The sequence below is a fragment of the Delphinapterus leucas genome, chromosome 11 (genome assembly GCF_059928025.1).
Source record: "Delphinapterus leucas isolate spDelLeu-1000000601 "Yukka" chromosome 11, BTC_Dleu_Yukka2, whole genome shotgun sequence".
Lineage (NCBI taxonomy): Eukaryota > Metazoa > Chordata > Mammalia > Artiodactyla > Monodontidae > Delphinapterus > Delphinapterus leucas.
Window position 1 is genome coordinate 93999960 of NC_143139.1, and position 576716 is coordinate 94576675.

Genomic DNA, 576716 nt, shown 5'->3' on the forward strand with positions numbered 1-576716 from the left:
GGCCTCTGGTGCTGCCCAGGAGAAGTTGCCCTCCACCCAAGGGGATTTCAGCACCAGGGGCGGGTCCCCCCAGGGCCTCTCACCAACCACACAACCAGGAAACAACACATTGTCTCTGAATTCGGTTGAATGATTCACTCTGCGTGACTTGGGGGCCACCTGGAACTTCCAGAGAAAACCTGGTTCCTGTTGGACCATTTCGGTCTCCCTAACCGCTTGCTGAGGCTCGCAGCGTTTCAAATATCTTGTACCTGCCACTGCCCACCCACTTTTAGATGGCCCTAGGGTGACCTGAGGCAGCGCTTTTCTCAAAATGAACCTGCCTATGAATTGCCTGGGGAGTGTGTTCAAATGCGGAGTCTGGCTCAGTCCTGCAAGTCTGTCAAGCTCTGAGGCGATGTTGCTGGGTCCACAGACCACACTTGAGTAGCAAGGGCAAAGAACTTGGCAGTGAGCTAACTGTCTACGAAAATCTAATTGAATCTCTCTTCTAGGGATATTTAGGCGTTTTTCTCTGTTGCTAACAAGTAAGTCACTTTGGCCGTGGGATAGACAGGCATGATTCAGAGCTGTCATAACATCATTTGCGTCTGGCAGCCCAGACTTCTTATTTTAGCATCTTCATCTCCATCTCAAATCAAGAAACTTTAGGGCAAGAGGCATTCGGATGAAATACAGACAGGGATTTCCTAACAGTAATTATTGTAAACACGAGCAGAGGTTACAGAAGTGGTGAAAGCTTTCTCAGGAAATCCTTAAACTCCCATCAGCTGTGATCCTGCTTGGAGGCTATCCGGGGGGATAGCCCTGTGACGTCATCAGATCTCGGGTAACTTAAAGCAAAACAGGCCACGTGTGGGACAGACTGGCGTGGTCAAAATATTTGCTGTTTGCTTTGTCTAAAGTTGGCCTGTCTATACCAAGGCAAGAACCTAAGAAAAACCGGTCATCTCAATTATTCTCTTAAATACTCCTTAGACTCCTCCATTTCTTTCTATAACCACAGCCATGCCACCATCATCTCTCCCTTAGGCAGCTGAATTCACCTCCACCCTTTTCTCCCTGCACGCCCTCTTGTCCCCAATTCATTCTCCACACATTCTCCAATGTGAATCTGAAGGCACCACTCCCCTGCCCACTGCACTTAGGTTTAAATCCAAAGTCCTAATGTGGCCCTGTGAGGTGTGGCCCCTCCCTCCCTCCCCAGCCTCCTCTGGTTCCTCTCTCCTCCTTGCTTTCATGCCCCTGACCCACTGGCCTTCTTTCAGTCTCCAGATGACAAAGGATTTGTCCCCATAACTTTCACACCTGCTGTTCCCTCTACCTGGAATGCACATCCCTGCTCTTCACCTGGCTCACTCCTATACATCTCCAGGTCTTGGTTTAAATATCACTTTCTCAGATTGTCCTTTCCTGACCTCTAATCTAAAATAATCCTTCCCAGGATTTCCCTGGTGGTCCAGTGGCTAGGACTCTGTGCTTTCACTGCCGAGGGCCTGGGTTCAATCCCTGGTCGGGGAACTAAGATTCCCCAAACCACGTGCTGTAGCCAAAAAATAATAATATTAATCCTTCCCGTTAGACTATCTCGTGGTTCCCAGTACTTTTCCTGAATAGCACATATACAGATGATGGTGCCAGACTGATTACTATGACTATTAGATGGTAAGCCCCCTGGTGACAGCATTGTCTCTGTTTTGTAAACCATTGTACACCCAGCATCTAGCACGATTCATGGCACACCCAGGTTTGATAAATATTTGTTTAATGAATGAACAAGTGAGAACTGCCTCATCTTACTTATCATTCATTCTGTAACCCAAATGTCCCAGGCCTTACAGACCCATAGGTACAAACAAGGTGATATTAACATTGATGCCCAAGTTATAGTAGCTCTTAGCCATCTGCCCTCAAAATCTCCAGTTACTTCCGGAAGCCCAAGAGACAGAGGCTGGTGTCTCTCATGTGTTTAAGCACCAGTCTGCTTGTGTCTCCTTCTCTGGCCACGTTCGATTGCCCAGGACACCCTCTGCTGACAGCGTCTCCCCTGATGCTGCCGATGCACTGCGCATTGCATCTGTCTGCTGGTGAAATGGGCCAATCCTTCAGGAAACCGAATCTGCTCCACAGTCCTTGTGGCAAGCGGTGTGGGGGGAGAAGAGCCTGTGCCCAACTCTGAGTAGCTCTTGTCCCTGGGCCCCAGAGAGGCACTGCTTGGGTCCAGGGTCCCTCACAGCTTGTCCCCTTCTCACCGGAGCCCTCTCTGCATCAGACGGGATAGGGATGCCACCTGCCCCGTCATCTCTCTTTTCTGTCTCTCTCCCTATTGCCCCTTTTTCTTTCAGCTGAAAAGAATGCCCCTGTACCTCTTCAATTGTGCAATAGGGTCCCAGGGAATGTGCACCCAAGTTGTACAGTCTGGGCTTGGTTATAATTCATTCATTAAATCAACAAATACTTACAAAGCACGCCTAGGGGCCACACACAGTCAGCCATTGGGCCCTTTCCATCTGTCGATGCTGCCCTGTCTCTGCACCTGTGCCACAGTCATTGTCCCATTTAAAACTTCCCTCTCTTCCCTCCCAGGTGATTGCCATGGTCTCAGAACTGGCCTCCCTGCCTCCTGGCTGGTCCCCTCGATCCAGACTGCCAAAGAGAGCTTATTAATATGCAAAGCTGATGACATCAGGCTTCTGTTAAAGCCTTCAGGGCCTCCCCAAGGCTTTCAGGCTAGAGTTTAACCTCCTTAGCTTCACACTAAAGACATTTTGTGATCTGACTGCTGCCTGTTTGTTCAGCCGAAATTTCCATCTCTCCCCAGAATGAGTCACGTTGTCTCAGACCTCTGAGTCTTCCCACCCTGTTCCTTCTGCCTGGAGTGTCTTTCTCCCAGTTTTTGTCTAGACCAGTGCTGTCCAATAGGACTTTCTGCAACGATGATGGAAAAGTCTCTGTTTGCTCTGTCCAATGTGGTGGCCTCTGGCCACACGTGCAGTGTGTCTAGTGCAAGTGAGTTACACAGCCAGAAGTGGCTCCCTTATTGGGCAGTATGGATCCAGACAACTGCTAATCCCTTTACAGTACTTAGCTCAGGGCTCCAGTTCTGTGCCGGGAAGCCACGCCAAATTCATGGCTGATGTAGATGCCCCTCCTCCGTGTCCTGTAGCATCCTTGTTCTGTTTCTATCCCCATACTCAGAACTTCTCTATAGTCAGTGATGCATCAACCTGCCTCCCCCACTGGACTGAACATTTCTGAGGGCAAGGGCAAACAGTTCACCCAATGAATGGTTGATACATGAATGCACAAGTGCACTGGTAAAGGTTTAACTAGCTCAGAGGAAAAGCCCTGATTTGCTGTATTTGCCAATTCTGTGATGTAAGTATTCCTATTATGTGTCCAGAGAATAAGACAAGGCACAGAAAGAGAGAAAATATTTGCAAAAGTCATATCTGATAGATGTGTTATTTAAGACTATTATCCAAAAGAAACAAAGAATTCTTAAAATACAACAGTAAAAAATGAACAACCCAATTCAAAAATGGGCAAAAGACTTGAACAGACACCTCACTGAAGACGATAATGAGATCACAAGCAAGTAAATGAACAGAGGGTCAACATCATATATCATTAGGGAAATGCAAATTAAAACAATGAGATACCACTACACACCTCTTAGAACATCCTAGATCCTAAACGCCGACAGCACCAAATACTGGCAAGGATGTGGAGCCACAGGGACTCTCACTCACTACGGGTGGGAATGACATCGAATGGTGCAGCCACGTTGAAAGACAGCTTGGCAGGTCCTCACAAAACTAAACCTCGTCCTAACACATGATCCAGCAGTCATGCTCCTTGGCATTTACCCAAAGGGCTGAATACTTACGTCCACACAAAAACCTGCACGTGAATGTTTACGGCAACTTTACTCGTCATTGCCAACACTTGAAAGCCACCAAGATGTGCTTCAGTAAGTGAATGGATAAATAAACTGCGGGACACCCAGACAATGAGATATTATTCAGCGCTAAAAATAAATGAGCTATCAAGCCATGAAAAGACATGAAGGAAACTTAAACGCGTATTACTAAATGAAAGAAACCAATCTGAAAAGGCTACATACTGTATGATTCCAACTATATGACATTCCAGAAAAGGCAAAACTATAGAGACAGTGAAAAGATGAAAGGTTACCAAGGGTGACTGGGGAGAAGAATAGGTGAAACAGGGGAGTTTTAGAGCTTCACAGTGAAACTAATCTCTGTGATTTTATAATGGTGGCTACATGTCATTATACATTTGTCAAAACCCACAACAAGAGTGAACCCTGACATAAACTATGGACTTTGGGTGATAGTGATGTATCAGTATAGGTTCATCAGCTGGGACAAATGGACCACTGTGGTGGGGGTCATTGAAAATGGGGGAGGCTATGCATGTGTGGGGGTGGGGAGGATAAGAAAAATCTCTATTTTCTGCTCTAAAATCTACTCTTTAAACTGCTCAGAAATCAAGTCTATTTTTTAAAAAACCCCACCATGGCTGACTTCAAGCTACCAACATGACATCACTGAACTCAGAGTGGGGAAGAGATGTGCAGGACTGGCTCTCACAAATCCAATCCAGTGGTGGTAGGAGCCTGCTCCGGCACACCACTGCATGCATAAAGGAAAGAATGAATGAAGTGTGCTAGACGCTGGAAATATAAGAGATGCCTACAGGCTCTTTAAGAAGAAGCTTATTCAGACCTGCAAGAAGCTAGGCATGCAGCTGCAGGTCTGATTTCAGTTCTAAACCATCAGATAAAGGACTGAGGTGTCATGTCTTTGACTTATTCAGGAAGAGAGACTTTTGTTTCCTTTGGGTCCTTTACCTTCAACACCAAGCCTTGTCCAGGCAACTACTGAGCACCCAACTCAGATTAGAGGAAAGTGGGTGAGTCTGAGGCTAGGAAGCAAGGGTATCAGAAGGGTTCGCCTGCAAGAACATGGAATCCTGGGCTTCCCTGGTGGCGCAGTGGTTGAGAGTCCACCTGCCGATGCAGGGGACACGGGTTCGTGCCCTGGTCCGGGAGGATCCCACATGCCTCGGAGCGGCTGGGCCCATGAGCCGTGGCCGCTGAGCCTGTGCGTCCGGAGCCTGTGCTCCGCAACGGGAGAGGCCACAACAGTGAGAGGCCCGTGTACCGCAAAAAAAAAAAAAAAAAAAAGAACATGGAATCCTGACCGGAAGTATCCTAAACAGCCAGGGATTTGTGATGTCCCACATAAGATGTCCAGAAGAAGGGCAGTTCCTGGCTTGCTGAATTCAGTGGTCAACGATGCCATCCTCTGAGCCTCAGTGGTGTCTCTCCTCAGTGGCCATCGCAGTTCCAGGCATAACACGCAGGCTGACAACGTCCAGTGAAGAAGAGGCACATTCCCTCCCAATTTTAGTTAGTGAGAAAAGCCTCTCCCAGAAGCCCTTCAGCAGCCGTTCCTTCAGATCCCAGCAGCAATGACTAGATCACGTGCCGTACTTAAACCAACCGCTTGCAAGGGATGAGACCACCGTGACTGGCTTAGGCCAATTAGTGGGACCCTACAGGAGGCAGCACCTGGGAACCCAGGCAGGACTCTGCCCGCGTGGAAGAAGCAGGTAGGGGTAGGGTGGCAGTGGGCAGTGGCTGTCAAGACCCAATCTACAGGGAATATTAGAAGAAGATTCACCTATTTTATGACCAGGCCATTCCATAAGAATTCTTGAGATATTAAGGAACAAGAAGGCAGTGGAGGGAACATAGCTCCCCGGATTCCCTCTCAGGTTGAAATACCTACATGGACACAGCCCTCCTCTATGGATTCCCACGTGCAGATTAAGCCAACACGTCAATGGGGACAGGTTCCACGCTGTTCAAGGAAACCAGAACTGTGCATAGTAAGGCCCTGAGTCTGCTGTGGGGACAGAGGCCCCAGCCAGCCCAGGTCTGAGCCATACTCCCAGCAACTCTCTGGTCCTGGTGTGAGACTCCCCGTTGCAGGTGCTTCCAGGTATGGCTCTAGCCAGGGTCATCTTGGCCACGGTCTGATGTGGGTGACCCCGTTTTGACAGGTCTGAGTTCCCCAGGGTGAGCAGCGCATGCTGCCTCACTCCAGCTCTGACCTGGTTATGGGGAGTTGCTAGGTAACTGCTATGCGGCCTCTGCTTCCCACGCCGAGGAGGCCTGTTTACCACGGCAAGTCCAGATGAGCTGGGGAGTGCAAAGGAAAGGGAGCCCTGGCCGGGGGTCTGCAGCCTGGACTCTGCCCTCACTCTCTCTGGACCACTGGACCTTGGGGAAGTCTATTCACCCCTCTGGGCCTCAATTTCCTTGTCAGTCAAATGAAGGAGAGGCTGGGTCTCTTTTCTCTCTAAACCGCTGACACGTGCAGGCAGCATAAACTAGACAAACACTGATCATCAGATTCCTCTCAGGTAGGAATGACTCAACGCGAATGCAGAAAAGGAATGGGTTGAGTTATTTGCATTTAAAATAAAATAGAGAAACTAGCAAACCTGTGTCTCCATTAAGACACATAAAAGTTACAGAGAATCTGGAACTTCCCTGGCAGTCCAGTGGTTAAGACTCCATGCTTCCACTGCAGGGGCCTCAGGTTGGATCCCTGGTCAGGGAACTAGGATCCCACATGCTGCACGGTGAGGCCAAAAGTAATAATAATAATAAATTTTAAAATAAATAAAAGCAGAAGTTACAGAGAGGGCTTCCCTGGTGGCGCAGTGGTTAAGAATCCTCCTGCCAATGCAGGGAACACGGGTTCTAGCCCTGGTCCAGGAAGACCCCACATGCCACGAAGCAGTTAAGCCCACGCACCACAACTACTGAGCCTGCGCCCTAGAGCCTGTGAGCCACAACTACTGAGCCCACGTGCCACAACTACTGAAGCCCGCGAGCCTAGAGCCCATGCTCCACAACAAGAGAAGCCACGATGATAAGAATCCCGCGCACCGCAAAGTAGTATAGCCCCAGCTCACTGCTACTAGAGAAAGCCCGCACACAGCAACGAAGACCCAACACAGCCAAAAAATAAAAACAAATAAATTAATTAATTAAAAAAAAACCTTACACAATGTTAAAAAAAAAAAAAAGAAGTTGCAGAGAATCTTCCTTCTGTTGGCAGAAATTTAGCTTCTGGAATCGATGTTCGTAAGTCCATGGGGCTCCCCGGGTCCTTTTCCAAACCCAGACTTCCTAAAGAAGTCCCCTTAGGGTCCGCAGCTTGCTAAAGCGTGCTGTCCTATCTGGGCTCTACTGGCCCTTCTTCTCCCGTTGCAGCCATGCCACAGGCCCAGCCCTTCCCAGGTTGCTGGGGCCAGCCCTGACTCCTACGGTGTGGGCTCTGCACTAGCCTCTGGGGTCTGCTACTCGGTCCTGCCTTCATTCTGAGACCCGGTCCCACCCGCTTCCCTGGTCCCTGCAACAAGCTCCCTGCCCAGGCCCACATGCTGGGACCTCTGCAGGACCCAGGTCCTCACCACCCCTGCCCCTTGTTCATGCCAAGCCCCCTCCCAGAATCCAGATTCCTTCTACTGAAGTTTCCTAACCCCACCACCATCCTGCCTGTCTGCCCACCTGAATTTCCAAATACCGCAGGCTGCTTCACCCCTCAGCATTCCCGTGACCTTGTGCCGGGGCCCCTGGTGTGCCACCTGCATGTCACCGCCACCACCACCACGCAATGCCCGTTGTCACAGGTGGCCCCTGGGACCCCATCCTACCCCAAGAAGCTGATGTGTTTTCCCCTTCCTCCTAGACCCTGCCTTCCTGGTCCAGTTCTAAGTCGGCCACGCCCGATCCTTCCCTACTGCCATACACACACGGCGTAAAGGATCGTGTCTGAATGTGCCCCAGGATGCTGGAGTCAGATCAGGGAGCACTCTCCACCCCTCGACAGAGTTTTCCCCTGGTTGGGGGCAGAAGGAGGCATTAGTACCTTGTGCACAGGGAATGAGAACCACTGGGGTGGTCAGGGCAGGTGGCCTTTCAGCTGCCAGCTCTGCTCTGGGGCACTCTAGACCCTCCCAGCCGGGCAGAGAAAGCCCCATCCTTGAGTCATGCAACCCAGTCCCGCCTTCTTTCTAACACTCCTGTAGGCAATGTGGAAAAGCCGAGAAATCACAAGCTTTGAGTCAGACAGACCTGGGCCCCAGTCCAGACTCTGCCCCTGACGAGTCCTGAGCCTGGACAACTCCCTTGACCTCTCTGAGCTATTCTAGAGAACTGGAGAGAGTAGCACGGAGTTGTCATGAGAAGTAAGCAGAATGATAGGAACTGCTTGGTGAGGGCCCCGCAAACGGTGGGCAGCCCCCCACCCCTGCCATCTTGGCAGAGATGGGCTTCCTCACGCCTCCACCCCACCCCAGACATGTTGCTGCAAAGGCCTCCTCTGCTTTGAAACTTACCTGCCCTGTATTCAGCCCCCTGGGGTGAGTCTCTCCTCCGCCCCTATCAAGCTGATAACTTGCTGATGTAGTAAATCAACGTTGGGGGAGCTCTAATCCCTGGGCCTCACCCACCCCCTTCCAGGTGACGGCTGCCCCACCACAGTGACCCACCAGGGACAAAGTATGGAGGGTGTTGGCCAAATGAAGGAGTGATTCTTGAAGGGAGAATGCCAGGCCAGGCAGAGGTGTCCCGCAGCCACCATGACTTCCTCTGGCTGGTCTGCCTGCCCCCAGGCTCTCCGCTACCCAGATTGGGCACTTTCTCTACTGGAAAACCTTTCTCCTGCTATGCCTGGCTTGGGGTTCAGGCAGCCTCCCAGAGATGCGGAGGGAGGTGGAGGAAGGATGTCTGGGCTCCTCTGCCCTGAACCTTGCCCGCACTTCCTTCTTTGGGGACTGTGCTCCTGCAGGTCCCCACTTGAATTTCCCCTTCCTTTCGATTTACCTCTGTGCACATCCTAGTCAGCCTGCAAGGCCAGGGAAAATGCCACCTCCTTGACTGATTCCTTGATTCCACCCTCAGCCTGGAGTAACTCTCCCTCTGCAGAAACTTCTCCTGACACTTGCTCTCTGGCCTTGCCCTGGAGGGAGGTGTGCCCTCGAAACCTGTGCCCTGTGACTCTGGGGGTTCCAGTTCCCCAAAGACAGAGATGAGCAGATACTAAGCAAACAAATAATTCCAGCCCAGGTCCCTTGGTTGGGTCAGAGCTGTCATAAAATTTGTCTAAAAATATTTCAGACACAGCCCAGTTCCCAGCACTGCCAGCCACTGGGAAGAGGAGGTGCTTCGCAGCACCCTACCCACAGGGGTGAAGATTGCTCACGCTGCCCCGCATCTGCCCTGTGTCTACAGCCTACCAGGTGTGTTGCTCCAGGAACTCCCCACATCTGTGCTGCCGCCAAGAGGAAGTGAGAGGAGGCTCCGTCCCTCCCCGCGGCTTCCCTCCTAAAGCCTCCCAGCCTCAGAGCAGAGTTCTTCCTCTAACACCTAATGTCGTCCACCACGGGCTCTCTCTGCCTCTGGCCCATGCTGTGCCCTCTGCCAGGCACATCCATCTCAAGCACTATTTGCATCCCGCCATTTCCCAGCTCACGAGCCATCCGTGGCTCCCAACTGCCAACAGAGTTAAGTCCAAACTCACCTTGGAATTCAAAGATTCAAAAATTCAAAGATTCAGGACTTCCCTGGTGGCGTAGTGGTTAAAAATCCGCCTGCCAATGCAGGGGACACGGGTTCGAGCCCTGGTCCGGGAGGATCCCACATGGCACAGAGCAACTAAGCCCGTGCGCCGCAACTACTGAGCCTGCACTCTAGAGCCCGTGCTCCGCAACAAGAGAAGCCACCGCAATGAGAAGCCCGTGCACCGCAAAGAAGAGTAGCCCCCGCTCACCACAACTAGAGAAAGCCCACGCGCAGCAACGAAGACCCAACGCAGCCAAATATAAATAAATAAATTAAATAAATTAAAAAAAAAAAGAATTCAAAGATTCAAGATTAAAAGATTCAAGAACTTTCATGAGGCAACCTATATCTCTGGCCCATCCCTCTTCCCATCCTTGCCCCATCCCTGAAACACACACACAGGTACATATTCACATACATGTATACAGACATACACATTTACACATATGCACACTTATACACACACACATATATACACACATACATACACACAAATACACACTTACACATAAATGCACACATATATACACACTTACATGACCCAAACTAATTTGTCGTTTAACCTGTATTTGCTTTGAGCATTACATTCATTCACTCATTCATTCACTCATTCATTCATTCATTCATCCATTCACATTCCCTTGGTGCCAGGTCCACATTAAAGCTGGGATGCAAATGTGAAGAGCACAGTTGTCTTACTTCTCCTAGAAGTACTTACTATTCAGCCAGCTTTCTAATAGCTTTTATTTAATTCTGACTACTTTAAATTTAAATAGTAGCAACCATATAGGACAGTGCAGTTCTACTGTAAAACCTTCTGGCCCTTGGGTCCCACAAAATTGGTGGCAAGTAGACTTGGGTTTGAATCCTTAGCTGTGTGACCCTGATTGGGTTGCTAAACCTCTCTGAGCCTCAGCTTTTTTTTTTTTTTTTTTTTTTGCGGCCTCTCACTGTTGTGGCCTCTCCCATTGCGGAGCACAGGCTCCGGACGCACAGGCTCAGCAGCCATGGCTCATGGGCCCAGCTGCTCCGCAGCACATGGGATCTTCCCGGACCAGGGCACGAACCCGTGTCCCCTGCATCGGCAGGTGGACTCTCAACCACTACGCCACCAGGGAAGCCCCTGAGCCTCAGCTTTATCAGTTACATCATGAACACGTTGTAACACATAAATGCAAAGATGAAATGAGCAAATGTATGCCTGGAGCCTAGAAAATGCTTAGAAAATATGTTGAATCTGAGTTTTTGTCTCTAGAAATTAAATAATTATTTGGATCATGATCCCTATCCTACTATTAACCTCAAAGATGAAATGAGCAAGTGTATGCCTGCAGCCTAGAAAATGCTTAGAAAATATGTTGAATCTGAGTTTTTGTCTCTAGAAATTAAATAATTATTTGGATCATGATCCCTATCCTACTATTAACCTTGTCAATATTTTTGAAGTCTTTTGAATATATTCAGTTGGCCTGAAATAATATAGAAATCCTGCCTCCTTCGATGTTTCAAGGACAGCAGGGGAGACAGGTTCTGGAAGTTTTCTGAGCTCCTTTTGAGCTGGGAGTGTGTCCGTGTTTTTACTTAAGTCCCCTGTAACATAATGCTCTATGTATGTTTGCTGATAGAATCATTGTACTCACTGATAACAATACTCAGAATTCAGTCCAATAAATATTTAATGCATGCACTCTGGCTAGACACTATGGGAAACACAAAGCAAACCACAACAGTTCCTAACCTTGGAAACTTAATCTAACAGCGGAGGCAACATGTTTGCTTGCGATCGTGTTGCCCTCTGACTCTGGGTGTGAAGCCCTTGGGATGGGGCCGTTCTGGTCAGGCTAAGTGCCTCTGCCCAGGCAGTGAGAGATGAGGGGGGCCAAAAGCCTGGTTTGGGGCGTAAGGTTGTCTTGAGCCACCTACTTCGTGGTCAGGAATCTCCTTCTGATATTAAACCAGCAGAAACACCCGGAGCACAAGGCATTGAAGACCACAGGGCAGAACTCAAGCTAATCTGCCATGGCCACCTCTCCAGTGACCAGCTTTTGTTCCAGATTACTGCATCTCAGGTCACACAGTGGTCTGACTCTGACAAGGAACGCAGCAGCCAGGCCCCAGGGGAAGGGCCAGGGGAGGAGTCTCCAGGTGCAGAAAAGCACGATCCCCTGGGCCTCTTCCCAGGCAGGACTTCGGCTGAACTCTGCCCTCTGTTCCTTTCCTGATCCTGCCCCCAACCCCACCTGCCCTTCCATTTGCACCTCCCAGGAGGATGTGGATGGCAAAATCCGGCTTCATTTTTAATTAATTAATTTATTTATTCATTTATTTATTTTTGGCTGCGTGGGCTCTGTAGTCTGCAGCATGCGGGCTTAGTTGCCCCGCAGCATGTGGGATCTCAGTTCCCCAACCAGGGATCGAACCCGCCTCCCAGGCGTTGGAAGGCAGATTCTTAACCACTGGACCATCAGGAAAGTCCCCTGACTTCATGTTTAAAGTGTACCCTACCACACATATTCTCTCTCTCTCTCTCTGTCTCTCTCTGTCTCTCTCCCTCTCTCTCTCTCTCTCTCTCTCTCTCTGTCTCTCAGCTGTGTAATTGAATGGCTGAAAGGACATTCAACTGAGTTGCCTTTTTTGTTCCAGGTTCTTATTCCTATGTTCTTACTTCATCTATGCTGAGGAAGAGAGAAAATCTTACCCATTTTTTTTTTTTACATCTTTATTGGAGTATAATTGCTTTACAATGGTGTGTTAGTTTCTGCTTTATAACAAAGTAGATCAGCTATACATATACATATATCCCCATATCTCCTCCCTCTTACGTCTCCCTCCCACCCTCCCTATCCCTCCCCTCTAGATGGTCACAAAGCACCGAGCTGATCTCCCTTGTGCTATGTGGCTGCTTCCCATTAGCTATCTGTTTTACTTACCCATTTTTAAGAAGGAATTCCTGGTCAGTTTGAAATAAAACGATAGTGGAAAAGGGGGAAACTGGGGTGAAAGTCCAGTGTTTAGGGTATAATGCCTGGGAACGCCACACTGAATAATACAGTCCTGACCTCCAGGAACCTACCGCCTGCTGGGGGAGACAGGCCATCAGCACAGAGCTTGAGTGCTAAACAGGGGCTGAGCGTGAAGTGAGGGTCCCTAACCCAGACCCAGAGGGCCAGGAGAGATGCTGTGGAGGAACTGACCAGGCTGAAGACAAAGGATTCAGAACAGTAGCACATGGACTGAACAGAAAAGCATTTCGGCAGCAGGAAGTCCCCACGCAAAGCCATGACATATTGAGGAAGGGGGAGAAGAAAACTAACAGGTTTGGATCGTAAATGGCCACAAGGTGCTTGACTTGTAGCGTAAGGATAAGGAAAGTTTTGTGCAGGGAAATGACATAATATATTTGCATTTTAGAAAGGATTTGGGGGGAGAAGATAGATTTGGGAAGACCAGTTAGTGTTACCGAACCCAGGTCCGGCTGCTCCCCGCTCAAAAGACAATAAAGAGAACAGTTTGGTGGAAAGGAAAGTTTGCTTTATTTTGGATGCGGGCAACCGGGGATGGGTGGGGTGGGTGGGTGTGGACGTCTGTCCAAAGGCCGACGCCCCGCCCCCAACAATCAGGGGGCAAGAGCTTTTATAGACAGAGGGAGGGGCCTACATGCAGAAACAATACAGTCAGCTCTGACAGCCATCTTGAAATTGGTCGTCGGCGGTCTGATCAGCGTCACCTCAATTGTTTTAGGTACAGTTAATCTTCAGCTCCAGGTTCGCTTTGGCCTCCATTTCTTTGAGGCCGATTCTCGGAATTGTGGCAGCTTATGTCGTGGCTACAGTCTGGTCGTCATGTAGTTCACTTCTTCCACCTGGTGGGAGTTTCAGTATCTATAAGACAGCTTGCAGGACATGGCTCAGAATATTGTCCACAGCACTTGAGGAGGAACAAAACGTCCTTGACTATATGACTAAGCGATTATTTGGTCTCCTTTGACGGTTTTCCTTTGTTTCTGCATTTTCTCTCTTCTCTGATTAAACTTATTCTTTGGCTAAAGGTTTTCCACAGACGAAAGGCAGGCTAGGACATAGTGGTGGCAGGGGCAAGGACCATAGGGTCCTGCTCTGTTTCGTTAGGAGGCTCTCGTAACAATGCTTGGGATGGGGGGAGCGGCAACAGGGATGGAGTGAAAAGGGCTGATGGGAGACATCACAGAGGAGCCTCATCTGGCCTGGTGGCTGTGAGATGGGGGAAGAGTCCAAACGCATTCATGTGTCCCACTAGGGCCACCAGGCAGGTAGTGGTGTCATTCTGGAGGAGAGGGACCCAGAAGGACATGTAGTGGGAGCAGGTAGAGGAGGAGAGGGTGAGGGATTCCTTTGAGACACGCTGCCTCAGAGGTGCCTGTGGGGCGTCTGAGCAGAGATGGCCAGCAGGCAGCCTGATCAACTGGTATGGAGCAGAGGAGAAAGTCCTGGGGCTGAGAGAGGACTGGGAGAGTCCTTCGAGCCCTAGGGAGGTGGGAGCACCCACGGAGCGTGTGAGGTCTAAACAACGAGGAGGCCAAGGCCGAGCGCTGAGGGACGCCAACGTTGAAGGGATGGACAGAAGAGGCGGAGGAGGCGTGGTGGGAGGTGCAGAGAGATCAGGGAGTCGGGGTGTCGGGAAGCAAGGGCAGCTGTGAAGCGGCGGGGAGAGGAGCCTATAGGCTTCCAAAGTTGCAGATACAACCAAGTCCCCAGGTCTGGAGGTCGGGGAGGGCAGGTACTTGCCTAGTCCAAAATCAGCGTGCAATAAATCACTCCTGAACGAACAGATGAAAGCCCGAGATATGTCGTGAATGGCAGGGGAGAAGCCTCGGTGTGTTCACTTCTCTGGGCTGCAGAGTGGGTCAGAGGTGAAGGCCGCTCAGCTAGTTCAGTACCAGGATCTACACCCCTCCTCCACGGCCGCAGCTATAATCACCTCCTCTTCCTCTCTCATCCTCTCCAGGAATAGGCAGCAAAGCACGAATCTCATAGAGGCGTGAGAAAGCCCCCAAAGTTTTATAACAGGTCTTCATGACACAAATTGCCGCAGAGGGAAAAAGAGTCAGCCCTAAGAAGCTTATCTTAGAATATATCATGACTCGAATTACACAGGAGGACCTAGGTAAATAGATGCAAACAGGGATGAACGCAGCTACAATGACGGTAAACTCCAAGGGGTCAGATCTCAGCTGCACACCCGGCCGGCAGTGAGCGCTGGGTGAGGGGAAGGCAAGTGACAGTCAAGAGCCCAGGCAGAGGGGGAGGTGTCTTCCGGAGGAGAAGGAGGCCTGAGGGGAACTGGAGGAGGAAGCACAATTTCTCAGGAAGGCCCAGTCACCTTGGGCAAGGTGGCTTCCGAAGCTGGAAGAAATGCAACCGTGATGGGCCCCCCAGCTCAGGGAAACACCAGATCCAGGACTTGAGGGACCGGGAGAGGACCAGAGGCTTTCCTAGGGAGTCACCACCACATGGGATGCCCACAGACACAAGGTAAATTGGGCCTGTGTCTAAAAGAAATCAGTTTCTGGGCCGGTAAGGTGTTTAAAAAATCTCACTAATAATGCACAGGGGATCAGGCCTCAGGGATGTGTGTCCCAGCACCTCCACTGGCTGATAACCTTGAAGAGGCTGTCTCACCTCGCAGGGCCTCAACATGTCCATCTGCAGGACCTTACATAGTCCCTTTTACAACCTACTTCCAAAGATTGGGGGGACCAAATTAGATAAGTGTACGTGACAGTGCATCCATAGCCTATAACCTCTCTGTGAATGCCACTGTGTCACTCGTCACCCTGCCTTGTAAAGAAGGCTGTGGGTATCTGACTCCCAGCTAAACCAAGGGAGCCACCAGAGCAGCTAACGATCACGTCTGATTCCTCTTTTTTATTCTCAGTGGCAAGCATGTTATCTAGTACACGTCAACTGCTCAAAAAAGTTGGCTGAATAGATAAGTCATTGGTATGTAAAGGGAACTATCATGAAAAGACCACTGTGTGTTTCATAGCAGTTAGATCTAGGAAAGCTCTTTTCCACTGCGAACTGTGACTAAAATAGTCTACTCTGATTCTAACCTTCTGTCCTATTCTAACTTGTGTCACATAATATTTGTGTTCTTGAGAGCAAAATCCTTATCACAGTCATTCACTTCAATGTAAGCTCCACATGGGCAAGAACTTGGTTTTGTTCAGAGCTGTACCTCAGCACCTAGAGCAGGGCCTTGTGCTTGTTACAACTCAATACGGATTTGGTAAATGAATGAGTGGCTTCTGACCCTCAGCACAATGCTAGGCATTCAGCAAATGTTTGTTGAATGGATAAATTATTAAACAAGGGGGATTCTGTTTCTTTCTAATGTCCCTTTCTAGCATTATCAACCGAGGCAGTATAGCAAGGTGGGCAGGCAGGCAAGCCCTGGAGTCAGATGGTCTGAGTTTGAATCCTGGCTCTTCTACTTAGCAGCTGGGTGACCTAGAGTGAGCCACTGAACCTCTCTGTGTTTCAGTTTTCTCACCTGCAAAATGAGGATAATAATAATTTTTCTAATAGGATTATATGAATTTATTTGAAAGATACATATTTTGCACAGTGTCTGGCACATAGTAATTGCTATTTTTTTATGACCATATCAGTCTCTTAATAATCTTCAATGGCTCCCCTAGCTACGGAATAAGATTTAAAGTCAAGGTCCCTAGGGACTTCCCTGGTGGTCCAGTGGTTAAGACGCTGCGCTTCCACCGCAGGGCACTTGGGTTCAGTTCCTGGTCAGTGAACTAAGATCCCACATACCATGTGACGCAGCCAAAAAATAAAATAAAATCACGGTCCCCACAATTTGGACTCCAGGTCCCTCTCTTTCCAGTCCCATCTTCCTACACTTTTTTTTTTTTTTTTTTGTGGTACGCGGGCCTCTCACTGTTGTGGCCTCTCCCGTTGCGGAGCACAGGCTCTGGACGCGCAGGCTCAGCGGTCATGGCTCACGTGCCCAGCCGCTCCGCGGCATGTGGGATCTTCCCGGACCAGGGCACGAACCCGTGTCTCCTGCATCGGCAGGCGGATTCTCAACCACTGCGCCACCAGGGAAGCCCCATCTTCCCACACTTTAACACTAAGTACTCTTTACAGGCTACTACGCTGTACCAGGCACTCCACGACGTGGTGTATATCCATTAATTTGTTTCCCTTTTTGCACAGCTCTATTAGGTAGGACTTATTATTGCCCATATGTCACTAATGATGTGGCCAAGGCTCTCTGACATGAAAGTTCATGCTCTTATTCACTGGCTTCTGAAATCCTTGCTATGCCGATTGGTCTATGGACCATCATTTACGAACATTACCTGGGAGCTTCCTAGAAATGCAGACTCTTGGGCCTCACCTCAGACCAAGTGAATCAGAATCTGCATTTTAGCAAGACCCCCCCAGGGGACTACTGGGCACAGTAAAGTTTTAGAAGTACTGTTGTAAACTACTTTCCATCAGTCAGACACAACTGCTAATTAAATCAAATATGTGATCTTATTTAATCCCTACAACAATCTGGGAGGTCACAGGGTGGCGGGGTGGTCAGCATTGTTATCCCATTTTGTAGATGAGGGTACTTAAGGCTCTGAGGGTTGAGTATCTTGAGCTGAACCCACGTGTGCCTTATGCCAGCATGATGTTCTGACCACACTCAATCCCAACTTCCTCTGCCTGGAATGTCTTCACTCCCTCTCTCCCCCTTGACTTCTTCTCCTCCTTTTAGGCTCCACTTAAGACCCCTTCCTGCTAGGTGAAGACCTTCTTATCTACATCCCACTAGTCAGATTAATTTCTTCTTCCCTCAAAGTGCCCACAGCTCCTTGCACCTACCCTTTTCTTGGCCCTAATTCATTCTTTTTTAAAGAAATCGTACTAAGTACATACTGTGTGCCAGGCACATAGTAGGCATTGAGTAAATGTTTACTCCCAATGCATTGCTGATTGAGTTTATTAAAAGCATTTTCATCACACCTGTGTTATTCTCCTGTGTGTTTGTTTTTCTATTCCTCCCACTGCTCTGAGCTCCTCTGTATACTCAGGGCTTAGAGTTTGGCATCCTATAGGGCATCAAGTCATCGGAAAACAAACTAAATGCTCTCCCATCTAAAGATGAAATTTGTCTATACTTAGAGTGTTACTAGGAGTGAGGCCTTCCAATTCCCAAGAATAGCAGAGGACACAAGTGAGATGATGGATGTAAGGCCAACTGGCCCGAGGCAGGGGAACACAATCAGATTCACAGGTTGCATCAGACGGAAATTCTCTGGACCACCCAGTTCCAGAAACTGCCCTGGAGACATTCCGGACCACCCAGTTCCAGAAACTGACCTGGGGACTTTGAACCCGGCCCAGCCTTCCCGCCTTTCGAGGGGCGGGACTAACGGTTCCCCAGGATACCCGAAAAGACCACCAAATAAGGAATACTCTGCGCCCTCCCAGATTCACCACACCCCTTTCCCTTCTTCCCCTATAAAATCTTGCCCAACCCTCGCCCGGGTGCGACTTCTCTGGCCCCTCTCTCTCGGACCAGTGAACGTCGCCCGGGAGCGCTCCCTAATAAAGCTCACTTGAAGCTTTCCTCTGTTTCGCGGTGCCGTTAGAACGGACACCTCTCTGCTCACCATCCCGGACCTGACACCGGATGCCAGAATTGACAACTGTCACAAAATTTGCAGATACTTGAAAATCTAACCCTCATTTTTCCAGGTCATCAAAGGAAGACCCAGAAATATTAGGTGATCTTAGAAGTCCCCAGGGTTAAAACCATGTCCCCAGTAACCTTCTGTCATTTCACAAGAGAAGTAGAAAGGGCAAAGGTGGCCGTGGTGCAGGGCAAAGATCTCCCAGACACAGAGAACCTAATAGTTCCCTGTGTTGCGTCTCCTTTACAGGGAGACCTGGGCAAACCACATGTTTCTAGGGGGTTGAATTAGTTTCTAAAGCTCCTTCCAGCTCTAAGATGCTGTGCTATAAAATGAGAGAAATGTGAACCTTTGGTTGCTATGATCTGAAAATATTTTGAATGTGGAGAATCAAATAGTACAGCAGTGCATGAACAAAATAATATGTTAATGACTAAGAAGATTGTACTTGATCCAATGGGAAACAGCAGAGCTGCTGCTGGTGGTGTGTGTGTGTGTGTGTGTGTGTGTCTTCCTCCCTTGAGCTCAAACATATTTTAAATCACTAATATAGTAATCAGGCCTCTGGCAGCCTATCTTGCCCCCCCCCCACACACAAACCACTTCAAATTAAAATGGGGGGGAAAAATTCCACTGCCCCTGCTTACATCCTTGCTGTATCTGGGTGGCTTTTTTTTTTTTTTTTTAAGAAATTTTTGTCCTGGTGAAAGTGTTGCATTGACAGCCCCTGGAGGGGCCTCTGATCTCAGACTGGGACACGTGGATGTGGGCCAGGAGCTGGGGGTTTTATTAGCATTTCGCTTTTGCACACCAACCGCCCCTGCTAGGCCGTCACAATCTGGCCTAGCAGAGGGCCCCCGGACCCCCAACCGAGGAGTGGTCAGATCGGCCACCCCAGAAGCACTCTGGCCAGACCATGTGCTCGGGGCCCTAACAGCGGGGAAAATGGACGCGCTGGGACGTGTCTGGCCGCCCGGCAACAGGAAGGGTTAGGTCCCCAACCTTTCCCCCACCGAAGGGTCGGGGCCAGGAGACGAAAGCGGGCCAGAGGCCGCACGTGGGTCTAACTACCGCCCGGCTCCAAGCTCTGGCCCACTCCGGGGCTCCCGCCCCGGGCTGGTCCACGCAGGCCTAGGCGTCGTCGCGTCCCCAGCCGAGCCCCCGAGGCCGTCTGCGCCGCTCGCGCCCCGCAGAGGCGGAGGCGCAGCTGCCCCTCCCCGCCCGACGGCCGCGCCCGCGCCGATTGGCCGCCCTCTCGTCCAGGTGGGGCGCCCCGCCCCTCGGCGGCTCCAGGTGCGGCGGTTGGACCCGGGCCGGGGCCGGGGTCGGGGCGCCATGGCCGAGTCCCAGCTCGGCTGCCTGGACGAGGCGCACGTGAACGAGAGGGTGACCGCGGCGCAGGCAGCCTTCTACTACTGCGAGCGGCGGCGGGCCGCGCTCGAGGCGCTGCTGGGCGGCGGCGAGCAGGCCTACCGCGAGCGGGTCAAGGAGGAGCAGTTGCGGGACTTCCTCTCCAGCCAGGAGCGTCAGGCCCTCGGCGCCGCCTGGAGCCCCTACGAAGTCGCCGCCGCCGCCGCCGCCGCCGCCCGGGGCAAGAGCGAGGCCGAGACCCCGACGCAGGACGCGGCCGAGTCCGGCGAGTCCCTGGCCTACTGGCCCGACCGCTCCGACACCGAGGTGCCCCCGCTGGAGCTGGGCTGGACCGAAACAGCCTTCTACCGCGGCGTGAGCCGCGTCAGCCTCTTCACTCACCCTCCTAAGGAGGAGAAGGCGCCCCACCTGAAGCAAGTGGTCCGGCAGATGATCCAACAGGCCCAGAAGGTAGGCCACTCCCCCCACGCCTGGCCCCTTGGACCAGGCGCCACCTCCGAGGCAAGGCCTGGGCCTGGCCGCCCTTTCCACCCTCTGGAAAATGGGCCCAGAACCCTCCCTTCCGACGTGGGGCTGGTGAGTCCTCTGGAGAGCGTGGATGTGAACGTGTTTGGCAAATTACAAGGTGTTGGGACAGTTGCTTGTCGTCACCATTACAGTGTCCAGAGGCGCTGGTTTTCCTCTGCTCTGTGCTTCTGTTTCCCTGTCTGGTTTCTCTCCCTAGGGAAGAGTGTGGGCTGTGGAGTCCTTTGGTAAAATGGGCCACTCAAAGGTCTTGATAATAACCTATGTGCTGCTCAGGGATTTACAAAACATATCCCTGGCCATTTTCTGATTTGATCCTCAGGCAACCCCAGGAAGTGTGGTGTGGCCTCCCACCCCAAGCCACGCTGCTCTTAGAAGGTCCCCCAGAGTCAAGGCTGGCCTGGCCCCTGACATTCACTCCGGCTCTGGGCCCAGTGCTAGAGCTCACGCAGTCTAGGATGAATTAAGGGATGTATTTTGAGCACCTACTACGTACCTGACTCTATGCTGGGTGCTTTGACAAGGCAGATCCCTGGACTTAGCAGGTCAAGAAGAAGCTCCCACTTACGGCGTCTACTCTACCTGGGGATTGAGAGGAGGTGATGTTTCCAGAGTGGCTGGTATTCTAATACTGGTGGGGCCAGTAGTTCGTAGGGCAGGAGGAGGATTTACTGTTTGCCCTTGGGTAGGGATACCTGGGTAGGGCTTCCAGATAAAATATAAGATGTCCTGTTAAGTTTGAATTCCAGATAAACAACAAGAAAAAATTTAGTATTATTCAGTATGACCCAAATATTGCATTGGGACATACTGATGCTAAAAAGTCATTCACTGTTTCTGTGAAATTCAAAGTTAATGGGGACATTCTGTATTTTTATTTGCTAAGTCTGGTTCCCCTACATTGAGATTTGTTAAGAAACATCAGCAGCCTTCGGTGCCCAGTTCAAAATATACAGCAGGAGTGGCTTGGGTTCACCATTCTGATTCAACTCAGTAACTGTGGCTGGAGCCCTTTTATCCCTGAACGAGCCTAGAAAGACCGGTGGTGGGCCTCCTCTTCCTGGAAGGCGCAATGCAGGTAGTTGGCTAGATTGGCTGCCAGAAGGAAGGGTTAACTTTTCCCTGTCCATGTTTCCACCCTCCCTCTCTAAAGAATTCCAGCTTGTCTACCTGAGCGTTCTTTGTATATTGCATTCTGCAAAAGAGAAAGACAAGTTTGGACAGAGGAGGAGAAAGGACTGGGTGACAGTACTGTGCAGCAGGGTGCAGCTGGGGTCAGGGGTCAGGGCTCACGCTGTAATACTAGCAAACCTTGATTTATGCATCCTTAATATGTGCCAGCCACTGTGCTAATGATTTACCTGCATTTTTTCTTTTGCTTTTCACAACTACGGAGTAAGATGGGTATTTTCCTTATGTTTGGATTCAGAACAGTTAAGTCACTTGCTGAGCCAGGGTTCAAACACCAAAGTCCTTCTTAACTGCTGTGCTGTCAGTTGATGGTGCAACAGACTAAACCAAGGAGCTGGAATGGAACTAGCCTGGTCACAACCTGGACTGCAGGTTGTGAACCCCTGTTACAAGAAGGGGGAGACAGGGCCCTGCCCACTAGAACTTCTAGTCCCATATGGGATGTCAGGAATCTCCTATGTAGTGGAGTGTTCTTAACTCTCTAAATATTTAACAACAGAAACTTTAACAACTGTGAACCGATCCAATGCATACGTATTAAACCAGTAATTATTTCCTGAGTGCCTACCGTGTGCTGGGCACTAGCCATAGGAGGATATAAGGTGGCCTTTGCCCTCCAAGAGTTAATTCAAGTGCTGGGGGATGTGCTGGAAGGAAAGCAGTTTTTGAGGCTGGATATGCCTAATCTGGGAGGGCTTCCCAAGGAACGTAAATTGCAGAGTTGAAAGGAGAGAGAGAAGGAAACTGGAATGGGCAGTTTCTCCTTAAGAGACTCAGGAGAGAGAGATTTTCGATGTACTTTGCTTAAAGTACAGGCGGAAAAGTGCCTTCAGGGACCCAGAAGTGAGTCCGTGGCCTCTCCCACGCTGGCAGAGAGGGACCAGGGGAGGTTGCTGCTGCTTGGGCTGCTGTGGCCACTGTAACTGCAGGGCGGGGGCAGGGGGGACTGGACTTAAATCAAGACCCTGTGTAGACAAGGAAACGGCTGGTTCTCATTTACAAGGGCAGAGTGAGAGGACCAAATAACTGCGATTTGGAAGAAGAGTGCATTTGGTCATTGGACAAATATTTCGAGGTTTACTATGTGCTAAGCACTTCAGTAGAAAACAGACATATAAAACACACCTCTGCTCTTAAATGGCCTAATAGTCTAATAAACCATCATTTTAATACAGAATGATGGGTGCTTAACAGAGGGCGTGGCAGGAGGGGCACTGACCCAGCCCCTGAACCGGGTTAGGGAAGGACCTTTGATGCTGAGGGCCTGTCTACAAGCGTGTCTGAATGCAGCAAGAAGGGTGGAATTGCACCAAGCATCTACCCATCTTTGCGCCCCAGCTCCCTTCTGACCAGCGGCATCCATTTTTGAGTCTACTAAGTAGGTTTAGAGAGTATCGCCTGTGCTCCAGGAGCAGAGGAAAACCTACTGGCCACCCACCTTGAAGACTGACCCTTGGCCCCTGCATTCCTGAGCCCCACACTCAAGGATACCAACTACCCAGCTCCTCACTGCTTACCACAGTGCCTCCCCCAGCATTTCCTTTGGGCCTCAAAAACCGTGTCAGGCAGAGGGGAGGCCCCTGAGGTCCAGAAGGGTCTAATGATTTGTCTTCAGACCAAGGACAAGGAGAGGACACAGCTTCCCCAGGTCCCTGGTCAGAAGTACCAATGACCCCGTGTAGATATAAACACAACCCAGGAGAGGGTGGCTGCTGGGCTAGGAAGCTTTGATTAACTGGGAGCTGCTGCTCTTTATTCCTGTGGCAGTGAGAGGAACAGGCCCACCTGGTTGGTGGGGGACAGAGGGGCATGGGTAGCAGGCCCAGCCCTACCCCATCTCTGCCTGTCAATGGTTTGTCCCTTTCCTTCAGGGTCTGGCTCAGAGGCTAACCCTTCTTTGGCTGTTTATCACATTTTCAATCCAAAAGTGACTTTTTGTTCTCAGACGTGGCTCCTTGTTTGTGCCACATGTGTGCCTGGCACACAGCTCGATTTAGGAGAGCCCATTTTATCCTGGGGACTAGCAGCTTTGGAAGAGCGAAGACTCCCTCCTACACCTGTCCGTCATCTTTGTAGGGCCCCAGCGGCACAGGCAACCAATGATGTTTGTTTAATTGATTGGAAACTGCCTCCTATTGGCCACCCGCCCCTCTCCATCCATCTAAGGAAGCAAGTGTCTGGAGAGTCCCCAGTTGAACTGCACATTACCGAGGGACCCCTTTAATACCCATTGTTACAAGCCACCTGGCAGCAGAGAGAAGAATGCTCTAAATTGGGAGGACGGGGGTGCAGAGGGCTTTGGGGAAAGGCTCCAGGGCAGGAGACATGGTTGGCCAGGTTAGCAGCCTTGGTTAGAGGTCTGGGCCGCTGATGGGGGTGAACAGCTGGGTACACATGCCCAGGGGATGTGGCAAAGTCTCAGAGGCTCCAGTTCACTTCCCCAGGAGGCTCAGCTTTCGGGTGGCAGCCTTTGCCACTGTCTCACCCTGTTAGCCTCAATTGGCTCTTCCCTCATTCAGATACATCCAGCAAATAGCACGCAGCACCTTCTCTGTACCAGGTGTCTGGACCAGGCACCATGCTGGGCACTGGGTTATTGACATGAAGCAGATTCAAAAAGAAAAAAGAGAGAGAGAGAAGAAACAAAAGAAACAGTTTACATATATATATATATATATATATATATATATATATATACTTACATATCGCTGGTTTGTGAAATCTGAGTCTGACGGTACATTCGTCAGCCACCTCGCAGCCTTGTTGGAGAGCTGGTCCTGCTTCTTGCCTAATACCTTTCCCCGTTCTCCTACCGTTCCATGTCAGAGGCTTTATCTAGAGCTCCTGAGCTCCCTTTGAAAAGCCTGATTTGCTCTGCAGAGCAAGAAAAGGCCTCTCAGGGCAGCCCGTGACCTGTGGGTCCAACACACTGTCTCCCTCGCCTAACTCTTCTTCCCTCCCTGAGTGACCATTCCTCACGGGCGGTTATTTCCAAGGCGCGGGGCGGTTCCAGAGTCCCCTTGAGGCTGGCGGATAATGATGCAGCTGCAGTTCCAGGGACTGAGCACTTCACAGTCCTTCCAGGATCTTGCCTCGGCCTGTCCCAACATCCCTGCCAAGCCCTTGGCTCTGTGGCTACTGGATTCTGAGTCTCTGTCTTTTATGCTCAGTCACTGATCCTGGGAGCTGGGGTTTCTGGGCAGTGGAGACCCAGCTTCACATCAAGGACAGAGAATAGGCTCTGAAGTTGAAAGGTCTTGATTTCTGTCCTGACCTGGCTACTTACAAACTGTGTTCCTTTGGGGTAAATCACTTCCCTCCCTGGGACTCCTGACCTGCAAAATTGGAGGGCATTACCTAGATTTCTGGATGGTTTTGAAAAATCAGGAAGAAACTGTATGAAAGCAGAGGATACCAAGAAAGTATCGTACAGACATCAGTTGTCCTGGAAAGGTGCTGCCGTCACTCTCCCCTCTTAGAGCCGGGAGGGAAGTGTGGCTGAGCTTCCTCCCAGGACTCGATGCGGGGCTGCCTGCCAGGAGATCAGAGTTAGGACGGTCAGGGGTTGCTTCTCCTCTTCAGGTTGGAGGCCCTGTGCAGGTGCGCTTCCTGTTTCCTCCTCTGGGTGAGAGGAGCAGCTCCAGCTGCCCTCCCCTCCACCCCGACCCCCTCGCACTTCTCAACTGCCTTGATCTGATGAGGCCGTTTGTCAGGGCGGCTCTCATCTGCCAGGGTGGCTCTCGTCTGCAGGGCTGTGGTAACTGAGTACTCAGCCAAGGGTCTTCTCTAGGATCTGCCACGGGCCGAGATGAGACAGGAAGGCACGGAGGCTCCCCGGTCCCTGAATCAGGGGTCCCTGAGGGCGTTCCCCTGCAGAGTCATTCAGAAGGGCCAGCTCCAAGAGCCCGAGGGCAGTCTGGAAGGGCTCCTCAAGGACGATAGCTTGCACAAGTAGGCGCTGGGGCATGGGGACACGGGGGTGGGGTGGGTTGAGGTGGGGGACAGGCTGTGTTTCTGTCTTTGGAGAAGAGGGAGGCTGAGGCTTGGTTCCTCTGAAATCTGACACTTTAGGTCCCTGAAACTCTGAGGATGGGTGTTTCCCAGGGAGTTCAAAAGTAGAAGATGGGGCCTCAGTAAAGGGGTACATTCTTCATGACTTCTTGGTCTCATGGTAGCTTAGCCAGGTTTGCTGGGCAGTGGTCTCAGGAGGCCAGGTCACTGCAGGGGAAGGAGTACACAGTTGGCAGCCGGGAGCTTGGGTGTCTTCATTCTTGCTCTGTCTTTCCTCCTCTACCAGGTGACCTTGGGCAAATCATTTGACCTTGCTAGGCCTCCATCTCTGCATCTGTAAAATGGGGATCATTCTTGTCTCCTTGCTTACTTTCACAAGATTGCTCTGAGACTCCAGTGCAAGACTATATGAGACAGCATTTTGAAAAAGATGACTAATAGATGCAGATAAAAGGGATTTATATTACGAGGGGCTAACATTGTCGAAAGATAGGTGCTCTGCATGTTATTTCCTTTAATTAATTCAATCCTTAGCACCTTGCAAGGGAAATGAGGTTTTCCCAGAGGCTCAGGGAAAGCACAAGGCCGTAGATCTCATAAGAGGCAAGCTGGGACTCCACCCAGGTCTGAATTCAAGGCTTGTGTCCTTCTGCTACACATGCAGTTACTTTTGGGGATTGCCCCTGTGGCCACCGCTTCCATCTGAAATTCCAGAAGCAAAGTATATTTGTTGCCAGCCAGGTTCTGGGAAGCTCACCAACTAGTTCTGGAAACAAACAAGTACAGGACTACTTTGGTGGGAGAGGGAGAGGAGAGGATTCTTTCTGCCTGGTGGCACTGGTGTCACCAGGAAGCTGGATATAGGTAGCTTCCAGGGACGTGTTTGGTTTGGCCATGCCACATGGCTTGTGGGATCTTAGTTCCCCAACCAGTGTCCTCTTGCTGGCTACTTTCTGGCCCTCTGGGACGTGGGCCCTCACTGACAAACTGAGACCTTAATGGGAGACCTGCCGGTAACCCCACGCCGCCCCATCTGTCCAGGTGCACCCCCAGGATGCTGCCTCACTGCTTCACCTTGGCTAGTGGTCAGGTCCGCCTCCTTTTTCTCACAATGTACAGGGCAGAGCCTGTTCTGGGGCAGGCCTCCAATCTTCTGGGAGAGAGGAGCAGGGCAGAGAACCAACGAGCAGGGCTGGGTCCTGGCTGACCGCCTGCCTCTGCTCCTGACACTGTCTTGACCACACCCCCTCCCAGGCTGAGTCACTCTAGTGATCCCTGCCCCTCCCCCTCCCCCTCCCTCCCACAACACCTCCTACCCCAGGGGCCATGCATGACTGGTCGGCCTTAGCTGGGGCCGCTGCCTTCCCCCGTTTTCTTTTCCTTCTCTGAATTTGTGGAGTCTGTAGACTTGCTAATGATCCCAGAATCTTAGGCCAGGAAAAGAGCCTATGGCTTTTCTAATTAGTGGTCTCTCTGGCCTGAGTTTCTAATAATCTGTTAGCTCATCCCGGCCCAGCTTGTACGGTGGTCACCCTGTTGGGCCTCTTACAGCACTGGTGGGGCATGTGGGAGGCTCCAGATAAATGCTCTTTCTGTTGTGTTTTCTAGCAGTGAGTCAGCAGGAGGCGGGGTCAGGGACAGGGACCAGGGCTTCTTTCCTTTTTGTGGGTCCTTGAGGACCAACTGTGAGTGTTCTTAACTCCCCCTCCCGGAAGGTTTCCCAGACTGCTTGGAGATTCCCCACTTCTGCTCATTTACTCACCATGTTTCACATGTGCCACATTCCAGAAATATACAGGTGAATAAAATGTGGACGCTGAAAAAGAAAATAAACTGCAGAACAGGTTGGAGGGAGCGGGTCAATAGCTATTAATTGTTGAGTACTTAAATACCAGACCGTGCTAGCCCTTTTAAAATATACTATTTCATTTAACTTTCACAACAATCCAGCAACTTCCCATTTTACAGATGGTAAGGTCACAGGGCTGGTAAATAGTGGAGCTGGATGGGAACTTGAGATTGAGTCTGAATTCCACTGAGCTCCAGGGGCACAGAGGCCTCCTGGGAATTGACGGCTGAGGCAGCCGGTATGGAAGGGAGGGTGGGCAGAGGGCCGGGGTGTGCAAGGCCGGAGGCCTCGGAGTGCACAGATTCACGCTATTCCCAGCGCCCAGCCCCTCCTGACCACCTTCCCCCGCTCCCCGCACCCTCCACTTGCCTCTCTGGAGAAGCCCTCCCAGGCAGCATCACCTGGCTGTGGCCAGTAAGTTATCCTTGCCGCTTCTCAGAACCTCCCGGGCAAGCTGCCAACTCCAGTTGTCTTGGGTTGATTGATCCATCAAGAAATACCTCGAAGGTACTTCTCGAGTCCTGCCTTACTCCGCCCACAGTGTGTGGTGCTCAGAGCTCCAGGCCAGTAACCCAGAGCGGCAGCTTACCCTAAGGATCATGTGTGTTTCCTCACTGGGTTCTTTTTCTTAGCACCTGATTTATCTTCTTAATTATGTTTAGCTTTAAGCTAATGTTAAAATGAGCTTGCATTCGATAATTTTCACTAATTAACACCAACTTAGTGCAGGGGAAGTCATCCCAGAAGCATGCCGTGGGGCAGGGAAAAGCTGGCCTAGGATCTTAAAAAGATATTGCTCTTCTTACTGCCTGGCAGATCACATATGGTTCTTCACGGCTGAATTAGTTGACCTTACTCACATGGGTACAGTCTGTTCTCTGGAGAGCCGGCCCGAGTGTCCTTTGTATCACCCCTTCATCCACCTAGTTTGGGGAATGGGTGTCAAGAGTGCCTCATAAGGATGAGGGGTGGACAGGGAGTGAGCCCCGGTGGTGCACAGCAGAGTCGGGAACAGAGCTGGCACAGAGGCCAAGGGGTCTGGGAGGGGAAGTGGCCTGGCTGGCAGAGTTGGGCTCCAGTGGCTGCCAGTGCAGGAGGGAGCCTGGTGTTTAATGATGTCTAATTAGTGAGCCTGAAACAGTGTAACATGGCCTCAGACAGCTGGGAAGCCTCAGCTGACAAAGCGCAGATGCCCGGCTGGTGGGCTGGGGGCAGCCCGGCCTCGAGGCAGAGAACAAGACCCCAGTGGTCTTGGCTTCTGTCCTCTCGGTGGGCCAGGGCTCTGGTCTAGACTGCTTCCTCAGCCCCCCGAGAGAAGCCCCCTACTGCGGAGGTACTCTTTAGACATTCAGTGTGTGTCAGGCCCTGTGCAGGGTGGCATGACAGGTCTCTGCGCGCCCCCCCTCCACCATGTGCTCAGAGAGAGACAGGCCTGAGCAGGTGTGCCTTCTGGGAAGGGTACACACTGCCCTGGGGGCTGGGGGCCCAGGACGAGAATGAACCTGGGACAGCCTGGGGGAGGGTGAAGCAAGGGCCTCAACAGGGAAGGGATGTTCCCATCACCACAGGGAGACGGTGGCGACAGTGTGAGTTAAGCCGCCAGGGTGGGAGTTGCTGGGTGTGTTTGGAGAACGCAGAGGAGGTTATTGTCAAGGGAGGGAGTGGGTTGGAAGCACACGGAGGGTCTTTGGCCAGGCTGAACTCAGGCCGAGGGTTTGGGCAGGGAAACGGCACGATTAGGGTTGGGCTATTGGCTCCACCTGCCAAGAGCAGGGGACCGACCCCTAGTCTCCCATCATGCTGACGCTGAGCCCCACCCCCACCCTCCCACCGTGTGCCAGGCACTGTGGAGAGGAAGCACAGTGCCACATGCTCTCCAGGCGTCACTGCGTCACTGCGTCTCTGCATCCTCACAAGAACCATGAGTCAGCCTCACTTTACAGGGAGAGTTCCCAGGGGTCAAGTAACACCTGTGGTCTCACCGCCCCTGTGGGACTCCCGACTCCAAAGTCTGTGCTTCACCCACTGCAGGATGCTCCTGGACTTTGGGGATTCAGCTAAATGACTCTGGTGTCCCAGAGGTAGGAGGCTGCAAGGCGGGTGGGGCAGGGCCAGGCAGCGTCCGTGGGTGTTCCCCGGGCAGTCATGCAGGCCTCCTCTCCTGGGCTTTCCTCTCCTCTCTCACCCCAGGAAGCACAGACAGGAAGCTTAAGGTAAAGCTTTCTCGTCCAGTTGTTCACATCCCACCGGGGCAGAAATTGGATGGGGCCTGTTGCAGCCTTGATGACAAAAGAAAGCCTTTGCAGTGTGCCGGGTGAGTTGTCTCCATCCTCCAGCAGCACCTCTCCGTGCTCAGTGGCAGCCGTGCCAACTGGGTCCCGAGCCCACCTGGAGGTGCTCTCCACTCAGGCTGCAGTTTTCTTTCCTTTCTTTCTTTCTTTTTTCTTCTGGCCGCGCCTCATGGCCCCAACCAGGGGTTGAACCCAGGCCCTCGGCAGTGAAAGCTCAGAGTCCTAACCACTGGACCACCAGGGAATTCCCAGGGCTGCAGTTTTCTTAGCGGTGCGTTCCGTGCTCGGTGTGCGGGCACTGATGCCCAGCATCACTCGAGGGACAGTGCATTGTACGAACTTACTTACTCTTCCCTTGATTGAGCTGCCCTTCCCCTCAGTTCAAGTTTTGACCTTCCTGGAAGTGTAGTGTTGCCTGGGCGTTAATCACCATGTGCTGGACCTGCTGGACATGGTATCAGGCAAAGGAAAACATCTCTACCTTGACGTCTGGGGCTGGTGGGCAGCTCTGTGCTGCTGTCTCCCTGGGAGCTGCCTCCGAAGTGAGACCCCTTTGTTCTGGGTTCCATCAGAGGAGAGAAGGGGGTGCCGACGTGGACCCACAGCTCACAGCAGTCCAGGCACTGTGTTCCTTGTGCCGCTGCATTATCTCATTTAAAACTCAGAACAACCCTGAAGGGACCACCTCCCCGTTTTAAAATGAGGAAATGGAGACTTAGATTAAATTACTCACTCAAGGCCCCACAACCAGTGAGACTTTCCGCTTCCAGAGAGTAGATTCTCTTCCCAACGCTGGCCGTCACTCAAAGTGTGATCCTTCCACCACCTGCCTTCAGATCACCTGCCTTCAGATCACCTGAGGGGGAGGGTGTTGTTAAAATGCGTTTCCAGGGGTCCAGGGGCCGCTGAGTCAGACTCTCTGAGGATGGGGCCCTAGCGTCCGCACATTCAGCGGGCACGCCCCGCCCCGCCCCCCACCAGCTGATCCTCTACAGGCTCGAGTTTGACAGCCACTGCCCTGGAGACCTAGATCGCTCGCTGGGGAAATCAGAGAAGGCGATCTACAGCTGGGGATGTGTGAGCCGGGTGCTGGCTGGCCTGCCCAGAACTGGCTCCCCTGGGCTGCCAGACAGATGGACCTTCTGGGAGGCAGCAGCTGACCAGTTTGCCCAGGTGCTGCCCTTCCTACCCCAAGGCACCTTAGGGCTGGAGGTGTGGGCATTTGGCCCCATTCACCTGGTTTGGTGATAGCCCCTCAAAACCGCACAGCTTTTTCATGGGATTTCGTGGGCATGATCTCATCTGAAACCCCCAACGGCCCTAGGAGGCAGGCAGGGCAGGTATGGGAGGTAAAAGTCAGGCCCCAGGCTTACATGGGTAATCAGTGGGCAAGTGGGGACTGGAGTTGCCCATGTGGGCTCCCCTCCCTCCCTCCCTCCCTCCCCAGGAAAAAGTGACCATCTCCAGCACATACCTGCCAGGAGCGTGCCTGGCCTGGGGCCTCTTGCCTTTTCCCCACAGTGGCGCTGAGCGAGACGGGGGTCTTTGTCAGCAGCAGCCACGCCCACCCCGGTGCCTAAGCTCCACGTCAGCAGAGCTGGGGAAACCAGTGACCGAGAGGGTGGTATCGTCCGGCTCTATGGATGTATCCTGGTTTTGTGTGACCAGAAGTGACCTCAGGTCCTAGCCAGAGTAGATGTCCCCAGAGCCTCCCACGACCACATCATCTGGGGGTGACAGCTCTGGACTAGGGTCAGAAGCCTGGGCTTTATTTAATCCCACCTTTGCCAAGACCCAGCTGGGTAACTTAACCTTGGGGCTGGGCTCTAGCTGATACATTTCCTCCCAGCTCTGAGGTTCTGCCCATCTGGAATGTCCTTCAGTGCAGGTGCCGAGTGCAGAGATGCAGCCTGTGCCTGCACTGCAGCCTGGCCCAGGGGCTTTGTAGGGCTGACTTGCAGCCCGTGCTCCACTTGCTGGCTTGCATTCCATCACAGGGAGGACGGGTACCCTTTCATAATCTGCACAGAGGCGCTGGCTGTATGTGCTGGTGGCAGCTCTGCTTCCTGGTCTGATGTTCTTGGCGTGGACTTTGACCCCTTGGTAAAGTACTATCCTCAGTAATGGGCTGGCTGCCCCTTCAAGACCTTGGGTGGGTGGAACAGAGGAAGACCAGACCGGGGACTGGCGCTCAGGTCGCAGTCCCAAAAGGCGCCCACTTCCTTTCCCTTCTCTGTGCCCTTGAGGAAGAGCTTCAACTCTGCCTTCCAGCAGGATGGTCTAACCGGGAGTCTTGCGCAGCATTCTTTTTTTTTTTTTTTTGTCCCTCCACCAAAATGTCTAGTCATTAATGAAATAAAAGAGTTAACAACAAAGCTACGTCCACAGCCCGCAAATAAAACAGTAGACGTGAAACACCCTCCATGTAGACATTCATTCCACAAAATGTCCCCTGAGGGTGGAGATTCTGAGAGAAGTCAGATGGTCCCTGCCATCCGGGAGCCCACAGCCCAGTAAGGGACAGAGACATTCAGCAGATGTTACAATAAAATGTCAAGGACCTCTGTTATGTACCCGGAACACAACGTGGGCAGGAAGCAGGGAGTGGTGAACAATATTGGGTGGGGAGAAGTTCAGGAAATTCTTACCTGTGTCTTGAAAGATGCGTAGATGTTTCACAGGAGTACAGGAGGGGTAGGAACAGAAGAACTGGAAACTGCCTGGTGTGTGCAGTTGTTCTCAAAAGGGGGTGGGGAGTTGATGCAGTTTTGCCCCCAGGAGATATTTATCGATGTCTACAAACATTTTTCGTTGTCACCAGTGGGGGTGGCGCTGCTGGCATGCTGCTAAGCACCCTGCGATGTACAGGACAGCCCCCCACAGCAAGGAATACTGTCCCTGGATCCCTGGAAGTCCCACAGTGGAGAAACCCTGAGTTAGGGTAACTGCAGGTCATCCTGCACGGCTGAAAACAAGGGGCAGACGTGAGATGGTCCGAGATGAAGCTGGAGAGGAGGAAAGGGGCCATCATAAGGCCCTTCAATGCCAAGTTAAGGAGTTTGGCTGTGGGACCCACCACTTCATCAGTCTGTTGTTTTGGCAGGGTCACTGCTACGGAGAAGGAATTGGAGCACAGAGATGGAGGAGAGACTAGTTAGGAAACTATTCCAGAAGTTCAGTGAGAAATGAGGGGGGCCCGAGCGAGGGCAGCAGTGCAGTAGGAACAGAACGGAGCTGACCCAGAGAAGGCGCACAGAGGAGGACCTGCTGGCGTCGGTGGCCGATTGGATTTGGTCGTGGGGAGGAGGAGGAGGCCAGCAGACTCGGGCTTCTGGCCCGGATGACCTAGAGGACGTTGGCTTTGGAAGGGCCTCCAGGGCAGGCTGGTGAGCATAGCTCTGTGGCGAGGAGACTGGCAGTGCGGTGGCCATCCAGACTGGGTCATCCAAACACACCAGGGGTGTCAGTCCCCAGCTGTCTTTTTTTTTTTTTAATAAATTTATTATTTAGTTATTTTTGGCTGTGTTGGGTCTTCATTGCTGCACACAGGCTTTCTCTAGTTGCGGCGAGCGGGGGCTACTCTTTGTAGCGGTGCGTGGGCTTCTCATGTCCTGGCTTCTCTTGTAGCGGAGCACGGGCTCTAGCCGCGCGCGCTTCAGTAGTTGCGGCACGTGGGCTCAGTAGTTGTGGCTCGTGGGCTCTAGAGCTCAGGCTCAGTAGTTGTGGTGCACGGGCTTAGTTGCTCCGCTGCATGTGGGATCTTCCCAGGCCAGGGCACGAACCCGTGTCCCTTGCATTGGCAGGTGGATTCTTAACCACTGTGCTACTAGGAAAGCCCCTCCCTGGCTGTCTTGAGTGGAGTTCCTGCGGAGTGCACGGGGAAGGTGGAGTCCTTTTCGTTAATTTCGTTAATCTAATGGTAGTTAAGGAGTCCAGGAAGAGAATCTGAAAAGATGGCAGCTTAATTAAAGGTAAGTGACAGATGGAGGGGAATTCAGAGGTTCCCTAACACACCCCTGTTGCCCCACCCCACCACTGAGGCTGAACATCAAAGGAGGAGATGGTAAGCTAACCAAACACCTGATGAGAAGTGTTACAACATCAGAACTGCTTTGCCAGAGCCTGCGACATCTTCTAAAAACTCCTGCCACCTCAAATTAACCTCTCTCCCCAGGTGCCGCACGTCAGTGGGTAACCAGGTAAAGGAGCCTGCCGGGAGGCCAGGGGATGACTTTTCCCTCCTGATGAAATCCGGCTCCCCGGGTTCTGTGCCTTTGATGTCTCTCTTATAAAACCTGATTTTCCATTTATACTGGGAGCCTTGAAGTTAGATTTGGCCCGTAGGATCACGTGGCACATTAAACACCAGAGCGGAGGGAGTGGGGAGCTGGTTTTCCTGGGCCTGATGCCGTGGATCCTAATGTCAAGCAGGGCCTCAGAGACCAAAGCGGAGGGTAATTATCACCACTCCTCCACAACGAGATTGCGGGAGTCAGCGAGCAATTGATTTTTTCCTACTACAGATATTTCACTGCTTAATTGGTAGTGACACAGATGGCTGGCTCTGACCAGGGCGCCGCAGACCAAGCCTCCCGAAAGCAGGGCCCCTGGGGACATCTCTCCCTCTAGTCTGTGATGCTCTCACAGCACATCCTCTGTCGGGTGGGGGTGAGGGCGAGCAGGCTCCCTGCACTTTCAATTACAAAACAAAAGCAAGAGTGAATCCAGAAGCGCTTTCCTGAGCCAGTGAAGCCCTCCCCAGCGACATACTGAGTGTCAGCTTTGAGCTGGACACTGTGGAGAGTCTGGAAATGAGCAAACAGTAGACTCTGGCCTCAGGCAGCAGTTGGGAGCTATCAGGAGGCCTCTGAGGTGGTGCGAGCTGTGTTCTGCTGGAATGAAGCCTAAAGTGGATTGTTAAAACCCTCCGTGATCCAGCCCCACCCCGTTGTCCTTACGCTACATCTACCCTGAACTGTTCCAGGCCAATTGTTTTTTGTTTGTTTGTCTGTTTGTTTTGGACCTCAAGTGCAGAGCTGATTGTGAGCCTCAGTTCATGGTCCGCTGCCATCGTCAATCCAGGGAAGGCCCCTCTTATTTTACTCTGTCCTTCCCTCCCGTCCCTTTCTCCTTCCATAGGCAGCCACCCTCCTATATTCAGTGTATGTCCTTGGACACGTCCATATCCTTGAAAAACGTGCAGGGTTATTTTGTGTAGTGTGTTTTTATTTACATAAATGGTATTAGGCTATAGATCTCTATCTCTAACATTCATCTTAAAAAGAACTACCCAGGTTCTGCACATGGAACTCGTTCATTGTTTCTGTCTGCTGCAGAGCACTCTGTCCTGAGCATCCCTCACATTCTCCACATCCGTTCTGCTAGAGATGGACATCCAAGTTGCTGCCAACTCCTTGCTATCCCGAAGAAAGCTACAGTGAATGTCTTTGTTCCTGCCCCCTTATAGACCTGTGCGAAGATCCAAGAGGTTCCCTGGGTGTGTGGCCAAGAGTAGCATTGCTGGCTTCCAGGCATGCACAACCTTAAATCCACGGAGCTCTGCCCCTTGCCCTAAGAAACAGCTGTACCAGTGCTCCCTCCCACCCTCAGTGAATGAGGGTTCCCCTTTCCTCACACGCCAACATTTAGGACTATCCAACTTTCTAGTTTTTAGTTCATGTTATAGTTGTAAAGTGGTGTCTCTCTTATCTCATTGCTTTTTTAAAATTTATTTTAAATTTTTTATACAATTTTTAAAGGTTACACTTCATGTGCAGTTATTACTGTCTCTTTGCTTTAATTTGAATCTTTCTGCTTACTAATGAGGTCTGCTTCTCTTTACATACTTATTAGCCATTCAGGTATCTCCTCTAGGAATTGCCTATTCATATCCTTTGCCCATTATTCTAATTAGTTTTCTGTCTTTTTCTTGCTGATGTGCAGGCATCTCTTGTGTATTATTAGTTCCTTTTGGTTGTAGACATTGCAGATATCTTCTCCCTGTCAGTTATCTTTGTTGACATCTTTCTTTGAACAGAAAATCCCTAATTTGCCAAATGCCTCATTTAAATTTTTATTTGTCTTATGATTCATGCTTTTGGAATCTTAAGAAATCCTATCTTACCTATGCCATGAAGATATTTTCCTATATTTCATGAATTCCTTTATTAGTTGTATCTTCTGCATTTAGGTATACAGCCTACCTGAAATTCACCTTTATATATGGTGTGAGGTAGGGATCCATTTAATTTTTCTCCATTTAGTATGCCAATTGTCCCAATAGCATCTACTAAACAGCATCCTTTCTCCACTGAGTTGTGATTCTGCCTTAAAGTTAAGACTTTAAGTTGAAGTTTTATGTATGTGTGTAGGTACCTATATATTTCTGGTCTCTCTATTCTGTCCCATGGTCTATTTGTCAGTTCCTATCTCAGTATCGCAATTCTTCTTAATTTGGCTCTGCAGTATGTCTTACTGTCTAGTAGGACAAGTGTCCCCTTTTAGCTTTTCTTTTTCAAAATTGACTTAGCTATTTGAATCTTCATTCTTCCTCACATCTTAGAAATATTTGAACTCCTCAAAAAATTTTACTGACCATTCATTGGAATTGCATGGGATTTTATTAATATGAGGAGAACTGGATTTTTAAAACATTAAATCATGTTATCCATGAACACAATTTATCTTTTCATTTATTCAAATATTTGTAACTGTCCTTTAATAGAGTTTTCTAAATTTCTCCATAAAGGTATTAATTCCTAAATACTATGTGCTTAAGTTGCAATTTTGAATGGACCTTCTTTTCTTTTCTTTTTTTAATTTGGTTATTGCTGTAGTAGAAGAATGCTATTGGTTTTTGTAAGTTTTTCTTGTATCTGGCAATCTTGCCAAATTCTCCTATTACTTCTGATAGTTTTTCTCTGCATTCTTCTGTTTTTTGTTTTTTTTTAAAATATCATCCTTAAATACTGGTAGTTTTGTCTCTTCTAATCCTTCTGTCTCATTTCTTTTTCTTGTCATGTTGCATTGGTCAGGACCACCAATACTTTGTTGAACAGCAGTGGTGATCAGTGAATATTCTTGACTTGCTTAAGACTTAAAGGGAATGCAACTTTAAGTACGTTTCATGAGGGTTTTTAGTAGATAGCCTTTATGACATTAAGGAAGGTCCCATCTATTCCTAGTTTTTTGAGAGTTTTAATCACAAATAGTGTTATCAAATACTTTTTTAAAACTTATCAAGATAATATATGATTTTCCCTCTTTGACACTATAAATTGATATGTTTCTGATGTTGAATAATCCTTTCATTTTTAGGATAACCTTGCTTGATTATGCTGTATTATATTTAATTTACTTTTTAAAAAACTGAACTATAGTTGATATGTTTAATTCACTTTTTTTTTTTTTTTTTTTTTTTTGCGGTACGCGGGCCTCTCACCGTTGTGGCCTCTCCCGTTGCGGAGCACAGGCTCCGGACACACAGGCTCAGTGGCCATGGCTCACGGGCCTAGCCGCTCCACGGCATGTGAGATCCTCCCGGACCAGGGCACGAACCCATGTCCCCCGCATCAGCAGGCGGACTCTCAACCACTGCACCACTAGGGAAGCCCTGTTTAATTCACTTTTAATGACTTACCCATGTCAATTTCCTTTTCAAAGTCATCAATGTGTAAATATTCCTAGTCTTTTTACCATTTCTTAAATAGTAAGAATTTCTTAAAAAGTAAATATATCTGTAGTTATTTCTCTTTCTTCATTCAGTATTTTATTTGCATCTCCTCTGTTTTTGTCAGTCATGCCTGTCCTCAGTTTCTTTGCTTGTGCTGTTTTCTTTGCCTGAAATGTTCACCTCCTAGGCCCCTGGTAGCCCATGTGGCACCTGTGCGCAGATTAGGAAAAGGCATCTCTTCCTCAGGCAGGCACAGCTCCCACTCACCCCCATCAGCCCAGTGCCTGTGTGCAGTGCACAACCTGCATACCCATGCATGGCAGCCCTGCCCACTTCCCTGCTTGGTTTTATTCCCTGCTCGATTTTATTCCCTGCTCATTTCTCATGGCACCCAAGGCTGCCCATTCTTCAGGTTTCAGCTTCCTCAGTGAAACCTTTCCTGTTCTCCCCTGCTGAAAGTAATCTTTCAATCTTCCCCCTCCCTAAGTCCCTCCTTCTCTTCCTACCACCCCTCCTTAGAACTCACATCACACATCATTTGTGCATCTCTTAAGGCATTTATCTCGTTTTACCTTATATCTTATTATTTTGTGCGAATGTTATGATTCCAACTGGATTAACCCCTTGAAGTTAGGGACTATAGTTTGTCCTTAGATCCTCCCTCTGCCTGTGGGGCTTTGTAAATGTTACTTGTATGAATGATTGGGTATTAAATGTAGGAGGTAAGAAGGGCCTTATGTGATACTGTGTAAATGGTGTTGGGGGTGGTCTTTAGAGGCAGAGGTAATGGCAGAGCACACGTGAAGGTGACGGTGATTGTGATGGTGATGATGGTGATGGAGGATACACTTATTGAGCTTAACATGTGCCGGCACCGTGCTAAACGCTTTCACAGTTTGCTTCTCTAAGCCTTCTCAACAACCCTTTGAGACAGGTGCTACTATGAGCTCGATTTTGCTGCCAAGGAAGCTGGGGCACTGATGAGTCAGCAGTGGAGTTAGTGAACCAGGCCTGGTCTGCCTGGCTTCAGCGTTCGGGCTTTCAGTTACAACGACAAGCAGACTCCTTCGACCATACAATGGTTACCATTTATTGAAGACTTACCTACATGTCAGGCATTGTTGATGCTTACAGATGTTATTTCTAATCCTGATGCCAAATGTATCAAGTACAGAGTATCCCCACTTTGCAGATGAGGAAACAGAGGCTCATCAAAGTTAAGGGATTTGCCTAAGGTTACATAAATAGAAAGTGGTTATAATCAGATCTCTCTGACCCCAAAGCACATACTTTCCTCTGCATCATGGGCACAGTGCTTGGGGCCAACAAGAACACCCTGCCTCTGGAGCAGAAGGTTTGTGTAGGAAAGTGGAGGAGGCTGAGGTCAGAAAGGCAAATCTGCCTCAGGCTGCGGAAGGCCTCGCCTTCCAGGATGGATAATCAAGGCTGGCTTTTGGAAATCAAGGGTCCTAGGCAGGGACCTTGATTTGAGGATGAAGTGGGATGGTCTGGACACCTGGAGGCCAAGGGAGCCCGAGCTAACTGGAGCTCTGTCCGAATCTGTGCTCAGGGAAGCACAGGGCTTTGCACAGCTGCGGGGAGATCAAAGCACCCAGGTCTGCAAAGAAAGTTGTATCTGAGCAGATCTGCAGCTTGTGGAAATGGTCCATTTCATGCCTCTCAGTGACTGCAGCTCCTTGAACCTGCTTATTTCCCGAAGGCACCAGAACCAAATTTCCTCAGCCTCCTAGATCTCCACTGACGTGGCTTCTGAAGAGCTGCTGGAAAATCCCCAGGGTGGGTGGTGGGAATTTGCCAAGGATGAAGTACAAGCAGCATGGCCTGCACCGTCTGCACCATCTTCATTTCCCAGAGCAGGGAGCCCATCTCCCGCTCACATGTGCTCAGAGGTGGGTGGGGATGTGCAAAACCCAGGAGTGGTGCAGATGGCATTTTTGACTCTTGGCCAGCACTTACCCCAGCCCAGCTGGTCCTCTGCGGGCCGCAGTGTGACTCTGTATGTGTGTAGTCACCACGTGCCTCACTAGTGCCCTTCCCTGTCCAGGTCATTGCTGTGGTCATGGACCTCTTCACTGATGGTGAGATCTTCCAAGACATTGTGGATGCTGCCTCCAAGCGCCGCGTGCCAGTGTACATCATCCTGGACGAGGCGGGCGTGAAGTATTTCCTGGAGATGTGTCAGGGCCTGGAGCTCGCTGACTTCCGTATTCGGGTAAGTTGTATCACTGGGACTGGGGGTGGGAGGGGGGAAGGAAGTGGGATGGAGACTGCCTCTGCCCCTCCCTCTGCCTGCTCCCCAGTTCAGGGGCCCAGGTGAACAGCACTCTCAACCCCTTCCCTTCTGTCTAAAACCTTGCCTCATGGACGGATGGCCCTGACTGCACGACTGGCTTACGTCTTATCCCAAGGCTGCTGAGGCTAAGGAGGTAGCTGCAGCCTAGTCCCGGGCGCTCAGCCCGCAGAGTCACTGTCAGGGTTGAAGGCAGGGCTGTGTTTCTCTTCTGAAGAGCTTTGAGAGCAGACTGGGGCCACCCTGAGCCCGTCTGAGCCCAAGGCCAGATTTGCTGACTTCCTCAGGCCATAGGAAGCAGAGTCAGGGTCCCGTGGACAAGAGGATTCATCCTCCACCCACGCAGAGACTCAGCTTAGAGCCTCTAGGGCCCCAACCTGAGTGACAGTGCCTTTCTCCTCTTCTCAACAGAACATCCGTGTCCGCTCTGTGACAGGTGTTGGCTTTTACATGCCCATGGGGAAGATCAAGGGGACCCTGTCATCCAAGTTCCTAATGGTAGATGGTGATAAAGTAGCCACTGGATCCTACAGGTGAGTTGGGCCAGGTCAGAGAAGGGCCTGGGAGGCCTTTGTTCGTGGTCAGAAGTGTTCATGTTCAGAAAGATGCTGGACTGGAGCCTCCACAATCATGAGTTTAAGAGCTCTTGTCTATTCTGACAGCAAAGAATAGCCTCCTGGCCAGTCCCTTCCCTCAAACCTTCTGGCTAATGGATTATTCAAGAAAGAGTGTCAACTTTTGTTGAGCATTAAGCACTGCCTGCCTTGCATGGTCCACAACAGCTGGTTGCCTTTTGAGGCTGGAAGAGACCCGGGCACATGAAACAATTAATAAATGGCGTCAGTCCTCTTATGTGGTTGAAGTATGGGTTTTTGCAGAGGCTAGGTGCTCTAAAAATTCAGAGGAGAACTATTAAGGAATGGAATACTATTAACAGTAGTGGCAGCTATAGGTACTACTCATTAAATGTATGTTTGTGCCAGGTACTGAGCGAAACCTTTTATATTCGTTATTGGACTTTGAGCCTCACAGCAACTCTGTGGCTACACCTTACAAGCCCCATTTGACAAGGCACGCAGGGCAGAAAGCCGGTTTGAATCCAGACCTGACTTCTCTTGCCCTTGCCCTGCACCCACTGCCTGCTTTCTGCATTTGAGGCCAAGACCTGGACCAAGGGAGGATTTGGGTCTGTGGAGGGAGAGCACCCCAGCACGAAGGCAGCAAGGCATCCAGCCTCAGTGGTGGAGCAGGTCGGGCTGGGCAGTGGGGTTTGAGATGGGCTCACCGAGGGGCGGCTGGCAGGGCGAGGCTGCAGGCCCGGGCACATGTATGTTGCTTTTCTGTCCCCATGTTCCCAGATTCACCTGGAGTTCCTCCCATGTGGACAGGAACCTTCTCCTCCTACTGACGGGGCAGAACGTGGAGCCCTTCGACGTGGAGTTCCGGGAGCTGTACGCCATCTCCGAGGAGGTGGACTTGTACCAGCAGCTGGGCCTGGCAGGAGGCGCTGGCAGGCTGGGCCTCAACTACTCCTCCACTGTGGCTCGCAAGCTTATCAACCCCAAGTACACCCTGGTGACGGGCAGCCACCACCCACCCGGGGAGATGATGCGCTGGGCTGCCCGGCAGCAGCAGGAGGCCAGCCGCAATGCAGAGGGGCAGGAGGAGGGCAGCAAGGGCGGCGAGTCAGCACAGCGCCTGGAGAGTTTCCTGCACGACCTAGTCACGCTGGAGCAGGTGCTGCCCCCCGTGGAGCCCATTCTCTCGGGAGAGCCGAGTCGGAATGGCAGGGTGTTCTCCCACCTGCGTGTGGACCTGAAGCCCAGACCCCGGGAGGCCCTTGCCCAAAATGGCAGGGGAGAAGCTGCCAATGGGGAGGCCACCGCGGCCAAGGAGGGCAGGCGCTTCAGCAGCAGGTTCTTCAGCCGGCGGTCCAAGAGGCCCGCAGCGCCCAAGAGCACAGCCAGCGCCCCCTCCCCCGAGGCCCTGGCCGAAGCGGAGTTTATGGCGGGGAAGAGGCCCAACCAGGGCTCCAGTGGCGACGACGTCTCAGGTGAGCCCCTCCCACTGGGCCCAGGGCTCCTCAGGCCTCTGGCCCTGGTCCAGGAGCACTGCTGATTTTGTAAGAAGGCCGCCTCCCGGCAGGGAGAGCACATCAGCTCTGGGCCCTGTGGTCCTCAATTCCCATCCTGCTCTGGCCTTTGCCTGCGTGTGGCCTGGGGCCAGCCACTGCAGGCCGGAGTTTCAGTTTCCTCTTTTCTAAAAGGGGAAAGGGATGCCTGCCTCGCCCAGCTGTTCTGCGGATATGAAGTGCTCAGAACAGTGCTGGGCACGGAGTAGTCTGAGACTAGGGCTCTGACTCTAGGGCTTGTTCCAGCAAACCTTGTTCCTTGCTGGATCCGTTGCCGTCAGGATCTGACCTGCTCAAACACACCGCACCAATGCCCTGACCCACTTTTCCTTGTTTCTGTTGTAAGTAGTTTGACACGGCTCCTCCCTGTGTTTATTTGATCAGTGGTATTTGCCAGGCTGTTTACTTCTGGGAGAGATTGTTCCTGGTGGTGGCATCTTTCTGGCTGTCTCTCTGCCTTTATCTCTTTCTCTGGAACAGTCTCCAGAGTGGCCTTTTCTGGCTGGTGGTGACAGCCAGGGCCACTGCTGGCACCTTTTCTCATGTCGGCATTGCTGAGTCAAAGGGGTTTCCATGTTGGGGTGTCTCCCTCCATGGCTGTGGGGCTTTGCAGCGGTGAGGCTGGGCTCCCTGGCTGGCCAGGTAGGTAATGGCAGGGACTTACCTTGGGCAGCCTGAGTGCTCCCAGAATTCCTGTGTCCCTCAAGGCCCCAGCTTTGACCTGACATTGGCTGGAGTGCAAGTCTTCCCAAACACTGATGCCCCAGCCCTGCTAGAGAGCCTGACGCACTCAGTCTGTGCCTCTTAAAGTTAGGACAGGCCTGGAGTCTCCGAGAATTTGGGCACAGCAGCAGTGCCAGGGCTATAGCTGCATTTGGCCAGGAAGCATTTACTGAGCACCTCCATGTGCCGGGTCCTTCACTAGGTGCTCTCTCTCTCACTTGGCCCTCACAGGAACCACGGAGGTGGCAGATGGAAGCTCAGGGAGGTGAATTAAGTGGTCCCAGGGCACAGTAAGTGATAGTGGGGCCGGGACGCAAACCGAGGCCAGGGCCCGTGTCCTGTCAGGGAGGGGTAGCTGGGCCCGGCCCATCCCCCTGGGCTCCCTGGCTCCCCCAGCACCGGATGCTTCTGCTGCCCTGCACCTCTTGTTTGGAAGAAGGGTTGCCATGGTGAACACCTGGCAGGGAAGAGAGGGGGAGGGGCGAGCCCAACCACAAAAGGGGCTCTTTCCCACGTCCTGACTGGAGGTGAAGTAGAAGCTTTCTCTTCCTTCAGCCCCTCACCCTGAGGTGCTGTTTCCATAGAAACAAAAGGCCATTGTCTTATCCCTTCCTGCCTCCTTTGGTGAGTCTCAGCATCAGATTCCCCTGCTTGGATGACTTGAACAGGTCACTGACACTTCCGCTGCTCCCTGAGTGTTTGCATGGGGTGCCAGGAGCCAGCCAAACAGCCAGGGACAGTGCCCTGTACCAGCTCGTCTCCTGAGTGCCTGGCACCCAGAGAGAGAGAGTCAGAGACAGAGAGAGAAGGGCAAGTGCAAGAGTGCAGCGGTACGCACGAGGGATGGCCCACAAGGTCACCCTATTCCTGCTCCATCATAAGGAAACACAGCGTGGCCTCGTCCAGCACAGCCTCTGTGTACCTGGATGGGCATCCAGCCCTGAGGGCCTGGAATTCAAGTCCCTTAAGAGACCTTTCCTCTCCCTTCTGCTTTCTTCCCTCGAAGGCAGGGCAAGAAGCAGAGACTCCCCTCCCCAAAGCCCCTTTTTGTGGCCTCCAGCCTCCCGAACATTTGACTGGTTTAGTGCGTCCTCTCAGGCAGCAGCTTATCAGCAGGACTCTGTGTGCCAGAGGCTCATGTTCCTGGCAGCATGGGGGTCCCCAAGGTTGGAACTAGCAATCCTAGTACACTGGGAACCGTCATCTGGGAGGAAATCACTTTAGCTATTCCCTTAGGGCCCCATCCAGGGAAGGGATCCCTGTCCTACAGTGAATCCTACAGGGATCGTTCAGAGCATCATCAGGCCAGCCATCGGATGGATCTCAGCCCCCAGTACCTTGCTCCCCACACCTTGGACACATCCTTTCACCTCCCCGGGGCTGTTTCCTGGTTGAGAAGAGGAGGGGTTGATCCAGGGAGGGTTCAAGAGGCCCCTCTGAGCTCTGATTCTGACTGTCCTTTCTGTCCCTGCTGCCCTCTTGTGAAGGGAGAACCCAGGCCGATGACAGGGTGGGTAAAAGAGAGAAAAATAGAAAAGCTAAGAGCTGACAGCCTGTACAATTACTTGATAAGAAGTATATAGTTGTCAAACAGCATGCAAATTTTTGCAAACCCAAGTGTGGCCCTTGGGAGAACCTTCAGAAATCCCTTCCTTTGGGTCTGGCAGTCCAGCCGTGGGCAGCCAGGTGGTTTGAAGGCTCACAGCCCCCCCTACTGGTGGAAGCCAAGCACCCTCTCCTGGTTTTTCTCTCAGCGAAGTCCTTGCTCCTGCAATTGGCCCCTTTCCTGAGCCGGCCACTTGTGCCCATCCAGGAGCTCGGGACTCTGGGGCAGAGATCCAGCCTCAGGGACCAGCAGTCACTGGAGAGCCTTGTCAAAAGAGTGACGAGTCTGTCCCGCTCGGCTGGGCTCAGGAATCTGCATTTTAAACGAGCACCCCGAGCGTTTTCCCACATAGGGGTCCTCAGAGCAGCAGATTAGGTGACAGGGCTCTGCCCTCGGGGGCTGCCAGTTTGGGGGAGGGGGTTCCAGGTGATGTCCTGAAACCCCTCCTGGTCCCCCTGGGGAAATCCCTGGGACAAGGCCAACACTCTCGTGCACGGTAAGAGGAGGAAGAAAGGCACAGACTTTGGCTGAGCACCTGGCGTGTGCTGGGTAGACACGGTGCTAAATGCTCTCACCCAGAACCCACAGCCACCCTGCCTGATGACGTTGTTTCAAGACGAGACCCCAGAGGTGCAGAGAGGCGAGGCCCTGTGCCCACGGTCATGAGTGAGAAAAGGGCGGTGGGCTCTCCTGCCTCCCAGGGCCTGCCAGAGCGTTATGGCCATCTCTGGAAGGTTAGGGTTGACACCAGCTACCTATGTCTTTAAAGGCTGTTTGGAAGGGCCAGAGGCCTGAGTACCTGACTGGCTCCCCGCCCCCCGCCCCCACCCCCACCCCCGGTACGGAGGAAGAGGAGAGTGCCTCTGGGTCACCACCTTCCGAGGGCCCCTGAGCCCACACTTCTGTCCCCAGAGTTCTCTGAGGTGACTGCAGCCACAGTTGCCTTGCCAGAACTCTCCCAGGTTCCCCTGAGTGGTGCGTGGATGGGCCACCCTGGCTGGCAGTGTGGTCTGGCTCCTAGCGCCGTGCTCGCTGGCTCCTGGATTTGGGAACTTCAGATTTGCCTGTGTCATCCCTGGGGTGGAGGTCTCAGATCTCTCTCCTGGAAGGCTGGGCCCCTGCCTGGGATGGAAGGCTGGGGAGGTGCTGCCGGGGTTCAGAGCTCCGTAAGGGACCTGGGGGCCTTCAGCTCCAGGGTGAGCCTACTCAGCAGCTGTCTTGCCAAGACGGAGCTCCAGAACTCAGTGTCGCTCCTGAGGCCAGACCCCAGCGGATGTCCTCAGGCCGTGCTCGGATTCCATAAACCTGAGCACTGTTACCAGCCAAGGTCTCGGTCACATGGCACAGGAGAGGGGAGCTGAGTGGGCATCCTTCGAGGAGCTGATCCCACTGGGCTCCAGAGAAGAGGCAGGCGTCCTTAGTCTCGTTGGCAGATGTCAAAATCCCCTGCCCTGCTGGTCTCTCGGGCCTGGCTGCGGCTTCCGTCACCATCTAGGTGAGTGAGGGCATGTACGTCACCCAGTCACCACCCACTGATGCCACTGCAGTTGCTCTTGTTATTAGATTGGTATGAACCCTTACGTAGCTTGCTGCTGCCTGATCGTTCATTGTTTTCAACACATGTCTATCTGTGCGGTGTCTGCTCTGTGCCAGGCACTGTCCTAAATTCCTGGTGTAGCAGTGGACAAAGTGAGCTTGCCCCTGCTCTTATGTACTGGGAGGGGGACAGGGACAGCAAGGACCTTCTCCTGAAGAGTGATCAGGGAAGGCCTCTCTGACAAAGGGGCATTTGAGCAGAGACTTGAATGATGGGAAGCAGAGAACCATGTGGATATCCAGGGGAAGAATCTTCCAGAAAAGGGGAGTGTGAGGTCCTGAAGCCTATAGGGAGGTAGAGCTCACTGTCCTTGTGAGCCGTCTACACCACTGTCCCCTCTCCTGCCTGCCGAGCCGGACCAGCCAGGTCCTGACCGTCGGACCGGGGCCCGATGCTCCAGGCCTTCCTTGAGGCCGCCTCTCCTCCACTTCCCGCCCCCATGTCCAGTCTCACTTCTTCCTTTGAAGTTTGACTTTCTCTCATGAGCCTCCTTTGGGCCGCCCGTGCCACATACACTTTGTAAAAAGTAGAAATGTGGGGCTGTTGATAGATTCTCCTCCACTCATCTGAGCAGGTGTGATTGGCCACAGCGTGTGCTGCAGGCGGCAGCGGGCTCCGGTCTGTGCGCCACAGGAGGGGTGGGCTCGAGGGCTTGGTCCTCAGCCCGGCCTCCCGTCAGAGGCGTGGAGGTGAATTCTGAGCGAGAGGCCCGTGTCCAGGCTCGCATCCGGCCTCGGAGAGTGGGTGGGAGTGTGGGGAGCTGGCCGCAAACCTGCTCTGCCCCGGCTGCCCCCAGCCCATGCGGCCACTCCTCCCTGGCCTCTGGAGCCCAGAGGACTTTTCTCACCTGCCTCCAAAATTCTGCTGCCTCTGGGGAGAAACTCGGCATCTGCTTAGTAGGCCAAGCAAGTACAGCAAGCCGCTGAGGACAGGAAGTGGGGACGGACGTGTCCTGCGGCAGCCAGGGGACTGCGGCACGGGAAGGGCAGCGGAGGCAGCCTCAGCACCCGTGGAGGCTGACCCAGCTCCGGGCCCTTGGAGCCACAGGGAGGTGGGCATCACCGTCTGGCTCCCTTCCCACCTCATCGACGCTCTAGCTGCTCTCAGAACGGCCTCCAGGGAGGCTCAGCTGGACCCGCAGCAAGTCCCGAGGCCTGGGTCCCACTGGCCGGGCAGGGAAGGGCCCTACTCAGGCCTGTTCAGCGTCTCTCTTGCTAATGGCCCGGGAGAGGAGGCCAACACCACCTCCGTGAAATTCACAGCTGAGGTGATACGGGAAGGTGGTGTGAGTGCCGGGAGATGACCCTGGCCCTGGCGGTGTGGAGAGGAACCGGCAGGAAAGAGGTCAGCGGCCGCCCAGGAGACGGCGGCCAGCGCCCCAGGAGGACTCCCCGCAACAGACACGAGGCGCTGGTCTGAGGGCAGGAACACAGCCGGCCTCTGCTTGGGGTGTAAAGGCAGTGGACACGGATGGAAGGGGCCTGGGAAGAGGAGAGCTGTGTCTCTCCACCTCTTTCTTCTCGGTGAAGGGTGTGCCCCGCGCCCCTAAGCCTGGGGTCCGCGCCACCATGCCTGGCTCCCTCCAGGTCAGCCTAGTGGCCCCTCCTGAGGCACCGCTTTGCCCCTTCCACGTCGGTGGCCTGAGTGGTGGGAAGAGCTGAGATGGGGCTCGGCAGAGCAGGCAGTGGCGCAGGCGCTGCCCGGCTCTGGGGGCTACTGTCCCCACTGTCCCCCACTGTCAGGTCGGGCCGAGGATGCCCCCTTGCGGCAGGGCCACGCTGAGGGTCACTGACAGTGACTGCGGTCGCGCTTGTGAGCTGTGACGCAGCACAGGGTATTAGTAACTGGTGAATCGCCCCGTGAGGTCAGAAGATGGCAGATCCCTGATGCCCCAACCAGTGGTGGTCTTGCTGAGGCTGTCAGGACAGGGAGAATCTTTCCTTTTGCTCTTCTGAGGACCTGCTGACCTGGTTTCAGCAGCTTAGGAAGGAGACAGTGACCCAACCACCCAAATTTGCGGTGTGGGTGGTGCATAGTAGAGGGGCTGGAGGCCAGCCCAGGGAGCACTTTACCTACATCCTCCCCCGCCTGTGTCCCTTGTCTCTGCAGGTAAAACAAGTTCCAGTCCTGCCAAGGCCAGCAATTGTGTGATTTTGTGAGCTGCGGGCCAGCTGTTGGCAGGACCTGTGGATGCCCCCATCCTGTCCTGTGGAGACACAGGTCAAACCCTGCACCGATTTGCACATCGGACGCCTAGTGGCCTCCTGCCCCAGCAGCCTCCATCCTGGCCTCAGGGACCCTGTATCCCAGATGTGAGGGTCTACAGCATCTCAAGACAATCACACGCCTCCACAAGACTGTCGTGGCCGGGCAGGGGGTCACCCTTTGTTTACATGAAGTGGAAGCTTGACTAGCATCTGCTCTCCTTTATGCCCAGCCCCCTCCCTCCACTGGGCCAGCCTTGCCCTGCAGGCCCCCAGATGGGGTGAGTCCATGTCTTTCTACCTTAATGTGATGGGGTCTCCAGGGCAGCCCCAGCCCCCTGGCTTCTCCTTCCCTGGGCTTCCTGGTGCTGCTGGTCCCCCAAGAGGTTTGGGGGAACAGAAGGGACGAGGACAGGGCTCTGAGCCCGGGATCCAGTCTCGCTTGAGCTTCTGAACTCAAGGTGGAAGATGCAGCGAGGACGGCTGGGGGCTGGCTGCTGTGGCCTTCCTGGCCTGTCCCTCAGGCTCCTGCAGTAGACTCTGAATGCAGTAAGGGCAGAATTTGACCCTGCCATTTTGAGAGCCCTTGTGCTGAGGTCTCCTTTCCCTCCCCCAGCAGCATCCTGGCAGGCTCTGCCCTGGGTGGTCTGGGCCTCCTTGGCTATCGCCTGCTGCAAGCCCATCTGGCAGTTCTGCTCACGCCTTTACCTGAGGCGACTCCCTCCCGTTTTTTGCCTTGAGTTGCAGCCCAAAGTAGGGAGAGAGAGAGCCTGGCTGATGTTCTGGTGGTACTGGAGGCTGGGCCTTGTCACCAGGAGCGTTTGCCCTCCTCCCACCCCAGAGATGGCCCTCAGGCCCTTCACCAGCCAGGACTTATGTGCCTTCTCTAGTTATATGTCAGCCAAAGACCAGCCTTGGCCTTCTGCCAAAGTCAGACTGTCTTGAGGAGCCTCAGCCTCCCTGGCTTCTTAGGGACCTGGCCTAATTGCCATGACGCCAGGCCAGGAAGCCCAGCTGAAAATCGCACACCACCCCCTCTTCACACATGTGACTGAGAGGACCTGCGGAGAGAGTTCTTGAATGGACGGCCGGGAAACTGCCGAACCGCAGGCTCTGTGGCCGGCCTTGCTTCCGGCCAGGGGCCGGAGGCCTGGAGAGCCGGGGGCTGCAGTACCTGAGAAAGCACCACGCTCAGCCTCCTGCTTCTGAGCCAAACTCTCGTCCTCACATCTTTCCTTCTGCAAAACCCTGGGGCACCAGCAGCACCTTGGGGCGGGGCCCCGGTACCTGCTAGCGCCTGACGGGAGAGGGAGCAAGGGGACCAGCGAGCATCCTGAGAGGAGCCTGGTCTCCCCGCTGGGTGGTGGGAGGGGCAGGGGAAGGAAGGGTGAACCTGGTTCTTGGGGGGTGAGGGACCCTGACCCACCTCCATGAGCGTCTGTGAGGATTAAACCCTTGCTGGGAAGTGCTTCCTTATGCACCAAGGCCTGGTGATATGGCCCTGCTTGTTCTGGAGAGGAAGGGAGAGGGAGGTGGAAAACGAGGGGCAGGGGTTACACCTCATCTCAAAGTGTTTGGGTGGAGAGAGCACTCTTGGTGAGCAGAGTGGACACCTCTGGGGCAAGTGGGGAGGCCAGAGGAGGGGACCAGCTCCTAAGCGATTGTGCCTCGCCTGAGAGAGAAGCAGGCCCACGGAATCCCTTTCCCATCTCCTGACCCAAAGCAAGCCCGGTTCCTCCCCTGCCTTCACATGCAGGAGGCTCTGGACTGGAAGTTCCAAGTCGCTGCAGCCTTGAGCCTGGCTGGCTGTCCTGCCCCGGCTTCTCCCTGCACCAGCGTGGGGTCATTCTCACTCTCTTCAGAGAAACCAAGCAGGATGGGAGACCATGTGTTAAAAAGGAAGCAACGCAGTGCCACGGGAAGAGTGCTGGCCTGTGAGGTGGGGCACCTCTCCCCTTCCTTACAGAGGTTTCAGCGAGGTGGTCTCTGACCCCCTCCAGCTCTAAGATGCTCGGGAAGAGACGAGAGTCCAAAGGTGGCTGAGGATCCTGAAGACCTCAAATGCAGCTTGTCTGCCTAAACTCCAGCCCCTCCGTTCTGCCTCTCGGCTCCTCACTTTTTAGTGCGTCTGCCCTCTGTTCCAGCACTTGGCACATACTTTGTGAAATAGTCTCTCTGTCATCAAATCTCAAGGGGACATCTGGCCTTCCCAGTTGGATGGCAAGTTCAAGGATGGATCATGCCCTTGGTCCCTCTGCAGCAGCTTCCACAAGGCTGGTAACATCAGAAGGGCTCCAGGAGGAACAGGGAGGAAACAGTACTCTGGGTGCGGGGCCTGGCTTCGCTGGCCCCATCTCACCCCACCACCAAGCTGCCCACTTTCTGAGTACGGCCTCTGTAGGTTGAGTGCCAACAAATGGCACAGCTCCTTGAGAGGCCGACCTCAGATGAGCAGAGGCACTTGAGGGCTGAGACCCCAGGGCTGCTGCCACCCTAGACCTCGCCCCGTAGGAGCAGGAAGCCCAGGACCCCTGCACGGAGCTGGGAGGCTTTCCCATGACATTGGCAAAACTTCCCAGTCTCATTGTCAGCTGTCCTTGGGGTATGGTTAGCCCTAGCCCTGATCCTTCAGGGGTGCTTCTGAGACCGCCTCTGCCAACAGCAGTGTCCCATGCCTGTTTGGACCCTAATAGAAAAGCTGGACCACAAAGGCAGCCTTGAGATATGGAGGAAACAGGCCCAGGGGGAGGGGAGGGGTTACGGGGGAGACTTTTTTTTTTTTTTTTGCTATGACGCTTTCCTCTTTTTAATTTATTGAACACCTACTATATGCTAGTCACCGTGCTAGATGCCTCCCTCAGTCACCTGCAGGTTTCAAACTAAGAAAAGCTCAGGAAGAGGCCCTTTACAAAGTTAACAAAAAGTTCTCCTGTGTATTTGGAGATTGAGCCTCACGAAGTTGTGTGATGAGCAGCTTGGGCCTTACCACCCCCGTTTTTCAGATGAGGAGGTGCATTGTTCTCCCCAAATCCCACAGCACATAAAGTGCAGATCTAGCCTGCCCCCCCCAACTCAGGGTTTCCTGCCTTCAACGCCAGTGACACTTCAGATACAAAATTCTCTGTGGGAGGAGAGGCTGTCCTACACGTGGTAGAATGTTTAGCAGCGCCTCCGGCCTCTTCCTACCAACTACCAGTAGCACCCCTTCAGATGAGACCGCCAAAAATGTCTCCAGACATCTCCAAGTGTCCCTGGGGGTTAGAATCGCCCCAGTTGAGAAAGAGCTCTTTGCATTGAGCCCTGAAGGGCCACGGGCTCCTGCCTGAGCTGCTTTCCGTGCTTACATCCTGCAAAACAGTTCTCTTTGACTGATCTCTTTGGCCCAGAGAGGCTGGCTGACTTGCCAAAGATCTTGCTTTCTGTGACTGACACAATAGCATCTTCCGTCCTTGTTCTGGTTACCTTGCTTAGCTCTTGCCCGCCTTGGACTCTGCGGAACAGGTATGTTTATATGCACACATCTGTCTTACTCCACCCAGAGCCCTGCCACGTTTCCTCCCAATCTGTTCCCCTTCCTTCAGTCCCAGTTAAAGTCCTACACAGAGAGTACCCTTGGACATTCCCGTGTGTGCCCAGCAGTGTCCCCACCTCAAAAGGCAGCCAGGGCCGACAGTAGAGAGACTTCCACGCTCCTCAACGCAGGCCAGGTGGGGATTGCTACTTGGGGTACCACAACCACGTTGCGTTCTGACAAAGCCCCCTTAGCAGCTGTTGAGCCCTGCCATGCACCGTGCATATAGGTTATCACCTGGCTGTGCACCACCGTCATTCCTCCCTGCCTGGAGGACTCTGCGGCTGTCACTGTGATTGTCTGCACTGCTGTTCCAGTGGCAGGAGGTCTGGTACAGAACAGGCATCCCGGGCTCAGCGAGCTGAGCCAGACCAAGCTTGAGAGGATGCGCACCTTAGGAAAGGTTGAGAGGTGGCAGGCGCAGATGTGAGAGTGTTCTCAGGGCGAGTCATCGTTGGATCAGCCAGAAGGCTTTGAAAAGTTAGGCAGGCCTGAACTTCTCACCCCTCCTCTGCGAAGCCTCTGCCTTCCCAGCTCCGAACCGAGGAAGGCCCTGCTTCTGACAGCTTCTGCTGCTGCCTGGCACAACAGATACCCATTCTGTGCCTGGAGACCAGGACACTGTCTTTCCGCCTCACTATCGTATCCACAGTATCTGCTTAATAACGACTCGTTAAATGATTGAACACTTGACAACCATGTGATACAGAGAATAAGCCAGGCTACTCAATGTGGATGGTGTCAGAGGCTCTGCAATTGATCATGACCCTTTCACTTTTGTTCCTGACTCCTGAAATTGTACATGGAAGCCAAACAGGATTTAATTTCTTAAGGACTTTGAAGTCCTTCCTTATCAAATTCTTTCCTCCAGGAAGGCTTCTCCTTTCAGTGCATGTCCTCAGCAGACAGTCTTCATCTCCCAGTCACCTGGGTCTCCAGGCCTCTCTGGCTGCTCACGGATGACCCTGTCTGCATGCTTCTTTCAAAGGCTAGCACGAAAGCAGGGGAGGAAGAGATGGGCCTTGAGGTGAGGAAATCTGTCCAAAGTCACTCAGCAAGTCATGAGAAGGGCTAGAACCTGGTTATCCGGACCCTCTAGGAGGGCACTGTCACTGCATCATGTGGCCTCTCCAAGTGACAGCCAGCTGGAGACAAGTTTTCATCAGAAAAGTGGCTAGAAGTTAGGCACTGTCTGCAGCCACTAGAAAGCAGCTCTAGGAACAGATGTCCATGTCATAGGGACCAGCTAGGACCTGCCACAGAAGGCAGCAAGTGTGTGGGGGGCCTGGAGGACGAAGGGAGGAAAGGGCAAGACAGGCGGTATGCCTGCAGAGGCTATGGTCCTCTGGGCACGAGCAAGGGAAAAGCACATCCCATCCTGTGCTGAGCCAAGAACCGTGCCTGGTGACCCTTATTTCCTGAGTGCCGCTTGGACATCCTGGCTGGTCTCCTGGAAGGCCTTGGAAGTTGGGCGATTGAACAAGGAGAGGCCCTTCACTGCAGTACTTGGAAGGCTTTATACATTTGTTCACTCAGCAGGTATTTACTGTGCACTAGGCCTGGGGATGAACGTGAGGCAGGCCGTCGCAGATTTAGGGCAGCGGCGGCGGGGGGCGGGGGGGGTGTCAACCTGCTTGCTGTGATCTTAGCTGAGGCTTGCGGCAGCAAGAGGACAGTGCGGAATGGGCAGGCTCGGGCTGGATTCCCCACTCTGCCACATATTAGCTAAATGACCCTGTAAGCTGCTCCACATCCATCCAAGTAAAATGGGGATAATCCTGGTACCACCCTCAAGAGGCCCTGGGGAGTAAAGCACTCAGCACAGCGGCTGACGTAGAGGAGGAGCTCTGTAAAGGCTGATGCCTCCGTTGTGTTATATGGGGGGTTATCACTTCCTTCTCGGGACATTCTCTCCTGGATTCTCTACCCTGCTCCCTCCCGGTAAAATGGCCACTTTCATGTCCAGTACTTGGCACACCGGCCTAAATGCTCATCCACCTGGAAGAAGTTAGGAGGCCCAGGTTTTGAAAGAAAGATGGAGAAAATTTCCAGAGATGCCACTTGTGAGCCCTCAGCTCAGCAGGGCCTGAGTTACGCCCGTGCCCGCTGACCCCCGCGGACCCCCCTCAGCTCTGTAGGTTTGTTATCAGGGGGCCTGGAAGAGGGCCACCGCCTTATCTGGTTGTGCAAAAGTCCCAAACTTTTCTTGACTGATAGTTTTGGGTAAAAATAAACAATTTTTGTTTGTTTGGAGACTCCTTCATATATAAAATACGAATTAAACCCAAACCAAACAAATAGCACATCAGAAAAGCCTGCCGACCCGCGCCAAGCCACCGGGCTAACGAGCCAGCCCTGAACCCCCGTGCGGCTCCAGACCCTCCTCAGCTTTCTTCCAGCCCTTTCCGCGCACTCGCCGGCGGCGACGACAGCCGGTGTCTCCCCGGATGGACCGGGAGGAGCCCCAGGACCGGCGCGGGTCGGGGCGCAGAACCCGAGGCTGCGGGTCCCCGCGGAGCGCGGAGCTGAGAGCACGCGGGGCGATGCTGACACCTGGCGGCCGCTCGCAGCGCCTTGCTTTCCTCCTCAGGGTAGAGAAAGAAGGCAGGGGCCAGGGCTCCGCAAACTTTCTGTAAATGGCCACATAGTAAATGTTCTAGGCTTTGGGGACATGCGGGGTCTGTCACGACCGCTGCTGCAGCGCTAAAGCCCACCAGTACGATGCGAGTGAGTGGGTGTGGCTGTTCCAGTGAAATTTTGGGGACGCTGAAATTTGAATTTCGTCTCATTTTGTTGTGTCACAAAATATTATTCATCTTTTAATTTTACCACCCATTCAAAAAATGTAAAAATCATTCTTGGTCAAGAGCTGTGCAAGAACAGGCAGTGGCTGGATTTGGCCTGCAAGGCCGCTGGACCCCTGGCCCCTGTCCACTTTCCTCCAGGCTCCCAGCACTAACCCCCAACTCTCACACCTGGGACCCTTCCCTACTTTGCCACTGTCCTGCCAAGAGGACTCCCCCAGTACCCCACCCCCAACCAGACTGCTGCCGCTGAGCCCTCTTCCTAACAAATTCTGGAGTTGTTAGCTTTCACCCATGCCTATGAACAATCCCCATGGCCGGGCCGGGGCTGGGTCTGACTCTACACAGGGTACTGAGAGAATTTAGGGGGAAGGAGACGTGGGTCTGGCTTCTCTGCTCCAGAAGCCCCTGAGAGGAAAAGGGGCTTGAACTGAGCTTTGAAGGGAGTGTAGACCTCGGAACAGGGGACAGAGAAAGGGGCATCCGAGGGCCGGCAAACTCGCTGAGGAAGCAATGGGCATGGGCCCGCTAAGAGGCCACCAGGAAGTCCTCCTGAGGGGACCCCCGGGAGGAAACCATCCTTCACGGTATGAATCTCACAACTACTCCAACCAACAGGTGTAATTTTTCTCAGCCCTACCAATTAAAAAATGCGACCTCGGACAGTTACTTAACCTCCCTCTGCCTTAGTGTCCTCATCTGTATCCACACATAAGATTGTTACGAGGACTGAGTAAGTCAATACCTATATAATTACAGCAGTGCCTCGCACTAGGGCCAGCTTCATGGGCATGCAACTTGCGGGCTCCCATTGGCCCTGCACCCAGGAGGCGAAGGGTCCCACATTTGGTTTAATGCTCTGCTGTTGCTGTCTTGAAATTCTTAACAATTTTGGAACAAGGAACCCCATGCTTTCATTTTGCACTGCCAGTCCTGCTTGGCATAGCATGTGCTTACAAACCTGAGGTTTTATTGTTATCTTAGAGTCTAGAATAACAAATCGGCTTCAGTACACTTACTTTAGAAATGAGGAAACTGAAGCTCAGACAGTTTACGTGACTTGCACACGATCGATCACACAGCAAGTGGCCTGCAGAATGACGGCTGGGGACAGAGAAATGAAAATAGCAATCTCAGAGGTGAAGGCAGGACAATGACCCGGCTCTCCACCCCCACTCCCCACCCCCCAGCCCCCACCCCGACAGCCCCGGAAGGCAACATAAGGAGAGGAGAGAGAGAGACTCCTTAGAAGGAGCTTAGAGAGAGAGGGGATATGAAAAAGAGCATGAACAGTTGTAGAGGTAGGAGGGGAGCTGGCTATTTTGAGGAACCAAGAGAAGATTTTCAGAGTAAAACATAGTGGGGAAGCCATGGAAACAAGGACTAAGAAAGTCTCTTGGATGTTGGCCACAAAGAGGTCATAGATGAGCTTAGAGAAATGAGTTTCAGTAGAGAGTTAGGGCTGGAAGCCAGGATATGGAACAGCAGTGGTGGATATGGCCACAGGGCATTATTTAAGACAGTGAGAAAAGGAAAAAGAGGGGAAAAGGGCAGGCAGGCAGGAAGGAAGGCTATTTTGAAGGGGGTGGGAGAGGAGCCAGATCCCAACTGGATGCAGAGGAAGGACCATCAGAGGCAGTAATTTAGCCAGGAAGAGGTGCGCCTCTTTCCCTGAGTCTGTAGGGAAAAGAGCATGGGGTTGAGCTCATAAAGGCTATGAGGGCGACTGTTCATTTGGGGGCTGGTTGTCTCTCCAGTGGCACTGTGGCGGTTCCGACGTAGACGCCTCTGGGAAACATAGCAGCATAGAAAAGAGCTGACTCATTGGAGGCAGAGGGCCTGGGTTCAGCTTTGAAGTTATTAACTGTGGCAACCTGGGGCAAGTTAGTCAGCCCTTCAGAGCCTCAGTTTCCCTACCTGGAAAATGGGGATAACCATGGTTATTGTGAAGGCTAACTGCCATGATCCATGTAAAGCCCTCAGTACAGTGTCTGCCACACATCGGTGTTCACGAAAGGGTAGCTCTTATTAACAGCACATCCGGTTCTCCTGTGAACCTCCTGGGGGTCGAGCGTTGGCCAGCACACAGGAGGGGTCCAGTGTTTGCTGCTTCCCTAGGAGCTTTTCAGGAAGTGTGGTTGTAAGAAATGAGAGGTGATTTAGAGGCAGCACAGCTTCTGTCACAAGGGCTCTGTTGCACAATAAATGCTACCAAACGTAATAAATTCTTATGAGCGAGTCCTCTGTAATCAGCACCCTCTAGAAAGTTCCCTCCCCCAGTGCTATTGGCCTTGGCTGTGGCCACACCCACTTCCCAAGTGAGCCAGATCAGCTGTCCTCTTGTCTTCTGGATTTAGTTCTTTGACAGGGAATCTTCCCATGATTATAAGTTTGAGAACCGGAGACTGCATTCTAAACACTTCCAAATGTCTCACAGAAATGAGAGGCCAGCGCAAAGGGTAAAGGGAGTTCTCCTGTGCCACAGAAATCAGAGCTGGAGCCGATCCAGCTGGCTATGTCACCCCAAGCTTGTGGGTCATTGCAGAATTGTTTGCAGAAATTCCCCTTGTATTGGATTTTGTCCAGGCCAATGCAATGTGTTCAGGGATCACAGAACAATCTCTCAAGGGAAGAAAGGAAGGCCTGTTGCTTGGAATGGCTTAGAGCACTTTTGGTAGCCATCCAAGGCAGCTATCACTCATTAAATCTGCCTTCCCCTCCAGCAAAAAGCCAACTGTATAGAACACCACATATAGAGCTCTAAGAATAGTATAGCGCTCCAAGAACATACTGCACTTGGCCCGCGTACGAGGGTGCAGGGCTTGGCGAGTCTTTTTACTCTCAAAGCTGGGTGTGTTGTAACAAACAAACACACAAAATATTTACCGCAAGTAGAATGCAGAGAAGAAACGAGAAAGAGAGCAAAGGAGAGCACCCTAGCATGTCATTCTTTGACCTGGGCTGCCTTTTCAGGGCAGGAATTGACTCCACAGCCACCAAAGCAGCCTGTAAGCCCTCGGGCAGTGAGTACTGCAGACCCCTTTCCTCCCCACCATTCACTGACTCCACACTAGGCTGAGCAAGCTCCAAAGTCCTGTAGCAGGTGATAATCTGTCATTTGCTGCGACAGGAAGTAGAAACCATCATCCTCCACAATAAACATTTAGTTGATTTATTGGCTTTCTTCCAGCAAGTATAGAAAGTGAGAACAGGTTCCATCCAAAGTTGCAGTTCTGAGCAATGAGAGCTATCAAAGTACAGACAAGACCCTAAACCACACCCCACTGTTTGTTGGAAGAAATCCATGTGCGGGTCTATTCATAAAAGAGTCTGGGGGCTTCCCTGGTGGCACAGTGGTTGAGAGTCCGCCTGCCGATGTAGGGGACACGGGTTCATGCCCCAGTCCGGGAATCCCACATGCCCCAGAGCGGCTAGGCCCGTGAGCCATGGCCGCTGAGCCTGCGTGTCCAGAGTCTGTGCTCCGCAATGTGAGAGGCCACAACAGTGAGAGGCCTGCGTAACACAAAAAAAAAAAAAAAAAAAAGAGTCTGGGAAGATACTCTCCTTAATGGTGGTTGGCTCTAGTAGTGGGATTTGAGGGAGATTTTATTTTCTACTTTAAAACTTTCTGTATTGTCTGAAATCTTTACTCAATGTTACTTTTATGATCAGAAAAACAGCAATCTTATAGGAAGCACCGGCTTTGGCCACTCCTGGATATTCCTATCCTGCTCCCTGCCCCCAGAGAGCAAGCATTGCAGGTCACCGCACATCCCCAGTCTCTTGCCTAGGTAATCACAATTCATCCTTTAGTTCTTGTAGATGTCACACCTTCAGGGTAGCCATCTTTGTCTCTCCAAGATTGAGTCCCATGTCCCTCCAAGCCATCTGCACTGTGTTTACCTGTTGGTCACCCCCACTAAATCGAGGTTCCTAAAGGGAGATGTGTTTTATTCATCTGTGCAGCCTCTGTACATTAGGAAAGTGCCAACTAGCTCCATAAATATTTACTGAATAATTATTTATTGGGGGAACCTCATATAATCAGAGCAATTCGAGACATACAAAGATGAAAAAGAAATCATTTGTTTTCAAGGAACTTTAAAATAGAGTTACAAACAACCAACTATGAAAATAAGGAAGTTTTTGGACACTGACCATTTCTCATTCTTTTTGTTTTCTGGTTCAGAATCCCCATATTGGAATGCTAGTATGGGGTATGTAGTTATAAGGATTCAGGTTCTCAGGACCTTTCTTAGAATTTGACTCATGAATTTTCTTCTGTCCTTCTGCTGGCAGTTGCCCTAGGAATACCTGCCATTTAATCTTAATTGATGTTTGTGAAACACTTATCTTCCTCTGCTGAAAGGCTATAAGTGTTGAGCACTATTACTGTGTTACAGTGGTTGTTTTATTATTAAAGCAGTGCCAATGCGGTTACACAACAGCTTGGATCAGGAGAGGAAACAAGGGCAGTGATCCCACTGAAGCTACAGGGGGTGGGGATTTGGGATGGTAAAATGTTAATTACCCGAGACGGAATGCAGGCTATCGTCCAGCACTGTGCTCCTGGAGATCATTTCAGTCCCAGAGCCTGAGGCCGGCTCTCTGGCAGTGGGTCCTAAGCATTCTGCCCTCCCCTGGCTGGAATGTTGGATTCACTTTGCTGAAAGCGGCCACAAAGAATCCAATGGCCACAAGCCAGGAGCACTTGTCTTGCACAGCATCAGGGGCTACTCTGGAAGCTATCCAGGAGCTGAAGAGCTGTTCCGTTTGCATACAGTAAATTATTTATTTCTAAACCGATTTATTCTTTTTCTCTCTTTAGACTCTCTTCTTGTTTCTGCCTCTTGAGGACTCTCTCAAAAGAGAGTGAGCTGGAGATGGATGTGTGTGGGTCAGGAAAGTAGGCTTGAAACAGAAGGCTGGTAGAAGTGTCCATTTATTTATAAAGCCGAGAAAATGAACATAAAGGTAGATAGGCTTCTGGTCAGGAATCACCAAGACTGTTTAATTCAGGGTGGGGAGGAATGGGTGCTGGAGAAGAGGATGCAGTGGAGGCAATGACAGCCTATTCCATAGCTTTAGTCCCCAGCAATGTCACCTCCGGAAACTGAGGAACTTAGGTTCTGATTGAAAGCTTTTGAAGATGTTGGGTTAGCTGATTGGGTACGAGTCTAGGCTAAGGGAAAGGCACTAAAGTACAGTGAAAAGAGCGAAGGCTCTGGAGTCAGACAGACCTGGGACCAAATGCTTGTCTACCAACTACATTCTATCTAGGTGACCTTGGGTAAATTTCCTAACCTCTCTGGAGCCTCAGTTTCCTAACTGTAAAATTTAGAGAACGTAAAACTCACAGGTTCAACCGATAGTCCTTGTAAAGAACTCTGCATGGTTGGCACAAAGCGGACATGCAATAAATGGTAATCGTTACTATCGTCAACCACAGGCCAAATGACGGGAGTCATTCAAACTCCCTAGCAAACAATTAACCACAGCACAGCGAATCCAGATCTGACCGACGCGCCTATTTGCCCAATAAGGTACCAGGAAAGAACTCAGTGGAGACAAACCAATGGCATTAGCCCTTGTTGTTGGACGGACTTGCTTGCTGTTCCACCAATAGTTTGAAGATTTGACTAGGGAGTGACATGCTGACAGTCCAATGATTCACAACGAGCCCACACTCAGCACTTCGGCGGGGATAAATCAAGGAGCCGGGACGTATAGATTCCGTTATTAGGCAGTACTGGATGGAGAGAGGAGCTTAGGGGAAACAGCGCGAGGGCGAGGCACTAATGAGCTAATAAAAGGAAAAAGACGATGGTTGCGCCAAGTGAGCTCGGCCGCCATCATGCTCTAGTTTCCCCTTGGCCTCTCCGAGTCCGCGACCGAGGAAAAGGTCTCTGGGATGCTGAGGGGGTGTGTCCCCGAATGATTGGCGCAGACAGCTCAGCCAATCGTAGCTCGTCAAACGGAACGCATTTGACCAATGAGGGGCGACGGCAGCTGCGAGAAATTGGAGGGGCGGAACGGCAGCTTGACGGGCACAAAAGCCAGCCAGTGAGGGCCGGCAGCATCCTCCCTGCGGCCAATGAAGTGGGGCTCTGGGCGGGCCCCCGAGTGTTTGTGTTGTGGTTTTGGGGGAGGGAGGCGGAGGGGAAAGTTTGTTTATTTTGTTTTTAGTTTCTGGGGTCCCCGTGTTTCTCGGAGGTGAAGCGGGAGGGAGTGACCCCCCCGAGCCCCTCAGTCCCTCTACTACTTCGCCTCCATAGCCTGCAGAGAAGCGGGGACCGCGCGCATCGCGGCGCATCGCCTCACAGCGGAACGCCGCGCACTTGGAGCCGGCACGGCTCAGTGGTAAGTGAGGACCGACGGCCACCGCCGCCCTTCCCCTCCCCCGCTCACCGCCCAGTCAGAGCTGGCCGGCCGGGTGGGCGAGGACGCCCGCGGGAGCGCGCGGCGCGGGGTCGGCCTGTCAAGCTGAGGCGCACCGTGTGCGTGTCCTCGCGAGTGAGCGCGCGCGGCGGGGAGAGTGCCGGAGGAGCGTGAGCGCGCGCGGGGGTCGGCGGGGGTGGCGGCGTTGGGCGCGCGCCCCGCGGGGCGGGCGTCTGGTGGGTTTGACCCCGGGACTGGGAGGGACGCGGGCGACATCCGCTCGCGGGGAAGGGGCGCCCCGAATGGCCGGGCCGGGACCGGCAGACGAGCGCGACTCCGGGCGTCACGCGCCGGCAGGTGTGAGCTGGGGGAGGGCTTCCGTCCGGGTGGGCTGGTCGAGTCGAGTTCGCTTCCCGTCGCTGGGGGACCTCGGGGCAGAGAGGGGTCCCCGCGGAGAGCCGAGGCCCGCGGAGGCGCGTCGGGGCCCCTGCCTGGCGGTGGCAGAGGGAGACGGCAGGCCTCGGAGCCTCCCGGTCCCCACCTGTGTGCAGGACCTGCGTGACGGAGTGAATGCGTTCCCCTGCTCCCGCCCCCACCCCTCCCCCCAGAGCCCTGCGTGTGTGGCCACCTTCGAGAGGCGATTCAACCTCCTCGGGGAAAGGAGGGCGAGGGGAATATCAGCGGACGACCAGCCCGAAGTGTTTCCTGCATTCCCTGGTCTTGCGCCCTTTGGTTTCAAACTAGTGGGTTTCCACAGTGGGCTTAAATCCACTGTAGTGGCTGAAGACACCCAGTAAAGGTAGCCTCTTGTCAGGCTTCTTAAGGACCAGCACATGCTCAGTTCTTTGGGCACCGAGAACTAGTCTGGGTCTTTTCAGGCTCCTTGCTTTCTCATGTATCTTTTGGCTGTTTTATTACTTTTTAGCGTCTGTGCTGGAGGTTGAAGCGAGGGATAAGGTGAATTTCAAGTTGGCCATTTGCTTACAATATAAGCAAAATTATACAACAAAATTGGCCAGAGATGTTTCCCCATGGTCAGTGAATAAAACGTCATTAATTACTGCCCCCGCCCCCCACCAGCAGTTAAGCAAACAGAAATGGGATGTATAGAAATCTTACATCTTAGCATTTTGTGCAGGTTTAACAATAGAGGCTATTTCCTTCGTAGTTGTGGGGAATTTCAGTAGGATGATAGTTTCCTATTGATTTGGAGAAGCATCTTGGCTTTGAAACTATGTTTATTCTTTTGGTAGTGTTTTGTAAATGCCTTTTAAAAAGCAGAACTTTTAGAACATTGACAACTCTACACGTGTGCAGTGTCCCACTAGGTAGGTAGTAGGAGAGATGTGAATGTAGTAGGTCCATACACTAAGGCAAGTATCCAGATCGCAAATAAGACTGGCTTGTTCCTCTTGGGATGCCGTGATGATAATGATGCCTTTATAGTTTCTTAGTTGTTGACTGTTTTTAAGTGCTTGTCCCAAACATCATTATTTGAGCAAAATAGTTCCTGATAGGACTTAAGGAGAAGAAATTGCCAAGCTGCTTTTCTAAGGTAGCACATAAATGTCATGCCCTTGGGGAAAAAAGATTATTTTTTTCTCATTCAAATGGAAGCACTTAAAAATGTTTTAAATCAGAACAATACCATTTCTTCAAATGGTAGTAATAATGTTAAGCTAACTGGACCTCTCCCATTGCGGAGCACAGGCTCCAGATGCGCAGGCTCAGTAGCCATGGCTCATGGGCCCAGCTGCTCTGCGGCATGTGGGATCCTCCCGGACCGGGGCACGAACCCATACCCCCTTCATCGGCAGGCGGACTCTCAACCATTGCGCCACCAGGGAAGCCCTAAGCTAACATTTTTTGCGTGTTTTGCGTATGCCAACCTGTTTATATTTTTACCTAATTCTTACCTTAAGCCTGAGGGGTAGGTCTCATTACTGTTTTATGGATGAGAAAAAGAGCCTCCAGAAGCCACAGAGCTAGGAAGTTCAAGGGCATCGGTTTAGTCTTAAGTCTGTTTGGTTTCAAAGCCTGTGCTTGTCCCATTTTGCCCCCTAGCTTATCCAGAGGAAGAAATGCAGAGTACACGGAAAAGTAGAGAGGGATGGGAAAGGGAAATGCGACTGATGGTTAGGCTCCCCGTACCTAACTTAAGAAACTCATTCTTAGTTTTTAGAAATTAGGAACATTTTTACTAGTGTTACATCTAAGCTTTGCTTTCATTTCCTCCTTACTTACTTTTTCTAAAGATAAATTAAAATGTGTTTAATTCAGAGGTCAAGGCTTTCAGAGCCCTTCGTGCAGATCACTCCAGTACCTTTGCTGTTGTGATTAATCCTGTGTGCTCTTACAGGGCCCAGGCGTTATTCACTTTTGTATCCAGCAGGGTGCTTACCGTATAGTAGGAGCACAGTAAATATCAGTTGACTAAGGAACAGAGTTAAAAATGTCATGATTTCGGGTTCCTTTTAGCAGTTTTAGTTTAATGGGACGATAAGAAAGTGAACAGCTCATGTGCAAAAGGCATGTTTTAGAAGAATACTTAAATGGAACAATTCATAGAGTCTGGGAAGTTTGGCTCTGCTAGTTTGCTAATCTCCCACTTCTCATCTGTTTGAGCTCCTGTGCCATTCTGTTCTTCCTTTCACCTCCAGAATTCTAACAGAGGAGGCTATACTGACTGCTTCCCTTCACTACTTAGTCATCCTTGAACCTTTGCAGCCTGGCTTTTAACCTCACCACCACTCACTGAGGCGTTTTCCAAGGTTGCCATTTAATTTAATGGTTAAATTTCCCAGAGCATCCTTTCGGGCTTTATCCTGTTCTGTGCTGTCTCCCTGTAGCTCAGTCCTTTTGACTACCCCACCCTTTAAAAACGTTTTTATTTTACTTTTAAAATAACATATCATAACAATGACTTTTAGTGTGTGTACGTTTCTGTGAATGTTAGTACATGTACAGATACATGTGACCATCACCATAATCAGGATACAGAACAGTTCCATCACTCCAAAAAGACTCACTCATGCTCTATCCCTTTTGAGAGTCCTTTTTCCTGACTTCCATCCCAGAGAGAAATTACCTCTAAGGATCAAACTCAGGCTCCTTTTGTTGTCTTTTTTTTTTTTCTCTTTTTCTACTCCTTGAAAACGTTATTTACTTTGGGGATTTAAACTATATCACTTCTGTCTATTAATCTGAGGATCCATGCCTCATCTCTCTTCCATTCTCTAAACAACATCCATATTTACCTGCTGGAATTCTTCCCTAGTCCTTCATACCTGGTATGTTTAGAGTTGTGCCTAACTTTGCCTCCCAGCTAATGGCTCCCAAACCAGCTCTTCCATCAGATTTTTCTATATTTTTTGGTGGTGCCATCCTTCTCCCAACCTTGTAACCCTGGAACACTTGAAGGGCCTTATGTTAAACTCTTACCCCAGACCAGGTATCCTGCTACTCAGCTACAAATGCCGGGTCCTGCCTCTTTGCTGCCAAGCCGGCTTCTGTTCAGTAGGCTGAGCAGAGCATAGGTGGTTGGAACACTCCGAACCCATCAGGATTTCCCTGGTCAAAACCCCTCCCGGCTTCCCATTGCACTCAGACCCGTTTAGGATTTTATTTTTCATCCTTTGAGGCTTTGCAAGATCTGGCCTCTGCCTGCCTCTCCAGCCTTCTCTCACCTTTATATGGCCCACCTGCCTTCCTGACATTCTAACTACACAGCCTTTCTTTCAATTCTTTGAATTACCCAAGCCTTTTCCAGCCGTAAGGTTTTTGTACATACCAGTCTCCTGGCTTGGGCTGTTCTTCCCCCCTAGTCTTTACCCACCTGATTTCAGGGTTCAGATGAAATTGTCACTTCTTCAGAGAGTCTTTCCTTTATGACCTCATCCCATTACTCCCATCCACCCTTAATTAGGTCTCTCAGAGCTCCTGTTCTTTCTTCATAGCTCTCACTACAGTTTGTGATTCAGGACCACGTCTGTTTTGCTTCCCATGCCTCCAGAGCCGAGCCAAGTATCAGGCATACAGCAAACTCTCAGTAAATATTTGCTTGCAGTGTTGTAAGTCTGGGCTTTTGCTTTCATAATTTATCGCTATCTTGTAGTTTCTGGTAGCCTTGCTTTCCACTTCCTACCTTCACTGGACTGGATCCCACTGGTGGAGGTCTTGCCACATAGAGATAGATCTGAAATCACTAAAGAGAACACCGATTTTGTTCTCTTGAATTGCACCTCTGCCTGGGAGCCTTTACCACTGGGCCAGTTGAGGTCTAACCTAAACCTAAACCAGGGCTGGGCTTGCTAGTCCGCTGAGCAGTGCACCTTGGTTATCCAGGCTCATGTCAGTGCTTGCAGCTGTTACTCTTCCCTCACCTCACCCTGCTCTTGATTTCTTCCTCCTCTCTACACCCAGCGTGGGACTTCTAAAGACCTTGTATACTTTCCAGCTGAGCCTGCTTACCCTTTGACATTTGCTGGCCTTTTGACATTGACAACTGCCTCTAGTGTCTTGAAGCTAGGGATTGCCCCCACGCTAGTCTTCCTGAAACAGTGCTTTATGTTTCCTGTCCCCTCCCCAAATCTACCACAAGCGCCTAAGTTTGAAAACATTCAATAGTGTTTCATTGCCTCAAGGGATTAAACTCCTTAGTTTGTTGTTTAAGGCTCTCTGGACTAGCACTGTGCAGGAGAAATAGAATGCAAGCCACAAATGTGAGCCACACATGTAATTTTAAATTTTCTAGTAGCCACATTAGAAAGGTAGAAGAAAAGGGTGAAATTGATTTTCATAACGCTTTATTTACTTCAGTATATCCAGAATATTATGTAAACATATAATCAGTAAAACAAAACATATATATATATATTGAGGTGCTTTACATCCTTTTTTTCATGTGAAACTCTGAAATCTGGAGGATACTTTTCATTTAATACATCTCAATTCAGACTAAGCACATTTCCAGTGCTCAGTAGCTGCATGTGGCTACCATGCTAGTGGCTAGTGGCTACCATGCTGGACAGCACAACTCTAAACCATGTCCTCAACACAGATGGAGGGCTATACCTGGGTAATTGCCACCACTGGCTTTTTGGTAACTCTGTTCCCCTTCCCTGCAACCAGCTCCTTATCCAAATATGCTAACCTTCCTTGCTGAGAAACCCGGAGGATCCTAAGACCATCCCTAAACTTCAGTTCTCACCATCTCCTCTGAGCCATTTTAATGTTAATTTTTTCGTGTCATTGTTTTTTCATATAGCAATTATTTATCAGTTCGTATTATAATCAGAGGTAGTGTTAAAATATTTAATAACTGATAAAGCATAGGTATAGGTGCCTGATGAATTAGAACCGATGGCAACTGTGTTCTCATCTGTGCGTACCTGCTGAATTACAGCTCTTATTGTCCTGGGCTGTGTTATTCTTGGCTTCCTCCATAAGACTGAGTTCCTTGAAGGCAGGCTTTTGTCCTGCTCATTTTTGCATCCCTAAGATGGCTCCTTACCTGGCCTGTAGTAAGCAGTCTGTAAATATGTTAAATCAATGAACAAATGCTACCTTGTATTTTGTTTTATTCTTTCTATGTGCTACGTTTTATCTTTCCAATTAGAAACCAAAATATAAGTTCTTTGAGGACAGAGATCATGAATTATGAAGGACTAGATGGCGGTTTCTTGATTGTCTTCATAGGATAATTTCTTCTGAATGAAGATTTGCTTTAAAAAAATAACTATGTTTAGATATTGTTATGGGTTTTCAGGCTGGGTCAAAAAATGAGGTTTGACTTTAATGATACTTTCTTTGGTGGTTTGTAAGCTGGCTTGGAAAGCAGCTTCAAAAGAAGAGCTCCTTGGAATTAATGCATGCTCTTCCAGTTAGGGGCATGTTTAGTTACTGGAAAGGCACTGAACTAGAAGTTGAAAACCTGGGTTGGTTTGTATCATAGACATATGCTTGAGTACCTACTGTGTTCCAAGTACAGGAATGATTGAGAATTCAAAAACTAATAGTATGGAAAAAAATGCAGCTTTAACACAGAGATGAAATGATTCATTCTTCCTAGGAAGATTGAATTCCTCTCTGCTCCCTTATACTTTCCTCATTTCTGGCATGGACTACACTATACAGTGTTTCTAGATCTGTCTCTCCCATCAGATTGTGAGTTTCTTAAGAGCAAGACTGTTGCGTTCGTCTCTGTATGAATGCACACACTGTACTGTGCCTGCCGTATTGTAGGCACTCAAAAGTTTGTTGAATAAATATCCTCGAATAAATTTGTTTTGCAGAACCTTAGCTTTTTCTTTTATAAGTAGAGAATTCTCTGCCTCAGAGAATTGTTGAAACTGCAGCAGGAATAATCGTTTAAAACTACATATCTGTTCTGTGTATGTTATACCTCAAATATACAACATTTAACTGAAAAACAAGTGTAACTGGTCACATTTCTCCCCTACTTAAAACTGTTAATGAGTCCCCAAACCCTGCCATCTGCCCTCTGGAATATAAACTTCATGAGAATAAGCACCTGTTCTGTCTTGCTCGCTGAATGCCCAGGGAAGACCCTGCCACATTTCCTGTCCTCCGCTTGGTTGCCTGTACTATTGCCACACCGACCTTCTGGTTCCTGAAATGCATATTCCTCCCCACTCAAGGTCTCTTCCTTGCACTTGCTATTCCCATGGTCTGGAGGCCTCCCACCCCAACCCTAGTTGATGCCTCTTTAATCCTCAGAGCCCAGTTTATATGTCACTTCTGTAGTGACTTTCTAAGCATCCCCACCCCAGATTAGGAGATGTGCTGCTTTTAAAAATTCAGAGCCCTTAATATAGTTGTAATTAAGTAATCATTTAATTTGTATATTGTTTTCCCTGCTAGAAAATAGCTATGTGAATAAAAATACTTTTTTTAAAAAATAAATTTATTTATTTTATTTATTTATTTTTGGCTGCGTTGGGTCTTTGCTGCTGCACGCAGGCTTTCTCTAGTTGTGGCGAGCAGGGGCTTCTCTTGTTGCGGAGCACGGGCTCCAGGCACACGGGCCTCAGCAGTTGTGGCTTGCGGGCTCTAGAGCGCAGCCTCGGCAGTCGTGGCGCATGGGCTTAGCTGCTTCGCGGCATGCGGGATCTTCCCGGACCAGGGCTCGAACCCGTGTCCCCTGCATTGGCAGGCAGACTCTCAACCACTGCGCCACCAGGGAAGCCCCATACCTTGTCTGTTTTGTTCACATTTTTATCACCAGTATTTAGCACTGTAAATTGCACATAGTAGGTCCTGAGTGAATATTTTTCAAATAAATTAAGAAAAAGAACTAAAAATAGAATTTAAAAAAATCATTTTAGGGCTTCCCTGGTGGCGCAGTGGTTGAGGGTCCGCCTGCCGATGCAGGGGACATGGGTTCGTGCCCTGGTCCTGGAAGATCCCACATGCCACAGAGCGGCTGGGCCTGTGAGCCATGGCCGCCGAGCCTGCGCGTCTGGAGGCTGTGCTCCGCAACGGGAGAGGCCACAAGAGTGAGAGGCCCACGTACCGCAAAAAACAACAACAACAACAACAAAAAAAAATATCATTCTAATGGTTTAAATAAATTAAATATATGGGGGCAGGGAGGGGCTTTCCATTTTAGATTGTCTCCGGGTTCTATTTTTTTCTTAGTTTCTACTTGTAATAGGTAAACATTTTAATATTACAGAAAGAATATTGTAATGAAAAATTTTAATTTGTCTGAAAATTTTATCTGGTCATTGTAGAGTTTTTTTCTGTTGTTGTTTTGGCCATGTTGTGTGGCTTGTGGGATCTCAGTTCCTGGACTAGGGATTGAACCTGGGCCACGGCAGTGAAAGCCCGGAATCCTAACCACTAGGCCACCAGGGAACTCCCCACTGTAGAGTTTAATGAGTATCTTTTTAATCCTTATTAGTAAAAATAATCAGAATGGTTATTCCTTTAAACAATTTTTTTATGTGGTCGGGACTCACATGACTGCAGTTTCACTGAACGTTTGAGTGCACACCATGTGCTGAATGCTAGGTTAGCAGCTAGGACTACAAGGATGGGATGAGAAGAGATCTTTGCTCCCGAGGAGTGCACAGCGAAGTGGGCAAGGCAGACACATACACAAATGAGTGCCATTTAGTGTAATAAGTGCTATAGTAGGCATATAGGGGAGGGGGCAGGGGTGAAAAGGAAAGTTGTCCACACAACTGGAGGTCCAGAAAGCCGTTCCAGGGAAGGTGACACTTCCAGCAAGTCATAGAGGAAGGGCATTTCAGGCAGAGCGAACAGCCTGCACAGAGGCCCGAAGGAGCTCATTTAGTATGTGGAGAGGATGGCACAGTGGTGTGCTTTTATAAAGCTGGCGTTGGGGTACAGGGCCAACAGCTGACTTACAGGCTAACCGTGTCATGTCAGACTCAGACTCTTAGATTACACTACATTTCAGAACTGGAAATAATCTTGGAAATAATGTTGTGATTCCGTACATTTGAATTCATAAAGGCATTATAAAGTACCATTCACAGAAGCTAATCGTAAGCCAGAACGATGATTGTTGCTTCTAATTAACGTAGTCGCTTGAGTATAGTACCTGTAACCATGCAAATGATTCCAGGTGGAGTTAGAAAGCAGTAACTCATTTAAGCTTATCTAGGAGTGGAGAGTAAAGGAAATGACCTCCAGATTGCCTGAGGCGAGTGCTGATGCACCTCACAGGGCCAGATACTGAACCAGTGAAAGGGATGAAATCAGAAAGGATTACCCAGAAGGACCTCCAGGTACGTGGACTGGGAAAGACGACTTCTACAGCTTGAAGTTTTAATTTTACTTATCTGTAAGTCTTTAAGTGGTTCACTGAACCAGCATTAGTTTAATTTGATTCTCAACTAAAAGTGAAGAAAGGAAGGTTCATTGAATGGAAATTTAGTCCATTTTCATTCATTTTATACCTCTTTAGTTTAACAGCTCTTTGCTTTCGTGTCCCCTTCTATTCCTCTTTCTCAGCCCTGTTATTCTTAAGTAGTGCCTCCTTTTCCCTAATTCACCTCAACTCTTGCTATCTTTCATTCTATTATTGTTTTTAAGTACAATTGTGAGATGTCTGTACTTTGTTGGCTAACCAGTGTTTCCTCAGATTTTCATATTCAGAACTTGATAGTTTTCAGAATGAGGTGATTAAGCTCTGGTAGTGCTGATCACATTCAGAAGATGATAATTGACCAGTTACAATGTCGATTGCTACAGATTTCTGTGTGTTTGTTTATTGACCTACATTACAAGGGGCTAAGGAGATAATGGATGGTAGGGAAAGTGATAGCAGTGAGTGTAGTTTAAGATGTTTGGAAAAGAAAGGAAGGAGAAAATGGGAAGCAGGGTGAGGTTGAGAAGGCACAACATCTTAAGGCAAGATAGAAAATCTGTTTAAAAGGTGTAGGAATGAGACAGGAGGGAAGAGGGCAGGGCAGAACCTTTAAAAGAAGGACTTAGCTATTGAGGATGTAACATAAACTGGTTAGAACTGATTAGGCCCAGGATGGCAGCAAGATTCAACTTCCAGTAGCCCTTGAGCCTCGTTATACGCTCATTGTAGAACATGTTAAATGACACACCCATGGGCACCATGACAGTTCTGAGGCTGACCATAAAAGGGCAAGAAGTAGGTGGTGGCCCAGTTCCTGGAAGTCCCCGCCCCTTCCCCCCAAAATAGTTGGACTAATCCTCCCACTCATTAGCTTATGAACCCAGTCCATAAACACTAAGCACCCCATATTTGGGGGCTGCTCTCGCCTTTTGAGACGGCCCACACTCTGTCTGTGGAGTGTGTTTTTCCCTCAGTAAACCCGCTTTCACTTTCCTGTGGCTCACTCTTGAATTCTTTCCTGTGCTAAGCCAAGGACCCTCACTTGGTGGCCTATCCCAGGAACCCGCCCGAGACCTGGGACATGACCATCCTCTCATGCCCCATTTTCCTGCAACCTCTTTACAAAGGATATTAATAAATCTATTTCTTCCCTGTCACTTTGCCTCTCGCTGAATTCCTTCTGCGCCGAGTCATAAAGAACCTGAGCTTCATTAAGTTCTGAGATGAGTTGTGTGGTTTCAGTTGGAAGATTGTGGGTTCAAGGTGCAATTTCAGGAAGGACCAAGGAGAGTGGAGTGATAATTGATAGAATTTCCTCAACTAGAGAAGAGGGAGAAGTCAGGATTCTCTCTTGGATACCGTGAGCCTAAAACAGTTTATACTACTTTGTTTTTTTCTGTGGCACTCAGCAGAATGATTTGCATATAGTAGGTGTAAGCAGTCTAAGAGATAAATCCACAGGATTGAAAGGAGATATTATTTTTGCTTTTGTTTTGTTTTTGTTTTTTTGGCCACGCTCTGTGGCATGTGGGATCTTAGTTCCCTGACCAGGCATCGAACCTGTGTCCCCTGCATTGAGAGCGTGGAATCTTAACCACTGGACCGCCAGGGAAGTCCCTGGAAGGAGATATTGACTGTAACTTTAAACTTGTTCCAGTTGCCAGATCATACTATCTGTGATTTATGACAAATTAACATGTTTGTTAATCCTGTATCTTGTGACCAGTACAGTTACATTGTATTCTTTCCCTAGAAGGGTTAATTACATGTATACATTTAAAATGTACCACAGTTTTTATAATGCTTTCTTGGCATGTCTTTATTTTAAAACGTAGTAAGAACCTCCAAAAGTGGAAGAGGTCCAGGCTTCCTAACTTAGGCCCAGGTCAGTATGTTGCAGGAAAATGGGACACATGAGGATGGTCATGTTCCAGGTCTCAGGCAAGTTCCTGGGCCCGGCTGCCAAGTGAGGGTCCTTGGCTTTACACAGGAAAGAATTCAAGAGTGAGCCATAGTAAAGTGAAAGCGGGTTTATTTAGAGAGATACACACTCCATAGACAGCGTGTGGTCTGTCTCAGAAGACAAGAGCTGCCCCCCAGTACGGGGTGGTTAGTTTTTAATGGGCTGGGTAATTGCATAGACTAATAAGTGGGAGGATTATTCCAACTATTTTGGGAAAGGGCCAGGGATTTCCAGGAATTGGGCACCACCCACCTTTTGGCCTTTTATGGCCTCGGAACTGTCATGGTGCCTGTGGGTGTGTCATTTAGCATATGCTAATGCATTACAGTGAGCACATCTGAGGCTCAAGGTCTAATAGACGTCGAATCTTCCACCATCTTGGGCCTAGTAGGTTCTAACCAGTTTTTGTTGTGTCCTCAATGGCTGTGTCATTCTTTTAATGGTTGTGCCCTGCCCCTTTATCTCCTGTCTCAAGTATATCAAGGGAAATGTCTTGAGCATCTTCTGGGTTCTGATGTGGAGGAAGGAGTGAAAGATGAAGCCAAGGTCCTCCGAGGAGCTAGATGTTTTTCCTTCTGTAAAAATCTTGCTAATGGTGTATCATGCTCAGTAATATCGCTTCATGAGGAGGTATTTTACCCAGATGTATATCTCTTTGGGACTTCTAAGTGTAGAACTCTCTACTTAAGATGTAGCATGGGCAATAGATTTTAAAATAAACCTTCAACAGCTACTCTTTTGTCAACCTTATTTTCTCTATAAAAGTTTTATATTTTATACCAAAATGTTTAAAATTTATGATGCTTGTATTTTGCAGTTTGGCTCTATCCCTTTAAACAAAAGGGCACACTGATTATTGATTCCCACTTAAATCATGCAGGAGAAGGTCTCTTTATTCCCCCATATTCCCAATATATGGCCAAAACCCGGACCCAAAGGGGAAAACATTAGTTTTAAAACACCAGAGAATTAGTGAAAAGGCTCTTTGTGGAAATAACAAAAACAAAACAAGAGAATGAAAATGCAAAAGACATCACATTTCAAGCCAGTAAGGGCTGGTTTGAAAACTTTAAACAGGGGACCCTGTGCCCCACACACAGCTTGTGAGGCGGCCTCAGCACATTGTGACATCACCCTACGCTTCCCGAACCTGCCAGAGCCAGGGCTCCACACTGATGCAGCGTGTTTGCTTTTGAAGCAGATGCCCTCTAAACTTTTATTTACTGCACTTAAACATGTGTATTTAATGTCATTTTCTCTTGTTTTCCTTTCACCTCCTATTTTTCAGACCTTGGGTTTAGCATTCAGGGTGCCTTTCAAAAAGGTAACTCTGGAGGCCAGAGATGGGCCTCTGCTGCACCTCCCTAAATGATTTGTTCACTCAGTTGGGTCCCGTCATTGGTAACCATCCTCCCAATACCTGAATCTTGAAATCCGGAAACACTGAATCTTGAAACATTGCCACATCTTTCAGCTCTTTTCTCTATGGCTTTGGACTTCGAGCCTCTCATTTTCATTTTCATGCCACCATCCTGCTTCTAAGTCATCCTCAGCCTATGTCTGGATTATTAAAATAGCTTCCTGTCAGTGATCCTATTCCTAGTTTCTCTCCAGAAAACATTTCCAACATACACTATTTTCTTTTCCCTTCTTGATCAACCTTTCTTATTCTGTGAAATCCAAACCTCTCTGTCTGAGCCAGATCCTTTAATGCTTCCATCTATCAACTATCATTCCCTAGTTTTGAATCTTTGCCTTCTCCCCTACAATCTTTTCTCTGTATTTTATATGATTTTCTCCCTTTTTGTCCCCATACTTTATAAGGGCTTTACATAAAATATTCTGCCTTGTTTCTGGATTCCAAACCATTTTCCTTCTCACTCTTAAAAAGCATTCTCTAAACTGTCTTCCTAGAAGTCCTTCATTATTTTTTTTAATAGATTTATTTATTTATTTTTGGCTGCATTGGGTCTTCATTGCTGCACGCGGGCGTTCTCTAGTTGCAGCTAGCGGGGGCTGCTCTTCGTTGTGCTGCACAGGGGTCTCATTGCGGTGGCTTCTCTTGTTGCGAAGCATGGGCTGTAGGCGTACGGGCTTCAGTAGTTGTGGCTCACGGGCTTAGTTGCTCTGTGTCATGTGGAATCTTCCCGGACCAGGGATCGAACCCGTGTCCCCTGCATTGGCAGGCGGATTCATAACCACTGCGCCAGCAGGGAAGCCCCTGGAAGTCCTTCATTATTAAAGACCTCTTCATTTAGATACAGTGTTTTATTTATTTATTTATTTATTATTTATTTAGCTGTGTTGGGTCTTCTTTGCTGCATGCAGGCTTTCTCTAGTTGTGGCGAGTGGGGGCTACTCTGGTGCGCGGGCTCTCATTGTGGCGGCTTCTCTTGCTGCGTAGCATGGGCTCTAGGTGCGCGGGCTTTAGTAGTTGCAGCATGTGGGCTCAGTAGTTGCAGCACGTGGGCCCTAGAGCACATGGGCTTCATTAGTTGTGGCGCACGGGCTTAGTTGCTCTGTGGCATATGGGATCTTCCCAGACCAGGGATTGAACCCACGTCCCCTGCATTGGCAGGCGGATTCTTAACCACTGCGCCATCAGGGAAGTCCGATACAATGTATTTTTATTGATATGATTGTGACTCTAATCAATCAAATAAATAAAATTTCATTCATTACTTCTAGTGGCATTTTTGTAGGTCATTTTGGTTTTTTATATACACAGTTATATCATTTACAAAGAAAGACAATTTTACTATCTGATCTTTTGAGTTTTAGTTCTTGCCTTATTGTACTGGCAAGACCTCAAGTACCATAATAGAAGTGATATAACCAAATAACAAATGTTGGCGAGGATGTGGAGAAAAGGGAACACACTTGTACACTGTTGGTGGGAGTGTAAATAGGTGCACCCACTGTATAAAACAGTATGGAGTCTTCTCAAAAATCTAAAAATGGTACTACCATATGACCCAGCAATTTCTCACCTGGGTATATATCTGGAAAAAAAAAGAAAACACTAATTTGAAAAGATACATGAGACTTCCTTGGTGGCCCAGTGGTTAAGAATCTGCCTTCCAATGCAGGGGACGAGGGTTCGATCCCTGGTCGGGGAACTAAGATTCCACATGCTGTGGGGCAGCTAAGCCTGCATGCTCTAGAAACCGTGCTCCACAGCTAGAGAGCCCACGTGCTGCAACTACTGAGCCCACATGCTCTGGAATCCGCATGCCACAACCAGAGAGCCTGCACACTGCAGTGAAGATCCCGTGTGCCGCAACTAAGACATATACGATGGACTACTACTCAGGGATAAAAAATAATGAAATTTTGTCATTTGCAACAAATGGATTGGGGTCCAAAATGATTTCAAAGTAATGAGGCAAATTTCCTTGTGCCATTTGTAAACCGTTTTGCAAAATAGGAGTTGCAAAATTTTTTCAGTTTATATTTACAGCTGGCACTTAACTGCTTACTAAAGCTTTCTCACATTGTTTTTATGTGATTCTCTCTCTCCAACTTGATTATAAACTCACTGATATCTGGATACTTTTGTACATTTCCTCGGTATACTGCAGTCTTAACTGCGGAAACTTCTTAAATCATGATAGTCAACTAATTTTTGTGTAGGGAAACTAAGATCACCCTGTCAAAATATACTGCATGATATAAAAGGATATAAGGTTGGATTTTGATACCTGTACAGCATTATTAATGCATCATGATTTAAAGTTATTTGTGTAAGATGTTGAATTCCGGTAGCATGAGCACGCACGTATCTGTATCTGTTTTACACTGTAGGAATTATGTGAATGATCTAGTTCACAAAGATGCCTTGAATCTGGATCTGTTATGTAATTAACCAAGGAATATTCTTAGAACCTAGTAGATTGGTATATACACTACATTATATGCAACCTTAATCACTGAGTATAATTCTTTGGGGTGGAGGTAAAATTCTTTTCTCACAGTCTTTGTTTTCTAGTACCTGAAGGTCCCATTAGTCCCAGCCCCACCCCTCCATTAGGAAACAAGGACTTTTAAAACATATTCTTAATGGATTAAAATCTTAGATTTTTAGCTTTCAACTTTGATTTTCTTTAACTTTGTATTTTTAGTTAACTGAATTTATAGCTTTACATTTCTTTTATAGTAAATCTTATAATAGTGAGTTTGGAAACTCTTTTACTTACAGGATGTCTTCTTGGCTTGCTCTTTATCCTTGATGTTCCGGTATCTTTTTGTTGTGTTTTTTTTTTCTTTCTTCTCTCTTCTTTCCTTCCATTTCTGTTTTGTTTAAGTAAAAGGGAGATTACATTGGGAAATTTTTCTTTTAAATTCTTATATGTAACATGGACTTCTAAGATCCAAATTTACTCTGATGTTTTTAATTTTTAATTAGAATTCCATATATCAGTGATGTTCTCATATGTACTATTTCTGATGGCAACATTGTTATTTTTCTTGGATAGTACGAACCACAATTTAGTAAATAATACTTGTAAAGATAGCATTATCCTTCATTTCCAGGATGTAGCAATGACCATTTTTTTTACTGATACTGCTTTAAGGAGTGTTTTGAGTTATTTTTCAGTCTTTAGTTTCTTTGAGTAGTATAACTTTGTGAGTGCTTCCTTTGGACAGATATAATTTGGGGTTCTTCTCTACCCCACACATTTATTAAAAGGGCTTTTATCAATCAATGTGATACACCAGATTAACAAATTGAAGGATAAAAACCATATGATCATCTCAATAGATGCAGAAAAAACTTTTGACAAAATTCAATACCCGTTTATGATAAAAACCCTCCAGAAAGTAGGCATAGAGGGAACCTACCTCAGCATAATAAAGGACAAACCCACAGCCAACATCGTTCTCAGTGGTGAAAAACTGAAACCATTTCCACTAAGATCAGGAACAAGACAAGGTTGCCCACTCTCACCACTGTTATTCAACATAGTTTTGGAAGTTTTAGCTACAGCAATCAGAGAAGGAAAAGAAATAAAAGGAATCCAAATCAGAAAAGAAGAAGTAAAGCTGTCACTGTTTGCAGATGACATGATACTATACATAGAGAATCCTAAAGATGCTACCAGAAAACTACTAGAGCTAATCAATGAATTTGGTAAAGTAGCACGATACAAAATTAATGCACAGAAATCTCTTGCATTCCTATATACTAATGATGAAAAATCTGAAAGAGAAATTAAGGAAACACTCCCATTTACCATTGCAACAAAAAGAATAAAATATCTAGGAATAAACCTATCTAAGGAGACAAAAGATTGTATACAGGAAACTATAAGACACTGATGAAAGAAATTAAAGATGATACAAACAGATGGAGAGATATACCATGTTCTTGGGTTGGAAGAATTAACATTGTGAAAATGACTATACTACCCAAAGCAATCTACAGATTCAGTGCAATCCCTATCAAGCTACCAATGGCATTTTTCACAGAACTAGAACAAAAAGTTTTACAATTTGTATGGAAACACAGAAGACCCCAAATAGCCAAAGCAATCTTGAGAAAGAAAAACGGAGCTGGAGGAATCAGGCTCCCTGACTTCAGACTATACTACGAAGCTACAGTAATCACAAAAACAGAAATATATGGTACTGTTGGTATGGTACTGGCACAAAAACAGAAATATAGATAAATGGAACAGGATAGAAAGCCCAGAGATAAACCCATGCACATATGGTCACCTTATTTTTGATAAAGGAGGCAAGAATATACAATGGAGAAAAGACAGCCTCTTCAATAAGTGGTGCTGGGAAAACTGGACAGCTACATGTAAAAGAATGAAATTAGAACAATTCCTAACCCCAAACATAAAAATAAACTCAAAATGTATTAAAGACCTAAATGTAAGGCCAGACACTATAAAATTCTTAGAGGAAAACATACTTACATACATACATCACAGCAAGATCCTTTTTGACCCACCTCCTAGAGAAATGGAAATAAAAACAAAAATAAACAAAGGGGACCTAATGAAACTTAAAAGCTTTTGCCCAGCAAAGGAAACCATAAACAAGACAAAAAGACAACCCTCAGAATGGGAGAAAATATTTGCAAATGAAGCAACTGACAAAGGATTAATCTCCAAAATTTACAAGCAGCTCATGCAGCTCAATATCAAAAAAACAAGCAACCCAGTCCAAAAATGGGCAGAAGACCTAAATAGACATTTCTCCAAAGAAGATATACAGATAGCCAACAAACACATGAAAGAATGCTCAACATCGCTAATCATTAGAGAAATGCAAATCAAAACTACAGTGAGGTATCACCTCACATGGTCAGAATGGCCATCATCAAAAAATCTACAAACAATAAATGGTGGAAAGGGTTTGGAGAAAAGGGAACCCTCTTTCACTGTTGGTGGGGTTGTAAATTGTTACAGCCACTATGGAGAACAGTATGGAGGTTCCTTAAAAAACTAAAAATAGAATTACCATATGATCCAGCAATCCCACTACTGGGCATATACCCAGAGAAAACCATAATTCAAAAAGACACATGCGGGCTTCCCTGGTGGTACAGTGGTTAAGAATCTGCCTGCCAATGCAGGGGCACAGGTTTGATCCCTGGTCCAGGAAGATCCCACATGCCATGGGGTAGCTAAGCCCGTGCGCCACAACTACTGAGCCTGAGCTCTAGAGCCTGCAAGCCACAACTACTGAGCCCATGTGCCACAACTACTGAAGCCTGCGTGCCTAGAGCCCATGCTCCGCAACAAGAGAAGTCACAACAGTGAGAAGCCCTCGCACTGCAACGAGGAGTAGCCCCCGCTCACAGCAACTAGAGAAAGCCTGTACACAGCAACAAAGACCCAATATAGCCAAAAATAAATTAATTAATATAAAATAAAAGACACATGGGCTTCCCTGGTGGCACAGTGGTTGAGAGTCCGCCTGCCAATGCAGGGGACATGGGTTCGTGCCCCAGTCCGGGAAGATCCCACATGCCGCGGAGCGGCTAGGCCCGTGAGCCATGGCCGCTGAGCCTGCGCGTCTGGATCCTGTGCTCCGCAACGGGAGAGGCCACAACAGTGAGAGGCCTGCGTACCGCAAAAAAAAAAAAAAAAAAACAAAGACACATGCACCCGAATGTTCATTGCAGCAGTATTTACAATAGCCAGGTCATGAAAGCAACCTAAGTGTCCATCGACAGATGAATGGATAAAGAAGATGTGGCACATATATACAATGGTATATTATTCAGCCATGAAAAGAAACAAAACTGAGTTATTTGTAGTGAGGTGGATGGACCTAGAGTCTGTCATACAGAGTGAAGTAAGTCAGAAAGAGAAAAACAAATACTGTATGCTAACACATATATATGGAATCTAAAAAAAAAAAAAAAAGGTTGTGAAGAACTTAGAGCGGGACAGGAATAAAGACGCAGATGTAGAGAATGGACTTGAGGACACAGGGAGGGGGGAGGGTAAGTTGGGACGAAGTGAGAGAGTGGCATGGAGTTACATACACTACCACATATAAAATAGATAGCTAGTGGGAAGCAGCCACATAACGCAGGGAGCTCAGCTTGGTGCTTTGTGACCATCTAGAGGGGTGGGATAGGGAGGGTGGGAGGGAGACGCAAGAAGGAGGAGATATGGGGATATATGTATATGTATAGATGATTCACTTTGTTATACAGCAGAAACTAACACACCATTGTAAAGCAACTATACTCCAATAAAGATGTTAAGAAAAAGGGTGCGGGGGGGGGTTTACTGCTTTCATGTCCACCAGTTGTGAAATGAGGTTCCTGTTTGGCTGCATTGTTCCTAGCATTTGCTAGTTCTGTATGTGAGAGAGAGTCGGGGAGGGAGGGAGGATTGGCGTATAGTTAAAAAAAAAAAAAAATTTAACAAATTTTATTTCACCTAGGTACCAGGGTTTAAAATATAGTACTGTACTTATGTTTATTAAAATGTTCATTCTACCCATATTTTTCATGTGAAGTCTTCTAAGTTACTCTTCATTGTAATTAATGATTCTTAGTAGTCTTATGTCTTAGTTCTTGCTTTACTCTGGCTTTATAGTTTTCTTTCTATAATAGAGACCTTTGAGTTTTGCAAGCTTTGTTATTATTTGTCATTTAATCATATATTATAATAGAATTGACACATAACTGGGCTAAAATATATAATTTTCCTTACTTGTACATGTTCTGTTCCTTGACTTTTATTTTGTATTCTATTCCTTGGTAACTACTTGGATTCTGTGACTTCTTTTTGATTTTTATTCTTTTAATTATTTAAATCGGTGCTTGTTAACTTTTAAAATCTATGTTCCTCTATGATACATTTATTTATTTATTAATTTATTTATTTATTTATTTTTGGCTGTGTTGGGTCTTCGTTTCTGTGCGAGGGCTTTCTGTAGTTGCGGCGAGCGGGGGCCACTCTTCATCGCGGTGCGCGGGCCTCTCGCTGTCGCGGCCTTCTGTTGTTGAGGAGCACAGGCTCCAGACGCGCAGGCTCAGTAGCTGTGGCGCACGGGCTTAGTTGCTCGGTGGCATGTGGGATCTTCCCAGACCAGGGCTCGAACCCATGTCCCCTGCATTGGCAGGCAGATTCTCAACCACTGCACCACCAGGGAAGCCCATCTTTGATACATTTTTAAAAAATCTTATGCTCTTTGTTTTTGGGGTTTTTTTAAACATAAAAAGAAAAATCAAAACATATTGACAGAGGTCTGCTTTTTTAACTTTACTATCTTTACCGCATTCTGATACCACACTCCTGTCAAAGGGTGATTTTAATGTTGCCTTCAGAGAGAAGTTGACTTAATGTTGAAGTGGTATAAAATATTCTAACTAATAATGCAGTTACAGCATTATAGACATTCAGAGTAGAATATTTTAATAGTGATAAGTTTTGATTAAAAATTAGTTCAAATTGATTTATAGGAATATTTTTAGAAAGAGATATATATTTTGATAGAGATGGACAGGACTATTTTAATAAAAACCCATGTTTAGGTTCATAGTCCCTTACTGGAAACTCTAAGGGCCAGCTGTATCTTAGAATTCAGAATTTTTTTTTTTTTTGGAAAGCTTATAAGATACATTTACTGTATACATGTAACGCCCCTGCAGAGTCAGGGGTAGCACTTCATAGTGAAATACATTAATATTTCCGTGGCCAAAGCTATGACTATTCTTACTTTAGTGGGTAGACTATAAATAGTCTCATGTCAGTTCAGGTCAGATTTTGCTGCCAGTTAAATTCAGATCAAGTTTTGCTACCAATGAATTATAGAAAATTTTTGATTCTCAGAAGTTTTTGTGGATTTTGGAATTGTGGCTAAGGGATTATGGACCTGTATTCACTTTCTTAGCTCTAATATTTGGTTACTTTTGTTACCTTCAGAAAATGAAACCTGCTTTCCTTTTTTTCTTCTACAGGATATGAGATTAAATCTGTTCTCTCCAGGCCAGTTAATAGAAATTAGGACACCTCTTCACAAAGCTTGATACCTTAGGCAGCTGTCACTGTCACATGACACTTCCTCCACTTCACTGGCTTTATGTTGAGAATCTCATCGTTCTCATCTCCATTCTCCTTTCGGAGTGCTTTGTGGTAATAAATAGTAAGGAAAAGAGATTTAAAATGTGCAGTACTTCACGTAATACATATCCTGTCTAACGCACAGTAAGGTTTCAGAAGGAACAGCATGTTCTCTGAGGACCAACCTTTCCTACTATCAGCTAATGTGGTAGCTTAAAAAATAAATCTTTCTGAAAGGAATACATGCTTATAGTAAAACAAAAATCCAAATGGTACAGAAGGATAAATTAAAAGTAGACGCTTTCCCCTGCCCTACAGCACCCTTCACCCAATCAGCTTTTAACCATTTGTTTTGTACCTCTTCTAGGGGTTTGGATCCTTTTTAAATTTTTTTTTTTTTTTTTTTTTTTTTAGTTCAAACTTTCCAGGGGACGGTTTGGGAAATTCTGATTAGGTATTATAACCCAACTTGGACTGATTTTGTGTTCATTGTATGCTAAACTGTGGAGTGACCTTTTCGGTTCTAGTTGGCCTGTGTAAATTTTATTTCTAGAGCTATTTGTTCAAACTGCATAGTTTTGAAATGTTAGACATGTTTTAAATATTAATTGTTCCAAATTGCAAATGTCTGAGTATTATCCACACATAGGAGTAAAAATTCAATGACTTATTGATTTGCTTAGCAAAATATAATTTTTTTTTAAAGTCAAAAAGCATGCATATATTTGACAGTGTGCACTTTCAAGGAACACTTACGTTTAAGAAGTAGGGTGTTGGCTCATTGGCCAAGTCAGTAGTTCTCAAGGTAAGCATATGGGCAGTGAGATGCAGACGGTCCTAGCAGTTATTACCAAGAACATTACTGAAATTGTTTATGTTCTTAAATCCATGATAAATGTAAGAGCACAATACATCTAAACATGAATGTCCTTCTGGGGAAAGTGTCAATTTTTGTTTTGTATGGAATCCAGATTGTTTTACTGTTTAGTTCAACAAACATTTATTGAGTACTAACCATGTCAAAAATTGGCCTTATAGTAACGAGATAAAAATTGCTGGGACATTCCAGGGGACTGTCCAGAGATTGTTAGAAAAAAAAATTGAGAACTACTTTTCCCAAGTCATGATGAGGCTGTTAGATGTATACCCTTGTAAATGAGGACGTACCTAATAAGTACTGGCTGAAATTCAACTTAAAGTCATTCAGTTTGAAGTTGCTTGGTGCAGATCCCTAAGTGGTACTTCCCTCATCCTACCCATCCCACCCCTGCCGCCTCACATTCACATACACACAGAGTCTGGGTTTTTTCCAGTTTTTGTGCATGGCACCATATATATGGGACAGGAGAAAAAAAAATAGTCATTGGTGTTCTAGGTTGCTTGTTTGCCAGTTTAGAGCCTCAGACTCCTTGTTTTTGCCAAGTACATATAGACTGCTTTTTTTGTTAAGGTCAAGGACTCTCTTAGTTTTTGTCCTCTTTTGGTGGAGCTTTGCTAGGATTCAACACTCTGCATTGAACAGGAGCTACTGTGATGTGACTGTGAATTGTGGGAGCCAGACTAGAGATTTCTAAGTACTTTTTGGCAAAGCTTTGGCTCATGGAGTGTAAGTTGCCTCTTTCCTTTTAGTGTGATTTTGGAGGGAATGGGAACTGGGGTCTGTGACATTTACAAGAGCCTCTAGTCGTTAATTGAAGGAAAAAATGCTGGTTGGTGAAAGGAAATGACTATAAAATGTAGCAGAAATAAAACTATTAAGTAGGACTAACATAAAATAATAAGCAAAAGTTTGCTATAAAGTCAGGCAAAGAAAATAGTCTCAAGTTGTAAAAAGCCAATTAGCAGATTAAAGAATTTAAAAAGTCGAATTTAAAAATAGAACTGATTATTTTAAGCAGTTAAGTAGAGCTTAGAAGAGTAATAGAATTGCCCTCTCTGATAGGAAATAAGTCAAGCTAATAATTTAAGAGTAAATAAAGGATATAAATATGGCGAAACTTTAGAGTATATGAAACCAGTACATTTAAACATGGTAACGTATTTGTTATTATGAATTTCAAAAAAGGTATAAAGATATATTAGGAGTATGCTTTGTAGCTAATGCAGATTCTAAATTTTATGTGCATAATTAAGCTATTTGGATTTTCTATTTTTGTCTTGTTTTGGTAATTTATGTATTTCAAGGAATTGCCTGTTTCATCAGAATTGTTTAGGTATTGCCATAAAGCTGTTCATAACATTCTTTTATTATTATTTTAATGCCTGTAGGATTTGTAGTAATGTCCCTTCCTTTCTTTCTGATATTAGTAATTTGTGTTTTCTTTCTTTTATTCTTTAGCTACAAGTTTAACAATTTTATTGATCTTTCCAAAGAAGTAGCTTTGAATATCATAGATTTTCTCTGTTGTTTTCCTGGGGTTTTTGTTGTTATTACTGTTGTGGTGGTTGATTTCAAGTCTTTATTATTTCATATTACCTGCTTTAGATTTAATTTGCTCTTCTTCTAGCTTCTTAGGGATGGAAACCGGTCATTGATTTCAAACCTTTCTTGTTTTCTAGTAGAAGCATTTAACACTATAAATTTCCCTCCTAGCACTACTTAGCTATATCCCATAACTATATCTCACACATTTTTATATATCATTTTCAAAATATTTTGTAATTTGCTTTGTGATACTTATTTGACCCATGTGTTACATATAAATTTGTTTCTTACTTTCAACATATTTCTGGATTTTTCTGATTAAAAATTATATCGTGGTCACAGAGCACATATTATATGATTTCAGTCCTTTGAGATTTGTTGAGACTTGTGATAGTCTTCTTTAGTGAATGTTCTATGTGTATCTGAAAAAAATACATGTTCTACTGTCCTTGGGTGTAGTATGCTATTAATGTCAGTTAAGTCAAGTTGGTTGATAGTGTTGTTCAATCTTAAATATCCTTACTGATTTTCTTTCTACTTATTATATTGATTTCTGAGAGGAGTGTTGAAATATTCACCTGTAAGTATGGATTTGTCTATTTCCCCTTTCAGTTCTGTTCATTTTTACTTCATGTATTTTGAACCTCTGTAATTAGGTATATACACGTTTAGGATTGTTATGTCTTCTTGGTGAACTGGGCCCTTTATAATTTAAAATGTCTCTTTTATCTCTGGTAATATTTCTTGTCTTGAAGTCTACATTGTGTAATATTAATATCTTCACTCCAGCTTTCTTATGACTAGTGTTTGCATGGTATATCTTTTTCCATCTTTTAATTTTTAACCTATCTTTGTCCTTTTTTAAAAATGAGTTTCTTTTAGACAGCAGATAGGTCTTGTGTTTTGTTTTGTTTTGTTTTCAAATCCAATCTTACCATCTTTGCTTTTTAATTGAAGTGTTTAGCTCGTTTACACTTATGTCATTTTCAAAATGGTTGGATTAAGTCTGTCATTTGCCTCTTTTCCTGGTTATTACTTTTTTACTATTTTATTTCTTCTGTTGGATTATTAGCTTTAAATCTTTATTTTTATTGTTGCTCTAGAGTTTAAAATATGTATCGTTAACTAATACTGTCTGCCTTAAAATAACATGGCACTTCATTGATTGTGTAAAAACTTTATAAAGTACACTTTTATTTTCCTCTTATATCTTTAGGCTATTGTTATCATACCTTTTACTCCTCCATATGTTATTAACCCCACAATTCATTGTTACCATTTTTGCTTTTAGTGACATTTTAAAAATCTGAAAAAAGAAAAGTCTTTTACATTTACATTTATATTTATATTTGCCAATTCCATTGCCCTTCATTCTTTTGTTTAAATCTGAGGTCTCATTTGTATTAATTTTCTTTAGCCTGAAAGGCTTCAGCGTTTCTTGTAGAAAAGATCTGATGACAATGAATTCTGTCCTTTTTTGTTTGTTGAAAAAATCTCTATTTCTCCTTCATTTTTGAAGGCTATTTTTGCTGACTGTCTAATTTTAGATGGCCAGTTTCTATCTTTCTGTACTTGAAGATGCTGTTCTGTTGTCATCTTGTATTATTTCTAATAGGAAGTCAGGTGTCATTCTTAGCTTTGTTCACCTGTGTGTAATTTGCCTTTTTTCTCTGACTGCTTTATAAGATTTTCTCTCACTGGTTTTCAGCAATTTGATTATGACACTGTGTCCTGGGATGCTTTTCTTGGGATTCTTAGATCTCTGGGCTTAGAAATTTCAACAAATTAGGGAAAGTTTTAGCCATTATTTCTTATTTTTTCTTCCTCGCCCCACATACTTTTTCGGTCTGAAATTGCACATAAGTTAGACTACATATTGTCCTACAGGTCACTGGGGCTTTGCTCATTTTTTTTTAGTTAATAAATCTTCTTTTCTGTTGTGTCTGTTGTGCTCTTCAGCTTAGCCAATGAGTTTTTCTTTTCGTCTCTAGAAGTTATGTTTGATTTTTTTCATCTTTTATTTCTTATTTTGTTGATGCTTTTCTTTAAGTTCTTGAACACATTTATAGTAACTGTTTTAAAATCCTTACCTGCTAGTTCTATCATTTTGGTCATTTCTGAGTCTGTTTCTGTTAACTGATATTTTTTCTCCTAGTTATGGGTCACATTTTCCTGCCTCTTTGCATGTATAGTAATTTTTTTTTTTTTTGGATGCTGTATGTTGTGAATGTTACATCACTTGGTATCTTGATTTTGTTGTCTTTCTTAAAAGAGGGTTAAGTTTTATTTTGGCAAGCAGTTAAATCACTTGTGGGTCAGATGATTCTTTCTGGGTTAGTTTTTAATCTCTTAGGGTGGATCTAGCACAGCGGTCCCCAGCCTTTTTCGGCACCGGGGACTGGTTTCGTGGAAGACGATTTTTCCAGGGATGGGGGTGGGGAGGAGGGATGGTTCAGGCAGTGATGCAAGTGATGGGGAGCAATGGGGAGCGGCAGATGAAGCTACCCTCGCTCTCTCACCCGCCGCTCACCTCCTGCTGTGTGGCCTGTTTACTAACATGCCATGGACCTGTACCGGTCTGTGGCCTGGGGGTTGGGGACCCCTGATCTAGAGTTGCCTTTATTCTAGGCTTCCGAGTTTAGCCCTCTACTAAGGGTCTCTGCTGCATGCTTGGAGTATTCATTGAAGTTTCTCCACTCTGGCTGATTGAAACCCATATGTCTCCCATCTGGGTATCAATTCCGGGTATTGTTCAGTTTTAAGCTCCCTAATTGTTGGGTTTTCTCTAATAGTTTGTCTTTGCCTGGCCTTATAGAATTTCACATTCAGCGGAAGACTCAAGGAGACCCAGTCATTTAGCCCACTGTGCTCTGCTTGCATTCTTTCTCCCATTGCCACAGTCTGGAAAGTGCCTCCAAGCAGAAAGCTAGAGCCTTCATAGGACTCACTTCTTTGGTTCCCTTCCATCAGATATCACAGTGCTAACTGTTGTTCAATGACAGAAACAATTGTTTCGTATATTTTGCCCAATTTTCTAGTTGTTTTTAATAGGAGGGCAGGTATGGTACTAATTGCTTAATTATGGCCTGAAGCAGAAGTTGAGAGATACCGTTTTTTATCTTCAATTTATAGATAAGGAACTCAGGGCCCAGACATATTTAAGGAATTCTTCCTGCTGCGCTCCTTTAACCAGATGGACAGTCTTTATGTTTGCCTCTCTAAAGCCATATAACTCACCAGCAGCCACGTTGAGCCCTGTCTGCTCTAGACCTGGGGTTTGGCCAACTTTTTCTGTAAAGGTCAAATAGTCAATATTTTAGGCTTTCTGGGTCACATAAGATCTATGCCACATATTCTCCTTTGTTTTCTTTTACAACCTTTTAAAAATGTAAAAGGTTAAAAAAAGAGCTAATGGGTCATGCAAAACCAGGCCATGACAGGACTTGACCCGTGGTTCAGTTTACTGTCCCCACTCTAGACAGTCCCTTAATACCTTGGACTTTCCTAGTTCCCCTTACCTATGAAATCTCATATATTCTCTATCCCATTCCCTAGGGAATAACAACAAGATTTATTCAGCTTTTGGTTTGGGGCAAGCATATTCATCATTATTTCAATTTTCAAATGAAGAAACTATGGCATAGAGAGGGTAAGTTCTGGGCACACAGGTAAGTAGCAGAATAGAGACTTACTTAGACTTAAATCTGTCTGATTTTAAACACTCCCCTCCCAACTCCCATCTATAACATTTGAAGCTATGTGCTGTACTGCCTCTAGGACTGACAGAATAGCTAATTTAGATTTGAAAAAATGTATGCTATTAGTCGTTAATAATGGCATAAGGTTTTTCTCATTTATGAGAATTACAGAATCATGGCCCTTCATGGTTGGAAGAAACATTAACGATATCAAGACCAGACTCTTGCCGAACTTAGAATCCCTTCAACAGCATCCTTGTCAGTCATGCTACTTTCATTTAAATGCCTTATTGCCTCTGTGAGCAGCCATGAGTTTTTGTCTTGCCGTCTGGAATAACCCAGAACAAGCCTGTTCTCCACATGAAAGTTTCTTCATATGCCCTTCCTTTCAGTATTAACCAGATTTTTTTCAGTCTATCCATGGTCTTACAAATATGATGTTCACACAATAGAAAGGAATGGGCTACTGATATGCACAGCAACATGGCAGAATCTCAAAAACATGCAGAGATGAAAGAAGCAAATAAGGTCCATGCAATATGATTCCATTTATATGAAACTCTAAAAAAGACAAATCTTTAGTGACAGAAGGGAAATCATTGGCTCCTTTGGGCTAGTGTGGGGTGAGGGGGATTGACTGGGATGAAGCACAAGGAAATTTGGGGGATGATGGAAGAGTTCTGTATCTATATCTTGATGGTGGTGGTGGCACATGGGTATATAAACTTGTCAGATTTCATCAAAATGTATACTTAAGAGGGTACATTTCAGTGTGGACATATCTCAATAAAGTTGATTAAAAAAAACAGAGTTCTCAGAAATGAGCATGGTGCTCTAGCTGTTGTTTCACCAGTACCGAATGTGATAGAACTATTACTTCTCTCCATCTGGATACTTTGCATCCTATTAATAATTTACCCGTTCTAAGGAACTCCTTCATATTGTTGGCGTACATTAAGATCATACTTCACTAAAACCTTTCATATGTGTTATTATCAACTCAGATATAACTCTTCGTGCCTACTTTTATAATTGATTCTTAAAATGCATTCTCTGTACTCTCAGAGCACTCTGTTCATAAACAGCACTGTGATCATAGCATTTACCTCATTCTGTTGTGCTTTTTCTATTTCAGTGTCTGCCTCTCTGACTAGACAGTGAGCTCCCCCTGCAGAGCCATAGTCCCTTTTGTATCTCTGGATCCTAGTATAATAACTGGGTGTAACAGGCACTCAGTAAATGTTGTTTGTTTGAATACTAATGAATGAAGGAAAACACTCACTCTTCAGAACCCATCTCTCAGATATATCTCCTCCAACAAGTATTTTCTGATTTTCTACTCCTCAAAGCTAGGTTAGATGTTTCTCCTGGCTGCATCACTAACCCTGTGCTTATCCATCACAATATATATTATTGTGTTTTTCATATTTCAAGGATATTTGCTGTACTATTATTTATAGTAGTAGAAAATGGGAAATAACTTACCTGTCCAACAACAGGGAAATGGTTAATTATGATTCATTATCAGTGGAATCTATACTGTCATTAAAATAATATTTTTAAAGACTTCTTAAAAACAAGGGAAAATGTTTCTGATAAAATGGTAAGAGAAGAGAAGATGCAAAAGGCTATATAGATTCTTAGGTTTAAGAAATGTAAAATTATGTGTGTACACACATGGAAAAAAAGACTAGTAGGTTATAGATGGTAGGAGTGTTTATCATTTCATAAGGGAATTATCAGATATTTTATTCTTTTTCTTCATCTTTTTTTTTTAACTTTTCAGAAAATATGTTACTATAACCACGATAAAAAGCTATTAAGAATATAATTTAGAGGAGAGGGAGACATGACAGCTAAGTGTAATGAGGGACAGAAAAAGGACATTAGTGCAGAAACTGGGGAAATCAGATTAAAGTCTGTAGTTAATGTATTGTAGCAGTGTGAATTTCCTAGTTGTGTATCATGGTTATATAAAGTGTTAACATTAGGGAAATCTGTGTGAAAGTGATATGAGAACTCTACACTATCTTTGCAACTCTTCTGCAAGTCTAAAATTATATCAAAAAGTAAAAAAATACAATCGAGTGTTAATAGGATTATAAACTCCTTGAGGACAGAGAATGGGTCTTCTGCACCATGGCATACCTTGGGCTGTATCAGGCATAAGTAGAAGCTTATTAAATATTGGGTTGGCCAAGAAGTTTGTTCAGTTTTTTCCATAAGATGGCTCTAGTAGTGCTTAGTTGTCTTTTAACTTCATTCGAAACAATTTTGTTAGATTGTATTGTGACAGCTGTCATATCAGGGTACATTAAAAAAAATCAAAATTGGTGAATTTTTGTGTAGCCATTTTAATATTGACGATGGAAGAAAAAAGCAACATTTTCGGCATATTATGTTTTATTATTTCAAGAAAGGTAAAAATGTGACTGAAACACAAAAAAAGGATTTGTGCAGTGTATGGAGAAGGTGCTGTGACTGATCGAATGTGTCAAACGTGGTTTGCGAAGTTTCGTGCTGGAGGTTTCTCACTGGACGATGCTCCACGGTCGGGTAGACCAGTTGAAGTTGATAGCAATCAGATTGAGACATTAATTGAGGATAGTCAACATTATACCATGGGGGAGATAGCTGACATACTCAAAATATCCAAATCAAGCGTTAAAAATCATTTGCACCAGCTTGGTTATGTTAATCGCTTGGATGTTTGGGTTCCACATAAGTTGAGCGAAAAAAACCTTGACCGTATTTCCACATGCGATTCTCTACTTAAACGTAACAGAAACGTTCTGTTTTTGAAGCAAACTGTGATGGGCGATGAAAAGTGGATACTGTACAATAATGTGGAAGGGAAGAGATCGCGGGGCAAGCAAAATGAACCACCAACAAGCACACCAAAGGCCGGTCTTCATCCAAAGAAGGTGATGATGTGTATGTGGTGGGACTGGAAGGAAGTCCTCTATAATGAGCTCCTTCTGGAAAACTAAACGATTAATTCCAACAAGTATTGCTCCCAGTTAGACCAACTGAAAGCAGCACTCGATGAAAAGCGTCCGGAATTAGTCAACAGAAAACGCGTAATCTTCCATCAGGATAACACAAATCTCATATTTCTTTGATGACCAGGCAAAAACTGTTACAGCTTGGCTGGGAAGTTCTGATTCATTCACTGTATTCACCAGACTTTGTGCCTTCAGATTTCCATTTATTTCAGTCTTTACAAAATTCTCTTAATGGAAAAAATTTCAATTCCCTGGAAGACTGTAAAAGGCACCTGGAACAGTTCTTTGCTCAAAAAGATAAAAAGTTTTGGGAAGATGGAATTATGTAGTTTCTTGAAAAATGGCAGAAGGTAGTGGAACAAAACGGTGAGTATGTTGTTCAGTAAAGTTCTTGGGAAAATGAAAAATGTGTCTTTTATTTTTACTTAAAAACCGAAGGAACTTTTTGGCCAACCCACTATTTACTAAATGAACGGATTGAGGTGAAATTGTATATTTTATCAGTTTCTGCTATTCCAATTATTTTGACTCAAGTTTCAACCTCTTACGGTGACATTGCATTTCTAAGTTGTCATCACCCATTCATGCAATAAATTTTTCTTGAGTATTTATGACGTATAGTATTATATATAATATACTAAGCCGCACAAGCACTCCAAGATAGTCCCCTGGCACTTGTGAGGTAATGAGGAGGTCAGATCTATACAGATATTTATAACAAAGGGGGGCTGTGATAAGCACTATGTGAGGAGTGCCAAACAAAATATCACGAAGGTGGAGAGAGCCTAGGGAGCCTATCCATTTGGGAGATTACTTACTGAAGAAATGCGTATTCGAGGAAATGAAATTTTGAATTTGCGGTGGTGACATTCTACCACCACATATCAAGAAGAGAGGTGATATATACAATGGAATATTACTCAGCCATAAAAAGAAAGGAAATTGAGCTATTTGTAATGAGGTGGATAGACCTAGAGTCTGTCATACAGAGTGAAGTAAGTCAGAAAGAGAAAGACAAATACCGTATGCTAACACATATATATGGAATTTAAGAAAAAAAAATGTCATGAAGAACCTAGGGGTAAGACAGGAATAAAGACACAGACCTACTGGAGAACGGACTTGAGGATATGGGGAGGGGGAAGGGTGAGCTGTGACAGGGCGAGAGAGAGGCATGGACATATATACACTAACAAACGTAAGGTAGATAGCTAGTGGGAAGCAGCCGCATGGCACAGGGATATCGGCTGGGTGCTTTGTGACCGCCTGGAGGGGTGGGATAGGGAGGGTGGGAGGGACGCAAGAGGGAAGAGATATGGGAACATATGTATATGTATAACTGATTCACTTTGTTATAAAGCAGAAACTAACACACCATTGTAAAGCAATTATACCCCAATAAAGATGTTAAAAAAAAAAAAAAGAGAGGTGAATACCTTTATCTTCAGAATGTGGTCTTTGATTGAGATATTTGGGAAGAGGAAGCCCTTTCCTTGACTTCAGTCATACTGGGAGAACCAGCCCTTCCCTTTCTACTTGTTCCTGACGGCCAAGGGTCAGGAGAGGAAAGGAGTGGAAAGGAGAGGTGGAAGAAACCAAGAGGAGTGGAGTAGCCTTCTCCCCAGGACTCCATTACATCCTTGATGTGTATTTAGAAGCATGAAGAGTTGTGGACTCCTGGTTTTTATATATGAATCTATATTGTGTGGTTCTAGTGGTTATTATAACAAAGATTGGTGGGATATTTTGTAGCATTCCTATAGATTTATATGTGTGAAACACCATATATGGTGTACTCATTCACCATTCCCCAAGTATTCCCTGGGTGGTTTACACAGGAAGGTGATCCCATTCAGTTCCCACCGCAGGCTCCCTGTGGGAGAGGAGTCTAGGATTATCATCATTGTCAGTCTCCAGGTGATTGGATTGCATTTCAGAGAAGTTAAATAACTTAAGTGAATAGTTTGGTACCACACAGCTACTGTGTGGCAATTTCTAGAACCCATGTCTTCCTCCTCCAAATTAAATGCTCTTCCCAGTCTGCCTACTAGTTACTCAGACATTTTGCTGAACATACATAGTTTTTGAGAGTTAAGTGAAATACTAAACAGTTTCAGTTGCTGACCTTATTGAACCCAGTCAAGAGGTTAGGTGAAGGAAATAAATTCCTTTCCAACAGGAGGCTAAGCCACTCCTTTTATACCACTTATATGCTAGAGACTTTCTATTCCAGTCTGTTAAGAAAGTAAGTCTGCTAACCTTTACCCTGCATACCTTTTTTTAGAATAACCATTAGATATTTTCAGTTTTGAAAATACTGTGATTCAGTATCTGGCATTTGCCAGGCTGCAAGAGGTCTTCATTGCTTTTACTTTGTATGATGGGAATTGAACATAAATAGCTAAAAAAAAGGAATATTTTTATTACACAAATAATAAATATTTATTGTAGACAAATTCAGAAAATACACATTGCCTGTTATCACTGTAATCCCACTACACTGAGATAACCACTGTTTACATTTTGGTGATGAGTTTCATATATACTTTTTTCACAAAGTGAGTAATACAATATGTGTTGCATTGAGATCTGCTCTGTCCATTCAATATGTATTGTGAACATCTTTCCATGTCAATAAATAGACTTCATTTTTTTCTTTTTTTTTTTTTTGCGGTACGCGGGCCTCTCACTGCTGTGACCTCTCCCGTTGCGGTGCACAGGCTCCGGACGCGCAGGCTCAGCGACCATGGCTCACGGGCCCAGCCGCTCCACGGCATGTGGGATCTTCCCAGACCGGGGCACGAACCCTTGTCCCCTGCATCGGCAGGCGGACTCTCAACCACTGCGCCACCAGGGAAGCCCAATAGACTTCATTTTTAATGGCTATATTCTATTATATGGATATGTAATAATTTCCCATACTGATTCTAGCTTATTCCCAATTTATAATTATTATCGACACCATTGTAATGTGTTTGTACATCTGGCTTTGCATAGTTAATTAGCTAAATTTCTGTAAGGAGAATTGCTGGGTCACAAGGTATATGTGGCTTTTTTAATGCTTTAAAAAGACACTTTGTCATGCTAAAGGTAAAGTTTAGATATACAGTCGACCTTTGAACGGCATGGTCCACTTATACATGGATATTTTTCAATAGTAAATACTGCAGTACTACCTGATCTGCAGGTGGATGAATCCGTGGACATGGAGGGTCCACTATAAATTATTTGCAGGTTAACCCCCTGCATTGTTCAAGGGTCAGGTGTAGTAAGTGGAAACTTCTCTCATGAAGTGTCCATACTACTTTACTACTTGAAGACTTTTCATTAAAGGACTTTTCCAGTCTCTTAATGAAGTTATTTATGATTAATCACTGATTAACTGCTATTGAAAATCAGTGTGTTCCTTTTAAATGAAAACTTTTATCAAAGGAAGAGCTCTCTTTTAAGCCTCTCCCTCAGCCTAGAAGCTCTGGTATGTTTCTAGGGAGTTTTTGCAAAGCTCCCCATGCGGTTCTGACTGCTTTGGACCAGTGCTTTGGGTCTTTTGCAACAGAGTGAACTTGATAGCCTTCATTGGGGTAAGCAAGCCACATTAGTCTGCCACCAGAACAAAGTTCCTTTGAAGTTTCCTGTTTTAATTGAGAAATGTATATAGAATTTATATTCTATTCCATAAAATATTATTTTGTTTTAAAAAGAATTTTATGGTTTTATTATTTATATTTAATCCCAAATCTAAATGGATTTTATTTTCTTATATATTGAAGGAAGGGGTTTACGTGATTTTTTTTCCCAAATGGATAACCAGTTGTCTCCATGGCATTTATTAAATGATTTATCCTTTCTCCACTGATCTGGAATGCTGTGTTTATCATACACCACATTCCAATATACATGTACATAGGTCTGTTTCTTTGTTCTATTTGGGAATATATTCCTCTGTGAGGACCATGCTGTTTTAGTAACTATGGCTTTGAAGCATTTTTGTTAGCCAGTTATTTAATCCTGTAATAATAAACAATGACATTGAAGATCACATCTGTACCCCAGCTACCAGCCTCATCTCTTGCCACTTACCTGTAATATACTCCTTCCATCTCTGGCTGTATACTTCCCCAAGTGTTCCTTACTTTATCAGATGGCCATGCCTTTGTGCAAGTCATTCCCTTTGCCTGCCCTCTTCTCCTAACGTGGTTAATTTGTCCTTCAAGATCCATCGTAGGTTCATCTCCTGTAATTCATTGCACTCAGTTTAAAATAATAAAACAGAAGAATCCTTCAAAGTGTCCTGGGTATTCAGTGCTCCTTTAAGTGCCTGCATGCTTTTTCTTACATACTGCTTCCTCACACTGCATTACCTGGCAATTTCCTGCTTAAACTTTCAGGCTCTGCTCAGGGGTCACCTCTGGAGGAGCCTTTTTGCTCTATCATCAGAGTTCCCTGCTTTCTTCCATCTTGCCTTGTGCATGCCTCTATTGTAAGATTTTTCATAGTGCTCTATACGATAGTATATATCTGGAAGTAGTGCTGTTTAGTAGCTTGGTTTTATTTTTTTATTTATTTTTAAAATTTATTTGTTCATTTATTGGCTACATTGGGTCTTCATTGCTGCACGCGGGCTTTCTCTAGTTGTGGCAAGCAGGGGCTACTCTTGGTTGCGGTGCCGGGGCTTCTCTTTGCAGTGGCTTCTCGCGGAGCACAGGCTCTAGGCACGCGGGCATCTGTAGTTGTGGCATGCGGGATCAGTAGTTGTGGTTCACAGGCTCTAGAACGCAGGCTCAGTAGTTGCGGTGCATGGGCTTAGTTGCTCCGCGGCATGTGAGATCTTCCCGGACCAGGGCTCAAACCCGTGTCCCCAGCATTGGCAGGCGGATTCTTAACCACTGTGCCACCAGGGAAGTCCCGGTAGCTTGGTTTTAGAATTAAATAGCCTAAGTTCTAAACCTGACTTTACCACTTTCCAGTTTTGAAACCTGCTATCAGTTATTTAACCTTCGTAAGCCTCGGTTTCCTTAGGTGTAATTTGGGGATAATAATAGTCCCTTCCTTATAGGGTTGTTTTAGGACTAGATGAGAGAATACTTCTGAAATGCTTACCCAGTATTCAGAACATAGGTGGCCCTGAATAAATACTACTTATTATTATATCTGTCTCCACTACACTTTGTTTAAGACTGTCTCTTATTTACCTCTGAAACCCAATATTTAGCCCAGAACCTGGCAGGGAGTAGACTGATGAATAAATTACCAGCTCAAAACTCTCCCCTCCTGTTTCACTCTTCTCAGTGGCACTGTCGTTGCCTTTAGAGTCATCTTTAACTTTCGTTCTCATTTAAAACAAGAAATTTGTTGTGTATTTTATCATGATCCAGGCACTGTGTAAGGCCCTGGGTGAAAAAGAGAAAAAGATACTGTCTCTATCCATCGGAGCTTACAGTATAATAGGGGAAGTAGTTTAAAAGTAAAACAAAAATACTAGAGTCTGTAGGCTCATTTTACCATTTGCTCTACCTTTGTTTATGGTTGTAAATTTTCAAAATAAATTTTAAAGTAAATACATGAATATGTGTAATTATTAAATGTTATGTGCTACAAAGAATAAAGTGGTCTGGGGAGTTTATATTTAAGCTGAGACTGGAGATTGAGAAGGAGCCAGCTAGAGGAGAGGGTGTTTGACCAGGGAGTAGCATGTACCGTGTTATAGGAGAGCAAGTCTTAGCATAGTCAAGAAATTGAAAGGTCAGTGCGTATTAGAGCAGGGACGAATGGAGAGAGCTGATGATAGTGAGCAAATAAGCAGAGTCCATATCACTTGGGATTTTGAAGACCAAGAGGAGGAGTTCAGATTTTATTCCTGTTACAGTGTGATGCTGTTGAAGACTTGTAAGTATGGAATAAGCTGACCTAATTTATTGTTTTTTTAAATGTGTCTGTCAAAAAGATTGGAGGAAAACATAACCATACAAAATCTATGGGATGCAGCAAAAGCAGTTCTTAGAGGGAAGTTCATAGCGATACAGGCCTTTTTCAAAAACAAGAAAAATCTCAAATAAACAACCTAACCTACCACCTAAAAGAACTGGAAAAAGAAAAACAAAAAGATTGGAAGGAGACAAGGATGGGAGCAGAGATGCCAGTTGAAGCTATTGCAGTAGGCAAGAGATGATAATAGCAAGAGAGAAGGAGAAAAAGGAACACATTTGAGAAATATTTTGGAAATAGACTCAGTGGGACTTGTTGGTGGATTAGAAGTGGGAGAGGAGGGAGAGATAGGAATAAAGATTTATGGCTTGAGAGCTGTATATTGTGTTATTTATTGAAATTTACTAAAACAAATGTTTTGGGAGGAAAGTAAACAGTCAAAATTGATTATATTAAGTTTGAGATGCTTTAAGGAGTCGAAGTGGAAGTGTCAAGTAAGTAATTGAATATGGGAGAACTAAAGTTCCAAAGGAAGTTCCATGCTGCAGATATAAATTTGAAAGGTTTTACTGTAAGGATAATAATTAAAGCCGTGGGAATGGATGCTACCATTTAAGGAGAGAATAAAGGAAAGGGGGCTTGGTATTAAATTCTGAATTACTTAACATTTAGAGAATAGGTCAGAGAAGGATGAAGATGAGAAGTAAGAGTCGTAAAATACAAAGAAGGAAAACCAGGGACGTGAGATGCCACAGAAGCCCTGTATCCCTAGCCAATGCCTAGAACAGTGCCTGACCAGGGCTAGTGTTCAGTAATCATTGGTTGAATGAAATCAAGAGATTATTTCGAGAAGGAGGGAAAGATTAACAGAATTTAGTGCTGCTGAGAGACCTAGTAGGATGAGGGCATAAACTATTCGTTGGATTGGTGGGATAGATATTGCTTGTGATGGAGGCAGAAGTCATATTGGAATGGATTGAACAGAACATGAATTGGAGGTGAGAAAGTGCAGATAGTATTTATTTACTTAACCACTTTAACAAAATTTGGCTGTGAAAAGAGTAGAGAAATGGAGTTGTACCTGAAGGGGAGTATGGGATCAAAGAAGAATTTTTGTTTGTTTCTTAAGAGGGGACATACTAGAGCTTAAATCTATTATATAGATGGGAATGATCCAGGAAAGAGTGAGTGACAGTTGGAAGGAAAAGAGGAGATAATTATGAGATTGGAGTTTATGAGTAGGGAAGAAGGGAGGTGATCAAGAGTGTAAGCAGAGGGATTGTTCTTCAGTAGGAGGAGGAGGGTCACGTCTGTTGAAACGGAGGAAAGAAGGGAAAACGCGCACAGATTCACATAGGTTTATACAAGTGGTCATGAGAAGATGACAAATTTCTAGTTTTAGGCTTGTTTAGGTTCTCAATGGAGAATCAAGGACATTAGCTGAAAGAGATGGGAAGGCTGTAAAGGAGGGAAAAATGGGTAAGAAAGAGCTTTGTTGGAGAGGGGAGGAATTAGAAATCGAGTTTACTAGTGAAATCTAGTAGGATTGCCAGCTAAGATTGAGTGCCCATTTAGTGACTTTGAATTTATGGTGAAAGTAGTCTTCCTAGTTGAATGTTTTTTCATCAATATTCTTGGTATGGAGAAGGCAGTTTCTTGAGTTCTGGAATTATGGAGTTTGAAAAAAAGAGACCTTGGAAGAGGATTGAGGGTTCTTGCAAGGGAGTGATCATAATTTTTAACTATGAAATCTAAGCTAGATAAAGAGAAAAAATTGGGAGAGGGAAGATGGGGTCAAAGGAATTGAAGGTCTTATGGCAATTGAAGAGTCAGTTTCATGGGGCACTTGAGCAAGTGAACTAGAAGGATCAAATAGTGGATTGAGTTTGGTGTGACAGTGGGAGGATGTGGCTGAGGCAGAGGGAGGGAGAAGGTCCTTGGAGCTGAGCAGTTTACAGAACTGGGAGGCAAGGTGTTTGCCTGGGTTACCCATTTGGATGCTGAGGTTATGTTGAATGTGATGACTAAGTGTGCTGGAGAGTTTAACACTGAGACAGATGTGCTAAAATATCAGAGAGTGATAAGTGTTCTGCAAATAATTAAAATTGGACTCTGGGATAGACAGCTTCTTCAGACTGGGTGGCCAGGGAAGGCCTCTCTGAGCAGGTGACATCTATGGTCAAATCTGACTGATGAGCTGATGAGTGGAGAGAATACTTCTGGCAGAGGGAACAACTAGTACAAAGGCTCTCTAAACTGGATACAAACCCCTCACTTCTGAGGAACAGAAGGGAAGCCAGTAAAGCTGGAGCTTATTCCACCAAAAAAGGGTGAAATGAAATGAAATGAGGTTGGAGTGCGGTAGGAGGGTGAAGGGTTTTGAAACTCACAGCCTGGAGCTTATGTGCGGTAATGTGGTAGCCAGCCTCCAAGATGGCCCTGAGGATCCTCTTGAGTTCATGCTTTTGTGTAACCCTCTCTCACATTGAATAGGGCTAGCCTGTGTAACCAATGAGATATTGAAGCAGTGATGGTATGTGATTTCCAGTGCTAGGTTGTAAGAGACATTGCAGTTTCTGCTTTGCTCTCTTAGACCACTCATCTGAGGGAAGGCAGCCTGCCACATTGGAAGGACATGTAAATAGCCTGTGGGAAGGTTCACATGGAGAGGAACTGAGGCCTCAAGCTAACAGACACCATGTGAGGGAGCCATTGTGTAAGGGGCTCCTCCAGCCCCAGATAGACCTTCAGGTGACTGCAGCCTCTCATGTGTATTTCATTCGTGAATATTCTGGTGTATATGTCTGAAAGCTAAGGACTCATTAAAAAAAAAAACCAAGCATAAGCATAATGCAGTTATCACATCTAAAAAATTAATAATTCCTTAATATCACATCAAAAAATCAGTATTCAGTTTTCCCCTGATTTTGTAAATTTGATTTGTTTGCATCAGGATCCAAACAAGGACCAAAGTACCATTTGGTTAATGTTTCCTAAGTCTTTTTTTATCTGTAGGGTTCCCTCTCTTCTTCCCCACAATTTTTCTAAAAATTAACTCGATCATGTGTCCAGTAGTTTCTCACCTTCTGGATTTTGCTAATTGCATCCCCATGGTGTGTTTAACGTGTTCCTCTAGTATTTCATGTAAACTGGTAGTTATATCTAGAGGCTTGTTCTAGTTCAGGTTCTTTCTGTTTGGCAAGAATACTTTATAGGAGGTGGTGTTTACTTCCATTAGGAGGCATAATAAGCAGTTGTTGTCTCATCTTACTGTGATGTTAACAGGTATTAAAGATCCGTGCCTTGCTGTGTTATTCTATGTTGCAAAATGGTGATATTCTAACTCTGTCATTTGTCTTCATTAATTAGCTGGAGAAACTTTCCCATATCACCTCTGTGGTTAATCTGAGGTACACTTCATTCAGGAAAGGCAGGAAAAATGCTTGATTTCTTTCCCTTTACTTACCAGTTTTCAGAATAATAAGTTGGTTCCCTAGCATCATCCAAAGGAGACCAATGAGTTTGTTTAAAAATAGTATCATGAACTCATGGATTTTTAACATATTTGATATATGTGAAACCATTGCAGTGATTATTTTTATTGATGCTTCAGATTGTCCCATTTTTAACTGGTGGGAGGAGGCTCTTCAAGTTGACTTCTGGAGGCTTTTTATAGATAACATCCTTGCTTTTTGATATGTAAGATGTCTGGGGCTTATCTTGTACGTTTTCTGTCCCAGTTCTGAATCAGATGTTTCTTTGAGGAGCTCTGGTTCCTTTCAGTGGTAAAGGCTGTATGTGAATTTTGGATGCTTGATCATGTATATCACACTTTTTAATAGATGCTAATCAGAATGTATAAAGAGTTCAAAAAAGGTCTTCTTTCACTTTGAGTTCAAATGGATAGAAATGCTATTTTTCTTAATCTAAGAAATATGGAATGTTTTTGTTTGTTTGCAGGAAAATAGGAAAATGAAGGCTTTAGATAGAAAAAAATAAAGTTTTAACTTCTCTTTTAAATTGTGTGTCCTTCTTCTGCCATACTTTATTCATTATGTCCAGTGAAGAGAAATGCTAACAAGCTTTTCATATTTCTGGCTACATAAAATGAGGTAGTGTTTAAAGATTATCATTATAGCTTTTGGTTTATGTATTTCTTAAGTCTCTTTTTATCTCTAGATTCCCCCTTCCACAGACACATTTCTCCCACAGACACATGTCTTCTTGGCATTTTTAGGAGGGTATAGTATTTTATTTTGAAATTTTTTGCTTTATCATAATACTCTTGGCTTATGCTACATCACTAGTGAAAAAAGCAGTTTTTGTGACAGGCATAAGGAAGCCTTGTTTCTGGATATTTTGATCATTAAAACTCATTATATATAGAGAGGGAAATGAATTCTACAATTTGAATGATTATATATTTAAATTATAAATCAAGTTAGAGGAGAATGAAATACTGCCCGCCTTATGAGAAGACTCTGGAATACAGATTTTTTCCCCATATTTAACAATTTGATCCTTCCCTTTTCCCCAGTATTCAGGATCTAGTTCATCAGTTTTATATATGATGCATTAAACTTTTCATTCACTCATTCATTCATTCATTCATTCATTCAACAAATACTCATTGAGCACCTACTCTACACCAGACATGGTGCTAGGAACTGGGAATGAAGAAATAAGCAAAGCAGGGAATTCCCTGGCAGTCCAGTGGTTAGGACTTGGTGCTTTCACTGCGGTGGCCTGAGTTTAGTCCCTGGTTGGGGAACTAAGATCCCACAAGCTCCGTGGCACAGCCAAAAATAAAGAAGAAAGAAATAAGCAAAGCCTTTGCTGACCATCACAGAACTTTTTATCTTGTGGGAGAAAGACGGTCAAGCAGTCACATTACTACATATGTAGTAGTATGTAGTAATACCAAACCCTGATAATTGCCTTTTAGGAAAATATAGGGAGCTGTAAGAGTGATACACAGGGGGATCTGTCTCGGTCTGGGAGGTTAGGGAAGGCCTCTCTGAGAAAGTAACATTTAAGCAAAGACTGGATGGAAAAGTAGGAGTTGGCCAGATGGTCATTTGGAGCAAGAGCCTTCATGTAAAGGGACTCACATGTGGAGGTACTAAGGGAAGAAGGAGCTTGAACCCTTGGAGGAACTGAGGAAGGCTTGTTTGCTGGAGACAGAGAGGAAGGCAGGGTGGTAGGAAAGAAGCTGGAGATGTAGGCAGGCCTGGGTCTTGCAGGGTATTGTCGGCCTCATTCTCCCCTAGAGATCCAGAAGTCCAGCCACTTAACCATCGGTGACCCAGACTCTAAGGCCCAGGCAGGCCTCCACATAACACTTCCCGGGACCCATTGGTCCTTCTCCTGGGAGAGTATGGGGAACCTCTGAGTTCAGCTTCTCTCCCCCTACTTCTTGAGGGTCCTTTCTTTTTTCTTTCTTTTATTTTAATTGAAGTATAGTTGATTTACAATGTGTGCTAGTTTCTGGTGTACAGCAAAGTGATTCAGTTTTATATATATATATATATATATATAATATCTATCTATATATATTGTCTTTCAGATTCTTTTCCATTATGGTTTATTACAAGAGACTAAGATATTGAATATAGTCCCTGTGCAATACAGTAGGACCTCATTGTTTATTTTATATATAGTAGTTTGTATCTGCTAATCCCAAACTCCTCATTTATCCCTCCCTCCTCCGTTTCCCCTTTAATAACCACAAGTTTGTTTTCTATGTCTGTGAGTCTATTTCTGTTTTGTAAATAAGTTTATTTGTATAATTTTTTAGATTCCACATGTGATATATGATATTTGTCTTTCTCTGTCTGACTTACTTCACGACGTATGACAATCTCTAGGTCCATCCATGCTGCTGCAAATGACATTATTTCATTCTTTCTTATGGCTGAGTAATATTCCAGTGTATATACGTACCACATCTTCTTTATCCATTCATCTGTTGGTGGACACTTAGGTTGCTTCCATGTCTTGGCTTTTGTAAATAACGCTGCTGTGGACATTGGAATGCATGTATCTTTTCGAGGGTCCTTTCTTAATAAGGGAATAGTTTAAAAATTATTCCTGCCTACTTTGTACCTAAGAGTGAAAGAGATTTTATTATAAACAGAATTATTTTGGACTGATCTTCAGAAACCTTTCCTCCAACAATTGTACGTTTAAAATTTTTTCATGTCTCATCTGATCCTCACAGCAAGTGTATAAGGTAGATATTTATTATTTTCCTCATAATATATAAAAGGTACTGAAGCTCTGAAAAATTAGACAGTGCCCAAGGTCAACTTAACAAGTAGTAAAAGGACTTCCCTGGTGGTCCAGTGGCTAAGACTCTGCACTTCCAGTGCAGGGGGCCTGGGTTCAATCCCTGGTCAGGGAACTAGATCCCACATGTTGTAACTAAGAGTTCACAAGCTGCAACTAAAAGATCTCACATGCCGCAGCTAAAGATCCCACATGCCACAATGAAGATCCCGCATGTGGCAACGAAGATCCCGTGTGCCGCAACTAAGACCCGGGGCAGTCAAATAAATAAATAAATATTTTTTAAAAAAACAAGTAGTAGTATAACAAACAGTAACTGGATACTATGTCTTCTAACTACAAAACCAGTGGTCTTTGTGCTCTGTTCCTCCATTCGCTTTGAATGTGAGGGCTTCTAGCATATTTTGATGTTAATATTTGCATTTTATGTTTTTTTAAATTGAAGAATAAATCATAAAACCTTAGGAAGGAAGGGAAATAAGGTAGAGGGGACGGGGATAGGAGCAAGACTGCTTTGAGTATAGTGTATTTGTAGATTTGACTCCGTGCAATTACTTAAATATTATAAGGCAAAGTTAATTTTCTTTAAAAAAGCAATCCTTGAAAATTGAAAATAACAAGAAACAAAGGACCTAAAATTTAAAACTCAGTAATTTGAACGTTATATCCTTAATGGTATATACCCTAAGGACAAAAAAAGAACTGCAAAAAACAACAGCAAAACAACAAAACCCTTCAAGTGTACCCATATATAATTGGCGATGGTATCAGTATTGTCATTCAGAGATTGTTGTGTGTGTATTGTCAGATAAAGTAAATGAGTACTTATGTGATATTTTATCATTTCCAGTATTGTTGCGACTCCGATTCTCAACATAGGTGAAAGGAGATGCAGATATAAAATAAAAGAAGTTAATTAAAGCCATGTTAGGGCTTCCCTGGTGGCGCAGTGGTTGAGAGTCCGCCTGCTGATGCAGGGGACACGGGTTCGTGCCCCGGTCCGGGAAGATCCCACATGCCGCGGAGCGGCTGGGCCCGTGAGCCATGGCCGCTGAGCCTGCGCGTCCGGAGCCTGTTGCTCCGCAACGGGAGAGGCCACAACAATGAGAGGCCCGCGTACCGCAAAAACAAAAACAAACAAAAAACCATGTTAACTTGGTTTTTTAAAAAATAGGCTTATTTTTCTAGAGCAGTTTTAGGTTCACAGTAAAATTGAGCACAAAGTACAGAGTTTCCATATACCTCCTTCCCCACACCCAACCCCTAGTTTCCCCTGCTATCAACATCCTGCACCAGAGTGGTACACTTGTTACCATTGAAGAACCTGCAATGACACATCATTGTCACCCAAAATCTACAGTTTACATTAGGGTTCATTCTTGGTGCTGTATATTCTTTGGGTTTTAACAAATGCTTAATGACATGTGTCCACTATTACAGTATCATACAGAGTAGTTATCACTGCTCTAAAAATCCTCTGTGCTCCCCCTATTCATCCCTCCCTCCAACGAAGAACCCCTGGCAACCTCTGATCTTATTTCTACCTCCATAGTTTTCCTTTTCCAGAATGTCGTGTAGTTGGAATCATACGGTATGTAGCCTGTTCAGATTGGCTTCTTTCACTTAGTAATATGTATTTAAGTTTCCTCCGTGTCTTTTCATGGCTTGATAGCTCATCTCTTTTTAGTGCTGAATAATCCATTTTCAGTTTATTTATCAATTCACTTACTGAGGCACATCTTGCTTGCTTCCAAGTGTTGGCAATTATGAATAAAGCTGCTGTAAACGTCAGTGTGCAGGTGTTTGTGTGGAAATAAGTTTTCAGTTCCTTTGGGTAAATATCAAGGAGTGTGATTGCTGGATCATAAAACTGTAGTTTTGTAAGAAACCGCCAAGCCATCTTCCAGAGTGGCTGTACTATGTACTGCATTCCCACCAGCCATGGTGAGCATTCCTGTTGCTCCATATCCTTGTCAGCATTTGGTGTTGTCACTGTTTTAATTTTTGGCCATTCTAATCAATGTGCAGTGGTATCTCGTTGTTTAATTCATGATTCCCTAATGACATATAATGTTGAGCGTCTTTTCATTTGCTTATTTGCCATCTGTGGGTCTTCTTTGGTGATGTGTCTTGTTCAGGTCTTTTGACCATCTTTTAATTGGGTTGTTCATTTTCTTATTGTTTTAAGCATTCTTTGTATATTGTAGGTGACAGTCCTTTATCAGATATGTCTTTTGCAAATACGTCTTTCACATTCAGTGGCTTGTCTTCTCATTCTCTTGATTAACTTGATTTTGAATTGGAAGTTTTTGGAAGAACTCTTGATATATTTTATCTTAAAAAAAAACAAAACTAAAAAACTACCTGCGACCTTATTCCACTGAAAAGCCCTGGAAGCAATGATCAACCCAGTAGCCGTATGTAACCCTAGTGCCCAAATTACAGTCTCAAAATACCAATTCTCACAAAAGGAAGCAGGATTCCTTGGATAGCTTATCTAGTTCTGCAGTAGGAATTATACAAGATAAAGCTAAACCTAGAATTTCTTGTTACACCATATTACAAGGAGGTCATCAAAGACTATAAGGTCATATCAAAAGGGCCCAAGAACATACATGAAGAGACTCCCTTTGGCCAGTGATGAGACAATTTGAATACCAATAAAAACATTAACTGATACATTTATGAGTTCATGATGATACTTTATAAAAGCTTATTGGTTACCATTTGTTAATGCTGCATTAAGCATATATTTTTCTTTTCCTATACAAATTGATCTGGCTTCTGGATCTGAGTACCAGTTTATAAGAATTACAGAGGACAGAGCAACATGTTAAATACCAACATGGGGGTCTAATAAGAAAAATCCAGACTATAGGAAACCCTACAGGACAAATAGCCTGGTTTCTTCCACAAATAAGTTGCAAAGGAAAAACACATCAAAGCAAACAAACTAACAAAACCTTGTATATTTATGAGACAACTGGAAATTTGAATAGCCACTGGTTACTTGCTGGTATTGGAATTATTAATATTTTTAAGTGTAATAGTGGCAGTGTGAATTTTTAAAGAGGTTTTTTTTTTTTATGTATTAGGGATGAATACTGATGTGTTTATCCATGAAATAGGTTTGGTTTGAAACTAATGCAGAGGCAGGGAGACAGATGTGGGTTGGATACAGATGAAACAGTGTTGGCCAGGAGTTAACAATTATTTAGGCTGGTGATGAGCACATGAAGGTTCATTATATTATTCTGCCTACTTTTGTGCTTAAATTTTTCCATAATAAATTTTTTGGAAATCTCCCCTAAGGATTCATAACCATGAACTGGCCCATGTGTGGATGTGGGATTTGAATTCATACTGTCTGTGTAGCATGAGAAACTCAGGCTAATTTACTTTAAATTGTTCTTGGGTTAATAGTTCCTCCAGGAACCTGACAGAGCAACACAAGTATTCTCAGGAGAAAAAATACCCTACTTAGGACTCAAACAAGTCCCACAAATAAAATTCCACAGAATAGAAGCCCACGATGAAAAATCACAAAGCACTTAGGAAACAAGCCGCGATGAGTGAGTCAGCAGAAATAAAATCACCTGATTTGAAAAGACTATATATTGTCATGATTGGAAACTGAACATAAAGTAAAAATATTTGATATCTTTAAAGCAATAAAAACAGAGATTAAAAGCATAACTAGGTAACTGAGACCATCCGAAATAACTAGGTTGAAAAGTCCCATATGTTGTGGCCGGGTTTTTCAGTTGCTGTGTGTTGTTGTAGAGCTATCTGACTAGCTGTTTTAAAAGATATTAATAACCAGATATGTTTTAAAAAGAACCATTTCAGAACTGAAGAACACGATTATTGAATTTAGTAGTTAATCGACAAGTTAAATAGCAGATTAGACACATGAAGAGAGAACTAATGAACTAGAAGATAGAGCTAAAGAAATTGCCCACAGAAAACCCAGAGAGACAAAGAGAAAATATAAAAGAAAGATTAAGGCATGTGAAAGATAGAATGAGGTCTAACATAACATCTAATCAGAATTCTGGAAGGAGATAATAGAAAAATTGGGAGAGAGGGAGTATTTGAGGAGATAATGACTGAGATTTTCCAAAATTGATGAAAGACTTGAATCCTCTGAATTAGGAAGTTCAAGCAGGATAAAGAAAGAGAAATATCCCCTAAATACATTGGCAAATATAAGATCGTAATAGTGGCCAGAGAGAGAAAGCAGACTGTTCTCAGACTACAGATTGATAGCTGACTTCTCCTTAGCTGGAGTGGAAGCCACGAGACAGAATGCTGCTGTCGAAGTGCTGAGAGAAAAATAATTATCTTTCAAAAATGATGACAAAATCTTTATTTTGAAATAAAGACCATTTTATGATGAATGGAGGAAATAGAAGAGTGTTTTTGAGCTTTCAGTTATAAAACAGTAGTTAAGAGCTTAAGCTCTGGAGTCAGCTTGAGTTCTACTGCCCTTGACTATGTTGTTTAAGCTCTCTGCTTCAGTTTCCTTCTCTATGAAATGGGATGACAGTAATACACTTTGTGGGGTGTTTTAAATAAGCAAATGAGTTATTAAATCTAAAGCGTTGTGACTGGCCCATAGTATGCATTCAATAAATGTTAGGGGTTATATTACCATATTTTATTGAATTTAAGATGCCATCAATTATAAGACATGCCATTATTTTATGCTCCACTAAGAAAAAAGAATGCTGTCAATTAACTGTAAGATATAAGACGGAATTAATTGTAAAACCTGTCTGGATTTCAGAGATGTTAACATATAAAGAAAAAAATACCCATCTCAGAACTGATGGAAGGAATATAGCTTTCCACTTTCCACTCCCACAATAACTAGCTGGTTATTCCAAAATCATTTATTGAATAATTCATCTTTTCTTCACTGATTTAAAGGGTCCTTTTTATCATAATTTCCCTTATATGGTGCGTTTCTTTTCTCCTTGATTGACTAGAGCTTCAGCTATGGAATCAACAAGATTCGTATGTTGGATGAGGGCTAGTGGGAAGGGAGATTGAATGTAAGCAACATAGAGGGTTGTGATATCAGGAATGAATAATTCTTGGGAGAGAGGTTTGGAGAAGAGTTCTTTTTGGATAAGTTGGGTTGGAGATTGGAGGGACATTGTGATAGAAATTCTTATCAGGTTCCCAGATTCTCTCCTCATCTTGGCCAATTCCTTCTTCTCTGCTTCTTTCCAAACCACTAATTCTCAAACTTACGCCTACATCAGAATCATCTGCAGGGCTCCTTAACCGACTGCCGGCCCTGCCCCCAGAGTTTCTGATTCAGTAGGTCGTAGTGAAGCCTGAGAATTTACATTTCTATCCAGTTCCCAGGTGATGCTGATGCTTCTGGTCTGGGGACCACACTTTGAGAACCACTGCTCGAGACCAAGTCCTCTTCTTTTCCATCTAGATTATTCTAACGGCCTCTAGTTTGGGCTTCTTTCCCCAGTTTTCCTGTCCTTGAACGACTCCTGACACAACTTAGGATTATTGTAGTGAGAGCAGAAGTAGAAAGAAAGGAATAAACCTGAATGACATTTCAGAAGAAAGATTAATGGCCTTTGGAGACTGCATCGATGTGAGAGAGAAAGGAGCAGGAAGCAAAAGAGGCATTTTCTGAACATTGCCACCAGATTTACTTTTTTCGAAAACACTTCTTTCATCTTGTTATTTCCCTGTTCAAGAATCTGCAGTGTGATACATCTAAAATGAGATTTATTTGAATAAAATACAACTGACAGTTGACACCCAACCAGTGTGGTTTCTCTTCCTGTGTCTAAGTCAGATCTCATTATGACAAATGATTTTGCAAGTAGAACTCTGCATTACCAAATACTTTCAGGCCCGTGCCAGTGACCTACTTTAAGCAATACCCAATTTAACAATTCCAGTTCGGCAAACTAATTTGGATAGCATTTTAGGACTTGTAGAATTCAATCTGAAATACATTTGTATAAAGACTGTTGATTTCTAAGGGTTAGTTTATACCCTATTTAGAAATCCTGTTTATTGTATGTATATCATTATTTTTTATCTCATTATACACTATGCTTTCTTGTATTTACCTTTTTCTTATGCTTGCTGTTTGGCCATAAAAAAGGGGGAGGCATTGTGCCATATATTTATATTTGCAATTATAAATGCAAATGAGGCAAGAGTGCATGTTTGTACAGGTGGGATGAAATGAACAAATGACAGTGAAAGCCTGTTTATCAAGATCATTATTTGTTGCTCCTGGATTGGAAAATAAGTATAGAGATGGCGCTTTGGGTTTTTAAGATATTTAGTATGTGACATATTTTTATTTTTTAATTTTTAAAAGCTGATTTCTCTTGTTAATTTTATGTTATTTGGTCCCATGTGTGGGTGAGATTTTATTTTATTTTTTTTAATATTTATTTATTTGGCTGTGCTGGGTCTTAGTTGTGGCACTTGGGATCTTCGTTGTCACATGCGGGATTTTTAGTTGCGGCATGTGGGGTCTCTCAGTTGCAGCATGAGGAATCTTTTCTTAGTTGCGGCATGAGAGCTTTAGTTGCGGCACATGAGATCTAGTTCCCTGACCAGGGATGGAACCTGGGCCCCCTGCATTGGGAGCACAGAGTCTTAACCACTGGACCACCAGAGAAGTCCCTGGGTGGGATTTTGAACATGTGGGAAGTATAGCTAACTGTAAAAGAATGCCAAATATTTGTATTTTAAAAAACAACTTTATTATGATATAATTTACATACCATAAATTCACCCATTTTAAGTATGAAATTAAAACATTTTCAGTAAACTTACACAGTTGTGTAGTCATCATCACAACTCACTTTTAGAACGTTTCCATCAGCGCAGAGACCCTTTATGCCCATTTGCTGTCAATCCTTGTTCCAACTCCCATCCCTAGGCAACCACTAATTTACTTTGTCTCTGTAGATTTGCCTTTTGTGAACATTTCATTTAAATGGAATCATAACATATGTAGCCTTCATGGGTGGCTTCTTTTACCAAGCATGTTTTTGAGGTTCACCCATGTTGTGTAGTATGTATCAGTAGTTCGTTCCTTTTTATTGCTGAGTAGTTTTCCACTGGGTGGATGTTCCACAGTTTGTTTATTCATTCACCAGTTGGTGGACATTTAGGTGATTTCCATTTTTTGGCCTATTATGAATAATGCTGCTGTGAACATTCATATATACACAAATGTTTGTTTTGACAGTACATAAATCTTTAATAACCAAATGAGAAAATCAGAAAATTTCATTGCAAAGTATTTTAACCTGAAAATAAAAAATCTTATCTAAGACCATGTCAGATTGCATTTTTACATTATATTAATTCCTTATTATCCCTTAAATCCCTTTCCAGACTTGCAATTCAACAAAATAATCCTGTTGTTTTATTAAGGTGATAAAACTTTATATTGTAGAGCTTCACACTTAAAAAGTATTTTTATAGTCATTATCATTTGAACCTCACAGTAGCCTCACAACAGGTGCATAGGACGAGTATTATTACTTGTCTCTCATTTGTTGCTGCCAGAGGGAGTCTCCATCCATATTCTGAGGTATTTGCTGTAGAAATCTCATCAAGATGATGCTTCCAGTTTGTAGTGTACACACGCAATAGGGCAGCACCAAAGGGCTACTCTTTTCTTTTTTTTTTTTTGGCCACATGGCATGCAGGATCTTAGTTCCCCAACCAGGGATCAAACCCGTGCCCCCTGCATTGGAAGCATGGAGTCTTAACCACTGGACCGCCAGGGAAGTCCCCACAAAAGGACTACTCTTATATGTGATATAGATACATGTTTGCAGTCTTTGTAGCTTATTCATTCCATAGATATTCATTGAGCATCTACTTCATATCAGGCACTGTTCTAAATGTTGGGGATTGAGATGTGAAAGATTTAGTTCCTGCTCTCAAGGAAGTAACTATCCATAAGAGCTGTATAAAGGAAAATAAGCTATAATACTGAGCCATGGGAACCCAGCGGAAGAGTATCTAATCTGGAGGGGCTTTGGGGGATAGGGAGGAGGTTATCAGAGTGTATTGATGATAATAATAGCTAATACCTAGTTAATAATAATACTTGATAATAATAGCTAGTAATAGTAGCTAGATAATAATAATAGCTAATACCTAGCGTTTACTCTCTCCCAGGCATGTTCCAAACACTTTGCATATATTTACTCATTTAATCATTACAGGAACCTGGTGAGGCAGGTAGTATTTTTACCCCTTTTTACAGATGAGGAAGCTACAAAACTAAGGCTGGTAACTTGACCAAGGTCACATGCCCAGTAAATAGCAAATCTGGAATTTGAACCAGGTAGTGAGGCTCTAGAATCTGTGTCTCCTGAAAAGGTGTCTCACTGGAGGTGACACCCAGGCTGTGTCTTGAATGACAGCTTGTACTTAGCCTTGCAGAACGATGATTGGGTTTTGTCTACATGGTTTTCTAGACAAAGAAATACCACGAGTAAAGGTAAAGAAAGCACAGGGTTGAGAACAAGTGTGGCAGGCTCCTTGTACTACTTGTGAAGAAAGGTGGGTGGCAAGAGATAAGACTAGAAGGACAGGACTGGATAATGAAGGGCCATGATGCCAGCTAAGGAATTGGGGTTCTGTCATCTAATTTTTAAAGTTATACCAAAGATAACCACTTTTTCCTTTGTATTAATTTTATTTTTGTTTTGCTTTCATTCTTTTTTATTGTGAAATATATCACACAACCAGAAAGTGCATAAAATACAAATGTAAAACTTAGTTATTTTAAAATAACCACCTCTGAGGTCAAAGAATAGGACATTGCAGGGAGGGACCCAGCAGCTCTTTTTAGTGACTTTTCTAGTGATTCCCCCCCCCCACTCCCACCTACAGGTAACCACTCTTCTGATTTCTTTCTTTCCTTCCTATGTACCTCTAAACATTATAGTTGCGGCTGATTTTGGACAGAGTCACACGCTATATATTGTTTTGTTTGTGGTCATTATGTTTGTGAGATCCATCCATGTTGCTGTGTATGGCTGTTGTTTCTTGACTTTCATTTCTGTATGGTATTCCATTTTATGAATACAGCAGAATATATTTATCCATTCTACTCTTGAGAATATTCGGGTTGTTCCCACTTGGGGGCTATTAAAATAGTGCTGCTCTGAATATTTTTGTATATCTTTTGGTGCACATGTGCATGAATTCTTTGGGGTATATACCTGGGAGAGCAATTGCTGGATCATGGAGTATGTCTGTCTTTAACTTTAGAAGAATAATGCCAAACTGTATTCCAAAGTGGATATAACAGTTTACATTCACACAAGTAGTACATGATTGTTCAGGTTGTTCCATATCCTTGGCCACGCTTGTTATTATCAGACTTTAAAATTTTTAGTTATTCTGGTATATAATGTTATGTCATTATGATTTTCTTTTTTATTTTCCATTGTGATTTTCTTTTGTATTTTTCTTACTATTGAGGCTAGACACCTTTTCATATGTTTATTGGCCATTTAGATAATGTAGTTTGTTTGTTTATTTGGTGATGTGCCTCATCTTGCCTCTTGCCCATTTTCCTATTGTTATCTGCCTTTTTTTTCATTTTAGAACTCTTTATTATTTTGAATATGAGCCCTTTATTGGTTTTATATGACCTGCTTTTTTGTTTTTCTGAGGATGTCTTTTGGTGAACAAAAGCTGAATTTTGGTATCATTATATTTGTCTGTTTTTTGATAATAGATACTTTTTGTTTCCTGTTTAAGAGATCCTTCCCTATGCCTAGGTAATGGAAACCTTATCCTACATTGTTTTCCAAAAGCTTTATTATTTAACTTCCCCTTTGGGGTAGATAGTTCAACTGGAATTGATTTTTGTGTATGGTAATTCTTAATTAACTTATTAGTGCTTCTCTGCCTTTAAGATATTTTTTTATATTTTGTCCAGATTTTCTGGGCTGTTTTTAGCAAGATAGGATGGTTCGTCTGAATTACCTAGTTTACCATTCCCAGAACCAGAAATCTCTTTTAAAGTTTTAGTTTCACTTTGACTTCAAAATGATCCATTCTCTTCTGGTCAAAGAGGCCTTAATAAATATGTTTACTAAAAAAATAAAATAAAGACTGAAAACTATATAGATTCATGATTGTTTTTATTTTTTATATTTTTTATTTAAAAGACCAAAAAAGAAGCTTCTGTTTCATCTGTGCTTCTCTCAGCTATAAAATAACTGTTAGACAACTTAAAGCTTGCTACATAAAATGAACAACTGTACTTATTGCAGGGTAATTTTAGAATGTTATTTTTTAATTTAGAATTTTACCATAGTTATACACTATCGAACACTGATGATAAAACAGTTTAACGATGGTAATGACCCACCCCCCTTTCTCCGTCTATCTATATATTTAAACCTCTTTTTTTGGCCAGAGATGGACTGTATGCAAATCGCATCCGGAATGCTTTTAGTTTGTGCCACAAAATATGAAGAAAATGTTTTCAGTTTATGGCAACTAGATCCATGACATATGATGCTCCGGGAACTGTTTTTACAGTCGCAAGATGCACAGGAACCGAATAGCAAACTCCCATGATTATTGGCAAGGAAAAACTGGCTACGTGGCTGATGTTAAATGTGCTTTTTAAGACAGCCAGATCAAGAAATGTCTGAAGAATTTGAGACTGTAGCAGGGAGATGATTTAGTAGTTAGTAAACACAGCCTTGGGAAGGCCCGGCAAGGCATTTTCTTGTGAGCCATTTACAGCTTCTAGGAGAGCACAGTGTAGGCGCCAGAGAGGAAAGCCTGACGTGGCCTCCAGGGAATGTTGCCGAGGGCAGCAGAGCCTCTTCCACAGGCACAGACGCACCATGGAGTGAGGTGGAGGCTTCTTGTCCCCACCTTGCCCTGCCATTTCTGTCTCTGAGGCTCACGATGGAGGTGAGCCTGGTTGTAGCCAAGATTTTAGGGGTAATCATTGCGTACTTGGAGGTTATGGCTCTCGAGCCACACATTTCCTTCCTGCCCAGCCCTTGCTTATACCATTTTCTTTCTCTTTTAAAATTAATGATCCCCCAAATTGTGATCCATGGATCCCTCCTCACCCTCCATCTAGACCCTTTCAGGAGGTACATGAAATCACAATTATTTAATAACATTAAGATGATATATGCCTTTTAAACTCATTCCTGAGTGTACAGTGGAGTTTTCCAGAGGCTGCATGGCATGCGGTACTGCAAAAGGTTGAATGCAAAAGCAGATGTTAGGATACAGCTGTTGTCTGATATTTGCAAAATATTAAAGTCACTTGCAAAAATGTTAAAAAATGGCACTTTTCTTAAATTTTATATCCTTTAAAATATGATTTTTAATTTTAAAATGTTAACATAATCATTTGTATGTTTAAATATTTATGAATAAATATTTTAAATTTTTCATAGTTTTAATTTTTAATGTAGTAAATATTGATAATTACAACCCACCTAAACAAAAGCTTTTGGGGGTCCTTAATAATTTTTAAGAATGTAAAGAGACCCTGAGCCGAAAACGTTTGAGAATCACTGCTTTAGATCCCGTCAATTCCAGCACGAATCTTCGTTTCTCTCTGAAGGCTGCACAGATTGTCTAGCCCACCATTTTCTCTGCATCCTCAAAACTTCTGTGCCACATAGCTTAGTGCTTAGTTTTTGTGGAATTGATTGGCGTGCTAGTTTTCTTATCAACACTTATCAACAGTGTTAAGACCTCTGAGGACAGGGAGCATAGCTTAAATGAGAGTTTTTTGAGATGTCCACTATATATATTGCTGAGCACAGCATAAATAGTTAATGGTTATTCATATTATTATTATCTTCAATATCAATATTAAAATTTCACTTACTGGTTTAATGGAGAACCAATATGCGTTTGAAATTTTATGAAGAACCTTCATAGAAATAGCTATTTGATTTTTTAAAAACCTACATAAAATATACAGTATGGAAAAAGAATAAAGGCTTTTTGATCATAGATCGTCAATGAATTGGGTACAGAAGCTGAGCATGTTAATCTGTTTGATTCTTATGTGGCCAATGCTTTCAGTAAAACCTGGCCAGAGGCCCTTGCTCTGAAAACGCTGAGCATAGTGCTGGGCATTTTGTAAGCATCAGGAAAGCTGGTTGAGTTGAATCTGCTGTTCCAATAGCTGCCTTTGCTGTTCTTGTAGCTGGCAGTCATTATTCCCTACCATCCCGCCCCCATCTCCAAGTGATTTGCAGTGTGTGTAGGTCTTCAGAGGGTAGCTTTACTTTCTGTTAAAGAATTGACAAGTTGCCCTGGACTAAGTGAGAGGGCATTAGTTCCATTTGACCAAACTGGATTAGTGGTTGAAGGTGAAGCACGTGCCTTTTTCATCATCGCTGCTTCAGACTGAGTTTGTTTTTTATTAGGCAACCCTCCCTGACTTACAAGATATAATAAATTTAGCATCTTTATGCCAGGGTCCTGCTCTCAGTCCCACAGTTTCTTCACAGCTTCTCCCTGGAAGTCTGTGGGTCCATGCAAGTAGCACACTGCCCCGAGAGCCTAGCATAACTTCACCATGGTGTTTCTGGAACAGAGCATGATAACTGGCAGGTGGCTCATTCACTGAATGAATGAATGAATGGATGGAATCTGTAATGTGGCCTTGGATGTATTGTTTTCTTGTTGTTGTTTGTTTCCTTTTAAATATTTATTTATTTGGTTGCATGAGGTCTTAGTTGTGGCAGGTGGACTCTTTAGTTGAGGCTCCAGGGCTCCTTAGTTGTGGCTCACCAGCTCCTTAGTTTTGGCATGCAAACTCTTAGTTGCAGCATGCATTTGGGATCTAGTTCCCTGACCAGGGATCAAACCCGGCCCCCCTGCACTGGGAGTGCAGACTCTTATCCACTGCGCCACCAGGGAAGTCCCCCTGGATATATTGTTACAAGTGATAAGCAGCATCCTTATTTGAGTAAACTAAGAATATTGTATTGAGTTGATTTTCTTTTTCCCCAAAAATGTATGTTTTTATTTCATAAGAGCTTATTGGAATATCCTTTGCACTAGCACTGTTTCAAATGATGGTGATACTGTGATAAAAAGACTTAGCAGTTTCTGCCTTCAGGAAGCTTATGACCTTGTAGTATACACGACATAAACAAGCCTAGTGGAAAAATATACAAGTACGGTTGCTAACCCAGAGGAAGGACCCATCCAGAGAGGAATCAAGACAAACTTCATAGGAAAGGTTTCCCTTTTCTTGCATGTTGAAGGTTGCGAAGAAATTTGCCCTGTGAGTGGGAAGGAGTCCAAGGGGAAACAGCATGTACAAAGTCACAGGCACACGAAGCCATGTGGTGCTTAAGGGAAATTGAAAGCAATGTGGTTTTGTGAAATGAAGCTGAGAGGAGAATGGATCCTGGGCCTTATACCACGCAGTGGGAATCAGATTTCATCTTGAAGATGGATGAGAGACATTGCAAAGGCACTGTGGTTTTGCACTTTACAACGGTAACTCTAATGGCAGTGGGGGTGGGGTGGGTCTTGAGGGTAAAAAAATCAATTAAAAAACAAATGGAATAAATCTGGTGAGAAACTATGCTGGAACTAAGGCAGTGACAGTAGGAATAGGGAAGAACGTACCTGTTGAAATATTTGGGGATTAGAATTGACAGAGTTTAGTGAGAGCAAGATGCTGATGATGGTCCCAGATTTTTATTTGAGTGGGACGCTAGGATTCTGTAGAGAGGTAGATTACTTTGTGTCATTACGTTGCGTTTTTATTTGAGTGGGACGCTAGGATTCTGTAGAGAGGCGAATTATTTTGTGTCATTACGTTGCGTTTTAGGGACCTGTGGAACATGGGGTACAGAAGTCCACTGACATTAGGAAGCTCTATAGATGGCTTTGAAGATTGTAAGAAAGAGGAGCCCTAGAGAGAGATTTGGGAGTCATCAAGATATAGCTAGTAGTTAAATCTGTGGGAGAGAATAAGGACATGAGTTTATAACAGCGGTCCCCAGTCTTTTTGGCACCAGGGACCAGTTTCGTGCAAGACAATTTTTCCACGGACTGGTGTAGGGGGATGGTTCAGGTGGCGATGCAAGTGATGGGGAGTGGCGGGGAGCGGCAGATGAAGCTTTGCTCGCTCGCCCGCCGCTCACCTCCTGCTGTGCGGTCCGGTTCCTAACGCCGAGGACCAGCAGCTGTCCATGGCCCGGGGGTTGGGGACCCCTAGTTTATAATAAAAAGAGAAAGGGAGGATGAATTCCCAAGGAACATACCAATAATGAAAGAACTAGTAGAGAAAGACTGTCCAGCAAAAGAGACTGGAAGGAAATGGTCTAAGTCAAGATAGCAAAACTGATGCATTTGGCCCCTTCTGTGGGATAAAGGGACTAAATATGGTCCATATCAGTTTGAGCATCAGAACTAGGCTCGATCCTTGAAGACAGGAATTGAGTTGGATTCCTTTACCACAACCCCTGTCCAACCCTCCATGTACAGAAGCAGCAGCTTCTCCCCCAGCAACACTCTGCCCATGGTGAGAACCTGAAAATCAACAGTATTGGCAGGGGCCTTGGGCTGGCTGCAAACCTAGGGAGACAGGGGGACCCAGACACAGCCAAGGGACCAGGAACTAAAGCAAGGTGCCCCTGGCCTAGCGACGGGATCTGCAGTATCCTTAACATCAAGATGGGAAAGGAGTGCCCAAATGACAAGGGTTTCAGGTCATTCTAATTTTTAAATGCCAAAGAGAGGTTAAAGCAAAAAATTCAATGATATCCACTGTATTTGACAACAGAGAGTGATAGGGAAAGAAACCAAATTTTGATGCTTAGCAAGTGTATGAGAGACAAGGACACTGACACCACAAATAAAAACTTCTTCTTTTTTTAAAAATTAATTAATTAGGGCTTCCCTGGTGGCGCAGTGGTTGAGAGTCCGCTTGCCGATGCAGGGGATGCGGGTTCGTGCCCCAGTCTGGGAAGATCCCACATGCCGCAGAGCGGCTGGGCCCGTGAGCCATGGCTGCTGCGCCTGTGCGTCCGGAGCGTGTGCTCCACAGCGGGAGAGGCCACAGCAGTGAGAGGCCCACATACTGCAAAAAAAAAAAAAAAAAATTTATTTATTTATTTTTGGCTGCGTTGGGTCTTCGTTGCTGCGTGCAGGCTTTCTCTAGTTGCGGCGAGTGGGGCCTACTCTTTGTTGCGATGCACGGGCTTCTCATTGCAGTGGCTTCTCTTGTTGTGGAGCACAGACTCTAGACACGTGGGCTTCAGTAGTTGTGGCTCACAGGCTTCAGTAGTTGTGACTCGTGGGCTCTAGAGCACAGGCTCAGTAGTTGTGGCGCACGGGCTTTGTTGCTCCACGGCATGTGGGATCTTCCCGGACCAGAGCTTGAACCCATGTCGCCTACATTGGCAGGCGGATTCTCAACCACTGAGCCACCAGGGAAGTCCCAAAAGCTTCTTTTTTAAGAGCTTGAGTAAGAGAGGAAAGAGGGGATGGAGGGTGCAAAAGCTGGAGGAAATTTTAGGATTAAAGGGGATGTTTTTAGGAGTGGGCAGACGTGAACATTTTTTACAGAATTTCCAGAGTGTTGAACTGAAGTAGAAGTGATCGGAAACTGGAAAGCATTTCCAGATCTTGGAACAATAACAACCCTCAGGTATTGGTGGCTAAATAAACCCATCGACCTGTAGCAGAGCAGCCTCCACCTGCTCTCCTTAGAGTTTTGACTCTATCATTGGTGTTAATTAAATAGGTTCCTTTTTGCCCACTTGGGCTGGGTGCCCCGCTTATAGAGCTGGACGTGTGGTACCCTCCCATCTGCCCAGAATCTCCTGGTCTATGCTTGCCTCCTGGGAAGACCTTCCTGGGCTTCTTTGCTGGTGTTTTGCTCCACCCTCACATCTGCTGCCTCACTTAAGGCATCTCTTCCAGACATCTTGCTTGAAGTTAGGCCAGTCGCCAACAAGGTAGACATTCAGGGTTTTCACTTGTGATTCACTTAAAAGTTTACAGGTATATTCTTAATAATCTGCATCTCAAGAATCATGACGGTTATCAAACAGATAACAATGGTGAGTCCTGGGAAGACCAGGGAAGGGAGAGAGAGGACCATGGTCAAGGGCTTTATCCATATTGCTTGAGTTTTTTTGAAATGAGAATTGAAACTAAATTTAAAAGAATCATGCTAAACAACCAAGTTTGAAAATTAAAACTTTATCATATCAGAGGTGTTATTAGTAAATATAGTTTATTGACTTTGTATTTCTTTCAATCCTGTGAAAGATTTCAGTTCTAATTACATCTGTGAGTTTAGTTCCGTACTTAACTGTGGAGGAGCTCTTGAAACCTACTTGAAGTTTTGCAGGGCCTGGGAATTGATTTAGTCCAAGATCCACTGAACCTTCCCACCCCTCTGTGTGAATTTCAAGACCAGTCTGGTTATTCTGCAAGAGAATAGAGAAAACTGGAGCAGTTCAAATAGTTTACTGCCGTGGCTACACATGATCAGATGGAAGGATTGCAGTGTAGTTCTGAACATTTCAAAATGATGTTTGGAAGGAATTTGCCATTACTCATACCTTAGAAGGAAATTAGTGCTGTAGATAACTTCAACTAGATAATTTTAAATGTTGATTTTAGAATTAAATTTTGTTTATCTTGAATATGAGTGCATCTGATACAGAGGTTTACAGCCCTGCGGAGAAAGTAATGAAGCTGTCCTGTAAAAACTGGTTTCCAGAGTACTTGGAAAACTGCCCAGTTCCCCCCGCCTGCCTCTCCTCTGTTTTAACTCCTTTTCCATCACTGACCACCGGCAAGCGTCCGGGACCAACTGCCAAGCAGGCAAAGGACAGAGCTGGCCAGTGTCCTAAGCTTGTCTGTTAGCAAGATATGTAATAATGGGCTACTTTATGAAGTTGGTATAGAATTTAGACTACTGATAAGTCTGGAGAAGAATGTTTAGCCGGGGCAGAAACTAACCACAATAGAGAACTGAAAATGAGTCGGTCTTATCCTGATAGTCTGTAGTTGAGAAAAAATTTAAGAATCCTGTCTTTCTCTGAGGTGCTGAGCGTCACACGTGACCACAAGGTTTACGTCCTCTGTGAGGGCCAGGCCCATCTTGGAAGTTGCAACTAGCTTCATCTTTGCCCAGCGCAGTGTGGAAGCGTCCACACTGCAGTACTGAGTTATTGGAATCACGTCAGGATTCAGTTCAGCTTATGTTCATTGAACTCCTACCCGATACCAAATTCAAAGTTAATGTAAGACATAGATAGTCCTTGTTGTCAAAGAGTTCTGTTGTGTGAAGAAAACAGACCCATGGATATTACCAGTACTATATGGTATTTCTCAGAGGAGGAACACTTAGTGCAACCAGGAAGGGTACAGGAAGCTTTCAGGAGCTAACACCTGAGGCAGATCTTAAAGGAGGAGTAGAAGGGGGACCTCCCTGGCGGTCCAGTGGTAAAGAATCCACCTTCCAATGCAGGGGACGTGGGTTGGATCCCTGGTCGGGGAACTAAGATCCCACATGCCACAGGGCAACTAAGCCCACATGCCGCAACTACTGAGCTCACATGCCTCAACTAGAGAGCCTGTGCGCCACACCTAGAGAGAAGCCCTCACACCTCAACGAAGATCCCACATGCTGCAACTAAGACCCGATGTGGCCAAAAATAGATAAATAAATAGCACCCCTTATTAAAAAAAAAAAAGAGGAGTAGAAGGGAATTAGGCACAGGGCCCTCAGAGGCGTTAGTGAGCAAGGAAACCCTGTGCAGTCCATGTGACTAGAATGTGAAGTGACGATGGGGCTAGAGAGTTCTTGAATTTAACCCTAAGGGTAGTGGGTAGATACTGACTGACTTTTGGCAGTGGTATGCTCGAAGGTCAAATTGCCTTTTTAGAAAGGAAGATTGCTGGGATAACAATGTGTATAAAAGAAGGGTAAAGATAATAATTAAAATGTCACTAATATCACAACACCATTCCATTGAGATTTATTTATTCAAACACTTAAAAAAATAAGCTAAGGTAGAGATGATGAGAGATAAGAGAGCAGCAAGATGCTTTAGAGATTCAGTAAAACACTACCTCAAATGTAGGACTAAAGCTATAATTTATAATCCGTAGCCATGGGAAATGGAATGTGCTTTCTTGGACAGAAACATTAAGTTGATTGTGAAATCAACTAGGGGGCCAGTTGAAATCAGCTAGGGGGCCAGCTTCCAAATAGTGACCATCTTTCTGACGACAGTGTAGCATGTTGAGCAGAATATCCTTCTAGCATTTGTTCTTGCCATTATAAAATGAAGGGGCTGGCCTGGGATCTCTAAATGCCTAATAAATGGCTGTCATTTCATGTATATTTGTATATATATGAGTATATATTTCACATATATATAAAGAGAGAAATATTCCCTCATGAAATAACATTTTCACTGCACTTATTAGCAACTTGCTATCATCTGATTTGATTTTGAAGAGGCCATTCCAGCAATTAATTAGAAACAGATTGGAGCGGAGCAAGAGTAGGCCCAGGAACACCAGCTAAGAGGCCTCCACAAGTAAGAAATGATGACAACAATGAAAATGAAGAGTTATGGGGCTTCCCTGGTGGCACAGTGGTTGAGAGTCCGCCTGCCGATGCAGGGGACACGGGTTCGTGCCCTGGTCCGGGAGGATCCCACATGCCGCGGAGCGGCTGGGCCCGTGGGCCATGGCTGCTGAGCCTGCGCGTCCGGAGCCTGTGCTCCGCAATGGGAGAGGCCACAGCAGTGAGAGGCCCGCGTACCGCAAAAAAAAAAAAAAAATTATGGGTGGATCTGAGATACATATTGTGAAAGCAGGAATGACAGGACTTGCTGATGGACTGTGAGAGGACTGGGGTGGGGTGAGAAATCCAGGATGACTCTGAGGTTCTGACCCAAGCACCTGGGTGGAGGATGATACCCCCTCCTTATTTTTTTTTTTGCGGTGCTGCATGGCATGCCAGATCTTAGTTCCCTGACCAGGGATCGAAATCGTGCCCCCTGCAGTGGAAGCACGGAGTCTTAACCACTGGACCGCCAGGGAAGTCCCAGTTATACCCTTGATTGAGACAGTGGAGACAGGAGAATGGGGTCCGGGGGTGGTACGGGGGCGGAGGGGATGAAGAGTGCAGTTTGGGATGTATTGAATCTACAGTGATTATGAGACATCCTCATGTCAAATGGAGAAGTTGAAAAGGCAGTTTGGTATTTTTTGGTAGAAAAAATGAGTTAAATAAATAATAAAGGTTTAACATAGGTTGTCATGTTTCTTCAGAAAGTATTTCAGTTCACATTCTTAAAAACCATTCACCTTTATAGAGCATGTGGCTGGTGCCCTGCCCTGTATTAAGTGTTTTACACATATTTCATTTAAACTTCCAAAGAACCCTATGAGGAAGGTGCTGTTATTGTTCCCAATGTTGAATGAGGAAGCTGAGGCTTGAGCTGTTAGGCCACTGGCCTAAGCGTCAGTAGCTGGTAGGTGGAGAAGCCTGGATTTGTACCATGGCATCTTGCTGTGAGCATGAGGCTCATTGTTATTTTCTTCTCTTTTCAGGGTTTTGGTTTTTGCACTGAATGTAGTCTAGACACATCTTCACGGGCTTGTGTTGCCCCAGGATACTGTCAAAGGTAAGTTTTAAAAATCTATTTCCACCATGTATTGGCAGTGAAATGAGAGTCTTCATCTTAAAAAGAAGAAAAGTACGTTTTGACATTAATGCTTCTTTCCAGAGTTCTTACAGAAGGGTATTTAAAGTGGCCATCACACCAGCCCTTTTGCATTTCCACTTCACTAGGTCCCTTTAAAAACACCTGTATTTCATTTGATACTGACATTTGGTGCCTCATCCTTTTATGAAGCTAGAATTTGTTCTTAGATTTAGCAGTTCCACAGTTTTACGTGAGTGTAGCCTCGCTTCTCTGCCTCCAGTCCCTCTCCGCTCTGGTCTGTAGTCCACGCACTGCCAGAGTCAGCATCTAACGATAGATTTGCTCACGTCGCACCTTTGCTTAAATAGCTCTCGTGGCTCCCGGTCAATGCAGATGTCATCCTACAAACCCCTCCAAAACCTAATCCCAAACAACGTTTCTGGCTTCTTTTTTAATAAACCCCTATCTGTGAACCTTACCAGACCATGTTCTGTTCCCCAGACATGAAGTTATTTTTCACAACTTTGTGCCTTAATGGCTGCTCTTCTCTTTGCTTAGATTTTGGAAGAGGGGAGAGGAATGCAACTATTTACTCTTCCTTCTTGTACTCTCCTGGCAGAATTTCTTCTTCATCTGTGTTCTAAGAGCACCCGTTGTTGTTACAGCAATGAAGCATTCGTTATTTTAAGAGTTATTTGTATCTGTCTCCTTTACTAGTCTGTAAACCCTTTGAGAATTCTTGGAAAGGAACTGTTTTTGTAGTGCCTACTGGCTGCTTCTGGACACCTTGCTGAGTGCTATATGTATATTATTATTTTTAATTAATTAATTTATATATATATATTTTTTATTTTTGGCTGCGTTGAGTCTTCACTGCTGCGCGCGGGCTTTCTCTAGTTGTGGTGAGCGGGGGCTACTCTTCGTTGTGGTGCTCGGGCTTCTCGTTGCGGTGGCTTCTCTTGTTGAGCACAGGCTCTAGGTGCACAGGCTTCAGTAGTTGTGGCACGTGGGCTCAGTAGTTGTGGCTTGCAGGCTGTGGAGCACAGGCTCAGTAGTTGTGGCACATGGGCTTAGTTGCTCCGTGGCATATGGGATCTTCCTGGACCAGGGCTTGAACCTGTGCCCCTTGCATTGGCAGGTGGATTCTTAACCACTGCGCCACCAGGGAAGTCCTATTATTTAACTTAATTCTTGTAACACCTTCTCTGACCAGTTTTATAGATGAAAATAATGAAGATTAGAAAGTTAAGTAACTTGCTCAAGATTATACAGCTAAAAAATGACAAAGAATAATGGTTCTGCTCCTTCAAAGCCAAAGCTCATTCTACTACACCACACTAGCCCAGCACCATCTGGCATGTGGTGGGGACCCAGTAAATATTTATTGAATAAATACCTATTGCAATTTAAACAAAAAAGGCTTTAGTTGATTAATTCAGTCATTCTTACATAGAAATTTATTGGATACTTATTAAATGCTGGGTACACAGTTTTACGTAATCTGTTAATACAGAGATTAATGAGAAATAGTGTCTGATATCAAAGGGTTGATAATCTAATAGGAGAGGCATTAATGTAAATAAATAAATCCAATACAGTGTTACAGATCTTGTAATAAAATTCAAACAAGATCCACTGGGAACACTGAGGAAGGAATCACCAGTTCTGCCTAGAGATGGGACAAGAATTACTTTATAAAAGCTGAGTCTCGAATGAGAAGTAGGGAGAGGAAAGCCCAAGGGAGTAGTATGAATAAAAACATGGAAACCGGAAACAGTCTGGCATATTTGGGAAGCTGTAAGTAGTTCACTATGGCTGGAACAAAGTGAACAAAGAGACCTTGGCCGATGATGCTGGAGAGACAGGTGAGGGCTGGATCCTGGAGGACTTTGAAAATATGAACATATTTGCCAACTTCTTTAGAGAAGATCGAGCACAGAGGCTGCATGACATTACTCGTATTTGCTCATGAGCGTCTGCTGAGGCCTGTCCTGTGTGTGCTGAAGCACTGTGCCAGGTCAAGACCATCATCGGTCACCTACTTTATTCACCTTCCTTTTTGTCAAAAGGGCGGTGAAACTGATTTCGACCCTTAGACACAACTATAAGCCACGACTTCAAACAAGAATGTCTTAGAGGCTTTCTCAAGAAACACATTGAAAAACATTAAGGATAGTTCAAGATCAACCAGAAAAAAAAAAGAGAGAGCAAATTAAGGACATCAGTATGACATTTAGTGAGAAACCTCTCAATTTCCATTTCCCCTTTGAATTGCCTATATAAGCCTAGAACAAACAATTTAAACATAGAACTTCACTGGTTTTATAGCACATGTGCTGTTTGAAATTCAGCTGCCTTGCAGCTTATATGCAGCAAATAATGGTTGCACTCGCTAAATATCTAAAAGGCCTGTATGAAGAAAGTCTCTTTTCCCTAAAGTCTAATCATTGCCTCAGCCATGTCTGCTTAGGAAAAGCTGTGCCTGCATAATTCAAGGTCAGGCAGCAGCCTTCTGTACTCTGAAGCCACCCAAGCCTGATAAGGCCCTATTGCCTTTGCTGAGGCCAGCACAGCTGGCATTCGCTGGCTAGGCCAGAGCGGCTGATGTATGCTGAGGCCACTTGCACAGCTGACATTTAGATGAGCTTTCAGTGCCACCACCACCACTGCTGCCGCCACGACCAATTGTGGCTTGCTGCTTTGCTGAGGCCGGCGAAGCCCCCAAGCCTTTGCTCAGGCTTCTCTGCCTGGTGCGTGCAGCCTTGTCTCTATAGAAACAGCCACATACCTGAAGACAGAGTTGCCATAACTACAGTTACACTAAGGTCAAAATACAGTGTGGCCTATGCTTTATAAAATTGTCTTTTTTTTTTTTAATTTATTTTATTTTTGTCTGCGTTGGGTCTTCATTGCTGTGCACAGGCTTTTCTCTAGTTGAGGCGAGCGGGGGCTATGCCTCGTTGCGGTGCGCGGCCTTCTCATCGCGGTGGCTTCTCTTGTTGCGTAGCACGGGCTCTAGGCACGTGGGCTTCAGTAGTTGTGGCATGTGGGCTCTAGAGCACAGGCTCAGTGGTTGTGGCATACGGGCTTAGTTGCTCCACGGCATGTGGGATCTTCCCGGACGAGGGCTCGAACCCGTGTCCCCTGCATTGGCAGGTGGATTCTTAACCACTGTGCCACCAGGGAAGCCCCCCTATGCTTTATAAACTTCTAATTTGGCCTCAGTAGTTAAAAGCTAGTATATAACTGTAAAAACTCATGTGGACTAATGTAAACCTCTATAAGGTCAAAGCACTTTGCCCCCTCACAAAAGACCAAGGCCCAAAGTCCTGGGCCCAACAGAAGCCTCAGAAATTTCACGTGTATTTTTCTCCCCAAATTTTGCTTCATGTCTGTTAATCAAGACTCTAGTCTCATGTGCCAGATTTAGGTCTTTGAGAGATCTAATAAATAGCACCTTTTCCCTAGGCTGAGTTCTATACCATTGAGAGATAGAAGAGTAGGGCATTTGGGAGACCAAAATATCATCTTTATTACTAATAAAACTGTTTTGGAGAATGAAGCTTACATCTGCGGGCAAGAGTCTTAACAGTGAAGCTCAGAATTCAGCAGACTTACCTGTCACAGGTTTACGTGAGGGACCTGTATTGATGGGTATGAGAGTGGAGCACAATGCGTGCTCCTGAGGGACAGCTGGCTTCCGAAGGTAAGAGACAGAAGGGGCTGAGCTCACATACCTTGTTTCTCCTTCTGAACTCACCATTCAGATAAGATCCTGCACCTCCACTGGGGTGGAATGTGTGGGTGGAGTGGAGCCAGGAGTGAAACCTCAGGAGAGGGGAAGAAGCGTTCTTCTTTCCAGCGCATTCAAACGAAAACGACACAGAAATAATGGGGGTGTCTTTCCTGGTCAGCTGTGCCTGTAATGTATCATCTATGAAATACAATCTCTATTTCAGTAAAGCAGAATGAGAACTTAAAAGACATTTGTGAAGCAATTTGTATACCAGATCTTCCTAGTTAATGTTATCGAGTTTTTCCAGTGCTGTCAATTTAGTTTTTATAGAAAGAGTAATTCTGCTTTTGCACAACTGTCATAAACAGGTGAGGGACAAAACCAACTAGAGAAAGCCTGTTTCACTTTCTGTGAGCATCAGCTGTGTATTTTACAGAGGGAATGGACAGTGTCGGTTCACGTGGAGTGAGTGAATTGGTGTTGGTTAAGGGGCTTCCACTGTACCAATTTTACATTTCATTACATAAATACACATTGCTTCCTGAAAAACCTTATTAGGTGAGCACAGTAGGTATTTCGATACCCTTTCCCACCCAACAGGTAAGGAAACAGATTTCCAGAAATATTCAATACCTTTTTGGCCTTAGGTCTTGGTTATTGAGAAGCCTGCACCAGAACGAGATTGTGAGGTCCCCAAACCTGCTGTATTCATAAAGATTTCTCTGCACACCAAAAGGATTCACTGTCAAACGTCTTTTTAGCTTTCATATTTTGTAGCTATGAGCCCTTTGAAATATTTGAAAGACTTTGAAATATTCATACCTGTATTATAATGGAGATTTGCTTTATATCAGTTTGAGTACTTATTCCTTAATAATTACGTACTTAGTGAATTAATTTGAATGTTGCATAAACTTTTAGTAGTTTCTTTTTGGTACTTTTTTTTTTTTTTTTTTTGGGGGTACGCGGGCCTCTCACTGCTGTGGCCTCTCCCATTGCGGAGCACAGGCTCCGGATGCGCAGGCTCAGCGGCCATGGCTCATGGGCCCAGCCGCTCCGTGGCATGTGGGATCCCCCTGGACTGGGGCACAAACCCGTGTCCCCTGCATTGGCAGGCGGACTCTCAACCACTGCGCCACCAGGGAAGCCCCTGGTACATTTTAATTCATAAACTTTTAACACTTTTATTGGACTCATCTTCTTCTTAGAGGAAAAATTACTACTTTTTATTCTCTTGCCCTAGGAATAGTCTGTTCTCATATAAAAATAAATTAACTGACATTTATTTTATTAAGCAGATTTTCTTAAAATAAAAAGGTGGGATCAACCATTAGAGTACACCTTAATTTCAGTTATAAAATACCATAAATGTTGAACATAAATTATAAACCCAAGAAACCCAGATACTTTCAATAGCCTAGCCTAATAGCCGGACAGTATGACCTGCTACAGCATAACTGGTCCCCTGGTCTACTTAGGTCGGCCTCTTTTCTGACACAGGTCAGTGTTTGTACTGTATGAATTGCTGAAGATTTTCACTATTACCTCTGCCAAAAGTCAAAAAGAGGAAAGACGTCTAGAACTGTTTAATATTCCAGTGTCTTAAACCTGTCCTAATTATTCTCCCCTAAGGTGGGGAAAACTCTCTCCCTACCTCTCTCCCTCCTTTCTTATCTAGGATGCATGTGTATACACACACACACACACACACGTGCACGTGCACGTGTGCACACACATTACTTAAGGTCATTGTTTCACAGTATCTATGGTCTCAGTGACAGAATTTCAGTATAGTCTGAGAAAACAAATTTTCACACTGAATTCCTTATGTGTTTTTTTTCTCTTCTTACCTCTTTTAGGCAGTATTTGTGTGTTTCTGCAGAGTTTTGCACAGAGTCTGTTCCCATGCAGACCAATGAGGGAGAAGTATCGGAAGAAAGCAGTTCCAAGGTCAGTGAATTACTAAAGGTGCAAATAATTTGAGCAGAAATTAAACAACAGGAGCAGTGATTGAATAGAGTGGGTGTTATGTTTTAGGTGAATTTAGAAATTTGATTGATTTAAATTAGAACCTAACCTAAGATTGAGAGGAGTTTTTTTCTTCTCACTATCCATTTTTGTTACACTCGGTGACAAATTTAAAACAAATTTTTCTGAACTCATAGAAAAATTTATGATTCATTTGTAGACTACTTTAAGGTTTTATTATGCAAGTTGTATGTACTTATTTTAAAAATTAAAACAAATCAGAAGTGTATAAGGTAAAAGGTAAAACTCTGTCCCTTATTCCTGCTACACAGAGGTATCACTGATAATTTTTTAGACACTTTTTTTTTTTTTTTTGTGGTACGCGGGCCTCTCACCGTTGTGGCCTCTCCTGTTGCGGAGCACAGGCTCCAGATGCGCAGGCTCAGCAGCCATGGTTCACGGGTGCAGCTGCTCCGCGGCATGTGGGATCTTCCCGGACCGGGGCACGAACCCGTGTCCCCTGCATCGGCAGGCGGACTCTCAATCACTTCGCCACCAGGGAAGCCCTTTAGACACTTTTAATTATAAATTTTAAAATGGTAATTGGTTTGGTTTTTCAAGCTAAAGCTTAAATGAGTGCTATCATTGTCACCTGTGTATAAGTAGTTATGTATGTGTTTATCTATATCTGTATATATCTGGCTTCATGTCCAGAGTCTCCTTGGCTGTTTCTCTTCCTGGTTATATGGAACCCTCGGTATCACTTTCACATCCCTCTTTCTCCTGTCAAAATTGTCTCTAGTCCCTCCCTGGGAGCTCTGAGGGTATCTCACACTGTGTCCTGGACAGTGCCCAGCATGTTATCTGCTCTGAACCCTCCTGAGGGCTGTCCCTTTTCTGCTGCCACTGCTACTGGTACTCTCTGTGGGAAAGCTTATTCTTTCACCAGAGCAAAAGCGGAGAGGGGTTAGATGTCACCGGGAACCTCCAAAGCATCATGCTAATTGGAAGAAGCCAGGCACAAAAGGTCACATATTGTATGATTCCATTTATATGAAATATGTAGAATAGATAAATCCATAAACAGAACACAGACTGGTGGTTGCCAGGGATTGGCTGAGGGGAAGGGGAATGAGGAGTGACTGCCTAATGGGTATGGGGTTTCTGTTTGGGGTGATGAAAATGTTTTGGAACTCAATAGAGGTGGTGGTTGTACGACATTGTAAATATACCAGATGCCCCTGGATTGTTCATTTTCTGTTATGTGGATTTCACATCAATAAATTATTAAAAAAGACAGAAGAAAAATGTCTGTGGGTTCCCATCAGATCAGTCCTCGCTGCCTATTGGCCTCATACAACAAACACTTCACCAAGTTTTAGAGAGGCCGCCCCCTTCTCTGCTCTGTTGGGCTTTGTGGGCTGGGCTTCAGAGAAGCACGGTTTGTGCCCTGAGTCTCAGGGTCCCTTGTGAAAGATGCTTCAGCTTCTTTCTGAATCCCCCCTCACTGCAGTCCATGTGTTATTAGGTAGAAGGACAGATGTCATCCTGTCTTCTTGTTTGTTTTTTTTCCCCCTCACCAGATCTCTTCCTTCTTTCTGTAGCCAAAGGAGAAGGCTATAGACTTTGATCAGACTCATCTAGATCCTGAATCTGATTTAGGGAGAGTCAGAATATGTGACATCTGGACACACTCTAGGAATCTCCCCCAAACACACACCCAGGTCACCCAAAATACACAAACCCCAGGATTTCTGTAGTACCCACAGACCCTTCCCCGAGACACTAATTAATTAATTTATAATGAACTACAATGTTAAGGAAGACTGGATTCTTGGATCTTCTGGTTAGTACATTCTCTCCCTAGAAAGCTAGGTTGTAACTGGAAGGTTGCTTGACAAGCATGTAACTAGACCAATGTAGAATATTTAATTGTACCAGAGATTCAGTTTCTACCTTCTTTCTGGGAGCAGGGGAGGAAGGATTGCATTTCTTGATTTTCAATTATTGAATATTTTATCAGTTTAGAATCAGACTAAAGAATAAAAGAATATTCCTTTTATACTTATAATAAGTAGATGCTTTGTTCTTCTTTTTTTTTTTTTTTTGGCTGCATTGGGTCTTCGTTGCTGGGTGCGGGCTTTCTCTAGTTGCAGCGAGTGGGGACTATTCTTCGTTGCGGTGCACGGGCTTCTCATTGCAGTGGCTTCTCTTGTTGCGGAGCACGGGCCCTAGGCGCAGGATTCAGTAGTTGTGGCTCTCAGGCTCAGTCGTTGTGGCTCGTGGGATCTAGAGCCACAGGCTCAGTAGTTGTGGTGCATGGGCTTAGTTGTTCTGCAGCATGTGGGATCTCCCCAGACCAGGGCTTGAACCCGTGTCCCCTGCATTGGTAGGCGGATTCTTAACCACTGTGCCACCAGGGAAGCCCGATGCTTTGTTCTTAAAAATTAGATTATAACTTTGTTTTCATCAGTCTTAGTTTAAGTTATGTTTTTATGACTTTTTTCTTTCTTCTGCTTCTCTTTGTTTAAAATCTTATTATATTCCGAATGATTTGATGTTAATGCAGGAATTTATCATAGTACTATGGTAACATAATTTGTGGTTTTCTGTTAACAGAAAGAAGTTAGGAAAGGTAACTGGTTTTGAGAAAAAGTGGGGCTTTTCTCTAAAACGATACTGAAGTGTATCCATTTTTAAAAAAATAAATAATTCTTGAGCATGTGCTATTAGGGGATACACAACAATAAATAGAAAAGACGGGCTTCTTACTCTCGAGGTGGTTATGTTTCAGTGGGAGAAACAAATGTAAATAAAGACAGTAATTGTGGATTATGGTCAATACCATGAAGAAAATAAAATAGTGTAATATAGGGTGACTGGGAGGACAAGCTTAGGTTAGTCAAGGAAGGCCACTCTGGAAAGGTGGCATTTCAAGCTGAGAGGTAAAGGCCGAGGGAGCCAGTTGTGTAAAGAGCTAGAAGAACAGTATTCCAGACAGAAGAAACAGCTTCAAAAGATCTTGGCCTCTTTCAAGAACTATCAAAAATCCCGTGAGGCCCAGCGGTGATAGGAAGTTATACAGGGAGGCCAAGACCTTGCAAGAACTTGAAGGCCCTAATGTAGAATGTGGATTTATCCTCTGTCAACTGGGAAGCCATTAAAGGCTGTTAAGTTAGGGAGTAGCGTGATATGATTGCATTTTTAAAAGATCACTCTGGTTGCTGTGTGGAGAATGGGTTGGAGAGAGGCAAGAGTGGGAGCAGGGAGACCAATGAGAAAGAAGACAGTCGTAGTCAGTCACTCAGTTGAGAGAGAAGATGGATTAGCATCCTGCACTGACGTGGAGGAAGACAGACTTGAGGTGTATTTTGGCGGTAAAGCTGACATGACTTGAGGATGAACTGGAATACTTTTTTTTTTTTTTTTGCGGTACGCCGGCCTCTCACCGCTGTGGCCTCTCCCGCTGCGGAGCACAGGCTCCGGACGTGCAGGCCCAGCGGTCATGGCTCAGGGGCCCAGCCGCTCCTCGGCATGTGGGATCTTCCCGGACCGGGGCACGAACGCGCGTCCCCTGCATCGGCAGGCAGACTCTCAACCACTGTGCCACCAGGGAAGCCTGAACTGGAATACTTTTGCTTCATAAAATCAGGAGGCAAATTTCAAGGAAAAGGTAGAATCAGTACTGTCAGATGCTGCTAAGAAGCCAAGGAGATTGGTAACTGAGAAAATGCATCTGGATTTGTTTTTTGAAGACTTAATTAAAGAGAAGGGACGCAAGAAAATTTTCTGGAGGGATGGAGGCGTTCTATGTCCGATAGGGGTGTAAGTTATACAGGTGTATCCATTTGTCAAAATTATAATTCTATAATTTACATTTACAATAAAAATTACAACTTTCCAGGTACAATTTCCCTGTAAAAACTGTAAAATAATATAATTAAATAGGGATGGAGAATGGATGTAAGTATGGCTGAAACAAGAATGACAGAATGTTGACGACTGTTGAAGCTTGGTGATGGGTACGTAGGGGTTCGTTTGTATTTACTTTGTATGTACTTGAAATTTTCCATAATAAAGTTTTTTCTTTGGCCCCTCTGCACGGCACATAGGATCTTAGTTCCCCAACCAGAGATCGAACCCGCGCCCCCTGCAGTGGGAGCACAAAGTCTTAACCACTGGACCACCAGGGAAGTCCCCATAATAAGAAAGTTTTTGAAAGGAATTTATTAATGGTCTGCAAGAGTAAGAGGATGAGAAACTAATTTGATGGGTTAAAAAGAAATTAAATGATAAAAAAAAGTAAGAGTTGTGGCTGTAGTCTACTATCCAGTTGTAGGAAATTTAGAAGTAAATGAAGTGAGAAGGAGGCATTACTAGTTCAAGTGAAAGATTTTTTTTTAATGGAGGAGGCCCATGCATGTTTGAGAAAAGAGGAAAGAAATGAGTGGAGGAAGGCAGAGTGTGCTTCTGGAAGAGGTTCACCATGCTTGTGAGCTTGAAGGAAGCCCCGGGGATCGGTGAGGCCAGCCTTTGCTGCTGTGGTGGTGCCTGGGCTCAGGCCTGAACCCTGCCCTTCTGACTCCTGTCTGGTGGTGGAGAGATATTTAGAGGAGGAAAGAAAGAAAGCGGGGTTCAGCTTTTCTTCATGTTGCCTCTGGAACAGAAGTCATTGTTATTTGGAGAGTTTAGAGTGCACGATTAAGGACTTGAAATGACGAGTTTAGGTTTCCTTTTAAGGGGAAGTTTTGGAATTGCGTTTGTAGAGAAGGTGCTAAGAAATCTAATAAGTGAATGAAAGGGTCAATGCAGTTTTTAAAAATACCCATGTAAGTGTTGTACAAACAGAAATGAGGGATGGTCAAACAGGACTGACAAAGGAAGTCTTCTTGGAGAATTTTGATGCTCCTTTTGAAGAAATATTCTCTGAAACTTTGCAACATCTTCCATAGTTTTTTTTTTTTTTTTTTGGAGAGAGATGTTTGTTTAAGTTCAGAGATGGACTGGGGATTATATATTCTTCAAGAGTTGGGAGATGTACACTTCAGTCTCTTGAGTTTAGAGACTGTGTCTGTGCTAGAAAGATAAAAAGCAGAGGATGGTTTCTGACAGTTGGCTGTAGGTTGGCCATAGATGAATCTGTAGTTACATACAAGCGTTCTTTCCATTTTTCCTTGCTTATTTTTTTTTTTTACCTCCCTTTCTCCCCTCCTCTTTTCTTCTCATTAATTCTGCAAATACTTATTGAGCATCTGTTACGTGCCAGGAACCGTGCTGGGTGCTGACACACAGAGCTGCCTCAGTGACCTGTGATTTTTCTTTCTTTTGATTATTGGAGCCGCAAGAATTTTAAATGGAAGCAAGAAAAAATGTTAAATTTCACGTTAGTTTAGAACTAGCTTTTTTCCCTGAATGGTCACTAAATATAATTTTGTGTGACCTAATCACTTTCTCAAACAGAGTTCTGCTATTTTAATGAAAGCTTCTATTGTAAATGCTGAAGGACAGCAAGTTGACAGAGTTATTATTAATGTAAAACTTCAGAAGCCCCTGAATATATCCTTTGGAGGCACAGTGACTATTCCTTATATTTTTCCCAAGGACTACTTCAGGGCTTATTTAATTTCCCTGCTGGGTCTGTGAGAGAGAAACTTGAATAGAATTAACACAGTTACCCATGAATCTGTCTTATTGTTCCACATTTTCAGAAGTTAAGTATGAAAATTATGTTCTGTAAAAAAGTCTTTGATGCCGTATCAGAAATCCAAAGGTGGGAGCATGAACTTCATTGGCACAGTTCTCTTAGAGAGAGACTCATGTAACTTTATTTATTTAGTATTTTTGTGCTTATGCTGTCACATTAATCTAAAAACAGGTACTATTTTATCTGACATTGTGGCTTTGACTTTCTGAATGCAGTGATCAGTTTCTTAGTGCCTGGGCTAGCTATTCCATAGAGGGACTCTGTGTTACCAGGGCGTTTCCATTCTAGTGTGGATTTACTGACATATTTTGTATTGTAGCTATTTATTTATATTTTCCCTTCTGTTTTATTCTTTGTAATTAAGATATTGTTTAAAAAAGATATACCTTTGTAATCATTCAGTTAATTATTTAATTCTGTTAACCTAAACCTGTTCTTTTTTTTTTTTTTTTTAAACCTGTTCTTAAAAATAAAAGTTATATACATTAAAACATACACACACACACACCACCACCACCACCACCACAACTTATTATTAACTCTCATGACTCTGTAGTTGGCTGGGCTCAGTAGGGCCCAAAGTGGTGTCAGCAAGGGCTGCCATCATCTGGAGGCCCAACTGGCCAGAAATGTCCAAAGTGGGTCACTCACATAGCTGGCAGTCAACATTGGCTGTCAGCTGGGAGCTTAGCTTAAGGCTGTTGACCCGAGCGTCAAGGGTCTCCTACATATGCCCTCTCTACCTGGCTTGGGTTTCTCGCAGCATGGAGACTGGACTCCCAAGAGGGAACATTCCCAGCATGCAAAAGCTGAGTTATATTAAGGTCCAGCCTCAAAAGTCACACAGCTTTACTCCCTCTGCCTTCTGTTGAATTAAAGCAAGTCATAGGGCCACTCTAGATTCAAAGGAAGGAAAAACAGATCCCACTTCTCATTGAGAGGACTGGCAGAAAATTTAGGGTCATCTTTAATCCACAACACAGTGATATGAGTGTTGGGTGCTAGGTTAAAGAGGAGGTAATGGCAGAGACCAGGTAATTTTAGGCTAAGGAGTTTTAATAGTAGTCAACAGATTTCTTTTTTTAGATTTTATTTTATTGAAGTATAGTTGATTTACAATGTTGTGTTAACTTCTGCTGTACAGCAAAATGATTCAGATACACACACACACACACACACACACACACACATTCTTTTTCATATTCTTTTCCATTATGGTTTATCACAGAATACTGAGTATAGTTTGTGTGCTATACAGTAGGAGCTTGTTGTTTATCCATTTTCTATATAATAGTCTACATCTGCTAATCCCAAACTCCCAATCCATCCCTCCCCACCCTTCTATAATAGGCAACAGATTTTTAAAGAATGGAAGAGATATGTGCATTTTACTTTATGGTTTGCTTTCTTTTTTTTTTTAAGTGCATCTTTTAAATTTAATTAATTAATTAATATTTTGGCTGCATTGGGTCTTCGTTGCTGTATGCGAGTTTTCTCTGGTTGCAGCAGGTGGGGGCTACTCTTCGTGGCGGTGCGTGGGCTTTTCATTGCGGTGGCTTCTCTTGTTGCGGAGCACAGGCTCTAGGCGCATGGGCTTCAGTAGTTGTGGCTCATGGGCTCTAGAGCGCAGGCTCAGTAGTTGTGTCACATGGGCTTAGTTGCTCCAAGGCATGTGGGATCTTCCCGGACCAGGGCTCAAACCCATGTCCCTTGCATTGGCAGGCGGATTCTTAACTACTGCGCCACCAGGGAAGTCCCTGTGGTTTGCTTTCTTATGATAGCTGGTGTTGATGTAGAGGATAGACTAGAATATCTGCATCTTGACCCTCAAATTCTCTAAAAGAAAGAGAATCTGATTAGCCCAACCCAGCCTATGGACTGATTTCCATTGGGTCTTGAGTTCTTTGAGTAGGATAGCAGGGACCAGAGATGAGGAAGTAGATCCCATAAATGACATATGAGGGACTTCCCTGACGGTCCAGTGGTTAAGACTGCACGCTTCCAATGCAGGGGGTGCGGGTTCAATCCCTGGTCGGGGAACTAAGATCCCACATGCTGCGCGATGTGGCCAAAAAAAAAAAAATTGGGAGGCAAAACCCAGCATTCCTGGGTAAGTCTCTAATAAACATTGATATAATCTTCCATTATACATATTTCTCAGTGAGGACGGATTAGAATTCTTAATTTCAATTCCACAGCTATTTCTCAGTTTAAATTTAGTATAATTTAGGTTGATAGTCTAAATGAGTTCATGTTGGCTTACTAATTATAGAGATTATGCAGCTGTAGGCTTGGATCTTTTTTTTAATAAGCAAAATCTAAGCAACTATAGTAAAGTTTATAATAAAACTGAGCAGTTGGGTGTTTGTAATCTTATTCTCTGTACTTCTTTCGTATATTTAAATATTTATAATAAAACAATAAAAATGAATAAACTCTAGGATTTAAAAGTTATAGCTATAGATTTAAATGCCCATGTATCTCTATTAATTACTACAAATAAAAAATATTTATTGAATCAGGAAGCCAACATTTTAGCTGTAACATTCCCTTTATTGTTACTAAAGGTAACAAGTAAACTTAGTCTTTGTCTACAAAGAATAAAGTGATCTATTGACTGCTTTACACTAAAGAGAATTAAATGAGATGATTTAGACAGTCTTTTGCTTCTTTAAGTTCAGGATATTTCTACCTTAGACTGAATCTGACTTACCAAATTTATAACAGGATTTTATAGATTCTGGTATTTTAAGAGCAAACTGGGAAAGAAACCATGCAAGATAGGTATTTTTCCCATTTGTTTACATAGCTGGCAAACAACATAATTTGGATTAGATTCCAGGTCTGTCTGACTCCAGAGACCACACTAAGTTCAATACTCCATCCTGAAGAAGTCATATGGCAGAGTAATCAACTCTGTTTACTTATATCAGAGAAGCTTCCTAGAAAGTTCACCTGGGTGTAGAAGAATGCATATGACGGAAGAGGGTGCTTTGTGCATTTTCAGAGTCATACACTTCTCTTGAGGAGAGGTGTTGGAGCATTGGGATGTGTGTGTGAGACTGTGAGAGATGAGGTTAGGCAGAATCCCATGCAGGCAACAGGGTACAGCTAGAAGGGGAGAAACCTGGTCTGATACGTGTTTTAGAAGCATCACTGTAGCAGCAGGGTGGAGAAATGGTTACAGACAGGGTTTAAAATGGATACAGGGAGACCAGGTAAGAGTCAGATTGAGGAAGGCTTGGAATCAGGCAATAACAGTGGGTCTAAAGAGGAGAGGACTAACAGGAGAAATGTTCAGAAAGAATGGGATGGCGGCACTTAGAGGCAAATCTGGAGTTTTCAGCTTGAATGATACATGCAATAATATAAGAGATAGAGCAAGGTTTGTTGTAGCTGTTGTTAACTATTATTGTTGTTGTGGTTAACTGGGTTATGTATGGAGTGTTTGGATTTTGAAATATTCAGGTGCCTTTAGGCACCCCAGGAGAAGATATTTAGTAGGCATCTTGGAACTCAGAAGAGAGAATGAGAGAGAGGATATCAAGGTATATACTTCGGAGTTCTCAGCATATAAGAATAGATGGGACCTGGGAAATGAGAAAAGGTCCAAGTATAAGAACTGTGGAAACTACTTCAGGTTTGTGTCACTTTAGTACAGGCACACCTCATTTTATTGCATTTTGCTTTATTTTGCTTCACAGATAATGCGTTTCTTACAAATTGAAGGTTTGTGGCAACCATGCGTCAAGCAAGTCTATCGGCACCATTTTTTCAAAAACAGCATTTTCTCACTTCGGGTCTCTGTGTCACATTTTGGTTATTCTCATGATATTTCAAACTTTTTTGTCATTATTATATTCATTTTGGTGATCTTTACTCACTGATCTTCAGTGTTACTGTTGCAAAAAGATTACAATTTGCTGAAGGCTCAGATGATGGTTAGCATTTTTTTAGCGATAAAGTATTTTTTTAAGGTACATTGTTTCTTTTAGGCATAATGCTACTGTACACTTAATAGACTACAGTATAGTGTAAACATAACTTGTACGTGCTCTGGGATACAAAAAAAATCATATAATTCGCTTTATTGCAGTATCTGCGTTATTGTGGTTGTCTGGAAACAAACCCACAATCTCTGAGGTATGCCTATATACATAAGAATTACCTTAGGTATTTTTCTTTTCTTTCTTAACAGTTTTCTTAAGATATGCTTAACATACCATAAAATTTACTCATTTACAGTATACAATTCAAAATATCGGCTATATTTTATAATAACTGTAAATGGAAAGTAAACTTTAAGAATTATATTAAAATTTAAAAAATAAAGTATACAGTTCACTATTAGAACTAATAAATGAATTCAGCAAAGTTGCAGGATATAAGATTGATATACAGAAATCAGTTGCTTTTCTGTACACTAATAATGAACTATCAGAAAGAGAAAGTAAAAAAAAAAAAATTTTAAATCACATCAAAAAAGAATAAAATACCTAGGAATAAACTTAACCAAGGAGGTGAAAGACCTATAATCTAAAAACTCATTGATGAAGGAAATCGAAGATGATACAAAGAAATGGAAAGATATTCCATGCTCTTGGATTGGATCCTAAATCATATGGAACCACAAACTGCCAAAGCAGTCTTGAGAAAAAAAGAACAAAATAGGAGGTATCACCCTCCCAGACTTCAAACTATACTACAAAGCTACGGTAAGCAAAGCAGCATGGTACTGGCACAGAATTAGATGCACAGATCAATGGAACAGAATAGCCCAGAAATAAATCCATGTACCTATGTTCAATTAATCTATGACAAAATAGGCAAGAATATACAATGGAGAAAAGACAGTCTTTTCAATAAGTGGTGGTGGGAAAACTGGATAGCCACACGTAAAACAATGAGATTAGAACATTTCCTCACACCATATATAAAAACAAACTCAAAATGGATTAAATACCTAAATGTAATATCTGAAACCACATAATTCCTAGAAGAAAACATAGGTAAAACACTCTTTGACATAAATTATAGCAATTTTTTTGGATTCGTCTCCTAAGGCAAAAGAAATAAAAGCAAAAATAAACAAATGAGACCTAATTAAACTTAAAAGCTTTTGAACAGCAAAGGAAACCACTGACAAAATGAAAAGACAACCCACGGGAGAAAATATTTGCAAATGATGTGACTGACAAGGGGTTAATATTCCAAAATATATAAACAGGTCATACAACTCAATATCAGAAGAAAACGAATGACTCAAAAAATGAGCAGAAGACCTGAATAGACATTTTTTCAAAGAAGACATACAGATGGCTAACAGGCACATGAAATAATAACATTGCTAATTATTAGAGAAATGCAAATCAGAACAACAATGAGATATCACCTCACACCTGTCAGAATGGATGTCATCAAAAAGTGTACAATAACAAACGTTGGAGAGGGTATGAAGAAAAGGGGATCCTCGTACACTGTTGGTGGAAATGTAAATTGGTACAGCTATTATGCAAACAGTTTGGAGGTTCCTCAAAAAACTAAAAATAGGGCTTCCCTGGTGGTGCAGTGGTTAAGAATCCGCCTGCCAATGCAGGGGACACAGGTTCAATCCCTGGCCCAAGAAGATCCCACGTCTCGGAGCAACTAAGCCGTGCGCCACAACTACTGAGCCTGCGCTTTAGAGCCCGTGCGCTGCAACAAGTGAAGCCACGACAATGAGAAGCCTGCGCACCGCAATGAAGAGTAGCCCTGCTTGCCTCAACTAGAGAAAGCCCATGTGCAGCAATGAAGACCCAACACAGCCAAAAATAAAAACAAATAAATAAATAAATTTATTTTAAAAAATGCCTAAAAATAGAATTACCATATGATCCAGCAATTCCAGTCCTGGGCATATATCCAGAAAAAAATGAAAACACTAATTCGAAAAGATACATGCACCCCGATGTTCATAGCAGCACTATTTACGATCCAAGATATGGAAGCAACCCGTGTCCATCAACAGATGAACGGTTATGTATATATGCATAATGAAATATTACTCAGCTGTAAAAAGAATGACCCTGCCATTTGAAACAATATGAGAGGGACTTCCCTGGTGGCGCCATGGTTAAGAATCCACCTGCCAATGCAGGGGACACTGGTTCGAGCCCTGGTCCAGGAAGATCCCACATGCCACGGAGCAACTAAGACCACCTGCCACAACTACTGTAGCCCGCGCACCTAGAACCCGTGCTCTGCAATAAGAGAAGCCACTGCAATGAGAAACCCGCGCACCATAATGAAAAGTAGCCCCCACTCGCTGCAACTAGAGAAAGCCTGCGTGCACCAACGAAGACCCAACACAGCCAAAAATAAATAAATAAACAAATTTATATTAAAAAAATGAGAGAATGTTATGCTTAGTGAATTAAGTCAGACAAAGACAAATACTGTTATGATATCATTTATATGTGGAATCTAAAAAATAATACAACCTAATTTAAGAAAATTTTCATTTTGCCAGAAGGAAACCCTGTAGCCATTATCAGTCACTCCCCATTCCTGTTCCTCTTGGCCTCAGGCAACCACTAGTCTACTTTATGTCTCTATACAATTGCCTATTCTGGCCATTTTATATAAATAGAATCATACAATATGTGTCCTTTGTGTGTGAGACTTCTTTCATTTAGTATGTTTTTAAAGTTCAACTATGTTGTAACATGTATCAGTACTTCACTCCTTTTTATGGCTGAATAATATTTTGTTGTATACATATATAAGATATAATATTTTATATACAATATATTATATATAATATTTTATTTTATATACTACATTTTGTTTATCCATTCATCAGGTAATGGAAACTTGGGTTGTTTCCACTTTTTGGCTGTTACAAATAATGCTGCTGTGAACATTTTTGTGTAAGTTTGTATAGACATATGCTTTTCATTAACCAGGAGTGGAATTGCTGGGTCATTTGGTAACTCTCTGTTTTACTTTTTGAGGAACTGCCAGACTGTTTTCCAAAGCCGCCTCATTTTAAATTCCCACCAGAAATGTGTGAGGATTCAATTTGTCCACATCCTCACCAACACTTGTTATTGTATTTTTTTATTCTAGCCATTCTAGTGAATATGAAATGCTATCTCATTGTGGTTTTGATTTGCACATTGTGTGCTTTTTAAAATGAAAGTGCCCAAGGTCCACCCTGGACTTATTGAAACAGAATCTCGAGAGTTGGGACCCTGGAATTTATGTTTTACAAGCACCCCAGGTGATTCCTATGCTGGTTATAGGCAGACCAAAGCTGAACTAAGGGGCACTCAGAGGCAGAAGAATCAGTGAATTGTTAAAGTTCTCTCTGAGAGGTAAGGCACATATGAACTTCAAAATAGGGTTATTACGTCTGAGGAGGAAGGAAAGGGATTGGGTTTGGAAAAGACTGTGCTGGGGGGCCTCAACCCTTCACCATACCTTCACTGTATTTTATTTCTTTTAAAAAAAGAGAGAAACCTGAAGCAAATATAACGAAGCAAATATGTTAAATCTAGGTAATGGTTACATGGGTGTGTTTGTTATTTTATTCTCTGTGCTTCCCCCCCCCCACCTTGTAGCTTCAACACAGCTTATTCTTATTTCTGCCATATAGAATAAGGAAGGATAAAAAGTATTCTACAGACACTCTATCAAATATATGATGACAGTTCTCATAAATTTCTCAAAAATCTTGACTAGGTGGCCCAGGACTGGTATGGCCACAGGGACTCAGACGTCTTCTGTTTTGTTCTTTCATCTTCAATATGTTGCTTCCGCCTTATGTTTTGCTCTAGCCCCAACCATCATGTCTGGGTTCCATCCAGCAAAGAGGAGAAAACTTCCCTTGAAACACTTTGTGGAAGTTGCACATTCCACTGTGCTTATATTTCTTCGACCAGAATTTAATCACATGGTCACAATAAGCTTCAAAGGACTTTAGAATATGTGTCAGCTAAAATTTGTAGATTCCCTTGCTAAGCGAGAAGTGCTTCTTTGTGTGAGTCAACCACATTATCCAATACACGGCTATTATACTGGTCTTGCCCACCCTACAGTTTTACAACTGATTGTTTTGAATCTAAAGTATAAGACTTCGCAGTTTAAGGAGGTTTTTAAAAAGAGTAATTAATTCAATGAGGGAAAGGAAGATTTTTCAATAAACGGTGCTAGAGCCAATACGTGACCATATGGAAATATGTGAACCATGATCCCTATATCATATACCATACATAAGATCTAATTTGAGATGGATCATAGACCTAAATGTGAGGGCTAAAACTGTAAAGCTTTGTTGGAAGATAACACAAGAAGTGTCTCTGTGACCTTAGGTAGCTTGCAGAAAGCACTAACCGTAAAAGAGAAGTAGCTCGGTTGAAGTTCATTTTAAAAAAAGGGTTAAACTTTTGTCGATCAGCTGAAACCATTAAGAACGTGGAAAAGCTATAGACTGGGAGAAAACACTTGCAATACGTTTATCTAATAGAGGTCTCATATGTAGAATATATAAAGAATTTCTAAAAATTAATCAGAAAAGGACAAACAACTCAACTGAAAATGTGGACAAAAGGCTTAAATAGGCATTTCACAAAATAAGATATTCAAATAGGCATGAAAATAGGATATTTAGCATTCTTATGCATAAGGGAAATGAAAATTAAAACTGTAATGTGATATCATTACATACTCACTATAGTTCAGAAAGACTGACAGTGCTGTTTTGTTGTTTTTTTGGCCACGCTGCAGGGCTTGCAGTCCTGACGAGGGACTGAACCCGGGCCACGGTAGTGAAAGCCTGGAATCCTAACCACTAGGACACCAGGGAGCTCCCGCTAAGTGTTGATAAGTATATAGAGCAGCTGGAATTCTCATACATTTTTGGAAGGAGTGTAAAATGGTACAATTACTTCAGAAACTATTTCTCAAGTCTGTAGTAAAGTTAAGTATACACCTACCTTATGACCCTGACATTCCATTCTAGACGTATACCCAATAGAAATGACTGCATATATTCACAAAAAGACTTATGTGAGAATGTTCATGTAGCTTTATTTATAACAGCCCCAAATTAGAAATAGCCCAACTGTGTATCAACAGGTGAATGAATAAACATATTTGTTCAATGAAGTACTGCTAAGTTTAAAAACGGAACTTTTGATGCACATAAAACATGGGTGACTATCAAAAACATTATATTGAGTGAAAAAAGACAGACATGAACGTGTACATTCTAATTATATAAAGTTTATGAACACGTAAAGCTCATCTATGGTGATAGAATAGTTACTTGGGGTATAGGGGGTAGAATTCAAGGGAAGGGGCATATAGGAATTTTCTGGGGAGGTGGAAATGTTCTGTCTTGAACTGTATAGTTACATGGGTGCAACCATATCTAAAGTTTATTGAGTTCTACACTTAAGGATTGTATATTTTTCTGTAAGTGAATGATTTTCATTAAAAACAAAAAACAGTGTTAGGAGCTTCCACCCTTCTCCGTAGTCTGCTAAGATCATTTTGAATATTGATTCTGTCATGCAAAATATTAGCTGTCCTTCTCAGCTTTATATTTCAGGAAATATATATGTTTTCTTTTTAAACCATCTGGGGTACCTGGAATGGAGGGGGTGGTTGGAAAGGTGTAACATGTATAAAATGGATGGGATTTAGCAATTAATTTGATATGGAAGAAAAGGAGATGGAGAAATCAAGGGTAACATCAAGGTGTCAAGCTAAATGACTGGGAGGATGGGGATGCCATTGTCAAATAGGAAACATAAGGAAGAAAACAAGTTTGGGAGGGAACAGGATTAATTCTGTATCAAACATACAGAGTTTGAGACGGTGGCAAGCTATCCACAGATACCTGTCTGTCAGCCAGGTGAAAATATGGGGCTAGGGGCTGGAAATACAGGACTGGGGATCACTCACATTTAATAGTTGAAACTGTGAAATTAGATGGTATTGCTATGGCAGAATGTGAAGAGAGGTCCAAGGACAGAACCTGGGGACATAAATGTTTAGAGAGTAGAAGAAAGAGAAGCACAGATTAGCAAATTAGAGAGTCAGCAAATATTTATCGAACATCTTACGCCCAGTTTATGATGAATAAGACATTCAAAGTCTCTGCCTCAAGGTGTTTGCATTCTTGGTGGGGGGAAGACAGGCAACAAAACACATAAATAAGTGATCCCTTCAGATAGTGATGTGTGCTGTGCTAGAGAGTGACTGAATGTGGAAGCTCTTTCAGTTGGGGTGGTCAGGATTCATTCATCGCTTCAAAGAGATGGCACTTGAGCTGATACCTAAATGATGTTGAGGGAAGCTTTCATGTAACAATGTGAGAGAAAAGCTTTCTAAGCCAAAGGAATAAATTCAGAGGCCAAATGGGCAAGATGGAGTATCAGGAACAGGATTTACCTTCCCATTGGAAATAACAATTTTTAAAATATATGAAATGGGGGCTTCCCTGGTGGCACAGTGGTTAAGAATCTGCCTGCCAATGCAGGGAACACGGGTTCGAGCCCTGGTCCAGGAAGATCCCCCATGCCGCGGAGCAACTAAGCCCATGCGCCACAACTACTGAAGCCCGCGTGCCTAGAGCCCGCACACCGCAACGAAGATAGCCCCCGCTCATCACAACTAGAGAAAGCCCACACACAGCGATGAAGACCCAACACAGCCAAAAATAAATAAATTTATTTAAAAAAAAAATATATATACACAAAATGTATTTGAAACAGTGGTTTTTCAAGACACTGGACATCAGGTAATGAAGGACAGTGATCACTGAGAAATGGAAAACAAGGTGAGTCCTCTGACTACCCCAGCGTACTGGCTTGAGAGAGAGCTTCCAGGCCGCAGTGCAGGGAAGGGGAGCCCAGGCAAAGCCCAGTGGACACTCTCAGTTGAGGCAACATTGCTGAGAGTCGGGGGAGACTGAGGCAGCCAAAGTTTGTAGGACAGAGTACTGGAAAGGAGAGAGCTGCTAAGAGAACTCTGGAGATTTGAGGAGAGCTCACCTGTGTATTCAGCAAAGTACTTTTTGGCACATACATGTGACTACTCAAGGCTGAGGCAGGAGGGGCACCCCTCCAGGAGGATTGGAAGGAACAGTGTCTAGCACTCAAACAGTGTCAGTAATCGTGCCTGTTTCTGCAGACTAGAAAAGCTCGTAATTCATGGAGCATTATTAGTCTATTCAGCAGTAGTACTGGTAGAGTTCTCATCGTAGTGGTGGGGAATAGTTAATTAGCCCTAACTGATTATTAAGTCTGTCTTAACAAATTCTAAAAACAAGACCGAAAAGGAACAAACTGTTTCAAAGTAATTTAACTGCATGTCAGAGCAACGCTCAAAAATATTTATAGGAATACAGAAATATTCAGGATCCAGCAAAAATTCTCAATGTCTGTTATTCAAAGCAAAGATTTTCAGGCATGTAGAAACCAGGAAAATACAAACATAGTGAAGGGAAAAACAAATCAATTGAAACCAACTCGTAGTTGACACAGATGTTAGAATTAGCAAACAAGAACATTAAAACATTTATTATAATTGTATTTCAGATGTTCAAAAAGTCAAGCAGAGACATGCAAAATATATTTTTTAAAAGCCCCAAATCAAATTTCTAGAGTTGAAAACTATAATGTTTGAGAAGAAAAATATACTGGATGGAATTGTGGCAGATTAGATATTGTAGAATAAAACATTAGTGAATATAAAGAATCACCAACAGAAACTATCCAACATGAAACACAAAGAGTAAAAATCGAAAAATTGAAAAGAGTATCAGTGTGTTGTGGACAACTTCAGTCAACCTAATATCCCTGTAATTGGAGTCTCTGAAGAAGGGGCAGTGCGGCAGAAAAATAGCTAAGAAATGATGGGCTCAAATTTTCCAAATTCCATAAAAGCTGTAAACCCACGGATTCACAGATCCAAAAAGCTCAAATGCACCTGAAGCATGAGAAAAATGAAGAAAACCACATCAAGGCACATCCTAATCAAATTACTCAAAACCAGGGATAGACAAAATCTTAAAACCGGAGGAAAAAGGGCACACTATTAACAGAGGAACAAAGGACTTCTCATTGGAAACAGTGCAAACAAGAAGACAGTGGAGGAACATCTTTAAAGCACTGAAAGAAAAATCTGCTAACCTTGAATTCTATAACCAGTGAAAATATCTTTCAAAACTGAAGGCTAAATAAAGTCTGTTTCAGACATACAAAAGCTGAAATAATTTATCACCAGCATACCCTGACTATAAGTAATGTTAAAGGGAGAAGGAAAATGATGCCAGATGGAAATATGAATCTACACAAAGGAATGAAGAACTCAGAAAATGGAAACTACACAGCTTAAATATGTGACTTTCTTCCGTTTATTAAATCTCTTAAAAAGAGAATTGATTGTTTGAACAACAATAATACAAATGCATTGTGGGTTTATAGCATTTGTATCTGTGAACTGTACGATAACAGTGGCATGAAGACCTGGAGGGGAACATGGTAGAATACTATTGTAAGATTCTTATATGTGAATTAGTATAATTTCACTTGAAGAGAAGAGAATACACTTGACCCTTGAGCAATGCAGGGATTAGAGGCGCTGACCTTCTGGGCAGTCAAAAATCCAAGTATAACTTATAGTCAGCCATCCCTATATTCGGTTCTCCATATCTGGGGTTCCTCTGCATCCTTGGATTCAACCAACTGGAGATGGTCTGGTACTGCAATATTTACTATTGCACAGATGAAACCCGTGTTGATCAAGGGTCAGCTGTACTTCCCAACTCAGTCTGTGAGGCCAGCATTACTCAGATAACAAAACTACACGAAGACATTGCAAGAAAAGAAAACCACAGATCAGTATCTCTCATGAACATAAATGCAAACATTCTAAACCTAATTTTAGCATATTGAATCCAATAATATGTACAAGGATAATATGTGAACATGTAGGGTTTATCCCAGCAATGTAGGGCTGGTTTAACATTCAAAAATCAATGTGATTCACCACAATAACAAAGTAAAAAAGAAAAACTGTATGATCAACTCAACAGATGCAGAAAAAGCATTTGACAGACGTCACATCCATTCCTGATAAAAACTTTTGGCAAAATAATAGAAAGGATTATTGATAAAGGACTTTATATGTCCTATATATATAAAGGACTTTTATGAAAATTCTACAGTTAACATTAAGCTCAATGGAGAATGACTGAATGCTTTACTCATATGATGAAGAACAAAAAAATGGATGTTTGCTGTCTACACTTCTATTTAACATTGTAGTGGAGGTTCTAGCCAGGGCAAAAAGGCAAAGAAAAGAGAAGAAGAGAGAGAGGAGAGAGGAGAGGAGGGGAGGGAACCAAAAGAGTACGTACTGTGTGATTCCATGCATATGAACTCTAGAAAATGCAAACTAACCTATGCCGACAGAAAGGACATTAGTGGTTGCCTGGGGAGGGAGAGCAGGAGGGAAGGAAGCCCCCAGTAGAGCAGTTTTGATAGAGGGAAAACATAGAGGCAAAAGGGTTTTAAAAGTAGTCTGGGGCTTCCCTGGTGGTGCAGTGGTTGAGAGTCCGCCTGCCTATGTAGGGGACGCGGGTTCGTGCCCCGGTCCGGGAAGATCCCATATGCCACGGAGCGGCTGGGCCCGTGAGCCATGGCCGCTGAGCCTGCGCGTCCAGACCCTGTGCTCCGCAACGGGAGAGGCCACAACAGTGAGAGGCCTGCGTACCGCAAAAAAAAAAAAAAAAAAAAAAAGTAGTCTGAACACAGTAGATTAAACCCAGTTATTAATCTCTGCTCCCTTCTAAACCTCCACTAAAATTACTTTTACAAAATGATTTCAGCAAGCATAAATACACCAGAAAAAAAGTGAGTGGAAGAGGAAGTGAAGTAGATAAGAGACGCCAATGAAATTTTGGAAGCTAGAAAGCTTTTGGAGTGACCCTGAAAATGGCAGGTTTGGTTGAAGAATTTACAAGGAGCAGGGTCCCAGGTGTCCTGCCCCTCACATCCACAGATGGATGTATAGCTATCCCTCTCCCACCCTGGCAAAGCAGGGGGCGGGGGAGGGGGAGAGAACCTAACTAAAAACAGGAGGATTCAATCAAAGTCACATACTAGGTGAGAATGTGCCAGCTCTCTTCCCCCATTTAGTCCCAGAACACTGGAAGCCAGGCTTATACCTGTTAGGCTGAAGATTGAAGGGGTACCTCTCTGGGCAATTGAACAGCCCAGGGAGGGGGAAAGAATATCCAGATGTAGGCATCTGAGTATTCTCCCAATGAAATGGCCAGGTCCCCTCCTTATATCCAGAAACCCAACCATGGGATAAGCAATGTCCCCCCCACCCCGCTTCTCCACATACAAAAAGCACTTTTGAGCTCTTTAGGACTTAACCCTTAAAAATCAGTGGATAGCCGAAGATGACCAGACATTTGATAAAAACCTGTGAATGGAAGATAGTGATCAAACCAAAGATCAAAGAGGAACTTGGAGGAAACAGATTATACAGGAAGCGAAAGAAAATAAAGCAAACAAAATAAAAACACTCCATAATATCCTCAGAAATAAGGATCATATAATCAGGGAATAAGAACAGGACTATTAAAAAGGACTATTCAGAGCACAAGGAAGAGCTCTTAAAATTAAACTGCAAGGGCAGGAAAAAAATTTTAATTGAAAGTATTGAAAGGTTAAGAGAATCTCCAGAAAGTAAAATAAAAAGTCAAAGTGATAAAAGTACAGAGATAAAGAAGAAAATTAAGGAATGAGTCCTGTAGACTCAGTACTGGGAAACAGGAATTCCTGAAGTAGAGAAAAGAAATTGGAGGGGATAAAATTTCAAATATTTAAATAAGTAGAGAAAATATCCCAAACCTGAAGAACTAGAACTTCTGGATTGCAAGTATTTACCCAGTACCAGCTCAATAAATGAAAGAAGGACCATACTTAGTGGTTTGCATTTTTAGAAACCTGAGGAAAAGGAAAGGATCCTAAAAGTTTCCAGAGAAGAAACAGGTCATATCCAAAACATTAGGATTTATAATACTATTGAATTTCTATCTAGCAACTCTGGCTGCTAGAAGACAGTGGAGCATGGCCTTCAAATTTTTGGAGGGAAAAACATTTACTAACTTGAAATTCTATATTTGATTATGTATGTGGGTAAAAATATTCTATATGTTAAATATATAAATAAAGTAAGGACTTTCAGTCATTCAAGATCTCAAAAAATTCACTTCCTGTATACCTTTTATTAGGAAATCATTGAAGTCTGTGTTCCACCTAAATCAGGAATAAACCATAAAAGAGGGAGAAAATGGAAACAGATGCTCCAGTGAAGGGGAGAGAGCAAGGAATCCCAGAGATGCAGGGAAAGAGTCATTCCTGGCAAAGTGTCAGCTATTTAGCAGTCTAGAGAGCAAACAGTCTCAGCTGGAACAGGAGAAAACCCCTGAGCAATGTCTCCAAGACCAGAGTGAAATTGATAGATTACCTGAAGTGCTTGCACTTATTTAAGAGGAGACTCGGGCTTCCCTGGTGGCGCAGTGGTTGAGAGTCCGCCTGCCTGATGCAGGGGACACGGGTTCGTGCCCCGGTCTGGGAAGATCCCACATGCTGTGGAGCGGCTGGGCCCGTGAGCCATGGCCGCTGATCCTGCGCGTCCGGAGCCTGTGCTCCTCAACGGGAGAGGCCATAACAGTGAGAGGCCCGCATACCACAAAAAAAAAAAAAAAAAAAAAAAGAGGAGACTCACAGCTCTGTTGGAGGGTTTGAGGGTGAATTAGTGAAAAGTACATAATAAATACCAAGCCAAAAAAATTGAAAGAAAGTATAAGAGGAAGTAGTAATTGTTAGTTCCAGGGAAAAGAAAACATTGTACAAGAAAGGAAATTATTCCATATGATCCAGCTGTATATGTTTTTTACTGAGTAATAGCACTGCTAGCACTGAATATTGATTTGAACAAAAATTGTGATTTATATTGGGAGGATATCGGGATATATTGGGAGAAGGGAGGTACATATGTGTTGGTGGGAGGAGCAGCAGAAAAGCGTGCTCAGTGATGAGAACACGGAAGTAATGGGGGTGTAGTTTAGTCTTTAAAGAATTTGTATAGTAAAGGGAAGGGAAAAAACAGGAGGATAGCTGGAGAGGATCACAAGGCCAAAAGTAATTTTTCAGAATGGAAGAGATTATAAAATATTTGTAGCTTGAGGAGTTGAATTTACTGGCAAGGGAGAAAGAAGGGTTCCTTAGATAGTGAGATCCCAGAGAAGGCAGTGTGGTGTAGGTCATGAGTTTGGAAACGAGTGGTGAGGTTAGCCTTGCAGAGCAGTCGGTGGGGGGCAAATGGGCAATGACACAGAGGTTTGTGATATAGTCATGAGAGAAAAAAACGAGGGGCTTTTGGGACTTTGTGTGGGATAGCATTGTCATCTCCGGAAAGGAAAGACTTAGGGAGGATGCTTAGTGGATGGGTTTAGAGTCTTTGAGGAGATAGAAAAGGTACAGGATAAATGAGTGAGGAGTGTGGTGTAGTAGGTCAGTCGTTCAGCCCAGTTCTTAGCACCTAGAAGGCATTTGGCAGTTGTGTTGAAAGAATGAACGACCGACCAGAAGGGCTGTGTTAGAGGCTGTGTTTGGCGGGGTGGGGGGAAGCAGGTGAACAAAGGATCACAGCTGCCGGCTAAGCCTTACAGAGCTACTGGGAAGGAGCACCTGGAAGGGAGGAGGAAGAAGTGCCAGGAGATATCAGAAAATGCTTCCTAAAAAAAGTAACTTTCAACCAGTCTTTGAAGGTGAAATGGAAGTTCACCAGAAAGACAGGATGAAGATCGGCCTTCCAGGCAGAGGCGCTGAGTGTCAGCACTGAGTGGAAGTTAACTGGTATAATTTGTAAAGGAACCAGTTTTGTAACTTTCTCCAGCTCTGCACTCCAGGAGCTGAAGAGAAAAAGAGAAGGGTTTGGCAAGACAGGAATGTCCTAAGGACAAGTTGGTGGTGAGCAAATCTAGGACATTATGGAGGAAAGTCACTGAAATGCCTGCGGGTGAGCCTCTGAATGGACTCTGAGGAAAGAGAAGAACCACAGAACTAGACCTGACAATGAGGACTCCTTACAGATTCGAATGGAGGCAGGGAGTGGAAGAGGCACTTATGGTCAGAGGCGGATTTCAGAATTCATGGACCTCGGTGTGGAGCGGTCCAGATGGATGGCGAGGCCCAGCATCGGGTCCTGCCTGTCTCCTCCCTGAAGCAGGAAGGAGATGGATCTTCTGTCTAGAATGGGTCTAGAGTATCTGATGCCTTTAAACTGAGTTAAGTGCCCTTCCTTTCTTGTTTCATTGCATTCTCACACTGTATTGTAATTGACTAGTTTTTGTTTGTCTTTCCCACCAATCCGTAAGTTTTTTGGGGGGCAAAGACTGTCTTCTTTCCCATTACCTCAGCACAGCACCTAGCGTGTAATATGTACCCAATAAATAATTTGTTGAACGAATGAATGGTAGTGGGAGAAAGGTGAGGATATGGTGTAAGTTTTATGAATAAAAATACTGAAGCTCCTGAAAATGAGGTCAAGGGGGAGGAGTGGTGGGGATCATCAAATTAAGTCAAGTCCAAAGTGTTCAAGACATTTGTAGAAAAGAGAAATTAAGATGCGAAGGGACTGGAAGTGGACTTGAGAAAAACAGGAAGTGGCAATAAGGAGCAGTGATCTTTCTGGACCATTTTTATTGCCTTCTGAGATGATGAAGAGTGAGAAAAGGTGAAGGAGGTAGTATCTTCTGGGGAAAAGCATTTTTATTAATACTTAAAAGAATGAGCAGAAATATGTAAGGCAGAAGACCAGGGCTTCTAGGCAAGAAGGGACATTATATGTAAAGGCACAGAGGGGTGAGGAGTTGGTGTGTGCTCCACCAGGGGTTCAGAATGGGTGAGTGAGGCAGGGGTGATAAAAAAGATCACTTAGGCAAATGAACCGAAATTTTATCCCTCAAGACAGGTGATAGAGTGCCATTGAAGAATTTCAAGGAGAGTGATGTGATCATGTTCGCATTTTACAAAGTCCATTTGATGGAAGTGGTTTGGAGGATGGATTGAAATGAGATGACACCCAGAAGCACAAAGACTAGTGAGAAGGTTTTTGTAGTGGTGAGATTTAGAGAAGCTGGCTTTAACTATGGCAGTTAAAGAGGATAAAGAAGGGGTAATGGGTATGAGAGCTGTTTGAGAGGTAGAAGCCACTGTACTTGGTGATTAATAGCATGTGGGGTTAAGGAAGGAAGGTGGAGAACCTATAACCTTGACTATAGGTTTCCTGTTTAAGGATCTTGGTGAAGATGGTACCATTTACAGAGATAGGAGATATAAAAAGGAGTGGAAATTTAAGGCCAAAGATGATGTTTCATTTTGGACCTTTTGGGCCATCCAAGTGGAGACCCAAATATGCAGAATATGAGGGCTGCAGTTAAAGATTCGAAAGCCAGTATAGGGGAGGTTGTTGAAGCTGTGGGGTTTTTTTGTTTGTTTGTTTGTTTTTAATTTTTGGTTGCATTGGGTCTGCGTTGCTGCACATGGGCTTTCTCTAGTTGCGGCGAGCGGGGGCTACTCTTCGTTGTGGTGCACGGGCTTTTCATTGCGCTGGCTTCTCTTGTTGCGGAGCATGGGCTCTAGGCACGCGGGCTTCAGTAGTTACGGTGCATGGGCTCAGTAGTTGTGGCGCACGGGCTTAGTTGCTCCACGGCATGTGGGATCACCAGGGAAGTCCCAAGCTGTAGGCTTTTTGATTATTATTTCTCTTCATTATTGTACTAATTAGAAATGGTTATAGATAAGACTTTTTAAAAATAAATTTATTTATTTATTTTCAGCTGCAATGGGTCTTCGTTGCTGCGCGCGAGTTTTCTCGAGTTGCGGCGCACAGGCTTCTCATTGCGGTGGCTTCTCTTGTTGTGGAGCACGGGCTCTAGGTGCGTGGGCTTCAGTAGTTGTGGCACGCGGGCTCAGCAGCTGTGGCTCGTGGGCTCTAGAGCACAGGCTCAGTAGTTGTGGCGCACGGGCTTAGTTGCTCTGTGGCATGTGGGATCTTCCCGAACCAGGGCTCGAACCCGTGTCCCCTGCATTGGCAGGCGGATTCTTAACCACTGCACCACCAGGGAAGTCTCTAGATAAGCCTTTAAAAAAAAAAAAAAAAACAACTAGTAAGCAGAGGCTAAGTCCACAAAGTAGAGCTTTTTAACTGGGGAGGATTTTTAAAGGTCAAAAATCAAGAAGTTTTCACAATATATGTAAGTGGGAGAATAGCCATTTTTGTCTTTGAGAAAATGATTCCAAGGAACTTTAATAACTTTAAACAATGTGTCATCTTTTTTTTCCTAATTAAGGCATAACATTTATTTGTAGAGTTAAGTTCATAAAATGTACAGTTCAGTGATTTTTTTTTTTCCGCCTGTGTGTACTTTCTTGTAACCACAACCCAGATCAAGATCATCTCCAGCTCCTCATAAAGTTCCCTTTGCAACATTATAACCATGTTTTTTCTTCTAGAGGTTTAGATCACTGTGTAAATTTAGGATGGAAGAATCCTCCCTCTCCTTGGCAAAATCTGGTAGGCTGCAGAATCAGGAAGTCCGTAGAGAAGAATAAAAGTTGAAACCTGGTTTGAATTTCACAGTATGCAGTATGTGTCTTTTATTATTCTTGCTTACACTTCCTCCAGTTTCTCCTTTTAATGGAAATAAAGTAAACCTCTCGATTTTTCTGTTCTTTTTGAAACGTAGCCTCTTGATACTATTCCATCTTCTCCAGTATTTCTGAGAAATGAAGACTGCAGAGGGTTGCAGAGCTGGAAAGGCTTTTGTTTTATTTGGGTTTCATTATGGTGTGTATCTATGTTACTGTTGTCTGTCTTCCAGATTACTAGGTTCTATAAGAAATGGACGGTATTTTTCTAAGTAGGGAATAATCCTTGAATACATCTGTTGATATCTATCTCCTTGAATACTTCTGTTTGACATTTTAAAATTATGCCTTTTGGGGAAGTTTTTATAGGACTGATAGTCCCAGTTTGTGGAGGTAGCTCTATCTCTGTACTTATCTACCTTTATTGATCAGTAAACCGTCTGGAATAGTAAAATGCTTTCTTTTTTCTTTGAAAATTTGTATTGAGAAATAAACCATACATATAAAAGAGAAAAGAAATACATACAGTTAAAAGAATAATTATAAAATAAATGCCCATATATCTACTACATAGGCCAAGAAATAGAATTTAACCATACCCCAGAAACCACCATGTGTCCCTTCCTGATCGAATCCCTCTTGCCCGACTCGCTAAGGTACTAATTAGCCTAAATTTTGTAATAGTTATTCCCTTTTCTTTATAGTTTTATAAACCATAAATATACATATATGTCTATATATATATATATATGGCTTAAAAATGTATATATTGGAATTTTATATTAATGGATTTAAACTGTGTATGTATTCTTTTGTGACTTGCTGCTTTCACCTAGTGTTGTGTTTTTGTAACTCATCCAGGTTGAGGTGTGTTTCTGTAGTTCATTCATTTTCATGCAGTATAATATTCTATTGTCTTAAAACACTGTAGCCTATTTATCTACTTTATTGTTGATGAATGTTTGGGGTTTTTTTCCTGTTAAAAATAATGCTCCAAAAAATATTTTTGTATATGTGCAGAAGTTTCTCTGGGGTATGTACCTAGAAGTGCAACCGCTGGTTTGTACAGTAAGTACATAGTCAAGTGTACTAGATAAGGGCAAACTTTTTAAAAGTAGTGGTACCAATTTTCCCTCCCACTGGGAATGGATGAGAGTTGCTGTTGCTCTGCACCCTTGTCAACACTTGGTATTGCCCAACTTTTAAATTTTAGCCAGCCTGGTGGTTGTGAAATGGTATCTCTTTGTGTTTTTAATTTGCATTTTGCTGATTGACAGGAGATTGAACATCTTTTCATAAGCTTAGGGCCATTTATGCGTCCCCTTCAGTGAAATTCCTACTCAGTAATTTTGTAAATTTTTCTGGTAGGTTGTCTTCTTCTTACTGATTCATAGCAATTCTTTATTATATTCTGGATGCTAATCTTTTGTCACAATTATGAATTGCAAATCAGCATGCTTCCTTTTTTATTCTGCAAATCTGGTCACCCAAGCAGAGATTCCATAAGCAAACCTGGAGAGTGAAAACCACTGGCTGAGGCTTCTGTCCTAGGCAGTATAGTGAAATGCCATGCGGTTCTGTAAGCACAGGCCCTGGCACTTTGGAGTGATTGCATCTTAGTTACTGACTACTGCTGACTTGTGGTACTTGCCTTTGCAGGTGGAACAGGAGGATTTTGTAATGGAAGGGCATGGCAAGACTCCACCTCCTGGTGAAGAAAGCAAACAGTGAGTTACAGTTTATTTAAAAAGGGTCTTATTACAGATCTTCAGAAACACTTTGGTTAAACATGCTGAGAGCATGTTTGCAATGGATGTATATGTTGGGCACATTGTGGAACTCACGAATTGCTTTGGTGGCTGTTAATGCATTGCTTCTATTTATAGACAGACTAACTGGAGGGACAAGAAAGTTGGCTTTGTAGTTTTTCACACTTGACTAATCAAAATTTATGTCACGCTTTAGCAAAGGCTTTAAGGCTTAGGATGTTCCAAACTGAAGTAACTCAGTCTGGTTGATTTCCAAAGACAGCGTAAAATGGTATATCCTTTTCTTAGCAATGTCTTTATGAAGCGAACTTAATTAATGGACTGCTTTCCTGCATTCCAGGTGTGAATTTATTTGAATAATACTTCCTGAAATTCTATTCCATTAGTTACTTATACTTCTGATCTTTGTTTAAATAGCAAATTGTTTCCCCAAAGGAACAGGAATTATAAATAATATAACTTAGCCAACATTCTAAATAATTGAGGATGTCTCCTCTAACTTCTTTTTTTTATTTTTTATAAATTTATTTATTTATTTTTATTTTATTTATTTTATTTTTGGCTGTGTTGGGTCTTCATTGCGGCGTGGGCTTTTCTCTGGTTGCGGCGAGCAGGGGCTACAGTTTCTTTTTTTTTAATTTATTTATTTATGGCTGGGTTGTGTCTTCGCTGCTGTGCACGGGCTTTCTCTAGTTGCAGTGAGCGGGGCCACTCTTCATTGCAGTGTGCAGGCTTCTCATTGTCGTGGCTTCTCTTGTTGTGGAGCACGGGCTCTAGGCGCGCAGGCTTCAGTGGTTGTGGCTCCTGGGCTCTAGAGCGCAGGCTCAGTAGTTGCAGTGCACAGGCTTATTTGCTCCATGGCATGTGGGATCTTCCCAGACCAGGGCTTGAACCCATGTCCCCTGCGTTGGCAGGTGGGTTTTTAGCCACTGCGCCACCAGGGAAGCCTGGGGGCTACTCTTCGTTGCGGTGCGTGGGCTTCTCTCGTTGTGGAGCACAGGCTCTAGGTGCGCGGGCTTCAGTAGTTGTGGCACGTGGGCTCAGTAGTTGTGGCTCATGGACTCTAGAGCGCAGGCTCAGTAGTTGTGGCGCATGGGCTTAGTTGCTCTGCGGCATGTGGGATCTTCCCGGGCCAGGGATCGAACCTGTATCCCCTGCATGGGCAAGCGGATTCCTAACCACTGCGCCACCAGGGAAGCCTCTCCTCTAATTTCTTAAGGAGTGATAAGTTTTAAATCTGAAATTGAGAGTCCTCTAGGTAGCTTTTGTGTGGCAGTGAGTAGATTTTTTCCTCCCTCTGTCACAGAACTTGAAAAATTATGTTGCAGAGCAGAGTGGTGTTTCATATGCCCTTTTAAAGGAAAAACAGTTAAGACTGGCTTAAAGTACTGACATAACTGCTATTTTTTATTCAGACAGTAGTCTTCTAAGTTGAATGGGACAGTGATTCATGGAATTTACCGAAAATCTGTAGAGAGAAACTCTTTTCTCTCATCTTTTTTTCTCCCTAGAAAATAATTTAGTTTTGGTCTGTCTTATGAAAATTATGTCTCTGAAACCCTTAGGAATGAATTATGCAGAATATGCTATGCTGCCCTGAGGCCAGGTTCATTAAAATAGAATGTTTGTCTTGTATTTGTTGTGAATGGAAACCAGGATATTTTCACAGCTGGTTTAATTTGCTAACCAGGCAGTTTTAAAAATAGCTTACAATATAAATCCTAACTTTGCTGTATTCTGTCAAATGCACTTATATTCTGCATGGGCGGATGGAATCAATTCATCTTTAGCAAGATAGAAAGCCAAACAACTAGTCCCAGTAGAGGGAACTAGGGACACTTCAGTTGCCCTGCCCCCTTATCCACTCCTGCCTCCCAGACTCAGGTCAAACGTGTTATAATATAAAAATCATAGCTCCAATTTGACGAGGGTTTTCTGTGCACTGAGAACTTTGCTTAAGGTGCTGTGTATGTTATTTCCAACCCTTACAGTGTCTCCACTTCAGATATTGGGGTCGGTAACTTGCCCATGGTAATGCAGCTTGAAACGGAAGTTAGGATTTGAACTGGATCTTTCTGACTTTAAAGTGTTTTATAATATCTCTTGAATGCAAATTCTTTGCGAACCTTGGGATCTATGTTCCTGAAAAGTATTGTGGCTAGCAAAATTGCAGCTGTCAAGATCAAAGTCTCAGGGATAAGAGTGAGTTGGGGGAAACAGTGAAAATGGCATAAAGCCTATTTTTAAAACACAGATGAAGGTTCTATTCTCTGAAGGGTATCCATTTCCCAAACAAACCAGTCTTTATCTTTAAAAACCTGCTCCAGTAACCCCTATCCTGAATCAGCTTCTTTAGGTATTCAGGAAACATTGCTGGGATAGATTCTCCCACAAGTTTTATGTTATACAAACTGTACTTCTTTTAGAGAACTTAAAACAGCCCCAGCAGACTTGAAACGTCATGGGTTGTATCCTTACCATTCCCCTTGATTGTTTTGTTTTCACAAATCTCTGACTTTTCACAGATGAATCTTGTTTTATTTTGTTTTGTTTTTTTGTGGGAAGGGGTTGTTTGTTTTTTTCTGGGCTTGGTCTGCTATCATATATTGAAATGATAAAGCAGAAGTGAATCTTCTCTCTGGGGCTTCCTCCAATAGACCAGCCCTCCTCTTCTGTGGGAGTGGGGGGAGCAAAGGTGCTGTGTTCTTTTGTTTGAGGCAACAGAAATAAAAAGAGTGAACAAAATTTTTATTTTTTGTATCTCAGAACTGCAGTTAGCAAAGGATGATTGAATCCTGGATAGTAGGATCTAGGAACTGAATACTACATTCTAGATCCTGTGAGTGACACATTGCTGAATAACTTATGAAATTCCCATCCATTCTTTTTTTTTTTAATTATAAAAGTAATACATGGTTGTCATAAAATATTCAAACAGTAAGTGTGGATTTAGAAATAAAAATGAGACTCTTCTTTTACCCTCCTTCCCTTCCTCATCTTCTTAAACATTTTCTGTATATTTAGAAAAAACAACTAAATAGATTTTTTTCCTAATATAATTCTTCTGAGACTTGCTTGTTTCATCTGACATCTAGTCTGTTTCGTTCTTTTAAACATCTGCAAAACATTCTGTTGAACTGATGTACTGTAGTCATTCTTCTCTAATAAATATTTTGGTGGCCTTTGCTTCTTTGATTATTACAAATAATACTTTATTGAACATCCTTATTCTTATATCTTTATACACAGGTGTATTTCTGTAGAATAGATGTCTAGACATGGAGCTGTTTGGCTCATGGTCATGTTTATTTTTTTACAAGGAGGTAGCTGCTATCAAATTACCTTTCAAAAGAGCTATACCAATGTTCATTTCCATCAGCAGTGAATGAGAGTGCCCATTCCTCCACACCTTTGATGACAATAAAATTATTTATCTTTGAATTTTTGCCCCTCTAATATTTTATTGTTTTAATTTACACTTTTATGCTTACTAATAAGATGGAATGTCTTTTGTTCGTTTATTGGCCGTTGATTTTTATTTCGTGTACCACCCTATTTACCTACAATTCCCATTTTTCTTTTGGATTGTTTGTTTTGATAGTTTTGTAGGAGCCCTTTACAAAGTGTAGATATTAACCTTTGTCTTTTGAGATGTTCTGAATATTTTCTCCCAGCCTTATCTTTTAACATTGGGGTATCTGTCATACTAATAAACCATTTACATTTTTATGTAGTAAAATCAGCCTTTATGGCTTCTATGTTTTGTGCTTTCCTAAAGAAGTCTTTCCTACCCTAACATGATGAAATGTCCTGAGTTTTTCTGCTGTATGTTTTGCTTTTATACCTTTAGTTGAACTGGTACTCATTTTTGTGTATGGTATGAGGCAGAGATCTAGCTTAATTTTCTTCTGAATTGGTTTCCAAAATGGCTCTCATTCATTGGTATTAGCTTATACGAAGAGCCTTTTTCACTTAGGGAGGCAGGTGGAGCACAGGGATTATATAACTCGCCCAAGGTCACAGAGCAAATTCTAGTAAGGATTAGGTCTAAAATTATTTCTGTTAGCTGATCTGTGCCACTTTCCTTGTTTCTTCATTTAACATTTTTACCATAGGTTCTGGAAGTCTTGAAAAAATTATTTTATTTCTGTGATGTTTATTTCAATGGAATAAGTTCTATTAATAGGTAGATTAAGGTAGCTATGCATGTAGAAAGCTTCTTGAAAACATAATTGCATTTTGATATTGAAAAATATTTGTGCTAAATTGTTAACATTTAGATCAGTTGTGCTGATTTCTGGTGTACATGTGAATAAGATTTAGTAGAATGTATAGCTTTAAACATTTGTCTATATATATTGTCTCAATATTATTGCTTTTTATGAGGCTAATTTACTATTAGTGTATCTAATATAATCATTTTTCTGAGGATATTCACTTGATGAGCTATTGAAGCAAATCAGACAAACCAAGGTTATTGCCATATGATTACTACACTAAACTCACACAGTATTAGTCACATGATGTGTTTGACACAGGGGTAAATATAAAACTATTACAGCTTTTTAAAACACAACACGAGCAGATACTTGCTCACAGATTGTGTTTGATCATGCTTATTGAAAGCTCATTCCAGATAAAATGTTTCTACCCAGGCAGGATTTTGATTTGGTTTTATTTATGATACAAGTGGTGGTCTAGTTATTTGTGGGCATATCATTTATTGTAATTTTTTTTTTTGAGATAAACCCACGCACATATGGTCACCTATCTTGTAAATTATTTTGAAGTTAGATATCAGTTTTGGTATATTAACAAGATGAGTTTGGCCTTTTTTTCATTTCCTCCTTTAAAAACATTTTAATGTAGCTTATAAACAAATCTAAGCTTTAAATCTCCATGCTGAAATTCACTCATATTCTCAAAAGATATTTGTCTTTAACCTACTAAAATAATTCAATTTTTCTAGTAAATTTTTATCGATTGAATTTTCTTAATTCTTTTGGTTCATTTTATGAAAGGTCATCATTAAAAATGACTCTCTCAAAGCAGGATCTCAAAGACATATTTGCACACATATTTATTTCAGCATTATTCATAATAGCCAAGAAGTGTAAGCAACCCAAATGTCCATTAACAGGTGAACAGATAAAGAAAATGTGGTATATACATACAGTGGAATATTATGAAGCCTTGAAAAAGAAGGAAGTCTTGTCACATGCTACAACATGCATGATCCTCAAGGGCATTATGCTAAGCAAAATAAGCCAGTCACAAAGGACAAATACTGTATGATTCCACCCATATGAGGTATCTAATGTAGTCAAAATCATAGAAAGTAGAAAGGTGGTTGCCAAGGGCTAGGGGGAGAGAGGAGAGAGAATTAGTATTTAATAGGTATAGAGTTAAAGATGAGAAAATTCTAGTGATCTGTTTCTAAACAAAGTGACTATACTTAATACCACTGAACTGTACACTTAAAAATAGTTAAGATATAAAATTTAATGTTTTTTACCATAATAAAATAAAATAGCAACCAAATTGAAATGTACCTTAAATGTAAAATATAGCCTGGATTTCAAAGACTTAGTACCAAAAAAGAATGTAAAATTAATAACTTTTATATTTATTTATTTATTGCACTTAAAAAGCAGTTAGGCCATTTGTTGGCATTAGGAGAGCATTCCTTTAAATAAGAGAAAGGACTCTGAACACTAAAATCTCATCCATTTTATGAAAACTTGAGACCAAACTCTTCATCATCTGTAAACTGCTTATTCACGAACAGGAGCAAGAATTTGAGTTAAATAAATTAAACCAAACTGTCCGGCTACAAGAAAATGAAAGGAAAGCTGGGGGGCGGGGAAGAAAATGAAAGGAAAGCTGAGGGCAGGGGAGCCCTCCCCCCAGAGTCCTTGCTTTCACACTACAATGTTTCAGGTACAAGAATAGGACAGTTGGGACTTCCCTGGGGGTCCAGTGGTAAGACTCCCCCTTCCAGTGCAGGGAGTGAGGGTTCCATCCCTAGTCGCGGAGCTGAGATTCCACATGCCTTCTGCCCAAAAAACCAAAACATAAAACAGAAGCAATATTGTAACAAATCCAATAAAGACTGAAAATGGTCCACATCAAAAAAAAAAAAAAAAATCTAACAATTCCCCAGTGCAGCACAAAACCGCTTCCCGTAAGGCAGTCATTTAATTATCAACTGTCCAAAGGCTAAGAAAATTTCGTGGAAAAGGAGCATACCCTCTGGCTCTGTGCGTGGCCTGTAGCTGAGGAGCCAAGTTCTTAAGAACCGAGGATTGACTGCCATACTCTTGGGGAGAAAGCCTTCATAGAATCTCAGGCATCCGTTCTCAGCTTCCCCATCTATAAAATGCGGCCCTGGCGAGGCAAGACCTGATAGGCTTCCAGATCGAAGCCTTCACGCACCTCATTGTACTCCAGCACACGCCGCTTGATCTTGGACGAGTCAGCCCAGATGACGAAGTGCTACATGCTGCACGTGACAAGGAAGGTGGGGTCGGTGACCACGTTGGGGCCCTTGTGCACGTGGCCCTGCTCCATGAATGCCACGGCGGCCTGGAGGTGCTGCGCCAGGCGCAGCTCAGGCACTACAGTGAGCAGGCTGTGGCGGCAGAAGGACGAGGCCTTGAGGAAATCGCAGAGCTCCGGTGATCCACATGTGGGCACTAGGCCGAGAGCATACTTCTCCAGCAGCGCTTCGGCAGGTCAGGCAGGCGCAGCTCGCACGCCCAGCAAGGCTCAGCTGGTTGTAGCGTGTGTCGTCCTCGTACCGCTGCAAACGATGACGCCGCGACACGCGCAGCTCCTGCAGGTTGAGATCAGTGACCTCCCAGTTCAGGAACACCATCTGCTTCAGCAGCTTCTCACGGAATTTAAGCTTCCACACCATGGTGGCAGCTCAGATGCTCTATATTGTTTTATGTTGAAATGATAATCTGTTATATATGTTGTGTTAAATAAAGCATATGAAAATTTTAAAAACCAAAAAAATCTCATTTAATAATGTATTTTATAGACAGTATCCCCCTTTGAGGGATTGTTGATATAATTAATTGTATCATTTTCTATATTTCTACTCTCTTGGGGTGCTTTTTTAACTTCCCTTTCTAAGGGAGAGTCTATTCTTGCATCGGAGACCTGTAAGGAAATCGAAGTGTTGAAGACAGTTTTATATTGATTCACAGAGAAGAATGTAATTTAGGGCGTCAACACCACCCTTTATACCCCAGTGTGGTGTAATATGATTTTGTGCTTGAGGTGCTATTTTTTAAATGTCTTAACTCCAATGTCTTGATTAAATTCTCTTCTTACTAATTACATTCTTCCCAACTTAAATGTCTAGTTATAAAATGCCCTTTTAATTTTTCTGAAATATTAATTATACAGACCTTTTGTAAGTTCTGATAGTCAGTCCTTACCTTTGTTTCTGCTCCTACTCTAACTCCTTAACCTACAGCTCTCTCTTCCTCACATTCATCTTATACTGTGGTACAACTTTTAAAAGTTTATTCTTTCTAAATCTCTACAGTTGATAGCCCTTGTTTTATATTTGACTACCAAATTTAACACTAAGCTCTTTTTTTTTTTTCTTTTTTTTGCGGTACGTGGGCCTCTCACTGTTGTGGCCTCTCCCATTGCGGAGCACAGGCTCCAGACGCGCAGGCTCAGGGGCCATGGCTCACGGGCCTAGCCACTCCGCGGCATGTGGGATCGTCCCAGACCGGGGCACGAACCCGCGTCCCCTGCATCGGCAGGTGGACTTTCAACCACTGCGCCACCAGGGAAGCCCAACACTAAACTCTTTGGAAACCATTCTTCTGGTGCTTAGTTAAAGGCTTTTGGAAGCTCTGTAGCATTTCCTAAATACAGAGAAAATGAAAGTATTTCCAAATCACTCATTTTGTAGATAATTATCTTCAAAACACAAACCTTGGTATTTGGCCATAGGAAAGGGTTTTTTGGTTTGTTTGTTTTTAACATTTTATTTTCTGTTTTCTACCATCAGTTTTTCACCAACTTTTTTTTTCCTTTGGGCCATTAAAATATGTACATGTTGAAATAAACTTATTAAGAAGTACCAAATTGAATGCTTTATAAACTCAATCATTACTACACAGCGGTAAGCTGGACACCAGGAAAATAGTTGGATTTCTTTTTTTAATATTTATTTATTTGGCTGCGCCAGGTCTTAGTTGCAACACGTGGGATCTTCGTTGTGGCATGCAGGATCTTTTTTAGTTGCCGCGTGTGGGGTCTTTAGTTGCGACATATGGGCTCTAGTTCCCTGACCAGGGATGGAACCCGGGTCCTCTGCATTGGGAATGCGAGTCTTAACCACTGGACCACCAGGGAAGTCTCTGGATTTCTATATAATCTTTTCAGATTGTTTTTGGGAGAAAAGAAGTGAGAGTTATTTTCAAGTTTATTAGTATTTTGAAAATGCCACAAAGAGGTTCAGTAGATAGTTATGCTCATGGAATTTTTGCTGCTGGGAATTTTAGTATAACCATAAACATTTTATACTAAGTCTTTGGGAAACTTTCAGTTGCTAATAAATTTTCTAATATACATAGAAGTCACTTAAAAAATTAATTCTTTGAAAATGTCTTTAAGTTCTAAACTCTATTTTATGAGGTTTTTCCTGTGTTTTGTAATTGAAAATGACTACAGACTGTGGATTGCTACTACACTTACAGGTTAAAGTGGTGACTTTAAACAACAGTGAATAGGGTAGCTCATGTGGCTCTCAGAAAACTACAGTTAATTTAATAAAAGTCTTATTTATTTAGCTTATATTTTACTTATGAACAAATAATATGCTTTCATGGAAGAATATTACTTGAAAGGCAAAATGTAGTAAAATTAATTTGCCCAGTTCCTTGAAATTGCTGTTTTAAGGCTGCTTTTTTGGAGACATTACTGTTATCGTATAGTTGTAAAATGTTTTGAAATACATAGCATTATGTAAATACAGATAATGAAATGCATGTTCAGTTGCAAGAATTTCCAGTGGTGTCATGAGGAGAAGGTAGTGTTTATTTCCCCCAAATTTTATGTTCACTGGAGGGTATGGACACAAGTCCTGCTGTAAGCACTGCGCCTTTCCTTACCCACTGGGAGTCTGTGTACTGAGGTTTTGGCAGAAGTACGGGGTGGAGGGGGAGGGAGATTGTAGTAAAGAGGAGGTACAGCATGATGGCAGGCAGTGAAAGGTCAGGCTAAGGCTTTTTGCTCTGTCTTCAGCTCTACAAGAACAGAGACTTTTGCCAGCATGGTCACTGCCATTGGCACCAGAAAACGTCAATAAATATATACTGAATAAATGAAGATGTCAGTAAGTTCCCACAGACTGTTAAGAATCCCTGTTCTGCACACTCACTTTGAAAGTCTGAAGTGGGGTGACTAAAAATCCTAACTTAAGAATATTTTATTTATTATTAGCAGAAGAAAAGTGAATTGGTAACCTGTCATGTTTGACTTTATATTCAGTACTTTCTTAAATATATTCCAAGAGATCCAGCTTTAACAGATTCTCCTCTTTAAGTGTCCCTACCTGTAAGCCAGTTGATTATTATTTCGCAAAAAAAAAAAAAAAAAAGAAAGATTTTCTATGCAAGTCTGAACTCTTTCTTTGCTTCCAAGGGCCTCCATAAGATGCCTTTAGCCTACTTATGCATATTTTCTCTACTGTTTGAAGGATCTTCCTGCTCCTGCCCAGTGTCTCTCAGTAAGGTCTTCCATGCGTATCTCGTTTCCTTCCCCCTCTCATGCCTTTGTTCAGGGAAAGAGACCCTTCTTTCTGACCAGGAGCAAACCTAGGTTTTGTGGGAATGCTCTTTAGGAAAAAGAAAATCAGATAACCAACAAGGACCTACTGTATAGCACAGGGAACTCTACTCAATATTCTGTGATAACCTGTATGAGAAAAGAGTCTAAAAAAGGATGAATATACATATATGTATAACTGAATCACTTTGCTAACACAACATTGTAAATCAACTCTACTCCAATAAAATTTTAAAAAAAGAAAATTTCAAATACATAATTGGTACGAAAGTGAATATTTATTTACAATGAGGAAAGAAATCACAAAAATGACAACTTAAAAAACGTTGACAAATAATATTTTATATTAATTTGTATTAATATTTGCCTAACACATTGCTGTAAAGTTTTTTTCCCAACATTTTGTGGCTGCTTACTCTTTGATTGACCCTTCATATTACGACAATTCTGTGATATTTTCTAAAAAGAGATCGAGATAATTCAGTGTTTTCTATAGCATGGTTGACCAAAATATGTTGTTTGTTATTGATAGATTAGAGAAGTTCCTTTCATCTTCACAACCTGTTATTGGCTATATCATATAAATTTGTAAGATTGTTATCAATTTTGGAGCAAGTATCTTTTATAAATAGGCTATAAGATTGCAAGGCTTCATTTTTTTCTCGTATATTGACTACCCTGAAATACTCTTTGAATTGACACATTTATATCATGGTATGATCTGGCCCTGCACATTTCTGTCAGTATGCACAGTGAGTTGGCCCAGCAACATCTTTGTTCACAGGATGGTTAATAGTAACTCAGCCATACATGGAAGTGACTGAGAACCACATAAATATATTCCATTAAAACCAAAGGGAGTTCCCTGGCGGCACAGTGGTTAAGAATCCACCTGCCAATGCAGGGGACACAGATTCGAGCCCTGGTCCGGGAAGATCCCACATGCTGCAGAGCATCTAAGCCCGTGTGCCACAACTACTGAGCCTGAGCTCTAGAGCCCGCAAGCCACAACTACTGAGCCCGCAAGCCACAACTACTGACCCCGCATGCCACAACTACTGAAGCCCTTATGCCTAGAGCCTGTGCTCTGCAACAAGAGAAGCCACCGCAGTGAGAAACCCATGCACCACAGCGAAGACCCAGTGCAGCCAAAAATAAATTAATTAATTTAAAAAAAACCCCAAACCAATAAAATATCATCAACACAGCTTTCCCTTTAGGAATCCCCCAAAGGCCTACAGCCACTCTGACTCTATTGACAGGGGGGATCATGGTCGGGGGGGGGGAGTTGAGATGGAAAGAGGCTGTGGTTTTGACAATCTGTGTTAAGATTGTGAGGAGAAATACATTGTCTTCGCACATTTTTAAAAATAATTGGTCATTTAGAACAAAGTTGGAGAACTCACACTCCTAATTTCAAAATATATTACAAAGCTGCAGTAATCAAAAGCAGTGTGGTACTGGCATTAAGACAGGCAAACAGACAAATGGCAAGAATAGAAAGCCCAGAAATAAACCCTCGTATAAGGTCAGATTATCTTTGACAAAGGTGCTAAGACCATTCAGTGGGGAACAGAGAGTCTTTTCAACATATGGCACTGGGAATTTTTAATACCCATTTGCAAAAGAATGAAGTTGGACCCTTATCTTATACTATATACAAATATTAACTCAACATGGATCAAAGACCTAAGCCTAAGACCTACAACTATAAAACTCCTAAAAGAAAACATAGGGAAAAAGCTTCATGATACTGGACTTGGCAGTGTTTTTTGGATATGACACCAAAAGCATAGGCATAAAAGCAAAAATAGACAAATGGAACTACATCTAAGTTAAAAATTTTTATGCATCAAAGAACACAGTCATAGAGTAAAAAGGCATTCTACAGATTGTGAGGAAATATTTGCAAATCATATTATCTAATAAGAGATTAATATCCAGAATATATAAAGAGCAACTCAACAACAGCAAAAATCAAATAACCTGATTAAAAAATGTCCAAAGGCCTTGAATAGACATTTCTCCAAAGATGATAAAATAAATGGCCTTTACACATATGAAAAGATGCTCAGCATCACTGATCATCAAGGAAATGCAAATCAAAACCACAATGAGATGTCATTTCACACCCATCAGGATAACTACTGTCAAAAAAAAAAAAAAGCAAGAAACAAGATAAATATTGGCAAGGATATGGAGAAATTGGAACCTTTGTGCACTATTGGTGGGATTGTAAAATGGCGTAACTTCTTTGGAAAACAGTTTAGAGTTTCCTCAAAAACTCAAAAATAGAACTACCAAATGATCCAGGAATCCCCTTTCTGGTTATGTGTCCAAAAGAATTGAAAGCAAGGTCTTGAAGAAATATTTGCACACTCATATTCATAGCAGCATTATTCATAATAGCCAAGGGGTAGAATCAACTCAGGTGTCCCATTGGTGGATGAATGGATAAACAAAATGTGGTATATACAAGAAGTGGAATATTATTCACTCATAAAATGATGGAAATCCTATTAAATGCTACCATGGATGGAACCTTGAAAATAGTATAAGTGAAATAAGCCAGTCACAAAAAGACAAATACTGTATGATCCTACTTTTATGAGGTATCTAAAGTAGTCAGATTTATGTAAATAGAAAGTAAAATGGTGGTTACCGGGAGCTGGGGGGAGGGGGAGAAGGGGAGTTGTTTAATGGATATACAATTTCAGACTTGCAAGATGAAAAAGTTCTGGAGATCTGTTTCGCAACAATGTGAATATATTTAACACTGCTGAACTGTACACTTAAAAATGGTTAAGATGGTAAATTTTACATATTTTACTACAATAAAAAAAAAAAAGAGATCATCTGGGCGTAGTTTCAGGACCCCTCCTAGGGCTTTGGGAAAGCCCCATGAAAGTGAGGGGTCCTGCAGCTAAAGCTTCATTAGCTTCATATTGAAGCATCTGGGGTTTTTTGTGTTCTTTTGGTTTTGTTTTACTTTTATTTGCATTTATTTTCTTGCGGCATTTATTCTGGTCCGCAAGTTTTTGTTTCTTCTGGAATATCTTTTCTTTCTGTGCAACCTCTTCTTCTGGTTTAGGAACAATCTGTTCTTTTTCAGTAAGGATATCTCAGTGTGGTAGGGAGAGCTCATGTATGGGTTGATCTGACCATGAGCTCTGTTAAGTCCTGCACCACATCCTGGGGACTTCATTCACCTGGATGTGCTCAATGACCAGAGAATCTACCCCTAAACCCTTAAGTTCAGCATTACTCTATGGATTATTGAGCATGTGCAGTAAAAATTCAGCACTCTTTTTGGGCCATGGAACCCCACTGTTTGGCCCCGGGCACACCTACCAACTACACCATTGTAGCAACAGGATGGCACACATTGCTGAAACATCTATTTTGACCATTCTGATTCTGTCCTTCCTTTGAAACTCAGCTCAAATGAGCTATAGTGTCTCAATTTTCTAACTCCTGTCTCTCTGAGGGTTGGAACCATATAGTTAACAATTTATCTTATACTTTCTTGTTGACTGTCCAGTGTCTTATCTCCTAATTATAGGATGTTAAGTGTTGTTTCTTTTGCCTCTTATAAATACCCAGGTTAATAGTATTCATCTATTCATTCTTTTGCTTATTCATTTGGTCATTCATTCAGCAAACATTAATTGAATTCCTCCTATGTACTAGAGATAGAAATAATAACCATATACCCTGCCCTTAAGAAGCTCATAGTTTAGAGGGGGAAGCACCAAGCAAATGGGTAACAATAACAGTAGGGTTTGAAGGTGCTTCCGTAGAGGCATATACAGGGTGCCAGGAAGCACAGAGGAGGACACGGAACTCAAACAGGAGTGTCAAGGAAGGCATCCTCCAGACGCAAATTTGATTTTTGAGGTTTGATTCTAAAGAATCTGAGAATTTTCTTTTAATGTTCCTTAAAAGGTCTGCTAGCATTCTAATTTATAAATGTGTAATAGGAGTGTAAATGCTAACCTTCTCCGAAGATTTTGGATTCTAGTTGTGTTAGAGATTCCACTGTAGTTTTGACTACTATTTCTATCTATATACCTTCTGACTTTGTTGGGGATAAAAATTCTGAAAAAACTTAGTTCTTACATTTATTTCTCATCAGCCTTCTTCATCGCTGTCGTTTGGTAGTACTGAAGTTGATAAGACTTAGAAAAGCTTTTGCCTTTCCTGTGTTTTCTACACGACAAACTCCTACTGATTCTTTAAGACTCGGTTTAAAATCTTACCTCCCCTGTGAAACCTTTCCTGACTCTCAGCAGTTAGTTCTTTGTATTCTTATAGCGTAACTATCTATATATCTCAATTTGTACTTTAATTATGGCAGCTACCATGCTATATTTTAATTATGGATTTACATGTCTCTGTCCTTCAAGGTGTTAAAATCCTCTTTGTACCCTCCTGGGCTTGGTTCTAGCACAGCATCTAATACATAGTAGATGCTTAAAAGATGGTTCTTGACTGAATGAACGGTGAGTTCAGAGTTTGGAGTCTTATTTTTGAAAGGGTGGATTGGCCTTACTGTATACTTTATGGTCACAGATTGCATTCTTTTTTTTTTTTTTTTTAATATTTACTTATTTGGCTGTACCGGGTCTTAATTGCAGCACGTGGGATCTTTTAGTTGTGGCATGCAGCATTTTTTTAAAAAATAAATTTATTTATTTTATTTTTGGCTGTGTTGGGCCTTTGTTGCTGCGCGCAGGCCATCTCTAGTTGCAGTGAGCAGGGGCTACTCTTCGTTGTGGTGCGCAGGCTTCTCATTGCGGGGGCTTCTCTTGTTGCAGAGCACGGGCTCTAGGAGCACAGGCTTCAGTAGCTGTGGTTCATGGGCTCTAGAGCGCGGGCTCTTTAGTTGCCCCACGGCATGTGGGATCTTCCTGGACCAGGGCTCGAACCTGTGTCCCCTGCATTGGCAGGTGGATTCTTAACCACTGTGCCACCAGGGAAGCCCCCATGCAGGATCTTTAGTTGCAGCATGTGGGATCTAGTTCCCTGACCAGGGATCGAAACCAGGCCCCCTGCATTGGAAACATGGAGTCTTAGCCACTGGACCACCAGGGAAGTCCCACAGATTGCATTCTTAACAACAACCAGTTATCTAACTTACGATAGAAGCCCCTCTACCACCTCCATCTGACTCCCTCACCTAGAAGTCCACAGTTGCCTTCCAACTTGTCTCTGCTTCTCCACTTGGTCCTCTATAGTGTATTCTCCATATAGAAGCCAGGATGAGCTTTTGAACACATAACCCTGATTCTGTCTCTCCTGAAGTGGTAGTAAGACCTCCATGGGTCCTTGGAATATTTACTTTGGGAGGTTTTGGAGACTTTGTCCCACTTTATAGGAAACATATTAAAAGGTACCCTCATCCCATATTTTTTAAAAAAAAAAAATTTGTTTAGTTGGCTGTGTTGGGTCTTAGTTGCGGCACATGGGCTTAGTTGCCCCACCATCTTAGTTCCCCAACCAGGGATCGAACCCGTGTCCCCTGCATTGGAAGGCGGATTCTTAACTACTAGACCACCAGGGAAGCCCCTCATCCCATATTAAATACGTGGTTTGATTTATTTTTGCTATCGTATGTTAAAAGAATTTTAATAATTTTGCTTCTGAAATTCTTTGGCTACAAATAACTGACTTAATTTGTAATCACCTAAGATTTCTTAATAATTAACATATTTAGTATTGTTTACAAAGTGAGAATTATTTTCAAATGTAATGAAACCTTATAAATGCTAAACTTAGTGAATGAAACTGTTGGGTGTTATATTCCAAGGACACTGAAGCATTTATTAATTTTTATGGTTATAATTTTCTTTTTGTATTTTGGACTTGTAAATATATTTTTTCAGGTCCCAAACATTTGCCTAGACCCTTAAAAAGCTTGTAGATCCGAGATATTAAGTGGAGACTGCGTAACGGATAAAATGGCACTGTTCACTCTCCTGCTTTAAAATTCTTTTGTGACTTTCCACCGTTCTTAACAATAACATCCTTTCTGTGGCCTGCAAGACCCACTATGATCTAGCCCCTCCCACCTCCTCGGCTTCGTCTCCCACCTCTCTCCCTTGGTCACCTGGCCTAGCCTCCTGATCATCCCTCTTGTTCTTTCAACACTCAAGCAATTGCTTTTTAGCTCAGCTTAAATGCCCCTCCTGAGAAAAGCCTTCCCTAACCACCTGATCTAAAGTGAGCCTCTCTCAGTTTTTCCATGGAACTCTTTACTTCCTTCTCAGTGAATTTCCTTCTCCCATGAGGATATTGGCTCCATGTGGACGAGAACCTACCCTGTTTGGTACTACTGTATCCGCAGCACCTAGCACAGACACAGAGAAAGCAGTTAATACATACTTGTTGAACAAATGAAGAGTTATGTTAATAGATTTTGTAATTTAACAATCCTCGAATTGTTGGTATAAACCCTACATGGTCATAATGAATTATTCTCTTAAAACCGGTAAATTCTACTTGCTAATATTTTACTTAGGATTTTTGTGTTCGTCTTCACAAATGAAGATTGGTCTATAGTTTTATTTTTCATACCGCATCTGAGTCCAGATGGATATCAGGAATATGTTAGCCTCATAGAAGAAATTTGGAAGCTTTCTCTTCTGTCTCCATAAGTTTGGGAACAGTAGAGATAACATGAAATTATCTGTTTGATAGAAGAAAACTACTTATGCCTGACGTAGTTTCAGTGGCTAGTTCTTTGAATAATTATCTAACACATTTTTGCAATTTTTTTTTTTTTTTTTTTTTTTTTTGCGGTACGTGGGCCTCTCACTACTGTGGCCTCTCCCGTTGCGGAGCACAGGTTCCGGATGCGCAGGCCCAGCCGCTCCGCGGCATGTGGGATCTTCCCGGACCGGGGCACGAACCCGTGTCCCCTGCATTGGCAGGCGGACTCTCAACCACTGCGCCACCAGGGAAGCCCCTCTCTTGTTTTTAATTGATCAGACTTTCCAAAGGATTATCCACTTTTATTTATTTATTTTATTTTTTATTAATTTTTAAAACTTAATTTAAAAATTTTATTGTTATTATTTTCATTGAAGTATAGTTGATTTACAGTATCGTGTTAGTTTCAGGTGTACAGCACAGTGATTCAGTTACAGATGTGTGTGTGTGTGTGTGTGTGTATATATATATATATATATATATGCCTTTTCAGATTCTTTTCCCTTATAGGTTATTACTAAATACTGAGTATAGTTCCCTGTGCTATACAGTAGGTCTTTGTTGGTTATCTATTTTATATCTAATAGTGTGTATAAATTAATCCCAACCTCCTGATTTATCCCCCCCAACCCCCTTTTACCCCTTGGTAACTATAAGTTTGTTTTCTATGTCTGTGAGTCTCTGTTTTGTAAATAAGTTCATTTGTATCATTTTTTTAGATTCCATATATAAGCGATATCATATGATATTTGTCTTTATCTGGCTTACTTCATTTAGTATGATAATCTCTAGGTCTCTCCCTGTTGCCACAGACGGCATTATTTCACTCTTTTTTATGGCTGAGTAGTATTCTATTCTATATATATGTATAGCACATCTTCTTTATCCATTCATCTGTCAATAGACATTTGGTTTGATTGGCTATTGTAAATAGTGCTGGAGTGAACATTGGGGTGCATGTATCTTTTCGAATTATGGTTTTCTCCAGGTATATACCCAGTTATTTATTTTTTGAAACAAAATTTTTAAAAAATTTTAAGTATAGTTGATTTACAGCGTTAATTTCTGCTGTACTGCAAAGTGTTATACATATATATAAATTTTTAAATTTATTTTTATTTATTTATTTTTGGCTGCGTTGCGTCTTCGTTGCTGCACACAGTCTTTCTCTAGTTGCGGCGAGCGGGGGCTGCTCTTTGTTGCAGTGCGCAGGCTTCTCATTGCAGTGGCTTCTCTTGTTGCGGAGCACAGGCTCTAGGTGCGCGGGCTTCAGTAGTTGTGGCACATGGGCTCAGTAGTTTTGTCTCGTGGGCTCTAGAGTGCAAGCTCAGTAGTTGTGGCGCACGGGCTTAGTTGCTTCATGGCATGTGGGATCTTCCTGGACCAGGGCTTGAACCCGTGTCCCCTGCATTGGCAGGCGGATTCATAACCACTGTGCCACCAGAGAAGCCCCATATATATAAATTTTAAAATATTCTTTTCTATTATGGTTTATCTCGGATATTGAATATGATTCCCTGTTGTTTATCCATTCTATATGTAATAGTTTGCATCTGCTAAACCTGAACTCCCAGTCCATCCCTTTCCTACACCCCTCTCCCTTGGCAGCCACAAGTCTGTTCTCTATGTCTGTGAGTCTGTTTCTGTTTTGTAGATAGGTTCATTTTAAAACAAGCAAAAGTTTTTTGAATCAATAAAGATTCAGTCTACTCTTTATGATTTTATCATTGTTAATTTATTTTTTGAGTTCATTACTCATTTTGTAGATTTTTGAGTTAAATATGTTCAGTTCATTATTTTTCAATCATGTTTCCTCATAGAAATATTTTAGTAGTGGTTATATAGTCAGCGAAGGTGCCAACTTTGAAAGATAACACTCATTTGAACATATAAGTTCAGGTTTATTTGTTTTAAAAGTAAACTCATTTTTTATTACTTTGTATCCTCACTTTGTAATATAATTTATTTTTAGGGCAGTTTTTTTTTTTTAATATTTATTTATTTGGCTGCGCCGGGTCTTAGCTGTGGCACACGGGATCTTCATTGCAGCACGCAGGATCTTTAGTTGTGGCATGCATGTGGGATCTAGTTCCCTGACCAGGGATCGAACCCGGACCCCCTGCATAGGGAGCACAGAGCCTTAGCCACTGGACCACCAGGGAAGCCCTGTAATATAATTTAAAAATGCTGTCTAATTGTTAATATGAAAACAGTACAATAAATATAACTATATCACAAAGCCCAAAATGCCTGGAAATACAGGGGAAATAGTGCATTTATTACACTTCTTTCTTTTAGATGAACAATTGGACTAATTGTTTTAAGTTTAGAGGTATCTCACCAAGAAAAAGATTCCTGGAGGTTGAAGAAAATAATTGATCATATCATTTGAAAATAGAGCTAATATTTTGCTTTAAAATGTGTTTGTTTCTCTACGTTTTGTGCAGCTTGCTATAACACAAGGAAACACATAGTCACGTTTATATGATAATATTCTGCATTGAGGAGTGGAGACTTGGCAAAATTCAGTCTTATAAAGAAATTCTGTCCATCACAAATTAAAACAAGGCAGCTGTACAATTTCCATGCATTTTAACATGTTGAGCATGCTCCACATAAGTAAGCTTTCCGTAGCTCATCTGGAAGGTATTGGAAGGATAAAAATAGACTAAATGTTCAAATTTTCCATCCTAGGAGTTTCCTGCTTTTGCTTACAATCTCAATTGTCAGTTCAGGTCCTGGCTCCTACTCCACTCAGGTCTGTGCAAAGACAGTGGAAGCGTTTACGCCATAAATATTCAAGCTGCCAGATCATCTAGGCATTGGCCTCTGCCTGCCCTGAAACAGCTCCTTTCTGGTTCTTCTATCACAGTGGAAAAAGCGAAGGAGGGAGACTGTATAAAGACCCAGAAGCCAGGATGACAAACGTGTGGGATTTAGAAAGGGTTCGTAGGTTCCTTTTCAAGGAACGCTGGGCTTACAGAATCCATCATTTCTGTGCTGGCTGGCATGTCAGATTACGCTTGGTCAGCCCAGTTCATTTGGGAGAATCACACTGTGGAATCTGAGCTTTTCTGGTTCATAGAGATAGATGGAGTCTGATAGTCACAGGGCACTTCTGCCCACTTTCTATGATTTTAGTTACTTTATTTCCTCAAGCAGTCCTTAAAACAAATAGATGGAGATGATTTTCTGGAAACTATGTGACTTTTATTCCTTGTATTTGGATAGCACATTTCCTCTGTTCAGCCCAGCACTTCTGAATGGAGGTCTAAGTCATTAATTCATTCATTTATTTACCTGCTATGTGGGACTAGGTAGGTGTCAGGCCTCACACAGCAGTGAAGGAAGATGTGGTATGTGTCCTTATACATACTGGGGACGACCAATTATAAGCAACTTCTTTGACAAATAATAAATTGCAGTTATGCCTGGTGCTATGAAGAAGTAGTAAGGGAAGTTATGGGAGTGTTGAACAGGAAGGCCTGGTCTAGACGGGGAGGGTCAAGGAAAACTTTCCTGGGGTAATGACTTTTGAGATGGCAAGGATAAGATGAAACAGAACTGCTAAAAACAAAGAAGCCGAGTACAGTTTTAGGGCTGAAAGGAATCAAAGATACCATCTACTGATGGCCAATCCTTACATTCCACAAATGAGAAAACTGAGGCCTAGAAGGTAAAGGGAATTGCCTAACTAAGGTTACACAGCCTGTTAGCCCCAGAGCTAGAGACGCAAACCCAGCGTGGTTTTCTTAGGTGGGTTGAAACCAAGATGCACTGAGTCAGAAGAAGGCTCTTAGGAATGGGGGAAAACAGGTAGGTTTTAAATTTTAGCGCTGACTCTAGGTCAGCTGCCGAGCTACTTCCTCAGGTGGGGGAGGGGATTAAAGGTGACTCAGATCTGCCAGCTTGCTGTGCTGTAGCATAGTTTTTATTTGGGGTGCGGGGAGGAGGTACCAAACATACATACACCTGAAACAATAAATGTGGAGTTCAGCTGGGAAACCAGTCACTGTTCTGCAGCTGTCTAGCTGTGTGATTGGGATAAGTCACTTAACCTCTCTGAGTTGGCATTCACAGATTATACTTTGGTATGTTTCCTTTCAGTCTTTTCCTGTGCATTTTAGGAGCTTGTTAGAGATCAGTTGTGTCCTATGTTTTCACCTCAGTCTTTAAAGACGAAAGTCTCTTGTTTGGGTAAGGTGTTGTTTAAGCCCCTTTTTAAAGAGTAGTTTGCCAGCCTGTGCTTGCCCAAACATCCAGAGAATAACTGTAGCAAGTGAGCCAAGCTCCAGGATCTGTAAGAATCGTTAGCAACTGAGAACATTTCTATAAACCAATAAAGGTTTTTATATTTTGTTCATCTGTTACCCTTATGCTGTTGCCACTTTCACATTCAGTGTGTGTAGGTGGAGAGTATGAGATAACAGCGTTTCACAAATGAAAGTGAGTGGAAAAGGGCCGCTTTCCCTTTAAGGTAGTTTCAGCCCCAGTTCCCTCCCCTTTCCTGATTGACAAACCTACCCAAAGTCACATGATCCGCCTCTATTTGAAGGTCACAAAAAGCTGTTTCCTTTAGAGACAGAGGGGGAGAGAGAGAGCAAGAGGGAGAGTGAGTGTGAGAGTTAGTTCAAGCCAAAATGGCCGACAGAGTCTCTGCTGGTTTCTGAATATTTAAAATACAAAAAAACAGATAGACAAAAAGAAATCATTTTTTGGACCTTTTTTCATTTCCATTTCTACCTTGTATGCCTCAATTTGCTGGATTTAAGCACTGCTGCACTTTATGAGGTTGGTAAATATTTTCAATTTTTTAAAACCAATTGATTTATATGGATCTTGTCTAACCGTTTTCACTAGTGGTGTTGCAAATCGACATTTGTCTAGCGTGGAGGCTGGCTTCAGACATTTCGTGAATCTGTGTAAATCAGACCCGTGATGTACTTTTGGTTCGGCATTTTAGAAGTGGAAAAAGCCTTGGTAAAATATTTGATTTTGAAGTGATTTAATTGCACTTTTAATTTATATGCAGGTATTCATCATCGTTTCTGTCTTGCAAATAAATGAAGCTGCGAGTATTTGGAAATTTGATATTTAGAAAGAGGTTTTTTAAAAAACACAGACCTCTCCCTGCCCCCTTAAATCTGCTGCAAAAATTTGCATAAATATAAATGGGTTTGCATTCTTTCGGCTGCTAAGGCCGACAAAGGATCTGGGAGGGCAAGCACTACCACGGGAAAACCTTTTTCTTTTTCTCTTTTTTTTTTTAAAGCTAGGCCATCCTTCCTAGAGAGATGTAAGACCTAAAATAAGACCTGATCCATTTTAAACATCAGGCTGGGGGCGAGAGAACACCAGGAGGTTTGGGGTTTGTAGATTCCCCTGCTTGAAAACCTCCCAAGCAATGTGTGGATCACCCCTCTCCTCTGCGCGCGCTCATTTGCACTGGGTCTCTGTGTGTGTTCTCAAATATGCAGCCAGATGCGCTTTTATTTTGATTGTGGTTCGAACCAAATGGTGGGACTATCTTGTAAACATGGTGTTTTAAAGGGTATATAAACAGCTATTCCTCCCGATTAGGAATTATTTCTTTATCAGTTTCTCCCTGTGGATTGGCTTTATTCGTTTCTCATAGATTACAATTTCTGTTTAATCTTACACAGATGAACTGGGCTTTTAAGCACAAATTCAGCATCTGTGTGTGTAGTTGCCTGTTTTAGCCACGTATCCATTGTGAAGTGGTCATATTGGGTCACCTAAATAAGTAGCTGTATGTGTTACCCCTGAAACTGTGTGTGCAGTGCACTGAAGTTAAATTCCATTACTCCTAATGCAGGATTCTAGAAAGCCTGGGAACAGGGAGGGAAGGCGGCTGAAAACTTGCTTTCTCAGAGCCACCTCCCCCTATCATTGTGAGAGTGTGATGTAATGCTTCTCGGTCTGGTGGGCTGAAAGGATCGTAGTTTTGATGCGGCGGGTAAATTGCACACCCCCCCGGGGAAATTACCCCCCGCCCCCGCACCGCCCCCCCCCCCCCCGGCCTCCCAGCACATCCGTGGCTCTGAGAGGCCTTGTTTTCTTTTTTTTTTTTCTTCCTAATTTGTATCCTCCTGATTTATGCCTTAGCATATTGGCATGAGAAACAGACTATTTTTCTAAATCTGTTACAAAGTATAGTTTAGAAAGGGCATTTAAAATATGCAAATAGGTTGAATTGTCATATCCCCATCATTAAATATGTAGACTTGGATTAAAGCTAATTAAGCATAAATGGAATAATTTTGATCAGAAGTGAGCAGTGGTTTTTTTTGGCTGTTGTTGTTTCCTTTTTAATTAATCTAATTATAAGATGTTTGCTGGACCTGAAAGTGTTAAAAAAAATGCAAAAAAAAATGCTGGACCATTTTGAAAATTTGACAGTCTGGAAGAGGGTGTGTAGTGCTTTCAAAAGCTTTATTCACTGTTAAAATGGATTGGCCTCTTGTGCTGAAAATGGCCTGTTTCTTTGGGCCAATTGTGTGTAGATGAAGGGACTTTCATGCTAATTTAACAAAAAGACTTTCCATTTGAATTCATAAAGATAATTAAAGTCCTCTGTCTCTAAAGAGCAAGTATTTTATTATTTTTCTAAAATTAATGTTGTTATTATATTAGTGGAAATGAGTAGAAGTGACGGTTTAAATTCAGTGTAAATTTTTTTGGTGGTATAAGTTCAGCTTTTGTGTAAGAGGGATTGGAAACATTACAGTCAGGAGGTAATCTGGAACAAATTTGTCTCTTAAAAATTTTTTTTACAGCTTGAATTTAAAGGAAAAGACAGAAATAACCATAGTGATAGGGAGTGTTGCTTTGTGGTAGACCTAAGGAAAATTAGAGCTCTGATTTTTGTTGTTGTTTTTTCTGAAAATGAAAGCACTTATTTGGGGCTTTACTTGTTAGATGATTCATTTTACGCCCATTTCCTAAGTTGGCCTTACAGAAGAAGAATGAGAAGAACCTAAGCTTTCCATGTTTTGCCATTAGATTGTTTTTGTGGACTGTAAACATGTGAATAGCAGTTTAATTCAGTTTGCAGAGCAGAGGGACCAGAAGCAGGGTGCCTGCTCTCTTAGGCAAGAAGAAGAATGATATAATGAACATTAACAGAATGCCATCTGATTCTTTGAAATGTTTTGGTAAATATTCTTCTCTCCTAGACAGGTTGAGAAGTGCGATAAATAAGACCTGGTTTCACGTATGTTAGGCATTATGGCTCTGATGAGTTTCAGAAGCTCAGCTGCCATTTTGGATCTAAGTTCCTTCAGGGCCAGTCCTTATGGCACACCAAACTATGGGAATTCAGGAGCAAATAAAAATGAGTAATAAATCAAGTGTGCAGATGGATGGTATTTGTGCCTTTTGTTGAAGTTTTCTTTCTGTTGGTAGCATGAAATGAATCTAAAAACTTTAGAGATGTAGCTGATGGTATGACCAGCAAAACCCCAGGGATATTAGAACTTGCATGTTGTGGTTTTTAAAAATGAGACAGTGTATGCAGGGGAAGTTTCTTACTGGAGAAAAATAATATAATCCTCACTGAAGTCTCCCCACCCCCAATGCTGGGTCTACTTGTGATATTAATGTCATTATTCACAAGGCTACTCTGTCTCAGGAAGAATGGTCACAGATTCATTATTAAGATTTTACTGAAGCATCACAAAAATTGATAGCGCCTATTTATCAGAAGTGGTATCTTATTTTTAAACTGTTTTTCAGTCCTTCCATCTGTGTGCCAGAAAGGAAGCATTGGCATCTTTGGTATATGGCGCAAACTCAGCCCTGTTCAGCTTTGAATGGCCATTTGTTATTCTCTGTCGCCACCGGGACAGTCCTTTAAAAATCAACTTCTAAAAATTGAAGCAGAGACTTCTAAGGCTTTTCCAGCTCTTAAGCCTACAAAGAGACAGAGAAAGAGTGATATGTGATGATGAGACCTTCAGGTTCTGCAGAGCAGGCCCCAGCAGATAACAGTAGTAAGGGGTGGGCCTCACCCTACCCAGCTGCCCCAGAACTGAAAAGTTTTGGAGAAATTTAATTTTTACAACTCAGTATAATCATTGACCATCTGCAGTTTAAATTGGACAAGGCCCTGAGGCAACACAGCTGAATGTACTTTGTTCCTCCCCTCAAGGAGTACCCATCTAATGAGGGAGATACCCAGGTAAAGAACCAGTGGCTTTACCTTGGTGCTGTGTGTGCAACAGTTAGAACAAGTACCTGGTACATAAATAGCCTGAGTATCTGCATTAGGAGAACCCTTATTTAAAGAAGCCAAATAATTACTCCTTATTAATTTTTAATTATCATTTGGATATTAGATTTTCTTTAAGTGGAACTTGGAATTTAAAGGTGGGGTTTCTGATCATTGGCTGGGGAGTGGGGCAGCCTATGCTAATTGTTTCCTAGTACAGTATTGTTCAAGGGTTTACACTAATCCGACTTCCCTCACCTTCTTGTGATTAAGACTTGTGGTGGAGTGGGTGGGGTGAATTGAAGCCACTTGGCCTGAAAAGGGATTTAACCCGCGATGGTGACATTTTAACATGCTTTCCTTTCTTTCTTCAAATATTCAGCAATCATTTATTATGCCTGGTGCCGGTGTAGGTGCAGGGGGAGCTAAGAATTAATTTGGTCAGCCCGTCGCCCTGAGCAGCCACCGGTTCCTGTGGAAATATTTGCCACCTGATGACTGTCTAAGCTACTGCTTTGGGTTATGACTAGGATGACGCTATAGTTCTTTCCCCTGATGGCCTCCATACTGATAGTCAGGGAATGGATGGTAAGTTTTTGCTTCTGGTAGTTCTAGAGACTTCGATTTAAGGTTTGACGAGATAGTCACTTTATCCTTTTTTTTTTTCTAGGCCTGCAAAATTATCCTTTAAATTATCTCTGAGAACCTTGCAACTTAAGTTGCCTCCCTAGTTACTCTGCCATATCCCTTAGTTTTACTTTTTTTTATGCGCCTTAATTGTGTGAGTATCTGCAATCACATTATTTGTGTGTGGTACATCACTCCCCACAAACCAAAGCAGACTGTAGTGTTTTGCTTATTGCTCAATCCTCAGCATCTAGAATAGGGCTTAGCACAAGTAAGTGCTCAATAAAAATGTGTTTGAATTAGACCTGAGTATAAGGTCACCAGGACCAGCTATGAGACCATAAGCCCCTGTTTCTTTTTTTTTTTTTTTTTTCTCGGTTCGAGGGCCTCTCACTGCTATGGGCCTCTCCCGTTGCGGACACGCAGGCTCAGCGGCCCTGGCTCATGGGCCCAGCCGCTCCGCGGCATGTGGGATCCTCCCGGACCAGGGCACGAACCTGTGTCCCCTGCATCGGCAGGCGGACCCCCAACCACTGCGCCACCAGGGAAGCCCAAGCCCCTGTTTCTTAATCAGTAAAATGGGAATAATACGTTGTTGGGAAGCAGAAGGGAAATGCTGTATGAAGGGGCCAGCACCTAGTCTCGTTGCTCAGTGTTTCCTTCCCCTTTGCTCTCTCTCTGTTAAGTAAACCAGAAAGGCTTTTATGGCCCCACAGATGCCTGATCCTCTCATGGCTCCCAGGATCATGACCACACGGGCACTGATTGCCCAGAGCTTCAGTCTGGATGAGGGCAGGGGCAGCGCTGAGCCTTTTCTTTTATTCAAGTCCCTACATTCCTATGGTCTGAGGTCATCTCTCCCTGCTCTCCCGTTCCCTTCAGGCTCTGCCTCTGTGGTATATCCACATTTGCTTGGCTGCTTTTCATACATTCTGTGTTTTGCATCTAAAGGTTCTCAACAGTTTCAAATGAATTGGTCTTAAAGTTTACAAGGCAAAGGAGAATATAAAATACAGTGTTTTTTCCTTCATTTTCATTGTTCTGAGCCTGCACATGTAGACTCTATTTAACCAAACTGGTAATAGACAGTTTTATCTGACTCAAAAGACAGATAAAATTAAAATTTAGGTCAATTGCCCACTTTATACAATGCTGTTGAATTAATATAGATGACAAATAGCTTTCATTCATTGACCTTGGACTGGAATTGGTTCAAAGAAAAACAAAATTTTTATCTGTTCATTCATTACAAATAATTATTTGAATACCTATTACCTGTCAGACATTGGGATAAGAGCTAGCATAGGAGTAGTAGGAAGATTTTTTTCCAGGTACCATTGCTGAAGTTAGAAAGAATATAAATGCAAGGAGCCTGGCCAGTCCTCAGGGTGTTGGGTGATTACAAAAGAGGGACACCCAACCCACATAGAGGGACCAGCTTATGCAAGGGCCCCGAGGCAAGAGAGGACTTCAGCATATTTGGAGAACTGTATGTAGAGTACTTGGACATGGTTGGAGTGTGATGTGTGTAAAAGAAAAGATAATCTGGGAAATGAGAAGTGAGACTGAAAAGGTAAACACTGGTGAGTTGCGGAAGAGTCTATATAAGTCATGTTTGGAAGTCTTTATCCCGAGAACAATTAAAGGGTTTTCAGCAGGAATTTCACCTGATCAGATTGAACTTTTGAAAGATATGCTCTAGTTGGACTGTAGAAAATGGCTGGAGGATTGAGTGTAAGACCAGATGGTATTGCAGTAATCTCAGGTGATGGTGGCCTGGGCTGACAGCAGAGCTGGGAAGAAGTGGATAAAACCAGAGACATTTAGGAAGAAGATTTCACAGAACCTGATCATTGAGGGTTAGGGTTGGGGAAATAAAAGATGACACCTCTGTCTCTGGCCTGGCCTGCTGATGGATGGTGGTACCATTCATGGAGTTAGGGTCTATTTAGACGAGAGACACATGTGGGATTGAGAAAATGAGTTCAGTTTTGGAGTAATTTAATCTTGGGGCATCTAAATGAAGGTCTGGAGTAATTAGATATCTGGCTGGAGGTAGATTTGAGAGTCATCAGTGGTCCCAACTTTACCAAGATTTTCCTTTTTAAGTTGATTTCTTTGGTGAGATGTCCAGAAATGGCAGTGTGCAGTGCAAGTGTTAAAAGAACACTATTTTATAGAGAGGGTAAGGCCACAGATGTGCTCCCATTACTACAGTGGTCACCATTAGAAATACAAAAGGAGTTTGAGGGAGGAGAAAGGCTAATTTTGGCTGGGTTGATCAGAGAAGTCTTTATATGAGGACGTTTTATTTGAGCTGAGCCTTAAATATTGGGCAGAATTGTGAAGAGCAGACATGAGGGCAGAGCGTTGTGGCTGGAGGGTTAGTTGTGTTCAGAGGGGATTGAAGGGAGCTGGAACGTCTATGGGAGAGCTGGACGCCTGCTCAGTAGTTTGGATTGCCAAGGCAGTAGTGGGGGGTCTGTTGAAAGTCTGAAGGCAATGTGATCAATGTGGTATTTTGAGAATATTAGTATGGCAGTGAGGCAGAGGAGGGACTGGGAGTGGTGGGATTGGGAGAGGGCAGGACTGAGGGGAGAATTGAGATAGGCAGGCCAGGTAGGAGGCCTGTTATGAAAGGGCCTGCCCTAAGACTGTGGCAGTGGGGCTAGAAGAGGGACCAGGGACTCCAGGTTTTCAAGGTGAATGATGGGAGTCTTCAGCAGAAATGAAGATGGGGAATTCCAGGTCAGGCATACTGAGTTTAAGGAGCTGGTGGGATTTCCAGATGGAACTGGTTAGCAGGCAGCTGGCAATGTGGAGCTGACGCTTGAGAAAGAGGTCAGAAGTGGAGATAAAGAATTGGAAGTGATCCACATAGAAGTGATAGTTGAAGCTGAGAGGAGATGAGGTCACCATGGGTGCAGAGAATGGAAAAGAGAACTGAGAATGGGGCCTTGGGGACAGGAAGAGAAAGAGGACCTGGGAAAGGATTAAAGAAAGGTGCTTGTGCAGGACAGTCGTGAGTCACTGAAGATGAGGGAAGGACTTCTCAATCTCAGATGCGGTCAGCAGGTTTTGATGCTGCACAGGAAGAACAGTATTTGGTTATGGCAACGTCCCCTAACCTGGTGTTGGAAGGTGTTCCGGTGGGAAGGGTTTGGGAATCATTAGGTTATGCCAGCACCATTCAGTAGAAATAGAATGTGAGCCATGTGTTATTTTACATTTTCCAGGAGTCACATTAAAAAAAATAAAAGGAGGGAATTCCCTGGCGGTCCACTGGTTAGGACTCTGCTTTCATTGCTAAGGGCCTGGGTTCCATGGGGAACTAAGATCCCACAAGCCACGCAGCGCAGCCAAAAAGAAAAGAAAAAAACAGGTGAAATTAATTTTAATAATATATATTTTATTTAACCCAATATGTACAAAAAGTTAAATCAACATGCAACAGATTTTAAAATATTAATGAGATATTTGACATTCTTTTTTTTTCATACTAAGTTTTCAAAATCTGGTGTGTGTTTTATAACACATTTCAGTTTGAATGTGAAATTTTATTGGAAATGCGTGATCTGTATTTAGATTTGATAAATTTTACAGTTGAAAAAGTACATTCACATACCCAAGTTTTTTCAAACATACTAGAGTTTTCTAGTAATAGAAGTAAGTAATCAATTAAAAAAAATTTTTTTTTTTTTTTTTGGCTGCACCATGTGGCTTGCAGAATTTCAGTTCCCCAACCAGGGATTGAACCCGGGCCACGGCAGCGAAAGCCCAGACTCCTAACCACCAGGCCACCAGAGAACTCCCTTAAAATTTAAATTAATTAAAACTAAGATACATTTTAAAATTCAGTTTCTCAGTCACAGTAGCCTCATTAAAAGTTCACACTAGCCATGTGTGGCTACGAAATTGGACAAGGGAGGGTTTATGCAGAGTAAGATAGGCTGCTTGCAGCTAACGTGCACTTTGGAAATAGCCAGAGTCACAAAGCATTTCACAGGATTGGTGTTAGAACACATGTGGGCTCATGCTAATGAAATTTTTGGAATTGAAGGGGTCAGATCCTAATTTTGCTTGTGAGGAGATGAACTTTTTATGCATACATTCTAAAATTTAAAACAGGAGTTTAAAAAATTGTTTTGGCTAAGGTCAGCTGGATGGTAGATTGGTAGAAGTTTTTAAGCGTAACCAATTTGTGTCCAGTTTCAGTAACGCTAGGTACAGAGGTTTAGTTGGAGGGTGGGAGCACTCCCTCCCCATTTTTGAACTCTGTGGAGTCAGTGAGATGCCAGGCTTCAGGTGGGGAGGTGACATTAGGATTCCAGTGTTTTCAGAAGCTTTCAGTCAGCAGTCCCAGCCTTCTCGCATGAGGGGGAAAGGGTGCCAGAGGGCTAATTATTTTGTGCTTGAATCTCGTTTCTTTTTGGCAGCCTGCAGGCTGTTTGGCCATAGACTATTATACTCATTTTGTATTTCTTGACATCCTGGGCCAATATAATATTTACTGAATATGGGTGGTTTATAAAAAAACAGCTTCAAAGATTTTTATTTAATGATCTCATTGATTTATATTGCTTTGTAGTTGCTAACTAGACCTTCTAAATAATAACCTGTAAAGATAGAAATGATCTTGAGTTGTGCTTGGAACCAAACCTTGTTCACACTGGAAAGTTAAGCGTTGCTTTTGAGTTGGTGCACAATTCCATTTCGGTGGACACAGAGGACCTTATTTTTCTATGAAGTATAAGAGTTTAGAGTGTCAGTTATTCTGTGAAGTCTTGTTTTTGTTTTTTAAATCAATATGGAAATAAATTCCTTACATTTTTGTTTTCCTTTAGAAGTGCATTTTGGTTATCCGTGCCTTTGTAAAAAACCCAGACTGTGTAGTGGTGGGTTTACATAATGCCCTTCAATGGCTTAAAAAGAGACCTAGCACAAGGTTCCTTGCCCCACTCAGGAGCCCAGAGCAGTGAGTCTTGTACCTCTCAGTGCCATTCTTTTTTTCTTTTTAACCCCTTGCTTGCATAAAATAATTGCTGCTCTTTTTATGCCAAGAAGTTCCTGTTTATAAGCTGAAGTTAGACAGCTAATTGGGTATCTTAGAACAGTGGCTTTTGAACTTTTTGATTGGATCTACACTAAGAAATACAATTTGATTGAGGCCCTGTACATACATGAAGTATACACGGAAGCAAAAGTATTTATATTTACTTTCTGATACTACATCATATATTCTATCCTGATATAGGCTACTCAAGTCCATTTTGTAAAACAAAACCAAAACCAAAAAAGCTGATCCCAACCACTAAAATGATTTAATGATCCACTCTGGGTTGTCTCACTGAGGTTTAAAGAATTTTTAAGGAGCCACTTGTGGGTTGCCATATTCCAGGACATGATCCCCAGTTTTTCTGGTTTTGAGAATCAAATTTATCAGTCCACTGAGTTGCCACACCAACCAGATTCATAAGCGATTTTTTTAAATGTTAATTTGCAGGACTTCCCTGTCGGTCCAGTGGTTAAGACTCCGCACTTCCAATGCAGGGGGCGTGGGTTCCATCCTGGTCAGGGAACTAAGATACCACATGCTGCCTGGAGCAGCCAGAAGATTTGGAAAAAAGAAAACAAAGAAGAAGGAGTTAATTTGCTACTTCAGCATGTAGGCGATGGATATTTTTGATGACCAGAATGTTGTCCTCCCTATCCAGAGCTTTCCATTTGGATCAAAAGGAGTTGGCCATCCGTATTGAGGAATGGTGATGTACATGCATGTTTTCCCCCTAGATTTTAGAGAAACTGAAGTAGAAAAACCCTATTACCAGATTATGTAACTTTCTCTCGGAGAAGCCCCACAGAAAACACTGCCATACTTTCTTTTTTGGAGGGGTTGAGGGTGGGGTGATTCCCTGCCCCTTTTCCAGGTTTCAGGAAGACACACTTCCACTAATTAACACATTCTGTTTTTAGACACACTTCAGTAGATTTGATTAGTTCAGCATTTCCTACTGTTTGTCAGGGTACTAACAGGTTTGTCTGGAAAACAAAAAAAAAGTTCCTTTCCTGAATTAAACTGATCTTTGCTTGCTACAAGGACTTAAGAGTCTTTAAGATGCTAATATGCGTTAGGAATCTTAAGTGTTGTGTATGTATAAAATTTTAAAGTCCCAGGTTTTTATTTTTGTTTTTTAGGCACAATTTGGGGAAATGCATGGTGTGCTTTCCATTTTAATTATTCCTTTCTAAAACTGCATTCTAGACAAGTAAGCTGGATTTGGCTATTTCCCAAGTCTCTTTCAGACACTTTAACATGGTGGTTCCCAGACAGACGTAGGTTTCAGGGAACTGTAACACTGCAAAAGCAATATTAGGATCCATCATGAGTTACCAGTTTTGTTTTGTTTTTTTTTTTTTTTGCGGTACGCGGGCCTCTCACTGCTGTGGCCTCTCCCGTTGCGGAGCAGCTCCGGACGCGCGGGGTCAGCAGCCATGGCCCACGGGCCCAGCCTCTCCGCGGCATGTGGGATCTTCCCGGACCAGGGCGCGAACCCGCGTCCCCTGCATCAGCAGGCGGACTCTCAACCACTGCGCCACCAGGGAAGCCCGAGTTACCAGTTTTAAATATGCCAAGTAAAGGCATTTAAAAAAACCCACTATTTATTACCACCATTTCAAAGAAAAGGCATTTTGACAAAAGAGTAGAATGGACAGTCTCAGAATAAGAAACATCCTACTCAGTTGATTATAGCTTCATGAAAACTATTACATACGGAATATAGATCAGCACAGGTACTAAAGTTTTCAGTGTTTGGGAACCACCCTAATTATAGCCCATCTCTTAGCATGTATTACAGTTAACTATGTGCTTGCTGGTTTTATTAGCCTCACTCATAGGAATAAACCTTACTTCAAGTTCTGGAACTACCTTCCTTCATTCTTATTTATTGACAGTGATGATGGTCACTGTGTGACAGTGACTCACACTTAAAAAAAAATTACTTTGCTCCCTATGAAAATACTGTAAGCAGGTAACCATTCTACTTTAACGTAAGAAAAAAAGAAGGAACAAGCCAACTCCATTAGGTGCTGAGCAATTGTAGAATCTAGAATAATAATCAAAGCCTATTCCAAAGTTTATCTGTTTTAATGAGGTATACAGTTGACCCTTGAACAATGCCAGAGTTAGGGGCGCCAACCCTCTGCGCAGTTGAAAATCTGAGTGTAACTTTACAGTCAGCCCTTCGTATCCACAGTTCTACACCTGCGGATTCAACCGTTAAGTATTTACTCTTGAAAAAAATCCACGTATAAGTGGACACGCACAGTTCAAACATTGTCTGTTCAAGAGCCAACTGTATAGTCGTGGTGATTTTGTAAAAGTGGCAAGTAGGTCACAGGACTAAATAATATTATGTACATTTTTGCCAGCCTGTTGGCCATGGCAGGGTTTTTGTCATGTACATTTTTATTTTTATGTCCACCATCCCACTCTCACATTTTAAATGACAAAGACCGTAAATCTGGCAACTGCACATCAAATATCCCCTCTGCCTTCAGCGAGAGAAAGTGCTCTTTAGATGCAGTTTACTCCTTTAATCAAGGGGCCCATGGCCAGCAGCTCACTGGCCTGCCCTGCTGTGATAATGCTGTCAGCTGGCTGTGGGAGTGGCCACCCCAGCCAGTGCTTTGACTCTTCATCCTCAGAATCCTGGGGCCAAGAGAAGAGGAGGGGAGAGGTTGGGGTTAGCAGTGTAGGTAGGGTCTTTGGAAGCAGTAAGAGGCTGAGTAGACTTGAGTGAGCAGGATATACTCTATGTCCTGTGTACTTGGAAAAATTTGTTTATTACCTAAGTATTTATGCCTCAGGCACTCTACAGTGTTGGGAATAGTACAAGATAAAAAGACCTGGCTTTTATCTTTGGAACTCAACCAGTAACGTGAGGCTACCTGTAATAAAGACAGAGATATGATGCCAAGGGATCCTGGAGGTTGGAGGCAGAGCCCTAGGGAATTGGGGAAGTCTCCACCATCGAGGAAACATTTGAACTTTTTTTTTTTTTTTTTTGGCTGCCTTGGGTCTTCGTTGCTGCACGCGGGCTTTCTCTAGTTGCGGCGAGCGGGGCTGCTCTTCGTTGCGGGGCACGGGCTTCTCATTGCGGTGGCTTCTCTTCTTGTGGAGCATGCGTGGGCTTAGTTACTCCGCGGCATGTGGGATCTTCCCAGACCGGGGCTCGAACCTGTGTCCCCTGCATTAGCAGGCTGATTGTTAACCACTGCGCCACCAGGGAAGTCCCTGAACTGAGTCTTAAAGGGAAATTAGGAGTTGCTTGGTGAAGGGGATGGTGAGTAGATTGGGGTGATATAACGTAGTGGTTAAGAACTGAGGTTCTGAAGTCAGGACACTTGTGTGGTTAGGTCAGCCCAGTGTTGGGCAAGTAATATCTGTGTGCCTCAGCTTTCTCACTGGTAAAATGGGGAATAATAATAGTAATAGTACCCAGAGTCAGTGTTAGCTACTGTTTTCATAAAAGTTATGCTAGCATTTCAGGCAGAGGAAGTGACACAAACAAGGGAGGATTTAGGGGGTGGGGGCATATGGGAAATGGTGAGGTGTTAGTGGGACACAAGTGCAGGCTGCCTGGAGGAGAGTGGAAGGGTTGGCTGGGTTTTGTGTTCTAAGGAATTTGAATTTTATTCTGTAGAAAGCAGTTTTAAAAACTCAACTTGCTTCAGTTGATTACCATATTGAGACTCTGATACTGGAGGAGAGATGAGGGGCAATCGAAGCAAGAGGAGTGATTGGAGAATGTAAATTAAGTCAGTGACAGTAAAGATGGAAAGACTAGAGGCCCTTGGCTGGGTGAATGGATGATGCCAGGAGTTGGGATGGGCATTTGGTGGGTGGAGCAGGGGTTTTGAGTTTGTAAAAGGGTGAGGATGGGGGCTAACAGGCTGTGTGTTTGCTTTGGATACGTTTTAGATATTTGCTGGACATTTACTATAACTTGGCAGGTGGAAATGAGGGCCTGGAGCTCAAGAGAGAAGTTGGGAGCCATCCATTTAGATCTAGAGATGGTCATCTAGGCCATGGTTGTGACAGCGCTCCCTTAACAGATGGTCAGAGGAGTGGGATGAAAACAGGAAAAAGGGTGGTGCAAGAGAAACCCAGGCAGGAAGGAGTTTAGGGAAGTAAAGGATAGTTATCAGGGCTGGTGCCCCAGGGGGTCAGCTGAGATAAGCCCTGGATGTGGGCAGTTAGGTTTGGCCTTTAGGAGCTCAGTGCAATGCGTTCAGGTCTCCACTGAGGTCCAACACATCATTGTTCATCCTGCTTGCCACTGTCTGTCACATTGGGAAGTCTCCCTGTGGGTTTTCCGGTTTCCCTCTGTCACTACGGTGAGCAGCTCTAGGACAGGAACTAGTCGTGCTCACCTCTGTAACTCCAGCACCTGACCTGACACACACACACACACACACACACACACACACACATAGTGAGTGCTCAGTGAGCATTTGTTGAATGAATAAATGAATCAAGGATGACTTGAATTAACTCAACAAATATTTATTGAGTGCCTTGTGTGTTTCCAGAGCTATGCTAGTCTCTAGGGATAAAGCAGTAAGAAAATAGATAAGATCCCTACGCTCGTGGGGCTTATATTCTAAAGCATGAATCAGAAGGCTAAGGGGAAGGAACAAGGCGAGACTTAACTGTCGACTGTACGAGGATGAGCTCTGTAGCCTCACCATCCACGAACTGAGCCTGGCACCCAGGAGGCATTTGATACAGCTGGGTGGCTTGAACAGGGGAGAGAGATGGTTTGAAGAGCACTGAGGTGTGGGAAGAGATTTGCTGCCTAGATGACAGGTTAGCCTTGGAGAGGGAAGAGTAAATTTGGAAATGGAGAGAAGGATATTTGAGGGAGTTCCCTCTGGGAGACATTCCCCTCTCAATTGGAGGCATTCCTCGCTGTAAAACAGGAGATGAAGTCTGAGTGGAAAAGGACCACAGGGAGGACCATCTACCAGCTCTACAGGCTTAGCTGAGAGAGGAGATCCTTTATTTGTAATTGCAGTGATCTGAGGCTCTGCAGGCTCTTTCCAGCAAAGCAAGGTGAAGAACGTGGTGAGTTGGGGTTCATCTGAGGCTGAGTGAGGATTGGCCTGGGTAGGTAGTGTGGGATAGCCAGGGGTTGAAGTCTTCAGGGAATGCTGGTGAATGTTCATGGGAGTCCAGGCTGGGTTGGGAATAAGATAAGTCCAGGGTCAGGCAAATGACCTGAAAGAATAAGGAAAGAAAGGGTTTGGGTTGGAGGAGGTGAGAACTTACACATTAGAAGGGGAAGACAGTGTTACTTCCTGTGTGCTTCCTATAATGCTGTCCTAAGTGCTGTATATATGTTAACATTTATTCTTCATGACGACCCCGTGAGCTAACTATGGAGAGGTTAAGTATCTTGCCCAAGGCTGCTGAAGTGTGTGCTTGAGCACAAAGCCCTACTGCCTTGGGAAGAAACCAGACGCAAGAGCTTCTCCCAGGCCAAGTAGCTTCACAGTAGCTTCCTGAAGTATCTGCGCCATCCTTCCCTTCTAGCAGAAATATTTGGGGTGGCGTGGAAGGGGCCTGTGGACTGTCCCCTCCCTTTAAAAATATTTTAGGCAACAGTGTATTTTACAGAGAACTCTCAGTTTTTCCTACCTGCCTTGCTCATGCCCAGACGTCCTTGAATAGGAAACAAAGAATATTTCACAATTAGAGAAGGCTTTAAATGCAGGTCAGTCTCTGAGTTCTCTGAGCTCTAGTACCTTTCCTCTTCACCTGTCCTCCCCCCACTAAACTGAGAAGAGCCAGAGCATCTGGCACGTCCATCAGTTTGAAGGGAGGAGAGACTGAATAGAAGCTTGATTGATGTGTGGTGTCTCAAAGGAGGGGAATCTGGCTGTGTTGCCTGTTGCAGAAATGTTGGTAAGCGTCTGCTGTGGTTTGGGGGCTTTGACAAACAAGAAAGTGTTCTCTTCCTGGGGCGAGTCCCCATGTGTTTTTGGTGACATGGGCTCTTCTGGATAACGAGTGGACTTCAGTTGGGTAAGGAATTTTACTCCTGGCCCTCCACCTGTGTCTGAGGCCTGTGACAGATCACTCAGAGACTAGGCCCTTTGTAAACCTTGGGGGGAGACATTTTGACCTTTGCTTGGAAGCCGTTTGGAAGCACAGAGGCTTTGCAAATGAAACATGTACACAACTTCATCCTGTTGTATGAAGAAAGAATTATTTGCAGAGACAAAGTGTATATTGATGGTACCTCAACATTTTGTTTGCATTCTTTTAACATCTGGCTTTGCTCTTGAAGCAGGATGAAGGAAGGCCACTACATCCTCCTCCATCCCTTCAAGGTAAACAAATTTTCACGATTAAAAAAAAAAAAACACACCAAAATCACATACTTTTACATTCCAAAAAAGCTTAGATATTTCAAATATTGAATTTACAGAGCAAATAGATCACCTAGCATTATTTGCTGGCAATTTTTACGTTCACTCCTCATCCTAGTGTTTTCTATTCAGGCCGTGTCTTACCTTCTGGGACTTTTGCACTTGTGCTTGGTTCACTGTCGGGGGCTAGCATTTTTGTCTTTTTTTCCCAACACTGCTAGTGTGGCCCATCGTGCATCACATTATTAACACCTTTGGTTTTTAAAATTGGTTACCTCTAATTGATTTTTTTTTTTTTTTTTTTTGGCTGCATTGGGTCTTTGTTGCTGTGCGCGGGCTTTCTCTAGTTGCGGTGAGTGGGTGCTGCTCTTTGTTGCTGCGCGGTGCCTTCTCTTGTTGTGGAGCACGGGCTCTAGGAACGCAGGCTTCAGTAGTTGTGGCACGTGGGCTCAGTAGTTGTGGCTCACGGGCTCTAGAGTACGGGCTCAGTAGTGGCGCAGGGCTTAGTTGCTCCACGGCATGTGGGATCTTCCCGGACCAGGGCTTGAGCCCATGTCCCCTGCATTGGCAGGCAGATTCATAACCACTGCGCCACCAAGGAAGCCCTAATTGATTTTTAATAATGTGATCTTCTTTTGTCAGATATTAAATCCTCATATTTAGTCACTGGTACTTGATAGAGCTGGTTAGGCAGAACAAACAAACAGATAACCCATCACTGAGAGAGTGGTCCCAATGCCCTCAGGCCAGGATTAGTTGGGGTCTCTAAGACTAGTTGGCACCTTTATTTGGAAGTCAAAGCAGAAAATATAGGCTATTTATTCCTCATTTCTTCCCCCTCTGAATACTGATATTATTCTCCTGGTTAAGGGATAAGTTCATTGCTTGATTTTAGGTCATGGAACTCTTGCTGGTGTTTTTTCGTTTCTCTTGTTTTGGTCAAGGGCAGTGATAGGCAGACATAGTTTAAGCTAGCAGTTATGGCCCATGTTCTTCTATAGGTTCTCTCTGAGGTTCTGTGTGACCAAATTGAAAAGGACTGCTTAGAATCATACTGAGTTTTTCCATGAGGCTCTGTTGGGGAAAGGACATGAACTCACATTCATTAAGTGCCTATTATATAGCAGGTATTTCCCATGACCCCATTTAGTTCTCACTGCAGCCTGAAGTGGAAATGGTTTGATCTTCATAAAAAGGATGGCATGCCTGAAACTTAGTAACTGATCTGAAACCACTAAACAAGGAAGTGGAGGAACTAGGGCTCTAACTCCAGAATGTGTTCTCTTCCCAAGCCTTCTCAGTTGCGGCACAGAATAATTTGTTCATTGATGATAAATCCCTGTTTTATGAAGCAGACTGTCTTAAATAAAATATGCACTCAAATGATGGGAACTGATGGCTTTATGGGGATCCTCACACTGCATTCATGATAAATAATAACGAGGGCAATGAGGCCGGTACTGATGGCACACAGAGCGGGAGGTTTTTGGGGACAGTCCTGGATGGCCATTGAAAGGCATTTTTCTTCTTGAGCAACATGATATGTTAACTAAGAAAGAGAAATTACTGAGTGATTAAAAACTTTATCTCAGATAATTAATTGAAAAGCCAAATTGATTAATAAAGAGACATTTTTAAAAGGATCTTAACTGTATCGAGTTTAAGTAGTAATTCTTAAAGTGTAATCAAACAGAGGACTTATCAAAACTATAATGAAGAAAATAGAAATCATTTGTAATTAGACAGTAATTAAAGGCAAGTACATGCCCAGTGATTTTTGAGTGCTTGAAAGCAATTACTTTTCTTAAGTAGGTTAAACATCTGGGTTATAAGCTTGTTTACACTATTAATTTACTTAACAAGCCTGTTCTTCAGAGATGATACAAAAGTGAACTTTAGCTTGGCTGTCTGAATTATCACAAGTTCCAACTTAATGGATACTCTTTTTAAAAAATATTTTTTTACACTAAATTTTTTAAAACTGTCCCTTACTGAACAATTCAGTCCTAATGCTTCTTAGGTAGACAGAGAGGGTAGGTGACCTGGTCGGGGTGTTAGAGCCCAAGTAGGATGAGGCAACCTTCACATACAGGGAAGGTCTGGTGTGGTGCATTGGACCCAAAGAGAGGTGAGTAGGGCATTCACGTGAGCCTGGGGTGGCAGCAGCACTGAGAGATTGGTTAAATACAGGAGGAGGATTGATCTAATACATATGTACGTTAAAAATAATGGGAGCCAGCAACTCTCACTGTTGGAGAAGGGAGTTACAATTATCGAAAGGGAGAAAACTGGGATGAACCTTGTGATGTGAGATTGGAGTCAGAACTATTAGTGTGAACTCATGAATTTTAATAAGTATTGATAAATATAGAAATGATACAGATGTAAAATGCATGCATGTGTATTTATATACATATGTATATACATCTCTTCGCTCTGTCCGTAAAGAGGGTGAGAGTGCCTGAGAGCAGCAATACCTCAGTAGCAGTGAGCACATCACGTGCCCAGATCTGGGCTTCTAAATACCATTTTCCACTAAAAGGAACCCCAACTTCTTGGACAAATGGCTGATTACGGGCTTAGAGCAGAAAAGTTTAAAATGAACCTGGAATATCTTGTGCTAGAAAGCAAAGAAGTCTTCAAGAATGATGGAGATATTTCAAAAGGACACACGCCAGCTTGAAGGCACTCCCACTGGCCAAATTTGGGATAATTTGATCATCAAAATTTCAGAAGTGATAGTCATTGGTTAAAACCTATTGAATAAAAGAGAAATGTGAAGGTTCTCACAATTTCACCTACTTTGAAATAAAACCTTTGTATGGACTCATGAATAAATTCAAAATGTCTTATTTAAATTTTAAAGTACCTCCCCTCAAAATACTTACTGAATACAGAGTGGGGAAAAGACTTACTTTAGAGTCAAGAAGCACGGTAGATACCACCTTAACCAAGTGACCTGAATGAATATTACCAGTAATGGGACAAACTGAAATTGATAGGATGCAATATTGCATTGGTGATATTTGTGCCAAGGCGCATGACCCAAATCTAATCATGAGGAAACAAACATCAAACAAACCCAATTTGAGGGACATCCTACAAATTAAATGACCTGTGATCATCTTTAAAAGTTCAAGGTCGGGCTTCCCTGGTGGCGCAGTGGTTGAGAGTCCGCCTGCCAATGCAGGGGACACGGGTTTGTGCCCCGGTCCGGGAAGATCCCACATGCCGCGGAGCGGCTGGGCCCGTGAGCCATGGCCGCTGAGCCTGTGCGTCCGAAGCCTGTGCTTCGCAACGGGAGAGGCCACAACAGTGAGAGGCCCGCGTACCGCAAAAAAAAAAAAAAAAAGTTCAAGGTCATGAAAGTCAAAACAAGACTGAGGAACTATTTCAAACTGAAGGAGACTAAAGAGTCATGTCAACTAAATGCCACATATGATGCTGACCTGGGTCCTTTTATTTTAAAAGATCATGGCTGGGACAAGAACAAAACTTGAATGGGGCCTGAGGATTAAATGGTAGTAATGTATCAGTGTTAATTCCCTGATTTTGATAGCTGCATTTTAGTTAGTAGGAGATTTTATTTTATTGTTTAAGAAAAACATGCATTAAAGTATTTGGAGTGATGAAGTATGAGACTGACAACTTACTCTCAATGGTTCTGGGAGAATGAGCTCTTTGTACCATACCTGCAACTTTTCTATAAGTTCGAGATTGTTTAAACATTTTAAAAGAACTTAAAAAATAATATTCTTACCTAAAATTTAAATCAGGAGAAGTACATAAAATTAAAAGTCCCCCACTTCTCATTTTAAACACCACCCCCCCAATCCAACTCTGTAGAGATACCGCTGTTAACAACTGATGCATATTCTCCTAGGCATTTTATTTATGTAGTAATGAATGTATATATAAGTAGATTATATTGAGTATTTATGGTATGCTGGCCATGTTGCATTCCTAGGAGTTATAATGGTCAGCAATCAAAAGGCATAGTCCTTGCCCACCTCTAGTAGCTGCGTTTTGAAAACTTTGCCTGATGGATTTTGAAAGTCAGAGAATTCCTATTTGTTCCAGTTTAAAGTCATTTAATTTGACTTTTATTATATTGCTGTATACCCTGCTTCAAGCAATGCTTTAAAAACCAGAATAGGCTTTTAAAACCTCTAAATGACTCCCCCCTCCACCCCTTTTTTTCTTTTGGCCTCTGGCAGACCTGTTTTACAAATGACCAACTTTCTATTATGAGTTTTAACAAGAATGTTTTCACTTGTTACCTCTCACATTTGAAAGAAGCAAATAACTTACTTTTAGGGTATTATAATTGCAAATAGATTGTGATTTTCCCGTACTCAGTGAAGGAGTGGAAATAAACCATTGCTACTCATGAGTACGTATAAACTCGTATAGGATGGGAGCTACGACTGAAAATTGTGAAACAGAAGGGAGTCTGTCTTTCAAAAGGAGACGAACCCATTTCTTAAAGATCAATCTGATTTATGTAATGCCTCAGTAGCAAATGACTTATTTCTCAGTTTGGATTTATATAGCCCACAGTGTCAGATAATCACCCTCATAGCTTTGTAAAGACCAGAATGTTTCCTCCATATCACTGGCCCATACAGATCTCAAGTTCTTGCAGATGTATTAAAGGGGCCCATATGTAGAATGCCGGCTGGAATAGGAAGAGGAGTGGACTGAGTGGAGGGGATAACTGGGGCGGTGCAGTGGGGGAGGACATTGCTTCCATCCTGTCTTTCCTCACACTCTTACTGTCTTCTCTTGCTAGCCTCTTCTTGTCCAGGCTTTCACTAACGTTTTGATCTAAAACACTTTTGCATTTAGTGAGGAGGACCTTGGGGCCTATTGCCTTAGACTGTGAGGAGGCCAGGGTCTGTGTTGAATGGGCTTCAGCTTTGCAGGTTGGCATTAGCTTACCAGCAGGTTCCCCAAAATGCTGGCCACTGATTATCACTCTTGTTGAGTGTTTTAGAGAGAACTAATCAATTAGTGTTCACAGTGTTGTTTAGCAAAGTTCACGGATAGTTCAAAACCAAACACATTTTTGGTCCTAAGCTATTGGTGCTTCCCAGCCCAGTGCCAGGACACTAGTGCATCACAGAGACCTCACATGTCACAACAATGCCAGGTTTTCCCCACTGCCCAGGGTCTCACTCGCCCCCTTACTGGATTCCCATCAGTCTCGCTTCTGGCTGTTTGCCCCACCTTCCTCTTTACATTAATCCATGTCCCACCACTTGCCCTTCCATAGCAGAAGTCAGCTTCATGAGAATACTCTTTTTTTTTTTTTTTTTTTTTTTGAGAATACTCTGTGCTTCTACTTTAACCTCTTCCAGGTATGTCATAAGAATGTAAAAACTTACAAATGTGGAGTAAAATAGATAGAATTGGGAAAATAGCCCAATAAACTCTTTTTTTCCCTCAATAGTTTTTTATTGAAGTACAGTTGGTTCACAGTGTTGTGTTAATTTTTGCTGTTCAGCAAAGTGACTTAGTTGTATATATATATATATATATATATATATACATATTCTCTTTTTAATGTTCTTTCCATTATGGTTTATCATAGGATATTGAATATAGTTCCCTGTGCTATACAGTAGGACCTTGTTGTTTATCCATCCTGTATATAAAAGCTTACATCTGCTAACCCCAACCTCCCACTCCATCCCTACCACAACCCCCTTCCCCTTGGCAACCAGCAATCTGTACTCTATCTATGTCCTTGATTCTGGTTCTGTTTCATAGGTAGGTTCATTTGTGTCATATTTTAGATTGTACATATAAGTGATATCATTTGATATTTGTCTTTCTCTTTCTGACTTCACTTCGTATGATAATCTCTAATTGCATCCATGTTGCTGCAAATGGCATTATTTCATTCTTTATTATGGCTGAGTAGTATTCCATTGTATATATGTACCACATCTTCTTTATCCATTCATCTGTCGATGAACATTTAGGTTATTTTCATGTCTTGGCTGTTGTGAATAGTGCTTCTGTGAACATAGGAGTGCACGTATCTTTTTGAATTATAGTTTTGCCCAGATATATGCCCGGAAGTGGGATTGCTGGATCATGTGGTAATTCTATTTTTATTTTTCTGAGGAGCCTCCAGACTGTTTTCCACAGTCCAGTAAACTCTTTAATGATTACTTTGATAAATGCCACTTATGGAAAAGCTTTACAATTACAATAAATTCTATATTTAAGATGAAATTTTGAGACCTGAAAATCCTCTTTCTTTCTTTATATAGCTTTGGGTTCAGTCATCAGAACATTCTCATGTGGTGAGGCCTTCTACTTTTGCGATTTTATGTTTTGTTTTCATTTCCTGCCACATAGCAGGTGCAGCTGAGAAGTACCTTCAGAAATCACGGAAAATTCTGGCCTCATCGTTCTGCAGGGTGCAGTGATGTATCTAGAATCCAGAAGGGCTGTTAGTTGCGGGGTGGAAGGCTAGTGGCCAGCCTCAACTTGGACCTCTATCTTGTCTCTTATTGCCCTTTATGAAGTGTCTGTCTCACTTTTCCTTTCCTTCCTCACTCTTCCTTGTCCTCTTTCAGTCCAAGCAGCATTACCTTCTCCAGCCCTCTACTTCTCACCCCTACCAGCCACTTAGTAAATGAAAGGGAATCAAAAAAAAAAAAGGAAAGAAAGGGGAAAAAAGAAAAGAAGAATCATTATAATGCAAAGTTTTTTGTTTTTTGCGGTATGCGGGCCTCTCACTGCTGTGGCCTCTCCCATTGCGGAGCACAGGCTCCGGACGCCCAGGCTCAGCGGCCATGGCTCACGGGCCCAGCCGCTTCGCGGCATGTGGGATCCTCCTGGACCAGGGCAAGAACCCGTGTCCCCTGCATCGGCAGGCGGACTCTCAACCACTGCGCCACCAGGGAAGCCCTATAATGCAAAGTTTTGAGCGACATACATAACTCTGTGTCTTTATGTGTTGCCACATCTCTTTACATTTTTAGAGGATATGAATATTTTGTCTTTTGTATTTCAGTAAGCCATCTGTACTGTGTTTAGACTCTGTGGGTTCTTTATTGTTTCGTTATAAGAGAAGGAGGTATGGGGCAGGATCTTTTCATGTACTTGCAAATTTCAGTCAGTCCTGTATTTATTCATGGACCACTAAGGTAAACTGGGCATGCAGGTTCAATTCTTCTCCTCTTTGTTCGGTTGGGGTGGCCAGTGTCCGGGGCCAGTCATTCCAGATTCACCTACTGCCACCTTGGATTCCCAGCCACTGGCAGAGCCCAGACAGTGTATCTTTTCTTGACTGTTGACCTGCCCTTCTGCTTCCTCTGCCCCACTGTGTTCAGAAAATACTACCAAGTTACTACTAGCTAGAGTAAGTTTTAAGTGTTGCAAAGCAGTTTGTGGAACTTGGGTTTTAATGCCTGCACCATTATTTGTAAGCATGATGTATCTCTGAATGATTACATGTGTAACCGACCGGGGGCTGCTTAGCCTCATTGATGCTCTTCTGTGAGAATAATTGACTCTGGTAACTGCAGAGCTGCCTGCAGCTATCAAGGAGCTCTGCTACACTTATACCACCTGCTATTGTTCTCTTCGCAGCCACCACTGCTGCTGCTTTTTCTGTTTTTAATAAGTTGCCAATTACTGGGTTTTTGTAGGGATACCAACAGTTTGCTGAAATGGGCATAGGACAAATATAATTGCTTTCTAATCTTTATTTTCATTTATCCAGTGAAAGTATTGATATTAAGAAGTTCTTGGCAGTTATTTTGAAAGTACTGATGCATTTTTATCTTACTAAACAGCACTGCTCAGGTTTTCCAGTTTGAAGGCGGTGTAGGAGCATGTAGCAGAGGGCACTCTTCCCAGCATACATTAATTTTGACGATGATGTTAATTTCAGGTGTATTCCACAGATGTGATCTAGGAGGCTGATCAGCTGTTCCTGACCACTGAACCACACGGGAGCGTGCTGAGCCCGTTTTCTCAATTGTTTGGCTTGTTCTCTTAGGGGAAATTGTCAGCGCCTTTTGTCTGTTTTGTTCAATGATGCATCCCAAGTGCTTGATAGAATAATAAATAATATTTGTAGCATTGTAGTAATTAAATAGATGCCATTCACAGATTAATATTAGGTGAGATCATGTTTTTATGCACCAATACTGCAAAAGATTCTTTGGTATTGACTAAAGGTCAAAAGGTTACTGATACTTTAATACAAAGAAAGAATTTACACATAATGTATTAATGTAATCACCAAAATCATGAGATTAGTCGTGTTGGTTTGCCCACAGAAGCAGTAATGATCATCAACCTAGAAGCTTTAGGATCTGAGTGAGGTTCATTACTGAATCTTTAAAGTGAGTCATTAATTTGAAAATTGACATTTAAGCATTGACGGAAAAAAAGTAATTGAATAATTATTTGAAAGTTACCATTGTTAACCAACAGAGAAATACTAGCTTTTGTGACATTCTCAGTTTACAAATTATCTAATTTTTTAAAATATAATTATTTAAAAGAGTTGGAAATGATCATCTATAGAGCATGTTCTTCTAAATTAATCAGAAAAGTAGTTTTGAATCCATAAATATACTGTCAGTGCTATTCTGATTTAGAGAACACATCAAGTGAATTTGGGCAGCCTAAAGGGATTTTGATTATTAGGAAACAGTAATTCCTTTTTGGTTCTCAGGTTAAAAGTGGATTTTGTTCTTCTCATCTATCACAATGCAAGGGGTCAATACAATAGTATTTAAGAGATTATGCAGCAGAACCAAATACTGGTTTCTGTTTCCAAAGTGCCTCCTTGCGTCCTTACCTCTTTAAGCCAGTTTCCTCAACTGTAGAATGAGGTTAACGGAATTTACCTCAGATGTGTGAGGATGACATATTTAGGGCAGTGTCTGACACATAATGATCACTGAAATATCAGATATTAATATGGTTATTAAAATGTCTGAGATGCTCATTCAAGAGGTTACTGGGCATTAGGAACTGTTTCTAAAGATCAGCAGTTTCATCTCTTTTATTTAAATCAGGGGTCCCCAACCCCTGGGCCACGGACCAGTACCAGTCCGCCGCCTGTTAGGAACCGGGCCTCACAGCAGGAGGTGAGCGGCGGACGAGCCAGCGAAGCTTCATCTGCCGCTCCCCATCACCCTCATTACCACCTGAGCCATCCCCCCAGCCCCCGTCCATGGAAAAATTGTCTTCCACGAAACCAGTCCCTGGTGCCAAAAAGGTTAGGGGCCACTGATTTAAATGATTCCCTGTTTAAGAATATAATTCTTAAAAGTATTACTACAGTAGCAACAGAAAAAATAAGAAATTTGGAGCTAAACCTAGTAAGATCTCCATGAAAGAAAATGTAAACTTGTATTAGGAGACATGAAGGTGTAAATAAGCACAGAGCTCTGTCATGATCATGGGTGAGAGGGCTCAGTAATTTAAAGATGTCATTTCTCTGCAAACTGGCATTTAAGTCCACAGCAATTCCAATAAAAAACCCAGTAATTTTTCTGAAACTTTATAAGCCTATTTACATTTATTTATTTATTTATTTGGTTGGTTGGTTGGTTGGTTGGTTGCTCCGGGTCTTAGTTGCGGCCTGCCAGCTCCTTAGTTGCAGCATGCGAACTCCTAGTTGCAGTATTCATGTGGTGTATAGTTCCCTGACCAGGGATCGAACCTGGCCCCCCTGCATTGGGAGTGCAGAGTCTTAACCACTGCGCCACCAGAGAAGTCTCTGATTTTTAAATTTATACGGAAGAAAGAACAGGAATAACAAGTAGGAGGACTTACCCTACTAGATATCATGACTTACGGTAAAGCTGTAGTAATGAATACAACCTTGTATAGATGCAGCGGTAGAGATGGATCAGTGGATCAGAGTGGAAAGCCTAGACCCAGACCACCAAGGATGTATGGAATCTATGATAGAAATGGCTTCACCAATCTATCAGTGGGAGAGGTGACAATTGACATGGCAGATTAGTAGGGGAAAGGATGGACTTTTCAACGAATGGTGCTGGCTTGCTCTATATGATTGTAATAGTCTCCTGGGGCTGCCATAACAAACTATCACAAACTGCGTGATTTATAACATCAAAAAATTACACTGTTACAGCTCTTGGGGGCTGAAAGTCAAAAATCAAGGTGTTAGCAGGGCCAGGCTCCCTCTAAAAGGCACTAGGGAAGAATCTTTCCTTATCTCTTCCAAGCTTCTGGTGTTTGCCGGCAGTCCTTGGCGTTTCTTGGCTTGTGGCTGCATCACTCCAATTTCTGCCTCCATTTCACAAGACCATCTTCACCCTGTGTGTAAGGATCTATTCAGACACTGGGTACAAAAATAAATGCCATATGGGTTCAGATAAATGTAAAAAGATTTAATAATTCTAGAAACAAATACAGGAGAATATCTATGACCTTGGGACAGGGATGCTTTAATCACAATCATAAAAGCACAAATCATGAATGAAAAAAGTTGATACATTCATGTTCATCATAATTAAGAACTTAACATTCATCAAATGACATTATAGTGAAAGTAAAAGAGAAACTAGGAGAAAATATTTTCAGCACATATGATCAACAAAGGATTTGAATCCAGAATACATAAAGAACTCCTACAAACCAATAAGAATAAGACCTAGTAGAAGAAAACAAATGAAATAAGAATTTCACAGTAGAGAAAAATCCAAATGTCCAATAAATACAGGGAAAAAAATGCAGCTTAATTAGTAGTCAAGGAAATGCAAGTTAAAGCACAGTGAGATAAGATTTTGTACTCATCAAATGAATAAAAATTAAAAGATTTGAAAATACCAAGAACTGGTGAGGATATGGGACAAGGAGAATTTTTATACTCTTCTGGTGGGAGTGTAAATTTTTGTAACCACTTCGGAAACAGTGTAGCAATATCCAGTAAAGTTGGAGAACGTGGACACCCTGTGACCCAGCAGTTTGAGTTGTGGGCACGAACCTACCCCCACTGAAGAACTCTTGTGTATATGTTTGTATAGGGAGACGTGTTCCAGGATGTTTACGGCAACATTGCATATACTAGTAAAAACTGGAAACCTAAATGTTGGTCAGAAGGAAAATGGATAATGTGTTAAAGAAAAAAAAAACATTGTGGTATATTAACAGTGGAACTCTGTACAACATTTACATCAATGAACTATAACACAACATAACAAATGAATTTCAGGAACATAGTATTGAGTGAGAAAAGCAAGTCACAAAAAGAATAAAATAGTATGATTCCATTTATAAAATTCAGAATGTATGCAGTCAAATATATTGTTTAGGTTATTGTTTAAGCATTATGTGGTAAAGCGAGGGGGTGATAAGCATCAACTGAGGGGCAGTTACCTGTCAGGGTGGGAAAAGGTGGGATCACAGAGGGTACCAGGGGCTCTAAGTACTGGCAGTGTTCTAGTCTTTGAGTACTGCGTACACGGATATTCTTTTGTATGTATTAAATATTTAATAATAAAAAATTTTAAAACTTTGAAAAAGTTACCCTCATAAGTTTTATTGTTTTTAAGAGCAGAAAAATAACAGAAATGTCAGCTCTCCATCCAGAAATTCAAGCACTGAATACCTATTTTTACATGTGTTTTGAATTCTTTGTCGCTGAGAGATGCTTGAAACAGGGAGAAGGAAAAGGCGGGCCCAGTGATCCTTGTCTGTCTCATGTCTCTGGCATTGAGGAGGCTTCTGCCACTGCAGACGTGACATTTGTGTCTTAAGACTCTGCTGAAGGGGCTTTTAACGGCATGTGAAAGCATATTCACATTTTTAGCAAAGCAACAATATGCCCATCTCCTGTTCATTTCATTTTTTTCTTGGCATCTGAGTAACTGAGCCAGATGGAAAATGTTTCCCACATTAGGTTCTATTTCGACATGTCAGCCATTTAATTTTATTGTCCCTAATCTCCTGTTGATAAGACTTCAAAATGTGAGTGGTTGACTAAGAGAGTCCAATTTATTCTAGTCAAGGTTGATAGCAGCCTGTTCTTGGGGCGGACTTCCTTTAGAACATTTACTTTCCCACTAAGTTCTCCAGTACAGAAGCTTTTAATGATAGCTTACACCTGCCCCTTTCCGTTCAAATCATGTACTGAATAGAGAGTAAGAACACAATAAATAAAACTAGCTTTCATTTCTTCCAGCCCATCTGGACATGTAGTCATCTGGCTAGCAAGAAAAAGCTCAAACCTTTATCTCACCAAAATAACATGGAAAATTCAATATTAAGCAAAAGAAAAAGTTTAAATTAAGAACATGGGCTTGGCATCAGACAAGCCTAGGTTCAAGCCTCAGATCTGCCTCTTAGTGTAAACCCTTTGTAATTTACTTAAAGTCTCTGAACCTCAGGTTTCTCACTTATAAAATGGGGATGTTGATAGTTCCAATCTCATAGTTTTAAGGATTAAAGAACTAATAGATATAAAACATGTGATTGTTACTCTTGGACCAGCCCTAATTTTCATACAAAAAGCAGGCACAGGTTGGGCCCTTTGGTCAGGTATTTCTCCTGCCTCCCCATCTGCCCCTCAGGTTTCACAGGGCACGTCATCTCTACTTGCCATTATCTATCTAGTTGTGTGAGCCTGGGCAAATCTCATAAAATCTCTGAAATGGTTTCTTCAACTATAAAACAGAGATGGCAATATCTGTGTCACAGTTTTGCTACACAGATCAAATAGTCAAGTGAGATGAGGCAGTGGGCATGAAAATGCTCTGTTCTCTGTAGCAGTGTGGGAACCTGTCCATTCCACCCCACCCGCTGCCAAGCAAGCCTGTTAATGTTTGTCGAGTGACAGAGTTTTATCTTCATAAAATAGCTTTGAAGGTACATGGCTCAGACAGTCTTTGCTTAAAATTGATAAGAGAGTTTGTGAATCTATTTCTCCTTGCAGATTCATTGAGAACTATTTGATACTTTGGTCAAAATTATTTGCTGTAACTTTTTTTATGCATTGCTTTCAGTGGTGGAAACAAGTAGGTGAGTGTAGAGTCTTATCACTTCCTAAACATTTCCTCTTTACTGCAGTGGAGACAGTGTTAGAATCTTAAATAAAGGTGAGGATAAAAACTATTAACAGACTCTTGGTAACATTCTTTGATACTCATCTTCCCTAGAACTTAAAGTCCGTTAAATTGTAAAGAAGATAAAGTGGTTTTATAAGCTGTGGTTTGCTAAGACTTATATCATCTTTAGATTTGTCTTTTGCTGTCCTCTCTTCCTACTCTCTGGAGAAACTCATTCCTCCTGGGACTTGGGCTACTGTCTCTGTGCCCTGTAAAATTCCTGATTCTTGTTACCCGCTCCACTGTTCCTCTAAGTTTCCAAGCCCCGCTCACCATTTTTATCTGGATGCCCGTGGTCATACAAGTGTTGCCATATCCCAAACTGAACTCATTATCTCTTGCCTCCTTCCCCCAGCCCCACATCTATAGTCTACCGCCTGCGTGCTCACTCTTGATTTATAGCCCGTTCTTTACCAGTTAACCCTAGTCCAGGAACCTGGATAATTCTTTGTTTTGGGGGCCTGTCCTGTGCATTGTAGAGTGTTTAGCAGCATTTGTGGCCTTAACCCACTAGATGCCAGTAGGACGCTGGCCCCCTCAGTGGTGACAATCAAATATGTCTCCACACACTGCCATATGTCCCCTGGGGGGCAAAATCACCCCTGTTGAAAATGACTGTCTTAACACTTTTTCTCTTTTTCTCTTACCTCTCACATTTAGTCAGTTACCAAGCCCTTTTTTTTTTTTTTTTTTTTTTTGGCGGTACACGGGCCTCTCACTGCTGTGGCCTCTCCCGTTGCGGAGCACAGGCTCAGCGGCCATGATTCACGGGCCCAGCCGCTCTGCGGCACGTGGGATCTTCCCAGACCGGGGCACGAACCCATGTCCCCTGCATCGGCAGGCGGACTCTCAACCACTGCGCCAGCAGGGAAGCCCTACCAAGCCCTTTTGATTCTGCTTCCTGAATATCTTTCTGAGATTTCATCTTTCCTTTTTATTCTCTTTGCTCATGCCTTAGTGCAGGCTCTGTTCTCCTGCCTGAACTATTTTAGTAGTACTAAGAACACCACCTGTATTGAGTACCTCACACGCTTTACATGTATTTACATATAATCCTCACCACAAACTTATTGTCGGCCTCTCAGTTGCGAGCAACCTAAATCTAGCTCAAACATTTAAACCAAAAGAGGAACTTAAGGACCTGTGGTACTAGGAAGCCCGGGACTGTACCCCACTCTGGACCTCTAGGCTGTGCTTGCCTGTGCTTGGCTTCAGTCTGACAGTCTTTCCCTGCAGGGCAGCCAGAGGCCTTGGCAACTGTTAACCCCGCACTGTCCTTACAGACCTCCATCCCAGAGAGAACAGCAGGAGGGTGTCACCAGAACTCTGGCAGCAGTCTGCAGAGGCCAGTTCCTCACCTACCACAGAAATGTGTAGAGAGATAGTCTCCATTTGACATATAAGGAAACTGAGGCTCTGGGAGGGGAACCCTGCATCTAAGGTTACCTTGTGGGTGGAGCTGGGTGGGATCTGACCCCAAAGCCTAACTCTTTCTCCTACTGTGTGCTGTATCCTAATGCATCTGTCCTTCGGTCTATCTCTTCTCCTGCTGCATAGGCTTCTTTCTCTTCAAAGGTTAGCTTTCTAAAATGAAAATTTGGTTGTTTAAAATTTAGGTTACATCGCTTAGTAGATTTCTTCAATGCTCCCTCACCAAGATAAAGTCCAAATCTAGCCTGAAAGACAAAGCCCTTTGTACTGGCCCCTGCTTACCTTAGAACTGGCTCCTGTTATTTCCCTAGCTGTATATTTAAGGCTCCAGCCACCCACTGCTTTAAAGCTGCATGCTTTTGTGGTTTCTGCAGTCTCGTGGAGTGGCCAAGGTCACTGGGAAACAGACAGACCTGTGTTTGAATATTGGTACCTACCTGTTCTGTGACCTTGGGCCCTGCCTGGACCGCCCTGCCCACCATGTCCCCCTAGCTGAGGTCTGTCTTTAGGACGGTGAATGTGGCCCTTGCTGGAGAGGCCTTGTTGGCCCCTCAGTGCCTCTACCCTCTTCACCTTCCATTCTCAGCCTCTGCACATACTGCTGTTAACACTTTCATTAGTACCCTTATTGCCAGCACCCATTATTTTTTAAAGGCATACCTTAGGGAACAGATTAGCTTGGCGTTTTTATGGCCTTTGGGTATGGACACAGGCCAAGGTTGTGGTCTCTGTGTACTGGGTTTCTGCATGCTTCCAGCATGCGTCAGCTTCCCTTGAAGCTGTGGCTTTGCTCTGGCCTGTGTGCCTTGCCTTACACCAGCCGGGTATTTCTGATTTCTTTTTCAAATTGTCTTAAGCAGTGCTGTCCGGTAGAATTTTCTGTGGTGATAGAAATGTTCTGTATCTGTGCTATCCAGTCAGGTAGCCAGGAGCCACGTGTGGCTCTTGAACATTTGAGATGTGTGACTGAGGAAGTAATTTTATTTAATTTTGGTCAATTTACGTGTGGCTAGTAGCCACCATATTGTACAGCTCTGGTCTTGACTGTTAACTACTTAACCCTTCCTATTAAATGAGGCTTTACGTCTTCTCATAATTTGGAACTTCTGACGTCCTTCTGCTCTTTTGTGGAAAATTGTTTTGTACTTCAGTGCCTGATGCATCTAGAGTAGTAAACTTGTATTAAAATTGAGTAAAATACTTAACGTCACTGAACTGTATACGTCAGAATGGTGAATTTTATGTCATGCGTATTTTACCACAACAACAACAAAAAAAAATGAAAGATTGCCTGCATGGTGAATGGTTGTAAAATCTACAGTGAAGAGCCATCAGGGAGGTTTTTGCTGAGGAGAGAGTACCCTCAGTATGACAGGCATGAGCAGTGGCCCAGGGGAGAGGGGTGACAAGTGGCTTCCTGACCTGGACCTGGAGAGGCTGGTGAGCAAGTAGGCGCCCGGCCTTGAAGAGCCCCAGACGGCAGGCTAAGGAGATGAGGCTTGGTCCTGAAAGCTGAGGGATTGTAAGCAAACAAATGACATGTTTGGATTTTATTTTTATAAAGATCACTCTGGGGCTGCTCTGTGGAAAATGTATCAGAGTGTGGCAAAACTGGACCATGGGAGACACAATCAGGCTAATAACAACCACAGTGATAATAATAGCAGCTACCATTCAGTGTTGCAGCGATTCAGGAGGAGATGATGCTGAGAGCCTGAGAGTGCTTGACGGGGTTAGGAAAGATGCCGTCTCTTATTTGAAAAATAAGATGTCCTTATTTGAAGAGGTCTTTATCTACTTTGCATTGTGTAGGGATAGCTAATCCAAAGCCAAGTTATCTTGTTCTTTAATCACTCTTTAAATATGGAAAAAAGAACTCTCAATTAATATGACAAATGATAAAAATATATAAGGTCTTTTCCTTAAAAAATAATGTACATAGGTATTGGTGGGGGAGAGGGATGGCGGTGGCTATAAAAGGGTAGCCCAAGGGATTCTTGTAATGGAACTGTTCTGTACCTTACTATGGTGTATGGTGGTGGTTGTTTGAATTCACCCATGACAAACTGCCTAGAACTGAATACACACATGCGCACACAGGCACAGATGAGTACATTATAAAGCTAGTGAAATCTTAATAAGGTTGATGGATTATATCAATGTCAATTTCCTAGTTGTGATATTGTGCCGTAGTTACGTAAGAGTTACCATTGGAGGAGGCTGAGTGAAGAGGATACAGGGTCTCTCTGTTATTTCTTACAACTGCATGTGAATCCACAATTACCTCAAAATAAAAAGTTGAAAAGAAAAACAACAAAAAAATTGAATAAAGCAGATCTCCTTGGAGCTCCTGATTTTCAGTATTTTCCTTTTATTTGGATGTTTCTTCAGTAATAATTTTCTATAGAAGTGACTTGATTACATTTGACACATTGCTAAAGAATGTTTAGCTGTTTTGTCAGTTCTGAGATATACATTTTTTCTTTACCTTTTAACATCTTTGAAACAAGGATGCATCTTACAATTCATGGAGACTTGGCATTGAGTCAGCTTAACTGGCAGCCGTTTTTCTTAATGGTACCTAAAATGTGGGTGTGTCCTACAATCACCGGTGTCCTACATTTGATACGTTTGATTCCTGAGTCATTTGACCCTCTTGGAAAAGAATAGAGGCTGGTAAAAGTTTTGTTTGACACACTTGTGTGTATGTGTGTGTGATTTTTCAGTTATTAAGCTTGTGTTTCTCAGCTCCAAGCCCACCCTTCTGTACTCTGTTTCGTGATGTGAAAGCTGGGATTCTACCAACCACATGTGTGCTTGCCGCCTAGCTCTTTGTCAGGCTGTAGCAACAGGGCGTGTGAGAGACTGACTGCAGGGCCTCTTTCTTCTTCCTGTCTGCTTCCTCTTCCCATGAGGGTCACTTGAGCAATACTTCTTTGCCCCAGCGGCAGCAGCAGGGGCTTCCTGTAGCAGCAGCTGAATGCACTTTCCAGTGTTTCCAACACTTGCAGGACCAGCTACCCTGCACCACCACCCCCGCCCCCCGAGGCCTTGGCACCCACCCAAGCCCCCTTCTTCCCCAGCCCTAGGGCTGCTGTTACCTCTGCGGTACCTTAGCACTCGCTCTGTCTCTCTCTCTGTTTGATTTTTCAGTGACTAGTTAATAACTCTGTACCTAGTTAGCGATTCTTTTCATTGAAACCTCTCTGTTAGGGGCTTCCCTGGTGGCAGAGTGGTTAAGAATCTGCCTGCCGATGCAGGGGACACGGGTTCAGGCCCTGGTCCCGGAAGATCCCACATGCCGCGGAGCAACTAAGCCCATGCGCCACAACCACTGAGACTGCGCTCTAGAGCCCGTGAGCCACAACTGCTGAGCCCATGTGCCATAACTATTGAAACCCATGTGTCTAGAGCCCGTGCTCCACAACAAGAGAAGCCACCGCAATGAGAAGCCCGCGCACCGCAACGAAGAGTAGCCCCCACTCGACACAACTAGAGAAAGCCCGCGTAGCAACGAAGACCCAATGCAGCCAAAAATAAATAAATCTATATATCTAGCTATTGACTTATTTAAAAAGAAACAAAAACAAAAAAACCTCTCTGTTAAAACAGCACGTGCAGTCTCTCTCCCGCGGGGATCGTGCCTGATCCTGGGAAGACCAGCAGAACCAGCAGGACGCGCGTGGCCTGCATCCCAGCTCCTCTCGCACTTGCTCTCCCCTCTGCAGCCAGGGCCCTTTTTGAAATAGAAATCTGATATCAGCAGTGGATTCCCATGCTCTGAGGAAAAAAGAAAATTGGTCGACAGCCCCTGCAGGCCCCGTGAACAGCCCAGTCTCACCTCACACTTCACTTCCCCTGCCTTTGTGACCCAGCCACACTGGTCTTATTTCAGTTCCTCAACAGCCCGGTTTCGTCCTGCTGCACAGCCTTGGCCGGGGCTTCCCTCTCTGCCTGGACACGCCCACGACCCCCGCCCCTCCCCAGTTTGCCCTTTCTTCCATTAAGTCTCAGTGTAATTGTAACCTCCTTGGGAGCATCCTTTTCCCCGCCCCACCCCCAGATCTGTGCTCCCCACCACGTGCACTTATGGTACCTGTACCCTTTTCAGCACTTATCACAGCCTCACTGGACGTTTATATATGTTTCTCTCTTCCCCAGCTGCACCGTTAGTTTCATGAGGGCAGGACTAAGTCAGCGTTTCGTTTTCTCTTGTTTCTTTTATTGACTGTGATGTTCCCAGTAAGAAATGCCTGACGCATCTATGTACTCAAATAATTGTTGAATGAACAGGGATATTGTAAAATAAATATTTATTAAATGTAGGAAGGGACCATTTGGTGATATCTTGATGGTGAATTAATTTTTATTATAAGCTAAAAATTTTTGAGAAAGTCTCTTGCTGTGAGTTAAAATACGTCAATAAAAATACTGACAAGTAGGGCTTCCTTGGAGGCACAGTGGTTAAGAATCCACCTGCCAATGCAGGGGACACGGGTTTGAGCCCTGGTCCGGGAAGATCCCACATGCCGTGGAGGGACTAAGCCTGTACGCAACAACTACTGAGCCCGCGTGCCACAACTACTAAAGCCTGTGCGCCTAGAGCCCGTGCTCTGCGACAAGAGAAGCCACCACAGTGAGCCTGTGCACTGCAATGAAGAGTAGCCCCTGCTCACCGCAACTAGAGAAAGCCTGCGCAGCAATGAAGACCCAACACAGCCAAAAATAAATTAAAAAAAAAAAAAATTAGGGCTGTTTTTTTCCCAAAAAAAATACAAGTAGCCAAACTACAAGAAAAAAATTCACTTATTAAACTGGAAGTCATAGTATGTTGTTAGATTGCTGCCTTCTGAGATATTCAGATGGGAAAACAATGTGAAGACCTGTGTACCCTCATTAAAGCCTAATTCTGTATTACCACCTCTTCCTCAAAAGACAGAAGTAGAAGTTATCCTACTTTCTTTCTTTGAGTTGCCATTAGTCTCAAATTGGAGATTTTGCTACAACATGAACCCACAATACCTGCATTTCTAAAACTGTTTCTCTTAATTGAGTACTGTGCCCTGTGTATGACTTTGCTTCCTTTCCTCTGCCTTCTCAAGGTCTTGGTCACACGGGCAAAAGCCTTGTCCTCGAGCTGGGTATACCCTACATATATCCCTTCTGCAGCCCATTACCATACTCTGAAAATTCCTTCTGACCTTGGAAGCATTTCCTTCATTGCTTCTTGTCTTCCATCACTGTGTTATTGGCATCAACCTTTTGGTAGCTAACAATTAAAAAGTAGAGACTGTTTTTTGATACTTGTCCCACGTAATAGTTCCCAAATTATTTTATTGAAATTGGATTTTACTAATTCTGTAAAATCACCATAAAATGTTAGGGCTGAAAGTAACCCGACATCATCTAGCCAAATTCCTTCTCTCACGTGTGTGACCCAGAGCTGGTGCGTGTTGGATGCAGAGCCAGGGCTCCAGATGCACTGCCTCATGTGTTCAGTGACAGTGTGGGCTGCACACCTACTGTGTGTAAGGCAGTGTCAGGAACGAATGCACAGTGTGGCTATGTGATTTCTTTCTAAGCCAGTCCTCTAGGATTTATGCATCCAGATTAGCACTGTTTTCATAAAGCAGGCTGTTCAGATATTGAAAAAAGTGCCCTAGCACTGGTATAGTCTGAAAGGGGAGTTACTAAACTATTTGACCCAAGGAAATGTTACTGGACTAAACACAGAGATGTCTTTAAGATAACTGCTTTGAAGAGGGCAAAACTTATTTGTCACAGTAAATCCTGGTATGATTGTTAAATTCTCAGGCTTCTTTCTTTTTTTTTTTTTTTTTTTTTTGCGGTACACGGGCCTCTCACTGTTGTGGCCTCTCCCGTTGCGGAGCACAGGCTCAGTGGCCATGGCTCACAGGCCCAGCCGCTCTGTGGCATGTGGAATCTTCCCGGACCGGAGCACGAACCCGTGTCCCCTGCATCGGCAGGTGGACTCTCAACCACTGTGCCACCAGGGAAGCCCATCTCAGGCTTATTTCTTTATAATAGTTTTTAGAGTTAGGACTGCTGTTTTCAGGGTGCTTATAATGTTCTTAGAGACAGTGACCTAATTTAATAATACTAGAAATAATTGTAAAATCCTATTACATGGCAACGTATTGATGACTAGGTGATAGTGAAGAATTCTGAGCAGGGCAGGGAAGTGCTGTCAAGAAGGCTTCTGTAGGAGAGAGACTCAAGCCAGCCCAGAGACGGTTGGACAGACATCCTCTTTATTTCTTTGTATTCGCAAGTATTTACTGAGTGCCTTTCTTGGACTAAACATGGGTGGCACAGGGTGACCAGGGAAAAGGCAGAAGGTGACAGTGGGTTCTAGTAACAGGAAGTGAAGGTTTGTTTGGGGAGGCAAGGAAGAGGAGATGGAGATGTAAATTGAGGCCACAGGCAGGGCAGGCTTTACAAGCCAGGCTCAGAAGTGGAGGCTTGATCCTGATGGGTAGGGTGAGTTCAGTCAGTGTCCAAACCAGGACACTTTTGAGGAGCAACAGGCTTAAACCAGACGTCCTAGGCATTCTGGGAAGCAGGCTCATGGGGCAGATGACATCATATATACCCAAAAAAGAGTGAAGTTGTTGTCAGAGGCAGTTATCTGATTAAAAGTCAAATGAACCTTTATTGTTATAGTTACCCCATTGTGTAGAAATTGTCGTTTACCAGTTCCTGTCCCTGGGAGAGCAGGCTGAGCCCATCGAAGTCAGGACCTGTGTCTGGTTCCCAGGGCTAGGATAATACTGGGCACTTAGAAGGTGGACAGTCAATATTTGCTTAGAAAAAAATGAATAAGTGCTTGGGGCCTACAGGAATCCTTGCATTGGATCTAACAGGAAGACGTGGAGGGGCTGGGACTTGGGTGGGGAAACTTCAGCTAGATGGAAACAATATACTGTTGGCCCTCCATGTCCGCGGGTTCCCTATCCCAGGTTGGCTGAATTCACGGATGCGGAACCCGCGGATACGGAGGGCCGACTGTACTCCGTCGTTTGTATAAGGGACTGGAACATCTGAAGATTTGGTGTCCATGGGGGCTCCTGGAACCAGTCCTCTGTGGATACCAAGGGACAGCTGTTTGAAGGAGCAAGAGTCATTTCTGGAGGTGGAAATCACCTTAAGCAAAGGTCCAGGCTTGGGAATGTGGGCTGGAGGAGGCCCAGCAGGAGGCTGGAGGTTCTTTGATTGCAGTGGGAGGACAGAGAGTCCTGGACATGATAGCAGGTGCTGTTAGGTGTTTGCTGTGGACCCCTCCCCCCAACCCCATGCCAGCACCTACTCTTCTAACTGCCTTTTACCTTGCAGACTTCAGCTAAATACTTTGGTGTCAACAGTGGCCACACGGATCTTAACTGTACCTTTCACTTAACAAGTTGGTTCCCTTCCTGTGCCTTTTAGACTGGTTCTTCCCTCTCTCTAGAACATCCTTCCCCCACGTGGCTTTTTTTTCAAATATCACCTTCTCAGAAGCTTTCCCTTACCTTATCCGGAAGAACCCATTCTCTGACCTCTCCGCATTCTGTCCTATTACCCTGCCTGCTTTATTTTCTTCATCGGTCGCTACTAAAATCATATTATTCATTAGTTAGTTGGCTTACTGCCGGTTTTCTCTTACTGGAATGTAAGCACCATTTCCATCTTTTTCTCCTGTATCCTGAGTACCCAGAACAAGGTGTGGCCTATAGGAGGCACTAAATGATTGCATGGAGAAAAATGGTTTATTACACAGGGAAGCCCTTCCTTTTGAAAAAATCATTAGGAAACATAGGAACTTTATTAGCAACAGTTTATGCTACAGCTCACAGCTGATCTTGCTGAGAACTGCTGTTATAGTAGGTGAGGGGTAGAAGTTGGAGCATTTTAGCATTTCCTAGCCTGGATGCTCTGGCCTCCTGAATCCTAAATCTATAGTACTGGTTACTTGTGGGTTATGGAAAGTGTAGTGGGGAATCCTTGTTGAAGGATCCCCAGATACTTGATAACCATGAACCAGGCCACAATGTTCCTGGAGCTGAAGCCGGAATCCCGAGTATGACCAGGATGTAAGGCAGGGCGGTGTATATGTACTCAGGTGCTGTTTCCTCTCCATTGGAGAGAGGGGTGGAGGTTGAGCCCCCTTCCCTCCCCAGCCCCACCTTCTGGGGAGCCTTTGTCACTCTGTCAACATTAGAGTGACTTAGAAGAGGGAGGGAGGAACTGTTTGAATTTTCCCTGCTGGAGGGAGAAAATAGTTTTGTTAGCCTTGCGTGCTCACTGTTGTTCAAGTGTTTGCTTAAGTCATTTTATCTTCTTGGAAATTTTTCTCCCTTTTGGTTGGCACTTCTGTGGTTTAGTTCTGGTGCATAGTGTTTGATTTCCCTTCTTGTTTCATCCTTTTTTTTTTTTTTTTTTTTTAAATAGCAAAAGATGTACATACAAGAGTGGAAAGCTTAACTGTGGAAACCCCAAGTTGGCCAGAAAAATTGGCAGGAATTGTGAATGCACTCACTTTCCTTTCCCTTTTAAAGCCTTTGTTTTAGGAAAAAGGAAATTGGTGTATTTGGAGAGCGGTTGTTAGCTTTTCAAGACTGGGCTTGTTGGTCTCATTTGCTAAGGGCCCAGAGCGTGTCAAATAAAGTGAGTGAAAAACGTAAAGCTAAAGGAGGCATGTAGCAGAAAGCAAATAACTATACATTTTAACCCCAAAGCCCCACCTAATATGCTTTTAGCGAGAGGGCTTGGCTGTTTCTGGGAAGCTTCAGGTTTCCTGATGATGGTGGAATCCCTGTAAGGCATCCCATCTCCTGCCCTTCCCAGCTCACCCCACCATCACCGCCAGTTTTGTTGATACCTGTAGCATTCTATCTTGTGTGTAGACGCTCAGGACCCGCCAGCATGTCGAAGACTCCAGTTCTTCCACTACTCCCTGTGACACAACATAGCATCTAGTTTCTCTTTGTCAGGGCGGTGGTTTCCTTCTTTCGGGTGTATGAACTGTCTGACAGTAGTACTTACCTATACTCCTAAGACAGATCCTGGGTGTCTGCTGGTGTTTCAGGAGCTGTGTTCCTACACCGGCTGAGTGCTCAGGAAACTTGTAAACGCAGATTTGTTTCGTTGCTGGTTTTCTCTTAGGTAAAGATTATTGGCTCCCTTCTTGCCCCCTTTATTGACTCCTGTCTACCTCCTGGCTGCCCTGGCTCCAGCACTCCCATTGGACATTCTGCCCCAATCTGTCCTTATTCCAGGTTTCCTGTGTTTTAGAGTTAGGTGGTTGCTTGGTGAGCCTGGAATCCATATAAGGGGTGATTTAATTGAAGGATTTTGATGGCTAATGTCCTGGAGTTAAGGTGTCCTGGCCCATCCATCTCTTTTTCCATTTTAGGGTGTAGCCAGGAGGCAGGATGATGGCTCATACCTAATAATGTGGGCACTTTCAACCCCAGGAGAATTGGAGACAGCAACAAATTCTTGCTCTTTGGAGTCTCCCCTGACCTTCTCTCTCTTCACACCATCACATAGCCCCTCGTGGAGGTAAAAGTTGCGAGTCCCTGAAACCTCTTAATTGTCCATTTGCAGCTTATCGCTTGAGGAAGTTTTCATTCTATCATGGCTTATCTGGATAGCCTGTATCTTCATGTTTGGTGGACTGCACAGTTCCCTCTGTGTACCACTATCCAAAATGCTGAGGTGTCAGGAATAAAAGGGGTTTAAAGGGGATGGGGAGATGACCAAGGGGAAATTTCTTGGCTATTTGAAGGCCTTGATTGGAAACAAAAGAAAGGAGTTGGATTTGCATTCCAGGCGTGCAGGGGGGCGGGGGTGGGGGGTGGGCATGGGCCAGACAGGTGGAGAGGGATGGGGCTTGTCTGGGGAATGGAGGGCTCTCACGGGGAATCAGGTTCCCGTGCTGAAGCCAAACAGTGACGCTTCTTGTGAAGTCAGGATAGCATCACTGTCTTGACCACCCATGTGACTTCCAGATCCATTTTATATTGCTTACTCAAATAAAATAGATTTAAAAAAATTTAAACTTCTTGTTTTGAAATAACTGTAGATTCACATGCAGTTGTAAGAAATAATATGGTGGTTAAAAAAAAAAAAGGTTTTAAGAAATAATCTTGTGTACCCTCTACCATTTCCCCCCAGTGGTAACATCTTACTCTCTCTTTTTTCAAATTAACTATATATCCCCCAGGCTGTGTGCATTTGATCTCTGTGACTCATTTATTTTGTAACTGGAAGTTTGTACTTCTTAATCCCTTACCTATTTCACTCATCCTCCCACCCCCACTTCTCTGGCCATCACCTGTTTGTCCTCTATGTCTGTGAGTCTGTTCTGTTTTGTCCTGTTTGTTCTTTTGTTCTGTTTTTTAGATTCCACATATAAGTGAAGTCATACGGTATTTGACTTTCTCTGTTTGATTTATTTCACTTAGCATGATACCCTCTAGGTCCATCCAGGTTGTTGCATATGGCAAGATTTCATTCTTTTTTATGGCTGAGTAATATTCCATTGTGTATATATATCATGTCTTCTTTGTTTCTTTTTTCTTTCTTTTTTTTTTTTTTTGCGGTATGCGGGCCTCCCACTGTTGTGGCCTCTCCCATTGCGGAGCACAGGCTCAGCGGCCATGGCTCACAGGCCCAGCCGCTCCGCGGCATGTGGGATCTTCCTGGACCGGGGCACGAACCCATGTCCCCTGCATTGGCAGGTGGACTCTCAACCACTGCGCCATCAGGGAAGCCCCTATCATGTCTTCTTTATCCACTCATCTATCAATGGACACTTAGGTGGCTTCTGTATCTTGGCTATTGTAAACAATGCTGCAGTGAACATAGGGGTGCATATACTTTTTCCAATTAGTATTTTTGTTTTCTTCAGAAGAATACCCAGAAGTTGAATTGCTGGATTGTATGGTAACTGTATTTTTAATTTTTTTGAGGAACCTCCATACTGTTTTCCATAGTGGCTGCATTGGTTTACATTCCCACCAGCAGTGTACCAGGGTTCCCTTTTCTCCACATCCTCACCACAACTCATTTGTTGTCTTTTTTTTTTTTTTTTGCGGTACGCGGTCCTCTCACTATTGTGGCCTCTCCCGTTGCGGAGCACAGGCTCCAGACGCGCAGGCTCAGCGGCCATGGCTCATGGGCCCAGCCGCTCTGCGGCATGTGGGATCTTCCCACACCGGGGCACGAACCCGTGTCCCCTGCATCGGCAGGCGGACTCTCAACCACTGCGCCACCAAGGAAGCCCTGCTCATTTTTTAAATCAAGTTTTTGTTTTGTTTTGTTTTGGATGTTGAGTTGTATGAGTCCATTTTGGATATTAACCCCTTATCAGATGTATCATTTGCAAATATAGTCTTTAAAATTGAATTTATCTGGTCAAAAAAGTTATACAATTGTCTTACAACCACCCAGCTTTTCCTTTTCTGATGCTGTAGTGTTACTAGTTTTTTTTAATGTTTCTTTCCAGGGAGTGTCTGTTCATATATAAAGAACTACATGTAAGCCCTCTTTTTCTTACATACATGGTAATTAAAGTACACTTGTTTGCATCTTGCTTTTTAAATTTAACAATATATCTTGAAGATCTATTTTCATTAGTACATAAAGAGCTTCCTTTTATAATTATATAGTATTCCTTGTGTGGATAAGCTATAATTCATATAACCAGCTTCCTAATTGATGGACTGACTGTTTCCGATATTTTGCCATTACAAACATGTTGCAGCAAATATCCTTTACATGCATAATCTCCCACATGTGCAGTTATTTTCCTGTGATATGCTCCTAAAAGTGAAATAGCTGAGTCAAAGACTATGTACACTTTAATTTTGATAGAAAACTTTCAAATTGTCCTCTAGAGAGATTTTACTAGTTTATATTCTCACCAGCAACATATGTGAATCCCTCTTTCCCTGGCACCTTTGACAGCACTGTGTTTTTACAAATTTTGTCTTTGACAGTTGGGTAAGTGAAAAGTGGTATCCCAGTACAGTTTTAATATGGTGTTCTCTTATGCGGAATGCAGTAGATCATCTTTTCATGTTTTAGATGTGATCTGTGAACTATGTGTTCATTTCCTTCACCTACTTTTCTATTGGATTGTTGGCCTTTTCCTTATTGATTTGTAGGAGCTCTTTATGTATTACGGAACCTAGCTCTTTGTGATATAAATTGCTAATATATTTTTCCCAGCAAATACTGATCTTGCTCCTGGTGGGTTTTATCATAATAATTGTTTTAAAGTTTTTAAATATCTGTATTTTATATAGATACAGCAATCATTTGTTTATGAGATCTGAGTTTGTATCACAGTTAGAAAGTCTTTGTTCACTCTGTAATTATGAAAAGAAAAATTAGCCAGCTTCTTCAGTGCTTTAATGATTTCCTTCCTTCCTTCTTTCATTTATATTTAAACCTTTCCTTCATCTGGAGTTTATTTTCATGTAAGGTGTTGAGATATGGGTCTAATTCTCTAGAGAGTCATGGTGGTTCTTGAGTGTGTCTCAGAAATGGTGTGTATCTCATACCCCCTGTGTATCACCCATAGCCCCTCATCTGGTGCTTTATGCATAATAGATGCTTGATATGGAGGAGAAGGGGGAAGACACCGCTGCCAGAAGCAGCAGCAGCAGCCGATAGGCTGGGTATTGTAAGGTGCTTTCATTCATCATATCTAATCAGCACAACCAGTCTTCAAGATAACTAGTATAACCCCCATTTTATAGATGCAGAAACTGACTTAGAAGCCAGGTAATTTGCCCAAGTTTCTACCATTAGTGTTTGAGAGATACATGTAATTTGATCTTGAAACTGTCAGACTTCAAAGATTATGTGTTTTCTCTTCACCTGGTGACCTTGGTAGAGGGCTCTGCTTGTAATTGACCGTGCTTGGATATGGGGTTGTGGGAGGTGGAATCAAAAGAACTTTGAAGATGTGGGAAACTGAGGGTCCTGAAACACACAAAAAAATACAGAAATACTGCATACATTCTTTGAGAATCTCTAGACTCAATTGATACATAGAAAGCGTAATTCTTAACTGCAGGGAAAAAAAGATCTTGATCCCTTGCTTAAGAGAAATTTAAGTGTTCTCTCAGAAAAACATGATATTTACACTTAGCTATTACTGAGAGTATTAAAAACATAGATTTGAAATTCCTTAGATTTGGGTGATGCTATTAAAGATTACAATAGTAAATTACTCTCTAAAAATTTTCCTCAGGTTACCTAAGTAGAAATGAGGTACAAAACTGCCTTGAATATCATCTTAAATGGAATTAGGCATCCTGTATCTGATCTTGAAGCATCAAGCACAGGTACATGTTGGCTTAGTTGTTCCCAAAAGGCTGTATGTAAATCGTATTTTAAATTTTGAGTCATTTTCCCACTGTTGTATAATTTTAATTGAAAAAATGGGTCATGTAAGTTCACGAGTTATTTTTACTCTGTAGTTGGTTACTTATTAAACATGCTTATCTTTCAGAAATGTACATATCCCTCAAGGTAACTCAGTTATTATCATTCAACTTGCTAGGTTTAAATGATAACTGGCACACAAGAACATGACTTTCCGTTTTTACTATTCTGAAAGTAGAGCACAAATTAAGAGCATTGAGAAGTAGGGTACGACTGTCACCTGTGGAATCCTGAATTCAGAGTTGATTTCCTTCTCTGCTAATTTTTCGATACCAAGATAAGTGTCACAAATAGCACCCTTTCTCAGAGGATTCCCAGAATTAGAATAATAGGCACAGACATAATAAAGTGATAGTGATGCATTATAATCAGGAAGCTCACACACTGCCTGTCTCATCATTGTTTGCAGCATACTGTGTGATCTCTGAGGAAAGGCCAAATCCCTTCCATTTTAATTTCTGAATAAAATGTTTGGCTTTCTCGTAAGGCACAGATCTAGAAAGATGTGCAAAAATCACTTTCCCTGGAGGCCTGCAATATGATAAGACCCCTCCCACCTTGTTCAGAGGAGAGCCAAATGGATTATTGTTTGAATTTCCTTCTTTTCTCCCCCCCTTAGACCTGAGTAATGCTTTTAAAGATTTTCATGCATGCTGTTTAGCCCTGTTTCTTATGTGTACAAGTGGCTTTCACACATAGCCCCGAGAAAGTGGCTTGGTCAGTGAGAGAGGAGGGTCCAGAGCCTGAGGATAATGGCTCCCAGTTGAGGGCACACACTTCCCAACTCCCTTCTCCTGTGTAGGTGGGCAACAGACCTTCCACAATCTCTCCAAACTTTCCAGACCGTTCCATTGGGAGTGCACACACAAGGGTCCGAACCTCAGACCAAGGCTTCTGACTCATCTTCAGAGACGAGGCCCTGCTGGGGATAGACATGTGGAAGCACTTCACGCATTTTGATATCCTGGCCACTGAGTCCTCCTGGATACACGTGGACACCGCATACTCTCATGTCACATTTTAATTGCTTTAAAATTGCCTTTTAATGGAGTTTCCACTTACTGTGATTTTGGTTGAATTGCTAACAACCTTACTGATTTCAAAGATCAGTTATTATACTTTATTCCCTTAATATATAGTGATCGTGTTTGACCATGCGTGGAAGCAGGCAAAGGAGGGTGGGAAAGCAGTATAACAACAAAAGCACGTAAATGTTTGTGAAAGCAGCCCCACTCCCTACTGTTAATAAGTTGTCAGCTCTTCCCCTAAATAACATGTGCCTCACACTGTGGGTTCTGATCGATAAGCTTATTTTCTTTTCTGCTGAGGAACTGTGTTTCATCACTATTTTATAGTGATTTCCGGAACCCTGGCTTGGACTCCTATACCTTGTTTCTTTTCGCTTTCTTTGCTGTTGAATACTAAGGGTAGAGTGCTTCTCTGGCTTTTGTGTGTTTGTCTGGCGCTTAAGGTTTAAACATAGTTTTTAGTGGTTCCAGGATATAAATATTAGAGTATGTGGTATAGCCCTCATCCTGATGCTGCTCCTTAGCCTGTTCGGGTACTTGTAAAACTACTCCTAATTTCAGGCTGTCTTTAGGAACCTAGCATGTTAATTGTAGCGTGTGGGAAAGTACATTCAGGAGTAAAATGTGAGATGGTGTTAACAAAGATTTATTCACCAAATCTTAGCTCTTTAAAACCTAAGGGGTCCTCTGAGCTTGAAGAACCTTAGTTTGAGGCAAGCAAAACCAAAAGAATGGTTGAAAAATTAGCAGATTTGATTCAGAGTTATAATATGAACACACCATATAGGTGTTACCAACTGAATGGAAACATCAGGAGAAAATCCCAGTGAACATGCTGGTAGTTTATAGCAGTCCAGAGAGTTAAAGCAATGAAATATAAAGGTCTAAAAGTTCAGACATTTGCCTTATTAAGCTTTCTTTTACAGGAGGCTTCATTGCACTTAAAAATGAAGCTTTACACTCATAGGAACATTATCCGTGCAGAAGCTCCGATTTAAAGATTTGCCATCTTAGGGAACAGTGTGCACAACCTGGGTGAAATTTTTTTTTTTTTTTAGTTAATTAATTATTTTTTGGCTGCATTGGGTCTTCATTGCTGCACGGGCTTTCTCTAGTTGTGGCGAGCAGGGGCTACTCTTCGTTGCGGTGCGCGTGCTTCTCATTGCGGTGGCTTCTCTTGTTGCGGAGCACGGGCTCTAGGCACATGGGTTTCAGTAGTTGTGGCTCGCAGGCTCTAGAGCACAGGCTCAGTAGTTGTGGCGCATGGTTTAGTTGCTCCGTGGCATGTGGGATCTTCCCGGACCAGGGCTCGAACCCTTGTCCCCTGCATTGGCAGGCGGATTCTTAACCACTGCTCCACCAGGGAAGTCCCAACCTGGGTGAAATTTCAACTGATAAATCTCACTGGTACCAGTGCACAGTCAGGGCTCTGCCAGGAAAACAGGCCATTCCAGGTATTCCACGTAGGCAAGAGTTTTTTCCTCTTTCTTTTTTTTCAGCCCCTTATTGAGGTATAATTGACATATACTAAACTGCCTGTATTTGAAGTTTTCAGAATACACTGAATTTTGAACTGTGTATACACATGATAAGGAATGCAAAGTCTCTTTTTGCCCATTTGTCAGTCCTCCTTTTCACCCCTTCCTGCCCCTTACCAGCCCCCAGGTAACCACTGGTCTGCTTTGTGCCCTTGTAGATTAGTTTGCATTTTCTCGAATTTAATACAAATGGAACATACAGTACTTCTCATCTGGCTTCTTTCATTCGACAGAATTATTTTGAGATTTATCCGTGTTATGTGTATCAGTAGCTCATCCCCCTTATTGCTGAGAACCGTTTCGTTGTATGCAGTCCCACCATTTGTTGATCCATTCACCTGTTGATGCACCGTTCAGTAGTTTACAGTTTTCAGCTCTTACAAATAAAGCTGCTGTGAATAATTCATTTAGAAGTCTTTGTATCGGATGTATGCTTTCTTTTCCCTAGGGTAAATACCTAGGCAAGGAAAGGCTGGGTCATGCGGTAGGTGTCTAACTTTTTAAGAAAATGCCAAACTGGTTACCACGTAACATTCCCACCATGAGAGAGTTGCAGTTGCCAAGACTTGGTATGGTCCATTTTTAAAATTTTGGACATTCTAATAAGTATGCGTGTGGTATCACCTCACTGTGGTTTTAATCTGTTTTTTCTTAATGACTGATGATGTTGAACATCTGTTTATGTGCTTATTTGCCACATCTGTGCATCTTCTTTGGTGAAGTGTCTGTTCAAATCTTCTGCCCGTTTGAAAAATTGGGTTTTCATATTAATGAGTTTGGAGGGTTCTTTTTATATCTGGACGCACATTCTTTATCATATAAGTGATTTGCAAATATTTTCTCCCGGTCTGCTGCTCTTTTTTTGTCCTCTTAACAGCATCTTTTGGCGAGCAGAAGTCCTTAATTTTGATGAATCAACTTTATCAACTTTTTTTCTTTTGTGGATTGTGCTTTTGGTGTTGTAGCTAAGAAATAATTTGCCTAACCCAAGATCACAAAGATTTTCTTTTCTGTGTTTTCTTTTAGTTTTATATTCAGGTCTTCGATCCATTTTGAGTTAATTTTTGTATGTGGTGTAAGGTATGGGTTGAGGTTCTTTTTTAAACATATGGCTATTCAGTTGCTACCCCACCATTTGTTGAAAACAGACTATCCTTTCTCTGCTGAATTGCCTTTGCACCTTTTTTGAAAATCAGTTGTCCATTTCTGTGTCAGTCTATTTCTGGAATCTGTTCTAGCCCATTGAACTTTTTGTCTGTGCCGCTGCCAATACTGCGCTGTCTTGATTATCGTACCTTTATAATAAGTCTGGGTGTCAGGTTGTGTGAGTCCTCCAAATGTTCTTTTCAAACCTTGTTGGCTATTCTGGGTCCTGATGAATTTTAAAAAGAGCTTGTCAGTTCCTACTAAAAAAAAAAGTCATGCTGGGATTTTGATAGGGATTGTGTCAAATCTGTACATTAATTTTGGGAGAATCCACATCTAAACAATGCTGTCTTCCAATCCATGAACACAGTGTATCTCTCCACTTATTTAGGTTTTAAAATTTTTCTCTCATCAGTATTTTATAGTTTTCAGTGTACAGGGATTGGACATTTTTTTTATCAGATTTATCCTTAAGTATTTTGTAAGTTTTCATGCTACTATAATAGGATGTTTTACAATTTCAATTTCTGATTGTTTGTTGCTAGTATATAGAAATAGAATTGATTTTGTATATTGATCTTATATCCTGCAACCTTGCTAAAGTCATTTATTAATTCCGGTAGCTTTTTCTTTTGTAGAACCCATTGTATTTTCCTAGAAGAAAAGGTTTTTTATAGGGAATTAAAGGCTCACAAAACCATTAGGAAGTCTGGGTGGGGTGGGGGAATGCAGGGAGACCACTGTTATTGTTGATGAAAGTAGAGTGCTGGGTTCCCAGGGAAGCAGTGATCTCAGCGGCTGCCTGCAGCTCCAGTATGGCTCCAGTTCATCTGGAAGCTGCTGTAAAAGTGGAAAGTCCTGTCTGCCGCTGCCTACGTGTCTGCTTGCAACTATTTTTAGAGAATACTGACTTCTGCCTTCCAGACCAAGAGAGAGCCTCTCATTGGCTGTGTCCAACCTAGACCAGACAGAGAAAGGGATTCTGGGAAATGTTGTTCCAGCCCTTTCCCTGCAGTGCGGGGAAGACTGTAGGAGGCCACAGTAGTAGGCTGACAGACAGTCTGGCACAGAGGACTTTGGGAGAGACACATGTGAGATCGTGCACACAGTCTTGGAGAAGTAACTTAGCAGTACTGTGAAAAATAGGGGTGTGAGGTAGCTGTAACTCAGAAAGATGTGATTGCTAAGAAGGCAAACTGGCTCTTTGACTGTATTGGCAGTGAAATATTATCTGGGACAGGTAAGAGGTGGCAGGTCTACTCTATTTGGTCTTGCTTTAACCGATAATTGGATGCGTGTAGACAAACTGGACATGTTTAGGGGATAATGACCCCAGTGGTGAGGGGGCAGAAAACCAGGTCACATGTGAAATGTTTGAAGAAACTGAGAAAGCGTCAGGGATGCATGATAGATGACTACAAATACGGATTTAGAAGACTTGCCTTGTGCGGTCTGAAAAGGAAGGCTTAGGACCAGTGGGTGAGAGCTATAAGGAGGTAATTTCCAAAGCAATATAGAGAACTTCCTACACAGCTGCACTAAGGTTGAATAGAAGGTTTTGTTATAGATTGCTGGGCTGCATGGCAACAGTATATAAAGTATAAGAAGAATCATTTCAAATTAGGTGTTCCTCAGGTACCATTCTAACCCTGAAGGGTTTTTCGCAGGGAAAAACCTCCCGCATCGTTGGTTATAACTTTTGCCACATGGAATTTTTGAAAGTGAAAACAAGGTCTTTTAAATGTATTATCTTCCTTTGATTTGAGTAATTCCAAATAAACCTATTCCTTGCATGTGCCTCATCTATGGAAAGTGGGGGAATTTGTGAGATGCTTAGAATCAGAGGTTATATATGCAAAAGTATTATTGCCATATTTAATTGATTCTGAAACGCAAATTCTTTTTATGTTTGACATACCTGAAATCTGCACGTACCCTGCAGTTGATGGTCCCCTTCAACTATTGATGCCTTACATTTGCTGTCATCATGGATTTTTTGCCTGCACACATTTGGTCCTAGCTATTTCTGATGTCATCGTTTCAATTGAATTTTATGCATATTTGATATTACACAAGTTGTTTAATTGACTTTTAATATATCTTTATGAAGATTACACTGTAACTTGGCACTGAAACACAGATGGGAATAGCGAGGCATAAGCTTGATGTTAAATGAGGTTAATATTTATCCTTGGAGAAGTAACTACAATTCCATAATTTCCTAGAAAGAACAACCAAGTAAGTGCATTGTACCTGTGCTATTCAAAGTAAGGTCCAGGAACCAGCAGCTTGTTAGAAATGGAGAATTGTAGGTCCCAACCCACACCTACTAAATAAGAATCTGCATTTTAACAAGATTCCCATTAAAGTTTGAGAAGCATTGTTTTGCGCAGCCTCTTGTAGAAAGGTAAGTCATATGTAGGAGGAGAGGTGTTAATTTTGTTGCCAACGCACAAAAGAATAGCCTATTGCATATTACACAGTGCATCTGAAGGCAGGAGAAATTTCTGCATCCCTCTAAATTAATGAAAAATATATTTACCTTAATTTTTCTAGGTTTTCTTCCCATGAGCCACTCAGTGTTAGAATGACTTTGATGCCTCTGTGCTGTTTGGCCTTGTCTACTAATTTAATACCATGTGCAAATTACATTAGCATCCCATTAAATTCCCTCAGTCAGATCCAGCAAATGAAAAACTGTTAAGAACAAATCCAACACAGATCTTTGGAGTATCCTGCTATGTGATTCCTCTGCTGAAATGGATTTATTCCAACATACTCTCTTTCTGTGTGCATTTTTAATTAAAAACACTCTAAATGGATACTTCTGGCACTTTGCTTAACTCTTTTCATTGCACTCCTTTTGTTAGTTTTCCTCACTCCAGATATGTGTTGTATCATTAATCCTTAATTGGTTATGAATGTTAATGCTTTTGTGTCTAGTTATTTTCTTACTGTTTTATAAATTGCCGAGATTACCGTTTGTCTTTTAAGGAAATAAACGTCTATACAAGTCACATATATTACGTGTGCTTTGGAAAGCTTATATATATATATGTGTTGGACAGAGTTCTTAGTGTCAGACAATAGAATTAATTCACTCTCACTGGTGCCAGGGGTTTATTAAATGGTGATGCTGTCTCACAGATCCTTGGGAATCACACCACGGAACTGGCGGCCCCACGGGAGCTTTTTCCTCTTCCTGTACATTCAGGAAACCGCTGTTAGAGGTTTTGGCTCCAGGACCACATCATGTCTGCTCCCTAAGAAGAGGGGTGCCCTGTGCCCTGTCAGTTCCCTAGTAAAGTCATGCACGAGCGCAACTTATTGGCAGGACATAAGTCACATTTCAATCTCTAGTTGTAAGGGAGTCTGGGAAATAGGCCAGAAGGGGCTTGGAGTTGACGTTGGCTGAATTGATGCACTTATCCACCGCAAAGTCAAATAATAGCTTTTATTACTAGTACAGCACTAAAATTCTCAGTAGAAGGATGATGTTACGAATTGCATGGTAGAGGAACATTTTAAATATCCTGTGGTATCATATTTATCACATATCAACGTACTGAAGACGCAAGGAACCTTGACTGATGAAACTGTAACAATTTGAATACGTTAGAGTGAAGTGTAGATTCTAGAATATTTGAGGGAATGCATTTCTGTGAATGTCAGGACTAAAATGTTTTCTAAAATTCTTTTTGACTCTTATGTGACTTTCATAAAGAGCTGTTAAAAGAGTTGTTTAAAGTAGAAGTCCTTAAAAAATTTTAAACAGATAACTAAAAGATGAGTCAGTGTTTGAGGCTCTTTTTTTTAAATTAATATCTTTATTGAGGTAATTGTAGATTCACATGCAGTTGTAAGAAATAACACGTCGAGATTCCAGGTACCTTTTACCCAGATTCTGCCGATGGTTTCTTCTTGCAGAACTGTGGGACAGTATTACAGCCAAGATACTGACAGATATAACTCACCGATCTTACTTAGATTTCCCCAGTTTTCCTGGTGCTTATTTGTGTATGTGTGTGTTTAGTTCTATAGTCTTGTCACATGTAGGTTCATGTATCCACCACCACTAACAAGATACAGAAGATGCATCACCATAAGGACCACTAGTGTCACCCTTTTTTATAATCACCCTGCCTCACCCCACCTCAACCCCTCAATCCCTAACAACTACTTCATTCATTGACAACATTCATGACAACAACATTCATTTCAGAATGTTCTGTAAATAGAATCATACAGGATGTAACCTTTGGGATTGGCTTTTGGGACTCCCTTACAACAATTGGCTCACACACCATAATTCCCTGGAGATTCATCCAAGTTGTTGATGTATTGATAGCTTGTTCTTTTACAGTACTGGTTTGCTTCTGGCATGTTTCACATGTTGGGTGGATCTGTTGTATCCGTTCGGGTCTGTCTGCCTCAATTGTGTAGAGTTGGTTAGGAACTGGGACCAAAGGTGCCACCACACTTACTGACCAGAGAGCATCAGGTGTTGTGGCCAGTTATCCCCACCTTCAAGAAAAGAAAGATGCTCTTTATATCTGGACACACTTTCCTGTTAAGATGAACCCTGTCTGTTTAGCTGAATTGAGGTTCTTAGTATCTTTACACTCCAGTCAGCATATTGGTGATTACTGCTTTCAAGTATGAAATTGTCAGTCCTGCCTCTACTTGATGTTTGAGGCATGATGGGTTTGGGTTTGAGCAATTCAGGAATCATTGGTCATGATTCTAGTTTGTGGGAAGAAGTTGATCTCTTACCTAGATTATTACAAGCTATGAATTCACATATCCAAGGTTCTGGTACTTTGAAAACACCAATGGCGCTGTAGGCTGCCTTCAGAGTACCCCAGAGTGCTGGTAAAGATGGAGCGCAGGGCTTCCCTGGTGGCGCAGTGGTTGAGAGTCCGCCTGCCGATGCAGGGGACACGGGTTTGTGCCCCGGTCTGGGAAGATCCCACATGCCGCGGAGCAGCTGGGCCTGTGAGCCATGGCCGCTGAGCCTGCGCGTCCGGAGCCCGTGCTCCGCAACGGGAGAGGCCACAACAGTGAGAAGCCCGTGTACCGCAAAAAAAAAAAAAAAAAAAAAAAAAAGATGGAGCGCAGAGCAAGAGCAGAGGTTCCTCCCTTGAAGATGTTGTCTGAGCTGTGAGACAAGATGCAGCTGTTGAAAAATTTAAACTGAGGGGCTTCCCTGGTGGTCCAGTGGTTAAGATTCCATGCTGCCAATGCAAGGGGCCCGGGTTTGATCCCTGGTGGGGGAACTAAGATCCCACATGCCTCAACTAAGCCCACGTGCCGCAACTAGAGAAGCCTGCACCCCGCGACGAAGACCCAGCTCAGCCAAAATAAATAAATAAATAATTTAAAAAATTATCACACACACAAAAATTTAAACTGAGAGCTCCAGGAGGACAACAGCACTGCATCTAGTTTGCTGCTGGATCTTGGCCTCTAGCACAGTGCTTGGCGTGAAGTGGGCACTGAGATAAAGAAGGAAGGACGGACATAGAACAGAAGCTTTTAAGAAATGGAATGCCTAGTTCTTTTGATGTGAGCAAGGACTATTACAAGATAAGTACAGAAAACTCTGAAGGGTGTGTGTGGGGTTTTGCTGTGGGGGGTTGGGGAAGGGAGGGAGAAGAATATTCCTCCCCCCAAAAAATAAAGCCCCAAATACACACCATGCACTCTCCCATCTCAGGACCCTTGTGTTTACTGTTCTCTCAGCCTGGTTGGTCACTCTTCTCCCAGATAATTTTCTGCATTTCGGTCTCTCACTGCCTGAGAGAGGCCTTCTGGGAGCATCTTGTGTAAAGTAGCTCACCATCTTCCCTGTCCCTTCCCTCTTGGTCACTCTCTAGCCCCTTTCCCAGCATTATTCTCTTCATGGCATTTGTAATGATTTCCTGGTGTTGTGTATGTGTGTGTCTGTCTCCGTCTAGACTGTCAGCCCCTGAGGCCACTGTTACATGCCCAGTGCCTAGATCAAGGCCTGGCACATAATAGTAACTCAGCGTATGTTTGTTAAGTGATTTAATTAGGTGCTTTGAGGCTTTTCTCTTGAACACGTGTCCCACGGAAGGGATAGAAAAGTGTCGCTTGCTCCGTAATCATGCATTTTGGTAACATTTAGTAGAGGGCCTAGTGTGTCCTGGTATTTGTGCTCAGCGCATATGATAAGAGAAAGGGCAACTCCCCTGCGTCCAGAGACTTCATTGGTAGCAAACGTAGACCTGTTTGGCTTGCTGTTCTACAGTGTGATGGGTGCTCTGAGGGAGGCATGCCAGCCCCTGGGAGGACAGAAGCAGGAGCTCTGGAAGTGTTGACCCGGAGGGGAGAAATGGGCCTTTTCATTGAAGGTGAGAATTAGAGGTATCGGAAGTGTTGGTTATGTGTGTGCACCCCAGTCCCAGGTTGCCTCCTTACTCAGTTATCAGGAGATGTGTCCCGGTTAGTTTGAAAAGTGCAGTCACTCTCACGAGAGCCCTGCTCCCTGTCTGACCTCATCTGCCGCTGTCTCCCTCACTCCCTGTGCTCCAGCCTTCTTGCCAAACACCCCCGTGTCATTCCTTCACACTTACTGTTCCCTCTGCCTGGAGTGCTCTCTCCCAGGTAGCCGCATCTCCCTCGCCTCATGGGTCTCCATTCCTAGACCACCTTATCAGAGAGGGCTTTTCTAACCCTTCTTCAGCTCACCCTGCCCCGTCCTCCTCGAGGCACTTGTTGCCACCTGAAATGTATATTTGATACGTGTACTTTGTTGTGTCTTGGTTGATGCCTATCTACCCCACTGGAACGTAAGCCCGCCCGAGAGCTGGGGTTTGGTTTTGTTTCTGCTGTACCTGCAGTGCTTAGGAAAGTGCCTGGCTCATAGATGTTTGTTAAAGAAATGGGTCAGTTCCTGGGCATCCTGGTAGAAGGGAAGTGAGACACAGAGGAGCCCCCAAACCAGCTCTTCCTCCCAGAGCCCTGGTCAAAGCAGCCATGCTATAGAAAAGTCATTTTACATGCTCTGGCGCTGCCAGTGACTGATAGCATCTGCCTTGGAACCCCTCGAGGACCAGACAAGAGGCACGGCAGAGGTGGTGAGGTGTACAGAGGAGGGCGAGTTTCTTATGAGTTGGAGTTGTCAGGGAAGGCTTTATTGAAGCAGACGGATATTGAGCTAAGGCTTGACAACGGGGTAAGATGTCATTGGGCAACAAAAAGGAGGAAGGTTTTTGTGTCAGGTCTGCACAGTGGATGAGGGAAGTGTAGAATTTGGAACTGTACTGTGAATGGCCCTGGATGTCAGCTCGAGGGAATTGTCATCTGGATATTACAGCTCTGGACATCCCCAGCATGGCCTCAGAACCTTGGAGGCTTTGGATGTGAGAAGCAGCAGGTTTTTAGGAATGTCAGCATCGTTATTCTTCAGTGTTCTGAACTTGCATGCAAAACAGGAGTCTTGCTCTGCCTCAGCTCAGGTGAATATTGGATAATCTCCCCTTTTATTCAGATATTGCCTTTCTCAAAAAAAACTCACTTGTGGGCTTCGCTGGTGGCGCAGTGGTTGAGAGTCCGCCTGCCGATGCAGGGGACACGGGTTCGTGCCCCGGTCCGGGAAGATCCCACATGCCGCGGAGCGGCTGGGCCCGTGAGCCATGGCTGCTGAGCCTGCGCGTCCGGAGCCTGTGCTCCGCAACGGGAGAGGCCACAACGGTGAGAGGCCCGCGTACCACAAAAAAAAAAAAAAAAAAAAACTCGTACATACTTCTTGCAACTAATGGTTATTTGTAAAAAAAAAAAAAAAAAAAGAAGAAGAAAGAAGGAAACTGTTGATTTTCTTCACTTTGGACATTTTTAAGAGTAGTTTTGGCTTTTTATCATTGTAGATTTATTCTCGATTACAGTGTTTACGCTTGTATCTGGCTGTGTATTTAGAGATGGGGGAAAGTATCAATGATTTCTCCTGCTTCTAGATCTAGAAGCATTTGAAGGTTAACTGAGACCCACCTAGTCCCTGCCATTTGTATTTGATTGTTGTATGGGAGGTTTGATTTTTGAAGTATAAATAGATATGTTTTAAAGTGTAGGCTTAGCACAGGAATTTAGAGTAGTTGTTCTCAACTCCAACTACATGTTAGAACCACTTGGGCGTGGGGGCTTTGGGGAAAAAACCCCATTGATTCCTATGTAATTGATCTGGAGTACTGCCTGGGCAGTGGTTTTACTGATGTTTGTTTTTTGGTGTTTTGTTTTGGGAAACAACCTTGAACTTACTGAAAAGTTACAACTATGATTTTGGGGGAAAAAACACAACACTTTTTTCCCTTAATAATTAAAAAAAAAATTGCTGACCCAATGTCCCATCACGTGCATCCTTTCGCCAATAATTAGAATACTAGTGTATTTCTAAAAAACACGAACAGTCTCCTGTGTATGCACAATAAAACCATCAAAAAAATTAACACTGGTACATTACTACCATTTAATCTTTAGCTCCTTTTCAAGGTTTAACACTGGCCCCAGTAATGGCCTTTATAGTAAAAGGATCACACTTTGCAATTGGTGGTTGTATCTCTTTAGTCTCCTTCCATTTGGAACACTTCCCCAATCTTCCCTTAGTGTTCATTACCTTGAAACTTCTGAAGATTGCAAACCAGTAGTTTTCTAAAATGTCTCTCAATTTGGGGCTGTTTGATGTTTCCCCATGATGATATTCAGGTTATACGTATCATAGGAGTGATGCTGTGTTCTCAGAGCATCCAATCAGGTGACTCATAATTTCAGTCTGTCCCATTATTGATGATATTCACATAGATTATTGATTAAGGTAGTGTCTGCCAGGCTTCTCCTCTGTATAATTACTATTTTCTCTTTTATAATCAGTAAGTATTTTTATGGTGTGACGCTTTAAAACTCTGTTACATTCCTTGTCATTTTCAATGTATTCATTTACTTATTTCTGTCTGTATAGACTGATGTTTTCCTGTTTTATGCAATGGCCTGTAATCTGTTACTATCATTACTTATTTTTATTGTCATATTGTCCGAGATTTAGCTTGTAGGAGCCCCTTCAAGCCTTTGTGACCATTTGACGTGTCCCATCATTTGTAGATTTCCTTGCTTCTTGGCAAATAGGCATTCCAGGCTCATTTTGTGCGTTCCATGTTCAAGCCCCCACATTAGCTCTTTTTCCAAAGAACTCTGGTTCTCTTAGTAAAGAATGGTATTTAGAAGACATAATCTGGGTTCGAGGTGTGTTCATACCTACAGTATTTGGACGTTGCTTGTTCCCAAGCCCTCTCAGTGATAGAGCTAGACAATAAGCGTGTGTGTTTGCATACATGAAGGAAATATACACATATAGGCACACAAAGTTACATCTACTTTTTTTGTTATGTCAGTCTCTATGTGTTAAAAATCATGAGTTCATGCCAATAACTAATTCTGATCCAACGTTACAGGGTTCATTTGAGATTTCTCCTTTTCCATTTGGTAACTCCTTTTTTCAGTAGTGAGAAACCTGATTGTCATCATCGTTAATATATTTACTTATTGGTCAATCCCCCATATGTAATGGATCTCCCATCACCACCACCATAGATGCCTTCCCTGCATGGATGTCCTCTTCACCCCTGTTAGGCTCTGATGCAGCATAGAGATGTTTTAAAGCTCCCCAAATGGTACTAATGTGCAGCCAAGATAGAGCACAACCGAATTAGAAGAAAAGTGAACCCCACACTTTCTGATTCATTATTAAGCAAATGGTAGGCTTTTAAGTCAGGCTTGGTTTGGGAAAATAAATTCTTCCTAAGGAAGTGAAATTTAAAGAGAAGACTCAATTCTACCAACACACAGAGTAAAAGATCAGGGTGAAAGCACAGCCTGTCTCCTGGAAAGCTTTGAAAAATATTTGTTTTGGAAATAAATCTGCTTGTAGTGAACATAAATTTCAGTCCCTTTCCCTGAATTACCTGTTTATAGGAAAAAATATTTGAAAAGGTTAGTTGTTTTTTAAAAAGGTGTCTCATTAAAGACTTACTGCTTTATCTTCTGTTTCCAATGTTTGTTTATCACTTGACATTTTGAAATAGTAATGTATAAAAGGGATCACACAATTCTAAAAAAAAAAAAGACTGCTTTTTATTTTTCTACATTGCATTTAAAAAATAAACTTTTAGTTTTGCAACTTAATGCTTTTTAGAGCATTGAATATTTAAACAGGAGATATTCAGGCTGTGGTTGCTCTTTTTCTGTAGTCAGTTTTAGTTTAAAATATGGAAATCAAGTTACAGTAACTGGGTCATGAGGAACCCCATCTTCTTCCATTTGCAGCCAGAGGAAGCGAGAGGCCGTAGGAGCCAAATATAACAGGATCTGTGGCCAGCCTACCTTAGATGGTCAACATCTATCTTGCCAATTTTCGTAAGTCCATTTTCTTAAAGCAGTCCTCGGCTGCAAGTGGATTTTCACCTAGAACTTCACACTTAGGCTGATGGCACACAATCTGACTCCAAAGAAATCCAGCCTTAAACCTAAGGAAATTACAATAAAATCTCTTCCTTGATTTTATTTTTGAAGTGTTCATGGAAGTTGCCTTGGAGTATGAATCGTGGACTTTAGGCTTTTGTATATTAATGCCCAGAGATACAGAAGGAGAAAGGGCAGTATTTGTGAATGTAGAAAGAGCCACTGAAAACTTGATATATAGGTAAAGCACTTATTTTTTGTTTGTTTATTAGTTCTTGTTTTCTATAAATAAAGCGTTATTTACCTATTCATGAGAGTGTGCCTCAGTGTGGGTCCTCAGTTCCTTTTAGGTAGGTTGAGTGAGTTTCACTCCCCAAACTTGAGTCCTTCAAGGACCATCTTTGTGATCTGTGTCACGTCTGCAAACGTTCAACATTTTTCTTTAATTTCTCTGACATTTAATTTAGCCTTTATCTAGGTGATATCTGTGCAACCGTGGACTCGGTGTGTTGGATCACCTAAAATCACAAGTACTGCAGGCAGCATCTGCTCAGAGGTTGGAACTGGGAGCTGGATCCCTAACTCTCCTTCCAGCTCTGAAATTCAATAAGCATGGCGTCTGGAGTTTCCTGCCTTGTGGCTGCACCACAAGGTTACACCAGTGGTTGTTTATGCATTTTTCCCAGTCAATACATAAAAGTTGACAGCTTTCTATATATATTAGAATATTAGACTATATGTAAGAATATAATATATAATAGAATAAATATTACATTTTACAGTTATTTTTCAAATGTGAGTTATAAGTTACGTTATCTTAGTTTCTTAGGATTCAGCATGTTTCTTCAACTAGATTTTTTTTTATGTTTTATTTTGAGGAGAGCAAAACCTGATGATCTTAATTGTCAAATCACCCAATAGGGAATACATGGGTTTGTAGGACCTTCAATACTGCCTTAAAAACACAAGTAGAAAACATGTAAAACATACAGTGTTAATAATGCAGAAAAAAAATACAGAATTTAGAACATAGGGTTTTATGTTCACCGCTCTGAAGATGTCATGGGAAAACACCTAAGTTATGATAAATACCTGTGTACCAAAACTGAAGTCATGTTCTGCATTATTTGTGAGGAATATTGTCAGAAGCCAACTGGATGTTGTCATATATTCGAATCAGGTTCTTTGCTGAGTGGAAATACATTGATCGTGTGTGTGTGTGTGTGTTTAGGAAGATATTATAAAGGCTCTCTTTAATGGGTTTCTTTAAAACCAAACTTAATGTCATGTTTTGCAAAAGGGGTTACAAACCAAAATAAAGGGGATAACTAAATGTGGTGAGTTTTATGTATCCTCCTAGCTTAAGTAGAATACTGTGCTCTGCTCAGTCAGAGATGAAATGTTTGTTGCCTTGCCTACCATCTATAAGCATTTAATTTGCTACACAAATAGACTGTGGATAGAGATGTTTAACCTTGTGTGACATTACTTTAACAGAGAGAAGGAGCAAGAAAGGGAAGAACAGTTAATGGAAGACAAGAAAAGGAAGAAAGAGGATAAAAAGAAAAAAGAAGCCACTCAGAAGGTGGGTTTTACCAATTAAAGTCTGTCTTTACGTAGCCAAGCATCTAGAATAAGTAACTGCCTTGGTTTGGATACCTGATAATCTTAATAATGCTACTTGAGGCATTAATTTACTTAAGAGTTTTAAGATTTGAAAGTGGGAGAAAGTTAAAGACCTGCATTTGTTACCATAAAGTGGATGTTAAATTAATGCTATAGCTGATTTTATTGCAAACAACAGTAAATAATACTGAGAAAAGCAAGAGAGTTACCGACACTTAAATGCTTGTACTGTTTCCTTATTTGTGCCATGATTAATCTCCATTTTCTTAAGCTTGTAGAATAACTTTTCAAAGCTTGCCATTTGCCCTGATCTTGTCCTTCTGGTCCACCTACAACATTGTCATTTATATGAGTCTACCTTTTGATAATTCTGTAAAGAAATCTCCCTCAGAGAGGATCTGGTGGGCTTGCTTCATGCTCTGGGGGAGATAGTATTGCACAGCTCTGAGGCATTTGCTTGGGGAAAAAGAGATGCTAAAAGAAAAAAAGACAGAGCTTCCCTGGTGGCGCCTTGGTTGAGAATCAGCCTGCCAGTGTAGGGGACATGGGTTCAAGCCCTGGTCCAGGAAGATCCCACATGCTGCAGAGTGACTAAGCCCGTGTGCCACAACTACTGAGCCTGCGCTCTAGAGCCTGCAAGGCACAACTACTGAGCCCGCGTGCCTAGAACCCGTGCTCCGCAACAAGAGAAGCCACCGCAGTGAGAAGCCCGCTCACCACAATGAAGAGTAGCCCCCGCCCTCTGCAACTAGAGAAAGCCCGCGCGCAGCAACAAAGAACCAACACAGCCAAAAATAAATAAATAAGTAAATTTATAAAAAAGACATAGGACTGACAGCTGTCAACTGTCAAGTCTTAGTTGAAGTGTTTGCCTGACAGTGTTGTGGGGAACAGAGAGTGGGTAGACCTCCCCGCCCTGCCCCCTCTGCTGAAGAGCGTGCCCCTCTGCCCTGGCCACTGTCTGAGCTAACTTCCCCCACCTCACTGCAGACCCTGGCTCGGCACGGTTGCATTTCTGCCTTTGCAAAGTGCCCGGCAGAATCACTTTGCCTCTAGTTCTTGTTACCACCACCTGAAGCACTTGGGAAGCAGGGCCTCAGTGTGAGGCAGGTTTGAGGGTCCCTGCTGTGGAGCCAGGTTACTGAAGCTAAGTTTATGGAGGGGAAACAGTTACCAGCTTCAGAGGGAACCCTAGATTTAGAAACAGGCTCTAGAAATTCGAACTTAAGGGACACTGCAAGTTACCCCAGCACTGTTGGATAGAGTGTTTCCCATTATTCTGTTCTCTGAATTATTGAAATCATTTGGGAGTGCGGGCACAAAAAAACAGTGAAAATATTTTCTGAATTGGATTGCATATGACGCTGCCACATTAAACATGTGAAATGTAATTTATCTTTTCTTCCAGACTTAATTAAAAGGAATATTTATTATTGTTTGGTGCTGTAATAGACTACTGTGCTCTTTAAGGTTTTGTTTGCTTTTAATTGTGTCTCTGGTTCTATTAGTAGTGGTGTGCTCACCATCACATCTTCATGCTGTCAGGGTACCTGCTTCTAATCTGAGCTTGTTAGAACTACCCAAAATGACAGTAAAGAGCCTGAATAAAAATGTCAGATGACGACCCAGAGGCTTTTTTTTTTTTTTTTGGTGGTACGTGGGCTTCTCACTGTTGTGGCCTCTCCTGTTGCAGAGCACAGGCTCCAGACGTGCAGGCTCAGCGGCCATGGCTCACGGGCCCAGCTGCTCCACGGCACGTGGGATCTTCCCGGACTGGGGCACGAACCCATGTCCCCTGCATCGGCAGGCGGACTCTCAACCACTGCGCCACCAGGGAAGCCCCCAGAGGCTTTTCTTTCATACTTGGTGGATACTGCCACATTCCACGTCATCAAGGTTGTGATGTGAGGGTCCACCAGCTCTAGGGTATCAGGGGCATTGTACCCACATGCAGTGACCTTCCTACAGGAGTGATGGGACAGTGAACCTCAGTGAAGGCTTCCTTCCTTCCTTCCTTCCTTCCTCCCTCCCTTCCTTCCTCCCTTCCTTCCTCCCTTCCTTCCTCCCTCCCTCCCTTCCTTCTTTCCTTCCATTTATGGCTGCCTTGGGTCTTCGTTGCTGCGCATGAGCTTTCTCTGGTTGCAGCAAGTGGAGGCTGCTCTTTGTTGCGGTGCGTGGGCTTCTCATTGCGGTGGCTTCTCTTGTTGTGGAGCACAGGCTCTAGGCGTGCGGGCTTCAATAGTTGTGGCACGCAGGCTCAGTAGTTGTGGCTCATGGGCTCTAGAGCACAGGCTCAGTAGTGGTGGTGCACGGGCTTGCTCTGTGGCATGTGGGATCTTCCCGGACCGGGGCTCAAACCTGTGTCCCCTGCATTGGCAGGCAGATTCTCAACCACTGCGCCACCAGGGAAGCCCCAAGGCTTTCTTCCTTTAGGGCATTCACATTTCATCTACTAAATTGGTACAAAAACTGGATTTTGCAGTCTGTGGGAATGCGTTATAACCACGCATTCCCACAGACTGCAAAATCCAGTTATAAGCTGGCCCCTGGGGAACCTGAACAAAGGCTGGTTACAAGAAGAGGCCTAATAGAGTGATTGTTTTAGGCAATGTACAGTTCATCCTCATTCTTCACATAGACAACAATGTTTTTTAACCTGAAACGTCAATACTAGAAGTGATTAATAAAATGTGCATCTGTAAACCTTCGTTGTGGATCCTACTAAGAAAAATGATTTAAAATAAAAGATGGTGTGGATTTATTTGAGAGTGAATTGGGATTATTTATGCAGAAGATTTCATATATACAGCTGGACAGTCTCCCCCGTGTATTTGCATCTGCATTAAGAACTGGTTTAAAAGTTACAACAAAGAGGAAAATCACCATAAATGAAATTTCAAATGGTTAATTATGAACAATAAAAATTCACTCATTTTTGTTCAGAAATGTTCTAGATTGGCTGACACAGGATCTAGGCTTAACACATGGCCTTTGATATTGTTTTATCATACTGAACCATTGTGTAATTTCAGAATTAGATTCTGATTTAGCACTTTTAAGGAGCGAGCACAAAGCTCACCATGTGACTGTCTTAGTGGTTTCTGACCTCACTGTAGAGACAGCACCTCAACTAGGAGGCATAAAATGTGCTATAATGCAAAAGTGGTAGAGAATGTGCCAGAGGTTCTATAATGGGGTCATTCATTCAGTCAGTCAGCAAACGTGCTATAATGCAAAGAATGGTAGAGAATGTGCCTGAGGTTCTATATTGGGGTCATTCATTCAGTCAGTCAGCAAACATTTGTGGTGCCTCTTCCTAGTGCTTCCACATCTTTCTCTCAGCCTACCCCATTGCTTTACAATCATCTCTTTCTGTCTACCCCATTAGACTGGCTCTTAAGTTTCTCAAGACTTTATTCATATTTGTATTTCCAGTAACTAGGACAGTGCCCAGCGCAAAAGTGTCAAAAAATGTTTGTTTGGGCTTCCCTCATGGCGCACTGGTTGAGAGTCTGCCTGCCGATGCAGGGGACACGGGTTCGTGCCCCAGTCCGGGAAGATCCCACATGCCGCGGAGCGGCTGGGCCCATGAGCCATGCCCGCTGAAGCCTGTGCTTCATGCGCGTCCGGAGCCTGTGCTCCACAACGGGAGAGGCCACAACAGTGAGAGGCCCATGTACCGCAAAAAAAAAAAAAAAAAAAAAAAAGTATAATAAGTGAATGGGGATGGTGGAGTCAAGATGGCATACTAGGAGGACGTGGAATTCACATCTCCTCACAACTAGGGCACCTACCAGGCACCAGTGGGGGACCACGGACACCTAAGGGGATGGGAGGAACCCCCAGCAACGGGCTTGCAGGATCTTAGTTCCCAGGCCGGAGGTCGGGCCCGAGCTCCTGTGGTGGGAGCTCCGAGTCCAAACCACTGGACTAACAGAGAACCTCAGACCCCAGGGAATATCAGTCGGAGTGAGGCCTCCCAGAGGTCCTCATCTCAGCACCAGGACGCAGCACTATCCCACTGCCTGCAAACTCCAGTGCTGGACCTCTCAGGCCAAACAACCAGTAAGACAGGAATACAGCACCACCCATCAAAAAAAAAAAAAAAAATGAAATGACCAAAAAATGTTACAGACAAAGGAGAAAGGTAAAAACCTACAAGACCAAATGGAGACGAAATAGGCAACCTACCTGAAAAAGAATTCAGAGTAATGGTAGTAAAGATGATCCAAAATCTCAGAAACAGAATGGAGAAAATACAAGAAACATTTAATAAGGATCAAGGAGAACTAAAGAGCAAACAAACAGTGATGAACAACACAGTTACTGAAATTAAAAATACTCTAGAAGGAATCAATAACAGGATAACTGAGGCAGAAGAACGGATAAGTGAGCTGGAAGGTAAAATGGTGGAAATAACTGCCAGGGAGCAGAATAAAGAAAATAGAATGAAAAGAATTGAGGACAGTCTCAGACCCTCTGGGACAACATTAAATGCACCAACATTCGAATTACAGGGGTCCCAGAAGAAGAAGAGAAAAAGAAAGGTACTGAGAAAATATCTGAAGAGATTATAGTGGAAAACTTCCCTAGCATGGGAAAGGAAATAGTCAATCAAGTCCAGGAAGCACAGAGAGTACCATACAGGGTAAACCCAAAGAGAAACACGCCGAGACACATATTAATCAAACTAAATAAAAGAAAAAATATTAAAAGCAGCAAAGAAAAAGCAACAAATAACATGTAAGGGAATCCCTATAAGGTTAACAGCTGATTTTTCAGCAGAAACCCTGCAAGCCAGAGGGAGTGGCAGGACATATTTAAAGTGAGGGAAGGGAAGAACCTACAACCAAGATTACTCTACCCAGCAAGGATCTCATTCAGATTCGATGGAGAAATTAAAACCTTTACAGATAAGCAAAAGTTAAGAGAATTCAGCACCACCAAACCAACTTTACAACAAATGCTAAAGGAACTTCTCTAGGCACGAAACACAGGAGAAGGAAAAGACCTACAATAACAAACCCAAAACAATTAAGAAAATGGTAATAGGAACGTAGATATTGATAATTACCTTAAATGTAAATGGATTAGATGCTCCAACCAAAAGACATAGACTGGCTAAATGGATACAGAAACAAGACCCGTATATATTGCTATCTACGAGAGACCCACTTCAGACCTAGGGGCACATACAGACTGAAAGTGAGGGGATGGAAAAAGATATTCCATGCAAATGGAAATCAAAAGAAAGCTGGAGTAGCAATTCTCATATCAGACAAAATAGACTTTAAAATAAAGACTATTACAAGAGACAAAGAAGGACACTACGTAATGAGCAAGGGATCAATCCAAGAAGAAGATATAACAATTGTAAATATTTATGTTCCCAACATAGGAGCACCTCAATATATAAGGCAAATGCTAACAGCCAAAAAAGGGGAAATTGACAGTAACACAGTCATGGTAGGGGACTTCTAACACCCCACTTTCACCAATGGACAGATCATCCAAAATGAAAACAAATAAGGAAACACAAGCTTTAAATGATACATTAAAAAAGATGGACTTAATTGGTATTTATAGGACATTCCATCCAAAAACAACAGAATACACTTTCTTCTCAAGTGCTCATGGAACATTCTCCAGGAGAGATCACATCTTGGGTCACAAATCAAGCCTTGGTAAATTTAAGAAAACTGAAATCGTATCAAGTATCTTTTCTGACCACAACGCTATGAGACTAGATATCAATTACAGGAAAAAAAATCTGTAAAAAAATACAAACACGTAAAGGCTAAACAGTACTCTGCTAAATAACCAAGAGATCACTGAAGAAATCAAAGAGGAAATAAAAAAATACCTAGAAACACATGACAGTGAAAACATGACAACCAAAACCTATGGGATGCAGCAAAAGCAGTTCTAAAAGGGAAGTTTATAGCAATACAATCCTACCTCAAGAAACAAACATCTCAAATAAACAACCTAACCTTACACCTAAGGCAACTGGAGAAAGAAGAACAAACTCCAAAGTTAGCAGAAGGAAAGAAATCATAAAGATCAGACTAGAAATAAGTGAAAAACAAATGAAGGAAACAATAGCAAAGATCAATAAAACTAAAAGCTGGCTCTTTGAGAAGATAAACAAAATTGATAAACCATTAGCCAGACTCATCAAGACAAAAAGGGCAAAGACTCAAATCAACAGAATTAGAAATGAAAACGGAAGAGTAACAGCTGACACTGCAGAAATGCAAAGGGTCATGAGAGATTACTACAAGCAACTATATGCCAATAAAATGGACAACCTGGAAGAAATGGATAAATCTTAGAAAAGCACAACCTTCTGAGACTGAACCAGGAAGAAACAGAAAGTATAAACAGACCATTCACAAGCACTGAAATTGAAACTGTGATTAAAAATCTTCCAACAAACAAAAGCCAAGGACCAGATAACTTCACAGGCAAGTTCTATCAAACATTTAGAGAAAAGCTAACACCTATCCTTCTCAAACTCTTCCAAAATATAGCAGAGGGAGGAACACTCCCAAACTTATTCTACGAGACCACCATCACCCTGGTACCAAAACCAGACAAAGATGTCACAAAAAGAGAGAACTACAGACCAATATCTCTGATGAACATAGGTACAAAAATCCTCAACAAAATACTAGCAGACAGAATCCAACAACACGTTAAAAGGATCATACACCATGATCAAGTGGGATTTATCCCAGGGATGCAAGGATTCTTCAGTATACGCAAATCAGTCAATGTGATACACCATATTAACAACTTGAAGGATAAAAACCATATGATCATCTCAATAGATGCAGAAAAAGCTTTTGACAAAATTCAACATCCATTTATGATAAAAAAAAACTCTCCAGAAAGTAGGCATAGAGGGAACCTACGTCAACAGAATAAAGGCCACATATGACAAAGCCACGGGCAACATCATTCTCAGTGGTGAAAAACTGAAACCATTTCCTCTAAGATCAGGAACAGGACAAGGTGGCCCACTCTCACCACTGTTATTCAACATAGTTTTGGAAGTTTTAGCCACAGCAGTCAGAGAAGAAAAAAAAATAAAAGGAATCCAAATCGGAAAAGAAGAAGTAAAACTGTCACTGTTTGCAGATGACATGATACTATACACAGAGAATCCTAAAGATGCTACCAGAAAACTACTAGAGCTAATCAATGAATTTGGTAGAGTAGCAGGATACAAAATTAATGCACAGAAATCTCTTGCATTCCTATACACTAATGATGAAAAATCTGAAAGAGAAATTAAGGAAACACTCCCATTTACCATTGCAACAAAAAGAATAAAATACCTAGGAATAAACCTATCTAAGGAGACAAAAGATTGTATGCAGAAAACTATAAGACACTGATGAAAGAAATTAAAGATCATACAGACAGATGGAGAGATATACTATGTTCTTGGATTGGAAGAATCAACACTGTGAAAATGACTATACTACCCAAAGCAATCTGCAGATTCAATGCCATCCCTATCAAACTACCAAGAGCTTTTTCACAGAGCTAGAACAAAAAATTGCACAATTTGTATGGAAACACAAAAGACCGCGAATAGCCAAAACAATCTTGAGAAAGAAAAACGGAGCTGGAGGAATCAGGCTCCCTGACTTCAGACTATACTGCACAGCTACAGTAATCAAGAAAGTACGGTACTGGCACAGAAACAGAAATGTAGATCAATGGAACAGGACAGAAAGCCCAGAGATAAACCCACACGCCTATGGTCACCTTATCTTTGATAAAGGAGGCAAGAATATACAATGTAGAAAAGACAGCCTCTTCAATAAGTGGTGTTGGGAAAACTGGACAGCTACATGTAAAAGAATGAAATTAGAACACTCCCTAACACCATACACAAAAATAAACTCAAAATGGATTAAAGACCTAAATATAAGGCCAAACAGTATAAAACTCTTAGAGGAAAACATAGGCAGAACACTCTGTGACATATATCACAGCAAGATCCTTTTTGGCCCACCTCCTAGAGAAATGGAAATAAAAACAAAAATAAACAAATGAGACCTAATGAAACTTAAAAGCTTTTGCCCAGCAAAGGAAACCATAAGCAAGACGGAAAGACAACCCTCAGAATGGGAGAAAATATTTGCAAATGAAGCAACCAACAAAGGATTAATTTCCAAAATATACAAGTAGCTCATGCAGCTCAATATTAAAAAAACAAACAACCCAAAGCACAAATGGGCAGAAGACCTAAACACACATTTCTCCAAAGAAGATATACAGATTGCCAACAAACACATGAAAAGATGCTCAACATCACTAATCATTAGAGAAACGCAAATCAAAACTGCAATGAGCTATCACCTCACACCGGTCAGAATGGCTATCATCAAAAAATCTACAAAGAATAAATGCTGGAGAGGTTGTGAAGAAAAAGGAACCCTCTTGCACTGTTGGTGGGAATGTAAGTTGGTACAGCCACTATGGAGAACAGTATGGAGGTTCCTTAAAAAATAAAAATAGAACTACCATGTGACCAAGCAATCCCACTACTGGGCACATACCCTGAGAAAACCATAATTCAAAAAGAATCATGTACCATAGTGTTCATTGCAGCACTATTTACAATAGCCAGGACATGGAAGCAACCTAAGTGTCCATCGACAGATGAATGGATAAAGAAGATGTGGCACATATATACAATGGAATATTACTCAGCTATAAAAAGAAACAAAATTGAGTTATTTGTAGTGAGGTGGATGGACCTAGAGTCTGTCATACAGAGTGCAGTAAGTCAGAAGGAGAAAAACAAATACCATATGCTAACACATATTATATGGAATCTTAAAAAAAAAGGTTCTGATGAACCTAGGGGCAGGACAGGAATAAAGACACAGACGTAGAGAATGGACTTGAGGACACAGGGAGGGGGAAGGTAAACTGGGACGAAGTGAGAGAGTAGCATTGACATATATACAGTACCAAATGTAAAATAGATAGCTAGTGAGAAGCAGCTGCATGGCACAGGGAGATCAGCTCCGTGCTTTGCGACCACCTAGAGGGGTGGGATAAGGAGGGCGGGAGGGAGATGCAAGAGGGAGGGGATATGGGGATATACGTATGCATATAGCTGATTCACTTTTTTATACAGCAGAAACTAGCACAACACTGTAAAGCATTTATACTCTGATAAAGATGTTTAAAAAAAAAAAGAAAAAAGAAGTGAATGGTCGGGACTTCCCTAGTGGCACAGTGGTTAAGAATCCGCCTGCCAGTGCAGGGGACGTGGGTTCGATCCCTGGTCCGGGAAGATCCGACATGCTGTGGAGCAAGTAAGCCCGTGCGCCACAACTATTGAGCCTGCACTCTAGAGCCTGTGTGCTGCAACTACTAAAGCCTGTGTGCCTAGAGCCCATGCTCCACAATAAGAGAAGCCACTGCAGTGAGAAGCCCGAGCACCGCAACGAAGACTAGCCCCCACTCGCAGCAACGAAGACCCAACACAGCCATAAATACATACATACATACATACATACATAAATGTATTTAAAAAAATAAGTGAATGGTCAAGAATGGATGCTGGCAACATAATTTTCCTGAAGAACTGACTTTTATTTAGCTAAATTAAGTTTTTTCTACATAGAAATTAAGCACGAGCTTCTTTTCCTTTATGCTCAGTGGTTATGGCGGTTTGCTCTTTCTAGAACCATTCCTGAGTAAACTGTTAGATTTCACTCATGAGAGAGGTGTCAGAGAAGGATTTCACTCACATTCGTTAGTCTGCTGCTGCTAAAGAATCATTGTTTAGCGTTGGCAGAACATATGTTTTGATCATCCAGCTTTTCACCGTCTGGGGGCAGCTCTTTTTAACAGAACCCACATTATAAGACACATTTGACATTAGTTGGGTTTGTTGCTTACAGCTAGGGAAGGCATTGACTTCCTGTATAACTGATCTTCCAAATGGCATTGTGAGAAGTATTTACAGTGGTATAAATCTTCAGTTGCCTTAAGGAATTGGTATGTGGATACAAATCAGTTCATTCTTCGATATGTGTGGGCTTATAGAAAAATTATACGGTAGAATTGAGCTCTGTAACAGTTAGTACTGGGAAACACATTCATTTTAAGAGGCTGCCTACCACAGAATCAGTACAGCAGAATTAGCTTGTCTTTTAATGCAAGAATGTAAGAAACACTCCAGGAGGTCATCCAAGTGGATTGTTTTAACTCAGTGGTGTGCTGGAATCCGTTTTGAAGGGGCTAGTTAGCCACAGGACAGACCTTCCAAAGATGACCATGTTTTCATGAACACCCAAAGCAGTAACTTAGTATGATTGCCAGCCACAAATAATTAAACCTCTTCTATATGAATATTTTTGTTACAGAAGTCGGAGGACTAATATAAAAATATTTTTTGGAAGATTAACAGTTGGGAAAAGGGGGTCAAAATAACCCATGATCTCAATAATGTGATTTAACCCCTATTGGAATTCTGGTGCATTTCCTTTGGAATATTTTTCTTATTCATGACCTTTTGTGGTTTTGCTTAAATATTATAGGGCATGTATAATTAGATGCTCTCCTTTATTTTCCCCTCTTAATAGCAGAAGCAGTTTTCCGTGTGGCTCCTAGTCGTCATTTCCAAACTCTCCAAAAACCCATTATTATATTCAGCATATCCAACCTTTTAAGTTAGTCACTTCCAGAAATGTATTAGTTACTATATAAAGAAATACTTTCAACAAAGCAATCTGTATTTGTTCAAAATCTATATATTTCAATCTTATTGAATATTTCTGTTTCACATTATTTTCTATAAACTTTGATGATAATAGCAGTTATTACGCATTGGTGTAGGATATCTGATTTAATCCTTACAGCATCCTTTTCTGCAAAGGGGATACTGTTATTATCTTCATTCAAAAGGTAAATTAAAAACTGAGATCGCGTAGCCAGGAAGTGGCATAGCTTGGTTTTGAATCCAGCTTTCCTACCGTGATCTCTGATGCCTCTGAGTATGGCCCCTTAAACTTTGCTTTCTAGATTTGAAGTCAAGTGTTTGAGTCCATACTCACAGGTAAATCTTTTTGTCTCTGTAGTTAATTTTGTTTCTGGGCCTCATCCATTTGCTTTTCTCTAGTAATTGCAGTCCGAATGGGAAATAGCATTCCCAATGCAAGGACCTCATTTAACGAGAGCGGAATGCTTTTTTGTCTTAAGTTTTAGAATCTTTCATAATGATGGTCGTGTAAGTTATAGCTGGACGTATGGCCATTGTCTTTAGAAGGATGTCTGAACTGACTTTTTCTGAATTTTAGGTATGCCTATGTAACTGACACCTTGAATTACTAATATCAGAATTAAAGTAGTCTTACAATACAATACAGAATTAGAAAGCAAGTCTCATTTACTCACGTCTCTTTATTTTGCAGGTCACGGAACAAAAAACCAAAGGTAAGATTTTTTTTTTTTTTCCTTTTTAGATTTATGCTCTTTTGTGTTTAGATTTTACACTTTGCTGACTCAGCCTCCAGTCCACTTGATTCGTGACAGTGGGTGTAGAGTAATTAAATTTGGCTGTTTGCAGTCACTGAAGAGCAGTAATGACAAATTAAAAGTACTTAGTGTTTCTAGTTGGCCTTACATTTTTTGGGAGGGAAGAGAGATTAGACAGTGTAATACCTTGTTTTGAAAGTAAAGAGGTCCTGATCTTGAACTGAACCTTTTCAAAATTTTTCTTAGAACAGTAGCAAAGGCAACACACTGGTCCCTGCTTTACAGATGGGTTGTTAACCACCTTGCAGAGGGTTATTAACCACCTTGATCCATGATAGGCATTGAGCCTGAAAATGAGTGTTACATTTAGGATGCTCACACTGTCTTCTGAACTAGAGCCTGGAATATGCTTTTGAAAAAGATAATGCACTTTAACTCTTACAAAACTGTGATGTGTTGTAAACAGAAGCAGATGTCCCTGAGGTCCTTCTCGACCTCTAACGGTCTGCGTGTATTCAGTTCTTTCTCTTTTGTTCATTTTGATTATGCAGTCTTGCGTAATCAGTGGTCCTACTTTTGGTCAGTTCTCCTTAAGAATGGGAGACTTAATTCCTTGAGACCAGTGTTGTAACTCCTAACCTCACCCACTTAAATATGTTGTTCTCTGCTAGCATATGCACTAGAATCATTTGCATAGACTTGTCAAGACACGCAAGCCCAGTCTCCTCCCAAACCTTCATGGTCCCAGGCCACAGCCCTAGCAGATCGATGTAGGGAAGCTCTGCAGGGTGACCACAGTATATGCCCCAAGTTGAGGACCACTGCCCTGGATGAAGGGAATCAGATGTGATTATAACATGGGGGAAGAAAAGGGTCATGGAGAGGCCAAGGCTTGATGGGAGGTTCTCTAATGACTGATTTCTAAATTGTTTTGTTTCGTTTTATTGGACCACCAGGCCAAAGTATGTCACACAGTGGTGGAAGACTAATAAAGATGGTACTAGTTTCTTAGGAAACTTAGTTCTGGAAAACTAAAAAATTCTCAGATGAGTAGACATTACTGTCATATATTTCTAATCAAAAAGCATTTCAAAGAGAATATAGTCTGGAACTTTGTAGTGATTTATAAAATAAACTGAGAGAAACTACTATTAGCTGTAATTATTTTAATTAGTTAGAACAGTGTTCTCCCCTTGTACTTCCAGCCAGTTTCTAACCCAGAGGTAGGCATTATTTTGGAAGTATCTCTATAAATTACTTGTTTGAAATATAAATTATACTTTACCATAGAAATAGAGTTATTGATAGTAGAACAGTGTCCATATTTTCTAAACCAGTATACTGTCTAGGAAAGGATTTTGGCATATAAGTATATTTATAGGACTTTTTGATGATTTATGAGGACAACAGATGAGAAAATTGGCATTTTCCTAAGAAATCCAGACTCTGTGGTTGCTGGAACACAGTGGTTGGGTTCCTGGGCCTGGCCACAGTTCTTAATACTTGTGACTCCAAGGACCAGTTGAGCTGTCGAAATAAGCTGCTCTGTATGTTAAGTGGTATTTCTATTGGAAAACTGAAAATCCGTTAGAGTTATCTTTCTTTTTTTTTATTTGTACCAGGTCTCTTCTCAGAATCACATTCCTCTTTTCTCTGCCAAAGCCTTAAAAATTAAACTTTTTTTTTTTTACTTACTACCAAAGTTTCCCTCCATTTAGGGTTTTTCTCATACCTACCATAAAATGGAATACAGTTTCACAGTTTCCATACTCCCCTATCGCCACCATCCTCCCACTCAAAAATTAAAATAATCCTGAAGTGAGCTGAGAGCCTGTTTTGGGTCTCATAAGGGATTTAATTGTTAGAACTGGGGAATAAAAATTATCCCTGAGGTATGTTAGACCGTAAGTAGGAGGCCCTGATTTTTCTACCTTTTTTATCCCGTTTTACAGCCACATCTTCATCTTTGTTCGCAAGAGCCTGCCCAAATCCCATTTTTCTTCCCTCAGCTGATGTTTCTGGGTCCTATTCCCCTTCCCAAAGATGGTGCCTGCCTCAGGCAGCCTCCCCTTAACTCTGAATCCACCTCTCTTTCCCCAACAGACCCTATATAAAAAAAAAGACTGTGTTGGTGCCAAGTCTCTGGTTGTACAGAGGACTGAAGTAAGGTTTGTCCGTATTTCAGAGAAAAAGTAAATTCAGCATATTTTCTATCATTTAAAAAAAGTGAGAATTTTGGAGAAAACAGGACAGGGCTTTCAAGTGGAGGTTAGGTGAAGCCATGGGCCAGAGCTGGGCCTGCTATTCAAGTAGCAAATAACTAAAAGGCACTTAAGGTAGAAGCTGACCTCCTCCTTTGTTGGGTGTTGGTCTTGGAATTGGAAAAGTTTGTGGGATTGATGTAATAGACCAGATTTAACAGGGGTGAAGGGCATGATTAGGATTGAAGAAATAGACTATGTAATGGAAGAGTTTGGACATAACCATTTAGCATTGTTAAAAAGATGTTAGATCTTAGGGTGACGGTTGGCTTAATGGAAGTTATCAGTGTGAAATAACCGATTTGTAGAAACTAACATGACCTTAAGCTACATTACTGGAAATACAGTATCTAGGCAGGGATTCACAGTTCCTATAATGGGCACCACTCTGTGCAAAGGAACAGAGGTCAACCTCTATGGACCATGAAGAGTTTGGGCCAGAATGGTCAAGGAATTTGAACCTGTGTCCCCTCTGGGAGGGTTAAATACTGGAAGGGGGTGGCAAGTGTTTAACTCCCAAGGAATGCTTCCCCCATGGGGAAGCTCTGGTAACTATCTTCAAAGATTTGAAGGGCTCTGGTGCCTGACACTTAGCAGTTCCTTGGTAAATGTCTGTTGGTGAGTCAAAGCAACAGGGAAAAGCTTCCAGCTCAATATAAATTAAAATTTTTAGATACTGCTGTCCAAAGCAGTAATTCATAACCTTTACCCAGTTTGGACACAGCAGAGAAACAGCACTTTCCCATCAGCATACCTGAGGAGGTGGACCACTGTTGTACAGTGGCCACAACTCTGGCTTTTGAGTCCATTCCAGAAGTCATATTACAGTGGGTGCGTGGTGCTGTGTGCACTGAATAACCTTGGGTCTACTCTGATTGATTAATATTTGAGGTAGGCTTTCTCCCCCCGAGGTCCAACTAGTGCCCATTAGAATGACAGCGAAATCACTAGTGATTTAACGAGGAGAGAAGCTTCCAGGGAGACAATCTGGACAAAGGCCAGTGTGCATTGAGTATGGGGAGTAAGTGGAAGGTAAAGAAATGGAGACAGTGCTTAGAGGTTACCAAACAGTGTTGAGTGTGTGTCAGCCACTCAGTGTGTCATCAGTCTTTGAGATTTTTTTGTATTGCATTGTAACTCATTATTATTCACCAAGAAAATTTTCAGTCTAAAATAATGTCTTCTCTAGAGCTTGTTTGTATTTTAACTGCTACTTTTAAAACATTTCTAGAAGGGTTTTTTGTTTGTTTTTGTTTATTTGTTTGTTTTTGATGTTTGGTACCATCAAGGTATTTAAAGAATAAAAATTAATTAAAAAACCAAAACAAAAAGGTGTTGAAAGAAAATAGTTTGTATTGGTCCTACCCGTATCGGAATTTTCTTAAAGAATACTTTTAATCTGAAAAAGAATCTTATTGAAGTTTTTCAGAAATAGAGGCAATTAGAAGTTCAGACTGTAAGATGAGAATGGTATTAAATAATGGCAGCAGGGAAGGGGAAAAGATTCAATCATTAGAGTAAGTAAATGGCTTTTGGTGGTAAATGAATGGAAATTAGAAAATAGGATACCCAGCATTTTTCACGTCTTTATTTCCCTGATGCAGAGATCATGTTTAAGCCACAGACTTTCTCTCTGGAAAATAAGAAACTGTGCCCTTATTTTGAGCAGCTCATCTTTAGAAATATTTGCACCACAAGCTATTAAAATCACTAAGGTTCAGAAGAGAAGAGAGAGGGCCCAAAAAGTAATTCAGACTTAATCATAATTTCCCTCTCCTCTGTTACTGCCTGACTTTCTGGAGCATGACGTGGCACACGCACTGATTCTGATGTCTCTAGTTGGACTTTCAGAAGCAGGTCGGATTGGGCATCCTGCCCAACAGCTGCATTGCCCTCCAGTTAGTGCCTAGAGTTGTGACTGGCTTTTAAATGTTTAAAATTCTTGAATTTACAGAAAGATGTAATTTAAAAAAAAAAACAACAATAAGAATTCATTCAAGTCCTGAAACAGTTTGCTCTTAACATGTATCACAGGCAGGCTTAGACTGTGTCCTAGAGTTTTGAATGGCTAATCTCCCAGAATAGAGCACCATGTTGCAAGGAGAGTGGTCAAGCGGTGGTCCTGTTTAACAATGACTTCATCATTTATGATCCATTCTACCTCTGACGTGATGGTGGGAAAATGCCTTGAGGAGCTTTTGCAGGGAATCTTGCACAATACACAGTACCCACCAGATTTCTTTGGTTATGCTATGAATGTTGTAAAGTTAGTCGAACTGATGTTCAGATCTCAGCTCTGTAGACTCTCCTTACCATGTCTTACTCTATTTTAGAGAAATGAGGGAAGGCATGTAACAAACCTGGTTACCTTAAAGTGGAGATTCTAGCCCTCTTATAGAAGGGTAGCCTTGCAGAAGCATAACTCCTTCTGTCCTAAAAAGTAGTTGGGAAGAATCCCGCCAGCCTTTGTCAGCTTCTTGTTTATTCTCATAATAAGAGGAAAGGGGATTGGGAATGCCATGTGCTACGGAATCCTCCAGGCACAGATAGAAAATGAATCATTAAATAATTCATCTTTATTCATTCATTATCAGTTATCCACTGGCTGTTATAAGTCATGCAAAGGGTACTATATTAATAATATTAGATAATGACCAATTTATTTTCTTAAGAAATATGTTTATTTATTCATTCATTCATTCATTTATCCTCTGACCTCCCTTCCTTACTAGGAGGCCCAGAACTGCCTCATGATTGACTAAGGTTAGACCCAAGCATTGCTTTGCAGTTAGTTCAGGCTCCTACTCTTTTTTTTCCTGTCACTCACAGTACTCACCAATGTCCAGTGGGTATAGATTGGGCCCCCTGATTTCTGATGATGTACCTCTCTCCTCATAAAGGACCCAGTTCAACGAGCAACATGCTGGCCCAGCATCATTTCAGCAGTTAGAGCAATACTGCCACCAGGGCTGGCCCTAACATGACTCTGGGTGTCAAGGATTTGGGCCTCAGGATCATCTGAATTACCAGTCTCAATGATTGTTTCTGTATTGCTGCCAGCCTGCATTTGCCAGGTGGATATTCTTGGAAAGGGTGGCAATCTTTTGGTAAGATGAAGCAAGGGAGGTGCAGATCCAGAGGAACATTTTCTGTAGGGTTGAGGGGAAGCCAAGGGGTCCTGCAGAGCTTCACGGTCGTCTCAATGTTCCAGTACTTCCTGTTTGCCATTGTAAAAGTGAGGGAAAACCTTAAGTATTTAAAGTAAATAGGAAAACTATCTACATTTTGAAATTTTTATTTAAAATGAACAGTTGAAAAAACACACACAAGGTCCACTTAATTTTTTTTTTGGACAAAAGCAAAAAGATAACATTTCTAATGTTTACACAGAGTGCCAAGAGTCTTTGAGTTCAGGTGGCTGTAGAAACCAAAACCAAGTTGATTTTGTGATTCTCTAGGCCTGGGGTTCCCTGTAGGGGTCTACTCTGTGCCAGGCCCTGAGAAAAAAAGATGAAAGATTCCTGCCATTGAGGAACTTCTGGCATGGTGGGGAGAAGGGTCTGTAAATGGAGAATGTCAGTATAACCGGTTCATTCAGTGGTACAGAGATGGACAGCATGTTCCAGGAGCCCAAATGAAGGGTGTGTAGCCTACCTAGTCCAGGGATTTGGGGGAAATTTTCTCAGAGGCCAGTCTTTCAGAATGTGGATGAAGGGAAAGGGCCCTTGGGCTGAGAGCCTTGAACCTTTACCATGGGTTTTATGTGGGGTTTGTATGCATCCTTAGACCTTCTAGGCAGCGCACTGTTGATTTAGGGGAGTGAATGGTGCTTGCTTCCCTCTCCTCCTTAGTTAATGGAATGTAATTCCATGATACCGCAGTCTTTGAATCCTTGTTGCCCTTACCGTACCTTCGGTAAACTGAAGATGCTGGGGAATCTGAAGACCATGTCCCTCAGAGTTGGGTGAAAGAAGAGTTGTCTTATTAGAATTGGTCTCACGGAAGCTTTCTTAAAAATAATCTTCAGGGCTTCCCCGGTGGCGCAGTGATTGAGTCCGCCTGCCGATGCAGGGGACACGGGTTCGTGCCCCGGTCTGGGAGGATTCCACATGCCGCGGAGCGGCTGGGCCCGTTAGCCATGGCCGCTGAGCCTGCGCGTCCAGAGCTTGTGCTCCGCTATGGGAGAGGCCACAACAGTGAGAGACCCGCGTACCGCAAAAAAAATAATAATAATTAAAAAAAATAATAATCTTCAGAAAAATGAATTTGATCTCAAAGGCTGTTTCCCAATCTCTCTCTTTCAGTGCCCGAAGTGACGAAACCAAGTTTAAGCCAACCAACGGCCGCCAGCCCAATTGGCAGCTCTCCATCGCCACCAGTCAATGGTGGCAACAATGCCAAAAGGGTGGCAGTGCCGAACGGACAACCGCCAAGCGCCGCCCGCTACATGCCTCGGGAGGTGCCGCCGCGATTCCGTTGCCAGCAGGACCACAAAGTGTTACTAAAACGTGGGCAGCCTCCTCCACCGTCCTGCATGCTCCTCGGGGGCGGGGCGGGGCCTCCTCCCTCCACAGCGCCCGGAGCAAACCCCAACGCACAAGTGACAGGAGCGCTGCTGCAGAGCGAGGGTGGGACCGCACCAGGTGAGGAGCCTAATGCAGGTGAACGGGAGGCACAGCGGCTGCAGGGAGTGAGCATGTCGCTTGTGTTGCCCATGTAAAGTCCACGTTAACTATATAGACGCTTGGGGCTACTCAAAAGATGGGGGAGGAGCCCAGTGTGAGATGTGTACCAGCATCTCTCTCCTGAAACTGGGTTTTGGTGTCCAGTGAGTGTGTGTGGTCTTGGCCTGAGCGTCTAATGTCGCTGTTGTTTTTCCTCTCTATTTGGGGCCTTTTTTCCTCCTCAGACAAGAGCATTACAGTTCGAGCCTCCGTAGTCCCAGCTTCCCCCACAGGTGTGTGCTCAGGGGGTGACGGAAGTGAAGCTAGTGCAGAGGCTGGTTCTGAATCTTAGACTCCTGTGTTTACGTTCCTGGAATGCCGGGAGAATAGAGAGAATGGTGTCTTAGATGATAATGTAGAATCTTGGGAGGATCCCACCTTATACCATTCTTTTATTAGATTTTTAAAATCAGTATTTCTTTAGAGAGCCCTGGATTTTGAGCTTTGTTAAAAGCTGTATGTAGATATAAGGGATCTTTAGCTGAAGGATCCTACTGGAAGTTTTGAGAGTTTTTAATAGATGAATACTAAACAGCTAACAGTAAAGAACTTCCAGGTGCCATCCCCCCCTTTTTTTTTAAAGCTTGTTAACAGATTTCCATGTATTCTTAAAATATTTTTTGAGACTAAATTAAAATTCAGAGCTTGAAGACCATCAGGCAAGGACAATGGGCTGGTGGTTGTTAATGACAGGACGCTTTATTCTAGTTCTGATTTGAACATAGAATTGCCTAGGTAATTCTGTTACCATCTTGTGTGCCAAGCGAAGATGGAAAGAAAGCTCGTGGTAACACAGGCTTCATACAGAGATAAGCCCTGTATATGAGGCTTCTTGTGGTGGCTGTCAGGCCAGGCCCAAATCAGGCAGGGAAAGGCCTCCTGGCCCTTCCTTCCTGTCCCCTTGTAACCAGCTGCAAAGGGAAATGTGAGGGAGCGGTTGTGCCGGGCACTTCAGCAGCTGAGTCTAGCCAGGCGTGGACATCGACATGGGTCCAGTGTGAGTCAGTCTCCTGTTTACATTCTTAAAACCAAGGAGGCCCCTAATCTCAAGAGTTTGAGATTCTCCGCTTCCTTATTTTTATATGGCTCTATGTAATAGTTTTTTTTCCAATGTCATATTGATTTAAAGTTCTTTGGTGAAAGGAATACGTTTAGAAGTTATTGGGCTAAAAACAGGTCATTTTTCCCCCCACCAAATATAATAAATTCCATCAAATATGTGCTGAGCCAGACTATTTTATCAAGTTCCTTGGGCATACAAACTGATTCATGCTTGTCTGCCCCTAGCATCTAGCTGGGTGGGCATTCCTCATTCAGTAGATGCTTACTGAGTAGCAGTTGCCTGGTCGCCATGTGGAATTCAAACGTTAGCAAGATAGGTCTCTGACTAAAAGGCACTAACGTGGGGAAAGGAAGATGTGAACACAGTACACTGAGCAAAATGGCTCCAGACAGGGAAAGGTTGTTTTCAGGTGGTAAGCTCAAAAAAGTTTCATAGAAGAAATGGCACTTGAACTCGGCCCAGAAAGACAGGTAAATTTCAGTTTGTGAATTCAGAAGGAAAAAACAGGCGGTGCCTATGTGGAATGGTGCCAGGGTGAGAAGGTGCAATTTGTGGAATGTGGGCATCATCAGAGAGGGTAGTGGAAGATGAGACTAGAAGAGTCAGTTGGTCCCAGGTTGTGGAGCATCTTGATCAAACTTCAGTCCAAAGAGTTTAGCTTTATTCTTGTACACTAAGAAACTATCCACTGCCTTCCATACAACAGTGATATAATCAAAAGTGTGCTTTAGAAAACTCAACTGCAGCTAGGAATGTTCAGCATGGATTGGAGATATAAAGCAAGTACAGGGTGTTATTGCCTTGTCTCAAGATACAGGAAGGCCCTTCTCTGTCACTAGGAATGGCAAGAGGGTATCTTTGAGAGATGCTGAGGGGGTGAGATTTAGCAAATACACCAACCAGGCAGAACAGAAGAGATGACTAAGACGGGTGTGATACAGTTTACCAAGGCAGGCAGCTGGGTAGAGAGCTAGTTTGTGGGGAAGCGTGGTGAACTCTCCTCTGGGGCACTTTGAGCTTGGGGTGTTACCAGAGCGTGCCTATGCAGCTGTGACTGATGAGACACTCTCTTTCTCAGAGTCAGCCCTTGGAGGTGCTGCTGCTTCGCATTATGCGAACCCCACTTGGGGCCCGGGAGCCTCCTCCAGCATCGGCGCCTCCCCCACCCCTATTCACATCTGGGACAAGGTGATTGTAGACGGGTCTGACATGGAAGAGTGGCCTTGCATTGCCAGCAAAGACACTGAGTCTTCTTCCGAAAACACCACCGATAACAACAGTGCCTCGAACCCTGGCTCTGAGAAGAGCACTCTGCCAGGAAGCACCACTAGTAGCAAAGGAAAAGGGAGCCAGTGCCAGTCTGCAAGTTCTGGGAACGAATGTAATCTTGGGGTCTGGAAATCTGACCCTAAGGCTAAATCTGTTCAATCTTCCAGCTCTACTACAGAAAGCAACAATGGACTAGGAAATTGGAGGAATGTGAGCGGTCAGGATAGAATTGGACCTGGCTCTGGCTTCAGCAACTTTAACCCAAATAGCAACCCATCTGCCTGGCCAGCGCTGGTCCAAGAAGGAAATTCTAGGAAAGGGGCACTGGAAACGGATACTAGTAATTCCAGTGCACAGGTTAGCACAGTAGGTCAGGCATCCAGGGAACAGCAGTCAAAGATGGAAAATGCGGGTGTTAATTTTGTTGTCTCTGGCAGAGAACAGGCTCAAATTCATAACACTGATGGACCAAAAAATGGAAACACTAACTCCTTGAACTTAAGTTCACCAAACCCCATGGAGAATAAGGGAATGCCCTTCGGAATGGGCTTGGGGAACGCCTCCAGGAGCACTGATGCCCCTTCACAAAGCACTGGAGATCGAAAGACTGGGAGTGTTGGATCTTGGAGTGCAGCTAGGGGGCCTTCTGGAACTGACACAGCCTCTGGACAGAGCAATTCTGGAAACAATGGGAACAATGGAAAGGATAGAGAGGACTCCTGGAAAGGAGCTCCTGTTCAGAAATCAACCGGGTCAAAAAATGACTCTTGGGACAACAATAACAGGTCTACGGGTGGGTCCTGGAACTTTGGCCCTCAGGACTCTAATGACAACAAATGGGGTGAAGGGAACAAAATGACATCTGGGGTCTCTCAGGGAGAATGGAAACAGCCGACTGGGTCTGATGAGTTGAAAATTGGAGAATGGAGTGGTCCAAACCAACCAAATTCTAGCACTGGAGCATGGGACAATCAAAAGGGCCACCCCCTCCCTGAAAACCAAGGCAATGCCCAGGCTCCCTGTTGGGGAAGATCTTCCAGCTCCACGGGAAGTGAAGTTGGAGGTCAAAGCACTGGAAGCAACCACAAAGCAGGAAGTAGTGACAGTCATAATTCTGGCCGTCGGTCGTACAGGCCCACACATCCTGATTGTCAGGCTGTCTTGCAGACTCTTTTGAGCCGAACTGATTTGGACCCCAGGGTGCTCTCAAACACTGGCTGGGGCCAAACTCAAATTAAGCAGGACACAGTGTGGGATATTGAAGAGGTGCCAAGGCCCGAGGGGAAATCTGACAAAGGAACTGAGGGGTGGGAGAGCGCTGCCACACAGACCAAGAACTCAGGGGGCTGGGGAGATGCACCCAGCCAAAGCAATCAAATGAAGTCTGGATGGGGGGAGCTCTCAGCCTCTACAGAGTGGAAAGACCCCAAGAACACAGGAGGCTGGAATGACTATAAGAACAACAACTCTTCCAGTTGGGGAGGAGGACGACCAGATGAAAAGACATCTTCCTCTTGGAATGAGAATTCCAACAAGGAGCAGGGGTGGGGAGGTGGACGCCAGCCCAATCAAGGATGGACTTCTGGAAAGAATGGTTGGGGAGAGGAGGTCGATCAGGCGAAAAATAGCAATTGGGAAAGTTCTGCCAGTAAACCTGTGTCTGGGTGGGGTGAAGGAGGGCAGAATGAAATCGGAACTTGGGGGAACGGTGGGAATGCAAGCCTAGCTTCAAAAGGCGGGTGGGAAGATTGCAAAAGATCTACAGCCTGGACAGAGACAGGCAGACAACCCAGTTCCTGGAACAAACAGCACCAACAGCAGCAGCAGGCACAGCAGCCACCGCCACCACAACCAGAGACTTCTGGTTCATGGGGAGGCCCAGCCCCACCACCTCCAGGCAATGGACGACCTTCCAGTTCCAACTGGAGCAGCGGGCCGCAGCCAGTGAACCCGAAGGATGAGGAACCCAGTGGTTGGGAAGAGCCATCCCCACAGTCGATTAGTCGGAAGATGGACATTGATGATGGCACTTCAGCGTGGGGAGACCCTAACAGTTACAACTACAAGAATGTGAATCTGTGGGATAAGAATTCCCAAGGGGGCCCAGCACCTCGAGAACCAAACCTGCCTACCCCGATGACTGCTAAATCAGCATCAGGTAGGCAATGGCTTTTTCTCACAGGTTTTGGTGAAGAAAAGAAATCCTAAACCAAGGCATTTTTATTAAGATGCATTTATTTAACTAAGCTTTGTTTTGGGAACCTTTCCTATGTTAACTCTAGGCTGTTGTTAACAGAGACTCTTTTTATAAAATGATAGTGATAACAGATGCTGGTAGTACATTTTAATGTTCTTTCTTGGCAAAAGGAAAAAGTAGACATTCCTGGGTTAGTCTCTCCAGTTTTTTTTTTCGTTTTGGTAATTGTATTGGTCTGCAGAATCCAAAAGATTTATATCTTGCTAAACAAACTGTGCTCTAGATTTAAAAATAAAGAATTAAAATAGGAGCAGAAATAGACCTGACTTCCATTCTGGTTCTGCCTGTGGACACATCCTCTGTGTTTCTCTTGCCCCGGCGACGGGAAGTAGTCTGTGTTGTTCTTGCAGAGGCCGTCAGAAAATGCTGTAGCAAAGCTGGGATCTGGAAGGTTTCCATCACTTTCCAGATGATTTTTAACAGTTAACCTCTGGAAGTGGAGTACTTTGTTGTGTGGAGATCCTTATATCATGATAATCAGTTGTCCAGAATTAAACTTTCTTCCCTCCTTATTTGAGTAGGAAACATCATACCTGGTAAATTAAAAATAGTGCTGGTGAAAATTTTTAAAAAGGCGGGGCGGGGGGTGGGGGGAGCGTGGGATTTTGAACTCTTTAAAAAAAAAGTAGTGCTGGTAATCATTCTTAGTTTGGCATTGTCAACTTAAATGTCCCCATATAGTTCAACAAATTAAGAGGATGCACCATTCAAGTGCTCGTTTTTTTTAGTTAAAATTAGTCATAATATTTAATTTTCCACTTTCCAGAGTAAGCTTAGTATTCAGTGAAATGAAGATTGCTCATAAATTCCCTACCTAGAACATGTAAAAATTTTTATTCATATAATAAAAACCTTCAAACTGTACAGAAAAGCAAAAGGTAATAAGTAAAAGAACCTTAGCCCCTAGGGTCTCTCCCTGCAGGTCTTAGAATTTTGTGTGCCATTCAAAAATTTCGTTCATACCTATAGCAAAATATATCTATCCTTTAAAATTTTTACACGGAAGGGATTGTACTATATACACTGTTCTTCACCTTGCTTTTTTCATTATTCTTAAAAACTTTCCACGTTAGCATGTACATTTCTGTCTTTTAATTGCTTCGTGTATAGTATTCATTTGATGGGCAACTCACGATTGGTCTCACTGGTCCCTTTTTGGTAGATATTTAGGTTGCTTCCAAATGTTATCTGACAGTGATGCAGTGGGCATTGTTGTACATGTAATTTCATCTACCTTTACAAGTATATCTGTGGTATAATTTCCTGGCAGTGTAATTACTGGGCAAAAAGTTAAAGTGACAACGCCAAGTGCCCTCCATGAAGGTGGTACCTATTTATATTTCCACCAACAGAATTCAGGAGTGCCTGTTCCTCCTACCTTCACCCCCAGTGGATACTATGGTGTTCATTGAACAAATCATTCTTAGAGATACATGTCCTTTCTTTACAGTCTGGAGCAAAAGCACACCACCTGCTCCAGATAATGGTACTTCAGCTTGGGGTGAGCCAAATGAAAGCAGTCCTGGGTGGGGTGAAATGGATGACACAGGAGCATCGACCACAGGCTGGGGGACCACACCCTCCAGTGCTCCAAATGCCATGAAACCTAGTAAGTATACGGCATTATTTTTGAGGGAGTCTCTATTATAACTTTGGGGGTCACACATTTCGGTGAGGGCTGTTGTTAAACTGTTGTTTCAGTGAGATTCAGGACCTTGAACCTTTAATAAATGGTTAGCAGCAAATGCTGGGGACTTGGCATATGTAAAAATGCTTACAGTGAACTAAAAGTCATGTTAGTTTTGTTGATTTCGTTTTAACTTAGGTGTAGTGTCTGGCCAGAATTGAAATTTTCATGTGGTGCTTTTTTTTTGCTCAGTAACTTAAATATTGCTCATTAGATCTATTTTGCATCTCTACTCTCACGTTGGTGTAATTTTTTTTTAAACTCCTGGCTTTTAACGTGGAACAAGGTCTCTGCTGCCCAGTGACTTCATCCTTCCGTTCCTTCCTTTCCCCTTTGTCTCTCTTCTCATACATCCACCCACGTAAGCACATTTAAGGTTTCTTGAACCCAACAAAGATTTCTTCATTTGAATTTTTAAACAAAGCACGTCACACTTATTCATGATCATTGAAAATCTAAGCTATACTAGATCCAGCTGGCAATGTGTAGTCACAGTAATTTGCAAACTTTGTAAATGGATGCTGCGGAACGTCCCACTGGATGGTGCTCAATTGAAAAATTCAGATTCAAGTATCTGTTTTCACTTGTTTATAGTTTTCTTAAAAAGTATTCCAACATCACTTTTCTACCATGTTGCAGACTTAAGGAATTGTCTTTCGATTAAAAAATGTGGTCAGACTGAATACTCAAAATTTGAACAAGAATAAAAAAATTCTGCTGTCAAGTTTATTTTATGATATGTATGATTCTTACCATGCCACAGGAAGGAATATCATCTTAGCTCTCTGTATTCTAGAAACTCACTCTTGTTCCTATGTAACTTGCCTGCATTTTAAAAACTACGAATCTCCTTCACTTCATAGAAATAGCTTTATAAAGAATTTGATTTCGTCTTGATTTTCATTGCAAAATTGGTTGTATCATCATGGGAAATACCATCCTGTAGACTTGGAATAGATCCAAAATGCTGTTGGAAGGCATTAAGCAGACCCTTGGCACAAGGAGGTACTTAGTGCTTTCAGGATTTTTATGTGCCTTTCCCAACTTCAGGATCATCTTTTGTCCATCACAAAAGACTCACTTTTCTCCAGATTTTCAAACGTCTTCTACTCTTCAGGATCATGTATATCTGCGGTTGAAGCTGTAGTTACATTTCCTCCTTCTCTGGGTAGTTTCAGTGGGTAATAGAGGAAGGGGCTAGATCCTCCCAGCCTACCAAATTGATGCCGATACTTAACCTGTGGTCTTGTCTAGACTGCAGATACCTTATATCTGGTGTGGGCTCTGTGACTAAAAATCGGAGCTTTCTAATCTTTCTACAAGAAGTCATTTGTTAAAAGTTCAGCTCCTTTCTCTAGAAGAAGGGTTACGTGGATGTCGTCCTTCTTTGAAGGGATCAGTATGTCACTTATGTTGGGTCTTTAATTCCTGTTGCTTGTCAGAGGATGTATAAAGCCTGTGTTTACAATAATAGTGGATAACCTCCTATGCAGAAGAAATGGTCCTGGTTATCAATGGCATTTCCAGCAGCGGAGGGAACAGCCCCCAAGCCCTGCCTCTTGCTGCCCAGTCACAGAGCCCCTGCAAGGGGGGCTCAGTGAACCCCCTGGAGGTTCCATCAGGTTCCCCATGGCGTTGCTGGGAGATGATGCCACAGTCTGAGGAAATCAACTGCCTTGCACCCTGTGTACTTGATGGGTGCCTGCGTGGCATCATAGGCCTGGTCCTAGGGCATGGCAGCAGTCATTCAAGGAAAGGCCTGGAAGAGACACCTTTCTGGCTCTAGACTCTTCACATGAAGCTATCTAAGTCAAATAACTACCCCTTCATAAAGGTCCTGTCATTTGGTAAATTGAAGGTGTGGATGGAGCTTCTAGGCAGGGTAGTGTACTTCCCTTCTTCCATCATTGTATAGAGCATCATTACCACAAAGTGTATCCGTCAGTTCCATACAGTATTTTCAGAAGGAGATTAAGGATTATCCCAATCTCCAAATTAAAGATCGTTGTTTAAAGGGGGATGTTGGTGAAATTTGACCCTGGATACTGATGACGTCCTATTTCGTCGAATATTAGAGCCCTGATTTCCCTCTGTCTTTGTTCTGTTTTCCTCGTTCCCTGTCTACCACATTTCCTCTGTCTGTCTTTTAAAAGCCATTGCTTATACATTGTCTTTGCCTAGGACCTTTTTAGTCCCTAATCCATTTCAAGTGTGTAAGTATATCCAATAACTTTCAAATTTTCATGGCTATATGTGAATTTCTCTTCTTTCACCATAATTTTGGTATTCAAAATCTAATACAGTTTTCTTTTTTCATCCATTTTGCGTGTTCTTTTCTTCACCCCAAGCAAGGTAGACCGTTGTTCTTTACCATACCACATATTTGTAAAGTCCATTATAAAGTTCACCACATACTTTTAGGAGGGTAAAACTAAAGCATGCAGTAAAACATCCTCATTAAGAGGAACAGATTTCTCTAAATTGAGATGTGAAATTTCTTATAAGTAACGACAGGTTCTTTTCAATTGGGGGATTTCTGTCAACTTTGTTTAAAGGGGGAAAAAATCATTGAACCAGAGGCCAGGAAATCTTGATTTGTGGTTTATTAACTTACTCTGTATCGTTGACCCTTTTTGGATTTCCATTTCTGCTCTGAAAAGTTCGAATGATATTTGCCTTGCCGTACAGGTAGGCTAGACACAATTACAAATACACTAAACTGCTGCATTTACGGGGAGGGGTTGTTGCGGTTATTGTTATATACAGCTTACTGTTATATAACCTATATATCGTTATATACAGCTTACTGTTATATACACCTATATATCGTTATATACAGCTTACTGTTATATACACCTATATATCGTTATATACAGCTTACTGTTATATACACCTATATATCGTTATATACAGCTTACTGTTATATACACCTATATATCGTTATATACAGCTTACTGTTATATACACCTATATATCGTTATATACAGCTTACTGTTATATACACCTATATATCGTTATATACAGCTTACTGTTATATACACCTATATATCGTTATATACAGCTTACTGTTATATACACCTATATATCGTTATATACAGCTTATCGTTATATACACCTATATATCGTTATATACAGCTTACTGTTATATATACCTATATATCGTTATATACAGCTTACTGTTATATACACCTATATATTGTTATACATAGCGTACAGTTGGTTCATTCTTCTCTTAAAGATTCCAAATCTATGCAAGACGGCTGGGGGGAGAGTGACGGGCCCGTGACAGGAACCCGCCATCCCAGCTGGGAAGAGGAGGAGGATGGAGGAGTCTGGAACACCGCCGGCTCTCAGGGAAGTGCTTCCTCCCACAGTTCGGCAAGCTGGGGCCAAGGAGGAAAGAAACAGATGAAGGTAGCCCCCTTTAGAGATGCCTGGGCTTGCTTATTCTTTCTTAGAGGGCAGAACTGAGAATGTTTTCATGGACGAAGCCAGGCAGCTGGGGTCCCTGAGGTCCTCAGTGAGAGGGGAGGTATTTTCTTCAGAACAAGTAACTACTTCCTCTTTACCCCTCATCTTCCTTCCCCATGACCTTGAAATCTCCAATGACAAAACTCTTGCTGTGGGTAAGATGGAATTTTCAAAGAAACGAAATTTTTCTCACTTTGGCTTCCATGTTAGAATAATTCTTTGGAAGCTGTCAAGGCACACCTTATAAATGTTTTACGCTTTCGCGTTCTAAAGCCAAGTCAGTCCTTAGAGTAAATCCCCAGGAATGTGTAAAAGAGAAACCACAGTAATATGGTTTCTCCAACAGCAATCATCGCAACTCATTTTTATCTCGTTCGGGAAACTCCAAGGCCCAGGACCCTTTTCTCAACAAAATGAGGTGCCAGTGCATAACCCTGCGTTAGCAACTAGATGATTTATCTACATCCTGTACCAGTTGTGTTCTACACTTCTTACTTTCTGTATCTTAGAACAACTTAGTTTCTCCTTTGATTTGATGAGGACTTTGGTTTTCAATCTAGAACCTGAACGACTCTCAGTAGAAGCCCTCTTTTTTCATTCCAGCCTCTCATTCCACAGATACATTGAGGGACATTGGAAGTGGGCAGCCATGTATTTAATTTGAGGATGGGAGCCTTGCTGCCCTAAGAAACGCTTCACAACTAAAAATCCTGGTTTTCAAATATCGGGTGCCATGTTAGAAGGTCTTCAGTGGCCAGGGGCTCTACCTTCATCCCCTTTGCCTATGGGATTTTGTTCTGAATACGATTACTCTCTTTTAGGCCTGAGAATACAGGTTGTTTCTGTTAGAGACGTTTTGTTTAAGCAGTCATTTTCAGTTTTCCCTCTTAAAGGACTTTTATTACTCCAGTCACAAAAGAAATTATTCAGTAAACTTGCCAGCATTTTTAGTACATTCCTGTTGTCTAGTCTGCTGTGGCTTTCTTTTTCTTATTTACAAATTAACAATAAGACCAAATTTACAAGATCGTTCAGGAGACTGTTGAGGAAGCAACTGAGTGAAAGGTACTAGCCCACTCAGGGAACCACCAAGATTTAATGAAGTTAATTGGGAATTAAATGTCTCTGCTCCATGACTGATGATTCTGACCTTTCATACTGAGGGCCTCTTTGTGTGTGTGATCAAATACAGCTGACATAAAATTTACCATCTTAACCAATCTTAAGTGTATGGATCAGTCGCATTAAGTACATTCACATTGTTGCGCTGTCATCACTAACATCTGTCCACAAAGTAACTACCACTTCTCTCCTCCTTCCAGTGAGGGTTTTTTTGACCTTCAAACTAAGTACCTTAACACTTGCAAGAATAATAAAATTGATCTGACCAACACCATCAGAACACAAATAGAATTTTTACCTGGAGAATGCACACGTGCACAAAGCCCCATCACCTCCTGCCCCCACAAGGTCCCTGCCACAGTTCCACTCACCTTCTACGTAGAAGTAAAAGTGGAACTGATGACTGGTGCCTTGTTCAGTGGAGAAACTAGTTTGTCCCATTAAGAAACAAGCAGAAACCTACATCCGCCACCTTTGCACTTAAAACTAACTGCCCTCATAGTAACAGCTATGCGGTAAGCTTGATGATGGTGTCTTCTGCTAGGCTTCTTTCCCATTGGGGATCCACATCTTTACACTATGAAAACAAGCAGATGAAAGTGCTACGTGGATGAGTTCCTCATTGTATCCACACAGAGAATAATGACTAGTTTAAATGGGCTCCTTTCCAAATAACATGCGCTAGCATCAAACTCCTTTTCTTCACTCCTAATACAAACCGGCTTGGGTTACAAGGAGATAGTAAGAGAGAAAATACTAGCATGCAAACATTATGTTTTAGAAAATCTGCTATTGACCTTCTATTTATAGGGTAAAAACATTAGCTGACCATATATTTTTCCAGTTACTTCTAATTCAGTGCAACGAATAAAGTAAGAATGAAAACATAGATGTAATAACTAAAGCATAGTACTTTTTTAGGCTAACAGATAACATATCAAAATAACTATAGTTAAAGAGGAATAGTTAGGGTTCAAAAAGGTGTAAACTCTTGGTTTTGCATTTTCAGTCAGTACTTATGCAACTCAGGAAGTTGAAATAAAATAAATTGCTTGATTCTGAGGTTATGTATTTCATTTCTCTAGTGCTCACTAAAAGGAGGAAACAATGATTCATGGATGAATCCCCTTGCCAAACAGTTTTCAAATATGGGACTGCTGGTAAGTTTTACTTTTTCATATGTGTAATGTATCCCAACTTTTACATTTAGTACAAATTTTAAGACCACTGCCACATATAGTACAAAAGTACAGATTTAGAAACTGGTTAAGCAGTGTTCCTGATTTGGATTAGGCAGTATTTGTTCTCTATTCTTTTTTTCTTAACGAAATACTCCAGTATTTAAAGGGTACAGCTTTTATATTTTTAGTCCTTGTATCCTTTTCCTTAGGTAGTTAGGGAAGAAAAAGCCAAGTACTTAAAATTTATATAATTTTTGCTGACTACTGTAGCAGTTTTAATATTATAATTTTTAAAAAGACAGCAACTGCGGAATAACTAGGGAAACTATTTGTGATTAATTATATAGGCAGTTCTTGTAGAATTTCTCATTTTTTGATCTCTTGGGAACATTATGGGGACACCCTGTCCCTGGTTGCCAAAAGACAAATGACTTGGCTGCACATTTCAAGATCTGATGACTTGACAAGTCACAAGAAGAAGTTGTCATCATTTGGCTGCCGCTCTTGGAATTTGATCCTGAGCCGACTGGAACTTGAGCACAGGGGTTTAATTCTCCAAGCAGCTGTTTAGCTGTTCCTCTGCCCATAGATTTACTGAAGCTAATTTGATGTGAAAATCGAATTTAGGAATATAGACACCAACAGCAATCAAAATTAGTCAGATTTTTGTTTTTAATATTTATTTCTTTATTTGGCTGCACCAGGTCTTAGTTGCGGCTTGCGGAATTTTTAGTTGCGGAATGCGGGCTCTAGTTCCCTGACCAGGGATTGAACCCGGGTCCCCTGCATTGGGGGCGCAGAGTCTTAACCACTGGACCACCTGGGAAGTCCCAAAATTAGTCATATTAAAAATGTTACTGGGGGCTTCCCTGGTGGCACAGTGGTTGAGAGTCCACCTGCCGATGCAGGGGACACGGGTTCGTGCCCCGGTCCGGGAGGATCCCACATGCCACGGAGTGGCTGGGCCCGTGAGCCATGGCCGCTGAGCCTCCGTGTCCGGAGGCCCGCGTACTGCAAAAAAAAAAAAAAAATAGGAAAAAAAAAATGTTACTGGGACTTCCCTGGGGGGGAAGGGAAGTGGTTAAGATCCACTGCCAACGCAGGGCACACAGGTTCGAGTCCTGGTCTGGGTGCCGCGGAGCAACTAAGCCCATGCGCCACAACTACTGAGCCTGTCTGTGCTCCAGAGCCCACGAGCCACAACTACTGAAGCCCATGTGCCTAGAGCCAGTGCTCCGCAACGAAGAGTAGCCCCCACTCGCCACAACTAGAGAAAGCCCGCGTGCAGCAACAAAGATGCAGTGCAGCCAAAAATAAATAAATATAAATAAATATAAATATAAATATATATATATATATATATATATATATAAATGTTACTGTCTTGGGACTTCCCAGGCGGTCCAGTGATTAGGACTTCGCGTTTCCACTGCAGGGGACACGGGTTCAATCCCTGGTCAGGGAACTAAGATCCCTCATGCCACGCAGCCAAAAAAAAAAGTTATGGTCTTCATTCCAGTTTAAGTTTCATTTCCAAGGACCTTGTATAGTCCTAGTAGTAAAGTAAGGTGTGGCTCATACATGAATAATGCCATTTCTCCTCTGACTCAGACATTTAATTCAAGCCTTTAATCTTCCTTCACTGTTCTTTATTTCAGAGTCAAACTGAAGATAATCCAAGTAGCAAAATGGATTTGTCTGTAGGTGTGTATCCCTCCGCTAATACGAACGGAATATGTTGTTCATGACACCCTGCTGGGATCCCCTGCTCACTCTGAGTTGGGATGGGTGCAGTTCCTAGACACATATTCCACACTCGCTCTGGGGAAGGCACCGTGCTTGACGTAAATGAGTAGTGTGTGCCACGTATAAAAGCTTGAGACTTGGAGGCCACTGGGCAGCTGGGGAGACCGTGTGTACCACATAAAGGAGTCAGCCTTTGCTCGGCCGTTGGCACTTGTTGTCGTGGACGAGTGTAGGCTCAGCTTTGCCAGGTCCTCCAGTGTCTTCAAGAGAGGCCAGAAATTCAGATATGCATTGACATCCTGATTTTTTTTTTTTAACGTCTTTATTGGAGTATAGTTGCTTTACAATGGTGTGTTAGTCTCTGCTGTTATAACAGAGTGAATCTGCTGTACATATACATATAGCCCCATATCTCCACCCTCTTGCGTCTCCCTCCCACCTTCCCTATCCCACCCCTCTAGGTAGTCACAAAGCACTGAGCTGATCTCCCTGCGCTATGCGGCCGCTTCCCACTAGCTGTCTCTTTTACGTTTGGTAGTGTATATATGTCCATGCCAGTCTCTCACTTCGTCCCAGCTTACCCTTCCCCCTCCCCCTGTCCTCAAGTCCATTCTCTACATCTGCATCTTTATTCCTGTCCTGGGCATCCTGATTTTTAAATAGTGGAAGCTAATCCAGATTTTTAAAAATGCTGTGTGTGGCCAAATAAAATATGTCTGTGGCCCTGCCAGAGTCAGCTCTCAGGTGGCCAGGTCTGTCTGCATTGGGATGTCCCATTATTGACCAACCCCCTCCTCTGCAAGTAGAGCAGATGCAGCATCAGCCCTTCATCTGTGGGACCTTCACAGTGATGCTGTCGCTCACCTGAAGGAACTTAAGAAGAATCAAACCGGGAAGAAAAGGAAACAATCCTAGGAGATAAGGGAAATAACCTCTGATCTGTGATACTCTTAAATATGAGAACAGCTAAAAAAATGAGCTTCATGTCACTGTACCATAGCAAATTTATAGATATGTGAAAGAAAGTGGGAATAGCCATTGCACCTGGGAAATTACATTGTACCAGTAACATGGCACACCGTCTCCTGCGTTCAGCATGAAGTTCTAAGTTTTAGGGCAACAACCATGCCTCTTTGCTCTTTTTATTCCTCATAATCGTGTTTCACAACCCCAGCTGTTTGTCTAGCAGATGCTAAAATATTAACAAGAGACACATCCTCTCACTGAGGACATTTGAATATATGAGCAAGATATGTTCATCAAACATATCAATACCCGGTCTAAGAATTAGATTAGTTAGAGATTTTTTTACTAGGTTAGCCCTCAGGCTCTCTTTCAGTCTTCCATAGAAAACCGGCTACAGCTAATATATGTTGTGGGGTTTGGGGGGGATTGTTTGGTTTTGGTTTGTTTTTAAGGCATCCATGTGTGTTCCAGGAAGGACCGCCAGCAGCCTGAACCAGTAAAAAGCTCTTCTGGTCTTACACCTGCACCTCAGGGAGCGTAGTGGGACAGGTCACTCTTGGTCATGAGGGAGACATTGATTGTTAACATCCTCACTCCTTCTGTGTTACTTTTCAGGGAGCCTTCCAGATAAAAAATTTGATGTGGACAAGCGAGCAATGAATCTCGGGGATTTTAATGATATCATGAGGAAGGATCGATCTGGGTTCCGTCCACCTAATTCCAAAGACATGGGAACCACAGATAGTGGGCCTTATTTTGAGAAGGTGAGTTGAATCCTTGGTTTAAGGTAATAATTCGTGAGAACCACTTTGGTTCCCACTTGTCTTTTGATAATTAATTCCAGAAGGAAGCATAGAATTACTGAACTGAATGAGCGAGCAAAGCACAAATGTCACCTGCTTTTGAATGGTGACATGAAAATAGTTGTTGTTGTTAGGTGATTAGGCAGCAGCTAGAACCATCTGTCTTTAGAATGTGAGTATTGTGAACAAGGTCTAAGTTTTGGGGAATTTATGAAGTTTGGAGGGGGGAAGTGGTCTATTTATAGTGGGAGAAATGCACACTCAAAACACGTAGAAGAAATCCTAGAGGCAAATTTATTCTGAATTCTTTTTTCTGCTGTTGTGCAATTTACAAAAATAAATTTTTGGATCTTGTGCAAATAGTCTGTGTCTCCTAAGGCCTTGCCTTCTAGCTTTGTCGAGATGATCCAAAACTTTCTCCTTTGCTATTTCTAAGAGAGCTCTTTTGTCTTCTTTCTCCATTTCCATAATGATCTGTTTTTAGTTATGATGGTATACTTTTCAAATTCTCAGCTACCTGCTTTAAACAAGTCATTTATACCTATCTGTTGGGATTTTTAACATTTCTAATGGAGGAGGTCATTCCTTGATTCAGAATACCAATTTGCAGTGTTCCTGGTCTTCAGAAGGCAGTTAAAACCAGAGTGTTTAGATCTGGCACATTTTTGACACCACAGCGCTGATCCAGACAGCAATATATCCACAAGAAGATTACTGTGGCTTCTGTTTCGGCAGCCACGTAGTTAGAGCAATCAATACTAGATGCATGAAAATGAAGTGTCTGGCAATTTTTATCTTAGTGCAATGGACAGAATGTGTTAACTAACTTAGAGGATAAGAATCTATAGGAAAGAGGATGACAGATGGTGTCTGTTGGGCAAAGTATCATGACTTATTATCAGATCCAAATTCTATCCTCGTTTACTGCTAATACACTCTAACCTTGTTTATTCCTGGTGTTTCTCTTTTCCCTTCTTGCATTCTGTTGCTTCACTAACCAACACTCATTGTGATTGGCTAACTACTACTACTTTTCAGCTGACTTTGCCTTTCTCCAATCAAGATGGGTGCCTTGGGGATGAGGCTCCCTGCTCTCCCTTCTCCCCTTCTCCCAGCTACAAGCTGTCTCCCTCTGGTTCCACACTACCCAACGTCAGCCTTGGAGCAATCGGCACAGGGCTCAACCCCCAAAACTTCGCTGCTAGACAAGTAAGGAGGCCTCTCAAATTTATAACTGCTTGGCTGTGGCCTCGCCTTGGCCCTGGTCTGCAGTTTATTGCATCATTTGTCTGTCTTGGGAAATTTGTTGATTACTGAATGCACAGAATGATATTAAGTATAGGCTTTAGCTCTTTCAGCCCATAGAACCCATCTCTCTTCATGTTTCTCAACATGGATTTTATTTTAAATATGTTTCTTTTGTCTTCCCATTTTTGGTCATAAGTTTACGTTTAATAGTTAACTAATGACTGGCTTAGGAAAATGTTAAATAAGCTTACAGGTACCTTCTATCATCTAATTTAGCATCATATTTGCCATTTTTGAACGTTTGATTGAATGGCAAGACTACTTTTGAGGTCTTTTCAATCTAATAAAATTGCTAATTAGAAAACAGCAGCAAAACTAGTAAGATTAAATATTGGAGGGTTACATCATCTTAAAAATCCAGTGTCTTTAAGTATCATATTACCCAGAGAAAGGTAACTTACATGTTAGATAATGAAGCTTTAAGAAGACCGATGTTGCCCAGCGTTTGATTCAGCCTGGAGCAGCGCCTTTCCTGGGGTTGGATCTGTCAGTCCTCCAAGGAAGGGCTGTGCAGCAGAAACAGGACTGGCAGGGCTGGCCTGATCATGCCGCCTCGCCTTTACAGGCCCAGGCGGACAGAGCAGGCCTCTGTCTGTCACCTTGCAGTAGCTCTGTTGTAGTTTTTGTGGAGAAAACCAGGAATTTGGGGACAATTCCTTTGTGACAGTGGCTCCAGTGATACTTTCCTGGCCTTAGTTCCATGACTACTTGCTTGTCCTTCTGCTTTCATCTCTGAATGTCACAGAAGGACATTTAATTATTAGTTGCATCCATTCTGTTTGCACGTGATGACTTTTCACATAGAAATGAAAGGATGGTATGAAACACCTCTTACGCTATAGTCCTCAAGTCGCATATAGATCGTTCATATGCTTTCTAATTGTTGCCTTAGCACATTTAAAAAATGGACTATATTATATCCATGTGTTCAGATTGCTTAACTCTGGATTGAGAGTTATAGGTAGTTTTTTGTTTTCTTCCTTGATATTTCGCTCTTTTTCCTAATGTTTCCACAGAGGACATGGCTGTGTATTACTTATATAAACAGAGAAGAAACAATTATATCCATTTTGGTGGGGAGGAGGGCTCTTTTGGGTTGAGATATATCAAATATAAGATAGTCTTAATACTCTTGGTTAATGGTGATCATAAGTATTCTCCCAGGATCACCTGATTATCAGATACTTATAGTACATAAACTTGAGTATAAGTGACCAGCCAAACTAGCTGTGCACTGGACTCTAAAAAAAGGTCATTTCTCTTCATTTTTTTGATCTGTGGATTGCTACAAAGTCCATTGTGAACCAAGTTGATTATACATGTTCTATCCAAATATGGTTATGGTTTTTTCACACTATTTTCATGCAGAATTAACATACTTCATAATTTCAAAATAAAATTTGAGGGTTTTTCCCAAATTACAGAAGATTTCAATTAGCTTGATAACCTTGTTTTTAATCTATATACCTTTCTAAGTTAAGCATTGTAGTTGAGGCAAATATCACCAATAATTATTAGGCTCAGGTCATCATTAAAGCCTCACATACAACTGTGAAGCTTTAGAAATAGCCAGATAAGCCACCATTTATATATATATATATATATATATATATATATATATATATGCTTTTGATGCTGGTTTTCCTAATCTCTAAATATAGTTTTTTAAAAAAAGACTGGATTGGGCTTCCCTGGTGGCGCAGTGGTTGGGAGTCCGCCTGCTGATGCAGGGGACACGGGTTCATGCCCCGGTCCGGGAAGATCCCACATGCCGCGGAGCGGCTGGGCCCGTGAGCCATGGCCACTGAGCCTGCGCGTCCGGAGCCTGTGCTCCGCAATGGGAGAGGCCACAACGGTGAGAGGCCCGCGTACTGCCAAAAAAAAAAAGACTGGATTTGTATGATTACCATTAAATACATTACTGTGCAAAATAGCTACTTCTGAGCCAAGAAGATGACCAACTTGTGATGCCAAGGTTCCATATTAAAAAATAGAGAAGATGGGAATTCCCTGGTTGGCCTAGTGTTTAGAATTCCAGGCTTTCACTGCCATGGCCCAGGTTCCATCCCTGGTCGGGGAACTGAGATCTCACCAGGCACATGCCACAGCCAAAAAATAAAAAAGCAAGATTTAACAGTAAATAATGAATAAAAATGATCTAAAAAGGGTTTTATTTTTTTAAAAAAGGTATTTTTTGATAAACTTATGTTGACTTATCTTTGCTATTATCTGTATCAGATATATCCAAGTGTTTGGTATGGCTTTAGAGACACTTGATAATGAAAACCTAAAACATTTGGTGGGAGTGGGATGGACTCTTTCTCCTAGGAATAGGAAAGTAGGGCTTGATTTTACAAAAACCAAAAAAGGTAAATTCTTTGTAATACCTCTTACCAGAAAGAGAGGTTGAAATTTAAAACGACCCATACAGAGCAGTTTGGAGCCCTACAAAACATAGGTTCTGGCAAGGACTTTAGCTGTCAGAAACCCCACCATCCAAGGGCCATCCATGAATAGTTAACATCTAATAACAAGGTCATTACTTTGATAGTAAAGTGTGAGAATGATCTCAGTGGAATAGTCTTAGCAAAATAAATGTTTCCTATTTTCCTGGGAAGAATTAGTAGCTAAGTTCCAGACTACCAGGATCTCAGAAAAGTTAGAACTGAGCCATTTCACCTCAGAATGACAAGTTTGATTAGTAAGACAGGAGAGGCAGAGATATTAGAGTTTCTAGAACTAAAGGTCTTTTCATGTTTAAACAGTCCTTTGGGAGATTTAAAATTCATGGTGGATCTTTGATTTTCTTTTATGAGATATACGCAGATTTTAATTGCCATTTCTACTTTATATTCATAATCATTTTTATTTTCAATACTTTTAAGTTCATTAATTCCCCTGAAGCAGTCCCTTAATCTGTTTTGGATCATTAAGCCATCAAAATATCTTTGGTGCTCTAGAACTTAAGGACAAAATTCTTCTTTAAAATTGCCTTAATCCCCATGATTCCAGGGATAAGATGATGGTGGTGACCTCAGCTCAGAGCGCACAGACTTGGTATAAGCAGTGGTGTAGCTGTCTTCACTGACCGTGTTCAGTGGGACGTTTGTTTTCAAGTGTATGAAATTGGTGGGTCATGGATGTTTACAAATGATGTGCTCATCCTACAGACCAGGGCTTGATTGAGTTTCTGGGAATACAAAGAGGGAAATATTAAGCTGGTGGTGGAAAGACAGGATGGAAAATAACTGTAATATGATTTGATGATGGATCCTATCAAAGAGTTTTCAAGTGTTTTGAGAATGTAGAGGTGGGCTCAGTGAATCTGAATGTGCAATGAGGAAGGTTTGGGAGAAGACTTTGTTGATGAGTTTGACCTCTGAGCTGGGCCTTGAAGAGGCCAAGTGAAGATGGTATAGAAAACTACATCGGGCAGCGTCAAGTATCGAATACGATTTCTTTGCTTCTCTGCTAGAAACAAGTCAGAAAGGAAAGGCCATCATATACAGCCCAGCTTTTTATAGCTCTTTGATTGGAGCAGTCTAGAACTGCTTCAATGAGTTGATCCTCCAGAAATCAGGGAGCTAAGCTTGTTTTTTGACTAGACTGATAGTCATACATTTGAATGAGAAGTTACAGGTGAGTAATGTTTTGTTTTGGTAGCCCTGGAATGATTTTTCACTTTTTCCCTTTCTTCCTTTTTTATCTCACTCTGTGGTTGATTCACATTTCCTTGTCTAGTAAAGAAGGGACCAAGCAGACTCAGGACAGGGAAGGGTGTTCGGATCTGGAGTAGGGTCCTCAGGGAGCTAGGCTCACAGTTGGGTGGCACTGATTTTATGATTGAATCAACCAATTCAGAGAAGTCATATCATAGTATTGTTTTACAACTGATATTATTATATAAAATGCAAGCCTGCATTTTTACTCAGTTGCTTTTTAAGGTGCGTCTCAGGTTATATAGTTTGAGAATAAATTCGGTAAACCCAATCTTAAAAAAGAAAGTAGTTAAATAAATGTTATACTGCCTGTACCTTTCAATAACAACAACAACAAGGTAGTGTTTTTTCTAACATTTGACTAAGTTTAATGCTTTTGGTTTATAGAATGCATCAGACTGCAGGGGTGGTGATGATATGCCCATGATTGGATTTGAATACTTTTCTGAGCATTCTGAGATCAGGAACTTTTTTCAGTTGTAAAATTCTGTGATTCCATGGAACACGGGATATGATTCTTCTGAGGGAGAGAAAACCTGAACTGTTTCTTATTTGTGTTTTCTTATGTTAACAAAAAGCCTCACCGTCGCTGTTCCGTTGACAGGGTGGCAATCATGGTTTGTTTGGAAATAGCACAGCACAATCGAGAGGCGTGCACACCCCCGTGCAGCCGCTGAATTCTTCTCCTAATCTCCGGGCGCAAGTGCCTCCCCAGTTCATTTCCCCCCAGGTAAGCAGTTCATGGATCCACAATTCATAAGTAAAAGTCCAGGTGGTTACTAGTTGTCAACTGACTGGTTTTGTGGGCATAAAAGGAATAACAGTTACCCATCTAAAATGGGAAAAATCCGGATGCCAGGGATCAAGATTTTTAGAACAAGATGGCAAATCTCGTTAGTTTTTTTTATTGTATCGTGCATACAAAGTAGATGTATTTACATGAAAGGCATTATGATTATATTCCTTTTAGATCTCCTGTATATTTTCCCAATGCTATATTGATTTTTAAACTGTGTATAATTAAAACTACTGTGTAAATTCCGATGTGTCAACATTCAGAAGTTGGTTGCCCTCAAGGCTTCACAGGGTAATTGCCAGGTTCTGGGTTATTCTGAAAAGTTTTGAGGAGATACATAGTAAAACACTGACTGGGTGTTCTGGGGGGGGTTCAAGAACTAATGAAGCGGCAGAGACTTATTCACAGAGCAACTTTGTGTAGGACACGGTCTTTTGGGTACCATGGGAACCCTTTAGGACCCTCTATTAGCAGGAGATTGGACGGGTTGTTTGGGGGTATAGGTGAGAGATTTGTGCCAGTCTACCACATACTGCCTCTCATACACCTTTGTGGGAAACAGGCCTGAGGAGCAAAGTAAAAGCTGATAAGCCCAAGTAAAGATTCAGTGTGTGAATCAAGATCAAGAGCTTTGAGTCTGTCCCATCGTATAAGAGGGGGTGGGATACTTATTAGATCCAGCCAACAGGTTGTGAAGGGTCAGGTTTTGTTGTTTGTTTTTTGATACATCTTGTAAGACAGAAGCTTAAAATGTTTATTTGAAACCATAATCTATAGATTTCAAATCCTGCTTTGGACGTTGAGTCTGTCCATCTTGGTAGAGGAAGGAATGTTGATCGTGCCCCCGCCCCCATCTTCACGTTCCTGTCTGGAGTCCTCTTAGGTCTCTCTTCTTCCCCTTCCCTTTCTCTGAGTTTCACTCATCCTTCAAGTCCCAGGTAGACAGAGCTGTTCCTGACTTCCCCAGCCCTTTACAGTGGCAGTGTCTTGCCTTTTGGAGCACTTGCCAACATGCCTTGCCATCAGGCCAACAGCCGTCCATGGTTATCCAACGTCTGCAGTGTTCCAGGTTGTGTGTTGGCAGTGCATGGTTGAAGAAAACACTGCCTCTCCCATCGCTGCCTCCTGGAGTTGTGGCGGTGATGGCAGAGTAGTCGGTAGATAGCGTGCTGCATGGAAAAGCTTAACAGAGTTTGGGGAGCAGGGTGGGACCTCACACTAGCAGTGACATTTAAGCTGGGTCTTGAAGAACGAGTCAGAGTTCGCTGGGCACAGCCAGATGAAAGGTGCCTTCCAGGAGGCAGAAGCAGCTTGTGCAGGGGGCAGTAATATCTGGAAGGACACGGCACGTTTGGGGAAATGCGGTTAGTGTGAGTAGTTAGTTTGAGCTTGTGGAAGTGTAGGTATGCTGTCTAGAATGGAGTAGGAAGAAGCTAGTCAGGAAGTTTGGGACCAAATTTGGAACGGTTTTGTTTGCCTTGCTAAGTAGTTTGGACTTTGTCCTTTGGTCACCATGGTTTGTAACATTATCTTGGCCACCAGTTAAAAACACAGTTTCTGGGTCTTCCTCAATCTACTGAGACACAGAGTCTTGGGTGTTGGGGCCTCACCACCCCCAGGGGATTTTTACATGCTCCCTAGAGTCTGGCTGCTCCTGCTAAAGATAATATAGTGTTAGGCAAGATTTCTCAACTGAGTGGCAGTATAGGAAAATTTAAGTTTTGGAAAAATAACACCATGATATAGACGACATGTTTGAATGACAGAATCACTAGAGCAAAGGAGATCAGTTATGAAGCTAGTGCAGGAGTCCAGATAAGATAGTAGCAGTCAGGGGGACTTCCCTGGTGGCTCAGTGGTTAAGACTCCATACTTCCAATGCAGGGGGCCCGGGTTCGATCCCTGGTCAGGGAACTAGATCCCACATGCATACTGCAACTAAGAGTTCGCATGCCACAACTAAGGAGCCCACAAGCCACAACTAAGACCTGTCGCAAATAAATGAATGAATGAATGAAACACAGCATTAAATTAAAAAAAGATAGTGGCAGTGGGAATTAAGACCTCCTTGTGAAGGTCACTGGTGATCTTTGTGTTGTGGAATACAGTGATCTGTTCCCCAGTTTTTACTCATGTATCAGCATTTGACACAGTGGATCACTCCCTCCTTTTTGAAATAATTCATTTGGCTTTCAGACACCTTCTATATTGGTTCTCCACCTGCCTTTTCTTGTCTTTCTGCTTTACAAGTTCTTCCTCACTTCCCCAGTGTTTAAACATCAGAGTACCCCAGCCTCAATATCTGAACCTCTTCTCACCACTTACATCCACTTTTAGGTGATCTCACCCAGTGGAATGACTTTAAAATACTGACAGTCCCAAAACTGTGACTTCACCCCAGATCTCTCTTCTGAACCCCAAAGACTTCTGGCCATCTTTAGTAGGATGCCTTATAGGCATCTGAAGTGAACACGCCCAAAACAGAACTTCCTGCTTCATCCCACTCTCCCCTCAAAACATCCTCTTCCTCCAAGCACCTGGCAGTCTCATCCTGCAGGTGCTCAGGCCAGAGCTCGTTGTGAGTTCTCACAACGCACAACCAATCCAGCAACAAATCCTCCCTTCAAAACTTCATCCAGCGTCCAACCATTTCCTACTGTGACCATGGTCTCCTGACTGGTCCCCCCGCTTCATCCCATACTTGCTCCCTCGAGTCTTGTTTTCTGCCCCGAGTTCACACCGATCCTCTAAAAGCACACTGTCCAGTGTAGCCATTAGCTGCATGAGCACTTGAAATGTGACTTGTGGAATGGAAGAACTGAAGTTTGGTTTCAATGAATTTAAATAGCCACACCAGATTAGCACCTACCGTATGGACAGTGCAGATGTGGGACATTTCTGTCATCACAGAAAGTTAAGGTAAATCATGTTACTGCTTTACCGGGACCCCTCTCCTGGCTCCCTCTCTCACTGAGAATACAAAGCCAGCTCTTCACTGTGGTCTTTGGGGCTCTTGGTGACCTCCCTGCCCCCACACTTGTCGCTCTCCTGTTCGTCCAGACCTCTCCAGCCAGCTGGCCCCAGTGCACGGAACATACTCCCAGAATGCACTTCTCCCAGATTGGCACATGGCTCCATCTTTATTCCCTTCAGAGCTCTGCTTCAGTCCCACCTTATCAGGGAGGCTGTCCCAGGCTGTGTATGGTACACCACCACCACCGTTACTCACCCCCACCCCACCCCCAGGAGGGTAATAAGCTTCACAGCGGCAGGACCTGTGGCTGCTCTGTTGGTTGCTGCATCCTGAACATCGACAACTGTGCAGGGCATGTATTTTAAGTTCAGTAAGTATATCTCAAGTCACAGGAGGATGCATTTCAGAATGATCTAGAAAGTGGAATTGTTAGGAAAGCACAGTGAACTTAGTCTGAGAGGCTTAGGGGCTCCAAATCTCTTTATGACCAAAGTATCTGCTCTACTTGGAAAAGAAAAGTACTTGCGTTCTCCTACATTTTTGAAATGTGTTTATTTAGCAAAACATGGTTAACATAAAAATTCTTTCTTTTAAAAAAATTTATTTATTTTTATTTGGCTTTGCCGGGTCTTTAGTTGCGGCATGCGGGATCTTTGTTGCATATGTGAGCTTTTAGTTGCGGCATGCATGCAGGATCTATCTCCCCCACCAGGGATTGAACCCAGACCCCCTGCATTGGGAGCACGGAGTCTTAATCGCTGGACCACCAGGGAAGTCCCAGAAAAAAATTCTTCACAAAACTACCCTCCCACCCCACTGGACGCAATGACAAGAATTATTTTTATGTAATCCCCTATCCAGACTTTGTTCGTATACAGGCATGCTTTTCACATAACTGCATTCATGGTCACAGCAGCCTGCTATTTTCATTAACATTGGGTCATAACATTTCCTGGTTACTAATATAGTCTCCAAGTTGATCATTCTTAATGAACAAAGCAAAACGTTCCATCAGGTAGACTTGATTTGGTTTCCCTTTCCCAATTATTGGATATTGTTTCTAATTTTTCACTGTCATAAGTAACGCTGTAGAGAAATCCTTTATACATAGATCTTTGCCCACATTATTTCTAAATTTAGTTGCCCAGAATGAAATTTCTGGGTCAAAGCACATGAACATTTAAAATTCTTTTTTTTTCTTTTTTAAATCCATTCCCCAGACCTTCTTTTATTTTATTTTTATAAATTTATTTATTTATTTATTTATTGGCTGCGTTGGGTTTTTGTTGCTGCGCGTGGACTTGGACTTTCTCTAGTTGCGGTGAGTGGGGGCTACTCTTTGTTGCCGTGCGTGGGCTTCTCATTGCGGTGGCTTCTCTTGTTGCGGAGCACGGACTCTAGGCGCGCAGGCTTCAGTAGTTGTGGCACACCGGATCAGTAGTTGTGGCACACAGGATCATTAGTTGTGGCTCGCGGGCTCTAGAGCGCAGGCTCAGTAGTTGTGGTGCACAGGCTTAGTTGCTCCACGGCATGTGGGATCTTCCTGGACCAGGGCTCGAATCTGTGTCCCCTGCATTGGCAGGTGGATTCTTAACCACTGCACCACCAGGGAAATCCCTGAACATTTAAAATTCTTAACGAGTGACTTCCCTGGTGGCACAGTGGTTGAGAATCAGCCTGCCAATGCAGGGGACACGAGTTCGAGTACTGGTCCGGGAAGATCCCACATGCAGCGGAGCAACTAAACCCGTGTGCCACCACTACTGAGCCCATGTGCCTAGAGCTCGTGCTCCGCCACAAGAGAAGCCACTGCAATGAGAAGCTCATGAACCTCAATGAAGAGTAGCCCCCACTCGCCGCAACTAGAAAAAGCCCGTGCACAGCAACAAAGACCCAACGCAGCCCAAAATAAATAAATTTATAAAATTCTTGATGAATATTACCAAATTTTACATCCATTTTAACCACTTTTTATGGACAGTCAATAATTAATGTAAACATAGGAAGAAGATATTGAAACTCATCTTTAAGATTGTTACAAATGTTCCATACCATGGGTTTTTTCTACCTTGCCTCTTTCTTCCTGTTACTCAAATGTTCAGAAAGTAACATATTCTAGAGGTGTTTGTCTTGCTTTTATTTTTATTTATTTTTTAATAAAGAGACTTTTTTTTTTTTAACTTTTATTTATTTTTGGCTGCATTGGGTCTTCATTGCTGCGCACAGGCTTTCTCTAGTTGTGGCGAGCAGGGGCTACTCTTCGTTGCGGTGCACGGGCTTCTCATTGCAGTGGCTTCTCCTGTTGTGGAACACGGGCTCTAGACGCGCAGGCTTCAGCAGTTGTGGTGCACAGGCTTAGTTGCTGCGCAGCATGTGGATCTTCCCGGACCAGGGATCAAACCCATGTCCCCTGCATTGGCAGGAGGATTCTTATCCACTGCGCCACCAGGGAAGTCTGTCTTGCTTTTAAATTGCTGTCATTTTGCACTTGTAACGCTTCATTAAATGCCATATTCACTCCCAACTAGAGCTTCACTTTCTCCAACCCAGCTGGAGATTGAAAGGATTTTAAGCCAGAATAATTAATTCCCTGCCATGGGAATGTGCAAGCCTGCACTTTAATTACTCTGCAACCCAGGTATGAAAAGTCATTTGCCAGGAGCCCAGTGAAGCATCTGTCTGGTCCTTTGTATTCACTGGAAGAGGACAGTACATGTGAATCTGAAGAAGGGAGAAGTTGAGGGCTTCCCTGGTGGCGCAGTGGTTGGGAGTCTGCCTGCCGATGCAGGGGACATGGGTTCGAGCCCTGGTCTGGGAGGGTCACACGTGCTGCGGAGCGACTGGGCCCGTGAGCCACAACTACTGAGCCTGCACGTCTGGAGCCTGTGCTCCGCAACGAGAGAGGCCAAGATAGTGAGAAGCCCGCGCACCGCGATGAAGAGTGGTCCCCGCTTGCCGCAACTGGAGAAAGCCCTCGCACAGAAACGAAGACCCAACACAGCCAAAAAAATAAATAAATAAGCCAATAAAAAAAAATTTTTTTTGAAATAAATTTTAAAAAAAAGAAGAGAGAAGTTGAGCAGTGCTAGATAGGAAGTCCTCAAAGTACAACCTTGATAGTCTATATAACTGTCAATTTATAGAACATATGAGATGCTGACATTTAAATTAAAGAATAAAAATACCTTGTGTTAGCATTTCTTTAAGGTCTTTCTGTACCTGTCTATCTGTAAATAATATGTTTCATGTTCCCTTTTTTGAACTTTATGTAATGAAATCATACAGTATGTAGCCTTCTCTGACTTTTTTACTTGATAACGCTTGTAAGATTTTCCCATGTTGATTTAGGCAATTGTGGTTCATATTGTATTCTACTATATGAATATACCATCCTTCACTTACCTTGTCTACCCTACTATCGATAGACATTTGGGTTGTTTCCAGATTTTTGCTATTATGAGCAGTGCTGCTGTGAATATTCCTCTATTTGTCTCCTAGGATGAATTTCTCTAGGGTACTGCTGGGTCATGGGCATGTTTTACTTTGAATGGTGGTTTCTTTAGCTAGTTTTGAGTAGTAGGAATAGTAAGGAAGGTGGTGAGATCATGGGCTCGTGGCAAGGGGAAACATACATTCTCAAGACTGAAGAGAAACGGTAATCAGGAGACGAGCTGATTTGTCCAGTAGGTCTTTTAAAACTGAAAGAGGGGGCTTCCCTGGTGGCACAGTGGTTAAGAATCCACCTGCCAACACAGGGGACACAGGTTCAAGCCCTGGCCGGGGAAGATCCCACATGCCGCGGAGCAACTAAGCCTGTGCGCCACAACTACTGAGCCTGAGCTCTAGAGCCCACAAGCCACAACTACTGAAGCCTCCTGCGCCCCTAGAGCCCGTGCTCTGCAACAAGACAAGCCACGACAATGAGAAGCCCGCGCACCGCAACGAAGAGCAGCCCCCGCCCGCCACAACTAGAGAAAGCCCACGCACAGCAACAAAGACCCAACACAGCCAAAAATAAATAAATAAATTTATTTATTTTTAAAAACTGAAAGAGGGCTTCCCTGGTGGCACAGTGGTTAAGAATCCGCCTGCCAATGCAGGGGACTCGGGTTCGAGCCCTGGTCCGGGAACATCCCACATGCCGCAGAGCAACTAAGCCCATGCGCCACAACTACTGAGCCTGCGCTCTAGAGCCCACGAGACACAACTACTGACGCCTGTGAGCCACAACTCCTGAAGCCCGCACGCCTAGAGCCCATGCTCCGCAACAAGAGAAGCCACTGCAATGAGAAGCTGCGCACAGCAACGAAGACCCAATGCAGCCAAAAATAAATAAATAAATAAAATTTTTAAAAATAATAAAACTGAAAGAAGGGAGGAGAAATGACAGTTCAGACAATGGCTCTTTATTTTGGAGGCCAGTAGGTTGGGAAAGAAAATAAGCAAAGGAGATTTCCCATGAATCATAGATGAAAGCTTTGGAAAGGAAGTCAGAAACACGCTGATCAGTACAGACAGCCTGGAGCGGCACTGTCCAGTAGAAATGTAACACAAGCCACATAATGGAATTTAAAGTTTTTAGTAGCCCCATTTAAAAGATAAAAAGAAACTGGTAAAGTTAATTTAATAATATATATTCTTTAAACCAATATATCTAAATTATTATCATTTCAACCTTTACTCAGTGTTTTTAAATTATATTAAAATTTTTACTTTCCTTTTTTTAATACCAAGTCTTTGAAATCTGGTGTGTATTTTACACTTAAAACACATCTCGGGACTTCCCTGGCAGTCCAGTGGTTGGGACTCCACGCTTGCACTGCAGGAGGGCATGGGTTCGATCCCTGGTTGGGGAACTAAGATCCTGCATGCCACGTGCTGCGGCCAAAAAAAAAAAAAAACCCACATCTCCACTTAGGTTAGGCATGTTTCAGCTGCTCAGTAGCCACATGAGGCTAGTAGTTAGCATACCAGGTGGCACAGGCCTGCAAACAGAGTTATTGTATTCTTTTCTAGAAACTGCCACAGCAAATGACCACAAACTGGGTAGCTTAAAACAACAGGCATTTATTCTCTTACAAGTTCTGGAGGCTAGACGTCTGATAGCAAGGTGTCATCAGGGTTGGTTCCTACTGCAGGCTCCAGAGGAGAGTCTGCTCCGTGCCTCTCTCCTAGTTTCTGGTGGCTGCTGGCAGGGCTTGGTGTTCCTTGACATGTAAATGCGTCACTCCCATCACCACCTCCATATTCACGTGGCATTCTTCCCTGTGTGTCTCTGGACTTTCTCTTCTTCTAAGGACACCAGTCATTGGATTAGGGCCCACTGTAATCCATTATGTCCTCATCTGAAACTTGATTATGTCTACAAAGATCCTACTTTTGAATAAGGTCACATTTCTCAGATCACAGTTGGGCATGAATTTGGGGGGTGGGGGACACAGTTCAACCTAGTATAGTTGCTAAACCAAATGAATTTAAGATTCACACTGTGAAGGTAAGAAATACGATTTCATGAGTCACTGAGGTATGGTCTAAGACTCTGGTTTAGAATATGGTGTGATAGCGTAGGATATATCTCCACTCGTAGCCTCATTCCCTGTCCCCGACCGCTCCCATCCCCCACCAAACAAAAAAAAGAAAAAAACCTTTTAATACAGTGAGGTTAGAACCATTATATCAGAGACAATAAGTTAAGCCACACTGGTGACCATTTGGGTGAACTCAAAGGACAGGTGAAGAAGAATTATTATTTGAGATGAGTTGTGGAAGGTGTGTCCCTCATGCTGGCCATAAAACTCGTGCAGCGGTAAAGTGCGCAGTAATGGTGTGCCTGCTTTGAGCTCCTATCTGCTAGGGGTCTGTTAAAATAGAAAATCAAATAAGGTGGGATTTTGTTTTGTTTCGTTTTTTTAAGTCAGTTTATCTTTTTTTTTTAATTGAAGTATAGTTGATTTACAATGTTGTGTTAGTTTCAGGTGTACAGCAAAGTGGTTCGGTTATATATATCTGTTCTTTTTCAGATTCTTTTCCATTATAGGTTATTACAAGATACTGAATATAGTTCCCCATGCTATAAAGTAGGTCCTTGTTGTTTATCTGTTTTTTATATAGTAGCGTCAAACAAGTTTTTTAATTGGTTGGCAACACTCAGCATCTCGTAGAGAGTAGAGAGGAAGCAGCTGGGAAAACTATTACTTTAAATCAAAATACTTTCCAAAATGAGAGAATTGGTAGTTTAAATGCAAGTGCCTGAGATCTTGGAAGAAAATGAGTTGGTGAGCCAAGTATAGGAAACTTGAACTTAGATGTTTTTAGACTAGAAAGTGTCAAAGAAAAGATAGGCAGATATTCTTGAGAATGTAGCGGAGACGGTGACTCAAAAGTATTAGGAAGCTGAAGAATTTAACTTTGACTGTGATGCTAAAGAAAGGTAACATGGGAAGACCCCATGGCCTTCTGATGAAAGCATTCTGATGACTCACGTTTTATAGGGTCATTTTTAAAAGATGGAAAGTAAGGGTATGCAAGCAAGGGTGAATGTGTGAGAGTCATGCTGGGAGATTAAAACACAAAATAAGTGGAGGCTTGTAAAAAGTGTCTTAGAGCTTGGTTTGGTGCAATGTGGTGACTGGGAAAGGAATCATAGCTTTGGACTCTTCGTATAATGCTGACTGATTAAGTGGAAAGAAAATTTTTACTGCTTTTGTCTTCTCTGTTAAGAATAAGGGTGTTCAACCGAAAGGGTTTAAAATGCAGTAAATCCTACAGCAGAGAAAGAATTTGTGGAAAGAATTGCAGAGCCCTGACTGTGATCTTTGAAGAATGCTTGGGGTCTTCAAGGAGGAGGGTTTAATAATGACAACCCCTCTTTCCTGCCCAAATCCTGAATTTTTAAGACAAAAAGAGGAAGGCTTCCAGGGGCCTAAACGTCCCCTTTACTACCGAGAAAGCTGATACTGGAGAATGTGAGCTTCCTAATACTGAATTCCAAACTTACCCCCTAGTAACTGGAATAGGGCAGTCCTCCCTGTGGGCTTGCTGCCAGGATGTAAGGGAAAGAGGCCCAGAGTGTTATGATAAAGGTGGATGCCCCTCTGTGTGGAGCCTCAGGTCAGCAGTGGGAAAGAAGCACCCCTCCCCTACAATGAAGTAAGGAGAATGGGGGAATTTTTTTTTTTTTCCTAATTTTGAAAGAACAAGGAAAGTGGCTTAAAGACTGATGAACTTGGTGCCAGTTCCAAGCAAGATTCTAGACAAGATTATCAAAAACATGGTTTCTGAGCACCTGTACTAGGAATCGAGAATCGTAGTTTGCTAACATATTTGAACTTAACTCGTTTTCTTCACTGATTGGTAAAAGAATTTTGGATTATAGGAACGATAAAGTTGTTGTATCTCTATTTTGACAAGTCATTAGACAAGCTGTCTAAAACAGTTGTGTTGATTAGAAATGATTGAGTATTCCTGGACTTAGACCAGTTTCAGGTTGGAAGGACGTTTTTAGTGGCACGTGACTAAATTTATCTTCAGCTCTGTCAAGTTCAACATTCCTGTCAGTCACCAGATGGGGAAACTCAAACTGGGAATAAGTGAAATAATAGGTAGAAAATAACTTGGTGGGGTGACTGTTAGTAAGTTAAAATATGAGAGGTTCATTCATCTAATAGGTGTTTATGACCATCTGCTGTGTGCCATGCATATAAAGATAAATGTAAAGTCCTAAGGATCAAAACATAAATTAATAAAATTTTTAAACCCAGCTGCTTAAAAATTACATGGGGAAGTAAAACGCCCCATGTAATTTTAATCTGATGCCCCATCTTCAATTTTAATATTGTAGATTTTAATTGACAGTAGGCTTAATGTGTGAGTTAGGAGCTATGATATGATCATCAGAGAAGTTGAGATTGTAGGAACTGTTAAAAGCATGGCTTTTAGAAGAATAGTTAGTGATGGCCAGGTCTACCCAGTATTAGACAACGTTAGGAAATGGCTTTTCTGTCCTGGGCCCTGCGTTGAGAAATTGAATGAGATACAGGTGAGAGAACTGATCATATGTAGCCTGGAGATGAGATGCAGGGGAGCTGTAATCATTGTCTGGACATCTGAAGAACCATCCTGTGAAATAACATGAACATGTACGGAGTGCATTTCTAAGCATTTGACATGGACTAACTCGTAAAGTCCTCAAACAACCGTTTTGGAGATAAGGAAAGTGAGGCTTAGAAAGGTTAAGTAAGTCACTTGCTCTGAGTCCTATACCTTAGAAAAGGCAGGTCCACACGGTCTGCCTCTAGAACTAGGCTTCTGACCACAATGCTATTTACCACTCATGGAAGAGGGAGTAAGTTTGTTCTCCATGGCACTCACTGATTCAGTGGGTTCCGTGGATGTTTTTATAGCACATTTCCAGTAATAACTTCTCAAACAAAAGTTATATTATCATTAATTTTTTTTCTTGATATTTTCTAGATTGTAAAATTCATAATTTTTAGTGTAGAAAAATTTGGAAGTCTAAAAAGAGAATTAAAAAGTTCCTGTAATTTCACCACTCAAAGACAACCATTGTTAACACTTTGGTGTATTTCTCCCAATCGTTCAATATTTTTCATAAATATTTTTCAAGGAAAAAATTGGCAGTGCTTGCTTTAGCTCTAATAAGATTCATTTCACGGAAAAATAAAAATTTTATTTTGATAAATTCTGAAAGTTCCTTCTTTTGGCTAGGTTTCTGCCTCAATGCTCAAGCAGTTTCCCAACAGTGGCCTGAATCCAGGTCTTTTCAATGTGGGGCCCCAGTTATCTCCTCAACAAATTGCCATGCTGAGCCAGCTTCCACAAATTCCCCAGTTTCAGTTGGTAAGTAGCAGATTTTCCTCCTATAGCTAAAAAGGTTACTTGCTTTTTTTTCTTTTTCTTTTTTTTTTTTTCTCTTTAGCTTTTATTTGCTTCATTTCATGCAAACTGTTGAGTGTGCTTAAGGGTTGATATATCAGCTCAACTGCAGGTAAATGTGACCCGTAGACTGGGAACTCGGTGGTGCTTCCTTCACGGGCACTTGATTCATTCACCGTTTTCCCAGTAAGTCTGTCTCAGGAAACTTGCGTCCTCTCTTTCTCCCCTGCTTTGTAGGCATGTCAGCTGCTCCTGCAGCAGCAGCAACAGCAGCAGTTGTTACAGAACCAGAGGAAGCTTTCTCAAGCCGTGCGCCAGCAGCAGGAGCAGCAGGTACGTGGCACTGGAAGGGTCCCCCTGGTGCTCCACGGGAGGAATGCGTCTCTGCTTAACCTCTTCGATGGCAAACATGACTCAAATGCCGCCTTTCCCCGTGAGGTTCAGGGTGTTGGCTTCTCACGTGTCCGTTTTCCCTTGCGCCTGCTCGCCTCCAGCTGGCTCGAATGGTGAGCGCCCTGCAGCAGCAGCAGCAGCAGCAGAGGCAGCCCAGCATGAAACATTCGCCGTCTCATCCCGTTGGGCCCAAGCCGCACCTGGACAACATGGTCCCCAACGCTCTAAATGTGGGGCTCCCAGACCTTCAAACCAAAGGGCCAATACCTGGATATGGTTCTGGTAAGCTGTGAAGTAATGAAAACTGCCTGTTGAAAAATACCTGCCAGTCATGTTCTCAGCCTGGGGGTTGGACCTACATTACGCTGTTTTCACAACAGTTGTGCAGGGTAGGTGAATATTTGTATCCCTCTCTTTCAGGTGAGATATCTGAGTTATTGATATCCTAGAGTCTCAGTGGTTTCCTGAAGCTCACCACACAGTAAATAACAGAGACAGGCCTCCACCTTCTCTGGGTCCAAAGCAGTCTTTTATTACTTGTGAGTGGCAATCAGCTCTCCTACCACCAGGAATTTTTTCAAGCCAGTTAAATGTTTGTACCTGCTGTGACTGCTACACAACGTCTGAGGTTACAATCTAATAAATTATATACAAGTTGAGGCGTTTAGCTCTCCAGATAAAATTACCTTCTCTTGAAAAAATGGGGAACTGATATTAAAATTATAAGGCAAACTGATAAAATTCTTCTGATATTAGTATCTCATCTGATTTAAATAGAATTAGCACAAGTAAAGTTATACCTTTGACATTCATCAAGCATTTGTTGGCAGGCAAATCGTAGCTCTTTCAGAACTGGGGAACATGTTGTAAGCAGAGTCCAATCAGTGAGGCAGCAGTGATTTAAAAATAAAATTAAAAAGGTACCACACCCCACAGCGTTTTTCTTCTCAGACTGACAACATTTAGATTTTCTTTCAGTAAAGACCATACTGTTCTCTGCAAACTCAAAAACAAGAGTTTGGGGAGACTTGAAATCCATACTCCCAGGTGACAGAGTGACCCTGGACAAATGGCCCTGCTCTCTGTGCTCTGTGAGGTGCCCGCTGCCCCCTGGGGAGGCCACATCCAGAGAAGAGCAGAGAGTTCAAGGACTCCTTGATCCTGGATAGTTGTAAGGGAATTAATTTACAGATCCTTAAGTTCTACCAACTGTACTTAAAAATGATTGCCTGAGAACTGACTTTTAAATTCAAAATGAACTTTCTTCCATATGACATAAAAGAAGGGCAGATTCTCCACCATCTCATATCCTATTAGAGCATGCTTCTCTGAGGTTCCAGGCAAGGAGGAAGCCTCCCTTGATGACTAATGATGGTGCCATTACCCCTGGGTTTCCAGTCTTCACCTTCTGAATCGTGTCTTCTGTTATAGATGAAGCTTGACATAAGAGCCTGGGTGTGTTGGTGTGTGTTCAGTTGTTCTGAATTTAGACACTATACATGATAGTGAAGTGGGGCAACTGTGCTTCTTTTATATCCACTTTAGTCAAAGGGTGCGTAGTTCTTGAAAAGGAATCCAGTCGTATAAAGCAAAGAGCATCTGGAGGCCACAAGTGGCTTTTCCACTTGTTTTAAGAACACAGTTATTTTCAGGCCTTCTCAGTACTCGTCCTGAGGGTATGTCTTAGTTGAAAAGAAAAGCACCTTTGAACAGCTTGAGCAGTATAGTTTAGTGAGACTGACTCTTTGAAACAGACATTTTCACAGTGAACCAGGTAAAGCCTGTGGATAAACTTTTATGTGATTTCCTTTAGACTGGGTATGCACTGGTCAATTAGTTGTTAAAAATCTAAAATCATGATGTATTTATTTCAATGACAGTCTTTATAACATCTTTACTATCTGTTGCCCCCTATTAAAAAGTAAAATTATGTGTTGGCTACAAATCTGTTAATTTTTAGCAGTGTATACCTCTCTTATTTATTAAATATATAGAAAATTTTTATCATGATGTCTTATTAGATTAATCGTGTTGTTTGTGATTATTATACTTAACTATTCCTAATGACTGAAGGATCAGAGTTCAGTATATATACATATGTACATTTACTGAAGAAATTTCATGGGTTGTTTTTTTTAAAATCATATTCCTGTTTCATAAGTAACTTAAAAAGTTAGTTCTGCATTATAATCCAAATTAAGTAAGGAGGAAGAACATATTGACTTATTTATATCTGCTCACTTATTAAACAATGGATAAATTAATTTTATTAGGTCTTTATATTAATTGTGATCTGACCACTTATAATCTGCCTTACAAGATGCATTTTGCAGTTTATTTCACAGTTACAATTCTCCTTAATTCATATTACCCACATTTCTTGGAACTGAAAAATTGGGACTGAAAACAAGTCTGATTTGGCTGGCTATTTTGAATAAATTGAATCTATAGCTGTAAGATTTTGATGAAAATATAGTTAAAGCATTTACACAGGTTAAAACTTTTTCAAAAAAGATTATATGGCAAAGCTGTAATAAAATGAATGAATATACATGAGTATAAATGGTGCTGAGTATAGCAAACTAAAAAAAAAAATACCTGTAGGTTAAAGACTAGCAAGAATAATTAAGTTTCTTAATAAATATTGATAAAGCCTCTACTGGTATATTTTCTCAGAATTAAAAAGTTGAATGACTTTCATGACTGCTTAACGGGTTACCCTTAGCTATTTTTGTTTCTGTCTTTTTTTAATATTTATTTTTTTGTCTGCTTTGGGTGTTCATTGTGGAGCACGGGCTTCCCTCTAGTTGCAGCGTGGAGGCTTCTCTCTAGTTGTGGCATGAGGGTTTTCTCTTCTCTAGTTGTGGCGCGTGGGCTCCAGGGCTCGTGAGCTCTGTAGTTTGCAGCACGCAGGCTCTCTAGTTGAGGTGCGCGAGCTCAGTAGTTGTGGCACGCAGGCTTAGTTGCCCCGCGGCATGTGGGATCTTAGTTCCCTAACCAGGGATCAAATCCGCATCCCCTGCGTTGGAAGGCGGATTCCTTACCACTGGACCACCAGGGAAATCCCCTTAGCTGATTGTTTTTGTAAAGTAGATGGTTTCTAATTTTCTGCTTTTAGCAAAATGGAAAATATACCTAATTGAATTGTCATGTGATAATGACCTGTCTAAAAATTAGTATTTATACTAAATATATACTAAATACTAAAAGTAGTTTTAGTATTTGTTTTATTGAGCGGGTGGGGGGGAGGAAATATACCTAAAAAAGAATGTAAAATAACTGATGTAATTACAAGACTCCTCCTTTTCCCATCGCCTTATTTGTGTAAGATATCTTAGTGCTTTATCAAGACTACAAAAATTTTTTAAGTAGGAATAGTATGAACTAAATCTCATTCTAGTATTAAGTCATAGTCACTCACAAATATCTGAACTAATGGAGAAGCAAAGTCACTCATCAGGAAGGGCATGTCAAATAAAATTTTATGTTTAAAATTTATCAAAATACGTAATATTTCTGTGTGTGGTATATCCAGTGAAAAGTAGAGTTATGAATAGTAGAGATTATTAAAATAGCAGAAGAATAACTATATCTTTCCTGGTATTATGATGTGTCAATATCACATGTGCATGTGGACATGGATTAGAACAGTTGTATTAAAGGGGCAACTGTGGATGATTTCTTTCTTTTATAATTTATTCTTTATTATAATTATTATTTTTTCAACATCTTTATTGGAGTATAATTGCTCTACAGTGGTGTGTTAGTTTCTGCTTTATAACAAAGTGAATCAGCTATACATACACATATATCCCCATATCTCCTCCCTATCCCACCCCTCTAGAGGGTCACAAAGCACTGAGCTGATCTCCCTGTGCTATGCGGCCGCTTCCCACTAGCTAGCTATTTTACATTTGGTAGTGTATATGTGTCCATGCCACTCTCTCACTTTGTCCCAGCTTACCCTTCCCCCTCCCCGTGTCCTCAAGTCCATTCTCTACGTCTGCGTCTTTATTCCTGTCCTGCCCCTAGGTTCATCAGAAACTTTTTTTTTTAGATTCCATATATATGTGTTAGCATACAGTATTTGTTTTTCTCTTTCTGACTTACTTCACTCTGTATGACGGACTCTAGGTCCCTCCACCTCACTACAAATAACTCAGTTTCGTTTCTTTTTATGGGTGAGTAATATTCCATTTTATATATGTGCCACATCTTCTTTATCCATTTTAATTATTATAAAACCCCAAGAACTTGTTTTTTAATCTGCAACCAAAGTAATAGTGGAAAATATAGAACTACGGCAAAGAGAGTGAAGGAGTGATCAATTAAGGACAAGTTAATTTGAGAGAGTTTCCTTAAGGAGGTAAGCCCTGAGACAAGTGGTAGTGATGAATAGACAACGAATTAGAGTGTGTGGCAAAGAAAGTAATTCTGGCAAGGACAGATAAGGTAGCCAAGAGCTTGTATTTGTAAAAATGATAAGGGAGGTAAAAGGAATGTACTGGTGAAATGAGGCCCTGGAAAGGCAAGGGGCATGTCTTATCTCTGATTGTACCTTAGCTCCTAACACAGAGCCTGGCACAAATTAGGCTCTCCATAAATATTCATTGGACTGAACTAAATGACTTGTTTGATTAGAATTTCTGTCGGGGAACTGGAGAATTACTGGAGGCTACTTGATGGACTGAGGAAGTTTGGTTTGATGAAATAGCAAGGACAGTCAAGTCAGTGTTTTCCTGGGTTTGGAGGTGTGATAGCTCATGAGCAGCCCCAGAGGTCACGAGTGGAGTGCCCTCTGCCTTCTGTTAATGCAGCCTCTAGAGCACAGAATTCCTTTCATCCAGATTTGTTGAGCACATTCTATTCTAACGTCAGGCCAGTCACTATGTGACATCGAAGAAAGATACAGTTACATACAACCTTGCACTGATTTTCCTCTCATAGTTTTGGGTTTGTAGATTGGACCTTTCAAGGCACTTATCTCCTGTGTTTTTTGGGGGGTTTTGTTTTTTGTTTTCTTGCCCTCTTCAGTTTTTTTTCCTTACTACACTTTATTGCTTAGTTACGGTGCTGCCATATCGTGTTGGCATTTAATCCACAAGTTTCTAATGAGAAAGATGCCCACTTTACCTAAGATTCAGGGGGAACTGCTCAAACTCTTTTCTCTCCTAAGATTTATAACTCTTACTAATTTTTTACATTTTATGTGTCACAGAAGAACTCTAAGCAGCTGAAATTAAATAACTTTAATTCATTGTGAGTTTTAAATTTTAGAGCAACTTTAAAGAAAATTAATATATAAAGGAATGGTTTCTTATCTTACTAATCCTTACATTCTTCTTTTTAATCTTCACCAGGATCCCAGGTTATTTTCAAAAGCTCTTTCTCAATGATTAGAACCGAGCTTTCAGATGGCCTGGAATCCAGGCACTTTGGGCTGGTTTTCTAAGTCAAAGGTAGAGGTGTAATTTACCCAAGGAGTAAACCCACTTAGGCCACTAAAGCTGTATCAGAGAAGGCCCTTGTTCCTTTCAACCTCCCTGTCCTCCAGTCTCATTTCATTTTAGCCACATAGGACAAAAGGGAAAATATCTTAAACTCTTCTTTTTTACAAAGAAGGGTTCGGGGACTTCCCTGGTGGCGCAGTGATTAAGAATCTGCCTGCCAGTGCAGGGGACACGGGTTCAAGCCCTGGTCCGGGAAGATCCCACATGCCGCGGAGCAACTAAGCCCATGCGCCACAACTACTGAGCCTGCACTCTGGAGCCCGCAAGCCACAACTACTGAAGCCCGCGCGCCTAGAGCCCGTGCTCCGCAACAAGAGAAGCCACCGCAATGAGAAGCCTGCGCACCGCAGCAAAGAGTAGCCATTGCCCACCGCAACTAGAGAAGGCCTGCGTGCAGCAATAAAGACCCAACGCAGCCAAAAATAAATAAATTAATTTAAAAATAATAAATAAAATAAAAAGAAGGGTTCAATCTGAAATATTTCCAGCTCATTCCAAGGACTTCTGCTCCCCACCCACACCCTCCAAGCAACCACTTGGACTAGTAAAGTCAGTTACAAACTGTGTGAAAGGACAGTGTTCCGTATATTAATAGCAACATTTTAAACAGGTCAAGAAAGGTGTTAGAACTGATTTGATTTATTGTGCATTTATAAAACTATCCCTGACAAGAGAAGCACAGGGGAGAAAAATGTGACCTGGGCCCCCAGTGGGATTTGGATAGATGGAACTTGAGGGCCAATAAGACACCAGATGGTAGGAGAGTAAAGTGGGTACAGCGTGGAGTCTGGCCTGGCTGGAGCTGCACGTCCACTAAGGGAAGAACAGACCCCGCAGGCCACCTGAGCTGAGGCGTGGTGGGAACCCTGCTGACCTCCTTGGGTGTCCGTGCTTGCCTGTTGTTGCCACCCTATCTGTGGCTCATTCTCCTTTTTCTGTTTTTTATTCATTATTCTTCCCTTCCCCCTGTTTCAGTGGTTGATTTTAGTCCTTTACTTTTTTTGAGCATCAGTTTGAAAAGCATTAAATACATTCTGACCCAAAATGGATGGTGGGCCCTGTGAGGCTACATCAACAAGCCTGTCCTGTCTGGCTTTCACCTGTCCAGCCCTGTGCAGTGGGAAAATGTTACCTGCCAAAACCCTTGCTAAAAGCCTGACACCTGGCAGCACACGGCGAAGTAAACTGAATCTCTCACCAATTGCCTAGTCAAGCTACGGGGTCTTTGTCATTATATAAAAACTTTTTTCAAATTGATCTCCCAGATTCTATCTACCCCATTCTCACACTGTCAGGTCTCTTTGTAAAATACAGGTCTAGTTATCTCTCCTCACTTGCTGAAGAATTTCATCTCCTGTCTTAGAGGGGAAAAAAAGGTCTAGACTCCTCAGCCTGATACATGAAGACCCTACACGCCACGCCACTTCATTGCTCCCCATCTCACTGCATCCATAGGCAGCCAAGCATTGGAGTCACATTGGGCTTGTCATCATTCCCTAAACACGCCTGATAGTCACCAGTCAGAGCTTTGTACTTGGTTTCCTTGGCTTACTCGCCTACCTCGCCTAGGTCCAGGATCAGTGTCCCTCTGCAAAGCCTTTCCTCCGCCAGAGACCCTGCCACAACTTAATAGCTGCCGTTACACCAGGTTGGGGTTTTGTTTTGTTTTGTTTTTAAATTTATTTATTTATTTATTTGGCTGCGTTGGGTCTTTGTTGCAGTGCGCGGGCTTCTCGTTGCGGTGACTTCTCTTATTGTGGAGCGTGGGCTCTAGGCGCACAGGCTTCAGTAGTTCTGGCGCACGGGCTTAGTTTCTCCGCGGCATGTGGGATCTTCCCAGGCCAGGGCTCAAACCTGTGTCTCTTGCATTGGCAGACAGATTCTTGTTTTGTTTTTTTTTTTTTGAGGTACGAGGGCCTCTCACTGCTGTGGCCTCTCCCATGTCCGGAGAGCACAGGCTCAGCGGCCATGGCTCACGGGACCAGCCGCTCTGCGGCATGCAGTCTCAGTAGTTGTGGCACACGGGCTTAGTTGTTCCACGGCATGTGGGATCTTCCTGGACCAGAGCTCGAACCTGTGTCCCCTGCATTGACAGACGGATTGTTAACCACGGCGCCGCAAGGGAAGCGCCCACCATGTTGGTTTGATGTGTAGACGTCTCCATCTGAGTTGGAGAATTGCTGGCCCCACGTTCTGTTTGACGCAGATGGATAAGTGAATGCACACATGCACTGAGATGGTCTTAATGAGATGGCAGTCATACATGTTTTCATACCTGAACAGAGTCGTCACTTTTTTAGCAAGCAGGAGCCAGGATCAGCATTTTGAATCAAAATATCTGTTTCTGAGTGAAGAAAACTTCATGTGAATTGGTCTTTAAGTGACAAATGAAGCTATTCATGGGTTCTGCCTCAGAACTCTTGGTTACTGATACTAGAAACTTATAAAAAGACGTAAAATGTGGTTCTCCATTTTAGGCTTCAGCTCTGGCGGCATGGACTACGGCATGGTTGGTGGGAAGGAGGCTGGAACAGAGTCTCGCTTTAAACAGTGGACCTCCATGATGGAGGGACTGCCCTCTGTAGCCACACAGGAAGCCAATATGCACAAAAATGGTAAGAGCAAACAGCTTCATGACTTGGAGCTGTGCTGACTCTGAGCAAGCCTTGATGGAGCGGCCGATAAACTTACTTTGAAGCGCAGATCTTTTTTAGCTTTCTCCTAATGAGTCTCTTGATTTTTCCCCCCAGTCCTGTGATCACCTAGGAGAGGAAGATTGGGGTTGTGTGTATTTCAAATTATAAGAAACTTGAAAGTGCTAGTTCCACTTAAGGGCAGCAAAATTTCCCACCTGCAATTGGATTGAGGGCAGCAGCAGTGAACTTGAGCTCCCCTTGTTAAAACCCTAATAAATTGGCTGAGAGAACAGAATCAGTTTTTGGAGCTACAAGAGAGAGATCCCAACAAATATATATCATGATGATTGTTTGAGCTCTTTGATCTCCAAAAGATGACTAATAGATCAATACATGAGGTCTGAACTTTACACAAAGCTTTCTTGTTCTTTATGAATGACAGTGTCTGCAAGACAGCAGTTGAGGGCATTGTAGGCTTTGGTTTTGAATGTGGGTCAGCTCTTCCATCTCTGTAATTCTCTGTAAGAGCATCTCCATTTCCCTTTGAAATGGATAAAAGGCCTTAGGACCTTCCTTCAGCCTTTGTTTCAATGTTTGTTTCATTTGACGGTAATTTACTTGGACTCAGCTGTATCCATGAGAACCAAGTGTAAATAGGTTTTGGACTGGCTCCTGCAGGGGCTTCCTGGCAGCCTCAGCCCCATCAGTCTGGAGCCTTTCGGGGTTCCTTTATAAACCCCTCTTTCATGTGCCCATCCGGTAGGCTGGTGAAGTGGCCATGTGAAGTTCTCTGCCTGCTATCCCTAAGCATTATCATTTGATTTCATGCTACAAAATCAAGAATGATGTATTGAAATTATCAAATCTGTTTCTGGACTGAATAATCTAAGCTCAGCATCTATAGCTTTGGACACTTAGGCTGCTTCCTTAGGCTGATGATTCATTAAGTCCCCTTGTCCCCAAAGACATGATAGGTGTATGATTATAAATGCACAGTGGCATATGAGAAGCTATCTTACAGGTAAAATACTCGCTTGCCTTTTTAGAGCTTATAGGTAATGTTTTCCCATTTCCTTAGCAATCCCCAAGGTAATTGAGCTTTTCATTTCCTACTACTTCAGTACTGTGTGCCCTTGAGTCAAAATTCCTGTCAGTGGCTCCAGAAAAGCGAATGACTTCTCTTAGCTGAGCATGGAGACAGTTTTGATAATACTTGTGCTAGGCCAAACCAAACAGATTATTTTAATCGATATTTACACAAATATTTTATTTTCTTTTTTTTTATTTTTGACCATGTCGTGTGGAATGCAAGATCTTAGTTCCCTGACTAGGGATTGAACCTGTGCCCCCTGCAGTGGAAGCATTAAGTCTTAACCACTGGACCACCAGGGAAGTCCCTACACAGATATTTTAATACATTACCCTGGAAGTAATTTTATCTGTTCATAAACAGCATCCTAAGAGTAGATCAGGTAACACAATACAGCATGTAAAATTCATTTGAAAGATAAGTAGAATGGTATCTCACAGAGGTCAAAATTTTCATTTAAAGTAAAGTTCATTTTTTGTTAGTTTAAGGGAATTATTAAGCTTTTAATTTTTTTCCTGCCTCCCAGCATATAAAATGCATGAAGGGGGCACCAACGAAACTGAAATGCTCTCGGGACAGCAGTTTTACAAAGGATTTGCTGTTCTTCATGTGCGGAGCCGTGGATCTCAGAGCTGCAGAGTTCACTGCTGGCCCTGTGCTGGCAGAGACCCTCGGCGGGAATGCTGTCTCATTGCTTTGGAATTTAAAGCAATTGCAGATGCCTTTCTCTCCAGCAAACTCCCTCTGTTTTCTCTGCTTCTTCCAGCTAAACTAGGCCTGATCAGCACTTAAAGACTTGGGTGGGTTGGTGTCAGTAGAAATGTAATTAAAAACCCTTCTATGTGCCGCAAATTGTTGAGTATTTTTCCTATTCCTCATTCCTAGGTCATTAGTGTAAAAACTGGGGGGATGATGGTATGATTCGTAGTTGATGAAAGTTTTGTTAACTTCATAAGACCATGGAATTTTAAAATTGAAAGGGACGTTCAGGAATGAGAACGGTGCTGTGTGCATAAGTGCAGACTGAGAGGCTAGAAAGGTGAGATGAGTTGTCATGGTCACCCTGCTTCCTAATTATGAGTGGCTTTCAAGTGTGACCTCCAATTCCAGGACTCTTTTTTACTGCATACTGTGTTTGAGTTCCTCTAAATGAAAGCGCAACAAGTTCTGTTCATAGGAGTCCTTTCTGGTGTGAATTAGTTACCTCTCTCTTTTCTCAGGCGCTATAGTGGCCCCTGGTAAGACCCGAGGAGGGTCACCATACAACCAGTTTGATATCATCCCGGGTGACACACTGGGTGGCCATACGGGTCCTGCTGGTGATAGCTGGTTACCTGCCAAATCTCCACCAACAAATAAAATCGGAAGTAAATCCAGCAATGCCAGTTGGCCTCCAGGTATTGTACAGGAAATGTTTTTTCTGGGATATCATTTTTTTTTATAATTGTTAATTTCAGGTTCTGAACAGATTGCTTCTGACACTCACAGGCATTCACTTTGATTTTTTTCATTCAGTAATTATTGTCTGATAAAAGCAGGGAAGAATTTGCTGTGGGAAGATAGCAAATTTTCATTAGAGGGGGTCTCTGCTCTGTAGAGTTCAGTCAGGAACATAGGTGTGAGCACTGATCACCCACAAGGCGAGTTACTGTGTGGTAAATACTGCACAGGCACAGATAGGCCAGAGGAAGTCCGTGGGGTGCAGCCTGGGAGTAAAATAAGGTGACCTTGGAGCCGGGACTTGGCATTCATCCATGCGAAGGATGCCTTGAAACGCCGGTTCTTCTGAAATGTCCACTGAATTGATGAGTTTATTCGCTGAGCAAGTGTTTACTCAGGTTCTAGGTTTGCAGTAGTAGATGCAGTGAGACTGTTTGCTGTTTGTCTGCTCTTTTTATTCTGATACAAGTAATCTATTTTCATTGTAGAAAAAACTTTTAATTTATGAAAGCAAAATTAAAAACAAGAAGTTTGGTATATGTCCTTCTAAACCTCTTTTTCTGTACAGGTATATTTGAGCTATGAATATGTATAGTTTCTAGTATAATGCATATTCATATGTACTACATACTGTTCTTCCTCATCATGATTAGGAAAGTAAAAGTTTAATATAGCTTTAAATATGATTTAAATTAACCGATAAAAAATTGTAAACACTTAAATATTTTCTAGGCTTTCTCATGATAAGCCAAATTATTCCTGTGGTTGTCCCTGGACATTCCCCTCAGTAGTGGTCAGATGTGTTTTCTTTTGTGCATCTGAGCCAATTTCCAGTGAGATAAGTGGGAGAAATATCTCCTCTCCAACTCAGATTTTCTCCCAGTTTTTGTCCTAGATGCCTCACAGTTGTCATGAGACCATACTACTGTATCCTGCCTCCCTGCCCTCAGGCCTGAATTTCCCTGGGAGCAGGGCCTGGGGCCAGACCTTGAAGGTCTGTGACATCAAGTTCCCAAGCAGAGAAAGAAGGTCGACATGTCGTGATAGCACAGGAGTGCTGCTGGCAAAGTATATGTCAGGCCAACTTTTTTTTTTTTTTTTATGATGAAAATCTGAGCTAAAATAGATTCAGAATTTAGACTTTTCACAGATCTATTTCTTGTATCAAAAAATAACTTTACCACGTTTTGAACAACTTCCTACCTCTATCCAATATTTGTTCTCCTTACCTCAGAATTCCAACCAGGAGTGCCATGGAAAGGTATCCAAAACATTGACCCTGAATCTGACCCCTATGTCACCCCAGGAAGTGTGCTGGGGGGTACAGCCACATCTCCCATTGTAGATACTGACCACCAACTTCTGCGGGATAACACCACAGGTAAATAAGTGAAACACCCCTCGTGTTTATTCAGCACCCAGTATTTTCATGTTTGGCAGGCTGCGGCTTCATTTGTACTTGCTGGTATCTCACCAGAAAACATAGGAATATGTAGCTTTTCACATTTGGTTTTTAGATATAGTTTGTCCTTCCTCTTATTTAAGGTTAAATAAAATACTTCAAGATTTCACTAGTTATGCTGACATTTATCTGCACTGTTTTCATTTCGTTCTTCGTTCGTCATCCAAAGGGTCTAATTCTTCCCTCAACACCTCGCTGCCTTCACCTGGTGCCTGGCCCTACAGTGCCTCTGACAACTCCTTCAGCAACGTTCATAGCACTTCAGGTACGCGTGTGACCCATTTCTGCCCCTTCGCTAGCGCTTTCCTGTCTGGCTGCCTTCTACAAAGGAAATTGGCGTTTATTTCTTAAGGAATAAATACTTCTATAGCAGTTGACTAGCTTAGGTCAGTGTGGATGGAGACACACCTCTTGTATTGGCCACGTCCTTGGGGAACTTGCAGTCAGTCTCAACAGAGGCAGGGTGAGACAGATACAGCTTTAGGACCAAGACAGATGGTGACATAATTACAGGGAGCTATGGGTGTTGAGAGGGCAGAGGTTATATCCTGATGACACAAGTGCTTTTCTTTTAACCAGTCTGCCAAGAAAATCAGGGGCCGTGGGAAGAACCAGTTAAGTCCAGGTTGTTATTCCTAAGGCAGCCAATTAGAGCTTGCTTTTCTCCAAAAATTCTTCCACTTACAGACAAAGGCTAAGGGCAGATGGCCAAGGGGAAAAAAAGAGGACCTTGGTTAATTCTACCAACAACATTTGTTGAGTTCCGTGTGTGTGTGTGTGTGTGTGTGTGTGTGTGTGTGTGTGTGTAAGACAATAGGGAATGGAAAACTTAATGGTTATAACAGAGCCTTTGAAGCCACTTACTTAGCACAACGCCTTATAGATTGGTAGACCAATCATTAGTAATTGGCACCTTGGTCTTGCAAAAGTTGGACCTTAAAGCCATTAAAGTCATTAAGGCTTCTGACATTTATCCAGGCGAATGCAAATAAAACAAATCCTTAGCTACCTACTAAGGCTCTGCGGGTTAATGTACTTACGGATTGTCTTCTTTTTCTTTCCACCTCTGTCGTATCAGTAGTGCAACAGTAACCTCTCAGGACCAGGCAACATGCTAAGCCTTCAGCGTGAATTCTTATCTTACCTTCACCAAAGTCTGTGGGGGAGGTCCCGCTATTACCCCCATTTTGTAGATAAAGAAACTGAGATTCAGACAGCTGATAGAATTTGCCTCAGGTCCGAGTGAGTGTATAAAGGAGCCAACTCCATATTCCGTGTTTCTAAACACCACCCTACATTATGCTTTTATAGGACTTCTACCTTTTTTTTTAAAACTTTTTTTGTGTGTGTGTGTGGCTACACTGCATGGCATGTGGGATCTTAGTTCCCCGACCAGGGATTGACCCATGCCCCCTGCAGTGGAAGTGCACAGTCTTAACCACTGGACTGCCAGGGAAGTCCCCTAGGGCTTCTACCTTTACGTAAAAACTCATTTTCACCTCTTTTATTCCTGTAACTGTCCATGCCTCTGTTTTAACTATTTTATCTTTCATTTACAAGCGGTCACCTGACAGATGACTCAAGCATCACCCTTGTTTAAAACTAAATGTATACATTTCCAACCCTCACCCTCACAAATTTTCTTTCTTTCTTTCTTTATTTTTGGCTGTGTTGGGTCTTAGTTGCTGCATGCGGGCTTTCTAGTTGCAGTGAGCGGGGGTTTCTCATTGTCATGGCTTCTCTTGTTGTGGGGCACGGGCTCTAGGTGTGCAGGCTCAGTAGTTGTGGCTCGCGGGCTCTAGAGTGCAGGCTCAGTAGTTGTGGCACACAGGCTCAGCTGCTCCGTGGCATGTGGGATCTTCCCGGGGCAGGGCTCGAACCCGTGTCCCCTGCATTGGCAGGCAGATTCTTAACCACTGCGCCACCAGGGAAGCCCTGTGCCCTGTCTTTCTTTCTTAACTAACTCTCTTTCTTAGTGGTGCTGCTGCACATCACTTAGTCGCAGCATCTCAGTCTTCCCTCTCGCCTCTTCCTCACTCTTTCCTGTCTCCCTCACTTGCTGGATCCAGCCGGTGATGACGTCTCCCAAGTGGTTTCTTCTCTCTCAGATCCATTTCTTCTCTTCCATTCTCTTTGCTGTCATCCACGTTTTGGCCCTAGTTTAAACACTACCTGCTAAATCTACTGCTAAAACTCCTGATAGCATCTGAACCTGCCCCCAGCAGACCTTTGTGGCCTCCTTTCCCTCTCTGCTACTGTGAAGTGTTGTTCGGCCAAAACTGGGGAGAAACATATTTGGTACAAAGAGAGTTTAAGTTGAAGCTCAGTTTCTATTTTCCTGTCTTGCTGAGCCGTCCATTTATATCAGTCCTTCAAGACTTGTCTTGGCAAAGTCGTTGCTGACAGCCCAGCATTGTCATTCTCCTCCATGTATTGAACATATATGATGTTGCCTGGGTTACCAGTTCTGTTGTTCATCTTTTCTGTTTTCCCGTCTGAACTTGAAGTTCTTGGGAACAACTGTTTATATTATCCATAGCACTGATTTAGCACCTTAAAAGCAGAGTAAGCCCTTGGTGAATATTTGTTGATTGTATTTTTAAAATCTGTTTGAATGTTATCTAGTATTCTGGATCAAGAAAAGTTTAATTTTTAATGTACTTTCCATTCAGTCAGTAAGTATTTATAGAATAAATACATTAGCTCTGCCTGGGTTCACATTCTACTATATCTAAGTATAAGTAAGACTAATGACTTTAAGAATACTTTCCTTGAATTTATCTTCCTTTTCAGGTTGTGTTTAGCTAAGAAAGCAGTAAAGAATTAGTTATCTTATTAACTCTTTAGCTCATGTGTTAATTTGTCAATTCAGAGTAAGAGTCATTGAAAATTTATATTTGATAAGCTCAGAGAACAAAATTATTTTGCGCCTCTTAAATTGTGCCCTTAATATTTTTAGAATTTAAGCACGTATGTATTCGTGTGTGCGTGTGTATGTGTATTTGTTAACAAAAGTGACCTGTCTAACCTAATTTCCTCCTTAATTTTCTCTTCTTATAGCAAAGTTCCCTGATTACAAATCGACATGGTCCCCAGATCCCATAGGACACAACCCCACTCATCTCTCCAACAAGATGTGGAAAAACCATATTTCCTCAAGGAACACTACACCGCTGCCCCGCCCGCCTCCCGGTCTGACCAACCCCAAACCATCATCTCCCTGGAGCAGCACAGCACCCCGCTCAGTCAGGGGGTGGGGGACACAGGACTCACGGCTTGCCTCTGGTGAGAAGGATCTGCCTAAAGGAGCATCATTGTTCCAACCCGAGGGGCTTATGTTCACACAAATGTTGAAGACACGATGAACTCAGAGGAAATCACGGTTGTCGGGTAGAGGAAAAAGTATCTCTTGAGTGGAGAATTGAAGTCAGCATAAGGCAGAGGGACCCAAGAAGTCCCGAGGTACTGACGGAGTAAAGATGAGAACCCTGGGAGGACAACGTTGTCTTGCGAATAAGGCGCAAGAGCGCATAGGATCAAGGTCTAGGAGAAGAGAGCTGGCTATTCAGTGACAGGATGAAGGAGGTCAGAGTGAGGCAGAAGGAGAAGATGACTTATAAGAGGAGAGAGGAACCATGTGGGCTGTTTGAAAATGTGTCTCACGCGTGGCTATCTTAATTTTTTGATCGTTCTTCCTGATCTTTTTTTCTGGTTGCTTCCAGCCTCCACCTGGAGTGATGGTGGTTCAGTTCGTCCTAGTTACTGGCTGGTTCTTCACAATCTCACTCCACAGGTAACCACGCTTTCTTGGGATTTTCTGGATGGAACTTGATTGTATTAAGAGAGGGAAAGTCCGAGGTGTGTGGGGCTAGCAGAGAGGAGAGCTTGTTTATTTCCTGGTCACCACAGAGAGGTCCCGCCTGCAGGGGTGAGTCTCCCCAGCTAAGGCCCGAAGCCTACTTCTGAAGCTGGGGGGATGCTGGACACTCAGCTTCACGCCTGCCTTCATGGTGATGTTAACACGTGTAGTTTATAAATAGGGAGCATGGGGTGGTGTTATCTGGTGAATTCTGTTTAGCAGAGATAACTTGCTGTGTGGATCTGCCTGTCAGAATCTGGAACCAAGCAAAAAAGTTACCTGTTTTTGTGTTACTCATTCAACGAGACTTGTGGCTCACTGGTAACCATTTTTATGCTTCATTCATACACAATTAACCATCCATCTCTGCAGTAGAAGGAATGTGTGGAGTTCGTGGCTTAAACGCCGTATGTGTGAATTTAATTTTCATTTCCTGTCTGTTCTCCTCTTCTCTGTAGATGGCATTACTGATTTGCTCTCATCAGAACGTGCTCTCTGGGTGGTTGTTACAGTGGTGGGGTTTCATTTACACCAAACCTCCCTCCCTTCTGCTTGAGTTGCCTGATAACTGGCATATTTGCAGCAGCATACATGGAGCAGTCAAATGAGGTTAAATGGACCCATGGAAACTGAGCCCAGGGCCTTCATGTGGACTTGACAGCGCAACCTTTACCAACACCTTGTTAAAAAGGAATCAATTATACCTCCCTCCCTTTGACACAGAGATTAAATTGTCTGGCATTTAATTCATAAGTGGAGTCATGCACACTTTACTAAGCCAGCATTTTCCAGAGTGTTCCCATGGGATATTAATAGGTCTCTGGCCTAATATGTTTGTAATACACACTTGATTAAACAAAATGAAGCAGGTGCCTTCATTATGAGGCTTCTTAGACCCTTTACTGTGCTTTAACATGTATTATGATCCTCTGTGGGGAAATACAGATTCTCCTAAATTTATTTGCCCAGTGAACCTATTTGTGGGGAGTAAATCTGGGGCTCATACTTCAAGGTTCATGTTGAGATGGACAGCTTTCTAAATACAGTTAACATGAGGAACTATCTGGAACGGCTCTTAATCTCCATATCTAATCAACTCAGCTGAAAGCCCTGGGTTATTTATTTAGCGAAGAGTTGACTGACGTATGGACATTTTATATAACCATCCTCAAAACATGCCTCATTATTTCTAAGTTGTCACAGTGCTGTGGGTGTAATATGGTTAGGATGAGAGAAGCAGTGTTAAAAGGAGCCTGTATTATCATATGAAAAATAGTAAAGGTACAAACTACTATGGATAAGATAAATAAGCTACAAGGCTATATTGTACAACACAGGGAATATAGCCAATGTTTTATAACTATAAGTGGAGTATAATCTATAAAAATGTTATACACTTGAAACTAATGTAATTTTGTAAATCAACTATACCTCAATTAAATTTTTTCAATTTAAAAATAAATAAAATGAAAAAATAGTGATTACATTTGTATATGTATATAAATGAATATAGGCGGGCTTCCCTGGTGGTGCAGTGGTTAAGAATCCGCCTGCCAATGCAGGGAACATGGGTTCGATCCCTGGTCCGGGAAGATCCCACATGCCACGGAGCAACTAAGCCCATGCGCCACAACTACGGTGCCTGTGCTCTAGAGCCCACGAGCCACAACTACTGAGCCCGCGTGCCACACATACGGAAGCCCGCACACCTAGAGCCCGTGCTCCGCAACAAGAAAAGCCACCACAATGAGAAGCCCACGCACCACAACGAAGAGTAGCCCCCGCTCGCCTCAACTAGAGAAAGCCCACGTGCAGCAACGAAGACCCAACACAGCCATAAATAAATAAATTTATTTTTTTAAAACAATGAATATAGGGATTGGCTGTGTTTGTGTTAGAAAGAATTGATTCATTTTAAAAATCAAAACGACCTAATAGCAGACATCTCACTAACCTCAGTCGTAGCTTAAAAGGAGGTTATAAGGCCACATTTTTGGGGGACCTGGATAAATTTACTTGTCATCACCTACAATTTATTTATAGGGCATCTATCCCAGGAAAGTCACTTGTGGTATATACTGACATGCTTACATAGTCAATTTTCATTTATAAAACAATGCTAAGAGCTTTTGTCCCATCATTTTCTGTAAAGAATTATGGTGAAACTGCCGGGGTTTATCCTGTAGGGTTTCCATGGTAAAACCACAGAATGTTTCCACTGCTGCCGCCAGTAGCACAACTTTTTAAGGCTATTCCAGTAGTAATCTGTTTCCCTTCCCAAAAAATGAACTGAAATGTTGCACTGAGCAGCTTCAATAAACCTAGTAAAGATCTTGATACAACTAAATCAGAGTGAGTAAAGAGATTTGTTCTCTAAGTCGTAGGTGAGGAAGGGCAATTGTCCCTAATCACTGAACACCCTAATGCTGAGAGTCTGACTAGGGTGAGCAGCTATAAAAAAAACCATTGGTCACGTTGTCTGAGGGCAGCAGAAGGCACAAAGAAGTAGGTAGACGTAGAGTCTCTCCTTGAGATGGCGAGAGTAGGAGTAAGGAGACATCAGAATCGTCTGAGCTGGGTCAACCGTCAGCATTCTGAATCGTCAGGTGGTCAGCAGTGCCTTTCTTGTTTGTGTCTTTTCTCTGTAGCTTTTTGTGAGATTGGAAGAATGTTACATTAGTAATCATGCTCAGAACTTTGCATGTTCTCTTACGTTCTTATTTGGTTACCGTCTTATTTCTGCTTTTTAAGGCTCTACTAATCAGTGTAGGTTTACTTGTTTACCTCTTAAGGAAAATAGACCACGGGTTGAATCATATGCTTTTGTTTTGAGCTGTATTTATACAAATTTTTTATCTGCAAAATGGCCACATTAGATCTGAGCCCAGTGCTTTGAATATCTTAAGATTTGTCTTGAAGACCTCTGTATTCAGTGCAGTCTTTCCCTGCCTTGAGTTCTTCATTTGTCTCTCCTAGACTTATTTAGTACTAATGCTGTTATTTACGAACTGGAAGTCCTTCTCATTCTCAAATATAAGAAAGGTCACTTGACTTCCTTTCCCACCCCATCACCAGTTTTTACCTCATGACTGTCATTACTCTTTAGATTGATGGGTCAACCTTGAGAACCATCTGCATGCAGCATGGCCCACTGCTGACATTCCATCTGAACCTAACCCAGGGCACCGCCCTGATCCGATACAGCACCAAACAGGAGGCGGCCAAGGCCCAAACTGCACTGCACATGTGAGTACCCAGCCTACGCTCACTGAGACAAACATGCATGAAGAGGCACATGTGAGTATTTGGGCACCTGCTTAATTAAACAGAGATGCACGAGAACATGCACACAAACGGCATCCTGACATGAGCAACTGCTTGAGTACCGAGGTGGCTGATCTCTTCTAATTACGTAAGCATGGATTGTCCTGTTTGTATCCGATAAGCAGAATTCCAAAAGTAACAGATTTGTGAAGCAGTGAGTAAATTTTTAGTACCGTGAAACAAACCCAGTATTGATGAAATGTGAGACGCTGGAAGTGCTGTCTCTTTTCATAGTAGGGTCTATAGCTGCTTGCTTTGGCCTCTCTGTGGGTGATGATGAATATTGTGGTCTTAGTGGTAGCAGGGGTTCTGCCTGAAGTAAGTGGGGCTGGATCAGACTCTGGCCATCCTCTTCCTCGCCACTGTCAAGGTGGTGAACAGAAGGAGCTGACTCCCCGTGGCTGCAGATGCCATGACAGAAAGGTACACACGGAACAAGCAAGTGATGGGGAGGTCAGGCAGTGAGCCCGGCCCTGAGACGAAGCAGCACTTCAGGTGCCTGGAGCTGGGTCACCTTGATGCTTGGGGCTGTGATCTTTTACCCCCAAGGGGAAAAAAAAAAGAGACGACATTTTACTTGACATACAAATTCCATGTCCCAAGGGATATTGATGTATAATATTCTCCAGTAGTCTTTGGATATCTGGAGATTGAGTGATACGTTGTTCTCAATCAGTACTTCTCAGTCACCTCTTGGTTAAAATGCAGGTTCCGATCCTGTGATTCTGAAAAGCGTCCAGGGGAGGTGGAAGCTGCTAGTCAAAGGACCACACTTTTGAGTAGTGAGGACTCAAAATACGCAGTCCCTATGCATGCTTTTAGGAGTTTCCTCAAATGCATAGCTCTCTCCCTCCCCTTTTTTCCAGGTGTGTGTTGGGAAACACTACCATCCTGGCTGAGTTTGCCACTGATGATGAAGTTAGCCGCTTTCTGGCACAAGCTCAGCCCCCTACCCCTGCGGCAACCCCGAGTGCACCCGCAGCGGGTTGGCAGTCCCTGGAGACCGGCCAGACCCAGTCAGATCCCGTCGGACCTGCTCTGAATCTTTTCGGTGGGTCCACAGGGCTCGGGCAATGGAGCAGCAGTGCTGGTGGCAGCAGCGGGGCCGATCTTGCTGGCGCTTCATTGTGGGGACCCCCAAACTATTCTTCTAGCTTGTGGGGAGTCCCGACCGTGGAAGACCCCCATAGGATGGGCAGCCCTGCTCCTTTACTACCTGGTGACCTTCTGGGAGGAGGGTCGGATTCAATCTGAACTTAGAACTTTCAACTCTGACCTCGTGACCTTTTTTGGAACAGCAGCAGCACTAACTTGACCTTTTCGTTTTTTTTTTCAACTTGCAATAAATACATTTTTAAAAGGAAAAAAGAAAACGGAGAGAGAAAAAAAGGTGGGTCATTGACAGACTGTCTGAGCACATAGTTGCCTCCCTTATAACTTCAGTTTTTTCGTTTGGAATATGAATCCAAAAAGAGAACATATCACTCTTGAAATACTTGAATCATGAACGCCAACCTAGAAAGACAATGTGAAGCAAGTACACATACCATTTAAATTTAAACACAAAAAAATTAAAAAAATTAGTTTCTAGTTTTTCACTTTTTTCATGTTATATGGAAGTTGTTGCTAAGAAACATATATACTGAAAAAAAAATAGCTTTTTAACTTTGTTTGCACTGGGTGTGTTTCCGTCCTTAGGTCTACCATGTTTGGGAGGGAGGGGAATTCAAAAGAATTGTTGGGGTGGGGGGAGGGAAGACTTGACGGAGCCTCACTTTAAAAACAAAAACACAAAAAACCTAAAAAAAAAAACAAAAAGAAAGAAAAAAAAGAAAAAAATTGTGATTGGCTGGTTGATAAATACCAGTGTGTTCTGGCACATGTAACTGCCCAGGCATGCTCGTTCTGGTATGTGTGTGCACGTGTGTTCATGTGCATTCGCGTGCATCCTTCTCTCTGTCTCTCTCTGTGTGTGTGTGTGTGTGTGTGTGCGTGTGCGCGTGTGCGCGCGCACGCCTGTGTCCTCCTCCTCCTCTCCCCATCCTGATTTCTCAGAAAGCTGCATTGCTGACAGTCCGCAGGCTGGCTGGCCGGCCATCTGCTTTTTATTTTTATTTTTATTTTTTTTAACTATGAGAACACAGGAGCACGAGCACCTCGGGGAGCCACTGCTACTGAAGCCACCCCGTTGGGCTGTATTGAGATGAACAGAGTGCTTTTTAATGAGGAAAGCAGGGAGCTCCTTTACATTTGCAAAGTAGCCTGAGCGTGAGTTTTCTGTCTCTTTTCTTTTGACCTAGCAGTAGAGTGGAACACTGCCAAGTCCCCAAAACTAGGAAAGCAGGAGGTACCTCTTGGAGCAACTGTGTGTTTATTTATTTCTGTTTTTTGAAGTAAGTGGCTACTAGTAGGCACATCTGAATATCTGTTAAATTTCATGCTGGCCTTTTCATTAGTCTGAATGGGAACAGACAGTAAGGTAGCTTTTAATGATGTGATGTCTCAAAAGCAGAAAAACTGTGTTCCCCCTTTCTTGTGTAATCAGGTATGAGAAATTGGTCAGAAAGTCAGGTAATGCTGAATTTAAAATTTCTATTGTTTCTCTTTAACATTTTACGAAAACAGAAAAGAAAATAAGTTGTGAGCAGCCTCCTGCAAGCATCCGCAGCTCCTCCCTCTCTGCCCCCTTCTTGCTGAGCGTTACCTGTGCCAGGCCGTGGCGTGTTACAGCACCAGGCCATCACTGACAGAAACGTTTACTTAACGAATGTTCTTAAACCAGTGTGTACTTCAAGCGTTTCCTTTTGTTTCTCTGTGTTGTGTATTTCCTGTGTATGTGGTTTTGCTTAGGCAGGTATAACTTAGCAAAGACTTAAGTATTGCACCTTTTTTTTGGTTTTGACCTCTTTTTTTTTTCCTTGTAATGTTGCTTTTTTTATTTCGGTATTTAAAGACTTTTTTTTTTTTTAAGCACCAATGTAGTAGTACTCTGGGCCGAATAGGGGGCAACTTTTAATCCACAGTTATCACCAACATGTATGTACTTATGTTGGAATCAAAATGTATCAAACTGCTTTTTGTGAAGAGTTACAGCAGACCTGAAGGGTACCCCTTTATACAAAACAGATGGCTGGCGGGGCGGGGGTGGGGGGTGGGGGGGACGTGTGCCGGTAACGTGGTAGCACTTGTGTGGACATCCCAGTCTGCATTATACTGTTTTAACATAAAGTGCCGACATTCTGTACCAGCAAATACCTGCCCATTCCAACCCTTGGTGGGAGCAGACCTCTACTGTCCTCCGTAACTTGCTGCTAGTGAGGACAAGGGAGTTTTTCTTTCTTTAGCATCTTCAGTGAAGGATACAACAATGCCTAATAATGTATTTGACTTTTAGCTTGTGTCTGTGGGTGGGTGGGTGGCTGTGTATAGGAAAAGGCAAAAACCAATTATTTGCATTTAAGTGGTTTTGTGAGACAAAGAATGGGAATTCTGTAGTCCTCTCAGTTTACTCTATTGATTATAAACCTAGCCTCAAAAGAGATTGACGTGCGTAATTCAAGTGAGTGCTTGCTCATGCAAGTCTTTATGAACCCTTTGTGGGTAGGTGGTCAAACTTGAGTTTCTAGCGTTGGTTTGGTCCCATCGGATGCCTTTAGAAAACTAACTGTGCCCTCCGGTTTTCATCACCACCATGCCCCTTCCACTTCTGCCCATGCACAAAATGTCTCCTTGGAGCCCCACCGACTGCTCTCTGCCTGGGGGCGCAAAACCCTGGCATGTGTGATGGCCTCCAGGTGAAGAGCAGCTGTGTTCACACATCTACAGAAGGCTGAATCTGAGTGTCCCTGGGCCGGGAGCATGTCCTGAGGCTCACGCGAGCCAGTGGTGACTGTCCACTGCCGCTTTTGGTTCCCTGGCATGTCCTCCCCACCCTCCTCTTTTCCTGCCTGTTGATTCCTTGACCTGCACTATGGGTTAGTTGAGTTCCTTAACGATACTACGGTGAAAGCCGGGTGCTAGAGCCCCTCTTGTTTACAAGACATAATGAGGGATTTGAAATATGTAAAAATAAACATGAGAAGCTAAAATGTTCTTCCATCATAAGCTTAAAGGGAAAAAAACTGAAAACTTAAAAAAAGACCAAAAAGTGCATATATATATACATATAAATATATATTTTAGATGAAGACTAACTCTGGGAGCATTTAACAGTGTTTTTTGTTTTTGTTTTTAACATTTATTTTCCTGCTTTAAAATTTGCAAGCATTCTCAGGAATTCTAGGGTAGGAAGCCAGATTTTGGAAGATGGTTTATTTAACCATATCTTATCCTAGATAGACGGCTGTTTCTTTCCTGTTAATAAACTTTTACAAGTTCCTGAAACTTCAGAAAGTTTAAACAATTTTTACTTAAAATGTAAAAAGAAAAGTCTCCAAACGTTATTGTCATACTGGGGATCACACATTTTAAAACACGTAGAAAGAAATATTTTTTAAAAATTATCAATTTAGCAGCAACAGGTAAATTCACGAGCTTAAAAGATATGGGAGAAGGATTAAGCTTTATAAGAGCTCTAGCATGGATTCATTGGAAATTGTGCATAATTTAGTGGGAGAGTGTTTGGTGTGTATAAATGGGAATGCCATCACTTTATTCCTTTCCGTTTAAGACTGAACATTTAAATCTCCCCTTGGAACTTTTGGTTTTCTTTAAAGGAACCTTTCACCCTGTCTCCCCAACCACAGCAACAAAAGAAAGGATCAAAGAAAGAAACAACAGCTTAAAAAAAAAAGTAACTCTAATCTGTAAAGTAGTATGGTTGGATTGCTGAGAATCTATGTAAAGAGTTAGGAAATATAGGTTAATAATTTTTGGAACAAATTTTAAATGTAGGCATTACTAGAGGAAAAGTATCTATGGACTGTTCTATTAATGAAGAATGTCCGTCTTACCTCCGTTTGTTAAGGGAGGAGGAGAAAGTAGAAGAATCTAATAAGGAACAAGTGGTTTTACTTTTTTAGCTCCCAGCTACCGTTGTGCTCATTTTAATTGCTGTTTTGAAGATCTGCTGCTTAATTATCCCCATCCCCCAGCAGGAGATGTGGAGTATTTCCTTTCAGTTTTTGGTGATGTCGAATTCTCTATTTGTATTCCCTCCTGGGCCAGGGGTTAGAATTCCCAAGCATGACCACAGCTTCTTTTAAACACCTAAGCTTCCCAGTGGGAAAGAAACTCCTGCTCGACAGGTAAAGGGAGTGGGTGGGGTTGCTGCCTGCAGTTTCTCTGAGACCGCTTTAGTGCCTTCGTACATACACCCACACATCCTAAGCAGGAGGAACTCGTGCGTATGTGCATGTGGTCCCGTCGCTCCAGACAGTAAGACGCTCACCCGTTACAGAAATTGGAGTGGTTCTGGACAGGCCCCAAAGGCAGTGGGCTAAATTTAAAGTCATTAAAGAAACAGAAATCAAGGAAGTATGCTTTTATGTCTTGATAATGTGGGATACCAAGATCCTTCCTCGTGCTGTCACCCTTTGTTACTGTGTATCAGCTTCTCCAGTGACAACTGCAGTGACTTGGAAAGGCTCTTTGTGTCGGGCCTTTAGAAAGGGGTTCCTGTTTTTCTGCTCTTCTCCTTTGTCTCCTCCCTTTCCCATCAACTCCCTTTTTCTTGACCAGTTGCTGGAAGCTTTGCTTTTTTGGTTGTCAGTGACCTAAGAACAGGATATAGTGAGTATGTAATGGAGGAGGAAAACTTTTCTTTCCATGGTATTCCTTGGCAAGAGCCATGTCTGCTGAGAGGTTAGATGGCTTCAGTACACTTAGAAAATGTGGTGGAAGCATCTTTTCTTCCACTGCATTCTGGCATGGGTACAGGGGCTTGCTGGTGACCTCTCATTACATGGATTTACTTCATGAACATTTTGATCATGTAAACTTGAGCTTTCCAATTTTTACCAGTTTCCTGTTTTTTTTTAAACACTTGATTACTAGTGGCCAGAGATATCCCACTCTCAAACGTGAACTTGGTTTCTGTCTACCATATGAGTAGCCAAAAGGAAAGAAGCACTAGAAGGGGAAGGGAAGTCTTCCATCAGACCGGAGACCTCTCCTGGCAATTAAGATCCAGTGCCATGACCTAATTTTAGGTGTTTAAAAAAAAAGTACAGACCTCCTAGACACTGTGACGAAATGGATGGTCCATGTGGCATCTCTGATCCCCCAAGTCCCCAGCCCTTGATATTTTTCATTTACAACATTCACGGAAGTTAACTTAGCAGTGCCGCAAGTTAAGGTTCCAAAGCACATCCTTTCATCAGTGTCCCCCAGTAAATCAACATTACGCCTTGATTGCCATGCAGTCCGTTTTATTTATAGCAACTTGATTTTCTATTACTGTGGCTCCTGTTCTAAGAACTTTCCCACCTCTTCTGACGTGAATGTAGCAGAAGTTAGCAGTTGGTTCTTCCAAGTTCCTGTGGGCTGCATGTCATGTGTAAGATATGCAGAAAGAAAGAAAAGAAAAAAAAAATTACTGTCGAAGAATTTGGAAGACCTGTTATTAATATAGCTAGCAGCAACTAAAATTTCACAGGCTATTAACTAGTTGCAAGTATTCACTCTCAATTTCACCACTTTTTGCGGGGGAGGGGGCAGTTTTTGTAAGATTAACAGCCAGATTGCATATCGACCTCAGATGCTGCGTACTTTTTAGTTTTATTTTTTCTATTCTGCCATCTCGACTGCTAAACAGAATGAAGATGTCTGTGAGCTGAGCAGAATGCTTAGGCCAAGCCTGTCCTCTGCTGTGTAAACAGGATGTTTGCAGCAGACTTGGCTGTAGTAGCCATCTCTAAGATTAGGGAACAATTGAGTCTTTATGTTGAAAAGGTCCCCTTCTTCCCCCATCCTCAGAGTTCAGATTCAGCATACAACACTCTAGGTTGTTGTTTTGAGTTTGGGTTTTTTCTTTTACTTATCTATAAGGTCTTTAGGAGTAGAGATACATTTTTAGCTGGTTAAAAAAAAGAAATCAAACCTGTTCTTCTCCAGTGTTTTCGCCAAGTTTTGTCACACTTCACGTCTATGCATTAACTACACTTCTTAGTGTTACTACAAAGAGAAATCTTACTGTTTTCCCTCCCGTGAGTGTACAACTAAGGCTGCGTGCGACAGTGCAGATGAAAATAGTCTGGCCCATGTGTGTAACCTCAGCAGTTAATCAGAAAACGGAGTGCCCTTCCCCTCAGCTGCAGAACTGCACCACAGCCTCTCTGCTTTCTTATCCAGAAGTACAGGGTGTCCAAGCAGTCTAGAAACAGGCAGGTGTATAAAATGTTGTCAAGGACATCATCAGTCTATTTCTCTATTTCCAGATTTAGTGCACACCCTGTGATAAGGCCTGTAGGTTTATGGCCAGTGCCAAAGGTGTGTGTATTTTCAGAGATGGTCCCCATTTGTCAATGATGGCGTTGTTTTCTTGACCTGAAATTTGACAAAGGAGGCACTGGCATCACATTCTTCATTTGAAATAATTACCAACTTCAAGAATCTATGAACATAGTAATAACATAATTAAAATTGAGCAATGACCCTGGCTGCTTCAGCAGAGGAAAGAGGCCACAGACATGCACAGGATGGTGAAGGGAACACCGGTCAGGAAACAGGGCTACACCCCACCGGCTGGGCATCCACGCCATCCTCATGTTTACGGTCACTCCCCTCTGGACCAATTACCAAGTATTCAAATATTTGAGTGGGTTTTTTTGTTTGTTTATTTTTTGAGTGGTTTTCAAACTGTCAGTCTGTTACAATAACCTCCAACCATCACCAAAATAAAATAGCAAAAGTGATAGAAACTGCCAGTGTTTGCCTCACAGAATTTAAATAATTTCCTCTTCAGTTAGCCGCACACCTGAATTTGTTTTTAACGACAACTGTGCACACCGGGAAAAATGGTACTGCCCTGAGCAAAAGGTCTCTGCAAAATTCAGCTGTTGGTTCTTCATTGTGACAAACGCTTGTTTTGTTCATGGGAGGAGAAAGGTCAGAAAGAGGCAAGAAGTGTTCTGTTTTAAATTGAAAAGAAATAGTGTTTCCCTAAAGCACTTTGTGCCTCAGTTTCACTTTCAAAATATAAATCACTGTTTTGAAAGTAAATTCCCAATTGGAATTGATCCATTTTGAGCCAATATTAATTAGCTGGGATTGTTTTTCTCAAAAAGTGAAAGTCCTCTTTGCTGCTGCTGGTGAGCAGCAGAAGAGAAACTGGAGTAGCTTCCGATGTTGTGGGGCGAAGTGCCTTCCTTCCTTTCTGGTCCCCCACTTCCCTGGACCTCTTACTGCATCTGGCGGTCCTTCTCCTTGGGGTCCTGAAAGGCGTGCACAGTCCTCGGAGGGCTGGGTTGTGAGAGGTGAGGGGATGCCAGGAGCCACTTCGCTGCAGGACCAACCTGACAGCAGAGCTTTATGGAGAGGAAGAGAGTATATCCTGCGTGTGTTCGCCAAAAATGAAAAAGGGGACTGTTTATACAAAACAGAGCAAAAACCTTTGGAACCCTTAAAGAAGTTACATACCTTTTAAAGGTAGTAGAGTTTTTCACCAAGTGATACATTCAGCATGACACTTCTTGCCAGACATTTCGGGATAAGTTAAAATATATGTGTTTAAAACACCATCCCACCCCACCCCTTTTTAATTTTTGTCCAAGGAATTACTTACTTAAGTGTAGTATTTCTGAATGTGCCTTTGTGAGTTCAGAGACCGTCTGTTTTAGGAAGAACCTACCCGTTGGGATAAAACAGAAAGACGGTCAGCTTGGTCTTTAGGGAAGTCGGCATTTCTCCGGACCGACCCCGGGGCGTTTTAATTGCACAGTGTAGAGTCGTGGGGGAGAGGTTCCGGGACTTGGGAGAGGGGATGACGAGGTGATGATGCACAGATGACAGAGACCAGGTTAGTCCAAGAGTGCAGGTTGAACTTAATCTCTCTGCATTGCCTAGTCTTCTTCGTGTTTATGTGTGTGCGTGTGTGGCTGTGGCTGTGGCTGTGGCTGTTTTAGTCTTTGTTTTCCCGTAAGCACTGGAGAATTGAAATATGGTGATGCTTGTGACACACTCGTGCACGTCGAGAAGGCTTTTCTCCCTCCTGCCTCACGCACGGCAGGCAGCGCGTTGCCACCCTTTGAGTCTGTGTCCTGAGAAGGCAATTCTTTTCCCAAATGGAAGTCACATAACGTTGCTGTTTGTGCAAACAGGGTATCACACACGAGGAAAAGGCTTTTGAGAGGATAAGATTGACGTGTTTGTGAAAGAAAAGAGAAAAATCTGCAATCATATTTTATTTCTTCAGAACTATTATAGTTAAACATAGAAATCTGCAGTGTCTCTTCCTTTGTTTCACGTTTGTTTTAAACAATTCCACCTCTTCTCCCCACTCCCTCTCTTTTCTAAAGAGAAATCAAGTGAATGCTAAGGGCCATTTCCATAATTCCTCAGAACTCCCCAAAGAGGAAAACAATCCCTCCGCAAGATTCCTTCAGCTTCATTCAGGAAGACACAGGGAGGAGAGATGCTGCAGCTTCCGGGGCTTCACTCTCATTCCTCTCTAATGGCCTTGAAATGTATTATTATGCAAATGTGAATTTTGATACTGAATTTAAGAAGAGGTTGTTGGATTTTTCTTTTTTCAAAAAAAAAAAAAGGTCCCATATGTGGTCATCATTGCTTCTTTACTTTGTAACGTGTGAATTGTAACTATGCATTCTGCAAAGGGGGGGGTGGGAGGAGAGGGCAGAAAGGGGAAGGAAGTAGCTTTGTATCCTTGTTCTACAGTTTCTGTGTCCATGGTATCCCCTCAAGCTGGCAGGGAAGGGGAGTGAGAGTAAGAAGCGGTAAGGTCGGCCCAGTGAGGTAGAAAGAGACCTGTGAGTCCGGCCTGGCACTTCCTGGGGGGCCTGCAGTCCCTACCAACCAGTGTGGTACGGGATGTCCATCCTAGCCGTGCAGTGTCAGCCTGGTGCAACAGGAGGGCCCGGAAGGCCCCCGTGTTATCCGGAAAAAAGTGCTCACCCTGTCCTGAACTCAGAACCCTTTCCAGCTCAGGAAACCTTGCCTCACTCGTGCTGACCTTAATCTTTATGTCATTTCAAAAAAAAACTCCTCCTCCTCGCTCCGTTTTAATTTTTCTTTCTCAGTCATTTTTAAGTGAATTTAATTGTAAGGAAACTTTCTTGCTCTACGGGGAAGAGGGCTGTTGCTTGACAGGCAAACAGGGCAGCTCTCCCCTATCCACTACCCCTCCACCATATGTGACCTCTCTGCTTCCCCTGCAGTTACTAAGCTGTGTGTAGCTAGTGAGCAGCGAGGTGTTTGACACGGGAAAGCCCACAGCCTCCTATTTGTCCTGACAGCATCCCTCTGTTGATCCTTCCTGCAGTCAGTCGTGGCCCTTGCATTGCTCTGGTCTAGGCATTACTGGCAACACACAGTATCGGAAGCAAGAGACCGCCGTGCCTGGAGCCAGTGTTTCCCTGCAGCAGTTTTGCTGTTGATGTTCACAGTACTGTAACTAGTAACAGACTTGATCACAGTCTCCTCGTGCCCCTGCAAGCCTGCACAGGCACGATCTCATCAGGGTTCCAATCTGTTAGATTGCCTTTAGACAAAAAAGAAAACAAAAAAATAAAATTCTGACGTTTCAGCTGTCTAACACAAAACAATACCTCGAGGTACATTTCCCCTGCAGTGTAGACCCTTAACTCCCCTCCTTTTCTGACATCGGTGGGTTATCCTTGGAAAAATATGAACGTGTAGATAGCAGGATAACTTTTACAATTTTTCTTTGCTGTGAAAGTAACCCTAAAATATGATGTTTTCCACTTCTTTTTTAAAAGCCATCAGAAGTTTCAGATCTTATTCTTTCATGTTTAAGAAGAGAAAGCAGAACAGGTTAGGGGAGTGGACTTGCATTTGTGGGGTGATGTTCTCTCCATTGCCTCCCATACACAGTGACGACAGACAGACCAGTGTTAAACCCTGCTCTGAATAGATGCCATCTATTCTAGCTCTAGTTCCAGGGTAGGGAGTGTCTGGATTTCTCTCTTCCAGAAGATCCATCCCCTCCAGGGACTCCAGAATGTTTTCTCCTGAGACCTTGAGTTCTCAACCTTTCTTGGTTCAAACACACACACACACACACTTTGAGTAACTGAGTAGCATTCTGTAGATCATAAAGAGAATCAGTCCCTGGCATTTCAATTTTGTGCTGTAGAATTCATAGCCGTGTCGCTTTGCGATGCTCTGGAAATGAATTGATTTCTTACTTAGAAGGAGACTCAGCTGAGACGTGCAGGCAACCTCCCTGAAAGGCCCACGCACCCTCAGGTGTCCCTCCCTCCACAAGGCTTGAAGCTGACTTTAGGTAGAGGTAAATAAGTTTAACGAGTGCTGCTTGTAGGGATCTGTCAGCTACTGCTCTCCTAGATTTGGCCGCTCATGAGGCAGGACCAGAATAGATCGTTTTGAATAGCTTCTTCGCAAACCCCCTAGCTCCCCCCATCTTAAAGATAAACCCTGTATCTGTCAGGAAGCCCTTTTTAGGTTGGGCTCGCTGATCTTTGTCTACTGACGACTTCCTTTGAGGGAAGAAGCTTGATGATAAATGCACGCATATCCACCACCCACCTTCTGATCTGGGCGCTGTCGACCTGCGAATTTTATTTCTGTTGTTTGTGTGGAAGCCCCTTTTCTATCAGTCTCCTTCCTCTGGTCCCTCCTGAGTTTTTCCTGCCCTTCTGTCCCTCTGCGACGCTCCCAAAGGGCTCTGCTGATCTCTGCACTTCTGTCCTGGGACACTCCCCCCCACCACCCTTTGCACACACCAGTGACCAAAGTGTGTCCAGTGATCTCACAGAAGACCTAAAAAATGGTGCATGCACCATGAATGTGCTCACAGAGACACGTACACAAGATTCTGCACCCTTGGCCTTAACCTCAGTGTGACTTAAGGTGCAGGAACATTTTTAACAGGTTTTAAAGAAACAAAAAAACCCTTCCCAGAGGAAAAAAAATAAGCAGATTCAACGGCTCAACCATGCCCACTCCTAACGCTCCACTATTTGCTTATGACTTACTCTGTGCCCACCCCACCCCTCCCTGTTTCGAGTAACCAAAAACAGATAACAGAAGCAACCCGAGGAGAGGTTTCTGGACTATTTTCTCTTTCTCCATTTAGATGGAGATATATATGCTGCTTTGGGTTCCATAATCCTAGGGGGCTATGTTTACATAGTAAAATACATCCTACCAAATCAGGAAACTGAATATGGGAATCTCTGCAATGAGAGGTCACTGACGGTGAACAAGAGAAGTGAGGGCCCTGGGGGATGGCGCAGAGGAGAGACGGAGCAGTGCCACCTGACGGCCTGGGACGTGTGGCTCCTCCCTTCGCTTCTCTCCTTGCCCCCTTTCACAGAAGGTGCAGAGAAGGGCATCAGAAAGAGGCTGGATCTTTCAAAGGCAGCTTTCCAACTTTGCACACAAACAGGTAACAGGAAGGTACAGCAAAAATCCTCTCATCTGAAACACTGTCCGCAGAAACAAAACCTGTAAACATGACTGAATAGCTGCACAATTTTGATGCTCTCTGCAAGTTACCTAGAAGTGTTTTGTTTTTCTTATACTTGAAATAGCTTTTACAATGTTATTTTGGTGGCTTTCTTTTCTCTCTGCTGGTGGGCCGTAGAGAAAGTGGATGACGGGATTTAAGGAAGTTTGAGGGGAGAAAAGGGAGGCTATGGCATTGTCTTTTTTTTTTTTTCTCTTAAACATAGAGGTTTAATCAAACTCCCATATGTTGAAATTGCTCCTCATATGACTGGTTTTACATGGACACAGAAACTAGGCACTTTAGAGGTGCACTTGCATGGCAGGCTGGGCCCCCCTTTTCTATATTTTATTTTACTTTTTTAGTATAGTGGTACTTAAAATCACTGGTTCACTTAAAAAACAAACAATAAAATGTTAAACTCTACTAATGTACAAATAAGCTGAAAAGTTGCATTTTATGTGTATTTTTTGCCATAGCAGGTACTGTATTTCTCATGCTGGATTTCAAAAAAAAAAGTCAAAAACAAAAAAAACTAAAGGGTGGTCTTTTATTGGATTGTGACAGGTTGAGTAATAAGGAATTAAGTCGTCGTCATTTCATTAAAACTGAGAGATGATGTAATGCATATATGAGTTTTCTGAAGGGTTTTTTTGGGCTTTTAAGCAGCTTATTTTTGTTTTTGTTTAGTTTTTTATTTTATTTTATTTTGGAAAGATATGATTGTATTATGTGCAACTCAGTTGCTTACATTATAACTACAAAATATTTTTGGGTTCCTGGAAAAAAAAAAAAGAAAAAAGACTAATAAATGTGTTTGGCTGCTAAGCATTTATTGTGGTTTCCTGTTTTATTTAGCCAGTTTAATTTGCTCGTCTGTTGAATGTTTGTATTTCTTCTACTGTACTCCCTCGCCCTGCCCCACACATAAACGCTGTCTGACATTCAGCATCTGGACTGGGCCTCCACTTTGTCTATCTTGTCTTGTTACGTTTGTGTTGCCGGAGTTGTCAGATTGACCAGCCGCTGGTGGGTGTGTGCTCCTTGCTGCCTGCCACGCTGCCGGGTTCAGAGTCTCTGAAAGAAGTTCAGGTTCTCCTGCTACCTTTCGTTGTCATCCCGTATGAGCCTCATGTGCATCTGGAGCAAAGACACTACAGAGTGGAGGAGAGCAGAGGGACGATGCCTGCAGGGGCTCTGCTGCAGCCCGGGAAGGTGACAGCGTGCCAGCTGTGTCCACGAAGCCACCTGCCGGCGCCCCTGCCTTGCTTCCGGTGCTCACCACTGTGGAGGAGCGGGAGAGCCTTACCCTGAAAGCCAGCTTGTTCCCATCTGAACACTTTCTTACTTATTGTTAGCTGCTAGAGACTCGTTAGACATGTGACCATGCAACAGCGCTAGAAGGGCAAAGGGGAGCAATGGAAGGAAACTAAGACTTAGTAATTCCCAGGTGGTGTCGTGTCTGACTTCATTCTCAGAATGCTGTGTGAAATAGATAGTGGCAAACCCATTTCATGAGGAACTGCCGTTCAGCATAATTTAATCAGCTACTAGTAGATAACACTGACTGATTGCTTCCTATAATATTTACATTAGGGCGCTGCTCTAAGCATACCATGTAAATATTCATCACTTAATAGAAACTTGTTTCAGTCACCATGCTAGGAACCCAGATTGGATTCCAAAGTTATCACGCCAAAACGCCTGGGCTGAAAGACACCTGGAATTCTAAGAAAATGGTCTTAAGCAAGTCTGCTGTACAAAGTGGTAGGCTATGTACCATCCAATTGTTATCATAAAATAAGTAACACCAGGAAATGTGAGGTCAGGAGAGGTGAACTAGATGTCAAAAACACCTTGCAGGCCTACCTATATCAAGTAAGTGCTGTATTTGTGGAATTGAGATCATAGCAAAACCTATGAAGACCTTTATCACCAAAGACTTTATTTTAAATTTTGGATATTTTAAAAATGCATAAACGTCTAAGGGGGGGGGTGTTTTAGAACTGAAGATGGTTGTCAAGACTTTAGCCTCTGACTCAGCCCTCTTCACCGCTGTGGGCTCTGCTGTCACCTTAGGTGACTTCAGCGTCCACTTGGAAAATCCATCCTAACTGCCAGCTTTCTGCACTCCTTCCCCAGCCACCCTGGCCACACGTTCCCATACTCACACCAAATTGCTCCCCTCCAGAATCACTAATTTCAGCATCCTTGACCTTGACTTCCTGTCCTCCCAAACTGGTTCCCCCTCCTCTTTGGCTTCATTTTGACCTCATCAGCCATCCCAGGACGCTGGCCTATTTACTTTCTTCGACTCCATCAGCCCTCTCCTTTTCCTCATTTCCTTCCTAATCCAGTTTAGATTTTACAGCCTATAATTTCATTAATATGGTTGCTAAAATCCCCACTTTGGAAAAACCCTATTTTCTATTTTCCACCAGCAACCAAAAGCAGCACGACTTGGGGAAAAATGTCACTGCGGGGCAAATAAGGACGCCTGTAAATCTACTGTAGCCAACCAGCAATGAGACCTTGACACTGCCAGCAAGCATTCTGTGTCCGCTGATATGTGGAGAAAATTAGAGGTATCAGAAGAATTTCCCCCCAAATTGCTGCTTCCAAACTGTAATCAAGTGAGGTGCTCCCCCTTCAAGTGCTGGTTCCTCCAGTGCTTGAGATCCTTTCCCTTCCTGCGCACTTGGCTACTTTTAACTTCCCATTCTTTTTCTTTTTATTTTTTTTCGTGGTACACAGGCCTCTCACTGTTGTGGCCTCTCCCACTGCGGAGCACAGGCTCCGGACGCGCAGGCCTAGCGGCCATGGCTCACGGGCCCAGCCGCTCCGCGGCATGTGGGATCTTCCCGGACCGGGGCACGAACCCGTGTCCCCTGCATCGGCAGGCGGACTCTCAACCACTGCGCCACCAGAGAAGCCCTTAACTCCCTATTCTTCATTCTCTCTTCACGTGATAAACTGTCACCCCCATCCCCACCCTAAGCTTCTATGCTCTTGTCCTGCTATATTTTGTTCACAGAACTTAACCACTTTTTAAAATTATCTTGTTTAGTCATTATTATCCATCTCCCTCACTGGAATGTAAGCACCAGAAAGGGCAGAATTCTTTTCCGTGTTCTCCAGCTCGAGCGCCTAAAACCCCTATGGCTTTAATTACCATCTATGTGCTACGACTGCCAAATTTATGTTTCCAACCCTTACCACTGGGCTCTAGACTTGTAGATGTAATTGTCTGCTCAACATTTTGAAACACCTGGATATCTTAATGGCTCTGCAAACTCAATAAACCCAAAAGAGAAGTCCATCCTGCCTGCTTGTCCCTCCTCCCACCCCATGGTAAATGGCATTGCTAGCCTTTTAGCAATAAAACCTAGAGACCTAGGAGGATCAGTTGAGTCTGCCCCCTTCCTTACTCCCCATAACTAACCCATCACCAAGCTGGATTGATTGCACCTCTTAATCTCTTCCTTTTCTTCCTTTCCTCTGCCACTTAACTTCCTTTGTCCAGGCTAGATCATCTACACCCCTAGGTCTCACCTAGTCCACTGCATTAGCCCAACTGGTTTCTCATTTGGCATTCACTCCAGTTCCCCACCCCCAATCCATTCTACACACAAGAGCTGAGATATTTTTCAAAACATAAATCTGATGAAGTCATCCTCCAGCCTACAACTTTTCGTGGTTTTCTATTGCTTAGAATAAAACCCTAAATATCCTTATTTCCTACCAGGTTCCCGTGGTCTGCCTTCCACCTGCTCCTCCAAATTTACCTCCCTCTCTTTTCACCTTTGCCCTCTCCACTCAAGCCTCATCAGCTGACCACTATATCCCAGTGCCTAGTACGATGTTTGGCACACTGGGCACCACTGTGAAATGAACGATCCTCATGAGTAACAGAATTTAAGAAACTAGGTATTTTAAAAGCCTGAAATAAAAACAAAAGGATAGATGTAAAATTCCCAATTTAGGGACTTCCCTGGTGGTCCAGTGGGTAACACTCCACGCTCCCAATTCAGGGGGCCCAGGTTCGATCCCCGGTCGGGGACCTAGATCCCACATGCATGCCACAACTAAGAGTTCTCATGACGCAACTAAGAGTCCACATGCTGCAACTAAGAAGTCTGCATGCCGCAACTAAAACATCCCATGTGCCGCAAGTAAGACCCAGCACAGCCTAAATAAATAAATAAATATTTTTAAAATAAATAACCTTGCCCTATATTAGGTTCATTAGGTTTATAAATAAATAAATAAATAAAATTCCCGATTTAGAGATGTTGCTTTAGATAACACTGACAACCAGCTGCAAGTGTCTAGGTGGCCTTTGAAGATTAAGAACCAAAATTTTGGGGACCTCCCTGGTGGCGCAGTGGTTAAGAATCCACCTGCCAATGCAGGGGACACGGGTTCAAGCCCTGGTCTGGGAAGATCCCACATGCCGCGGAGCAACTAAGCCCGTGCGCCACAACTACTGAGCCTGCACTTTAGAGCCCACGAGCCACAACTACTGAAGCCTGTGTGCCTAGAGCCCATGCTCCGCAACAAGAGAAGACCCCACTTGCCGCAACTAGAGAAAGCCCGCGCACAGCAACAAAGACCCAACACAGCCAAATAAATAAATTTACATTAAAAAAAAAATTTTGGAGAAACCTGTGGACTCAGAAGATAAGACTTGCAGACATGCGATTTCCAAGGGGAGTAAAGGTGGGTTAAATCTTGAGGAAATTCCCACCACTTCCTTTTCCAGGAGTGTGAGAAGGAAGGATCGTCAAAGAAAGAGCAGTCAGAAAGGGAGGAGAATCAGTATACTTTAGTTTTCAAAGCAGGAGGGAGGGGTTGTCAAAAATGCTAAATATTTCAATCAGCCAAAAGGGATGACTTAATACAGGAAAAAGGAAAACTACTTGACTCAAAAATCAAAATGATTTAAAGATGTACGTTGGGAAGCTTGTTCCCGGTTACCTGGCCTATCCCGTTCCCTGCGTGTCCACCCCACCCACCTCCACATAGCCTTTATTAGTGATTCTTTATGCAAATAGGCAAACATATTATGGCAAAGGGACTTCTGAATTATTAGAGGAAGTTACTGGTGATCAATGAGAGTGCAGTTTAGAGGAGACGAGAGGGCAGAAGCTGCATCACAGTGCTAAGGAATAAAGAAGGGAGGGGAACAAATGTGTTGAATACAGGAGCCCCAGACACTGAGCTAGGATGTCACCATCTATGTCACCTGCCTTTGCTCCTCACTCTACACCTGCGGGTCATGAGCCGTATTTCACAGGTAAGAAGACCCAAGTGCCAAAAGATTATAAGTAATCGCCCAAGTCACACAGCTAGTAACATCAATGCCAGTTGGTGAAGAGGCGGCCAGAAAGAGCTTTTGTGTTAAGGGGGTAACAGCAAGTGAAGGTGTTTCTATAGTGGAAGAGATATGTGCATTTAAAAAAAAAAAAGAAGGGAGGCAGAACTGGACAGATTCGATAAAATAATTGAAAGAGAAAGATCCTTTCCTGAACGAAGAGATTGGAGACAGAAACTCCTATTGGAGGAGGAAAAGTAACAGCAAAGTACAGCAGAGCCGGGAGAGAGGCTGGAAAACTGAGGAGACAGTAGTTTGCAGTAGTCACCGTGGAAAGCAAGGAGAATAAACTCATCACAGCACAGCAATGACAGCCCTGGAAGTTGCAGGGAGTAGTCGTCTTCTTTCCAGAATTGTCTGCCCTCATCCCCAAAAGCAACCCTCTGCAGCTCCAGAGGGAGGTAGAAGATGTGGGTGAGAAGCCCAGGTAGCTGATGGGCTTCTCTGATGGCCACAGTATTCTGGGATTGGTGCTGCGGTCCATTCTGACAATTCTGAAGCCCAGGTGGAGACATGAAGGATCTATGGCATGAGGACACTGAAGGATGTGAGAGGCTGGGGGAAGAGGAACGGCAATGTCAGGATCTAACTTGTATCTTGGCGACTGTGGGCCTTGTTTCCCTTTGTGCGCTAGGCTCCTTTGGGCAGCATTCATTCACCAAGCGAACATTTACTGAGCACCTACACTACGTTAGGTCCTGTGCGGGATCCACCTGCCAGGGATACAGGGGACCAAGGCAGGCATGATCTCCACCTGCACCGAGTTTGCCATTGATGGGAAAGGCCAACAACACTGAACTCTGGTGAGAGTTATGAGAAACCTATATGAAATCCCAGAGGTGGGGAGGGAGAACACTTACAGGGGTGGTCCATGAGTTTTTGAGTAAATCGTGAAAATTTTAAAGCAGGAATGGAAAGGTGACAGGAAAAAAAGTTATTGTCAAAGACAAGATCTTGGAAGTCTTGAGATCTAATCAGCAGCTTTTAATATTCCTGAAGTATTATGGTTACTGGGAAAGGGGCCATTCACCTCAGCAAACAAGCTGAGAATTCAAAATGGACCTCCCTTCATAGTGAGACACTCAGAAACAGGTAATTTCAAAGCAGTATAGGACCTGCTACTGTAGCACAAAGGAAAGAGTACCTTTGAATCTGGTAAGAACCAGGAGCCTGGAGCCTATCCCCCTGCACTTAACTCCTAGCTCTTGCGCTTCTACATGAGCAATCTCAAGACACTCAACCTACCCATGCCTTCGCTTTGTCATCTGCAAAATGGGGATCATAATAATGGCGAGCATTTACTGAGCACTTACTCTGCACTGGAGAGTAGTATATTATTTCATTTAATAGTACCTTAACAACTCAGGATCCTCACATGGGTGTAATGAGGATCCCATGTGTAAGGCACTCAGGACAGTGCCTGATGCCTAGTGAAACTTACATAAACGTTAGTGGTTTTATTATTACTGGCCAACCAGAGGGAAGAGTGGGACCATCTGGGCCTTACGTAAGACGCAGTGACAGAGAGAGGTGTTCCAGGACGGGGGAATGCCTTCACCAAGCCAGTGGTGTGACCCGGCACGGTGTATGCTGGGAACTACACAGCGTAATGGCTCAGAGTCAGAATCTGAAGTCGGGCGGCTCCATTTATTAGCTGGGTGACCGTGAGCAAGTCATCAGCGTCTATGAGTCTCAGTTCCAGCGCTTGCTGAAATCCATTTTTACTGCACTTTCGCGCAAGGGGCTCACTTGGCCCTCAATAAATGCCGATTTCCCTTGGGCATCTTCCTTTCTCCTCAGAACCGCGCTGGGGGCCAGGCAGGCGGTAGAAGCGTGGGAGGGATTAGGCGACAATATAATAGCAAACACAGAGGGCTTTCTAAGTGAACCAGACATCGATCTGATGATACCCAATCCTCACAGGAATCTTAAAGGCGGGTCTTAATGTACCTTTTTTCAGATGGGGAGACTGAGACGCAGAACTGCTGAGTAACTTATGAAGCGCTAATCACGTTTCTGGTAAACCAAGAGAAACTCCTTAACCCTCAGCAGCCAACCGCCGAAACTGAACAACCTTGAGGGCTCGGGTCTCCCGGAACCCCGGGGGCGGGACCAAGCGGAGGGTGTTCCGCCCCCGGACTTCCGCTTCCGTCCTCGGGTCCCTGTCTGGCCTCGGCTGGGTCGTGTGTTCGGGATGGCGACGGGGGGCGACGGTGACGGGCGGGAGGCGGCCTGCGGGCACGACAGCTACCGCTCGCCGCTTGCCTCCCGTTATGCCAGCCCGGAGATGTGCTTCGTGTTTAGCGACAGGTACAAATTCCGGACCTGGCGGCAGCTCTGGCTGTGGCTGGCGGAAGCCGAGCAGGTAAAGCTCCGGAGCTGTAGGCGGGCCCGGCCCCGCACGTGCCGGGTTGGGTGCCGAGCGCCGGCTGAGACTCCGGAGGCAGCCTCTCCGTTATTCCAGAGGAGCAGAGGCCCCAGGAAGCCCAGGGCAGGAGACCCGGAAGCCGCCACCCGTTGCCTCACGTGTTTTAATCGTCGAGGGTTCGAGGCGCACAGGGGGCGGCAAGAAGTGCAGTTACCTGTTTCAGGGAGTATCTTGGCGGTTCCTGCAAGAGTACGTAGCCGAGCGCTCGTTCCGTGCCGTTGTGCTCGTTTCTGTACATGTCTTTCCCCCGTTAACCCGTAAAGACTTTGCAAGCTAGGTGGTGGTTTTCCCACATGGTAGGGAAGAAGACCAAGCCTCGATGATGCCCAGCGCGTTATTTGCTCCTAACCATTGATAGCGGAACCCGGGTGTGAACCCGTGTCCCGTGCAGAGCCTGACTGAGCGCTCAGCCACCTCGCCCTCCACAGTGCCTCAGTGTTGTCTGAGACCGGACCGTCACTACAAAATCCATGTTTCCTGGGCCACCGTTTCCGCTCCACTCTGCTGCCGTCTGCCTCTGGGGAGGGAGAATCGGGGTTATTAGATGAGATGTATGGGTTCTCTTATAAGAGCTGCATGTAGACCTATTTAGCCCAACGATTTCAGAAATAGCTACAGACGGGCCTTTGCAGAGGAGCTGAAGGAAACTGAAGGTGATCCACAGAGCTGTAAAGTTTCAGAGGAAAATGCCACAACAAGCAAGATGGCAGTACCCAAATGACATTTAGTAAACCTGGAAACAATCTTGAGTACGTGCCTAGGACCGAGGTACACGGTCCCCAAACAGGAAACTTTCTTCTTAGATTTTACCCCCTTCCTATCACTATGCTCAGGAAAATAAAGTAGTACATAACACTAGCAGACAGAATGCTCTGTGATGGCCTGTATGGAAAAGAATCTAAAAAAGAGAGATATATGTATATGTATAACTGATTCACTTTGGTGTACACCTGAAACTAGCACAACATCGTAAATCAACTATATTCCAATTTTTAAAAAAAAGTAGACAGTTCTACAGTGCCTGCTATGTGTGTGCCTGGCAGTTTGAAGATTAAAAATTAATAGTTTACTAATCCTCAAAACAATTCTTTACAATAAGTAACTTATTCCTGTTTTACAGAGGATAGAATGGAGGCACAGAGAGATTTCGTAAACTGTGGGCTCAGATAACAATAACAGATAGTAGACGAGCATTAAGTGTGTTGTGGTTTGTTATGTACTAGCATGTACTCTGTTTTCTGTTTTACTTGGTACTCCATGTAGATAAGGGTGGTGGCACTCTTAAGATTTTGCCACTCAACATAGCTAGTAAAAGCTTCAAGCTGGGATTGAAATGTAGAGTCTGAATATGTGTCCTTTCCTCTGCCCAGTCTATATATACATTGCCTGAAATGCATACAATTTTGATATCTCCTGAGTTTGGATTATCTATTAGCTAGGTTGTCAAAATTAACAGCATAAATTACATCATAATTCAGTAGTTAAAAAAAAAAACTTGAGCGATGAGAGATTAGGAGAAGTGCTGAAAATTAGGAGTAGGGAATAAATTTTGAGAAGACACATTGCTTGGGGATAGGAAGCATTTTGGCCACGCTGCCCCCTGCTGCTTTGCTTTGGGAGAAGCCCTGAGATGTCATGTCTGATGACTAAAAATCCAAGGCAGATTGGCCAGATGTGGCTAGTGTGACTGAGGAATTGAATTTTTACTTTCCTTTTTTTTTTTTGGCTGGGCTGAGCGGCATGTGGGATCTTAGTTCCCCGACCAGGGATCGAACCTGTGCCCCCTACAGTGGGAGCTCCGATACTTTTAAATTTTTACTAGTTTAAATGTAAATAGCCACATCTGACTAGTAGCTACCATCTTGGACAAGGTAGGTCTTAAGATGTGAGCCCCTTCCCAGGGCCAGGCCTTGGGGCTTTCAAGTGAGGTTTGGATAAATTTCACCAATGTACATATTCAATACTTGGCTCCAGGGTTCTGAGCTGCCTGTGGGCTGCCAGCTATTTTTTGTCAGCCTGATTTTTTCAGTGATAGATGAACGTAAGATGTTGATGTGTTTATTTTCTCATTTGTATCTCCCGGAATTGCTTGCTTTTTTTTTTTTTTAATTTATTTATTTTTATTTTTGGCTGCGTTGGGTCTTTGTTGCTGTGCGCAGGCTTTCTCTAGTTGCGGCGAGCAAGGGCTACTTTTTGTTGTGCACGGGCTCTAGGCACGTGAGCTTCAGTAGTTGTGGCACTCAGGCTCAGTAGTTGTGGCGCACGGGCTTAGTTGTTCTGCGGCATGTGGGATCTTCCTGGACCAGGGCTCGAACCTGTGTTCGCTGCATTGGCAGGCAGATTCTTAACTGCTGCGCCACCAGGGAAGCCCCGGAATTGCTTTCAGTGGCACTGAATTTTCTGCACATAATTTGTTGGCAAAGATACTAATAGCATTCCTAATTTTGGTTTCTCTGGCTAAATCCATCTAGATCAAATGTAAAGCTGTGGCCTGGATGCTACACTTTGGGCACTTATGTGCCAAGCACTAAAGAGTAAGCAATAAATACCACAAAGCTCTTCTCTCAGAGAGTGTATATACATTCTAGAGGGGAGAGACAGGCTAATAGATTTGTAAAAATGTCATGTGGTGATAAGTGCTCTAAATAAAACCAGGCTAGGACTTCCCTGGTGGCGCAGTAGTTAAGAATCCACCTGCCAATGCAGGGGACATGGGTTCAAGCCCTGGTCCGGGAAGATCCCACATGCCGTGGAGCAACTAAGCCTGTGCGCCACAACTACTGAGCCTGCGCTGTAGAGCCCACGAGCCACAACTACTGAGCCCATGTGCCACAACTACTGAAGCCCACGCGCCTAGAGCCCGTGCTCCACAACAAAGAGTAGCCCCCACTCGCCACAACTAGAGAAAGCCCACATGTAGCAGCGAAGACCCAACACAGCCAAAAATAAATTAATTAAATAAATTAAAAAGAAACAGCCTAAAGGGATAGATAGAGAGTGCACAAAAGAAGGGTATTTCACATGGAAGTCGGGAAAGACCCCTCTGAGGAGATGGCGTTTGAGCCCAGAGACCAGACCTGTGAGGGAGTGAGCAGAGACGTAGGGACAGAGGGAACAAAAATCAGGATTGCATTGTTTTATATATTGGAGTGCCCTTAGAATATAATTTACCATGATTCATTTAGAAAGTTGTCTCCTTCTCCCCATGTCCTTTTAGTTTAGTTGCCCCAATTTTAGTTTAAGAATTGGAAGGTAGGGCATAAATGCTTAACATGAACCAATTTTTTTTTCAGTGTCACTTCAATTCAAATAATTGTGCTACAAGAAGTTATTTTATTTTATTTTGCCTGTTCTGCAGACATTGGGTTTGCCTATCACAGATGAACAAATCCAGGAGATGAAATCAAACCTGGACAACATCGACTTCAAGATGGCAGCTGAGGAAGAGAAGCAGTTACGACATGATGTGATGGCTCATGTGCACACGTTTGCCCACTGCTGCCCCAAAGCTGCTGGCATTATTCATCTTGGTGCCACCTCCTGCTATGTTGGAGACAATACAGTAGGAGCCCATGATGTTGTTTTGTTTCCACTTAGACTCAATGTTTATAATGCATTTATAAATTTTCTTTGATTTTGTCCATTTTAGGAAGCGACTCCATAGATCTTAGGATCTCAGTGCTCAGGAATTTTCTGCTTTTGGTATCCTTCCAATCTAAACTATAAGCCCCTAATGACGTCCATAAAATGAGACGTATAGATACTGCCTGTGCATTGGTATGCTGGACGTAAGCCGAGATCTTAGCATTTTAGTGGCTAAAGTAGTTTTCCAAAGGGATTTCCTTTCCAAAGTCCTTTTTACTCTTTGCCAAGACTTCTGAAAAAAAGAAATAATTACATTATAATTCTTAAATCCTTTAATTAGCAAAAGTGTCTCATAGTCAAACACGAGAAAGTGACAGCAAACATTTTCCTAAGTTTACTAGGTGCCCAGCACTATTCTGAGCACTTTCTATGTATTACTTCATTTTTTCTTCACAAAAGGCATAAGAGATAGATTCTGTTATCTCCATTTTTAAATAGCTTTATTGAGGTATAATTTAATACCATAAGTTTACCCATTTTAAAGGTACAGTTCAGTGAGCTTTAGTAAATTTATGCAATCATTCAGCCTCACCACACTCCAGTTTTTGAGCATATCCCTCACGCCAAGAAGTTCTATTTTGCTTGTTTTACAGTCAATCTCCACTCCTGCTTCCAGTTTCAAACAACCACTGACCTGCTTTCTGTGTCTATAGTTGTGCCTTTTCTCGAAATTTCATATAAATGGATTCAGAATATGTAGTCTTTGGCTTTGGCTTTATTTTCCCCATTGCCACAGATGAGGAAGTGTAGAAGTTGAAGAACTTGCTCTAGGTTTTGCAGCTGGAAAGGATTCAGGCCTGGGTAGAGTGGCTCCAAAGCTCTGCCCTTATTGCAGGGCACCCGTGGGACTAGAAGTTAGAATCCAGATACACTTGCAGTTCAGAAAGAAGCCATAATTTCTAAGTTGCCCCAAGTAACATTTTTTGTCTAATGTGGTACGTAATTAAAGGCATCGATGTGTAATTGGTGAATCAGATAATGGGAGAACAACAGTTCTCTAACTTGGAGTATCCTTTTAAAATGACCCAGCATGTAGTTGGGCTCAACAATTACTGTCTCATAAACATGTGTTGGAGTTGCCTGCAACACTTATATCTCCTAAACCCCCAGGAACAGCTTTAAATTTCCTAAACCTAGATCTTGTAGTTCATGACTTTTTTTTGTTAGCAATGATTGACATGAAAAAAAGGGAGTGGAAACTAATGAGATGTGCCTTATGGATTTTTTTTTTTTTTTTTTTTAACCCCTATGTATTCTTCTCAGAAACTCAAACACTAATCTTCGGGAAGGTATAAACCCTGTTGACCTGGACATCTTTGCCGTATTCACGATGGGGCATACCCCTTATCATTTTCCCGTTTCATTAGATACCACATAAATAGGGCTTTGTAAGTATAAAGCCTTTGTGCTTTTAGATTCCTTTGTGCTCTCTAAGTTGGTGTGCTTTTAAAACAGTAATCAGGAGAATTTCTGTCAGCATCTTCTGGCTTGCACAGTGTGTTGCTGAAAGTGAGATAGGCAACTAGGTTAGAAACCCAGTTGTGATGGCCAGAAAGTGTCATGTCATAATGTTGTTTGGGCAAAGCCGATTAATGTAAGATCACTGCATTTCCCTTGCAGGACTTGATTATTCTTAGAAATGCATTTGACCTGCTTTTGCCAAAGGTAAGAAGTTGACAGAAGTTTCTTACCAGTCCTAAGATTCCCTGTGACCGGAGATGGGCACCATGACGTAAAGCAGCACAATGTAAATCTAAATAAGTTATTGTTTACTCAGATGAATGATCCTCGATGTAACCTGTATAACTAATTATCTCTTCTTGAGCTAAATCACTATATAAGTTAATGCTTTTTAAAGCATAGCCTTTTAGTAAACAAAGTGTAACCAGCAGCACGTGGCTGGAATATGTGGGTCAGATTTATGATTTTGTCCTGTTTTTCTTCATGAACGTGCCAGTGGTGGTAAAACTGTGCAGAAATAATTCGTGACATTTTAGGTAGTCAACTCAGTTTCTGAATGTTGGTTAGTATGAACTCTTCAAGGCACTTTAAGATACAAAGATGAAAAAATATGGCTTCTGCCTTCTGTGAGCTGGAGGTGTAATTGTCTATGAAATTGTCTCCAAGTTTAGTTCCTGTTTATGCAAGTGCTCAGCCTGAATTCACTCTTTCTCACACATGGTCTTCCTTGCAGCTTGCCAGGGTGATCTCTCGGCTTGCCGACTTTGCCAAGGAACGAGCTGATCTTCCCACCTTAGGTTTCACACATTTCCAGTAAGTGAGAGGGTTACCTCTTGGGAATTGGGCTTGTTTATGTGCATCCAGCTTCCATGTATTCCTTCAGTTCTCCCTTCTGCATGGTAACCTGGAGGTGAGAAATCTCAAAACATAAGCACTTGGGGTGCCTGTGAGGAATGAACCTTATACCTACCTTAAAAGCTATACTGCTTAGAGAGTAAATCTAGTGGTTCGTTTCACTAGAAAATATGTATACAGAAAGCATTCTTTTTTTTTTTTTTTTTTTCCTTAATTTAATAATCTAACACTTCTGGTATCTCCTTTGCCTACAGGGAGATCTTTTAGGGGTTAAGGAGGAGGTTGGAGAGCAGATCCTGTTTAGGTCACAGGGCCTGATCCCTCCTTTCCCACTCCAGGAATCCAATGCTGGTTAGTAGAGTCAGCCCAGATGGTTTTGCAGGTTAGGACAGTAGACAGCTAGTTGGGGTAACTATGAAGGACCAGAGTTTTAGATGGGTACCTTCCTGTGGCGTGAGCAGGAGGGAAGGAGGGGCTCTCCCAGTTTAGGCCCCAGGAAGGGGGAGCCTCTGATTGCTCCCTTCTTGGATCTGTTTCCACTCTGCCTCTCAAGAAAGTATTCTTGATTCAGTGATTCCATTCTTTTTTTTTTTTTTGCGGTACGCGGGCCTGTCACTGTTGTGGCCTCTCCCGTTACGGAGCACAGGCTTCGGATCCACAGGCTCAGCGGCCATGGCTCACGGGCCCAGCTGCTTCGCGGCATGTGGGATCTTCCCGGACCGGGGCACGAACCTGTGTCCCCTGCATCGGCAGGCGGACTCTCAACCACTGTGCCACCAGGGAAGCCCTGCCTTATGTTTTAATGGGGTGTTGCTGTGGCAACAAGGGTATCATCCCCTGTAACTTAGGAAAGCCTATTGAATTTAATCTTCCTTAAAATTAGAGCCTTCATTATTAGTAGCAGACACCAGAAGGATTTGTTCCTGTGAAGGAGTCAGTGCTCAGTGTGTATGGCTGGGCCATGACAAATACTGCGTTCTGTGCTGGCTCCATACACACCTAGCGTCACCTGTGCTGCAGCTCCTCTTCTCCTGTAACTATTGGAGAGTGCTCAGGGAATGCAGGCATTCCAGTATTCCTCTGGGGATGGATTCATGAGAGGTACCTGCTGCCACAGTTAGCAGCCGTTAGAAACTCAGAAAATGGTATTGATGTGTAGATATGACCTCAGAATGGGTGAGTCCCTGCAATTGAAAAGAAACAGCTTTATTGAGATATAACTGACATACCATAAAATTCATCCATTTGAAGTATACAGTTCAGTGGTTTTTTGTATATTTACAGAGTTCATGCAGTCATTACCAGTATATAATTTCAGAATATTTCCATCACCGCCCCCCAGAAGACCTGTACCCATTAGCATTCCCTCCCATTCCCCCATTCCCCCCATTCGCTAGCTCCTGGCAACCACAAATGTGTTTTCTGTCTATGGATTTGTCTCTTTTAGACACTTCGTTTAAGTCAAATCATATAATATTCATCTTCTTGTGACTGGCTTCTTTTCACTTACCATAGTGTTTTCAGTGTTTATCCATGTAGCATGTGTCAGTACTTAATTTATTTTTACATTATCTATTCACCAGTTGCTGGACATTTGGCTTGTTTCCACTCTGTTGCTATTATGTATAATGCTCCTATGAATAGGTCCATGCAAATGTATTTTTTTCTTTGCTTGTACCAATAATCTAGTAGCAGAAGTTAACAAGGAAAACTACCATAAGGTTGATTTGGGAATATGTGTCCTAACTTTTGATGTGTATGCTATAGACATTCCTAGTGGGGTGCCTTGATGTCGCCAGCTGTCAGTATCATTAGCCTAATAGAAGAGAAATTCCATATGGAGTAGGCTAGGTCATCTAATAGAACTCTGACTTTATTGCAGTTTACTCATAATTATGTTTTATGTTATAAACAGACCTGCAATAGATTGATTTAGACCTCAGACTGACGACAAAGCCATTAGCTATTATGTTAGAGTCCTCTGGTTGTGTGTGTTTTGGGGTTATTCTCCACAGTTTGACTGGGCTCTTCATTGGATCTTTTTTGTTGTTGTTGTTGTTGTTGTTTTATTTTTTTTAATTTTTGGCTGTGTTGGGTCTTTGTTGCTGCATGCGGGCTTTCTCTAGTTGCAGTGAGCAGGGGCTACTCTTCGTTGCGATGCGTGGGCTTCTCATTGCGGTGGCTTCTCTCTCTGTGGAGCACAGGCTGTAGGCCTGCGGGCTCCAGTAGTTGCGGTGCATGGGCTCAGTAGTTGTGGCTTGTGAGCTCCAGAGCCCAGTCTCGGTAGTTGTGGCACACAGGCTTAGTTGCTCCGTGGCATGTGGGATCCTCCCAGACCAGGGCTCAAACCCATGTCCCCTGCGTTGGCAGGCGGAGTCTTAACCACTGCGCCACCAGGGAAGTCCCTCTTCGTCGGATCTGGACTCTTTACAGAGCCCTTTCTTTACTGTCAGTCTAGAGTCACAATCTCCAGTATCGTCATCCTTGTTTTATTTTTATTTTTATTTATTTATTTTTTTTTTGCGGTACGCGGGCCTCTCACTGTTGTGGCCTCTCCTGCTGCGGAACACAGGCTCCGGACGCGCAGGCTCAGCGGCCATGGCTCACGGACCTAGGCACTCCGCGGCATGTGAGATCTTCCCGTGTCCCCTGCATCAGCAGGTGGACTCTAAACCACTGTGCCACCAGGGAAGCCCCTTGTTTTATTTTTTGATAGCATTTTAAAAATGAACAGTTATCTTGTTTGTTTACTTGTTTACATGATAATATGAGCTCCACTTGTCTGTTTTGTTCTTTGTTGTATTTCCAATACCAAGAACACGTTAGATGCTTGGCAAATGTTTGTTACGTGTGTATTTCTTGCCAAGGCCTGGGGACAAACAAAACAGACATTGTCTCTGCCCTTATAGTGCCTCTTGATTGTGAAGAAAGAACTATGCTAGTAGCCCTTTAGTTCTATAACCTTTGAATATTTATAAATGACATTGAATTTGCTTAACTTATTTGCTTAAACTTTTTAGCTCTTGTTTTGTCTTCACTGGTTTCTCTGTCTCTTACTTTAATTCTTGCCCTTCCCAGAGGTAGCAGTGATTATTAGAAGAAGCAATGAAGGTTTTATGAAATAAGTCACTGGTTTGAGACCTCTCTGTGTTCTCTTTGGGTTGTTTTCAGGCCTGCTCAGCTGACCACAGTTGGGAAACGTTGCTGTCTTTGGATTCAAGATCTTTGCATGGATCTCCAGAACTTGAAGCGTGTCCGAGATGACCTGCGCTTCCGAGGAGTGAAGGGCACCACTGGCACCCAGGCCAGCTTCCTGCAGCTCTTCGAGGGAGATGACCAAAAGGTATTCTGAAAGTGACCTGGGTGATACAAACTCAACTGTAGGAGCACCAGAGACAAAGCTGACCTCCAGGATGGTAGGAGCGATTGAACCTGGAATGGGTGGAGTCTGGACTGGAAGCGGGTAGTGAAGGCCAAAACCTGGGCAGGATGACTTGTCAAGATATTCTCCTACTAGACACACCTGAATTTCTATAGGGATGTCTTTTCTTTCCAAGGTAGAGCAGCTTGACAAGATGGTGACAGAAAAGGCAGGATTTAAGAGGTAGGTAAGTGGGAAAAGTGTTGGCCTCCTTGTTAAGTAATGAAAGATACTATTCCTCTAGATTTGACCTTAAATTTTTTTGTTGTTTTTTTAAATTCTTTCTCTGTCCTTCCACCCATTTCCTTCCATCTCTAGCCTGGGTTTTATTCTTATAGTCTGGATTCTATTATATTTCTTATAATTTATAAGAAAAAAGGAAGCTGTTTAGTTCTGAGTTCAGTAGAGTAGCCTTACCCGTGTTGTTGCTGTTTTGTGTTTTACTGAGGACCTCCGATGGGTTGGTCTCAGTCTGGCTATTTGCATCGAGGGCTACAGGCTCCCCCATGGCTCCTTGTTTCAGGCACTTCACTGGGCTGCAGCAGGACAGAGGCTCGCTGGACCGTGTTTCCTCCTGGGGTCAGGGCGGCTGTCTGGGTATCAGTAAAAAGGGTGGAAGAGCAGTTTGTTCCTGGAGCCACATATCAGCGAGGTCCTGGGCTCAGTGTGACTTAGCGCTCCAGTGGCACCAAGCTTTCGCTCAGTCTGTTTTTGCTCATTTGTTTGACACAGTCACATTTTGGAATATTTTCACGTGAGGCTCTTTTCTATTCATTACTAGGGCTTTCATCATCACAGGGCAGACCTATACACGAAAAATAGATATTGAGGTGCTGTCCGTGCTGGCCGGCTTGGGGGCATCGGTGCACAAGGTGAGTGGTGGTAATAATGGGAGTGTTGGACGCCACAGATAGACCTGCCCAGCCTCACTTCAACTTCATTGTGGCTTTTGAGAGATGTCAGATATCACTCATAGCAATTTGGGGCTGGTCAGTGAAGCCTCTTAAGTTAAGGTGTGTTAAAAGGAAGGACTAGTTTCCATGTTCTCATTAAGTTCATCTTACCATTGTCTGTCCGTGATAATCCTACGCAGTGTTTCACCAGAACATTCCTGTGCTCCCCGAATGCCAGCTCTTCAGGAGCTGAGAGGAGTCTCCCTCGGGGAGGACATGCTGCGCTTCAGCTCGGCGGGCTCCCAAAGAGCTCACCTCCTCCATCAGTCCAGTCCCTGCCCCAGACCCCACATACTAAGAGTGTGAGTGATGCCTGTGCCCCTGCTTTTCCCCAGATTTGTACTGACATACGACTCCTGGCAAGCCTCAAGGAGCTGGAGGAACCCTTTGAAAAACAGCAGATTGGTGAGTGTTGTGTGGAGACCTGGGAACACCGCGAGATGCCAGGAGGTCCGCGGGCGCGTGTAAGCAGTTCCGCCAGGAGCGTGCTCGGCCGTCCACTGTCCCCTGAGGTCTTCCTGCCTTTGCTTCTCCTTTACACGGACAGGCTCAAGTGCAATGCCGTACAAGCGGAACCCTATGCGCTCGGAGCGGTGCTGCAGCCTGGCCCGTCACCTAATGACCCTTGTCATGGACCCGCTGCAGACAGCATCTGTGCAGTGGTTTGAACGCACACTGGATGACAGTGCCAACCGGTCAGTGGAACGGGGATGTCACATACAGCAAGTTGTGGGAGGACCAAGAGGGGCCTGGAAGCATCAGGACTTCATGAGCATCTCTGTATTCCCTCCTTGTCCCTGAGGAGCCTGGAGTCTAATAGGGAGGCAAGAACATAGAAGGAACAGTGTGATATGTGTTCGAATCAAAATATATACAGAGTAATCCTTGTGGGGGCAAAGCGGAGGGAGGGGTGGTGGAGGAGTTGAGGGAAGCTTCACAGAGGTGATGCTTTAGACTTAAGAAATCTAGGCATTTTTTAACATTTGAGACAAGATTGGGAGCACGTATAAAGGCACAGAGCAGGAGAAAGAACAGTTGGGGGAGTTACTACTAGTCGGGTAGCCCTGGAGAATGAAGTCTGTAGCAGGAGATGAGGTTGGACGTGCTCTTGGGTAGCAGCCAGTTTATGAAGGGCCTTCTAGGCCCTGAAAAGGAGTTCAGATGTTGCTCGCTCTTTTTCTTTTTAAGTCTTTATTGAACTTGTTACAATATTGCTTCTGGTTTTATGTTTTTTGTGGGTTTATTTTTGGCTGTGAGGCATGTGGGATCCCAGCCCCCCGACCGAGGATGGAACCCGCACCCCCCGCATTGAAGGCGAAGTCCTAACCGCTGGACCTCTAGGGGAGTCCCAAAGATACTGTTCTGAAGGCAGGGGGATGTCAGGTGTGGTGTCTTGACACAGCAACATCTTAATTAGTTATGAGATGGGTCAGGAGTAATTTGTAGTTACTAATAAGGTACCAGCATGCACGTGATTTTCTGCTTTGTGTATATACTTATTAATATTCAAAAGCAGATTCATTACCCTAGTTTGCTTGTATTCTGCTGGAATTTCTTGAGAGGAATTGATCAGAGTTAAAGCTAGGTCTCTGGGGTGTGTGCATATTCCAGGGTTTATGGGAATAAAACGTGAACTCATTCGGAAGTCAGCCATTGACTGTTTTTTAGCAGGCTGTGACCTAATCAGATGTGCACGCTAAAATACCCTGCACCAATTTGGAGAATCAGTTGTAAGGGGACAGGGAGCTGATCAGAACAAGTTAGGAGGCTACTTTAAAAATCCAAGTCCAGGGGCTTCCCTGGTGGTGCAGTGGTTAAGAATCCGCCTGCCAATGCAGGGGACACGGGTTCGTGCCCTGGTCCGGAAAAATCCCACATGCTGTGGAGCAACTAAGCCTGTGAGCCACAACTACGGAGGCTGTGCTCTAGAGCCTGCGAGCCACAACTGCTGAAACCCACACGCCTAGAGCCTGTGCTCCACAGCAAGAGAAACCAATGCAATGAGAAGCCCGCACACTGCATCGAAGAGTAGCCCCTGCTCGCTGCAACTAGAGAAAGCCCACGCACAGCAACAAAGACCCAACTCAGCCGAAATTAAATAAATAAATAAATAAATTTATTTTAAAAAAAACGAATCCAGGTTCTTCCCTGGTAGGTCCAGTGGTTAAAACTTCACCTTCCAATGCAGGGTGTGCGGGTTTGATCCCTGGTCTGGGAGCTAAGACCCCACATGCCTCACGGCCAAAACACCAAAACAAAACAGAAGCAATATTGTAACAAAGACTCTAAAGTCTTCAGTAAAGACTTTAAAAAACGGTCCACATGAAATAAAAATCTTTAAAAAACAAAATCCGAGTACACACTGGCACAGTGGCCATGTAACTGGAGAGGATGTGGATATGAAATCGATGTCGGGTGGGCTGGCCTTGGCGGTTGACTGGAGTGAGAGTTAAGATGGTGACGGGGTGCTGGTGCCATTTCCCTTGTCAGGAGCTACAGGGAGAGGAGGCGTGGGGTGAGGTGGTGAGCAGCAGGCAGTGGAAAAGTGGCTGAATGCAGTTCTGGGTCTGGGGAACCTACAGATCAGCCAGGTGGAGCTCTCCAAATGGGTATGTGGTCTGGCGCTTGGGCAAGTGGTCTTAGTCAAGAGATGGTAGATTTTTTTTTTTTTTTTTTTTTTTGCGGTACGCGAGCCTCTCACTGTTGTGGTCTCTCCCGTTGCGGAGCACAGGCTCCGGACGCACAAGCTCAGCGGCCATGGCTCACAGGCCCAGCCGCTCCGCGGCATGTGGGATCCTCCCGGACCGGGGCACGAACCCGTGTCCCCTGCATCGGCAGGCGGACTCTCAACAACTGCGCCACCAGGGAAGCCCCAAGAGGTGGTAGATTTGAGGGTCATTAGGATATTGGGGTAGTTGAAGGAAATTGTCCAAGTAGCACATCTGGCGTGAGAAATCAGTAGCAATCAGGGCAGCTTCTCGGGACACACCCTCCATTTCATGGAAATCGTTATTTGCTTGAAGCGATAACTGAATTGGCTGTTTGTTTTCTAGACGAATGTGTTTGGCCGAGGCATTTCTCACTGCAGATACGATACTGAATACGCTGCAGAACATTTCTGAAGGCTTGGTGGTGTACCCCAGAGTAAGAGACCTCCGTGAAAAAGCACAGTATGAGGGAGGGGTTGGAATGTGGCGGGGTGGGTGGCCTTCTGCTCTGGAGTGAGCGTGTTGGAGGAGCTGGATTCTGGTCCAGTAGGAGCTCTTCCCCAGCAGAGCTCACTCTTCAGGTTGTGGCATAAGCTCTAGGGAACTAGGTCTGTGGGATTCATAGACATGTTTATAGAAGAGGGAAAAAGAAGTGCTTCGAATTGGCTTAAAATTGTCCACCGGCGAGTCACCAGCTCTGCTGCGACGGGCAGAGCAGACTACTCCATTGGTCTGTCTGTGAGTACCTGAGGCAGGTGGGTTTGTTCCCATGCTGTACTTGGCTCCTAAAGTCAGGCACTGAAATTGAGCAGACTTGAGGTTTTAGGAATCATTCTGATGAAGCAACTTTGAAAAGTTTACTCAAGTCAATATTCCTTTTTAAAATCAAAATAATACTCTGGATTATGAGAAAACTGAAAAATAACAGTGTAGCATAAGACAATCCATTCTACCCTCTTTCTTCATAGATATGGTAGTTCGTGTCCCTGCTGTGTATTCTTTTGGTCATAGCTGATGTCCTGCTGTGTGTATGACCTTGTAACCTGAGGCATCCTTCTTGGTGCTTCACTCGTACAGGTAATTGAGCGGCGCATTCGGCAAGAGCTGCCTTTCATGGCCACAGAGAACATCATTATGGCCATGGTGAAAGCTGGAGGTAACCGCCAGGTTTGTAACCCCTCATGCTCCTGGGTAAACAAAGTACACCTTAAGTCCTGCTTTCTCCTTCCCAAAGAAGGATGGACGAAGCTGTCTCTGTTATTACCTTCAGTCATGGTATTGGTGCAGAACAGTGACCATATGCTGCCCTAGAACAGGCTTATCTTTGGAGGGTGATGGCGGTGAACTCAGTTTATTAAAAAGTGAATTGCTTAATCACTTGTAGAAAAGGTCCACTTTCAGTGAAGAAATTAGGTCTGAATTTCCATAGGAAATGCTGGGAAGTGGGCAGGATACAAGGGCAGATGGTTCATGAAACTTTGGAGGAGGCCTTTGCTCCAGCTGCTATAGACAGCATGGACCCTCAAATGCCTGTTACTAGCAAGCCAACCATACTCCTTGTCTTCCCAGGATTGCCATGAGAAAATCAGAGTGCTCTCCCATCAGGCAGCTGCTGTGGTCAAGCAGGAAGGGGGTGACAATGACCTCATAGAGCGTATCCAGGCTGATGCCTACTTCAGTCCCGTTCACTCCCAGTTGGACCATTTACTGGATCCTTCTTCTTTCACCGGTCGTGCATCCCAGCAGGTAAACATCAGAACACTTCTGTGGTGCTGCAGTCTTCCCCAAGTGCCCTCTTTGTACACTGCTGGGCTGCAGAGCCTGCAATATTATCTATTAATATAATGTTTCTGCTTCATGGGAGGTATGCTGAGAATGGGGCTAGTTAGAAAGAATTCAGAGTAGGTTGCTGGCTAAAATTTAAAGATTTGGTTGTTTTGAGCTGCCTTAAGTGTTTCTCCCAGTGGATTTCTCTGAATTCTCTTTTGGTCTGGAGCCGTGGTGTAATGGACAAAGATTGGGTTTTTACTGTCAGGTAGATTTGGGTTCAGTCTTGACTACCTACTTTTACTGGCTGGTAGGATAGAGATACATATCTCAGAGTGTGGACTGAAAGGCCTAGCTTGGTGCATAGTAACTATTCAGTAAATGTTTGTCACTTTTCCTCTTTGGCCTTTTGGAGACTATGGGTTAATTCAAAAACATTTATTGAGTACAGACTAGGTGCTCAGATTGTGTTTGGCTGCTGTGTTTAATTCTGGTGCTTTAAAGATGAATAGATAATCCTTATCTTCAGGGAGCTCAAAACGTAATGGTGAAGGCTTAGAATACCAAGCTGTACGTGCAAGAATTGAGGGAAGCACATCTTTTTGGGGATCACAAAGGAGACAGCCCTAGATTAGAAGAAGTTAGGAAAGACTTCTTGGAAGACATGACATCTGAGCTGAATCTTAAGGACAGGTAGGAGTTACTTGTAGGGAACACCAGGGTGAGAGGAGATGGCAAATGCATGGACGTCCAGCATAAGAGAGAGTTGCCAGATTATCAGGTGCCCTGGAAGCAGTTAGGATTTAAAGTAGAAGACAGACGGGAGCTTATCATTTATATTCAAGTCACTCTGGTGTATTGGATTTGAAGGACTTACACTGGAGGTCGGGAGACCAATAAGGTGGCTGCTACAGTGGGTAAGCAGTCGGTGACGAGGGCTTTGAGCCAAGGCCAGGGTGCGTGCACACGGGGCGCAGATTCGAGGGCTGTTTAAGATGTTAGTCACTTGGAAGCTGGTTGAATGGGGAGGAGGGAAGAAGCAGTGCTGATTTCAGCTTGGGTAACGGGTGGAGAATGGTGAGACCAACTGAAAGGACACAGCCAGGCTGGTTTGTGGGGAGGGGCAGCCTGGCGGGCCTGATGGGGTGAGCTGCCTGTGTCTAGGGAGAGATTTCTGACAGGCAGTTGAGAAAAATAGAAGCTCAGTGGTGGCATAAAAGTTTATCAGATAAGGTCTCAGTGTTATGAATTGACATTGAAAAAAGTATTCTCAAAACTCAACGTGTTCTTTTGTCTTGCATTTGCTTTCTTCTTTGGCAGGTACGGAGATTCTTAGAAGAGGAGGTGCATCCCCTGTTAAGACCATATGAAAGTGTAATGAAGGTGAAGGCAGAATTATGTCTGTAGAGTTGGAAGAGAATTAAACAAAAAACCGTTGTTGGCTTTGTTAACTTTTTTTGCCGAGTCATAAAAACTGTTACTCTAGTGCTTTATTTTATCTCAAGAATTGTTACCATAGGGACTTCCCTGGTGGTCCAGTGGTAGAGAATCCTCCTTACACTTCAGGGGACGCGGGTTCATTCCCTGGTCAGGGAACTAAGATCCCACATGCTGCAGGGGCACCTAAGCCCTCGAGCTCATGCGCCTCAACTAGAGCGCAAGTGCCACAAACTACAGAGCCCACGCGCCCTGGAGCCTGTGCGTCACAGCTGGAGAAGAGAAAACCCACACGCCACAACTAGAGGGAAGCCCATGCGCCGCAATGAAAAATCCTACATGCCTCGATGAGGATCCCGTGTGCCGCAACTTAGACCCAACACAGCCAAAAATAAATGAAATAAATAAATAAATATTAAAAAAAAAAAAAAGAGTTGTTACCGTAAATTAATACAGCACTTTTCTTTCCATGGTGCTTTCACATTTCTCAAGTTTGCAATGCAGAAATAAATTGCATTGTGGTTGGACTCTCTTTTTCACGGCAACACAAATTTTCGTAGTAAATGTAGCTTATAGTTTGCACTCTGCTCTTTCAAGGCATATTTTCCAGCTAGTCTAGTCCTTTTTACACGTTCCCTTGATTGCAATTGCAAGATGGCGAACAAATTCCTGGTCCTCTCTTCTGAAAGTGAATTTGATCTAGGCCTAGCAAAATAATCTGGATTCAGTGATTCGTTATAGCTGGATACCTGCATTTCAATTGTATCTGATGAGAATAAGTAATGAAATTTAGAGCTATGGTAGATTCTCAGAGGAAGCTGATGTGATCATCAGGCTTAGCTGAAGTTGTGCCCAACTTCACTTGATCTTTGGTTAAGGCTTGTATATCAAGGACATGCTAACTGGCCATACTGATCTCATCAAGGCATTTGACAGTCTCTGGTCCTGATAGCTGGTTGAACCAGCTGCAGCCAAAGGTGAGAGAGTGATCATCCACCTGGAAGGAGAGCAGTAGTGTTATGACATAGGCTTCTATCCTTAGCCCTGCCTCATTCTGCATGTTTATTCAGCATAGATGAAAAGGAAGAAAGCTTATTTCTCAGATTTGCAGATGACACAGAACTAGGACAATTAACCAATACGTTTACTTGGTAAGATAGCTTAAGATCTCACTTAACCAAAATAGATTGAAACGATGTGGCCAAAATGAAGATAAAATTAAGGTAAATGTAAATAAGTTAAATTCAGTATGAGCCAGAAGTAGTTGCCAGTGAGGTAAGACAGTTTTAGGTTGTGTTAATGGTAGTGTAGCGTCCGGAAAAGGCACGCTGTTCCAGACCCGTGGCCTTATGTTCTATTTTGGACACCCAGTCTGAGGAACAGAGATAAACTGGAGAGCCAACCTCCAAGGAAGCCCTTGTCACATGAGGAGCCGTGGAGTGTTAGGGCTGCTGTCTTGTAAGAAAACTTGCCATTGCTTCAAATACCGTTGTGAGGAGGAAGAGTGACGCAGCTGAGACAGTCCATACCCATGGTTGAGAGTGAAGCAGAGGCATCAGAGCTGCTCTGAGTTGGTGCTTCTCCCCCCCGCACCTCCACCCTCGGGTCACCTAGTGGTCAGGAGTGGGAGTGTCGTGAGGGAGAAGAGGCAGAATCGGCCCCAGTTGTATCAAGTCAAAGGCAGCCCGAGTGAAGAACTCAACCTGTGGGGAAGAATAGGAGGTGATCCTTAAAGACAAATTTTTTTTAAAAAAATTTTTTTATTTTTATTTTTTTTGCGGTACGCGGGCCTCTCACTGCTGGGGCCTCTCCCGTTGCGGAGCACTGGCTCCGCACGCACAGGCCCAGCGGCCACGGCTCACGGGCCCAGACGCCCCGCGCATGCAGGACCCTCCCGGACCGCGGCACGAACCCGCGTCCCCCGCATTGGCAGGCGGACCCCCCAACCACTGCGCCACCAGAGAAGCCCCAAAGCCAAATTCTAAGTGCAGTTCAGGGTGGCAAGCAGGCATGGACCGCCCGGAGCCACGTGATATTTCAATTCTTCCAGGAACAGTTCGATTACTCTGTTAGTCCTCTCTTGTGAGCATCTGGAAGGGATGTTTGAAACTACTAGGCCTCGCACAAGGAATTAATCACTGGGCGCTGTTCAGACACCCTGTCTACTTCCTTCTCTAGTACAGGCCTCTGGAGAGGAAGCAGCTACTATCAGTGCATCGTAATCTGAGAGCTTCTGTAACATACCAGACACACTGGGGATACCGGATACCGTGGATTTTAGTTAATAAATTTCCTCATAGAAAATAGATGACAGTCTTGTTCTGACAGTTCTGATCTCTAGTGATTGGTGGTTTGGCTGGTTTTTCTTCCTAGCCTATTTGAGTGGGTGGGTTTGTGTGTCTTCTTTCCTCTTCCATTCTCTTGGTTTTATAATTATATACTTGTGATATACTCTTTTTTTGTAATATCTTTATTGGAGTATAATTGCTTTACAATGTTGTGTTAGTTTCTGCTGTGTAACAAAGTGAATAAGCTATATGCATACGTATATCCCCCTATCCCCTCCCTCTTGCGTCTCTCACCCCTCTAGGTGGTCACAAAGCATCAAGCTGATCTCCCTGTGCTATGCAGCTGCTTCCCACCAGCTACCTATTTTACATTTGGTAGTGTATATATGTCAATGTTACTCTCTCACTTCGTCCCAGCTTGCCCTTCCCCCTCCCCGTTTCCTCAAGTCCATTCTCTACATCTGCATCTTTATTCCTGTCCTGCCCCTAGGTTCATCAGAACCTTTTTTTTTTTTTTTTTTTGCCGTTCGCGGGCCTCTCACTGTTGTGGCCTCTCCCGTTGCGGAGCACAGGCTCCGGACACGCAGGCTTAGCGGCCATGGCTCACGGGCCTAGCCGCTCCACGGCATGTGGGATCTTCCCGGACCGGGGCACGAATCCGTGTCCCCCGCATCGGCAGGCAGACTCTCAACCACTGCGCCACCAGGGAAGCCCAGAACCATTTTTCTTTTAAGATTCCATACATATGTGTTAGCATATGGTATTTGTTTTTCTCTTTCTGACTCACTTCACTCTGTAGGACAGACTCTAGGTCCATCCACCTCACTACAGATAACTCAATTCAGTTTCTTTTTATGGCTGAGTAATATTCCATTGTATATATGTGCCACATCTTCTTTATCCATTCATCTGTCTATGGACACTTAGGTTGCTTCCATGTCCTGGCTATTGTAAATAGTGCTGCAGCGAACATTGTGGTACATGTCTCTTTTTGAATTATGGTTTTCTCAGGGTATATGCCCAGTAGTGGGATTGCTGGGTCGTATGGTAGTTCCATTTTTAGTTTTTTAAGGAACCTCCATACTGTTCTTCTTAGTGGCTGTGTTGTGATATACTCTTAAGTACAATTTTGTTATTTTAACATTTTAATTAAAGGCATTTGGGTGGGCTTCAGGTTCCTGAGAAGAGAGAACACTCATGGCATCTCAAAGATTAGACTGAATTCAGTTAACCAATGATGCAAGCCCCAGGATCTGAACCATCCAGAAATCGGGGTCTTGGCAGACTGTGGGACCACTGTCTTCTGTTCAGCTGCAGCCAGACACCTGGGCACTTACTGCCCTCTTTCCCTGGCTGATGGTAGATTTCATACAATAACCAAGAGAGCCAGATATCCTTCAGTGGAAGCACAGAGGGTAGGTGTCTCCAGAACAGTATGTAAATCCAGGGTCTGACATGAAGAAAGTATTCAGAAAATGTCATTTTCCTTTCCGAGCTCAGGAGTGTTCGCCAACCTTCCTCTCTTCTTGCTGGTTAGTTGGGGAGCAGACTGAGACTTGAGGACATTGCTGTTGGTTTGGTCTGCCTACCATGGGTGAGTGCATCCTGAACTTGAACCAACCAGAGAATTGGGAATGAGTCAACATAAAAAATGAATAGTAAGGGCTTCCCTGGTGGCGCAGTGGTTGAGAGTCCGCCTGCCGATGCAGGGGACACGGGTTCGTGCCCCGGTCCGGGAAGATCCCACATGCCGCGGAGCGGCTGGGCCCGTGAGCCATGGCCGCTGGGCCTGTGCGTGCGGAGCCTGTGCTCCGCAACGGGAGAGGCCACAACAGTGAGAGGCCCACGTACCGCAAAAAAAAAAAAAAAAAAAAAAAGAATAGTAAAAAGTTAAAAAAAAAAAAAAAGGCTGGAAAGCTATATAGTGAAATAGTGTGGTTTCTTGGGTAATGAGTTTAAGGTGATTTTTTTTCTTCTAGTTTTATTGAGGTATAATTGACATACAGCACTGTGTAAATTTAAGGTGTACAGCATAATGATTTGACTTACATATATCATGAAATGATTACCACAGTAAGCTTAGTAAAGATATACAAAATTAAAGAAGTTTAATTTTTTAATTAAAAATTTTTTCCTTGTGATGCGAACTCTTAGGATTTACTCTCCTAACAATTTTCATATATAACATACAGCAGCATTCATTATGTTTATCACGTTGTACATTCCATCCCTAGTACTTCTTTATTCTGTAAGTGGAAGTTTGTACCTTTTGACTGCCTTCATCCAGTTCCCCTTGCCCCTACTCCCCACTTCTGGTAACCACAAATCTGATCTCTTTTTCTATGAGTTTGTTTGTTTTTGAAATATGATTGACCTACAACACTATGTTAGTTCCTGTTATACAACATAGTGATTTGGTATTTTTATGCATTTCAAAGTGATCACCATAAATCTAGTTATGATATATCACCATAAAAAGATATTACATATTTATTAACTATATTCCCCACACTGTACAGTTCATACCTGTGACTCACTTATTTTGCAACTGTGTACCACGTAACTTTCCTCACTTATTTCTTCCCTCTCCCCACCCCCTCCCCTCTGGCAAGCACCTGTTTGTTCTCTGTGATTCTGTTTCTATTGTTATGTTTTGTTCTTTTGTTTTTAGATTCCAAATATAAGTGAAACCGTACAGTATTTGTCTGTTGACTTATTTAACTTAGCGTAATGTCCTCTAGGTCCATCCATGTTGTTGGAGATGGCAAGATTTCATTCTGAGTAATATTCCATCATTTATACACCACATCATCTTTTTTTTTTTAATAGGGGTATAATTGTTTTACAATGTTGTGTTAGTTTCTACTGTACAGCAAAATGGAGTTCCCTGTGCTATACAGCAGGTTCTCATTAGTTATCTGTTTTATACATATTAGTGTATATATGTCAATCCCAGTCTCCCAATTCATCCCACCCCCTCCTTTCCCCCCTTGTATACCACATCATCTTTATCCATTCATCTATTGATGGGACAAGATACTGCTTCCATATCTTGGCTATTGTAAACACTGCTGCAATGAACATAGGGGTGCATATATCTTTTCTAATTAGGAGTGGAATTGCTGGATCATATGGTAGTTCTATTTTTAATTTTTGAGGAAACTCCATACTGTTTTCTATAATGGCTGCACCAATTAACATTCCCACTAACAGTGCACAAGGGTTACCTTTTCTCCACATCCTTGCCAATGCTCATTATTAATTCTTTTGCATGTAGCTATCCACGTTTCCTGACACCATTTATTGAAGAGGCTGTCTTTTCCCATTGTATATTCTTGCCTCCTTTGTCGTAGATTAATTGTCCATATAAGTGTGGGTTCATTTCTGGGCTCTCTATTCTGTTCCATTGACCTATGGTTCTGTTTTTGTGTCAGTAGTATACTGTTTTGATGACTGTAGCTTTGTAGTATAGTTTGAAATCAGGGCGTACACCTCCAGCTTAGTTCTTTCTCAAGATTGTTTTGGTTATTTGGGACCTTCTGTGTTTCCATACAAATTTTATAATTATTTGTTATAGTTCTGTGAAAAATGTCATTGATATTTTGATAGGGATTGCATTGAATGTGTTAATTCCCTTGGGTAGTTTGGTCATTTTAACAATATTAATTCTTCTAATCCATGAACACAGTTTATTGTTCCATCTGTTTGTGTCGTCTTCAGTTTCTTTCATCAGAGTCATAGTTTTGTGAGTACAGGTCTTTTACCTCCTTAATTAGATTTATTCCTAGGTGTTTTATATTTTCTTTTTGCTTCTGGGCATTTTTTAAAGTTCTAAATGCAATTTTTATTTAAATTTTAGAAAAGTTTTAGATTTACAGGAAAATTGCATATATAGTACAGAGAGTTTCCATATACACCATACTTGGTTGCCCTTATTATTAATATCTGATGTACCATTTCACAGTTAATGAACCAATTTGATACATTGTTAAATTGAGTCCTTAGTTTTTAGCTAATGACCTTTTTCTGTTCCAGGATTCCACCTGGAACAGGCGTTTTATTTATTTATTAATAAATTATTTTATTTTATTTATTTATTTTTGGCTGCATTGGGTCTTTGCTGCTGCACGTGGGCTTTCTCTAGTTGTGGCGAGCGGGGGTACTCTTGGTTGCAGTGTGCAGGCTTCTTGTTGTGGTGGCTTCTCTTGTTGCAGAGCATGGGCTCTAGGCACGCGGGCTTCAATGGTTATGGCGCGTGGGCTCAGTAGTTGTAGCTCATGGGCTCTTGAGCGCAGGCTCAGTAGTTGTGGCGCATGGGCTTAGTTGCTCTGCGGCATGTGGGATCTTCCCGGACCAGGGCTCGAACACGTATCGCCTGTGTTGGCAGGCAGGTTCTTAACCACTGTGCCACCAGGGAAGCCCAGACGTTATATTTAGTCATGATAACACTTTAAAAATACTGGAATTCATAATTCCCTGGCGGTCCAGTGGTGAGGACTTCGTGCTTTCACTGCCAAGGGTCCAGGTTCAATCCCTGGTTGGGGAACTAAAATCCCACAAGCCGTGCAACGTGGACACACACACGCAAAAAAAAAAGATGAAAAACACTGGAATTCACATATATTACTTATAAGGTATGTTCTTTATTAGAGATGTGGTCTGATGGACACAAACGTTAGCTCATGAATTCTGAACGTAACTAAATTCTGAACGTAACTAATTCTGAATGTAACTAAAAGTAAAAGCAGAATTTGGCTTTTCAATTCTGGATCTTGTGTGACCTTATCTTTACCTCATTAAGTGCTGTGTATTGTACAGACAGATTCTTAAAGGCCAAATTTCTGCCGCGGGAAATAGTTTAAGAGGTGAGTATGGGTGTTAATTTGTTTTCATGAAAAGTCCGAACTCAGGAAGAAACTGATTTGGGCTTCTGACCCAGATTTCAACTTGAGTACTTCAGAGGATGAGGTGATCTGTAAGTGACCACTTGGACAAAAGGTCAAATGAAAAAGAAATGAGTTTTTTGGTGGCACAAAACAGGAGGCCCTGGGCTTCCCTGGTGGCGCAGCGGTTGAGAGTCCACCTGCCGATGCGGGGGACACGGGTTCGTGCCCCGGTCCGGGAAGATCCCACATGCCGCGGAGCAGCTGGGCCCGTGAGCCATGGCCGCTGAGCCTGCGCGTCCGGAGCCTGTGCTCTGCAACGGGAGAGGCCACAACAGTGAGAGGCCCGCGTACCGCAAAAACAAAACAAAACGAAACAGGAGGCCCTCTTCTCATATAACAAGATCCTCTGGCCTTAGAAAAGCCATGTTAGATCTGCCCTTTCAGATTCTGACGCTTTATTTTGTACTGATATTTCATATTTGTGGTGGTATTGGGCCTTCCTTATCTATAGTGGGCCAGAAACTGTAGCTAGGTAACATCCCAGCCCAAGCTGGAGTGGAAGGAGGGGCTCCAACGGATACTTGGGAGCTACTGCAGACCACCCCCTTGTCCTCAATCCCCACAGGAGTTTCCTAGGAAATAACAAGCTCCTATCAAATAGTGATGTCAAGTGGCCACAGATGAGGTTGAGAGGGAGACTGGAGCCATGAATGCTTCGGGTCAAGTTTCCATCCACAAATGATGGAGCCTTCCACTGATATGGCTCTAGGGCACTGAGAAGTTTAAAACTATGGGACAGTGTTACACCTCTGCCATGGCTTTATAAAGTTGTAACTAGGATAGTGCTAGTTGTGAGAGTACAGGCCAAGGACAGTTGACCCTTGAACAACGTGGGGGTTAGAGGCACTGACTTCTGTGTGGTTGAAAATCCACATATAACTTTAGAGTTGACCCTCTGTATCTGCAGTTCTTCAACCACTATTAGTTCCCATTATTGATATTTTGGCCAAGTTCTCTGCAAAATTCTAATGATAAAATTTGCCCTGCTTTTGCCACAGGAGTGTTTGTGAATAACGTGAAAGTGCTTTGTAAAGTGAGCGTAATACAATGAGGTCATGATTGAGAATGCCTTAGTGTGTTTTGTAGGCTTCACCTGTGGTTCCCATTAATTCACTGCATCATCCCCACCTTGGAACACCCTTAGGAACCTGAGCTCAGGTTAATAAGCAGCTCTAAAATGAAATTGTGGTATATCTCTTCAGAGTTGGGTGAAGTTTCTAGAAAAATATTCCTGTAATCCTGTTATAGCTTTTGGTGACCTTTCTAAAACATGGCAAGTGCTTTTTTTTTTAAAAACTAGAGCCTGATGTCCACTGGGACCTGGATATCAAATGGAGACGGGCGCTGCTGCCGTCGTGGACTGTTCATTCGTACTGCACTTCAACATTTTCTCAGACAGCATCCAGTTCTCACAACCACCACAAGTTCACATTCTTATTTTATGGGTGAGCCAAATGTTAGCATGGTTGATAGACTCAAATGCAGGCCTCTGACTACACCCTCTCATTGCATTATGCCTGAAGATTGAATTTCTTGGGTAGGACTTCAACCAATTTGTTACTAGTTGCGGCTCCTTCCAAGACTTGTGAATTGTGTAAGAGTGGATCAGGCTGGCCTAGGACTGGTTTGTACACCCGTAAAGAAGGCACTTAAATGTTTAGAAAATGAATATCAGGTAAGCCGCTCCTTCCCAGAGCCCTGCCGCGTCTATCCCCCATCCTGACCACTGGTACACCCCATATTCCCCTAACTCCTAGGGCTGCAGCGCAGACGGGAGGCCAGGTGGGCATCGCTAGGCCAAAATTGGGCTTCGAAGGTCGCCTCTCCACCTCCACCCCCAGTACCGGAGGACGCGGCCTAGTCTCCGAAAGGAGGCTGGTGTGCGGGGCCCAGAAGCGCGCAGACCCCACCGCCGCTCCCAGCCAACGGACCCGAAAGACTACAGCCCCCAGCATGCCCCGCGGCCGCCCGCTCGGCCCGGCGCGCGTGCGCGGTGGCGCCGCCGAGCGCCGACAGGGGCCGAGCCTGGAGCCTGACAAGCGTTGGCACAGTGGTGGCGGAGGCCCGCGGCTGCGGGGCAGCTGGACGTACCCCGCGGGGCAGGTGAGTACGGAGCGAGAGGTTGGCCGAGACTCGCTGGGTCTGCGGGGCCCGGCGCCCACCCATGCCCCTCCGGTGGGGACACTAGGGGCTGTGGACCGACCCACTGACCCACGGACTGACGGGCCGAGGGGCAAGGCGGCGCCGTCGCCGGCCGGCCCTCGCTCGTGCGGCGCGCGGGGCTGGGGTCCCGGCTAGGCCCGGGCTCTCGAGGTCGGGCGCGAGGCCTGAGGGGCGCGGGCGGTGATCGGGGCGGGGGTTGGCCTCCCGGGGAGGGACCCCCCAGCCGGCCCAGCGGGAATGGGGGGCTCCCGGCGCCTGAGCTGTAGTGCCTTGGGGGCTCGAGCCCGATAACGGCCCCCTCCTGCGGCTGGGAGCAATTTACAGAAGCCGCACCTCAGGCCGGCGACCTTTTTTGTATTTTGGGTTTTTTTGATAAAACGGCTGCTTCGAATACGTTTACAGCAGCAGAGTCCTCTTCAGGTGTGACTTGTAACTTTACCTTAAAGATTCAAGTCTGGGGTCAGAACACAGGCTCAGACTCTGGCCAGACTCTGAACACACTGTAGTATGGGGTTTTAACGCTGGAGAAATTGAGGCATGTACTATCCAGGACTCAGCCAGTGTGGTTAGGATTGGAATTTTGAAAATTATTCTCATACATTGTTTAATGATAGATCCAAGATGCTTTTTATATGGGGCGGGGGGGAGAGGTGATTTAAAGTCTCTTTTTGGTGACGAATGACTGTATCGTATTTTCCAGTCTTGTGCTGCATATGCGATTTGTGGGGGGTTGGTGGCCCTTTTTTGCTTGCACTTTGGTGGGATATTTAGAGGTGTCTGGAATATTCTTTACCCTTCTTTCTTTTTCTTTCTTGGTAAATTCAAGTTCCTAATCAGACTCTGTTTCACAAAAAGTGAATTTTCAACTTCGACATACATTTCCTCCTCATCTCTTTTCCGTATCTTCCAGTTCTCTCTGAACTCTAAACGATGGAGTTATATCTTCTTTGTTTTACATATTTATTTCTGTTCTCCATAATTAGCTGGTAATTGATTCTAAATAATAGTCAACATCTTTCCTGTCTTTTAATAATCCCAGGTGCCTGTAGCCTTTTCATCACTAATTGTTACATTAGCCTGGGCTTTAGCCCTCTTCTATCCCTTTTTAAGCATGGATGTGTGTAATCTGGGAGAGAGGGCCGGGGTGAGGTGTTTCTCTTGACCAGATACAGGTAACAGGTGAACACGACCCATGGCATCAACTTTAGAAGGCTGTGAACAAAAATTGTTGAATATTAATCTTGTGAATTTGGGAACTTGTCAGGTTGACAGAAGAGTCGGTGAGGTACCTCACAGAAATGAACCTGACGTCAGGGTAAAATATTGAGAAAGGACCTCAGGAATCATCTCTTTTATCATACCGGCATCTTTCAGTGCCCAGAGTGGATGCTGGGGACACCTTGTTGGCTTAGAAACTTAAACAAGGTTCTGTGTGTTTGTGTTTTTGGTTTCTCTCTTCCTAGTTCTCAATGAACGCTTTGGCAGGAGCTCAAAATCTGGTACATTTGATAATTTAACATCAGTTTCATCTGCTTATTCTCCAGATTGTCTCTCTTCCTCAGCTGGTGACATCAGTAATTTTCCACAGCAGCCATTCATGAGCTCATGCAGACTGTCACAAGGAAGTGGAATAGCACAGAGGGTGGCACATACAGGAGAAATAAGGATCTTGTTTCTTTGCCGTCACATATTACACAAGGAGTGAGACAGGAAATCTGGACTGAAGCACAAACTATGCGGGAGGGGTTAGCACACCAGAGTCCAGGCTTCCACATACGGTAATAATCATTGGTACCACTTACTGAATCTCTTCTCTTTGCCAAGTGCTGTAATCGTCACAGTGAAGTGCAGGTTTATCATTGTCATTTTATATGTGTGTAAGTTGAAGTACAGAGGTTAAGTGATTTGTCCACAGACATAGTGACAGGGCCAGAATGCAAATTCAGGTCTCTGATTCTGACATCCCCGCTCTTCCTACTGCACTGTACTACCCTACCAACATATATGTTCAAGTCTTTCTCATTCTCAAAGAAAAAAAACAAAAAACCCCACCTTTCCTGTGGCCACCTTTCTTCTTCAAACTACTGTCACTTCCCATCTGTTTCCTTTCTAGATTTGTCCTTAAAAAGCAAACTCTATGCCCTTCTCTTCCGTTTACTCCTTATTTCATTGCAGTCTGGCCCCCACCCCTCGACTCTATTGAAATTTTTCTCATGAACTCCACTCAGCCATTGATTGAATACCTACCTTAGGTACCATCTTCTAGACTTACAAAGAGGCTGAGATATGGTTCTTGCCCTGAGGGAGTTTAGGAGCTAATGAGGGAGAAAAAGAATTTCATACATGTCACTGTATGTTAACTCCTGACGAGCAGTCTTTGCTCTTGGGAGTGGGGGAGGAAGACTTCACTGAGAAGGTGATAGTGGACTGCCAACAGAGAGAAACCCTAAGTTGTTCCAGACAGTGGTGTCAGGACTGCATGCTTAGGTGTGGACTTTTAGAAGTTGTTAGAAGTTGTATCTCGCCAGTGAGAGATGGTACAGTTGAAATATACAGTGTAGGCTTTAGAGTCTGCCAGACCTGGGACCTGAGCCTTAATTTCTTCTTCATAATACGTGCCTACAGTGTCAGCTCTGTGAAAGTAGGGCCTTTGTCTTTTTCACCACCCCACTCCTCTCTCCTAGAACACTGGTCAGTAGATGTTTGTGGAGTGAATACCTCACAGGATGTTGTTCAGCTCGCGGGAGGTGCTAGATTCCCAGCAGCACCATGTGACTGAAGTAACGACGCTGACGTTCAGTGTGGTTTATGAACTGATTTTGAAGACACCATTGTTTGAAATAGTATACATATATAATCACCTCCCCTTTTTGAACATTTAGGCTTGTTAATTTATGCTCACAATTCATAAATGAGGAGAGAGACGTTCACCTCTTTTCTGTAGGCACAGTTAACTGCTGTGTTTTCACTTCCAATATTATGCCTCTTTTTCAGTTATAAACACATCTCTGCTTTTTCTAAGTGTTTGTGATGTAGGTTTTGTATGTATTTTTTTTCTCTGCTAATGTTCTGGATTGTTTGGGGAAGTTAGTTTCTTTGGACTCATTAAATACCTTTATCAGTAAGAGTAACGTGAGAAATGAGATTGAAAGCACCAGTCCAGTCATCAGAAGGCTTATTCTTGGGAAGGGCCTGATTTCCAATTAGGGCTAATAGATTTTTTTTTTTTTCCTTAACAAAACCATACAACTATTCCTGGTCTTCCTAGATACCTAGTTAGCCTTCTAGCTAACATTCTAAATGCATGAAACAACAGATCATTTCCCTCTTCATGTGTTTGAGTTTCATTTGTAAATATCATTAATTTGTGTGACTTGAGGTTATAGGATTAAAGTCCAAGTACCACTTTTTTGTTTTGTTTTTGCTTTTGAAGTCAGTGGGATATAGTAATTAGCACCTACAATAAAGGAAGGAGGAGAAGGAAATAATCATTTGCATTTAAAAAGGATTTCTGTGCTGGGTAGAGAGTAGAATCTGCAGAATCAGAAATTCTGAGGGGTGGACCCCAGCTGTCTGGGTTTTAAGAGCTGTCTGTTTTTGTGTATTTCTAATTTATTTACTTATTTTTGGCTGCATTGGGTCTTTGTTGCTGTGCGCGGGCTTTCTCTAGTTGCGGTGAGAGGGGGCTACTCTTCGTTGCGGTGCATGGGCTTCTCATTGCAGTGGCTTCTCTTGTTGCGGAGCATGGGCTCTAGGCACGCGGGCTCAGTAGTTGTGGCTCGTGGGCTCTAGAGCACAGGCTCAGTAGTTGTGGTGCACGGGCTTAGTTGCTCCGCGGCCTGTGGGATCTTCCCAGACCAGGGCTCGAACCCAGTCCCTTGCATTGGCAGGCAGATTCTTAACCACTGCGCCACCAGGGAAGCCCTGTCTGGGTTTTAAAGAAGCCCTCCAGGTGATTCTGATACACTCTGCAGTTTGAGGACCACTGATGGAGTTTAAGAGAGAGGGAACAATATTGTAAAGTCAGGGAACTAAACTCCATGGTATTGCTGAAGTGTAGCTTGTATTTTTTAAAAGTCGTTATTTTATATGCCTAAATAAAGAAATAAGATAAGCTAATAAAACGTACATTACATAATCAGTCTAAATCACTTACCTTGGAATGTCAATAAAATGGACATAAGTCCTATATCCCACATTATGTGAGAAGGCCAACACCCTCCCCCAGGTTTTTCAAATTTAACTTCTTTAATTCTCATAACAACGTGTAAGGTAGGAATTATTATCCCTATTTTCAGACCTTTCTTTGATTTTCCCCTCAAACCACAGTCAAGGCTATTATGAGTCCAGCAGGCTTTCTTGAAGGTATGGATGCCAAAGGGGTATTACCTTGCAACAGCACACTAACTTAAATTGGGGTTTGGATTGTTCTTTGCTTAAGAGGCATTTGGTCCACCCCTAAGGCCTCCCCACTCCCAGGCACGCAGCATGTCACTGTCTCATGGGTGGCTCTGTCCTGAAGGATGCAGCTCCCTACCCATCTCTGGACTGCTGTTCCCTTCCCCTCTGTAGTCCAGGCCACCCCTACCTCCAAATTTCCATTAATTTCCTTTGCTAGACAATCGATAGATCTCTCCTTTTCTAATCCATGGCTTCAAGGTTTACCTTCCACCTTTAAGGAGCTTATCAAAATATTTTCCCAAAGATAAACCTCCTCTCTGGGAAGCATTCTGGAGCCAACTTTATTTTTTTTAAATAAATTTATTTATTTATTTTTGGCTGCGTTGGGTCTTCGTTGCTGCACGCGGGCTTTCTCGAGTTGCGGCGAGCGGAGGCTACTCTTCGTTGTGGTGTGCGGGCTTCTCATTGCGGTGGCTTCTCTTGTTGCCTAGAGCACGGGCTCTAGGCACACGGGCTTCAGTAGTTGTGGCACGCGGGCTTAGTTGCTCCGCGGCGTGTGGGCTCTTCCCGGACGCAGGCAGATTCCTTTCCTTCCTTCCTCCCTTCCTCCCTCCCTCCCTTCCTCCCTCCCTCCCTCCCTCCCTCCCTCCCTCCCTCCCTCATTGGGTCTTTGGTGCTGTGCGTGGGCTTTCTCTAGTTGAGGCAAGCGGGGGCTACTCTTTGTTGAGGTGCGTGGGCTTCTCAATGCGGTGGCTTCTCTTGTAGCGGAGCACGGGCTCTAGGCGCTCGGGCTCAGTAGTTGTGCCTCTCCGGCTCTAGAGCACAGGCTCAGTAGTTGTGGCACATGGGCTTAGCTGATCTGCGGCATGTGGGATCTTCCTGGACCAGGGATTGAACCCGTGTCCCCTGCATTGGCAAGTGGATTCTCAAGCACTTCGCCACCAGGGAAGTCTTTGCAAGCAGATTCTTAACCACTGTGCCATCAGGGAAGTCCCAAGAGCCAACTATTAAAATAGTAATTTTCCACTGTCATATTATTATAATATTATAAAATTTTAGGTTCATTTTAGGGATCACTAGGTTAATTACCTTGCTTCAAGTGACGTATTAAACTCAAATAGCAATAATTTGTTACTAATTTATTCTTTGATTTCTGTTTACAAAGCTGACACTATAAAGTAGAAAAGGCACATTTTTTAAAAATCCAAATCCTCTCCCAAACTAGACAAATATACTTCATTTAAAAAAATCTTCAAAGGGCAAGTTCCTCACAGCACTGTTTTTATTGCAAAAATTGCTGTTAGGTGCTTAAATGTTGTATCTACAGATGACTACATTAGTAAATTATAGGACATATGGTTATAAATACTGCATAATTACTGGGGAAATGCTGATAATTTGATGTGCAGTAGAGAAAAATATTTTAAAATCTGAAATATAAGAACTGTGTATGTGTGTAGAGAAAAACCAAAAGAGAGCATAGGAAAGAAGAAAGTGTGATTTATTGAGATGGCAAACTTGTGGCAGAATTTTTAAAAATTTTGATTTCTGTTAATGTCATTGTGTTAGTATAATTACAGAGGAGAGTCCCGCACTTCCTTCCCATGATAAACCCAGTGACTGTATATGCTGCAGAGATTTTCTTCTGACCTATAGCTTACATATATCCTGCTACCACTTAAGTCTGTCATCTGTGTTCTCAGTAGAAAAGAGCGGACCTGTGTAAAGTGCCCAGAAGTGCTCGGAAGAAGCTCCCCTGAGCCTCGGGCTCTGACAGCCAGTGTCCTACCTGACCCCAGCTCGGGTGTGGCTGGGGACCAAGTAAGCGCCCGATCTGTGGAGAAAACTCGGGACAGGGAGGCATATCTGTACAAGTAGATTCGGAAATAGCATTTTTTCCCCCTTAGAGTCTATCTTGCAAATTGATGTACTTTTCTGGTCTCCTGGTTTATAAGCATCTTTTTCCTTTAAACTGCTTTTAGTGACTTTTGCTTTGGGCAGAGTATTTCATTTCAGTGTACTGGAAAGAAACTGCAACTCCATGTGAAGTCATACACCTGGGGATCTTGTTTAGCCTTAAACAAAACAAAACAAAAAATTGGTGTGGAAACCTGGTTTCAGCAGCTTAGGGAGTTCCTGACTTCACAGTTGCCGTTAAGATGTCAGATTCATGCTGAGCAGTGTTAGAAAAGTGTTAGTTACAAATGAGAGAGAACGTGATTCTTTTCACAGTTATATATATAAGCTATCTCTAATAGTGTGCACCTTTTTTTTCACTTTTGCTTTCTTTGGTTTCGTATAAATCCCTGTGGAGATGGATATTTGAGGTGATAAGTAGTAGCCCTGTGAGAGGAAGAGGAAGGCAGGATACAGAGAAACTGCATAGTTGTTTTAAGTTCAGGCTTCATTTGTGGACCTCAGAAAACTCAAGGACACATTCTTATTCCCTCAGTGTTCTGTACTTAAACTGTAATTTTAAAAATTGAGATATAATTCATGTACCATAAAAATCACCCTTTTAAAGTATACAATTCAGAGGTTTTCAGTATATTCACTGTTGTGCAACCATCACCACTAATTCCAGAATATTTTCATCACTCCCAAAAGAAACCACATACCCACTAGTAGTAATTCCCTATTTCCCCCTCCCTCCAGCCCCTGGCAACCACTAATCTACCTTCCTTCTCTATGGATTTGCCTATTCTGAGCATTTTATATAAATAGAATTATACATTGTGTGGTCTTTTGTGACTGGCTTCCTTCACTGAGCATAATGTTTTCAAGGTTCATCCATGTTGGTACATGTGTCAGTACTTCATTCCTTTTTATGGATGAATAATATTCCATTGTATGGATATACACATTTTGTTTATCCATTCATCACTTGATGGACATTTGGATTGTTTCCACTTTTGGTTTTTTGTTTTTGTTTTGTTTCCACTTTTGGACTATTATAAATAATGCTGTTGTGAACATTCATGTACAATTTTTGATGTGATATAATTATTTTTAAACACAATACCTCTGTACTTTTTCAAAAAAGAGAACATTTAAAATCAAAACTAATGAGCCCCATACTCCTACCACAAAATCAGCCATATTCCTTTTTATATTACCTTCAACATGTATATATTTCTTAAATAGCTGAAATCACATACTATCTTCATGCTGATGACTACTTTTCTTCTCTTCCCTCTTCAACTCACTTCAACTGGACTTCCACCCTCACCATTAAAAATTAAAGCTCTCTCATAAATCGTAGCAATGTTTTCTTTCTTTTTTTTTTGCAGTACGCGGGCGTCTCACTGTTGTGGCCTCTCCCGTTGCGGAGCACAGGCTCTGGAGGCACAGGCTCAGCGGCCATGGCTAACGGGCCCAGCCGCTCCGCGGCATGTGGGATCTTCCCAGACCGGGGCACGAACCCATGTCCCCTGCATCGGCAGGCGGACTCTCAACTACTGTGCCACCAGGGAAGCCCCGTAGCAATATTTTCTTAGGTCAGTCTCCCAAGGCAATAGAAATTTAAAAATGGGACCTAATCAAACTTACAAGCTTTCGCACAGCAAAGGAAGCCATAAACAAAACGAAAAGACAACCTACGGAATGGGAGAAAATATTTGCAAATGATGTGACCGACAAGGGCTTAATTTCAGTAATACACAAACAGCTCACACAACTCGATAACAAAAAAACAACCCAATCAAAAAATGGACAGAAGACCTAAATAGACATTTCTCCAAGGAAGACATGTAGATGGCCAATAGGCACATGAGAAGATGCTCAACATCACTAATTATCAGAGAAGTGCAAATCAAAACTACAATGAGGGGACTTCCCTGGTGGCGCAGTGATTAAGAATCCACCTGCCAATGCAGGGGACACGGGTTCAAGTCCTGGTCTGGGAAGATCCCACATGCTGCAGAGCAACTAAGCCCGTGTGCCACAACTACTGAGCCTGCGCTCTAGAGCCTGTGACCCACAACTACTGAGCCCGTGTGCCACGACTACTGAAGCCCACGTGCCACAACTGCTGAAGCCCGTGTGCCTAGAGCCCGTGCTCCGCAACAAGAGAAGCCACCACAATGAGAAGCCTGCACACCACAATGAAGAGTAGCCCCCGCTCACCACGACTAGAGAAAGCCCGCGTGCAGCAATGAAGACCCAACACAGCCAAAAAAAAAAAAAAAGGAAAAAAAAAACTACAATGAGGTATCACCTCACACCAGTCAGAATGGCCATCATTAAAAAGGCTACAAATAGTAAATGCTGGAGAAGGTGTGGAGAAAATGGAGCCCTCCTACACCGTTGGTGGGAATGTAAATTGGTGCAGCCACTCTGGAAAACAGTATGGAGATTCTTTAAAAAACTAAAAATAGAGTTACCGTATGATCTAGCATCCCACTCCTGGGCATACATCTGGGGAAAACTCTAATTCGAAAAGATGCATGCACCCCAGTGTTCACAGCAGCACTATTTACAAAAGCCAAGACATGGAAGCAACTAAATGCTCATTGAAAAATGAATGGATAAAGAAGATGTGGTGTATATATAATGCGATACCACTCGGCCATGAAAAAGAATGAAATAATGCCATTTGCAGCAAGGTGAACGGACCTAGAGATTATCATTCTAAGTGAAGTAAGTAAAACAGAAAAAGACAAATATATGGTATCACTTATATGTGGAATCTAAAATATTATACCAATGAACTTATTTATAAAACAAACAGACTCACAGATATAGAAAACAAATTTATGGTTACCAAAGGGGAAGGGGGGGAGCGGGATAAATTAGGAGTTTGGGATTAGCAGATACAAACTACTATATATAAAATAGATAAACAACAAGGTCCTTCTGTATAGCACAGGGAACTATATTCCATATCTTATAATAACATATAATGGAAACATATGAAAAGGAAGATGTATATATATATGTATAACTGAATCACTTTACTGTACACCAGAAACTAACACAACATTGAAAATCAACTATACTTCTATTTTAATTAATTAATTAATTAAAACCAAAAGTTCAAGAAAAATAACACAATTAAAGCTCTTGTCAGTGTCACCACCAACCTCCAGCTTGCCAAACCAATGACCAATTCTCTGTCCTCCATAACACCTGACCTTTAAGTAGCACCTGACACTGATGATCACCTCCTCCTCGTAGAAACACTTTCTTTTGGTTTCCACAGTGCCACACACTGCTAGTGTTCCTTCTACTTCATTGGTCACTCCTCAAACTATTTTTTGTATATTTTTCTGCCTAACCTCTAAATGTTGGAATGTTCCAGGATCTGGTCCTCGGCCCCCTATTCTGCATTCTCTCCTTAGCCACGACATCTAGTCCTGGTGTTTCTCAAATTCACGTCTCCCGTTCTGACTACTGCGAACTCTGTACTCATATATACAATTGCCCAGTTGACCTCTCCACTTAGAGGTCTAATAGACACCCCCACTGAACATGGCCGAAGCAGATTGCTTGCTAACCATGAAACCTGCTCTCCCCCAGTCTCCCTTCATCTTGGTTAATGGGATCTGCACAGTTGCTCAGATCAAAAGCCTAGGAGACATCATTGATTCTTCCCATTATCTACCTCTATATCTCCAAATTATATCCAGAATCTAGTTACTTGTCATCAACTCAACTGATTTGGTCCAAGATACCATCTGTCACCTGGACAGCTGTAATAGTTTCCACTCTAAACCCCTCTGTAGTTCATTCTTCACAAAGTAGCCAATGCGATTTCTTTAAAAACCTAAGTCAGACCGTGTCATGCCCGTGCTCAAAGCTCTTCAATGGCTTCCCATTAAAATGAAGTCCAGAGTCTTTGCTATGAGCAGTAGGCCCTACATAATCCAGGTTGTCCTGCCTTTCCAGTGATATCTGCTACTTTCCCCCTCATTGCTCCATCTCAGACACACTTGTCTTTTATTTCTCCAGTATAATAAATCTTTTGTTCCTTAAGGTCCTTGCACAAGCCGTTTCCTCTGTTTGAGCTTCTAAGTCTTTGTGGAGCTGACTCCTTATCATTCTGGTGTCAGCTGAAATGTCATCTCCTCAGAGAGGCCTTTCCTGACCACCTATCAAAAATAGTCCTGCCCCTACCTGCCTCTGAAATTATTCTTTCATTTACTTGTTTATTGTCTGTTTTCTGTCACTAATATTAATAGCTGGCTTTATTAAGCACATACTATGTGCTATGTATTGTGATAAATATTTACATTTTCTCATTTGTCATCATTTTACAGATGAGGAAACTGCAGGTTCACAAAAGCGAGAACTTTGCCTTGTTTTACTGCTATATCCCTTGCATGTGGAACAATGTCTGGGGCATAGTAGTTGCTCAAAAAATATTTGTTGGTTGGATAGATGAACAAAAGACTCCTAGATTTATATCTCTAGTTTTTACATCTCCTTGAAGATGTAAACTTGTGTATCCAGTCACCTGCTTAACAGCTCCACTTGGATTTCTAAGAAACATTTAAATTATCCTACAACTCTTCATTCCCTCTTCCCCCAAACCTGTTTCTTTCCCACTCACCAGCATATTAGTAAATGTCATCATCGTAAACCCAGGAATTCAGACGAGAAACCTAGGCCTCACTCTGGGATGCTCCCTTTCTTCACTCCCCACATCCAACCCAGAAGCAAGGCCTGTTGGTTCTGCCTCTGGTTATATCTTGAATCCATTTACTTCTCCCCACATCCACTGTCACCACTTTAGTCTCACTCCCCGTCCTCTTTCCTGGAGCTTGTACTTCCAGACTGGTCTCACTGCATCCACTCTTGTCTCTCCACAAGCCATTTGCCAAACGGCAGCCAAAGTGATTTTTTTAAAAACGTGTTAGTTCACGCCACCGCCACGTTTAGGATCCTTTTGTAGCTTCCCATTGTCCTTAAAATCTAAATCCTTCACTGTGACCTACAGTCCCTTGACAGTCTGGGTGCCTCTACCTCTCCAGTTTCCTCTTACCGTTGTCCCCCTTGTCCATTGTGTTTCAGTTACTGGGCTTTCTCTTCTTCCAAGGCCTTTCCCCACCTGAGAGCCTGTGGACTTGCCTTTCTTTCTGCCCATGACTCTACCCTCATCTTTGCAAGGCTGGCTTCTTGTCCTTGCGGTTTCAATTCAAGTAGTGCTAGTGCGTCAGTGATTCCTTCCCTGGATTCTTTTTGTTTTGGTTTGGTTTTTGGTATTTGGGAGGGGGGGGGTGCAGTAGAAAAAAATAGTAGCTTTATTGCTTTCCCAGGCAAACCTTCCCTGGATTCTATATCACATCACCCTTTTGTTTTATTCAGATCACTTGCCATACTCTGAAATTCTTATTTATTTATCCATCTATTTGTTTTCTGTTTGATTTTCCCCCTCTAGATTGTAAATCATTGTTGCCCTAGCACATGGTATGTTTTGGGGAAATATTTGGGGAGTAAATGACAGATATACACATTTCTGAGTGCACATGCTACATACATTTTCCCTTAATATTATATCATAAATAGTATCCATATTTCTTTAGTCCCTATAATTGGACTTCTTTTTTTTAAATAAATTTATTTATTTTACTTATTTATTTTTGGCTGCATTGGGTCTTTGTTGCTGCGCGCTGGCTTTCTCTAGTTGTGGCAAGCGGGGACTCCTCTTCGTTGCAGTGCGCGCGCTTCTCATTGCAGTGGCTTCTCTTGTGGAGCACAGGCTCTAGGTGCGTGGGCTTCAGCAATTGTGGCTCATGGGCTCTAGAGCGCAGGCTCAGTAGTTGTGGTGCACAGGCTTAGTTGCTCCGCGGCATGTGGGATCTTCCCGGACCAGGGCTTGAACCCGTGTCCCCTGCATTGGCAGGCGGATTCTTAACCACTGCACCACCAGGGAAGTTCCGCCCATTTTATTTTTTTAATTGGATTGTTTGTTTCCAGCTCACTGAGTTTAGAGAATTCCTTATATTCTGGATACGTGTTCTTTATTAAATGTGTGATTTGAACATATTTTCTACCACCAGTGGCTTCTGATAAAGTCTAATTTAATCAAGTTTTTTTCTTTTATAGATCATACTTTTAGTGCAATATCTAAGAAATCTTTGCCTAACCAAGGTCACAAACATTTTTCCCTATGTTTTCTTCTAGAAGTTTTGTAGTGATTCTTCTAGGACCATTTGTTGAAAAGACTGTCCTTTCTCCATTGAATTGCATTTATATGTTTGTTGAAAATTAATTATTTACTTTCCTAGGGCTGCCATAATAAATTATCACAGAGTGGGTGACTTAGAACAACAGTAATATTGTCTCACAGTTTTGGAGGCCAGAAATCTGAAATCAAGGTGTCGGCAAGGCCATGCTCACTCTGAAACCGGTAGGGGAGGATCCTTCCTTGCTTCTTCCAGCTTCTAGTAGCCCCAGGCGTTCCTTGGCTTATTACACTATAATTCCAGTCTGTGCTTCACATGGTGTTCTCCCTGTCTCTTCATATTTTCTCTCTATATATATCTGTGTCCAAATTTCCCCTTTTTATAAGGACACGAGTCATAATGGATTAGGGCTTACCTTAATGAGGTCGTTTTAAGTTGGTTAAATCAGCAAAGACCCATTCTCCAAATAAGGTCACATTCTGAGGTACTGAGGGTTGGGACTTCAACATATCTTTTCTGGGGGACACAATTCATAACGTTAATTGACCATATGTATGGGTCTACTTCTGGATTACCTATTCTGTTCCATTGATCTATATGTCTTTCCTTTTGCCAGTGTCACCTGTACTACATGTAGCTTTATAGTAAGTATTGAAATCAGGTAGTGTGAATTCTCCAACTTCCTGCTTTCAAAATTATTTTGAGTATTTTGATTCCTTTGCCTATCCATTTAAATTTTAGAATCAGCTTGTCAGTTTCTGCAAGATATCCTACTGGGATTTTGTTTTGTTTTGTTTTGAGTATAGCTGCTTTACACTGCTGTGTCCGTTCCTGCTGTACAGCATAGTGAATCAGCCATACGTGTACATATATCCCCTCTTTTATGGATTTCCTTCCCATTTAGGTCACCACAGAGCACTAAGTAGAGTTCCCTGTGCTATACAGTAGGTTCTCATTAGTTATCTATTTTATATATAGTAGTGCATATATGTCAGCCCCAATCTCCCAATTCATCCCACGCTCCCCTTTCCCCTTTGGTATCAATACATTTGTTGTCTATGCCTGTGTCTCTATTTCTGCTTTGCAAATAAGATCATCTATACCATTTTTCTAGATTCCACATATATGCGTTAATATATCATATTTGTTTTTCTCCTTCTGACTTAACTTCTCCCTGTATGACTCCTACTGGGATTTTGATTGGAATTATGTTGAATCCTTTCCTTGTTCCCAATCTTAGGGGGAAAGCATTCGGTCATTTATCATTAAGTATGATGTTAACCGTAGGATTTTTGTAGATGCCTTTTATTAGGTTAAGGAAGCTTCCTCTATTTCTAGATCTCTGAGAGTTTTTATCATGAATGGATGTTGACTTTTGCCAAATGCTTCTTTTGCATCTATTGAGATAATCATATAGTTTTTCTTCTTCAGTCTGTTGATATACTGAATTACATTGATTGACTTTTTAAATATTGAACAAGTCTTGCATTCCCAAGATAAATCCCACTTGGTCATGATGGTATTGTTTTTATGTATTGTAGAACTTATTGGCAAAAGTTGTTCATAATATTCTCTTATTATCCATTTAATGCCTCCAGGATCTGTAGTAATGTATCCTCTTCCATTCCTGATAATATTGGTAATCTGTGTCTTCTTGTTTTTCCTGTTCAGTCTGATCAGAGGTTTGATTTTATTGATCTCTAAAGGAACAGATTTTGGTTTCATTGATTTTTCTCTCTTTTTTTTTGTTTTCCATTTTATTGATTTCTGTTATCTTTATTGTTTATTGCTTTTTTTTCTTCTGCATACTTTGGACTAAATTTACCAATAAATTCAACAACTTGGATAGTGGACAGATTCCTTGAAAGTACACAAACTATCAAAGCTCACTCAGGAGACTTCCCTGGTGGCGCAGTGGTTCAGAATCCGCCTGCCAATGCAGGGGACATGGGTTCGAGCCCCAGTCCGGGAAGATCCCACATGCTGCGGAGCTACTAAGCCCGTGCGCCACAACTACTGAGTCTACGCTCTAGAGCCCGCGAGCCACAACTACTGAAGCCCGCGCACCTAGAGCCCGTGCTCTGCAACAAGAGAAGCTACCACAGTGAGAAGCCTGCCCACCTCAACGAAGAGTAGCCCCTGCTCCTTGCAACTAGAGAAAGCCTGCGTGCAGCAACAAAGACCCAATGCAGCCAAAAATAAATAAATTTATTTTAAAGAAAAAGCTCACTCAGGAGGAATAAAGATAATCTGAATAGCCTTATCTCTATGAAAGAAATTGTAGTTGAAAATCTTTCCATGAAGGAAACTCCAGGCACAGGAGACTTCATTGGTGATTTCCTTTCAACATTTAAGGAAGAAATAATACCAGTTTCTACACAAACTCTTCCTGAAAATGGAAGAGGGGGGACTACTTCCCAAATCATTCTATCAAGCAGATATCATCCTGATACCAAACCTGAAAAAGGTGTTATTAGGAAAGAAAACTACAACCAAACATCCTTCATGAACATAGATGCAAAAATTCTTAACAGAGTTTGGGCAAATTGCATTCCACAATTTCTGAAAAGGAAAATACACGACAATGACTCGGTAGGGTGAGCTTCAGGTAGTATTCCTTGTGTTGCTTGCAGGTGCTCTCTTCCCTACCGTGGGTAGCTTCCTCACACACACGCTCTGACCAGTATTCACATGAAGGTTTGGGGGTGCTCTCTGCAGATTGCTGGAGCTCTCTGTGCAAGTCTCTGCTCTGCAACTTCAGGCTGCTTCGGCCACCTCTAGCTCCCAACTCAGCTCCTCTGCCTTCCTGGGTGCCCAGTCCTGGCTGCAGACTCTCTCCAGGCGGTAGCGGGCCGTCACAGGGCTCAGCTCAATTGTTTTCTCTGTCTCAGGCTTCACTGTCCTGTGCTGCCTGTCATCCAAAGTTTGAAGACCATCGTTTCATGTATCTTTCTGGCTTTTTAGTTGTTCAGGTTGGGAAAGTAAATCCAGTCCTTGTAACTCCATCTTGGCCAAAAGCGGAAGTCCATAACTGGAATGGGAAATGATTAAATCACATTTTATTGTGTCAGTATACCCAGATTTGATTAATTCCCCTAATGTTTGACATGTAAGTTGTCCTCATGTTTTTGTTGTGTAGGTGATGCTGAAGTAGACCTTTTCATGTACATACCTTTCCGCGTCTATTGAATTATTTCCTTAAGATAAGTTTCCAGGAGAATAGTTACTGGATCAAAAGGCATTTTAAAAACTTACATGCTTCAAGATGACAGTCTTTTAATCTGCCTCCAGTATATTTCTTGTTTTTCAAAAGTTTCTGCCTCTCAGTACCCCTGTGACAACAGTAGGGCCGCCGGTGACGTGGCTGCTTTAGCCAGCTCCCAGATGGCTGCTTTCAGGAAGGTTTCCATAGTGACCGGATGCTGGAAAAACCTGCCTGCCCAGATTGGCAATATCACTTCTGGCTCCTGTTGGGAACTTGGGGACTAGGGGGTAGTTGGTAAGAGAAATGGCATATACGTATTATTGCAGAGACTCATTAAAATATATCCAGATCTGACCGTTTCTCACTGTCCCCATGGTAGCAAAGCCAACATTATTCCTACTGCGTCACCCCCTCCTGCCCTGCAGTCTTCTCTGTACAGCAGCCAGAGAGAGCTTTGAAATCCTAAATCAGATTCAGGTTTGCCTCTGCTCAGAGCCCTCCTGTAAGGAGAATAAGTTCCAGTTCTGTACTGCACTGCAAGGCCTTCCTGAGCCGGCTGCGCCCCCCGCTGTGCTTCCTCCTCCTCCCCAGCCCCTCTCCCCCGCAGCAGCTGCACCTGCCACATCTGTTCCTGCCTTGTCTTCACCCTGCTGCTCCTGCTACCTGGATCTTCCTTCCCTCAGGAGCCATAGGACTTGGTCTCCCACTTCCTTTTGTTTGGGTCTTTGCTTGGATGTCACCTTATCCTCAGAGCTTTTCCTGACCACGTTAGCGACATGGCTCCTCTCTTCTGACTCTCCTGTACCTTTATCCTGCTTTATTTTCCTCAGACTACTGTAGTTAGCACCATCTAACACAGCTGGTGTTACGTTTGTTGTCTGATTCTCTGCTGTGATGTAATGGCTGGGACTTTGGTTTTTCACTGTTGCGTCTCAACCCTTAGAACTATGTGTGGTTCATGGCGGTGCTCAGTAACTGTTGAGTGAATGAATGAGGTGGGCAAGCCAAGGCTGGGAAAGGGAGCTGCGGACTGAGAACTGTCTTCCCAGCCCCCTCAGTCCTCCACAGCCAGAGACAGCTCCTTTCTTCCACTTATAGACAACGCCTGCTTCCTCCACACTTTCTCTGCCCTTCTGGAAGAAACAGCCAAATCACTACCTCTGAGGAGTCAGTGATGAGGAGTCTTTCTGATGATCCCAGCTGGCATGTGTTACGTTGAACCATACGAAGTTGTCGTTTTTACAGGTTGTAATGGCTGGATATCAGCAGTATCACATGGCCTTGAGTAACCTCAGTGTAGAGGGCCCAGATATTCACAGTAACTTTCTGGAAATTATGAGGACTCCTGCTAATTGCCTGATGCTTCCTGAGCACTTGCTGTGTGTCAGTGTGCCGGGGCTCTTTGCGTTCTCACTTCATCCTCGTAACCACTGTGAGACGTAGGTACCGTTGCTCCAGTCTATGGAGAAGAAAACTGAGACTCAAAGAGGTGACGTGAACGTGCCCAAGGTTATAAGAAGGGGGGAGCTGCAGAGCCGGGATTTGAGTCCACATCTGTCCGACTAGAGAGGTCTTCACTTTAAGCGCAGCGCCGTCCGGCCTCTGCACAAAGGTGGCAGAGGATGAGCTCGGAAGCCTTGCCCTCCTAACGCTGGTGCCCCAGCAGCGTGCCTGCCCAGGGCTCCAGGCTGGCGGTGGCCTGGCTGAGCACGGGGTTATTTCCTGGCACTGTCAAGCTGGTGGCCGAGTGACATCATCTCCCCAGGTGGGGGTGGGGGGAGCATGGTGGGGCAGGGGGCACAGTTATCTGGGTCCGTTTGGGAGACTGTACGTGCATCTCTTCTAGGCTTGTTTTCTCATGTGTGAGGACCACAGATAGTCTGCTTCAGAATATGCTGTGAGGACTGAATGATGACATGATTTTAAGAACTTCTAGCTCAGTCCCTTTAATGTTAAAATACTTGCTCCATCCAGCACAGAATTCTGATTCAAATCAGGCCCCGCATACCTGTTATACTGAAGGAAGACGTTACATTTTCCTCACGCAGAACAGACAGACAAGTCTAGGATGGCTGGCCCATTAGGGAAGCGGGTTCTGCCATCTGTTTCTCAGCAAGGCTTGTCTGGAAGCAAGAGGGCTCCCTCCCAGCTGGGCATCAAAGCCTCCATGATGGGCATTTAGCCCAAATGTGGCCCGGTCAGGGTGTGTCTGGGGGCAGGAGTAGAGGTTGGTGACCCAGCTGAGCTGCCCTTGGGACAAGCTGTTTGGCCCCAGATTTGCAAGTGTGTCTTTAAAGAGAACTGGGATTTTTTTCACGTGCCCATTTTTCAACATTCGCTGGAGGAAAGGGTCCATAGGGTAATGTTTTCTCACAGTGCCCTCGAAGTGGTTCTTTGATTTTCCTTTTTTGTTTCTTTCTCACTCACCTGACCCTTCTCATTTACCCCGAATTCCCAACAGCAGACAGCACGCAGGAGACGAGGCCAACAGCTGTCACCTCTGAGGTCCCGTCACTTGAAAAATGGCAAAAGGAGGTCTAGGCCTAGGTGAATATGATACCAAAACCTAGAAGGCAACTTGCCCTAAAATATTTCACCCACATCTCCATTGTTACCTTCCATTTATGTTACCTTCCTTTCATTTCATGGTTAGAAGTAAAAGGCTTCATATTCAGAAAAAGGCTGAGAAAGCCACCCCTCAAACTGCATTTCTGTTGAAGCTCGAGTGGGTGATAATAGGCTCTTGCCTGTTCTAATAGGAGCAGGCTAGAAATAGGAACTCAGAGGGAGCCCAAGTGCTGACGCATCAGTTGATGGCTTATTTAATTTTTTTAAAGTGAGATATAATTCACATGCTACAAAGTTCGCTATTTTTAAAGTGTATAATTCAGTGGTTTGAGTATTTCATACTGTTGTGTAACTGTCACCACTCTCCAATTCCAGAACACGTTTCATCTCTGCAAATAGAAACCCTGTACCCATTAGCAGTCACTGTGCCTTCCCCTCGCCTCCAGCCCTTGGCAGTCACTAATCTACTTTCTGTGTCTAGCTAGGGGTTTGCCTCTTCTGGACATTTCATTTAAATAGAGTCATACAATATTCATCCTCTTGTGACTGGCATCTTTAACTGAGCATAATATTCTTAAGGTTCACCTGTGTTATTAGCACTTCATTCCATTTTAAAGCTGAATAATATTCCATTGTATGGATGTTCTATGCATTTCCTATATCCCTTCATCAGTTCTTGGACATATGGGTTGTTTCTGCTTTTTTGGTTATGATGAGTAATTCTGCTGTGAACATCCAAGTACAAGTTTCTGTGTGGACTCTTGCTTTCATTTCTTGTGGGTAAATAACTAGCAGCAGAATTCCTGGGTCATGTGGTAACTCTGTGTTTCACCTTTTGAGGAGCTGTCAGTACTTTCCACAGCAGCCCACCATTTTACATTCCCCCTAGCAGAGTATGAGGCTTCCAATTTCACCACATCCTCACCAACACTAACTGTTGTCTTTTTTTTTCTGATGTTGAAGATAAGTTTTAATGGCAGGTGCCTGCTGCTGTAGGACAAACAGGAGCTATGTGCCTAAGTGTATTCATCCCATATGGCCAAACACTGCTTTTAAGACTTTTGTCTCCAGGGACTTCCCTGGTGGCACAGTGGTTAAGACTCTGCCTACCAATGCAGGGGACACGGGTTCGAGCCCTGGTCCAGGAAGATTCCACATGTCATGGAGCAACTAAGCCTGTGCGCCACAACTACTGAGCCTGCGCTCTAGAGCCCGCGAGCCACAACTACTGAGCCCATGTGCCACAACTACTGAAGCCCGCATGCCTAGAGCCCGTGCTCTGCAACAAGAGAAGCCACTGCAATGAGAAGCCTGCGCATTGCAACAAAGAAAGAGTAGCCCCCGCTCACCACAACTAGAGAAAAGCCCGCGGGCAGCAACGAAGACACAATGCAGCCAAAAATAAATAAAATATTTAAAAAAAAAAGACTTTTGTCTCCAGTATGCCATCCTCGTGGGTGTGAAGTGGAATCTCATTGTGGTTTTGCTGTGCATTTCCCTGATGACTAATGATGTCGGGCATCTTTTTACCTGCTCATTGGCCATTTACGTCTCTTCTTTGGAGAAATGTCTATTTAAACCTTATGCCCATTTTTATTTATTTATTGTTAATATTTATTTATTTTGGCTGCTCTGGATCTTAGTTGTGGCACGTGAGATCTTTTAGCTGTGGCATGAGGACTTCTTAGTTGTGGCATGTGGGGTCTAGTTCCCTGACCAGGGATTGAACCCGGGCCCCCTGCATTGGGAGTGTGGGGTCTTAACCACTGGACCACCAGGGAAGTCCCCTTATGCCCATTTTTAAATTGGGCTGTTTGTCTTTTTAATTGTTGAGTCATTTTTTAAGAGGACAAAAAAAGTAGGGAGGCAGGGGTTAAACAGTGACGTGAGAAACTTAGATGGCAATTTCCTAGTTTCCCAGCTGTGAGGTGCTGGAAGGTGTGGTCGAGCAGACTGGTGGATGAAGTGGAAACGTCAGTGTCGGGTGAGTGGAGGTACGGACTCAGAAGTGTTGTACCTAAGTGATTCCTCAAAAATTCTGGCTCAGGAACCTATTCGTGGAAGTTTTGGTGGTGGCTGGTTTTTGTTTTCTTTTTTATGAAACATTTGCCTGAGTACAGAGCATCAGGAAGTCTGTCTGTGTGATCCTCTCCTTCCTTAGTAGTATGGGAACTGAGCAGACCCTCCTCTCGGCTCACAGAGCTGTTGGAGAACAATAGTTTTGTAGCTTCTTCAAAGTGTATGCTCTTGGATGAAATGTTCAGAATAGGAGGCTTTTTCTTTCAAGTGTGACTTTTCCTTCCCTGTCAAACAGTGGCCAGGATTTACCTCCCCACCACCTCTGGGCCAGCAAATCAGAGTCGGGTAGAAAGGACTCCCAGGAGAGGGGCTGCGTTAAATGACTTTCCTCTTTGCACTCCTACCAGGGCAAATGTTTCTGGACCAGATGAAGTTTGAGGAGCCTTCCAGCTGTAAGATACTAGGATAGGAAACTCCCGAGTCTGGATCTACAGAAGACTTGCCTGTCCTCTCCACACGATGTCAGGTGGGAGGCAGGGGCCTGGCTTGGACATGGGGCGACAGGCTCTCCAGGGGGAAGGGGGTCTTATCCAGGAGGAAACCCCAGTGGGAGGGAAGCAGGCTTGTTTTCCACGGACCTTCGAGGGTCACGTGGACCGCCCAGGTAATGGAGGAAGGAGGAAGTCTTCTGACGGGCATCTGGGAGAGCTACTGCAACTCTCTTCTCAGTTTTCCTGAATCCCTGTCCTCTCCTTCCAGCCTGAAAATCCTCACTCACAGGTGGAGGGAGAGGCAAGGAGATGAAGTCAGGTTATGTCTTGTAACACACTGCTGGCTTCCTTTTCCTTCCTCCAGAAAGTTGCACTTTGCTAGGTTTCTCCCCTCCCCCATCCATCCCACTCTAGATGGTCCAGTCCTTTAATGCTGGCACTCTGGGGGGTGGGACGGTGGGGAGAGGAAGGGAGAGGGGGTGTCTCAACTTGAATTTTCCCCCTGAATGCTCTGCATTTTCTTCATCTCCTATTCCTGGTCCTCTTTGGTTTTAGGAAGCCACATACCTTCTGCCAGTGGCCCCTTCTCAGCCCTGACTCCTAGCATGTGGCCCCAGGAGATCCTGGCCAAGTACACACAGGTACAGCAGTCAGCCAGTGGGCGCCAGTGGCTCTGCTCCCACGCTGGGGCACCCAAGGGGACCCACCGCCCGCTGCAGGCATCCTGGGAGGGGGGCCACTCCCCCGTATTCACACAGGGTCAGAAGCCCCCATCAGAGACAGTATCTTAGCTCCACGTTCCCTGTGAATCGGACATTAGGTTGGGGAACAAGTATGGCACTCTGCTCTCAGTATTATGGGGCACAGAAATACATAAAACGTGTTTCTTGCCTTGATTTTATCTTTGACCTCTGAGGAAAACAAGGAAAACTCTGGAAGAATTCAAGAGGGTCGTGGCCCCCAGAGCTGTGATGACCACAGAAGCTTCAGGGAATGGTGGCCTTTGGTCTGAGTCAGGGAGGCTAGGAGGCATGGCAGCAGCGCACGCAGCCTCAGGCTGACTCTTCCTACTCCTGTGTCTAGAAGGAAGAGGCAGTGGAGCAACCAGAGTTCTGCTATGATGAGTTCGGCTTCCGCGTGGACAAGGAAGGTGAGATAGCCCCTCGGGTGTAATCTCTCCACTGTCCTTGGGGAGGGCAAGCTCCAGTGACTGACGACACTGCTGTGGCCTCGGGCTCTAGATGTTCCAGACTCGGGGACAGAACCACATCCGACAGTGATGCTGTTATAAGTATCTGGAATCCTTTGGGGTTTTTTTTTTTTGCCACGTTGCACAGCTTGCAGGATCTTAGTTCTCCAACCAGGAATTGAACCCACACCCTTGGCAGTGAAAGCACTGACTCCTAACCACTGGACCACCAGGGAATTCCCTGGGTTTTTTTTTTTTTTTAAGATTAATTTTATTGATCTTCATATGATAATAAAAGCAATAATGTTCATTATAGAGAATTTTAAAAGTACATCAAGATATAAAGATTAAAACAAATTAACCCATTATCCTACAACCTGAGGATAACTGCTGACATTTCTATGTATTTTTTTCCTGGCTTTGTGTGTATCCGTATGTAACTTTTCATAACTAAGATATCATATACATGTTTTTATATTGCTCTTATATCTCAACATTATTCCATGAGCATTTTTTCTGTCAGTTAAGACCTCTTTAAAGCATGTTTTTCAGTGGCTGTGTACTATCCTTGTAATTATAATGGATTTGTCATTTTTTTTGTTGTTTTTTAAAAAATTTATTTATTTTTGGCTGCATTGGGTCTTCGTTGCTGTACGAGGGCTTCTCATTGCGGTGGCTTCTCTTGTTGCAGAGCACGGGCTCTAGGCGCGCGGGCTTCAGTAGTTGTGGCGCACGGGCTTAGTTACTCCCGCAGCATGTGGGATCTTCCTAGACCAGGGTTCGAACCCATGTCCCCTGCATTGGCAGGCGGATTCTTAATCACTGCGCCACCAGGGAAGTCACTGTCTTCATATTTTTATAACCATTCTTCTGTAAGTGGGCCCCTAGGCCATTTCCATTATTTTCTACTGTAAATACACCTGGTGTTGCCAAGTGGACTGCTGGAAAGCTGTCTGCCAGAACCCAGGGTAGCCTGTCACCAAGCAGACGTTAACTGACTGACTGAGACCATTCACCTTCAGGTCACTCGTACTCCCAGTTCTGATGAGCCTTCCTTGTTCCCTAGTTTGCAGGCAGACATTCAGAAGATAAAAGCTGGGCCTGAGAGGAGCACAGGGAACTTTCTAGTATGATGGAAGTATTCTGTGTCTTGATGGGGACAGCGTTTAGACTGTCAGTGCTTAGACATTTGTTTATTGATACTCAACAAAGTGTACACTTAAAGTTTGTGCACTTTATGTGAATTCACTGAAGGTGAAGTTTCAGAAAGTGGAGGCCAAGGGCATGGCTTTAGGATGAGTAAGGATGAGGCTCTGTGGGGTGGCCCCGCCCCACTGTGCATCCCCAGTGCCTCAAACAGGTGGTCTTGGCTTCATGAGTTCCCAGGCAGTAAACAAACAAACAAAATGTATGCTGGGGGCAAGAAGAGGCTGGGAGAGGAGGGGAGGTGGGAGACGTTTGAACAGAGACTGAGAGGAAGTGAGGCAGTGAGTGTGGCCAGGAAGGGGAATAACAGGTGCAGAGGCCCTGAGGCGAGTGGATTTGTGGGAAAGAGCTGGGGTGGAGGGAGCAGGGCACGAGGAGGCGGGGTCAGGCGCTGTGTCTGCGTGACAGGCTCTGAGCTGTGACAGGGCTGTGAACAGCCTCTAGGGAGGCAGGGCAGGACTAGGCGGCCGCTGAGGAGGCTGTCGCTCTAACCCAGACGAGAGATGGTGGCTTGGACTAGGGCCGTAGTCGGAGGGGCGAGAGAGCCGAGGTTCTGCCTGTGCTCTGAAGCGGAGGAGCCTGAGCACCTGGTCGGGGGGGGGGGGGGAGACCTCCGGATCTGGTTTGGGGGTGAAAGCGAAGAGTTCTCGCTGGCTGTTCGGGGTGCCACGGGAGATGGTTGGAAAGGTGACCCTGGCTTTCGGTGGTGAGATCCGGGCGGCGGACCCAGAGCCCAGTCCTCTGCTCTCGGGGCACAGGCGGCGGGGGTCGCTCTCCCTCCTCCCTCACAGGCGCAGACGGCGCCCCCCGCCCAGGCCAGCTGCTGGAGGACCCCCCCCAGAGGCTGCGCTGGCAGGCCCACCTGGAGTTCACCCACAACCACGACGTGGGAGACCTCACCTGGGACAAGATTGCCATCTCCCTGCCACGCTCGGAGAAGCTCCGCTCCCTGGTGCTGGCCGGGGTGCCGCACAGCATGAGGCCGCAGGTGAGGCGGGGCCCGCGGGGGCCGCGGGCTTCAGGGGCCCCCTGGGGACTGAGCGCCGTGCTCCCCCCATCAGCTGTGGATGCGGCTCTCCGGGGCCCTGCAGAAGAAGAGGAACTCCGAGCTGTCCTACCGAGAGATCGTGAAGGACAGCGCTAACGATGAGACCGTTGCTGCCAAGCAGGTGGGGCCCTGTTTGGGGGGGTGGGGGGTCAGGGGGAGGCCCTTCAGGGGGGCCCGGGAGAGCTCGGCAGCTGTGAGGCAGCCCTGGGCAGTCCTTGCACCTACAGACGTGTGCCTGGAGCCAGCCAGTTTCCTCCTGGTCCCTCTGTGGTGGGTGTGGGGGGAGGGATTGTCAAAAAGGCCACCGGACCGGTGCACATTAGGATCCCCTGGAGATTTTTTTTTAATGTTTTATTTATTTATTCATTTGTTTATTTTGGCTGTGTCGGGACTTTGTTACAGCACATGGGATCTTTCGTTGTGGCACGCGGGCTTTTCTCTAGTTGGGGCGTGCGGGCTGAGTTGCCCCGCGGCACGTAGGATTTTAGTTCCCCGAACAGGGATTGAACCTGCGTCCCCTGAATTAGAAGGCGGATTCTTAACCACTGGACCACCAGGGAAGTCCCTCCCCTGGAGATTTTAAATACAGGTTTCCAGGCTTCATTCCAGAGATTCTCATTCCACAGCTGTGGCTTGAGGCCCAGGAATCTGTAATTTTATGTTTAGAGGCTCCCCCGTGGATCACGTGGCACCAGCTGCACACCAGCTGGGCTCTTATCCTGAAGGGAGGAGGGTGACTTTGACCCGGAGCCTGAGGAATCCCCATTCCTGGGAGAGAAGCCAAGCTGAGGTTTGCCCCACACAGGGGCCCCCGGCCTACTTCCGGGGGGTCTCGGTGTCAGGGGTGCAGAGGCTGTGCGCCTGCTCTGCGCCTCACAGGCTCTTGTGGGCGGGCTGCCAGCAGATTGAGAAGGACTTGCTCCGCACCATGCCCAGCAACGCCTGCTTCGCCCACGTGAGCAGCGTGGGTGTACCCCGCCTGCGCAGGGTGCTCCGAGCGCTGGCCTGGCTCTACCCGGAGATCGGCTACTGCCAGGGCACGGGCATGGTGAGCACAGCCCGGGACGGGGGCAGTAGGCCTGGAGGAGGGGGTGGAGGGGGCGGTTCCCAAGCAGGGAGGGGTTCCAAGCCTGAGGCCGGCATGCGGTCTGTGGTGTGACCCCCCCCCCCACCCCCCAGAGGCCGCCTTGTTCTAACTGGTCACCCCCGAGGGGGTGCCTCTTCTAATTTGCATGGACACCTGGGCAGAGGCCCCTTACCCCCCTGCCCCGGCCAGGTGGCTGCCTGCCTCCTGCTGTTCCTGGAGGAGGAGGATGCCTTCTGGATGATGTGCGCCATCATCGAGGACCTGCTCCCCGCCTCCTACTTCAGCACCACCCTGCTGGGCGTCCAGACCGACCAGCGGCTCCTGCGCCACCTCATCGTCCAGTACCTGCCTCGGCTGGACAGGCTGCTCCAGGAGCATGACATCGGTAAGGGCCCGAGCCCACCGCTGCTCTGGGGTCAAGGGTTCCTGAGCTCTGGCTCAGGTGCTGCAGATCTGAGGCCTCAGGACCCAGCTGAAGACAGGGCAGTGCTGGCAGCTCAGGAGGAGGCAAGGAGGTCTTCTGACGACGGCCACTCATGCTGCTGCCTTCCTTGCTCTCTTGTTCTCCGACGGTTCCTGACGCCCCGCCTCCTCTCTGCCGTGGAGCAAGCATGGCCTCTTGCTGCTTTGGGAGATTCGCTCCACCTCCTCCACGGCTTGCGTGCCTGGGGGGTGCCCCTCTTCTCTGGCTGTTCCGCACCGGCCATCCCTGGTGCCAGCTTCAGGGCCTCTGGTTTGTGTCCACAGAGCTGTCCCTCATCACACTGCACTGGTTCCTCACGGCCTTCGCCAGCGTGGTGCACATCAGGCTGCTGCTGCGCCTCTGGGACCTGTTTTTCTACGAGGGCTCCCTGGTGCTGTTCCAGGCCACGCTGGGCATGCTGTGCCTCAAGGTGAAGGCCGGAGCCCCAGGTGCCAGATGCAGCTGTCCTGGCAGCCGCCTCGGGGTCTGCCCGCCCTCCACCTCTGCTCCAGTCCAGGCCTCAGTGTCCTGTGGCCTGAGCCCTGGCCCCTCTGGAGATGCCCCGGGGAGGAGGGAGGTCTCTCTCCTGGGGCAGGGCCTTCGTGTGCTCAGCTGGACCATCCAGGGAAGTCACACATGCCACCCAGGCAGTGACAGCGCCCCCCTCACATGGCCCAGGAGGAGGAGCTGATCCAGTCGGAGAATTCAGCCTCCATCTTCAACACGCTGTCGGACATACCGTCACAGATGGAGGACGCGGACCTGCTGCTGGGGGAGGCCATGCGGCTGGCGGGCTCCCTCACTGACGTGGCCGTGGAGAGCCAGCGCCGCAAGCACCTGGCCTACCTCCTAGCCGACCAGGGCCCGCTCCTGGGCGCCAGCCCTGCCGCCAGCCTCTCTCAGGTGGGCCCATGAGGGAGGAGGCCCCAGCTCACCACCATCCCCTCCAGCTCAGCACCCAGGGCCCGGCCTGGCCAGACCACAGCTGTGCAGGGACCCGCCACCTTGTCCTTGGCGCGTCTCTGCCGGGACCCACCTGGACAGACCCAGATTTGAACTGACGATATGTTTCTGAGCCTCAGAGCCGGCCTTAGAGGCCATGTCAGAGGAGGCGGCACGAGTGAGATGCCGGCGGGGCCTCTGCACGGAAGGGCTCTGCTCACTGTCCCCAGTGTTGGGGCGCCATCCACTTGGCTGGGCGCCGGGTGCCTGGGGCTGCCGCCGACCTGATTTCCCCGCCTGCAGGTTGTCCGCCGCAGGACCCAGCGGAGGAAGTCTGGCATCACGTCGCTGCTCTTTGGTGAGAACTCTGCACGGGTGGCCAAGCGCTGGGCTGGGCTCCGAGAGCGGGGCGTCTGGCCTCACACCCCGTGTGGACTCTGCGCTTCCTTGGAGTCGGGACAGGGCCGGGCTGGGCCACGGCCACCATTGCTCTCTGGGCCTCACAGGGGAGGACGACCTGGAGGCGCTCAAGGCCAAGAACATCAAGCAGACAGAGCTGGTGGCCGACCTCCGGGAAGCCATCCTGCGCGTGGCACGCCACTTCCAGTGCACAGACCCCAAGAACTGCAGTGTGGTGAGTCTAAGGTCCCGGGCTGTGCACACAGCTCAAGTAGGGGCCCTAGCCCTGTTCCGAGCGCCCCCTCGCGGTGGGCTTTTCTGCCCCCCCCCCCCCCCAGCAGGAGCTGAGCCCGGACTACAGCATGGAGAGCCACCAGAGGGACCACGAGAACTACGTGGCATGCTTGCGCAGCCACCCACGCCGGGCCAAGGCCCTACTGGACTTCGAGCGCCACGATGATGACGAGCTGGGCTTCCGCAAGAACGACATCATTACGGTGAGCGGGGAGCGGACGCCTTCGTCCCCGCCAGCCCCGAGGCCATGGGCGGGTTGGTCGAGCCCTCATGTGGCCAGGGCTCCCAGCCAAGGATGAAGTCAGGCAACTGGAGCTGTGTTTCCCGCCCTTTTCCTCCGCAGATCATCTCCCAGAAGGACGAGCACTGCTGGGTGGGGGAGCTGAATGGCCTGAGAGGTGAGGCCTCCATCTGGTCCTGTGTTGCGCTGGGCAAGGGGAAGGCGGGCCTGGCTGCGAAGCTGCAGCGGGCACTGGGTTTGCTCAGACAGCGGCGTCCGTTGCTCCCGTGTGTCCTCAGCCCCGTTGTGGGGAGCATCACGACACCAGGCCGCCCGCTCCTCATGGGCCCTGCTTCTCCCACAGGCTGGTTTCCAGCAAAGTTCGTGGAAGTCCTGGATGAGCGGAGCAAGGAGGTGAGGAGGGTACACACGAGGCAGGCCCGTCCCCGGAGCCGCTGCTGCCTCTGCCCCGTGAGGCCTGCACCCTCCTTGCAGGGCCTGCGTCCCGATTGCGTGTGGCTTGTGGCAGTGGCTGTGAGGACAGGGAGGGGCTGGCTGGGGCGTCTCAGACCCCGTCCTCCACCCTCAGTACTCCATCGCGGGGGACGATTCTGTGACAGAGGGGGTCACGGACCTCGTGCGAGGGACCCTCTGCCCGGCCCTGAAGGCCCTGTTTGAACACGGACTGAAGAAGCCTTCCCTGCTTGGGGGCGCCTGCCACCCCTGGCTGTTCATCGAGGAGGTGAGAGTCCTTTTCCCTGAGCCCCTGTGCCCTGCGGAGCTGGTGGCAGGAGCTGGTGGGGTGGTGACCTGAACTCAGTTGGACTCTGTGGCTTTGACCTGGTACCTACCCCATTGCCCGACGCTCACCCTGCCCCCCAGGCGGCGGGCCGGGAGGTTGAGAGAGACTTCGACTCGGTGTATTCGCGCCTAGTGCTGTGTAAGACGTACAGGTAACCCTGCCCTGGCCTCGGTGTCCTCCTGGCAGGGTCATCCTCCTGGTAGGGTCACCTGGCAGCCTGGGGCTGGGGGTGGAGGAGGGAGAGGGAGCGGTCCGAGCCCACCAGGGCAGCACTGGCAGCTTTGGTCCCCCCTTTCAGGTTGGATGAAGATGGCAAAGTCCTGACCCCAGAGGAGCTGCTCTACCGGGTAAGCAGGGCCGTGGGCGGGACAGGCCTTCAGGGTTGGGAGCTGGGGACACCTGAGCGACAGCTGTGCCCTCCAGGCCGTGCAGTCCGTTAACGTGACCCATGACGCTGCACACGCACAAATGGACGTCAAGCTCCGCTCCCTCATCTGCGTGGGGCTCAAGTGAGTGTCTGCACCGCTGCTGAGTGGGGGCCGCGGGGGGGCCTAAGCTGGGCAGACGGAGGTGGAAGACGGCCAGGGTGGCTCCCGAAGCCCTTCTTCGAGCATGAGACCAGCCAGTGCTTGGGGCGGGGGGCTGGCGCTCGGGTTTTGGGGAGCACAGATTTCAGCAAGGTGAGCAGTGAAGGCTCATCAGGGATGCAGCTGCAAACTAGGGAGGGGCGCCTGCCGGAGGGGTTGCAGGCTTGTGCGAGGCTCGGACCTTGGCCAGGCTGAGCGCGGTGTTTCTGCACTTGCCACACAGCAGAGGGGCGGCCTCCAGGCTGCTCTGACCTGGAGAGGCGAGGCAGGGGTCCCCGAGACCTGCTCGGAACATGCCGTGGGCCCACCGGCCAGCGAGCGGGCGTGTCTCTCCCCGGCTGACCGGCGGGACTGAGGCCCCAGGGCCCGGGGTGGTGGTGGCCGAGTCTCAGACACAGGACCGAGGGGAGTGGGGGCCACAGGGACCTTGGGCCCCTGGGCACATCTCCCCATGTGGAGAAGCCAGAGTAGCTGAGAGGGAAGGAGGCAGGGTCACCTGCATAGGCCACCAAGCGGAGGGAGGTTGGGGGTGCGGATGGAGGGGGCCCTGGAGCGGGGGGTGGCCCAGTGCGGTGGGTGCGGGAGGGCAGGACCCTCTGCCTGGAGCCGCCCCCGACCCCGCCCTGCCTGTGGCCAGTGAGCAGGTCCTGCACCTGTGGCTGGAGGTGCTCTGCTCCAGCCTGCCCACCGTGGAGAAGTGGTACCAGCCCTGGTCCTTCCTGCGCAGCCCCGGCTGGGTCCAGATCAAGTGCGAGCTGCGGTGAGGAGGCCCCGCCCCGGGGGTGGGCCGAGGGGCGGGCCGAGCCCCCTGCAGCCGCTGACGGCCTCCCTCTCCCTCCGCCTCCAGGGTCCTTTGCTGCTTTGCCTTTAGCCTCTCCCAAGACTGGGAACTTCCTGCCAAGAGAGAGGTGGGTGGTCGGGTCCTGCCTTCCCCAGGGGGGATGGGGGGGGTGGGGCAGTGTGGGTGTTCGTGCTGGCGGGTCCCCCCCAGATGTGTGGGTGCTGAGGCAGGCCTCGTGGGGGCCCTGAGTGCCGGTGTCGCCTGTGAGGACCACTCTGGCCCCTTGGGCCCTGTGGTGTGCCCTGCAGCCATGACAGGAGGGCTGTTCCTGTGCAGGAGGAGAAGCAGCCCCTGAAGGAGGGCGTCCAGGACATGCTGGTGAAGCACCACCTTTTCAGCTGGGACATAGACGGGTGATGCTCTTCCTCCAGGGACCCTGTCACATCCAGGCCTCTCCAGACCCCTTGGCTACCAAGCCCCTTCCTCAAGCAAGAAGAGAACAGCCCGGCGCTGGCCAGCCTCGGGGCCACCCCAAGCTGCAAGGTCGAGGGGAGGACACTCTCGGGAGCTCTGGCTGGGCACCGTGGTAGGGAGTCCGGGGACACCGCCCTGGGTGCTAGAGTGCTGGTGGAGGGCAGCAGGTGGCAGGAGCAGAAGGTGGGGGCCCGGCTCAGCCTGTTACTCTCAGCACCCCGGGGAGGGCTCTGCCCTGCCAGGGTCTTTACCAGAGGCCCCAGGCTTGCTGTGCTGAACAAAAACCTTGGGAGGTGGAGCGCCACCTCTCTTCTGTCAGGTTTTGCTCAGAGGAGGGTGGGGAGGCTGAAGGCTCCCCAGCCTCTTTGATTTACAAATAAACTGTCTTTGAGACGCACCTCTCCCACCTTCTGTCTAGCCAGCTGCGCGTGGTCCCGAATGCACAGCCAGGGATGGGAGGCACAGCCAGGGATGGGAGGTGGTCTCACGGGGAGGTGCAGTCAGGATCACAGCGCGGCACCCCCCCTCTTCCCTTCCATGGATTGACCCCCTTCCATTCCATGGAGATGGACTAACAGGCGGGGTTTTCGTTTTTATTTTAAAAAGTTCACACAGCTTTCCCACCTCTGTCCCAGAACTGGTTCTGGTGACTCCATCCCTGATCCCCTGTGAATGACAACGGCCAGAAGGCCAGAAGGGAGGCCAGGCCCCAGGGCAGGAGGAGGCCATAGCTTGAGGGCCACCTCTGGCTCCACTGCTGTCCCAGGGCCGTGGTGGCTGCAGTGAGGCAGCGGGAGGGAATGTGGGCAGGGGGCCAGGAAGCACCTCTGCCCTCGTGGCACTGATAAGGAGCAGGAAGCAGGACAGGTGCGGCACAGGCTGTGACGAGGCGTCTATACGTGTCAGATACAAGTGATGGGTGGGGCCAGGGTAAGCTGTGTTCAGCCCCGGGAGCGGTGGCTTCAGGCCCTTCCGTGTGCACAGAGTAGAACCGGGGGTGGGGGGCTGCATTCACCTCCCACCCGCCCCCCAAGATATATGTGTATATATGTATGGCGATATATAATATAGAGGTATATACACCTGTACAGAAAACGTTTGCCACCAACCACTAAATGGTTACACTACACCAAGACACTAAAATGGCAGGGAGCCCCCCTCCCGGGAAGCCTGGGTCGGTGGTGTTGGCATCAAGAGGGTGGTGAGGTAGAGGCCCAGCCAGTTCCTTCCCTTGCAGGGAAGGGGAAGAGAAGGAAGGACATGCACCCCTTGCCCTGCCTCAGCCTCACCTCCTGAGCAAACTGCAGCAGACAGGTGCACCCCGACCTCACAAAAGGAGGTCAAATAGAAGCCCCTGGCCCATCCAGTCCTCTGAAACCCCAGGGTGGGACCCAGAGCTGCTTCTTGGAAGCTCTTCTCCTTGGTGAGCCAGAGCCAGGTGTGGGGACACCCTCCTCCGGCCTCCCACGGAGGGGAAAGCAGGGCCTGTGATTGTCAGGACTCATGACCACGTGGAGAGGCTGCATCAGGCAAGAGAGCGCTCAACTCCCTTGGGTTCCCGAGGTCTCCGACTTTCCAGCCCTCCCAGCCCCCGGCTCTGCAGCCCCAGAGCTACAAGCAGGAATCCCAGTGTAGCTGCAAGTCGTGGCCGTCGAGGAAGTCCGTGGAGAAGAGGCTGGGGGCTGTGGTGCTCGGGGCAAGGCTGAGCACCGGCCCACCCGACGACAGCTCCAGCCAGTCCATGCCATCCAGGTGGCCATCGGCCAGGTCCAGGCCCACACCACTGGGCTCAGGCGCAAAGTGCAATTCTGAAGTGTCCATGGGGGAGGGGGGGTGGTCCAGGATGGCAGAGCTGCTCAGCATCTGGCTGTGAAGGTCGTCGATGAGGGAGAGGGGCTCTGGCCCCTCGTGCCCGCCGGTCAGCAGGGGCAGCCCTGTGCTGCTCTCCAGGAAGTCCTCCAGGCGCCCAGGGAGGGCCGGCGAGCCGGATGGAGGGGGGACAGCCTGAGGGAGCTCGGCGGATGGTGACGGCTGTGCGGCCAGGGGTGACCCGCAGGCTGCTGTCGGGGGAGACTTCTCTTTCCCTGGCTCCTTGAAATCTGCTGAGATCTCTGCCAATCAAGAAAGTGAGTGGGTGTCTGAAACCAGCCTGACGATGACCTGCAGTTGGGACCCCACCTTACACCACATACAAAAAATAACTCAAAATGGGTCAAAGATCTAAATTTAGGAGCCAAAACTACAAAACTCTTAGAAGGGAACATCTTCATGACACTGGATTTAATGATTTCTTAGTTATAACACCAAAGGCACAGGCAATGGAAGAAAAAATAAACTAGACTACATAACAATTTAAAACTTCTGCACATCAAAGGTCACTATCAAGACTGAAAAGACTGCACAGCAACTATACTTCAAAAAAATTAAAACAAGTAAGATAACCCCTGGAATGGGAGAAGAAATCTGCAAACTATCTGATAAATGATATCTAGAATAAAGAACTCCTAGAACTCAACAAAATCCAACTGAAAAATGGACAAACTCTCCAACAGACGATATTCAAGTGGCCTATAAGCTCGTGAAAAGATGCTCGACGTTATTACTCATTAGGGAAATGCAAGTCAAAACCACAGTGAGATATGTGACTTCACAACTATGAGGCTGGCTATTTTCAAAAAACTTTCTTGAAAATAAGTGTTGGTGAGGATGTGGAGCAACTGGAACGCTTGTGTGTTGCTGGTATGAATGAAGATGGCGCAGCTGTGTGGAAAACAGTTCTGTGGTTCCTCAAGAATTAAAATACAGAATGTGACCATATGATCTAGCAATTCCACTTCTGGGTATGTACCCCAAAGAACTGAAAACAGATTCAAACAGATACCAGTGTTCATATAGCATTACTCACAATAGCCAAAAGGTAGCAACAACCCAAATGTCCAGTGGATGAAGGGCTGAACACAATGTGGTACATACACACGATGGAATACTCTTCAGCCACAAAAAGGAAGGAAATTCTGATACAAGCTACAACACAGAAGAACCTTGAGGGTGTTACGTTAAGTGAAGCCAGCCAGAAACAAAAGCACAAATAGTGTATGATTCCACTTAGAGAAGGTATCTAGAATAATCAATTCACAGACAGGAAGGAGAAGAGAGGTTACGGGGCGGGGGGCGGGATGGAGGAATGGGGAATTAGTGTATAAACGCCTGACCAACTGTCTCCCACAGCCCCAGCCTCTTCAACCTGCTTCAAGCAGGCTCTGGCCATGGCCCCCCTGCAACACCCTGGCTGAGGTCACCAGCTGCCACCACAACACAGCCCGGGACCGGATCTCGGTCCTCCTCTTCCCTGACCGCCCATCAGCAGCCCACGGCCTCAGGACGTCACCCTCTTAAGGGCGCACTCCCACCCTCCACCCGCTGCTCAGCTTCACTGGCTTGCGCCCCTGCCTCCACCTCGCCCTCTCTGCTCGCCCTGCCTCACTGCTCCAAACGCCACCCCCACCCCGACCAGACGCCAACTCCCAAACTCCTGACTCAGCCCAGACCTTGCCTGGGCTGGCCATGTGGCCCTCCACTCAGCTGTCTAGGGACTGAGGCTGTGACCGACGCGGCCGCCACTCGCCCCGGCCCACACCCTCGGCCTCATCCTTGGCTGCCCTGGGGTCCCCTCGCCACACACCTAAGCCGTGAGGAAACCATACTGGCGCTGTCTCCAAGATACACCCAGGTTCCAGCCCTTCTGTGCTTCGCCACTGCCTCCCAGCCCACACACCCCGCTCGCGCCTGGACCATCGCGCCTGCCTCCCTGCTCCTGCCCTTCCAGCGGGGCAACCCTTCCCTCAAAGCTGTGCTATGGCTTCCAGCGTCACCCAGAGCCCATGGGCTTCCGCCCAGCGCCCACCCCCCCGCCCCGCCCCCGGGTGCCCATCAGCCCTGCAGGCTGAGGAGCTCCCTATGATGCCTGTGGCTAAACTGCACCTGCCCGGCGAGGCTGACCCTGACACCCCTCGCACCTGCGACCCTTCCCGTCCCGGCTTTTCCTAATACCTGACATATACGATAATTTACTTATTTCATTCACCGTTCATCTCCCCACGCTGGGCTATAAGCCCCGCCGAGGCAAACGTCTCTCTTGCTCACTGCTACGCCCTGGGCTGCGGGCACGGCGCCGGCCACGCAGCAGGTCAGGGTGAGGCAAACGTGTGTCGAGGACGGCACCCCAGGGAGTCCCTGCCCAGGCCTTGGAGAAGGGACGCGTCTCACACGTTAACGCATCCAAAGCACCAGGCCTGCCGGGCATCGTGTTCAAGAATGAAACCAAACCCAATAACCAACCAGCCTAGGAATGGAGACAACCTGTGAAGAAAAGAGGAGGTCGGGGAGCAGAGCGGTGGGTCTGGACTTTACCTCCACTCTGAATCAGAATGTCAAACAGGTCATCCATCTGCTGGCTTGAGGAACCATTTTCCTGTGGCACAAAAATAAGAAAATGAAATGGAAGTCTAGAACAAGAGGCCCCCCAGCCTGGCTCAGGGCACAGACCCTACCTTGTGGCCCTGAGCCAGCAGCCAGGCCCACAGAGCCGGGCAGCCTGTGCTCAGGCTCCCGGAGCCCACACTCACTCCTGCCCGACGGCTTCTCTCCAAGGCCTCTCTGACCTGCGAGGCTGGCTCCTACCTGCCCCACCCTCCAGCCAGGCCCGGGGGAATGTGGGAGCCCAGCCCAGCCCAGCCCAGCTGCCGAGGCGCCGCCCACCCAGCCAGGCCCCGGTCCACCCTCTTTACCTGCTGTCTGGGCTGCTGGCTCACAGCTTCCTCATAGCCAGGCGGCTCCTTCTTCGGCAGAGAAGTGGGGGGCCCAAAAAGGGGCTGTGGCAGGTGCTCCAGGTCCCTCTGGGCTGGGGGGCCAGGGGCTGGAGAGCCAGGCTGGGACAAGAGCTAGACAGGAGAAAGGGAGGGAACCAGTGGCTGGGGCGAGGGCAACAGCCCAGGGCCTACACGCTCCAGGCAGGCAAGGCGGGCAGCTCTGCCACCTGCACTGGCTCTCGGAGAGCTTTCGTGGAAGCCCCCGGGGAAGAAGGGATGTGGGATGGAGGAGGCCCTGACCTCTGACCCTACAGAGGGCGACTGGCTCCCTAGGGCTTGGTACAAGCCACACGGGGCAGAGGCAGGGGGGGCGGGGGTCTCTGGGCTAATTTCCCCTCTCCTCCCTGGAGTTTCTGCCTGAGGATGCTCAGGGGCCTGTGTCCCTTCCTGAGTAACCGAGTCCTGTCACTGCCGCCCCGAGCCCCAGCTCGGAAGGGCTGAGAGGCCACACAAAGCCTAGAGCAGCCTCACCTGTGGGCCAGGCTGAGTGAAGGGTCTGGGCTGCGAGGGTGGCAGCAGCAGGGAGCCAGCTGCCAATGTCACCTTGGTGGGGGACAGCTGGCCTCTCTGAGGGGGAGAGGAGTGGAGCTCGCATCAGGTCCAGCCTGGCGGCCCTCAGTCTATCCCAGGAGGGGCTTCCCCAACCCTCCCCTGGGCCTGTCCCACCCCACGGAGCAGGGGCAGGAGTGGCCAGGCCCGGGTGGGGCCGCTTAGGAGCCGTCGGCCGGGCACAGAAGGGTTCTGACGCCAACCGCCAGAGTAGTGGGCAGGCCCTCGTGGCCCCACCCTCAAGGCTGGGGACCTCACACAGGTGCCTCAACCTTTTCAAGTCTGAGCACCTTCCTGGGTAACACCGGGATGGCGATCCCTAGTTTCGGAGGGTTGAAGGGAAGATTAAAGGAAGCGAGCATAACCCGCCCGACCACGGGGGAACCTGGTGAACAGGGCACTGTCATGAAGAGTGCCTTCACGCCCTCCTGGGGCTCCTGCCCCTCCCACACCCAGGTACCTGCTGGGGGCTCCCGCTGGCCAGGCCAGGGCTGTCTGCATTCTTATTGGTCACGGTGAGGACAAGGTGGGTCCCTGTGGAGTCAGTGAGGAGCGTGGGAGGTGTGACCCCCTTGATGAGGCTGGGGCCCTGTGGGCCCAGAAGCAGCTGCGGGGCCGGGGCTGGTTCAGGCTCGGGCAGCACAGCTTCCTGCTTCACCACCACGGCCGGGGGCACCAGGGTGCAAGTGTCTACATGGTGGGCAGCGGGGCCCGCGAGGCTGGGGCCGAAGGGGCGATCAGGGCCCGGGGGCTGCCTGCTCAGCTGGCAGCTGGCAAGGCTGCTTTCCTGCTTCACTGCGGCACCAAGCGTGACCAGGGCCGGGGCTGGTTCAGGCTCGGGCAACACGGCTTCCTGCTTCACCACCACGGGCGGGGGCCCCAGGGTACAAGTGTCTACATGGGGGGCAGCGGGGCCCGCGAGGCTGGGGCTGAAGGGGCAATCGGGGCCCGGGGGCTGCCTGCTCAGCTGGCAGCTGGCAAGGCTGCTTTCCTGCTTCACTGCGGCACCAAGCGTGACCAGGGCCGGGGCAGGGGCAGGGGCTGGCGTGGGCTGCTGGGCCCGCTTCTCCTGCTCCAGCTGCAGCCTGAGCCACTCCACCAGCTGCTGCTTCTGCCGGAGCATGCGGGTCAGCTCCTCGATCTGCTTGTCCTTTTCCTGCAGCATCTGGTCCTTGTCACGCCCCTCCAGCTCTGCCCGCATCCCAGGGCTGAGACAGCAGGACCCAGCGCGGGGGCCCTCCTCCTTCACAAGGATCTGCAGCGGCGAGGCCTGCAGGGTGAGCTGGGTCACTGGCGACGTCACCATCTCGCCAAAGGTGTCCCCAGGCGTGGAGTTCTCGTCGCCTGTGCTGAGCAGTGAACGCTCTGAGGGGGTGGGAGACACAGGGGGCGTGGAGCCCGTGCTGCCAAACTTCACCACTCCATTGCTGGTCACCGTGGCCACCACCACCTCAGCCGGGGCCAGGCCCGCTGCCACCAGGGTGGGCCCCGTGCTTAGCCGAGCAGCAGGGAAGGCTACCACCACCTCGCCAGCCTTGGGCAGGATGGAGGCAGCGGCGGGGCCCTTGGGTGCTCCAGCGGCGGGACTGATTTGCTCCTGGTAGGCGCGCAGGCGCTCAATTAGGTCTGTCTTGGTGCCCGAGACGGGCAGTGACCGCAACTTCAGCTCCTGCTTCAGCTCTGCCACCTGCAAGGGGGTGGAGAGTCCGGGCAGTCCTCCTCTGTCTGGACCCCACTGGCCACTTCAGATGTATCAACCACCTGACCCTCCCACAGCCCTGGGGGGCGAGACGTGCATCTGCCAGGCTGGCCCCCTCCTCCTCGCCGTCCTCACACCGGGGGCATGGTGCCTTGTGCTCGGTAAATACTTAATTGACTGGATTTTACAGATGAGGAAACGGAGCTCATGAAAGTGAAATAACTTCTTCAGGATCACACAGCTGGTGATGGGCAGAGCTAGGGGTTAGAGCCGGGTCTGAGGGACTCTGAGGCCCGTGTCCAGCTCCCCCCAAAAGGGCTGTACCTTGCTAGGATCCCTGTCATGACTGAGGAGGGAGCAGACTGGTTCAGAGGACAAACTCTCCAGGGAGAATGTGATCCACTCCCCTTTCTGATCAGGGCAGAGAAAACAGGCCAGGCCTGGGGCGTCTCCCGCCCTCCAAAGCCCAGGGCACGAGTGCAGCCTGTGGCCCAAGTGTGGGCTGCTCTCTCCCAGGCCAACACAGCACTTGTAGAGCAGATTCAGCAGGACAGTAGCTGGCCGCATGGAAAGGGTGGGTGCTGTAATGGAGCCCTGAGTCTGAACCCTGGCTGTACTGCCGGCCGGACCCATGACCTCAGGCAAACCTCTCTATCCCTCGACGCCTCTGCTTGCTCATCCTTAAGCCGGGGTAACACTCCCTGTTTCTCACACTGCACTGTAGAGGCTGAGGAAAACGAGAGGTGCACAAGTGCTCCGTAAGCCCTGCGGCCCTTGACAGATACTGGCTGGCGTCGTTAATGACGATGACCACGATGACAAGGCTAATGCCACGGATGACCAGGGCCTCAGAGCAGGTTCCAGGTGCCTCTGCTGGAGCTCTGCTCTGCCTCCTGCAGCCGTGGTCCTGGGCCGGCCGCCTCCCCTGCCTGAGACCGAGCACCTGACCGCCCCCACGAGAGGCCAGGCTGGCGACGGCACAAGGCCTCCAGGGGGAAGTGTGCAACCACTTACCTTCATGTCGTCCAGGTTGGCAGGCAGGGCCCCAGGCTTGCCAGTCAACGAGGTGCTGTTCTGACGTACCAGCCCACTGGGCCCAGGGGCGCCCGAGCCGGAGCTGCTGCTGGTAGCGGAAAGGCTGCGCGTCAGGGGGGCCCCACCGCTTCCCAGAGCCTCCCCTGCTGGCCTGAGAGGAAGAAAGGACAGGAATGAGCCCCCGCCAGGTCTCGCCCTAGGCCTCTGCAGGCCGGATGGAGAGGAGCAAGGGGCAAGGGCCCCGCCCACAGAGCACTCCCGCAGGACCAGGACCAAAGGGTCCTTTCACGTCAGGGCTGCCCGCATCTGGCCGTCCCGGTGCCTGTGGGCGGGGGGGGGGGGTGGGGGGGTGTAGGGGTGGGGGGCGCGTGGCGGGGGCAGGCCGGGCCTACTTGGGCGGGGCGGGCAGGATGGTCTGGTAGTTGTAGTGCTGCTGCTGCTGCTGATTGAGGATCTGGAGCTGCAGGAAGAGCTGCTGCTGCTGCAGGATCCTGGCGTAGGAGGAGTCCATGGGGGGCGCCCCCTTGTCCTGCTTCTGGTCCGGGGGGATGTACTGGTGATACTTGAGCTTCTTCACCTTCGGCTTCAGCTCCTTGGCCTTCTTGCTGCGCTGCGACTTCTCACTGGCAGACTTGGGTTGGCTTTGCTGCGGGCACAGGAGACAGAGTGCGCTGTCAGGGGCAGCCAAGTGGCTTCCGGAAAGGCCCCGCTGCCCACCCTGCCCTGTCCACGCTCCCTGCCAAATGGCACCCCTCCCAAAGCAGAGGCCTCCTCAGTGCCCGGGAGTGTCCAGGGAGGGGGTGAGGGCGATGGGGGGCGGGGCTTGTGACTGGCTCTGCTCTTAAAAGAGCTTCTAGCCCCAGTGCACAGGCCAGGCAGCCTCCCTGTGACCCTGAGCACAGAGTAAACAGGACGACGAGGTGAAAAGAGCTGTTCTACGGAGCTCGCGCAGCCCACACTGGGCGCTTTACAAAAGCCGCGTCACACAGACCTGCAAAAACCCTGCCTCCCCAGGAACCGGCCCGTCGACTCGAAAGGGAAGAAAGAGGCTCAGGGAAGCCACGCGCTCGAGGCCGCACAGTGACTGGGACCTCGCTGCGCGAAGGAGCTGGGATCCGAACCCTGGACCTCAGAAGCTCACGTCCATTCACTGACGGGGCGGCCGGCACACAGGGAGGCCGTCTCCCGGGTGAGGAGGGTGGAGGGGGTGTGGGCAAGAGTGAGCAGGGCGCTGAGTGCTGGGGAAGGAGCAAGGAGGGCCTCGCGGCTTCTGAGCAGAGAACGGCAGGCGGAAGGGTGGAGACTCGATGCGGGGCTCAGCGGGGGTCTGACCAGGGCGCCGTGGGCACTGACGGGATGTGGAAGGAGGTGACTGACTAGAGGGAGAAGGGACAAGGAGGTGACTGACTAGAGGGAGAAGGGACAACAGCGCGTGTGGCAGCCGAGTGGCTACAAGGTCACGGTTTTGAGCTTCGGCAACAGCGTGACAACGGTGGCCCCTTCGCAGAAGTCGGGAAGAGGTGCCGGTTGGCCAGGGTAGGGAGAGTGGGGGAGAAGGCGCGGGGCTGCTGGGACCGGAGAGCACCCGAGAGGAGGGAGAGGGGTCCGCTGAGAGGCCCCGGCAAGGCTGAGGGTGCGAGAAAGAGGCCGAGGGCAGCCCGGGAGCACCCCACTGAAAGGGAAGAAGACGGGAGCCCAGGGAAAGCCACCAGAGAGAGGAGTGCGACCTGAGGCAGGTCTGAGGCAGCTGGGGGCTCAGCTTGGAGGAGAGCCCGTGGCAGGGCTGGGGAGCGGGGACAGAGGCCGAGGCACTACCGGGAAAGAGGAAGTTAGATAAACACACATACACTGTTCTCGCAAACGGGGAGTGGGCAAAGGAAGGCACCAGTCGTGTGACGAGGAGCAGGTCTGAGGGAGGAATTTGGAGAGAAAACCTCAGACATCTGCAGCCAATCAGGAATAGACCGCAGAGGCAAGGGAGGTGCCGGCTGCTGGGGTAGCGGCCGGGAGCCATCAGAGCGCCAGGGCACCACTGACCGGGAGGAGCAGGCCTGGGGCAGGGGCGCCACAGGGGAGGGCCGCGGAGACCCCGCCAACCACCTGGGAGCGCCCGGAGGCACAGGGAGGCTTCGCTAAGGCTGTGAGCCGCAGCAGAGGAACGTGGGCGGCCAGAGGCTCCAGGCCAGGGCCTGGGCCTGTGTGGCGGGACTGGAGAATCAGTCAAGATGGGAAGCAAGCCGAGCGGGAAGGAAGGGCACCTGCCCAGCAGGCGTGGAGCACAGGCTGGATGGAGGGTGGCAGTCAGGGCCAAGGTCCCAGAGGCCGAGGGAGAAAGCTCGGCTGGGCGGGGAGGACCAGACACCGGCTCCTCATGCTGCTGAACTTAACCTCAGCGTCCAGCACCGTGTTCCCACACAAAGGTCCCCATGGGCGTCTCGTGGGGTTGACGGTAAATGCCGTCCCTTCAGGTATCTTAGGTCAGGACTTGGAGGAAGAGAGTGACAACAAACACCCGGCACAGCTGGCTGGGTGACCTCAGGCCCATCGCCTCACTTCTCGGTTCTGTCATAGCCTCACGAGGCTCCGAGTGGACAGAGGGGACGTGTGGACGTGTCTTCCTGGGGCGAGCAGGAGTGAGAGCCTGGCCCGCTGTGTTCAGTGAGCGGTGGCTGCGGCTGTGACGGCCAGCGTGCGTGGAGAGAACAGGAGATCTCCCAGAGCACTGTGGTGACCTCGGCTGGTCCCGGACCAGGAGGAGAAGAGAGCCAGCCCCACTCCCCACACTGGGACGGAGTCACGGCAGGACTCAGAGGGGAACGGAGAGGAGAGGGCGGTCAGCTAGAGGTCTGCACCTTAATGAGTGTGGGGAGGGGCTTGGCGGTGGCGACCGTGGTTCCGTTGGCGAGGCTGGGCGGCGGAGGAGGCTGCTCCGCCAGGAGGACTGTTTCTCCAGACTCTGGGCCCACGGGGAGTTGAGACACGACCTGGGAGAGAAGAGGGGAAGTGAGGACACACCCACCCCTTCTCGAGGCCCTGGAAGCTGCGCCATCTCCAGGCTTCAGCCGGTGGTGCATCCCTGCCCTGCCCTGCCTGGAGGTGGGTGGCTGTCACCCCCTCGGACGCCATCACCGTTAGGGGGCAAATGACGGGCAAAGACGAGAGGGATGAAAAGAGCAGCCTCCAGGGTGGCAAGGGGAGAGGGAACTAGAAAAGGGGAAGACAGAGGGTGGTGAAATGTTACGGAACTGAACACACTCAGGAGAAGTGGCTGTTCTGAATGAGCAGACATGGGGCAGCAGGGAGGTCTCTGAATCTAACTGCAAGGCTGCCCAGCCGGCGTCCTCCACGAGGGCCCACCGCCGCAGCTTCTGGCTTCCCCGTCCCACCTGGCCCAAGCGAGGGACCTCATTCTGGGCCGCTCCAGTAGGTCTGGGGCCCCTGAGCAGGGGAAGCACCTGTAGTGGACAAGCTCACCTGAGTGGGGGACACAGAGGTGGCACTGGGCAGTAGCTCGCTGACTCGGGCTTCCAGGGGTGACGGCACCGAGCCCTGGGACTCATGGCTGGCAGGCTGCTCAGGAGATAAGGCATCGCTGCTGTCCTCATCAAAGGAAGAGCTGTCTGCTACTTTCGGGTAGTTCACCTGGCCCACTGAAAGCCAAGGCTAGGGTGAGACTCCTCCAGCAAAGGGGAAGAGGCTGTCCCAGCGAGGCGCCTGCCCTGCGGCCCCGCGGCGCCAGCAAGCAGCTGGAGAAGGAGGCCAGCAGCCGACCTGCCTCCTGTGTCCAAAAGAGCTCAAGGAAAGCTTGTCATCATGACCCGAAACAAAGGCCAGGAAGAGTCAGTCCCACCAGGTCATCAGAGCACTCCCCTTGGTGGGGAAAGGCCTGATGGTTAACCCCTTGCTTTTAACTCCGCCCTGCGTTCAGTCTTCCAAGTCAGGGTCTGCCCTCCCGCCCCACAGCCTGCCACCTCCTGTTTCCCTGCTGTTGAAGGCATTTTATTCCCATCCTGTGGCTGCACAAAACTCTCCTCTTCTCCCAGAGGCTCACGGACCCTGCGATCAGGGACGGAAGGAGTTTGGGTAACAGCTATGCAGGTGCAACTCCTCCCCTGGGCTGCCCGACTCCCCGAAGACCAGGAGGAACAGACAGAAGAGCCTCGCGGAGAAGGGCCGCCTGCTTGCACAGGTGAAGCAGATCAGTGGAAGGACAGCGACCTCCCTTCAGCAGCCAGTGACTCCCAGAGACCCACGTCCTGGGGGCAGGCCTGCGCTCCGGGGCAGGGACCAGGCTGGGTGGGAGAGGCGGGAGAAGCAGGGACCCAGCGTTGGAATCCCAGATGCAGAGAGAAGGAAAGAAGGGGATGGGGCAGGCAGGGTACTTCAAAAAACTCCTGTCACAACACTGCCACCAGCACGGTCAGGGGAGTTGTTCTGCACCGGCACTGTCCACACAGGGGGAATGAGGCAGCGGCGCAGAAGTGAGCCGGCAGCCATGCCGGGGACGCAGCTGCGGCGGGAAGACCACAGATGAGGAACACTCTCCCGGCAGACCCTCCCCCGCTCCAGGGCCGTGCCCCGAGGCCCTATGCCCCTAGGGCCCAGCAGGATGCCCCTGAGCTTGTCCCCCACCCCCCACCCGCCCTCCCAGGGGCCCGCAAGGAGCGCGGAGAGGATGCAGCTCGCTGACAGTGGGCCCTTCTTGCCGGTCACGCTAGGTCTAGGTGCTCTCCCACAGTCTCCTGCTCCCAGAGAGGGGACCTGCCATGGCACAGCAGCCACAGGACACTGGGACTCAGGACGGAGGAGCTGCGGGTCCACCCCCGCCTCAGCCCAGCCTGAGGAAGCTGCTGGCCACACTGCAGCGGCCCCAGGGCCGTCAGGCCAGGTCACTGAGGGGCCCACCCCTCTCTCCTGCAGCCAGGGCAGCCCGGATGGGGCCCTGCCCGGCCGGAGTTCACGGGCCAGGCACCCTGGAGCCCAGCCGCTGCTCTGCTGGCGGGAAACGTGGATGCTGAGGGGAGGCCGGCCATGACTCCAACGACCAGCTGGTGGCGCGTGTGTGAGCAGATGGCCGCAGGTGTGTGGTGCAGTCTGGGAGACGGAGGCCGTCTGCGAAGCCCCTCCCATCCCGGTGCACACCCCGCTCTGCCTCCCCCTCCATCCCCCACCTCCTCAGCCTCTCCCCTGACTCCTTCCTCTTAGCCCTAAGCCTCCTCCTTGACCACTATGTCCCTCTCTCCTCTCCACTCTCTTCCTGAACAGACGGACCATGTGTGCTGTCACCACTGCCTTGCCTCCTGCTCACTCCTTGGCCTGCACGCTCACTGCCGGCGAATGCTCCTCTCTCCCCAGTCACCAGTGATGACCTCGTTCCAAACTAAGCTACTTCCCGGGCCTCAAACAAGCCGTATTCCGCCAGGGCTCCAGGCCACACTGCCCCCGCTGTCCCCTCTGCCCGGAATGTCCCTCTGCACCCTCTCTACTTGGCAAACTGACTCGATCTCCAGGTGGGCCCGAAACGTGTCGTCAGCCCCACCGCCATCTGCATCCCTGAGAGAAGCCCATCTCGGACGGGCTCTCGCTGCCCCTGCCACACACCGCTGTCCTACACTGTCCACGACAGAGCCGCCAGCTGGTCTGTAACGAACGTCACTGCAAACAGCAGCAGCCCTTCCCCGAGTCTCCCTGGGCGCCCAGGACTGTGCCGGGCCCTTCACAGCCATCGTCACCTGGGAGCCTGCAAACTGTCCCGAACGGCAGGTGGCTTGGCTACGATGTTACAGGGCCCTGGTCTTTCTAACTACGTGGTGCCACCGTGCCTGGGAGCTAGACTCAGAAATCACTTGTGCACACGGCAGCCTTCTCCCGTCAGACTGAGTTCTCTGAGGGCAGGCGCAGCATATTCTGTTCGTCTCTGTAACGGCAGGACTCACACAGGCCTGGTGCATGGCTGACTCTCAGCAAACATTTACCAGACTTGGGCTGGCTGGAGAGTCCAGAACTGACCTTGGCCCAAACGCTGTTGTGGAATCTGGTGAAGGTCCGGGCAGGAAAACACTAACACAAGGTGAAGTGAATGCCAGGGCAAAGCAGGGAGTTAAAGGGGAAGAGGGCGGTCAGGGCACCTCCTCTGCGGGTGCAGATGAGGTCCCAGAAACCGGTCTCCTCTGAGCCAGGGCTCGGGCCCAACGTGGCCTGCTTCGGGCCTACTCCTGTGCCCTCCCCTGCCCTGCCCAAAGACCCAGCTCACTCCTACGTGAGAGCACCTGAGCCTCCTGAAGGCACGGCCGCTCCTCGGGGGCAGGTCTCAGGCCTGCGGCAGCCAAAGAAACATGTCTGTACCAACAGTTACCAAAGTCTGAGGGAATCATGTCTGCACACCTGCCCGTGGCACAGGAGGCCCTGCACGTCCTGGACTCTGTGGCCTCCCCCTCACGTCTCAACACCCGTTTCCAGCTCCACGTGCAGGCTGCTCCTTCTGCCCGCTGCATACGCTTTCATTCCTACTCACCCTGCACCCCCATCTGGGCCTCAGCTCTTCTGATGCCGACGCCCGCTGTCGGGGCCGGCCTCCATCACCCCCATCTGGGCCTCAGCTCCTCTGACGCCGATGCCCTCTGTCGGGGCCGGGGGGGGTGGCCCTCCAACACCCCCACCTGGGCCTCAGCTCTTCTGACACCGACGCCCGCTGTCGGGGCCGGGGGGGGCGGCCTCCATCTCACTCTCACCTGTTTCCTTGCCTGTATCTGCTCCTGGGCTTGAGCTCCGTAAGGACGAGGGGCTTGGTCTGCCTTGTGGGGCTGTGGCCCTAGCACCTAGCACACTGCTTGGATCAATCGACCTTTACTGACTGAACTATCTGAGGAGAGTGCCAGGCTCCAAGAAGAGATTTCACTAATGAAAAGAAACCGCAGGCACAGTTTCAAGGTCCCAGCGTCTCCACGTGCTCACACACACCACCCCGGACATCTACCTACCTTCTCTGGGAAAGAGGGACAAGCCCCTGCACTCACAGAGATGGGAAGTGGACAGAGGCCTCTCTGTCACTGATGCAGTTATTTTGGCACGGTGCTGATCTGTGAGGCCACTGGCGCTGTCCCAGGCTCACAGGACCCGTTTATCAGGCTCTCATACTCTGTACCTCGGCTCCCCCAAGGCTAAGCAGGAAGTCAGGGAGCAAGCGGTCCAGAGCCCATGCCCTCTGCGCCCCGCCTTCAAGTCCACACGTGGTGGCCGGGCCTCCTCACCAATGATGGCTTCCTTCAGGCTAGACTCCACAGGCAGGATGTTCTTCTCCACCAGCTCCATGGGGCCAGGCCTCTGCGCAATCTTCTCGTTGAGGTCATCGGCCAGCCTGGCTCTTTTCAGCTTCAGCTGCTTGGCCTGCAGGGAAGGCTCAGCCGAGGTCTCTGCCCGTGGGAGAGAATGGAGTGCAGGAGGATATAGGAATGAGCTGGTCCTGCCCTGGGAACTGCAGAGCAGCTCCCCTTCCCTCTGGGGAAGGAGCAGAGACCATGAGAATGTAAATCAAGTGCCAGGCGGAGTACGGTGGCCTGGCCTGAAGTTTCACAAGGACAGAAGAAGGGGCCCCCGCTGTGGACAGTGTGTGGTCACGCGCAACAGTGGTCACTAGGCACAGGCTGGCCCAGACGACTCTCTGAGCTGGAGCTAGAGCTGAAAGAGCACCAGGCAATGGGTGGTGTCTCCTCTCCCTCAAGCTCGCTGCGTTATGGGGACAATCCACCTCCCTGCTCTGGGCCTCAGTGCCTTCCTCTGCAAAGTGTGGGGTTCAGTCTAGGAAAGTCTTCTTCCAACCCCAAAGTGGTTTCAAAACCAAACAAAAAGTGAATAGGCTCAAGCCAAAACCTTTCCTTCCCTAGAATGAGGAAAGAAGTGTGTGTGGGCAGGTGGAGTACGTCTGGGATGATCTTGCTTGTACTTCACAGGTGCTCCTGTAAATACTGAGTGAGCAAATGAACGGATGGATGGACAGATGAAGGAATGAATGAAAACAGAAAGTAAACACATTTAAGAACAGAGTTGGAGGAAAGGATTTCATACCGAGGTTTTATGAGATCCAGGGCCACGACGTGGCCATAGAAAAAGGGAAGCCACCCCAAGAGAATGTGACTGTGCTCCTTTGGGAATTCCCAAAAGCCAGGGGTGGTTGCCCACAGCACTGCTGTTTTAACTGCATTAAGGCTCTGGCTTACACTGTCAACAGAAACGGGAGTGATGAAAAAGAGGGACGATGAAACGTGGGTGGTGCAGGGGTGAAAACAGTGAGAATGAGGGTTTAGATGAAGAAGCATTTCCAATCTAACACACCTTCCAATATGTGCATCCTGACCAGCTCCGATCTCTCCGGCCGGGAACGAATCTTCCGCTTCAGGTAGTCCTCTGTCTATAGAAAAAACACACCAAGCAGCTCTCAGATCCAGGTCACAAGCTTATGGCATGAACAGGACCAAAAAGCAGCCGTGCCTTTAGTGGGTCACCTCTGCAGCCACCACAACCTCAGCCTGGAGACTGCAGGCTCCTGAGGCCTGGAAGGACGCGTCCACTTTCAGTGCACCTGCCAAGGGCATCATCCATCTGTCAAGACCATTTGTCGCTCTGAGGCTGGACTACTAATATATTTTTTAATCTATTACTTTTTTTAAAAAAATCAATTTATTTATTTTATTTTTGTCTGCATGGGGTCTTTGTTGCTGTACGCTGGCTTTCTCTAGTTGCGGCGAGCAGGGGCTAGGGGCTACTCTTCTTTGCGGTGCGCAGGCTTTTCATTGCAGTGGCTTCTCTTGTTGCGGAGCACGGGCTCTAGGTGCACGGGCTTCAGTAGTTGTGGCACGTGGGCTCAGTAGTTGGGGCTTGCAGGCTCTAGGGCACAGGCTCAGTAGTTGTGGTGCACAGGCTTAGTAGCTCCACAGCATGTGGGATCTTCCCGGACCAGGGCTCGAACCCGTGTCCCCTGCACTGGCAGGTGGATTCTTAACCACTGCACCACCAGGGAAGTCCTAATCTATTACTATCATATGTTATGTTCATCAAAGAAAATTCAGAAAATTAGAAAGTAAAACAACAATAAAAATTTTTAATCATCCACCATTAGTATTTGGGGATATTTGTTTCTAATCATTCTTCCATGCAAAAGATAAGTTTAATTTTGCAAAGCTATAATCATACTGAATATAATTTTATACCTTATTTCAAAAAACTTGGCATTGCCTGATACCATGAGCATTTTCCATTCACTCTGAATGGCTGCCAAGTAGAGTACTAATTTTGATACATGGTGTCATAGCTCTAGTTCCTTAAAGTCTCATGTCCTAATTTCTGCACTTCTGAGACGCCAAGCAAATTAAACCATTCCCTCAACAGTCCCAGAGCCAGCCCACTGCCCGGCGCTCACGTTATAATGTATATATGACCCCGGATTTGTCTGACTCTAGAGCCTGTGCTCTTAACCTTTGCACCAGAATTTTACAAACCATAGGTCAAGACCATTAGTGGGTCAGGACCAGCACAGGATAGGGTAGGATAGGACAAGACAGGACAGGACAAGACAGAGCAGAGTAGGGTAGAGTAGAATTGAATAGAAAATAAAGTATCAGAGCATACTGCATGCCTGCTAGCAAGGTAAAGACTCGCTCCTTGGACTGGCCTTGGTGCTCTGACTGGTCAGCTCTGTGCCAGCCCCAGGGTGGTGCTGAGCTCTCCAGGAGATGGCTCACAGTGGCCGCGGGTTCAGGGCCTATCACCCATCTGCAGTGGGCAGAAGTACTGCCATGACTGCCGGAGAAGACGGCAGAACAGGTGTCGTACACTGCAGGTCTTCACAGACAGCAGAGGGAGGCATACGGTGCTGATGAAGAAAACACCTGGAGTCCACACCCCAAGGTTTAAATCCCAGTAAGCTTGCCACTTACTAGCTGGACACGTTAGTTAACCTCTCTTAACTGCATCTATTGAGATAAAGATACTAACACCTCATTCATAAGAGCTGATGTGAACATAAACAAGAAAGGCTATAATTTCACACACAAAAGTACTCAATAAACTAGCAGCTGTACTAATTAGTCCGTATTTGCTCCTTGCCTTGGAGAAGCAGGCCGGGAAATGGTGCCAAGTCTTACGACTGGGTTGAGGGCACAGGCAATGACATTCCTTTTCTCTCTGCTGTATTCTCTCATCCTCCCAGGCACTGAGACAGTGCAGCTGGTCACTCCTTTGGTTCCCAGGACCTGTGGCCTCATTCTTCCCACTCACGCTAAGAATTAATCTTAATTTTCCTTAGAAATTTGTTAAAAATAAAATAAAGACAGAAGACAGTAAGATAAGTCTTGGAGGTAAATATTTCAGTCTCTGAAAGAGCTGTGGGTCTTAGGGAGCCCCGGCCTATGATCCTCCATCTGGGGAGGCTCTCTTCCCTTGTCTTTTACATAAAAGAGAAAAGTGAAGGGGCTGAGAGGGGGAAGCATGTTCTGGCGAATTCCCCATCTCCGCCCACACTGGGCAGCAGAATATCCCCTGAGGCCCCCGAGGGAACTGAAACCGAGGGGGACAGGGCAACAAGCCAGGTGCTGCAGTGTGAACCTGAGCTCAGAGGGACCCAGCTTCTGCTTCCACGGCCTCAAGTGGACCCTGGCTGCTCAGGGGCACACGGAGACCAGTAAGGTTTCCATGCCCATTCTGAAGAGGTGTGGGCAGTGTGGCCAGACAGGAGGGACCACCACTCAGCAAGCTTTTCCGTGGCTGGTGGTCGTGTCCTAACAGCTACAAAAGGCTAAGTGGAATTAAAGATGGGAAAATACTAGTGGTCTCCAAACCAAAAGAAGGGAGGTGACCATTACATACCCTTGAACGTACTAAAGGAAGAAACTCATTGCGATCATGGCCCATATCATCACACTGGGAGATGCTCGGGTGGGGATGAAGCAGAAAAGCCAGAGCTTTCTATTTAGAACCATAAGGCCAGGGCTGACCCTGGAGGCAACGCTAGACTGGAAGGAAGATGACAGCAGCACAACAGGCTCTGAAAATGCTCTTAGGAATCCTTGGGAAGCAAGGTGCCTTACCCTGGCCCGCTCCAAGCTCCTTCTCTGCTCATGAAATGCAGCTGGACTTTTCAAAGCTGTTGGGAGAAGAATGATGAAAGAATTACTTTATAGTGAAGCATCATGTCTACTGCTACACTTTACAGTGGAGAAGGTATCTTAAATTCAAGTTAATTTTAGCAGTACTATTAATATCAGCTGAAGTGAAGAAGAAAACGGCACCTGAGTAAGCACATATCTTTATGGTTCAGCTACCCCATCAAAACAATTCTGGTTACTTTGTTCCTAATGGGAACAGTCACTGCCTAAGCTTGGGCTCTGTAAGGTGCACCCAGGGAACATAACTTTAATATAATCCTTATGGAGCAGTCAACTCTCCAAGAATGCCCACTGGGCCTCCCTTTACCCTCGGGGAGACCGGGACACAGAGCAGAGCTGCAAGTTGGGTCCACCCACTTTCCTTCTCCAACCTCATCAGGAATCGCAAAGTGACCGAACTGTTTGAATGAGGCAGTTAAACCAAAAAGACATTGCATCTACTTGGGTGCCATTTCCTTCTTCGGTTCAGCTGGTATTAATAGTGCTGCTAAAATTAACTTGAATTTCATCTTGAAGGACTAAAAGAACTTCACCATGATTGTATGGTTAACCTTGGTGCACACAACCAGCAGCTGACCAGAGGCTCACTGTATCCCCCGTCACGGACCCGGCTCTTTTCTGGGGCTACCACCACATGGCCACAGCTCGCAACTCAGCAAAGCACACCGAGGGTGGGGAGACCAAAGCAGGACCCTCTACAAATGCAGTGCTGTGAAGAGAGTCTGTGTCAAAAACTCAGCAGATAACGAGTTGGGACACCCTGAGGATGAGAGGGGAAAAGGCCTGACTCACTTCAAGTTGGGAACAACAGCAGTACGAGGAAAATTCATAAGACCGTGGTCAGTTTCACTTCTGCTGCCCTAGAATTTCAGAGCAGCTGTGAAACTGTGTGTGCAGATAACTTTTGCTGGGCTGCTGGCTGCGGTAGGAGTGCAGGGGTAAGGAGACGCTAAAAGTAGCCAGAGCACAGATATGACCCTATCCTGCCTGGGCCTTTGCGCTTCCTCCCCCCATCCCACCCCCAGGGGCTGGGCCTCAGGAGCAGCAGTCCCCGAAGAAAGCTCCAAATGTTACTGCAGTACTTCTTTTTTTCTCTAAGTTTTTTTTTTCCTAATATTAAAGTAAAAAAGAAACCCATTTTAAAAGATCAGTTGGAAGTGCCCTATCTTCTAACGGCAGGGGGAGCGCTAGATTTAACAAATAATCTCTAAGGAAAACCAGCACAGGCTCCCTCTCCAAGCTACCAGAGCATTCCAAAGCATGACCCAGGTCATCCCAGCTCTAATCTGAAGGTCTTGGCATCTCAGTGGGTAAGCAGACAGCCCCTGCACCTGCTTCTACTGAGTAAGGCTGGTTCAACTCCAAAATCAGCCTCCAAAAGTCCTGATATGCAGAGTGTGATGGACCAGCAGGGAATGAACACACAACCTTGCTCTAGGAGCGCTTATCACACGGACGAGACGAGAAGCACTAAGAATCAAAGCAAAACTCAGTGTCCGCACCCCCCGCCCCCAGCTGCCTTTCTGCCTTAGTTTTCTCCACAGCTCATCGCCGCCTGACACCCTGGATGGTCATACTGCATCTCTCTGTATTCACTACCAGCCTCCTACCACTACAATAAGCTCCTCTGGGCACGGCAGGGGGTTTGTCTACTTCTTCCTGACAGTACCCCCGCCACGGACAGCACATAAGTCATTCAATGAATTAATGAATATTCTATAAGGAACGGATACAAAGTGTACACTGGTGACAGGAAAACTAGAGGATTCTGTGAGCTCTAAACTTTCATTTGTACAGCCAGAATTAGGCTCTCATCTTGGTTCAAAACTTCACAGAAGTCCCAGATATAAAAGCAAGACATGTGCATGCCTGTCCTGGGTTCTACCAGTTACCGCTGGTGTGACACGGGGAATGACTGCTTTCCAGGTCTCATTTTCTTCTTCTGTAGAGTCGAGTCCGCCCACCTCCCAGAACTCCTGTAACAACCGAAGGAGAGTGAAAGGACTCTGCAGCCATGGCGCCTTCACCAACACATTTAGGGTGCTGCTGTCATCACGTGCAGTGATTTCGTTGAAACAGGGGTTAGATTCCCACACGGGCCAGCTAGTTCCTACACCACGGTCACAGATAATCTGGCTAAACACCAGTCAGCGTGCAACGGCCTACACTGGCTATCCTAAGGGGTAAGGCACAGATCCAGCTTCTGGGAAAACAACTCACAAAGCGCAGAATTTCTTGATGGAGGGGGAGTGCAACATTTTCATGTACAACGAGGATGTTGCACCATGAGTGGGGATAAGTGACAGGTGAACTAGCTGTACTGTACGTGACTTCCTGCTTTCCACTGGGTTAAGGAAATTTTTGCATAATAGCGAGGATGCCTACCTTCTGTGGTGGGCATGGTTCTAAACACTTTAAAATGTTACCTAATTGAATACTCCTATTGACTCCATGTGATGTGTAATATTCCACTGTACAGATGAGGACAGGCTCAGAAAGGGCAGGAAAGGCAGCAAGTGGCAGAATAGGATCATAACCTAATTCTCTCTCACCCTTAAGTCAGAGTTCTTTCCCTCCTCTGGGTTGGCTCCTTAACTTCTTCAAAAAGTGGAGAAGAATGACCCCATTGGATGGGAGGCAAGGAGGCCTCAATGACCTGCAATGCTTAGATGTAGGGCTGAGGGCAGGCCATGTGGAAAGGCCAGCTCGACCACAGTACTGAGCACAAACATGTGTAAGGAAGGCTCAGAAGAGGGGTGCAAAGTGACTGCAGGTACACAAAGCCACGGTTTCAAACCTGGGGCTCATCATGGAGCTTAAGGTGCAGCCTTCAGCACTGATACTAGTAGACGAGCCTGGAGGTGGATGAGAAGACCAGAGCAGTTCACTAGCTGCTCAGAGCTTGGGCAAAAGAACCAGAAATGAAGCCCAAGAAAAGAATTCAAAACAATAATTACTGATTCCAAAAGACTGTTTCATTTTATAACAACAACATTATAATCTCATTGAATCCTCTTAACAACCATGAGGTAGGCACCACTATTCCAATTCTATATGTGAGGAAACTAACACTGCAGTAACCTGTGAGGTCACTCACCGAGTGGCAGACCCCAACCCAGGTCCAGCTCTGTCTCTCTTTCTCCCTTTGTGACAAGTGTGTAGGCTTCTATCAGCCCTTGAAGAGCCCACTCACTTTGTGCTGCTCTCTCCCCACGTCTAATTCTGCTCTGTGACAGCAAGTTCAGCGATTTCAAGAGCCACTTCCAACATGTGAAAGGAAGAGGGAGAAATGACCCAGTGGAAAGCAGGAAGTCACGTACAGTACAGCTAGTTCACCTGTCACTTATCCCCACTCATGGTGCAACATCCTCGTGACTCCTGGGATTGGAGTCCTGGGATGGTTTCATGGTACGGGCTTCAGTCAGGACTCCTGGAAGGCGCTTCCCAGGCCCATCTGGGGAAGCCTTGAGCTGGGGCAGCCAGTGCTCTTGGTAGGTAGGGGTTTGGGGTGGAAAGGGCACTCCTATACATGTCTGGCCAGCTCTGTTAAAAGCTGCAGCCGTGGAGGGTAACCTAGTGAAGAGATTAGGGGTGATAAAGGTAAGCCCTGGGCTTTCTTGATGTAGAAGCAGGTGGCAATGTATAGTCAAAATCACAAGCTTCCACGCTAAGGGAATGAGACACAAGGAAGTACAGCAACGCAGAAAATAATTTAAAAGTTTAGGCCTCTACTAGCTGTGGAAAATCCCCAAAGGCTCGAAGCTAACCATAAACATGTGTCTGAGTAGGAGGGCGGCATTTACCTTGGATGCTCACGCCCTCTCTCGCTGCCTTAATGCTTTGCCAGAGGAGCCAGGGCACTGCTCGCTCGGAAATTTTATTTTCCCAGAAACTCCTAGAAGGCAGTCTCTGAAAGAGAAGCCCCGCCAAACCAATGCAAACCCAAGAACTGTGCATGTTGTTTATGAGAATATACATTTTTGGTGTCAGAGGGCACCAAAACTTGATCCTCTACTCCCACCCTCCGGGAGCTGGTTTCCTGGAACACTTGCGCGGCTTTGCGTGAACACAGGGGGGTGTGCAAACAGGTGCTCAAAGGAAAAATAACCAAGCCCCCCCCCCCCACGGAAATCAAATGAACACAAGTGGCTAAGAGGTGTGGTGCTCTTAGTCACAGTTTCGGTGCTAGATGTGGGCCCCGCCCATGGCTGCCTCTAACCCCCGATTTAATACTCTGTTCCCTCTCTCCAGCGCCCATCTTCTTTCTCCCCTTACACATTTGCTACCTTAATTAAGTGAGGTCATTTGTGAACTAAAAAGAGAAAAACTGTTTCAATTTCCTTTTTCAAAACACACTGCCATCCACTTCCAGGGGGAGTTCAGTGCTGTGCTGGGTGTGATCTGATCAGACGGAGCGCTGTGATCTGATCTAGCACCGAAGCGCGAACATAAGGAGCCTTAAAAACCAACCTAGCGGGGCCTCCCTGGTGGCACAGTGGTTAAGAATCCGCCTGCCAATGCAGGGGACACGGGTTTGAATCCTGGTCCGGGAAGATCCCACATGCCGCGGAGCGGCTGGGCCCGTGAGCCACAATTACTGAGCCTGCATTCTAGAGCCCGTGCTCCACAACAAGAGAAGGCCGCGCACCACAATGAAGAGCAGTCCCCGCTCGCCACAACTAGAGAAAGCCTGCGCGCAGCAACAAAGACCCAAGGCAGCCAATAAGTAAATAAAAAGAGAGTAACTTAAAAAAAAAAAAACAAAACCAACCTAGCACATGGTAGCGCTTTCCCATCACCAGCCCCAAATTTAGTTCAACATGTAGGCAAGTGAAAGCCTCCTAGGAGCCACAAAGCAGTTCTGGAAATGCATCTCAGCAAGAAGGATAGCAAAAAACCACAGATATTCATTTTCTCATCATTATCATTAAGGAATATTTATTAGGTGCCTGGGTCTGAATGTCACTTTATTAGGTGCTGACACAGTAAAAATGATCGTTCCCATACTATGCTAGAATTAAGCTCACGGCCAATTTTGTATTCAGAGGAACTCAAAGGCTATAAACACAGGACAGCTAACAGAGGTCAACAGACTGCCATGGGCTAAGGAGCCCTTCTTCCAGGCAAGCCTGCTGGATTCCTCTGTTCACTGTAGAAGCAGCAGGCATACGCACAGTGCATCTGTGGGGGCTGTGTCTGTGTGTGGTAACAAACATACTTAACAACTCAGGTGGGAAATCAGAACTACGTCCATTCATCCATCTATCTAATAAATAATTCTTAAGCAACTGCTGTGCTAGTTACTGAGGACAAGCATGTACAGGATGGAGTCCCAGCCCTCAAAGGCAGCTCAGGGTCCAGTCAGGGAAAAAGACAAATAGTTACAATACAAGATGGAAGCATAGTTGTAGAGGTAATTTAAAGCGCTACGTAAGACAGAAGAGGCAAAATTCTGCCTGAGGAAAGAGTGTGTGAACTGTCTGGGTAGATTTTACAGAGAAAACCCAAATGAATGGAATAGAAACACCACAGGCAGACAAGTTCTAGGGACTACAAGTGGTCTGATGTGGTGGGACCAGGGTGTTCACGTGGGGATCATGAAGCTTGGGGGGGCGGGGGGCAGGGCCTGCATCTGGGGAGCCGGGGAAGACATGTTCTCTGTTCTTCCCACCAAGTACAAATAAACACTCTGGACCTTACATAAATAGGTTCTGAAAGGTGGAGGGAAGGTGGCAGACTGACTAGGGACCTTGGAACCCAAAGAATGACACAGTGGCGAGTCCCCCGAGTTTCCTTTTTGCCTTACATCCCAGACTTGGAGCTGAAGAAGCTGGCAACCTGGAAATGACAATGGAAGCGGACAAAAAAGCCCCAACAAAACCTACTCTCGCTAGCCATACGACCAGGAAAAGGGCAGCCTAGCAAGAGAAAAAACTTAAGACAGTAATCATTCTACTCCAGACAGACAGCACGGTGAAAGCCCCACCCTCAACAGGAAAGGCCAAGTGGGAGGCTAGACTTTCACCCTTACAAGGCTGTAATGAAGCACCCCAACACCCCTGCCAGGTGGTGTCAAAGAAGGCCAAGTAGGAGGCTGCCCCCAGCCCAAGGAATAAGTGGAGACCAAGTGGGGAGCCTGGACTTACACCCCCTCTAGCAGTAAGGAGATTCCCCCCCTCCCCCCGCTGAGGTGGTGTCATGGGGAGGACTGGTGAGGTGTCAGGACTTTCACCATTTACAAGGTCACCTCCACCCACAAAAAAGTTTAACATCGTGTCATCCAAGCCCTGGAAGGAGAGGAAAAAGATGGGTTGGAAAAGTACTTAAAACTTCCCAAATTTGGCAAGAGACATAAGTCTTCAGAGACTGAAGAAGCTGAGCAAACCCCAAACAAGTTAAACCCAAAGCAGTTCACCCCAGGATACATCACAATTAAACTTTTGAAAACTAAAAACACAGAAAAACACTTGAAAGCAGCCAGAGGAGAAACAATTTGAACGACAGCAGATTTCTCATCAGAAACCATGGAGGCCAGAGTTACCACACTAACCAGGTGAGTGACAGGATCAGAACCACATGGAGGGGTGGGGAGTTATTTCTAACTTGATGTTTTATGTTAAAAAATGGAATGAAGACGTGGCACATATACACAATGGAATATTACTCAGCCATAGAAATAAACGAAACTGAACTATTTGTAGTGAGGTGGATGGACCTAGAGTCCGTCATACAGAGTGAAGTAAGTCAGAAAGAGAAAAAAATACCGTATGCTAACACATATGTATGGAATCTAAAAAAAAAAAATGGTTCTGAAGAACCTAGGGGCGGGACAGGAATAGAGACGCAGGCCTACTAGAGAATGGACTTGAGGACATGGGGAGGGGGAAGCGTAAGCTAGGACGAAGTGAGAGAGTGGCATGGACATATATACACTACCGAATGTAAAACAGCTAGTGGGAAGCAGCTGCATAGCACAGGGAGATCAGCTCGGTGCTTTGTGACCACCTAGAGGGGTGGGATAGGGAGGGTGGGAGGGAGGGAGACATAAGAGGGAAGAGATATAGGGATATATGTATATGTATAACTGATTCACTTTGTTATAAAACAGAAACTAACACACCATTGTAAAACAATTATACTCCAATAAAGATGTTAAAAAAAAAATTAAATGAGCAGAAACATACCTGGTAATTGGTATATATTCATTTCACCACTCATGTCTGCACTCACATGCTCCCCCCTCTTCCCTGCACCCCTTTTAACTTTGAATTTTTTTTTTGAAACCTACAAAAACACTGAAAGAGCAAGTAATAAATGACCCTATAACTCTGACCTAGATTCACCAGTTATCTTTTAGCCCTATTTGTTTTCCCTCTCTCCTGTGCGCACATGCACATACACACAATTTTGTTTAATCACTTGGAAGTGAGTTGCAGACACAGTTGTCCCTTGGTATCTGCAGGTGACTGGCTCCTGGATGCCCCACGGACACCAAAATCCATGTACCAAAATCTTGTATAAGGATGTTCAAGTTCCTTATACAAAATGGCGTAGCATTTGCATATAACCTATGCACATTCTCCCATATACTTTAAATCGTCTCTAGATTATTTATAATCCCTAATACAATGTGATTGCTATGTAAATAATTTCCAGTGCGTGGCAAATGCAAGTTTTGCTTTTGGGAACTTTCTGGAATTTTTTTTTCCAAATATTTTCCATCTGCGGTTGGTTGAACCCACATATTTAGAACCTGTGGATACGAAACCTGCAGATACAGAGGGATGACTATCAATCACATTTCATCCCTAAATTCTTCAATATGCATTTCCTAAGAAGAAGGACATTCTCTTATCTAAAATATCTTTATCACACCTCAGAAAATTAATATTAATCCAATAATATAATCGAATTTACAGTCCATGTTGGAATTTCCTTAATTGCCCGTCAAATGTCTTACAGCGGTTTGGATTTTCCCCCTTAATCCAAGATGTAATCAAGAATCATGCACTACATTTCATAGTTGTCTCCTTGGTCACATTTTGAAACAGTACTCCTGCCTTTTGCACTTTTCCTGACACTGACTTAAGTATACAAACCGGCTTGTTTTGTGGAAAGAATGTCCTATATTCTGAATTTGGCTGTTTCCTTGTGATTAGATTTAGGTTAAACATTTTTGGCAGGAAGACTACATAGCTGATGTGTACTTCTTAACATCAGGAGGCACACACACAGTACCATGCTGCCCAAGCACTGACAGTGCTGAAAGCATGAAAGGTGACACCAGATCTCTCCATCCTAAAGCTAGCATTTCCCCTTTTGTAATTAATACATAATCTGTGGGGTAACATTTTGAGGCCTTGTGAAAATCCTGTTCCCTGAGCACTGCTTACCTAATGGTTTTAGCATCTATTGATGATACCTGCCTGAAATCAAGTATTACACTGGGAATTGCAAAAGAGTAAGAACTGCATTTTTACAAGATCACTCTAGTAGAGATCAAGAGGCCATTCAGAAGAATAAAATGGAGTGACCAGGTAAATGGTTGTGCCATTAACACTCCCAGAGAGGGGATACAGAAGGAGTAGGCCTGGGACAGGGTGGGACAGATGGTGTTTAGTTTGGGACATGCTGAATATGAGCTAATTGTGTGACATCCTATCAAGAGATGTGCAAGTGGTATGTGTGTGTACTTGTATGTGTGTATATATGTACATATGCTTATATGTGTATGTGTGTGCATACGGCATCATCTAGGGATAATGTAATATATGTTATGTTGAGACAGAAGAAAATACTTCCCAGGATGAATCTTAAGAGACTCTCAGAATTTAAGCACAGGTGACGGACAGAGCCCAGCAAAAGAACCTGAGAAGGCTCACGGGGGTGGGAGAAGGCTATAAACATATAGAGATAAAGAAAAAGGGTGTAGGTAGAAAGAGAGAGATGTTAATAGTGCGCAGGTCAGATAAAATATGGCTTGCAAAGTTTCCAGAGGATTACTCATACTTAGGACACAGCCAGAGGTCTCGGAGCTATGCCGGTGAGTTGGTGGAGATGGGGACCAATCACAAGAGGCAGAGGAGTAAGAGTGAGGGTGGGATCCAGAGGTGTGTGTCCCCTAAGGGGTTAAGACCACTAACTGTTGGTTACTCACTCGCAACAAGTATTAATTGAGAGCCCACATGTCCGTTGGTGCTGGGATATCCTTGTTCTTCCCTAGTGAAGAATGATGCATCAGACAAATAAACACCTAACACACTAGGAGGTGGTACATGCTCTGAAGAAATATAAAGCAGGGTATGGGCGATAGAGGGTGATAGGGCAGGATTTTATATGCAGTGGTCAGGGAAAGACTTTCTAATGTGATGTTTGAGCCAAGACCTGGAGGAAAGGAATGAGCCCTGCAGGCAAGGAGAAGAGCAAGTACAAAGGCCCTGGGTGGGAACCTGCCTGAGAGACAGAGGGACCTCAAGCAGGCCAGGCTGGCAGAGCAGAGTGAGCAGAGAGAAGAGTGGGAAGAGACGCTGTAAGAGGGGGAGCTGCAGAGGGCCCTGCAGGACTTTGGACTTTACTTGTTCTCAAGTAGAAATAGAGGGAATGAAACAGGGAGAAGAAATAAAGCAGGATTGTGCCTGTCAACCGTGCTGTTGACAAAAAGGCTCCTGAGGGTAACGTAAATAAAAAGATCTGCTGCAAATGGTTTTCTTGTTTTTCCCCTGCTGTTTGCACAGCATGCTGGGAATTACCTAACTTGAGCTTCTTAGTACCTGCTATTTCCTACACTTTATAAAGGAGAACTGACTTGCCTGGGATCACATCCTAATTAACGGCAGAACAAAGGCCTCTGGTTCTTCTGATTCTAAAATTCGATCTTTTAATTTATGTATATTTCAGCATAAGCCAGGTAGGAGGAGGAGTGGGAGTGGGTCAGAGAAAAGATACTTCTCTGATCAAGCATCTTTAAAAAAAAAAAAATTGATAGTTACAAAAAAATAACAAACAGTGATTTTAATCTGATCTTTTACATTTTGCTTTCTTCTCGCTATTCCTCTGGAAAGAAATGCTGCCTTGTCATTTGCTCCAATATTGGCAATGGGACAGAAGGGAGGACTTCAGATATAACCTCAGTAAATGTCAAGGGGCACACATTTTCTCATCCCTTTTCCCATCAACCCTCTCTCAAAGGGGTCAACATAGCAGAAGAGGGAGTCACCGTATAATCAAACTCCTTCCAAAGTTAACTGAGTCTTTTGCCACATCCCGTGGCCCTAGCACAGAAGTTTGTCACACAGCTCCAGGCAGTTCATTAACTCCACCAAACTGACCCCAGACATGGTGCAAGGCCATATGAGAGGCAGGCAAGGCAGGCTTTTCCCAGCATTGGAGGCAAGGGGTCATAAGCTGTCTGTACTCAATCATTTTATATGCAGCAGCGTCAACTGTCTTAGAAATTCATCAACTCTTGAATCACGTGGATAGGACTATCCTGTACTTCAGAACTCCTGGCGAGAAGACAGTAACAATATTCTACGCCGTCACTAAAAATGAAAAGGGGAATGATGCCAGCAGCCCTTGGTCCAGTGTTTCTCCGAGTGTGGTTCCAGAACCACACTTGCATTAGAAAGTCTCTGGAGGGCAAGAATCTCTACGTAATGCAGAGATTCCAGAGCTTCAAGAATTTCAATCTTTAGTCAGCTCTTCAAGGAGGCTGGTGCCAATAAAATTTGAAAACTATTGTTTCCCTAGTCCAAAAGTCAGGGGAAACGTGACACTGCAGATGAGAATGTAAGAATTTTTATTTGCTCATTCTCCACCACCAGGGGCTAAGTGACTAAAAAGTACACCTAGTAAGGACTTGATAATTTTTCGGAACAGCTAACTCAAAATTGCAACTCTGATGGCTGTGTAGGTGTCCACAAATTGGTAGAGTTTAATCTCCTGAGCTCCTTTCAGAAGGACCACTGCTTCGAGGTGCAAAGTATGTATTTCTGAGAGTCAGAGGATCAGGGCTTTTTGCCATCTTCCTCACACCCTGGCGAGGGCCTCATTCAGCTGGGATGGATTCCACACCCTGCTGTTTGTATTCGGGCCTGGCAACACACTCAGTGGAAGGCAGCTACAGAAATGTAGTCCTTGGTCTTAGCACACAGCAGGTGAGGAGCACAGAGGCTGGCTGTGTCACTGATGTGTAAGGGTTTACAACAGCATTGGGGGAATGATTTTTCTTGGGATTCCACATCCAGGCAGAGGAGGGGCCCTTAACCTGGGGCACACTATACCAGCTTTAGAGTATCTATGAATCCCTGGAAACTGTGTGCTGAATTTTGGGTACTTGCTTGGGCAACTGTCTAGTGAGAGGATGTGTAAGATTTTCCAAGGAGCATCAATGGCACGCACACACACACACACACACACACACACACACAAAATCAAGAACCTCTGATTTAACTAAGCATTATTAGGACAGAAGTGAAAAGATGCCCATGGCCTTCAAGCAAGCAGACAAGAGCAGCAACTTGGAAGCAATTTTAATAGAGGGTTTAAAAATGATGGAGCTACTCTCACATACAACCCCTCCCCACTAACTTCCACCTTTCCCCACCAACTGTAGTTCCCGATCTAACACTGTTTTCAATTTTAATATTTACAAAGTTGAAATTTTGAAAGTACATCAAGCTATCATCATGAATTCCTCTGTCAATAAGAATCATTAGACTGTGACTTTCAGGAATTAGCACGGGGTTCAGAGCCAGAAGACCTGGAGTGGATCTACCTCTGTCTTTTAGTGGTGCTGTGACCTTGGGCAAGTCACATGACCCCTCTGAGCCTCAGTATTCTCATCGGCAAAATAGCAATTATATAATTTGCCGTGATGACTCCTAGCATCAAAGTGAAAGTGCTCTGCCATCTGCTAGAAGCTCTGGTTAATAAGCGTTTGGCACTGTTACTGTTTTAACTTTTTCTTCTGTGCCATCCTCCTTCTGAAGAGAACAGCGTGGGTGTGGAGTCAAATGCTGAGAGCTAACTGGGGTTGACTTCCATTTTTTGTCTTTCTGTTTTTATCCGTCATACCAAAATGCCTGCAAAAATAACCTGCAATTGTTGACCATTAACCAAAGAGTTGTGTCAACAGTCCAGGGACTGGCCATAACAACGAAAACCAGAACTAAGTTCACGTGAATCAAAGAGCGAGCTTGGGTGATGGGGTATGGGGCAAGCACGGGTCCAAACTGACAGGCAGAAGACGTGCTTCATCCGTATCCTGTTTTGGCACTTGGGCTGTCACCCCCACCCAAACCATCAGGGAAGCCAACTACCAGGAATGAATGTTAAAAATGGAGACTCAAGGATGCTAATCTTTTCCTTTGCAGAAGTGCAAGCTGCTCTAGAATCTTCAACCTTGACCCACTGATGGTGAAAGAGACTCAAGACTGGGACAAAAAAGTCATAGCACAATCCTGCATGGCATGAATATCAACAGGTACAGTGAATTCCAAAAGGCTAAAATATCAGGGATCAAATATTTTGAATTTGGCCTTCCAAGTTTCTCTTTGACATGTATGCCAGCCATGTTTTTATCTGCCTTTCACACCATAGCCCAGCCTAATACTCCAGATCAGTCAATTATCATTCCAATATACACTCCTTGCTGAAGCATACACATATACCCCTTTTTGAAGCCCTATAATCAATACATCTAAGTCATCTGTTTAGATACAAGCTCCAAATCACCTTTGCCCTTCTGCAAATAACATCCCACTAGGCTGAAGGATTTTAAATCACTGCCATCATCAGATATCTATCAGGGCTCCCCTTGAGTACATAATTCTTTAGGATTTTTATCGTTTAAGTAAAATTAGTGCATAGTTTCAACAAGTGACTTTATTAACTCCTTTACTTCACTTATTATCTTGCAAAGATGTTAGCCTTGGATATCTCAGACATGTTGAGAACTAATTATTAAATGAAAGTGAATACCTATTACACTTTTTAGATATTAAATTGTATCAAGAACCTGTATCAAGAAGATTACTTTTGATGGTCTGTTCAAGAGAGCTCCCTGTTGGATTCTTCTTTGGATTCAGCGATGAATACGCTCAGAACATACAACTCATTCGTGGGTCTATCTTAGGATTAGTTAGCAACTGGACAAGGAAGAGGTTCTATGCTAGTCACTGACCACTGACATAGGAATACACACTTCTGATCACCTACATCAGCAGGAAGAGAGACGAGGATGCTGACATATATCAGAAAGGCAACATAAAATACCAAGGAGTGACGTGCCCAGCTGGTCTTCTCCTGAGATGAAAGAGAAGATTCCTGAGGCCATATGCCTAACCAATTTTCTCTCAGCTTCAAATCTAGGGATCAGGTTAGCTCTAATCCTGGAACACATGTTTTACCACGGTGTTTTTTTTTTTTTTTAAGATTTTTATTTATTTATTTTGGTTGTGCCAGATCTTAGTTATGGCACACGGGATCTTTTAGTTGCGGCATGCAGACTTCTTAGTTGCGGCATGCGAACTCTTGGTTGCCGCATGCATGCAGGATCTAGTTCCTCAACCAGGGATTGAACCCGGGCCTCCTGCACTGGGAGCATGGAGTCTTACCCACTGGACCACCAGGGAAGTCCCTACCATGGTGTTTATCAAATGCCATTTAAACTTGGGATTCAACTACAGTTAAATGGTAACATTCCTGTGCTGAGGATACACCATCTCAGATAGGCGGAGTTCTCTTTCTCTGCTTCTTTAAAAAAAAAAAAGTTATTCTGTACATCTGAAACTAATATAATGTATGTCAATTACATCTCAATTAAAAAGAAAAGGGAAAAAAACTACTTCTTTCATCCAGAGATATCTATGTATCTGAAAAAGCCAAGTGGACCACACTATGAGACTGAGCATCTGAGAGAAGCACGAGCCTGAGGGCCCCGGGTGGACTGGAGAGGTGGGAAAACTGCAGGCTTTGGGGAGGCCTTTTCTTTTTTTCTCTTTTATAAATTTATTTATTTATTTGCTTTATTTGTGGCTATGTTGGGTCTTCGCTGCTGCACGTGGGCTTTCTCTAGTTGTGGCGAGCAGGCGCTACTCTTCATTGCAGTGTGCAGGCTTCTCATTGTGGTGGCTTCTTTTGTTGCGGAGCACGGGCTCTAGGCGCGGGCTTCAGTAGTTGTGGCTCGTGGGCTCTAGAGCACAGGCTCAGTAGTTGTGGTGCACAGGCTTAGTTGCTCCGCGGCATGTGGGATCTTCCCAAACCAGGGCTCGAACCCGTGTCCCCTGCATTGGCAGGCGGATTCTTACCCACTGCGCCACCAGGGAAGTCCCGAGGGAGGGCTCTTCTGAGCTGCTGCCAGAAAGGGGAGCTGGTCAGATCCTGTCCAAACTTCTTTGGCTCACAGGAACAGCTGTTCAGAGACTACCACACAGAGCTTCTAGCAACTCCCAAGTGGACTGGAGCACATGCGAAACGGCCAAGGCCCAGGTGAGGATCTGCTCTCACCCTAGCCCCACCCAAACTCATAATCTACACAGAATCCTTTGAGACAGAATGTCTCAGACCGTGGATGGACCTAGAGACACTCATACAGAGTGAAGTAAGTCAGAAAGAGAAAAACAAATATCGTATATTAACGCATCTATGTGGAATCTAGAAAAATGGTACAGATGAACTGGTTTGCAAGGCAGAAATAGAGACACAAATGTACAGAACAAATGTATGGACACCAAGGGGGGAAAGCGGGGCCGGGGGGCGGGATGGGGGGATGAATTGGGAGATTGAGATTCACATATATACACTAATATGTATAAAATAGAGAACTAGGAAGAACCTCCTGTATAAAAAAATAAATTAAAATTTAAAAAAAGAACGTCTCAGACATTGTAACACTTCACTTAAAAGCAAAACAAATGACATTTCCTTGAAGCCTACAATTCTGTCATCTTCAATCTTTGTAAGATTTACAAAAAGGGGGATGGGTGGCAATTCAGCCTCAAACTAGACCCTCTTCTGCTCTGGAATCACCAGTGTCCCTGCCGGTGAACATTTCTGTCTCTTGGCAAGCTGCCCCCCAAAAAAAAAAAATTATTCCCAACCCAGCCACTCACTTGTTTTGTTTTAAGAGAGGTTAAAAACAAAAATACATTACCATGGAGAGGGCAAGCTAATGAAATAGTAGTCCTGTTAATATACAACCAAAAGGGGAACAATTTTAACAGAGTACCATGTTGACTAGTGGTTCTTTGAGTCAGTAATTTTCAGCAACTGTTTTTTAATCCAAGGGTAGGGAGGAAAGTGAAATTAAGAAGGATTTTATTTACTGAAAGATAGTTCCTGATCTTTAAAAAAAAAAAAAAAGGTTATGAAGAACCTAGGGGCAGGACAGGAATAATGACGCAGATGTAGAGAATGGACTTGAGGGGACATGGGGAGGGGGAAGGGTAAGCTGGGACAAAGTGAGAGAGTGGCATGGACTAATATATACTACCAAACGTAAAACTGATAGCTAGTGGGAAGCAGCCGCGTAGCACAGGGAGATCGGCTCCGTGCTTTGTGACCACCTAGAGGGGTGGGATAGGGAGGGTGGGAGGGAGACGCAAGAGGGAGGAGATATGGGAATATATGTATAGCTGATTCACTTTGTTATAAAGCAGAAACTAACACACCACTGTAAAGCAATTATACTCCAATAAAGATGCTTAAAAAAAAAAAAAAAAGATAGTTCCTGTTCCCAAACACTGGTTTTCACAGAACTTAATGAGATATATATATATATAAAAAGCTGCTTTCAGATTCACAAGATGGTAGATCCAAGCTAATGTTCTCACTCTTAACTGCAAATAATACTACCTGTATTTCAGAAGCATGAACACTACATCATCTCATTTATCTCCAAATTAACGGTGGGGTAGATAAGAATTTTATTTTTTTTAAATTTATTTTATTGAAGCATAGTTGGTTTACAATGTTGTGTTATTTTCTGGGGTACAGCAAAGTGATTCAGTTATACATACACAGAATAGTTTGCACCTGCTAACTCCCAATCCATCCCTCCCCCACCTCCCTCCCCCTTGCAACCACGGTCTGTTCTCTCTGTGAGTCTTCTTCTGTTTCACAGATAAGTTCATTTGTGTCATATTTTAGATTCCACATATAAGCAATATCATATGGTATTTGCCTTTCTCTTTCTGACTTACTTCACTTAGTATGATAATCTCTAGGCCCATCCATGTTGCTGCAAATGGCATTATTTCATTCTTTTTTTATGGCTGAGTAGTATTCCATTGTCTGTATGTATATGTGTGTATATGTGTGTGTACACACACACACACCCCACACATCCATTTAGGTTGTTTCCATGTTAGATAAGAATTTTATAAAAGTAGAATTTGAGTTCAGAAAAGTTAAGTGAGTTGCCTAAAATCACCTTGTTTCTAAGTGGCAGAATAAAGCCTAAAACCCTATTGTCTAATATAACAGCCACCACCCACATATGACTACTTACATTTAAATTAATTAAAATTAAATTAAAAATTCAGCTCTTCACTCACGCCAGCCACATTTAAGCACTCAATAGCACATGTGGCTAGTGGCTAGTGTTATAGAATATTTCTAACATCACTGAAAGTGCTATTGGACAGGGCTGGTATAAAGGCTTGTTCTTTTGAATTCATGGTAGCTTGGGGGAAAAGATGCCACGGCACCTCAGTATTTAATAAAGACGGACTGAGAGTGACAAAGTTAAATCATAGCCCCTTTCTCATTACAAGAAATTCTGAGGTCTGAGGAGGTTGGTTTACCTTCTCAGGGGTTAAGAACACCAAAAGTCACTTTTAAAAGAGCTTCACCAAAATAGATTTTTATCCATATGTACTCAGGAAAGAGAATCTTGAAACTCAGTTTGTACACTTGATCAAGAATAATATAAGAAATAATTCCCAAGTTACAAATAGCAAAAATATTATTATTAAGAATTTTAGCTACAGAGGAAAAAAGATCGCAATAATTAATCCTGACACTTCTAGCCATTAAATAACCTTCTGTCAGAGTTTAGAAGAAATTTCTTGTTGGTGCAGAGACTGCTACAGTCAGATGAGCAGGAGGTTTTGGGCTAACGTGGGGGCCGGTAAAATGACAGCTTAGATTAGCTACCAGTGCTGCAACTGGGCCGCACTGTCTCTGTGTAGCACTTGGCTAATGCCAACGGCTGAAGCATGACAAAGGGATCAAACCGTAGAATTGAAGGGCTGGGGAATCAAGATGTGGTGAAGTTTATTAAAAATAGAGCTGCGGGAACTCCATTACACGAGGCCATTTTTTTCCAGTTTCAGGGTGAGAACACAGGGCCTACTAGAAGATATATAAATCAGTCAAAACTAGCTGGCCAACTGGCTCACTTTCTCACCCAGCAACATGTCTGAGGGCCTCTCCGGGGCCAGGCAGTTTGACAGGCCCCTGGACTGACAGTGGCTGCCCTCTCTGAGTTGTGCTGTCCTCACACCCTTCGGATTTTCCCAACCACTGAGAAGTAAGTGTCACCAATGGTAGAGGCTGAGTGCACAGAAACACCATTTAAAATGAAAAAAACAAGCTCACCCAAGAAACGGAAGAAGATCCTTAATCTACTGGACAAACATAATGATTTCCTCATGTTTGCCAAGGTACCAAGGTTTTCCTACTACATGCACATGGGGCAATAATGGCCTGGTAAGGGGTAACTGGAGCATTAGAAATACGCTACTCTCTGCTTTTTCTCAAGGATTCACAATGGAATAACAAAAGGTGGAGAGGGAACAGACAAATGAGATTCTTCTCTCATATCTAGAAAGATTATAGGAGACTTTTTTCTCATTTGTTTGGGTCAGGAGAATTTCCAGCTTTTCCTTTAAAAGGTTATTCCTCTGCAGCAGCTCTCATTGCCAGAATGTTTTTCTTAATTTTCACCTTAACCTTATGGCTTGTACACTTTAAATGTCAAAGAGAAAGGCTGTGGGGAAAGCTCTGTTTGAGAACAAAGTGTACCACACATGACCCACCTCTTCTATGAATCTTCATCCTAGATACAGCAGCATTCCTTAATCTTTGTACTTAAACACCAGCTTCCTATCTGTGCCATCTCTCCTCTCCCTCAAGATATGCAGAGCTTCAGACATCATTAAAGAAAGCTAAGGGCCTGGAATATGTAATCCTTTGCTATCTGGCACTCTGCATTTGGTAGGGTTTAAGTAGTGTTAAATTCGAGACAAATGTTTACATGATGAGAAAGAAGGATTCTGGGAAATGATTCTATTTAAAAACACATCAGAAACCAACTTTTATATCCCATAGTTTAGATGCCATGAACAGAGCATATCAAGTAGCAGAAAGAGGTGTATGCGAATTGAGGGATTCTTTAATCCCCTGAATTCTATGGGAAGGCCGTAGCCCAACTTTGAACAATATGCAAAAACATGAATGACCCTGACAGCAAGGCAGCTACTGAAAACATCATGTCCTACAGATATGATGTCAGAACTGGAAGCCAGCCACACATGGGAGCTGCATGTGAGGGTTCTCTGAAACGAGGTGGGTGGGTTCTTCCTAGAGCTACAGAAAGACTGGGATGAGAAGAATTTGATAAAAGATATTATCAGAAATGATGAGGCAGAATATAGCCATGACTACACTGCTCCTTTCCTCTGGGGTTTGAAGGTCCTAATTACTTCCTAAGTTGTACAACAAACTTAAACATAAAGGCACTTTTCAGAAACTCCTCAGGCCAGCAAGATGGAAATGGAAATGGGCACTTCAAACCAGAGGTTATCTTTTCAGGTCTCCAAATCTCCAATAATCAACAAATGGCTGATCAATTATGATTTGCCCCCAGCACTACTCATATTGTTTTTGAAAGACATGAGTGAAGGGTGAGATGTGGAATTGCTGGGGATGTCAGGGAGGCAGAGAATGTTGGAGACTATAATGGGAGTTAGGGTAGTGGTGAGGGGCTGTGGTGAGGAAGTGGTGTTACTCAGAGGGTGAGGGGCTGGGGAAAAAAAGAGCCTCATCTTTGGGAACTCAGGGCCCTATCTGCACGTGAGCAGGCATGCTGATGAGCAGGGAACTTCACACCTGAAACTCTTCCCAGGCCTCAACACTCTCTCTCATAATCTAAGAGTTTGCTTCTTACTTTCTTCACTAGAAAAGCTGGAAACCAAACTGTGCCCATAGTTGAAGGTGGCTTGTTGTATGAGGGAAGATGCAATATTCTCATAGAAGCAGGGCATTTCTATTCCTATAAGAAGGGCAATCATTCTCACTTCACAGATACAGAGAACCACCCAAAGCACACAATTAGATATTCAGAATATTTTAGAACCTGGGCTCCTGACAGAACAGGAGTGTTGTTTCAAATTCCATGCCCAGAATTCCAACAAGTTTGCAATAGAGTGGTATCTGTGTCTGTCTTTCATCCTCTCCCTCTCTCTCTTTCACACACACACACACACACACGCGCGCGCGCGCGTGCGCGCACACACACACGGATGCGCGCACACACACACACTCCACTTTACAACTGGCTGTCTTCATTCATTCGTTCATTCAATGCCAGGTACTGGGGACAGAAATATAAATAAGATACTTTCTCAAGGAGCTCACAGTCTAATTGGAGAGACAAACATATAAGCAGATAACTGCAATACTCAAGCATCATTTGTCTTAACAACACAGAATACTGTAAGAAATGCTAAGCAAGGAGACTGTATACAATAAATCTTATTAAACAGTTATCTCCAGTAGCCCCTAGTATCAAATGAAAGGCAGCAAGAAGAATGCAAGGCACTCATCCTCCGCGTGGCTTTTGGATCCTGAACATACTACAGATCCTGAGAAGTAGCACTATGCTCTCAGAACCAGTACTGTAATTAGAGTCAGCACCCCACAGGTCAACGCTGAATTGCTCTTTATCTTGTGTATGGGCAAATCTTACTACCCAGATAAACTGTTAAATGTCTTGAGGGCAAGTCCTGTGCCTTACATTTCTTTAATCTCTAGAGCACCTAGGACTACCCCAGGCAAAAAGTAGACACTAAACGCATGATGTCTTGGTGAAAGGCACGTGATGCTGGGTAACTTGTTCCTCTACAAGGTTTGTATATAGACTGGAGGATCTGGAGCGTTTTGTAAAGCACAACACCGCCCTACCTGATCACATTAACTGATCCACACTTTAAAGATGGGGAGTCCTTCACTGGAAGGCCAGAGAAGAAGATGACATGTGGGTAAATTGTTTGGTAGTTAATAGCAATTTTAAAAAAGATATAAATTTGAGACTTAAGTTTCCCGGCTGACACTTAGGACAGAAAGAGACCTCAGCTAGGAAGTTCTAGCTCTTAGACATGGACCTGGTATTACCACGATATAAATCAAATCCCATCTTCACTTGCTTAAAAGCCTTCAATGGCTTTCCATTGCAGTTAAAGCAGAACCTACCTCCTTCTCGTGGTTGACAAGGCTCTCATTCTGGCTCCGCACACCTTGCCAATCTTAACGGGCCTCCTCACTTACCAGGCCCAGACACAATGGCTTCCTTGATGTTTGCAAACACGCCAGGCTCTTAACTGCACTAGGCCCTTACACTTGCTCTTCCTTCTTCCTGGGCCCTCTTCCTGCTTCTGAATGACTGTCTCCATCATATCCTTCAGATCTCAGCTCAAATATTTCCTCCTCAAGAAGGCCTTTCTTGACCAACTTTTCCAAAGTGATTCCATCCCATTCCTATTATTTATTAATATACCAACCAGTTAATTTACTTCATAGCATTTACCATGTTTTGAAATAATTGTGTTTGTCTCCCTGTTTATTATATTATCAGTCTTCTAAGTACAAAACTCCTGAGAGCAGGAGTTGAACTTATCTTCCTGTATCAACAGGCACACACTAGGTACTCAAATATTTTGAATGAATGAGTGAATGAGAATTAGGAAAGTACAGTAGCAGTAGGTTAGCAGGCACTGAGTTAAGGTGAAAAACATCAGTTCTCCCACTATGAAGCTAGAAGTTGCTGTATGATATATAAATTTTTACTTCATTAGGGTGTGTCCAAGTAGCAGTTAACACATAAAGATAAAAGAAATGAGAGGGAGAGCCTAACTCTCTGCTGATGACTTAAAAAGAAATGTCAAAAAAAGCAAAATTTTGCTGGCTTCAGCTTCCACTCATTTTATAAGGCTATTGGTAGTAAAAGCAAATTTTCTTACTTCTAACAGATTCCAAGGTTGGCTTTATTTCTCCCAAGTGACGCAGTTCTGCACCAAGCCCAGCCCTGCGATACCCCCATCAATGACTCCATTCAGGCACACTCATCCCCACGCCAGCCTTAGGGTATATCTGAGGCTCTCACTCTAAATAAAACTGGGGTTGACTCAGAATACTAGATGGAAAAGGGCTGTCTCTTCCCAAGCACCCGAACACTAAAGCAAAACACATGTGAGAAGTGTTCTTCCTCACAGTACCCCAGCTCAAGATCTGTTCCTCCTATAAAGGGAAGTATAATAGGGCGTAGAAACCCTTTAAAACGTGCAGTTCAGAAGCTAAGGATGATTCAATGGTACCGTTAAACCTAACATTTTTTGTTTCACTGAACTTGATCAATTAGGGCTGTTCTCTTAACTATCACTGATTGAGAGCCCCTGAACTTAGAAAAGTATGACAAAGAAAGCAGTGAAAAATGAACCCCATAGGCCTTGTTTTCTGTTAGATGCTCCCCGTGGCATACTGGGTACACACACCGCATCCTAAAAGCAACTCTATAAAGTGCTGAGAGGGGGAGAGAGAGTGGTACTTACGCGGCATGATCCCTTGGCTCACCAGTTCCTCCCGCGTCCGGCGCTGCTGGAGCTTCAACTGCAGCACTGCATGGCAGCAAAGAGAGAGGGGAGATCAAGGCTCAGTTGGGCATTCCACCACAAAAGACACATTTTTAAATGCAAAGAAAGCCTCGAAACAGAACGGTGTAGCGTGAAAGAAGGATCCCCTTTAATTGTGACTGTAATTGCAGAAGTGGCCTGATACAGCACGGTTTCCGTATTCTGCTGTGGGCGGCGAGAGGAAGTTGCAAAGGGTCTTGCTGGGTGATAACAATCCACAAAGTACCAAAGTCTTGCCTCTTGTTCAAAACCTTCTACAACACTGTGCCCTCCTCCAAGACGAAAAAAACACAAATTCTTAACTCAAAGAAAACATAATGAGGACCACCGCACAGCAGAAAAAGCTTTCTAGATGTTCTACACCTTCTTTCTGGTAGCAAATGTTTACCACCATAAGTATAGCGAGTGATAGATCAGGAAGTATTGGTTGTTTGTAAAATCTTTTCTTTTGTATCTAAAAATTATACCTATTTTCAGCAAGCAATGGATTTCCATGGACCAGAAAATATTTTGCCATTAAGATAACTCTTCTCTGCCTCTTCCTCTTCACTTAGAGCCTTTTTCTGTTGACATGAAACAACAAAGCTAGGTGATTCAAAGCATATCCGGGCTAAGGGAGGGTGATGGGTGTTTCTACTATTTCTACTCTGGCAACACGACTTGATATAACAAGTTAATAGGAATTTTTTTTTTTAAGTAAAAAGCCAATTATCTCTATCTCAAATGCCAGTGAAACCTAAAGGGTATTACCACTGCACACCATACAGAATGACAAAGGCATAGCCTCCATTCAGAGACTAAGTGAGAAAATGTCCAGAAAAGGAGGGTTAAGAGGATCTCATGGGTCAAGGGAAGTTCCCTTATATGATAAGTCTTCAATTATAAGGTCCCTGCAAGTCACATCTGAGGGGGACCTGTATCTGTTAGGAACCATATTACCCTAATGTCTGCCTTTTCCATCCACAAAGCAGTTTTTAAGAAGGTCTCCAAAAACTGCAGAACCGTAACTAGTCTCTCCTGACTATATCTCAAATTCAGCAGGTCCAAAACCTATCTTTCCCCCCCAAAACCTAATCTACTTCCCATCCTTTTTCTCTTTAATGGTATCACTACCCTCTTCCCCAGCACTAATACTAAAACTTTTGAGCCAACTTCAACTCTGCCACCTCCTTACGCTCCTATTTCATCAAGTTTACTACGTTTCCTCGTGTTGCAGTGACAGCACTGTGTCTCGCCCACTCTCAGTCACCCTGATCAAGACTGTCCAATCACTCTTCCTCCAGGTACCATGAACTTTCCCAACTCCTTATTCACTTCACCTGGAAATGCCCAACTCTTCACCTGACCTTCCCAACTCACTCCTCCCCAGCACTGAGAATTACTCCAGGCCTCCTGTGAGCTACCTTTTATCTGTAATAAAAAGTAGAGTGATATTTTGCCCTGTGTAATACTTACCCTCTGAATAAATCTTCTCTCTCCTACCAGTTTATAAACTCCTGGGGGGGACAGAGAATATATCTTACTAATCTATGAACCACCCCCCAAGAGGACTTAATACACAGTAAGCATTTAACAATTGTTTCTTAAACTGAACTGGATCTCTAAATGATGATACATACAGCCTGAGAAATCTAATCAGGAGGGTATTATTATTATTTGCAAATTAACATTGTTAAAAATAAAGACAGCCTTGCAGAATAAAATATAAAAGCAGCAACGGCCACACTAATAGCTAACATTTATAGAACATGTGCTCTGTGCCAGATACTGTCCTACATTCTTTCATGTTTTAACTCACTTAATCTTCATAACTTCCCTATGGAGAGAATAGGTATTATTATTTTATAGGTAAGGAAAATGAGGCCCAGAGAGATTAAGTAGGTTAACTAAGGTGATCTACTAATAAGAGGTACAACAGGTTTTGAACCCAAGCATTCTGATTCCAGAACCTGGGCTCCTTACTTCTCTGCTTCTCCAGGGTCTTTTGGAAGCCTGTGCTGCTAATAAGATAAACAGGCACGGAGTATGATCACCTGGGTTCATTCTGTGGTAAGGCAAAGGGGATGAGGGAAATGGATGGTTCAGGCCAGGGTCAAAGAAGTTTGGGTGATCAGTTTCAGTAAAATAAATTTAATCTAAGAACTTGATTTCAGAATAAATTACAGATCAACAGCAGTAGTAATAATAAAATAAAATTATAATAGGAGTCATTGAGTGTTGCTATGTGTCAGCCCTATGTTAAGTGACTGACATGCTTTTCACTTGTTTAATTAAAAAAAAAAAGCCCTCTTTTTTACATCAGGACTTGGGAGCTGCTCTGTGGTGCTTGGAACAATGGCTTTCTGTGTAATGGAACTGTTATGTGGAGAGAATAAGATGCAAAGGAAAGTTCCAAAACATATGGGAGAATGTTTGCTGGAAAATGACTTGGTTAAAACCTGACAATCCTACCAGCATCCTGCAGGTTGAAGGATGAAGCTATGAATGTCACCGATTGATGAACAGCTTCATTTTAAATGAGGTGTTGCTGTCTGCCTATTGAAAAAGGCCAGTTTGCTATGAAGTTCCTAAGGTGTAAACTTTTCTGGCTAGCGCCACGAGATTTACTTGTCTGTTTTATGAAAAACTGGTGATCAGGAAAAGCTCTTCATTTTATGGACACGGAAAGAAAACAAAACTCAAGACAGATTATTTTGTTTTAATTTGTAAATAGATTTCTGAACCAACATCGAATCTAGATTAATGCATCCATAAGATCCAAGCCATTTCTATTCAATCATGTCACTGCCCTAGAGTCATAACCTGTTACTGATACTTTCTAGCTCTGAAACTGTTTTTAATGGAAAATTCTTTTTCAGTTATCCAGCCTTGTAATTAAATAATTTTGAAGGGGGGGGGAAGCCCTGTGCAAATAGTACAATTATTATCTCCATTTTACAGATGAGAAAACTAAGGATCAAACCTTTAAACTTTTGCCTTAGGTCAGATGGCTCAAAAGTGCTGGAACTAGGATTCGTACCAGGTCGCTGTGACACTACAGTGAAGGTACTTAATAGTGTGCCACATGTCTCCTTGGAAGAAAGAAAGAGGAGGGCCAGGCAGGATAAAGTAAGAGGGGAAAAAAAGGGCATATATTTGTCATCTTTTAGAGTGTTTCTAAGGCCCCGTGTAAGATGAGCTATTAGAAAAGGATTAAATATAACAAACTGATTTGATTTCAGAGAACAGGGAAACCTAATGCAATTCAGTAAGTCTGAACACCTAAAAAAAACAATAACTAATGAAAACTCTATTATCCAAGAATAATTTGAAGTATCAATCATCAGCCTTCCTAAAAACCCATATACAGATAGGGCCATAAGGGATCCATTATGCAAACTTACTGACTGAAAAACTTCTTGCTTCATGAAAGCAAAAATTTAACTCTATGATTCGAGCTTTTTATGGAGCTCTTTGTTTTTTTAAACAGCTCTAGGTCAAAGAGGAAGGTTCATCTAATAAACCTTTTCCATCTCTAAAACTAAATGAAATTAAAGTTCAGTTATCTGAAAATTCCATCTTGTGCCTCTCAGCAGTTAACTCCAAACCCTATGCTTATCTGAAATCTGACCAAGTTTCCCATTTACATAATAGAATTAACCCTTTATCAGTATACTCTGGGTATTGCTATAATTTGATTGTAGGTATGTATTATTTTATACATTGCATAACCCCTGCTAACCCTAACAATGTTTATAAGGAGGAAAATAAAAGCCCTAAGCAGTAAATTCAGAATTATGGTGTAATGTATCTGTCTGGCTCTGTATATATACAACAATCCTTCTTCTAAGACTTTCAGCTACAAAGAAATGCATATTTATATGAATTTCCCCTTTCCTTAGTCTATCTTAATTCCTCTTAATTCTAAGCACTCTAAATAAAATGGCTTTATGTTTCCAGGCCTTGAGGATTATTCATTTTAGAACAAATCATTTAATAAGTGACTTTCAGTAAATACCATATTATGTATTATGTATATTATGTATTACGTATAATGTTACTGTACATCACCATTTAGATTTCCTCTCCATTCCCCAAGTCAATAAAAACTAAACGAAAATACCTATTTGTGCACAAGCATGCATCTTTATACCTTCACTGTTATTGAATTCCACAAATTTAATATATCATCTGTTTCTAAATGGGTCTGTGCAAGCAGCCTATATATAGATGAACAGATGTCTTTAAAGCTGATGCATGGTGAATCAACTGAGTTGCCTGCCAGAAAAGGACTGGAATAAAAAGAAACAAACCGTAAAGTAGGGGAACCTAGGTTCTCCATTCCCCATGAAAATAATCAAGTTTTCCATTTGTTTCAAACACAGGTGATCAACTGCTATTTGAATAACTGGCTACTTGGGAAATCAAAGCAAGGGAAGGAACTTCACATATTTCTGCCCTGTACGACCATGGAGGTATACTGATGGTATTCAAGGGATAATGCCCAAGAAATGAACACATCAAACAATTGGGTCAACTGAGTCTGGAAAGAAAAAGCAAAAATAAGTGCTGTGTTCTCAGGTCCAGCTCTATGGCTTCCACTGGTCAGTAGTTCTGGATTTTACTGAAAAGGGAGATGTGCAGCTCAGTAGGTTGCTCCTACCTTATTCATATTTACCCATTATTGATTTCACCATGGCTTCTAGAATAGGGAGGCAAAGTATAAGTTATGAGGGAAGTAGAAAAGAAGAGGAAAGGGTTAGTATGGGAATGACTGGGAAAGAACAAAAACACTCCCTCTGCATCGTCCTTTGCTCAGGATGAAGACCTCTTCAACAAAGATTCTGACTGCAGGAACATTCCATTAACTCAGCTCTATTCAAAACACTGATGAATCTTTTTCTCAGTTCTTTAAATTTGGATATGAAACCTAATCAAATGACAAACTAATCAAATGACAAAATTTGATCACAGCTCTTCAGACTATTTATGTTACAAAAAGGCTCCAAAATAAACTTGTTGACAAATAAGGGAAATGCTCCTTGACCAGAAATTATATGCTAGTCCAAAAAGTGCTGTATCAGAAACTCAGTGAGGTTTACATGCTTGAGGAGAGCAAAAGGCAAACAAGCCTTCTCAAAAATCTTTTCTCTCCCCACCCCCACCCCCGCTAAGATATTTGACCCTAAGTTATGGAGGTTTTCATACTTCAGAGGAGGAAATTACTACCCAGAAATGATCAATTGAAAGACTGGCCTGGTTGGAGTTAAGTTTGAAAGCATGAGTTTTCATGAGAATTAAAAGTGACCCTCATACTAAGATACTAAAATAAAAAGGACGAATATACTAGAAAATAAATTAGATGTCATTTCTGGCATTCCTAAGGTACAACTAATACTAGGAGATTTCGGGACTTCCCTGGTGGTCCAGTGGGTAAGACTCCGCGCTCCCATTGCAGGGGGCCCGGGTTCGATCCCTGGTCGGGGAACTAGATCCCACATGCATGTGGCAACTAAGAGTCCACATGCCGCAACTAAGTCCACAAGCGGCAACGAAGACCCCGCATGATGCAACTAAGACCCGGCGCAGACAAAATAAATAAATATTGAAAAAAAAAAAACTAGAAGATTTCTCCATTTTGTTTTAATTCAATTTCATGATACTTACTTAAATGATTTAGAATAAGGAATCTTTTGATTTATCTCCTCACGAATTACAATCTACCTCACTCTTTTTTTTTTTTTTTTTTTTTTTTTTTTACGGTACACGGGTCTCTCACTGTTGTGGCCTCTCCCGTTGCGGAGCACAGGCTCTGGACGTGCAGGCTCAGCGGCCATGGCTCACGGGCCCAGCTGCTCTGCGGCATGTGGGATCTTCCCGGACCGGGCCACGAACCCGTGTCCCCTTCATTGGCAGGCGGACTCTCAACCACTGCGCCACCAGGGAAGCCCTACCTCACTCTTGATAATGAAGAAATATGCAGAAAATCAACAAGAATATAGAAAACTTGAATACACTCCACCCAACAACTGCAGAATACATATTCTTCTCAAGCACACATGGAACAGTCTCTAGGACAGGTCATATACTAGGCCATAAAACCAGTCTTAGTGAGTTTAAATGGATTTAAATCATACAAAGTACATTCCTTGACTACAATGAAATTAAATTAGAAACCAACAACAGAAGAAAATTTGGGAAATTCATAATTATGTAGAAATTAAACAACACACTCTTAAGTAGCCAATGGGTCAAAGGAAAAATAATAGGGAAATTAGAAAGTATTTTGAACTGAACAATATATCAAAATTTATGGGATATATCTAAAGTAGTGCTTAGACGGAAATTCATAGATTTAAATGCCTATATCAGAAAAGAAGAAAGATCTCAAATACATACTATAAAGCCTTCACCTTAAGAAGCTAGAAAAAGAAGTGCAAACTAAACCCAAGGTAAGTAGAAGAAAGAAAGTTAAAGCAGAAAGGAATTATACAGAAAACAGAAAAACAGAGAAAACTAATGGAACCAAAAGTTTTTGTTTAGAAATATCAACAAAACTGACAAATCTTTAGTCAGAATGACCAAGAGACATAAAACAGATGCAAAACTCAGCAATGTAAAAGGAGGTATTACCACCAACTATAGTAAGTAAGAAAGTTAAAAGGGAACACTATGAAGAACCATATGCCAACAAACTAGATAACTTAGATGAAGTGGACAAATTCCTAGAAAGGCACAAATTACTGAAACTGACTCAAGAAAAAACAGAATATCCAGAGAGACCTATAAAAAGTAGAGAGATTTTCCTTTTTTTGAGGAGAAAAGAAAAACCAAGGCTCAGATGGCTTCACTGGTAAATTTTACCAAACATTTAAGAGAAGAATTAATAATAATCCTTCACAAACTCTTCCAGAAAACAGAGAAGGGAACACTTCCCAACTCACTTTATAAGGCTAGCGTTACTCTGATACCAAAGCCAGAGAAAGGCATCACAACAAAACTACAGACCAATGTCCCTTATGAACACAGACACAAAAATTCTCAACAAAATACTAGAAAACAGAAGCCAGGACTGGAACCAAATCTTCTGTATTCTTATCCTTGTATTCTTTCCCCCATTCTAGTGATTCTCAACCTTTACTTCCCAAATAAAATCATCTGAGAATGTCTTCAATTGGTCTGGAGTGGGGCCTGGACATCAGGGTTTTTCAAAAGCTTGCCAGATGATTCTAATGTAGTGTCAGGTTAACAACTGCTGCCCCATTTAATGCTACTTTGGCGTAACTTAAATTCACTTTACACTGGAAAATTAAACATGTTCCATCCATGTTCATGATGCCAATTATAAATCATGCTGAGTAACTAGTACTGCGCAGATTTAATTCACCTTTCTTTTGATGCTCCCAATTAACTGCTTTTAAAGCACATCATCCTTTGGTGTGTACTGAACAATGGTTGAATCTTTTTAAGTTAAAAATTTTGTTTTAAATTTGTTTAAAAGTTTGTAACAGGAGAGGACTTTCATTTTCTAACACACTTCTTCCAGAAAAATTATTTGTCGTCTACTACTGAAGGTTTAAATGTCAAGGGGAAAAAAATGGCTAAAGAACAACTTAATAAACAGATAAAATCCGGCATCTCTAGGCTCACTTCCGTGACTTTTCTATCTAACTCTAATGCACTTGATATGAGGCATCATCTTCTAAGTTCTCTTTTAAACACAGCCTAGCACACTTATTTCATAAATATTGCTAAAACTAATTTCAGATAGTATATTCTTACTCCAAATTCTGTTCTTTCTATAAATCCCCAAAGCCTGATCTCATAATAATTGGTACATTTTTCCTCCTCATTAACCTTCAGGTACTAATCCCAGAAGAAATAAGCAGATACAATTCAATTGAGCAATAGACAACACCACCTCTAGCTTCAAACTGGAGAATGTGTTTTACCGGGAAGAGAAGGAACAGTGTGGGTTTTAGCCTTATGTGAAGCTTGGCATGCTCGTAATTAGAATATTCATCTTTGCAGCAGTGAATTACACCTATGTTATTGGTGTATTTTTATACTTCAGTTTACCCTATAAACTGCAAAATCACCCAAATTGTGAAACCACATCACCTATCACTTAGAACCAGAGACTATTCTCTGAACACCCACCCATTTCATTATTAGAGTATATGAATAAAAGTAGGTGAAGGGTGTTTATGTCAATTATATCTCAATTTTCAAATTAATTAATTATTTTTAAAAAGTAGGTGAAGGTACCCCCAGAGGAAGGTATTTCTCATTTCTGCTGCCTGGGCTACTTTATAGCATCACCACCAAAATAGGGACTGGGAGTCAGGATGAGCAAAGAGTTCTCCTCCATGCATCCTCTCATTCACTCATCTAACAAATACGTTAGGGTTCATACTAGTAGGCTGGATACACCTATGGTGTCTGCTCACATAAAGCTTTCAGTCCAGTGGGGAAACTGACATCAAATCACATATAAATAAGTACAAGTTGTGATCAATGTTTTACAAGAAAGAATAAAGGATATGAGAGAGGTCAGACCCTGGAATTCACAGTTACTCCTCTTTTAATATTCTGTGATAACTAACTTTCCACATTTCCTCTTCACTATTTTTTAGATGATTTTTTTATTCTCTTCACTATTATATAGTCAATTATTTAAGATACTAACAATCCTTGAGAAACAGAGACGTCAGGGTAAGCTGTATTAAAATAAGTAAGTTAAGACACAGTTTCATTTAGTCACTTTACACATATTTGCTTAGTTGCTCGAGGGTTCACATACTAGTTGGGCAGCACACCTATGCACCTCATATTCATGCCTTATTCAGTTATTCCTCAGTTCCTGTCAAAACTTTCCTTGGCATTCACTCAAGAAATATAAAGGTCTACTACACGTGCCAGCCACTGAGCTTGCTGTGGGGATATAGTAGTGACCAGACAGAGTCGCTGCCTTCAGTGGTTGTTTGAGGGAAACAACCATCAAATAAGGACTTATAAGAGTGAAGAGTATTTTCAAAGAAAACATTACTCAGACACCACATCCCAACCAAGTGGTTTGACAGTTCCCATGATTCAATTCATGCATTCAAACATCTTTTGTACTCTCAAAGCCAGGGCCGGGCGCTAGAAATAGATATGTGAATAAGACATGGTTCTCATGCTCAAGGAATTCTTAAGTCTAATGCAAAAAAAGGGACTCAAAACGGATAATTACAACGCTATAAGAAAGATATTATGTCTGTAATATAGATTTTTTACTTAAAAAGTCACAGAAAAATGCAACTTTAGCTAGCACACACTACTAAGGGTCCCTGCCAAACTCAAGTCATTTGGTCTTATGTGTGCTACACAGATATGCATAAATAATAAAAAGATATGTTGGTTTCTTAAAAATATAAATTCAAATAGTTACGTATTTTTTAGGTGCTATGGGAATACAAAGGTGATACTACCCAACGCTGGAAGTCACAGAGAAACAAGATCCTTTCTATGTGGGGTAGGATGAGTGAACATAAAAATTGGCCCTTAAAAATATTTTATCCCCATGATTAGCTTGAACTAATGTTTCGAGTAATTTTCTGATTTCATTCCCGAAAAGAATACTCCTCTGGGCCCCTGTTTACTGTAATCTCTCATAAGCCCTTCCTGAGAGAGACTAGAAAGATGTCAAAGAAGGGGGAGAGATGCCTCTGTGCTCCCTTACTCCCCTCCACTGCTCTTCCTGCTTCCTGGTTCTCATTCCTACCCTGTCCTACAGCATCCCTGGAATTCTTTTTTCTTTTGTTCCTTATATATAATTTCTCAAGCTCTATAAGTTCTAAATTTCTCTAGTCCTTTTCATGATTAATTTTCTTCCGTCAACTTGGGAAACCAGCCGGAATGGGTTAGCACAGCGTACACAGCACTAAAAATGTATTTCTGGCCTATGCTTTTAATATAAACAATAGCATTTTAAAGGCCCAGTGTATTCTATAATTAGTCCTACTCTTAACCAGAAAGCATTTACTATCAACTTAACTATGACTCCGGGGAGAGGGGCAAGCATTGCATATTGAGTTGGTTATATGAATATTTTGTAAGTTCCAAGTGAATGCAATACACTTAGAGAACTGACCTTTAAGGGCAGACCAAAAACATGAGAGAAAGAATGGGAAGACACGGGTTCCAGGCCTGGCTCTGCTGCTACCTAATCAAGTCACTTAACGTCTTTTAGCCTTGACTTTCTCACTATAATACAATTTGGAAAAATAACCCCTACCCTTTGAAGCTCAAAAAAACCTAATGTATGTGAAAAGTGCTTTGTAAAACTGTAACACAGACTATAAATGTTTCACTAGAGGTCTTTACATGAGATAGCTTTTCTCTAGGACAGGAGCAAGAACTGCCAGTACTGTAACCTGGTACCATACCTCCAATGAGATGCTTTATTCTGCAGAGTGAAAGGGCCTTATATAAAAAAACCTCCTTATTTAAAATCATGTCCCAAGTTGTGGGGCAGGGGGAAGAGGGAGAGGGGAGGGGAGAGGTAGAGAGGAGAACTGCTTCCGTTTAGAAGGCAGTTCTGGAACATGCAGTCAGTGAAGAAGCACGCTCTGTTCCCAGACTCTAGACAACCTGGTATGTATAAAGAGCAAGACGCAGAGAAAGGCAGAAGAATCAGCACACATTCATTAACAAAATTAAATATACAGGGAGTGTTCAAAGCATTCTCCTGAAGTTCTGAGCTGTGAATACCAAAACAGTGGTTAAAAGACCCAGAAAGGGGACTTCCCTGGTGGTCCAGTGGTTAAGACTCTGCGCTCCCAATGCAGGGGGCCTGGGTTAGACTCCTGGTCAGGGAACTAGATCCCACATGCCACAACGAAGATCCAGTGCGTGGCAATGAAGACCCCAAGTGCCGCAATGAAGACCCCGAGTGCCGCAACTAAGACCAGGTGCAACCAAATAAATCAATACTTAAAAAAAAAAAAGGACCCAGAAGGGTCCATTTATCTGTTGCCAGAGAATGAAGGATCTGCTAAAAGTCAGATCCAGAGTTAAGACAAAAAGGAGGAAGTAGAGGTGAGAGAAGGAAAGTTGATTCAGAGAGGGATCCTACTGATCCACCATCTAAAAGGAATATGGCTAAATGCACTGTGGTATCCTAGATTGGATCTTGGAACGGAAAAAGGACATCAGTGGGAAAACAAATGAAATCTAAATAAGTTTGGAGTTTACTTAGTAGTGTGCCCAATGTTAATCTTTTAGTTTTGACAAATGTACCAAAGGTATGTAAGATGCTAACATTAGGGGCAATCGGTGAATGGTGTATGAGAACTCTGAACTATCTGTGCAACTTTTTTGTAAGTCTAAAATTATTGCAAAACAAAAAGTTTATTTAAAAAACCCATGGATTTGACTATTTCAGAAAGATATACAAATCAATTACTAAAAAATATCAAGGATCAGGTTTTTCTTTTTAATAAATTTATTATTTATTTATTTATTTTTGGCTGCATTGGGTCTTCGTTGCTGCGCGCGGGCTTCCCCTAGTTGCAGCGAGCGGGAGTTACTGTTCATTGCGGTGCGTGGGCTTCTCACTGTGGTGCCTTCTCTTGTTGCAGAGCACGGGCTCTAGGCGTGCCGGCCTCAGTAGTTATGGCTCGCGGGCTTTAGAGTGCAGGCTCAGTAGTTGTGGCGCATGGACTTAGTTGCTCTGCGGCATGTGGGATCCTCCCAGACCAGGGATCAAACCCGTGTCCCCTGCATTGGCAGGCAGATTCTTAACCACTGTGCTACCAGGGAAGTCCCAAAGGTCAAGTTTTTCAAACTGAAGTGCTACCATGTATTGGACAGAAAGAAATTACTAATTCCTATAAATGATTAACTATGAAGAACAAATAATAATGGTCTACTAATAAACTTAAATTATAAAATGATTTGTGGCATAAACAAATAAACAATAATGTAATGTTTCAAAGACTTGAAGACAGGAATCCCTAATTCTTTTTAAAATCACACATACCAAAATCATCTGTGAGATTTCAAATTTGATTATTTTATCAATATGCTCATTCAACCCTTTCACAATCCCATAAATTTCTCTTTCATCTCTGTATATAGTGTGTAAACATGAGTTAAATTATCTCTCAAATGATCTGTTTTAGAAATCAGAAATAATACTAAAAATGATAAATAGCTTCTATTTAATCTGAATACTGGCAGGGATACAGGCAGAGATGAGATATTTTACTGGGTTGGTAAACCTGGTAATCTACAAACGATAAGCTTATGAAAATCCAACCTGAACTACTAAAATACGCAAAATAAAGGGGCTCTGTATTGTGTAATAATACTTATAAAACAGTGAAAACATGCATGTATCATCTTGTTTAATTCTTAAAACAAAGCTATATGGAAGTTGTTATTATTATTTTTTATTTTTGGCTGCATTGGGGTCTTTGTTGCTGCGCGCAGGCTTCCTCTAGTTGCGGCAAGTGGGGGATACTCTTCATTGCAGTGGCTTCTCTTGCTGTGGAGCACAGGCTCTAGGCATGCGGACTTCAGTAGTTGTGGCTCACGGGCTCTAGAGTGCAGGCTCAGTAGTTGTGGCACACGGGCTTAGTTGCTCCGCGGCATGTGGGCTCTTCCTGGACCAGGGCTCGAACCCGTGTCCCCTGCAATGGCAAGCGGATTCTTAACCACTGTGCCACCAGGCAAGTCCCGAAGTTGTTATTATTATACTATTTGTAGATGAGGAAATTGAGCGTTAGAGAAATTAAGCAATTTGCCCAAGGTCATAGGGTAAGTAAAGGGTAGAACAGAAATTGGAACCCAGCTCCATTTCAATCGACAACCTGAGCCCTTAACCACTATCATATGTTGTGCTTCTTTCCTTTCATAAAACACACCAGTTCTGCATGTTTAAAAATGACACTATATTATCTGCATGATGTGGCTGGAAAAAATCATCTATACGTTTACCAACCAGGGGAAAGTCCAGGTGATTTCAGTGAATAGTTTATGGCATTTCAGAACTCTAGAATTGAAAAGCCCCCCTCTATTCAAATTCCAAAAGACATAGAGACTATAGATAACAGTGGTCACATGTAAAGGTCATTCAAAGGGGCTCCTCCCAGAGACAGGAGGCAGTCTGGAAGGATACCAGAGAACTCCACAGGTCCACTTCCCATTTGGCTCTCGAATAGGCAGAGGTTACCTGCTTCCTGGTACAACTTCCTTTCTGCAATCTGCCAGGGGTTCTTCCCTGGTACTAGGGAGATTCTGGGTTGATTCATTCATTAATTAATCAAACTAATGGTTGTCATGCACCTATTATAAGCTAGGCATTGTGCTAGGTGATATAGCAGTAAAATGGACAGATTGACGTCTCTGCCCTCACAGAGTGTATGTCCTAGTGCGAAAAACAATACATAAGTTACATATAACTTCCGGTGGTACATTATGTAAAGAAAAACACAGTGGAATAAGAAAAGAGAGAGTGACGGTGGGTGGTCAATTTTAGACCAAGTTCACAGGGAAGGTCCTTCTGAGGAGATAGATGACTCTTACGCAGAAACCTAAACAGCATGATAAACCATGAAAAGATTTGGAGAAAGAGTGCTCCAGGCAGCAGAAATAGCAAGTGCAAAGGCACCGAAGTAAGAAAAGGCTTGTCTTGAGAAGGAAACTAAGATATAAGATATAAGAAATGAAGATTTCCTATACTATGCAGTCACTGGGTTGGTTGCACTACTACAGTGACTCATTTATCAATGATATCAACAGTTATTTAAGGTATGTATTGCCTCTCTTTTATAGATGAAGAAAAAGAGGTTCAAAGAGGTTAAGTAACTGTTTGCACAGCTAGTAAGAGGTAGAGCCAGAGTTCAAACACAGGTTGGCCTGATACCAAAATCTGTGCTTTTTCTATTACATCACATTTAATGCCAGAGTCATAGCAAAAATATTAATAATTATACATAAATAAGTAAATAAATCAAACCCCCAAATCCTCAAAAAGCTGAGGCTCACCATTTCATTTTGGGTAGTTGCTCATCAGCCCCCCCACCCTTGAAGTAATCTTCTCTGACTGCAGCAGACATATCTCAAACTGCCAGCCACTTCAATGTCATCAGTCTCTTTCCTGAGGATCTATAAGGCAATGCTCAAAACAACCCTAACACAGAAGATCTGAGGATAACATGTACTTGCACCATACGTCTGAATGGGTGGAGATAAATTGGGAATGTGCTTCCTTTGGACTGGCAGGGCCATCTGAACAAACCCTTCCAACATTAAAGGCACCAGGAACAGCATTTTCCCTGCCACATTAGTTCTGCACGTTCACCCAGAAAACATGGGCAGCTTCGAATCTCATTTGCTCTTCCCTGCTGCATAACTGGTGCTGACATTTTGCACCCAACTTTGTTGAGGGCAGGTGACAGGTGCATAGACTCAAAGCTTGGAACAGGGTAGTTAAGCCAGAAGTGACAAAAAAACGTTTTCCCTTAAAACTATATTAGAGTATTTATTCCTTCTATATCTTTATAATATGGACTTGAAAACATATAGCATGGTAGGATAATCATGACTGAAATAATAAGGGAGGCCTATATTCTCATATAAATTCTGTAAATACTCGGAAAGTTAGTTTTTTTCTATTAAAGTACTTCCAACTTAGCTTCTTGACATTTTTGAAATTAACTTTCAGTGTTTGTATAATTAATGACAGTTCACATAACTGACATTTTGATGAAAAAAATGGTAAATTCTGGTTAAAATAATTTTTAAATGAAAAAAAATTTTAGGGGAAGAATTAGGGAGCAGAAAGGTTATTAGAAATTAGAAATTTGGTAAAACGGGTTAAAACACACACACACACACACACACAAATATCTGAAAATTCTAATGTTTATGTGTAAACTTCTCCATGATATTTAAAGAAAAAATGGTAATAATTTCTCAACCCTTAAATCCTAGGTAATATAAAATTTTATCTATTTTTCACGAAAAAATTAAAAGAATATTTAAAAATAAATTCTGGTAGAGGCTACAGCAAATTTTTTCCTTTCTGTAGAAGAATGAGATCCATAAAATTAAAGTTCATGTAATATATGAGGTGTGAAAGCTACAAGCCTATTCAGCTAAAACTGCTGGATGGGTTAAAATTCTCAAGACCAAATCCATAAAGGAAAAGCCAGTCTATTATAATACTGTAGCCCATTTAACTACTGTAGGATTTTCCCACGCCCCATCCCCCCAGGTTTAATAAAGGCATTTCAAAAGTAAACGTGTAAGTAAGTATAAGGGCGGGGATGTTGTCAGGAGAGCTGCAACTCTGTATTTCCTGAAGTTTGTGTGGTCAAATTTGCAAGTGGAACATTTCAATATTGCAGGTTCAACACAAAATTTTACAAAACAAACCTGCATTAAGTTAAAGCAGAACTGAAATCAAGGCCTTTTCTGGCCACTTCAGGAATGATTTCTGTGTGTTTTCCCATCATAGAAGCCTCCTTTTTATTTAGATGTTTGGCTCCTTCAACACACACCATGGCTCAGAGTGGACAGTCCAGCTCCAAAGCTAAAATGGAAGTAGAATGCAAAGTGATCAACCAATTACCCAGTTATCACATACCACATCTTTCTAGCATAATTCTGAGTGATGCAGAGGGTGCCACACCTTTCAGCAGAATGCTTATTTTTAAAATATCCCAGATACTAGCTTATAGTTTCCTTCCTCCTGCATTTTCAAATCATCCCAGTAATAACACTCTTCCCTAAGAAGTCTCCTGGTAGTTGTTTCAGAAAAGTGCATTAGACTTGTCTGATGCACTGTGTGATACACAAGCAAGACCCCTCTTTCTCTGGCTCTTCTGCTTCTCTGGAGCATGAAAACAGCCAGAACTACAGCAACAGCTGGGGATCATTAAACGGACAGAAATAGCATAGGAGACTCCATTGGTGTGTGAATGGGGGGAGGAGAGGCTCAGTATCAGATTAAAAAAAATCAAAAGGGCAACAGGAAAGCAGGGGACGGGGTGGGCAAGGTGAAGCCCAAGCAGTGCATCTCACCCGAATTTACACAGCTAAAGGGACGCACTGAAGCAAATAAAGGGACAGGTGGCTGCAGCCTAACTTGCAGCCACCACCTATTCTCAGACGGAAGGTTAGTCAAACCTAAAAATGTGGGTCAATGACAACAGGCGGGGGGGAGAGGCGGGAGGGGAGTTGTGGCATCTCAAACGCTAACCTTGGGTCATCCCCAGTCTGGAGGAATCACTTAGAGGATGTGAGTCAGTTCTGGGGCTGTGCGGACAATAAAAATCAACTCCAAGATGGGGTAGGGGCAAGGGGAATGAGAATAGGTGGCAACCCCTAAGTGGACTCAGAGACCAAACCGATCCCAAGGCATCCCTTCAACTGGGGAGGACCAAACACTAGATGAAATGCAGGCTCGCGGGCTGTTCATGCCAGAGCAGAGCCACGCCTCCAATGCTAGCTTTGTAACCTGGCAGGCCTCCAAAGGTCGGTACAGGAATGTGCCATCTGCCTGGCCCAGTGCCCGAGTGTGTTCAGCACATATCTGAACGCCCTAGACAAGCTTTAGTCAGATGGCCCCATGGGAGTGGGCTTGCATATCCTGATCTATGCCTTAAAGTCTGGTTAGTCCCAGGATCCCGGGGTACCTTCTCCACCCACACACTCGCTAGGCTGTCATTTAATATCATCAAGGCCTCTCCCACCAAGGCATTTTCTTTATAACTAATCTTACAGGACTGCAGTTTCAGACAGTTCCCCCACCTGCAAGCCTGAACAGGAAATGATTCAACTGCAGATATTATGACTGCAACTCTCTTTGGCAAGAGTGTTTAGTAACTGTGAGATTGCATGAACTTCAGCTGAACATTTTATTTGATACAGCTAATGATTTACTAGAGAAGGCTCCAGACTGATGGCTGTTCTCAGCAAAAAACAACCACTATACTACCCTCCTTCTAGAATGGATTGCTTCTTTTCTAACCCACAAACCCTGCAAGAAAATCTAATGCATATTTCCAAAACCTGGTTTTCTATAATGAGTTAAAAACAACCTCACAACAGTTGGCTCATTCTGAATATTTGAAGTTAGTATTAAGCAGGGTAGAAGATATACAAAAATAAATCCACTAGAGAGGAGACTAACAAAGAATTTAAACTATACGTATATGTAGTTTATACACACACACACACACACAACACATACAGTTTATTTTAAGGCTGCATAACATCAAAGGCCAGGATATATTTCAACCAAACTATTGTGACTATAATCACTTCTCAGTGTGTGCAGCCTAGGTGGGAGTAATTGTATCAATATATCTCTCAGCAACCTTTAACAGAGTAAATTCTTTACCTAAAAGGTGAAAAATAAATGTCATAAATCAATCACTTGCTATGTACATGTCTTGGTAAAAGGTAGGAATTGAGAAGGAAAATAACCCAATATATTTATATAATACTTTACACAGCTACTTTCACACGTATGATCTTATGAGTTAGGACGGCAGACATTATACCCACTGTACAACAAAAGAAACTGGTATGCCAAGGTTAGAGCCACTTAGCCAAGCTCCCCACTGGCAAGATCAAATCAAGAACTTCAGGTTCTTGACTATCAGCTCAGTACCGAGTCCTAGCTGCCTACAACAAAAAGGCTTCTGCCCTCAAGGAAGTAATCTCTGACACCTAATGCCTTGGCCAGTGTTTCTCAGATGTACTAAGTTTCTTCCCAGTAAGAATCTCACCAATCTCCTGGTCCAAAATCACATTCTGAATCGAATTCAAGACAAGTATGTGAGAAGGTTATTTATTAATATCACTGACAATTAAAAGATGTGAGTTTATTCTGAAGGCTATAATTATTAATATGAGATTGAATAAAACTGAATTAAGACAGAATGCTCAAAATATATCTGTCACTTTGGGACAAACACTGCATTTTGCTCATGGGCATGATACCGCCCTCTAGTGCACGGTAACCTCAATAGACTCAGCTAATGCATATTGACCACCTACTATGTATAAATGTACTTTGCTAGCATTTTGCAGGGAAAAAAAGAGAAAAGGTTAAGCCTATCACACACATACAACCATAAAAACTATAAAAGCCCCCCTCAAGGAATTTATAAATATAATGGAGAAGATAAGGAACGTAAAACAAAGTCACTGTAATCAAAGACAGTATTATAACTGCTTTAAGAGTTTGCAGATAATAAATTATTCGAGTACAGAAAGGATTAGATAAAGCTTCATTGGAGCAGCACCATATATGCCACCTTTGAAGGACTCCAAAAACTAAAGATGAATAGCATGAGCCAAGACCTGGCCTAGGAAATACTATAAGGATAAGAACGTAACCAATACACTCCAGTTTAGCTGGAGCATTAAAGGGAGTGGTGGAAGATAGCTGGAAAGGCTGGCTAAGGTCAGAATGTGAAGGGTCTAGAACTGTGCTATCCAGTATGGTAGTCACTTGCCACATATGCTATTTAAATTTAATTAAAATTAAATAAAATATAAAATTCATTTTCTCAGTCACTCTAGCTACATTTCAAGTCTCCACAGCTATGTGTGTCTAGTGGCTACCATAGTGGGCAAGACAGCTGTAGTACTAGGTAATACTGCACCAGATGGTTGTATTAAACCACAAAACATCAATTTCAAGGCTGATCAATCTTTCAAGCTCACTCCTCCCAAAAAATGGACATCTGATCCTTGCCAAAGTCTATTAATAAAGAAAACCACAGGTCCTAATGCCATAAAAGGTAAATTAAAAAGTCTGGTCTCTATCCTTCTAGGCATTTCCAACTGTCAACTAAAACAATAAGTATTACACATGGCCTCCTATAAACAATTATCTCTAAAAACATGTGCCAGCTTTTAGAATCTTTTTTTTTTTAATTAGGAAAAAGAAAAGACAGAATTAAAACCATGAAAGAAGAGAAAATATTATTAGGGATTTATCTATAATAATAAAACACAAGGGGCTTCCCTGGTGGCGCAGTGGTTGAGAGTCCGCCTGCCGATGCAGGGGACACAGGTTCGTGCCCCGGTCCGGGAAGATCCCACATGCCGCGGAGCGGCTGGCCCATGAGCCATGGCCGCTGAGCCTGCGCATCCGGAGCCTGTGCTCTGCAACGGGAGAGGCCACAGCAGTGAGAGGCCCGCGTACCGAAAACAAACAAACAAAACAACAACAACAATAATAAAACACAAGACTAGGAAGTTATTTCCACTGAGCTTCTTTGCGTATTTAAAGGAAGAACTATCCTCCAGACACCTGCTTCACCTCAAAAGGAGTAACATCAGGCATCTTTTACATCTAATGCACAATCTATTTTGTGCAGTTTACAAAATAATTATTTTTAAAAAACAATGTGTATATATATTTGTAGAAAATATAACGTGAGTCCTCTCAAGATCCAGAAGACATACAGAATTCTAAGTACAAGGTTCTAAGCACAGTATAAAACCAGAAAAACATACAGTCGATTGTTTAGGATAGTTGTCTAAAATTACCATTGTGACCCTACTTATGACAAAAAGTCTGTATTTCTATTTCCTATACACTCCTGCACTTAAAACAAAGATATTCTTAATGATCAGACTGGGAATCTAGAACACTATAGTCCTCTGGAATACAGAAAGTCAACAGTAGCAGCCCAAAGCCTTAAGTCCGGAGTCACATTGTCTCTCTGCCTCTCAAACAACCTTCCCTCTAATGTTGCCATGGTGCTTCTCTGACATTAGTCCAGAGCACTTCTAGATATTCAAAGAAAAATCAACTGCCTCTCAACCAGTTTTTTAAAGTAATCTCTTTGCCAACTGGGCACTGATAAACGTTCATCCCCTCTTCAATGAACTCATTCATTGCTGATTCCACATGCTCAAGTTATCCTGTCAAATGTCAGTAAAGTCCCAAAGAGATCTCAAAAATTCAAAAGAAATATCCAAGTTTTTAGAAAAGCAGCATTTATGTAACCGATAATAGAGATTGTATTTAAATTCTGATAATGGATAATAGAGGATTTCCAAGCTAGGAGGGGGAAAATGTTGATAATTCTTTTCCATTCACATTTGATAGAATTTGGATAAAGTCACTACCCTTTTTTCATAACCCATAACCCTCCTGAAAGAATTTTTTTTCAGCAGTTTCAGCAGTTTTTTCAGAACTTTCAGGGATGTTCACAAGGGAAAGCTCCTTTATGGATGTTCACCTAATAAACAGTTTCCTGCTATCTTCCATACAGTTGGATGCAATTCTAATGTAATTCTGCAATTACTAAAAAGATCGGTAAGGCCAGTCCGAATTGTTCACCCTAACCAAAACTAACGTGAAATACAAATAAAAAGCCTGCCAAGTGTTATTTTATTTTAAATTATGGTATCTTAATGTTATGAGATCTTAGAGGTTATCTATCTGCTTTCAGTACTTAACAGAAGAAACTGAAGTCATCATCAACAGCTGCCTATTGAGTTGTACAGTACCCATGGCCAGAGTATGTTTTATGGTAAAACAGTGTTTCAACCCACATACAGGAGACAAATCCCATCTTACCAAAGAAAAGATTTTTCTCCATTCTTCCATAATCTAGTTTTGATATATGAGCTCTGCATGGGTGGAAGAAAAGGAATAAGAAAGTGAAACATACTAAACACTGTCCCATCAGGTCATGAAATACAGGACCCTACAGGTCCTTGCTCAGTTACCTATCTGCTAAGTGCTCAATAAGCTTTAATAAAAACCATCCAAAGAAGAAATCATCCAAAGTCAAAGCTTGGATGGCTACAGAGAAACAGTGAGGGGATAAAAGACAGCAGTAGATAGAGGAGGAAACAAAAGCATGCAAATCCCACAGGAATAAATATGCCAACCTTCCCGTAAGCTGTGATAAGGGGCCAGGCACACTGCTGAGCAGCTGTCCTTTCCCGGCTTCAGGACAATCCATGAGAGTGGCAGAATCCTGCAGGTAGGCTGATAAATCCTGGTCTTCTCCTCCAGCCTGGGGGAGATGTGGGACTCCAAAGGCCAGTGCTGCAACAAACTCATCCTCCTCCCCTCACTCTTTAAAGAGGCCGTTTATTATTTGCTGAAGATTTGATTAGCACTGCTCTTTAAGTTAAAGTGGGCACTTCATTTCTGTAGCCCTAAGGGTTGCAAGAACAGCTAGATCCCAAGTTTACTTAGGGAGTGTGGCATTAAAAGCAGAAGGTCAGAATCAGTAAGTCTCCTGGAAAACATTTCTTCCTGTCAGCACTGGGCCTCGAAGCGGACACCTCCCTCCTCTACCCAAATGCCAAAAAGCAGGATTGGGAGGATTTCAATGCACAGAGCTGGAAGAGAAGAGGGTTCCCTTAGAGAAAATGCTCATAGCAACCCACCAACCTCATTCACCCAAAATAGTAAACAGTTGGTTTCTCTGCTCAGAACCAAAAGGCTTCTGCCAGACAGGCAGCATCACATGACCAGGTTCCCTCTTCTCTCTACCTCCCTCCTTTCTTGTGCAAAGTCTGCACCGAAGTGGAACAAGGAGCTATAACACTACACTATTTTATTTCACTTGACATTTGTTTTTAAAATATTTATAGATGAAAGATATCAAATTGGGAGGAGGGGAAGATACTAAGAGAAAAACTCAGGAAGAATTTACTTTGAAACAAGCCATCACAGCACTAAGAAGGGTAGCACAAACATAGTGGTTAATTAGCAAATGTGCCCAATGAATGAACAAATGAGTGAAGAGACAGATATTCCTTAGCAAAATATTTTGCTGATAAAATCTCTAAAAGAAGATATAGCTCAGTACATACTTGACTTGCTCATTTAGAAAGAAAATAAAGGCTCTTAAGAAGCTGGCTAGTGTCAGAGACAACGTATTGTGACAACAGTGGCAGCCCACCAAGAATCTGAGATTCATACTCTTACGTTGTCGGCCTCGACTTACCTTACGCTTTGATATTACTCCTCACATGTCAGAGTCACATCATGCGAATTGCTGAGTAGGCAATCAGGGCAACTATACTAACAGACTGAATTGAAAAGCTAATTATGCAAATAGCTGCCACCAGACACTCACTGGCATTTTCACTTAAAGCAGGTGGTGGTGAAAGGCTGGCAGCACAGCTGGTGCCAGATGCGCCACCATATTCTTCTCCCCACAAGGTTCCTAAGCACTTGAAAGCTGAGCAAGGGATACAGGGTAGAGGCAGAGAAGCAAAAACATCCACGCTGAGCAATTTGTTCCAGTAGGAAAAGAGGTGAAGTATAAGAATCAACCGCTTCACCATCACCTGCATGGCCCCTACTCAAGGTGCCAATCCGGGGGCTCTGAGTAGAGTCACTTATCCTCATCCACCCCCTTGCATTGTAAGACGCTCAATAAATATTTATAAAATGGAAATGAAAGAAAAAGGGAAAGGAAAAAGAAAAAGAACATATCAGAGATCCTTAATTTAAGCAACATCTTTTCCCAACAAGACTATGTGAAGAGAATTATTTGGCTAATATCAGAATACAAATACTACTGATAATTTGCTGGTGAGGATGCGGAGAAACTGGGACTTTCAGACATTACTGGGGAGAATGCAAAATGATAATGCTATTTTGGAAAACAGTCTGAAATTTCTTATAAAGGTAAACTTACACTTATCATACAACCCAGTAAACCCATTCCTGAGTATTTAAACAAAGAGAAATGAAAACATATGACCACATAAAAAGCTGTATGTGAATATTCACAGCAGCTTTAATCGCCAAAAACTAGAAGAAAAACAAATGTCCTTCAACTCGTGGTACATCCATACAATGAAATATTACTCAGCAATTAAAAAAAACTCCGAACTACAACAATATGTATGAACCTGAAAAGCACTATGCTAAGTAAAAGAAGACAAATACAAAAGGTTACACACTACATGATTACACATTTATATGAAATTCAAGAAAAAGCAAAACTATAAGGGCAGAAATAAGATCCGTGGTTGCCAGAAGATGGGAATAGGGAGGAAGACTGCCTACCAAGAGGTACAATGGAACTTTTTGATAGAAATTGTCTTTATCTCTTGGTTGTGGTGGTGGTTTACCTTTTACCAAAACTTATTGAACTGTACCCCTGAAAAGGGTGACCATTACTGTATATAAATTTATCTCAATTTTTTTAAAAAGCAGATTATAAAATATTATGCATAGAGGCAGAATGGAATAGTAGTTAAGAATATAAGCTCTAGAGCTAGACTGCCTGGGTTTAAATCTTGGTTGTCTTTACCACATACTAGCTGTATGACCTTGAGATACTCAACATCTCTATGCCTTCATTTCCTCATCAGTAAAAGTGGGGATAACAAAGCTTTGGGGAGCTTTGGGGATTTCTGATTCGGGTCGTCAGATGTTGCAGAGGTGCAGAAAGACTTATCTAAAAATTCTGTGGAGAGTCATCCTGTGTAGCTGGTAGGAATATAAAATGGCAGAACCGCTTTGGAAAACAGCCTCAAATGCTTACACAAAGACTTACCATATGACCCAGCAATTCCATTCCTAAGTATTCATCCTGTAGGGTTGCTGTAATAAATGAGGTAATACATGCAAAGCACTGAGGACAGTGCCTATTCTATAAGATTCAGTAAATGCAAGCTGTTGTCATCACACGATTATGTAACACGTAGATAAACGTGTGCACAGAGGAGAGTGGAAGGATAGTGGTAGGAATAGTATGCTTTTATTTTCTTTCTCCCTTCTGTTTATCTGTATCTTCTAAATTTTCTACATTAAACAACTACTGCCTTTATAATAAGCAAAAAAAATTCTTGTTTCAAAAAACAATGAAAAGGACACTGGGCTGGAATTCAGGAGCCCTGTTTTTCAGCTGCGCTGCTAATTACTTAGTTGTAGGACTGCAGGGCATCACCCTCATCTCTAAACAGAAGGGGCCAGAGCTGACAGGCTCCATCTCTAAAATGGAATGGTTCTCTAAGATGTATGGTGGGACTGGGCAAGCTATACCCTTTGTTTTATTTTTCGTTCCATATTTCTGTCTGCCTACCATGTGCCAGGCACCGTGACACAGAGAGATAAAACACTCAAGTCACTCCCTTCATGGAGCTTACAATACAGGCTGTTCAAAGAAATGGACAGACGTGTACCCAATTATACAATCGTCGGCATGACAAGTGCTCTGATGGGAACACAAAGAGGGGACCTAACAAGGTTCGAAGGAGTCAGAGAAGACACCTGAGCCAAGTCCTGAACAGTTTTTTTAAAAAGTCAACCAAAAAGATGGGGAAAGGAATTCCAACCGAAGGGAGAGAAATGTTAAAAAGCAAAAGGTGTGACAATAACAATTTCTTGGGCAACGGAGGAGAGAGAGGAAGAAAGAAAGGGCGCTTTGACAGCAGTGTGAAATGAAGAGAACCAAGACCAGCCGTGGGAGACTAGTTAGGAAAAGGGAAATGAGAGGTCAGGCTGTTTGCTGATAATCTCCAGAAATCATATAGAACTGTAAATGTTTTATTCTTTCTCAAACATCTATATATGAATAAACCTGATAAATATTAGTCTGAGATGTACTTTACTATATTACAAATATAGCATATACTTACAAAAATTTTACAAACAAAAATGTCAGTTCACTTCCATTTTCCATGGTTAATTGTACACACTTGTTCATTCAGTAAACATTTATTGAGTGTGCATTATGCACATGCTAGGTGCTGGGTAAGAAGGGAGACACAGACAGTAAACAAATGAACCACCAAAGCAAGCAAGAGAACCAGATTGCTTTTTCTTCTGAGATCTACTACCCCTCTGAAGCAGGATAGAGGCAATGTGATAGCAGCTGAGAGCTCTGCACTTGGAACCAGGAAGATCTTTTGTTCAAATTCTCGCTCTTACTACCCACCACCAGTCTGGCTTTGGGTAAGTCACTTAACCTCTCTGAGCTTTCATCCCACCTGAAAATGGTGGTAACATCACCAAATTCATATGGTTGTAGGGTGAATTTAATGAGACAATCAATAATCAATATGTCATATGTACAGAAAATGTTCAGCAAATGGTTCTTTTTAATATTGTTTAATTATAGTCTTCCACTTTTAGGGCAGCCCATGCTCTCCCATTAAACGGACAAAATTACTCAGAGTAGAAAACAGGGGGAGAAAGGTATAAAAAAGATCTGTTTAACATTACTAAATTCACATTTAGTGAATTCACAACTGTTTTCTTGTAAAGATGTCATGCTTGGAACTCACATTCCTTTAGGATTTCTCAAACTGTTAACATTTGCCTATGTTACAAGACCTAGTAAATTAAATAAAAACCATCACCCAAAAAAGGGAGCCAGTCACAATCTCTCCTGGGATTCCTTCGTTCGGACTCTGACTAACACTGAGTCATGCAAAGACCAGAAACAACGAAGAGCACTGATAAGCAGTCTGCACACAATTGGGGAGCAGAGTTGCCAGACTGCAGACTGACCGTTTACTGCAAGCAGAACTTTCTGAAACAGAAAAACAAGATGGAAGAAGAGTTTTCTAACTGGCTGTGCCTTTGAGTAATCAAGTCTTCAGGAGAACAAGGCACACCAATTAATATGTTTCTCAAGGAAAAAAAAAAAAAGGCTGCTGCCTCCCTATAATCACATACTCAAAAATGTTTTAGCCACCTTTTTAAAATGTTTATTTTGGGGGACTTCCCCCGTGGTCCAGTGGTTGAGAATCCATCTTGCAGTGCAGGGGATGCCGGTTCGATCCCTGGACAGGCAACTAGGATCCCACATGCCGCAGGGCAACAAAGCCCATATGCCGTAACTACTGAGCCCACACGCCACAACTAGAGGGTCCTCACACAGCAACTAATGAGCCTGTCTGTGCACCACAACTAAAGAGAAGCCCGTGTACTGCAAAGAAGAGCCCACGTGCCACATGGGCTGCAACATGAGTTGCAGCATGTGGGCTCTTAGTTGCGGCATGTGGGATCTAGTTCCCTGACCAGGGATTGAACCTGGCCCCCTGCATTGGGAGTGTGGAGTCTTAGCCACCGGACCACCAGGGAAGTCCCTCTGTTGGCTCTTTCTCATTACTTCATTGTCTTCAATTCTATCTTTCAAAATCAAAAGCTGCTGGAACTCCTCCAGCAGAAAGCCATCTCCCCTCACTTTTCTCCACTGAAGCAAGAATACTGCATGTTAATTCTTCTGCAAATCCAGACATTTTCCCTAGAAGTCAGGATGCTCAGCAGCCACTCACTCACCAGGGTTACATGTTTTGTTTCACAGGCATCAATTCTGTAGTTCACATAGATACACACAAGTTCCAATCCAAGGACAGTACACACAGGGGAGCCATTTAACTCATGGTGTCTGTAATTTGGGAGTCTGAAAGCAGTTTTAGTCCTTTAAGATAGTGAGTTTATTTTATTTTATTTTTAGGCCACGCCATGTGGCATGAGGGATCTTAGTTCCCCGACCAGGGATCGAACCCGTGCCCCGTGCAATGGAAGCGTGGAGTCTTAACCATTGGACCGCTGGGGAAGCCCCTAAGATAGCGAGTTTACTGAGCTCCCTATACTCAGAGAGTCAATTCCAATTTGGAATGCTTCATAATTTTAAAGAGAGTAGAGTCCTTCATCAACCATCTTAACCTGAAACTCTGATACTATTCAACAACAACAAAATTTTATCAAGACTGTACTGCAAAGAAGGTATCAACATTTCCCAGGATACTTTAAAAAAATAAACTATCTAAGGCTGCATAGACCCACTGAAAAGATTCAGTTAAATTTAGATGAAAATAATTTCATAACTTTAAATGTAAATGGTTGAGAAAGTTCAAAGCTGGATTGGGCCTTCTTTGTACAACTTTGTTATTTTAAGAAAACAAATACTATCTTGTTTTATAATTGAAAATTATATAAAATATATTTTATATAAATATATAAATTATATATTTTCAATTATTATAATTGAAAATTAATTTTAAAAATTCAAAATTGACTACTACTTGTTTTGTAGTTAAAAAAAATTAACCTAGACTTCTCAAATTTCTTAGGTCTCAAATTCTCAGGTATTTCAAGATAAATGCTGCATCTGGTCAGAATTCAGGCTACGGTTCTGAACATATCAACACATCAGCCTTTTTGTTAGGAAACAGTTAATTTGTTGTTGTTAAAAGAATGTTTTTGTTAAAGAGTGTTCTTAAATACTTTTAGGAGTGCTTCTCTTTTTTGGTTTGTGTACACAGGAACATACACTGTAACATTACTTATACTTTAAATTACTAATTTAGAAATAAAGTTTTTTTTAATTATACTTAAGAAAAGGAAACAGTAAGTTTTCTGATTAGTAAAACTACGTGAATGGTAAAGAATAATTAAAATCACCTCTAAACCTTATATTTTTATGAAAAGCAACAGAGAACCAAAAATTATTTTCTGAATCCAGATCGTATATTTAAACTTCATCCCCACAAATCCAAGCAATCAAAATGACAAGCAGAAGCACAGCACTTAACTGAGAGCCTAGAAAAGGATTTCATCAAACAGAATCCTCAATCTAGAATCTCAAGTTAAGATGTGTGACAAGGGACACTCCACTCTTTAAAATTATGAAACATTCCATGTCGGAACTGACTCTGAGTATACTATCTTTTAGGAAACTCAGATCTGCCACCTGTTCACATCCATCATCTTAGAACTCTGGCTCAAAACTTACCTATTCCAAGAAACCTTCCCTAATTAACCTCTAAAAACTCTGGTCACTCCACCTGCTGTAACTTCAGTATAAAATTTCCTCTTATTTTGTAGTATAATGACCAAGTCTATCTTCAACTGAATGTTAAACTCTTTGAAGAAAAGGATAAGCATCTTGTTTCTTATTTTATTTTGCCATAAAATAAAATAAAACAGGGCTCTATCCAATGGATACTCAATAAACATTACCAAATACCCAGAGCATCTAGCCCACTATCTTTCAACCGTATGCTCACTAATTATTGAATCCTTAGTAATGTTATTTATCATCATTGCCAGATCCCAAAGGGAAGGAGAAAAGGTCAAATTCAAATTAGCCCCTGGTACTGATAAGGTCTAGACTGTGGTGGTCTATATTTATGTTAAAACACAGGTTAAAAAATTATTCATGAGGGGCTTCCCTGGTGGCGCAGTAGTTGAGAGTCTGCCTGCCGATGCAGGGGACACGGGTTCGTGCCCCGGTCCGGGAAGATCCCACATGCCGTGGAGCGGCTAGGCCCATGAGCCACGGCCGCTGAGCCTGCGCGTCCGGAGCCTGTGCTCCGCAACGGGAGAGGCCACAACAGTGAGAGGTCTGCATACCGCAAAAAAAAAAAAAAAAAAAAAAAAATTATTCATGAGTCTTCAAGCTCTTTTATACTGTATCTAATCAAAAGACTGCATGGTTTTAATAGGTGCTTTGGATTTGAAGGTACAACCCTTAGCTCCAGCACTTACCAGATAGGTTCCAGTTCCTCTCAAAGCAAAAGTTTACTTAACTTGAAGGACTGGGGTTGGTGTTAAATGAAATAACTATTTAAAGTGCCTACTACAAGGGAGGAAGTCAATATATGTTAGCTATCATTACTGTCAAAGTGATTAATTATAAGCTAAGAAAAACTACTCATAATATAAATTTTACTATATTATATTATGGTATCAATTTCCTGATAAAATATGGTATATAAAATATAATGCCTTCTTGAATGTGATCTGTTTGCCACTGTACTAAACTTCCCTAGAAAAATGATCTCTGTTGCAAGGTAATTTGCCAGGGATCTGGGGAAGAAGGTTTTGCATACATGCAAAGACATATTTCCTAGAAAAAGTCAGTGTTATGCAACATTTTCACATTAACAGATCTTAGAATTCAAACACCCAACTTTTTACTGTTACCGAACTATCGTCGTCATCCCCTGATCCCTTACAATCCATGTCTCACTGGCATTTCAAAATGTGGCTGCAGTGTCCAAACAGGTTGGGCTTTCATATGGCTTATTCAGCAAACCTGTTAAGAATCCTAATTAAAGTCCTGATTGGAGAGAGATTAAAGTAACAAGAAACTATCATGTCATAGCCATTAGATGAGTCACAAATTTTAAGAGTTTATAACACCTATATCTAGCAGAGAGGTGGGGAAAATGGTACATGCATACATGGCTAGTGGAATGTGAAGCATTACAGTCTGTTAAAAAGCAATTTGGCTACTGCATTTATGGAACTTAAAAATACATATCTCCTTAACTCATCAGTCGCACTCCTAAGAAGAGACACCACAGAAATACCAACATAAAACATACATAAAAAGGATGTTTATTGCAGCATGTTTCATAATGGCAAAAAGAGAAAGAAGCAAAATGAATATAATATCTTCCGGTACAGGAAATGTCTGAATACATTATAGCACATACAGGCCATGAAACAGTATGTAGCCATTGAAAAGAATTAATCTGCACTTAAAAAAATAAGGATGTAGGGCTTCCCTGGTGGCGCAGTGGTTGCGAGTCTGCCTGCCGATGCAGGGGTCACGGGTTCGTGCCCCGGTCCGGGAGGATCCCACATGCCGTGGAGCGGCTGGGCCCGTGAGCCATGGCCGCTGACCCTGCGCATCCGGAGCCTGTGCTCCGCAACGGGAGAGGCCACAACAGTGAGAGGCCCGTGTACCGCCAAAAAAAGAAAAAAAAAGGATGCAAAATTTCAGATTTATGTTATCTATGTAAAATTATGTACATATGTAGATTTATGTATGAAGACTTAAGTAAATTTTTAAAATAATAATAATCTCCCAAATGGAGATTGATGAGTCACGACTTTATTTTTAAAAATTTATATTGTTGGGCTTCCCTGGTGGCACGGTGGTTGAGAGTCTGCCTGCCGATGCAGGGGACATGGGTTCGTGCCCCAGTCTGGGAATATCCCACATGCCGCGGAGCGGCTGGGCCCGTGAGCCGTGGCCGCTGAGCCGGCGCGTCCGGAGCCTGTGCTCTGCAACGGGAGAGGCCACAACAGTGAGAGGCCCATGTACCGCAAAAAAAAAAAAAAACAACTTATACTGTTACAGTATTTTAAATTGAGTTATAGCTGATATACAATATTATATGTTACCGGTATATAATACAGTGATTCACAATTTTTAAGGGTTATACTCCATTTATAGTTATTATAAAATACTAAATATTAAAAAATATTTCCTGTGTCATACAATACATACTTTAAAAAAATATCTTTATTGGAGTATAATTGCTTTACAACGCTGTGTTAGTTTCTGCTTTATAACAAAGTGAATCAGCTATACATATATATATATCCCCATATCTCCTCCCTCTTGCGTCTCCCTCCCACCCTCCCTATCCCACCCCTCTAGGTGGTCACAAAACACCGAGCCGATCTCCCTGTGCTATGCGGCTGCTTCCCACTAGCTATCTTTTTTACATTCGGTAGTGTATATATGTCCATGCCACTCTCTCACTTCGTCCCAGCTTACCCTTCCCCCTCCCGTGTCCTCAAGTCCATTCTCTACGTCTGTGTCTTTAATCGTGTCCTGTCCCTAGGTTCTTCAGAACCTTTTTTTTTTTTTTTAGATTCCATATATATGTGTTAGCATACGGTATTTGTTTTTCTCTTTCTGACTTACCTCACTCTGTATGACAGACTCTAGGTCCATCCACCTCACTACAAATCAATACATCCTTGAGTCTATCTTACACTTCCCACTCTCTCACCCCTATACTGCCCCTCCCCGCCTCCCTCTCCCCACTGGTAACCACTAGTTTGTTTCTATAACTGAGTCTGCTTCTTTTTTGTTATATTCACTAGTTTGTTATATTTTTTAGATTCCACATATAAGTAATATCATACAGTATTTATCTGTCTCTGACTTATTTCACTAAGCATAATACCCTCCAAGCCCATCCATGTCGTTGCAAATGGCAAAATTTCATTCTTTTTTATGGCTGGGTAGTATTCCACTATACTACACACACACACACACACACACACACACACACACACACACACACACACACACACACACACACACACACACACATCTTCTTTATCCATTCTTCTGCTGCTATTTAGGTTGCTTCCATATCTTGGCTATTGAAAATAATGCTGCTATGAACGCTGGGGTGCATGTATCTTTTCCAACTTTTGGGGTTTTTTTCTTTTTTCTTCAGATATATACCAAGGAGTGGAATTGCTGGGTCAGATGGTAGTTCTGTTTTTAGTTTTTTGAGACACCTCCATACTGTTTTCCACAGTGGCTTTACCAACTTACATTCCCACCACCAGTGTGCGAGGATTCCCTTTTCTCCACATCCTCGCCAACTTTTTTTTTTTAAAGGTAAATTCTTTTTACTGTTCATTGTTCCTGATTTACGATTTAATTTTACTTAATCCATTGCTCAACACCCAAACACATATTCATTATACTTCACTGATTCATTTTGTATCAAATTTTGGACTGAAGGAAGTTTCATATAAAAAACAGAATTTAAGATTCTTGGATTTCTGGTGCAGGGGATATAAATTTTCCAGGTGTTGCAGGGAAGCCCCAGGGTAAGACCTGTCCAAAATATGACTTCCAACAGCCTGCTATGATGGATGGAATTCTGCATCTCAGTCTTGCTTTTAGGTTAAAACATAGAAATTACCTACAAAGTGTAAACCTAATAAGGTTAGGAATCGATGGGCACCCTTTCAGAATCATACCTCCTAAACCAGTATGACCTGGAACCTGTTGGATAGTAATTTTTGATGTGAATTTGGGCAGAGCCAAAAAATTAGATTTTAAATCTAGAATCCTACAATTAAGAAAAACCATGAAAGTCATCTAGTCCAGCTTCTTTCCAAATGTAGGTATTTTGTCCTCTATAACATACCTAAATGGGACCAACAAAGCCTCCAGACTCTTCAACACCTCCAGTGGCAGAAAGCCTGCCACTTCAAGAAGTATTCCCATTCCATTATGCTCATCTGTAATCATCTGGTATTTTTTCTCTCTGTTGAGCCAAAATACAGTTCTCTTTAGGTTCCATTCACTGAGTTCTTTATATATTTTGGATACTAACAGCTTATCAGACATGTCATTTGCAAATATCTTCTCCCATTCAGTAGGTTGCTTTTTTGTTTTGTTGATGATTTCTTTCCCTGTGCTAAAGCTTCTAAGTCAATAAGTGGTGTTGGGAAAACTGGACAGCCACTTACAAAAGAATGAAACAAGAACATTTTCTCACACCACATACAAAATTAAACTCAAAATGTATCAAAGACCCAAATATAAGACCTGAAACCACAAAACTCATAGAAGACAACATAGGCAGCACACTCCTCGACACTGGTCTTACCAATTTTTTTTTTTGGTTCTTTTTTTTTTGAATTTTATTTTATTTTTTATACAGCAGGTTCTTATTAGTCATCAAGTTTGTACATATTAGTGTATATATGTCAATCCCAATCTCCCAGTTCATCCCACCATCACCACCACCCCATCCACTTACCCACCCCCGTGGCGTCCATACGTTTGTTCTCTACATCTGTGTCTCTATTTCTGCCCTGCAAACCAGTTCATCTGTACCATTTTTCTAGTTCCACATATATGTGTTATATACGATATTTGTTTTTCTCTTTCTGACTTACTTCCCTCTGTATGACAGTCTCTAGGTCCATCCACATCTCTACAAATGACCCAATTTTGTTCCTTTTTATGGCTGAGTAATAATATGTACATCTTTTTTTTTCTTTTTATAAATTTATTTATTTTTATTTTTGGCTGCATTGGGTCTTCGTTGCTGGGCGCAGGCTTTCTCTAGTTGCAGCGCGAGGGCTTCTCACTGCAGTGGCTTCTCTTGTTGAGCATGGGCTCTAAGTGCACGGTCTTCAGTAGTTGTGGCACGCGGGCTCTAGAGCGCAGGCTCAGTAGTTGTGGCACACGGGAATAGATGCTCCGCGGCATGTGGGATCTTCCCAGACCAGGGGTTGGACCCATGTCCCATGCATTGGCAGGCAGGTTCTTAACCACTGCGCCACCAGGGAAGCCCATGTACCACATCTTTATCCATTCATCTGTCGATGGGCATTTAGGTTGCTTCCATGACCTGGCTATTGTAAATAGTGCTGCAATGAACACTGGGGTGCATGTGTCTTTTTGAATTATGGTTTTCTCTGGGTATATGCCCAGTAGTGGGATTGCTGGATCATATGAAAATTCCATTTTTAGTTTTTTAAGCAACCATATTGTTCTCCACAGTGGCTTTATCAATTTACATTCCCACCAAAAGTGCAAGAGGGTTCCCTTTTCTCCACACCCTCTCCAGCATTTGTTGTTGTAGATTTTCTGATGACGCCCATTCTAACTGATGTGAGGTGATACCTCATTGTAGTTTTGATTTGCATTTCTCTAATAATCAGTGATGTTGAGCAGCTTTTCATTTGCTTCTGGGCCATCTGTATGTCTTCTTTGGAGAAATGTCTATTTAGGTCTTCTGCCCATTTTTGGATTGGGTTGTTTGTTTTTTTAAATATTGAGCTGCATGAGCTGTTTATATATTTTAGAGATTAATCCTTTGTCCACTGATTCGTTTGCAAATATTTTCTCCCATTCTGAGGGTTGTCTTTTCGTCTTGTTTGTAGTTTCCTTTGCTTTGCAAAAGCTTTTCATTAGGTCCCATTTGTTTATTTTTGTTTTTATTTCCATTTCTCTAGGAGGTGGGTCAAAAAGGATCTTGCTGTGAATTATGTCATAGAGTGTTCTACCTATGTCTTCCTCTAAGAGTTTTATAGTGTCTGGCCTTACATTTAGGTCTTTAATCCATTTTAACTTTATTTTTGTGTATGGTGTTAGGGAGTGTTCTAATTTCATTCTTTTACATGTAGCTGTCCAGTTTTCTCAGCATCACTTATTGAAGAGGGTGTCTTTTCTCCATTGTATATTCTTCCCTCCTTTGTCAAAGATAAGGTGACCACAGGTGCGTGGGCTTTCTATCCTGTTCCACTGATCTATATTTCTGTTTTTGTGCCAGTACCATACTGTCTTGATTACTGTAGCTTTGTAGTATAGTCTGAAGTCAGGAAGCCTGAGTTCTCTAGCTCCACTTTGTTCCCTCAAGATTGCTTTGGCTATTCGGGGTCCTTTGTGTCTCCATACAAATTTTAAGATTTTTTTTGTTCTACTTCTGTAAATAATGCCATTGGTAATTTGATAAGGATTGCACTGAATCTGTAGATTGCTTTGGGTAGTATAGTCATTTTCACAATATTGATTCTTCCAATCCAAGAACATGGTATATCTCTGCATCTGTTGGTATCATCTTTAATTTCTTTCATCAGTGTCTTATAGTTTTCTGCATACAGGTCTTTTGTCTCCCTAAGTAGGTTTATTCCTAGGTATTTTATTCTTTTTGCTGCAATGGTAAATAGGAGTGTTTCCTTAATTTCTCTTTCAGATTTTTCATCATTAGTGTATAGGAATGTAAGAGATTTCTGTGCATTAATTTTGTACCCTGCAACTTTACCAAATTCATTGATTAGCTCTAGTAGTTTTCTGGTGGCATCTTTAGGATTCTCTACGTATAGTATCATGTCATCTGCAAAAAGTGACAGTTTTACTTCTTTTCCAATTTGTATTCCTTTTATTTCTTTTTCTTCTCTGATTGCTGTGGCTACGACTTCCAAAACTATGCTGAATAACAGTGGTGAGAGTGGACATCTTTGTCTTGTTCCTGATCTTAGAGGAAATGCTGTCAGTTTTTCACCATTGAGAATGATGTTTCCTGTGGGTTTGTTGTATATGGCCTCTATTATGTTGAGGTAGGTTCCCTCTATGCCCACTTTCTGGAGCGTTTTTATCATAGATAGGTGAATTTTGTCAAAAGCTTTTTCTCCATCTGTTGAGATGATCATATGGTTTTTATTATTCAATTTGTTAATACGATGTATCACATTGATTGATTTGCGTGTATTGAAGAATCCTTGCATCCCTGGGATAAATCCCACTTGATCATGGTGTATGATCCTTTTAATGTGTTGTTGGATTCTGTGTGCTAGTATTTTGTTGAGGATTTCTGCATCTATATTCATCAGTGATACTGGTCTGTAATTTTCTTTTTTTGTAGTATCTTTGTCTGGTTTTGATATCAAGGTGATGGTGGCCTCATGGAATGAGTTTGGGAGTGTTCCTTCCTCTGTAATTTTTTGGAAGAGTTTGAGAAGGATGGGTGTTAGCTCTTCTCTAAATGGTTGATAGAATTCACCTGGGAAGCCATCTGGTCCTGGACTTTTGTTTGTTGGAAGATTTTTAATCACAGTTTCAATTTCATTACTTGTGATTGGTCTGTTCATATTTTCTGTTTCTTCCTGGTTCAGTCTTGGAAGGTTATACCTTTCTAAGAATTTGTCCACTTCTTCCAGGTTGTCCATATTATTGGCATAGTGGTGCTTGTGGTAGTCTCTTAGGATGCTTTGTATTTCTGTGGTGTCTGTTGTAACTTCTCCTTTTTCGTTTCTAATTTGTTGATTTGAGTCCTCTCCCTCTTTTTCTTGACGAGTCTGGCTAATGGTTTATCAATTTTGTTTATCTTCTCAAAGAACCAGCTTTTAGTTTTATTGATCTTTGCTATTGTTTTGTTTCTATTTCATTTATTTCTGCGCTGATCTTTATGATTTCTTTCCTTCTGCTAACTTTGGGTTTTGTTTGTTCTTCTTTCTCTAGTTCCTTTAGGTGTAAGGTTAGATTGTTTATTTGAGATTTTTCTTGTTTCTTGAGGTAGGCTTGCATTGCTATAAACTTCCTTCTTAGAACTCCTTTTGCTGTTCCACAGGTTTTGGATAGGCGTGTTTTCATTGTTATTTGTCTCTAGGTATTTTTTGATTTCCTCTTTGATTTCTAAAGTGATCTCTTGGTTATTTAGTAACATATTGTTTAGCCTCCATGTGTTTGTGTTTTTTATGTTTTTTCCCCTGTAACTGATTTCTAATCTCATAGCGTTGTGGTCAGAAAAGATGCTTGATATGATTTCAATTTTCTTAAATTTACTGAGGCTTGATTTGTGACCCAAGATGTGATCTATCCTGGAGAATGTTCTGTGTGCACTTGAGAAGAAAGTGTGATCTGCTGTTTTTGCATGGAATGTCCTATGAATATCAATTAAATCTACCTGGTCTATTGTGTCATTTAAAGCTTCTGTTTCCTTATTAATTTTCTGTTTGGATGATCTGTCCATTGGTGTAAGTGAGGTGTTAAAGTCCCCCACTATTATTGTGTTACTGTTGATTTCCTCTTTTATAGCCCTGAGCAGTTGCCTTATGTATTGAGGTGCTCCTATGTTGGTGCATAAACATTTATAATTATTATATATTCTTCTTGGATTGATCCCTTGATCATTATGTAGTGTCCTTCCTTTTCCCTTGTAACATTCTTTATTTTAAAGTCTATTTTATCTGATATGAGTATTGCTACTCCAGCTTTCTTTTGATTTGCATTTACATGGAATATCTTTTTCCATCCCCTCACTTTCAGTCTGTATGTGTCCCTAGGTCTGAAGTGGGTCTCTTGTAGACAGCATATATATGGGTCTTGTTTTTGTATCCATTCAGTGAGCCTGTGTCTTTTGGTTGGAACATTTAATCCATTCACATTTAAGGTAATTATCGATATGTATGTTCCTATGACCATTTTCTTAATGGGTTTGTTTTTCTAGGTCCTTTTCTTCTCTTGTGTTTCCCACTTAGAGAAATTGCTTTAGCATTTGTTGTAGAGCTGGTTTGGTGGTGCTGAATTCTCTTAGCTTTTGCCTGTCTGTAAAGCTTATGATTTCTCCATCGAATCTGAATGAGATCCTTGCTGGGTAGAGTAATCTTGGTTGTAGGTTCTTCCCTTTCATCACTTTAAATGTATCATGCCACTCCCTTCTGGCTTGTAGAGTTTCTGCTGAGAAATCAGCTGTTAACCTTATGGGAGTTCCCTTGTATGTTATTTGTCGTTTTTCCCTTGTTGCTTTCAATAATTTTTCTTTGTCTTTAATTTTTGTCAATTTGATTACTATGTGTCTTGGTGTTTTCTGCCTGGGACTCTCTGTGCTTCCTGGACTTGGGTGGCTATTTCCTCTCCCATGTTAGGAAGTTTTCTACTATAATCTCTTCAAATATTTTCTCGGGTCCTTTCTCTCTCTCTTCTCCTTCTGGGGCCCCTATAACGCGAATGTTGTCATGTTTAATGTTGTCCCAGAGGTCTCTTAGGCTGTCTTCATTTCTTTTCATTCTTTTTTCTTTATTCTGTTCCACAGCAGTGAATTCCATCATTCTGTCTTTCAGGTCACTTATCTGTTCTTCTGCCTCAGTTATTCTCCTACTGATTCCTTCTAGTGTATTTTTCATTTCAGTTATTGTATTGTTCACTTCTGTTTGTTCGTTCTTCAATTCTTCTAGGTCTTTGTTAATAAGCATCTCTTGCATCTTCTCGATCTTTGCCTCCATTCTTTTTCTGAGGTCCTGGATCATCTTCACTATCATTATTCTGAATTCTTTTTCTGGAAGGTTTCCTATCTCCACTTCATTTAATTGTTTTTCTGGGGTTTCATCTTGTTCCTTCATCTGGTACATAGCTCTCCGCCTTTTCATCTTGTTTATCTTTCTGTGAATGTGGTTTTTGTTCCACAGGCTGCAGGGTTGTTCTTCTTGCTTCTGCTCGCCAACGTGTTATTTGTGTTCTTTTTGATGACAGCCATTCTGCCAGATGTGAGGTGATATCTCGTGGTTTTGATTAGCATTCCCTGATGATTAGTGATGTTGAGCATCTTTTCATGTGCTTGTTGGCCATGTGCATGTCCTCTTTGGAAAAACGTCTATTCAGGTCTTCTGCCCACTTTTAAATTGTTTTTTGGGGTTGTTTTTTTTTTTTATTTTTTTTGAGATTGAGTTGTATGAGCTGTTTATATATTTTGGAATATTAACCTCTTATCGGTTATATAATTTGCAAATATTTTCTCCCATTCAGTAGGCTGTCTTTTCGTTTTGTTGATGGTTTCCTTTGCTGTGCAAAAGCTTTTAAATTTAATTAAGTCCTATCTTTATTTTTGCTTTTATTTTCTTTGTTTTAGGAGACAGATCCAAAAAAATACTGCTATGATTTATGTCAGAGTGGTCTATCTATGTTTTCTTCCAGGAGTTTTATGGTTTCCAGTCTTACATTTATGTCTTTAATCTGAGTTTATTTTTGTATATGGTGTTAAAGAATGTTCTAATTTCATTCTTTTACATGTAGCTGTCCAGTTTTCCCAGCACCACTTATTGAACAGACTGTCTTTTCTCCATTGTATACTCTTTTCTCCTTTGCCATAGATTAATTGACCAGAAGTGCATGGGTTTATTTCTGGGCTTTCTATTCTGTTCCATTGACGTATGTGTTTGTTTCTGTGCACTGCAGCTTTGTACTTAGGGAATATGACTTTTGAAGTCAGGGAATATGACTGTGATTCCTCCAGCTCTGTTCTTTCTCAAGATTGTTTTGGCTATTCGGGGTCTTTTGTGTTTCCATACAAATTTTAAAATTATTTGTTCTAGTTCAGTGAAAAATGCCATTGGCATTTTGATAGGGATTGCACTGAATCTGTAGACTGCCTTGGGTAGTATGGTCATTTTAACACTATTAATTCTTCCAATCCAAGAACACGGTGTATCTTTCTATCTGTTTGTGTTGTCTTCAATTTCTTTCATCAGTGTCTTAACAGTTTTCTGAGCAGGTCTTTTACCTCCTTAGGTAGGTTTATTCCTAGGTATTTCATTCTTTATGATGTGATGGTAAAAAGGATTGTTTCCTTACTTTCTCTTTCTGACAGTTTGTTGTTAGTGTATAGAAATACAAGATTTCTGTATATTAATTTTGTATGCTGCAACTTTACCAAACTCATTGATGGGCTCCAGTAATTCTCTGGTGGCATCTTTAGGATTTTCTATATATAGCATCATGTCATCTGCAAACAGTGACAGTTTTACTTCTTCCTTTCCAGTTTGGATTCTTTTTATTTCTTTTTCTTGTCTGATTACTGTGGCTGAGACTGCCAATACTGTGTTGAATAAAAGTGCCAAGAGTGGGCATCCTTGTCTTATTCCTGATCTTATGACTTTAAAAGATTTCTTCAGTTATCTCATTCTGATTGCTGCATTTGTCAGTTGATGTTTTTCTATACCACATTTCTAAAACTAATGACACTCCCCATTTATCACCACGTTCACAGCTTAAGCAAAGTTAAGATACACCGAAGGTAAACACTATTTGCAAACAGCTAACCCAATGCATTAGCTAGCAGCAAGCACAAACGATATGGAATGAAAACGGACTCTATAAAATGTAACCATGATCACAATGGGATGACTACAGCTGACACTGCTGTATGACATACAGGAGAAATGTTAAGAGAGTAAAATCCTTAGAGTTCTCATCACAAGGGGAAATTTTGTTTTCTTTTTTCTTTTCATCTTACTTTTCTTTTTAGTGTATCTATATAAGATGGATGTTTGCTGAACCTATTTTTGGTAATCATTTCAGAATATATGTAAACCAAACCATCATGCTGTTTGCCTTAAACTTACACAGTGATGTATGTCAACTGTTTCTCAATGAAACTGGAAAAAAATTTATAACCACAAAATGTTCTTGAACACACTATTATTTTAATTCTTCAATGGCCAAATACAATAAATACTGATCATGCTTATTATGGATGGTGAGTTCTGACTAGGATAGATGATGGTTTCCATTAGCAGCTGTTGAAAGCCACTGTGCACCCAAAGAGAAGCGTACTCTAATCTTAGAAACCAAATTCTTACCTTACAAAAAAGTGGCCCCAAATCCCAGTTCCTGTGGAAAGAACCTATTACTAACATTCCTCCACCTTGAAGAAACTTCCCATTGAGATACATTTTTGTATCTAAAGGTAGGGCCAGAGTTTCCTGAATGAACAGAAGGAATTCCATCCACAGAAAGTGGTAGCGTGCATAAATAAATTTTATTGGAGATAGACAAACCCATTTTTTTACACTCCATCAGCAACTGTGCTTTAAAGTTTTTGTTATTTACTTAATCAAATGGGAGACTAAGCTGTCAAGGAGAAACACTTATTTTTCCCTAGAAGTCATTATACTAATCTTAATGACAGCACATATGTCAGGTACTGTTCTTGGTGCTTTACACATACCAGCTCCTTTAATCTTCACAAAAACCCAGGGTTCTCAACTCGGGGTGATTTTGCCCAGAAGGAGACATATGGCAATGTCTGAAAACATTTTTGCTTGTTACAACTGGAGGGAACTACTGGCATCTAGTAGGCAGCAGCCAGGGATGCTGCTAAACACCCTACAACGCACAGGACAGCCCGCACAACACAGAATTATCCAGCCCCAAATGTCAATAGTGCGGAGGATGAGAAACCCTGCAATGACCCCATGAGGTAGGTACTACTGTTGTTCCCATTTTTCAGATGAAGAAACTGAGGCACCAAAAAGATAAGTAACTTGCCTAAGGTCACACATCTAGCAGATGGTAAAGTCAGGATCTGAACCTAACAGTCTAGCTACAGAGTCCTTTCTCTTAACCTCTCATAAGAAAGAAAGATGCTAGTTCGGAAGCTTACCTACAACTTTCTCCCCATCTTCCTAGATTCCAGGCTTATTTGGGAGAATGTATCATTTATTTGTTCATTCACTTGAAATTCCATCTATCTACCTGCGCATCTATCCAATCAACAAGTATTGAGTGTATGTGCCAGATGCTGCTCAAGGCAATTCTAGGTGAACAAGATCTCTGTCCTTGTGGCACATGCGTTCCTCACTCATATTTCCTCCCTGTCCTTACTAGTCCTTGAACATGCTAAGCATGATCATACTTGTGCCTGGAAAGTTTTTCCCCAGAAAAACCCTCACTTCATTCAGGTCTCTACTTAAGTGTCACTTCCTCAAAAAGGCCTTTCCTGACCACCATTTCTTTTCTTTTCTTTTTCTTTTTTTTTGGCCGTGCCCCACGGCTTGTGGGATCTTAGTTCATCAATCAGGGATCAAACCTGTGCCCTCAGCAGTGAAAGCACAGAGTCCTAACCACTGGACCGCTAAGGAATTCCCATGACCACCATTTCTAAATTAGCTACAGACTCTTACCATCTATCCCCTTTCTCTGCTTTCTTTTTCTAAACAGCACTTATCATTCCTAATATTATGTTAATATTTGCTCATTGTCACTACCTCCCTCTCACCAACAGAACGTAAACTCCATGAGACATCTATCTCCAGAATTGAGAAGTCTACCTGGCACACAGAAAGCATTGAATAAGTATTTGTTGAATGGCTGGATTAGCAAATGCCTTTTCAATTGAACCATTTCCTCATGACTACCATCCCTCACCTGGACTTCTGCAACTGCTTCTTATTTGGTCTCCCTGCCATCTTTCTTAAGCCCCTTCAATTCATCTTCTACATGAAACCAGAATAATCTTTCTAAAATGCAAATCTAATGTCATGCCTCTACTCAAAGCCCTTCAATGACTTCCCATTGCGCTGAGGATAAAGCCCAAACTCCTAACATGTCTTTTAAGGCCCCCTTGAATTTCTGAGTTATTCTTACCATTCATCATTTCACATTTTATAGCTGGTCACAGCAACAGCAGTAATAGCTAACATGTACTGAGCACATGCTGTGTGCCAGGCACTAATCTAAGGGCATTATACGTCAGAAATCACTTAGTCCTAATCTATGGGGTAGAAATTACTGTTATGTCGATTTTCAGATGGGGAAACTGAGACACAGCTAAATAACTGTCCAAGGGCAACTAGTAAGTGGTAGGGCCAGGATGTAAACCCGGGCAGTCAGGTTCCAGAGCCTGCTCTCAAATCCATTATACTACACTGTCTCTATATACCAGCTGTAAGAGAAGTCCATTAGTTCCTTGAAGGTGCTGTTTTACTTCTCACCTTCAGATGTTCACATTGTCCTCTCTGCTGGAACATCCCTCAGATCATAGCTTAAATATCCCTCCCTCTGTGAGACCTTCCTACGATGTACCCCAGAATTGTTTGGATCCCCCTGCTCTGCTCTCCCATGGCATTCTGAATTTCCCATTATAACTCCCATTCTATTTTATTGTAATTACTTGTCTGCCTTCACCAATAAATTTCAGGCTGCACGAGGATAAGAGCCATGTCTATCTTGCTCACCTCTGCACCCCTAGCACCTGGCACAGGCCCTGGGATGTATGAGGGGCTGAGTGAATAATTTCACATGGCACCAGCACTACAAGCCTTTCCTAAACCCTTCCCAAAAGTGATTCACTGCTTCTCTAAGAGCCCTGCTCATAGGGCATACATTTTATGCTTCATATTTTGTTAAATAGTATCTACTAAAAAGGATGTAGGGACTTCCCTGGTGGTCCAGTGGTAAAGAATCCGCCTTCCAACACAGGGGACGTGGGTTTGAACTAAAATCCCACATGCCGCAGAGCAACTAGGCCTGCGTGGCATAACTACTGAGCTCGTGCGCCTCACTAGAGCCCGTGTGCCACAAACTAGAGAGCCCACATGCTCTGGAACCTGAGCACCACAACTACAGAGCCCACATGCCCTGGAACCCGTGCACCACAACTACAGAGCCCATGTGCCCTGGAGCCTGCGCACCACAACTAGAGAAGAGAAAACCCACACGTCACAACTAGAGAGAAGCCCATGTGCCACAACGAAGAGCCTACGCACCGCAACGAAGACCCAACAGAGGCAAAAATAAATAATAATAAATAAATCTTTTTTAAAAAAAGGATGTGTACACATATCCTTTCCCTGTATGCTTGTGAAAAGCCAGGTATAACATCTTATACATTTATGTGAGCTCTGAAGCGGCTCTCACAAACTTAGCACTTAAAAAGTAATAATTGTGTACAAAGGATCTCTCTGTATTATTTCTTACAACTGCCTGTAAATCTACAGTTATCTCAACCAAAATTTCAATTTAAAAAATAATTATTGAGGGTGGGAGGGAGGTCCAAGAGGGAGGGGATATGTGTATGCATACAGCTGATTTACTTCATTGTATAGCAGAAACTAACACACCATTGTGGAGCAATTATACTCCAAAAAAAAAAATAATAATAATAGTAATTACTGAAAGAAATGGATAAATAATTACTCAAGAGCTTAAAAATGACTCCCCACTATCCGATTAAGGCCAAACTCTCCAATTTAACATTCAAGGTCTTCGATTATCCAGCTCCTTATTATCTATTCAACACAATGTTCTCTTCCAACTATACCATACCTCCTATTCCAATCAAGGTGAAACCTTATTCTTCTGACACACCAGCCTAGTCTAGTTTCCAGACCTTGCCTTAAGATACTCCTCCTACCTGAACGCCATCTGATTCAACCCTTCCCTCCTCCGACTCCTGTTACCTATGCTAACAGCACTTTTCCTCTTAGGTCCAGCTCTAATCTTACCTCCATTGTGAAGTTTTCCTGACCTCATTTCTTTCTTTTTTCTTAGGATTTTATAATCCTCACTTACTACTGTTATCTCCAACAAGAATGCAAATTTCTTGAGTCTCAGAATCATTCCTTCTACTTCTCAGGAATCCCCCACAGTACCTACCAGAGTGCTAAGTATATATATAATCAGTAATAAATAAATACTTGCTGATTAAAAGAGAAGTCTCGTTAGCCATGCATATTATCAACCCTCAATCATCCAGGCTAACAGAAGAGCCAGTGTATAGAAAGACAACCTGCTGGATGAGTCCAACTATCTTTTAGAGTGGGCAGGAATGCCTGTATTTGTACTAAGTACTATGCAGTTGTTTCCAATTTTCCAGGAAGTCACAAAGCTGCCACAAATGGTCTAACTGCACAATTCTTCCCTTGTCAAGGCTCAGAGCCTGCACAGCTTATCATTCCATACTGGCAAACAACTGTATAACTTTTCTTCATCGGTGACACAAAGATAAAAATAAGCAGAGGTAGTCATATTCTAAACATTCGCTGGACCTCACCTTCTCCTAATAGGGAGATCATTGTTTGGGCACAAAAGATCATCTATTCTAACTCTCACTGGGCAAATATCTTGTTTGTATCAACAAAGTGCTTTTGTAAATAGATAGAGTGACAATATCAATAAGAATCTGAACAAGAGGCTTGCCAAAGAAAATCCCTGTGATGATCTACTCTTAGGATAATCCAGAATTGATAAAAAGCCAAATTCTTCCCACAGTCCATAGAGATTTGCCCCAGCCTACGGCTATTTTCCCTAAGTGAGAGTTTGTAAACTCCTCAAACTATGGTTAGCTTCTCTTTCTCATCCAACTGGTCAAAGTTTTCTTATAACAACATACCACACATCTGAGAAGCTAAGTTTCTCAGCCTGAATTTTTGTTTGTACCTGGTAAAGCTACAGCTTTCTCCCAGAGGGATTTCAAAATGCCTAAGCTTCTCTCCAGAAAACTCTCCAAATACTTTCAGTAACCTAATGGCAATAGCTTTGCTACTAAAAAATTTCCCAACATCTTTCTGTTTTGGCAGGCCCTGCTGAAATCCCCCTCCCCATAAGGGGGAATCTGAGTAAAAACACTACCAGCTTCAAGTTCCCTTAGGCAAATTTCCAGCCCCAGTGCAAGGCCATGAGGTTAAACATTTCTCAATGACGCAGGCTCCCTCAGAGGGAGGAACAAGAAAGAAAAAAAAAAAGAAAAGAAAAATCAAAACTTATTCTTCCCAGTGCAATAAATCAAGAGACAACCGCCAAGTCTAAAAAATAAAGTATGAGTGAAGTTAAACTATACACTGCTTGTTTTGCCAAGGCCCCTGGTCGAAGCACAGAACCAGGATGAGAGCGGTGGGATAGGAGAAAAGGCAACTGCAGAACCAGCAGTCCAGCCAAATAGACAGATAATTCTCTAGGTTCTTTAGAGAATCTCTAGAATACTGATAATGTGTACATTTCCAGCCACTGTATACTTTATGATAACTAGAGCAACTAAAGCAAAACGATTGAATTGGTGGTTGTGGGGTAAGGAAATGGAATCACACATGAAGCAAATCATTATTTAGGATTAAAATGTGTATTAGGTGGAAGGCTGAAAAAAACATAGGAAAGTATGTTTAATCAACTTCTTGGGGAAAGAGTATAAGGCTGATCATAGAGAAAGCAAACTCATCTGAGGGGCTGGGAGGGCTCCTGGACCTCTGGCTGCCTGCAGATAGATAAAAGAATGAAATAAAATCAGAATTGTTGGGACTTCCCTGGTGGTCCAGTGGCTGGGACTCCGAGCTCCCAATGCAGGGGGCCCGGGTTTGACCCCTGGTCAGGGAACTAGATCCTGCATGCCGCAACTAAGACCCGGCACAGCCAAATTAATTAATTTAAAAAATCAGAATTGTCCCCTCAGAACTCATTTATAGATTACAGAACTTTAGAGTTAGAAAGGGCCTAATGCTTACAAGAAAATGCTAATAATGAAAATATTGTTACATCTGTACAGCACTTCCCCTTTCAAAGTACTTTCATTCATTTAGTCCTTAAATAAATTAAATTATTATGTACCTGCTGTGTGACAGGAACTGTGGATATAGAAATAAGACACCATCCCTGCATTCAAGGAGCTTACTGCTGAGCTCTGCTAGGAACAATAATGCAATAAAACTAACCCTCTGGAGGTCTGTCCCAAGTACAGGGAGAGCACAGGAGAAGGAGCACCTAAGCCCATCTGGAATCAAAGACAGCATGCAACTTGGAAGAGGGAGCCCTGGAGCTGGGACTTGAGCAGAAGTTAGTCGGCTGGCAAACAGAGAGAGGAACGGTCAAGGCAGAGGGAAGATTATATGCAAAGGAATAGAAAGTTAAAAGAGCACAGAATGTTCTGGAAACTAAAAGCAGTTTAGCACTGCTGGAGACTGTGAAGTTAGAAGTGATAGGAGGATAATTAGTCAGAGGCCAAATAGAAAATATAATAAAGTATAATAGTTTAACTTTTACCCCATAAGAAATCAAAGCATTCTGAGAAGAATAAAATGATTAGAATTGATTGTAAGAAAAAGTATCTTGGTAGCTGTAGGAAGGGCAGACTAGAGAAGAACCAGGTTATAGGCAGAGAGACTAGTAAGAAGGCTACTGAAACCACAGTGAGAAACGATGACAGTCTGATCTAGGGCAGTGAGACAAAATATGAGAAGTCAAAGTAAAGGTAGAATCTACAGAACTCAGAGACCAAATAGATGTGAGGAATATAGGCAAAGAGGAATTGAGAATGACTCCTAATTTTCTGGGTAGGAAACTGGTCTCGAGTTAGGGAACGCAGGGGTAGTCGTGGGGACTGGTAACAGCAACTTTAAATCTGTAAACGCCTGAAGTGTACGTAGTCGTCTAGATGTCCAGGTGGAAAGAAGTAGTAGATTAAATGAAGCTACTAGAGCTCAGGAAATATGGTGGGGCTAGAGATATAGATGCAGACACCCTGAATAAGTGGTAGCTGAAGCCACGAGTTGGGATGAGATTGCTAGGGAGAATGTGCAGACTGAGAAGAAAAATGGGTCACGGACTAACCCTGGGAAAAACTGACATTTAAGGGACAGGAAGAAGAAGAGAAGACTGCAAAAGAGATTCAACAGTGGACAGAGAGGTAGAAGGCAAGTTGAAGAGAGAATGCTGTCTATAGTTTAGCTGCCCAGATCTGAATACCTTTCCTATTTGGGGGAAATTCCAAGATAGGGGGAAGGCAGGCCTCTCTTCCTACTACAGAGTCCCTCTCTCTGCATCCTGGCATCCAGCTCACAAATACAACCCAAGTCCAGCCAATCAGATCCTCTCATCCAGAACTTTGAAAGTTGGGGAATGACACAAATGTGGAAAATATAATCAGAAATTATCCCTGGCACTATGGCAAGTATCTACCGGTGGCACTGCCAATAGCTGCAGGCATTCACTGGAGACCAGGCCAGCAGCAGTGGCAGAGAAAGTCCAGTAAGCAGTGCCAGTGACAGAGTCCTCAGCAGACTAGTCCTGGGGCATGGTCTTCGCTATGTCTTGCCTCGCTCAGTTTCTGCTCACTTTCCGACCTTTGTTAGATAGCCTTCTTATTAAGGCTGTGCACTATCCAATACTCTTCCAAAAAATTGATTTTATGCTTAGATTAACCAAGATTACACAAAGAACCCTGAGTAGTATAGAATAAGGAGACAGCACTGAATAGGGTCAAATGGTAAAGAAAAGTCAAGTAAGAAGAGGCCTAAAATGGGCCCACTGCATAGGGTGACTAGTAGTCAGCAGTGTTCTTGGTGACACTGTTCACATGTGTTACCTCATTCCACCCTCACAACACCTTCTGAGGAAAATAAAGCAGGTACTACATCTTTATTTTATGGTGAAGAAATTGAGACTAAAAGAGATTAAGATCGTACAGTTCTTTTGACTATCCACAGTTGCTCTCAAGAAAGTTACCTGATAGATGCTCATTAAAGGAGATGTTAAATGTCTACACTAATTCTTACACTGAATGTCAACTAACACAGATGATGATCACATATGGTCCCCAATCCTGGACTTCCAGCTTCTTCAATTCTGGCAATATAAAGAGGATCCCAACAAAAGCACTAGGATTCTCATAGACAACCGCCCAGAAACATACCTCAAGGAACATGAGGCTCCCTGCCATCACCCTTCCATGGCTCATTCAGGGTACCTTGGCCACTACTTAAAGAATATATCATCAGCTACAAGGACTCCTCAAGTGGAAGGGATCTTCTATCCCTGACCATGAGAACCACTGTGGGAATGAGAGGTTGAGAGCTTTCAGGAGAAGACGGTTATTTCTCAACTTCATTCCTTTGGGATATGTCACAGCCAGGAAGGGAGAAATTGGAAATAGCAGCTTTCACAAGCTGCCAAATCCATGTCCTAGTCCCAGGGGATAATTAGCCAATGAGGTTCTGTAGAGCTGATGTAATGTTGGCAGAGGCTAATGCTTTATGTTTGAACATGTAGCCTCTTGATATTTAGCTACGGGGCTAAAAGGGATGACATCCTGCAAAGCCAAGAACCCACAACACCACCACTTAGCAATTTGCATCTTTAAAGTAATTTGTAAACTAACTGATCCATCTTTATTGTGAATAGTGTACAAGAGCATTTGTTAAACTATACATTTTCTAAATCTTATTTTATGTAACTCTTTTACTAGGAAAAGAAATTTCCAAACACCTCCAAAGAAAAAAGATAATTTAGAAAGCCTAAAGTAACAAAAGAAAGAAATTAGAAGGAAGGAAAGTTTTCCTAGGAATAAAGTCTGTTTGTGGTACTTTAGTCCCACTACCAGCACGCTAAGTTTAAGGCTGTCTAATGTTCTTACGAAAACAATTTTTGAAACTGAGTAGACTGAGACAGGTGTTTTCAGGAGCGCCACATATCTCACAAGAGTACTCTGAAATGCAGGAGGTAAGAAATCAATGGGCAAGAAGCAGAAGTATCCAGACATTAAACTCTTGGTTTGAGCTTGAGCTTTTAAATTGCAAAATGAATGCTTGCCACTTTAATAAAACTTAAGTCCTTTGACTTAAATATGCCATGATGATCTCCCAAAGCCTCAGACAAAATTAAGTATATTAAAAAGGAAAAAATTTAAATTCTCTAATCAACTGGCCAATACATAATGCTCCCAAATATGTACTAGCTCCTTACTTGAAGCAAGAGATAACTTTTGGTTCAACCTGGGGCAGAAGTGTATCTAGTGATAGAGATACAAATACTCTGTAGTTTATATATCTTGACTATTTCACAAAAATTGAGAATGACTTTTCTCAAAATGAATGATGGAGAGGGAAAGGCAGTACAAAAAACCATGACCCTCTACATCTTATAAAGGAACTAGAGACTCATCCTTAGCAGGATACTCTGTACTTGCTCTTCGAGAAATAGTTGGGTTGGGGAACCTAATACCAAATGTTCCAAGAGTGGCTTTCTTCCCAATCTCTCCAATATTTCACGTTCATTTCATTCACTCATTAACATTTATTCAGCACCAACTAGGTATCAAGCTAGAGATGCTAGATATAAAGTGGCAAAACAAAATTAATAGGTAAGATAAAATTAAAATGGACAATAGGTAAGGCCTTCATAGAGTTTATAAACTAGTGAGGGAAACACACATTAAACAATCAGAAAGTCCCACAAATAAACATATAATCTCTAAGTATAAATGCATGAAGAAAGAGAGAATGAGAAAGAATGAAAATAACCAGAGGGGAGGGACACGCCAGGGGGGCATTCTCTGAGACCCTAAGGAAGGATAGAACCTAGAAAGCAAAAGGAAGACGATCAGGAGGTGCAGCTGGAGGAGGAGGCAGGAATGGAGAAAATGAACCATGAACGCTGAGAAACTCACCTACTATTTCATGAGTACAAATACTGACTTCAGAACTAGATATCTAAGCTCTTATCCTAAACTACCTAAACTAGCATATGATCCCTATGCAGGGGACCACGTTCTTCTAGATTCTCAAACACTTTTCATGTAACACCTATGAAATTCTAAGAGTACATCAAAAAAATAGTTTTCCTTCAAATTTATCAAGACTTTTCTAAAAACATTCATACTAACCACCTTAGTTGGGATTAAATATAAATTTAGTAACACTGAGTCAGTTGACCAAAAGCCAAGCTGCAAGGGGATCTTTAGCATAAAACTAATGGGAGATTATTTGCAAACATCTGGACTGACTTAGCAGATATAAAACTGTTAGGATGTTCTGAAAGCTCTATACTACAGAGCTCAGAAGAAAAGGGGGAAGGAGGCAAGGGGACCTTTTTTTCTTACCAGAGTCAGCAAGGACCTTCACACAGAAAGTGTTCCTACTCTAAAGATATACAGATATAAATTTACTTCCTACCCACAGAAACTATTTGCAACATCGGAAAAAATTTCTAATGCACGTTTATGGCAACACACTCAGGAGGTTTTGCTTAGTTTCAAACATATGAAGCTGGTTTGGGCCATGGGTGTTGAGTCAGAAATCTTGCTACACTGCAATTCAAAATAGCGTCCTTTCTAATCCTCGTGAACAGGTACAAGAATCACTGTTAAAAAGAGGGAAGCTTCTAGGCAAAGGTTAGGGCTTGTATGAAGGCTTTCTAAGTAGGCTTAAATGTAGGGGAAAAGGTCATCCCTATGTAGAGAGGAGATCTAGGACAAGAACATTTAATACAGATATTCAAAAAGAAAAAAGTTAGAAATGTGTTTAACAATTATGTCATAGTGTTCTGGGGGTGCGGGGGATAAGGCAGGGAGGGAAGAGGGTAAAAAAGAAGGTAGGCTATGTAATGAAAGAACAGGACAAGGAACCTAGACAAGCTGGGTACCTGACAAGAGCTACTATATATTTATTGGGGGATAAAAGTTCACGTGGAAAGCATATAATGTAGTGGTAAAGAGCATGGATTCTGAAGCCAGACCATCTGGGTGCAATCTTAGTTCTACCACTTACTAGGTGTGTAGACACGTTCCTTTATCTACTTTGCCCCTCAATTTCACCATCTGTAAAATGGGATAATGAGAGCATCCATTTCACATAGTTATTGCAAAGATTAAAAGAGCTAATATATGTAAGGAGCTTGGAACACTGGCACATGGTAAATCCCATTTAAAATGTGTTAGCTACTATTATTTTATTTTAAATATATTTCTATATTTTTCCTGGAATTCTTATAAAATCTACTTAGAATTCCATACTCTATAAATGTGTCTCTTAAGTTTTGTGGTTTGTTGCATTGTCCTGTTTGGTCTCTACTAGTTTTTTGTGTTTTTTTTTTCTTTCTTCTATTAAGCCACATATTAAAGAGATACGCAAAAATGTAAAACAATGCCATTCTCTTACTAATTTTTTATTTTAGAAAATATATAAAAAAAGAAAATATAGCTATTTTTCTTAAAACATGTTATCTATGTTAACATATTAAAGGGATTTTTATTTAAGTATAATTGATTTACAATATTGTGTTAGTTTCAGATCTGCAGCAAAGTGATTCAGTTATATACATACATATATATAGTTTCAGATTATTTTCCATTATAGCTATTACAAGATATTGAATATAGTTTCCTATCTCTACTAAATTTTAATGATTTGTTTTTCAAATATAAGGCTGTCTTGCCTATGCTTAAGGGAAATAATAAAATTTTTCTTCACCTGTGGAGAATTTTAAATGGGAAGCACTCTATCCCTGGGTTTAGGCATGGTTAGGCCCAAGAAATGAGTGAGGGCAAGGGAAGGAAACCTCAGGGAGGATGCTCAGGAACCACCTACAGAGCTGGTTTTGCTAACTTAGAGATTATCTTCCACAACTGTTCTCAAACCTTGGAGGTTTTTGTGTAATATGGCACACTTCCTGACAAGAGATCAGGGAGACAGAGGTGATGTGGGTGGGAAAGAAGTTCACACACTTGGGGTTTTGTTGTGTTTTGTTTTTTTAAGCATTATCTAGCAGTGCTACCTCCTTTTCTCCTTTTGGCTTACTTCCTTCGAGGGTAATTTTAACTCCAATCTCCTGGTGCCCAAATTAGCTCAGGGTACTCCAGAGCGTATGAAGGTGAAAGGCAATCAACCTGAGTTGTTATACCCAATGGAACATTTTTCTGTTGTTCATAAAAGGAAAAAAGCAGCAAAAGCCCATAAAATGTTCCACAAACTTTAAACTTAAAAAAAATTTTTAGAATAATCACACCCACTTATAGGTTTTGAAAAGCACAGCAACAGAATCACAATAGTTCAAAAGCATAAGAGCACAGTCTGACTGAAAATGATCAATCTAATTTCACTTTGTAAACTGACTAGATGGAAAAGGGAGATAGAAATTAGCAATAGAAGTCAGAGTCCACAAAGTTAATTTTTTAAACAGTTGTTAGCCTTGTATTTATAAAGACGAGAGAGTTTTAATGTAAAGGTGACTTTAAGCTTAAAACAATCAGAGATAATTTTACAAGTTTTTGAAATCAATTTTATTGAAGTTTAATCTAGATATGACAGACTTACCCATTTTAAGCATACAAGTTCAATGCCTTTTGACAAATGTATACACCTGCGTAACCAATATGACAATCAAGATACACGACATTTTCACCCCCTCAAGTGCTCTCATGCCCCTTTGTAGTTAACTTCTCTTTCCCCTTCTGGCCCCAAGCAACAACTGATAGGCTACCTGTCACTCTTAGAGAAAGCTGCATTGTTTTCCTCAGACTTTTTTTTAAATTGAGGTATCATTCACATTCTATTCAATTCACCCATTCAAAGTCTATAATTCAGTAGTTTTTAGAATATTCCCAAAGTTGTACAACCATCACCACTATCTAGTTCCAGAATATTTTCATTACCCCCAAGAAATCCGCATCTATTAACAGTCATTCCCCATCACTGTCCTACCCCCCACCACCAAGCCCTGGCAGCCACTAATCTTTCTGTCTCTATGGATTTGCCTATTCTGGACATTTCATATAAATGGAATTATACAATATGTGGCCTTTTGTGTCTATCTTCTGTCACTTGGCGTGTTTTCAAGGTTCAGCCATTTTTTAGAATAGTTTAGTACTTCGCTCCTTTTTATTCGTGAATAATATTCCATTATAAGGATATACTACATTTTGTTTATCCATTCATTAAGTGATGGGCATTTGGGGTGTTTCCACTTTTGGCTAATGCTGCTATGAACATTTGTGTACAAGTTTTTGTGTGGAGTGATGTTTGCAGCTTTCTTGCGTATACACCTAGGAGTAGAATTTCTGGGTCATATGGTAAATCTGTTTAACTTTTTGAAAAGATGCCAAACTGTCTGTGTTTTCTTAAACTTTTTATTTTGAGATGATTATAGATTCCCACCCAGTTGTAAGAAATAATTCAGAGATCTGGTTTACCCTCCACCCAGTTCCCCACTCAATGATAACAGCTTGCAAAACTATAGTGGAACATCAGAACCATGATACTGACACTGATACAGTCAAAATACAGAATATTCCATCACTACAAGGATCCCTCATGTTGACCTTTGATAGCCACAATTACTTTCCTCCCAGCATCACCCCATCTCAGCCCCCAAGAGGCATCAATCTGTTCTCAATAACTATCATTTTGTCATTTCAAGAATGTTATACACATTATTCCTCCGTGCTACAATGCTGGGTACTCAGTAATTTCAAATTGATTCATTGCTATACCTAATGGAAAAAATCATTTTAAGTACTCTACCTATTTTCCCTAAGGGAAAATGCTTGGGGAGCCCACTGTTCAATAGTTCTAATGTCATGACTTGATTTTATATGTCTCTTCAATATGTTTTTAAGAGATTTGGAGTACAGCTTTAAACATCTTCGAATGCTAGTTGGGAAAACCCATATCTTTGAAAGTTAAATTACTTTGTGCCTTAAAAACATGAATTTCACAAATAATTTCTGTTGGAATGATGTGTGTGAAATAGTTATAAATGCTTGTTATTTTTCCCAGTTTTAGGACTTTTTAATATTTGTAATTTGGTAATACTCTTTTAGAAACACTATGTGTGTGTGTGTGTGTGTGTGTATAATTATATTCCTAGTCATACTTCTTAATAAAAAATAGTTTGAAACGTAAAAAAAAAAGAATGTTATACAAATGGAATCATATATGTAACCTTTTCGGATTAGCTTTTTCACTCGGCATGATTCTTTGGAGAGCTGTCCCGGGTGTGTTTTATGTATCAACAGTTTGCTCCTTTTTTAAAAAAAAAAATACACCAACAGATCGTCTTTACTTCTTTCACCTGTTCACCTCCAAAACAAAGTCAATAAAAATATCTGTTGGAACAACACGCTTCAACTTTAATACGCACCTGAGGACCTCGTTAAAATAAAGATTCTGATTGCACGTCTGAAGTGGAGCCTGAGATTGTGCATTCCTAACAGGCTCCCAGGTGATACAGATGATGCTGGTCCTTGGAACACACTTTGAGTAGCAAGGTGTTAGAAGGGTTAGCAAGGTTATAGCATCTGTTTGGATAGCCTACTTAATGTTAACACCATAAATTTTCAATACTCTACACAGCCAAATATTTTATAAATTAGTCTTATGGCACTGATTTGAGGAATATAATTCTTCAGTATAAGTGCTTCAGTTCCTACCTACAAGGCAAAGATGAGGCAATATGAATTTTGGCTTTCTGATAAAGAGTAGATGGACTGTTAAGAGGATTTTCACACCTACTCTACAAAGAACAAAATATACTACAGAAAGGTACTTTTAAACAATTGAAACATTTTATACTAACACCACTATTTTATGCCTAAGAGAACTCAGATTTTTCTTACCCATCAAAAACAAACAAAAAAACGTAGTGTGTTCTTAGTTCATAAAAACTTTGCTGAAAGGTTCAGCAAATTGAGAGTAAGTTACCGTGCACGGGAAGGATCTGCAGCTCTGCCAAGAACATGACCTAATACAAACACTGCGAAGATAAATTTCAATAAATCTTACAAAATAGAAACAAAGGCAAAAAATATAACAGACGTTTAGACAAACTAGACTGGTCAGATGGAACAGCCAAATGGGATGGAGTGCCTCCTTATCATTCACTGTTTGGTCAGTGGAGTGCTTTGACGGCAGAGGTCCCAAAATCAACAGCTCTAGCTCCTGATCCAAGACACTACACTTCCAGCCATTTTCTGCCTCTTTCAACTACCTACGTGTACACACACACACACATACACACACCTATTTAATATGAGCTTTATATCAATACAACAGAAATATATGCTTAAGATGGAAAATTAGAAAGATACAGGAAAACTCAAAGGAAGAAAAGAAATCCACTATGAAATCCCACTACTCAGAGACAGCTATTAATATTCTGATGTATATCCTTATAGCCATTTTTTTAGGATTATATGGATAAATGGTAAACATTTTCCCACATCTTTAAATAACCTTATGACTACATTAGTACCAATTATATGAATATATCATAAGTTATTAGCCAATACTCTATTGCTAAAATATTGGTTGTTTCTGTTTGTTTCTGTTTTTTCTATCATAAAGAATACTGCTGGGGATGTATATGTATATGTATACATATAGCTGATTCACTTTGTTATACAGCAGAAACTAACACGAAATTGAAAAGCAATTATACTCCAATAAAGATGTTTAAAAAAATACTGCTATGAGCATCCTTATATATATATATATACATACACACACACATATACCTCTTTAAATATCTTTAGAACAAATTTCCAGAAGTACTTCAAGATTAAAGAAGAAAAAAAAAAGAAAAAACAAGATTAAAGAAGAAAGATATTTTTTAAAAATTTATGAGTTGCCAAATATCAAGAGAGTTGTGGCAAGTTGTCAGAATATCCAGGAAGAAATAAAAACTATGTGCACCTAATAGTATTCAAAGCCCAACAACAAAAACCAAAAACAACCACAAGATCATCAAAAACCATACAGCATTTATTATGTACCAGGAACTGTTATAAGCATTTTACATACATTAAGTTATTTAATACTTACAACTTCTTGGGGTTGGTATTGATATTATTACCTTTTTTTTTAAACAGACGAACCAACAGAGAGGTTAAGTAATTTGCCTAAGGTCACAGAGCTGGTAGTAGTGGCAGAGTTAAGAAACCTGGGTTCCAAAGTCTATGCTCTTGAACACTATACTCCTATTCTTCTCAACCTTTTTGACATCAGGACTCCTTTGCCCTCTTATAGTTACTGATAATTTCAAAGAGCTTTTGTTTATATGAGTTATATCTATTACTACTTATCATATAAGAAATTAAAATTGAAAGCATTTAAAATATTTATTTCTTTAAAAAACAGCAATAAACCCACTATATGTTAACATATATCTTTTTATGAAAAAATATAATTATTTTCAAAAACAACAAAAAAAAAGCAAAAAGAGTGCCATTTTACCATTTTTGCAAATCTCTGTAACATACAACTTACTAAGACAGCTGAATTTTCATACATGATACTGCATTCAATCTGTTGAGATATCATACCAGCATGTAGCTCTGGAAAACTACACAGTACACCCATGAGTGGACAATAGTAAAAAAAGGCAAATAACACCTCAGTATAAATATATAAAGAGCTTCCATCTCACATCCACTGGAAAGGTCTCAGGGATGCCCAGAGGTCCCCAGACCACACCTTGAAAACCACTGCACTAGTTACTGCAGTGCATGCTACACAGAATAGTTGAAAGGCATGTCCTCAGGAACATACCTGCCTAAAACATATTCCAAAAACATATCCCAAATTTTTTTGTAAATCATTTACTCAACAATTATTATTAAGTGCATACTATGCATCAGGTACCCTTACAGGCACTGGAAACACAGCAGAAAAACAAAAGAGAAAAAATCCCCTACTTTGGGGTATTTATTTTCTTGTAGGGAAAGACAGCAGTAACCAATAAACAAATAAATCACATATAGTCAGTCCTGCATATCCACAGGCTCTGCATCCACGGATTCAACCAAATACAGATTGAAAATATTTGGGGGGAAAAAAAATTCCAGAAAGTTCCAAAAAGCAAAACTTTAATTTGCTGCACAGGCAACTATTTACACAACATTTACATTGTATTAGGTATTATAAGTAATCTAGAGATGATTCAAAATATACGGGAGGATGTGCATAGGTTATATGCAAATACTACACCATTTTATAAAAGAGACTTGAGTGTCCATGAATTGTGGTATTGGGGGTGGGGAGTGGGCTGGAACCAAGTTGTCCCTTGGTTTCCCCACAGAAACCAAGGGACGACTGTATTCTGTCAGATGGTAAGTGGTATGAAGAAAAATAAAAGCAGAATTTTAAAAAACAGGATGGTCAGAGAAGGCCTAACTGAGAAAGTGAAATTGGAACAAAGATCTGAAGGAGGTGAGGGAGCAGGCCATGAGGCTACCCAGCAAGGAGTGCTCAAGCAGAAAGAATACCAAGTAGGAAAGCCCTGAAACAGGAGCACAGCCTAAGGTGTGCAGGGTCAGCTGAGAGGCCAGCACGGCTGGGGCAGAATGAGCAAGGGAAGACGGGGAGTGTAGTCTGAGAGTTACAGGGCTGGGACCTTGTAAGGACTTGGGCTTTTTCTGTGAATAAGAACCAGTGGCAGGTTCTCAGTGAGGAGGGATATGATCTGACTTTTCATTCTAAATGGAACATATAAGTAAGTAGTGTTTCAAGTAAAAAACCTAAATTTAAACATATATTCCATCTCTTACTGTGTGTCTTGAAGCCTCTCTAAGCCTCAGTTTCCTACCCTACAAAATGTGAAGGTACAGATACCTTAAAATTGTTGGGAAGATCAAATAAGATAATATACATAAAAACACTTTAGAAGTATGATACACTATAAAAATTTCACTACTGAGTTTATTTTCACTATGTAATTGCCACAGATTCCTCTTTTCTAGGCCCTCTGTACTCTCACTAGACTGCTGCCACCACCCCATTTATGTGGCTGCCGTGAGATTAAGGATGCCCTAGACCCCTAACAACATGAGCTCAGCCTGATACTGCCCTTTAGCTTGTTGAGAGCAAGGCAGAGAACGTTGTTTTTTGTTGTTGATGGCAGAGCGGGAGGTTTTTAATTTTTTTCCCCCTTGTTATTATAAAGAAAATCCTTTCAAAAATAATGCATGTGGTAATCATAAAAGTGAAGTTCCAAAAAAAACAAGACTGTATGAGACTCATCTTTATTTAATTTGGCACTGTTTTAATAAAGCTAAAACTGTGGTTCATGGTCTTGACAGCTTGCCTCATCCAAAAGGAAACAAAAGGGAAGAAAAAAAGATAGAGACAGACAGACGAATTCAAATTCCTTTGATGTAGGTCCTAACTCTAAGGGGACCCCAGATAAATTAATAAGTCAGAGAAAGGGCAGTAAGACGCAATCCAGAATGCTGATGACAACATCTGTTTGTCTGCCTACCTGTCTTCTGAGATCATCATCAAGGTATGAGATCAGCACTCAGGCCAGAGAAGGCAGGGCAAGATGGAGGTCCACCAGGGAACCAGGGAACCACAGGGCCTGTAGCATCTGACTCCACTTCCCAGGGGCAGGAGGTAGACACCCAGGCACTGGTTTTTATCTCTACCTCTTAAGATGTGAGTCACTCTGGGTAGTGGGAGAAACCTGCAAGGGAAAACCCAAAGAAACCAAGATCTCTGGGGGAAATTATAAACAATCTCATACATCAAAGGTCTCTGATGGTTTCCTTGTAAGTATGTTATAGCAGAAAGAGCACTGTCATGGGAGTAAGGAAATGAATTCTCCTTCCATCTCTTCCACCAATTAATCATGTGACTTCAGGAAATTAACTAACCTCAAAGAGCCAAATTCCTCATCTTAAATAAAGGAGAGGACAAGAAAATACCTAAGGCTTCCTTCAAGCTCTAAAGTTTCTTGAACATAAACAAGAACATATTTTTAAAAGCCCATATTAATATTTAGAGTATTAGTAGATCCAAAAGGTAGTTATTGCTGAAGGTTCTGGAGGTTTTCACTAGCGCTATAGACCCCTGAGTGATGTGAACCCAAACAGGGGGCCCTTCCTTAAAGAATTAATGTATCACCTAAAAGGGCAAAAGTTGTCTGCCCACCATCTTCCTTTAACTTTATTTTTATGAATTATTCCTCCTCTCTCTCTAACCCATACTATTATAAAATATACAGGTCAGAGGCAAACTGTAATGATTAGGGAACCAGAAGTTAAATAAATGTGCAAGAATTAAGTATACAGACATTAAGGAATGAGAGAGTAAATGGACCGAGGAAACACTTTTATATGGTCGTATGTATGGGGTACACACATAAAAAATTTAAAAGGTATATACAGTTAAAAGCAAAACTAACAAAGCAGTTTTCTAAGGGACAAATCGAAGAGGGTAATTAGAGGACTTTAGTGTACACTGTGCTGCATTTCTCAGGTTGGATAATGTGTCCATGGGCTTGTGTGTTCTATATACTGTTGTAATATGTACTCTACACGTTCTTTCACAATTATGGGGTATCCCATAATCATAATAAATTTAAAACAGAACTCCATTCTTTTGTGGAACAAAAAGTCTCTTCTGTCCCAATCCCCCAGCTCTCCATCCCTTCTCCCTAAGGCAGTCACTGTTGCCAGTTTCTTACAGTCCTTCCAAAGATATCCTACACAAGACAAGAGTGGGGAGGGGGGATGTAGGGTGCAGATGGAGTCTGTGTGTGTGCATGGGTGGGTGGGAGTGCAGAGATATGCACACAAGAGAGACGGAAAAAACAAACCGACTCCCTAACCGTGCCTCATCCAGATCAGGTGTGTATCCTGTGACCAAACATACCTAGGAAACTGCTTCAATCCTTTTCTCTACAAAGGAACTATGATCCACTGTTGTACAGTTATAAACTAGTAAGAAGACTGCACTGGCTGGATGCAGGGACAGGGCCTGCCTGGTCAAAGCCTTACATATTAGCTGTCAAGGGCTGAGCCCTGGCATTCCTTGGTTCTAAAACATACCAGAGTCATCGCTGTGCCCCAATATTCCCTTGGTCTTAGCTTCAGAAATCCCAAATGTCCATCTCAGATAATTAGTTTTCTAATCACAAGGATCTAGATAGGTTTCCATAGGGGTGATAGGTGCTTTAATCCTCTGTGACTTGATCAGAACACTTGGATTTAGCAGTACACATCGCAGGAAGAGAGTGCACACTGCACATCTTGAGATGCGAAAGAACTTCAGTTTTGAAAGCTGTGCTTTCAACAGCACACGCTTAGGGCAAGGCCTGGCTAAGATACAGGATGATAGTTAGAGGATTCATGTCTTAATACAACAACAGATCTTAAAATACTTTCATAAAATCTTGATTTAGGACGCTTATGCCAATTTATTAGGGTAAGTATGCCAAACCAGATTTCTTCATTCATTAAAAAAATAAAATACATGGGGCTTCCCTGGTGGTGCAGTGGTTAAGAATCTGCCTGCCAATGCAGGGACACGGGTTCGAGTCCTGGTCTGGGAAGATCCCACATGCCACGGAGCAACTAAGCCCGTGTGTCACAACTACTGAGCCTGCGCTCTAGAGCCCGCGAGCCACAACTACTGAACCCGCATGCCACAACTACTGAAGCCCACGCGCCTAGAGCCCGTGCTCTGCAACAAGAGAAGCCACCGCAATGAGAAGCCCGCGCACCGCAACGAAGAGTAGCCCCCACTCGCTGCAACTAAAGGAAGCCCGCATACAGCAACGAAGACCCAACGCAGACATACATACATATATACATACATAAAAAGAAAATACATACTGAGTGTCTACCATGTGCCAATGTCAGGAGCCAATATATGGATGGATATATAGCCTTTGAGAAGCTAATAATCTAATTAGGAAGACATGAAAAATGATAATTAATCTACATTGTAAAGGTGGTGCTGCAGGAACAGAGAGAAGGAAGGGCTGACTCTGTTGAGAGAGGTTTCACAGAAAGGCACCATCTGTACTGGATCTCAAAGGGTCAGAAAGAGACCACCAGCAGTGAGGAGGATGAAAGTCTCCTCATGCAAGTATGCCTCACCAAAAATCTCCAAGCTTCAAATACTAAATGAAAACACAATGTATCCTGGAACTTTGCCGTAACATTCAGTATCTTAAAGTTTAATTTAGGGTGAAAACCTTATATCTTGAATCTTGTCAAAGGAGTTTCATTACTTTAAACATTTCATTAAATAGTAGTTTCACCTATAAAGCACATATTCATGGAAATCCAAATACTTTATTGCTGGAAAACCTACAGCTCACATAGTCTAAATGTCTTGACTTTATAGAAAGAATGATAGGCTTCTTTTTTTTAATTAAAGCTTCATAAGAGATGCTTTTTCATTTCCTATCATAGATACATCTATTATTTACTATTACAATCCAGTATAATGGTTACAGCTTCAGAAGAAAACAGTAACAATTTTACAAAGCAACACAGTACTAAGGTTTTTGAACATTTAGGAACCACAAGTACTAGAGCAATCAGTTTGCTATTACTCCTTTCTATACCCAGTTTCCCTTTTATGAACATATGCAAAAGAAAAAGGTCCACATACATGCTATTCTCTGCAGACCTTTCATTCTACCTGTATCCAATACCCCTGTCAATTTCATCCATACTTGTCTTACATACTATTATCCTTTAAAAGTTTTATGAAGTAGCTGGTCCAACAGATGGGTGGCTAGCCCTACCCAACATATGTCACAGGAAAAACAGCTCTTAGGCAAGACAAGAAAATATTAAGTAAGTCCCTTTCCCTTATCCAGCTAGGAACAGTGAGATCCCAGCTCAGAAAAAAGCAATCTTTTAACCTTTATTAAGAAAAGTTACTGGACTGAGATCATCTGTAAGTAACAAGATGATCAAAGAAGGGAGAGAGAGTCCAAATGCTAACTTCTACTTCCTAAAATAAAATATGTACTTGCCCACATACAGCAGAGAACCAGCATACAGAACAGGGGAAAAAAAAAAAATCTGAGTCATTTTAACTGGGAACTATTTCATCAAAGACAGATGGGAAACATTCAGATAAGCATACTATCTTGTTTAGAACACAAAGCTCAAAAGATCTGTGGGAGGAAAAGGAAAGGAACCTGGAAGGCAGAGCATACATGAACAGAAAGACTCAACTAATAAACGACTCATCATGATCTTATTTGTAAAACCAGAAAAAACAGAACAGTAGCAATATCTTTCCTTTTTGTCCATACCCTGTCCATAAAGTGTAATGTGATAGCATCTGATTGTGTCTTCAGATGGATATCTGTGCCTTTCAACATACTATCTAAGCGTTCCCCGAGGAGAACAGTGAGACCAGTTCTGCCTGAGACAGTATCTGCCAGCACCAAGGAGTCTAATTTTCCTTTGAGTGAAGGCCAGTGGATGGGAAGAGGTCCCCAAATGCCACTTGTATGAATCTTTCAAGATATTCTCTGAAACAGGAAAACGCTACAGACTACATTTTAGTAGAAGTCTAAAAATAACAAAAGAACATTCCCTATTTTTAGATATCTAACTTACAAGTTTAAGAACACTAAAAGAAATCATTAAAAACAAACTGGGATTTTTAAAATGCTTTGAAAGATACTTTTAAATTGGGAAAACTGTTAAGAGATAGAATTTCAAAAATCCTGCATTCCTTCTGTTGACTGGCTGCCTCCTTGCTCAAACTTCCTCATCTCCAAAACTTAAGAGTCCCAATCCTACATGTTATCAAGAGGATTTCCAAAGAACCAGAAGATGATACAAATAAAAGATTTCCCACAAAAGAGAAAAACAGCTAAGGAAAAATTTTAAGACACGCTTTCACAAAGAGCCATTTAAAGAAGAGTGTAGATTAGTGATTAAAGACAGTACTGTATAAAACAGCAAAAGCAATTTAATTATCCCTCATTAAAAGCAGCACCACAGACAATAACAAAATACTTGATTAAAGAAGACAAGTCGTTTTTTCTCACATGTCTCCTCACTGAACAATCTTAAGGTCGGTAAGCATCTAATTCAAAGCTATGTCTGAAGATCTAGAATTTGCAATCAGGAAAAAATTATTAATATTTTTTACAATAAAATCCTGAAAATGCAGTACATTTACTGGACAACTTATATTTACCCTCCCTCTATCTTCCTCCCCATCTCCATCCAACCCTAGTACAAATATGCCCAATGTTTTTTAAGAAAGCTATGGCAAATAGGATTTGCAGGCAATACGGGAATTACCGGACTGTACAGCCATCATTAACATCTCAGGTTCCAGTAGCGTCATGACAGGTTCTTCTCAGAAACAAGAGCCCACAAATATAATGAAAAAACCTCAAAGTCGCAGAAGAAAGATGTTGTCTTCGGAGGCTACTGAAGCTTTCATAAATTCAGTCTCATGCCTTATGCTCAGATCAGACTGTGAGAACTCACTCCCCTTCTGAGTGCAGTTACCAATTTATCCACCCTTCACACAAGTCAAGATGGCACAGAGTTGATTTACTGCCGACAGGAAACCAAAAAGCACTCAAGTTAAGACATATGAAGTGTGGTTAGAACAGTGAGTGAGCTCCTCCCCTTGCTATTCGTCTCTGGGGGGAGGGGAGAGACAGACAGAAAGACCTTCAGAAAAGAGATCAACTGCTTTTTTCCCCCTCTCTTTTCAAGAAGAGAAGACGAGTGTTTTGTTCAAAACCTTACTATGAGGGACTCTGCTGCTAATGCAGTTCAGAGCAACAGATTAAACATAATCCAAACAGCTCAGTCTTGTGAAAGACACAGCCCAATTACTGACCCATTAATGGGAGGTGGGATGGGATCAGGCATATATAAACACATACACACAAATAAATATGTACGGTGAGTTAGTTTTCTGAAAAAGCGTTCTAACGGCTTTTTCATCTGTGGTACTTATAGATAACAGGCTAAGGAAGTTGAATGTTTAACTACAGAAGCACAGATATTTTCTCCACTCCCTCTCCAATGAAAATATCTGTTTTAAAAAGTCATCTGAATACATTCCGGAGCTATAATCTGTCTTTCAGATCTGCCAAACCCCTAAAAGAGCTCCTTACTTGTGCCTGTGTAAGACACGGGATCTGTGAATAGAGAGCTTACTGATGTTATTGACTTCTCTAAAATGCTTTATGATCTTGCTGGACGTTTGGAACACTTAAGAAGACAGTTATAGAAATAAGAATTTCCCTTTCCTCATAAAGAAACTTCAATCCTTTTTCCACTAGCACAGAGCAGGATCTTCTGAATAAAAACGAACAAGAGGCATTTTAATCTTTCATCACAAAAACAAAAAGAAACTAAAATCTTTTCAAATTACAGCAATTTCCATTTATCCAAAATTAAAAACTCATTTCTTCCCTTCACAGTACTTTTTACTGATATTCATAATAAGGATATTAAGATGCCTTTCAGCATATCTGATTGACTTTCTTTTTTTTTGGGGGGGGGCTACGTTGGGTCTTCGTTGCTGTGCGCGGGCTTTCTCTAGTTGCAGTGAGTGGGGGCTACTCTTCGTTGCAGTACGCGGGTTTCTCATTGCAGTGGCTTCTCTTGTTGTGGAGCACGGGCTCTAGGCGTGCCGGCTCAGTAGTTGTGGCACACGGGCTCAGCTGCTCCGTGGCATGTGGGATCTTCCCGGACCAGGGCTCGAACCCATGTCCCCTGCACTGGCAGGCGGATTCTTAACCACTGCGCCAACAGGGAAGTCCCTAACTGACTTTCAAATAGCTGAAAACTAGAAATCCATTTTTGGTATGTTTAGCTAGAATGCCTCGGTTTTTTCTGGGTGACAGCCTGTATCTTGAAAGCCTACTGGGCAAACTCAGCCCAGCAAATGCCTTAATGCTCACGTAGTCACACAAATGATAAATGAAAGTGCTTAGAGGTCTTAAAAGAGAAAGTAGTCTCAGAATGATTGACAGCAATATTCTGTTATTAGAAAAGAGAAAGCAATTCAGATTTGCGGTGGGGGAGATTCTGTGGAGAAGAAAAAACTTCCTTTCTTTCTCACTCCAAGAACATCATGTTTAAAAGAAAAGCCAGAAAAGCTCTATATAGAACTGTGGGAATGACTCAACAGGCAACGGAGTGGCAGCCGGTGTGGGCTAAATGCTGCTCTGAGAAGAGAGAAGCATTCTCACTGGCCCCTTCTCACAACCAAGCTCACAAACCATCTTATGAAAAACGGGTCAATTCCAACTCTCAGACTACATGATAGTCTGGTCAGAGGTTACCAACTAAAGGAAAAGAATCCCTAAAAGCTTGAGTCATTCCTTTGTCCATATGTGGGCTGGACAATTTGCTGTGTGAGGGTTTTTCAAGTGAAACAAGTTCTCACAGCTCTGTACTTAGAGGAAAATAAATACAAATTATAAGATTCCTGCAAAGAAGATGGTAGGAAGGGCAGAGGGCTGTTCCCCTTCTGCCAAAACTTTTCTGTTTGCTGTAGAAGAGTGCTCGGAATGTAAACTGTCAATATTCCAGCCCGACAGAGATACAGTACTGACAGTCACGTCACGTGGTGGTAGTAACATTAACACAACACATTTCAACTGATTTGTTTACTTTTTCACAGCAACTCCACACCCATTATTTCATCTGCACTTTGGGATAAAAGGAGCTAAATAAAAAGAAAACAATTTTTAAAACAGAAATCCAAAAAATTAATCTAAAAAAAAAAACAATAAGCAACATAATCTGCCTACTGCTAGGATTTTGCATTCACCCTGAAGAGTATCAGCACAGCATCAGACTCAATGTGAAAACTGGTTTTAAAACAGGTTTCACAATTCTAAAAGTCTGAACTCCTATGGCAGCTTCAAATCCACTAATTTTTGTGCAAATTAGCAAAATTTCATAGAAAGAGAACTAAAGTAAACTTTGAAAAGGTCTCTGCACACGTGAACATGATTTTCAAGTTGATGGAACCAGGGAAATGAAGGGTAATGATCTTAATTCCCAATAAAATAAAAGCTCTTTTGCTTTTAATCATAACTCTCTAGCTAATTAACAAAAATTTAATATGATCTACAGTCTATTAATCCACTCTAAAGGGACTTAATAACTGCAGTATAGCAATATAGTTTATTCATATAAAGCTTTCCCACCCACCACTGGCTCCCCAAAGGCCTTTAATGTTCGTAATCAAGAGGAACTAGACAAGTACTTGTGGAAGAACCTTAAAAATGATCTTTTAGTGAGAAAGGAAATGAACTGAATGGTCAAAAATGAAGAAACAACTACACACATTTGGGGAAAGATTATTCCTCACTAACCATCAAAGAAATACAAACTGAAATGAAAACATTTCAACGATCACATCATCAAAGTCCTTTACAAATAAGACTATCAATGTCAGTAAGTGAAACTGGCACTCCAACAGGGTTGACATAATTGTAAATTTGGTGGGCCACTCTGGAATGGAATGGGACAATGTATTTCTCAAGAACCTCAATTGTTAACAAGGCCTACAAAGGCTTGTGTGATCTGGCCCTTAACTATCTACTTATTTCACATCACTTTCTCTCTCTCTCTCCACTGACAGAATGATATTCTTTTAGCTCTTCTGTGCCAAGTTTTCCCCAGTGAACCCTTGCCTGTCCCAGACCCCTTTCCCCACCTCCTCCTCTCCCCAGTCTGAACACAGGCTATGCCCTCTTTGCTTTGTTGAGCCAAGCGCTCACTACTTGTGCTTTGGCTATCAGCCTAAACATCTCTCCCTCCTTGACCAACCTCCCTGCCTCCCCACACACCTAAATTAGAACCATCACAGTGAGATTTGCTAATCTGTTTAACACCTTGTGCTTTTTTTTCCCCCTAAGCACTTACCAAAATTTGTAACTATGAATTGGCTTGTGTAACTCTTTGTTTAATCTTTCTGTCTTTCACTAACTGTAAACTCCATGACAATGAGAACCTTATCTGTCTTGTTCCTGACTGTCTCTCCAATACTTGGCATACAGATGGTGCTCAACAGTCACTGAATAAATGTTTTCAATGCTAAAACGGTCAAATTCTTAAAGCCAATATTTTCACTTCTGAGGACCTCAATAACCTAAAATGCAGAAAAGTCTTTTAAAATGTTCATCCAAATATTAGTGTAAGTGTGAAAAACAGAAAATGATTCAAATGTCCAATCAGTGGGGAAATGAAATAAGTGATGGCACAGAATGGAAGTTCTACACATATTAAAAGGCTACTTATAAGAAGCATTTCAACGACTAAAAAATCTTAAGCTCCAGTGCTAAGTGAAAAAAAGCAGGACACATAATTGAGTCTATAGTATTAGCTCAGTTATTTTTAAAACATACACTTGGAAGAAAACTAGCGGGAAATAAACCATGTGCTAATAAGAATTTTCTCTGGGAGAGGGAAGTTATTTGTATGTTGTTTGTTTTTTGTTTGTTTGTTTGTTTAAGAGGGAGATTCTATCTGGTATCTGTTCTCCAGGAGCCTAGCACAACATCTGATGAATACTCAAGAATGGGAAATTGATTCTCTCTCAGTACTGAGATGAAATAGGTTATGAAATTCTCTACATCACATTTTAACCAGAATTGCTCAATGAACTAGCATGCTTAAGATTTGGGCATTTTCACATTGGCTAATCTAAAAAACCCTTGACAACCAGGCTTCCTGAGGAACGTAAGTAACAAATCTTTCCTTTCCCCAAGAAAATAATGTAATTTGGATCAGAAACTGCCCACTCAAAATTTTTACTTCTCCCAGCAGTTAATTAGTACCTCCTGTGCAACACTAAAGCATGAAAGGATACAGTGTACTCTTACAGGAAAAAAAATACATTATCTGCCCTTTCTTCCACAGGCTACACATATGGAAAACAAATGAGTACTTCCCTAATTTTACACAAAGGAGAAAAACCTATGAAAGGGGAATGAGTTATGTCGAAGTGAACATTCTGTCCTGTTCATTTCTCTTTACATAATTCTTCCCATCCCACCCAGCAAAGCAGATAACAGACACATACAAATTGCATCTGTTATTTCTTCAGAAAAATATTTGGGACCAGCAACAACAGTTAGAAAGCGAAAAAAATTTAAAAGATACCATAACAGCATTAAAACTTATGAAACCTCTGAAAATGAATCTAACAAAAGATATGTAAAACCACCACATAGAAAATTATAAAACCTCACTGGGAGATTTAGAAAATCTAAAAAAATGGAGAGGAAATTCCCTGGTGGTCCAGTGGTTAAGACTCTGTGTTTCCAGCACAGGGGGCAGGGGTTCAACCCCTGGTCAGAGAACTAAGATCCCACAAGCTGTGGGGTATGGCCAAATAATAATAAGTTCTTAAATAAATGGAGAAAAATACCACATTTGTAGCACAATATTCTAAAGATGCTCATTCCCTCCAAATTGGTTTATAGATTTATTCCAATCAAAATCCCACAGTGATTTTAAGATTAATATGGAAATGCAAAGGGCCAAGAATAAGCCAAGAAAAAGACTCTTGGAAAAAGATGGGAAGACTGACTTCTCCCATAGAACAGGACTAACTACTGTTACCATAATCAAGACTGAGGTATTGGTACAAGCACAGACACACAGACCAGTGGAAACAAACAGGAGCTCAGAAACACACTCACACATAGGCAAGTCCCTGATACATGAAAGGAGCTCTGCTGATCAGTGGGGAAGAAGATTATTTTCAATAAATAAGAATCCGGGACTTGCCTGGTGGCACAGTAGTTAAGAATCTCCCTGCCAATGCAGGGGACACGGGTTCGAGCCCTGGTCTGGGAAGATCCCACATGCCGCGGAGCAACTAAGCCCATGTGCCATGACTGAGCCTGTGCTCTAGAGCCCACGAGCCATAACTACTGAGCCCACGTGCCACAACTACTGAAGCCCGCGTGCCTAGAGGCTGTGCTCCACAACGAGAAGCCACCGCAGTGAGAAGCCCGCACACCACCACAAAGAGTAGCTCCGGCTCGCAGCAACTGGAGAAAGCCCACATGAAGCAATGAAGACCCAACACAGACATAAATAAATAAATAAATAAATTTTAAAAAATAAGTAAATAAGACTCCATTTGGAAAAAAACATCCGGTTGGGCCTTACCTTACCCCCATACAAAAAATTAAGATACAAAACTAACTAATTAGAAATCCTTAATTAAAAGATACCATAAAGAGAATGAGAAAGATAAATCACAGAGTGTGAGAAGGTATCTGTAACACATTTAAGCAACAACAAACTAGCATTCAGAATATATCAAAGAACTCTATTAGCTCTTTAGTAGAAAAAATAGGCAAAAAATGTCACTAGGCATTTCACAAAAGAAATCCAAATGGCTAGTGTGTATAAGAAGAGATGTTTAACCTCATTAGAAAACAGTAAAATGAAAATCAAGAACATCATAAGATACCTTCACATAACCAACAGAGTAGTAAATATTAAAAATCCAACAATTCCAAGTGTTGGTAAGGATATGGAGCAGTGGGAACTTCCATAAACTGCTGGAGGGTATATAAACTGGTACAACCACTTTGGAAAAGAATTTAATCTTACCTAGTAATTTTGTGTTACTATATATATGTATAGGAATTTCCATTCCTATGTATATATGCATGTACCCATGCGCCAGGATACATAAAGAACATTCACAGCAACATTGTAATAGCCTAACCCTGGAAACTACCCAAATGTTCACCAGAAGAATGGATTTTTTAAAATTATGGAATAATTTTCCATGGGAGCATTCACTATACAGTAATGAAAATGAATAAACTAAAGCCGTATGCATAAATGAATAGCACATGTACTGAACAAAAGAAGAATACAGAATCATTCCGTTCATATAAACTTCAACTAAACTACATTGTTTAGGAATATATTTGTAGTAGGTAAAACAAATGATTTTCAAGAAGTCAGAATAGTGGTTACTCCTATGAAGAAGAGACGGTGCTGTAATCAAAGAGCATGTGGGAGGCTTCCTTGGGGTTTATAATGAGCTATTGTTGAGCTGAGTAGTGGTTACACAGCTCTTTGCTTTACGGCTATTCTGTAAACTATCATGATTTATGCACTTTTCTGTATGTATGTTATTATCCTCCCCCACCCCCCCCAAAAAAGAAAAAAAGACATGAATGGTAAAATATGTATCACCAATCTAATACTGGGGGGGGCAATTAGTGTAAGAAGCTTTTTCAGCTATGTAGATCTAATTTCAAATGTTCTGTCCCATTCTTCTCTAAGTATATTCATATCTCTTGGATCATCAACAATCTGTGATTCAGAAGTAAATGTTCCTACAGGTGTAGATAAAAGTAATTTCTTGTGGGTGATATTTCAAGTTTTTATTTACTCAATCCTTGGTGGGTTGGAGAAAAGTACTTTCTCAATAATGAGAATGCAAAATACAAAAATTCAAGTCCTACAAAGTTCTCATTGGCTTTAAGAAACAAACATGGATTTGTTAACTAGAACACAAGAAGTGCAGGAGAGCTATCTAGGGGGTGCTAGGGGGACCAAGCAGGAAAAACGAAAGGTAAATCTCACCAGTTTTAAAAATTTTGCCTCCTATCAACCTCTATCTACGACCCCCAAAATTATCCCCCATAAACAGATGACTAGCCCCAAATTTAGTCTGTAGTACCTAAAGTGGGAAAGAAAAACAAAGAAATTTGGTATTGATTAGCTCTTATAAAAGAGCTAATTAATGGTTTGTTCATCAAAGGAACAGGAGAGAAGGCAAAAACTACTAGCTATGGTCCAACTTATTCTTCTGTATACCTTTCAACATCTTCCTCAGTGCCTCATTTACTGTAGACACTTTATAAATATCTGCTGAATAATAATTTCCATATTGGTCACAGCAATGAACAGCAGCAGAACTGTAGGAAGGTACAAATGACTGACCTGAAATAAACGTTTAAAAGTCAAGGATAAAATAAAAGGCCAAGAATACAATGCCCAAAATGCCAGCTTTCTCTTAGAAACATTTATGAACTTGTCATCCATTAAATTATCTAACTTTTGTCTATAATGCCTTCTGAGTAATGCATTCCATGTAATTACTATACACTGTGTCTTAAATCCATAATTCTCAAACGTCAGAGGCACACCTCTTAGGATATAAGCAAGTCCTCAACTTATAAATGGATTATATTCCAAAAGTTCATTTGTAATTTGATCATTTGGAATATGGAATGTACCTTCCCACATGAAATATGAATTATGGCAAAATTCTCAGGCTTGCCCACAAAAGCCTGTAAGGTAACTGAAATGTAATATATTTGCAATGAGAAAAAGGAGTAAATGATATTTCAGCTCCCATCCTAGAGGCTCCTGAAAATACACCTTATGCAGTCTCAGCCAGTTCTGAAACTCATTCATACTTGAAAGACTTATCAGTTAGCATAAAGAAGGGGTGGATATGTAAGGAAAAGACAGCCAAAGAGCACTGCGCCATTAAAGGAAGAAGCAAAGTAAAACTTGAATTCTCCGTTATGACACATTCATTCAATGTGTGCCAGCTGGCCAAAGGGGATGGGGTTAGATCATCAGAGAGATTTTTCTGGACTTCTCCAAGCCCAGCCTGGGGAGGATCCAAAGGTACATCAATTTTATCTTTTAGACCTAAGCGCTCAGCCTAGAAGAAGACAGACGAGTAATATTTAAAAATACACCTTGAAACGTCTCTGCCAACTTTTTCCAATTAGGCCAATAAAGGTTGGGTTAAGGTACCTCCTCTCAGTAGGGTTCCAACTTGCTCTGTTTAGGAAATAGAGGTATCAGGACCTTGACTGCCTATTGCTCCATAAGGACCCTTGCTCAATCAATGAATTTCCATATAAGATATGCCTCTAAATGAAAGAGATCTGAGAAAAAGTAAAACTTCACTCCACCTTTTCAACACACAGTACACCATCCATGAAAAAGCACCTCGAACCCCAGGATTTATTTGGCTCTAGAACACCACACTTTCCAATTCCATAATCCTCTTGAGGATTTTCCATTTCTGCTCTTACCTTTACCTCCCTACTAATAACCATGCAAAGCAGACCCAGTGTAAAATATAACAATGATTTTCTTACCAGTACATCCAGCCTTTTTCTCCTTTTCATAGGAAGAAGCACCATTAAGGTGCACAAACAGAAGACCCAGTTATGGCCAGGAAAGCAATGCAACTAGATACTAACAACATGCCCCTGTCCAGACATTCACCTGCTGGCTGCTGGATGGAACAAAAAAGAAAACACTAAGACGTTTCACCAGGGAAACAGCTACTCTGCAACTTCCTAGTTTTCTTAACTTGATCAATAATTCTTATTTTCTCCCTAAAACAACAGAATCTGATTTTGACAGTTATTTTAATGATTTCTGCTAAGCAATTAGTATTTTTGGCCATTGACATACATTCTACCATATAAGGTATTTTTCTGTAGTCATCAAACTTCTTATAGATTATTTCTTTATTAAGCCCCTCCCCTCCCCTTCAGCATTATTCTAATACCAGTATTTCACCACTGTTTCCTTTCTAATGTTGAATAAAATTTCAATTCGAGGGGGTTATTTTCGCCTGCCAAAATGGTAATTATGCTGTACAGACTGTTATGTTTGTCTGTCAGTTTCAAGTATCCACATTCTCTTATAAGCAAGGTCACTATTAATCAATTTAGGGCTCCTGGCAGTTAGGAAACCATTCTAGCAACTGAAGAGGTTGGCTCTGACATAGCTTAAACTAACAGAGATAGATGATCTAGATCAGAAGTTTTCAACTTGTGCTCTTTCAAGAGCTACCTGAGGGGCAGGATGCCAGGTAAGTGGGGTTCTGCCTCCTCCATACAGATTCCAGTCAACTGGAGCAGCCGTTTTACACACTGGACTTATACATAAAATTTCAAATTTATAGAGATCTTCAACTTTAAAAAAGTAGTTAAAACTTCTGGTCTAGGACTTCCCTGGCGGCACAGTGGTTAAGAATCCACCTGCCAATGCAGGGGACACGGGTTCGATCCCTGGTCCAGGAAGATCCCACATGCCACGGAGCAACTAAGCCCGTGTGCCACAACTACTGAGCCTGTGCCCCAAAACTACTGAAGCCCACACGCCCTAGAGCCAACGAGCCGCAACTACTGAAGCCCGTGCGCCTAGAGCCCGTGCTCTGCAGCAAGAGAAGCCACCTCAGTGAGAAGCCTGTGCACCGCAATGAAGAGTAGCCCCCACTCACTGCAACTAGAGAAAGCCCGCGTGCAGCAACGAAGACCCAACGCAGCCATAAATAAATAAATAAATAAATTTATTTTAAAAATAAATGAATAAAAATCTAAAAATTTTTTAAAATACAGACTCTCAGGCCTCATCCAGATCTAGAGAATCAGAATCTGCATTTAACAAGCACCCTTGCTGATGGATTAGCACGTTAGTTTCTGGCTAGGCACTAAGGATACCACAATAAATAAGACAGACATAATCCCTGCTTTCACAAAGCTTCTCATCTAGTCAAATATGATAACAAATAAGTAGATAATTATGCACAGGGTGCTTAGGAAGAACACAAAGGGCAAACCCCTAACCTAAGTTGGGAGTCTAAGGAAGAAGTCCTGAAGGAAGCAGCACCTTACCCTGGTTCTTTTTTTTTTTTTTTTTTAATATTTATTTACGTTTTTGGCTGTGCTGGGGTCTTAGCTGAGGCACGTGGGATCTTCATTGCAGCACACGGGATATTTAGTTGCGGCACGCAGGATCTTTAGTTGCAGCATGAGAACTCTTAGTTGTGGCATGCAAACTCTTAGTTGAGGCATGTGGGATCTGGTTCCCTCACCAGGGATCAAACCCAGGTCGCATGCACTGGGAGTGTGGAGCCTTAGCCACTGGACCAGCAGGGAAGCCCTTACCCTGGTTCTTGACTAGAAAGAAACATTAGCCAGAAGAAGAGGATGAAGGCCATTCCAGGAAGAAAAAACAGGACATGAAGTGGAACTGAGATGTGGAAATGTCTCTTGTGGGAAATCCCAAATATTTTATTGTGAGCGGGAAGAGATGAGAGGCAGGGCAGAAACTGGCTATGAAGGTTTGCCAAGATGAGGAGCATAAAGGGAGGAAATGGGGAACTGCTAACTGATTTCAAGCAGGAGAGCAGTAGCCTCATTTATGGTTTAGAAAGATCATCCCATTGGCAATAGGGACAAGATGAGAAACAAGGAGAGAGCAGTTAGAAGGCCATTCTTGCAGTAATCCAAGTATGACATTATTAAGAGTCTGATCCAGGCTTCCCTGGTGGCGCAGTGGTTGAGGGTCCGTCTGCCGATGCAGGGGACGCGGGTTTGTGCCCCGGTCCGGGAAGATCCCACATGCCGCGGAGCGGCTCGGCCCATGAGCCATGGCTGCTGAACCTGCGCGTCTGGAGCCTGTGCTCCGCAACGGGAGAGGCCACAACAGTGAGAGGCCCGCGTAACGCAAAAAAAAAAAAAAAAAAAAAAGAAAAAGAGTCTGAACTAAGTGGCAGCTGTAAAGATGGCAAGAAAAGAATGAATTCAGTAGATATGACCACTATGGAATTTACAAAAATTGGTGACTAGTGGCTGGGAGGAAAGATAAAGGAGATAGAAAGGAAATGGAGTAAAAAATTACTTCTAAAAATAGCATGTTATAATCTTTCTGGAGGACAATTTGGAAATAATGACTTCAAAAAATTAAAAACTTCATACCCAAACATGTTACTTTTGTGACCAGAAGGACACAATGTTCTTTATGTCCTTATCTTTTTATCCATTTCTGGGAGTTTGTCCTACAGTTACTTGCAAGATTTATATACCAAGATGCTTACTACAGTATTATTTATAACATAAAAAAATAAAAACAAGGTAAAGGTCTCACGGGAGACTGGCTAAATGTTGTATACACACAATACAAATATCAAGCAGAGAAAGAAATGTTTTCTAATATAGCTGAATGATACAGTAAAATCTCATAAAATAATATTACATGAAAATAATTTATACAGAGTATATATGTGTAAAAGTAAACAAACGAATGAACAAATAAAAACTGATAGAAAATATATTAACTGCTGCCATTAGCTATCACTGAACTGTATAATCATGAGGGAATTTTCATTTTCTTTTTTCCTATACTTTATCTGATAATAAAACAAATAAAACCCTTAAAGATTTCATTCAGAAAGAAAACAAAACAAAGCAACCCCTTGGTCTGAACATCTGGGTAGAAGGTGGTGCCAATTTCTACAATGACGAATTCAGTAGGAACAGCGGTAAGATGATGAGTTTAGCTCTGAGCGTACTGAGTCTGTGGCACATCCAGTGAAGGTGTTCAACAGACAGCCAAGCATATGAGTCTGGAGCTCAGGGCAGAGACTTGGCCTGGAAAGATAACATGGAATCAATAGCATATAATGGAGGTTAAAGCCAGAGTTCTGGGGGAAACCATTCAAGGTAAAGATACAGAGTAAGAAGTTAAGGAAGCTCTAGAGCTGAACACTGGAGAGTAATAAAATTTAAGAGGTGAGTAGAGAAAGATAGTAAAAGATCTGAGCAGAGAAGGGAGTGGCTAGAAAGACTGAGTTTTAAAAGCCAGTAAAGAGTAGTGTCACAGATGTCAGTGGAGGAAAAGTTTCAGTCAGAGGGCATGGCCAACCATGTCAAATGCTACAAAGAGGTCAAATAGAATACAGAGTACCTAGTTGGTCTACAACAAAAAGAGCACTAATGACTTTGGCAATGGCAGTTTCTGAAGAGAGGTAGGGACAGAGGCCAGAATGCAGTGAAGTCTCTGGAATGTGGGAAAGTAGAGAGACAGTAACTGTAAACTACTCTTTCAGGAGCCTGACTTTAAAGGGAAGGTTAGAGAATTGTTGTTGTTCAAAATGGGGGGAAAAATCAGCTGATTTATATGGCAAAGAGCTGAGACCAAAAAGGCTGAAGATACACCAACACCTCTGCCTCAACAGTAACAGCTGCCTTTTACTCCATTGAGACCATCACAGCTGTCAGCACCAATTTTCTCTACTTCCTGCCCAAGATATGACAGTTTTGCTGTTTGCTGTCTGTCATCACCTTCACTGCCATTCCTCCCATCCCAGAGGAATGCTGGTCCCCACTCACACTCAAGGCAGAGCCAATGCCTTTGGATCCCATCCTCTTGCATCTCCCAGGAACAATGCTCCATCAGTTATCCTTTCCCCTTTTCTGTCTCCAGCTTGTCCCTCTGGACTCTTTCCCCTTAACGTATAAATAAGCTGAACTTTCTGCCATCTTGGGTGAATAAGTAGAAATTATAAATGGGAAAAGAACACAAGAAAACTGCTTGAGTGTCCACTATTTCCCAAAATAAAAAATGCCTAAGTTTCCATTACATTTCCCACTACGCATGTAAAACAGAGTTCTTGCCACAAACAAGTAAACCATTCATCTATTTATTCAACAAATATTTATTGGGTGCCCACTATGAGCCAGGAGTTGAACATATACTGTGAATAAAATAAAGTTTCTGGACTCATGAAATGTACTATCAGAGAGGGGAAATACAGACAACAAACATATATACACACATGTACAAACACATACACACACACACAGGTCATAATAAGTGCTTAGAAGAAAAACAAAGCAGGATAGAGAGTAATGGGAGGTGCTATTTTAATAAGATAGGCAGGAAAGGCCTCCCAGAGAAAATAACATTTGTGCAGGAACTTCAGTAACAGCACAAGTATCAAGGCCCTGGGGCAGTAGCATACTTGACATGTTCAAGAAATAACAAGAAAGTAAGTGTGGCTGGAACAGAGTGAGCTGGGGAACAGAGGTAAGAAATCAGGTGATGTTGTTCATGGGTTAGCTGTGAGGTAATAGAGTTAAGCTACCAAAAAAAAAAAAAAAGAAATCAGGTGAGAGGTGATACCAAGACCACGTCGTAAAAACTATGATTTCATCATAAGCCTCATGAGAAGATATTGAAGAGTTCTGAGAGAGGAGTGTGACAATGTCTGATTTCAGTTTTCAAAGGCCCACTGGGTGGAGAATTCCAATTACAACACAGGGTGATAAAGTACGAAGACAAAGGGCAACTGGGCAAACACAAAGCGGGACATGTAACACTGAATATGAGTGAGGACAGGCTCCTCAAAGGGAGTGATGTCTGAACAGAATACTGAAGGACAAGTAAGAGTTAGCAAGAAGGTGGCAGGGTGGGGTTTGGGGAGGGGGGTTCCCAAATGGAGGGCAGAGATGTAGAAAAGCCAGAGGAGTTTTGAAAAGGTTTGGTATTTCTAAACCCCAGTATCAAAGAGTCAAAAAATATTTTATAAAAATATACCACTTATAATGTCTACCCCCAAAAAAGATACCAGGGAATATACCTAATAAAATATTTGCATAACCTTTATGGAAAAAATTATAAAATCTGTGGGTAGATATTAAAGACAGCCTATTTAATTGGAGAGATAAAACTAACTAATGGACAGGAAGACCCAATATTTAAAATGTATATTCTCCCCCTTAACCTATAAATGATATATTTCAAATCAAAATCCCAGCAAGAACTTCACAGCAGCATGATTCATAAGAGCCTCAAACTAAAAGAAACCAAATATCCATCAAAAGTAAAAATGGACAAATTACATTCATAAAATGGATTGGTTATATAGCAATGAAAATGAACTATTGCCACACACAATTCAACCCAAATGAATTTCAAAAACATAAAAGAAGCCACCAACAGAACACCATACAGCATGATTCCATTTATATCAAGTTTAGAAACAAGCAAAACTAAACTATTGTGTTAAAAGTCAGGATGGTAGTTTCGTCTGATCAGGAAGAGGGAGTACTGATTGGAAAGAGGCACAAGGGGTGGTTCTGGGGTGCTAGAAACATTTTATTTCTTTATTAAATAGTAATTATGCACAGGTGTACTCACTTTGTTTGTAATAACAACCAGGATGCTTACAATTTGTGTTACTCTGTATCAACGTTATACTTCAATAAAATGGAAATATACTGATGTCTGCAATTTACTTTGAAATGTATCCAAAAAATAAGGTAGATTGATGGACAGTGGGATGGATAGATCTACTATAAAGAAAATATTATAAAATGTTAATGGCAGAATCTGAGTGGTGGATATAAAGGTGTGCAGTGTAAAACTCTCTATTTCATCATATGTTGGAATTTTTTCATAATAAAATGTTGGATGAGAAAACCCCAGTGGGTTTTCTTCTAGAACTTCACAAGCTGATTCTAAAATTATGGAAAAATAAAAGGCCAAGATTAGCCAAAACAACTTTGAGAAGAAAAAGGCAAGGAGAGACCTGTCCTAACAGATGGCAACAGTAACTAAAATGATGTAAAGACACGGAGATAGAGAGATCAGTGAAACAAAAGAGAGCCCAAAAACTAACTCCTGTACACAGAGAAACAGAATAAAGCTGGCATTAGAGATCACTAGGGGAGGGAATTCTATGGTGGTCCAGCAGTTAGGACCCCAGGCTTCCACTGAGGGGGCATGGGTTTGATCCCTGGTCAGGAAACTAAGCCCCTACATGCCACGTGGCACAGCCAAAAAAAAATATCACTAGGGAAAAGAAGAACTATTCAATAAATGGTGATTCACAGATTAGATTATAAGAAATTACAGAATACCTTTAATAACTCACAGGGAAAATAGATATTGAACAATAAACACAAGTTTCTGAAGAACACATACAATATAGTTCTCCCTCTCCAATTAATATATGTATTACATAAATGTGTATATGGGTTTACAAAATGAGAAATATTACATGGGGAGAAGCAAAGAAGTAGGAAAAAAACCCAGAAACCAATTATGATAACCCAGGCAAGAAATGTTGGGCTTACAATGACCACCTAAACTTATCATTTCTCTATTTTATAAGAAATATTAAGATTATAAGAAACTTTCAAGAGACATAGAATAAAGTAAGGATCTATGACATTAGAAACATGAAGACCTTGGTTCAAATCAGGCAATTCAATAATTCCATATCTACTCACCATTCTTCCGCTCACTAAGTGGAGGCAAATTGGGATTCCTGCCAGGATGGAGGCCTAGGGTCAGCTCGGGCTGCAAGGAGAGCTCCTGCAGTTCATTGGCAACAGCTTCGCTTTGGGGGCTGGGTGCCGCGGACAGGGACACCAGCACTGGTTCATCATCATTTTCGCCAGCCCCTCCTCCGTCCAGCCCATTCACAGCAATGACGGAAGGGGGCAGGCACACTACACTGGAGAAATCCACCTTGGCTTTCGTGATGGCAACCTGGAAATGGAAGGAGAAATTAAAAGTTTAGTTATGGAAAAAAGACTATTCCACTGAATACATGCTGAATACTAATTATTATAAATTATAGTACTGGTGAGCTACCACTATTCTTAAAAGCTTTTTGTAAAGTAAACTAGCATCATTATTAAATTTTTACTATGCTCACAGAGTGCATGAGATTTCAAGTCCGATAAGTGTCCTCAACTATATCACTCAGGAGGATAATGTACGACTGAAATAAAACCAACACACACACACACACACACACACACGTGTCTAGTGGGATAAAAGGAAATAGTGGTCAAGGAGAAATAGCTATGAGATAAATGTTACCTTCCAACTACTAAGGAAAAATATCTTGTGAAATAATAATGAGTACAAGGTATTAAAGTATCATATTGTACCAACATAATCCAGGGGAGAAAATTTCTTTAAGAAAACAATCCCCAGGGCTTCCCTGGTGGCGCAGTGGTTGAGAGTCCGCCTGCCGATGCAGGGAACACGGGTTCGTGCCTCGGTCCAGGAAGATCCCACATGCCGTGGAGCGGCTGGGCCCGTGAGCCATGGCCGCTGAGCCTGTGCGTCTGGAGTCTGTGCTCCGCAACGGGAGAGGCCACAACAATGAGAGGCCCGCATACCACAAAAAAAAAAGAAAAAGAATACAAATAATTTGAAAGTCTTTTTTTTTTTTTTTTTTGAAAGTCTTTTTAACAACAAGGGAATTAATGGTTAAGGGAATTAAGACTATATTCATCCACCAAATGCTGTGGAATTATTAAGAATAATTTTTACAAATTAAAATGTGGAAACTGTTTATCTAAAATTAAGTTTACAAAAAGATAAAAACACATATTCATATAAAAATATTATACACAGAAAAAAGACCATAAGGGAATTTACCAAAACACAAAATGGGTTTTGTTTGTTTGGACTATGAAAAGTTTTACTTTCTTTAGTTTCCAAATTTTCTCTAAAACACACATATTGCTTTTATAATGAAAAAGCTATAATTCTTAATCTAAAAAGGGGACCTAGGAGTTCCCTGCAGACTTTAGTGAGGACTTTAATCTGCTTCAGATTAAGAAACCAACAAAATATTGGAAAGCCATGAAATGAAGAAAGGCACTGAAAACGAAAAGGACCATCACATTCTACCTTCACGTAAGGCTATAATGTGCCCAAACCTGACTGTAGTTCTGGTTGCTCTTCATAAAATGTAAAATGGAATGGAAAAGATCAGATAAGACCAATTAAGAAGGGGGGGTGACATTAGGAAGAATAAAGACATTAAGAAGGATTCTCTACTCCAAAAATGCTGAAAGAAAGTGAGGCAAGTTCAAAAAAAAAAAAAAATATATATATATATATATATATTAGGAACTCAATAATCTAAGAGGTAGTACGGGCAAACATTGGGAAAAGAATTTTTTGAGGGTTTGAACAATTTTAGGAATTAAAAAATAACAAATGTTTACCAAGAAAATCCAGAATCTGAACTTCAAAAAATTTTTTCCCATCTTGCCTATGACTTACCATCATTTAAGCCACGTCTCTATGTGTACTGGGAAAAAACAACTGTTATACATGATTAATCCATCTGGCTTTTTCTTTGCCACTGACCCTGAAAGAGAATATTTGCTTTCCTTAACAGCAGCCTTTTCAGGCTAAAAAATTCAATTTTATGATATTTAACAATCCTTTGAGACCCAAACTCCTTAGGAAAGAGTCCTCAATACCCTCTCCACCCTGAAACATATGAGCGTGCTCACACATACATGCGCACATGGATGATGGCACTGAGGTGTGAGTTAAAAAAAAAAAAAACACCACTCTTAATTGAGTCCTAAAGGAAAGCAGGAGGAGGACAGTATCAAAACTTCCGCCTTGGGCTTCCCTGGTGGCACCTTGGTTAAGACTCTGCCTTCCAATGCAGGGGACATGGGTTTGAGCCCTGATCCCGGAAGATCCCACATGCCACGGAGCAACGAAGCCCGTGCACCACGACTACTGAGCCTGTGCTCTAGGGCCTGCGAGCCACAACTACGGAGCCCACACGCCTAAAGCCCGTGCTCCGCAACAAGAGAAGCCACCGCATTGAGAAGCCCACGCACTGCAACGAAGAGTAGCCCCCGCTCACCACAACTAGAGAAATCCCATGCACGGCAACGAAGACCCAATGCAGCCAAAAATAAGTAAAATAAAAACAAATAAATTCATTAAAAAAAACAAAAACTTCCGTCTTAAGACCTAGGAAAAGTAGCTTCACATACAGTAACAGGTTTTCAATAAACAGCTGTTAATATACAATGGAATATTATTCAGCTACAAAACGGAAGGAAATACTGTCATTTGCAAAAACATGGACAGACCTTGAGGGCATTATGCTACGTGAAATAAATAAGACAGAAAAAGACAAATACTGTATGATCTCACTTATGTGGAATCTAAAAAACAAACAGAAAAATAAAAACAAACTCATGAGGGCTTCCCTGGTAGCGCAGTGGTTAAGAATCCGCCTGCCAATGCAGGGGACACGGGTTCGAGCCCTGGTCCGGGAAAATCCCACATGACATGGAGCAACTAAGCCCATGCGCCGTAACTACTGAGCCTGCGCTCTAGAGCCCACAAGCCAAAACTACTGAGCTCGCGTGCCTAGAGCCTGTGCTCCGCAACAAGAGAAGCCACCACAATGAGAAGCCCTTGCACCGCAATGAAGAGTAGCTAGCCCCTGCTCGCCACAACTAGGGAGAAACCCGCGCGCAGCAACAAAGACCCAACACAGCCAAAAATAAAAAATAAATAAATTTTAAAAACCTCATAAAAAAAGAGATCAGACTTGTAGTTACCAGTCGTTGGGGTGGGAGGTGGAGGAATTGGATGATGGTTGCCAAAAGATACAAACTTCCAATTATAAGATAAGTAGAGTTAACACTGCTACATGGTATATCTGAAAGCTGTTAAGAGAGTAAATCCTAAGAGTTCTCATCACAAGGAAAAAACAATGTTTTTGTATTTATATGAGATGATGACTGTTAACAAAACTTATTGTGGTAAACATTTCACAATATAGGTAAGTCAAGTCACTACTTACACCTTAAACTTATACAGTGCTATATATCAATTACATCTCAATAAAACTGGAAAAAAGTTGTTAAATCATTATAGATTATATGAGTTCATACCTCTCATTAGAAAATGGAGAAATTTAACTGAGATGGTAGCAACTATGTGTGTATACAGTAGACAGACCCTGCAAATAGTATTTGCACATTAACAGCCACTTGGTAAATGCCTGTCTGAAAAAGACAGAAGCAAATGAAAGATATTTAAAGACAGTCTGGGGACCAAGACAGGCAAGTCTTGAGGAAAATCTGAACAATACAAGAAGACTGTATGAAAAAATACAGAAAAATTAAATATAACGTTTGGAAGTCAGGATAGGAACCAGCAAACATCATTCCACTTAAGTACTCCAATTTGCTCGGGTAGAATCATAGTTTCATGTAAAAAGTTCTTAACCAAACAGCAAAATCCCATTATTTCAGACTTCACTGATATCTGTGACACCACAATGAAGTATGAGATTAAGAAATATTTTATGCTACTTGAGGGAGGGGTAGGATAAAAGAGTGCCACCAATTTTATAATGTTTACCAGATTAAGAGAAAAACTAAAATACTGCCTCATAATGCATAATTCTTTACACGATTACAAAAGAGACTAGCACATAACACAGTCAACGTTAATATGTAAATGTATATTTCTCATTTCAAATGAGCTATTTTTCCATTAAAAATGCCCTGGCAGGGCTTCCCTGGTGGTGCAGTGGTTGAGAATCTGCCTGCCAATGCAGGGGACACGGGTTCGAGCCCTGGTCTGGGAAGATCCTACATGCCGCGGAGCAACTAGGCCCGTGAGCCACAACTACTGAGCCTGCGCGTCTAGAGCTTGTGCTCCGCAACAAGAGAGGCTGCGACGGTGAGAGGCCCGCGTACCGCGATGAAGAGTGGCCCCCGCTCGCCGTAACTAGAGAAAGCCCACACACAGAAACGAAGACCCAACACAGCCAAAAATAAATAAATAAATAAATAATTTTTAAAAAATGGCCTGGCAGTAGTGTTTACTGGACATAGAGTTTTAGCTTTGCAAGATGAAAAAGCTCTAGAGATCTGTTGCACAACAATGTGAATATACTTAACACTAGTGAGCTATAGACTTAAAAATGATTAAGATGGTAACTTTAGTATATGTTTTTTACCACAATAATTTTTTAATGGCTTGGCAAGATCTCTGCTTAAGAAATAATTTACTAAACTAAGTCATTCATTGAGCTTGAAAGAATAAACTGTCTATTCTTTAAAGTGTCCCTTAATTTACTTTTCAGTAATTCAGAACAACCTTCCTCCTATTACTTTAAATTAGAAAATTATTATTATTGCTGAGATTTGGAGATCTGACATTCACATGTGTTACTGCTCCTAAAAGACAATAAAGATCCATCCATCACATGATATCATGATTTCTCTAATGAAGTTTGAAGTTAAACTGCATGCGTCTGTAATTCTGGTATGTACTTAATGCACATAACCAGTACTTCTAAAAAAAATGATTTTTTTAAAAGAAAATGTGCACTATGAGCCCTAAAAGAAAGTCAACCCAAGTCAAGTGCTAGGCATAAAGAAAAAATGAAGAAGTTTAAAAAGTGATCTTTTTCAGAACTCATACATTTTTAATAGATTAAAGAAAGGAATATTAAATTCTGTAGTGACCTGGACCATGACTGTGCCTGCCACTGCCTGGAATGAAAGAAAAAGCAATTTGAAAAACTGTTTTACTGAGTGTTCTATTCAGAACTTATTTTAATAGCTTAGTAACTGATTAAGTTCCATATTTATAGGATCATTAAGGGCTTGAAGAGGTCATTTTAAAATTTTACATACCTATATAGTTTACCAAACATTTTTACTGGGCAAATTATATGCTACAGTAGTATTTAATTTAAAGATTTCAAAAGTTTCAGGATATAGCCTTTCAAAATGCTAACATTAAATGGTATTACAATAAAATTCTTCCATAAAAAATTGTAAGGGGCAGGAGGAACAGATGAAACAAGAGAGACAGAACACTGGTAACTGTTGAAGCTGAATACTGGGTATATGGAGATTCATTATACTATTATTCTCTCTATATTGGTGTATGTTTGCTAACATTCTTATAACGTTTTTTTTTCTTATAATGTTTTAAAAAAAATTTTTTTTTAATAAGATTCTTCCATAGGACAAAGTGAAGACTTGGTGAGACATAAAGCAAGGTTTCCTTAATCTTGACCTTAGAAAATAAGCCAAACAAAAGTCAAGTATAAGCACTAACAAAAGAAAAGAGAGAATATTTAGCATGAAATATATACATTGGGAAGATTTATTTCTCTAGCAAACATACGACTTTCTACTCATTTTTAAATAGCCCACAGGAGAAAGTCCTAGTAAACTCTGACCATCTAGAGACAAGATCCAAAAATGTTGAGGAATCGCCATCATGGATTAAGTCTCCTCTACCAGTTCCTAAATATGCCTAAAGTTTTATTTACTGTAAAACTTGCATGAAAAAGAAAAGCTAAAAGAGTAATAGTCATCTCAGATTATACATATATTATTTAGAAAAATTAAAGAGTTATATCTCAAAATACTTTCTGACATGTCTCAAAGGAAAGATAATTAAAATAACCAAAGGAAAAAATCTGCATCATGTTTTAGTGTTGTAAATTTATAATTCTACTGAGTCCAAAATCAAACTTTCTTTTTCATCATAGGATCACCAACTCCAATCTTTTGGCTGCTGATTCACATACGATCAGTAGCAGCCAGAACAAAAACAACATGGGGGCAGGGTCATCTCCCACAACCCATCTGTTTCCCTCTCTTGCTGGCTTGATTCCCCCTCATCTTTTCTCCACCCCACCCCCTTTTTGGGTTGCATGCCTTCTGCTGGTGCCGAGCGGCACATGTAACTAGACGCAATAGCACAAAACGTGTTAGAGACATGTAAGAGCTCAGGCAGACAGGTGCTAACTCTAAAAAAGTATATACTAACATGATTTTTTATTATGACCCATGACAAAGAGTTTCATACAACCAAATGATATTACTCTTCTGAAAAAAATTTCTCTGTATAAAAAGTGTTTTTTAATCAATTAATGAATCTTTAACTGTACAGATTTTTACTCTTATTTTCCTTGATTTATCTTCAACAGATAAACCAAAATCTTTAAAATTCTTACTGTCTAAGCAGATATATATATATATATATATATATATAATTTGACACAAAGGAATTTGAGAACAAGTATTTTCTGAGAGCTAACTATGTACTAGGTACTGCCCTAGATCCTACAGTGAAAGGTGAGGAAAACATCTAGCCTTGGCTAGCTAGCTGCCCTTATCTCTGTTACCACCATCCCCATTATCTTCAGATGTCTTAAAAACTACTCAGGCTACTACAGATGGCAAAGAAAAGGCCTTTCTGCTCCCTCTTCATCTTAGAAGTCATCCAAAACCAAGGAGTACAAGAAATAGGAAAATATAAAATCTAACTCAAAACAACAGAAAGCACATGAAGAGTGGTATGGCAGATTAAAGATGACTGCAAATTCCCTGACACTTCTCCCATTGGCAGGTGAGGTCTATTTCCCCTCCTCTTGAATCTGAGCTGGGCTGTGACTGCCTTAACAATGCAGTACAATGAAAATGATGCTATGCCAGTTCCAGGTCTAGAGTTTAAGGAGACTGGCAGCTTTTATCTTGATCTTTGGGAGCGCTGTACTCCCCGAAGTCCAACTGCTCTGATGGAGAGACCATAAGAAGAGGTCTCAAGACTACACTGAAAAGAAAAGGGATCTAGCTAAGACTAGCCTTCCAGACATCCCCACCAAGGTGTCAGGCCTGTATACTCCTGGACACCCCCCAGGCACGCCCAATCACTTGCTGAATGCCACCATGTGGACCCAAGTTAATAAACACCATGTGGAGCAGAAGAACCCCCAAGCTAAGCCCCACCCAAATCCCTGGCCCACAACACTGTGAGATACAATGAATGACATCAGATTTCTTAACATCAACATTAGAAACTGACATAATAGAGTATGCTTTCAAATTCTCAGGAAAAAACTTATTTTCAAATTGGAATTGCTTATGTAGACTATCAATCAAGTAGGAAGGCATTCCACGTAACAAAAATCTCACCTCCCAAGTAATTTTTTTCAGAAAGTTCCATGGAGCTACAGCTTTTGCTCACTTCAGGGTTTCAGCGCCTCCTGATCGTTCTACAGGGAATCAGTCATCCAAGTTTTTCCTCTTATCCCAACAAAACAGATAAAAGGTAACAATATAGTACTGCCTCTTCAATACCAACAGTACAAGGCCCTTCAGAGTACCTGATTCATTTCTCACACTCCCCTTTAAGCACCCACTGCTCCCACCATATGTTGCTTTCTACTTGTGACAGCCTAGAACTGCCTCTTCTTCCCCAACCTACCCCCTTCTCCCTATTATCCAACCCCTTCCAAAAGGCTATGCTTCCATAAGATCCCAGGCTTGCTTCTCACTGCTTACTTTTACTACTATTAAAATGGATTGATCCTCCACTACGCAGTTAAGTTCACTGAGGAAAGGAATTCCATTCTACTGTCCTTTTGACTCAAGTACCTAGATATCATACTTGACGCAGAACAAGAACAAACATTTGTTCATTTACTGACTATATTAATCTCATGGCAACCACATGACATACACAATCAAAGCCAGCACTGATATAGAAAAAAAAAGAGGGAAAAAGGTTCTGTCACAGGTAGGTATTTATATTTAAATAGAAATACACAGAAGATCAGAAAAGGCTTCCTAAGAGAGGTAATATTAATGTTTGGGAAGAGTCATAAAAAATAGATAGTATTACAAAACAGAAACAGGCTCACAGACACAGAGAACAGACTTGTGGTTGCCAAGGGGAAGGGGGTGTGGGGGAGGGAAGGGTGGGGAGCTTGCGATTAGCAGATGCAAACTATTAGATACAGGATGGATAAACAAGGTCCTACTATAGAGCACAGGGAACTATAGTTGATAACCTGTGATAACCATAATGGAAAAGAATACGAAAAAGGATATACATAACTGAGTCACTCTGCTGTACAGCAGAAATTAACACAACATTGTAAATCAACTATATATGTCAATAAAATTTTTTTAAATAGGTAGTATTGACAAGATTCACTTACCTCTCATTCATTCTTTCGATAAATATCTACTGAGTAACTACTACATGCCAGGTACTGTTCCGGGTGCTACGGGATACTACAGTGAATAAAACAAAGTTCCTGCCCTCAGGGAGCTTATATTCTTCCAGGAGACACAACAGCAAGAACAAAAACATGGATGTGAGAAAGTGTGGAGTATGTTCTAAAAGGGCAATCAAGTACAAGACTGTACTTGTACAATATACGAGATATGACTGGAACAGCAAGCTGAGTTTCACTCTAAGAAGTAGGGAACATAACACAACATTGTAAATCAACTATAGTCCAACATAAAATAAAAATTAAAAAAAAAAGAAGTAGGGAATAACATGGTCAAACCATGTTTTAGAGAATTAATCAGGCAGTGCAATAAATACGGGATTGGAAAAAAGGAATATGAGGTTGGGAAAAAAGTTACGAAGCTACTTTCACTAGGCAAAGTATAATTTACTGAGATCCTGAATTTGGGTAGCAAATGTAGAAAGACAGGAACTGTCACACACACAACATGGAGTCATACCTGACACAGAGCAGAAACTCTACTCTTTGCTGAGTTCATGCTGAATGAATGAGACAGAATTTATAAGTGATAGGACATGTTTGTATTTGGTTGTGGGGCTGAGGAAAGGGAGGTGTCAAGATGACTCCATGGTTTTAAGCCAGAGTGACCGATAGAACGGTGATTCTACTAAAAGAAGCAGGCAAGAAAGGAGGAGGACATTTATCTGAGAGGATGACCAATCTGATTCTGGGTACTGGGTACAGGAGCCAAAGCCAAATAATAGAAACATCATTTGAGTTTCCATCATATACATGAGAAGGAAAATATGGACATGAAAGTAGAAGGATAGAAACAAAAAGGAATACAAGAATAGGAAGAAAACAGAAAACAAAAAGCGTAGTGATAGTATTAATAAGAGGAAAAGGCAGAGGTATAGATATAAGAGAATGAGAAATTGCTATCATACCTGACTCTGTTGATAACTCAGGAATTCCTAGTCTCAGATTGCCTACTTTGGTTTTAGAGCATCCCTCTGACTCCTAAAATTATCATATACAGCTGAGTATCTAATTACATACCGGTACTTTCTACTCACACTATTTTAGAAGAAGCTCAATAAAGCTGTAACTTTATAATGCTGAGGGGCAACCAGCTGTCCCTAAACTTAAAGACACAAGTAAGCTTAAGGGCTTACATAAAAGGACATGAACTTACCAGCTGGAAGCAGGAGAAATAAATAAAAACATTTAAAATAAAGAAAAGTAAGATATGTATTTTATCTGCAGGCTCAACTCCTTTTCTTTGTATTACCTCTCCACACCACTCTCTACAAGCCCCTGCCAGATACCCATAGCTTAGAACATAACTTAATGGTGTTCGGTACACATGGGAACACCTTTAACTGAGTGACACAAACTGCTTTTCAGTCTTAATGTCACCTAAGAAGACCTTCTGGGGTGGATCTGGCTTCCATTAATTCACTCAACAAATATATATTGAGCAGGCACTGTTCGAGGAACTGGAAATGCAAGACACAGAAAATATTCCTGCTTTCATGGAGCTTACGTTAATAGTAAGAGAGACACAAAAATAAAAGTAAATAAATACACAATAAAATAATTTCAGGTAACTGTTAAGTATTATGGGGGGGTGGAGGAAGGTTAATTTAAATGTTCAAAAGAGGTCTCATTGGGCTTCCCTGGTGGCGCAGTGGTTGAGAGTCCGCCTGCCAATGCAGGGGACACGGGTTCGTGCCCCAGTCCGGGAGAATCCCGCATGCCGCGGAGCGGCTGGGCCCGTGAGCCATGGCCGCTGAGCCTGCACGTCCAGAGCCTGTGCTCCGCAACGAGAAAGGCCACAACAGTGAGAGGCCCGCGTACCGCAAAAAAAAAAAAAAAAAAGGTCTCATTGAGGAGGTGATTTCTGAGCTGAGACTTTTATAACAGCCAACACTTAATGAGCACTTACTCTGTGTGAGGCACTGTATGTGTGTGTATTCAACCTTCACAACACTAACAGGTATTTACTTATCCAATTTTTTACAGGTGAGGAAACGAAGGCACTGAGAGGTTAAATAACTGGAACGCAGAGAATCAGCTTTCAGAGCCCATGTCTCTAACCACTACACGATCTGATGTTACCAGAATTTGACAAGAAGCAGCCAGCCATGCAGTGGAAACAGCATGTACAAGTTCAAAGACCATGAGGTGGGAATGAGCTTGACATCTTCAAGGAACTGAAAGACCAGCCTGGGCAGAGAGCAGAACAGGTGGGGAGAAATACATTTTAGGAAAAACTAGATGCCCCTGGGAGGTTTTAAGCAATGGAGTGATATGATCTGACACATATTGTTAAAGATCACTTTGGCAGCTGTGTAGAGAATAGACTGTAGGGGAAATAGTTCACCTTAGCCTGCTGCCTGACTTTTGAGTTTGGTATAATTTACCATTCTGCCTGGCCCCCTAGTAACAATTACAATAATGTTGTTTTGGGGAAAAGTTATGTGACCTATATCAGTATCTTAAATCACTGAGTTTGGTGATATGACCCTGGGCAAGTCACTCTGAATAAAAATTGTTACTCTCTGTCATGTTATCTTAAAGGGTTTTATGAGAAGGTATCCTGAAAAGTACAGAGAGTTTAACTACAAGGTGGCATTTTGTTGCAAACATTTAAGAGAAATTTGACAATTTGCCTAAATCCCTATCTCCAATTCCCTGCTCCCCAAGAAAAGGCAGCTTAAGGTTTAAAGCACTATTTTGGCAACATGTCTTCATTACATTCCTTAAACTATATTCATGCCCACAAACACTACAGATATGCTTTCCTTATGATTCCTGATCCCTTTTCTGTGGTGTTCAACTATGTTCCAATTTTTAACTGTGGAATTCTGTCTTTTAGAAATTCTTCTCTTGGGACTTCCCTGGTGACGCAGTGGTTAAGAATCCGCCTGTCAATGCAGGGGACATGGGTTCAATCCCTGACCTGGGAAGATCCCACATGCCATGGAGCAACTAAGCCCGTGAGCCACAACTACTGAGCACCCGCATCACAACTACTGAAGCCTGTGCGCCCTAGAACCCTTGCTCCACAAGAGAAGCCACCGCAATAAGACTGCACACTGCAATGAAGAGTAGCCCCCGCCTGCCGCAACTAGAGAAAGCCCGCGTAGCAACGAAGACCCAACGCAGCCAATAAAGTTAATTAATTTTAAAAAAAGAAAGAAATTTCTTCTCTAAGAGAAAGAATGACGGATGTTCAGCAGTCCACACGCTATGTATAAAAGACCTGAAAAAATTTAAATATGATCTGAACATATTTGTGTATTCACCTACAAAATTACATAATCCATCATAAGACAATTTTCAAGTTAGGAATTTTTCTGTCGTTTCCACTCTGACACTAAAACCTTACACTCCAATAAGCCAGGACAACCTGAAATGTTGCCAGGCCACAGTACAGAAAATGTGCCCTAGTGATGCTGTTCAGGTATGAATAATATGAAAAAGACTAGTTATTTTTGAACATACTACCTTTGGAATGAAAAACTTGTTGAGACAAAACTCACCTAAGATGAAGACAGGCAGCAGTTGGGGGAAACGGAAGACATTTACAGTATTGTGCTTTGTTTCCACACTACAATGAAGTGTTTGAAGAGAAGCACTATTTTCCAGTGCCAGAGCCTCACATCCTTAGGTTTCCCAATGAGCTCTCTCCCCATATCTTAAGAATATGTTCCCTCTTTATAAAAGGAGTCATGAATATTTTCCTAAATTCTTGATCAAATATTTCAAAGCACTGAGAATGAAATATTTTGTCATAAAAAGAAGGAAAAAAATCCAGAAACTGTCACAATTTTGTAGGAATACAGCAAACACAAATATTGCGTTGGCCCAAAAGTTCATTTGGGTTTTTCTGCTACAGAAAAAGTATATTGAAGACTAGAGTCTTCAATATGGGTCAAGGAGAAGAGGCTAGGCTACGGCTCCTAGTCACCTACTGGTGCTACAGTGAGGAACCCTCAGGACAATGTACAATCTATGACAGCACTGCAGCATTTGAGATGAAACACCACCAGCATTCTCATCAATTATCCTTCTTATTACACTTTAACTATAAAAGCTAAGTTATTGATTAAATGAATCTATTCTGACAAGATTAGTTACCATACAAAAGTACTTGCTCTTCACATTACCTTCACAGTAAACAGTGCAGAGTTTGTGTTTAAAAATGCATTTTCAGTTGCTCATGGTCATTAAAGGCTTCAATCAAGGCAGAACCTCTGGGGGCTTCCCTGGTGGCGCAGTGGTTGAGAGTCCGCCTGCCGATGCAGGGGACACGGGCTCGTGCCCTGGTCTGGGAAGATCCCACATGCCACGGAGTGGCTGGGCCCGTGAGCCATGGCCGCTGGGCCTGTAGGTCCGGAGCCTGTGCTCCACAACAGGAGGCCACAGCGGTGAGAGGACCGCGTACCGCAAAAAAAATAATAATAATAATAAATAAAAACAGCTCCTAAGTCATGTTCCATTATTCTTCCCTTCTGACAGCCTCTTGCTTCAAATAGTATTACTCTTAGCCAAGTAATATTTCTAAAAAGAGATGCTGAGAAGTTCTGATGGAATAAAATATAACAGACATCAGTAAATATGATTTTTAACTTCAGTACAATTATATTTAAAGCTTTGAAATAAAGAGGGAAGAGAGAGTACAGACAAAGAAATCCACTTCCCAAACAAATATAAAATACAGCAAAAGTGTTCTCCAAAGCACTGCAGGAATCTCCACTTTACAGCTACATCTAAGAACAGTGACTGTAGAATTTATAAAATGCTAAGACACACAGTAGTAGTCAGCAGTTAGCGCAGCGCATTTTGTAGGCATCTGTGCAGGCAATAAGCATGATGTGTATAGCAAAAAAAAAAAGAAAGAAAGAAAAGGTAAGTGCACACCAGCATGGAAATATTCTAATGTCTTGGTGGCATATCTTAAAATGGAAAGGTTCTAATCAATGAAGGAGAAAGGAAGCACACTCGTGATCTATATCTAAAAGAAATGAAAGCATCCGAATGTAGTAACTGGGAAGTTTTAGATGATATGAAAGAGAGAATACAACAGAAAGAGAATTAGGAGTGTTTTTAAATACCAGAGACGACCAATAAGCAGAAAGCAAAAGAACCTCACCTGGATCACTATGGGAAGCACTGGAGGTTTTGCCCAATATCCACTTTCTCTTTCTTCCTTAGTAATAGAACACCTGAACTTTAGCTAAGTGCTTGCCGGAATGCAGATTGCATTTCCCAGCCTCTCCTGTAGCCAGATGTGGCCATGAGTTCGAGCCAATGGGACATGAATACAACCATACCTCGAAGCTATTGCAGGTTGGGTTCCAGACCACTGCAATAAAGCGAATATCACAATAAAGCGAGTCACACAAATTTTTTGGTTTCCCAGTGGATACAAGTTACATCTCCACTATACTATAATCTATTAAGCGTGCAATAGTATTACGTCTTAAAGAAACAATATATATGCCTTACTTTAAATTAGTTTATTGCTAAAAAATGCTTACCATCATCTGAGTCTTCAGCGAGTCATAGTGGTAACATCGAGGATCATCAATCACAAATCATCATAATAAATATAATAATGAAAAGTTTGAAATACTGCGATAATTACCAAAACGTGATACAGAGACACTTTGGAAAAATGGCACCAATAGACTTGCTCAATGCAGGGTTGCCACAAACCTTCAATTTCTGAGAAATGCAACATCTGTGAAGCACCATAAAGCAAAGCGTAATAAAACGAGGTATGCCTGTAAAAGTATTAAGTGTGATTTCCAGGAAATGTCCTTAAAGGAACTGAGTACACTATTCTTTGGACCCTCGTCCTTCCTGCTGCCTGGAATATGGATGAGGTGCTGGAATGCAAGTAGCCATCTCAGACTATGAGGAAGAAGCCACATGCTGAGAATGGCAAGGCAACAAAAATAGAAGCTGGTTCCTTGACACTGTGGAGCACCACACTAGCCCTGGGTTACCTATCTCTGGGCTTCTTTTACGTAAGAAGAAAGTAAACTTATATCATGTTTAAAACCACTATTACTTTACTTTTTTGGAATCACAAATGATTGAACATAATCCTAATACAGAATTTGGTGCCAGGAACAGAATGCTTCATGAGAAAGATTATAACATTTCTGGTGAGCCTTCAGATACTGAAGACGGCAAAACATCTCATTAAAGCACTGCCTGGGGACTTCCCTGGTGGCACAGTGGATAAGACTCCGCACTCCCAATGCAGGGGGCCTGGGTTCGATCCCTGGTCAGGGGACTAGATCCCACATGCATGCCGAAACTAAGAGATCACATGCCGCAACTAAGGAGCCCATGTGCTGCAACTAAGGAGCTGGCGAGCTGCAACTAAGGAGCCCATGAGCCACAACTAAGGAGCTCGCGAGCCACAACTAAGGAGCCAAGAGCCACAACTAAGGAGCCCACGAGCCACAACTAAGGAGCCCGCCTGCTACAACTAAGACCCAGTGCAACCAAATAAATAAATTTTTTTTTAAAAAAGCACTGCCTGATTATATTGGAATGCTATAGCTTTAAGGGAAAGATTCAGAATGTTGTGTTGGCTGCTTCTTGCAACTTTCGACAAAATTACATCAGAGAGGTAAAACTCAGACTAGAGCTAGTCAGTCAATAAGAAAAGATAAAAAGGAACATATCCTTGCTAAGGAAGGTGTACTCTTTCCTGTGGCCTGCAATCTAAGTTCACTAGAAGCCTCTTACTTTGGAGCCTTATAGGGTAGAAAGAGCGAACCACTCTGTATTCCAAAATGGTGCAGTTAAAGGTAGTGGCTGCCAGGGACTTCCCTGGTGGTCCAGCTGTTAAGACTCCGTGCTCCCAATGCAGGGGGCCCCAGGTTCTATCCCTGGTCGGGGAGCTAGATCCCACATGCCACAACTAAAGATCCCACACACCGCAGCGAAGATCCCGCACGCTGCAACTAAGACCCAGTGCAGCTAGCTAGCTAGCTAGCTAAATAAATAAATAAATATTTAAAGTAGTGGCTGCCAAACAGAGATAGGACTGGAGCTCTGCCCATATAAAGGCTATGAACCCAATTGCCAAAACAAAGCGGACAGGGGTTGGGGCGAGCAGTGGGGAGGGGTGCTTAGGGTTGCCTTCTCACACAAGCCAACTGTTTCAGATAGCCTCACTGTGACTGCCATTAAATTAAGATGGGGTGGAGATAGGCAAGGCACAGATCCAAGTAAGAAAAGACCAGAGTCATCAGGCTTAAAAATAATGCTTAATCCAGAAATGTATTCCTCTGTCAGGACAGAAAGTCTTCAAATTTCCTACACAGTAGCATTTAATAATTGCTATGGACCAGAGACTTTTATATGTTTACCAAGTCTCCCCTTTTCGGAAACCATGTCTAAGGAAACCACGTCTGAAAAACTACAGGGAGCATGAGAATCATGTCTCACCAAACAAAGAATATCAATAAAAAGATAGAAGTTTTCCAGGCGGTAATTTTTTATTGCTATCATCCTATTTCTATTACACCTATTGTATACTAATTGTCTCGGGGGCAGTTACCTTGTCTTTTAGTTTATAAGCCCTGAACCATTCCTACCAGAGAAGACTGCACATTACTCAGACATCCTGGGCTTTGTGTTGAATGCAGTAACTAAATGAAACATTGGGGTAGTCTCTCTAGGGATGAGGTGAATGTGTTGTATATGTGAAAAGAAGGGTAGGCATATATATTAGAATAACCAAAGGAGCAGACTACAGTTAAAAAACCAAAATCCTAATTATAACCCCCAATCCATTCTTCTCTTCTTTCTCAGTAATAAAAGACTCAGGCAAATGGCAACCCAGATTAATGACTACAATTCCCAGCCTCCCTTGAAACTAGGTGTAATGATAGGATAACATTCTGGCCAATGGGCTATAAGCAAAAGTATCATATAGAACTTCTAGGAAGTACAAAGGGAATAAGCATGTCTTCAGCTCCTCCTCCTTCCTGATGGCTGGAATACAGATTGTATGGCTGGAGCTTGAACAGTCATTTCAAATTATAAGTAGAAAATACATGCTGAGGGTAGCAAAAGAAACTATCCCTGAGGAAGCCCGGAGTTATACCTATTACAAAGATCTTAAATCAGCTGTTTCAAATATGCTCAAAGAGCTAAAGGAAACCATACCTACAAACTAAAGGAAAGTGTGAGAATAATGTCTCACCAAATCGAAAATATCAGTAAAAAGCTAGAAATTATAAAAAAGAACCAAACAGAAATTCTGAAAAAGCAGAATAACTGAAATGAAATATTCACCAGAGGGTTTCAAGCAGATTTGACCAGGCAGAAGAAAAAAAATCAGTGAACTTGAAGTTACCCAATCTGAGGAAATGAAAGAAAAAACAATAAAGAAAAATGATAATGTCCCTTGAGACCTATGAAACACCATCAAGTTTACCAACATATGCATAACGGGAGGCCCAGAAGAGGGGAAAAAGGGCAGAAAGAATATTTGAAGAAATAATGGCTGAAAATTTCTTAAATATGATGAAAATCATTAATCTACACATTCAACAAAGTCAATGAACTCCAAGGAGGGTAAGCTAAAAGAGATTCACATCTAGACACATCATATTCAAAATACAGAAAGGAAAGAAAATCCTGAAAGCAGAAAGAAAAAGTGACTCATCATGTACAAGAGATATTCAATTCAAATAACCAAGGATTCTATATCAAGCAAAACTATCCTTCAAAAATGAAGGAAAAATTAAGACATTCTGAGAAAAACAAAATTGAGAGAATTTGTTGCTAGTAGACCTGCCTTTACAATAAATGCTAAAAGGAGTCCTGCAGTTTGAAATGAGAAAACACTAGAGAGTAACTCAAATCCACATGAAGAAATAAAGAGCACAGATAAAGACAACTATATAGGTAAACAAAAAAGACAATATAAATGCATTTTTGTTTCTCTTTTTTCTCCTGTCTGTGAAGACAACTGCATAAAGTAAGAATTATAAATCTGGGTTGTCATTTGCGACATTAACAGCAAAAGGGAGGGGGGAACAGAACTATACAGGAGCGAAATTGTTGTATACTATTGAAATTAAGTTGATATTAATCCCAACCAGAGTGTAAATTACGGATTTCCACTTCTGGGATCTTAGCATGAGAGGCTCCAAGGACAAACTTCCCTGGAAAATAAGCAAAGCTGGTGAAAACTACTAAAAAGAAAAATTAATTCTCTGGAAATGGTCCTAGAGCCATACAGCAAATAAAGAAGTATTTATTCAAGAGAATCTACTAAAACGTGCTAACAGTGAACATCTGTGGCATCTGAGCCACAATCCACTACTGCGCAGTTAGCTTGATTGGAGCTTCGCTCCAGGTGGGTGTGACTAAGAAGGCACTCCTTCTCTCCTCAGCTCCCAACCAATCACCAGAAGGAGCAGGTCACCACGATTTCTCACCTTCTACAACTCCACTGAAAAGGCTAAATTCCTGGTGAGTGGGACCAGGAGATAATGGGCCTCTTCCTCCACCCAGCCCCCATCCATAGGACAGAGGCTGTATCCAAGATGCAGCCATCCAAGAATCCTGGGGTCCAGACTGTATTCTCCCCAATTCACAGGGCAAAGGTTCCATGCCAGAAGAGACAAGACAATTAGACAAAAAGCTACCACCCTGGTCAACATCCAGAGTAATGACTCAGAGATTCTGTCCAGAGGGTGAAGTAGTCCATAAGAAAAGAAAGCTCCAAAGCTCTCCCCAAAGAAACTGGCTTTATTTGAGACAGACTGTAGAGAAATTCAGGCCTAAGGAGGTTCTTGAAAAGTAGCTCCTCTTAATCAGGAGCAACAAACTAAACCACAGGCCAGGTAACTCACTAGTAAGAACCAGGGCAAGAGACAGCAAAGAAGAGCCTCTTCTGGGGTCAGAACAAACCACAAAGACTGGGCCTAAAAAATTACCCCAGTCCAAATTTAACTGGATCAAACTGATGAACAATTAATGCCAAGACAGTTCAAGGAGGGAAAGAATAATCTTTTCAACAAATGGTGCTGGGACAACTGGATATCCACATGAAAAGAATGAAGATGGACCCCTACTTCAACACCATTTATAAACATTAACTCAAAGTGGATCAAAGACCTAAGTGTAAGAGTTAAAAATATAAACTTTTGGTCTTCCCTGGTGGCGCAGTGGTTGAGAGGCCACCTGCCGATGCAGGGTACATGGGTTCGTGCCCGGGTCCAGGAAGATCCCACATGCCGCGGAGCGGCTGGGCCCGTGAGCCATGGCCGCTGAGCCTGCGCATTCGGAGTCTGTGCTCCGCAACGGGAGAGGCCACAACAGTGAGAGGCCCGCGTACAGCAAAAAAATAAAAAATAAACTTTTTACAAGAAAACATAGGTATAAATCTTCATACCTTCAATTAAACAACAATTTCTTAGGTATGATACCTAAAGCACAACCAAAGAATAAAATAATAAAGTGGACCATCAAAATGTTTAAATTCTGTGCATCAAGTGATACTATCAAGAAGTGATTTCTCCCACAAGAATGGGTCCGCAGCCTGTTAGGAACTGGGCCGCACAGCAGGAGGTGAGCGGTGGACAAGCGAGCAAAGCTTCATCTGCTGCTCCCCATCTCTCACATTACTGCCTGAACCATCCCTCCTCCCCCGCACCGCCCACAAAAAAACTGTCTTCCACGAAACCAGTCCCTGGTGCCAAAAAGGTTGGGGACTGCTGTGATAAGGTGTTAATATCCAGAATATATAAAGAACTCTTATAATTCAACAATAAAAGGGCAAATAACCCGATTTTAAAATGGGCAAACGTTTTGAATATACACTCCTCCAAAGAAGGTGTATAAATAGCCAATAAGCACATGAAATGACGCCCAACGTCATTAGTCATTAGGGAATATGAGACACCACTTCACACCTATTAGGACAGCCAGAACCAGAAAGTCATATTATAACAAGTATTGGTGAGGATGTGGAGAAACTGGAAATCATATTATACGAGTCCATTCATATGAAAGTCCAGAATAGGGAAATCTATAGGTAGAAAGTAAATTAGTGGTTCTTTATTTGGAAAGAGGGGGAGGGAGACTGGAAGACAGTGATTAACCAAATGGTACAGGTTTCTTTTAGGTGATAAAACAGTTCTAACATCAAATGCAGTAATGGTTGCACATACCTGTGAATATACTAAAAAACACTGAATTGTACACTTTAAATGGGTGAATTGTGCAGTATTTGAATTATACCTCATTAAAGCTGTTTTAAAAAAAAGAATGAAGCAACGGCTACTACACGGATGAACCTTGAAAACAGTAATATTAAGTGCAAGAAGCTAGACACAGAAGACCACATACATTCCATATAAATGGAATAATACAGAATAGGAAAATCCATAGAGACAGAAAGTAGATTAGTATTTGCCTGGTGCTGGGGGTCAGAGGAGAATGAGGAGTAACTGCCAATAAATATTGGGTTTCTGGGCTTCCCTAGTGGCACAGTGGTTGAGAGTCTGCCTGCCGATGCAGGGGACACAGGTTCGTGCCCCGGTCCGGGAAGATCCCACATGCCACGGAGCGGCTGGGCCCGTGAGCCATGGCCGCTGAGCCTGCGCATCTGGAGCCTGTGCTCCGCAACGGGAGAGGCCACAACAGTGAGAGGCCCGCGTACCGAAAAAAAAAAAAAAAAAGGGTTTCTTTTGGGGGTGATAAAGATGTTCTAGAATTGGATAGTGGCGATAGTTGTACAACCTTGTAAATATACTAAAAACCAAGGAATTGTGCACTTTTAAAAGGTGAATTTTATGTGTGATTTATATCTCAATTTTTTAAAAAAGGTATATACACTAGAGGGTCCAAAATTAATAAAATAAAAAGTCATACGGCTTCATCAAGGACATTTGTAAAGTGAAACTACTTTTTCTTTCCCTGTAAGTGCACAGTGGTTAAAAAAAAAAAATACAACAACTCTGAGTACAGTTGGGGCCACTCCCTCAATTCATGCTAAGATGCCAGCAGTCTTACCCACCATTGCTTTTACATCGTCAATGCAAATATCAACACAGTGAAATGAGAAATAGTATCTTAGTATTATTACAAAGACAGTTTTGAAAGTGAATCAGGGACCCCCAGCAGTCCATCTTGCGAACCCTTGGACTAGACTATAATCTCTTAGAAACAGGGAACACATATTCACACACAAGGCAGCACAGTGACTCAGAAAAGGAGCATGGATTTTTTTTGTCAGGTAGACTTAGGTTCCAATTCTAGAGCTGCCATTTAGGTTACAAGAGCTTCAATTCTCTATGCCTCAGTCTTCTGTGCTATAAAATGAGGATAACACCTACCTAACAGGGTTACTGTATGGATTAATGAGATGAAGACCTAAAGACCAACCGAAATATAACAAGTGTACAATAAATGTTAACTCCCTTCTCCATTTTGTTCCCAACTAGCTAGTACAGGGCCTTGTATAGAAGACATTCAACTGCTCAATAAACAGGTGGAATAGTTTAATTAGCTACCTAATATAGACCTATATAAGTCAAAGTGTTAGATTTAGATACAAAATATTGAGATGTGTTCAAATATTTTTCACAAAAAAAATATTCACTTTAGGGTAAATTTTAAACTGAAAAAATATTATTTAAAAATAGTCCAATTTTTTTAAAGTATCTGCTTTGCAGGTATCTCTATAGCTCAACTACTTGAAATTCGGTTGATATAAACAATCTATGGTGACTTTATTAAACCAATATGGTGATAAAGAACATGAGTATTTTAGTCAAAGGGCCTGATTTTACATGTCTACACTACCATTTGCTAGGCTGTGTGACCTTAGGCTAGTAATCCTTATGGAGATAATAACGATGCTCACAGAGTTACCCCAAAGATAAATGAGATAATACATGAGAAACACTTATAACAATGCTGACACAGAGTAAGAACTCAATAAATACTATTTTTAAGCAATTTCTCTCATTTAAATATACTCCAGTGATATTCTTTGGTAGCATTCTTAAATAGCATTCTGGCAACAAGTAATAGAAGTAAATTAAAAAAAAAAAAGAACAAGGTGCTCTTCGATAAGTTACTGATCTCAGTAACTTTTGGGTGAATGCTGATAGACCTTTTGTTTTTTTTTGTTTGTTTGTTTTGTTTTGTTCTGTTTTTGCAGTACGCCGGCCTCTCACTGTTGTGGCCTCTCCCATTGCGGAGCACAGGCTCCGGACGCGCAGCCTCAGCGGCCATGGGTCACGGGCCCAGCCGCTCCGCGACATGTGGGATCTTCCCGGACCGGGGCACGAACCCATGTCCCCTGCATCGGCAGGCGGACTCTCAACCACTGTGCCACCAGGGAAGCCCCTGATAGACCTTTTACGGCATAAAAGTTTTCCACTTATACCATAAACTTACTTTTCCCACCTTTCAATGGGACAATCCAAGAGATTCTAAATGATGGTAGAAATCTGTAATGCCCTAGAAAAACTATGTTTCCAAGTCAGGTTTTGGCTTAAACTTCAAATAATCCCAAAAATGGAGTTTGGGGAGATTACACAAATTTTCTTTGCACACGACAAGATCCCTACTTTCAATGTGTTAAGTGTATCTTTAAAAATACAAAAATGCCTACTGGGAAAAAACTCCAATATAACATTTAACTAAAGTAGTTTGTTTTCTGTCACCATTAAGATAATTAATGAAACAGAAGACTACAGATGAGAAGCCCAAACATTCCTGACATGAGTGTGTTTCTAACTTGAAGGACCTCATTTTGGAGTGGGGGAGAGGACATCTTTAAACAATGTTGTGTATACAGTAGACATTAACCATTTTAGTTGATAATGACCAAATGCAGCAAAATAAATAAAACACCACCTTGGCCCCAAACATGGCATATTTATGTAAACACTTCTAAGTACCTCTAGAGTACTGAAATGCCTTCAAAAGCTATGCAGAAAAGGAAAGAGCAGAGACAGAGAAAACCATTCCTGCTGAATCTAAATCTGATCTCTAAATTACTGTCCTGAAAAATTCCTCAGAGTTCATGATCTTTTCAATAGCACTACTCTCCCCCACCCACATACCCCAGCTCAAAAAAACGCTGCCCTAAAGGAGCCAAGAATGTGCAATGGGGAAAGGACAGTCTCTGGAATAAATGCTGCTGTGAAAACTGGACAGCCACATGCAAAAGAATTAAACCGGGCCACCACCTTACACCAAACACAAAAATCAACTCAAAATGGATTAAAGACTTGAATGTAAGACCTGAAACCATAAGACTCCTAGAAGAAAACACAGGCGGTAAGCTCCGTGACACTGGCTTTGGCAATTACATTTTTGGATTTGACACCAAAAGCAAAGACAACAAAAGCAAAAATAAGTAAGTGGAACTACACCAAAACTATCAATAAAAAGCTTCTTTCTGCAAAGCAAAGGAGACTCCCAACAAATTGAAAAGGCAACCTACTGAATGGGAGAAAATGACTGCGAATCACATCTCTGATAAGGAGTTAATATTCAAAATATATAAAGAACTCATTCAACTGAATAGTAAAAAAAAAAAAAAAAAAAAGGCAAAAAAAAAACTTGATTAAAAAAAGGGCGTTATTGGAATAGACATTATTCCAAAGAAGACATATAGATGGCCAACAAGTACATGAAAAGATGCTCAACATCACTAATTATCAGGGAAATGCAAATCAAATCCACAATGAGACATCACCTCACACCTGTCAGAATGGCTATCATCAAAAAATTAAGGAATAACAGGTACTGGTGAAGATGTGGAGAAAAGAGAACCCTAGTGCTCTGCTGGTGGGAATGTAAATTGGTGCAGCCACTGTGGAAAACAGTATGGAGGTTCCCCTAAAAATTAAAAGCAGAACATATGATCCAGCAATTCCATTTCTGGGTATTCATCCAAAGAAAACAAAAACACTAACTTGAAAAGATACATACACCCTCATGTTCACTGCAGCAATTTTTGCAATAGCCAAGACATGGAAACACCTAAGTGTCCATCAGTGGATGAGTGGATAAAGAAAATGTGGTAAAAATATACAATGGAATATTACTCAGCCATAAAAAAGAATGAAACCTTGCCATCTGTGACAACATGGATGGACCCTGAGGGCATTATGCTAAGTGAAATAAGTCAGAGAGAGAGAGACAAATACCATATGATCTCACTTACATGTGGAATCTTTAAAAAACAGAACAAAACAAAAAAGCAAGCTTACAGATACAAAGAACAGGTTGGCAAGTGCCAAAAGTGGGGTGAAAGGGTGGGCAAAATGGGTAAAGGGAGTCAAAAAGTACAAACTTCCAGTTATAAAAGAAATAAGTCAGGGAATGTAATGTACAGCAATGGTGACTGTAGTTAATACTGTGCTGCATATTTGAAAGTCACTAAGAGAGTAAATCTTAAAAGTTCTCATCACAAGAAAAAAAATCTGTAACTATGTGTGGTGACAGATGTTAACTAGACTTACTGAGGTGTTCATTTCACAATATATACAGATATCGAATCATTATGTTGTGCACCTGAAACTAATGTAATGTTATACGTCAATTACACCTCAATTTTAAAAAACACAAAACTGCCGCAGGGGAAAGTCTAACTTGAAAACTCATTCTAAAATATAAAAACTCAATTATTTCTTGGAAAAAAGTGAAACTAGGAAGGGAACATTTTCTATACTAAACAGAAGAGATCCTAGTCACATCCTTACCTCTAAGAATGACAGGAAGGAAACTGTTATTATTAGGGAGACTATCCAGAGCCAAGTCTGCTACTTAAAAGATAAAAACTGAGGAATTCTCGAGTCTCATAAAGGCATGCATATCTTGTGCTATTTCTCTAAGGTTTGTTTAAGATGAGCAGCTAAAATAATTATCATCATCTATCCCCCCACTCCATTGTTCAGTTGCAAAAAGTTCTAAAGAGTTCAGAAGTACACTTCCATCTGGTGATTTACACTTTCTTATTATATACAGTAAATGTTTATAAAAAATAATATTAATAACAAATAAACTTTGAAGTCATTACTGTCATTAGTGCCTGCCAATATCATACTAGTTGACAGCCTTCCTTAGACTCACAAAGTGTGTGAAAGAACATCTGAAGGGAGCCCTGTGACCCTTCCTAAGCAGCATTCTCACACCACTACTAAAACACACAGGTGCTGTCATAGATGAAAAGCTAAGTCCTAACTATAAACCATAAAAACCCGTGCACATAAGAACTCAACCATGCCAATAACTAATGTGCTATTGTATAATGCTACAGTGTTGATCAACCATATTTCAATCAAGGAAAAAATATCAAAATATGGATATGAGGATTTTAAAATAAAAATATGAAATAACCCATAGCACTTGCAATTTCTGCACTTCTTCAAAACTAATGTTCATGACCATTAGGATGAATCATTTCTATGAATATAAATAAGAAAACATTTGAGGAAAAATGTGTAGGCTGACAGATTTTTTTTAAACCAATGCTGTATGATTTTTTTCACTTTTATTTTTTATTTTTAGTTGTGAAAGAATTTAAAATACAGAAAAGTGTAATATAACAAACTCAAATATAACAACTATAACATACTGCCATATTGGCTTCAGAATTTTTTTTTGGCTGTACGCGGGCCTCTCACTGTTGTGGCCTCTCCCATTGAGGAGTACAGGCTCCGGAGGCGCAGGCTCAGCGGCCATGGCTCACAGGCAGAGCCGCTCCGCGGCATGTGGGATCTTCCCAGACCGGGGCACGAACCTGTGTCCCCTGCATCGGCACGCGGACTCTTAACCACTGTGCCACCAGGGAAGCCCCAGAATTTTTTATGAAATAGAAAACTGGAAGTAACTTGGTCTCCCTGCTCATTCCACTGTCTGCTCTGCCCCGTCAAAAGTAACAATCCTGCCGAAATTAATACATCTTCTTCTAATCCATATTTTTTAAATTTATTTATTTATTTATTTATTTTGGCTGCGTTGGGTCTTTGTTGCTGCACGCAGGCTTTCTCTAGTTGCGGTGAGCGGGGGCTACTCTTCGTTGCGGTGCACGGGCTTCTCATTGCGGTGGCTTCTCTTGTTGCGGAGCACAGGCTCTAGGCGTGCAGGCTTCAGTAGTTGTGGCACGCAGGCTCTAGAGCACAGCCTCAGTAGTTGTGGCACATGGGCTTAGTTGCTTCGCGGCATGTGGGATTCTCCAGGACCAGGGCTCAAACCCGTGTCCCCTGCACTGGCAGGCGGATTCTTAACCACTGTGCCACCAGGGAAGCCCCTAATCCATCTTTTTTAAAAATAAATTTGCAGCATATGTATGGATCCACAGACAACACAGATTATTTTATTTTGTTTTTAACAGTCAAGTGGTATCACATTTAACTTTTTGTAACTTGCTTTCTTTTTTTCTCAACAAAATGTTTCCAGGGTTTATATATGTAGACACAGGTGAACCTGGTTTGTCGTTCTGACTGTATAACAATAATAAATTGCATTAAAATACTACTGCTTTATTATCCATTCCTCTGTAGTTGGATAATTTGTTTCTAAATTTTTCCTATTACAAATTTGACTGAAATAAAAATGCTTGTACATGTTTCCTTTTGCATATGTAACTCTGTAGAGTTATATCCCTTTAACTGCTGGTTCATAGGATATATTTATTTTCAACTTCACAAAATCTTGCCAAAAATTACACATCCTTCTACAGTGTATTAGGGTTTCTCTTCCCCACAGCCTTGTTAACAACTAGTAGTATTAAACTTTAGATACATCTGCACAATCGAAGTGTGTGAAATAGTATCTCATTATTTGAGAATGAGCCAATTTTTATAGCTTTATTAGACAAACGTGCTTTCTCTTTTGTAATGTTTCTATTTCTAGATCATTACATATATGAAATACACAACTTACTCCTTTCCCATGTTCACCCATAGAGTCATATACTACAGAATTTTAAATTTCACACTCAATCTTTCAATAAAACAGAATTTTTCTTTATAATTAGGATTTTCAAGTTGGCATAGCCTTTAGAAAAAGGATGATATATGCTATCTTTAATAAAAGCGTCCCATGTGTTAGAATTTCACACAGCTCTATCCAGCAAAAAAAGAGAGATATCTTACCCATAAACAGATAATTTAGTCCTTTAAAAAAAATAATAATAGAACAGCATTACTGGGATATAATTCACATACCATAAAATTCACCCTTTTAAAGTGGACAATTCAGTGGTCTTTGGTATATTCACAAAGCTGTGCATCCATCACCACTATCTAATTCCAGAACATTTTCATCACCCTAAAAAGAACTTCACACCTGTTAGTAGTCACTCTCTATTTCCCCCTCCTCCCGCACCCAGCAACCACTAATCTACTTTCTATAGAGAAATTCATCAATTTACTCTTATTCATAGTCTAAAAAATGTCCCTAGGTCACTTCCTTTAATTTAGCCACAGAATAAAGATTTTAACTCTTACACACACACACACACACACACGCCCTCTGTGATGCAAGGCAGTCTAATCTAACTTTGACTTCCTTAGAAAAAGTCACGATTTGTTCACAGATCAGGGTAAACCTACCTAACAACATATGAATACCATAAGTTCCTTTGAGACTATATTTGCCCAAAACTCAGTTCATTGTGTTACAGAGACACACAGCATGCACATCACTGTTCTTTCTGTTTGAAAAAAGGCTGACGGTAATCTGGCTATGAGTACATGGGGGTGAGCTGAACACAGTACAGTGCCCTTCATTAGGCACTGCAATGGTAAGTGCCTCACTGGACTAAAGCAGCTAATAGATTTTAGGGCACATGTTCTATCTCTTTTACCAAATGAGGTAAAAAGCCTTTAACAAATAGGGCTGTGCAAGAGCCTGAAGACTCTGAGTGCCACCAAACAATTCTACTCATTAAAACACCAGAATCTTGTTTTGCCTATTTTCATAGGACGTTAATGGATGTCCACCAATCTTCCTGATAACTTGAAAGCAAATATAGTCACAGGACAGCTCACTAGCATCTCAGAGAAAGCTACAATGTTTGATGAAAAACAAAAGGTGTAATAAGGAAACCTTAGCTCCCTATGTAACAGCAGTGGCAAACAGGGCGGTCATAACTTTGGTATCCTTATCTTTTCTGGTGCTGAATTCTCCTGCAAAACTGCCTCAGGATGTAAGTGGAGGGTTTCCCACTCTCAAAGCAATGAATTCTCCAGCTTTACCTCTGGCTGACTTACGTACCTCTGGCTGAATTACGTACACTCCAGGCACAAAACATAATACAAAGAGAATGGCGCAAGAAATGAGCCTTGTGACTCAAGGAAAACATAGTAAAGCAGAGCCCAAAAGACTCTTTAAAGCAGATCATACAATTGTGACTACAGAGCAATTCACAGAAAGTGCACAGAAAGGAACTGCTTATCTACATTTTTCACCCCGCAGGAGTATATATAATTATTTGTTATCTGCTGTATTTTATATGTTTATACTATTTTATAACCACAATTCTGGAAATATTCCCATCAAGTGTGATAAATTAAAACTTATTTTCCTTCTTCTAGGCATTCAGATTCAGGATGGCTGAGTAGAGAAAGAGACTCTTTGTCTCAAAACCTTGTCAAACGGTGGTAGAATTGGTGAATTTTAGGGTTTGAAGAAATCTACAGTATTCAATGATTTCAGATGATGAAGAAACTAAAGCTCAGAAGAGTTATAAGCAATCTGCTCAATGTTACCAAATGAATTAGTGGCAAAGCCAGGAGGAGAACCCCAACCTGCTGACTCCCAACTCAGCATTTCCACACTACCATATTCATTTTCTGTAAACAAATGATGAAACAGGTATGGAGGATTCTGGGATATTTGATTCAGCACGCTATCCTGTCTTTTAAAATGCGAAATCTCGGGCTTCCCTGGTGGCGCAGTGGTTGGGAGTCCGCCTGCTGATGTAGGGGACAAGGGTTCATGCCCCGGTCCGGGAAGATCCCACATGCCGCAGAGCGGCTGGGCCCGTGAGCCATGGCCGCTGAGCCTGTGCCTCCGGAGCCTGTGCTCCGCAACGGGAGAGGCCACAACAGTGAGAGGCCCGCGTACCGCAAAAAAAATAAATAAAATAAAATAAAATAAAATGCAAAATCTGCTCTCATATTGGCTTACCACTCCCTCTCCAAAAGAAGTTACAACAAAATGAAGAGCAGCTACCATCTCTGCCAATCTGAAAGGAAGAGTAGATACAAAAAGGGGCCAAGTGATACACTGGAATTAAACTGAATACAGCAGGACTGTGAGAACAGCAAATGAGCAAACAGGGATGAGAAGATTCTGTTTAAGCCTCAACGCTACTGAGCAAGAGGGCTCCATGATATAACTTGTTCTAGATGTATGAAATCAGTGATTACCTTAACTTTTAATTTTTAAATTTTTATTAAATTATATAAGCCTTTAAAAAAACATATAGGCTAGATTTATAACAAAAAGCAATAGTCAGTGGGATACTGTGACCGGAATAACATTTTAAAAATCATCATTCAGGGAATTCCCCGGCAGTCCAGTGGTTATTAGGACTCCGCACTTTCACTGCCGAGGGACTGGGTTCAAGCCCTGACTGGGGAACTAAGATCACCCCCGCAAAAAAAAAAAAATTAAAAAAAAATAAAATCATCATTCAGACAGTGGGAAGGAGAACAGAGCTGGATGGGGGTAGAACATGAGAGGAAACAGGGATTGCAATTAGGAGGCTACTGGAGAAGTCTAAGAGAGAAATGAAGGTGGCTTAGACAAGAGCAGTAGTGAAGCAGATAGTCAAATAGTCAGATTTGGTTATTTCTGGGATGCAAGGATGGTTCAACATACACAAATCAATTAATATGATACACTGTGTTAACATAATGAAGAATAAAAATCACATGATCATCTCAATAGATGAAGAAAAAGCATTTGATAAAATCCAACACTCTTTCATGATTAAATTAAAAGCTCAACAGGGCTTCCCCGGTGGCGCAGTGGTTGAGGGTCCGCCTGCCGATGCAGGGGACACGGGTTCGTGCCCCGGTCCGGGAAGATCCCACATGCTGCGGAGCAGCTGGGCCCGTGAGCCATGGCCGCTGAGCCTGCGCATGCAGAGCCTGTGCTCCGCAACGGGAGAGGCCACAGCAGTGAGAGGCCCGCATACCACAAAAAAAAAAAAGCTCAACAAACTAGGAATAAATGGAAATTACCTCAACATAACAAAAGCCATATAGAAAAACCCCATAGCTAACATCATACTCAACAGTGAAACACTGAAACTGGACACTAAGATCAGGAACAAGGCAAGGATGCCCTCTCTCACCATTTCTAATTAAAAGAGTACCAGAAGTCTCAGCCAAAGCAATTAGGCAAGGAAAAATAAATAAATAAAAGGCATCCAAATCATAAAGGAAGAAGTAAAACTGTTCCTGTTTACAGACATGTTTTTATATATAGAAAACCCTGAAGACTCCACGAAAAAACCCCAAACTATTAGAACTAACAAATTCAGTAAAGTTGCAGGATACAAAAATCAACATACACTAATAAACTATCTAAAAAGGAAGTTAAGGAAAGAATCCCATTTACAATATAGCATCAGAAAGAATAAAACAATAAGAAACAAATTTAACTAAGGAAGTGAAAGACTTGTACACTGAAAACAATAAAACACTGACAAAAGAAATTAAAGATACAAACAAATGGAAAGATGTCTCATGTTCATGGATTAGAAGACTTAATACTGTTTAAATGTCCACACTACCCAAAGAGATCACAGATTCAATGCAATCCCTATCTAAATCCCAATGGTATTTTTTATAGAAAGAGAAAAAACAATTCTAAACTTCATACTGAACCACAAAAGACACCAAATAGCCAAAACAATCTTGAAAAAGAATAAAGCTGGAGGTATCACACTTCCTGATTTCAAAATATATTATAAAGCTACAGTGATTAAAACAGTATATGGTAGTGGCATAAAGGCAGGCAAATAGATTAGTGGAATAGAATAGAGAGCTGAAAAATAAATCCACTGGGGACTTCCCTGGTGGCGCAGTGGTTTAGAATCTGCCTGCCAATGCAGGGGACATAGGTTCGAGCCCTGATCCAGGAAGATCCCACATGTCGCGGAGCAACTAAGCCCGTGCACCACAACTACTGAGCCTGCGCTCTAGAGCCTGAGAGCCACAACTACTGAGCCCATGTGCCACAACTTCTGAAGCCTGCACACGTAGAGCCCGTGCTCCACAACAAGAGAAGCCACCACAATAACATGACTGCACACTGCAATGAAGAGTAGCCCCCGCTCGCTGCAACTAGAGAAAGCCCGCACGCAGCAACGAAGACCAAACACAGCCAAAAATAAAAATAAATAAATTTATTTTAAAAAAAAAAGCACAGGCAACAAAAGCAAAAATAGACAAATGGGACTACATTCAACCCTTTGTATCTGTGGGCTCTGCATCCTCAGATTCAACCAACTGTGGATGGAAAAAATTCAGGAAAAAAAATCCCAGAAAGTTCCCAAAAGCAAAACTTGAATTTGCCATGCAAGCAACTATTTAGATAGCATTTATATTGCATTAGGTAATATAAGTAATCTAGAGATGATTTAAAGTATACGGGAGAATGTGTGTAGGTTATATGCAAATGTTATACCATTTTAAGAGACTTGAGCACTGTGGATTTTGGTATCTGTTGGGCACCTGGAACAAATTCCCCACAGATAGTGAGGGATGACTGTATACTAGACTAAAAAACTTCTGCACAGCAAACAATCAACAGGGGAAAAAGGAAACCTACAGAATGAGAGAAAAATATTTGCATAGGGGGTTGCAAATATCTGATAGGGGGTTAATTTCCTAAATACATAAGGAATTCTTATAATTCAATAGCAAAAAAACCAATAACCCAACTTAACATGGGCAAAGGACTTGAACAGACATTTCTCTAAAGAAGACATACAAATGGTCAACAGTATATGAAAAAATGCTCAATATCAACCAATCATCAGGAAAACGCAAACTAAAACCACAATAAGCTATCACCACATACTGTCAGGATGGCTATTATTAAAAAAAAAGACAAGTGTTGGAGAGGATATGGAGAAACTGGAACCCTTATACACTGTTGGTGGGAATGCAACGGTACAGCCATTATGGAAAACGGCATGTAGGTTCCTCGAAAAAAATTAAAAATAGAACTACCATATGATACAGCAATCCCACTTCTGGATATTTTTCCAAAATAACTGAAGTTGGGATTTCAAAGAGATATTAGACATGTTCAATGCACCATTATTCACAACAGCCAAGATGTGGAAACAACCTAATGGATTAATGAACTTTAAAAAGGTGATATAGGGACTTTCCCAGTGGTCCAGTGGTTAAGACTCTGCGATTCCAGCGCAGGGCTGGTCGGGAAACTAGGATCCCACATGCTGCACAGCATGGGCAAAATAATTAATTAATTAATATAAATTAAAAGGTGATATATATATATATATATATATATACACACACACACATACAATGGGATATTATTCAACCTTAAAAAAGAAGGAAACCCTATAATATGCAACAATACAGATGAACCTTGAAGACATTATGCGAGGTGAAATAAGCCAGTCACAGAAGCACAAATAGCACATGATTCCACTCATATGAGGTATCAAGATCGTCAAACTCACAGAATAGAATGGTGGTTACCAGGGACTAGGGGGGAAGGTTAAAGAGGACTAGGCTAATCAACGGGTATAAAATTTCAGTTTTGTGTGCAAGACGAATAAGTTCTAAAGATATGCTGTACAACATTGTGCACATAGATATTATTATTGTATTGTACACTTAAAAAATCTGTTAAGAGGGTACATCTCATTTTAAGTGTTCTTACCATTATAATTTTTAAAAAGTTTTTTTAAAGAAAAGATATAGTCATAATTGGGATATATTTTAAAACTTGGGTTAGAATCGCATGAATGTATACCCTAAAGCAGTATTTTTCATATTGCAATTTGTAATACACTGGTCATGAAATCAATTTAATAGACCAAGGTCAGCATTTTGAACTAAATAAAATAGAAACTATCAGAATGTAGTAAGGGTATTATTTCATGAAACTTTTGTTTCAGATATCTATGTACTTATTGTATAACAGGGTTCTAATATAAAATATGTCTCCAATTATGAGTCACAGTCCAAAAAAATTTGTGAAATTTTCCGTAGGAAGTTGAGAGCACTTACCTTCCCTAAAATTTTTGTCAAAGTTCTACATTAGGTTCAAATGAAACAAGCTACAACAAGTTCAAATACATACCTAATATAATCTCATTGATCTGCCAAAAAAAACACATCATTTGGTCTGTTTAAAAAGAAAGAAAGAAAAAACAGCACAGGCAATATTCAAGCATCACTGAAACGCCAAGCACAAATTATGTTATTTCTACTAACCATGGAGATATACAGATTACTAAAGGAATATAATGCCAATTTTCTTTAACCACTAAACCATTCTAGCCATTCAACTACTCCTAATTTTAGGGATGAGACACCACCAATGCACATTCATAATGGCACTGCTTTCAGAATTTTCAAGAAAAAATCTTACTCTCCCAAATAAGAAAATATGCCTACTTCTCCTTGAAGAATTCAGAAGTTATATACTACAGCTCTGAAAGATTCTTTCATAAAATTTCCTGCCTTAAGCAATAACCTTTTATTAAATAACTGAGATAAAATAAAACATTACCTAACAATTCGTCAAGTCTTTAGGTTCAATTAGCTGAGTCTCTCAACAGCAACAATATTGCCATTTGGGGTGGGTAACTCTTTGTTTTGGACTGTTATCTTGATCCCTGCCCACCAAATGCGAGTGGCATATCTCCTCCCTCCCCTAACAGTCACTGTAACAACCAAAAACGCCTCCATACTTTTCCAAATACCCTCTGGAGATATGGTACCTCTCCGATTGAGAACCACTGAAAAATGTAGATGATTCTCCTTAGTTCAACTGATTGCCACATAATAAATTATGGCCTCCAACTCAGGGCAGAAATGTCAGGCAGCTATCAGTTCCTGGAATTTACCCGTTTCCAAGGAAGCATTAAGATCAAGCAGTCTGAAGTAGAAAGAATATTTACCACCTTTTTCCTAGCACTAGGCAGTCCCTGGCTGCTATTTTCCAAGCGGGACACAGCAAATGTAGACATTTAAGGGGGGGGAAAAAAAGGTTAACATATGGATTCTACGTTAAAAGTGAATCTACATTTCCCCCAAGTTTCATGAAGAAAGGATGGGACAGAGAGAATTACAGAAAAAATGTCTAAGATTATTTCCTTGAACAAAGTCTCCAGGTACATTTACATGTTTATATATACATGTGCAGTGCACAGACTTAAGGGAAAAGTCAATGAATAATATGTAACAAGTCTTATCAGATTGAGAAGAATATATAACACTAAACACATGTGACCAGAAACAGTGCCAAATGCTTATTTAACACCTTATAAGAGGAGAAACTGAGGGACTTCCCTGGTGGCGCAGTGGCTAAGAACCCACCTGCCAATGCAGGGGACACAGGTCAGAGCCCTGGTCTGAGAAGATCCCACATGCCGTGGAGCAACTAAGCCCGTGCGCCACAACTACTGAACCTGAGCTCTAGAACCCGCGTGCCACAACTGCTGAGCCCACGTGCCACACTACTGAAGCCCACGCGCCTAGAGCCCATGCTCCACGACAAGAGAAGCCACTGCAATGAGAAGCCCATGCACCGCAACGAAGAGTAGCCCTCGCTCACTACAACTAGAGAAAGCCTGCACGCAGCAACGAAGACCCAATGCAGCCAAAAATAAAATAACATAAAATAAATAAGTTTGTAAAAAAAAAAGAGATCATCTAGTGACTAAGTGGCTAAGCCAGGAGTCACACCCAGATCAACTCCAGAGCCCTCACCAAGAGTTATATTGTTTCAAGGCACAAATAAGAACACAGGAGGAGGGGACTTTAAGAGCAGGAAAGAACTTATCTGAAAACTATGAAAAATGTTAATACACTAAAGTTAACTATGAAAAGGTTATCAGCAAAAATTCCTGTGATCCAAGAAAAATTCAATTTTCATCCCAAGGCTCTTAAGCAATCATATTTAAACACTGCACTTAAAAGTTCACATTACAAAGAAGCTCAAATTAAATGAACTCTGAACTCCATTTTGTACGTGCTGCCTTGCACATAATACTCAATTTTTAAACTGTTAGCCTGTTTAATTGTTCCTTAAGAGGCATTTCTATTTTAACAACCACATGGTACTTCATTACTTCAAGAGATATCAAAAGGGGCTTCCCTGGAGGCGCAGTGGTTAAGAATCAGCCTGCCAATGCAGAGGACACAGGTTTGAGCCCTGGTCCGGGAAGATCCCACATGCTGCGAAGCAACTAAGCCCGTGAGCCACAACTACTGAGCCTGCGCTCTAGAGCCCACGAGCCACAACTACTGAAGCCCGTGCACCGAGAGCCCGTGCTACGCAACAAGAGAAGCCACCGCAATGAGAATACCACGCACCGCAACGAAGAGTAGTCCCTGCTCACCGCAACTACACAAAGCCCGCGTGCAGCAACGAAGACCCAACGCAGCCAAAAATAAATAAATAAAATAAATACATTTAATAAAAAGAAAAAGATATCAAAAGGAAATAACTGTTATTACCCTGATTAATTTTACAAAGGGGAAAAGGCAACTTTACAATGGATAAATCTGGCACATAGAAACTTAACCAAAAGTGATATTTAACATCACTGAAAATGAAACTAACATCATGAGCCTCCTGATGTGAAGCACTAAGAAAGACAAAACATCCTGCACACAATATTTACCCTGAAGTTATTCAAGAGGAAGCAGATAAATTCAAACTGAGGGATATTCTGCAAAATAACCGGTTTCCCAAAATGTCAATGTCATGAAAGACACCTCTCCCTTCCTAAAAGAGGGCTAAGGAACTATTTCAGGGTAAAAGGCATGACACCGAAATGCAATGTATTTCTTGACTGAATTCTGAATTTCAAAGTTTTTAAAGTAAGCTATAAAGGACATTATTAGAACAACTAAGGAAATATGTACAATGTGGACTACATGTTAGATAATGATAATACATCAATACTGTCATTCCTGAGTGTGACAACTGTACCGTGGTTATATGAGAGCAATGTCCTTATTCTTTAGAAATGAATGCTGAAATATTTAGGAGTAAAGTAATCCTTAAATGCTTCAACAATATATAAATGTGTGCATGTGTGTAGAGAGAAAGAGAGAGAACACAAAACTGTGGCAAAACATTCACAATTGGCGAATATGTACTATTCTTGACGAGCACTGTACTATTCTTACCAAAATAAAAGGTTGAGGTGGAAAATAATTCAAGACACAAAGCTCAGGAACCTTAATGTAAACATACCTAAAGAATTAAGACAGAATAACAGAACCATTCTCTATGGAAGAAGAAAGGAAAGAGAAACGAATCAAGAAGCAGAAGTCAGGGAGTAAGATAGAATTCAGGCCACTGCGACTCAAACCCCATCCTCCTTTCTTTATAACCCCAAGCACAAACATAGTATTGGCAGGAACCTCAACACAACCATTTCTAAAGTAAAGGCCCAGCATGCAGAAACAGTGAGTGTTCACTCACCCACCAATATTTATTAAATATATGTGTGTGTCAGACTCCATGGCAGCAACACAATAAAAATAAGAGCACAGATTCTGGAATCAGAGTGCGCAGGTTTGAATCCCAGCTCTACCAAATCCCAGCTCCACTATTTGCTATTTGTGTAACTTTTAGCAAATTACTCAATCTCTTAGTGCTTTGATATCCTCATTTTTAAAGTGAAGATAATAACAGTACTTACTTCAAAGGGCTGTTTTACGTTGTGTTTTTTTTTTTTGCAGTACGCGGGCCTCTCACTGTTGTGGCCTCTCCCACTGCGGAGCACAGGCTCGCCACTCCACGGCATGTGGGATCTTCCCAGACCAGGGCACGAACCCGTGGCCCCTGCATCAGCAGCCGGACTCTCAACCACTGCGCCACCAGGGAAGCCCAGGGCCGTTTTGAAGATTAAATGACAAAATATATGTAAAATGCTAGAGTACTGCCTGTCATATATTAAACAACCCAGTAGATACTAGCTACTTTTTTTTTGTTTTTATTAGGCACCGGAGACACCAAGTCAAAGAAGATATGGTTCCTTCCCTCAGAGATTTGTGGTCTACCTGGGGAAACAAACAGAAGAATCAATGTCCAAGGGCATGTAAATCACTGAAGTTGGAACACACCCTCACACCATACACAAAAATAAACTCAAAATAGCTTAAAAACTTAAATATAAGACATGACATCATAAAACCCCTAGAACAGAACAGAGGCAAAACATTCTCTGATATAAACCTTACTAATATTTTCTTAGGTCAGTCTCCCAAGGCAACAGAAATAAAAGCAAAGGGCTTCCCTGGTGGCGCAGTGGTTGAGAGTCCGCTTGCGATACAGGGGACACGGGTTCGTGCCCTGGTCCAGGAAGATCCCACATGCCGCGGCGCGGCTAGGCCCGTGAGCCATGGCCGCTGAGCCTGCGCGTCCGGAGCCTGTGCTCCGCAACGGGAGAGGCCACAACAGTGAGAGGCCCGCGTACCACAAAAAATAAATAAATAAAAGAAATAAAAGCAGAAATAAACAAATGGGACCTAATCAAACTTACAAGCTTTTGCACAGCAAAGTAAACCATAAATAAAGTGAAAAGACTACCTACAGACTGGGAGGAAATATTTGCAAATTTTGCTACCAACCAGGGCTTAATTTCCAAAATATACAAACAGCTCATACAACTCAATAACAAAAAAACAAACAACCCAATCAAAAAAAGGGCAGAAGATCTAAAAAGACATTTCTCCAAAGAAGACATACAGATGGCAAACAGGCATATGAAAAGATGTTCAACATCGCTAATTATTAGAGAAGTGCAAATCAAAACTACAATGAGGTACCACCTCACACCGGCCAAAATGACCATCATTAAAAAGTCTACAAATGACAAATGGTGGAGAGGGTGCAGAGAAAAGGGAACCCTCCTACACTCTTGGTGGGAATGTAAACTGGTGCAGCCACTATGGAAAACAGCATGAAGGTTCCTTAAAAAACTAAAAATAGAGTTACCCATTGATCCAGCAATCCCACTCCTGGGCATATAACCAGAGAAAACTCTAATTCGAAAAGATACATGCACCTCAACATTCACAGCAGCACTATTTACAATAGCCAAGACATGGAAGCAACCTAAATGTCCATCGAAAGATGAATGGATAAATAAGATGTGGTATATATACACAATGGAATACAACTCGTCCATAAAAAATAATGAAATAATGCCATTTGCAGCAACATGGATGAACCTAGAGATTATCATACTAACTGAAGTGAACCTAGAGATTATCATACTAACCGAAGTAAGTCAGAAAGAGAAAGACAAATACCATACGTGGTATTCACTTATATATGGAATCTAAAATATGACACGGGGCTTCCCTGGTGGCGCAGTGGTTGAGAGTCCACCTGCCGATGCAGGGGACGCGGGTTCGTGCCCCATTCTGGGAGGATCCCACATGCCGCGGAGCGGCTGGGCCCGTCAGCCATGGCCGCTGAGCCTGTGCGTCAGGAGCCTGTGCTCCGCAACGGGAGAGGCCACAGCGGTGAGAGGCCCGCGTACCACAAAAATAAAAAAAATAAAATATGACACAAATGAACTTATTTATGAAACAGAAACAGACTCACAGACACAGAAAACAAACTTATGGCTACCAAAGGGGAAAGGAGGTGGGGGAGGGATAAATTAAAGAGTTTAGGATTAGCAGATACAAACTACTATACATAAAATAAACAAGGTCCTACTATATAGCACAATGAACTATATTCAATATCCTGTAATAAACCGTAATGGAAAAGAAAAAAATTTCTGTAAAGAATAAATCCACGGGACTTCCCTGGTGGTGCAGTGGTTAAGATTCCACTTGCCAATTCAGGGGACCCGGGTTCAAGCCCTGGTCCGGGAAGATCCCATATACCGCAGAGCAAACTAAGCCCGCGAGCCACAACTACTGTGCCCTCGTGCCACAACTACTGAAGCCCGCGCGCCTACAGCACGTGCTCCGCAACAAGAGAAACCACCGCAATGAGAAGCCCGTGCACTGCAACGAAGAGTAGCCCCCACTCGCCGCAACTAGAGAAAGGGCGCGTGCAGCAACGAAGACCCAACACAGCCAAAAATAAATAAAATTAATTAATTTTTAAAAGTAAAATATTTTAAAAAAGCATAAATCCAATGCTATATTTGCATAATTTAAAAAAAAGATTCCATGTCCAGAGAACAGTGTGATAAGCATTATGTAAAAGTATGCACTTACAGTAAAGGTACTATAAGAGCAGAGAGAAAGGGTGTTTAATAAAATAAAAGATAATAAAAAGTTTACCACAAATGGGACCAGAGCTGACTTCTGAAGAATAAGTAGTCATTTCCCATGGAAAGAGAGTGATTAACCATTCTAGAAGCTTTAAAATCTTAATGGGAAAAAGTCTGACATCAGTTGAGGTTAGGCTAACAAGAATGAAAAGTATGGCAAGAAAAAAAAGGAAGGCAGGAGCCAGATCATAAAATGGCCTGTGTGTTAGGCTGAGTTTGAACTTTATCCTGAAAGCAACGCACAGCCACACAAGACACAGACGTAGAGAAGTGATGTGCTTAAATCTCCATGTCAGAAAGATCACTTGGATAGTAAAGTGGAGGGCAAATTAAAGAGGTGGCAAGTCAAGAGGCAGGGAGACTGGTTAGAATTCTACTGCAATAATACAGAGGGATAAAAAATATATAGGCTTCAACCTGTAAGTATACAGCCAAGAAATATGAAAACATGCATTCACACAAAAACTTGTGCACAAATGGCCATAGCAGCATTAGTCATAATAGCCGACGAGTACAAACAACCCAAATGTCCATCAACTAATACACTTATTTTTAAAACATAGTATATCCATACAATGGAATATTATTCATTCATAAAAAGGAATGAAGTACTGATATATGCTACAATACAGATGACCCCTGAAAACATTATGCTAAGTGAAAGAAGCCAGTAACAAAATAGCACACATTTTATGACTGCATTTATATGAACTGTCCAGAATGGGCAATCTATCGAATTACAGAGTAGGTTGCGGGTTATATTACAGCTGGGGGAGAAGGGAGAGGCTGAGAGGAGGGAGGGAATAGGGAATGACTGCTAATATCTATGGGGTTTCTTCAAGGGATGATGAAAATGTTCTAAAACTGTGGTGATGGTTGTACAACTCCAGGAATATACTAAAACTACAAAATTGTTTATCTTATTTGGGCGACTTGTATGGTATCTGAATTCTATCCCAGTAAAGCTGTTTTATAAAAAAAAATAGGCCTAAAGTGAGGTGGTAACAGGAGGGGTCTAAGTTATTTCCCAGGTCTCTAACACAAGTAATATGAATGAAGAAATGATTTATGTTGCACTCACAGATACAGGAGATAAACAGGTGCAGGAGGTGGTGGAGTTGGGGAGAGGTAGATAAGTTTGGACATGTTAAGTTTAAGGCACCTATGGAACGAACACCCATATGGAGATGCCCAGGAGGCAGCTGGATCAATAGGTCTAGCACTTGTTAGAGGTCTGGGGTGAAGGAATTACTTAGAAATCAACAGCAAATAAGCAGTGACTGAAACCAGAGGTTTTGATGCAGAGATCTTCAAAGAATGTAGAGAGTGATGAGATCTAAAGTCTACAACCAAGACTAGAGAGACCTAGGGGGTATCAACAACGGAGAGCTAAGCAGGGAACAAGAAGCTTACCAAAGACGCTGAGAAGCAGCAGCCAAAGAGGAAGGAGGGAAGAATACGATCTTCTGCGGACAGACAGCCTTGAGAAAATAAAATCCTAAACAGTGCCAAATGCCTCAGAGGAGTCCTGCCCCTAGCAATGCCTGGCACACCAAAGGTGCTCAATAAATACCTGATGAACCAATTAATGTAGAGAAAGAAGTATTCACTGATTTGGCATATGGACAAAATAGTGACTGGTGACTTCAGTGAGACCACAGGGTACCTAAATGCAAATTCATAAAGGGTGCCTTCTTTGGGTGGGCACACAGATTGATAAGCAGGGCTCAGGGTGGACTTCAGCCCCACACACACACATACACACACCCTCAGGCTGGCACCCACGTGCAGTGAACAACTCAGTGGATTAAGAAGTAGAAAGAGATGTGGAAGTGACAACAGCAAGTATAGATCCTACTCCTTCACAACCTGTCTGAGAAGGGAAATACAGAAGCCTCTGTTACCAGAAAATTTGCCCAATTTAAAAACCTACCAGTAAACTACACCATATACTCTCATCCCCTAAATTTATGTTTTATTTATAACCTATTTAGTCATTTTAACTAAAATGTTAAAGCTTCCATTACCAAAAAGAAATTAAAACATAACCTAGATATACACATGAACAATAAAACAAAAACTAAATTCTACTGAAAACAAAGGACAAAGGCAGCAGCTACAGAACTCCCATAGGGAAAAATAAAGTCATTAAAATACCAAGTGTGGTAGCTTTAAAATATACCCACAAATTCTTTAATACTCCTCCGTGCAAAAGGTGGAAACTACTACCCCTCTCCCTTGAGTGTGGGCTGTACTTGGTGACTCTCTTCTAATGAACAGAATGTAACAGAAGTGACAATACGTGACTTCTGACATGAAATCATAAAAGGTACTGTGGCTTCCTCCTTACTCTCTCAGCTTAGTCGCTCTAGAGGGAAGCCAGCTGCCATGCTGTGACAAAACTCAAGCAGTCCTCTGGAGAAGACCATCTGTTAAGGAACTGAGGCCTCCTGCCAACAGCCATGTGAGTGAGCCACCTTGGAAGTGGATCCACTGGCCCCAGTCAAGCCTTCAGATGACCACAGCCCCAGCAGACATTATGAGTGCAACCTCATGAGCCAGAATCACTCACTTAAAATGCTCCCAGATTCTTGAGCCACAGAAACTGTGTACAATAACATTTATTGTTGTTTCAAGCTGTTGAAACTGAGTTTTAGGTAATTTATTATGTTGAAATACAGTCATCCCTCAGTATTCACAAGGAATTGGTTCCAGAACCTGCCACAGATACCAAAATCTGCGGATGTTCAAGTCCCATAGTCAGCCCTCTTCACCTGTGGTCCCACATCTGAGGATTCAACCAACCACAGATGGTGCAGTAGTATACGTATTTTATTTATTTATTTATTTATTTTTGGCTGCGTTGGGTCTTCATTGCTGCACGCAGGCTTTCTCCAGTTGCAGAGAGAGGGGGTTACTCTTCGTTGTGGTGTGCGGGCTTCTCATTGCAGTCGCTTCTCTTGTTGCGGAGCATGGGCTCTAGGTGCGCGGGCTTCAGTAGTTGTGGCACACAGGCTCAGCAGTTGTGGCACATGGGCTTAGCTGCTCCGTGGCATGTGGTGTCTTCCCGGACCAGGGATCGAACCTGTGTCCCCTGCATTGGCAGGCAGATTCTTAACCATTGCGCCACCAGGGAAGTCCCAGTATACGTATTTATTGAAAAAAATCTGCGTATAAGTGAAGCCATGCAGCTCAAACCCATGTTGTTCAAGGGTCAACATGCAGATAACCAATACACTGATAAAACTTTTAAAAGCTCAGGAGTACCAGAATATTCATTTACCTTATTTTATCTAGTAAGCATCTGAACATCCCTGTACCAAGCAGAATTCTCCAAACTGGCAAATATCTAATCTATATATACAAAGAGAAATAACCAGATACATGATTTCCTTTAAAAATAAATAAATAACAAGTGAGGTGAACAGGAAACCAAGAATAATGCAAGAGCTTTTACTGAGACACCTAAGGTTTTTGTGCGGGGGGTGGGGAGGGGGAATAACTGAATAAAAATTAAAGCCCTTCTTTTTAAATAAGATTACACTGTTTTAAAAGAGGTGAGAGAATGGACTTAAAATGACAAAAGGATGATATGCTTGATGTGCAATAAGAAACTAATATAAAAATAAAAGGGGGACTAACTCACCATTGTAAAGCAATTCTACTCCAATAAAGACGCTAAAGAAATTTTTTTAATAAAAAATAATAAAAGGGGGAAGAAGACATGCGATAGAATGCTGGGAAACTTTATAGAAAGGAGATTAAATCTGACGCACAACAACAAAATTTGTGGATGACTTTAGAGGAAGTTAAAAAACGGTGTTTACAAGAGATCTTTTGGGGATGCTGGAAAAGTAACACTGCCATGTGATAATGATTACACAACTCTACAAATCTGATAAAAATCACTGAGTCATACACCTCAAAAAGGCAAATTTTGCAGTATATGAATTATGCCTCAATAAAGTTGTTTTCTTTTTTTAAGTGGTATTTGTTCGCTAAAGCAAGGAGGGAAAATTATATTATTAAGAGTTTTTCTGACTAAAGAAAGGAAGTAGCCAAGAGGAAAAGTACAGTAATTCATTCGACAGACAAGAAAATAAAAAGGAAATTTTTCATAGATTAAGAAATATTAATGTTTTCATTTCAGCCAAATAAAGGACAGTATTGTGTCTCTGGGTAACTCTCTACAAACCTGGCTAGGACCACAAAATCTTACTATCTTAAGAGTAGAAAGACAATGGATTTGGAACCCTTAAATGGGAAATAAGGAGAAGGAACACTTTGACTTAATTTCCTATGCCCTAGAAGAGAGTAACAATTTATTCTGATCTCACATTATTGCATGTGCCTGAGATACAGAGATGGTACCTCCTATGAGAAGAATTTAAAGAAATTTAAAAGCAGAAAATCAAATATATAATTGTTTTTTAAAATGTATGTTAATTTCTTTACAAGCCTGATGGCAACAGTCAACTCCCTCAGTCAAAATATCCACATGGGGAATTTTTTGTTATTTTTGAAGAAGATTAATTTGCATTGGTTCAGGGACTTTTGCAGAAGTTTCCCAAAACAGCAGTACTGTATTTTGTTTACCCCATTTGTAACTACAAAGATCAAGCAAAAATGCACCTATAAACAACCACAATTCACATTTGCTTTGAGCTATGAAAATATTAACCTACTCTCACCTCCCCTGCACCAACTTCAGCGAACCCTGGATCAAGAGTCTCAGCTTCCAAAACAGCACAGGTGTCTCTAATTTCAGACCTGCTAGTCTCCTCTCTGACTTTGGCTAAATCAGTAGCAAGCCCAGAAAATAAAAACAAAAAAACTCAAAAGTCATGTAGGTATTTTCTTTCTTCCTCCATAAAAGAATGCTCTAGCAGATACAAATGAAATTGCATGTATTAATATATAATTCTATCTCCTCTAAGTGGCTATAATAAAAGTCAAAATAGTTCAAGATAGTGATATTCACGATATTATCCATCTATACTTGAAAAATTGTAGTATCAATGAACTTTAAAGTTTATGGTACCATTCCAAACCTTTACTAGGCATTCAATAAATGTTAGTTCCTTTCTTTCCTTTCCATTAATTCTTAGAGTATTTCCATAAAACAGTTCCTGCTCATTATACCCCAATATATAGCAGGAAAATAGAAAAAAGATAATTTCCTCACTGAACACCTAGATCAGACTCTGAAAATTCAGGCCACCAGATGATGATGAAGGCACTGATTTGCAAAAGTTAAACTTTACTCTCTCTACCTCCCTTCCTAGGCAGCAGTGTCAGTTCCAAGGACCATGTTCCTTCTGCTATAGGAAGTGGCTCAACTGTTTTTCCCCATAGCAATATATTAGCAGTTCCTGTTCTTTGTGACTGGAAGCCAGTCTCAAGAAGCTATTCTATTCTAAGTGCAGGTGCAGCAAGAGTCCAAAGATTGTCATCAGCCCAGAGAACCCCATGCTCAAGTTCACAGGATTCTTCGTTGGAGGATTTTGGGGAGTACTGCCATTGGTTTTTTTGGCTACCAATTTCACTCTCCAAATGATCCAAGTTTCCTGCACCAATGAGCAATGGGGTCTCCACATACCTAAGATTATGGGAAACTAAAACTACATGAAACAGCACTAGTCCCTACTTTGACAGGAAATGTTCTGCCAAAAATAGGTTTGCAGAGCTGTGTGAAGCTGCCGTCTATAGCTCTTTTTTGTGGGCATCTGATACAAGAGAGATATATGAGCCAAAGTCATATCTGGTGTACTTTTGTTCAGACTCTGGAGCTTAAGATAGGAACACAAGCATGCTGTGTCAAAACAAACTCTAGTGGTTACAGATGGACAGATTCTGTCATCAGTAACAAAATTTATAGTTGTCAGTGATGGTCTGGTTACTGTCAAGATAAGCCCTTTGATTGCATCTAGTCTACCATTCACATAAGCTACTGAATTTTAGTGACCAAAAGAATCAGCTAGCCTGTCACCTCCCACTACCCCAAGCTGGTTTACATAATGGCTCCAATACAAGAACTTCTGCCCTCTAAGGAGTGGGTCATGGTGTGTGTGTACATGTGTGTGAATTCATGGTTCTGTTCTATGACCACCAAAATTTTAAATCGGTTGTGCTGTTTCTTGGCATTCAATACCCTCAGACAAGACACTAGATGTAGTCCACAACACTAGATAAACCATGGTGACAGACCATCATAGGGCCATGCTGAGTGTTTCCCTAAACAATAATCAAATCTGATCAATTCTATTTCAGTAGAACTCAAAATACTAACAAACACCTTAGAAAGGATGCAGGAAAGAATAAATAAACCCGGGACCTACCTTGTTTACAATTCCCACAGACAGATGAAATTCAATTCCATGCCAACCATACCCTTCGATCACTAAAACACAAACAGAAAAATAAAAGTTCATGCAATATAAGCAGTTCTTCCAGTTCCTACAGCATATTTGGTTTCAGTGGTAAGAAGCTGTTTCTTATCTGCTTTCTATCCTCTCCACGACCACAACAGTAGCTGAGTGTCACTGGCAAAAAGGCCCAGATATGTGGAGTTAAATAACAGGTAACACTGATTGAATAACTTACTATATGCTAGGCACTGTTCTAAGTGCTTAAATGTACTAACTAATTTAATCCTCACAACAACCCTATGAGATACTCTTATTAACTCATTTTACATCCAAATGACAACTGGCCTATACCTCTGAAAATCACTCTTACTTGTGTTAAGAAATGCCTCTTAAATAAATGTAGGCAATCTCAACCACGGTGGCTGGGCTGTCTCAATGGTTGATATCTATATATGTTCCATATTCATCCACTCATTATACATTTCTTAAGTCCCCATGGTGGGCTGAGCACTATAGTAGATGCTAACCATGATTTATTCTCTGCCCTTTAGGAGTTGAGAAACTAGTTGGGGAGATCAGACTAAATCCAAGAAATGGTTCAAGAAATGGAATGCCCTATTATGAGGTACACTCTCTTTGTGCAATCATTCAGTAAAAAAATGAATAACCTTTGGGAAAAGGAAAGGAAAGCTTTACAGAAGAGGTGCCTTAAAGCTGGACCTTTAAAAAAATAATAAAATTGGCAAAGAGAGGAGAAAGGTTCTTCAGGAAAGGAAACGAGAACAAAAACATGGTGGCGGGGACAGACAGACTCTATCTGAGGTCCTTCATAATCTGATCCCATCCAGTCTGACTACCCTTTGCCTTGGCCGCTGACCTCCCTCCCCATCCCCGCTAGCCACACCAGACTTCTTCATTCTAGGATACACAATCTTTGATAGCTCCTTTGTTTCTCCTACTGCCTTGAATGTTTTCCCCACCTTTTCCCTGGTGGGTAACATTAACTAGTCCTAGTATACAGTAGGCACTCAATAAGATATAGCCATTATTGTAAATAATATTGTTTAAGATGCAAATAAAACACTTTTCTATAACCTCTTCCAATTCTCCAGAGTTAATCTACTGGCCTCTCTGCCACACCTACATGGCATTTGTCCATTTTTCCATTACAATGATAAAACATTCTACTGTCCCCAGGTTTCCTTTTTTTTTCTCTTACTTGTCTGAACAGGTAACATCTTTTCTACAACTCTATATACTCCAAGACCTAGCACAGTGTCTGGCATGTAATAGGTGCCCATTATATGCACTTGTTGACTGAAGGCCCGACTGACTCAAATTTACAAAATGAATAACGATAGAATTCTAAAAAGTGAGCCCATTTAGTACACTTAAACAATTCAGTTTATCAAAAATCTAATGCACTTTTACATCTTCATGAATATGTCTGCTACATAATTACACCAACAATTCATGCACAAAAAAGTCAAAGTGGATTCACCAAACACTAGCAGCTGACTAGTTTTTGCTTGATGACAAAATGAGGTCCTCATCCATGTCAATAGACACAGGAGAAATTAACTGAATTGACTGTTTAGATATTATGGCTGGTGACCTTTCTCAGTGAACGGATGCCACAACTTTGTAGGCAGTATGTATGTTTAAATAGGTATTTATACTGGCTTTAGTCACCCGCGGTAGAGGTTACAAATTTAGAAGTCCAATCATAAATCCAACGTTTATTTATAGAAACATTCCATATGGTAAGAGTTTAAAAAGGAAAACAGCAGCCATTTTCTTTGCCGAAAACAAAAGGTAGCAGAGCACCGAAGGACCAGACCTCCTCTTTTTTTTTTTTTTTGGCGGTATGCGGGCCTCTCACTGTTGTGGCCTCTCCCGTTGCGGAGCACAGGCTCCGGACGCGCAGGCTCAGCGGCCATGGCTCACGGGCCCAGCCGCTCCGCGGCATGCGGGATCCTCCCGGACTGGGGCACGAACCCGTGTCCCCTGCATCGGCAGGCGGACTCTCAACCACTGCGCCACCAGGGAAGCCCCAGACCTTCTCTTAACTCTGCTCTCGTCACTGCTTAAAGCAGAGGAAGAAATGTGCAGGGCAAGCAGGAGCCTCGCTGAAAATCAGTCACCCACAGCAACCGGCCTTTTGAATGTCTATGCTATTCAAGGCTTAAGTATTAATTTTATACATATCCGTGTTCACTGAAAGCACAATTTTTGGCTTGGAACTTAAAAAAAGTGTTCTAATGCGCTAGTTTGTCCAATATTAATCGAGTCTGCCAGGTTTGAACATGCCAAGCTTAAAATACTCTCTAGATTGTTATGCAAAGGTATGAGCTCAATCCTTTATTCTCAGGAAAAGGAACTTAGGGAGAATGACTAAAGCAACAGTATTTCAATGAAAGCCATAACAGAAAAAGTCAACTAAATAGTGATGAGTTACTATTTTTAAATATCTGAATAGAAATAAGATATAAGCTAATGACAGATTTCTTACAATTATTAATCTCACCTAAAATGAGATCCTGGGGTTTTAGTTCCAAGGTGTCAGAGAATGTATTTTGAAACTGATTTCTACATGAGATCATCTCATAAAAAGGTGGTTTTAGTCATCCACTGACTAAGCCCCTTCAGAATCGAAGTCTAACTTACTTTATATTGAAATAAATTATATTTTTTATATGAACAGTATTATTAGCAAAGTTTTTTTAATCTTTTACTTTATCAGCTTTAGAAAAATGCTAATAAAACCTGGAAAGACTACATTTTTATAAATAAACCTCAGAAGCTCACACATCCAGTCCCTTCGATTTCAGTTACAGAACCAGAGCAGAAGGGGTTCAATGACTTGATAACAGGAAGACTGGGACCAGAATCTGATTACCAGTCCAAATTATTTATTCTACTACATATTACTAAACACACTGTTTTATTAAGACAGAAAATGTTTTGGAAATTACAACAGAAGAAAAGTTTAAATACCTGCATTCATTCCCTGAGAAGAATTTAAAAATTAGATGTGTGCCCTGAAGATTTGGAAATGCTGACCCTTAAAAACTTAGGCAGTAGAAGACTATAGCAGTTATTTTCAATGCTTTGGCTCAATAACCTGTAGAATCTTTGCTAGAAGTTTAGCTTTAAAAGGTTTTTCTTACATCCCTAAGGATATGGGAATAATTTTTACAATCTAAGATGACATTATCCTTACCTTCTAAAATATAAACTTCACACACACACACACAAAAAAGCAATTTCAGGACTTCCCTGGAGGCACAGTGGTTAAGACTCAGAGCTCCCAATGCAGGGGGCCCGGGTCCAATCCCTGGTCAGAGAACTAAATCCCACGTGTATGCTGCAACTAAGAGTTTGCATGCCACAACTAAGGAGCCCGCCTGCCGCAACTAAGGAGCCCACCTGCCACAACTAAGGGGCCCATGTGCCACAACTAAGGAGCCCGCCTGCTGCAACTAAGGAGCCCACCTGCCACAACTAAGACCCGATGCAAACAAATAAATAAATAAATGATAGGGCTTCCCTGGTGGCACAGTGGATAGGAATCCGCCTGCCAATGCAGGGGACACCGGTTTGAGCCCTGGTCCGGGAAGATCCCACATGCCGTGGAGTAACTAAGCCCATGCGTCACAACTACTGAGCCTGCACTCTAGAGCCCATGAACCACAACTACTGAAGCGTGCACGCTTAAGAGCCTGTGCTCTGCAACAAGAGAAGCCACCACAATGAGAAGTCTGCACACCACAACAAAGAGTAGCCCCCGCTCACCACAACTAGAGAAAGTCCGCGCACAGCAACAAAGACGCAACGCAGCCAAAAATAAATAAAATAAATTTATTTTTTTAAATTAAAATAAATGATAAAAATCAAAAGAGAAATTAGAAAATATTAAAAAAGCAATTTCATAGAATTCAGAGTCTTCTTTCAAACAAATATTTCTTCTAAACGAATTCTACTGTCTCATTTTAATTTGCAGGGAAGAGATGCAAAAAATAAAAGGAAAGTAACAAAAAAATAAAATGGAAGGGAAAAAAGGAAAAGGAGGAAAGAGGAAAGAAAAATCAATACAAAGGTTTGACTGTGATATCAAAAAAGGAGGAGAAAAACAATTCCCAATTAAATAAATGAACTGTGGTTTTTAAGCAATCAGCCTCTAAAAGGTATGGTTACATATCTCCTCAAACTGAACACCTAAAAAAAATACCTTAACCTCATTTTGCCTGATTCCTCTATTTGCTCTTTCTTCCACTTCCAAAGATAGAGTATTAAGTGGAGTGGGCCTCCTGGAATAAGTAAGGGAGTCAGAAATGTCGGTCCATGCAGCCCCCGCGAAGTGCTGGTACTGGCTGGAGTTACTAGAGTCTCAAAAGGGGAGTCGAGAAAGACCGCTGCATTCCCAGAGTGTGTCTATAACCTCCTCTAGAAGAGACTAGAAACCTGCTGCCTTTCACATGCACCAAAAGCCCTTCCTTTCCTACTATCAATTTAACTTGGATACAAAAATTACAGTTAATATAACAATTAATTAAGGTGACAAGTGGAAAAAGGAAGCAATACCATAGGTACTATATATACATATATATTATAGAGGGAGGGAGGGAGGGAGGGAATAAGTAAGACCTGGCTGGTCAACCCAGCTGCAGCATTCAGCATTCAACCTAACATACGCTTGGTAAGGCACTAGAACACAGACAATACTTTACAAGTAAAAAACTAAAATCTCAAACCCTCCACTCATAAGAAGAGTTTCCAAGTCTATCAAAGCTCCCAGTTTCACCTTCCGCTGCCGTCACCCCATAACAGGCAATGGAAGCATCTCCTATTCCACTGTGTATTAAGACTCAGATGTAGCTCCGGATGGGCAGATATAGCTATCACGTTTTGAAACTGCAAAGCAAAATCCAGGTGTTTGAACATCTGTTCTCTTATGTGACTCTCCTAATACTGTAAGGTGGTATTGGTGGAGAGTAAACCGCAGCAAAGCCCCTATTATGAGTGGATTCACAAAGGAGTCCATCTATCAGTGTTCTAATTATGTTTAGACCTCAAAGCTGACTCAGACACCTCCGCAGCAAGTCTTAAATAAACATGTACATTCTTATTTTCTTAAACAGAATAAAATCAATAATTTTTTTATTATTCCTTGCTTTTTTCCCATAATAAATTTTAATTTTTCAAAATAGGTAATACGTAACTATGGTTTAAAAAAACCTAACAGTACAATGAGCATATAGTGAAAAGTAGGTCTCTTTCCCACCCAGTCCCCTAGTACTTCTTTCCAGAAAGGATTTCAAGTTTCTTGTAAGTTAACATTTTCTTAATGACTGAATCGCTCTCCTGTGCTTACAAATGTGGCTGCAGCTGAATGACTTGGCTGGTTATCACACTACCGGAGAGAGCACATCTCCACCATCACTGAAATGGAGCATCTGAGCGGGAGGGACCAGCCTTCAGTGTGGCATGGCACATTTGTGCCCTCCCCGTACACACTCCCACTCACATGCATGCACATGAGGAGAGGGTTCTTTTGTGTATAGGTGTGGTAAAATATACATGACGTAAGATTTACCATTCTAACCATTTTTAACTGTAAAATTCAGTGGCATTAAATATATTCACAATGTTGTGGAACCATCACAACTATCCACCTCCAAAACTTTTTCTTCATCCCAAACAGGAACTCTGTACTCATTAGACAGTAACTCCCCATTTCCCCTCCCTCTAGCCCCCAGTAACACTATTCTACTTTCTGTCTTTATGAATTTACCTATTCAAGGTACTTCATATGAGTGGAATCATACAATTTTTGTCCTTTTGTGCCTGGCTTCTTTCACTTAGCATAATGTCTTCAAGGTTCCCATGTTGTAGATTGTTTCAGAATTTCCTTCTTTTTTAAGGCAGATTAATATCCTATCGTATGTACATAACACATTTTGTTTATCCATTCATCAGTGGAGGGACATTTGGGTTGTTTCCATCTTTTAACTATTATGAACAATGTTGCCGTGAATGTTGGTATACAAGTATCTGTTTAGGTCCCTTCTTTCAATTATTTTGGATATTTGCTTAGAAGTAGAACTGCTGTACCTATGGCAGTTCTGTGCTTAACTTTAAAAAAAATAATATATTTATTTATTTATTTTTGGCTGCACTGGGTCTTCGTTGCTGCACGCGGGCTTTCTCTAGTTGCGGCGAGCGGGGGCTACTCTTCTTTGCGGTGCGCAGGTTTCTCACTGCGATGGCTTCTCTTGTTGCGGAGCATGGGCTCTAGGCACACGGGCTTCAGTAGTTGTTGCATGCAGGCTCTGGAGTGCAAACTCAGTCGCTGTGGCATACAGGCTAAGTTGCTGTGTGGCATGTGGGATATTCCCGGACCAGGGATCGAACCCATGTCCCCTGCACTGGCGGGCGGATTCCTAACCACTGCGCCACCAAGGAGGGCCCCCTGTGTTTAACTTTTTGAGGAACCACAAAACTGTTTTCCACAGTGGCTGCACCATTTTACACCAGTGATACACAGGGTTCCAGTTTCTCCTCCTTGCAGTTTTTTGGTAATAGCCATCCTAATGGATGTGAAGTGATGGTATCTCATTGTGGTTTTCATTTGCATTCCAAGGAGAGGATTCTTCTGTCTATGGCTTCAAAACGTTTTGCATTTGAAGGTGTTCCTATGGCACTGGTCCATCTCCACCCCACAACAAGTGTCTTATCATCTGGCTCTTCATCATGGTTCTCAAGAGTCTGCCCCTCATTCAGTGCACTAGTCACTTCAAATCTTGCACACTGTGACTACCACCATACTCCATTCTGCCTCCTCTGCACATCTTAATATCCTTTCACCTATGCTTTTCGGCTTTCTTCTCAAAAAATGTTGATCTATTTATAACCAGACACTGCCAGTTTAATCAACACACTCCTTCAATTTCTGGAACAACTGACTATTCACAGCACTTTTGGTACTTCAAGTCTTCTCAGGAATTGTCAACAATGCTCAAAAGTTCTTTCTTGACTATCTGAGGCACTTGCTTTTCTTTTTCTTGGTTTTGCGTTCAGAACTCTTTTGGATGCTTGAAAATGACAGGAAGTTGATCTCTGGATAACCAAAGTTTTACCATAGGCATTTTCATGCTTATTTCTACCTGCATCTAAGCAGAGCTTGCAGATAAATAAAATAAATACATTAAACTTCTCAGTGCTCAAGAAGAACACAACAAAAATGACAAAATTTAAAATACTTTTGTTAGTATCCTACAATAAATTGCTATTTGTCAGCAGTGCCTATAACATGGTAGGCACTTGATAAATATTTGTTGAATGAATGGTTTAAGGAGATATAATATGGCAGCAGAGAATGTAGGCTTTGGAGTCAAATCTGGATTTGTATGTCAGCTCCTAACTTTATGAGCCATATGATCTAGGGATAAGTTGCTTAGCTTCTCTAAGGCTCAGAGACGCTAAAAAATAATAGATGGATAATACCACCTATCTTTCAGAATGACCATGAAGAGCTGTTATTGGTGGTGTATTCAAACATATAAACTGCTTTGTTGGTATCGGCTCTAGGTACTGCAAAAGCATGGATCTGAGTAAAAGAAACAGTTCAATAGCTCACAATTTGTTTATTTATTAGTGATTATTCGTTTATTTAGTGATGGCCTACTATGTGCCAGGCACTGTAGTTGCAAAAGACACATCAGTGATTTAGAAAGACATAGATCCTTGCTCTCATGGAGCTTATATTCTAATAGGGAGAGACAGATAATAAAATAATAAATATAATAAGTAAACTACAAAGATCTTAAAATGTAATGAATGCTTCAGGGAAGAAAAAGAAAAAGTAGATCAGAAAAAAGGGAATAAGAAGTGTTGGGGGAAGAGGACTTGCAATCTTTAAATAAGATGAGCAGAGTAGGCCTCATTGAGAAAGAGACACAAGCAAAGATTCGACAGTCTTGAGAGATTCAGCCATGCAGATATCTTAGAGGAAGAGCATTCCAGAAAGAGGTAACAGCCAATGCAAAGGCCCTAAGACAGAAGCAGGACTGTCGTGTTCAAGGAACGGCAAGAAAGATAGTGTGGCTGCAGCAGAGGGAGCAAGGGGGATATAGTTAAGTAAGGTCAGAGAGGTTACTAGAAGACCAGATAAGGTAAGGCCTCACAGGATTCTCTACTCGGAGTGGAACGGGGGGCCAATGCAGGGGAGCCACTGCTTTTTTTTTTTTTTTTTTAGTGGCTTAAAAGAAACAAAAATTTGTTATCTTACAGTTCTGAAGGGCAGAAGTCTGGCACAGGTCTCAATGGGCTAAAATCAAGGTGTTGGTAGGGATGAATTGTTTTCTGGAACTCTTGAGGAGAATCTGTTTCCTTGCCTTTTCCAGTTTCTAGAGGCTGCCTACATTCCTTGGCTTGGAGCCACTGCTTTTGAACAGAGGAGTGACATGATCTGACTTAGGTATAAAATGAATGGTTCAGGCTGCTGTGTTGAAAACAAAGGAAAGGGTAGAAGCTGGGAGGTCAGTTAGGAGGCACTACAATAATCCGGACAAGAGAGGACAGTGGCTTGGACCACAGCGGTAGCAGCAGAGAAGGTGAGAGGTGGCTGATTTTGGATATATTTTGAGGGTGGGCCCAGTAAGTTTTCATGGCAGACTGGATGTGGGGTATGAGAGAAAAATGAGAGTCCAAAGTTTTGATCAGAGCAACTAAAAATGTAGGACTGTCGTCAAATAAAACAGGGAAAGCTGTGGGTGGAAAAAATTAAGTTTAGAGAAGAAAATGAATAGTTCACTATTAGTTTTGTGTATGTTGTTTGAGATAGTTGGCCTTCCAACATTTCCAACAGGTAAACAGGGTCAGATTGATGAAATAATGGTTTTTAAAAGCATTTCCATTTCACTATCTTGTAATAGAAGATAAAGTATAGGTTAGTTTGGCCTAGATGTTACCATTTTATAACAAATTAATTTCAGCAGTTACAATATACACGAAAAAAATACTCATAGTCTGATGCTGTTTAATTCCCAATGACTGACTGTATCCTTTAAAGCTTGAAAATCAGGACTAAAATTCATTCCACCCCACAGTTATAGGTAGGGGGTCAAATCACAGTAAGTGAGGAGGAATAAGAAAATAATAATAATAAAATACAATGAGCTCTTGGCATCTGAATTCTTCAGCCAACACTGAGTTCTTCATCCTGATGGCAGCTGGAGGATTCCAGTGATCCTAACACGATCATCTTCAGTCTCACATACTCCTCTTGTTCTAAACACAAATTTTTCTCTCCTTCTGTTCCCTGGAAGGTCCCAAAAGAAGAGGACGGTCCAGAGCCTGAGAACAAATGCATCTATAGAGAACAATAAAGAGAGGAGCCTACACAGAACTAGTACCACACTCACATTCTGAGTCAAGGCCATGGGAGAAGTCGCAAAATCACATCATCTCAGGGCTGGAAAGGGATCATCATGTGTCAACAAATATTTTCCAAGTGACCATGTGCTAGATGCTAAGGATACACAGATGACTATGACAAAATCCCTATTCAAGGCATTGTATGCTAAGTACTTTACTAGAGGAATTAACTAAGGGTTATGGGAGAACAAAGAATAAAAGAGCAGATTTTCAAAATAAATTGCCAAGAATTAACTTACGATCACCTCCTACCAATCTAACATACAGAAGACTCATATAGTGCTTCAGGCTAAGAAGAAAGCAAGGTTGTGGTCCTTGCAGGGCTGGGACTTGTAGCCTCTTAGAATCAGTCCTGTTCTCTTACATGGTTGATTAAAGAAAAGTAGTTAAACGCAGTTATGATCATTTACATCCCCCCCTCATCTCTTTTCCACCAAAAAAACTTGGAATCACAGGAAAACACTGTTCTAGTCCAACCATTCACTCAGTGCCAACCTCCAAATTTTTAAAAGGTAGTACTTAATCCTTTAAAATATTTGCTGAAAGAAAACAGTGCCTTCTCTTCCTGTCCTAAAGGAAATTTTATTTCACCTAGGCTATTTACAGAGATCTAAGTTACAACTTTAACTTCTAGAATAAATCTAACCATAACCACTTCCAAGCCACGTGTCTTTTCTGCTGGCCCAAGTTCTAACCCCTCCACGTCCCAAGGCTTAGGAGTCTTTCTAGTTCTGAGTCTTCCAGCACTCTTACTTTTCATTGTACCACCAATTGTGACTCTCAAGAATCCAGCCACAAAGTACTATGGGAAATTACTCTATTAATCCACAAACCATGTTTCATCTTCATTTTCCAGACGAAATCTCAAAGGCTTGTAATGCACAGTGTCAAAAGTATCATCTGTCTTTACACATGTCTAAAGGAAAAAACTTCTCTCTTACGAGTTTCCACTTATTGGTAATCTCTCTATATCCAATAGAAACATACTTTACCACGATAACATATTCCAGCAAACTAATGCTATCTCAGCAATTACAATTGAGTATATGCTGTCAATAGTGAGTCAGGCCTTGGGAGTGGTTTAGCACATGGAATTTTACCAGCTGGCATCTACAATTAGATTCAAGAAGGCAAATGGAATTTTTCTATCAGGTTTTTCCAAAAGTTAACTAGTTCTTAAACTGATTATACCCTTCTGAAGTATTTACAGATGAAATGATATAATGTCTGGGATTTGTTTTTAAATACTGAGGCGGGGGCTTCCCTGGTGGCGCAGTGGTTGAGAGTCCGCCTGCCGAGGCAGGGGACACGGGTTCGTGCCCTGGTCCGGGAAGATCCCACATGCCGCGGAGCGGCTAGGCCCGTGAGCCATGGCTGCTGAGCCTGCGCATCCGGAGCCTGTGCTCCACAACGGGAGAGGCCACAACAGTGAGAGGCCCGCGTACCACAAAAAAAAAAAAAAAAAAAAAATGCTGAGGCGGAAGAGGGGAGCAAGGTTAAACAAGATTGGTCATGTGTTGATAATTGTTGAAACTGGTGACAGGTCCATGGTGGTGGTTGATTTTATTAGTCTCTTTACTTTTACATGTGTTTGAAATAGTCCATTATAAAGATCTGGTTTTTTTTTAACTTATGTCATGATCTGGTGAACCTGAAAAACAAAGAACAAAGTGATTCTTGGAACCAATGAGCTCCATAATCTACCAGAATAAAAACTGTTCGTTTCTTAATATGTATCTCAAATTTAACACTTATTTCTCACTGAACAAATACTTATCAAGCACATCTAGCAGGTTCCAGGCACCAACCTGAGTTCTGAGGATACAACGATAAACTAAATTCTCTCTCCCTCAAAGAATCCAGTAGTAATCTGTTTTATGAAAGAGGCAAGCACACAGTGTCACAGACCAAACAAGAGGGAGATCTAATCCAACTCTAGCCAATTGGGAAAAGGTTCCAGGCACCATCTAAATTAATTCTGAAAGATTCAACCCAGAGAAACAAATCATTTCTTTTTTCCCATGCTGACCTTTATCATCTTAGAGACTGTCAGATCAAAAGGAAAATGCCTGTTCCTTTATGAACTAAAGTATCCATTTCCCTATATAGCAGAAATTATCAAACTGTCATTCATTCAACAAATATATATTAAAAACCTACCACGTGCCAGCATGTACTAGACAAAAAAAGATAAAACATGGTCCCTGCCCTCATGTGGTTTATAATCTCAGAGCACAGAAAGACAAAAACAAGTAAGTAATCAAGCCATCAAGCAGAAAACTAATTACAAACTTCCCCAAGTTACAAAGGAATCAAAGAAGGAACTTTATGAGCAGAAAGAATCTACTTTGTAAACATGGTGATAAGGAAAGCTGAACAACTATTATCATACCAAGGGATGATAATGTAACTGACTGAAGGGGGGAGGGACTAGGTGGTGAGGTCAGCATAGATAAAGCATGTGTGCAATGTAGGTCACGGGAAGAAATCTGGATTTTATTCTAAGTGTCATGGGAAATGGTTGGAGGTGAGGGTTTTAAGCAGAGAAGTGACATGATTCAGTTTATGTTTTTAAGATCATGCCTGCTACTCTGGAGAGAATGGATTGAAAGAGAATAATAATTTTTATCAAGAGGAATTTTAGATGAGTAAAACCAAAATTGATTTTGGCCAGTAAAAATCATGTCTGCGGGGCTTCCCTGGTGGCGCAGTGGTTGAGAGTCCGCCTGCCGATGCAGCGGACGCGGGTTCGTGCCCCGGTCTGGGAGGATCCCACATGCCGCAAAGCGACTGGGCCCGTGGGCCGTGTCTGCTGGGCCTGCGCGTCCGGAGCGCTCCGCAACAGGAGAGGCCACAACAGTGAGAGGCCCGCGTACCGCAAAAAAAAAAAAAAAAATCATGTCTGCATTCCATTACCAATCTAAAATCTTTTAAATTACCCTACTTAGTCCAGGCTTCACCTACAGTTTTTTTTGTTTTGTTTTGTTTTTAATGCTTACTACCAATGGGTGATGACCTCTGAGGAGCTCTCTGGGAAGCTGAAACAAGCCTAGATGCCTGGGGGTAAGCATTTTTCTCATTCTCCAATTGCCAAAGTCAGATTAATTTTCATTTACTCATCTCCTAATCCACAATCAGCTTCTTGACTGAAAGGCAAGGAGTAGGGACCTTCCTCAAGTTTTTCAGGTAACAATAAACTTTACTGAACATCTGATAAGGAATGTGATCGCACAACCTTTCTTATTGCCAGCTATGCCCCAGGTGGGAACTCTACTATGAAAGCAATTCTAATTTTCCTGTCCAAATTGGCTAGATCTCAGCAAGATGCCTAAAGCAAACCCATTTAATTCTGTTTTTAAAAAAGCTTTCTCATTCCAAAGTCTAAACAAGAATAAATTTCCTTTCTTAAAAAAAAAAATTATTTATTTATTTGGCTGCGCTGGGTCTTAGTTGCGGCACACGGGATCTTCAGTTGCAGCATGCAGGCTCTTAGCTGCATCATGCGGGATCTAGTTCCCTGACCAGGGATGGAACCCGGGCCCCCTGCACTGGGAGCATGGAGTCTTAACCGCTGGACCACCAGGAAAGTCCCAAGAATAAATTTCTAATGGCATTTATAGTTAATAAAGAAAAACAAATTCCATTGTCAAGCCCTGGGGCACGTGACTAAGCAATCCTGATAAAGGCACTAACAAACCAAGTTATGCTCAAAGAGATTTTACTCAGTTATTTGAAAAACAGAATGGAAAGAGGAGCAATAGGCAGTACCAACATCTGTGGGGCTACACCTACATTGCATCACTTAATCTTGATATTATTCCTACAAGAGAAATATATCCCCCCTTTTACTGATGAGGGCACAGGCCCAGAGAAGTTGATACTAGCTCAGGGTCACACAACCATTAAGTGGCTACCATGGCCCATACTCTTTCCACTAAATAAACGTTTAAATAGAGATCTAAATTACAGAAAGTCTTCCACATGACTAATGTACTGATAAATAAGTTTACACATATGTGTGTGTGTGTGTGTTTCATCTGGGAGTCTAACCACCAATTGTAATACTTCTTCAGTGGGGAAAGTGTTTAGGATTCCTACTTGGAGACAAACCACCAGAAAGCACCTCTGAAGAGACAAGGGAGTTTGGTGGCAAAAGCTATCCAGGTTATTTGCCCTTAATGAAGCCAAAGGAGCTTCTCCTTGAAGGCAGCCTATACTTTCTTGGGGCTAGCAGCAGTGACTCCCTAAGAAAAGCTTATAGATTCATGTACAAGGACCATTCCAGGACTGTCTTTAAGTGATTTAGGGTGGTGACACTGAGCAACATGTATGTGCAAAAACAACTATTCCATCAACAAATAAAACCAAATAAGACAGACTCCCCTGGTGGCACAGTGATTAAGAATCCGCCTGCCAATGCAGGGGACACGGGTTTGATCACTGGTCTGGGAAGATTCCACATGCTGCGGAGCAACTAAGCCCACGCACCACAACTACTGAGCCTGCAAGCCACAACTACTGAAGCCCGCACACCCAGAGCCCGTGCTCTGCAGCAAGAAAAGCCACTGCAATGAGAAGCCTGCGCTCCGCGACGAAGAGTAGCCCCCGCTCGCCGCAACTAGAGAAAGCCCGCGTGCAGCAACGAAGACCCAATGCAGCCAAAAATAAATAAATAAACAAACGACAGTGTGCACGAAAGCCCCTAACAGTGGCTAGCATAAAACAGGTAATAAAAGCAAGTTTCTTCCATTCTCTGCTCTGAGTTATTTGTACAAAAAAAACAAATAACTGCTGGACAGAGCCACAACATCTAACTTAGTTGGGAAAATTGATGAAATTCTCTTTCTGTCAAATCCAGCCAGACTGAGTTTAAATATCTGGGCCTATATTTGCTAAGAACATCAGGGACACAACCACCAACATTTTAGAAGTCAGAAGTCTTCTCTTAAGGGTTATTTTATTTCCTCCATCATTCAACAGCATAGCAAATGGACAAAAAGGTATCTTTAAAGCAAGTCTCCCCAAGAGCTGAGTGCAACACAGCTCAGCAAAACCACCAAACTATCACTGCAGTCTACGTTACAATCTGCACTCCTCCACTTCTATGATCACTAAGTGGTCGTACACAACCTGGCATATTAAACCATTACTAAATACTTCATATTCGGGCAAATTATTTTTCAACTATTTTAATGGTTTAACTTTTGAAATGGAATGATCTTTTCTATAAAGTATTCTTTTAAATTAATTCTAGGGCTTCCCTGGTGGCACAGTGGTTAAGAATCCGCCTGCCAATGCAGGGGACACGGGTTCGAGCCCTGGTCTGGGAAGATCCCACATGCCGCGGAGCAACTAAGCCCGTGCACCACAACTACTGAGCCTGCACTCTAGAGCCTGCGAGCCACAACTACTGAACCCCACGTGCCACTACTACTGAAGCCCGCAGGTCTAGAGCCCGTGCTCCACAACAAGAGAAGCCACCGCAATGAGAAGCCCACACACCTCAACGACGGGTAGCCGCCACTCGCTGCAACTAGAGAAAGCCCGCGTGCAGCAACGAAGACCCAATGCAGCCAAAAATAAAATAAAAATAAATAAATTAAAAAATACTAATTCTATCATTTAGATGCTCTGAGATTCAGACTCTGAGGTGAACAATCTCCTACTGTAATTCAAGTTGAGATAGTGTGAAATGGTGATGACTGACTGCTGGAGTGAACATAGTGACCAATGGAAGGATCAAATGAAAATCACAGAAGGGCCTTTTGGGATTAATGCTCTTACAGGGGAAAAGAACTCAGACTACAGAGGTTAGACAACTTGATCAATATTGCACCGCTTATGGGACTTCCCTGGTGGTCCGGTGGTTAAGAATCCGCGTTCCAATGCAGGGGACGCAGGTTCGATCCCTGGTCAGGGAACTAAGATCCCACATGCGATGCAAATACTGAGCACGAGTGCTCTAGAGCCCACGTGCCACAACTAGAGGGAAGCCCGCATGCCGCAGAGAAGAGCCTGTGCACTGCAATTAAGAGCCGACACAGCCAAATAAATAAATAAAATTCTTTTTAAAATGTCACATCTTATTAGTGACAAAATGAGGGTTTTTTAAAGCCCCACGCCTACTGATGCCCCGTTGGCCAGCTGACCTCTCCCTAATAATAACAGCTGCCACTTACCAGATAATTACAATGTGCCAGGTGCTGTACTGAGAGTTTTACATATGTGATCTCACTTAATCTCACCACAATCCTATGAGGAAAGCATTTTGTAAATAAGGAATCCAGGATTCAAACCCAAGTCTGTCTGATGCCGAAGTCTTTTGTTTCAACCACTACACTAAGCCTCTCTCCTTTCCATTCATTCATTCATTCATCAAATACTCGCTAAGCAAGGATAATGTGTCAGGTACTGTCTCAGCCCTAGAGATACTAGTGATGAAGACAGACAAGGTCCCTACCCTTATGGCTCTTATGGTAACAAGTAAAAAATAAGCACTTCAGATATGACTGATAAGTGTTGGGGAGGAAAACAGTACTGTGATAAGAACTACAGAGGCGACATTATGCTACCTACCAGTCATAGATGAAAACACTGACTATGTAAAAGACTACCACCTCATGTCCATTAGCATGTCTACTACGAAAAAAAAATAACAAGCACTGGTAAGGATGTGGAGAAACTGGAACGCTTGTGCACTGTTGGTGAGAATGTAAAATGAAAGTAAATTTAATCTTAGACAGTGAAATGACTAAAGATTCTGAATCCTTCAAAGATAAAAGGTATTTGAAATAATATATTCTGAAAGGCAGACAAACCACAGTCCTCTCTCTAGTATGATACTAATTTTAGCACAGGCATAAGTAGAAACAGTTTTAATCAGAAAAATGTGTCAATGAGCATAACAGATCTTTCCAAATTAAAATAAACTATCAAGATTACACATGTATGCAATTCCAACACCCACTTCTTTTTTCCTCATTCTCATACTCCTGTTAACTTTCTTTCATTCAGTGCCTCTGATATCTCAGCACAGAGACAAACTCTGATGACTGTACAGGTACAGGTAGTTCATTAAGCTCTCTTACTGGACTCAGATTGCTGCTGTGGGAACTGCCTGCTCTTAAGTTTCTGGGCTATTATCAGATACAGGCAACTCTTAATCTCCCTGGCTTCCTTCCTAGGGAACTGTGCCAACAAAAGGTGGAGAAAAGACCTAGGTCCACAGTTATCTAAAGTACTGTGCTTTTCACCATTATGGAATCTGAGTTGCATGTTACTTACCTTCACAGTAGAATGTACCATCAATCTTTGTTTTATTTATTAAACCCACTTGGTACAGATCTTATATTAGATACACAGAGAGAAAATGGTACAGCTGTCACCCCCCACCCCCAATGAACTATAACGTTAATAGGAAGAAAAGATCTTGGTGAAAAAAAGAAATGCTAAGTAAAAAAAGAGAAATGAGGGAATTCCCTGACAGTCCAGTGGTTAGGACTCGGCGCTTCCACTGCAGGGGGAAAGGGTTCGATCCCTGGTAGGGGAACTAAGATCCTGCATGCCACATGGTGAGGCCCCCCCCCCCAAAAAAAAGAGAGACCCAAATAAGAGGGTACCATGGGGAGAGGAGAGTCTGAAAACAAGTTTGAGATTGTATTAATCAAGGAAAGTTGTTTTGTAAAGGAGTTAAGCCTTAGGCTAACTTTTAAAATGGGCAAGGACATAGTTTAGGGAAGGGGAGGAGGAAGGCTATTTGGAGAATTCAGAGCAGCTGGATCAAAGTCAGGAAAGGAACAATTATCAGTAGAGAATGATAACCAGTGCTTTTTAAAGTTCTGGTTGAAAAACCACGTAATAACTCTGCTTGGTGACCTATAAAAGTACACAGCCATAACCAAATTTGATGAAGACAACATACAGCTGCAGACTCACTATAAGACCAAGAAGCAGCTTGGTCCTAACAACACAATTAAGTCAGTCCCCTCCTCCCTCACAGACTCTGACTAGAAAAGAAATCTGCCATTTCTACAGCTATAACTGAATGACATTCTGAAATGTTTTGCTTCCTCTCATCTGAGAAGTTACTATGTAAAGAGTCTGTTATTAAGCCTATGCTATTTTTCCACAGATAGCAGACTGTAAATGCTCAAGACAAAGAAATAGTAGCTGAAACATTCTAAGCAAGAAGAGCTTACCAAGCCTCTGCTTTTATAAGTCAAATGTAATTTTCATATATATATATATATATATATATATATATAATCAACTGACAGTTAGCAAGTACTTTATTTGGTCAGGGTTTTACATGTGGTAGATGCTCAGTAACTATGTGAATGAATGAATGGACTGATTTGTACTCAAGGTACTAGGGCCAGGAGAAACCAAATAATTAACTCCATAAAAATGACTGGAGTCAGAAAACTGCAGGATAAAGGATGGGATATTTTCTTGCAAGGGAGCTGCAACATTCATTGAACAGAATCTGAAGACCTATTACAGGCCAGGCCCTCCTGCAGTGTATGCACGAGTGGGGGTATAGATCGGCTGTTAGAAACTGGCTGACCTCAACCAAATTTGGCATGCACACATCTTTTGTCTAATCCAGAGTGCTGACCCGTACAGTGTTTTTTAAAATCAACTCTGAGGTATAATTTACTCACAATAAAATGCACACATTTCAAGTGTACATTTTCAAGGAGTTCAATGAGTTCTGACAAATGTACACTATTGTGTAGTCACCACGCCAAATCAAGAAAAAAACATGCCCATCATCCCTCATGTCCTTTTTCAGTCAATCTCCATACACCCCCACCCCAGCCAACCACGGACCTAATTTCTATTACTATAAATTAGTTTTGCCTATTCTAAAACTTCAGTATAAATGAAACCATACAGTAAGTTCTCTTCTGTGTCTCACTTTCACTCAACATGTTTCTGAGATTCATTCACATTGCTGCATGTATCGATAATTCACTGTTTATCTATTCACCTGCTGATGACGGCATCTGGGTTGTTTCCAGTTTTTTGGCTATTATGAATAAAGCTACCATGAACATTGATGTGGTTTTCTTGTGCATATGTTTTCGTTTCTCTTAGATAATAAACACCAAAGAGGAGGATGGAGAGACTTTAGGAGAGACTGACCAATTGTTTTCCAAAGTGGCTATACCATTTCACACTGCTACCAGCAACATACATTAATTCTAGTTGTTTCAAATCCTCACCGATAGTTGGAATTGTCTTTTTTTTTTAATTTTTAGCTATTCTTGTGGGTATGAAGTAGTATCTCATTGTGGTTTTAATTTGTACTTCCTGGTAACTAATGATGTGGAGCACCTTTTCATATGCTTTTAGGCATTCAAATATATTTTCTTCTGTGAAGGGTCTATACAAACTTCTGCTCATTTTTAACTGGGCCATTTGTCATATTACTGAATTTTAAAGTGTTTCACATATTCTGGATTTAAGTCATATATATGTGTGCGTATGTGTGTGTGTGTATATATATCTATATCTATATATAGATATATAGATAGTATGTGTGTTTGTAAATGTTTCCTCCTAGCCTGTGGCTTACCTTTTCATTTCTTACAGTATATTTTGTAGAAAAGAAAGTTTTACTTTTGATATGGTCTGATTTATCAATTTTTTCTTCTATGGTTGGTTCAGGCTTTCTGGGTCCTAAAAAAATCTCTGTCTACCTCAAGGCCACAAAGATCTTCTCTTATAATTTTGTCTATAAATTTTATGGCTTTAGTTTGTATGTTCAGGTCTACGAGCCACTTCAAATTAACTTTTCTGTATAGTCTGAGACAGGGATTAAGACTCATTACTTTACACGCAAACATCCATCAACTGTTCCAGCAACATTTCTTGAAAAGACTATCCTTTCCCCTCCTGAATTATGTTTTAGCCTTTGCTAAAAAACCAATTGATCATATGTGTCCCCTTCAGGACTCTATTGTGGTCGATGCTCAATATGTTTTTTCTACACCAACATCACAGTGTCTTTATTACTCTAGCTTTATAATAAGTCTTGAAATCAAGTAATTTAATTCCTCTAAGTTTGTTCTTCCACTTCTAAGTTGTTTGGCTATTGTAAATGCTTTGCAATTCCACATACCTTTTAGATTCAGCACATCAATTTCCACAAAAAAAGCCTGTGGGGATTTAGATTGTAAACACACTGAATCTTTAGATTATTTGGGGCAAAGTGGACTGTTTAACAACACTGGGTCTTTCAAACTGCGATCACTGTACACATCTACTTATTTAGGTCTTCTTTAATTTTTCTCAGCAATGTTTTGTGATTTTCAATGTAAAAGTTTTTTATGTATTTCAGTAAATTTATTCCTAAGTATAGAAATCTTTTAAATTCAAATTGGTTGTCAACATTTTAAAATAGAGAAAATTCACAATTAAAAAAAAATCCAGATTTCTGGCTTCCCTTGGAAAAAATCAGAAGATCAGCAATTCTGGGCCAATACTCCCACATGTCAGCAATATATCAAAATTGAGTAGTGGCTGCCCTCTCTAGACAGGGCACGTTCTCTCCAACTGCTACAGTTCCTACCACTCCTTATTAAAAAACCCTGACCTACCCAATTCCATTCATGTAAGTTATCTGCTTGGAGCCTACATACAGTGAAAGGCTTAGGGAAAGAGGAACAGTGATATGATTAAATTTGCATTTGAAACTTTGGCTTCACTGTGGAGAAAGAGTCAGGGGGAAGGCTGGAAGCAGGAAAATTAGCTAAGAATTTATTGAAGAGGCCCTGGAAAGAGCATGGCTTGGACTAGCTGGAGTGGCTTTAGTAGAAGAAATGAGAAGTTGACAAATGAGATAATATTTATGGAGTGATTATTAATAGAAACTGATGATGGAATGGATGTAAGGACAGAAGGAAATGTCAAAGATGACCCTTCCGATTTCTGGCTTATGTAACTAGGTGAACAGAAGCGCCATTTACAGAAATGGGGGACACTGGAGCAAGAACAACTCTGACAAGAGGAAATGAAAGTTAAAAGTTCAGTCTGAGGGCTTTCCTGGTGGCAAAGTGGTTGAGAGTCCGCCTGCCAATGCAGGGGACACGGGTTCGTGCCCCGGTCCGGGAAGATCCCACATGCCGCGGAGCAGCTAGGCCCGTGAGCCATGGCCGCTGAGCCTGCGCGTCCGGAGCCTGTGCGCAACGGGAGAGGCCACAACAGTGAGAGGCCCGCATACCACCAAAAAAAAAAAAAAAAAAAAGTTCAGTCTGAAATGTAAATTTGAGGTGTCTGTGAGACATCCAAGTAGAAGTGGCAAAGTGATTTGTGTTCAAAAAAAGATAGAGATACACATTTGGGAATCATTGGCGTGCAACTGGTGGTTAAAGCTATGGGATTAGATGGGATCTCCTACAGAGAGAGACAATAAGAGGGTTTGAGCCAGAGTCCTGAGAAAATCCCACACTCAGGCCAGGATGAAAAACAGCCAGCAAAAGAGACTGAGAAAGAATGGCAGGAGAGGTAGAAGGAAGGGATAAGGTATTAAATGAAAAACTAGGAGAATCATGTCATACCAAGAATATAAAATGGTTCAAGAAAGAAAGTGATCAACTATGTTAAATACCACTTGGGAGGAAAAACAGGAATGAAAATATCCATTCCTTCATTCAGTAATTCATTCAAAAAATATTTAAGCACCTACTACATGCCAAGTATTGATGGTGCTGAGGACACAACAATAAACAAAACAAAGTACCTGCCCTTGCAGAGACTATCATCTAGTGGGAGGAGACAGCAAATAAATACATGTCAAGGGGTGATTAATCCTGTGGAGAAAGTGAAGCAGGATAAGGGAAATACGGAATGCCTGGGATTGGGGAGTAAAGTGGCTTTTTTAAATATGATGGTCTAATAATGTAATATCTGAGCAAAGATCTGAAAAAAGTGAGGAAGTAAACCATGTGAAGATCCAAGGATAGAGTATTTCAGGCAGAGGGAACAGCAAACACAGAAACCTGGTACAACCCAATAACAGCAAGGAATCCAGTGAGGTTGCGGTACAGTAAGCAAGGAGGAGAGTGGAAGACCATGGAATTGACTCTGGAGAGCAAATCATAAGCTCTATGATCTACTTTCAGGAAATAAGTTCAGGACACTGTCCTTTAAGTCAAGGGAGGACAGGTTAAGAAGAGGAGGTGAGTCACTTTCATTCATTCAAGTATTTACTGAGCATCTATTATATGCCATGCCAAGCACTATGCTGCATGCTGGGAATACAGCCAGGAATAGACAGACTTGGGCCTTAGCCTCATGAAGCTTATGAGAAGAAAAACATAAAATAATTACATAATTATTTAGCTGCAATTGTGGCTAGTGCTACAAAAGAAAAATTCTGGGTGCTATGAAAGTTAACATGAATTAAACGTCCATTATGTGCTAAATGCTTTACATGTAACTTTATTTACCCCCCACATCTACCCTATGAGGAAGGAGAGATTCAGAAAGATTAATTCCCTCACCCAAGATCACAGAGCCAATGAGCAGTAGAGTCACGATTGAAAACAGGTGCGTTCAACTCTAAAACTCATCAATACTATCTCCAAAGAGCAGGGAAAATCTACTCTTCTTTTTAAAAATAAAACAAAAAGAGTGGCCAGAAAAAGTAGAAACAATCATGCAGGTAAAGTCTTGAGAATTCCTGCTCTAGAAAGAGCTTTCTAAGCTCACTTGATGAAGGTGAATTTTGGAGCGTATTCAAAAATCCCTTAACACTCTCCAAATAGAACAAAAGGTTACACTATAATTAACTCAGTTTTATTTAGGCACCCAAAAGGTTATTAAACATGTTGAAAGCAAAATGTCATGAATAGCTTATCCAAATTGTACAAGTCATGTCCAGTTTTCACACATACTGTTTCTGCTAGGTTCACCTTCAGAATCAGCTTACAGGTAAAAGCCAAAAGCGGGGAGGGGGGTGTCAATTATGCTACAGTGACTGATTTAGGAAAATGATTAAATAAATAATTGTTTGACACGAGGTACCCAAAGATTCAGGATATCACACAAATGAACCATACCATCCTATGAACTTCTACTAAGTAAAGGAAATATTTAAATTTAATTTCAAATCACTAGCCTATGATCTCATTATATTCTTGACTGCCTATTATTCCCATTCCAGGACCACACACCCCAACCCCAGAAAAAAAAAAAAAAAAATCTGAACAGAAAGGAAATATCAGCAAGATAATGTGAAATGATCACTGACTCTATAAAACAGAATTTAAGGGACTTCCCTGGAGGCACAGTGGTTAAGACTCCACGCTCCCAATGCAGCGGGCCCGAGTTCGATACCTGGTCAGAGAACTAGATCCCACATGCATGCCGCAACTAGGAGTTCACATGCTGCAACTAAGACCCAGCACAACCAAATAAATAAATATTTTTTTAAAAAAGAAGAATTTAAAATACCATGAAATCTTTGCCTTCACTGTCATGACCTCAGGGCATTAACCTGGAATGTTAGAATTAAAGAATGTACAGCTCCTGAATGGAAGCTTTAGTTCAAGTGATTGTTCATAGAAAGTGATTATAACATGTATCAAGAATAAGAAAGAAAATGATCCTAACTTTTCATTTCAAAATTGTTTCCCCATCTCTACCTTTTTAAAAAAAAGCCAAGACATATGTGGCAAATTTTAAAAGACTTTAAAGATATACATCATATAACAAAATATAAAATCAACAATAAAGCCAGTTTCAACCACGATAACACAACTCTTAATCTGCAACATGGCGTGTCCTAAAGTATGAGGAAAAGACAGATTTCCAAGTTCCTGTAAATTTTGTGGTAGTGAAAATATGTACAAATTAACCACCATTAAGAGACTCCGGCATAACTTACACCATTTACAGTTACAAAGATACTGAAACACTGACGAAAAATTTTAATTTGGATATTTTGGTAGGCCCTTATTTAGTAAGCATTTTAACGTGCAACTTAAAATGTGAAGTCACTATTACAGCTTTCCATTTCAGGAATGGCAGCAAGATACATATAAGGAATTATTTTTTATCTTTTTTTTAAATAAATTTATTTATGTATTTTTGGCTGCGTTGGATCTTCATTGCTGTGCGGGCTTTCTCTAGTTGCATCCAGCAGGGGCTACTCTTTTGTTGCGGTGCGCGGGCTTCTCATTGCGGTGGCTTCTCTTGTTGCAGAGCACGGGCTCTAGGCGCGGGGGCTTCAGTAGTTGTGGTGCGTGGGCTCAGCAGCCGTGGCTCGTGGGCTCTAGAGCGCAGGCTCAGTAGTTGTGGCGCATGGGCTTCACTGCTCCGCAGCATGTGGGATCCTCCTGGACCAGGGCTCAAACCCGCGTCCCTTGCATTTGCAGGCGGACCCTCAACCACTGTGTGACCAGGGAAGTCCCCATATAAGGAATATTACAGAGAATATTTTGAGAGCTATAACACCTTGATCACTACCATAAAAAATTCCCACTGTACTGACGTTTTCACTAGCTATGCAAAATAAAGTGAACAGGAACAAACATTTACTGGAGGCAAAGTTAGGCACTTCAAACATATTATGATAGGGAGTCACCATTTTTTTTTTTTTACCATCTTTTAATTCACAGAGAGACCTGGTTCATATCCTGACTGTGATCTTCCTAAATTAATTCATCTCTCCAAGCTTCTCTAACCTCATCTGCAAAATGGTGCTATTAGGAGCTTCCCTGGTGGCGCAGTGGTTGAGAGTCCGCCTGCCAATGCAGGGGACACGGGTTCGTGCCCGGGTCCAGGAAGATCCCACATGCCGCAGAGCGGCTAGGCCCGTGAGCCATGGCCACTGAGCCTGCGCATCCTGAGCCTGTGCTCTGCAACGGGAGAGGCCACAACAGTGAGAGGCCCGCGTACTGGGGGGGAAAAAAAATGGTGCTATTATTACTTATTTCACAGAGCTGGTGCGAGCATTAATGAGGTAACACAATGACTAACAAAGCATATGCCACTGTTACTCCCTTTTACATTTCTCCATACTCCTAATAACAACCTCATGTTGTAAGAATTTTTAACTCCACTTTACAGATAAGGAAATCAAGTCACATAAGGTTAAGCAGTGAGTCTAAGGCTACACAGCTGATAATTGTCAGTACCTAGCTCTGCTCACGCCCTTACAACTTGACATGTTACCTCACTAATTATTTTACTCTCTCATACTAGGAAGTTTAGAATTTTTTTTCAAATTATACTCATGATACTTAAAATTTTGATACCAAAACAAAGACTTTTCAGCAAACCAAACTGACCCATAATTCCCACAATTTCAGAGGTCAAAAACCTGAAAACAGCCACCTATCTTCAAATTCAGTAACAGAGGATACACTACGGATTTCCAAATGAACTACCCAAATTACTCGTTACTGGCACTCATTTATACAGGAAATGATTTCTAAATGCACATTAGCAAGAGTGAGTGAAGAAGCAAATGAACCAGACATACCACAAAAGTAAAAATATGGTATCCGAAGAAAATAAAAAGAAATTTTTGGGACTTCCCTGGTGGCGCACTGGTTAAGAATCCTCCTGCCAATGCAGGGGACACAGGTTCGAGCCCTGGCCCGGGAAGATCCCACATGCCACAGAGCAACTAAGACTGTGTGCCACAACTACTGAGCTTGTGCTCTAGAACCCACGAGCCACAACTACTGAGCCCTCATGCCACAACTACTGAAGCCCATGCGCCTAGAGCCCGTGCTCTACAACAACAGAAGCCACCGCAATGAGAAGCCCGCGCAATGCAACGAAGAGTAGCCCCCCACTCACTGCAACCACAGAAAGCCCGCGCACACCAACGAAGACACAACGCGGCCAAAAAAAAAAAAAAATTAAAATTAATTTTTTTTTAAAACTTAAAAACAGAAATTTTCACAACACTCAGTCTTCCTAGGATTCTGCAGACCTTTTATTACTGCTATGTGAGTTGGTCTTAAACAAAGGGTGAGGAAGTAGTCCAGGCTCAGCCACTAGATGGTTGTGGAACCTCAAACCATTTCTCAGTGCCTCCGTTCAACTAAACAATGAGAACTGGACTTGAGTCAGTAAAACCGCAGAACTGAAGGCAACTTAAGCAATTAGCTCCACCCAAGACACCCTGGCAGTTCACCCAATTTCTTCTTCAACACCTGCAGCAACATGGAGTTCAATTATCTTCCCTCTCCATAGAAGTGATATAGTTAATGTTTTTAAGAATTCTGCAGATTCCTTTGTGACTCAGTCACAAAAGTTCTCATTCTAGGTATTTTTGCTATGGCGCCTAGTTCCACCTATAAGCTCTTCTGAAGCATATGCAACTTTAGGGACTGCTTCTGGCTAAACCCATTCTGCAGATAGAGGGCCCAGGAATTTACAGGGACAATAAGAGGGTATAAGATACCCTTAACAGGAAACTTGCACCTTCTGAGGTCTTGTTTTAACTGTGGAGTTCAACTAATAAAACCGCTGCTTCACTCTAATTGGAGAAATAAAATTTATCTGGATGTAGATATCTGAACTGGAAAAACTGATGCTGAAGCAGCAATGACTGACATTTAAATGCCTCCTTCTCAATACTCACGTCATTTTACATTCATTCATCTCTCCCTCCAACCTCACTCCCCCATGTCAGTTCTACGCTACTGCCAAAAAATGATGATGATGCATGTAAAGCTGTTCCAAGAACCTGGCATATTTTTAACTTTTTTAATCCTCATAGCAGCAATATAAAGCAGGCACCATTTTTATCCCCATTTTACAGTTAGTGAGTCACTGAGAAGATAAAGTAGCAAAAGTATCACAGTCACACACCCAAGGTCATGGAGCTAGCAAGTGGTGGAGCCGGGATTCAAACCCAGACAGTCTGGTTCTAGTATTCATTCTCTTAACTACTTACACTCCGTAACTGCTTGTCTATCACCCTGATAAGTTACTGTTCTCTTCAACATCAGAAAAATGACTCCACCTTCACCTGACACATAAAGATCAAACATTTGTCCTTAGTGTCAATGCTGGCCTAGACTACTTAAAACATTTCATGTGGCCCTAATTCAGTGTCCATTTCTACAAATTACCCTACCATGCGGAAGGCACACAGTAAACACACAAAAAGTATCTGTGAATATCTGTTAAAAGAATTAAATCTTCCCCAATTCCCTTATCATCCCAAAAGTGATCTTTCCCTCCTCTGAGTCCTCCCCTCCCCTCCCGCAGCACATTGCACTTTCTTTCAACACTTAGCTTTTTCTATGCTTCCCGCTGTGGTAGCCAGCCTCCAGGCTGGCCCCCAACGCTCCTCACCTCCTAGCAGTCACATCCTTGTGTAGTCCTTTCCTGCAGTGTGTGACCTACAGAATGCTGGAGAAAGGATTGTATGTAATTTCTGAAGCTAAGTCATAAAAGACAGCATAGCTTGGTCTCTTGGATTACTTGCTCAGAGGGAAGCCAGCGGCCATGCCATGAGCGCAAGCAAGGAGCTCTGCGGAGGGGCCCACATGGAGAGAAGCTGAGACTTCCCCCAACAGCCGGTACCAACTTGCCAGCCATATGATTAGCCTCCTTGGAAGAGGATCTGCCAGCCTCAGTCAAGCCTCTGGATGACGGCAATCCCAGCTGACATATTACTGCAATCTCTAAAGAGACCCTGAGCCTAAAACCACTCAGCCAAACTGCTCCTGAACTCTTGAATCACAGAACCTGTGAGAGGTAATAAATGTTTATTGCCATGTTAAACACTATCTTTTGGGGTAATTATTACATATGTAGGCAACAGACAGCAGTAGATAGCTAATAGCAGATACCTACTCTCTAAAACTGTAAGCTCCTTCAGAGTAGACAGTTTCCTTGATTCTCAAAACTCCATTAAGCCTTAGAAATAAACAGTGCCTATATCTGTTGAATTGTGTCAGCAGACTATTCCCTTTGTCTGCTGTTCCTTTTCTTCCAAAATGTATCCATTTATAAACTATTCCCTTTGCCTCAAGCACTTCATCTGTACTCCATCAATGTCTTCCCTCTTCCCTTTCAAAGACTTTCTGAAATAAACTTCTGAGCACCTGCTATGTCCCAAAACTGCTCTTGAAGCTGGGAAAAGAAGAATCGAACATCCTTGCCCTTATGGAGCTTACAGTCAGGATATGCCCTTGCCGTGGTGGTCTCTCTAAATACAATACAACCATCTTCATTAATATGACTTCAAAATTCTAGTTTTCCCCGTGTAAAAATTAAGTATTCAAAAACTTTTACCCCTTTCATCATCTATTTATTATTTATTTATTTATTTATTTATTTATGTTTTGGCTGCTGCACATGGGTTTTCTCTAGTTGTGGCGAGTGGGGGCTACTCTTCGTTGTGGTGTGCGGGCTTCTCATTGCGGTGCGCGGGCTTCTCATTGAGGTGGCTTCTCTTGTTGCGGAGCACGGCTTCTAGACACACGGCTCAGTAGTTGTGGCACGTGGGATCAGTAGTTGTGGCTCACGGGCTCTAGAGCGCAGGCTCAGTAGTTGTGGCACAGGGGCTTAGTTGCTCTGCAGCATGTGGGATCTTCCAGGACTAGGGCTCGAACCCATGTCATTGGCCATATGTCTGCATATGCTTTTCTTTTACATTTA

General features: G+C 43.1%; 5 protein-coding genes and 1 pseudogene across 48 annotated transcripts in view; 4 read left to right on the top strand and 2 right to left on the bottom strand.

The window, feature by feature from the left end:
• Positions 1-19613: 19613 nt before the first annotated feature.
• Positions 19614-49312, top strand: SACK1F (scaffolding CK1 anchoring protein F). 2 transcript variants are annotated; one of them, XM_022597029.3, is made up of 5 exons: positions 19618-20171; positions 39326-39493; positions 39983-40104; positions 40930-41624; positions 47738-49312. In XM_022597029.3, exons 1-5 carry the CDS (start codon positions 19686-19688, stop codon positions 47785-47787), a joined length of 1521 nt encoding a protein of 506 aa, XP_022452737.2. In that variant the 5' UTR covers positions 19618-19685; the 3' UTR covers positions 47788-49312. The 2 variants fall into 2 exon arrangements, with proteins under 2 accessions (XP_089776180.1, XP_022452737.2); XM_089920054.1 differs by lacking the exon at positions 39983-40104 and having other exon boundaries at positions 19614-20171.
• Positions 49313-59265: 9953 nt separating this feature from the next.
• Positions 59266-320441, top strand: TNRC6B (trinucleotide repeat containing adaptor 6B). 18 transcript variants are annotated; one of them, XR_016394820.1, is made up of 28 exons: positions 60337-60567; positions 86925-87018; positions 121915-121988; positions 127605-127695; positions 154798-154865; positions 235408-235495; positions 246984-247005; positions 253613-253951; positions 256174-258522; positions 260072-260230; positions 263547-263722; positions 265987-266061; positions 267741-267786; positions 269410-269558; positions 270636-270806; positions 275229-275354; positions 287122-287253; positions 287527-287622; positions 287784-287964; positions 295670-295807; positions 298139-298315; positions 299593-299739; positions 299990-300085; positions 302881-303105; positions 303543-303613; positions 306786-306925; positions 307870-308393; positions 316459-320441. XR_016394820.1 is itself a non-coding variant. In XM_089920020.1 (27 exons), the coding sequence occupies exons 4-27, from the start codon at positions 127651-127653 to the stop codon at positions 308255-308257; spliced, it is 5604 nt and encodes a 1867-aa protein (XP_089776146.1). In that variant the 5' UTR covers positions 60337-60567; positions 86925-87018; positions 121915-121988; positions 127605-127650; the 3' UTR covers positions 308258-320441. The 18 variants fall into 18 exon arrangements, 17 of the variants coding, with proteins under 17 accessions (XP_089776160.1, XP_089776159.1, XP_089776154.1 ...); XM_089920020.1 differs by having other exon boundaries at positions 307870-320441; XM_089920034.1 differs by lacking the exons at positions 86925-87018; positions 270636-270806 and adding an exon at positions 59266-60270 and having other exon boundaries at positions 60483-60567; positions 307870-320441.
• Positions 160559-162958, bottom strand: LOC149748077 (U3 small nucleolar ribonucleoprotein IMP3-like; annotated as a pseudogene).
• Positions 320442-327120: 6679 nt separating the features above from the next.
• On the top strand, positions 327121-343658 carry ADSL (adenylosuccinate lyase). 3 transcript variants are annotated; one of them, XM_022596828.2, is made up of 13 exons: positions 327122-327349; positions 330771-330974; positions 332678-332722; positions 333252-333331; positions 336545-336716; positions 336931-336977; positions 337576-337666; positions 338083-338152; positions 338295-338442; positions 340801-340891; positions 341533-341622; positions 342025-342201; positions 343543-343658. In XM_022596828.2, exons 1-13 carry the CDS (start codon positions 327179-327181, stop codon positions 343627-343629), a joined length of 1473 nt encoding a protein of 490 aa, XP_022452536.1. In that variant the 5' UTR covers positions 327122-327178; the 3' UTR covers positions 343630-343658. The 3 variants fall into 3 exon arrangements, with proteins under 3 accessions (XP_089776181.1, XP_022452536.1, XP_022452537.1); XM_022596829.2 differs by lacking the exon at positions 327122-327349 and adding an exon at positions 327366-327601; XM_089920055.1 differs by lacking the exon at positions 332678-332722 and having other exon boundaries at positions 327121-327349.
• A 9234-nt stretch (positions 343659-352892) lies between these two features.
• Positions 352893-383751, top strand: SGSM3 (small G protein signaling modulator 3). 13 transcript variants are annotated; one of them, XM_089920042.1, is made up of 23 exons: positions 352898-352996; positions 360748-362095; positions 373783-373901; positions 374422-374507; positions 374950-375016; positions 377053-377249; positions 377323-377430; positions 378211-378357; positions 378586-378781; positions 379144-379289; positions 379538-379762; positions 380105-380159; positions 380308-380435; positions 380539-380697; positions 380838-380892; positions 381079-381128; positions 381304-381456; positions 381597-381667; positions 381815-381863; positions 381940-382025; positions 382741-382863; positions 382951-383011; positions 383316-383751. In XM_089920042.1, the coding sequence occupies exons 3-23, from the start codon at positions 373895-373897 to the stop codon at positions 383472-383474; spliced, it is 2328 nt and encodes a 775-aa protein (XP_089776168.1). In that variant the 5' UTR covers positions 352898-352996; positions 360748-362095; positions 373783-373894; the 3' UTR covers positions 383475-383751. The 13 variants fall into 13 exon arrangements, with proteins under 13 accessions (XP_022452274.1, XP_089776168.1, XP_089776169.1 ...); XM_089920043.1 differs by lacking the exon at positions 360748-362095 and adding an exon at positions 371250-371335 and having other exon boundaries at positions 352918-352996; XM_022596566.2 differs by lacking the exon at positions 360748-362095 and having other exon boundaries at positions 352893-352996.
• Positions 383752-383937: 186 nt separating this feature from the next.
• The window catches only part of MRTFA (myocardin related transcription factor A), a 195819-nt gene continuing 3040 nt past the window's right edge, over positions 383938-576716 (bottom strand). The window contains exons 2-17 of one of the 12 annotated variants that reach the window (XM_089920035.1): positions 548609-548674; positions 539677-540033; positions 503152-503413; positions 424499-424564; positions 402591-402646; positions 399841-399916; positions 398760-398921; positions 394984-395159; positions 394362-394493; positions 391902-392155; positions 391489-391660; positions 389236-390462; positions 388698-388793; positions 388146-388298; positions 387769-387829; positions 383938-385469 (exon numbers count right to left, since the gene is read on the bottom strand). In XM_089920035.1, the coding sequence (XP_089776161.1) occupies positions 384970-385469; positions 387769-387829; positions 388146-388298; positions 388698-388793; positions 389236-390462; positions 391489-391660; positions 391902-392155; positions 394362-394493; positions 394984-395159; positions 398760-398921; positions 399841-399916; positions 402591-402646; positions 424499-424564; positions 503152-503413; positions 539677-539781 (3498 nt within the window). In that variant the 5' untranslated portion in view covers positions 539782-540033; positions 548609-548674 and the 3' untranslated portion in view covers positions 383938-384969. Of the gene's footprint in view, positions 385537-387768; positions 387830-388145; positions 388299-388697; positions 388794-389235; positions 390463-391488; positions 391661-391901; positions 392156-394361; positions 394494-394983; positions 395160-398759; positions 398922-399840; positions 399917-402590; positions 402647-424498; positions 424565-425046; positions 425970-487381; positions 499507-503151; positions 503414-503820; positions 510646-539676; positions 545629-548608; positions 548675-576716 lie in introns of those variants that run through there. The other 11 variants (XM_089920040.1, XM_022596558.2, XM_022596557.2 and 8 more) reach the window with 11 other exon arrangements.

Excerpts from the sequence above, each read along its gene's own strand:
- SACK1F (XM_022597029.3), top strand. The coding sequence starts at position 19,686 with ATGGCCGAGTCCCAGCTCGGCTGCCTGGACGAGGCGCACGTGAACGAG. Across the intron at positions 39,494-39,982 it reads TCGCTGACTTCCGTATTCGG|AACATCCGTGTCCGCTCTGT; the intron begins GTAAGTTGTATC and ends TCTTCTCAACAG. Across the intron at positions 41,625-47,737 it reads CAGTGGCGACGACGTCTCAG|GTAAAACAAGTTCCAGTCCT; the intron begins GTGAGCCCCTCC and ends TTGTCTCTGCAG.
- TNRC6B (XM_089920034.1), top strand. The coding sequence starts at position 60,200 with ATGAGGGGCGACGGCAGCTGCGAGAAATTGGAGGGGCGGAACGGCAGC. Across the intron at positions 260,231-263,546 it reads TCCAAATGCCATGAAACCTA|ATTCCAAATCTATGCAAGAC; the intron begins GTAAGTATACGG and ends CTTCTCTTAAAG. Across the intron at positions 298,316-299,592 it reads CAATGCCAGTTGGCCTCCAG|AATTCCAACCAGGAGTGCCA; the intron begins GTATTGTACAGG and ends TCCTTACCTCAG.
- ADSL (XM_022596828.2), top strand. The coding sequence starts at position 327,179 with ATGGCGACGGGGGGCGACGGTGACGGGCGGGAGGCGGCCTGCGGGCAC. Across the intron at positions 330,975-332,677 it reads GCTATGTTGGAGACAATACA|GACTTGATTATTCTTAGAAA; the intron begins GTAGGAGCCCAT and ends TTTCCCTTGCAG. Across the intron at positions 336,978-337,575 it reads GAAAAGGCAGGATTTAAGAG|GGCTTTCATCATCACAGGGC; the intron begins GTAGGTAAGTGG and ends ATTCATTACTAG.
- SGSM3 (XM_089920052.1), top strand. Across the intron at positions 380,698-380,837 it reads GCAAGAACGACATCATTACG|ATCATCTCCCAGAAGGACGA; the intron begins GTGAGCGGGGAG and ends TTTCCTCCGCAG. Across the intron at positions 380,893-381,078 it reads GGAGCTGAATGGCCTGAGAG|GCTGGTTTCCAGCAAAGTTC; the intron begins GTGAGGCCTCCA and ends CTTCTCCCACAG.